Source organism: Ischnura elegans, chromosome 10 (genome assembly GCF_921293095.1).
Source record: "Ischnura elegans chromosome 10, ioIscEleg1.1, whole genome shotgun sequence".
Lineage (NCBI taxonomy): Eukaryota > Metazoa > Arthropoda > Insecta > Odonata > Coenagrionidae > Ischnura > Ischnura elegans.
Genome location: NC_060255.1, coordinates 85,125,923 through 85,702,638, shown reverse-complemented (window position 1 = coordinate 85,702,638; position 576,716 = coordinate 85,125,923). Strand labels below are relative to the sequence as shown.

Here is a 576,716-nt window from a genome sequence, read left to right as displayed (position 1 = left end):
TTTCACCTTTTCCAAAAATTAAAGAAACTGTTAAAAAATCTTCACGGGTTTGGCACTTTTAATGAAAGAACTACTCGAAGAGTCGAAACATTTCAATGAGCCAGATCAGATGGTCCGATTCATAAAACATGAATCCAATAACGATAACATCGATGTATCGAAGAGGAACAGTGGTCTTAAGCAGCGTTACCCGGTGCCAAACCCGAGAAGATTTTATTAAATGCATTCGCCGGGAAAGCCTACGATCTTTCTTTACAAAGAACTATACGAGGAGTCGAAACAAAAAATTAACCAAGTCACATCATTTATAAAAAGAACTTACTTGAAGAATCGAAACATCACTATGAATCGAACCAAATGATCCGACTCATGAAAATGGATCAAAATAAGATAACATCTTTATTTTTCAAACTCAAAAAGATGCCAATCATCATCAATATTATACGCCGGGAAACCTTAAGATCTTTTAATGAAGAAATAGTTGAAAAATCGAAGCATTCGCACTCTAATGAACCAGATCACATGAACCGATTCATCAAAATGAGTCAGAATCCCCACCCCTCAGTCCTCGCCCACGGACTGCGTTTCCCGCCTTTACCGCCCCACCCTCCTTTCTCCTCCCCACCCACCCCCTCCGCAAACATGGCCCATCCCTTTGGCCTATTCTCTCCCGTCTTATCCCAACCTTCGCGCTTCTCACTCCACGCCTCTCATTAGCCGTCAAAATCCTCCCTTAACGCCGCCAACCCCTCCCTCCCACTGCTTCATTCCACGTTCCGTCGCCTTTCATTCAACTACGTTATTATGCATTCAACTATAGGCCGCCGTCCTTCGAAAAGGGCCTCACGAGGAAGAGAAGGGCGGGTCATTCGACTGTTTTTCACCCCTTCTCCCCGAACCACGATGAAAACAAAAACAAAATAGAATGAAAAAAAGGAGAAAATTCCCGCTTTCGTTTTCACGCCTCATACGCATGAATATTTACATATTTTTCTCGACGCCATATCACTTTTCGGGTTGCCGCTTGCTATCTCGAGAATAGAATATATCCTATTAACGAAGTTATAAAACATATATGGTAATTAAAATAATCTTAGAGCATAGGTCAGGGTAACCTTTAAAATTATAGTTTTGAAAAACTTATAAAAAAGCTTATAAATTAAAAATAATGAGTATTGAGTTCATGGTGAAGAAATCGATTAAAAATAAAAAACCTTATAAAGTTAAACTAATATAAATCGAGTTCGTGATGAAAAAAATTATAAAAATATATGATTAAATTCTACCGTTTAAGGTAGGTCTCTACGGAGTACTGAAAAAGCATTCTGGCAGCCTTACATTCCATCATTTACATGCCTCTTTATTAAACAGAAAAGCCTATCTCTATCATTCTATTTTTTTAAATCCTATTCTCTTCCTTCGGAAAGGGCCTCTGACGAATAGAAGGGCAGGTTATTCGACTGTTTTTCTCCCCTTTTCCGGCCCGGCACTAATCATGATGAAAACAGAAACAAAATTTAATAAAAAAGTGAAAAATCCCCGCTTTCATTTTCACGACTCGTACGTATGAATTTTTGCATATTTTTCTCGACGGCATGCCATATCAGTTTGCGGGTTGTAGTCTCGTAAACAGAATATAGAATATTAACGAAGGATTAAAAAATATTATTGTAGTGTATCCGAACACGAAAGATGGGTAAGAAACCGCCGCTCGAGGACCCAACACTAAACGTGTATTCTCCGTCCGCTATACAAAACACCGGGTCAGATCGTCCGCTGTGATGAGTCACGAATCGCACTTCACTCCGAAAAATGATCACGTAAAGGTAAGCGTAATTTGTAATTTTTTATTACAGTTTTCATAATTACGTGTTATTTTGTTAAACAAAGCTTCTAAACACGACAAAGTTATGTCAATTAATTATGTAACATATTGGATTTAATTATTCTTCTGCTCCATAAATAACTATTAGACACAATATTTATGTAAATAATGAACTTATTACTCTCAAATTATACACGCCGTTGTTATCTCTTTGACTGATTCATCTTGTCCTGTAACTAATCAACAACTCTTGACCCTTGGCAACCCTTTTGCTTATTCCTTTTAATTTAAATTAGCAATTGGTTTATTCATTAACTTCAACATAACACTTAGGTTGACAAAAAAAAACAAAATACATAGCGTTGCAACCACTCCACCGTACGGCATTTTGAGCTGTGGCTCCCATAGCCCCTTTCGTGAAGAGCAAGCTAATGCCGACTCCGAGTTTCTCTCCACTATTCCTTACCTACCCTTCCCTCATGGCGCAAATGACCTCAGTTCATCTTCATCTACATAATACCCTGTTAGCCACCTCTAGGGTGCTTGGCAGGGGGTGATCAATCATCAGCATGCAATGGGATTCCCCAATATACACCCCAAGGTTAAAGAGTAGATATAAACAGAGGGGACATTAGGTGGCTTTACCATAGGTTTCTCTGTAATGAAAAATGCGCACGGCGGCCATATTGAAAATAAGTAAAATTATGCTGTAAATTCAAACCAAATAGTGCTAACGACTTACCATCCACCGAAAAAAGAGGGTTTAACATTCAAAGTAGCCTAATTTTTTCTTTACTAATAAAGGCAGAGCTAGGAACGCCAAATCGCTCGTACAAATCCGGCAGTTACTATGTAAATAACTGACAGTCTTGTTTTCTAAATCCGACCGACGACATCGAATCACCCATTCCTTGGACCTGCGCCAACACCACAAGTTCTTATTTAACCTTTTCGACAATTTCATTTCACATGCAAAATAATACTCGAATATTAGTTTAGCTTCTTCGATCAGTAATGTAACTCAGAAAATATATTAAATTACTTACCTCACAGGGTCTTTTGGGAAACTGAAGAGACTCAACTTTGCTTCCGTCTTGCCCGCATTGTTTTTGCAGTTAATGGCTGAACGCCAAGCAAAACCTTTTCTTCTCGTCTTATTTTCCACTTACTTCATTTTCCACGTTTCTTTAAAACACTAGCACAGTACGTGAAAGCATTGAAGAGTGGAGGAATAAAAAAAATGTGTGCGACTACACTGCACGCCAAGCGCGAATGACAGCAACAATAGCAACCAAATAGCAACTCAAGCCACGTATCCTTATTTAGAACATGGTGAAATGCGCAATGAGCTGATTACCGCCTTCAGCCGTTTCGTCCTCTCTGTATATCCCTACTCTGTGCCATGGTCAAGAGAACGTTATGCATACTAATAAATTATACTACCACATTCATGCAAAGGCAAAACTTTCCAACTACTTATTAAGTCAATCTTACGACAAAGCTAGAAAAGCAGTTGTCGGTCGCCTCCTCCTAATTTCTACCTTATCATAGGGTCGAACCATAAACAACAATGACGTAAGACATCAGCTGACTGATCAATCAACAGGTTATTAAAATCATTTCAAGCGTTTTCATTCAACAAATGAATGTCAATTGTGCATTAAATTGTACATCTGCATGAATAAATCTAAGGTTTCCCACGGGGTAAAACAAGACTAACTATTATGCAAGTTGAGGAGAATTTTATTATCCAACGAAGTTAACACATCTAGCGAACGCCAGCATGCTACGGTGGAACACATTATAAAGATAAAATAAGAGAGATATACTGTAGAACAGATTTAGAGTGATGTTCTCCCGCGATAGACAAGACTTTAACGAAAGTGTTGGGACATAAAAATAGGTTAGTTTACTGTTAGGGTAGCTCACTCACTTGTGTACTTCTTAATGCATGTTTCTGAATTTTCCTAGTCTTTCCAAAAGAATGTTTTGCATGTTCTAGCTTCATAGGCAGATTGGCTTCATAAGTGGAATATAGTAGCTTATCTGTCATATGTACTCGTGTGGTGTGCATATTGGTATCCTCTTGGATGCTGATTATTGATCACCTCCTGCCAAACACCCTAGAGGTGTCTTGCAGGGTTTTATATACATGCAGATGTATTGTTTTGGGTACATAGTCCTAACGTTTCAACGGCTAAGTCTGTCATTGTCTCCAGGGGTATAATCGGGTGTGCATAACTTCGTTCGAAAAGGGTGTGGATCAGACAATATCGAAGAAAATATCGGAAAATGGGACTGTTTTATTTCCTTCCATGTTTTCCTGTACGCGATGAGAAAAAGCAAAGCACAAAAGAGAGAGAGATATCATGATTTTCGTTTTCACGGCTCACATTCATGAATTTTATAATATTAATATTCATACTCATAGTTCAGAAACATAACTTCTCCGTTTGCTACAAGGTTTATCATAAAAACGTATTGTTCATGAATCAAGAAATTCAAATGGCATCTAAATTTACCGTCATTCATGAGATATAACCCATATAACACAGTGAAAGGAAAAATTTTGGCAAGAAGTAATATAACATCCCAGAAATAAGTATCCATTAATACGCTACCTAAATAATGCATTTACCATAGAACGTGCTTAAAAAAGTGATTTGAGGAAAATAATATCGGATAACCTGTTTTTTTCCCTTCTACGACCTCCTATCCATGATGAAAGACAATAGCATGAAAAATGGGAAAAATTTCCCGTATTTTATTTTTGGGGCTCGTCAACTACACAAAACTCAATATGTTATTTTTGAAACAATCACTGGAAAGACAAGTGGTTTTTTTATAAGTTATGTAAAGCTTATTTTCATGAAATTGCGATTAAATTTCATATAGTCGCCACTCCGATAGAATAACCCATGCCTCACTATGAAATGAATAATCAGTTAATCAAGATCCTATGCATCAATTTTCCTTACTAAACTACGCTGATTATGCATGAAACTATTGGTCACCCTTCGTAAAAGCATTCTGAAAAGAGAAATGTGACAGAGAGAGTTTACTTTCCTTCGTAGAAAAGTGTAAATAACTTGAAGGAAAACGGCAAGGAACTATTGCCTCTTTTCAATATCTCTACAGCCAATATTTTTAAATAAAAAAATATATATACAGTCCCACTCATATATTTTCCCTTTGTGTTTTATTTCTCGAGTAATTTCGCGCATCTCACGCAATCAGGCACTGAAAATTTCTTCTAAATTTTCTGCAATTAATTTGTAGTAGTCGCTTTCTACAGTCTCAAACCAAAATACTTAAGACAAAATAAAACACAACTTCTCTCTTTCTTTGGATATCACGGGAACATATTCATAGATGACAAATTCAAGTATTATGCATTACTTTCTTTAAACATTCGACCGGTTAATTCTCACCTAATTCCAATTAAATATGAATTGAAACTTTTGGGCCTCTAAAAAAATGAGAGGGAGCACTATGTCAGGAGACATTATGGCGCAAATGGGAGCAAGCGAAGTGCCTCATTTCGGCTCACGAAATTGCAAACGAGAGGGTCCAAGGGGCGGGAACACAATATCCACCGGCCATCTCAAAGAACATGCTTCCTGCATTACAGCTCACCCGCCAGGCGACATTAACTAGCTGACCCTGGGGGCAAAAAGTTTAGACCACTCCCCGACGGCGAGTCACCTCTCTGGTCTATGCAAAAAAGCTCTTGGATATCAAAATTTACATCTAAATATAAGTTTAAATTTGGAAGGTCAGTAATTTTAAAAATAGTTTATTAATTAATCAGAAATGATTATTCGGTTCTCCACAGGATAATTGGCTGCATGTCTCTCGAAGTTTCGTAAAATGACTTGTTCTTATCCTCAGGGGATCTTCAGATGATCCATTGAGGATGAAGACCGAGTCGCTCTTCAAGAACGTCGGGAGGGATGCAGCCAATTATCCGGTGGAGAGCCCGAGAATCCTTCCTGCAACTGAATCACCGAGAAATTAAGATCTTTATCAAAGAATTAATCAGTCACCCAAATACCAACTTAGCAATTCGCTGAACAAAAATTTTGTCGAATGCATGAGTTAGATTTGCAACTTCCAATTTCATAAAGACAACATCCCAAAAAAGTGTTTCAATCCTAATGGAGATTTTTATGCCATTACCTACAAGCATGAGATATGATTCATTGGTAGTATTCAAGCATATGATATGATTCATTCAGTAGTGGGCAGTTCTACTCCCTGGGCAGCCTCATGCTTATAAGGTTTTTGCTTTGGGTTCCCGAGGACATTACATGGGATATGAACGTTGACCGTTTGTTTGAAAGACGCTCTCTCCTCTTGACCACCATGCTTCCCATGAAGCTAAGATATAAATTGTTTAACACCATTGGGTAAGGCACGATAAGAGTACATTTTTGAATTGTTTTTATATACGGTATGCGCTCTGTCGTCAGTCCTCATAGAACTAGCTGAACTATTTATCTCAAATAGCAGAAACTAGGAAGACAATAAACATTTATACGGTGATTACTTAGGTTTAACTCAACGTGTCATCAGGTTCACTTTAATTACTATAAATCGTTATCGCCATCATAAGCCAAAAATTATTAGATTTTTTGACGCAGCTCTTCACTCCGCTACTCTATCCACTAACCTTTTCATAGCCTCCTTATTTTTTCTCTTTTACATCTTTTACAACCTGTCCAACGTAACTCATTCTAGTCCGTCCCTTGTCCTTCTTCCCTTCTGCCTGTACTTCAGCGACTGCTTATAATTATTAAAAATATATACATCACAGCATACAAATAACTCAATGCTGACTGCGGCTAAAATAGCCGAATAGTTATCATTGTCTCCTTCATCGCTCATTCAATATTTCTTTTTTTTCTTTCCCTTGACCTCAAAATTTTGACGCCGATTAGTTTCTAGTCCTTCTTCAGTGTTATGAATGAATATTATTACATTAATTTGATACATAAAGGCATGATATTTTATTAAAAATGCTTATCACAATAATAAAATAAAAAGAAATCAATTATACATTAATAAAAGTAGAAGTTATATAATATTCCGAAAATTTGGCCAAAAGTAGTGCATATCATTCTTAAATAGCTACACTCCGATTCGGTAATCAACGTCAACATTTCTTACTCGATTCTATTTCATAACTTATCACACGATATTCAGTAGCAAGCATCAATCCTTTCATTTATATATCAGAGCCAGACTCTATTTTATTTTTCCCAGGAACCTAGCAGTATCAATGATTCACCAGGTCCCTCAATTTCCCCAGAGGTACACTACAGATCACCATAAAGAAATTATTTATTTATTCTACCTAAAATAGAATCGGGGAAAGGCTTTTTCAACGCTAGAACGAGTAATGCTTGCATTCATAAATCCTTTTCTTCGTTTCCGATTGCACATCGACTCCCAGTCCAACGTTATGTGCATGAACGCGGCTCAATACATACTCCCAGAATTCAATTCAAAACTGACCAAAACCGTATGTAGGCCGATTGGGCTCCAGTAATTTCCACCAACTCTACCGTCCGGTGACTTCATGCAGGAATTTTTTCACGCTGCCTTGAATTATTCATTGGAAAGGAACTGATGAATGGAATTTCGTATGATTGGTCTCTTTCAGTGATTAGCTTTTCACCTCAGCTTTAAAACAAAAATTAGACGGAAAATTACCATCGACTGATCTTTTGAGACTTCTAGACACTTGCCCAGCTCAAACTAAGCATTGCCACGAATATCAATGCATGCGAGAGTTATATTTGGCTTTTCATGCCAAAGCCTGGCTTTTCATGAACGTGATAGGTAATCGAGAGGTATGAAATAATACCCTGTATAACAAAAAGATAAATATAATATGTTATGTTGCACTTCCTAAACTCTAAGCCAATTACCAAAAGGTACAAACACCTAAGAACAATGTAGAATTTTAGTTTTTCCAGGCGTTTAGAAATTTTCTTTGCATAGAAAATACCGTAAATAGTATACCCCTGAAGACGATGGCAGCCTCAGCTGTTGAAACACTGGGATAACTTGTCCAATACCTCATCCGGTGGGAAACCCGAGAAAGTTTCCATCAACCTGAGAATTAGTCATTTGCGCTAAAATGCTGCGTGACCTATGATGAGCTATGTCCTTAACAAATTAAACGTGTGAGTAAACCGTTAAAAAGTCAAAAAAAAGGCTTACGGGAATTTAAAATAAATGATTTCATTTAATTTACAAAATATATATGGCTGCGTCCACTAAATTGCCGAACTATTGCAGCGGTGTAGTACTTGTTTAATAGGTACTTCCTATAAATAAATGGAGGTAAGGTTTTTGGGGGAGGGTAAAGACCCATAACTGTCTGAAAGAAAAATGGAGTTAAGGGAGTGTTACCTTAGAGAATGACAGACTAAGTATCAAAATCAGTTGCGTTCACTAAACACTGAGCGAGAAATCAATGGGTCACGATTACTCCCACTGATTGAGGAAATTTAGCTTTATTCATATCGAGAGCATAAGTGGTCCACTAGATATAATTATCTCACTTGAACGGTGTCCAAATAGCTTTGACTCTTAAGTGAACGAAAATTCCTTGATGTCATTTAAGAACATGGTTAACGCTTTCTTTCGCCCATATAATCAATGGTTCTGGCCTTTGCTTCTTTCCTTGTTCTCTCGATAGACATGAAATGGAGATCTCTCGACTATCTCCTCCTTGCGTAAATAAGGAGTTCTCCGACATGTCTATTTTCGGCACAGGGACTTCCTTCTTGGAATATACACTCCAAGAAACCGATCCTCCTTCAATCTTAACTGACAGACTTAGACAGCCCTACAAAAACAAAACATGGAACATATGACTTCTTCACCTCTCTTTCCTTCCCATGACCTTCCAACGATCGAACTCGCTTTTCGAAGCTCATGCCACAAATAATACAAGGGACAATACTCAAGTTGGGCGCTAAATGTGGTGTCATCTGCAGTAAATTTCATTGGGTTTGAGAAAGTCACCACTGGCGATGCTTACGGCTAAGTGATCCGAATTTTTAAAGGAAAGGAAGTATAATGAATGCAATTGACCGAAAGGCAAAACAAGAGGATGTAATACATCTAGGTTTCATGGCACAAAACATAATTTTCTGAGCAATGCGAAAGTATGATATGAGTTATTATTTTATTATTGAAAACTTCGACTTTCCTTCAGAGCTAAGATAAGATAGATAATCAATTTATGGTTTTCAGAATTTCTACAATGCAATATATTATCCCATTGCACAGCATGAAAAATTAACAGAATTATGGATTTTTCCACGTATCGCTCTAAATTCAAAGCACCTGGAAATATTTAAACACCTTCCTCAGGTGATTTTAATCTTTTATTCAATTCTATCATCAATAACCTTCGATTGAATTCAATTTGAATAAGTCAAGGATGCAAGAGTGTTTGTAAGCAATACAATGTTTAGATTCCGCATGGCTCCACTTTACATTATATGCAAAGGTGTGACGTTTGTTTAAAATATATTTACATATCATTATACGCTACGTATAGTTTAATGCTATGTGTATTAAATGAAAGGTATAACTGAGCCAACTAGGAAAACGTAGATGCCATTTTCTTCTCTTGAAAATATTCCTTCAAAACAAAAGCTCCACCTTCGCTTTAAAACAGGTTTCTGCCTCCATTTAACGAGAGACTTTTCTCCACGAGGTGATTCCCATCCTATTGGCCCATCTTGGGGTATTTTATCTCTTCATTCCTCCCCATTCTCTTTTACAAGTCCGGCCGACAAAAGGAGGCGCGCGTGGAAGCACATCTGCCGCAAGATAAGGTGATCCACGAGCAAACACAAAAGGGGAAAGGAATTTGGGGAAAACACAGTGTACGCAACGTATAGAACGCGATGGGGAAAGAAAGAATAACATTTGCATGCTGGAGCAGTGAGGCACAACAGATAACGATACTAGCTATAGGAGATACGTTTAGGAAAAATGTCTTCCTAAAGAAAGATATCCACGGAGATTTCCCATTCCTAAGTATGAAATCGGTTGCCCATGATTATTGATACCAATGATACATAATAATGGTAAATTAAGGAGTAATATTTAAGATATTTACCGCTCATACTCAGTCTGATATCTATAAACAATTCTAGGGATGGTTTCGTAAAACAAGGTCCAATTTTTCACGGAATTGATTTTTAAAAAGATATCTACCTCAAGTTCAACTGATGTTATCTCTTCCACTAATTTCGCATAAAAACAGGGAACGGAATGCAGCAAAGGGTTAATCTGTATTGATAGACTATATTGGAAAACTGCGACCCTCATTTCTCCCTATCTCACATTTTTGTAAAAAAAAACACGTGATTACTGAGCGAAAGACGAAGGTTTCATTGCCTTACCCAAATTTCATGAATTACGTACTTTATTCTGCGTAAAAATCCACATCTAATTGAGAACTTAGGGAAGTGATACATCGTAAATGGGCGTGGTCTGACGGAAGGGTTCATAGAAAGTGAAATGATTACGAGTCCTTTATTCACAAAGCCCCTGAATCTAAACTGCAGTCGACAAGATGTGACGAATACGGTTCACATCTCCAACAGTGCCTCAGTTAAAAGTCATCGTCTCCTGTGCCACAGTTTGTATTCCAGAAGCGAAAATTTTTTTCATTTCCGTCTAAAATTAGGTTCTAACAGATGATTTGCGTTACACGGATGTTTGAAGAATTTGTCTGGTAGCCGCTGGAGACTTGAGGGTGCACGTCAGGCTTAGATTGCTTGAACAATTTAGAATAGATATCTCTAGGAACGACACGGAAAGTATCACATTAGAACCTCAATATATTTCCAGATTCGGCATAAATGGAAAATTAAGAGCGATATTTTGCCGAAAGGATATGTATGGGAATTCTTTTTTACCCTGAACAATAAAGGCCTTTAATAAATGCAAGGCGCTAGAGAATGAGCATTTCATTTTTAATTGCAAATGGCTTTGTCCTTACACCTCCCATCACACGCACATTGAGGCAGATTGCGGAGTATTATGTAGATGTCCATTAATTGGAGATGTGTAATTAAGACATCTCAGCGCCAATCTAGGTCAATTACAATGATAACATAGCTAATTTCGTTTAACTGCTCAACTAATCTAAGGAAATAGACACTTACGGGAAGAACCTCATGATAAAAGTTTTGTGAAACTTTGTATGTTGGAGATGCAAGACCGCTTACTTCCTAAATAAGAAATCGGCTTCAAACTATGGAGAGGAAAGCTCTAAGGAAGATTACTGGCACGATATTATTTGATAGACGAAAGAGTGAATTGATTAGAGAGAGAGCAGCACGTAAGATATTAATCAGTGGTTTTGTGGAGGGAAGATGTAATGGAATGTACAGAATTAATTAACAATGGAAATTGGAGAGATACTACTCTCCGTAGAGGAAAAAAAGTACGGTTCGGCCAGGGAAAAGATGACAGGACAATCTGGATGTGAGAAGAGGGAAATGCACTAGAGAAAACAGTAGCAAGACAGATAAAAAGTTGAAGAAGGAGAGGATTACATAACTACCCAAAAGTTGAGCTCATAAAGCATTGGATTCCCAAACCATATTGCAATGTTGTACAACAGCCACCCTTTGCGGTAGAATGACATCTCAGTCATAGGAATTTCTATTTTAATTAAATAACAAGACCATTTTAGAGAAAGAATGGAACAGATGAAATTGTGACTTACAATCTACCCCGGTGCCGATGGTCTTCAGGAATGAAACGCGCAAACAGTAATAGGGAAATATGAATTAAATTTATGAGCAGGGTCCATATTATTTAAAAAATAGGGGATACTTTAACCAAGAAAGTTAGAAAAGGTGTTAAGAAAACAAAAGTTAGCAAAAAAATTGTAAAACCTGATGGTAATATTTTAAGCCTAGTGAAAGCGTCAGGAAATTACCTTTAAACTAATTATTAAACGATTCACTAAATTGAAAAGTTTCAAACAGGCAAAAATTTCAACTTACTTAAAAATATTCCACTATAAAACTATTTTTTTATTCCTTACAGATGCAAAGTAAATATAGCTTTCGAGATACCATTAAAACATGTTCAAATGCTACATTTAGGTATTGCGTTACCAGAAAATTGAAATAAGTTGAAATGGTAGTATAAAATTCGCCAAATACCTAAGTGATAAGAATACCGGTGCCTAGCAGAAGGACTCAACGGAAAAACAATCAATCATCCATCCCATCTTTGAGAGCCGTAGTAATTCATTAATCCAGATATGATAAGGAGATTCAAAGGTAATAAATAAAAGCGAACAAACTATGTATAATCCACCAATTTATTTTTGTGGTACTACTAGGTTCGACGCAGCGGCGTCATCATCAGGTACAAAGGCTACAAAGAAACAAACATCCTTACATATCATGTGGTATCGGGAGGAAGAAGGTAGGTGGAAGGGGTGGCTGGGAAATCTGAGGTGTGTGATTGGGCGTTGTGGGAGGGTGGTGAGAGTTGGAGAGGGGCGGGGTGTGGAAGATCGTTGGTCGGGAGTAACGGAAGGTTGTTGGTGACTAAGGTAATGACGGGGGTGTCCGTAGGAGTGGGGGAATGGGAAGGATTATACTATACCATATTAACACTAGCGGAAAATAATCACGGTTTTGTTGAGGAATGGCAATATAAATAGTAAAATATTTATTTTATTACGCTAATTGTGAATAAATTAATAAAATATCAAATATTCTTGGATGCGTTTAGAGTCTGCAATAATTTGACTTTTAACCGGATCGATCTTAAAACATCGATAAGTTTAAGTTTGGATAGTAAGAAAGATTGATGTATAAATAGAACTTTCAACACAGAAGTGATACTCGCATATTCAGATAAAGAAACAAATCAGAAAATAATTCACAAAGCAGTCACCGAGATATTGAAAGAAGTTATAGGGCAAACAATCATAACCGTATGAATAAAACTTGGCGATCTACGTAATGTGACACAGATAAAACTTCAAGCACCGTCTCCTGATTTCCACGGATATGAAGTAAGAAAACTAAAAGGGTTCGCATTAAAAATGTAGTGGTATGTAGAGTTTCGGAAGAAGTCTTGATTGATATTTGAAACACAAAACTTTAGGTAAATTCTGCTCGACGTAATTCAATTAAGCAGAAAATACTTAACCGATAATGAATACTACATTCATAAGTTAAAAGCAATTAGTATCATATCGCTAGACTACTATCAGGCGAATTTTCCTAACGTACTTCTACTTCATTTTAAGATTATTGGCAATTCTCGGCAATGAATGTTAACCAAAAACATATACATCTCAGAAGAAGATTGATAACTGTTTTTTCACAGCCATAGATGGATTCCATTGTCAAGAAAATAATATAAATTTAGCCAAGGATCCTAAAATTAAAACTTAAATAGTTCTTGGAGTATAGGTCCAATGTATATGATGCAAAAAAGTTATGGCCATCGTTTCAGCTTATTTTAAACTATCATCAGGGCTTAGCTTTGCATATAGATATTTATTAATACATAAAAAAAATACATATCCAAAATAAGAAAAATAAATTCTATAATATAAATAAACTGAAACGTTGCCTACAATTGTTTTGCATCATATACATTGGACTTATACTCCAAGAACTATTTAACCATTAAAATTAAAACTTGATTAAGTTTTCCGAAATCGCAGCTTAACAAAATACCAAAATTAGCATACATACACCAGTGATGATTTACTTGATTTAAATCAAATTTTATTTATATTTTTAATTCTAAGCGTTACACCACTATATTTTACCGAGATTTATTTGAATTTGAATTGTTCAAAGGATATATTCCGAATGCTTAAATGTCCTTTTTCACAAATGCAGGTAAAATATTTTACGACTTCCTCAAAACAATCTTTTAGAATACGTGCCCAATATTCTACTTTCGTAAGCAAATACATTTAGAAGGCTTACGATTCGAGAACTCATAAATACTCGAAAAGATAAACGGAGCTTCAAAAATAGTTCCTTAAAATTAAGGCTTATCCGCTCATAATACCACTCATAATTATATATTTCTCTTTAAAAAAACGAAAAAACTGAGTTTATTACAACGACATATAAATCAACTGTTATTAAAAACTGCTTGACACTTTGAGATTTTATGTAATTTCGTTCTTTTACATCTCATTATTTAATTGAAGCTTTACCATGAGAAAAATATGAATAACACATCAGTATATCAATTATGTATGACTCTAAATCTTACCAGAAAGGGTTTACCGATATTCTACACCTTTGAAAAGGTAACATAAAAGATAATAAATGAGAGAAAATGATAACAGATACAATTTTTAAGTATATCACACTTCTATGTCTACCTAAATATGTTGACGCAAGTAATGGGTTATGGATAGTTTATGCAAGCAGGTATTTTATCCCCTCGGATTTGAACGTGCTAAAAATATAATTTTTCTCTGAATACTAAGGAATTTGTACTGATTGCGGGACTGTCTCTCACGATAATAATAATCACCTTGAATAACACATGTCCGCATGACTTTGTAGGCAGCAAAACCTGATTCAGTAATTTAAAATTGATACTGTCCTAGTCATCAGTTGACAACCTTCACAAAGAAGTACATTCCAGCAAATGAGTGCGTACGTATTGGACGCGATACATTATTTTCCGCCGTTGAGCCAATTTTTCGTTCAAAACTGCCCATCCTTGAATTAATGATGACGAGAACACGGGGCAGATCGAGGCCGCGATGATCAAAGAAACACGTGTTTTTTATCAACCTTCATTCCACACAGTTATGTGACACGAGGAAATGATGAACGAACGCGTTTTTAAATGCCTGAATAAAGGGACGGAGTGAAGTCATAACCTTTATACTCCATAAAATTTATTAGTCTCGCAAATTTTATCGGATTTTAGGCTGCTGATATACTGAGATGGATATATAATCATAAAATATGTCGAGACGAAACAAATATATGCAATACATTGGGAGGCAATCGAAGAAAAGAATAATTAGGTATCATATTCCAGTTACCATCCTAAACAAAAATAGTTTCAAAAACAGTCAGAGATGTTTTTTTTTCCTAATACGAATCACAGAGAATTTACATCGCACGAAAATGACGGAACAATTACTATATTTATGCTGAAGTTGCTGTTAATGATGCTATAATGGTAATTTTGACGTGATGAAGAGTCTCTATAACGCACTTTTGAAAGCTTTCTGAGCATCATAGAAACCATAGAACCACGAATGACAAAAAATAAGAGAACAGAGAAAAAGAATGGAGTAAGACATCTGAAATGCATTAAAATGCACACATACTAAAATTAGATAAATTTTAATGATTTAAATAAGTTGCAAAATTAGAAAATAAATCAGCTTACGTTGAAAATATAAATCTACTGCAGTACAGAATTTTATGATACGAATAATATATAATATTTTTAAAAATCATAATATAATATTTATTATATCATAAGCTGAGAATGTGACGAAAGCAATTGAGGAATAAATAGCCAAGTTTTTAGATATACTGAGCTTCTGAAATTTGAGTGTGTCGTCGAAATATAAATATAGGTTACACTAGAAGTAGTTTAAATAAAATGAATAAATATCCATGGAATGAAAAAATATTATTCTTTGTTATCAGTTTTCAGCCTTCACCGTCAGGTTTGAAACAAATCCATTGAAAACAAACTATAAGTTTTCCATATCAATTACAATTGCGGTGTCATAATGAAAAAAAAGTTTTCGCGTAAAAGATAATATGACGCAAAAAAGTATTTAGCAGAAGTAAGGGAAACAGCTTCAAGTATAATTTAAGAATAGGACGACAGCAATTGAGCAATAAATTGCAAAGCTTCTTAGCTTTGGTTTTATCACTATAAATTAACGAGCTATTATTAAAATAATTTCCATAAACGCATATGGAATGAAAAAAAAACTTTTCTTGATCATCAATTACAGCTTTGAACAAACGCCATCGGAAATAAACAATAAGTTCTCCTTATCAATTACAACTAAGGCGGTGTTCTAATGAAAACAAGCTTTCGCGTAAAAGATAATAAGACGAAAAAAAGGATTCGGCAGAAGTAAGGAAAAAAAAACTCTGCGGAGTTAATATCGAGGGGCAGGGAATTAGGATGAGAGAGGGAGGGATAAAAATAAATGCGAGGACCAAATGAGCGCTTGAAGGAGAAAAATGGGGAGATTAGGGGATGATGGGAAGGATCAGGAGGGGAAGGAGGAAATAGGACTAGGGGAGGGGAAAAGGGGGCTCATGTGGGATGAGGGGAAGTTTAGAGCAATCAATGAACAAGGGTGGAGGAAAGACAGGACCCAAGATAGGAATGGACTTACTGGGACAGGGCTAGGCAAAATAGAGTCCGCGGAGCACTTGAAATACAAAAGTCCGCCACAAATGTATTTGAAACACAAAATACCGAATCAAATGTATTTGGATTCAAAATAGAAAATAACGCTCCAACTGTATTTAATATACAAAATTTCGCTACAACTGTATTTGAAATAAAAACGCCGCTGCAAATGTATTTGAAACTCAAAATACCGCTCCAAATGCATTTTAAATACAAAAAACCACTCCGAACGTATTTGAAATGCAAAATAACTTTGACTTTAGAATATCAATAAAACTAGAAAATCGTATTTTAATAACCTTGTCTTATAAAAAATTCATTTGTACGGGACTAAGAGATCTAAAAAAATATAACCCACCTTGGCACGTTGTGGATAGCTCCAAACATGAAGACAATGATTCTAACGAAAACGAAATAATTTCTGAAGCATAATGTCACAGAGGTGTTATAATAGCTACTTCAAAAGTATTTACAAATATATTTTTTTATTTATAGGATGGGAAAATACCAAAAATCTGTATTTGAATTACAAAATAGTATAAGATGTACTCAGGTTATGTATTTGAAATGTCAAATGCAAATTAAAAAATGTATTTCAAATACGTATGTTATAATACTTGTGTATGAAATTTGACTATTCTACCCAGCCCTGCATTCGGAGCAGTATCCTCCAAGACTGGGACACCCGTTCCAGCAGTGAATGGAGGGAAAACAAAACGTCTCCTGCGAGACAGGCAAGACTGCTTTGAACTAATCTCCGAAAAATATTTAAGGCTCATACGAATACCAGAGAATCCTGTTATTTGGGAAGCAGGATGTCTAGTGACTTCAGAAGAAAGAAAGAAATAATCAGCAGAAAAGTCTAAGCGAATAGAGCATTTCATCAGAAGATAAACCTGCTTATATCGGGAAACTTAAACATGGGAGTCAAGACACAATTTACAAGAACCAACATTTGGAGTGTGCTTCTATACGGAAGTAAGGAATGGACAATGACTCAGTGGAGAAAACAAGGATAGAGGCCTTCTAAATGCATTGCAACAGAAGAATGATGAAGATCAGATGGATCGAGTCAGTAATGAGGGAGCCCTAAGAAGAGTAGGAGAGAAGAGAAGCTTCATGAAACCCTTAATAAGAAGACGGAACTACCTTATAGGCCATATCTTGAAAAATGATGGCCTGATGAAGACAATAGTCAAGGGACTGGTGTTTGACAAGATCTGAAAAGGAAGACCTCGAACAAAATATTTGGAACAGGTAAAGAAGGATGTCAAAAAGAAGAACTACGTATGTGTGAAAAGATTAGCCGATGGGAGAATTGAGTTGAGAGCTATGTCAAACCAATTTTAGAATTGATGAATTCTACTCTGGTTCCCAACCAGATTCCCAACGTTTCGGAAGACGACTTGTCTGCCATTTTTAAGCCGTGTTACTCAATTAAATTCCAATTTATCACTGAACCAAATCGACAATTCGGTGATTACAACAATAAGGCTCGGGTGTCGTCCGATTGGCTGATGGTTCTTTTGAAGTTCTTCATGGTCTTTCCTTATTTTTTATACAACTGAACTTAGGTCTCCATATATTGCTGAGAAGAAAACCAGTATCACTATGGAATTTTTTTGGGATTTTGGCGGATCGCCATGGCTTCCTTAACTATGCGGTTCCAGTACCGTCATGCGTGGCATAGAATTTTTTCATCTCCCCATCTAATGGCATGGTCTTCATTAATACAGTGTTAATGTCGGCCAATACGACTGCATTGACCTTGTAGAGATAAGAATGTATATATATTATTCACAAGGAAAATTTTAAATCGTTTATCATTCTTAAGATTGTGGACTAGTGATGATGATGATAATGATGGCGAACGCATAGAAAGGAAAACGCAAATTTTCCATCCCTACTCCGTCTCCAAGGGTACGTTAAAGGATGCGAATTTCACCCGATTCGCAGAAAAACGCACAAAAAACATTATCGTGAATGATTCAGGAGTAGGTACCAGAATGAGAGAAGATTTGCAAAAAACCACAGTTTGAGGGAGCGTTTATCAAGTGTAACGAAACTTCTGCACATCAGCACACTATTCGCATGGAACGGAATATTATCCATCTTGGGAAGCGTAAATAATTTGGTAGAAGAGAGGAGGGAGAGAGAGAGAGACAAGATCTTTCGCAGCGTTTCGCCAACACTGCAGTGTTCCACGATTAGGATCCGACGTCAGCACAAAAAAAGGGCTTGGGAATGCACGTTTATTCGAGTATGCAGGCATAGATAAGCTAAGCAAACCGAAATGCGAATAACATTGGAATATAAAAACGGGGATATTTGTAAAAAGGACTTAGACGGAGAAGACAAGCCTTGGTGACAAATTGCCTTTCGCATTTAGAACACCATAGAAATGAAGTAGCACAGAAATAGGACATGGCTGTAAATTTCCATTTTAGGTCAACAAAATGTACAAGTTATGAACATGAAAACGGAAACTAGAATTTCGTTCCTTCCCAAAACAGTAAACGCATTAGTTTACGAAGAAAAAACTTTAAACACCAGATGAACGCAATTTTTTTACAAAAAAGAATTTGGAGCTATTGAACCGTTCACTGCGCATTACCAATAGTACTTGAAGGGGAAAACTAACGGTTTAAAAGCATTATATAGTACGTATTCCAAAAACATAATTGGTATGGTAAAATATAAACTGACGAGATTAAAGTATCACAAGCATAAGAAATATATAGGAGGGAGAAAATGTCACCAAATTTAATTTTTGGCAAATCGATAAATATAGCATTAGAAAAATATTTTAATCACACTGATTATTAAAAGCTAGCCAAAAAGTTAAATGGGATTATTTTTAGTGAATAAACCTACGAGAAATTAAAAGGAATTGGACAAGAAAGATCTTAGAATGTTATAAAATTCTTCCAGGAAATCATTATGGTTAAAACATAATGGTAATGATTTAAACAGATGAGTTTAGGATTTTTATTTGTCGAAATGCATGATTTCATACGTACTTATGCGTTGCTCTCAAGAAAAAACATTCTCAAAAGTTTACATAACTAGTTTGTGCTGCATTTTGTAATATGAAATACATAACGTAATAATAATGGCTCTTTATTCTCATAAGAAAGCTCAAAATATAGCTTAAAGATTAAAAAAGCTACAGCATAAAATAAAGGAACACAAAAGTTGGAATTTTCTATAATGCACGTTTAAATTATAAATACATTATTGAAGTTTGCATTAGCTTATTACGAACACAAAATGCTTATGGAATTAGTAATCAGAACAAAATTAAGGGAAAAAATGTAAAATTACATTTTCAGACTAAGATGTCCGTCTTGAATCACCTTAAGTCATTGGAGCATCCTCCCTGAAAAAAATGATTCGGCTCCTAGAGTGAAAGGCCCGTGATGACGACATGAAGCTCCCTACAATAGCTCCGCGATTAAATCAACAAGAGGTGATCTAGCAAGAGGTCCGGACGATGTCCGCAGGGAAGCGGCTCATTAGAGAAACTTACGCCAGGGTTTTCAATTTCGGCCTTGATGTTTCCCTCTCCTAGGAGTCGAGAGAAAAAAAAACCAGCATCACTAATGCTCGCGTAACTCTATCCAATCTTCATCATCCATCTTTGTCTCTTCCATCGCCGTCAGCTCTTCATCAAGCGACGCCTGGCCTGAAACTTTCGCTCGCTTCAATTATTCCCTTACCCCTCCCATCACCCACCAATATCGCTGCCTTCTTTCTCCCATCATTTCTGTTTCGTTTCTCATTTCTGACTCTTCAGCCTCAGACCCATCTCTTCTCAGTTCCATCCTACAGGCCATAATCGTGGGTTCTTACCAGAAAAAAAGCGATTCCCTTCAGCAACCTTTTCATAGATACTAAAAATTTTGCACTTTAAAGCGAAAGGAGTATTCTTAAATGCTATAAACCCTCTTGGTTTTAGAAATCCTTTTCACCAGATACTACAAAGATTAAACATGAAAACGATACGAATATTGTTTAATGTGTCATACCCCCTTAGTTCTAAAATTGTTTCATTGTGAATAGAAACTTTAAAACAAAAACTTAAAATTATTTTTAAAATATTAATTATTATACAAGACACATTTTGGAGTCAAAATATTATGTTACCAATAATTTGGACAACTCCATACTTGTAAATATGAACGAATATATTCCCAAGTTTTGTGTGCTGATCACTGTACCATTTTTTTAAGTGTTAAGGAACCCCTTTTAGGTTTCTAGCCAATTGAATAACTCCATTGCCACCAACGCTTCGGGTTAAGACTTGGGTACCTTCTTTGTGGAAATGACTTCAATTCGGGGACCGAAATACTGGAAGCCGTGGAGATATTGTCCCAGTAGAAGCAGATCCTGAGCATGATTCGCCGGGAAAGTATCAAGTCGAGTATCAAAAATAAAATGAATGGACTTCAATCACAATAATCTTTCTCCCATCATTTCTGTTTCGTTTCTCGTTGCTGACTATTCAGCCTTGGATCCAGCTCTTCTCAGTTCCATCTCACAGACCATACTCGCGGATTATTATCAGCAAAAAAATAGCGTTCTCCCCCAGCGTCATTTTCTTACGATACTACAAACACTACACATAGAAGCGACACGAACATTCTTAAATGCCACAAGCCCTCTTGGTTTTAACCCATTATAATCCAATGTTGCTTCAAAGTAATAGAAAAAATGTGTACATTTTCAGCTTTGTTAAATAAAGATTAAAATACGTGTTATTTTGTGCTGTAAAGTTTACTGATGAAATATGTAACTGCAAAAATAATTATGATTCAGTAGAAAATTTTCACATTTTTGGCGTGAGAAGTCTTGAAATTTACTTTTTCCCATAATCGGCTGTGGGTTACAAAGAGTTAAGAAATCATTTTCATAAGATATTACAAACATTAAAATAAAAGGAATACGATCATTCTTTAATGCTTCATAACCCGTTGGTTATAAGATAGTTTCGTTGCGCATAGAAACCTTTAAATAAATATTTACGCATAATTTTTTTAGTTTCCATATCATAAATGACACATTTTGAAATCGAAAAAATTATGCTTAAAAATAACTTGGACAACTCCATGCTTATATATATATTTGAACGAATATTTTTCAAGTTTTTTGAATTGACAATAGCGTCTTTTAATGGAAAACTTAAGTGTTAAGGTACTGCCTTCCGGCTTCCAGTCGGGTAAATAATCTCTTGGTCACCAACGTTTAGGCATAAAACTTGAGTACCTTCTTCGGGGAAATTAGTCCGAGTTGAGACCCGAAACGCTGGAGGCCGTGGAGATTTTGACCCAGCAGGAAAACCGAATGAAGTTCTTAACAATCATTCGCTGGAAAAGCATCAAGTCTAGTTTCAGAACTTTATTGAATGGACTTCAATTACAGTAATATTTATCCCCTAATTTCTATTTCGTATCTCATATTCGTTTCTCAATACTTAGTCAGAGACGCAAACTGAAACTTTGGAAGCCATGGATACATTGACCCACCCGGAAACCCAAAAGTAGGTCCTCCGCATCATTTGCCGAAAAAGCACCAGGTCGAGTAAATAACTTAAATGAATGGAATTCAAAAATAGTCATCCTTTTCCCTTCATTACTGGTTCGTTATTCGTTTCTGGCTAAGCCTTGCGCACATCACTGGATTTTCCTTGGTAAAAAATAGACCTGTCATCATCAAATGTCACAGGAATCAAATGTCACAGGAATGAAATGCAAGGCGAATATTGTTTAATGTTATTTTATCTCCTTAATTTTAAGATATTTCCATTATCAATGAAACTTGAAATAAAATCACTAAGTTCAATTATCATATTTCGTAAAAAAATTCTAAATTAATATCATGTTTATTTATTTTGTTTTTATTTATTCTCACACTACCGAAAATAGCAAACATTGGCCTATCATATCAACAATTTACAATTACAAATACGCGTGCATGAACAACCGTGGCCTTGACAGGGGCAACCTACCCAGGCAAAAACTCGAACCCGCCACGAACTCCAGGATTTTACACCGCCGCCACCGAGGCCGGCGGGGAAAATAGAGGCGATTTATAAAGTAATATCCATCGATGTCAAAATTTCAACTAATTTTAATAAATATATGGACAATTCAATGCTCATATTTTTCAACCAAGGCTGAAATTAGGTCTAAAGCAAAAATTATACAAGCTAAAACTTTATACTTGCACATGAATACAATTATTTCTTTGCGGGACTCTTTTTTTCTTTCAAATCGAATTACTGCTGATTGATACTGAATTATTCTCACTAAGGATCAATAAGTCAATCAATCCCATTAGCAATGTTGTTTTGCTAATTGGCTTAAGTGAAATGTTCAGAAGAGACGAAAATCATAATTTCCATGCAAATGACACAATTTGTCCCAATTGGACCCGAATTTATTATTATTAAATCTTTAATATGCATTTGGTTGCTCCTTTCTTTTGGCATTGACATGAAAAAGGCCAAAATAAATAATTTTTTCTGCACTGGCTCTCACTAAGAGTACAAGATACATATCTGAGAATGTAGATGTGATGATGTTTTTCAAAGGAATAGCACCACTACCTCATATCTTACGGATAGGACTAGAAAAAATATGCAGCTGCACATAGCGCGAACAGGAGATAATTCTATTCAGGCATATTCACGGGACTTTTATGGAGCAGGCCATTCCAATAGATCATCCCCAGGAAATTCCTTGCCACGCCAGGAACATATCTGGAAATAAACGGTCCTGGGCTGCAGGAATTTTGTGTACGTACGATATGTTTGTACTCGAGTGATCTATCAACGGCTGCTTGTCTAGTATGGTCGTCTAGTTCTAAAGACAGCCGCACTAGAATTGATAGCATATATTTGAAACCACACAAAGTGGTATGAATACATCTTAAGAAGCTAAAATGATATATTGAATTTTAGGCCTTTTGATATTTGAATTGCCTCCGAAAATTGCCCTTATATTTGAGTATAGGTTTAAATCAAGATTCTGTGTTTACTCCGAGGTTACAGCAATTGCGTAACGAGTTACTCTTATCCCGGCAGGTTTATGGCGATGATATTCACATGAATTGACTTGGGGAATCTGCCTTGTGGCGGGAATAAAACTACGGACCTGCTATTCAATGCACAACACACAATATTAAAGTATTAAGGTTCTTAATTTTCCTCGGCAATTTTGCCGGTCATATTGTGCTGAATATTAATTTCCTATGCCTATCCTATGCATGTGAAATAGGTATTGATACAAGATTTAAAATACTCATCTACCTAAACAATTTTTCCCAACAATTTCACTCTATTTAGATGGCCCAGTATTTCATCAGTATCCATCGCATGTTTATTACCTATGAAGTAGCGCCTCGATATCGATGCGCGTCGGAAGATAGAATTTGCTCATAAAATAATGAAAAATAACAGCTACTATAATTGCATTATGAGTGTAAATTAAGATGTGAAACATTAGTTGACGCGTTACCTATTGACACAGAACATCAGATGATTCCGGATAACTTTACAAGCTTATCACGGTCGTGTTAAATGCCATTGTTCATTATTTATGGAGAATATACTAAATATACAAATACAGATACATTGGGATAGTTCTAGGGTCCCATCGCCAGCTCACTATCTGAGTTGTTCAACCCAAAAGTTGCTTGGAATAGGGAAAATCCCACCTCCCCGCACTAATTGAAAGCGAGTTAATGTTTCAAGGGAATAACCGAGGACGAGCCGACGGTGTTTGCGATGAGGACATTTCTCATACGTGTTGGCTCAGGGCTAGTTTTTTTCCTTTGAGCCACCACGCACGTAATTAGTGTTTTGCAAAATAATTTCAAAAGGCAGCGTCCGGTGTTTGAACGTTTGAACCCAAGAAAATTAGATCACTAACCGAGCACTCAACACACTAAGACATTCACCCACACAATACTATTATATGGGATAACTCATTGCCAAAGGACCACATTATGTCCCAGGTAATAATAAATATAAGTAAGAGGGCAGGCGGTAAGAGGATATAAGGTTTTATTGCTGGTAGACTTGGGCCAACCAGCGGTATATAAAGTGGAAATCCATTCATTGTGACGAGGGCTTGGGGACCAAAATAAAAGCCCTCTAAAATATGGACTCAACATTTTCCCCATTTCACATTATTGCATTCCCCAATAGCTTTAAGCGTCCACTGCAAGGCGATTATTTCGCGGCATGTTTCCGCAACATTCTGCCCACCCACAAATCTCCAATAAATGCAAGCGGACTCCAGCAGGTGACCGCAGCGACGGGTTTTTTTCGCTTCATCCACCGGCCGGGTCCCTCATTTGCTTTGAGGGTTTTTAAAACAAGGCGCACGTCGGAATCCATAGGCCAAGGACATGCCCCGCTCCTCAAATTCCCTTCCCGTGGCGAAAAGCATTTGCGAAATGCCACCGCACGCGAGGAATTCACCCTTTCTGTTCCATGAGAGCCTCTTGAAACATTTTCGAGGACCCTGGCGTATTTAAAATGTGAATAGGAGACCTAGAGAGAGACGGGAACTCAAAAAGAATTCCTTTTTTTTCCCTCATTGTTTTCTCTAAAAAAAAGCGGACGCCAAAGGTATGCCAACCTGAGAACTATTTTGCAAATTAAGTTAGAGATTCGTAAATGGCAAGTTACGGTAGGTTAGCGAGCACACAGAAAACTTCAACGTGTTCACCTTTCACACATTAAACACAATTTCCCTAAATGTTTTATCCTGCAAGGTATTATATACGCGATGTACTTTAACTTCGATCCGAATTAATTATTCGTTTTCCTTCATACTCAGGAATTTCTGTGAATTATTACCAAGGCCTTGTTCTCAAGCATGCACAACTGTTAGCGGAAATGGAAATTTAAATATCGCATTCAAATCCGAGCATTAGAAAGCTCTACAAGAATTTTTTGACATGCAAGAGAATAATGATCTCCTAGCACTTACTTGTTGGCCAGATTCAATTTATTTTTAAAACTGAAGTTATACAACTTTAAGTAGATTAACGTGAATGTCTCTACCCAGAGAAAAGCTTTTCCACGTTCTCTCCTGACACTTCAAACCCATTTCCACATATTTTTAATCGCATAATAATACCAATATGTTAAATGTAACATACATACCTTAAGGTCTAACATAGGTACATGAAGAGTCAAGAACTATTGAAAAACACCTGTATTCATCAACAAATTTCGTTTTTTAAACATAATTGGATTTCAACTTGTAACTTACATTTTAAATGCTTGAAGTCATTTTAAAGGTTTTTACGAGAGCATGCAAAATAACCCTCGCCTTATTAAATAGCCACGTTGAATTCATTAGAGACCACGAGTATGTGTATTTCAATTTATATACTAAGTACTTTAAAATTAGGATAGAAAAGTAGTCACGAAAATGACGAAATTTTTCATACCGGTGCCTTTCGTAAATGTGGAAGTTAAAAATATTCCCATATCAAAAATATAACGGAAATTTAAGTTGGAATTACAAAAATGACTAGTTACTTGTGTCACACCGCATAATCTACTCACACTTTAAACAAATCTGCATTTGCACGCGTTGTTTTTCCGGAAGTTTCCAGCCCGCACATTTCAAATGCGATAGATGTAGCCTTTAGTGGTTAAATTCGGTAATTTCCTAAAGTTATTATGAGAGCAGTCTCTACGAAATAATTTTGTTGGTTGAGTCGACAGTGCTTGAGCATTTCACGTTGTACACAAAAACTTAAAATCTTTTCAGACCTTATTCAATTCGAACGCGAATAATGACACTTCACTTATTATTAATTCACCCACCAGGTAATATTTAGAAGTAGTGTAGTAGTGTTGCATGTGTCGTTATATATTTAAGGTGATGTACACCATGTATAAAATATGAATGCAAATTACTTTTTTCCTGGATAATTTAAAACAATAAAATGCCAAAAGGAAGTCTACCTGAAAACGTCTTAGAAAATTAATTTTGAGAATCGAAAACGGCCACTTAGCGAGAATCAAAACATGTCTGCCGCTTTATCTCTTGATAAGTCAAGCATAAATCAGTAATATTACATAGTATGGTAATTGTAATAGTAAGTTAACGTTTTCAACTGTGTCACTCATGGTCCCTAAAATTCAGAAAAGCTAACAATGTAACAGTATCCTACCTGCTTGAGTAAATTCAAAACAGTAGGATTTCAGCTCTCGATTTTTCAGCCAAATTATTGAAAACCCTCCAGAAATCCCCCACATGGGAACTTCAAACAATAGGCAAGGGAGAGCACAAAAAACGTCACTGTGTTCTCCACTCAAGCCCCACTAAAAGAGCATTCGTTTTTTTCCAGATTGTTAAAACTCGGATTTTAGATGCAATGTGCACATACTTAAGTTCTTAAATTATTATAAAATCAGTTTCCATAAATCTACATATTTGATCGCTGAAGTTGACAGTCCTTTACAACCGCAAATGACATGCCACATACTTAAAACAAAAAACGTTTTAGCGGGAGCATGTCTAATTGCTCTAATAGTATGATTTAATTAGTTAAAGTTGAGAAGAGAAGTTCATTAATGTATCAATGCAAACATATGACTATAAAATGTATTTTATAAGTAAAAGGACAAAGGCATTGGACAGGAATTTGAATACTGTCGCTTTTGTATTTTTCCAAACACTCGGAAGCCAGAAGGAAGGCTTGAATGAATGAAGAGATGAATTTTTCAATTACGTTTGAGAGTCAAAAAGGACAAATTTCATAAAAATGTCGAGAGCACATAAATCTCTTGCGTTTTCTATATAATCTAAGGCTCGTTATAAATCTCGCATTGCAATTAAATCATATTATCAACCAGTGGCTGATCTATGGGGGGGCAATGAAGGCTATAGACCCCTTGTGTATCCAATTTACACTGGATAAAATTGTAATTTTATCGGACCCTCACCACTGTTAGAAGATTAACGCCCACTTAGCTTTTTCTCTATTCTGGCTACACCACCGTTAGCAACCATAGTTTTTGTAAGGTTTTGAAGCACGAAATTCTCCGCTCTTAAATAGGAAGTCCTAACCACTTCTAGAAAACATGTCTCCATGAGCAAATACAACTAATCTTAACACCAAGTGAGGTTTTATGACTCTGGAAGTCCATGCTAAATAATTCACAACACTTTAGGCAATGGTTTCTGTTTTCACGAGAACGTGCACAATGACCCCCTTCGGCAGGCGATTAATTTTTCATCGGTTTCAAATACATACGATTAATCATAAAATCAGATCGCATCTGAGAAAAAAGTATTAAAAACCAATTGTTACATGCGTTGTCAATTCAGCGCAGCATTGTAAGTGAGCGCGCTGAGTTCTTCCCTCCTGAACAAGTGGAATAACGATATAACTATATTCATTTATCTGATTGAATTAGTTGGGGCATTCAGATACGCAGGGTTGCATATGGTTACTCAATTCATTTAAAAGGGGAGAATGAACTAGAGACAGAGGAAAATCTCTGTTGCTCCATCTTAAAATTTTGGACGCTAAAAACTTGCCTCACTAATTTTCTACCTTCTATTACGTATATATATTCAGTTAGAGACTTATAAATAGCAACCTAACGTTGCTTTGCGATACTGCAGTGAAGTCTAATCTTTTGAAACTAGGAAAATATTTTCCCAAGACTTGCATGGTGATGATAAGCGAATCTTTTAATAATTGAACTCTTCAAAAGAAATCACTGCAACTACAACAGTCTGACGAATTATTTTTGCCTGGTAATAGAATAAGCGTGTTCACAAACTCAAACAAATAAACAAGCATAATTTTAAGATTTCAAGTAAGAAAAGTGAAAACTTCTCAACCTAACTATCGTCGTTATTGCGTAAGGGATTTACATATTTTTTCTACCGAAGGGTACATATTAAACCCAAACCCTCTATACCCAATAAGTCCTATAGATTAAAAAAATACGAAACATCAGTTACCAAAGAAAAATATTTTTGCGAAAAATCAATATAATATGAATTTTAAAGCAGTAAGTTTTACGATGGCTTTGTATAAAGAAGGAGGTTCTTTAGCAGTGGGCATATAAAAGTCACCACTGCAAGATAAGAAAGAGGTAGACAAGCAAATAAGTTATAGTGACGGTTTATCCTTATAAAAGAAATATTTTAATGAAGGTACTTTGTTTTCTTCATAAGAAACTATGCTGTGATGACGAAGTGACGTTGACATCTCAGTAAAAAAATGACGTATTCAAGTTGAAATCTAAATACCTGGTGATGAAGTGGAGACCCTTGAACTAATTACATGTACGCATGAAGAGTAATATAAGTATAGTAGTGTGAAGAACTCTTAGGTGCTGGTCGAGGAGCACCGACTCATATCCCCTGGAAAACGCTACAATTAATTTTCGAACTAGCAGGTGATACCGAAGAAAGGTCCATCCTACTCTGAATATGAAATTATAGAGAGCTCAACCACAGTGTCCATCCAATCAAGGCAGAAATATTCGTGCATAATTTTCGGTTTTCCACGGATATTTTACAAAATTACAGGTAAATAATACGTGATTACTGCGACGGATAATAATTGTAAAACACCCAAAATTACTTCAAAAATTTTAAATAATGCTATATTCATGTATTTACAAAGACATGAAATAAGTTAGTTACCACACATTGCACTTATAATTTAAATTTATTCAATTCAAGCCAAGAAGCTGCTTCGACTCATTAGTCTATGTTGAAGCCCCTTGGAATTCCATTCTTCGTGTTTTTTAATCATACTTGAGTCAAGAAACATTTCGATTCCGTTGTCCTGTGTGACATTTCAAGTTTCAATGCGGCTGTAAAACTCTTAGCTACTGAACTTAAAATTACAGCAAACAAATTTTAGGCAGTAAAATGGGTGTTGAAAAGGCAAACCTTTATGTAAGATGATTTTCAAAATAAAAGATTATGGAAATTCAGATTGCAGCAAAATATCAAGAATAATTTAAGCATGACTCCAGGGAATAGAAATTCACGCATAAGATAATTCCCGATTTTCCCGTTTGATGGAAAACCCATTTCCTGTTTACCTTCGGCTAACCAAAGAAACCTTCACTGAGTTCGTGATCGCGTAAAAATAATAAATGGTGGATTATTTATTTATATTTTTTTTAAATATTTACCACCGTATAATACAGCATATAATGACCAATTTAAATTGGGGTGTTCAACAGATTTAACATTTCCGCGTGCACAAACAACCATGACAGGGAAAAGTGCAACCTACCTAGGCGGGACTCGAACCCGCAACCTCTTCTAAGGCGGACGTGTACTTTACCCTGCCGCCACCGAAGCCAGCAAATTAAAATGCTCAAATATAATAATACATCATTACATTCATTTTGATCATTGGTCAAACCTTAACCAAATAACTGAGGGATTTCAAAGCGTCGAAGTAATGCACATATTTTTACCGCATATCAGTTTTTCCGATAAGGAGCGATAACCGGGGCACGGAGGATCTCAGTTCAACGTCCTCCCTCCAGGCCGCGCACCGAGCGAACAAGTGTTGGAACCTCATGTCACCCGCTTTTGCACTCGTGCCCGTAGAATACTTCCGCACATACTTTTCCCAAGTGCTAAAAGAAGTCGCGTTACACATTTTACACCTGGTGTTAGAAAAACTGTGCAAAAATAATACTTATAATTCTTCTTTAAAACTTTCGCGGGTGCTCGTCATTATGAATAAAAAAACTTTTGGGATATGTCGCCGCGTCAATGCTTGGGTGGCCCCAACGTTTCCCGACCGATGCTGCTCGCTTTTTCAAGGGATTCTGAGGAGTTGGGAATTTAAATTCTCAGAAACAGGCAGATCCGTCAAAGCACGCCTAGAGGAGCACGAGAGAGCGATTCGATTGGGGCAGTCAACAAAGTCCGCGGTAGCTGAACACGCAGCGCTTGGCCACACAATCGACCTCAAGGAAACCAAAATCCTTGCCAAAGTAAAAGGTTTTAAACAGAGACTCGTCAGAGAAGCCATTGAAATATCCAAAGAAGAAAAGAACAATTTCAACAGGGACATCGGCATTAAAATTAGCCGTACTTGGCAACCCGTAGTGAGGAAAATAAGCAAACAGCAACCCACTCCTCCAACCTCCCGCTCCCCTCCCCCCACCACCTGGCACAGATAACTATATAAAAGAATTAAAATTCCCAACTCCTCAGAATGCCTTGAAAAAGCGACCAGCATCGGTCGAGAAACTTTGGTGCCACCCAAGAATTTACGCGGCGACATAGCCCATAAGTTTTTATTCATAATAATACTCATGCCCTGTATATAAAAACCTTAAATCCCATAGAGGCCTTTCGATTGGCAGCTGGGGGCCTCGCCTTCTTAGAGACCGACTTTTTTCTGTACGTAAAAAGCATTACACCCAATTTTCTGATAGCAAGTACTAATAACATTGTGTATTCGTATCTTTATGCAAGAATAACACAATATTAACCGATTATACCCTATTCCGGTAAGTTTTGAGATTTTCATGGGATTAAAATATAGAACATTATGCATTACGCCCACATGCAAATCAGCGAAGAGTGTAGTAGTTTTAACACCAGGAGATGGGTTTGTGGCTCATTAACAGGGGGTATTAAAATGGAAATACAAGTTTGAAGAAAAAACTCCCGCGACCCTTTCGTCATCGATGCCGCTTTTGCACTCCCGCCTGCATCCGCACACGCCTCTTAACTAGGAAAGCCAAAACTCGAAAAAGCATAAGGAAATATATTTGAATGCGATCTACAAAATATCATCACATTCAGCAAGGGACTCTAGGACTCTTTGATTCCCCAAGTCAGATATCTTTTCTCATTCATAAAAGTAAATCAATGCCTGTACATGACTATGAAAAATAAATATTCAAACACTAGTCAGACGAAAATTTTTATTCACTATGATTCCCTCTTAGCGGGGATGGCATGCTGGAAATAGCATTGGAGGGTAGAATGTTGGGTAAACGAGGGATAGGAAGGGAAAGAATAGGATTTATAGATGGAATGAAAGAGAGTGGGCTTTATTTTAAATTGGAGAAAGAAGTCCATGAGGGGAGAGAAGACTGCCAGAATGCTTCGCGAAGCTCCATACAAACCAAACTTAATCGTTAATAATTATAATTATTAAAATACCTTATAAATATTAAAATGTTCCAGTTCTGCTCTCGAGCTGAAAGGTTGTCTCCTCAGAGCTCCTGCTTTGCTTTCGCTATGCCTACCTGTAGTGTGTGTAATCAAGGCTCTCGACGTGGTCAAAAGGGCCTAAACTGTGGCGAGTGCAAGTCATTTTTCCATCCGTCTTGTGTTGCTATGTCCGATGGGGACCTGCAAGTTCTGGATGACCTGCAGAAAACCTGGGTGTGTGATTCCTGTACATCTCGGCAACGTGCTTCTCGCTCTGACTCCACGCCCTTAAAACCTGGCATAGGGAAATCTTCCGAAGAGCCTCTTGCTGACCTGGTTAAGGAGCTACTTGATAGAGTAAAGCAACTTCAAGAGGGTTACTCGGACATAAAATCGTCTCTCTCCGACATCCAAAAGTGCATCACTGATCATGCGGATGCCCTCAAAGGTATTTCGGCTTCACTCACTAGCCTTAACCAACGCCTTGACAACCTATCTGAAGACAACATCCAAATTTCAAATCGTGTTTCGAGTCTTCAAGTTCAGTTCAATAGGGCTGAGCAAGAGTGGCTACGAAATGTTGTTGAATTTCGTGGTGTTCCCTTCGTCGATGGTGAAACCCTTGACTCTATCGTCTGTAACGTAGGGCAAGCGCTTGGTGTGGACATCAGTGTGTCTGACCTTGATTATTGCTATCGCCTTAAATTGCATGGCAAAGGGTCTGATTCACCTAACACAGTGATAGTCCGTTTTCTTCGGCATTTACTCGCCTCTAAGGTTGTCGCCGCCCGTAGTGGGAAGAGAAATTTCACTACCAAAGATATAGGCTTCAGCCTCTCTCCAGCGGCCCCAGTGTACGTAAATGAATCCCTTACGCCTTTCAATCGTAAACTGTACTCAGTGGTTCGCGACTTGAAGAAAAATGGCAAAATCAAGTATGTTTGGGTGCGCAATGGAAGGATTTACGTTCGCAAAGAAGACGGTTCCGAGCGCCTCACCATTTCTTCGACGGAGGATACTGATAAACTTTCTTCATTGGTGGATTAGCAACCAACTTGTCAACCCAAGGGCTGCCATCTGGTTCAAAGAGTTTTTCAATCTAACTGCATTAAGATATGTTGTGTTAATTGCCAATCTTTGTACGCCCATATTGACGAATTCAGACTTTACTTTTCCCAATGTTCTTTTGATATCATATGCCTCACTGAAACGTGGCTTAAACCCGACATCCCTGATGTCCTAGTGTCTTTGCCCAACTTCAATCTTCTGAGGCATGATCGTCTTGGTAAAGTGGGAGGTGGTGTTGGACTATTTATTCGCCAGGATCTTCAGGTCTCAGTCGTTGCCTCTTCTCCCTCAACTTACTGTTCCCGACCGGAGTATCTTTTTGTCGACATCATCAGCCCAAATACTTTAAAGCTATTATTATGTGTTGTTTATCGTCCTCCCAAAATTGGGTTCATGAGTGTTTTCGAAAACGACCTTCTTCGTTTTCTTCCCACCTACAACAACGTTGTGATAACTGGAGATTTTAACTCTGATCTCCTCCAAGTCAAATCTGATAGTCAGTATATTAGGAATTTTACCTTGTGTAACAATCTTCATTTAGTTCCGTTTACTGCTACTCATCATACAGCAACCAGTCATACTTTACTCGATCTGTTTATTGTTGATGACCCTGATAAGGTGATCTCATACTCTCAAATGCCTGTCCCCTTTTTGTCAGCTCATGATCTCATTCACATTTCCTATCGATTTAAACTCTATACCACACCCCCAAAGCCTTTTAAATTCCGTAACCTTAAAAACTTTGACGATTGTATTTTCCAGAATGAACTTGCGGCTTTGGATTGGAGCGATATCTTTAAGTCCGACTGTATTGACCTTAAGGTCGATTGCTTTAATTCTCATTTACTGAAATGTATCAATTCTCTGGCACCTCTAGTGACGTGCTATCCTAAGCGCGTTCACGCTCCGTGGTTTAATGAAGAAATCCGTAATCTAATAAGCGAACGTAATCATCTTCGTAGAATATATATTCGCACCAGAAAGCCTGCAGACTTCCAATCATTTAAGGATTATCGCAATATGGTCAAAGCCCGCATAACGGAAGTCAAACACCATTACTATACATCAAAACTCTCGAAACTCGGTGACCAAAAGTCCATATGGCGTGAATTGAGGAACCTCGGATTAGTACGTCAGCGTTCCAATGCCCTGCCAGGTCATATTGACATTGATCAAATAAATCAATTTTTTACCTCTCTGTCGAGTAGTACCAGCGACACTGCAACAGATGCACCGACCACTGACGACCTTTATGTTCCGTTTGATGCCAATAATTTCTTTTTTCAACACATCACTCCGGATGTTGCCCTGAAGCACCTTAAGAAGACGAAATCTAATTCCCCAGGTCATGATAATATTTCTATTATGTTTGTTCATAAAGCCACACAGTTCCTACTTCCATTTATCCTTGAAATCTTTAATTATTCCTTATCCTACGCACGATTTCCAGCTGCCTGGAAAAAAGGACTTATCACGCCCGTCAAAAAGGTCAACAAGCCCGAAAACCCATCTGATTTCAGGCCCATTTCTATTCTTTGTGCCCTCTCTAAAACACTGGAGAGGATTGTGCACTCTCAAGTCATGGAATTTCTAACATCATCTGGTAAACTAGACCCTTACCAATCTGGCTTCCGCAAGGGTTTTAGCACACAGACTGCCCTGCTTAAAGTCACTAACGATATTCGTCTCGCCACCGACAAGAAATTGGTAACCATTATGGTTCTATTCGATTTTAGTAAGGCCTTTGATCGAGTCAATCACGTAGTTCTCTTACGCAAATTAAAGTCCCTCGATTTTTCCAGCTCTGCCCTAAACTGGTTTAACTCCTACTTGACGGGCAGAAGTCAAGCTATCAAGGGCTCAGGTGACGAGTTATCCCCATGGCTCCCGATTTCATGCGGCGTACCTCAAGGATCCGTCCTTGGACCTCTCCTCTTTACTTTGTACACCCTGGACCTGGCTAAGTCCATTAGTCACGCCAACTATATGCTCTATGCTGATGATCTGCAAATCTATATTCACTGCTCTCGTGACGAACTTCCGTTTTTTATCGAAACTATTAACAGTGATATTAGCTCCATCATCTCTTGGGCCAATACCAACTGCCTACAATTAAACCCCTTAAAAACTCAAGCAATCATTTTTGGAAATTCAAGACTTTTAAATAGCATCCATCATGATAGTCTTCCACCTATTCGTGTTCACACGAGCATTGTTAAGTTCAAAAAAACTGTTCGATACCTTGGAATCACTCTTTCCACTACTTTAAATTGGGATCAGCATGTATTGGAAATGTGCAATAAGGGAAATAAAATTCTCTATGTATTGAAACTTCAAAAGAAAAATTTACCTGTCCACACGAGAATAGCACTTGTAACCTCTTTGATTTTTCCAATTATGGATTATTGTAAACTAGTGTATTGTGATTTAACAAATGTTCTTGAAATACGTGTCCAGCGACTAATTAATAGCTGCATTAGATTTATATTCGACCTTCGCAGAGACGATCATGTTTCTGAGCACTTTGTTGCCTTGAAATGGCTGCCTACTGGCTCCCGAAGGAAGTACTTCCTGGGGTCTCTTCTGTTCTCCCTATTTCGTACTAAAACGCCTGAATACCTGTATAACTTATTTACTTACAGGACTAGTGTTTCCCTCCGAAGAACCCGGTCAGACCTTAACCTTCTCCATATACCCCAAGCCCGTACCAACCTATACCTAAATTCCTTCCAGATCACTGCTTCTAAGTTTTGGAATTCATTACCCCCCTTAATAAAACGCTCCTCCACCCCGGAATCTTTCAAGAGTAAACTGTATGAATATTTAAAACAGTAAATGTATTGTTTTGAGTTGTACAAATCATTGTGTTGATTAATTTTGCTTATGTTGCTTATGTTGTGATATTTCATAATTATTGTATTTTTGAGCAGAATGTTTAATTGTATTTAGTTTTTTTTGCTCTTATGGGTTTCCCAGAGCATCAATAAAGCATTCATTCATTCATTCATTCATTCATTCATTCATTCATTCATTCATTCATTCATTCATTCATTCATTCATTCATTCATTCATTCAATAATTATAACGATGATGCTTTCATCTGAATCAGGTGGAGCCAATTAATGGAGTTGAGACAATTTGATGTTCTCATGAAAGTTGATAAAACTCAGAAATGGTAAATAATCAAATTTGTAAAACTATGAATAAATAAGCAGATATATGTATAAATGATTTTTTTATATATACTGTATATATACTCCGCCATATACTTTCGCTCAGTTTTAAACACATTTCCTGGTTTTTCGACGTCTTCGAAGGTATTATGCTAATTTCCTCGGCTAATTTCGATTCTCTGGCATGTCTCATCTTGCCGACATTGAGTACAAATTCCCAACTCAATTTGAATAGGAATATCTATGTTAATATCTATGCGTATGACTCTGTAGGTCCTTTGAAACAAATGGTAGGGCATTTGATACAATTCTTAAGCTTTCCGCAGTCCTATCGAGTTGATACATTCCGGGTACATCAGGGATGCTACTGGAAAACTAACTACTTACTTGGAGTCAGCATTCCATTTTAAGAAAAAAAGGAACGTTACCGTTTCACAGAAATCTGAGGTGAAGTTTATTCACATGCCTTATCACCTTTTGAGATTTTTGTTCACAATTTGCATTGCTATATGAATGAACGATTGAATTTCTGTACTTTTACGTCATTTCTTTCTTTATAACTAACACGAAACACTATCAAAGGAAATCTCAAATCCTTACCCAAAACAGCAAATAGACATCAGAAGGAGTACAAAGGACTTAATTCCAAATGAGAGGATATCCATACTTTCTCAAATTGAAAGCATCCTCTCATTTCAGTCATTGACAATTTTTTTCTGAGAATTGAGTTTAATTTTTAATACATCGTGGTTTTCTTCATATTTTTATTATAACTTTTTTATTTTCGCCAAATGTATTTTTCATATTATTTCTTTTTATTTGCCTAATAATGCAATTATAGTACAGTCTTAACATTTTAGCCACAAATTTCAAGCCTCCTGGCCATTGGCCTATTTGCAGTGTGTCTATAAATAAATAAACACATAAATAAATATCCCTCCTTTCTTTTCTCTAAAACTTCCCTCCAGAGCTGGAGAAATTCCTTGCCCTACTCCTCGCCTTCTTCACCGTTCCTTCCCGCTATTTCCCTCGTCTACGCCGGGGAAAATCCGAGCGAGTCCGAAGTTTCCCGAACACACCCCATGCGAAGCCGCGAGGAACGAACGCACTGTGAACGGGGAGAGGGGAAGCGGAAGGAGGGGAGGGTGGATGAGGGGAGGGAGCTGGATTCTGCCTGGGCGGGTGGAAGCGCTCCACCCGGGTAGTCGATACGCGGACCGCTCGAGTGCTAGACTCCACTGAGACACATGCGGTGCTAAACCAAATTCATCGCAGAAGTGCTTACTTGGTGGAACATTGTTCTAAGAGATTGCAATGAACAAATAATTCACTTGATCGCACAGTTTTTGCAACAACATTGATATAAATACATACCATGACGTTTCCCAGACATAAATTTTAATTTTTCGTAACGCTTTTAAGCAATAATATGTTCATAGAGCAGGAAAATCATGAAAAAGTAATTAAAGTTGAGAAATCTGGTCCTTCAAATGATTTCACAAGGCAATGATAAAATTAGCATAAATATCAAAAATATGTATTTTCATTACATTTGGGGGACGTTAGTCACTAACCATTTAATACACCGTCGAGGAAATCCACACATTTCCTCTGAGCTTCAAAACATTACCCAGCATTTCCATGTTTTCCCTGAAGTAAAGTATTCCACTCAACTGGTCCGATTTTTCAATGTCATTCACTTCAAATTTTCAGCAATTACTTTAAAATTTTCTGAATATAAAAAGTGCATAGTTGCGACTATTTGGTATTCCATGCAGGAAAAATTTTTTTCATTATTTTCTCTGCGGAAAAATTATTGCGTTGTGGAAACCGGTAAGTTTGGAAAATCTGTTAACGCCAAATTTTTACCCGGGAAACAGGATGACATACCTCTATTCAATGGGGAATGATATGTTCTTGTTAGACCAAATAAGTAAAAAATTCATTTTCTACTATGAATAACTTTACACAGATGACCCATTCCGTCAATTATTGATACATTATATGCATATGACACCAGCTAGATTATTTATCATAGCAACTTATATGGCAATATTATTTTTTTCACCATCCACCCTAAATAGTAGCATTACACAATTCACACCAGGGGTTACAACAAAATAGGTCAAGCAATAACACCCATGCCCTGAATAGAAATAACTTATACCCCGGCGGGCCTTTGGATTGAAATCGAGAACATCTCATCTGGGCCTACGAGGCCGGCTTTTGTACTGAGCATAAAAAACAATGTACTCTATTTTCCCATATTTCAGGGCAATTACTAATAATGGTGTGCACTCGTATTTTTCGGCAAACTACAAAATATGAACCGATTATACCCCCATGCGGAAAATATTGAGTTTTTCATGGGAGTAAAATTAAGAAGATTTTACACTTTACCCCCAAGCAAATTTGCGAGGAGAGTAGTAGTTTCAACACCAGGTGATGCGTACATAGCTCATTGACAGGGAATAGTAAAATGGATATACAAACAGCAGTAATTTCCCTCGCGACTCTTTCGTCATCAATGCCATTGTGGACATTTCCTGCTGAGAAGAGCGGAGCGCTAGATATCGTCGCTGCTTGCGTGATTTACAGATTCATTGGGTATGAAAATACAATTTTGCTTCTAAATATACGACGATGAGGGCTAAACGATTTAAGATGCGCGCGAACCTAGGGGGATAAAAAATACGATGGAGATAAAAAAAGGAGACAAGGAATCTAGAATACTGGAGCGTGAACGCGGAAAGAACACTCCAAGAATTTTGCATTAAAGCCATGAAAAGTCTTTGGACTTCGCTTAACAATATCGCTCGCAGAATTCTAAGCGATTTTCTTGCGCCTTTTTTTCGCCTGATATTGTTTGGACGGGTGGCATTTCAGAGAATTCCCAATAGAGGGATGGGCATGGTTCACAACAGAAGTAGGAGGGTGGGGAGATAACTTTGGGAAAGAGTTTGAAGCAGAGATGGAAGAGAATACCATCCGAAACGAGTAGAATAAAATAAATGAAATTTCCATTCTTAAGTATGGAGCTCTCGCTGAGTGGAACAAGAAGAGTGAGGTCAAAAGAATTTTCTGCATGGTAAGAGACGATGCCAACAAAAAGTAGGCACTAAACCTTTCAGCTGAGGCAAATAAGCAAACAATGGGGCCGAAAATATTATTGGTTTTCATTTCTTGGAGAAGTTTCCGTGAAAAAGAAATTGGGCAAGGTAGAAACGAGGCCAGAAAGATATTCCGGAATTAATTCCGTTAAACTTTGGAGAAGTTCTGCAAATCCAGTTGACTGAAAGACCCGACTAGAAGGCAAATTTTTTACGAAAAATTATATCTGTGATAGATTTATTCACGGTCTTGACCATATCAAAACTATACAAGTTAGCTGATTAACATTCAAAAACAACTGAAGTTAGTATAAAATACTGAAACAAAAGAAAATTTTTAAATTATAAATATAGCATTGAATCAATTCATATGCCTTTCCAATTTAATCCCTTTGAAAAAATCGTGGACTATAGGTAACGAGTGATACTTATCAAAATGATGACTATGGAACATGAAGCCATGCCCGATTAATGTAAATATTTCTCGAATAATTTAACAATTACGCCGAGTGACAACGTTAAAATTTAATTTTATTCCTCTTTCGGTGATAAAGCTCCTCAATAATATGTTTTATCTGCAGGCATTAAGCAAACTTTTTCACTAACCCACGGCACGGAAATGATCGTCACATTATTAAAATTATAGCTATTGGGCATGATGAAACAGTACAAAGTATTAAAACACGAACAGTATAAAGATAAATTATGAATGATAAGATATGAGTTTTCTAAAATTAAGAATGAATACTTTATACGCTGACATGTAAGAAGTAATTCTATATATTACATCTTTTCTTATCTGACTGAGACAGAACTTACGCTATCACGTGTAAACGGTCTAAAACTTGCTGGCGTAAAGTAAATATTCTAAATGCTAAAATACTTTCAAAATCAATTGGATTACTGTGAAGCGATATGCGCCTAAGCTGCGCAACGCATGTCTCGTGAGCTCTCGTTCGTTGTGGAGGCATACAAAAAGTTTCATTGTTGTTAAATATGGCCTTTAGAAGAAAGTAAATTGCGACACGGATACACTGGTAGATGATGGACATGCGTATTTTATTATACATGTTTGGAATAAATAGGCTGAATGTCGACAGACGAATTTTCGAAATAGAGCACGCACACATTAATTTAAAAGATGATTTTTCACTTTTTTCCTTTCGATACTTTTATCCAAATACGTGTATAAGAGCCCTAAAAACTTTGTAATTGTGTTTTTATGGTAAAATAATACAAATAATATACAAACTAGCTGACCCGGCGAACTGTGCACCTCCTAATAATAATTAAACATTTTAGTTACACCATTTATAACTTAAAAGCGGCTGTACTTATTTTAATAATTTTTTGCTTGTTAAAATAAAATAAAAGTGTTAATTCAATAAAAATACAAATACAAATATTACAATGGCACGTTAGACATACATTTTCATGCAATAACTCGGTTCGGAAAAGTGCACTGCGTAAACGTGCCCCGGCCTACCTTACACATTCGACATTATAATCACGAGAAAAACGTGAGATTTCTAGATCCAAAACACAAAAATTCACCTTGTGAATTGTTACTCGTCAAAGCGAATGCAATGCGAATTGAACACTGAATTCGTTTAGACTCAAAAGACATTTCGGTTGGAAACACGGGAATCCTCGGAATGAGAACTTCCTCATGATTGCATTTTCCTTTGAGTTTAATCGCACACATCACATTGATTATAAGTTATCACCAAACGCGTTTCATAGATACTTTGAGATGGTTTAGGTTTCGAATCATCATGAGCACCGAGCCAACCTTCAACTCTAAATTGTAGGGTGGTAAACTAGGCACGTGGAAGAAGAAGTTTAAACATTCAGGTTGATTGTTGGTGATTCGTCTTCGTTTGTTACACAAGGATAAAGGATGCAAAATAAAATACCTAATTAACTAAAAAAAGGTTTACTGTTACGAATTCTGAATTAAAAGTTTATTCTGAGCGATCCTACGATCTTTAGCATACAATGCTTAAGATAATGAGCATATAAAACTGGTGGTAACCACCATTTTCTCTCATTTTCCTCTCAAAACTATTTGTGCATGCAGTAATTACTTTTAACTATGAAAACGTAATAGAATGCTCACGAAACAAACTACCAACTGTCATTAAACATGCCCCTAATTGCACAAACAATTCCTGGGACGTACGTCCTGGCATATACACTAGAAATTTCCCTTTGACGGATTTGTTTCACTTCAGAAAATTCGCGGAATACATGTGGCATCTTCGCGTAAAATTTCATGCTTCCTTTACGGATGAGATGATACACAAGAGCACGGAAGAGCAAACGAACTGCAATAGTTTTCCTTTGAGTCGACGGGACTGTAAAAGTTGAGCGTAGGCGATGGTGAGAACGTTCGCAAAAAACTCGACATTGCTTATTATTTACGACTCATTGTTACTATTTTATGCTCGACTCGGAGTGTGACCCCTCCTTCCATTTCTATCGCCGCTATAAACTTGCAAATGCACGCAGGAGGCACTCGTAACGCAGATATTCCCGGGTTCCCGGATTAGGCGAGGAAAAGGATTCCCTTATCCTCCATTCTCTAACCTTATCCTATTCTTAAGCGTGAAAAATCCAGTGACAAAAAAATTATTCGTTTTGACCGGAACTCAAACCCGGATCCCTCGATTTCCGGTCGATTGCTATGACCAGTTAATCCACCGATGCGTCCTGGCAAGGCGAATGATATTTTTCTTTGTAGAATTTTCACGCAATTTGCGCATTGCAGGGGACCTAATTTTTCACTTTGGCCAGTCGCTTATATTTCGCCTTTAGTATTCAATCCGGTTTGAATTTTCATTTACTTCACTCAATTTTTTTAAATAACAGAAAATAGAAGGGTTAGGTACTACTTAGTAGATTCCGAATCAGCAAAATTAATGGCATAATTAAGGCTTATCAAAGCAGGTATAACCTCGTAGGGGCAAAACCATTACGTCGGAGTAGCCACGCCCCGTCCTAGGCGGGAAGCAGTTATGAGGCGCTTCTAATACCAGTCCCATCGGATAAATCTAAGGTAACAAATGTATTCATGCACTTTGTCTCAGGAATCTTGCACTGACTTTCACCCTCAGTTTTCATGAGGATTCGCTATCATATGATTTTGACTTTGAGGACGTAAAACTCCCTTTCGACCGATTATTCGCCTTTTTTGTGACGCAATACTCACTCAAAACTAAGGTAATCATTATGAAATTTCCAGTGCAATGGGGTAGCCAGGAATTTTGTTCGGGGGAGGAAGGGAGTCCGAAACTAGGGAGGAAAGATTTTGAAAACAGGGTTCTAAGTAGTGGGCTTTAAACTAATTTCAACCATTTTCCTAATCGAAAAAACTTCATTTGTCAAAAAAAATCTCTCGTAAATTCATGATTTTTCAATATTTTGTTTTCTTTTATGAAAGAAAGTAATTGCATTTTTATATTGCGGAGGAGGGGTCCAGACCCCCCTGACTTCCCCCTTCCTACGCCACTGTTTCAGTGTTGACAGATGAAACCCCTATCAACATTTCCCCGAATCTCAAAGGTATAAATATCTATTTTAGAACTGATAGATTTATAAGGTAAAAATTTCGAATGAGATACCATTTTATGTTTACCATGGTTCATTTCATGTTATTTAAAATTCCATGTATTTTATATACTATAAATTAAATTATAAACTGGTAATACATTAACAAATAACCCAATTCGAGCGAGATTGATGAGCGCAGTAAGGATTTCATTACAGAATTGTTATTACTTTGTGACATAATATTCTCCATGTTGTTAAAATTTATCTTTATTGTATTTGCAAAAACATAGTTAAAAATTTATTTACTTAAATTACCATCAAAAATCAATATATTCATAATGGATATGTTATTTTGTCATACGGATTGAGACGGCCTAGTGTTAATGTTTAAAATTTCATATCATTAAGTATTCGTTCTTTCTTCGACTACATTTATGCGGCTTTCACAAATTTATCTTTGATGCACGTGTAAAAAATATACTTAAATCATTTACTTGCCAAAATTACCATCAAAAAGGAATACATTAATAATGGATGTGTTAATACTTTTGATGGATTCGAAGGTCCATGTTTAAAATTTCATATCATAATTATTTCTTCGTCCTTTTACTATAGTCATGTGTTTTTCCCAGTTTATCTTTGGTATATGAGCAAAAAACATGGTGACAACATTTATTCACCAAAATTACCATCAAAAAGGAATGCATTCATGAAGGATGTTTTATTTCTTCTGATAGATTGGGAGGCATGCGTAGTGTTAATATTTAAAATTTCATATCATCATTATTCGTTTTCTCTTTGACTATATTTATCTTTTTTTTCACACTACGGTTTTTTCTCGAGTCGGCATGACAAATGGTACATCAATCATAAAAACTAAGTATGGTAATTTCCGCACTTTGATGCAAAACTGAACTACCGACCATGATTTAACATGTTGTGCCATTTTTATGGTACCTGTTGTTTCCAAGCTACCGAAGTTAATTGTGGAAATTACCATTCGTAGTTTTTATCATGGATACATCTAACTTCCAAAAAGTCAAACCGGACACAATTATGTGCGTTCAAAGTGCATAAATATATCACTGTCATTATCGCTACCATTGAGCTTCCTCCGGTCCTCTGAGCCTTTTTGAGTCCTCTTTTCTACATTTTATCCTAATAAGCGCCATGCCTCGTGCTCACTTGCACGGAAAGCCTGGATCCCGCTCCTCTAAAAAGATGGCATGTCCTCTTGCCTTGAACTCACATGCCGCTCTCGTTTGACCTATTTCCCACGATAACTTCAAATACGCTTTGCAGCCCCTTTATTATATTTCTTCATTTTTACTCCCGGAAAGATTTCTTCCTGACCCTGCGAGGAAAAGGATTCTCATTACCTCCTTCCCCCCCACGTTCATGTTTGCTCTCCCTCGTCTCTTCGAGTTTGATTGGCCCTCAACTCTCGTTACCAGCCTACGGGAAGTTATGGCCAAGGCAATGATATCCAGCGATGAATATTTCCTGCCGTAAAAAAAAACTTGCAAGGAGACGACTTCCATCCAGACATGCTCGAAATGAAGTTTGAGTTCGAGACTTGCCTGGGAAATAATTTCTTGGCCTTGAACTGACGGAAATTTTGTCTCTCTGTGCACACTGAAATCATTTGCTTAGGTGCCATTCAAGATGAAAGGCTTGGGAAATATCACTGCATGCGTAGAATGTCGAAATTGCGTTTCAAAGATCGCAATAACCATGAGTGATGGTCCAAATTTTCTTGAGGCTGTGATTTTTTTAATACTCTATGACAGAATTTATATTGCTGCTAGATGTTTTCTACGCCGTAGATGTCCTTATGTATTTAAAATCATTTCGAGTTCACGAAAACTGGCATTTTCACTGCCGCTAGACAAATAACATGGATTTTTGTAGCAATACTACCGGAAATATTTTAAATAGTAGATATTTCAATATGTTTACTTAAAGCTGCTCAATCTTTTATAGGTATTTTTAACCCTGACAGGGATTTTTAACACACTTTTTTATCTGCCTAATTTTTAAAGTTTCTTTCGTAACATAATCATTTTTTCATGATCCCCTTCGAATCACCCGACGCTTTAATACTTGTATCGTTAGCACGGCGGGTCGGCAACAGTGAATAACTAAGGAGCTAAGACCAAATTATTTAAATCTCTCAAAACCTGTCTATACCCTGTAAAAGACGTATATTATAACTTTTTGATGACAAAAAGGGTGTATCTAGAATTAGAAACTACACTGCACGCCTCCCTGAGTGAGCGCAGAAGAGCAAAACATTTTTGTAAGTGAAATACACGAAAGCACATATGTACGTGACACAGCTAATGATATGCTTTGAAGCACGTATTAGTCGCGGACAAAGCAGTTGCTTAGCGCAACGGAGTAACACCTAAAGGTGGCTTTTAAATGCCGAATAGTTCCAGTCCTATGAAAAATTCAGAAGAGAAAAATAAGCCATTTGACATGCAAAATGAATACGATGAACTACATACCTTAAGTACGCATAGAAATAAATATTGGAACAGCATCATAATTTCCTTAAAAATACCTAATTAAAAAAGGAGTTTAACTTTTTTTTAAATATAATGGATAAACAGTATTCAATCTGGAAATATAAATACGCATAAATTTTTCAGCAATAGTTTCTCGACGTAAAAAACAATGCATCACACTCAGATAGGTTAGTTAGCATTTTCACAAGAATTATTTCCGAGTACTTCATGCATGATATACAATTAGCTCTTCAAGACAAAGATTTTGCTTAATCCAACAATGTTTCTCACCTGGTCAGGACGGAATTAATTTGAGAAAAACGGTGAGTAATCCCTCAAAAGAGATGGAAAGAGTAGCAACAGGAATGGGCTATGTGGTGTTCCCTGAGCAAAAACCCACAGAGCGTGCTGGATATCATCTGGGGACTGCGGCAATGCGGTACATAGACGTGGCGACCCGCCAAATGGCCAAAAAGGGATGATGACCCACAATGCGAAGGAAGAAGAAGAGAAAAAGACAAAAGAAAAGGCTGTAACGGATGACCAAGAGCAAAGATGCGAGAAGCAATTTGAGAAACAATATAAGACGAAGTCGTCAGTTTATGGTGTGTGTTGAACTGGACAGTAATAAACCGGTATCGCCCCGTGACACTGCTCAAGGGTTTCTTTACCAACGACGGTTACAACTCATTACCTACACCCTAATTTAGTGTAACCTCCATCACATAAAATACAACGTATCAGGGTGGACACACAAACCATAAGATCATATCGTCACCTTCAATGCCAAACCTCGTAAATTCAAAAACATCAAAATTTACAGTATGAACAATAAACTTTATTTTTCTTGTAACACAACATTAAAATAAATCTTTTAAGTTCATCAAAATTCATTGTAAATAGATTTTCTTCGGCTGTATAATACGAAATACAAGGTTTTACAGATAATGGCATAAAAATGAAATTTGTGATTCACGAGGTTTTACGTTTAAGGTAACGATGTTCTCTGCTCTTTCAAGAATTTTTAGATTACTGTAACGCATCCACAAGCTCATGGCCTTGACCTGAACCTAATGCTCTATCTGATTTCTGGAAGAAACGTATTTTATCGCAGTTGAGTGCATATTTCATCTCTCTCAATACACATATCTCACTAACAATCGCACAATTCTCTAGCTAATCCTACAAAAAAAAAACTTTTTTAATCGCACAAATATATTTTTCCACCAATATATGTGTCAATTATAAATTAATAAGAAAATTGAGTATGTGTGCTGAGTCATTTCGTCGTAACTTCAGTTTAGATCCTCTTCAACAAATGATTTTTAAAATCGATTTTTGCAGAGAAATATTTCCCATATTTCGGAGACCACCGAGAGATTTGAAATCAATGAACAAAACATGACGCATAGAAAGGAAAAACACATATATTTCAATGAATGATATAATTGCATTATTTCTGCACAAGGTTTTGCCCTTATTCTATTCAACTTCGTAAAAAATAGCATACACGACCACTTTTTTCCTCACTAACCCCTTGTGGTCATTATTTTTTGCAGCCATTGAAGTTGCAATTTTCCTGCTTTGTCTTCCATAGAATAATTTCCACTTTTTCTTTCATCATAATCCTACAGAAGGAAGTAACTTCCAATATTTCCTCCATCGACTTCCCAACTTTACTCCCACGAAAGTCAACTCTTCAGCCACCCGGCTAAAACTTTTTGCTTAGCTCCCCAGGCTTCTATTTTTCTTTTTAGTATATCTCTCAAAATTCTTCGCCAACAATTCCCAACCTAAAGCTCCCGATCAAAGTTTATCCGTTGTACTTAATGACTAAGTGCTGGTGTCTTGCTGCCCCGGGATCTAGCCTAAGTCCCTCTTAACACCTAACAGCAGTAACTCACAAAAAGAAAAAAGCGCGGGAATTTCGCTTCCAAATTTTCGTGCATGTATGAACATAAATATTCAAATGAACGAGTATGCAAAAAACTGAAATAGAAATTTTAAGATATTATACTTTGCGTTTGAGTTTTGGTGAATCGTGAGGAACATACAACGCCATATCAAGGTGATTTTCAGAAATTTGTGTCATTCACCGCTTTTGGCACCAGCTTCCTCGACAAATTTTAACTTTCCAAGGTGAAAACCGTGAGATAATAATGCGTTGAGATACACACTCACATGAATTCACTTTAAATGAGTAATATTACTCTCTTGCAATCATAAAAGGTTGTAACATTCTGGCAAGATAAATTATTATCACATAGGAATAAACTTCCTCAGTTTATTCCATTAATTCCCACATGGTGATCCCATTTTTTCGTTAATAACTCCTAGTACTTTGAGGCATTTAGCTGTCACCCTCCCCATGTCAATGAGAGGATCGGCATTCTCTGTGCTTAAGCTTTGGAGACTAAATATCTACCCATATGACTCAAAGTAAAAGTCCCGGAATTACTGACGGTGTCGTACTCATAATCCCATTTGAAAAATTACTTGACAGGACGAATTAAACAATGAAACCTTTATGGGTAAGGAAATTTACACACAAGATCACTATTTAAGGAGAAAGTACCAATACGAGTCAAAACCAACCGTAATCCTCCCATATGGTCAACGCGAAATTGCCCATAAGGGGATTAACACTTGAAAGTCCATGATTCAATGCGAAGAAATGATAAAGCAACCGTAACCAATGGTACATAGCGATATATCTTCATAAATGAATACTGAGCTCACCTGGCTTCCAGAGCCATTGCCGAGTTTGAATCCTTTCTCAGAAAGTGGCATTATAGACGAGGCTGAGATGGGGGACATCTTCGTAGCTTAAATGGTCAATGCAACTGGCGCGAATAGGTTCATCGTTTATGTTTTTGTATCAATGTAGTACATCTCAAGAAGACTTAATTTGCCAAGCAAAAAATAAAAACTACCAAGGTGATGAGAGTATTTTTAGATCACTCTGCTTCTCCTTTAGGAGACCTGAAAAATATACAAACTTCGGATTGTCTGGATAAATTTAACTATTCGTTTCGCATATTTTGTCGCTTAGATTTCTCGGCAGAATTCAGAAGTATGCCTGGCCATTTGTATACAAAATCTAATACGTACGCAATACCGGAGTCACTGAATTCTCTTTGGTAAAGCATGAACTGGTGGGAATGATTTTCCGATGTGATATTTTCGCATTTAATTTATTTTTCCTTCCTAGAATTCACTTTCAATAGCATAATATTGTAAACACATAATGAAATGCAAACACTCAATAATTCCACTCAAATTTAATGGTGTGCGACCTAGATTTCGACGTGGCACGACATCATCTGCGGTATTTTCATCGAAGATGGGGCATTTACATTTCATTTTTTAAAGTTGATCCATGAAGTCACGCGCGAAAAAGCGAATTATATTTAAAACACCTCTCTGGTTTTGCGAAAAGGTAGTACCAAGTCGAAAACCACCTTTAGCAACGCGTTCGGAAACCTGTAAATTCATGACTTCCGAGTTCTTCTGGCTAAAAAATATAATGCTCCACCCGCATTTTATCACTCACAAGGGGAGACCACGTACCTTGCTCCGCCTTTTTCAATGCCGCATTTTTTATGGCATTCGGAATGGCGAACGCGTTACGGAACTAGTAGTGGTTCCATCGAATGGGCTTTAGTTTGACAGTAATTAATTAATTTGCACGCGGTGCTTTTAACATGTCTTATATAATTGCCAAATAACTCCCGTTTAAATAAGTTCAACTGACTGAGGCTTCAATTGGTGAAAGTTAGACATATTTAAATAAATAAAATATTGAAGCACTTTTCCACAAAATTTAGTGGAAAATGCTACAATCTTTTATGCATGTAAAAAAAGCTGCCATTTGATAACATCGGTCTGATGGTGTAGTGGTTTGTATGAAAATTATTTAAATACAGCCACACTAAGGCTCATTCAATGGAACCACTACCAGTTCAGAGATACTTTTGCCATTACAAATGACATAAAAAATACGGCATTGAAATAGGGGAAGCAAGGTACGCGGTCTCTCCTTGTTATTTTTTTTCTGAAAAATACGTTTTGATGCGTTTGAATTTACTGTTCAAGTTTCAACACGTGTGGAAAACTGTATTCGAGGAAATCTGCTTGCATTCCAGTGAATTTCCGGGGAGAATCTCCTCTGCGATATTTTAGCACTTCAATCAGTCGTCCTCCAAGAGAAACATCCCCAATACAGTCTGATTGTCATAGAGAGAGGGAGGAGCGGGAGTTGCGCAACGAACCATTCATTCTTCCTGAATCGAAGAATCATCCGATAGAAGCGAGTGGGATTTTTGCCACCCGCGCTGTTTCCACGCAAGCACGGGCGGGCGGAAAAAACGAGGTTTACAAGAGGACAAGGGGTTTTTGGGGTTTTGTTGTGCGGAAAAGGATTGTTAGAAATCGAGCCTAGAGACCCAGAAAACATCGCCTTACTTCCAGGACGAAGGACGAATTTGGAAGGGAGTAGTGGAAAGGGTTGGGGGCTCCAGTAGAATGCTTGATAAGACCTTCCGGCCCGGGAAAGAAAAGGGTGGGAAAAAGAATGGAAAACGAAAAGTGGTTAGACATGAACAAGAGACGTCAGTGGGGGACGTGGGAGTGTAAGGAAGACGAGGAAAGAGCTGGGCGGGATATCTTGTGAAGGTTTTGGGGAGAGGAGGAGTTAATCTAATTACGGAGAGTTGCTATGGGTACTCAAGGGAGTGGAGATGGGAAGGGAAGAAGAAGGCTTAAGCCTCCCCCGAACGGTTGGAAGAAGGCGGGGCAGCCAAGAATGGGAATAGACTGGGAGGAAGGGTTCTGGAGGCAGGAGTGCTATGAAGGGCCTGGAAGGAAGAACCAACCCTCTTTCTTTCTTACCCTCGTCTGCTTCTTGTTCTGATGATTCTTCAACCCCGTTCGAAACGACTTAACGTGGCGTAACTTTACTTATCATGGGACAGATAAAAAAATAAAAATTCCTAAAATCACCGCTAAGACGCGTACTCATTTTTCGCCAAGTACCTTTATCGAGTGCACTCGAACATATGTGGTTCCATTAACGATAATATATGTACCTCAGAAAAAAGCGCGAAATAAATAACTTAGTAATGCTCCACATGCACTACGTGGTTTATTTCGCTTTATAGATATGTGACTACACCAAGTGAAGGCTAGTAATAACTTAACGACAAGTCTCTTTGTTTAGTTATTTCATTTATGTACTTATTACAACACTATTTATATGTACTCTGTACTTAGTAGTAATATCATAAAAATCGTAATTGGGGTTACCTGTTAGTGATCTACAAATTATTATTAATATAACTTAAAGTAACTTGGCTCTTCAAGCAGGAGACAAAGAAAATGTAGCACAACCACTAATCATTACAAACATCCACCAAAGCTTCAACCATTTACTCGATTTTGGAAGACTTTACACAGTTTTTAAGACAATTGATACGTATTAACATATATATTTTGGAATGAAGAATTTGAGAAATTATGAGAAATTTAGCTCCTTTCACCCATGGGTTACTATAGCTTCACCATTCGTAGCCCCTGTCGAAAAGTACACCGTAATCTCAGTTGCTCCATTCATACGCTACGTCACGTTAAGCTGTCAGACAACTGAACTTAGCGTACCTTGATTCAGCAAGAGTCAGAGCTATGAATCCAGTGTTGCACAACCAGAGTCATACCGCGCATCAGTAACGAAATCGAGAAACCCAAATAGGTGCTGTGACAAAGCTTAGACATTGCTTTTTTTGGGATTGAAAATTTTGAGAGAATTGAATGAGAGATGTATGAACCTGAATCAACTAATTGTGACTAAGATTAAACATATAACGGCATTATCAACAAATACAATCTCACCTGAAATTCTTAAGTCCTAAGTCATGGCCCACATCATTATACCAACTCTTTAAATACCAACTCTTTAAAAAAATAATTAATACTCGTCATCAAGCCTAAAATCAACTTAAAAGGAGTTTTCGTAGTTTTTAGGAATATTGATAGCTATTTTTCCTAGAATTAAGAGTAAGTTTAGCGTATTCTAGCTACTGGCCACCCTAGGCACGAGTTTAACCGTCCGAAATGGGTAGTGGAGGCAGGGTGACAAAAAATACACTAGGGAACCAATTTCTATTTAAATTTCTATTAGCCATAGGGATTTCAATTTTTCAGTTGCTCAAGGTAAAATAAGCATGCTTATTTCAAAACTGCAGTTAATTTTTTTTCCACACCTTGTGTGATTGTGACCACCCTCTGCTAGATTTAGCGTTGATCACAAGTGGCATCATTGCTCTCCAAGTGTCTGACATTCACCTTATACGACTCTTGCCAGATAACTGACGCCGTGGGAAGCCAGCGTCGAGTGCATAGTTGTCTAATTATGAAGGATATACTCCAGTTAGGCGCAGTGACATTAATTTGTTTCGTCGGGAGCTTCACCGTTGAGCGGGTTGCATGTACTGATTTTCTTTTATTCGTTGTCAAATCACACGCATCGGTAAACCATTCATTAACCGTTGATCATTCCATACGGGCGGTGCATAAGGTACATTTCCCTTTAAATTAATTCATATTCAAATTTTTTATGAAATATGTTGCAAAAAGAGAGAATGATACAGCTTAAAAAGTTGACGTGATAGATAAAAACGAAGGTATTTTTCTTATCCAGAGGCCAAAATTTAGTTAAAAATAAGTCTCAGATACAATACAACCAACTGGTTGTTCCCTAGTGTGATCATAGACCAAGTGGTATATATGGTTGATGAGGCAGGAGTGATAAGAAGGGCCAAGAAGGAAAATCGCACTTTAAAACGCAAAATGCATCATTACATCGTCCTTATTCCACTCTATTCCACGCCAGATTACTGTTCTGCTAGCCATTTCCACCCGAAATCAACTCAACTCGGCGTAACCTGGAGACTTTAGCTTACTATGGAGAGCATCAATAAATGAAGTATCTCGTTACAAATAAACTAAGTTCATTCATTTTTCAAATATGCTACTCTTCAACTAAATACTTGATATTTATTTCCGGTTAAACCATTTAGGAACGGATTTTAAATTCCTAGTATTAACAAATTCCGCCTTTAAACGTCATTTTATTTATGACGTTATACGTTATAAGAGTCTTCATTCTAGTAGATATCTTGTATAGATCTTGGCCAGATATAAGAGACGCATCGTGAGACGACGAACAACGATATCATTGAAGAAAAATTACGCCGCCTAAATACATTTTAACGTATAATTGTTCTTCTTTGTTGAGCATTAAATGCATACGTAGTATACTTAATCATGCGTGAAGACTGATGCAGGCTGAAGGCTGATGAAGACTAGATGCAGGTTACTCATGCACTGCCAAGCATCATTGTAAGGTCTCACAGGATATAACTTAAAAAGGCAGGAGAGATGTATCGGCCTGTCTATTGGGATAGAGTTCAACTTGGCTCAATTAAAGCTATGTTCAATATAATTTAACTTAGATTAACTCGCTACGTAATGGACAATTTAAATAAGGGAGGCATTCATTTCATGAGCCGAGACCGCATATCAATCAACTAAAAAATCTATTTAAAAAGCTCTTATGCCACGCAAAGTCACGTTAAGTTAAGTTGCTTTAAGACCCACTACCGTAACACCTCTTCCTCCTCGACACCATCTCCCGCCGGGCAAGAAAAAAATGAAGAACGACCGTGCGAACGGCGCGGAAACCAAGGTGGGGCGGGGAAGGCTGCTCTGCTCGAGTTTTTCGGTCGGTGAAGGAGGCGAGTAGTCTGTGAGTTGATAAGGTGAGCTAATTGGGATGAGAGTTAAATGAAGGAGGCTGTGTGTGCTTTGGGCAGATGAGAACGCCCTCTCGGGAGAAGCGAACGGAGTGTGGGGCGGGGAAAGAAATGAACAGCAATTCTTTGCCAAGATGCTCCAATGTGGGCTTATTCCATGGTGATTTCAACTTACACCTTATAACTGCAGTTGTGTAGCTAAGGCAGAATATGGCAATAAGATTGATACCTTAAATATAGAGAGAAATAAAGAAAAGGTTTTGTAATATGTTGTTCGCTTGTTCATTGGGCGATTACAGCTTAAATCGTATAACAACAGATGTGTTGCTAAGGCAGGATATAACAAAAGTAGTAAGCAGGATATAGGTTATTTAATACAGCTTAAACTTCTTGAATAAAAGAAAACTTCTTCTTTTACTTGAAATTAAGAAATGTTATTTTATATTTATTATAATATTCTTACACGTCAAGATACACTTGAAACATACTCTATGGTACGTAGATATCTTGCTAACAATGTATTCCATGTCGCTAAAATACGTGCTGCAGGATAATAACCAATTATGGAATCTTTATTGACTCTTCAATACAGTATTAGTACCATAAATATCTAGATAAATAAATAAAAGCTTTTAAAACATCAACTTAGACTTCTAATAGTATGCTTGTTCATTGTGCGATTTCAGCTTACGCCATATTGAAGCAGATGTGTTGCTAAGGCAAGATATAACACTATTAATTAACAGGATTAGTACTAGTAATATCGAAACAAATACAGAAAAGGCCCGGCAATGTCCACAAGACTTTAAATTGAGTATAACGCGTTACAACCTTACATCATCAGGTACACTGCTTTTGCGCTCTATGTACATGATGATGACGCAGGAGACTTGAAACGCGTTGCTCTCAATGAAAATTCTAGGTGGAAATTGCAAAACATTTTTTTCATTTTAATCCTCGTAATATGTTCATAAACATCCCGTCTGAAAATATATAATCACCATCATCATCAAATCATCATCCACAAAAAATATATAATTCTACAACAATACTCATAATCTGCAGATGAAATTCCTAATCCACACTACTTCAAAAATACGCCAATATTTAGAAAAACGATTTTAACAATGCACTGCTGGTATAGCTTGAGCTAAAGCTTCAGTAAAAGCTACTGGGAAGTTTAAGTGGCAAATATAAGGAGAAATACTTATTATCATATTTATTTTATATCATTTCCTCAATTCAGTAAACAAATTAAGACACCTCCTTAGGATAGGACTGTGTCGGGGTTAGCTTCCGGTGGCCAACGCTAACACAGCTATTCTAAGGAAAACATAGTAAAATTTTAAAATATATTATGCACTAGACATTTGAATAGGCTGCCAACGCTGTGTAATAGCATTATTAGAAGATGAATGAAGCACGTATGAAAACAGTTCTTTTCTTCATGCATAGGAGTAGAAAATCCGTGGAAAGATTACGCACTGTTGATAATTGCTGTTCACGGCACTAAGTAGACTAACGCTGCGTGATTTACTTTTTATTATCATTTTCATCATGCAAACTCCAAAATCAGCATAGGAAGAACTACAGAAATGATCTCTACCACGGAAAATCTTGTAAAAGCACGGTAATTCTACCTTCTCCACCATAATAACAAGCTTTATAAAAAAAACATTTAGAATTTAAATATAAAATAGCCCGATTACTAATCATATTCCTCACTACTACTGCTTGTGTCTCTCAGAAGTGCGATTGCTGTTCAGAGGAACGTTGAAGGAAGGTAAGCGTAGGGTAGTAGGTCCACCATATTCCCGTCACGTGGTTTGGGCTGGTCTGAATTCTCAGTAAGGGAGTTTATTTGCAAAAGCTTGCAACGCTCTGCTTTTTTAATTGTGTGATTCGGAATAAAGCGTTGGGTGGTAGACTGATGCCCATGATAATCACTCCTTAGATAATTTTCTATGCTGAAACTTAAGTAAAAGTCAAAATATTTAGGAGATTGGATTTGTGTCGTTGATAGTCTTAATTTCTTACCCCATGGCTCCAGTTCGGATTCCGGCGGTGAAAATATTCACAGGAGGTAACCAGATCTCTATATTGGGGTATTGCAGAAGGTATGTCAAATTGAGCACTATATCCACCACATGAGATGCTAACCCATGAACCTTTCGACACATCTCATTATGAGCACGCTTGTTCCGACGCCAGGTTTCTCCCCAATATTCCTTGCAAATTCCTCACTCACTGTGATACTGTCATCTGCGGTGTATCTTCTGTTTCTAGTATATACTAAAAACCTAAAAAATAAATGACACTTCACAATATTATCTTATATTAAAAAAATAATATACTTGCGGAAATTTCACAATGTCTTGACCGGGATTTGAACACAGAGGTCTAGATACCCGTTCGAGTACTTTAGTCTGTTAAGCTACCGAGGCTACTGAAGAAATTTACGCACAAGATGGTATGGACTGCTCATCATATTATGTGACTAGCAGTCCAATTCGTGCGCACTGCGTCACAGCTGGAGCAAAGCCCGAACTTTTAACACTCGGAGGTATTCGCTCTTGATTAATTTAAGTGTACCGGGACTAGCCAAGGTGAAAACTTCACGATGCTACACGAATTCTGTAAAAATTCCACAGAGAAAAAATCCAATCCAATCACTAGCCAAATAACTCGACTAGAAATCGGGAGATCCAGGTTCGAAACCCGGTTAAAGCGAATGATTATTTTTTCAACATTTTTCACACTGCGTAAAGTTGTCACCGTGGCTTGTCCCGCTATACTTAAATCAATATATGAGTTTTAAAGCTTTGTTGTGTTTTCTTCCGAATCGAATGATCCCGGTTCGGTTTTCGGCGGCGGCGATAGACCCAATTTTTCCCTTGTTGATACTTGATGCGAAATTTGCATTTGAAATAAATCGGTAAAAATGCAATGAATAACGGCATACAACCATTAAGAAAAGTTCCAAGAGCAAGCTTAAAGATTTATACCCCCGTTACCAATTCAAAAGGAGCTCCTAGAAATTCATAACTCCAATTCTTTCTCTTTGACAGCGCGCAAGGATAAAGCAGCAAAGAAACGCGCATAAATTCTTTGGGAGTGCTTTCCTAATCCACGGCTCGAAATGGGCAATCAAAGGAATGATTGCTTTCTTTTGATTGATGGATTATGCGAGGGGAACAGAAAGAGAACCCCCTGCAAGTCTTCTCGTTGTTTAAATTGATGCTGGATTCTCCGGCTTAGGCAGAACATTTTCCGAGGCCTTTATTCAGGAGTGAAATACGCGGAATACCCATTTCGTTACTGTGCTTTCTCAACGTTCATCCCAGAAAAGATAAAACGGTGGCTCAATTGTTTCAACTTGCGACCACATATGAACTATCAGCCAATTTGATGGTTTGCGAATAATCCCTACTGTTCACAAGTAATTTAATTGATTCCGAACAAAATTGTTCCTTAACTTATTATTTATGTTGTTCTTCAATTTTATATTATATTAAAAATATTTTCATGCGCTTAAAATTAAAAAAAGACTCCCTAATTTCTTCAGCTTCAAATTCATTGCACACTAATTAGGAAATGTAATTGCAATGCAATGCAAATCTCAAAAATACTTTTCAAACTCTATTTTCGGGGATAAATGATGATAATTGGTGATATTCCATCATGAATTGATATGTCATGATGAAATATCACCAGAATAGCAGGTAACATTTAATTCAATATTTGGTGGACTGCATGCATACAATCCCTTTTCTGGTCAGTAAGTTCTTAGTATATCCCTAAAATACAAATAGTCAAGTTTGAAATTTTCAGAATTAAATTAAAAATTTTAGGAAATAATAGACACGCCGAAAAAATATAATTGGTTACCACTACATAAAAAGATTAATGTAATTTTTTTCAGATTTTTAAAATTGGTGAAACACTCTCAAAAACACGAAGAACTGCTGTGCGCCATTTGCCTCTATATATTCCGGGAGGGTGTTTGATTTTATTGTTGAGGGCAACGATTTTTTATTGCTTATTCCACTTTCATTAATCGTAATCAATGATTATAACCATCCTGTCAAGCTTTAAGTTCGTCTCCATACTTCGAATAATACAACGTCTGCCGAAAATGACCGACCGATCTTAACCGGCTAGACCCTTTATGAAAAAGAGTAAGAAATTACGACTCGAATTAAGTGTTGGTTTATACCAAGACTTAATTCAAGCATTTACAATTTAAGATATTATATACCAAACCAAAATTAACAACTATAAACATCAATTTCAAGTTAAACTATTTAATTAACTTTCTATATGAAAGAAAATATGCACGTTGAATTCCAAGTAAATTGTGGCGATGTTTCGAACTAGACCCATGTAATAATTTAAGTTACGATTACAACCGATGCATTTACCTTGAATGAAGTACTTATTCAGCCAACGTGATTCTTTTAGAAATTACGAATCAAGTAATTAGTATTACCTCTCTCTCAACATGAAAATCGAATCGAGCATCTGAAAATAAAAATGAATGTTTCTCATTAACTTAGAATAACGCCATCGAATTCATCCGACCAAGCTATAGCGCACACAAAAAATACAAGAAATAACCAATATATAGTTTGATCTTTCAATAATTTTACACCAAGGCTATATACCTCTTTTCAGGGCGAGTTAATGCCTTGGATGAAACTAGCAATGAAATCTAGATAACGCTTCCTCCGCTCCTGATCTAATTTTTCATCGCTCCGACCTAATACCTTCCACGCCGGCGCTTACTTATTCAGGGGATGAAGCATAATCCTAATAACCAATGTAAAGTCATGCCTCCCCAAAGCCTTCTAATAAAAAAAACCAACGGCGGAACACAAATAAATCTCTTTCCTTCCGTGGAACCTCGTTGGCACACCAATCCGATCGCCTCAAATCCCCCCAATCTTCGCGGCGCAGAAATTTTTCCCGAGTTTTTGGAAATGAAAGCACGCACCGACCAAGATCCGGCAAAAGAATCGAATGGAAGGAGATTCCGGGAAAGCCATTCCAGTGGAAGAAAGCTCTCTTTTTCCGTCTCTCTCTCCAAATCATATGCGCAGCGATCAAAGGCGAAACGGGTGATTTAACCTCTTCCAAAGTTCTTTCTTCTTAATCTAATACGTGGATAGCAGGGGAAATCGGAGGAAAAAATAATGGTCCATGATGTTTTTCCTAACAAGGTTTGAAAGGTTTACCCCACAAATATATGAGCGTTCTCATCTTATTTCCTCGATCAGGTTACATTAATATATATAAATGTTACCGATACCGATAACGAGCATACCGATTCCATGTAGCACATTATCTGTTCCTAATGTACTGTTTTGAAATAAAAATATTTCATCACATCGCATGCGGATCGAGCCAATTAATCGTCTCTCATACAGAGACGGGGATATTAAAATAACATATTTTTCCTATTAAATATTCTCCTAACAAGTGTTATTAGATGCACAATGATTATTATCCTTTAACTCAACTTATGAATATTAGCAAGGTCAATTCCCGATGATGTAACTGTCATCAGTTATATTTCGCATATTGAAATAAAGGAAGAACTGACTAATGAAATAAAGCTATCCTTAAATCGTATGGTCAACGGTGTAATGCAATCGGGTGATTTAAAATCCTTCATATTTACATATTAATTTTTTATCTCATACGAGGAGATAAAAAACGAAAAAACATATTCTAAATAGGTTTTCTTCTGTAAGATTTATGAAAAGATAATGAGAAATTAAACTACATTGCCTTTAACGTGGTTGAAAGTTCCATTTTCAAAGAATAGTAGGCTGAAGTAGACTAGGCTGTAGGAAAATTTAAAAAGGAAATACTATTTTTTATGGGTCGAAAAGATTGCCAAATATATAATTGAGTAGCTTTATAGCATTCTATTTATGAATAATAATAAGTTAACTCTGAAAAAGCACACAAAATGGAATTTATCTGACATATCAGCCTTTAATTATGCACACTAAAAAGCAGCAAAACTTTGAAATTCTGCCTGAACTTATAAAATTACGACCTAGGCTTTGACGTGGCACGACATTTGGCTAAAATCTTTTAGAGGTAGGTAGCTTCTCTTCCTCCAAATGATGACGTGCCAAGTGGAAACATAGGTGTAATCTTAATAAACAGATATGCAATTTAAAATTTATATTTCCTTTTCATTATCTGAAGTCAATTCCATGAAGCCACACCCGAGGCAAAAGAAATTAATAATCCAATAATGCAACAATGAATTCTAATCCCATTCACTTCAATCAATTACTCCGGCTTGAGCATTTCAAACTAATATAAAACACAACCATTTTTGTACCAATGACAATAGATGTTCATTAAGTACTGATGCAAAGAAGATTGTCTTAAAATAAGCTTAAAAATGAAAGCCAAACAGGCTTATAAAAGTTGCCAATAGAGCATATAAAGTCCATGTAACACATAATCTGTCACTAAAGTACGCACATCGCTTGCGGATTGAGGTAATTATAATCACCTCCAAACCTCACTTCCTTTCAATGTTCATTTCACAAGCTATAGAAGTAAATTCTAAATTAGAATTTTCTTCGCAATAAAATTGAAGTGCAGGATGTAATTACCCTTGATAATATTCATATGTAGAGTTAAGTAATTATGCAAAAATTTTATTTTTTCTTAGTCCTTACTGAACTTTATTATGTAACCCTTTGTTTATAAATACAATTTAAAAGTTTATTCTAGAATAGGTTTAATGCAAACGAATAACAAAATTAAAAAACAATATAATATTTTATGGTGTTTCAAAGACAAGGTACGAAAGTGCGAAAAGCATTGCGGAACCATCACATTATACGGGGCAAGAAATTTGCGAGCAACCTAGAAGTCATTTTCACATTATTTCTTTCGCTTTGGTCCATGCGCTTCCGAAAAACTCAAACATAAAGCGGGAAAGGAAGAGAGGATAAAAATGAATTGAAAATACCTAATTCTCAAAGAGTTTTGCCAGCCACGCCTTGAAACATTCACCACCAGCAACTAAAAAGCACAAATCAGGCTTAATTACCCTTTCCTTCAGCTCCCGCATAGCTTTTGAGGAGTGGTTTCTTTAACAATAAAAGGAACTGAAGCGCGTTCCTTGCCATCTTCATTTAACAAGCTGTTAAAGTAAATTCTGAGCTAATGTACAGTATTCCTCACCCTTTAGACCACAACGCTGGGAAAATATTCCCATTTGGTATATCCGCGAAGAAAAACAGCTGAGATAAAAAAAAAACACCACAACAACATTTTTTCCACCACAAAAAAACGTAATAATCTCCTCCGAGAATGAGCAATGGGAAAGATAAGTGCATCTTCTACAATGACAACATTTTTCCTTGTTCCCAGAATTATGGGTTTAATATACGGGGATAAGAATTCCATTTCAATTCCTACAGCTTCAAACACAAACTATTGCTGTGCATCTCCTTCTTCCAACAAATGAAAAATACCCTGCTGTTCATACAGCTGCCTATTTTGTATTAAATGGAAGAAATAAAAGCGTTATCCAAGGACTGACGATGATTCCTTGTGAATCTTATTTCAACGTTTTTTTTCCAAGTGAATTATAACATGTCTTCTCTCATTTTGGGCTCCACCAATCGATTTTTCCCTACAAACGTTTTTCGCCATCGTCAAGTCTTTCTTATCTTCAAGAAATTATCGTTCAAATGAATTACGTCTATAGATCACAGGGAAAATTTGGAATAAACAAATTAACTACTGGCAGTCGTTATTCATCATTGGACTATGGAAATTTGGTAAATGGTGAAATACAAAGAAACCACAGAAAGAAACCAAGATTTTGAATAAATATTTAACATAGGAATTAAACGTAAAAAATACAGGTAACTTTTAAGATGGGAATAACCAATAGAATTCAGTTAACCGCCTGGACCAGTCACATTAAGTGAAACGGATCTCTTCAACTTTCACCAAAGCCAAAAACAAGAAATGGATTAAGTTTTTCTTTGCTTGTGAGAGAAGAGAGAGAAAAACATTAAACATTATTAACTTTTTTGTCATATTGAATGTGTATACTTTGTTTCTATCCGTTTTTTTACGGTAATTTTATACGTAATTTTAAGTATTACCAGTAACGAGTATTACAGCTGTTGGTTCAATTTTTGTGAACCCGCTTCTCTATGCATCCAAAATTAACTAATACGAGTCATTCCGTTCAAATAAATGACAATATGTAAGTTATAATGTTTATGTCGCCATTTTATATGTATATTCAGAATTTGGCGTCGATTTTGTCCTTAATTTTACTTTTTATTTTCCCTTTCCGCTTTTTTATGCTGTAATACCAGTAATATACATAATGTCCACCTCTATCCATAAAAAAAGTTTCGAGTATTATGACTGAATGACTTAAAATGTCATTTTATATAATTTAATATATTGCAATGTTATAATGTGAACAGAGGTCTTAAATTTTCCAGAATTGCTACAGTCTCCGTTGCAGCTAAACTTAAAATTGGCTATTAGAATTTCTCTCATGTGACTTTCAAAAATGTACTAAATATATTATGGAGTTAACATAAGAAATACCTTGAGTGTCTACACAGCGTTATTCTTATTCTTTTGTTATCTCGGTTAAAATATTTTCAAAGCCTAACGAGTTTCCTTTCCTTAATGAAATATAAAATTCCAATAGCAAATTTTGCAAAAAATATAGTCTACTCAATCATATTTCGCAGCGATATTTGTATATACTTTTCCTCCACATATATAATACTCCAATATCAAATTCACAAAAAATATGGCCTATTAAATTACACTTAGGAGCGATATTTGGAAAGAATATATTGCACTTCCCTCCTTCGTGAAAAAAATTAAAAGAATTCTACTGGGCCGGAGACAAAGGTTGTCCTTCGGGCTAAGCCTATACCTCGGCTTCCTTACTGATGGTCTTTTAATCAGCCATCGTTGAGCGCGCGGTGGATTTAGTCTTGCATTACTCCAGGATTAAGGCGACCGAATCCCCACCAAAGAAGCTCAGAGTCCAAATCCCAGGCGCATTGTTCGGGACGCGACAAAGAATAGAGCACGCGGGCGATAGAACTCCCGGACGGGAAGGGAAGTCAGCCGCGAAGTCCGGCAGATTTACAACGGACGTAAAAAAAATGAGGCGAATTAAAGGAAAAAAAATATCTAAAGAGCCGCCCAAAAATGAAGGTGCTTAAGATCTCGTGAGAAATTCCTCGCCAAGCGGACGACAAGAAGAGATGGCATGTGATGCAGAGAGGTAGTGATTGTAATGCAATAGGAATAAGGTTTTGAGCAAACGAAGGGAGGCGGAAGACTTGTAATACCCTAGTCAGATTTCGAATATTATTATTGTTACATAAGTTGTTACAAGTCGACCCGAAAGTCGGGTGGTAACATAAAATCAGGAAGCATATAAATACAAAAATATAAAATGCGAAGTACCAGCTTGGTTGATAGCTTTCATTACACACAGAAATATAAATAAAAAAACCAAATAAAAAAATATAATACTATGTACAAAATAATTTGAAAAATCCTTCAAAAACCATTTGTTACACGATACATGTCCCCGTGTACATTGCACCAAATAAGAAAAAACCAATACATTTCTAAGTTTTCGCAGCTCTCAAATTCCATTTTTACACAATAATGTATGAAGGCCAAAGCAAAAAAAAAACATGAAACACGAAATTCAAAAAATAAACGCTTAGAAAAACCCTCAGAATCCAATTTTATTTAGCCTAGTCATAAATATCTTGGCGTTAGTTTAGAAGGGCTTAAAAAATGTTTTACCTTTTCTCTTTAAAAATAAGAAAGGACTGATATCAAATTAGCATTTCATGGCATGAATTGTCATCGTCAATTTAAAAATGTTTATAGAACAAGAAAAAATAATTGACATATTTTTCTCGGAATTTTAACTTTGATGAAAAATGGTCATCTATAATGTTTGAAAATATGCGAAAAGTTAAAGGGAAAAAATGGAAACGCTGTGTTTATGATACACAAAACATAAGTTTTTATAATAAGAAGGGGAATACGGGAAAGGCCTATATTACCCATGAGAGATTCCGAATATACTTCACCGCATCTCATAAAAAAGGGGACAGGAATGGTATCAGTAAAAGCATTTTATGGAAGGAATTATCATCGTCAATTTCAAACTGGTTAAAAGCATGATAAAAATAAATGCATTCTTTAATTCTAATACCAATGAAAAATTATCAAGTACAATCAGAGTGAAAAATCAATAAATGCACAAATTCAAATTTTAATATTACCAAAAACTGCCGACAAATATATATTAATACTTTTCCGTAGGTGAGATTCTCCTATGAAACTATTCAACCATTAATCGTCATCATAAAAGGGAACAATTGAAACTTTTCGTTAAGTGTAAAAAAAGATAATGAGGCAATTCTTTCTTGTTTTATTATTCTCAGGAAAGGAATTCTGTGCTCTGTAAGGGATTAAGTAGATCCTTTTACCTGAAGCTGGTTACTTACTCATGAGACAGTACGTTTTTCAGATTTATTATTCAAGATATTATGATAAATAATGATTTTCTGCAACCCACTACTATCGACAATCGAAGTGAATATGAATAATAAAGGCCACCACACAGAACATTATGCCATCCAGGTTCTATGATTCCTACAGAAATTTTGCCAAGATTGCCACGGATAGCCAGCATCACGAACCTCGGTATAACTTCCATCTGGAATACAATTCATTCCCAATAGAAAATTATGAGATTTTGATGACGCTTTTTGAATCTCTTAGGTATAGAATATCAATTAATAGGAGAGGATCAAGAGGTTAGGAAATTTGAGCCGTGAAGGAAGGGAGGAAGGGTAGTTTGGAGAGAGACACGGGGTCGGCATTAGCCTGCTCCAAATTGAAGACGGTAAGCGTACCATCCGATGGTTGAAGTGATACACTTGGCGCTGACTCCAAAGATTAATGCTACATTAAAGCGACATCCTAAGCTATGACGCATGAAACATGTTTTGCTATTATTTCCCTTATGAAATCTCAATATCAATCTCAATATGAAATCACCTGGATATATAAATACATCTGGATAATATTTCTTTAGCGGAACTGAACAAATAAATCTCATAAACCACCGAAATTTAAACTCAGGCCCTTTGGATGTGAATCCGAAACTGTAGATACCGCATCAAACCGATTCACTGCAATTCTTAGCTCACCCTCATCAACGTCACTGGTCTGGAAGGAGTATTTTCACAATGGTGGGGAGGGAGAAAAAATTCACTGGAAAGGGAATTAAGGCATGGAAAAATGTAAAAACGTGAAATCTAGCCTTTATAATGAGATGAAATGGAGAAAAGAGGAGATTTCGGGCACGAAGGGGAAAAAGAGCGGAGCGATGGCGAGTTAAGACGCGCTCACGACAAGGAGTGGGAAACCTGTCTTTTTTTCCCCAACCTACCCCTCTCCGACACCCTTAATACCTTCAGTTTTTGCCGGATTAACTCTCAACCCCTATCCTGGAGATTAATGATGTAAGCTGAATGAGTCTGTTGAAGCCGTTTAAAGGACAAGAGCCTTCACCCGTGCACCCTAACTCTATGTTTTTGAAAGGGCTGCTAGAGAATAGGACGAGAAAGATACGGGAGCAAAATGTGCGTTCGAAGATATTTTGCTCAAAAGAGAATGGGAAAAGATTATCCAAATTTGGAACAGATAACACACAAAGGAATGGGGAAGACACAGCAAGAGAGAACATTGCATCTTTTAGAAAAGCTAAAGCAGGAAGCAATGTCACGGATGTAAAATTTTAGGTGTTCCCGCTTATAGATTGATGAAAAATTTCTCAGGTTTCCCACCGGGTGTTGTATTGAGTTAATTCTCCCAACGTTTCAACGGCTAAGTCTGCCATCGTCTTCAGCGCTTTAATCTTCATGGTACTTTTTACGGTACTTATTTTTTGGGATCGAATTGTAAAGGAAGCGATTGAAATTAGCCTAGAGGAGAAGAGCATAAATAGATATAGAGGCTTCCAACAAAACATTGCCTGGAATGCATTATTAATCACTACATCCGCACATAGCAATGAGGGCAACCAAGGATATGAATAAATAAATAAGTACCGTAAAAATTACCATAAAGAGTAAACCCCTGAAGACGACGACAGACTTAGCCGTTGAAACGTTGCGAGAATTAACCCAATACCACAGCCAGTGGGAAACTCGAGAAATTTTTCATCAACGTCACGGATATTTTAGTGAACATTCAAAATATGTTCTTCTTATTAAACATCATTGATTCTGGATAAAAATTTGAACGATGTGTTTGCTATCTGATCTATAAATTGAGAACTTGTCGATCAAAATTTTAAAAATGCCAATATGAAGATAAAGCTGCCCAATCAAATTGCATTTATAAAATCAATGAGAATATGTTGGCCATAATGATTCGTCAGGGAATTGAATCAGGGCTCTTCCATGGTATGGTATTTGATGGAGACGACCGACTGCTGAGGTCCTTTGCGCCCTTAGGGAAGGGTATGGAAGGAAGGGTGGAGAGAAACCGGGCGTCGGCATTAGCCAGCTCTTAATGAAATGTGCCTTGGGGACCACGGCTTAACTTCCCTTCCGACGGATGGAGTGTTGCTGTTGCAATGCCCTCCAAACAGAATTTACGCAGGGGCGGAGCAGTATCTGGAAATTCGAACCCGTGCCAACGGGGTGGGAAGCCGCTCTAGCCACCATACCAACCCGATCCCCTTCGATCACCAGCCAAGTAGATACTGATAACAAAAAAATACGATGTTGTTGTGAAGAAATGTACGGCTTAAATATTGGAATACTATTGCAATACTTTCCATAATAAAACGATGAACATATCACACTTATAATTATTAAGACATGAGTCGTATAATTTGGTTAACCTTGTTGGCTTTAACACTGTAGCATTACGGTTAGCTTATTAGGCTTGGAGAAGAATTATATTAAAAATGTAATCATTGAACTGCCCAAATTCTGTATAAAATTTTATTAATGTCTAACAAACGTAAATGTCTACTTTTAATTAGCATCTTTTACAAAAGCCTGCTCCATTTATAAGATTTTAGTTAGCCATTTGCAATGAAATCTCTTTGATAGGACGAATACTATCCTTTAAACTGGTATCTTTTTGGTTATGCATCAATCGCATAAACGTTATGCATCAATCGCATAAACGTTATGCAGTCAACTTGTAATTTTCAGGGTAAGTTGATTGAACAGTCACCAAAACTAAGCTGTATCTTTAGAACAAAATTAACCCATCATAACGCAATATTGCTAATAAGTAACATAAAAAAGTGCATACATATTCTGCTCCGTTCAGGAAAGATTTAAACTTCGTTTTCTTTTGTGCTGTGAAGTTTAATGGTGAAATATGTTGCAATAATTATGATTAAGTAGAAAATTTTGCATTAAAAAAAAGTAAACTTGAAATTAAATGTCTCCCAGAAGCAACTCTGGATTAGAAAGGGTTAATCAAAACTGACGAAAAATTTTAAAATAAAAAGGTAAAATATTCGAAAAAGAGAAAAGGTAATGGTTAAAAATGGTTTATTTGCTTAACATTTCAAGGTGGTAGCAAACTTGTTAAGCGAGTAACTAGCCACCAAAATTAGGAGCGTCCAGAGGGAAGCATCCCAAGCAGATATCTATATCCCAACAACAACCAGACAACATTTCCGGCGATAACATATGACATCTATGCCATATCCATGTTAATCCAAATAAGGTGAATGGATATCTGACAGAAACCCAAGGACCCGTAAAACAGCGTTGTAGCCATGTCCAAGAGAGAACATGTAGTGGACTCCATGTCATTTTTATTACCTCGTTGTGCGCATGTGGGAATCCTCTTGCATGCTGCATGCTGGCGACTGAACACCCCGTGCTTAACACCCTAGTGGTGCCTTGCAGGGCATTATTTAGATTTAGATCTCCACGACATCTAATGAGTAGATAATGGGTGTGCTTATTATGGTTTGTGCCAGCCCCCATGCATACTAACAAAATATATGTGATCTTCAATTCTATACGGAACATATGCTACATATGGATTCTGTTTGGAAAAACAAATTTAATACGACGAATATTACAACTTGGAAATCTATGTAACTTTATTTTACAGCTCGTCGTGAATATTACAAATTACGATGTAATGTGATGCGATGACCTTGGAGACCACTTAGAGCTCCCTACCTTTGCTATCTTGTATTAAGCTGCTAAATCAAAATGTAGGAGTAAATCAATTATTATTATTTTCTTATTTCCATACATTTTCTTTCCATAAATTTACTAAAACAACTCAGTTTCCACTGAGTTGTTTAAAGTTTAAGTTTTCACTTTAAAGTTTCCACTGAGTTGTTTTAGTGTAGAGAGCAAAAGTTTTCACCAAGGTAACTCTTTACTGTTCTATTACGTTGAGAAATTTTCTCGTGATATGGCAGGTTGAAATTATTAGAGCCTTTTTCAATTTGATGCATGTATTTGGATGCATGTTGAGTATTTTGAAACTTTTTTGCATGTGTTTTGGGATAATATCGGTAGCTGAGATGACAATTGGAGCTATATAAACCTGTTCCATACTCCATATTCTTTTTATTTCCATTGCCAATTCTTGGTACCTATTCATTTTCCGGCTATTGACTTTTCGATGTTATGCGACAGAGGCACAGCAATATCAACTATGTAACAAGTTCTACATTTCTTGTCAATCAAAATTATACCTGGTGCGTTATTGACTATAGCTTTATCTGTTTGGATCGACTAATCGTAGCAAAGTTTGAATGAGCTATTTTAAAGCACTGCTTCGGGGTGGTATTTATAGTATGGGGTTCTGGTAACTATTGACTTGTGTTGGCAGACCAGTTTTTGGCTGATAATTTTTGATTATGTCCACTTAAATATCCTGTATTAGCTAACATCTTACAGCCAGATAAAATGTGTTGGATTGTTTCTGGCACTTGAAAACATCTTCTACATTTGTCATCTGTTATGCTTTTATCACCCAGGATGTACTTTGCATAATTTTTAGTACGGACAACCTGGTCTTGCATTGCAATCATGAACCCTTCGTTTCTCCATAAAGTTCACCCAATGACAACAATTATTTTGATGAGATTTTATCAACATATGGTTTATTGAGGTCATTGGTGTGTCAGCCATGTAATTCCTTCTGGACCCATAGTTCTAACTTTCTACTTAATAGAACGGACCTTGCGTTGGACATTCCATAGGTAGTGCAATTTTCTAAGTTTAATAGTGTTAATTTATCTTTATTTATTAGTTTAGTTTATTTTATTTATTTGTTTTTTGATGGTGGTATTATTATTGTCATTGCCACTGTCATTTTCATTATCATTATCGTTATTATTATAAAAACATTATCTTTTTATATTATAGTTATTATTATTATATCAAAATATCCAACGTGTTGACAACATGTTTTGAATATATCAACCTTATTTAGATATCCGATGGGTATCGTCTGCTTGGGATGTGTTCTTCTCATGTAAGACGAGAAGAACCGTGAAGGTATAGGACGATGCGAGTGCAAGCAAAATGAGTGTCCAGAGACGTTTTGTTTGAAGAGGAAGGGACAAGGAGGTCCTAAGAATTTGGGACGTATAATACATGAAAGAGGGATAGAGGCACACCAAGGCAAAGAGACAAAGTAAGTACATACCATTTACTACCGTGGAGAGAGGGGCCTGCTTAAGATGATAAATTGGCCGCTTCGTACACAAGAGTTTGTAAGCCGACGAGCAAAAAAAGTATCCACGAGGAGCCGCTTTAGCGTTGAAGGCGAGGACCATCTTTAAACAGACTTGCACTTCCCGCTGTTTCATCAGTAAATCGCGATAAGCTTAGCTTAATCTACTTTGGCGCTAAACCATCTGCATATCACAAGGTTTCCGCGACAAAGAAACGATAGGCGATGCTTAAGAAAAACGTTTTTGAAGAGCTTAGCAATTGAAGCAACGAAAAAAATCTATTCCATTTATTTTGTGTCACATAACGGGATGTACAGGTTCTCATCACAGGGGGTATTGAAGCTAAAATAAATTCAAAAAAGCAAACTTTTTTCTCCACTATCGACAAAGGTGTTAAAACGAGCAACAGTATTCAATAAAATAATTTCTTTTACACACGCAGAGTTCATTAAAAAAATTAAATTAAATATCAGGGCCTAAAATCAAGATCTTTCATATAAGCGGTCATAATGATTACCTTTTCTTTCCCACAAAATATGGCAATAATAAATCATAATATTGTCTACACTTTCGTAATACAAAATCTTGGACACAAAATTCTTTAAAAAAATATGTCCTACTATATAAAACATATACTGTCTCTTCATTATCAGCATTACATAGAAAAGTATAGTCTTCTACTCAAGTTTTCTAAGCCCAAATACTGACTTTCAACTGAGGAAGCTATCAACCTTAAACCATTGATCCAAATTTAAAATATACTTTTGAAATTTCCCTGAAATCATAATTTGAGTAATGGCAGCATTAAAAGAAATAAATGGAATATATTCTCTTCAGTTTCTACTCAAAGATTATAATTTAAAGTAAGAAAATGATTTTTGACGTCCATTTGAAATTCAAGTTTCAGATAATACAAAAAAGGACTCAAGTATCATGCTTTTATATGAGTATATGTAAGTCATATTTTAGCACCAATATAATGACACATTAAAACCCCAATATATAAGTGCAGCTATCATTCAAGCAATTAAACGGGAAAAATTAAATAAGAAGTAAGTAATAGATGGCCAAAAAGTATTACAATAGATATTTTGAATTTTTATTTCGATTTTAGTTGCTCACAATTGCCATTTGAATATACCCGCTTATTTTCTTCCGAAAATATACCTTGCGAAGCCCATGAACAGTCTTTCTTCTGCTCCTTCAGGAAAAGAAACCTACAAATGAACAAACCTTTCTGCAGACGCATTCTGATAAAACCTTTGGATGTTTCCCAAATTATCATGATAACGATCAAAGAAGCATTCATTACACTGCTGACAGCTTAATTCCCAACATCCTGCCATAACCCATAAGCTAAGTCATATCCAATGCCAAAAGTCCAAGCGATGAATGGGCAAGCCGCCGAGAGAAGGCATATGACAGCCAGACAGGTCGAGACAGTGGTTGGAGGTTAATTTGGCAAGTAGGAAAGGATTCCACCCGATTCCTAATACAGAGTGAGGAAACTTATTCTAGGATACTATTTGAGGTTATAAAATTTAATATAAACATAATTCTTAGCATTTAATTAGTAAAAAAACAAATTGTAAACTTTAAAACAAATTAATTGCCTTTTTGATTTCTACGCATTGTCTACTCAAGTTTCCATCGCACTGATTTTCAACATGTCGTCTAAGAAAGCTAAAATCGTTTCATTTCGTTCAAGTGCATTCTTATTAAACCTCAAACAATATTGTAACATCGTAAACACTACTTAATTACCAAAATCCTACAATACGCTAAGGTGAATCAAATCAAAATAGGCTTAGCAGTGAGAGCATTATAGAGGCCCAGAGAGGTTCATTTCCCAGTATTTCGTCCAATGTTACACTCCAATGATAGATTAAAGAAAACTATTATATTTCTCTTAATATCTGTTTGAAAATAACTTCACCGTTTTCGACCTTTTCAGGTCACAATCAAGGGGTAAAAGAATTCTTTTATCTGTTCATAGTTTTTACCTCTTGGCTTCAATAACGCACCTTCCTACTCATTAGCATTTTTCTATCCCTATAAATTTTAATTCCCACATCTGCTACAAGTTAAATTTGGATACATATATCTAATACCTATGTTTAAGAATTTTTTCACCTCTTGATAATGAATGAAAAGGTCGAAACAGGTAGAGTTGTTTTAATAAATACTAGATAGAATATAACAGGGTTTATTATTTAGAATCTATCATGTCACCATTTCACGAAGTGAACTAGCAAACCAATGATTACTCACACGCATGTTCATACGATCTCCTGATAAATTGACCTGGTCAAACACCCTCGATACTAATCAAGGAAATACACAACTACTTATTCCCTTCATTTCTTGGGAAATATTAGAAAGGAAAAGGGCGAGGGTGAATCTAGGGTGATCTTCTTCCCGTTCCGCACCCCTTCATCTCCTTCGCTCCTGAAAAGTTGCTTCTTCATCCGCTTTGAGTGGCATCTTCATTTCGGACGGAGAAATCTCTCATCCCATCTGTCGCCCAATGCCATACAACGGCCAACTCTCCAACTCTCATCATGCTGCCATTCTTACTTCCCTCCCCAACCCTCGGTTCTTTTCAACACGCGTCCCACATCCCTTCTCATTCATCCCCCATCCCTCCTCCCTGGATCGATAGGCGAGAGAAATACACTAAGCGAAGCCGAAAAAATTCTCATCGAAATATTCTTGCTTGACATTCAATGATTAGGCCTTAAGGATAAAAATATGAAAATTTGTGTAATTGAATAATTAAATCAATGCTCCAAAGCTTCATGGGTGTTGGTCTTCACGGTAAATTTATTGGTGCGTTGACCAAGCTAAAATCCAAAAGACAAATATTTCTTAATAGGACTGGTAAGAGTTTCATCAGATGCCCAGCCGATAACCTGACAGATATCCTTACGGTATCAAAAGATCGGGAAGAAATATTTCGTACAGGTAAAAATTTTCTCAGCGGGTTATAAAGAAATAAACTTATTAAAAAATTAAACTTAATGTTATAAGAAATAAAGTACGTCACATTTCTAAGCGAAAACTAACATTTTGATATTTTCCTACATTAATCAGCACTACAAAAGTCATAGACACTTAAAAAGTTAACCATTTTCACATTGTGCGATTTATTTCGTTGTTTTGGCGGTATTTGCTGAACTAAACTTTCCTGATAGGTCTTACAAAATACAACGTATTCATAAATAAGTACAAAATTCTTATTTTTATTCTTCACTCCTAATTTTTCTTCAATGAATTCCGTAGCCAGAAAATCACCAGTTAAGTAGGGCAGACTAATTTTCGGTGTTTTCCTTTAGAAATTTAGAAGAGGTTCAATTTTTATTCCCCTTCAGGACTTCCTCGTTACTAACTCGGTCTATCACTTTTTTTCCTCAATACTCTTTAGCTGCACCAAATTTTAAGTTTCTTCGCTTCATTAGCATCGATGTAAACTGTGAATTTTAGACAAATAGATGTGATACAGATGCGATGGTTTGCTTTGGAATAACGTGTATTAAACAAATGACATAATCGACTTTGGTGTCCCTCACGCTATCGTTTGAATGTAGCAGTTTGTAGTTAAAGCCATTTAATCGAGTATATAATTTGCAACTTTTGAATGTAGGAAATCCAGGAAAAATACGAAGGTATGAGAAACAAACCTTCGTTTACAGTTTCCTTAATGGGACAGGATGAAGTGACATGTGACAACTTAAAATAATGCAACCCCACTAACATTCAAATATCACATGGTGCATAAGAACTAGGATTTAACTGCTTTGATGGTAACAGCTCTATCTCTCAATTTTATATTCAAGAGAGCAGCACGGTAATCAGCAGGTTTTGTGACTTATTCATAATGTGACATTTTCGAAATATTAAAGCCTGATTGGGCATTAAAGCTGAGTTGAATATAAATGCGACGTCAAGACTCCATGCATGCCATATAAAAATGGAAGATATTTATTCCAAAATTAGGGTCATTTCACCTCAATTGGGCAAACTTTCGGCCTTTATTACCTAACAATGCGATTAAAATGTCTTACTGGGTCAATTAAATAGGCAGATATACGAAATAAAATGTATTTGAGTTATCAGAAGTCATCCGTTTTGATTTTTTCGCACATGCACCAAGAATCGTAAAATTCCTTACAAAAATTCCTTCCTGTAAATCTACTTCCAACAGTCCAAGAGCATTTATTTTGTCTTCTGCCAAAGCTAATACTTTTGTTCAAAATTTTCACACAAAATAAATTAATTTAATGTAAAACTTTTATTATTAGCGTTTACTAATTGCCTATTTACATTCCCCAAATATTCCACATCAGCCTATCTACTAATATATTTCCTACTATTCCTAAAATAGAATTAATTAGAAATTGATATAAGCAAATTTTATAATTTTTAGACAGTATACATTTCTCTCCCCCTTGTTCCTCTATTTTCTAGACTCTTCTGGAAGATTCTGTTCTCATACGAAACTTCGAGCGAGTTACAAGTTTGTGGATGTACTATTTATTTTCCGGCTGTTGGTAATTACAGACAGACTATACGATGTATAATTTTCGCCACTCATAATGTAACAACGCAAAGCCTGAATTAACTGTTCTAGCTCCGCAATTACCAAGAATATATAGAAGTCTTGCAGATAAAGTTCGGTCCTCACTCGATTCTAATACCGCTAACAATAAGACTAACGGAGAGCAATCAGGTAATAAACGTATGAAGGGAGTTTTAAGAAAATTTTATTGTAGTAATTAAAATTTTTTTAAATATAAAATTTTTTAATGCGAAAGTAAAATACTTTTATTTATACAATATTTTTGTAAGGAAACCACTACCCTTAATTTTACCTCAAGAGATGGGTTGTTTAATAGGAATCGATACCTTACACGTCTTCCAAAACATCACTATAAAGTTTAAGCATACACACCTAACATTGGAAATCTTTGAATCCAATGGCATAAGGACCAATCAAAACAACAAAATTTTGCATGCAAATTAATTAAAAATTATTCGCACAAAAATTCGATAAGACAAGAGTTGAGTCACTCATATATTTTGTAAAATTAATTATTATAAAACTTTCATCGTGTCTATGAATTTGAGCAATGGAATAGCCACTCGTTCTTACAGCAAATTTCACTAACAATCTCTGGGTAAATGACTTGTCAAAAACGATAACAGACACTATTGTTTGCACCTGTTACTTTGAAGTAGAAAATGACTGCGTAGCGGTCGAAAATAGTAAAACGATTCGTATGAAACTAGGCCAAGATGCAAAGCATCAAGAATCTCCTTGAAACTCTCATAATACTCCTCAATGACCCCGTGCAACTGGGACGTTTCACATAGCCCAAGAACTTTTCACCGCAATTCCATTACCAATTTCCGTTTTAGCTCAAATGCAACTGAATTTGGAAGTAAAATAATATTTAAGACCACCAGAATGTTTCCAAAGGATTATAAAGTCTCCGTACGGTGAAAGTTGAACTCTTAATTCAACAATTACTAGAAAAAAGTACGCAAGAATGTACTTCCAAGTGCGTTAGTGTGCAAGCAAGTATTAGAGCAAAAGATAATAATAAAACCAATTACATATCACTAGTACAGATTATATCACTTCGTTTATGAAAAGTTTGAAACTTTACAATAAAGCTCTTTTTACTCAAAATATTATTACTATTCGAATATTTTCAAAATAAATTGCAACAATAAATTACCAATTTGAGGATTACGCTCGGAATATATACCGCAAAATATATTTGTATGAGAAATCAATGAACGGAAACTAAAAACTCCATTTTGGACAATAAACAACTGCGATAAAAAATACTGGAATACATACACAAAATTATTAAACTATTAAGGCTCGGTTGTTTCGGTTGATATACGGTGGAATGTTTTCATTGTGATAGAAAGAGACTATGACAGCGTCTTCTTTCAAAAACCATAATTATATAGAACCTTAGCGTTAATAAAAACGCTTCATTGCGTGTAAAAATAATTGCATATTTTCTAATGTCTTACGCAGCAAAGGATGACATTTAACCTACAGCACTATGCGGGCTCGATGTATTGTAATAAATTTCCGCATATTTCACATTCACTTAGATTTTGGTGGCACTTTTTTGAGTGATATTTCCCATTCTACTTATATTCCCGATATATCTATATTCCCATAGTTTTCTCAGGCACAAAACACAGTGAAGGACACACTGGAGGAAGGAAACATTAAAAAGCGTATCATACACTTGAAGAGACTTATTTACATTTTTCCCCGATAAACTCGGCCATAGCGAAATTGCATTCCTCAGCGACACGAATACGCGGACATAGCCATGTATTTCCACGCGCATTAAATCTAGCGATAGGTTTATACGCTAGGGAAAGAAAAGAGGATAGGATAGTAGAAAATAAAAAATAGAAGAAAGACGGCGGTAAGAACCGGCTGACGTACCCGTAACTACGAGCCATAAAGAGTGTTTACGGGATAAAATAAATTAAGAGGTCAAACACAAGGGCGGACGGCCGCTGGCAGCGCCTTTGCGCAAAGCGGGCAGCGCTGGAAGCTCTAGGCTCGCGGGCTAACACATTAGGGCGTCGCCTGGGAGGGGAGGTAGGCGGGGAGCGAGTTAAAGGGCTTATTAGCGCGAACGCCATCTCACGGTGCCACCGAGCCACACCTGCAATTTCCATGCTTAAAAAATTCATGAATTAACATGCCGCCGCCGTGTGATTTACTCTGATTACACGGGAGAGCCAAAACTTTCTTCTTGCCTCACGTATGGCTTCCCACCGCGCCCAAGGGAGAGGGAGTGTGTCCAAGGTAGGCCTTTAAATATGTCGCGAGACACATACACACGACGCCGAATTGTCCTTTTACTTCACTCCCTCTAAGGGACCTAATTCCTCCTCCCGACGATTCTACAATCTCCCAACACTAAGGCAGGCTGCCCCACCACCGGGAAAACTGGGAAAACGCGAGAATTATTGTGTAGTTATTCAGATTGATTTTTGTGTTTTTTCACGACTTTGACGTATTTAGTTTGTATTTACAGATTTTGTAATCTTTATTGCTATGAATGAATGAATTTATTATTCTAAACTTAAATGAATACATTTTTTTTTAACAACACAAATAAAGGAGCTTTAGGTAGCTTCAATGGTAAAAAAAGAGCTTGAAAGCTGGCTTTTTTGTACTTGTACTTTGGAATTGTTCATCCTATAAGTATATTTACGTCCGGCAAACAAATAAATACAATAAATAAGTGAATTAGACCCTGCCGGAAAATATTATCTCAAACGCCACGATTGGGAAAAGTAATAGAATTGAAAATATACAGTTTTTCAATTTTCAGAAAGAAAGAGAAGGAAACAAAGCATTTATAACGGCATTACTATTTTTTCAGCCAATTAGCAGGTTTATCAAGCTGAAAATTTTGAAATTCAAGAAAATTTTCTAACACCCGTTAGTACATGGTACTTTTCACCCTAAATTTTTGCTGCCCGCTATCATGTACGGAGTTTTGATTATTATGTTGGGGGAGGTAGAAATCCTATTTTGGGGCTTTAGGGGATATTGAATACCCCCAAGTGGAAGGGGGAGTCCTAGGGACCCTCCCCAGGAAAATTTGTATAGCCCTTCAGTAGGCAATACAAATGGCTTCGTGGGACACATGGGATATATTCGAGTGCTGCTTGTCTTATGATGGCGTAATATAAATGTGATTTTCAGTTGTTTCACATTATTTAGTCCTCGAAAGCCTCATATAGTTTTTAGTTACTAATAACCAAAAGAATAGCAATAAATAGCGTTCGAATGGAAGGGGGCGTGATTGGGCTAATGGCCAGTGGACCATGTATGAGGCCCACGCTCCTAAGTGTGCAACATTTTTTCTGTCAGCATTTTTACAGCTGTGCGGAAAGTTTGTAACTTATTTGTCTGCTTTGACGTGTAAACAATACGTTACTTCCACAATTAAACTACTTTTATGGGTACCTCGGCAAGTGGACTGCTTTATTGCCTCCTTCGCATGGGGAGGGGGAAAGGGGTGCATTATGTTCCACTATTAATTGCAAGTGTGTTCCCTAGTGATAAAAAGGTCACTAAACAATTTAAATTCCAAATTAATTGTTTGCAATAAGTTTTACAAAATTTTGAAGACTTAAGGAACTTATAAAAATTGAATTACACGGTTGAACCAGTGTAGCCTGCGCGCCCAACCGTGTGACAAAATTTAAAGCACCTACGTAACATTAATATTTCTTGGGTTCTCAGCCAGGTTAATTCTTTCATATAAGCCGACGTTTCGAGAGACGACTTGTCTGCCATCTTCAAGGCCGTGTTACTCTACGGAAGTCCAATTTAACAATATGATGGATTAACCTGGCTGAGAACCCGAGAAATACTCATCAATAGTATTCACCAGTAGAAATTAAAATCGTTCACCTACATAGTTACTTACACGTTGGGAGGTATCTATAGGTTTCGTACTTCCTCCGGATAAAATACCATTTAAGTTGAGGGGGCCAGGCTCCCCCTGCCCCCCAAAAACTTCGTCCATACATTTTACTTCACAATTTAATTATACTGCCTTTAATGCGTTTACTAGAAAATTTACATTAAAGTATTCAATCTGTGTATTTTGTAAAAATTGTGAAGCTGTTCCAGTACTAGTCACAGTTAACCTATCCTTTCCCGTACTGATAGCTTAACGGAGATAAATGCTTTTATCATTCTTTATTTTCATTTGATAGGATTTATAGTTTTGAGTAGTAGATACAATTACATAAGGTACGTTTTTTAGAGAAGTGGAACCATTAAAATGTAATAAACGATTATTAGTTTTGCTGGTGAAAAATATTCAGATATTATTACTCACAATACAGATACAACAATCAGGTTCCACAGATTTAGGCGTTATGCAGTGGAAGTTCGACACATTCAAATAAAAGATGGTAGCCCTTTTCCACAATATTTTGATGCGTATGACGCGTTTTGGCTCACAGAGGCATCATCTCGTATAAGATCTGGTATTACATTTAAACATCTTTATACCTCTGAGAAGGGGATGGGGGACAATTCGCATGTTTGAAGAAGGGGTAAGAAACAGGCGTACAGAGTGGAGACAGTGAGAAAAGATACAACTAAAGAGATACGGGAAACCAAACATGTGACATCCTCCCCCACCCCTTTCTCAAAGGTATAAAGGTGATGCTTATATGTATGACAGAGTCTTATAACAGATTATGGCTCATTGAGCCGAAACGCGTCGTATGCATTTAAATATTGTGGAAAAGTGCTGCCATATTTTACTTAAATATACAACAATTACTTGAATTGAGTGATATTCTATACCGAGACAGTAACACGCCTTGATAATAGAAAACTAGTCGTTTTCCGAAACGTCGGCCAATACGACAGCCATAACCTGATGTAGACCCCAAGAGAGGTACGCGAAAATGTAGTTCTAACAACGGGAAAAACTAGGGAATATTATTTCGGCAACACGTGGCCACCCTGTTCTTAAGATAGGTGGCCTACTCATCTGCTGCGAAACCCATATGTCATCTTGGTGATATAATGCTTAACTAATTATTAAAGCATACTTTCTCTCGCCCGTTCTGGCTTCCAACGCAAAGGAATACAGTTGCGCTCAAGGGGACACCAAACCCGCAAAGAGGAGGAATGTAATTTAAGTATCCCTGGCCGTCCAGCAGCACTGCAGTCGAGAAACTTTCAGAATAAGCGTCCGGCCAAGAGGATGAAGCTGAGTCATTAGAGAACACCAAGCGCAGTTAGGTGAGTTTAATTTTGGGGGCTGTGGGACTTTTTTTAAGCAACGCATGCAACAAACTATGTAAATAGAAACATAAAATAAATTAGAAATTCTGAAACTAGCCTAAAAAATAATTTTAAATATAAAAATACCATTTTTTAACCACTGTTTGTTAAAAAGAAGAAAATAACTGCCTACGGCTTAGTAAATTATTGAAATTTTCAAATTTGATTGATGAGAAAGTAAAATCAGTTTGAGAAAAACATTTAGACAACAAGAACTAAAATTTTGGTGCGCACGTGAGATTATAAAATTAATGATTGCCGGTCAATATAATTAACAGATTTTTCCCCATGCATGTAATCTTTGGGCTGCCCAAAAAATCGAAATAGAGCGCTTCCACGTTCATAATGGAAGCTTTTTCAAACCAAACCCCGAATGTTTTTTTTAGTCTAGGCCAGCACTGAAAATTCGTTTATTAAAAAAGATAAATTTTTGAAAGACAAAATTCAGCGGTCAATAGCATTCAGTCATTAATCGTCAATTAACCAATACGATTAACAACGTCCCTCAAGACGAATTATATAAAAAAATTAATGCTGTGCATGGCATCCACTGAGAAATTCCACTGAAGCACGACTGAGAAACAGTAAAATCGCTGCACACAAAAAACGTTCAATGTTTCGTTCATCACTGAACTCCATTTCACACCGAGCTAGCATTCACTTCATATCTGCCATAACGCTGTAAATTAGCGAACAAATTTATTTTGAACGATTAGCTGCTTAACAAGCTGTAACCGCATGCATGCAAATGCTATTCAAATGGCAACATGACCTGTTGAATCAGCAGGCTATAATTACGACACGTCGTGTTTCACAAAAATGAAAAATATTTTCTTCCCGGTGTCTCAATGAATGTTTAGTCTCATTTCCTTATCTTTCGCACGTCAATAACACGCAACGTTGCGCAGATAATGGGGAAAAGTAGCATGACATTTCCGCTGGTATAAATTATTCACTCCAAAACCCATTTTAAGGCCAAAAAAAAAAACACTTTTACGTAACAAAGGCGCTTCCAGAAGTTTTTTTCCTTGCCTTGGTAATCCCTCAGGTATTCATTCCTTCATGTCCAAAATCTAGCCGAATCTCCACACGGAAGGTAATTGTATTCCCTTATTTTCTTGAAAAAGGGAAAATAAGGCACGGAAGTAATTTTCTTGAAAGCATTGAAGGATTTCTTTTTTTAAGAGTTTAAGTCTCAGGAGAATTCTTTCTTCGCCCTTACTTCAATACTCGACGTATTTTTCTCCAACATGACGGTCAAAATACTACGGCCTAAAACCCTATCATTTGCGATAAAAAAAACTTTCTGGGGCTTTAAATCCTTCAACAACAGAGGGCTACTAACTAGGTCAAGTAATGCGTAATTTTAAGTACAGCATTTGAGAGTTAATAAAATTGAGCATTAGAGATTATAATATAACAAGTAAAATAACTTCTCCGAAAATATATCAAACTTTCCGATTAATTTAACATGATATTACAGTAGATCTTAGCAATTTTAATGTGCCGGTGATTTTAATAATATTAGCGTTTATAAAAATAATATAATTCAGGCGTAATTTTAACTTTTTTACTTTATCGTAGACCTCTAAACGGTCAAAAAGTGTAGTTGGACAAGCGAGATAAATATAAATGTAGTGAAAAAAATTAAATTTATATTATTCTATATGCTGAAGTTTAAAATACCAAAAGGCTTCTTCAGATAAGTGTGAGGCAAATATTTTTCGTGGATAATTTTGCATTCCTTATTTAATAAACAATAGGTATATCTATCACATCGTGCCACCAATCGTATATGAAAATTTAAAGGCCATTAACAAATTTTATAAATCAGTACAACAGATGAAAGAGGGTATAATAATTTCAATGAAAGTAGGTACTTTTGTTATGAAAACTTTCACACCTCTTTGTAGATTCAAAAATCTGGAAAGGATAATTACTCTTTTACCAAGGGAAATTTTATTCTCTATATCATGAAGACATAATAATATGTATCTATTCCACATATATTTTTACAGAGGAAAGATTCGTGGGTGTAAGTACTGGTGGACATTGTTGAGTGTCCGAAATAAATCCCTAGAAAATGCGAAATATTTACGAACTAAACCAATCTCTGTACGTCCACAATCCGTCCGTCTGAAAAGACACTAAACCTTTGTTATAGCTCCGAAGATAAGATTTGCAGCAACGTTTCAACCTAGCTAAGGCATGAAAAATAAGTTTGTGGTCCGCCCTCTGTTATAGATTCTCCATAAAAAAAATGTAACTGAACCGAATGGGAAATCAAAACACTTTCCACAGCCTTATGCATTAAATTTTATTTTCAGTCACAGAAGTCAGTAACGCACATTGCTATCTAATTTTTTTGTGAAGTTCACCAACATATGCAACTGTTGCCGGAAGACAGAAAATAATCCATTTATCCCTGGGAATGGTGATTTTTTTTAAACAATGACCTTGACTACGGAAAAAATAGATGCTACTAAATGCTATAAACTGTAATTGAAAGTGCCTTAAAATTAACATGAAAGAGCTATTTCCACGTATCTCTACTGTCCAGGTTTATAAATTCCTACGTCAATTGTACCGAGGCTCAGTGTACTGGATATTGGTCCCTCGCGGTCCATCAAGGATGGAGACGCGAGGAAGAATTGTTTCTCATGGCAATTCATGCATATAATTAAGTTCATCATATGCCTAGGAGTTATTCCTTATAAACCTACGTCTTAGTGCTTAAGAGAAGGGTGTAAGACGGAGGGCGGGGTTTAGGTGTCGAAAATCCCATCCACCGTCTTGCCCTTTCCTCTTAACCAATAAGGCGTTTATAAGGAAGAAATTCAATGCATATGGTTCACTTTATAATATTGTTTGTAACAATGAAACGCGTTGTATTAAAATAAATCCACTAGTAAAATTTGTAAAATATCATTCTACAAACAGAATAATGTTTTTGGTGTTAAAATATAAGGTGAGACAGGAAAATAAGTTGAGAGCAGCGTCAAACCGATATTAGGGTTGATGACTACTGATAATGATGATTTCTTTATATTTATCATTAGTGATCGGAGTATCGTTCTACCGAGAGGGGGAGAAATGATTTAGGTTATTAAAAGTGCCCAAGCTCAGATGAACAAAGAGCTGATAATAATTTCAAATTTGACACAATAGATTTTTTTAATTTTCAAACTACTACCAAGCAATTCACACAACACATTTCAAGATGCAATTCAAGCTTTACAAGCTCTCTCTAAGAGCAAGAATTATTGCACTTATGCGCAGGAATATCTTTTACTTCTGGTAGAAACAAATCTGGGGGCAAGGTTGAGCTTATCGCACCAAATAGCATTAGAGACAAATAATCAACTCCTACTTATGATTGCCCTGACCAAAGTACACGAAAAAAAGACAACTGCAACAATATCAGAAAGTTTTTTAAAAAATCCGCGAAAATATAAAAAGTCCGATCCGAAAATCCGATTGAAAAATAATTTTCACGATTTATTCCTAATCAAATGGAAAAAAAATATGGAGGGTGTTCCAAAAGAAAATCGAAAACTTTAAAAATAAGGACCACCCTACGCGTATATTGTAGGTAAATAGTAAATAAGAAAATTATTCCAGAATAACAGCCATATATGTTAATGGTTTTTAATGAGATATTTCCCGAAAACCTTAATCAATGCAATAAAAGTCACCAATAAGTTGTTTTAAGCCCGTACACCTTCGAATATTGGCGCCTTGTCACTCCAGCATTGGGTTCTCCGGGTTGAGCGACGGTAGCGTCTCTGGAGGATTTCCGCCGCACTTCTTCGCCGACAACCAGCATTCACGCTTCGACGTGCAAATTCCTTTGTGGTGGTACGGGCGGGGCCGCTAAACCTTCTCATGACCACGAGATACATCTAGGGTAGTATATGAACTCCGAAATCAGGCCCAATTTCGATGTAAGTGAACAAGCATAAACAGTTATTTGAGGCATATTTTGTAGTAAAAGCTCGATCGTAGAAAACATCCATTGGTGTGCAGAAATAAATTTATGGTGATTCAAATGAGGAATATTCAACTGTGCCCTTTTAATCGATGCTTATTCAAACATAATTAACCGATGATTGGGGTATTTTCAGGTACCTAACGTGATTTCACTTCAATCGCAGATTTCATTTGCTAATAGCTCCAAAATTAGTATTTTCACGACCCTTATTCATCTCGTCATATATTATTATATTCTTCTTATTGGTATTGCGTACTCCTAAAGAATCAGTATTTCTATTACGTACGTAATAATAAAGTTTATACGAATTACAAGAATCGTATATTAAAATATAGAAGCTGTCACTATATGTAAAAGGACGTCTAAAATCACTATTCACTTAATGCAGTAATTATTATTTCTACTGATAAAGTTATTAACATATTCCATAAACCATTCCATTAATTTTCTCACATAATGAATTCCACGATATTTTCCAGATTATCAGTATCCTTGATTTCTCTTCAGACACCCCAGACAACCTACACTTTAGTCTCGGGCAAAAATAAACTAAGGCAACCACCATTTATTAGCGTTAATGCCTTCAAAAACGCAGAACCTCTTTTTTTCAGCGAGCACTTGTGCTTTCTTCCAGTACGGATTGTGAGAGACCTGACGAGAAGTTCCCAAGGCCAACGAATAAAATGATAAAAGGCACTTTTAGAAGGGCAGGAGGGTTTTCCAACTTCTGTTTTCCCCTTTCCCTCTCCAGATAAAAAAAGAGCGCAACCCAAAATTGGGCAACCCTTTTCCTTGAGAAATCTCGAGGGTTAGACGAGTTAAAAAGGAGGAAGAGGGTGGAAAGGGAGCCAAAAGACAAGGTTAAGTAGGGTACGTCCGATACGATGTATGTTAAAGAAACATCGGAGCACACACTCACATCGATGAATGCAAAGTATTCAACGTATACAGTTTGACGTAGTTTTTTTAGGACCTTAACAATCTAGTAGTGGAAATCAAGGGTCGGAATAATAAAGTTTTATGGAAATTGCATAGTGAGTTATTTCGGACTACAGGGACTTCATAAGTTGGATTCATGTGTAAAGATCAAAATATGTCGTAGGGATGAATTTCACAAAAGCCGCAGCAGTACTGCCATAACGCATTTAAAGTTGCAGTTTCAAATATTCATACGCTTGTATATGATATTTTCAACAGCACTCTTAAGGAAAATAAACGAAATGGGTACAGAAAATTATTCAGATATTTGTGTCTACATTCCCGCTCCCAGTAATGGTACCTATGGAACTTTTCAAGTGAGCATTGTGTATACAATTCCAATTATTGTTTGCTATTCGGTTTTATTCACTAATTGTAAATTATTCATCAAATGCAATTCCACAGGTACGAAAGAGAAAGAGGATACCAAAAATTCAGGGTAAATTTTTCACATTACCACAGAATGTTTTAGAATAGAATAATTTTACAAAACTATTGGTCAGAAAAATCTAATTTGATTAAATTCTAATGAATTTTAATAATTCTATTATTTCACGTATTTATCATAAGTCAGGACAACTGCCTGGAAAACGATGATTTTAATGGATTTTTTCCACAATACGGGAGTGAGAAGTAAGATGAAGATAGCCATTTTGTAGGACACGACCGACACATTGTTGCTATATGCGCCAAAAAGGAACGGTAGGAAGGAGGGATCGAGAGAAACCCAGCGCTGGCTTGCTATTAACGAAAGGTGCCGCCGGGACCGAGGCGAACGTCCCATCCAACGGCCCAAGTGCTGAACTTGAAGTGTCACTCACACAGCAGCCAAGCAGAGATCGGGCAACCTCTGGATAATCTTTGCCACCGCCGCGATTTGAACCCAAACCCACATCGGGGAAGTAGGAATTAAACATTTGATATCATAAAGTATTTCTACACTACATACATCTACGCCACATAAATAGGCTAATGATTTCAAATAAGTTCAACAGATTCAGGCTTCAATTGGAGGAAGTTAGAAAAGGAACGGTACAAGACCAGATGATGGTTCGGAGAGGCGAAACGCGTTGTACGCAGTAAAAAAAGTTTGTGGAAAAGTGATACAATTTATTTAAATGATGATTTCGATATTGACAGCACGTTTGATTACTATCCCATTATATCCGAATATAATACAAACATTGACTTAATATTCCTAATTGAAGCATCCTGTTGCTGAAATAAGATGATAATGAAGTACCCAAGCTATGCGGTGTTTGCCAGGTTAAATTCATAACCATGAACGAAAAAATAGGTACTTGAATACTTGAAAAGGCAGACTAATACCACCGAACCTGGAGCAATGGATGTCATCAACTTTAGGCGATTACTTGTCTCCGTGAGTTCTATATTAATTCTAGGCGTATAGTGTGTGTATGAGAATGAATACCGCATAATACCCACGTAATTCTCCGGATATTTCTAAGTACTTTACTACCATTAGGTACTATGCTTGCTCGAGAACCTATATAGCTACTTGAATACCATCCGGGTAATGAATACCTGCACTCTGTCCATTTGGCATACTCCTGAATGATGTTTTTGATATTTGAAGCATATTTTATCGCCTACTCATCACATGTTAATGTAAATCATGCGGCAGCAGAATATTCCGGATTGAACCACCCAGGTGCTGAGATGAGATACTACTCAAAAAGTCAAGCACTGGGTTACTTAATAACAATGAACGAACAAACAGGTACTCGAATACTTGCAAAAGCACACTAATACCTTCGAACCTAGGCCTGTGCGCGATGTTGAATAGCAACACAAGCAGCAATCAACATCCCAACAACACCCAGACAACATTGTCTGCGTTAACATATGACATCCGTGCAATATCCATGTTAATATAATAAACTATGTATATCTTCAAATTTTCGAAAAACTCATCAAACAACGTTGTAGTGATGTCTTACAATAGATATGGAGATCCATTTAAAACTTGGAGTGTTTAAAAATGGGAGTATTCATAACGGTTTTTGGTAATCCCCAGAAACGCAAACAAAAAATGTGTGCTCTTCAAAGAGAACATATGCTATCTATAAATACTATTTGGAATAACATTTTTACCATCACGTATATTGCATCTTGGATATCTATGTAACGTTATTATAACATCATGAATATGACAAATATGATATCTATGTAAGGTTACTAAAATATCCATCGAGTAATAACGTGTTTTGGATATATCTACACTATTTAGATATTCGATGGATATCGCCAGCTAATAGTAAATTCAGTGTCGAACGGATAGGTTGCATCGCCAGAAGAGGGAGGAGAAAAAAAACGGGAGCAAACCCTTCCCAAGCAGCAATGGATATCCCTTGAACATCCAGAAAACATTGTCTGCCTTAACATATGACATTTCTGCAATATCCAGGTTAATCCAATTAACGTTGAATGGATATCTATCGAATATCGAAAAGACCCGCCAAAAAACGTTGTAGCGACGTCCGACAGTAGATATCGATGTCCATATTACAACATCTCTTACATATCTACATGACATCCAATGACTAGATAATGGCTACGCTTTTTATAGTTTTTGATATCCTCAGATAAGCATTCAAAGTAATTGCGCTGTGCAATTCTATACGGAACATATGTTACCTATGGATACCGTTTGTAATGTTTCTTTAAGTAAATAAGAGCTACTTCTTGAATCGAAGATGAAGGTGATACAAAATTATAAGTGAATGAAACATTTCCAAAACAAATTTTTTACTGGCCCATATTTACACATAGTCCTCTCCTTCCTTTCCTCGATTTGATATGTAAGGACTATATCAATTTAATGTAAATTAAGAATATCACGGATATTACGACTTGGATATATCTAACATTATTTTTAAAACTTGTCTTGTATGTTACAAATAGTATCCATGTTACATAATTTTTATAACTCGTCTTATATATTACAAAAGGGGCATTTACGTAACGATGTGAAAATATCAATCGTGTAATTACAATTTATTATGGATACATCAACCTTATTAGATATCCAATCGATATCGTCTGCTACTTGGGAATTCAGCATCGCACGACGATATCTGGCGGGGCTACATCGCTAGGGCAGGGCAGAGAAAAATAAAACCGTGAGCAAACCCTTCGCCTGCCCCCGCCGGGTAGGCCTCCCTCATTCGTGGCATCCACTTTCACTTCCCTTCCTTCCTATAGACTACAACTCAAAGAGGAGAACATGGCCCTCTGGCTCCGAGCAGACGGGTCGGGTGATTCTGATAGCGGGGGAGGAAGCAAAGAAATCAAAGAATGCCTCCTCGGAGCCGACTTAACATGAGAAAGGAGGGTTGAGGTAATTTGCTCAAGAGATAAAACACTGAAATAGCCCGGTAGAAAAATGTCAGAGAGATGTAGTAACTCAAAAATGACTTAAAAATTATATTCATGGGAATGGTTGAGATAATTATAAACTTTAAAAAAATCTAGAAAATTCGAAGTTACAGAAAGTACTTTCCCTCATTAAAAATATAAAATAACGGAAAATATGAATATACCTATCACTATTGCCTATAAACATTCGGAAGATTAGTATTTGAGATAGATCAAGTAATTTAAACGGTAATATTCTTCTGATACATATAAAAATCACATTTCAAATGCATTTCACAGCCATATATCCAAGGAAATATCGAACAGGGCTGGTAAGGTAGTCAAGTTAGGGGGTAGGTAATAGGGAAAAATTAAGTTATCTTAAGTTTCTTATTATCGTTAACTTTTATTATTATCATTAAGTTTCTTATGTGAAAGAAGAAACCTTTTTTTCCACCATTACACGTTTGATGCGGGAATTGAAAACAGATGATTTAATATAGCAATAAATAACCAACTCTGCAGAAGTATGTTGATGCTAAAGGAATATTAGTTACACGTACCCGATGGGTGAAAGGCAATTCAAAACTTTTTGTGACAAAACCCCTTTCGATCCCTATAATATTTATTCATTTTTCTTCGCATAACGAACTAAAATTATTATCTAAACCGAAGATCTTGGTGAATCTACCGAAGTTGTTACTTAAAAAGCAATTGAAGAACTCAAACTTGTGTTTTTTACCCTAATTTATTTCTTTCACAGAGATAATAAAAACGATAATTCGTGGAATTTGGAAGCCACATCTTCAATTTCAGGCCGAAACAAAAGCCTTCCCAGTGGTTTTTGAGCCGATACCATGGACACACGAATTTTCATTTTAGGTTCCCCTATACCAGTATTAAGGCTTCCCATATCTACATCAGCTTTGATCATTTACATCTACATTATACCCCGCAAGCCGTCTAAAAGTTGTGTGGCAGGGGGTGTTAGGACACCAACCGTCTACACATAAAAATGAAGTGCTCTAACGAAGTTGGGACTAGCGTTTATTAAAGTGCTTTATGTTTCGGGGGAAAAAAATTACTAAATCTATCCCTTCGGCAAAAAAATCTCTCTTAATTTATCGCTTTTATCGAACCTGGAAATATAGTGTGGCTCTAATATTATGTTATCCGTGTCGCTCTGAAAGTCCATTCTCAATTGTTCAAGCAATCTAAGCCTAGCTCGCAGCTCCCAAGTCTCCAGCGGTTCCCAGCCTAATTTGCTTAACATCTAGGTAACGCTGTCTGTACGCCCGTAGCAGTTTTTGAAGAGACGTGCAGCCTTCATTTATATTTTATCCAGTTCGCGGATCAAGTCTTTCTGCACCGGATCCCATCGCTCGCTGCATATTCAAGGTGCGGTCGGACGAGTGTGAAATAGCACCTTTCTTTTACTTTCTCATCCGAAATCTTCCCAATCCTAATTTCTTCAGGGCCATGCCGCATATATTCCTTATATGTGTTCCCCACGAGAGGTTCGAGGTTATCGTAACTCACAGGTACTACACTTAGTCTTCTGCCTTTATGTTAATACCATCCATCGCATAAACATGGTTATAGTTGGACGAATTCCGCAAGAAATGTACCGATAACCGATGTCCCAAGAAATTTACCGATATGAACTTGTCCGTAATCGGTTACCTTGGAAATAACACATCCTTCTTGCCTCTGGAGCTCATTCATCATTGTCTTACGATTCTAATCTCTTGGATGCATCGAATGAATTATGGCTATTAATCATTTGTTCCCATGATACGTTGACTCCAGCTATTAGGTTCTTTTCCAGCCATCACCAATTTCCCCCTACCATATTGGGTCTCCATGTTACATTTCCCGTTTCGCATTTATGTTGGATGAGAAATATACGAAGCAAGATGTTAAGGATACATTATTCAAACTAGGCAAAAATAATTGATTCTATATTCAATAAATGATGACAGAGCAGAAATAATTAATTGGGGAACAATTCATCAACACGAATATAATATAAACAAGCACGTTAAATGTTTCGTGAAATTTCTGGAAAATTGAAAACATTTTAGACAGTGGCTCGCTCACGATTTACTAGTAGCCATGAAGGTAAGAATATTTCCACATTAGACCTTGATAAGCATTTTTACCTAATAATCTTCCATTTTACTCTATTTTCTCTCGCCCTGTAACGTCTTAACCGTATTAATCCTCCGTTGGTCGCGCGGTGTCTACCAGACGCTAGGCCATTCTCTTTTCTTTGCCACCATCGTATTTTCATAGTTACGAAACTCACCTTCCTTATATCTTATTACTTTATGATTCTGAAATAGTCACCAAATGCTTTGTCACATCAATGGGATAAACTTTGATATTTTGTTGTTTTTGGATTCTGGTAGACGCCAAGCGACAACTTGAGCTACAATATGTTTCATGCTAATATCTTCGTGATATTCATCGCGAAGTTTTATTATGTGTTTATAATTTAAGCTAACCCCTATTGAGAGCATGGGGGTGGTCAAGAAGGACTTGCAGGTAAAAACATCGATTTAGTGAAAGATGAAGTCACAAAAGCGATAAAAACCTGTAATAAACGTCTAAATAAGTAGTATTAAGTATTTCATTCATATAAATATCTCCATCATTATTATGGATAAATTTGTTGATCATCCATGAAATTAAATATTCAACTAATGATTTTTTGTAGTTAAAAGAGTTGTTTATACCTTCATGCGTTTTCTCTAACCATTACAAAATGGTGTCTGTGAGACGCCACGTGACAAATAGCGATCCAAAATGTGACGCGACTGTAGGAGGGTAAATCTGGGATGGAGACATATAATGACCACGATCTGGACACCACTTCCTCATAACTCTATAAGAATCACCAGCCCTTCCAAACTTGCGCAGCATGCAACACCATGATCACTTGTCGAACTCCTCTTACCTATTCAGACGCTTCGCCTATGAAATGCACACATCAACTCATAGGTACTTCACTGAGGAAATACAACTCACGCAATTCAACGTAATTCACTATTTTATGCATAATAATATAATCACATATTTTATTATATAAAAATATAAATAATATGAAATATAAATAATTGAAATGAAGTAGAATAATCACAAACATCACATAGAAATTAATAAATTCATAAAAAATAAAATGAAATATTTTACTTTATTTTTGGTAAATACATGGCTGCAGCAGAGCCCTGCCGCAATTCAATCGAAAACCTTTTACCCTTCAACCATCCCCTCCGAAATACCAACAATACACACGTTTTGACCAGATGATAATTTAATATTCAAGGAAATCATTCGATGGTAAGGTTTTAACGACTTTGATCTTTTTAACTCAGAGATTTCTACGAGGGAAAGACTAGGTGTGATGAGGGACTAACAGATAGTTTAAATATAAGAGCAGTGGGAATTTCGATAATTGGTAATGGAATTGACGTCACTTTGCTAAGCCACGCCCCATTCCTTACTTTCAACTTACATATGACACAATGGGCCTAAAATTTATTTTTTTAACTCTTTTCATAGCAAAAATTGTCGGTAAAATCTCTGTTAACTTGGGGAGAGTGAATTTTTAAAAAAAGTGATATATTTATTTTTTATTTTATTTTTATTTTATTCTCAAACCACCGGATACAGCTCTCATTGGCCATTTTACACCGGGGTGTTCAACCAAAGTAACAATTAAACGTACACAAACGACCATGCCCTGGACTGGGGAAACCTACCCAGGCGGGACTCGAACCCGCGACCTCTAGTTTGGCAGACGAGAACGTTGCCCAGCCGCCACCGAGGCCGGTGTAAGCCCATATATGTAAGAATTACTATGAAAAATTACAATTTAATATCAGAACTTTAAAATGTAAAAACGATTTGCTAATACAAACACCGACCTGAATACCACTGCACTACTTCTTAATCCTTACCCTCAATGCCTCATATGAAAATTTATTTCCTATATCCTCCAATTTTCAGAGTCCATAATTATGTACCCGCTTTCAGATGCAATTTGGGATCCTGCAAAGGAAATAGATAACGGTAGCACAAAGAATGCTTAAACATTAGAAGAAAAAAGGCAGAAATTACACGCATATTCTACGCTTTATGCCGAGATAAACCCAGAACGGCATTTTAAGCCATCCCAGCCCTTCCCGGATAACAAAGGCTTTCCTCTTAGGCTCGAATATCGACATAGTCTTCCATCGCCACCTCCGCGAGAGATCAAAGTTAAGAAATTACGGCTTAAGGAATTCGAAGGAGGCTCACATACCCTCAATGTATCCATTCCTCGCTCCTTCCAGAGCACGCTAATATTCTCGGAGAGCAAATGGATTCCCGGAAGTGGAGGAATGTAATCCCCGTGCGAAATGCAAGGCATCTTGAATCAGTTCTGCTAACCCATCTGTGTGAGATGAATGGAGGAGTTCCCAGGCTGGAGCAATAAGAAGGGAAGGGGAAGCTGGAGACTGAGAAATTCGGCAAGAACGACGAGAGAATGGATGGTGAGGTTCTTCGACAGGATTCGTGTTGGTCTCGAGATGATCCGCAGAAAGACGATAGGGAATCAAAAGACGTGTATATGCCAAAATATCAGAGGACTTGAAATGGTCGATGGTGAAACTTAAGGGCCTAATGGTGAAATCTGAAGAACTAATGGTATTAGGATCAATGCTGTACCTTCTTCCAATCTCTCTCAACTAAAGTTATAACGATAACGAGATGATGATCATGCCATTTTCATGAAAATCTCCGAGAAAAGCTCTTCCACTAGAGCTTATTTGATAGGCGATAACAAACTGTGCACCTCAAGCTTACATGATCGGATCAAATTCAGAAGTTTTGCGTGGGTATCCATGGTATGAATCCATGAAAAATATATTCATAAGAAATAGGTGCAACATTAAATGCTACGACAAAAAAAAAACTTGAGATGGCTGGAGTGGCACAAAATGACTGAAGATTCTCACCTCCTTCATTTATTTCAGCAATTATTACTCTACCCTGTACCCTTATTGTCCATTCCACCTCTTTCTCTGTTACATCACACATAAAACCCATTCCCAAATCAAATAGCTCTTCGGAACCTTGAAATGGCATTTAGTTGAAGAAAAATGGGTCGCATAAAATGAACAAGTAGAAAAATTATCAAATAATTCTGTCCATATCTGATTTGAAAGGGCAGATAGTTAAACTTAGTCGCTCCAGCATTGGCATATGTACAAATAACTGTTCACAAGTACAGTTTGAATGAGTTCGCACATGAGGCGAAAGGAATGTAAGTGATAAATGTTCTTACAAATGCTCACGTGCTTACATCATCGTATCACAAAAATTGGAGGGATTTCCATTTCATTTTAATGTAGCCTCAACTCAGATATTTACGATGTATACGATGCTACCATAATCCTCTCTCATTTTATGAGTATTTTTTGTGAATATTGCATTTTTGAGAAGAAAAGTAATTGTAACTCAAAATTATTATATTATCTGTATAAAAGGTTTATTAAACATTATGTTTACTTAGGTTAGTGATGCAGCAAAAACAATTTTGATACAGACATTTAATAATATCCATTACAGCAAGAACATCAATTATACCTGCAGCACTAAGAACTATATCGCAATGATTCATGTCCTCTTTCTTCGATAAAATTATGATATTTATGTCAGATGAAGCCCTTTAACAAACGTTCTTACATCTTCCCACTCCCACCACAGCCAAATGACACTTCCATTATCACTTATTTTATCCTATGACACATATTAGATCGCATAACGATGCAGAGTCTTGAAACGGCAATGAGTAGTCAAACCAGCGTGGGTTTTGTTGAATAAGAGTGGATTATACCGAGTGATTGTTTCAATATGAACAATGGAATCCGCCTTAAGGACTAGAGAATGAATGGTGGATTCCTCGACGTGCCTCATGTGGGTGAAGAGATGATCCGGAGGAACGCGATAGAGAAACAAAAGACAGTAGAAACCAAGATATCGGATCATGATGGGGTAGATGTTGAAACTTTGGCGCACCAGAAATGACAAATGGGACAATATAACTCACTCTTAGGCTGTTCTCAGCTACAAAAACAATACATTTCATTTCCGGAATCACCATAAAATACCTAAATATGCTCACGTGAATGTACTGGGCTTCACATACCTTCTATAAATCCGTTTTAAAAAGCTTAAATTGACGCAGGTCCTGATGGTGAAATTGGTTTAGTGTTCGCAAAGATGGTCTTGACAACTATAATTTTCAATGTCTTTACGATAAAAATAATCTAATAATGCCTCAGTCTTCCCTTTTATTTACAGTGTTTGTATACTTCATATGGAGCAAATGCACGCCCTCTCTGCCAGTTATCAGCTATAATTATTTATTGTGTATTATTATTACTATAACACATTTAATTTATGGGATCATCATAAAAATTCCAAAATATGCTCATCTTATTACGTTAGGCTAAATATGGTAAAATCTGAACTTCATTTAATATATTTTTATGGCTTTAGGATATATGCGACATTTCCTAGCCAGAATGCTATGCTATGCCATACAACTTGTTAGACCAAAAACTAAGGATATACGAAGTTCAAGTATCGCCTAAAATGGATAAGATGAACTTAGAATATTTTAAGTGGGTATAGTATGCAATAATATTTCAAGTGGATGGATAATAATCAAAATTAAAGAATATTATGAATATATACTGATCAACCATACAATAAGAATACTGATACATACATAAATACTGATAAGTTTATCTAAATGAAATATCGCAATCTTTTCACGAAAGCTTTACTTATACATGTCCTGCTGCTTAAGGAGAGCGGGTAAGATGGGGTTTAGGTGGTGGAAACTTGAGAGAAGGGGTCGTTTATTAGGGACTTACCACCTCTCCTTCTATAGCAGGACATATTTAAGGAAAAACTTGGCTGCACAAAATACACTAGAGAATGTTGCTGTTACAACAAAACGCGTGCTCCAATAAATCCAGTGGAAAAATTGCTATTAGTTTTTCATAAAATTGATATTTATAATTTCCACCATATGTTTAACAAGAAACTCTATTAAGAAAAGTATCGCCGAAATCGCTTTTTTGCTTGGATTAGGTAATAAATTATTTCGGTTTTCCGGTTGCCATTTTTTGCCAAAAATTACCTTATTTTATTTCCTAATAAGATTGAGAATTGATTTTTGTCACTAAAATACACCATATGCCATCTAGCAGCTGACTTTTATTCATTTAAAATTTAAGACAACTTATATTCACACGCAAACTCACGAAGTATGTAACAGTCAAGACTGTGATACGTTTTACTTACCTATAAAGAGCATCAAACGTGAGACGATCTTGAAAGTTGGAAGAGGCCATGATGACCTTCTAGATGACTCCTATCAACCGAGATTGGTGGATTTGGGGAAGACCTTCCTCGTCAAGATCTAAGGCAAGGAGAGATCGTATAAATAATTCAGGAGAACAAATCCCGTACCTCCGCTGCCAGACTTTGCCACCCGCCAAAACCAAAACCCAACTCTCTCTACACACTCCGAGACCACCATGTTTTCCGGCCATAGTACCCCACCAACCAGACCTTATACGCCGCACAGGCAATAGCGTTACCACCGCCTGCCGCCCACTTTAATCTCCCTGAGACGGGAAATACTTAGTGGCGTACACGGCACTCACTTCCCTCCCTCATGTTCTTGCAACTTCTGAAAGGGCGAGCCAAAGTCAATCGGCCCAAGGGCGTTTGCCTTCGTCAGCGACTTCCAAGACGCGCCTCACGATTTCAACTGAGGAGAGAGAACCTTGCTATAGAACTTGGGAAGGAATCTTAATCCTCCGAACGATGATCCAAATGAACGAAACTACGCTTGCAATCAGGGAAAGCAAGTGAAACGAAACGAAAACGTTTGGTTTCGACCGGGGGGGAAACGAAAACACGAGGCCTAGGTCTAGTTTCGTTCCCGCACGAAATTAAAATCGCCAATGAGAAACTTTATTCCTGGGAAGGGAACTAAATTAAACTAAACTCCGCTGCTCATAGTTATGTTTCGATCCCAAAGGGGAGGTGGATAAGAGAGAATAGATTCCACTCATTACGTTTGACATACGTGTAGATAGGTTAAAACATTGAGCTTAAAAATCGAATGGCCGTTTGAGAATCACCGTTCTCCTGCTGGTGGGAAAAATATGAGTGCCCCATGCATCTAATGGCGGTGAGCCGAGCCTGTTATTCATTCAACCACATTTGGTACTCAATGTGAGGGTCGAAACTAAGCCGTTAGAAGGTGAAGCACGTGGTTTCCCAGGTGCGAAACATTATCTGCGTTTCGTCCCAGTTTTAGTTTAGATTTGACCCGAAGTAGTTTTCACTGCGATTTGGTTTAGACCCTGGTTTCTATCAATTTCGTTTCATTTCCACATATCGCTCTCGGGAACTAAACTATTGAAATTTTACCGGTTATGACTTTTGTTTAATTTCTGTGCCATCCCGGCTTGAAATCAGAGATGCGAGTGAAACTAAACGAAAAACGGCTTCGATCGGGAGGGAAACGAAAATACGAGACTTGGGCTTAGTTTCGTTCCCGCACGAAATTAAAATCACCAAGCATTTTCATTTCGACCCGGGACGAAACTTTACTCCAAGGAAAAAAAACTAAATTAATCTAAACCTCGCCGCTCATAGTTAAGTTTCGATCCCAGAAGTTGAATGGAGGGGGAAAAGAGGGGGAATAGTTTCCCATTTCACGACAAAATGTAGATAGGTTAAAATATTTAGCTTCGTCATATTGTGTGGGTCGAAACTAATTTCTTCGAAGGTTCAGTGCGAAGCGTAATCTTGTTCCGATTCGTGCCAGAGGTTTAGTTTAGTTTCGACCCGAAGAAGTTTCGACTCCGATTTCTTTTCGAGCCTGAGTTTAGCTTCCCAGATTTTATCCTTTTTCGTTTCGATTGTTCATTTCGCTCCCGGGAACGAAACTAAAGAAATTTCACTAGTTATGACTTTCGTTTCGATTTTCATCCCTGCTTGAGATAAGATTTGATGATCCCTGGTGATTGATGTGGGTACACATATCTCGGGATTTCCACTGAGTTAACTCATTATAACCCAATGTTGCTCTTGGCAAAATCAGAAGTGTATAAATTTTCTGCTCCATTCAGGAAATATTTAAACAACATGTTATTTTGTGTTGTAAATTCTAATGGCGAAATATGTTCACGCATTACTTTACAAAGACCTAACCTTACGCTGTACAATCGTTGTTTCTTTTTTATAGGCCCAAAAGTATATAATTTATTACCTGATTCATGTCTGAAAGCAAAAAATAATAACGCGGTTATGAAAAATATATAATCTTGGTTTATTTAGAAAGCAAAGTATGGAGGATATTTTTCTTTGATATAATGCCATGTAATACATGTACGTACTTACTTCAATTCAAATACTGTAACGTGCCTAAAATGTTTCTATGTCAGCATGACCCTATGTAAATGATGGTAGCCATAAAACAGGTTGTCCTTAATGGCTAGCTAAAGTTACTCCTTTTTATGTAATTAATTCTATTTTGTACTTTTTTTGGAGAAGTAAAACAATTTATTTATTTAATTAGCTAGTACAATAATTATGATTGAGTAGAAAAGTTTCACATTTTTTTCAATGAGAAGTCTTGAAATTTAATTTCTCCCAGAGGCAACTCTGGGTTAGAAAGAGTTAAATACTCCATTTAAGCTGACGGTTCGGGCTCCAGCTTATGGCTCACCAGCAGGGCTGCAGAATGTCATTTTATTCGTCGAATGGGAATAAAGCTACATTCAGCAGCACTGAGGATGATCCCCGAGTCGGGGGTCGAAGCGTCGGCTAAAATAAAGTGCAAGATACGGTTGGAATTCCGAGAAAATTTTACCCAAGAAACTGCACTTATTAACATTTTAACTTATTTATTTGTCGCACCTCAAGACTTACATAACTGGTCTTGTCGGGTCATTGTGACTCCAATGGAGTTTATAGCGATTTAAAAAAAAATTAAACACAATATTGGTGCTACTTCACTGCTTCTCACTAAGTCAGTTGTTCGAATACGGTTTATACATTTTTATTACTAAAGTTGCAGTTTGATACACATTATATATTACATAAACTATGGCCGATGCTTAGAAAACGGTATCAATATTAATGAAGCAAAAATTTATAGCAACATGAATTTTATAAAAAAATATATTGTGCTTTATAACATTTGAAGAAATCAGCCTGCTATATAAAAAAGACTAATATAAAACTAAAAAAAGAATAATGCCTCTCGACAAAGGCGAAAAAAATCTTATAAGCTCACAGTCGCGTCGGGTCAAAACGTCGGTTGCAGTGAAACAAAGTAATACTTAGAATATCTATCTTTACTCAGCGGTAGAATTACAAGAAATAATAGAGCAAAACAAATTTCAATTTCGAACGGCGTTATTTTAATTACAAATCATCTAAGAAAATTAATGCGGGTCAATACGACCCGACGCAACCAATTAAAGGTTAAGAAGACCGTTCGCCCAGCCAAATTTAACCGTTTGTCGTGACGTAAAACTACTTAAAAACTTACGCAAATGTAATAAAATGTTCTATAAAGGATAGTTGGAGGTAACATCTAGCCTTTTGCTTTTATCAGAATTCGAACCTGAAAGATGAATTTCCAAGTGAGCACACAAAACATTCCCACATATTTTATCGTCAATAATACTCATTCATAGACGAAATCAATTTTATTTCCATTAAGCGTACCAGGCATTAAAATTTGACAGAAGTCAAAAAGTGCTACGGACGTATAGATAGCGTTACCCAGATGTTAAGCGAATTAGGCTGGAACCGCTGGAGACTGGGCGGCTGCGCGCTAAGCTTAGATTGCTTGAACAATTGAGAATGGATATCTTTGAGAGCGACACGGAGAACATAATATTAGAGCCGTACTATATTTCCATATCCGACAAAAGCGATAAATTAAAAGAGATTTTTTGCCGAACGTATAGATATGGGATATTCGTTTTTCCCTCGTACCATAAAAAACTTTAATAAATAATAGTCCTAATATCCTTAGAACACTTCCTTTTTATGTGAGAACGGCTGAAGTCCTAGCACCCCCTGCCACACGCCTTTTAGGCGGCTTGCGGGGTATTATGTAGATGTAGATGTAGAAGTAGTATAGTTACTTTTCACATAAAACGAGGGTTTCCCCCCTGATGATGCGGAATGAAGTAAAGCATCTGGTATTTTCTAATTCGTGAGATCCGTCTTCGAATCTTGGTGAAGGAAAATCAGTTTTCCTCGATGGAATTTTCACATTCCATGTGCACTTGGAAGGGAATAATAAATGTACACCGCTAGATAAACATTGGTAATTTTCTTGTCCGTGCTATTGTCTCGAAATTCTCAGGCCATAAGGTAGTCAATCCTTTTACCCCAAACATGGAAATTGCACTTCTTTATTTTCCCTGAAGCATACATCAAACAAAGGGAACTATAGCTGTTTATAGAATCAGGTAGATATTCAAAACCCGCTTCCAGAAGAAATACCGACACGCATCGTATCAAAACCTAACGATGGTGATTTAATATAAAATATCGAACATGGGACGAAATTTTTCCGCGAATTATATAAACTCTACCCACAGTTTTCCAAATTTTACAATAATACACTTGTCATAGGAAAATAGTCTTTCAGCTCCAATAAGCGTAGCATAGATATCGGTCATATTTTGTGTTATGATTTTTAACATAAAATGCAGTTATCTTTTCTAAATAGAAAGAAGTAGGGCATTTGCTCTGGTTGAAAAACTCCAAAGAAATAAACTATCGGCTCCATGAAACTTTCATGGGCTGTTAAGCTTTAAGGAGATTTACTGTTAAGCACACACCAGTGGTAAAAAATGTGGATTAACGCCAGGCACTATTGCAGAACAAACATGGAGCCCAGGAAAAATTAATGCGATATCCAGGGCAAGAAATGTAGAGGAAGTTCAAAGGACAATCATAATTTAACTTTGGAGAATCAATACAGATATCACCATGCCAATGGAATATTTCTTGAGACGAGCTTTGGTTAATTACTAACATGATAAAAAATATTTTTTCATAATCCAATTAATTTTTAAGCTATAAGACACTTTTTTCGAATTCACTTGGCATACTTTATTATAAATAACTTGAATTATCAGAAGTAGAGATATATTATAAGATTTCTTTGAAATTTAAAATTAGAAAATGAATAAGGTTTGAAACGTAGAAAGAAAAAGCCCACTAACTCTATGCACGGAGATACAAGTAGTGTGAAAAAATGTCACAAAAAACAAATACAGAGATAAAAATAAACACTGAAATCGAACTAATACAGACTATTTTTTATTTCTAAGCTTATTAAGAAAGCCTTTAAAGTAATAAATATATAAAAATAACACTTGAAATAAACCTCGATTGTCGCTTTCTTATTTACGGTGTATGAAATGGCTTTAAAATCATTTATCAAAAGATTATTTTTTATTTTCCATGCACGCTATATTCGAGCACGAATAAAAACTTAACTTGTATGAATTCAACTTCCAATTCCACTGAACTATTTTTTATCAGTCACCCCCATTTCCGGGGCACAGCTTCGGGTTATGAGGTATTTCTACTGATTCTAGCAGCCCCGGGGCGCAATGAGGTGCAACGAGTGAATAAAATCCACCTTCTGGACAATAAAGGAGACGACAGAAAGCGTTTACGCCATCAGATATCACGGTAACCAGGCGCACAGTGCGAGGAGGCGATAAATTTACTCCGCGGGAGGGCGCCGTAAATCGACAAGTTTATTCCTCCGATCCAGTTTCCCAACACTTCCGGCTGAGTGATAAAATAAATGGAGGATAGGCCGGCCGCGAGGAAGAAAATTGGCCCGGACTAGAGGTCTAATGGCAACGGGGTGAGCGGAGGGGAGCGGCCAGGGAACCGTCAAGCCAGGGGTAACTGGAAGGGTGGCATGGACAAGGGTTAAGGCTGGAAAGGGAGCTCTTTGATGGCGATGCACGCGAAAGTATTGCTGTGGAAAAACAAGCGAAGCCCAAGATGAGATCTTATTTTTATGGGAACTGGATGCGTCTGGTGCTACGTACGGCGACGCGCAGACGACACTTCACGCCCCTTTTATTAGGCTACACACAAAGCGACCAATGCGATGCAGTTTTCCCACTGCATTGGACTTGGACACAAAGGAGGCTAAAGGCTGCTAAATCGTGGATCAAATTCCGCCTGGTATGGTTCTCATTTCCTCAGCTTATGCCATCGTATCTATCCATTTAATTAAATATAAGAGACGGCAACAAAGAAAATTTCCCCTCGCAATTTTGGTATAGTTATTTTTCCTAGTCGTGTACTTGGGAGAGTGAATTAAGGAAAAAACGAGTACTAAACAGTGGTGCAGCTTTAGGAAGGCACTCGCAAGTGTGCAAAATTGTTTTCCTCTGTGGATCTTTCGCACTTTGAGTATGATGTAAATAATTAATGATCCTTTATTTGAATTTTATTTGACTTTTTAGCTCTCAATAATAATGAAATCAAAATTAACATTGAACCTTTGACATTAATTTCATATCATATAAAGATAAATGGGATAATCGATTTTCCTCAATGCACATTTGGAGGAGAGATTTAATGAATAATAAAGTATACATGATGCAATTTATAAATTTACAAAATGTTACAAAATAATTTAATTTATAAAGCTACACCGCTTACTGAAAACGGTGTAACTTTATAAATCCACTATCAAGTGCGCTTTATAATTTTCCTAGGTGGAATTTATAATTTTATTAATACCATCCTTTATTAATATCCTCTGTCAGTTAGGATTTATGAGCATAATTAAAATGAGGAATCACGCTCAGTTATTACTTTTACCGCCTAAAATGCTCTTTTCTAATCAGGCCCCATTCTTCCATTAACTCCAAACTAAACTTTAACTTCTAACTAAAAATGTTTTCCCAATTTTGATCCTTTTTTATCTCTCGTCTATCTTCCACCATCTCAATCGTAATTTTCCCCCTCCTAACCTCCCCACTTAATGAATGCTACCATTTTTTTGTTTTTTAAATATGATATTACTACGTAATTTTACTTTGTTTATTGTTTTGTACGTTTTTGTTAATGTTTCTCATTTGCTTTCATTGCTATTTCAGTAACCTGACAATTTTGCATATGTAGTTACCATACTTGCACGCCCCATTTCCGAATCATGATTTTTCTGAGTATCGGGACATGGCCCACATTTACGGTATTTTTTCACAATATCTACTTATATTATATTTAATTAGTAGTAATAGTTGTAACTATAGCAGGAGGATCTATTAAGGAAAACTATGGAAGAATGTAGCAGATTCCTGATGAGAAAAATGCGTCCTGCAGGATATAATTGGGAAAAAATAAATACGTTTCTATTTTTAAAAAATCACTCCTCATTCTTCACACAAACCCTATCCTGAAATAAGGCAAACTTTCAAACTCCAAGCGATACTACATTCCCAGCCGTAAATTACCGCGATCAATGATTTCCGTTTTATACATGCACAAAGGGTAACTTTCACAGAACTGACGTTCCTCTTACTTTTAACTTCCAAACCTAGAAAATATTAGCCGCTAATCGTTGTTCCTGCACCTGTCTTAATTTCTCAGTATTTTTTCCAAGACAAAAAACCACAACCGATGTTTTTCCATGCCTCCAGATATCTAAGCTCCAAGTTTTTAATGAATGTTGACATGTCAGATGATAGGTACCTAGTAAAACCTGTTTTCTTCAAAGTAACCATACATTTTTCTCGGCTAATCAATTTTTTTGTTCATATTTCGATTTTTGTTAAAAAGTCAAGCTTTAATTTCGATTAAAAATCGAATGCTCGATAAATCGATTTTGACCGAAATTTTTCCATCACTATTTCCCTCCTGCAACCCACCATCCCTCCACAGCAGGTACCATCTCTCTGTGTTTTTTTTCGAAAATAACCGTCGATTTTTCTAGATTAATCGATCTTCTGCTTCAAATTTCTATTTTTGATAAAATTTCCAGATTTTCATTTCGATTTATAATCGAATTCCCTAAAAATCGATGTCGACCGAAAATTTTCCAACACTATTTCCATCCTGCAACCCACCAGAACCCTCATCCCTCCACATCAGGTGCCGTCTCTCTCTCGTACACGAGGTCGCTGAAAAATACACGTACCGTCATTTGTTCCATCGCATCTTCCCAGTCTTTTTTTTCTCCACGGGACCGACCCTCCGCATTGCTTGTGCGAATTACTGGCCAAATTCCCTCTGGACATCGGGAACATGAGAGGCGTGGGCAAGGGGCCCGCCAAAAAGGTCTGTTCACCGTCAAGTGGTAGGGGAGCAGAGTTGAGACAAAAGGAAGGTTCGGCGCGCTGGACGAAATTAAGCGGATTGAACTCCGTGAGAAATCGAAGGCAATCGTCGAAGAGTGGGCATTCGGGGCATTAGAAATGAAAATTGAGCTGGGGACTGAAATACGGCCTCCTCTAAAATTTGACGCAGGTTTTCGGGTGCCCTTATCTTGATTAGGACGAAGTAAAGGAGAGCTTCGAGACGCTTAATTAATTCAAAGTCCGATAGTCGAATTCACCATTGACTCATGCGCCTAGGCTCGATACGAATGAGACGGCAGATACAAGATTGGATGAATATTCGTAACTGCTTCGTATAAAAGGAGCTTTTAGCCAACTTGGGCGGTTCAAAAAACATGAAAAGACAAAGGTTGTGATGGAAAGAGTCATCAAATACAAACTTTTTCATGAAACTACAGGGCATTCTATAAATAAATAGGTTAATGGAATAGGATGCACCCAAGTTAAATGTACTCCTGAGGATAACACAGTCAGACAAATTATTTCCGAAAGTCATTTGATGTTATACATCTCGAGAACGAAGGATTCTCGACGAAATAATTCTTGAAAAACCACTACTAAATTGAAGTGCGCGGAAAAGTAAAAGAAAAAAGCAATAAATGCGATAAATTACGCAGAAATTTATGTTTGAGAATGCGGTCAGACATGCAGAGCCCCAGCTTTCTGCGATTCTAAGAATAAATCTACCATGAGTCTGAGCAGGAAAAGTTAAAGTTGTTTTACTTTGAAACGGAAATCGTCATGGCTACATAGATGAAGATGAATCTTATTTACATTCCAACTTCCCCTTAAGTGATTTTTGAACTCCTACATGGTATTTGTGATTTAATTCATGCACAAACCTACTAAAAAAAACACACGTCTGTATAAAATAGTGTCGCTGGTAATGATATTGAGCGGAGCACAAAGAGTATATTTTTTTCAAGGCGCATATTAATTAAACTACTCCTCAAAATTAAATAAAGAAAGTGGGTGGGAGGGGAAAATATCTAAGTTTCTCACGTCATGTTCATATTTAGCTTTACTACAAGCCTATGTGAATCAATATAAAAACTATGACAAAAAAATAGTTGATCAAAACAATTTATAGAACTAAATTGGGAAGAATATCCGAGTAATATTTGCACAAAAGGTCTCCTTTTTAAGATCTTTGACGGACATTGCATGAGAAAAATACTTTTTTAATAAATTAACTTCCTAATAGAGACCAATTGAATACCCCATACTCCCAATCGGTTTGAATAAATAACGACACTTTTTTTTTGACGCAATGGCAGCAGCAGATATTTCACAGGATTTTCTCAGAAAATGTAATCAGGCATACAAGAACTTGGGTACTTAGCAATCATCTTTGGCCTCAATCTGGTTGTATTTCTCTGCCTCACATAGGATAAGGTCAGCTGAAATTTAAGCCATATAACGGCATTTTATACGCAGGTGTTCCCTTTTTTTCTTTAAGGTGACACAATTCAACCACGCAGTTTCTCCTCCAACAACAAGTCCTTTAACTTATTTCGTTGAGTTCCACTGGACACAACTGTATTTAATTTCTGATGTACCGTGTCGACGTTTTCACAGATATTTTTCATTATAAAAAACTTTTGTTCTCATTGAATAAGTACTGATCGAAAAACTGGCTTATAAGATTAAAACGGAAAAATTCCTGATCGAAATCGCAGTTTCAATTATTCATAAAGAAAAAGAAACACTCGCTACATAGGTATATAGTAAATAGCTGCTTAACTCAACAGTAAAGGAAATGTTTTTATTAAATATTGAAAATATAAGGTCTAATAGTTTATGACAAGTTTGGCAAGCAACGAGAAACTGAAAATAAATGAAAGTTTTAGGATTTCCATGTTATTTCCTTAAATTGAGACACTGATCTGATCTCTCTCTAAGGTTCCTGATTTATATCCAGAGGGGCCATTGCTGTCAGTACAAAATTGAGATGTGTCTTTTTATTAAAGAAGACCTTACATCTGGTATTATAATTTTCGTTTAATCAGAATCCTATTATTAAAATTTTATTTGAGAACCAGAAGCCGCCGATTAATCTCCCTAAGATTGAAATGGGTGCCATTCACAGAAAAAAATTTGTTATCATCACAATTACAACTATCATCATTAATTTGTCGATATTAGCCCAGTTAATTATGGATTTTATAATATTATACTCAACTGTGAATCACCTACCTACTTAATAACCTCCTAGAATACAATGCATGATCATAGGATGAAATTTAATTCAACGCTGGTGGCTCTCCACTGCATTCTGATGGATCTAAAACCAAGGACACCATTACTATGCTTTCTTAATTAATTAATTTATTTATTTATTTAATTACTACAAGTCAGCCGTTCGTCCTAATTTTATATAATACTTCAAGAAACCTTGTCATTGAACTATGGAATAGAGGCGAAATTTTACCATAAAGATTGGCACAATTATCTGAATAATTACAAATATTTTCAAGAAAAAGAGTAACTTGAAAACGAAAGCCGAAATAGCAAATTTCAAAGAAAATTTGTCCCTATTATTGTACCTTTAGTGCGAAGGAGTGTGAATGAAAGCATTCTATTGGACTAAAGCACAAAGCAGGTAGTGCCTAGCTTTTAGAATCCGTTCATTCCGCAGGAACCACAGGGGAACCATTGAGCGAAAGACGAAAATTGGCCGGATTATTTTCATGCTCGCTAATTCGACCGCAAAATGGTCGCCGACTGCGTCCCATACGCCCTTGGACACTATTCCGTGTTCCATCGCGACGATCCTCGCTTGCCCAGCGGCCAATGCAACACACACACACACGTCAACCCGGCCGAACAGACAGAACGGGGATCGCTACGACCCCCGGGCCGGAGAGTTTCAACCTCCATTTTTTCCCCCGCCCCGTAAAACTTTTCGAGGCAGAAGTTTCGTGTCCTCTCCCCGGAGAGGAATCGGCATCCATCGCGCTGCGAAAAAAAAGAGAGGCCTGGGTGTGGACGAACGTATGGGATGGGATACGGGGGGTGGGGAATGTGATACGGAAAGTTTCCGCGTGGGGGAATAGGCAGGGGGTGTTCGCCGGGAGGGAGGGTGGCCCTGATGTACGGATGGAAAGGTGGAGTTTGACGGCTCGTGGAGGAGGGAGAAATATAGAGAGAGGCGAATGGAATGTAGATGTCACTGTGGATCCTGATGAGGATAGAAATTGAGTGAGTTAGGTATTTAAAAGAAAATGCACCAAGATTAATAGCAATACATACTAATTTGTAGGTATCTTTTAGAGAATGTATCTCTTTTAGAATTTAAATGTTAGATATTTAGCAAAAATGTACCATTGTAAATAGCAGATATTCCTCATCATTTACACTAATTTGTTCGCTATTTTTGAGACTTTTTCTTATAGATTTACAGAGTCAAATATCAGGTATAAGTAAATATCAGAAAATGTACCGAGATAAATAGGAATCATAACATATATACTTACTTATTTGTAGGCTTCTTCTCGTTTCCACGTTTCTTTTGATTCGGATAATAAATAGGAATGGCATTAAGTGCAGCTTAAACTATTTATTCCTCATCTCGCTTGTATTTAAAAACTTGTTTTTGTAAAAATAAATTTTGATCTGTAAATGGTAGATGATATATCAGTATTTTAATTGGAATCATTAGTAATAAGCTGGTGTAATATGGCGAGAAAAAATTAAAAGACGCTAATGAAATGTAAATGTCAGTGTGGACCCTGATGAGACTTCTGCTTTTTTATACTTTCAAAATTAAAAAAAATGCTCCGTAAATTAAAAAGGACATGGTAAAATTATAGCGTAAACTATTTAATCAACCGCTTGCCGCTTATACAACAGTATTTTTTGGTAAAGTTATTTTTGATCGATAAAAATTTCAGATGGTATAGTATGAATTTCCTTTCTAGGGGGTAGCTTCACTGATGCTTTCGCGTTTGAACTTATCTGGTTAAATATATTTTGGTATTCACTTATGATTTCAGTATTGCGAGCACAACATTGAATTTAATCGGGGACAATGTACGTATAGAAAAAGAATCGACAATATGTTCACGCGTATGCTATACGGGCAACAACCTTAAACGCATATTTCAATTTACCCGGCAACAATTACACCCTTGCTAATATAATACGGCAAGAAAACAAAACTGCTAGCAGGAGAAGGAACAAACCACCAAACGGTCATACGCTGAATGATCCTCGAAAAAACGATACTTTGAAACTACATACATAGAAGTGTTTCCAAAAGCTTAACTGTTTAGCTGTTCCCATTTATGACTCCACGCATCATAATACATACAACTTCATTTATACCTTGAAAATCATAAAAATATGGAAAATACGTTATTAAATATAAATAAAAGGCAAAAATTGTAAGTGCCATGAGCTACAACACGTAATCTCTTACTTATGGGCAGCAACATATCATACATAACTAGTATTTCCAATATTTAACTCTGAAATAATCTGGAATAAATTACATATAGGTAGTTGATACATAAGTCTTATAAAGTTTTCTATTAATTATGCAACATACAGCGAACATACGCTCGTACCGAAATCACATAATAACATTACAATAATGTACGAGTAAAATATATGGGTGGAAAGGTGAAATGTGACAAGTCGTGCAGGAAAGAAGTATACATATACAGAGGGGATTAGAATTTACTTGTCACAGTGATGAGGATAAATACTCAGTGAGCTAGATATTAATTTATGCATTAGTAAGATATAACATTAATGTTATATAAACTGATTTGTAGGCTTATACTTCTAAGAATATATTGTTTGATCCTCATTTCTTGACGCCGATGGGAATATTTACATAATCTACAAAAATGTCTACGGCTGAATCTCCGAGCAAAAAACTTAGGCGATATTTTACCGATTACAGACAAAGTAGCACACGATATTTTAGTATGTATTCAGTAACATACAATTTTGTAATATTACTTTTTAATTTCAAATCACAAAAGGTATAACAATCATTTTGATTGGGTTAATTAGGTGTTTGAGTCAAACTGCTATAAAAATATTGCTTAACTTTTGTAGTCTCAAAAGGATCACACAAAATTAATTTCAAACAATAAGGTGTTTTTCCACATGAAAAATCAGGAAGACTGACAAGGATGGAGAGAAAAAAAATTTGAAAAGAAGAAGAATTTTGAAAGGCTGAGCATGAGGAGGTTCATGCTGATATAAGTAGGCGAAAGAAAGCATAATGGAAGAAAAACGTCTATAAAATCTGACAGAGGGACTATAAAAGAATAGTATAGCCACTTGACATAAACGCACAACGAAAACAGGTATTTTCACTGTAAAGCTTTTGAGAGAAGTTCCTTTACGTAAAAGAACTGTTATAAAAAATAATTCATTTGCTTAGGATTTTTTCGTATTTTGCCCAACAGTAATACTCCTAAGGATGAGCTAATACTGGGGTTAACATACAATAAGTGATGTTATTCCTCTTTCCTCCTTTTCGATAATGATTTAAAAATCGATTGTTTTATCAGATGCCATAAGATACACATTAAGAAAAAATAATTTTTCATGGAATAATTTACTTCTTTCAACGTATAATTCACTTTTGAAAACAAAATTATAAGAAAGGTTTAAATTAAAAGAAATACTGAAAACTTAATGCAAAAAAAAGGATTAGTTAAATTATTTCTTTCAAATAAACAAAATATTTCAATAAATTATGCACTGAACAGAACGCACACACATAAACATGAGTTAACTTTGAAATAGATGAACGGGTAAATGCACGTGTGGAATAGGAGGAATTTGACGGCTCGTTGGAGAAAGAGAGAGATAGTTGGTTGAACAGACCGCAGAGGTGCACGACGTTTTTGTGCAAATTACAATCGGCGGTGTAACGGTGTAACTTTGAGTGGAACATGAGAGGCCTGTGGGGTTTTTAGTGTGTTCTGTGCGGGCGGGCGGAATGGAAACGCTCGCACGGAGAAGCAAACGAGGTTTTATCCTTTTGGCAGATTGGGTTCTGTCGGCGGAATGATAGGCAGAACGCGCACGAGACGAGGTTACCGAGGGTTTTGAAGCCATTGAAACTGTGTGGATGAGCCCGGGTTGCTCAGAACGAATACGCGAACGTTTTTAGTAGGAACTTCGCGGCATTTTGCATAGGGTTTTTTTTATGGCCTGTTTGCCCAGCCCATTGTCCAGTAAAGGGTATATTTTTTTATTTAAGGGTCGTTTCGAGTTTATCTATCTACATTTATGACGTATTTTTCTTTCTTTTCATGGTTTTGCACCCTATAAATGAATGATTACTTTTCATCTACGATATCATTCAGATTTTTTTTTATTCGACGAAAGGTACATCTCCCATCCATTCCTCGTCTGTCGGCCCCGTGAGTATATTTTTCATGGAGAATCACCGCCTCAATTGGCCGCAACGTGCATAACCTATGCACACGCCGGAACTGGTCCGTTTGTTAACCCGAATTTGGTCAAATTTATAGGTGGCAATTACTCAAGCGTGCCATTTTTTCCGGTGTTTACTATTTTTTCCACTTCCTTATCTTATTTATTTTTTTCAAAAATCGCGATATTAATTTTGTCGGCCGTTGAATGAGAGCGGTGAGTGTCCTCCATACTTTTACGTTTTTTTATTACCAAGCAAACAAGCAATTAATTTTATCTGTCCACGGACATATGGCTGTGCGCCTCCGCTTTGTCGAAATTGTTTGCGGCGTTTCATATTTTATTTTCAAACGAAATGAGTACTTTTTATTCCTCTGTACAGTTTAAAAGTAAATACACTTGGATGATCAATGCAGTGCAATACCAAAATGAAGCCCTCTGGCTATGGCATGCACAAATATCCATTCAGTTATTTCAATTTTATGACTATGAGATGAAAAACAACGTGATTCAAAGTAAATTAATGGATACTGATATAAAGATTTCCAAATTTAGTCTCATATTTTTACGAATTAAATTCGGTTCCATAATGGGCCAATAACCTTGTCCTTTGTGTCAATTTATTCTTGCACATAGCATCATTTAGTAGCCTTAAATTGTTCCGTATCATCGATTTAATTAGCTAGCGACTACCTGTTCAAATATATTTAATTACTTAACTCTTAACGATACGTGTGTTACGTGAATTTTATTTTCGCGATATTAAATCCTGTACAAGCTGCTATTGCTAATCCTGCATACCTCTGGGGATATGTTAGGCCAACCGTATTTTCCGAGAAAAGGAAAAAATAGAAAATCAGGCGCAGTGCACAGATTTTTAGTTTCCAAAGAATCCATCTTTATTATCAATTTCGTCTTTTCAGTAGAAAACATTTTCTTTCGTGGTTACAATTTTGCGAACAGATTATTCTTTAGAGAATTATGCCTCATATAATTAGTCTATAAATATCCAAATTAATACCATGCATGAAACTTTATCGAAGGGTAATGAGCAAATCTTTATTTTATTGTCCACTCCCTGGTACCTATTGTTTTCAATCTGGCCAAGTGTTATGCCGCTTTCAATGATAATCTCATACAATAAGCGCTGTTTATACATTATTTCCCCGCAGTAATGGCCTCAATATTTCCTTATGATTAATCAGGTGAGACATCTGTAACGCTAATTATTTTATTTTAAAAAGGAATATCTATCACGTTAGAAGTGCTAGCGCCTGGTCTAAGTTGTTTTGTCCAAGCCCCTTACACACTTTTATTCGGCTAAAATACGTCATGAATTCCCTGAGTGTGGGCAAAATCATGGCCAGCTACATAGGATTGGGGTTAGCTCTAACGATATAGGAGTGAATTACATCGTTAAGTACGATATGTGCACATTGAAATTTATACAGATATTAAGCAATATGTAATTGTTCACATGGGTTTTATTCCATTTATGTGATAGATACCTTGTAAATATTTCATGTAAGTGATTTTTCCAATGAAAAATTTGGTTATTTTCACTTGACCTCTAGAACTCATTTTGCATCACTCAACTGTTCGCACACCGACGAACATGAATGATTTATTACAGAAAACATAAATTTCTTACAATTACCAAGCCAATTATTGGGTGATTTATTGATATGTAACAATTAAAAACCGGCAATGTTTTGAGAATACCGCGTGGAGAGGGAAATTGACACCATTGAATTGAATGCCATGAGTAAAGATTTTTTTCTCGTGTAAATTTCCTTTAAAACGTATGGAGAGTTCGTCATCTGAATTTAAAGACGCGTATTTCTTTTACGTACTAATAATGTTAGCATGATAACAGCCATCACCTTTTGCTGCTTAAAGGCTGTCGTATTTTTTTCTGATTTTTACATTGTGCTGATTGTTTTGACCTTTATGCTGTTTTTTTCTAAACGCCGGATAGTAATTAATTAGGCTACGTTGCATAAAGTATCTAAGGCTATATCATATGCTTGTAAAAATATCAATGGCTAATATGGAAATTAAATATGAATAAAATACCTAAATTCCACATTGTTATATTGAAATAAAAACCACAAATATCAGGATAATGAATTAATTGCAAAATTATTTGTTTGAAACTTCTAAACCACCTCAATATTGTAGTATGTAGTTTCACCATGTGAATATTCTACTTTTTTCAGAGAAATGCAAACCCATCGATAGACTTCTTAGCAAGAACATTCTTCCTGACGGGCAAATACATAAAACCAAAGCTGGAAATAATTTTCCCTTATCAAATCACGTTACCTGGAAAATGTACTGATGGTATATGGCATAAAAATATCAACGATGTGAGTCGATAACACCATTTTGAAACGAATGTAAGAAAAAAACCAATTCCATACACTTTCCCTTGAACGCAAAAATGGAACGAATTTTAAAACTAGCATGAGACAGGGAAAGCTTTTATCCTTCCCAAAAACTTTGTAAATCGTCCAATATTCCGCCTACATCACCTCAGAATCCGGGGATTCCGACCTGCTCTTGTCTCTCGCACTGGGAAAGAACAAAATCCTTGCCCGTTACATCATTCAATTCCATCAGACTTTCGAAATTGAAAATTTTCCACCCTGGATGTCTTAGACTTCCCATCATGCCTTTCCCCTCTGTAACCAGCGACCAAAAGAGTGGGTCGTATTCATTTTGCAGCCGCTCCTCAATCCTTTTGGAACCCTCTCTCATCCACAATACCAGGACCAAAATGATTCCCTTCCCTTACGACACTCGCTCTTAATTGGGACCGGTTGGCGTCGTGGAGTGAGGGTAGACGTATTTAATAGGTTATGGAGGAAGAGTTAGGGGTTGGACAGATGAGAAAGCAAGAGGGCCAGAAAATGAATTATCACTTTTCCAAGTTGAATTTTTATCTTACTAACTTCCCAATCAATTAAGATAAAAATTTCCATATGAGCTAATAAACTAAATGATAATGACCGCAAATTCATGATTGGGGTTAAATATACAGAGCGTTTTAGGAGGACTGTGCGTGTGCAATACTTCAGGAGATGGTAGGGATAATTTAAACCATTTTTTTCCATCAACAATACAACAATTCCTTATTTACTGAGTTATGGCGACCTGAACTTTTTTATGCATTTTGCAGTTATTATGTCTCTAAAAAAACATATTATTAAATAAAATGCCCAAAAAAGCTGGAATCCCAAGAAAAACCGTTTTAATAGTAACTGAAAACCTGTATTAGTATTGCAGAGCACTGTTTGGATTGTTTGAAACAAAGGATTGTTTGTCAATTTCAACTAGGGCTAATTTCTTCCATGCGTCTTTTCATAGTTCTAACAAAATGATGAAGGCTAAAATCAGTCAGTATTAGTGGTGCGTGGCAGGCCGAACCGGCTTGAAACTCGTTTTAGCCTATGTTCTCACCCTCTAATAGCTACCTATAGGTTCTGAGATGAGACTAAAGGAATAGAGGTTGGCTAAAGCAAGGGCCATTCCAAGTGCAACAGCCAATTTTCTTATGGCGAATATGACGAAGTTTTTGGATAAAAAGTTTGACACGGCCCTAGCAGTCGACGTTCACTTCTTTACGGCTACGTTTATAAACTCGATAGTAACAGGCCTAACGTGTGTAAAATTCTATCGTAAAGCAAACACATACACTGGGTATAATTCCGCAGCTCATTAAGGATTCCGTTTAAGGTTTCTACACTGCCATAGTCGTAAAAAAAGGTCCATTCGTCAAAAATGCTGACGAAGATACAAAATTTCCTTCCGTGGCAAGAAAAAAAGGTTAGACTCCACTCAGCGCATGAAATTCTCACTTACCTGAAACAAATTAATATAATAATTTATTATTCATTTACTAAATATGTATACAAGAAATAATGTTTTATACAATAGTTTACAAGAAATAATGTTTTATACAATAGTTTAAATTTTCAAATGAAAACATACATTCTGGTCCCGCTAAGCCGAAATTGGCTTGTCAGCAGGTGCCAAATTAAGCAACATAATTTATGTCTTGTATAATTACAAAATTAACAATTTCATTAACAGGTGCAATTAAAGTATTATGTTCTGCATCACGTCATAAACAAAACAAATTAAACATTTTAAAAAACATTCTTTATAACAAATAAACATACAATTATATAAAATATTTTACACTTCATTATAAACAACCAGTCAATAATCATGTCTTAATTTTTCTTTTAACTTCACTCAACGTTTTTAAATCTTTAAATTCACTCTTTAGATTATTGAACAGTTAGATACAATTCGAATTACAAAAAGCTTAAGTCAAATCAATTTTCTTACATTCCGGCAATTCTTTTCCAAGGAATAACTTAACATAGCATAGGTGAGCTTTATCTCGTGTGTTCATTGTGAAGAAACCATTTCATTTTTTTCCATATAACCACTTTTTTAAATCAGTCTTTAGCGCAGAAAGTTTTTCTTCTGATACGATGGATGGGGGAAGGCTATTTAACAATTTTGGAACTTATTCCAGAGTTCTCTTCCCATGAACATTGTAGTACTTGGGTACAATGTATGTCTCATTATTTCTGAGTCTCATTTCATGTGGAACATTCCTTGTAACTTTATGCCTATTGCTAAATATGTAAGATAATAAAAGAATAGGTCAGGGAAAAATAGAGGTTGCACAATTTATCTAGCTAGTTTAATTTTCAAACCCTATTTTCATAACTTAGCTGCTTTTCATTTCAAAAAAGAGGTTTCATTCAACATCGAGGTGATGTTCTCATTTGAATGGACCAACTAGGCGCAAGAGTCGTCCCCAATGCGTTTTCCTTCCGAGAGCAAGGTGAATTTGGACGGCGATAAAAAAATGAAGGTTGGAATAAGGAATGAGGAGGATGTCTCGACGGGAGGAAAGAAGGCCCAGCAAGGGTAAGGGTCGGTGCAGGGCCCCCTGGAGAGAGAACTGACGTGAATGCGAACGACATGTCCAAATGGAACACCAAGGGGGGAATGTTGGAGAAGATAAAATATTCCCTTTCGCGGTGAGCGATGGAATAGAGGTCCCGTGCAATGCACGCCCAGAAGTCTTCACTAAGCGCATGAAATTCGCAAGCACTAGGGAGGGAAGATACAAATAAAAAAATCCATCCTAGGTGTGCTGCCCTTGACTAAGCACATGAAATTTGCAAGTTCTTGGCAGAGAAGATACAAATAAAAAAATCCATGCTAGGTGTTCGGGCCTTGACTAAGCACAAGACATTTGCAAGAACTAGAGAGAGAAGATACAAATAAAAAACTATGCTACGTGTTCTGGCCTTGACTAAGCACATGAAATTCACTAGTGCGAGGGCGAGAAGACACAAATAAAATAACACATGCTACGTGTGCTTGCCTAGACTTAAACCCATCAAAAACAAAAATACTAACTAGTATAGAGAAGAATATCAGAGGACTGTATATAGCGCTAGAAGAGAATATTAAGGCATATAATAGGATCTTATACCTAGAGGCAGTAGCATATGCTGATGGCTAAGAAAAGAAAGAAGTCACAACTTCAATCCGATGGTTGTTTGCATATGTGAGGGTGGAGCTCAACCAAGCTATCCGTAGGCGTGTGTCTTCAAAATACAGAGGGTACAGGAGCCACATCCTTTCCCTAGTCAACCATGTTTTGCGAGGATTTATGATTGAGAGTGTCTGAAAGTTTCACCAGGACTTGAACCCGGGTCCCTTCGATCAACGCTAAGCTCTATGCACACAAGGCTATCACGGTTCCCCATGAGATAGAGAAGAATAACTGTAGCCCTTAAAGATTACTGTCATATGTACATACTTTTTTCGAATTGTGGCTCTAAGAATAGCAAACAGATAGATACAAAGAAGTTATGGAAGAACAGCCACCGGAGGATGGACTGTCACAGAAAAGACGAAAGAGAACTTGATCGATTTTAGAATAGATAAAATAAAGCGGTGGAAAATTAATCGGTGCTTTGGTAAAAAGATTAAACGACCATTTGTCAAAAAAAACGTCTTTTTTTAAAATTCCGCAAAAATAAAATTCTTTCAGCCACAGGGACTGCAGTTAGCTGAACATTGTGCGTGAGTTGAAGGAAAAATGATACCAAAGAGAATATAAGCCAAAAATACGGTATATAACTAGCATGAGAGCCACGGAAGCTGTAAAAAGGTAAAGTGCAGACTGACACTAGAGTTCTAATAGGATAACAATCCTGGAGAAGAGTATAAACAGACAGCGAACAAGGAGAGTAAAGTCAAGGTTTATTTCTGATTTTCTGTCTAAAAAATCTTGAAGAATTGCACTCGCGATGAAAACAGATGCTATAAAATTAATTGAAGAATTTCAGGCTTTTAAGCCAATAAAATAGATCGTTCATGCAATTTTGAAAATCTTGGAAAATTAAGTGGATGAGTATCTTCAAAACCATTTTTTTTATTCTAATCCTTCAAAAGTGATCGATATCCAATTAACATAAGTCAGCCATAATGGATTCATAAAATTTTGATAACTTAAATGTCATTGAATTTACTCATATCATTTTAAAGTTTTATCCTACGGGCTTAGATTAGCGTAAAGAATGTTAGATATATTGAAACTATTTTGGATATTCCATTGATTTTGATGCACAGAGCAACTTCATACACACTATTCATTCCAATTTCACTTTCGAAGATATTTTCATTCTTATTTTCTCACGGGCAACCCATAACCTCTTCCATTACCTGCCTATATTTTTGGAAAATCGGTAAACTTTTTGAAGCACCATAATTAATTGAGTAGAATTTCTCGCTAACTCGCACGTAATGATAACGTCCTTCCTCTCTTTCGTTTTCTTTAGGAATTTAAATATACTGTGGACCATTTTTTCCATCACATATATTTTGGACTACATAAATATATACACTCTTTCATTAATGTATCATATTACACATAATATGGTAGTAGCTTGGATTGCAACACTTTTCAAAACAATGATAAAAATACGCAACAAAATCATATTTTAAATAATCAATTTTGCCAATAGAAAATTTTAACGAAGAGACGGTAAGATACCAGTCGAAAGAAAAATGCCGGTAGCACTAATTAACGGAGTGATGAGCTAGTAGTTATTCTATAAGGTTCAAAATAAAATGTCATATATATACGACTAAGCTCAATGCGATACAACAAGAGGTTGAAGATCCCTTCGAAATATTCTACATCTGTTTACCATATGGCTCAAAGCAAAAGAAAAAACTTTGTTGCGGGAACAGAAAGCGATGATTTCACAATAAAAAGCTTCAGTCACAGATTTTTGCCTTGCGTCGAAAAACTTTCCAACTGTCGCTCGCACGCACAGGGAGGCTCGCTCCCCGAGCTAACGATTTCCTCCTCTTTCTCCTCGGCTCTTTATTTTTTTCTTCCCCATATATTTTATTTCCAACCAAAGAAAGAACGAATGGTACCCCTCCCTTGTGTCTCATACTCATTCACTCCCAACACGGCAAAAATTCTCCTTCCAGGCGATTCTTGGCGTATCTCCTCCCGAATCCATGTCCGCACTTTTTCAACCGGTTCCCATTCCCCCACCCCGTCTTATCTTTTCATCCTTAAGCCCCCGCAACCCTCCTCACTGGAAAAACTCTTTGCGTACTCCAGCAACTTTTAATTGGGCCATTTACCCATTATCCCCCTGTTCCCCTCGTACCGGTCCCTCACACCACCATACTTCAATCTCCCTTCAGCAATTTCTCTGGGTTGTATAACTTCGAAAGCAAGTGCACATCGAATTTACATTTCTTCAATGTATTTCCATTCGTTTTCATACATCTATCTACATCTACTTGTTAATTAGTTTGTTGTTAATTTTTTTTTCAATTCCTTTTCAATTTTAATTCCAACTTTTCCTCGTTAATATAACTTTATTTAACATAACTACATAACATGCATAACAAAGGTATCAAACGTTAATCCGGATGACATTTTTTGATATGCACTAATGTCAATAGTACTACAACTTAATTTCCATAGGTGATCCCTACGACAGGCAAATGCCTCTGGAGTTACTTAAAGCTACAAAATTAGTTTTGTATCCATGACATTTAAATGTTTAAATTTTTTAAGAACCAATAAATATATAATAATTATTTATTTTTTTTATTATTATATTATTACTTCTTTATATTTCTATATTTCAAACCATTTTTCACGTATTTATTAAAAAATCCATTCTTTTCATTTCTGTCCCTAATCTCGCCATTATCCCCCTAATCTCTTTTTTTCACTTCCGGAAAATTTCCACACATTTATGCCCATTTCCATTTATTTTCAAACCAAATTCTTATACTGCTGACCAATAACACACTCACAAACACGAATTCACTCACTCCAATGGCCCATTATACCCAAAATGGTATTTAGCTTCGCCAAATGTCTGCCTCCAACTTTTTCTCACTTTTTCTTCCACCACACTGACTCGTATTTTCCCCATATCAATCAGCATCTCATCCTTCCATCTTATCTCGGTCTTCCTGGAGGTCGTCTTCCATCAGGGTTTAAGGCCCAGACTGGGTATAATAGGGCCTCTTGCTGACCAATTACTACCGATAAAATTTAATTTTACACCTTATTATAAAATTCTTCCATTTCATTACTTTATATTCACAAACTTTTACCATTTCTGCCTGTTCGGAATCCATTTTCGTTCAGAAATTTACATTTCCTACATTCAATCCTATTCTTTAACAATCCATTTCCTCCATTATTTCTGATTCATAAATACAAATTCAATAATTCATAAATACTTCGACCCCTTTTTTACATGTATAAATGGTAACTATCAATTTCTAACCATTTCTATCCATCCATATGTCTTACATTCTTATTCCCTTCCTCCGGTTGCAAAACAACTGAGAGTGAATAGTCATTTTCAACAATTCCTATAGATTTTATGTGAATTAATACACTTCATTTGGTTTAAAAAAAATCCATACAATTCCACACCATTCTGACCATTCTCATCAATTACCTAAATTTTAGCCATTTCTATTCATTTAAGCCAGTCCCAATGCATTCCAATTATTTACGATTAGCTAATTCCATTTCAATCAATTTCTGGAAATCTTCAATCATTTCTCACATTTTTCGATCATTTGTCAACTATTCAGGTACAAGTGTTTCATCGCTCAATATTACAAACTTCATTTACGAGTTAAAATAAACTTTTTTTCGTGTCTTACCGCTTGGTAATGGTTATCTCTTCACATTTCGCGACCCCTGCAGGTCACTTCCTCAAAGGAGATTTAAAGATGAGACAGGATATAACCGATACAACGCGGTAAGATCCGAAAAAGTTAGTTTTAACAACCATTAACTGCGAAAGCCTCAACGAAGACTCGTTTATGTGAACCCATTGATTATTATCTTATAGTGCAGGTCTTAAAGAATTGAATGCAAAACTTTTGACCACCTTTTTGGCATTTTTATATACATTCTTCAGAGCGAAAATTTTGTATTTAATTCTTAAAGAGCTAGAGTCAAAGATACTAATCAACCTTAAAAAAATTGAGATCAAGAGAATAGACAAAAAACTCAAATTATGTGCACTGTTCCTGAAAGTTGCAAGTTCGAGTCTTTTAAAAAATTCCCTTCTTCCAGTGCTCCAATGCTTCCCTCCCACCCAAGACTGTAGAGAAGAATTTTAACTCTACGAACTGAGTTCAATAAGTAATGCAAAATATTTTTTTTCCGGCCAATATTGCTTGAAAAAACTTGAATTTTCCTGTGTAACATTTTAAAACATTCCCCCTGCGTCTTGTATAGTTTCATTGAAATTTGTTGGATGACCACTCAATATTGAGCTTTTAAAATAGCCTCTGTGACGAAGGTGCGTACCAAAGAACAGGAAGTGATTGAGTTTCTTTTGGCGTAAAACCAGGATACCTCAGATTTTCATAGGCGCTTGCAGCAACTCTGCTGTGATCTGGTAGTGGAACAAAGTTGTGAGTCATTGGGCAATGCTTGTTTGATCAGCGGCGCTGCGGGAATGATGAAGAGGTTATTAATGAAGAACGACGCGTCGCTTGCTCCAACATCGACCAGTTGACGTATACCGTACAGCCCTCCCTTCAAGGTGGCGTCAAGCCGCAGAATTGAATGGAGATTAGGTTGCAAATTACTGCCCTGTAGCTAAAATATTGGATAATAACATCTACATCATACCCCAAGAGCCACCTCTAGGATATTTGGCAAGGGGTGATCAATCACCAGCATACAGCATGCAATAGGATTCCCAAATGCACACCAAATGGTACAAAAAAACGTTACGCACACTAAAAAATTATACCACCGCATTCATTCAAAGGCAAAACTTGCCAACTAAGCAATCAAGGTTTTCTACCAAAAAGGCTAGGACACTAAAAAAAAAAATGCTGCTAAAAATAATAAGAAATATGAGAAACATGCATTAGGGTATAAATAAGTCAGTGAGCACGACACGTGTAAATAAGTTGGTATGTATGTATTATGCATAACATGGTGTGTTTGAATGCGGAATAAAACAACCTGTGTTTAAGGAAAAACAAACGTGATGCACTACTTAATGAATTCTCCTCCTAATATTCATGATACAGTGCACAGGCATTTTCGAACGATTCATGACATCTATCAGACGGGCTACGCTGGTTCTTCGTGACTGCACAAAGACGGGATCGAGACAGAGCGATTGGATAGGTAACGGGGGAATGAGAGTAGCGAAAATTCACGATAGGAGTTTTACCCCGGACACGCCGCAGCAGTGCCCGAGGACATCGTCGCACCAAAACAAAAAAAATACTTTCCAGGTTTCGAAGGGGATAAAAACTTGGGAAAGGAATAAACACGCCTCCTTGTATTCACTACAACCTCGTCGTCACATACCCACGAATTTGGTACCCGCTAAGCGTTTGATCATTATATTAAAGACTTGGATGAGAATAGATGGTTTTTTTCCTTTTTTAATTCCTGTGAACTATATTAATTAACAAGCATATCCAATTAAATTACACCTTCTTAACTCAAAAGTTCCAAGAGACTTGTACAAATAATAGTTTTGATTTTTCAGGGAAAATATGAGAGGAAAGATAGAAGGGGATTACTCAAGCGAAGTACTTTAATATCAAATCATCTATTGCAAAAAATAAGATACGTTTTCTTTCATGCTGAATGAACAATGATATAATAGTATCTCGATTGAAAAGACCTCATTTAAATATTTACTTTTTTAAATACGAAAATTCATTTCGTCATCCGCGAGTTCCTCGATCCTTCATAATAGCTGGTCCAGCCTAATCAATGATAGATATGCATTATTAAATCCCAGTGGGGCATTATTGGAGTCCACAGGGCGAACAAAGGTGGTATTGTCAATGTTTATAGCTATAATAATTGCTCTAAAAAAATAAAGTAGAGTCGGTTTATCAATATAAAAAGGAAGTGATGGGTCTCCAACGATACCAATTACCAACGCATAATTGAACTAGTGGTAAGCTCAAACCCAACTTAATGAGTCCTAAGCCGTTCCAAGACCCCGCATTACTCAATAGTAAACAAAATAGCCTAGAGCGATTCAAAATTATTTTCTTCCTCTCATAAAACATGCATAAGTATAATTTAAGGGTCAATTAAGAAGGAAAAGAGGAAGGGGAAACATCACAGAATAAAGCAATTTATCTATATCCAATTTTATTCCAATAATTTTTTTTATAACAGTGTATTGGTACCACTGGCGTAAAACATGATTTGGTAATTGATGATGAAAGAGGCGTAACCAGGATTACGCTTTGGGGGAAGCAACAGGGAGACTTCCGTATGCTATAAAATTTGCTTGAGGCTTTGGGGGTGATCAATTCTCCTCAGCTCCCCATAGTTATGCCACTGGACAATGAAATAAAAAAGGTGAAACACTTATTATTCATTGCGAGTTTGAGGGTGTGATTCAATATATCTATCACTCGTAACATGACGGAGTAATTAACAGTCTTCCATTATGATTTTACTTAGTATGTAAATTGGTCTTAAAACACTCTACTACGGTCAAAAAGGTTTCGACTCTATATAATCAGCATTTAGTCATAGAATTTTCTACCAGAGTGAAAAATATATAATGATTATAATAATTTTGTAGTGCATAAACAATGCAACAGAATAAAAAGGGGTGAAGTAAAATAATTTCCATCGCAAGGTTTTTATGATTCCCTAATGCCATTTTGTATACACGCAAAAAAGTGTGCGAGGTCATTGATTAAACAAAAAGCATCTCTCCGTGACGCTGGGGACAGTAACAAGTTTGGATACCTTCCGTAGACTTTCAAGGGTTAAATTTGAAACGATTGAATTGAATTTGAACGGTTTCCTCACAATTGCAAACGTTATACTGTAAACCGTGATAATAAAACGGATCACATAGCACTCATCGTAGTACACATAGTACAAAAGTCTACACTCGCGTCGCTGACGGACAAAGTGATCCGAGTTTCAGGAGAAAATAAGGTGTCATTAGGGGTATCAACCGTAAATAATCCACAAGATGATGTGATCCATCAAATAAATAAATTTGCAATGCTATTGCTGGCAACAGCAAACTTTAAACTGCAAAATATTGGAAAAATTGGATCGCATTGCACTCATCACCGCGCCGCGGACATTTTTGAAAACCGATTAAAATGCGACCGAAGTGGTGACAGAAATCAAACATCTATTGGATGGATTTGGGCCTCCTCTATGAAGTCCACTTAATCCATCTCCAAACTGCGGCGAAAGTGCCGCCACCCCATTCCTTGCAATACTCCTGAATTTCACTGTAGATAAGCGAAGAGTGGGCCTGAGTTCGAGTTCTGATGGGACGAGTTTGGATTTCATGAAGGATCGGAATGAAAATAGTTTAACTGCAAGTATCTGCCCGTGAGTACTAAGGTTGACACTTCATTTTATAATGTAGTGTAAAACACTTCACGTAGAAAACTGAAAAACATTAGTTTTTCTGTATACTATGTTAAAATATACGTGACAAATAGGAAATTTTAATTTGTCAATAAAAAATAGTTTAAACTATGAATAGAATAAAAAATTTCACCACAACGGATTCTATAAGTGTTCATTTTTATAACGGCATGCTTTTAATTTAAGCATTTTGAATGAAAACGTGACTGCATCCATATACTTCACTCAATTTTCTCAAAACCTAAGGAAAGAGTTTTGAAATAATTGTATATCAACTTCACAGACGTCTCCTTCTCTAGCAAAATAAATAAGACATAATTTGTTTTTCAAATATGCGTTAGTTGATAATTATATCATTACAAAATATAATCGTTTTTTCTTGATTAAAAGAGAAAAAAATCATTTTTGGCCAGCATTTTTCATTTTAACCCACAGTTCGTCGAAAGTGGCGCCGCTCAATTCATTGATATACTTTTGAATTCGACTGTACATAAGGGAAAAGATGGTGTGAGGTCGAGTTGGGATTTCACAGACGGAGGGCCGGAATGGAAATGGTTTAACTGCAAGTATCTGCCCGTGACGATGGCGACACTTCCAAGTTTTAATGGATGGCGGAGATTCTCCCCGGAGATGATGAAGGGGAGGCCCCGGGTGGGAGGGAGGTCCTTGCCCGGGAAAGGGTGGAGTGGGACCTGGGGTTTTTAAGGGAGGAGAATGCACGCTTGGGTGGAGAGAAAGATTAGTTCGAAGGAGTATTCCGGGCAAAAATGAATGAGGCCGCGCCTGAAAGTGGAATTAAACGCGAGAATTAAAAGGAGCCGGCCCGAATTTTAACACAGAGAAAAGGAGATCCGCCAAGAGGACGGAAATGAGGGAAGAATCTTCTCTGTTAAGCCGACGATAGCGCTACAGCCCTCCCGCGCCACTTCAGCCAGAATATTCCAATAAACAGTCATAAATTTCCTTCTCCCCCTCGTGAAGAGGGTCATCACACTCAAAAATGAGAATCCCGCGGCCTAAATCACCAACGAGGACGGATAACAATAAATATTTACTTTCTTATTTAATATATCCTTTACACTATACATTGTTGATAAAGACACCGAATTTTCGAAACTACTAATTATTAGGAATGTGCGAGTACTCCAAAATTCGAGTCGAGTCGAGTAGCTGGTACTCGAAGTTTTACGAAAGTTGAGTCGAATTGAGTATTTTCGGTTACACAGCTGTCGAGGTCAGTAAGTTCAGAAATCTGCCGACAGAGAGCGTTATCATGAAACTCTTATAGTAATATCGTTTATAAATTCGTTCTAATGCCTTGGCCTAGGAGTTTCAGCTTTTTTATACGTAGCAGTCAACCACTATTGTTGTCGCCGTGGGTGCTGAATACGTTTTCGTTAGACCTAGCGTCTGACCGTCTTTGGCCCGGGCGGCGTATTCGGAGTAATCGGAGTGGACCACAGAAACACTCATACTTTCTTCAGGGATATCTTGTACCCTAACATACTTTCTTTACTCAAACCCCAGGAAATTTTTTGGATTTATATGGAAAAATGCAACTTTTACGTTTCAGCGGGCAATACTTGTTTTTCCCAGTGTTTGACGTCACAAGTCGTGCCATCTTTTAGCCTTTTTGAGCACTAAGTACGTCCAATGTTAATTTTCGTTTATTCCTATGTTGCGTTTAGTTTCCCTCCCGAACTAACCGAAAATAGTTACTATGCTTGATAAAACGAAGTAAGAAATAAAGAAAACTTCCTTATTTGATCTAAAAAGCTTGGGCTAATTTCTAGAGCTCGTTCGCTTTGTTCACTAAAATTCCATGAATATTCAAGATCCATATATATCGTTGATTAACTTTTAATAAAAGTTCCCAAGGTTCCCAAACCTCGCAACTTTGGAAAGAAAGCACTTTTCCAGCAACTCAAGTATGTTGCGAAAGACATTTTTCCGCAGGCAGCAATTCTGCAACAAGAAGACGTTAAAAACCCTGCTGCCTGAGCATGTAGAACAATTGGTTTTTCTGCATGAGAATTTAAAAGATTCAAATATTACATATTACATGTACGTATACAATCTTATTAAAAATTGTACAAATATCTTAGTTGAGGGTTCTTATGAGCAGTTTGGATAGATACATGGAAGACATATTACTAAACGTTTGTTCATTTCAATTATGCTAATGAAGCTGTTAAAGACACATTAATTGTCATTCATCTCCAAATTGTAACTCAATTATCATCAACTTTCCTCGTTATCTTTCCCCTTCTACATCAACCTAAGCATCCTAAATAGAAAATTCGCAAGGGGATTAAAAAAAGAATATCTTGAAGCATGCATTGTTGTATTGCCTAGTTCAAGAGTTACCATACTCGACTCGACTCGATACTCCCGAGAAGTTTTCGACTCGAGGTCAAAAAGTACTACTCGCACAGCCCCACTAATTATAAGTACCGTATATTTCAACTATATCCGTATACATAGCTTTTATGAAACGTAAAAACAATGTCTACATAATATGCAATGCGATATTTTTGTATTTGTAAAAACCACCTGTCATATGAATAGACACATTTTAATTGCCATTTCAACATTATAAAATAATTGAAGCAAACAATATATAAATGCATTCTAGCTGGAAATGTAATAGCTAAAGATTTTTTCTCTTCTCCTAGACACCAAGGCTTTTTGAGGACGTGTTCATTACTGCATTTCTTCTGTGTTTCTTCACACAAAATCGTAAAAAAAGCCCTCTTTGCTGTGCTGCATAGAATTTATATACAAACCCAAGGACCTACACCCTTTTGTGGTGAAAAAGAACAAAAACCAAATAAATCTAGCCTGCCTGCATGAATTTCAACCACATCCTGCGACGAGGCCTATTTGCTAAAAAAAAACTCACGGCTGCACAGTGGCTCCATGAATATTACCGACGCACCAACGCCACTAAATAAAAATTCATGGGAAGATACTCCACAAAAACTTACCCAGAAACTTGCGCGCCAGCAGTTCTGTCATAATTACATTCAAGCAGCACAGCCTCAAAGCCAAGTACTTCATAGCCCAAAACACACTTAACCGGTTTTTTTTATCCATCACTAGACGAAACAATTTTTTGATGCCAAACCCTATCTACGAACTGACACGTTAGTTATTTTTGTACTGTTTAAAATTGTTGTTGAGTTTGAAAAATTTAGGGACCCGTGCTTCCCCGTTATTTGATCCTTTGCTTATTTCTCGGGCTATTCGAGACGAAAACTGAACGCTCTCATATCACTTTAGCAGAGAGTAAGACCACTATCACTTTATATTGAACGGCTCACTTTTATTTTACTGCACCTTTGTGTCGCGCATTAGTCTCACGTGGTTTGTGATCGTTAGTCGTCAACTGAGCGACTGTTTCCGTTGAGGATTGGGTATCCCTAAACGAATTAATGAGTCAAGCCCCCAATGACGTCAACAACTCATGAAAAGTGGGGTCAATCTTTGAATAAGTTCAACCGATTAAGACGAGATACAGAGGAAGTTCGACATATTGAAATAAAAGGTCCCGCCCTTACCGTTTCTGTGATTCTTTCCCCAGTGCCGTTCTTCTACAGTTATGAAATGAGTTCTCCTTCTACCCTTAGATTTCCCCGCATCCATTTGGTTGTGTAATTTCTCTCTGTCTCCTTACTATTCGTCTCCTTCCCACCCATTCCACGAGGGTGTAATTATTATGCCATCATGTGCTGCGATTTCTTGAAACAGATAACGTCTTTGTGATCCGAAACGAATCGTACGTATCTAGTACCTGTGGAAAATTGGAACCAAAATTTGTTTCAATATGTGAACTTTCGTATTTTTCATTTTTAATTAAGTTAAAATGTATGAATCAGGAAGACTTATCTTCATCGTGGTTTATATTATCCTACCATCTACCGAACTATTCGAATAAATTGCAATTGGGGTCTGATTGAAGAAACCCATTCTCCCAATTCGCCACATGGAGTAACCTACTTTTGCAGAAAGTAGCCAGACACTTTCTTTTTTCATAGTAAGTGCTCCTTTTTTTCGGATGGAGAAGAAGTTTGTAGTTTGCTCCATGTCAATATTTGGGAACGTCAGCGGCGGAAAGGCCAATTTTAATGGCGGCTTTCTCCCCGATCTCCGGCCGCGACCACGAATCTTCCCTCCCCTACGCCAGCGAACCGCTCATAAATGGAGATCTATTTTTTCCCCTCTCTTCATACCTCACTGCTCCTTTTTCAGAGGCATTTTCTTCCCCAGCCTCTTGTTCAGGACGATCCCATCTAATCCCACCAGTTCATCTCGTCCCGTGCATGATTGTGAAGCAACCTAGCTGGTAGCAAGAAATCGTGTATTCATGGAAATGAGCGATAGACAGGAAAAATTCTGCATCTCCAACTCAGGTACCCACTCTAATGCAAAAGACTAAGAGATAAAAATAGGAAAAGTAGGTAGCAATAAAAAACTCTAGTGACATTGAATACTCACACTGGATCTTAGTTAAGTACTCTCGGTTTACAGAATTAATAAATGATTTTCAAATATTAATAACGGGCTCCGGTAATTCAAAGTTTGTCGTTTATGTAATTTCTGAAATATTTCTGAAATATAAGCAATTCTCAGGAATCGTAATTATAGAAAAAGTTACTTTTATTTTGGCTGTAATTACTTCAATTCTATAATTACATGGTTTAAATAGCACAAATTTGAAATTCCCTGTTTTTCAATGATTTCCTTCTTAATTTCACATTTCCCGCACTATTAACAGCAAAATTCATTGCATTAGGATTAACTAACCTGTATTCTATCACCAATATTCTCCTATACAAATAATAAATTATGGTTTAAATAGCACAAATTTAAATAGATGATGGTTTAAATAGCACAAATTTGAAATTCCCGGTTTTTCTATGATTTCCTTCTTAATTTCACATTTTCCGCACTATTTACTGCAAAATACATTGCATTAGGATTAACTGACCTGTATTCTATCACCAATATTCCCCTATACAAATGACAAAAATTTGATGAATTCCATCAAGTAGACAACTAAAACAATAGGTTATTAACTTTAAGTAACATTACAACATAATTCAACGCCTCTTGAGAGGAAATGGGGATATTCAAATACCGAAAATTAGCCCATGCATAAGATAATAAATATAATAAGATAAGATATCAGCCATTGGCTTTGTAATCCGAGATAATTTTTCTTAATTCATATTTAATTTTTCTTGACATTCCATGACTTTACAACACCATCAACATTCACCAACAGCTATCAATCTTAGCTTGTTTTGACGCCGCTCTCAACTCAGTTCCTTCATCAGCTAGATGACTGCATAGACTCCCATCAGCTAATCCTTTAACACCTACATAATTCTTTGTCTTAACATCTTTCCCCGCATTCCCTGTGTATCTCATCCACGGCTTATCTCTGCCGCTCTATCCTCACACCTGTCGTTCAACGTTAATACTGATCAGACCACCGTGTCTCACGATGTGGCCTATTTAATAGGGTGGTTTCCTACTATTTTCTATTGCCTTAATCGAAAGATTATTACTCCTGGAGTACGTATTTCACGCTTTTAGATTTTTTATTGACGATATTTATGTTTCGCGATTAAATGAAAAGTGAAAATTTTCAAGCGCGCGAAAACGCGACGGCTAAGTATGAATGATGGGATAACACCGTGTTACGCCATTCTGGTTCCCGCTGTCACCACGTGAGGTGACCTTGGGGCGAGGCTTTGAGCGCTGATACGATGCAGGATGCTAGCAGGTAGCAGAATACCCTGCTAGCAGGCAGCGCTTGGCTTAAATAAGGATTATTCATACCTTATCAGACGAAGTAAACTTTCCGACCATGGCCAGTTTTAACAGGTGATTATTAAGATATGTTTCCCTGAGCTCTGTGCCTCATGCATGCATTGGTAATCTCAGACGATGTAAAACTCCTACCTACTCGTATAGAAACTAGGTCCCTGTGACGTCACGTGGAGTGGCATCGCATGGGCGCCAGTCTGGCCTTTTTCAAATGCGGTTAAATTGACCATTGGCATTCGTCTGAGCTGGGATTTATAAAACCATATCATTTTTATATTATGAATACACTAATGGTGGGTGACGAATCGCAATCAAAGCCTTTCGTTTTCTTTGATGAAGGAAACTACCCTATTGTCCCTTGTCTCCTAACCAAGGTCTCTTAAAAGACTTCACTCCAACTCTTAGAAATTCGCTTTTTTCATGTGATCTTTCGACTGGGTCATCATCCTTATTTTATAATAACATATTTCCAAAGTTAGCTTAAAAATATTTTTAGCCATTTCGCCGCGACAATTTTTGGGTGACCCCAACGTTTCATGACCGATGCTGATCACTTTTCCAGAGGATCTGAAAACAGAGATAAACTTGAAAAATCAGCTGGAGAAAAAAAGGTTAGGCAACGTTTGTGGCCACCCGAAAATACCGCGGCGACATAGCCCAAGCTTTTTTTTAACTAAAATGACGTGCGAAAGTTTAACGAAGAACTTTTCAAAAGCTTCATGACTTTACACAGCCAACAAAATTCCCAAAATTTTAAGGTTTTCCATCAGAATGTTCACCCTGTCCTTGCTCCCAAAACAAACCCTTTGTGGCACTACACTTCAGCTACACCCAGTTCTTCTCCTTGGTCCATCTCTATAAATTGTTAATTTATTCGGGACACGCCCACGCCTTGCTACTCTTTCGTGGTTCCTACCGTGTGGACAGCTTTCCACTTTCCCGTCTGCTTCTCACCAGGGGCGCAGCTAAGAATTAAGGCTAGGGGGGAGGTTTGAGGCGAAACTAATACTTTGGGGTGAGGGGGTATTGCATTCCCGCCAAGGTAAGTGGGAGTTGCGGGGACCCTCTTCCAGAAAATTATAAGATTAATGGTTCAAAATGGCGAGTTTTACGGCTTTTTGAGGGATATTTGATTAATCCTAACAATACTCTATAAGAGATACTAATCCATTCAGTAAAATAGATTAAACTTAAAAATTTATCTGAGCTCTGGGGGGGGGGGGGTTATCCCCAAACCCCCTTGCTGCGCCACTGCTTCTCACTATACTCTACCCTCATCCTCCGTAAAAAAAACTCGAGCTACCGAAAAACATGAACAGCAACAATTGATAGCTTGAGGGGTGATTTGGTGTAATACCTTCCTCCTTAGCTTCCACACCTTGGTCAGCCTTCCACCCCTGCTGACTTTGTGTATATAACGATGCCTCCCCCACACAAACGCTCAAATATTGCCCACCGAGTCAAATCTGCTCATCTAGGAGCCCACCAATACGAATGCGCTCAGCTGGCAGTAGCCGAGGCATAAAAGCTCACCTCCAATTCTTGAAGTTCTCCGCTCCGTTTGTGCTCCGGCTGAGCCCATTCGTATTGTTAGGCTCCTATATGAGCGGAACTGATTCGATGGGAGATTGTTGAGCGTTTTTGCTGTGGAGGTATCGATAAGGTCATACTCTTCCTGCATATGCACCTGAAGATGTCGCTCAGCGGCGATGTAATATTTACCCGGAGAGGGAAATAAAGGATATTTATGGACTTAACCTTAACTAAATACCAGGAATAATCTTGGCTGTAAATAAATACCAACAATGTGCACACGCTCTTCGTCCTCCATTTCGCTTGCTATCGCTTGACATCCACTTAAGCGGCATATTTCCTGACCCAGAACGAGAGCATACACAAGGAACTGATGAAAGAAAAATCCGAAAAACTTCATTTGAATCAATTAGAGATTCATAGAGCAGCACTAAAACGTCCTCTGTAATGTCCTTAAACACATGCATATTGAAAAAGATACTATAATACCTTTCGTCACTCGGAAAAACCTTATAAAATTGATTTTTAATTGAATAAAGACCCAAAATTAAGACAGGTGAAGCAGTACCCTTCAGAATAAAAAAGAAACCGAAGAGAAGAAGTAAATGTAAGTACGGAAAAAAGACGAAAATGGAAGCAGGAAATCTGTTCACTAAGGCTAAACGAAGTTTTGACAAAAATTTCCCCGATTAATTCTCTGGCTATTCCCTCAATTTTACTTTTCTCTTCACAAACTGGCTTCGGTATACTTTTTAAAATTTAATTTCACCATTCTGTTCAAAGAAATAAAACGCGATTGCAAAGGAAACCCTGACCCGAAAATATCTTCCGCGTTCATTTACACTCTCGGGATGGCAAACGTGGACTGTGCCATTGGAACCTAAACTAGGGCAAAACTATAATTTTCACGTTCCCGACTGCCTCACTATGAGAACACAAGAGGTGATTACGCAGTGCATTCTCATGCTTACGAGTCCCTGAAGTAAAATGAAAGGAACGCCAGCATCATATGAAGACCTTTTCACATGCATTACTTAAGTCAATAACCATCCTAAATGACACTCAGCCACGCGGTCACGCGAGAACTCGCTTCAGTAGCACTCCACTATCGAAGTCTTTCCAGACGGTATTATAGCCTCCGTTATTCCTCCCGTATCTACCCTGGAGGCGGACCTTGTGTGGCATAACACTCCGACTTAGGGGGGATAACTTTGTAATTTATGAACCGAAAACGGTTGTACGGTCAAACACGCTTGTCATGCATTCGCCAACAATATTCTGCTTTACCCATATCCGCAAATAAAAATAACAAATTGTGATTTTGAATTTAATTAGGAGTTTCGCTCCTACGGGCGACTTAGGTCAACCGAACGGGCGATTAATCATATAAAAATATTTTTCTGGAGCATTCATTAAAGTTTCTTCAAAATGATCCGTGGCTACACTGAAAGGTGACGGTGTCAAAATCTTATGTGATCCATTTCATACCGCCATAAAATAGAATTAAACCTTCAGGGAAAGCTATTTTTGGCCAAGGAAAGTTAAAATTATCTTTTCAATTCCCCTCTATTTATACTTTTATTATACTTCCCATCTTATTCACAGAAAATCGGTGTCCTTTTTAAATTACAATTCTCACCCGTCTCTTTAAGCAAGCGGGATTATTTCTACCGGCTTCAAAAATAAACAAATAGACGGATTAGGTCAACAAAACATTAAGCAGTCGCATGTAACATTATAAATTGAGTACTTTCTGGTCAATGTATATCAGACTTGTCTCCTGGGGAAGGCGAATATGATCTTACATGCGCACCACGTTTTTAGTTTTTGATATATGAAATGCTATAGCAGGAAGCCTGAAAAGTGGTCGAAATTTGATTTGCAAGATTTTCCCCGGAAGGGGAGTAAGAAGAAAGCGAGTATAATAAAACGTGGTAAAATAGAAACACACTAAGGAGGTACGCCCTGGCTTTTTCGTTTCTTAGCGAGCATAAAAATCGTACGATTTGAAGCAGTAGGGGAGGAAAGTTAAAACCTCGATTGAATGCTTATTCTCAAGCAGAAAATCTAAGATTTTCTTTACAAAGAAGCGCCCAGACATTTTGGACAGCAGTAAAAAAACAACAATTTCCTTGAGTAAAGGAAATATAACAAAACCATGACTCGAGTCTTTCATTTAAGTTTCAGAGTCAAATTTCATCCTTTGTCGTACACCAAATATTCTCAGCGATTAACGATACGAGACTGTTCTTCTTTGGTCTTTGAAAGACGTACGTTTACAAGATTGTCGCGGATATCGAACTGTAAAAAAAAACGCCCAGCCAGAAATACTACCTTGAGAGAATCTGTACAGCATAAAAAAGAAAAGAAATCGAGTCATGCATGAAAATCAAGGGTTTACGGTTTCAAAGTCCTTAAGGGAAATAAAATCTTTGAGCATTTGTCACCGGATCCACATCAAAACAAAGTATTAACAAAGAAAGATAAAACGTCCAACCTGTTTCCCTTCGTTGGCGCCTATCTTGTATTTTGTCACAAGAGTATAAAAAATAAATAAGAAAGAGGCTTCTCATAATGTTTAAGGTAAAGTCTCAAAATAGCTCGAGGCTATGGAAAAAGCCAACGGCCTGAGGTTGATGAGGTTGAGATAGTGTAATAATTTTTTAATACGTATTTTTATATAAGCTACTAAAATTTTGATTCTTCCTGAAAAAATCTCTTCAGCTCAGATATAGACGAATTTATTCACAGTAATCAAGTATAGCACACTGCCTCAATGATACCAACAAGCCAGGAAAGTTCATTATAAATTGCATCTTTTTTGCATTCCTCAAATGCTAACCTCTATTTTGAAAACAAGCTTGCAAATCAAGGGTAAAATGCGTATATTTATGAAAGGGACAAACTAGGAGAGAGATTACACATTTAAAATTTAAGGTAATGGTTGTAAAACATGGAGTAGGAGGAAAAGGCTGGGGAAATTCACTGAGAATTTTAGTCACTAGAATAGATGAAATTAGATTACAAACAATTGCCGAATTTAAGAATATGTTAGAATTATGGAAAATGGAAAATATATGGCCCATCAACAGGACTTTACGTAATTTCCTTAATACATAAAAAGTGAATGCAATATATTAGATTAAAATTAAGAATCGCAACCTTTCCTTAATCGGACAAACAAGAACTTACTGATACGACTGACACGTGTTCCAAAGGACATGGAAATGAGGAAAACATATACGGACGAGCAAGAACTTATCAATTCAATCAAAATCAATTATTAAACGCAAAACAGAGGAAGACAAAATAAAACTGCATTAGAATTACTAAAGATTTAAAAAATCGCCTCCCAAAAATGTCAAAGTATTAAACGAACAAGCGAGCAACAACTACAGCAGATATGTAACATCCGATTAAATAAGCACAACTTCATTTATAATATTCTTTAATAAATATAGTTAACAGAATAATAGTTATTACTACGAAATAGCAGGTTTAATACATCAATAAAATCATTCCTTCGTCATGCCACTTCCATTAAGTTTCAGTTTTACAAAATTTACAAAAGTCAGATTCTACACAGCATATGGGACAGAGAATATGTGACGAAAGACTCCGTACTAGATGGTAAATCCCATAAAAACAAGGATAACTACTGGATATTGTATATCCTAGTCATGAATATCAAAACAGGAGGTATAAAACTGGTTAAATGAAGGGAAGCTAAATTAAGACATATAAATAAAAGTCAAATTTGAAAATTGGACTAAATGACGTACACAAATTGGAAGTCAACAACATCTTAGGTATTTGCACGCTATAAATAAGAGTTTAACTTCTGTAAAGAGATTATTTTCCGGATCACGTTAACATTGCCTACATATTTCAAGACTCTAAAAAACTAAGACTCCCTGAATTTCCACAAAAGAAAACACTCCATATTTTAAATCATAAACTATACATACAAAACATAAATATTTGGCTGACAAATGTTTACTCTAAGTGGGAAATGAAAGAACATTTCTTGAACCAAAAGAATTTTCAGATAATAATTTAACCTTGATTTTACGCATATGAATCAGGAAGTAACAGAAATTCCATTTTAGGCGAGTCGTGAGATTGGGCTAATCTTAATGTTAAATAAATGGTAGAGTAGCCCCTTGCTTATCAGCAAAGCGCAGGAAATTCAGGGATCAAAGACTTTCCTAGGCGTTTCAGGAAGATTTAATATAAAAATTTGGACCAAGCACAAAAATATGGCTAAAAAATATTATTCATTTCCCAATTTCCTCAAGGTTTAAAGACTTTTCATCGCACACCACATTCCTTGATTTTCAAGCAGAGTATTTCCAACCTGTATATCCTATCGCAAGCATTAGTTTAAAAAAACTGAGATAGTTTCCAGTGAGAAACGCCAAATTTATCCCGCGACGCACATCCTTCTACTGCAAATGCAAATGACGTACTTTGAGGATCAAAGAAATCGGATGCCGTTTTATTTCCCACGCCATGCAGTTAATCAAGTTTTTTTTCATCGGGGAAATTGGATGCGGGGGCAAAGCAGGCGGGAATATTTCCAGCAACCCAGGCTCCCGCAGGTTGACAAGACCGCGCGCCTTGTCATGCAGAAAAAAATGCGAAAAAAAATATAAATAATGAAAAAGTAAATTCCCGTGTATCGGCTTCCTCGCTACGGGATACGTGGCCTGAGCGAAACCTTTAGCGCCTACCCTGTCAAACGGGCGAACTACAACACTGCCCGTGGCTCGAATCGGGTTTGAGAGACAGCAGCGCTGCTGGTGGCCGGCCAAATAAACTACGTCAGGAGGAAAAAAAACACACATTAGGAGCAAAAGAAAATATGGATGCTTTTGTGCAGATGAGCGACCGCAGGCGTTGCCAATCATGACCAAATGGTGACGATAAGCTTCGACTTTTTCAGAACACCTCGGGTCGATTATGCCCAGCGAAGTGGGAAAACCTCCAACGTTTACATCACAAAGTGCAGTATCGGAGTTGCATTGAGTGCATTGACACAATTCAACACCATCAGCTATACCGCAATGGTAAACAACGAAATGTTGCATTTAGGATCGCTAAAACCATATCGCTCAGAATGGTCGTGCCTTTATATTATTCCCCAATTTCTACATGGCTATTTGCATTTTCGGCGTTGATCACGGTTTTTCCAACATTTTGGTTAGTATTCGGACTTTAAGATTGACCAAGTTTTAATAAGATTTCAAAAATCAAAGAATCATGCCCATTAGGGTTATAATTTTTTTGTTACCCCATGTTCCAGTGCTATAAATTGATGAATATTTGTGCAAAAGTAAAGAAAAAGAATTATTTCTATTTAGTTTTTGAAAAAGGTCACCCCAACCCAAAAAACTATTTTTACCATAATAACGAATAAGGTGAAAAAGTCATTTTGTAGCAGTTTTTTTTTTATTTAAATTACAAATTGAAATAAAATGATGCAATTTAATAACACTTAAGTAGTAACACACATCTTTACAGTGGCGTAGCGAGGGGAGGTCCGGGGGGCCCGGTCCACCCCCCCCCCCAACCATTGAAATATAAAACACAATTACTTTCCTTCATAAAAGAAAACAAAATATTGAAAAATCATGCATTTACAAAATATTTCTTTGAAAAATGAAGTTTTTTCGATCATAAGAAGTCTTAAAAGTAGTTTAAAACCCTTTACTTGCTACCCTGTTTTTCAAACATTTCTCCCCCTAATTTCGGAGGTAACTCATGGCTACCCCACCCCACTGGATCAGCCCAACTGTGAGAGATAAATCTACAAGTTTTGATTATCGAGGTTCTTCTTCTGGTAAAAGAATAAATTACAAAAGAGCTAGTATTGCTCAGGAATTCCAACTGTCTTTACTATTGGGTGTTTTCTGAAAAAAATTCCTGGTTAAATGAATTAGAAATTTCATATCATCACGTCATCCTGCTGATTCAGTAATCTCTTCTTTGCCATTCTTGAAATTCATTTGTAGCCGTTCATAATTATTAACAAGTTCCTGAATAAATGGATATTCAAGGTTGGGATATGTATCGTTTTCTCCAAGTTCATTATCCAATACTAGGCGAAGAACTCGATCAAGAATATGGTGCCGACAGGCAATGAATTGTGGCTTTTCTGGTCTCTTTTCAGCAAGCACAGCATAAAAATTCTATTCTTTCTTCCAGGATTCACATTTGTAGTGCCCGCAACAATCATCTTTACTTTTTCCATAAAGTTTTCCTTTTGTTTCCATTCCAATATCCATTATTTTTTTTTAATTAAAAGTTTTTTCTAATTGCAGTGTTTTCTTCATTTCTTCTTTTAATGTAAAGGCTTCTTTAATAGTGGCTCTGGAAATACCCGATTGTGAAGGCATCCTGTCTTGAAATAGCTGTTTACGAACTGTTGATGCTTTGCTGGTTGATAAATTTAAATATGTTACTAATTTTGTTGCAGTTTTGGTTTTGCTGTGCATCTTACATGTACTTGTGGATTCTTCTTCTTCGCCGAAATTTTCCTATACTCTCACTCTGCAGATGATATAGTTTTCTGTCCTCACTGCACGTGCACACCCATTCACTATGTTCTTTTGTTATGCCATATACTTCACTATATGGATAGTATTTTCCTTGCTTTACACATTCATCATAAGTTTTAGCACATGTTCTAGTTTTGATTTTACTACTTGATTTTATAATGTTAGGATATGTAATTTCTTTTGCCACAAACTTGTAACTTCTTCCATATTCTCTTTCACTCGTTCATTCCTTCCTTTGATATATGGTCAAAGGGTTAGATAGCGGCCAACAACTTGGATTTTCAGTGCTACCCTGATGTTATTTTCCAGTGACTGTTCTTCTAGTAGACCAGTTCTTCTTTTCCTATGTAAATCTTGAAATTGAGTAAGATTCGTTTCCCAGATCTTCTCGTTCCTTTCAATAGTAGTTCCACTTATCTTTTGAGATATTATGATTAAAAATTACAGATGGAGACTGGGAACAAATAAATAAAAATTAAGAATAAGAAGTAAGAAGAAGAGCGCAAACTTATACAGTTATATATGCTTAAAAATTGGAGAATGTTCTAAAACTTTTTGGACACTTATGTTGAGTAATATAAAGTTCAATACTGTCATAGAAGACTTCAGAGTCTTACAAACATCGAGACTACTCTATAGAGTTCCATGTTTTGAGGAACGTTGGACAAGACTAGAATGAACAGGGATGTGCGTTGTATATGACTGAAATTCTAATTAGTAATTTCTTGTAGGGGTGACTTTTTTAAAAAATAGAACAAAACTAAAACTTCTAACGTCATTTGTGGGCAAAAGTTTATCCTTTTCTGGTAGAGGAATTCAAATTTTGTACAGAAAGTCATAACCCTAATGCCCATACTCTAACAGCCTAAAAATCTGATCAATTTCAACACATAATAATTTCCCTAATTCTAGTTTTGCACGGGGAAAACTTGTGCGCAAGGTAATCTGCCCTAGGTTTCAGAAAACAAATATTGAGAAAATAATCATGACTTCTTCAAACCTCTTTATAAAACATCATTTTGAGTAAAAAGCAACAAATTACAATTATCTTCCGAAATATTCTCTTCTTAAATTCTTGAAGAAGTAACTTGCACAAAAATACCCGAGTAAATTCAGCTTTACAGAGGAGGTTTCCATACATCGCATGTAAAAAGGGTGTTTCAGGAGACATCTCAATACTTCAGGAGATGATAGGGGGGAAAATTTAAAGCATTTTTTGTCCAGTATCATGGAGTCCCAACTACTTCGTCACTTCATTAAGCTATGGCAACACAAACATTTTTGTGCACTTTGCAGTTGCCATTAAAAACTCTTCCCTTGGGTTCTTTTCCGGCCTTTCCTAAATTTTATTCAATTCTCTGGAGGTTTAAGAACATTACAAAGTTAAGTGGGGACGATAATGTGCGACTGTAATTGCCTGAAAAAATTAATCTTTGAGCTTAATTTAACGATATCTTTGAGCGATTATCAACATTCATGCACTTAGTGAGTAGCCTTACAGTGAATTGAAGAAGGCAGTGCTGGAAGGAAAAGTAGGCTTCCAGAATACTACATTAGTACTCCCTTGAAACCTACCTTAATCGATAGAAAACGATAATAATAATAATTCCATGCATACATTTATTATTATGTACTTATATCAAAAAAGGGAATTTCGCAGAAAATGTTTTCTCCCCTCCATCATCAGGTAACCAAGAGCACGATAAATGTAATACAAAATTTTCTCATGCATAAAGACGTATATTGTAAATACTCAAGTATTTATAATTACAAATGAAATTATAATAGCCATATGCATACAAAGTAAGTATAGTAACGTGTCATTTTAAAAATACGACTATTTATTATCAGTAAGCAGTGATGCAAAACGGTCAGGATGCAAAGGCAAATTTTTGCTCACGCCCAAAATGTAACGATTTCTAGCATACATATTTTTTACCTTTTATACAGAAGTTCAAGGAAAACTAACATAATCTTATAATCGTATATTCTATAGTTACTTTCATTGGAGCTTTCAATTATTAGCATACATAAGCAAACCAATAATATACACATAATTCGAACTTAATTGTATATAAAGCTCTAATTGAAAATAATAATGTTACTTGTAGGCTAAGAAATACATTAACTAACTTACAGCACAAGAAAACCTTATCGTCTAAATTATGCGACTAATTTTTTACTTTAATTTGCAATTGCATTAAGAATCTTATCGTTTTTCCAAAGTGCTATCCCTCTATAAATCAACTACCGTAGCAGCGATAGCAAAATTATAAAAGTATCAAATAACTTATCATTTGATTGCATCAGGTTTCATAGCATAAAATTCGAAAAGTCTACAACATGCAAAAAAGATTCCCACGCCCCTGACTTTTCAAGCTATTTTTCATTTATGGATGAGTGAATATACCTGATTTTTCTTTGAATCAAACAGAATTTAATAAACGGGTATACAGTGTTTTATTAGTTTTGCTTGCGCAATGGAAGTAACCAATCACGATGCAAGGTAAAAGCGGCTGCACTGCGATATATTTCAATTACAAAGTCCTATCGCACTGCACCCATTCTCCTGTGATGCATTTTTTCGATCTTTCCGTTGATCGGTAAAGCAACATCCAGCACATTCATCTATATTTTTCGCGTAAGCAAAAAAAAACGAATCAAAAATTGACAAGATCGGCTTTAATTCAAGATTTCATCCTCCGGAGATAACTTCCAATGCATATCTACTCCAGATGATAGCTCCTACCTCGCGAATTATGAAAGTGGACCACTGGTAAGAAATATCGCGTTAAAAATATATTTTTATGAATAAATTGCCCCAAGACTTTCTCACATCACACTCAAGCTACCCCTACCTAAATTTAAAAAAAAGGTAAACCTAGTTCGACTGCTGAAAACGACACCGAACCGCAACACATATTTCTAGAATTTTATGCCTTAGCTTTCAGTCGTATAAATACTCTTTTTCAGTAATGGTGATACCAGAAAAAAATAATTCTCTCTTTCCTTTTGTGTAGTTAGGGAAATAAGCTGATAATTCAATGCATTAAAAAGTGAAATGATAATTCAAATCGGATTATGGATTTTGACTGCACAAAGATTTAGAATTTCCTAAAAAGAGTCTAATTTCACGTATTTTTCGACTATTTTCCATGATATCATTCGTCTTTTTGTAATTTTGTGATAAAAGAGCATTGTACTGGTGATAAAATTAAACGTTTTCCAGCGAATATAACATCTGACGGTGGCGCAAATCCCGCAAAATTTACTAATGAATAATAATATTTAGACCATTTTTGGGCTTTGAGTGAGCTTCGCCAATCACGATGAAAATACATCGCGAAATAAAGAAATCAATTATTTTTAAAATAATAATAATTTGAAGTTCAACCTTGAAAAAATAATAAAAATATAATTTTAACATGTAGCGTTTTCACCGCATGCTATTAAAATATGGAAGTAAAAATATGAAATTATTTCGAAAAAACCGTGAAATTCACTGCTCTCTGCGATTTACGAGATCGAAAGAAAGATTTGTTTATATATCCCGAATCAAGCTTGGAAGCAAAATTTTGAACTATTTTCCTCCACCCTATTTCCTACTCTCCCTCTAAGACATCCTGGGTTTGCAACACATCAAATCCTCTGAACAAGTAGAGCAGGAATCAAACACTGAAAATGACCTATCACCAACTTTTGGCGATCATTGGCAGAAAATCTGGAAAAACACGAGAGTCACACATCGCCGGCCAAAATTGGCAGACGACCGTGAGTATACGGTGGTTTCCTAATTATGCATTCACTTCTGGTTGGCGGACCTATCATTGAGGTCAACTTAAGTACTCCAGTATCCTACTTTCCGTTCTTTTAACCCTTTTCCTTACCGAGTGAAGCGCATGAAATCCCGGGTTATAGCCGCAGGCAACGGTCACTGTTCTGGATTATCAAGAGTGCACAGGGCCATAGGAGCGGCACGTTAAATCTCTCAAATGGTTGCATGAAATATACTGCAGAATAGAGCTTCAGCCGAACTTCGAGTTTCCTCTTCCTTTATGACTCCATTGAGCAGCGCAATATGTCACCGAAACAAGTAAGGCTCAGCTCGTAAAAGATAACACAACGCTTCGGCTACGATGAATAATTGAATATACCATAATTAAATGAGGGTAATAGGATATTATGGTAGCAAAAAAATCATAGCCTAAATAAGTCTCACCTGATAAAATCATACGGTTCTTGGATGAATAACCTTAATAAATTGAAATATTTCTAAACGTAACAAAATATACCGGGAAAAGATAAAATGTCCCGCGAAGAAAATAAAAGAATGATTGATTTTAGGGGGTATATTACCGTTTTCCCCCGAACCATAAAAGACTTTAATTAACGCTAGTCCCAACCTCGTTAGAGCACTTCATTTTTTTTCAGTTGTAAACGGCTGGTGTCCTAACACCCTCTGCCACACGCTTTTAGGCGGCTCGCGGGGTATTATGTACATGTAGAATACGGCCATGAATAACATGACGTATCTACGACTTGAAGCCCGACACTGCTTTCTCGTAACAGATAATATTACTTAACTCAAAATGATAACGCATTTACCAAATAATATAAAAAATAAATTTGAAATGATGCAATAATAATGGCTTGAATAAAATAATCATTTCCCCTCTAGTTTCTGACTGCAAGGATAAATGGGCAATTATTTCCGCAATCATTTGATGTCACGGCGTGATAAAATACTGATGACCAAATAGCAATGAACAAAAAGCTGTTCCACGCGGGGATGTTTCATGTCCTCCCGAGAATTGATTAACCATTTAGGAAAAGTAATTTTTTTAGTGCACCAAGTGCCATAACATCCTGGTACAAGTGACCGTACTTGGCAATAATCCCACTCCATTACTGATAAAATTAAATGACCCTCTTTTCCAAAGCTCGGGCAGAAAAAAAGCAGGAATAACTACGAGAGCAATACAAACAAACAAATGAATATCTTCCTCCTGCAGATGTGGCGTAATAAAGTCACTTCTTTACTCTAGCCCGTATTAGTTCAAGCACTTTATGAATGTTTCTTCACACATGCTTGCCCATAATTAATAGCGTTAGATGCTAAGGAAAGAGAACTATATGCAACTTTTTCTCCATAAATAACAGCAATTTAAAAAATACCACAGTCAGAGAGTACTTAGAGTGAGCGAGTGCAGGATAGGATCGCAAGGTCATGACATATTTCTCAATGTGTTACACAATACCATCCTAGAACATTTTGCGAAGTGAGAAACATTAAAATCATGGTAGCATTACGGTAACATACTTAACTCTGAGAGAACTTCTTGCGCAGAAAAAATAAAAAGCATCGTAAAAATATTACAGATTACAGACCGAGGAAATATTTTTCATATATATTACAAATATATAACATACACATTTCACAATGATTTATTATGCACATCACATTTTTCCAATACTTTTACAAACATCACTCAAGGATTTATAAAAGGTTTTACAGGAAGAATCTGCAATATCTCAAGAGATGATAGGGGAGATAATTTTAAGCATTTTTTGTCCATAAACATAAGGTTGTAACTGTTAAGTTACTGACCTTTGCCAACGCAAACAGGGCTCCGACTCAAACTATATTATAACATTCACGGTATTTTCCACGTTTTCACGGTCTAAATGTCGTCAAATTCACGGTCTGTAGATAAGGCGTTTTGGGCACAAAAATTTATTACGAAACAATCATCGGCCGCGTGTTAAATAAATATTTAACAAACTCGACAGACCCCGCGAATTCAAACGCAGCAATTTAAGTGCTATCTCTCCTGACGTCACCCTTTGCTAGCAAAATTCAGGTCCGGCTAGAGGTTGTGAATAGGGAAGGGGAAGAATGAGCAGGGTGGCAGGGAAGTGAAGAAGTGCCCGATTTTTCGCCAGGGTTAATGTAAACTTTACCGGTTACCGGTCTTGCAATCACAGCCTTAGGGTCAATGTGTCATCATAGCATACCTACCAATATATTGCGCTTCGATTACACGTGTGCAGATACATGTGTGGACAGTGTCTGCACGTGACTCGGCCTTGAAACATGATTGAAACATCGATTTTTGTTTTGATCCGTCAACGTAATTCTACAATCAAGTTTGGTTTGGTAATTCTACCATCAAATTTTTTAAGGTTTTATGACGAAACTAACGGCTTTTTTCAGGTTTTTTTCGTGGTAGGCGAAATTTGCGGCTTATTCACGGTTTTAAGGTTTTCACGGTTGAGTGGGAACCCTGGAAAACATTTTTTTGGATGCACTCTCGGGTATCAAGCTTTTTCCACATTTTACAAGGGTTGGACAAAAATATGCCGTTAAAGTTGTCTGAAACAATCTCAAAAGTGGTGAGATTTCGAAATCGTCCTGTTGATACTCACTCAAAGATCTCCTTTAATTAAGCTCAACAATTAAAAATTTTTATTAATTACAATAAGGTTTTTGTGGATTAAAAATCCAAAAGAAATATTTTTGCCATAGTTGAGTAACTTAAGTGTTGCAATTCCACTTTTATTGACAAGAAATGCTTACAATTCTCTCCCCTACCACCTTTCTCTTATATCGCATATTCCTCCTGAAACACCCCGCATAAAAATGAGGATTTTTAAACTTAATCTATTCAATGTAAGATGGAAAACCTATTTTGTTGCCCTAGTCAAATAGGTACAATTAGACAGAGAGCATTGCCGGACTCGCGAAAGGCCACTTATCGTACGAAATAGAGCTATCTCATTGTTGGTAATCGGTCAAAGCTCTCTTTTAATTAAACTCAACGATTAAAAATGTTTATTACTTAAAAAGGTTTTTAAACATTGAAAATCCAAACGAAATGCTTTTGCCCTCGCTTGTGCTCCAGCAGGAAATGCTGCGCTTTGCGCATGAAGTCAATCACCAAAAAAGGTTCGGCATCGACAGAGGATGAAAATCAAAACAAAAGTACATATGAATTCCATCAAAAATCCAGCATCTATATATATAAAAGAAAGTCGAAAATCGTGTTAGTTAGAACACTTATAACTCTAGAACGGCTGCACCGATTTCAATGAGATTTGGTTCTTTGGATTCGTCTCAGGCGGGGTTAACATATAGGCCATTAAAAAAAGGATAATTTCACAAAAAAAATCATCTCTTTCCTATGGACATGCTTTTAGGAGTTATAGTAACACAACAATTGATAAGTCGGTCAAAACTACAAATTAAATAATTTGTTTTGTTTTTACCACTTTAATAACTGAATTTAGTAACAATATAACATTTTAATTACTAAGTATATTCAAAATATTAATTAAATTGAAATTACATTTTTAAAATTTAATTCGAGCTGATTGTAAGCCCAGCCGTGGCACAGCTCGAGTTGACACTTCACTACCGTGTTTGTAAACAAATCTCCAAGCAATTGTTGACAAACGGTAATGTCCGTGTTCCTGTCGAGGAATCGAGTAGTTTTAACTCATTTCCTTGGAATGATTGCAAATTAGTTTCAGTGAGCTCATCAACAAAGAGTTTCAGAATATGATTGATCACCAAAAGAATCAAAGATGGTTGATTCAGCGAGCAAGAACGAAGATGTGGATGACTAAAACGAGGTAAATTCAAATAGTTCGTACTCTGCATGGATTCGAATATTTTAAATGTGTAACAAACGAAGACGAAATCACCAACTATCTATCTGAATATTTTAAGTCCTTGGACGTACCTGGCTTACCAAGGCACGATTTACAGAAAAATGTAGTTTCTGTGCTCATGATCTTTCGAAGCCTTAACCAACCATAACTATCCAACGGAACGTGTTTGATCATTAAAAAAATTGGTGATGAATGTGATTCACGCAACTTTACGCAAAGGAAAATTCAAAGGTTAGTAAGTCCTCATTCCGTAGATTCCATGATCTCAACTCATATGCCCTTTTGAGCTTAAACGTATTCAATTTACAATTCCTGTTGCATTCGTGATAGCGATTAAAAAATCGCATGGCCATTCTTTCAGTTTTTGTGTTGTTTGTGCTCATGTGCTAATGAAAACCCATGATTTTCTCATGGTCAATTTAGCGTGCTATGTTCAAGAGTCGATAAACCATCCTCTGTATTTCTTCCTTCGCTTCAAGTGCGTAGCTAGGATAGGGGGTTTTGGGCGCAGCTAATACCACGGGTCTGAGGGTACAGAAAACTCGCTAAGGTAAGCGGGAAGTGTGGGGGCACTTCCCCCAGACATTTTTTAAGATAAATGGTTCAAAATAGTGGGTTTTGTGGCTGTGTGAATAGTTAAATATGTTTTGTTTGTTAGTCATCCGTTCCCCTAATATTAATAACAAAATCTTTCATAAAAAAATTCTCTAAGCTCTTGGGGGGGGGGTTTATCCCCCAAAACCTCCCCTCGCTGCGTCACTGCTTTGCTTCGCTATATTTATTTAGCTTCATCCGCTTCATCTTGCGCCTGATAACAAAACAAAAACTGTTGTTTCTCAGAAGGTGCTTGACGTAAAACATTAAACCCGAATGTGTAGGGCTCACCGTGGTGCGTTTACGCATGCAGTATGTTTACGCAGTGCATTTTTTCCAAACAGAGATACTAAAACTGGCGCACCTTAACTCATTTAATGCGAATGCTGCTTCATAGGGGCTTTTCTTGCACGAATTTGAGCATCAGTCAATCGTCGGTCTGGGGTCGTGTCAACCTGCCCCCTGAATGGGCCAAGTGTATGCAACAGACTTGGACCTAAAAACATTTTTTACAGCTAATAACGCAAATAGCCAACAACTGAATGCGTATAATTTTTATTTCATGAACTGCTTTATTAAACCACAATGCCCAAAATTTTTTAAGCTAAAACGTTAGAAAATTTGTTGAAAAAAATCCGCGTAAACGTGCTCAGATTAACCCTATGTAGATTCAATAAAGAAAATGTCTTTCTGACAAGCAATTTTGGTACTCATTTACGTAGTTTTATTGAATTTGTATCCTTATTTTATTATAATAAATTAAACATGATTAAAAACGATACAGCCGCTCTTGATTTATAAATGGTGTAAGTAAACTGTAAGTTCATTGATTGTTAGGCGGTACGAAGTTCGCCGGGTCAGCTAGTTTAATATATTTTTAAGGACAGCTGTTCAGGCTATGTGAGGGAACAGTAGCGCAGTTTTCATGCAATACTTATTAATAATCCTTATTTAAGACAAGCGCTACGAGCTAGCATGGTACTCTTCTACCTGCTAACATCCTGCGTCGTATCAGTGCTCAGAGCCTCGCCCCAAGGTCACCTCACAGCAGCGGGAACCAGAACGACGTCACACGAAATGTATTTTGTACCTCAAAATGTATGTAAAAATACAATTTTGTAGTTTTTATCAAATACCCAAGGAAAAGGTATTGTATATTTTACGTTTCAAATACATTTTCAGCCGAGTATTTTATTTGAAATACTCCTCGGCCTGTATTTTCCTCAGCCCAACTTTTGACTCCAAATTCAGCATTCACATGCCAGAATCTCCAGTTTCAAAACTTAGTATAATTTATACTATGAGTTTTAACGCCTAAAAATTTATTGCCAAATATAAATTAAATACTGATGACCAAAAAGTGATGCGGGAAAAGCTGTTTAACGTGGCGATGCATGATGTATTCGCGAGAATAGATAAATCATCGAGAAAAAGGATTTTTTTTCAGTGTATCAAGTGCCGTAATATGCTGGTAGGTACTGGTGATGGTACTTGTAAATAATCCCTTTTAGACTCCCTCCATTATTGAGAAATTATGTGACCTTTTTTCTTAGGCTTGGAAAGTAAAAGGAGGCAAAATTATGAAAACAGTACAAACAAACAAATATAAACATATATTATAAATAGAAATAACCCACATTTTTTGGGGTTTTGACAAATTACGCCATTGAAAAAAAAACAAAAATACAAATAACTAAAAATTAAGGAAAGCGTGAATGCAAATAGTGTACCTACCTTTAGGTTGATGAAAAACATATCATTGCTGACATAAAAACCAGGATATCTGTAGTTCCCAAACTGAGATTTAATTCAATTTCAAGTTATGAGAAAATAATTCACTAGCATTTCCCAACGGATGATTTTTTTACTCCTTTTACCTTATAGGTAAAAATAATCATTCTTATTCACCGAATAAATATAACGGTGAAAACACTGTTTCAATAAAATTAACATAATTAAGAGAGATCAATCAAAAAATCTACAAGCAATTACTGAAATGTTCAAATGGTCATTAATTTATCGTTTTAATGCACATTCTATTCCATAGCACGTTTTATTTGCTTGAACTCAATTCAATTCCTGCCAGGTTTTCCCATGGGTTTCAGGCAATTGAAAAAAGTGTTGGCCTACATTCGTTAGAACGAGTTTAGGCTACCGATATCCAATGCAAAATTCACGCTGAAGCAAGCGTAAACAGCTTTTCACTCAGCGCGTTATACGCTGTCTAAATGATCAAGAGAAGCATGCATCTAAACCGCAAATGAGCACGCTCATGGATATATACTGACCTTATCACTCGCATCGTGCAGTTGAACACTGAGCACATACGTGCGAAGAGTAAATTTGTTTCCCTCATTTTTTTCATCCGTTTGAATGGCATTTATGATCATACCAGGGGGAGAAAATTATTGATGGTAGCGACGTACTTGACGCAAAAAAACAGAAAAATTAACGCATTTCCGTGACTGAAACGGGTGAGTGATTGGGAACACGTGTCACAAACGTACCACATCTAAAAAATAAACGTGAAAAACGGGAGAGAAAATGTGGTCTTGAATTCGCATTGGGAAAATAAATGACACACAGAATGCACGCCATTTCATAAGCGAGGGGATGGAGAGTACTGAATTTAAAATAACATCTATTTATATCTAGTTAGTAGCGTGTCAGTCACTCTACGCTTTTTGCAGTCACACTTTAGGGTCTTTCTCAGTCGTACCAAGTGCTACCTGTATGAGGTTTGGTGCGTTCGGCACAAAATCTCTACACGCACATTTTAGACATGGTCTCCAGGGCCGCATTTACCCAAAGTAACGCTATAGGCACCTCTCCATTGAGCGCCCCCCCTCACGTGAGCCCTCCCTCTCCCCGATTTTTATGGAAAGAAAAGGAATAAACAGATAAATGGCTGACAGCATAAGTTTATGTTTGAATTTTTACGCAGGGAAAACGCAGACAATTCAATTTAAAAAAACAGCTTGGAATAAAGCAATATGAAACAGTTTAACTTTATGTAACTAAAACACTTAATGAATAACTCTCCAATAATAATGTCTAGCCTTAATTCATACAACAAAAAAGAAGAGTATCTTCAAAAATAAAAACATTACTGCTGCGTACTGCTGTAACTAAATGACCTGCGGCAGCATGAAATATAGTATAAATTGACTAATTTTAAAATGCATGAAGAGCAGTGTGCGATCTGTATTTACAATTGAACAAAGATTCTAAAATACAAATACGACCAACTGCATATCTTCCTGCAATATCTTCTATAGAAATTAAAGTGCAGATTAAAAACATGAATGAAGAAATGACGGGGCCTGCCTCAAGCCCAACGAGAACTACTTCAAATTTTTCCTTCTTGTCTTCTTTTCGGCAAATTCGTTAATTATGGCATCGCAGATCAAGTTCTGCTATAATCCTAACTTATCACATTTAAAGCCTTAGCAAAGAGGGCACCTGCAGGCAGACGGAACCCACATAATAAGCCTGCTGACGGCGGTACATTTCGAGGAGCCTCCAGTACAGATCATTGCCTAACAGAAGGCGCCCCTAGGAACGTGCTTAATTTGCTTTACGGTAAATCCGGCCCTGATGGTTTCAGCGTTGTAGCTCGACATTACATAAAGTTGCAGGCAAAACAAGGTGCAACAACGGAACAAAAATACCTGACTACAAAACGGTGGACAAACAGTGGCAAGCCAAAAAAGGTAGCTCATGCGTTGAACATATGATCGAAGGGCCTCGATTTGAAATCCTGTGGTATGGAACTTGGAACTTTCTCTCTCTGAAGAAATAAATTCCTGTGGCTTCGTTCCGGCTGAGCTCTACCCTTATCTATTCAAACCAATTTTCAGGTAAAATCCCTAAGTGAATGAAGGTAAGATAAAAAAAGTGATTTTCAAATACATAAGTCAAAGGGACTCTAAAGAAGGCCTATGAGCATGGCATTTATGCGTTTCTTCTGTTGCCGCTTCGCGCGGATTTTATTCGGCGGCGCCGCCGCACAGTGGGACCAAACCCCACTTTAGACGGACAAAAATAAAAAACTTTTACTAACAACCCTAAAATATTTATGTATGTGTTTTGAAGACCACTTTAATGAAATTCAATATTAAGTTTTCAATATTTTCAATTTTTTGATTTTTTTTTCAATTTTATTTCTTTTAGAATTTGAAAGGTAACTTGATTAATAGTAAAAATAGATTATATTAAAAAAATTGAAATGATAAAAAAAAGTTCACGTTAATAATCCTAGTGGTCAAAAAAATCTGATATAAAATTTGCAGAATTATTTTAGCAATATCTTTGAAAAAACTTTCATGCTTAATAGAAAAATAAAGATTTGCTCTTAAGTTTGCATGTACCATTTTCTAATACACAAAGAAATAAAATACTGCATTGAAGAGGTAGTTTTAACTTTCAAAAATAAAATAAAATAGAATATGGTTTATTGCGCGTAGAGAGTGAAAAAGTACTAAATTGGCATTCCGGAATCGGATAAGTACACCTCAGTTGAACGGAGATAACCTTTCCGAGCACTTCGTTCACGACAGGGCGGGAGCCTCGGGAATGGCCTCTCTACATTTCAAAAATCTCAGCTCTTGTGCAGAAAACTTCACCGCTTGTATCTATGAGTAGACAAAATATATAATGCATGCAAATTTCATTTATTACAAAATAATAATATCTTAATGGACACTGTTTATATTATAGCTTACCCGTTGCTATGCGGCCATTACGGCCGGATGGATTCCCTTTCGGCTTGTCGTGCATAGCTAATCTTTTATCATAAAACTCGTTTTGCAACTCAATGGCAGTTGATTTTTTTTACATTATTTAGCTCATTCTTCAATTAATAATATATCTAAAAATCACGTTAGGATTCCGTCCGATTATATAAGTTTTCTCTAATTAAATAAAACTTTTCATCGTGAAAAATCAACGACGTTCCATTCATGATTATTAATTTCTCCAGGTCTATTTCTCCAAAATATAAATAGTAAAAGCAAATTTATATTTTCAATACTTATTCCAATTGATTGAAAGTTAAAAAAATTAAATCACAGGGACCAGTGTACTGTAATCATAGTTTAAAATCGACCGTCCATTTAGGCGTCTGCGACTCCGAGACCAGTGCTTCGCTTTTCTCTCACTATGACACTTATGTCTACGCGAAGGTGCACACATACCAACCCGTGAAATACACTGTTATGCCGTTCATACATCCTATTACCCAACCTAATATTTAAAAAGCCAGATTTCAAACTTTCATTTTTGGACTTTTGTCCACTTAAAGTGGGGTTTGGCCCCACTGTGCGCCGCTAGGAAACGGCATCTCGTCATGCATGACTTTAGCCTTTAACCGTGATGGAAGTGGTCGTTCTAAGCTGAAAATTGTCTTGTGTGCGTTAAATTTATGGTTCATATGATTTCATTATTCACTTAAGAATTACTGCCGTGCGTTTCCTCGTGCAAAGTGTACATCGACGACTCGTAGCGCCGCGAGTGGCAATTTTTAAATCTGCATGTACGGTTATTCAATGCTCAGCAACTGTATCTTATGTAATAGTCAAAACTTTAAACAAAAAATCCGCCACGTTATTGCGTGAATGAATATAATACGAAATTATTATTATCCACATATATGCTCACCCAGAGGAATAACTAATTACGGCATCCAATACATGAGTGAAGCAAGAAAGGTTTAGGGGCCCCAGTGAAACATATGTTAGGGTGGTGCGAAAAAACTCAAGTTCCAAATTTCGTGTCGTAATAGTGCGGAAAAGTTGCGATACGTTAGTACAAGAAAAACAAAAAAAGAATTATTAAAATCGGACGTCATCTTCCGATCCCGCAAAGCACCTGAAAAAATGGCAAAAATGAAAAAAATTGTTTTTTTTTCGTTGTAAAAAAATTAAATTGAATTAATACCTTTTAGCTCTGTAGCAAAAAATGATTACAAATTGCATAGGTTATTATTTATATATGCATATTTATGGCTTTTAACTGTTATTACCGATCACACAAGATCATCAAAAATGTATAAATTTTGCAATTTCGCCTATTTTTCAGAGTTTTGTAATAATTACTTGAGGATAATTTTTGAGAAGTTTTAATTAGCTCTTTAGATCAAAAATGACAATAAAACTGACCACTAAAATTGAAAGGCAAAATTGCACTTTAAAAAGGCAGCATGTTAACCCTATATTGAAGCCGAAAGTGAAGATGTTGAGGTTTTAAATGACGCAACGCAAAGTTCAACAATCAAGGAGAAATCTGTTGACTAGGAAGATTACATTCCTAGTACATCCAAAAAAATATAAATCACCATGGCAAATGAGGGTAAAATTCCAAAGTACAGCTTTTCATACGATCAATCAATCAGTGATCAATACGGGGTGTCTCACCGTACAGCTGCTGCTATAGCATCAAGTGTACTTGTAGACATTGGTGTTATAACTGAAGAATATACTTCTAAGTTCATTGACCGATGTAGAATTAGAAGGGAAAAGAGAAATATTATAAGCGATTTACAGCAAATCCATCTTGATTTAGGTGAGCTACACGGTTATACTTTGACGGAAGGGTAGACAATAGCATAGTAAAAGAAATTATTGAATCGAAGGAGTACTGTCGGACAGTTAAAGCGGAACACCATTCTCTACTAAAAGAACCGGCTTTAGTGTATTTGAGTTATGCTTCTCCAAGCTCCGGGTCTGCTAAAGATATAGTGGTCTCCATACTATCTTATCTCTTTGATCAAGGAGTATCATTAGAGTTCTTAGAGTTAGTTTGCTGTGATGGCGCGAACATCAACATTAGATGGAAAGGTTGCACTTTTAGAAAGCTCGTAAAACACCAATGATACCCGCTGCAGTGGGCAGTTGGGTTACTTCATTTCATTGAATTACTTTTGTCATATTTTTCAGTATTTATATGGTGAAACAAGTGGCCAAAAATCATTTAGTGGGCCAATTGGACTAATATGAATGGTTATGGAAAGCTTCCAACTGCATTTTCAAACAATTGAATGTGAAATTCTACAAGTTGATAGATACATTTTGAGCAAGGACCAAAAATACCTTATAGACATTAGTCAAGCAATCACAAGTGGCGACTTTCCAAATGACTTAGCAAACCGGGATACTGGACCATTTTCACACGCTAGATGGCTCGTGTGAACAGAGCAAGGAAACCTCTCGATACATACCTGGATATTAAAAAAAGTAGTTTTCTCTGTTATTGAACGGAACTCTAACTTTGATCACGAAGAGAATGTATTGATGGCGATGGTTTTTTATTACAGAAGGCACATTAGAGAGCTAGGGCTAAAAAGAGTATTTAAAGCCAGACAGACTTAACCAAAAGGCAAACCTATCGTAAACTTCATTACTCCTACCATGAACTTCGAAATAACTGACCATATAGAATTGATTGAGTGGAATGTAGTCAAACTATCTACTCCACCTCTTCTTATGAGAATAATTACTAATGAAGAAATAGCTTCCTTCATTGAATCTGGCGATAAACAAGATTGGGATATTATAGCTTCCCATATCACCCACAAGCATTGGAGCCGTGTGTGAAATTGGTAACGGAGGTATCCCTTAAGCTTTGTGGCTATCGATCCAGAGATGGATTTACTAGGGCTAATTCAAATAAAGGTCCATTATGCCAGGCCTTACCACTAAATCGCAGTACAAAGTAGTTTTCAAAAGTTAAAATTTAAAAGAAGGACAACAAATTTAAATATTGTAGAAGCAGTAACCTTCATTGGTTGGATGGATGGAGGGTGTGGGTAGAACTCAAAGTGCAGCCACCTCTCCGCGGTGGGTTCTGGGTTGTTTAAATATTATTAAATCATATATAAACAAAGGAAGAGCTGCATAATTAAATATGTATTTTAGACTAAAATATTACCTTAAGTTATTATGACACAACACTGAAAAACCGGCTAAATTGCAAAATTTATAAATTTTTAATGATCTTGTGCGATCGGTAATAACAGTTAAAAACCATAAATATGCATATATAAATAATAACCTATGCAATTTGTAATCATTTTTTGCTACAACGTTAAAAGATATTAATTTAATTTAATTTTTTTACAACGAAAAAAACAATATTTTTCATTTTTGTCATTTTTTCAGGTGCTTTGCGGGATCGGAAGATGACGTCCGATTTTAATAATTCTTTTTTTGTTTTTCTTGTACTAACGTATCGCAACTTTTCCGCACTATTACGACACGAAATTTGGAACTTGAGTTTTTTCGCACCACCCTAACATATATTATTAATTTTGAAGAGGATGATTTCGGATATTTTCAATATTGAATCGAATACTGAGCAATAATAATATTGATGTAGGGGCCTGTTTAAAAAAATAGAGTTATTCCGCAGATCAAATCTATCTTTTGTAACCCTATTCTGTATCGTGGCTTAAACGCTGCCTCATACAGACTCCCGGGAGTCAATATTCTTCCCGCGCCGAAGATAAACTCCGTAGCGAGTTCATCATCGAGATTTAAAAACATAAATATGTAAACTTTATATTTTCGTTTTTCCCCAAGCCGGTTAAAATCATATTAGCTTCTATTTAGCCGGTTAAAATCATATTTATTATCAGACTTAGTTGTGATTTTCATCCATAGTAAGAACCAACTGCGTATATGTACTCGCATTGCACGTCGTAAAGTACATTTTAAATATTCGCAAGTAATTGCTTAGGCTAGATGACAGTTAGGAAAACGATGAGCAATGAAAATTGATAATTACAGATCAGGAGATAAGAAATAATTATACTGAGAATATGTAATGAGTAAATAACTATAAATACTTAAAAATTTCAGACGACTGAGATCCAATATGGACACTTGCTTCGAAGAAAAGTACGAAAAAGGAAAATACATTAGCAAAAAATACTATTGTCACGAATGGAAACGGATATCTACCTCAGATTACTTAGAACAGAATAAATAATTATTTTTCAACATTAATTTACCAATGCTTTACTCACTCAGTGCTCCAACCATTCCTGTCAGCGTTCCTTTAAACTGAAATTGTTAAATTAAATTCGAGGCGACTATTTTTTCCTTTAGACACGTCGCTCAGGAGATCTTTCCTCAATTTAAGAGCCTTGAGGGCATTCCTTATCCATAAATCATGCTTCCCCGTTTTCCTTATTAATCGTTGCTCGCGGATAGAGCCGGGACATCTCTTCTTGGAACGAGGACATTTGCGAGAAAATGGGAACGCCTGCCTATTTCTCGAGCACAATTTATTAATGAAGGGCAAATTAACGAACGGCCCTGACAATCCTAAGCCATCCGCACCTGCTGTTCCTGGGGCGAGGGTCAGAAGCGCTAACCCGACAGGCATGAAGGACGCTCCCGTGTGTACAACTGGGTACTCTGTTAAAATTACGGTGATAATAGTATTTAATCAAGGGATTAATGCTTCCGATTTTCACATCTCATGCTTCGCATGAACTCTTAGTGGGCGCAGTACATTCTACAAAAATTAATGATCGCCAGAATGGCTGCCATGATACATAAATGCTCATATTGCACAACGTTATACACATATTTTATGTTCGTTAAGCCTTCCAACTGAATGAGCGATAAAAAATAATGGTGCAAGAACTAAAGTTTGATTATGACAAAAATGCATTACGTAAGGCCATTAAATATAGTACTGTGATTATCGCGTACTAGCCAGATACTATTATTATCAGACTAATGTCTACATGGAAACCGAGCGCGGTACACGGAAATCGCTTTTTCCATGGCTTACTGTTCAGTTTCTCCCAAACATCGTCTCTGTTCAGTTTCTCCCAAACACCGTCTCTGTTCAATTTTGCATCAACCGTGGGATACATTAGGGGGGTTCGATGTTTCCCACTTCTCTGGGTACTATCCTTCCCGAGCAACGCCACTGCTAGTTTCTCAATAAAAGGGCAGTAGTATTCAGTATAATATCGATGTATTCCATGTATCCGATAACATCGTAACAGGCAGGAAACAGGCGCAATGCCTTCGAGCAAATATATAAGACTGTGGAAAGGAAATCAATATGTATGTTTGACCGAGGAGAAATTGTTCTTTTTGAATAAGTGAAGAGTTCTTAACAATCGATATTCTGTGAAAGAAATTTCGTGTAATACGACAAGGACGCAATTCTCAAAGCTCACTCAGAATGCATGGTTTAGGAATAAAGTGAAAGACGGGTATAGAACCCACTTGCCCCTCTCCCAGTCAGATATCAAACTGGGAAGCACTACCGTTAATTCTGTCGCAGGGCTGGATTCGTCAACACCTAGTGGCATGTATTGCGAAAGGAAATTAGAACTGCCAATTTTGTCGTGGTCTTCATTATCTGTTTTTTAACTAAGTGAGGCATGGCTTTACAAAACAACATTATTCGGCCTCTAAACACTAATTATCATGTAACGGTTTTCGGACAAGGAGAAAAGGAAGTTGCAACAAGAAAAGACTACATGCGCGAGAAATCCCTAAGGAAGATTGTGGCAATCTTACGCATCATACTGTGTCTTGATTTGCCTTCCGCAGTCAGAAGACTGAAACGTGACTGGAGGCAAAACGATAAATGTTCCTTGGATAACATAAAGATATATGGATACGTATTCTACTCACTAATACTGTTTTGCGTTGCATTGCACCACCACATAACGTTCATGGTGTTGATGCCACAACTCAATGTGGAAGAAACGTCTATGGTGACCACTATTGTCTACTTGGATGACATTTTCCTAGTGATATTAATATTCTCCTTCCACTTGACCGAAGAAGCCGGCTCTTCGATAGCTTTCACAGAAATTTCTAAACTTGGACCAAAGTTCCCATCGAATGAAAAACGAATAATTGCCACTTACTATTCCATCATAATAATATCCAGCTTTCTACTTCCTATGAACATTTTGGATATCGGCACATACCTTTACTTGGGTCCATCGAAATTCATCATTTTTGACATGATAATCAAAACTATGACCTTGCCAGTGATTCACCTGCATTTATTGACCTCTATCGCACTGCTTAAGAGTAAATTTTTCCAGTTAAATGATTCATTAACGGCTCATATACATAGCAATATTATGAAAATTTATCTGCAAAATAACCTGGGAAAATGCAACAACACGATACGGGATATAGCTCTATTGCATGACGAACTTGTGGCTATCACCAGGAGGTTAGATAAAGGGGCGGGAATGTATGGCTTCTGCTACGTTCTTTTATCTTTGTTCAGAATTGTAGGGTTTGGTTTCATCATTCTGGTAGCATCTGTACTGACGAATGAATTCTTCAGCCTGCGTCCGCTGGCTTACTTCCACGGCACCATAAAGGTCGTGGAAAGCGTGATCATGACAACTGCAACCATGATGACTTACTACCACACCAAACTAGAGGTAAGATATTTATCTCACATTAAAATAAAACGTATTTAGTCCTTGCATGATAACAAGTTTTAAAAAATGTCTTTTTCATAATGTTTATAAGTATATTTTACACTGTAGTAATGCACCATTTCAATTCTTTTGATCAAAATATAGTTAAACTCTAGCCAGTGATTTCAAGGAGATGTAGCACAATTTTAACCCTTCCATACACGCACCAGCGAGGATAACTCCACAGCACGCTGGTGGCTTCTTTGCCGCAATCTTTGATTTTATTGCAAATATTTATGTAAATTAGAGGGTATAGTAAGGCAATTTTTTGACTTCTTACACATAAAAAATCTGATAACATGTATCCTTTTTATTTATAAAATAAAGCATTGCACCACGAAAATTGCTTGAACAATATTTTGAATAATATTTTTCATAAGATTATTGACGATGCTCGACAGATTATCAACTCAAAAGAACTCACTATAAATTTAAATCATAATGTGAAATCATAAAACTTTCATTTAATATAGACAAACAAAATTATTGAAAATTACATAATTTTTTCAAACTTTTCAACATTCTTCACCCTCACTGTGTTCACGTTGTGTTTTTTAACGAAGGTGAGTGAAACACCTTATAACAGGGTAGTTTCCTTCATCAAAGAAAACGAAATGCATTGATTGCGTTTCGTTATCCACCATTAGTGTATTCATAATGTACAAATTATTTGGTTTTAGAAATAGCAGTTTAGACGAATGGCAAAGGTCGATTTTATCCTCATTTGAAAAAGGCCAGATTGGCGCCAATGCGATGCCACTCTACGTGACGTCACAGGGACCTAGTTTCTACACAAGAGGATAGGAGTTTTACATCGTCTGAGGTTACCAATGCATGCATGAGGCACAGAGCTCAGGGAAACATGTCTTAATAATCACCTGATAAAACTGGCCATGGTTTCCTTCCTTTTCTTCCTTCTTTTCTTCTTTCGAAGGAAAGTTTCCTTCGTTTGATAAGGTATTAATAATCCATAATTAAGCCAAACGCTACCTGCTAGCAGGGTACTATGCTACCTGCTAGCAGCCTGCATCGTATCAGCGCTCAAAGCCTCGCCCCAAGGTCACCTCACTTGCGGCAGCGGGAAGCAGAACGACGTCACGCGGAGTTTTTCCCGGCATTCATACTTACCCGTCGATTTTCGCGCACTTGAAAATTTTCAATTTTCATTTGACCGCGAAAAATATATATTGTCATATAAAAATCTAAAAGCTTGAAATACGTACTCCAGGAGTAATAATCTTTCGATTTAGGCAATAAAAAAATTATAGGAAACCACCCTATTGTCTGCGTGATCTGTTCAGGTCAAGTGCTCTAACGAGAGTTCAGACGATCAGAATATTATCAGATCATTTTTGTGACGTTTTGATTCAGATTAATAACCTAATAAAATCATTTCTACTTTCACTTAAGGGCAGAATATCAAGTTACGCAAAGTGCGAAAATTAACTCCTAGCATCATTGAACCATCGCCAAAGTTGACAAATTATCCATCTTGGCCACCGCAATAGCTCAATATCGCCTGAGTGTTTCCCCCTTACCTCCATTTCCATGAATTTCCAAGAATTTAAATATTGCACGATCACTCTACCTACCTAACTCTTAAAAACCTTTGTAAAAAATATTACAAAACATGATTGCCATGAATAAATAGCAGGATTGACGAATTCTCCCTATCATCATCAAAACACATTGGGGCCATTCCCAAATATTGGCTCAAAATATAAGACTCAGTTATGACGTGTCTCAAACGAATACAGCATATTATTTGGTAGCTCTTGCGTCCATCAAAGGAAACTCTTTATAGCTTCTCCCCGTCCATTAAGGGACGTAATTTATGCAAAAGTCAAAGAAAACATTCCTCTCTATTCGTTTCTCCTTCTCGTTTTATACACATGTTATAATTCCACTTGATCAAATATTTTATTCTCCGAACAATGGCCTGACATGAAATACTGAAGCTCCCCACAAAATGATTGTCACCGTGACTAATGCATTCCTAACGATGGAGGCACAGAGTAAACGAATTGTGCGTGAAGCTGAAAAAAGCACTGCGGAGTTTGATTGCTGCAATTTCAAAATTGACTGCCGATGTTAGCAACTTCTCAGTCATATGCTTATCCGCCATGTTACACTTCCGTAGGACAGGACTCAAGAAAAATAAATTATCCTCTCAGAGAGAAGTTGCCCGACAAATTGAAGGAAAGGTCCCTTTTATAAGTACGTTACTCGGCTTATATGCATTTTGTCCGTCGAATTACCACTACTCTGCACAGAAAGTGAAGTCGAACAATTTTCGGCGAGGAAAAATTTACGTAATATGGCTATACTCAGCTCTAATAGCAGTCACTGCCACCGTTGTGTACTTAGTACTTATATACAATGTGTACCGTGTCTTCAGTGGGCCTACTATTGATATGATATTCAACACATTTCTCATACTTTTCGCTATATTGAACATCTTCAAGTTCATCGTTTTCCAGGTAACCAATGGAGCTGGATTTTTCATAGTTTCTGGTAGAATAACTTCCATCGATTTTGCACCAGGAAGACCACTGAGGGGATACAGAAAAACTAATAAGTACCTGAACACACTATGCGCTGCAGCAGTTGTTACGGTGGCTGTTGACGAAACACCTAGGTTCATCACAACAATTGCAATAAACTTTCCTCTTTACTTTGTGTTCATAGATTTTTATTGGCAGCTAGCGTCTATTATGATGGATATTCAATACCAGGCCTCGCTCCTGTGCTTACGAGAGGAATTCATCGTTCTAAACAAGATACTATTAAAAATATCACCTTCTCGAACAAAAACTGCACGAATCCGACATATCGCCGGCTTTCACGATTCACTGTGCGGTATAACACCAGCATTAAATACCAAATCGGGTCCTTTTGCATTGATTACGATGGGAATTCTCCTCCTCGAAACGATGGGAAGCCTTTTCATGGGAATCATATGTTTGGCCGTATATGATGACACATCTATTCCAAGGCGTCCATTTTTTATCACAGCCGCATTCTACAGGACAATCCTTTGTATTTCAAGAATCTTCCTGCTAGTTGGATCAGCTTGGGCGACAAAGAAGCAGGTAATGTAAGGAACTGCACTCAAGTATATTTTATAATCAACGTGACAAGTGGCGGATACAGGATAGGGACAAGTGGAGGTTCGGGAGGAGGCGTGGAAATTACGGATCTTCCCTCTCCTGTAAACAGAGAGGATAAAACTTGCGTCACGAAATTTTAACCCTGTAAAGCTGAAGCTAGAGGGAACAAAAGTTTCTAATGACGCCTAGGTCACAAACGCAGCATTTTTAGGCACAAAAGTTTTGAGCCAAGCCCTCCGTTTAGCCGCGAGTTTGCCTTGTTACCGGATGTTCTGAACAACTCCTTACTTCGAATGCATTGCCTGCATTCCCCTTTGTCCAGAGCATCCCGAAACAGGGAAAACTCACGGTGGAGCGCTTGACTTAAAGTATCGGGAGGTATGTGCCTAAAAATCATTAGTAATTTTGGTTCCTGCTGGCATAAGATATCACCGGTTCAAATTTCGTGCAACAATTTTACTCCACCCTGTACATCCGACAACTGAATAAAACTACCATCTCGTGTTTATTAGACACTCCACAAAAGGACAATATCACCCCTAGCCCCAATCTGGATCCGCCACTTAATGTTACCAAATCTTCGCCAAAGAAACCACCATGATAATCAAATTAAGGCTAGATGGCGATACTTGAAATCGGTGACAGGAAACATAATTAAAGATACACTGTTGCATGTTCCACAGAAGTTTACTTAACCGACCCAGGTTTCGACATTACACTCTGTCATTTTCAAAGATCACCATGATAACTTAGAGCACTGGAAGGAAATGGAAGCGTCTGATGAAGTCTGATGGTAAGTGTTAATTTGGCCTAAGACCAAAGCATCAGTTTGTGAAATGTTTAGGCCCAATCACCAATGGGTCATTAGTGATAAGACGGACATATTTTCAGTATAAATTGTTTTAATTTTTAATTAAGTATACCCATCATCTCACTCTCTTCTTGAAGCGAATACATGACAAAAAAACTTAAGTTTTTAAAAATAAAAATATCATACGTGCATATTTAATCATGTCTTAGTTTTCGTAGCAATGTATGCATACTTACAACTTTTTACACTTGATAAATATGAGTTTGTTCATTTTGCATTTTTTTTTCTACTTTTAAACCATTGTTCCAAGTCTCTTTGGTTCTAATTTGACTGCATTCATTTTCAAGATTAACTTTACAATGTATTCCTGAGCAAATATTACCCACATGTATGACGAAGGGTTAGATGGAAGATGGGAATTTCTAGTACCAATCTCGCCCAATAAAGTCGAATTATTATTATTATAGTCAACGGATACTTTTACCCCGGGAACCTGATGCAGGTGTGGATCGCAAAGAAATTTCATCGTCGTAGTCGAGGCAAGTCGGAGCGGAGCGCTCCATTGGAGCAGTGCCTCAGAACGGCCCGGGTCAGAGAAAAATATCATCTGCACTCGAATAAACTAATTTGACTTTTCCCGTGAATCAGAATTGATCAAAAATATTATGACGACAACTCACATATGATTGCAACGCGAATTATAAATACTGCTAGGCTCTTCATATTTACGTTTGTGGGCTTCCATATCTAGGGAAAAGCTGGATTTTTAGCATAAAGCTAAAATAAGAGGCATAGTATAATATATATCGGTAAGCACAAGGATCACAGTAAATAGGGAATATATTAAGAGAAATCGGGATATTTTTTCTATCGCATTTGAAAAACTTGTAAAAAGAGGAGACTGGAAAATTTTCTGGGTAAAAGGAAATATTTTAGTGACACTCAATACCCTTATAATGAAGGTACAGTGTACTATCGTTTTCAAAAGTATGTAGACACCCACGAGCCCTACTTAACTGATGTGGTAGGGTCGGTAAAAACTTGGAAGGTTGGCACATGAGGTAGCCTGCATCTCTCACCAGTACGCCAGGAATAGCCGACGAGGACGGACGCGGGGGTGACCGGGCTAGCGAGACAGGAGTCAAACTACAGGCTCAAATGCCCTAGCGAATAGAATGCACTGAGGAAACTTGCGTTCACGCTCATGTTGGGCCTTCGAAGTAGTTTTTTTTTCGAGCTCCATGGCGAGGATTTCCTCTCTTCAGATTCATATTTGTACTCACCGTGAACACGGGATGTGTATGTGGCTCCGTGGCTGAGTAGGATTACTTCATGCGAATTTGTTGCACTGAAGTAATGGGGGGATTCGAATCTGAGAAAATGGTATTTTTTTATTTTGTGAAAGGTCAATTGATAACATCAACATAAATCGCATACATAAATAAACTGATAAATTTTCTGGATAAAAGGAAATATTTAAGTGACACTCAATACCCTTATAAGAAAGGTACAGTGTAAATCTAGGATATATATAAGACAGGACGCTCAGGAATATTATATCACTTCGATATTCTTGATTATTATCTGTAACAAAACAGTGCCGATGTATTTATCGATAAAAAAGCATTTGATACAATAAACCACAAGATGTTATTAGATAAAATTACATCCTGCAGGTGTTCGAGGCATTTCTATGAATTGGTTCGAAAGTAATCTGACTTCGTGCCCCCAGTTTTTTAAATACTGCAATAGCTTGTAACGAAAATATTTGTTCTGGAGTGCCCACAGGATCAGTGCTAGGTCCTACACTATTTTTAATATATAGGGTGTCCCATTTATCTTGACCACCCGAAATAACTTTTTGTCCAAATGGAAATTCAAAAATGTGTCAAGCAAATGTTCATTAGCCGTCAAGGGGACATTAATCAGCATGATTGTCTTCCTTGTAGCTTTGTTATTCATAAAGATATGAATAGCGGTTTGTTCTTTTTAAAGGGCACCCTATATTTTTTATTCTGTAATTCATTTCCTCTCCTAATGACTTATTCAAAAATGTAGCACAGTGGACCATTAGCATAAACTCAACGTTTTGAACACTTACAACTGTGCATTTTGCTATGTTTTCATTTGTTCACCGCCAACGTCAGCAAGTGGAGTAGTTCCAATACCCGCGTACCTGCACTAAGCGCTAGAGAGTCAGTCATTATTCATAATACTGAGTTTATTTAAATGGTCCACTGTTGTACAATTTTGAATAAGTCTTTAGGAGAGGAAATGAATTGCCGAATAAAAAATATAGAGTTCCATTTAAAAAAGACATACCACTGTTAATATATTTGCAAATAACAAAGCTACAAGGAAGGTAGTCATGCTGATTAATGTCCCCCTGACGTCTAATGAACATTTGCTTGACACATTTTTCAATTTACCTCTGGACAAAAAGTTATTTCGGGTGGTCAAGATAAATGGGACACCCCATACATTAATGGCCAATGTAATCTAAATTTTAGTGGTTAAGTAACCGCCTTTTCGGATGACCTAGCTCTGATTTACTCAGATCTAGAGTGGAAAGAGTAAAGCAATTAATGAAAGCTGACATAATTATAATCAGCCTATGTTTTGCAACGTACAAACTTAAATTAAGCGAGAAAACAAAAATAATATGTTTTAATTTATGTAACCGCTGCCCCATGGACTTTAACGATGTGTAACATTCTTGCAAGTGTAGTAACATGGTATGCTGTGACTGTATCAGTTTGAAATGAGATAAGGATTGCAAATACATTGAGGTAACAACTGATGAAGGGCTAAAATGGGAGAATCATATTAAAAATATTACAAATAATTTTAAAAATTGTAGAATGAAACTATTGAATTCGAAATAAGTTTTACGCACAAGACTTATCATACTTTTTCGTATTCTAGGGGAAATTATGGTATGTTAAGAAGGGGTTTGGCATTTAAGAATTCAATTAAACGAACAGATTCAGCTCTAAAAGTAATCACTCACACTATAGCAGGAGCCTTTCACTGTTCACCTTGTTTTCTCATATTTGTCAAACTGCAGATACTATCCTTGGGGCTCTTATGCATCTACAGGGTGAACTGCTAAGGCTATTCTACTTTAGTAGTGGTAGTAGCCCAAAAGTTTAGAACTATCTCCATTCATACTATCTACTAGCAAATACTTCGTGTGTATTACTCATGTTAATTTGCTCAAACGAAGCTTTCTTTTCTTAGGGCCAAAAATAACAACTGATTTCCGAAAACGATCAATAAGTGCAACAATATAGTATGTACCTTCCTACAGCATTTGAAACTCTGTTTATGTAAAAAAAATGCTACAGGAAATATCATACATAAGCATTTTGAAATGATATTCCTTTTTTGATTTTGTTAGCTTCATTTCAAATCCATTTTTTTCTTTAGTGCATTATTAATGTGTATTGCTATGCATCAAAAATTCATCTGGAAGACGTTTATCCTTACTCAAAATATGTACAGTAATACGATTTTTTTCCGAAGGCTATCCCAATGAAATCTAAATATGAATCGATTTGTCTCAAAACGCGTGTCTTTTGAAGTGCATAATTTATACCCGTCACACGGTAAATGGCCCAAATGACCACAATGCATGATTGAATGAAATCTGACCATCAATTTAACTGACAGCATGTATTATCATTATTCGGATTCACTAAGTCCTTCAGAGTTGAAAGTCGTGCATACGAAAGAACAATATTTTAAACATGGTTCTCGTGAAAACATACAAGGGTTACGGAACTAGCCGGGAGGAAAGCCGCTTTGGTATAGCAAGAAGCCTAATTATTCTGAGCTATATACTCGGATTGTACGTGTTTTGTCTGGATGATTTCGATTTTATCAGTAGCAGGGTTCACTTCAAAGCAACTAAGCAGGGCAGCATTTCTCGAAGAAAATCAGGTCGCTCATCATTTTTGAAGAAATGTACAGAGTGTTTGCTTTTATTATTGCTATGACTGCTGTTGCAGCCCAATTTTATAAGGCTCACGAGATTATTAGGAAAAATAAAACAGCTATAATATTAATCATATTTCTCATAGTATTCATTGTATCGGATATCACCAAACTAGTAGTCTTCCAAATCACGAAAAAAGTTGGGCTGACCTCGGTTGCCGTTAATCTCAATCGAATCGACGCCAGATTAAATTTATCAATTGAAAACGATAATCGGGTAAGAAAATATCTAAATATTTTATGCTTTTCGGCAGTAATTATCGCAATGGTCGACCAGACTCCTGCAGTGTTTGGGTTGCAAAATACAAGTATGCCAATTTTCTTTACTTTCAATTATTTTTATTGGAGCTTGGCAAATATCTCTATGAATATTCACTACTTGGCCTCCCTACTTTATCTGCGAGAAAGATTCATTGCCTTGAACAGAAAAATATTGAATATCTCACCATCCGGAATTCAAACAAGGAAAATACGTCTGATCGAGTCTGTGCACGATTCTCTGTGCGTTGCGTGTGCTGAAATGAACAACTACTCTGGTCCCTTTCTCATTGTTACGACAGTGAGTCTTCTCTTGGAGGCAACCAGAAACTTTTTCGCAGCGATTACTATAGTGACCCTGGGCGTCGATGGACATTTACCAAAACGTCAAGTTTACGCGGCTGTATTATTTTACAAGGCGCTGTATCAGATCACAACTATAGTCATAGAAGTTGGAACAGCAAGATCAACAAAGAATCAGGTAACATCTTAAATTGTAAATTTTCACCATTTAATGCATGCCACAATTATTTTTTTGGCCGTGAACAATACATCAGTTTGCGATGTGTAAGGCCAAGTCTGCAATGGCACATAGACCATAAGAAGTACGCAGAGACAAATATCTTTTCCCAATTGAGAAACGCCGAATGAAAAATAAAATCAGAGTCAATCTGTAGAATGTAACATTTGAGTTCCTACATCATATATTTTTGTCGCATTTTTCCTTTTGACGCTGAAAGTTGCAATATGCATTCTTTCAAGCTCTAAATGCACTCATTTCTTTCTAAAAAGAAATATTTACCTAATTTCTCAAGGCTTTCAGCCACACCGAGCGACTGGATACAAGCAATGTCGGTGTTACCTAATCCAAAAGTTGATATTTTTTGCAACCTGAGGCACTAGTTAAACTCGGACTACTAAATTCATTAATATAATATACCTATAATACTTCGCTTAACGAAATTTACACGGATAAAATCCCTCATAAATTTGTTTATTTACGTTTTATGGTCCACGCCGTTATCGTAATTTTCAATTCTTCGACATATGGTCGTGTTTTACTGAATGACCAACCACACAATATTTCCGCTTATGTTTTATCGCGTTTTTCGTCGCGTTATGTTGAGTTATGAGTTTGGCGAGAGTGATTACGGACAACAGTCGTAAAATCCTTCATTTGCGGTTACCACCGCGTCAGTTGCTGTGGCGAATAAAACAGTTTTGCTGGTAGTACTGGCGAGCTACTGCGCCAAATCTACGAAAAATCGTAGAAATTTCCTTCTTTTAGGGAATTTTCTTCTTTTCTGTAGATACAGTAGGTCATGGTTTCGCTGGTAGTGAGCCCGTCGTTCCCATAGCTGCGCGGGTATTCCCTATCCTCCCCTTCCACACCACACCTATTTCTTCTTTTGAGATATCGTCAGGCTCTCATCGCGGTGATGCCTCCTATTCTTTTTCCTTCCTCAGTCCTTCCCCTCTTGGGATGAATTGGGCGTATAAGAGTCTGACTTGGTTTCCGGTCCTCAAGAGTGTATCCAATGCGGGCCCGCCCTGGGAGTTCGATTCCACTGGCACTACTGCCATTGAAAATATTACTTCGCCGTGTTCACCGCATTTTGGACGCGGAGTTGCCTACAGAGGGAAAGAAGGGCCTTATGGCGGCACTTAGAGTTGCTACCAGAATTTGGCATTTACGAGGCTGCAAAGCTGATAGAGGCTAAACCAAGCACGTCTCCGATGGAAATAAGGACAGGAAAGCCTGAGTCACTATCCAATGCATTGCAGGAACCAAAAAAAGGATTGCAAGAGCTTTCAGGACACTAAGATAGAGTTGCTACTAGGGTTCGGCCCTTAGGAGGCTGTAATATACATATAATATAATTTATTGTTCTCAGATTTTTACATCCGATGGAACATTTTGCTATTAACAGTTTATAGCTCAGCAGAGAGTATGAGGGTTCTGGGCGAACCCTTCGAAGGGTACAACAGACCGGGGCCGCGAACAAAGCCCGTGGCTTATACGCCCGATCACCCGGGGAGGGGCTGGAGAGGAAGGAAAAAGGATAGAGGCGCCGTCGCGATTGGAGCCCGCCGACGCCTCTGGGAAAGGATAGGAGCGGAAGGGAGGGACGGGGAAAAACATCTTAACGCTACAGAGCGAAAAGGGCCCACTAAATAGCGAAACCAAGCATACGCAATTTATCTTCCACCATCCCGAGGAGATTTTCCTATGAGGAAGAAAAATCCCAGATAGGGACAGCGGGAAGAATTGGCTTTTCAATCAGTTTAACAAATATAATAATCATTTGAACCAATTACTATCATTTGAACCAAATAAATAATACTGACAGAGACTAAAGCAAACGCCAGTGCCTCCGATAGAAATGAACACTGGAAAGCCTGGGTCATCATCAAATCCATCGCTCATCATATCGCGTATCATGCAATACATCGCTCGAACCACAGAGAGGATTCCCACGTATTTGAGAGAACACGGCGTCATCACGAGATTCGACTGTCACAAATATTGGTGGCATACTACCTATGGCCAAAGATAGATTCCACCCGGATCGGTATGCAAGAGTCCATTAGGACCCTGGCCTATGCTGGGTATTAGATCTTGGCGAGACTTGCCGTTCATTGTAAGTACGTAGACAGGAACACCTGAGAGCCAAAAAGAACACACAATTTAAATTTTCTGCCATGTCACAGCATCCCTGGACCCGGGACACGAAGTGAAATTAAGAAAGCAAAGATAATTGTGAAAGAGAGCAGATATTACCCCATGCTAATAGGGTAGTTTCCTTCATCAAAGAAAACGAAAGGCATTGATTGCGATTCGTTACCCACCATTAGTGTATTCATAATATACAAATTATTTGGTTTTAGAAATACCGGTTTAGACGAATGGCAAGGGTCAATTTTATCCTCATTTGAAAAAGGCCAGATTGGCGCACATGCGATGCCACTCCACGTGACGTCACAGGGACCTAGTTTCTATACGAGTAGATAGGAGTTTTACATCGTCTGAGATTACCAATGCATGCATGAGGCACAGAGTTCAGGGAAATATGTCTTAATGATCACCTATTAAAACTGGCTAAGGTCGGAAAGTTTTCTTCGTTTGATAAGGTATTAATAACCCTTATTTAAGCCAAAGGCTACCTGCTAGCATGGTACTCTGCTACCTGCTAGTATCTTGCGTCGTATCAGCGCTCAAAGCCTCGCCCCAAGGTCACCTCACTTGCGGCAGCGGGATCCAGAACGACGTCACACGGAGTTTTCCCGGCATTCATACTTACCCGTCGCGTTTTCGCGCGCTTGAAATTTTTCACTTTTCATTTAATCGCGAAAAATAGATATCGTCATTTAAAAATCCAAAAGCGTGAAACACGTACTCCAGGAGTAATAATCTTTCGATTTAGGCAATAAAAAAATAATAGGAAACCACCCTCTTAGAAAAATCCATTGAAAATGTCCGGACCAGGGGCTGACTTTTTGTCCTATGCTGGTGGGCAGCAATCCTGCAGGGGTTTTTAAGGGATAAGGAATACTCCCCATTGAAATCTAGTGGTCCCACCCTGCCCTGGAAAGCTCTTTAAAGTAGGCTCTCAAAATATTTTTTAAGTACTATCTACGACTAAAATGTTTTTAACTTGCGTATTTAAACTTTTGATATTTTTGTTTTCATTGGACAGGTTTCGTAATCCTTTTGAACAAAATATCACTAAAGATGGGGGACCAGGCTCCCCCTGAACCCTTAAAACTTCGCCCATGGTCCGTACAGGCAGTTTTGATGGATACGATGAATTCCATCTAGACGACCATTGGAGGAGATCACCCAAACGGACCAACTGGAGAGCAGCTGACACAAGTGACATTAAACGGGGGTCCATCTTTGACCTGAATGTGCTGGCAGTAATGCAAGCGATCCTGTTGTCTCTGCCACAGCAACGAACTCGGTAGTTGCTGGAAATGAAGATTTTAATCGCATACCGAAGTTATCTCAGTTCTGACAGCAGTCGGGCTCAAGAAAGGCTATAAATTAATATGCGAAAGCCGTAAACCATTGGGATGAAGACAATCATTCTTACGGTACATGTCTCATCGTAGGCCAGCCCCCATAAACAGTTATTAAGTGAAGTGTTCTTCGGAGAAATACGCTTTACCAATCATGATTTTAACAGTATCAATTAATACCATCTTATCACGGGTATTCACCACAATTCAATTTAGGATTCACGCTAACCATCTCAGTTTTTTTATTTTTTCCTCATATTTAATAGAAACAAAAAATATTTTGAAACCTATTGAAACCTAAAAACCCATACTTTCTAAGATACGAGAATTTACACGTACCAAGTCACACACGAAAATTCTGCTCGCTGGTCAAATTATTCCTGTCAACCATTCTTGTCTTAATTTAAAAACAAAATTAAGAAAGCTACCGGAAAGAATCTTCCAATCGCTAGATTCAGGTAATTTAATTTTTTTAAACATTGTGTTACAAATATTTTCACCCGTAAACTTTTGTACCTATGTTAAACATGCAAATATGGATTTCAGACAAATTTCTTTCAAAAGTGGCATTATTATATATGTATAAAATCTGCGTTTACGTTGACTAAGTCATTAAAATTGTAGATATTGTTTAAAATTATATTGACTTTACATAGGGACGTAGTAAGAAATAATTGTGGACATACTTGTCAAAATATTTACAGCAAACCGTTATTCTACTATTTTTTGCCGAAAATACAACTTTTTATGTTGATAATTTTCTGTTTACTCTTTCATTAATGGAGGCGCAGGAGCTGCAATAATCTCGAAAAATATCAGCAAAAAAAGCCCGGAGTATGCATGTTTAATCTATTTGGTATCACATTGACTCTAGGATTCAATCACTTCGTCTCAAAATCACACTTGTAATCATTTTTTTGCCCATTATATGCTTAGTTCGTATTACCTCCCAAGTAAAAATCATTGTTATCCTCAATTAAATTTATTATCCTCATTGTTCCACTGCACTGCATCATGAGCATTTGCTTTTCATATGTAGGTGGCTGGTGTCCTAACAACCCCTGCAACACGCCTTTTTAGGTGGCCTGCAGGATAGTATGCAGATGTAGATAATTTATCAACATAATTCCAATTTTTCGTTACGCATATTGAACAGTATCTATTTTATCTTAAATATGACTAAAGAAATATAAAGGTCCTTTTCATTTCATAATATCACATTACAATTACTTACTTCACAAGGTACAGCATTTTCAGCGAACATATAAGGAATTAAGTTAAAAATAGATGTTATTAAATTTCTCCTTAAATAGGGAGGATTAAATTCGGAGGAAGAAATAGTTGAGACTTCACAACCCCACCAAGATATTGGGATTTCAAATTTACAATGAACTAGCGGAATAACACAACATTTATTTCATACGTTCAACAATACGTTTCTGAATCCGAAGTAATTCGTAATTTCATTTCAATGGTATTTCTATCATAGCCGCAATGTATTCTTGATTATACGGCGGCATGATAAAATTCAGAATGTTAAATTGCCCTCAAGGTAAACACATTGCTCCTAGCAAATTCAATCTCTTCCATTACTCGAATTAACACATTTATTCTAAAGCACCACAGTAAAATTTGATATTACCTTCCCATAAGGCTCAAGCACCTTGACGTGAGACATCCGACAGTAAATCAATTGACTTATCACACAAGTGAAAAGGTGATTTCATGTTATGAAATCCAAACGATAGTCCATACCAATCAATTAAGTAAAGACGGATAAATTGCAGCTATGCATAATACATACTATTGACTAAGATGGATTGAGATGATGAATGAGTTTTTTGATGGGAATATCAATAAAGTAAATTGAGAATGATAGCTCCGCCCAGCTCTTAATATGGATTCACGAAATCGTTTACGCTATGTTGTACAATTCAGCCTCGTGTTCATTCGTCGACAAAGTTTGAGCTAGACAGTTCTTAAGAGGTCGAGGGCAATGTCACATGAAATCCACCAACATTTGCTACCTCTAACTACATTGATTCAGTTTATAGCGTTAGAACCTTTTAGTGCTCGAGAAAGCCATAATCAACGCAATCCGAAAAATAAAAGCAATAGGAAATGGAAATTCCGTGCCGCGCTATCCATTCTATACATTGCGACATTCCACGGTCTGTACATCAGCCTATCTATTTACTTAGCAACAACCCTGGTGCTACACATGAGTACGCTTGATATTACACACGTAGCAGCCTTGTCTACATATTCTGCATATGTGATAACGGATATATGCACGTTCACAAAAGTTCTCTATTATTCATCTATTGCACGCTCGCGTTTCAAAAATACCATTGAATCTTTGCAGTACTTGGACCTTTACATTGGAAATACTTGCACGCACGACCTTGTGTTGGAAAAATTTTCAAGATATTCAATCAAGGCTAGCGCGGTAGTAATAGCGACAGAGCTTTTCATGCTATTCAGCGCCAAAATTACATTGATAAAAGGCCTCTTATACGCTGCAGTGATGGTCTATACACATTTCTTTAACGTAGCAATAGATCTCCACTACTTCTCCGTGGTGAAATTAATTCATCATAGATTCAAAGTCGTCAACGAACGGCTTACCAATCTAACAAAAGAGAAAGAAAGTGATGAAACCTCAACCATAAAGAAAAGAAACGGAAAAATAACCCAAATTGATTCGATCCATGATACTCTCTCAGATATCGTTGAGGAATTTGATTCTCAGGCTGGACCTCTAGTACTGATTCACTCAATCTCCGTTTTCTTCGACGGGACAATTAATTTGTACTTCGTGCTAATCAAGGCTTTTGGGTATTCAACCGCAAGGAAAACGATTGCAGAGATGCTGGTGATTAGTCTCCATTTAACCTTGATATTCATCAAGTTCATCGGAACTGTTTTTGTGTGCTACCACACGAGGAAAGAGGTAATATCACAAAAGCACCCAGGAAGGACAATTCATTGCTGACATTCAGCCGTCCATCTTGAACAAAATAATTAATAAATGACATGAATCAAACTTAAGATATTTTTTTACTCAGGCTTGATGAAAATTCATTGAAGTACGATATCTCGGGTTCTTGACCACGTAAACTTGTCGATGACAAAATCTTTCGTTCTTGGTTAATATTTAAAAACTCATCTCAGGACCCTTGATACGGGGTTGGCTGCAAAGTGCCCAACACGGCGACCAATCACGTTAAACCTGGCATCTAGTCAAAAATAATGCAAGGCTCATAGGAGCCTCAGTGAATCATCCGTTCTAATTGGGGCACCCAAAACTAGGAACGAAAAATTGGCCATGAACAACTTGATCCGGTGGAGAAACCGGCAAGAATTTCTTAAAATAGTTCGCCGGGAAATTTAACGATCTAAATTATCTTAAAGTGTGTTTCACCTCTTAAAACAAATATCACCTCAGATACTGGAGTTTCCAAAATACTTCACTAAATACTTCGTGCAAATATTAATGCTGTTTCTATTTTGTTTTCATGAACGGATCTCAACGCCATTCCTCAAAGGCTGAGCGCAGCGCAGATCTTGTGACACACGCTTTGACGCATGCGACGTGGGATCGCAAGTCGGAGAGGGAGGTATGTACCCGTCATTCAACATTTTAAGGAGGCTGATCGAGAATCCAAACAGTTGAGACGCCAATACCTGCCGAATTCGGAGGTAGAGCTCCAAGGATACCAAGCAATCACCTGGGGAAACCACGATGACAATTCATAAAGTCCGGCCGCCGAGTGTTGTCCGTTGACAGCTTGAAGGGGTAGGGGGCAAGGTTGCCAGGTAAGAAAGGGAAACGCCCGCATCACATGTAAACAAAAGAGTTCCGTGAAGAAAGCAGCCAGAACGGAAGACGTTCGTGAAGGAGAGGATCCAAAGGAAGAATCCTTTGGATCCTCTGGTGATTCGCAGAAAGGGCTTGTTTTGGTGGTTCAGGCTTGTTTCAGTGCTTCACATGCATGTGACAACGTTTTATGACTAGGCAAGGGTGTGAGGTGCATTTGGGGGACAGCGATTGGTACCAAACCATGTTGGCGCAGGGTTCTCCGCCCCCCCTTTTAAAGTGCCATCGGACAACTCTCGCCGGCTGGACTGTAGGCATTGTTGTTTTTTTTATTTCTCTTGATATTTTGCTGGTATTCAGCATAATAAAGTTGCGAGTAATATACTCAATGCATTCATATTCATGTAGAATGCATTTTATAATCTATTCTCTTTATCTTTGCGGGTGAGCTTTAGTGAGCGCTCGGACGCCCTCGGAATGCTTCGCTAATGGGGGAGGGGTAGTGCCGAGAGAGAGAGGAGGAGCGAAATTAACGTTGCCAAATTTACATAGCCACCCTAGTTTTTAACTGATAACGTATGAGTCATGGGTGGCCCCAGGTATTTTGGGCCCGGAACCGAGACAATATGCCTACTCATTCGGAAGGTATTGAGGATAATCTTTTTACAGAAGCTCATAACATTGTCAGCTACCACGCTGAATGATGACCATTGGTGAAAGTCATTCTTAAAGACAAACAAAAAGAACGAGTGATGTTTGGCAACACTGCTCCACGAACAAATTCACGATGTGAACCCGATGGAGGCCTGAGATCGACTGACTTTGGCCACGCCTGCTGTTTGCTAATTGGCAAAGGGAACGTCAGGTGTCGAAATACTATCCCCCCACTAATCCCCGCTTAATTTAGCCACACCAGCTCACCTGCAGAGATAAAATGAACGGAGTAGAGTGGCTATTTATTGTTACAATACATCATTTAATATGACTGGTTTTAAGTATACCGGGACTAGCCATGGTGATAACATTTACGGGAGTCACCCGCAACGCACAAATTGTGAGAAAAATCCACAGAGAAAAAAATCTTTCGCCTTGAGCGAACGCCTCTATGTGTTCTAAGTCCTTGCTCTCCGGCTGTGGCGCTATGCGCACCATTTGGACTGCTTGTGGCATCATATGCTCATGCAGTACATAACACCATTTCCACAAATATCCACAAGGAAAAAATGACGCTTCGATAGCTTAACTGACTAAAGTACTCGACCAGATTTCGGGAGATCCGGGTTCGAATACTGGTCGAGGTGAATGATCTTTTCTCTGTGGATTTTCGCGCATTCAGTATAACGGTGGTTTGTAAGTTTAAGGCGTTTAAGGTAAGCAACGCATTACACTTTTTCTTCTACACTCTGCAAATAATATTGTTTTATCGGAGTCGCTAATTTATGGTCATTAGGAACCATTTGAGTAATCGCCGCGAGCTAGTAGCTAATATTTCAGCAATTATTTATTACTTTCTGAATATTTGTTGCTTTTTTTCGTTGCCCAAGGCATCAAAATACCTCCTCAAATCTAAGAAAAATCTTCCTTGACATTTACCTCTTTTTGTTACAGTGGCTCGACGATTCTTCCTATTACACCAAGGTTATCATCATAACACTATCCTTGATGCGTCAACAATATTGGCAAATTACGTCATTGCCGCAATCGATGACTTCAGTCTCAAATACCGAGAAACAATGTAATATGTAATTTTCAAGGAAGTTTTAAAAATATACTCATTATGAATTGGTTTTTTTATTACTGGCTTCCTGGAAACTGAATGAAAAAATATTTTACTAGGACTCCAATGACAGCACTGGCGGGCCATATGAAAAATGTTAGTTAAACCAATTATGAAAATATTATTCTTACAGAAAAAACGACAAAAATTTCTTGATACGGTGAGAATTACGAAACAAATTAGACCACATAACGCCATCATATTAAATTTTTAGTTTTCAGCAAGTTTATCTGGTAATTTAAGTACAATGGCTGTATCACAATGGGTCAGCAGTAAAATCAAACGACAGGTAAATTTGATAATTTTAAGATGCATGAATGGAATTTGTCAGGACTCAATTAGCTAAAGATTTCAGAATATATTCAAATCTCAGCATGAAAAAAATTAAATCACTGAATTTCCAACAGTCTGTGCATCTTTCATGTGATCGGATTCACTGGTGTTGAAACCAGTGAGTGTCATCATAATCACTGGTCAACAATACTAAGATTGGTTCGACACAGCTCTCCACTCAATTCTCCTATCAGCTAATCTTTTTATAGTTACGAATTTATTTTCCATCACATCCTTCTTTACCTGTTCCATATAGTTTTTTCGAGATCTTCCTCTTACGTTCTTGATATCAACTTTTCCCTCGACGACAATCTCCATGAGGCCATCATGTCTATAGAAAGGGCCTATATGGCTGTACCGTTTTCTAATCAAGATTTTAAAGAGGCTCCTCTTCTCTCAAACTATTCTTAGTACTTCCTGATTATTAACTTGGTACATACATCAATCTGTTCTTCAGCATTCATCTCCAGCACCACATTACGAGGGTCTCTACCCTTGATTTATCCCCTGCTGTCATTTTTCATGCCTTACTTTCATAGAGAAGGATACTCCAAAATGAAGTTCTGAAAAATTATTTCCTTATCCAGGGGCGGATCCACGATTTCTTTCTGAGGGGGGCAAAAGCAAGGCCGTATCCAGGATTTTGTTCTGGGGGGGGCACAACGACACCTCGTAGTACAAAACGAAGGCAATAATAATGGGACCGACCGTATTAAAAATCTTGCATATTTTTAAGGGTCTGGGGGGGGGGGCACGTGTCCCCATCCCCCCCCCCTAGATCCGCCTATGTCCTTATCTCTACTTTCTTTAACAGAAATTGTCAATAAAACATGTAAATATTACATAAACATATTAAACAAAACATGGGTAGGATGTAAGTTTTTTTAGTGATGAAGCCTCCCAAAATGGACTTAAAAACAGCTAAGATCCCATTTCATGACACTCGAACTTTTCAGCATCAGATCTCGTATCCATCAATCCTCCTAAGATTAGATTTTCTTACCAAAAGTCCATGTTTTTGATTCGTTGATCGCCACTGCTTACACGAATGTTTTCTCGTTAAGGCCCCACAAACGTTTACAGCATGGTGTAGCAATCCATTTTGGGACAAGTAGAATCTATCCGCCGATTGGAAGGGTGACTATAATTCCGATTTAGGTAACCAATTTGAAATTAGTCATGTGCATGAATACAGAGAACTGCGGATTAGTTGAGCAACATCAATTGGTAGTGATGAGTGATATATCGCTAACTGTGATTGAATCACCGTTACTGAAAAGTAGCAATCACTGCCGGAGACTAAATACTCGTAATCACTGTCAGAGTGGATTCGCTGAAGATAGCTCAGGCTGAGTGATGAGCAATATATCGCTACTTGTGACTGAATAGTAGTCAGGAGCAGCAGTCACTGCCAATGACTGAATCACTAAATATTCGAAATCACTGCCATTCAGAATACGATGAAGATAGCTTCGGCTGCTACCAACTGCAGCAATTTTACGTCTAATTAAGGGTGCAATATACATTTTTTTATGAATAAGACATTCTTTACGAAGTATAGTGCAGCTAACGGCTTGAATATAAAATCTGTTTTAAAATGTCGAGGGGGCTTCAATGAATTCCTCTCCTTAATTTCCTTTGCCATATCAAATTTACCTATTCATCGTAAAATAAACTCAGAATCAGAACCGTTCTCCCAAAAAAATGATTTTGCCTATTTTTTTAGTTTTCAATAAGTTTCTTCCTTCCCTTTGCGGAGAGCTCATTCATTGGAATCGGAAAAATAGCAGGAATAGCAGCGCCAATGATCTCGGCTGACTTTTATGAGTCATTCTCGTCGGTGATCGCAATCACAGTTAAGAACCACCGTTACTGATGAGTGGCAGTCACATGTAACGAAGTGATTGGAATATCACAATTCCGCTCATCACTATCAAGTGGTACGCAACACTTAGTGAACACGGTAAGCAACCCTGAAATGTATACGGTAACACATACATGACAAATATAACCAAATTGATGGTCATAAAATTTCGAGAATTTCCATTTCCATTCAAAGCAACACCTCCCTAATTTATTTTCTAACAACTGATCCTAATATAACGCAAATGAAATTTATAAAATTTGATTCACTGAATTCGAACCATCTATTACCACTTCGCCCAATCCTCACCGGCCACTTGAAAATAAGTGAGTCACATGGAAACGATTGCAGCACCTCCTTAAGGTGCTGGCTCAACTGCAGGATAAAAACGGAACTGCTTCAGATTTAGGGGACTAGTCACTTGCTTTCAACGACTTTTAATGCTCCCAGGTAATCGCAGCAACAGGTCACAGGCCGATTCCCTGACGGAGTTGGTGGAGAAACGACGCTTCATACTCGGTGTTCTTCGACGAGTCAAATAGGGTAGTATCCTTCATCAAAGAAAACGAAATGCATTGATTGCTACTCGTTACCCACCATTAGTTTATACATAGTATGCAAATTATTTGGTTTTAGAAATCCCAGTTTTGACGATTGGCATTGGTCAATTTTAACCTCATTTGAAAAAGGTCAGATTGGCGCCCATGCGATTCCACTTCACGTGACGTCATAGGGACCTAGTTTATATACGAGTTTTACATCGTCTGAGATTACCAATAGATGCATGAGGCACAGAGCTCAGGGGAACATCTCTTAATAATCACCCATTAAAATGGCCTAAGTTCGGAAAGTTTCCTTCGTATGATAGGGTATTAATTAGAGATGGGTCAAAAAGAACCGAACTGCCAAAACGAACTGTTCACTGAAATGAACCGGTTCGAAAATGAACCGTTCTCTAAAACACCCTGTTCACTGTTCATGTCGGCACTGCACAATTGCGGCGTACTCGGTACAGTAGGTATGATCATCAAGTGGCATTTTGAACTGCAGCTTACTCGAGCAAGTGCGTTGTGGGTACAACAGATGGCGGTTACGAGGGAGGCCTTCCAAGGCCGCCGAAGAGCGTCGTAGACGACCGAGCCCCTCCCCTTCTTTCTCTACTATTCCCCTCCGTCGACGAAAACGAACAGGATAGCCACCGAACGGTTCGTTCTAACTAATATTTGAACTGATATTTAAAATATTAGTTCTTTCGAACCGTTCGAAATAACTAATATTTAAACTGATATTTAAAATATCAGTTCTTTCGAACCGTTCGAAATATTAGATCAAATATTAGTTTCCTCGGGGCGTTCAGTTGGGATATCGCGTTCATTTTGATTTCGTATTTTGAAAATTTGTGGATCTGTGGATGCATCTGAACTGAACAATTTTGAACTGTTCTTTTTACTGAACAGGATCAAAGTGAACGGTTCATAAAAATGAACAGTTTAACCCACCTCTAGTATTAATAATTATTATAATCCTTATTTAAGCCAAGCGCTACCAGCTAGCAGGGTACTATGCTACCTGCTAGCAGCCTGCGTCGTATCAGCGCTCAAGGTTCGCCTCAAGGTCAACTCACAGGGCGGTAGCGGGAACCAGAAATACGTGACACGGACTTTTCCCATCATTCCTACTTAGCCGTCGCGTTTTCACGCGCTTGAAAATTTTCACTTTTCGTTTAATCGCGAAAAATAGATATCGTCATTCGAAAATCTAAGAGCGTGAAATGCGTACTCCAGGAGTAATAATCTTTCGATTTAGGCAATAAAAAATAAAAGGAAACCACCTTATAGCCCAAAAAGACTCTGAATTTCATTAACCTCAGCAAAAATATGACACCTACTCCACTTGTCATCTGCTCACTGTCCCCTTCCAGTCCTTCCCTTTCTCCCAACCGCACATTTTACTACCCCTAATCTGCATATTTCAGGTCTTAACCTTTCACTCGGATGTTATTGTTTCCTCATCCCCGTCGAAATCCTCTTCGAGCAGGGATGCTATCGTTTGATCATGAATTCCATCCTAGCTTGGGCAATACAACTGCCACTACAGCTACAAAATGATGCTATTCCAGTCGCTTACGATACGGCCAAACCAACTTAAGTCTTCTTTTACCACCGTAGCCTATATTTAACAGATCATGGTAACACTTTCTGGAATAGCTTAGAAAACAGTGGTATAACTATTTACTATTACTACATATGTACACTATTATTTTTTGGCATCAGATACTTAAAATTAAACTTTCCTATGCATGAAATATTTTCAGGCTTGACGTGGTGGAAATGCGATCTATCTATTATAAAATATAGACAAAAAAGGTAATTCCCACATGAAAATATATGACTCCACTACTTACCGTGATTTTGACACTGCATGTCATTTTCAAGGATGACATAGTGTTGAAAGCATGGTACGTAGTGAAGTAACATATTAATACGTGGAAATCACTTATTGCTGTATACAGTTTATCAACATAGGTGATTTGAATATAAGCCAAGAAAGAGTCGACTCAATTAGGAAATAAGCCAATGATGTTATACCTCGGTCAGTGTAACCTTATACATCGATGAATATAAGTACTTCTTTCAAGAAGAAACTTTTCATTTTCATCGTCAATATCTTCTATAAATGTTACACCTCATCGCACTAAGTACCGTGACTTACATTGGAACCCTAAATTCCGAAGCTAATAATTTGGGAATGGGTTGAGCTCTTCGCTTTCCTTAAGTCAGTATTGGGCAATACCAATGGGTATTGCACCAAATGTAAACATGAATTTCTACATGCACCAACTTAATGACAATCCTATTTTCAGCTTCAGCTCTTTTCAACACAACTTCTCCAGAAGAGAGTAAATTTCAGCGCCTGCGGATTTTTCCCGATGGACCCTTCCATACTTACTTCGGTGAGAGAATTATTAGATAGCACGAGTGTAAAAAATATTATTGGCTATATTCCATTTTAAAAACAGTAATAACTTTCAACTTTTCAATAGATGGACATAAATACTCGTGTATAAATTTCCTCAAAAAGATCTCAATGGGACTCATTTCATCAGATAGCAATAATATATTCGCAGTTCCTTGCAAATAATATATTTTAAAACAGTTTCAAAAGACTACAATCAGAAAAATATAAATCACTAATCAATTATATTTTAAATTTAAATATATATACATACTACATGCATATATATATTTGGGAGAGAGTTAACTAACTTGGTGTCTGTTTTGCATATTCTCCTGAAAATCGCAGATGGCAGCCGCAGTTGCAACAAACCTGGTGATCCTTGTTCAGTTCCAAATGGCTCTTTCCGAATCTAAGAAGTCAAATTTAGACCCATCTTCAATCATCACTGGTGATAATAGTACTTTTATGACAACAAGCATCACACCATGAAGATTCAAATATTATGTTGAAAAGGGGATAATGAATCACTAAGAAATGAGTTCCATTTCATTAACAAAACATTTGAAAACCTATTTAATCATTTCAAATACATACCCTTGAATATGCCTTGAAAGCTGGAAGCAAAGCTGATTATACAAGAGTTTTTTCGTCGCAGAAAAACATTAAAAGGTTAGAAGTAAAGAGCATATAATTAATGCTAAAATATTTGCCTTAAAACTTAGGAATTTTAAGAATACATTCTAAACAGAGCAAAAATTTAGTTGAATTTGTCTTATATGGGAGACACTTGCAACCACCTTGAGAAAATGTTGGTATTAAAAGGAAGTAATTTGAAAATTGGTACTGTTTTCACAACACAGTAATAATTCAGGATTTGGTGGCGGCGGGTTAACGTCCTCCCTTGCCAAACAAGAGGTCGCGGGTTCGAGTCCCGCCTAGGTAGGTTATCCCTGTCCAGGGCATGGTTCTTCGTGTACGTTTACTTGTTAAAATTTGTAGCATACCCCGATGTAAAAAAAGCCATTATGAGCTGTATTCGGTGGTTTTAGAATTAAATAAAATTTTAAAAATTTAAAAATAAAATAAAAGTATCATGAATGCGGAAGGCAAGTGAAGGATGATGGTTTTTAATAACGCTAGAGACAGGCTATGAAAGAAGCCGCATCCCTCTACGAAAGGCAGTGCCTTGAGAAACGGTGAAATAATTTAGAAGAACACAGGAAAAAATCTATTGAGGCTGCTCCAGAAGTATTTTTTAAATTAAATAATAACAATAACGCTTCCATTAGAAAAATAGCAGGTAATTTGGAGGCCCAGTGGGTAAACTTTTGGCTGGAAATTGAAACATCTCGGGTCAAATATTGGCTCAGCCTTGTACACTCACTTTGTACACCTCCATTTTCACTCTCAAACATTAAAAGGCAACAGCGGGAAAGTATCGTATGTCCCCCCGTACCATGCACATGTGTTTGCACTGAAATAACTTTTCGCATAGTGTGCTCCACCACACCATCCAATCTTAGGGTTGAATTACTGCGAGTATATTTGCCTCAAATATGTATACAATATAAAATTGTATGAACTTTTAGGTGAATGTAAAAAAGTTTCACCGAAAAGTTGGTAAAAAGTTGGCCAAGGTTTTAAAACGGCAAAAAAATACAAGGAAGATAGCTCAGCGTGTCCTCCTAAATAAAAATGCAATATCTCATTAAGAAAAACGCTCTTTAATATTTCCTCGCTGGGTCCCTGTAAGAAGAAAATTCACAAAATGAAGGCTAATTCAGATATAATTCTATTTGAATAAAAAATCGACGGATATTTTTTCCGGTGGTAACCTAAATTTCAACTAACGTATTTTCATATAAATTGGGGAATCGATTCATCAAAAAAGGCAAAAGCAGCATTGTGAGGTACCATCTTACGTTTATCATAACTCTTCCACTGATGGTCAGCTCGAATATTTTTCAGAATGACATTAAAATTTTAATTAGAGCCTCCGCTTCGTAAAGAAGAAATTTTCCATTGGGGGCGTAGAAATTGTGGATGTCCAAATAAAATTTATGAAAGAGGCTAACTTGAAAAGTCCATTTTCTTGAAACGGCAGTCATTAGGGTAAGATGAGAAGAATAAGAAAAGATTATTTGAAATTTCCTCGGGGATGGCATTTAATTCGTTACCCGGTAGAGACTTCTCTCAACTCTCTACGCGCTATTTAAACTCCAAATGAGAGAATCCCCTCTGCCAAGGAATTGGGAGGCATAAAGACTTGGGACCAACCTCGTTAAGAAGGTTCTTGCGCACCTTCGCATTAAAAAAACAGCTTTATTTCAAATGCGTTTTCAAAAAGAAAACTGCCTTCTGGGATGAAATTTTTCCATATCACCGAAGGACATCATATCAATTTGTGAAGTAAGTTATTGCACATCTCCAATCCCAGGTATACGTCACACGAAAATTCATAGAACATATAGCGGTCATATGATGAAATACATTCTAATACAAATGTAACATAAAATGAGGATTGCCTACTTTCATAAAAATTATGCGCATGCACGTCAATTTCTCCCGCTGTTTTTAGAACACCTGCATTAATTTTCACTGAACACTCATAGATGGTATGCCAACAGTAATACGAATTCACTAATTATCTGATAGGTAGTACGACGAACCAAGTTTCATTTCAAACATAACTCACTTTTTATGGCGCACCTTGTGTAAGAAATGCATTAAATTTATTAATTAAATTTCATATTTGCACAAATGGGAAAGAAGAATTTTGGAAGCGTGATAGCCTATAGGTTAAATCACTTGGCTGCTGGTCAAGAGATCCCGGGTTCCAGTCCCGGGTAAAGTCTTCGGACACCCCAAACATAAATTCTCAAAGCGCGAGGTGACCCAGGAACTGGTCCCCTACCTTGAAAGTTCGATTTCACACACCTATGGCATAATCCTTGAAGAGAACTACTCTCCCTAATTTAAACCAACCTTTGGGGTGATTTAGCCAGTGAGTAACGACAGAATTACTAAAAACCTCATAGAAATTGCAGAATGTGAAAGACACAATTTATTGGAAGAAAAAACCAGTGCAAACGTGATACGAAGATACTATATCTTCATAAAAGCCCAATAACCGTGCTCCATTTCAAAAAAATACGCAACAGAATTTCATATACATATTTAATAATAATATAAATCACTTTCTATGAGCCAAGCAGCTGATACTTGATCAATTTTACAGAAAGCTATGGGAAAGAGTTTAACTTAGTAACGGTATATTCCTCAATAAAACAAATCTTCTCAAAAAGGAGTATCTAAAATATTCCATCTGTTTAAACATCAGTAATTGGAGTAAAATGAGGAGGTCATATTTTGAAATGTCCACGAGGATACCATTTAATTCGTTGCTCGGAAGAGCCACCTCCTGGCGTGCTATTTAATTCCCAAATGGGAGGTTCTTCGTTGCCAAGGAGTTGCTACTTGCTAGATGGGGGAGTCTTTCGCCTCCCTCGTTAAGAGAGAGGTACCCTCCCGCCTTCCAAGGCACTTGGGGCGTCTCCTCCAATCTACGCCCACCCCATCGAATCCAGCTGCCAGCTGTTTGTTTATCTTTAAACTGACTTCGCGAGGATAAACAGGGAGAGAAGGCGATTCCCTTGGTAGGCGTTTAAACACTTCTGACGAGTGATCCCTTCCGAGGTTGAACTCGCTCGCTTCACTAATAACCCCACGCCCAGACTCCTTTAATTGGGCGCAAGGTTCCCATCTTTGATTAAAAAGTTTTTCCTCGCTCGCCACAGTATCCGTCCCTTCTCATTTAAATAACCATGCCTCACTGGTCCTATCAAACATCTTAAAAGGTGGCTGAAGCTATCTTATTTCTACTTCCAGATATGCGTGGGAAGTTTAGCGTGGATAAAGCGAAACTGAAACACCTCAGAAGGGCACCTCGAATAATACTTTTTCTATGAATTCGTTCAATTTTTTAACGCCTACTGTCAAGGAAATTGAGATAAATTTGGCTGAAATTCCGCAATTGGCGGATTTATCCTCCTTAAGGACGTTATACACGGAGTTCGCAATTGCACAATCAGACGTTTGTACGTCAAATTTTCGTCGTGTATAGCGATGAATTGCTAGAACACATGCAAGAATGCATGGACGTGAGATGGCAAAGTAGTCCCCTTTCCAATTGAGCTAGCTCATTCGCGCTATCGCACGCCTTAATGAGAAATTAATGCAGTCCTTACCTGTGCAATTGAGTGGTCCTTGTAAAACAGCCGTCAAAATGGACCAGTTTGGGGAAAACATGGCGAAGACCGCAGTAATTTTCTTGCAAAAAATTTAGGAATTCTTCTAAAAGCTTAATAATCTATAACAATTTTCACATTGGCTGCTGACAAGCACTAAGGAAGCTACATTATTGATTCAAAGATTACAAAATATACATGACATTCTAATGACGAAATATTATCATTTCAACCTTGCCAACTTATTATATTCTATTACTTCATATTTTATTGTCGCTTCATTGGCACAAAAAGTTCAAAATTCTACATGGATTTTCGTAATTTTACGGATATTGCATTTAAAAGCAGGCAACCTTACATCACGAGCCAAGAGAATCGACCTAGTAATCGAACAGCTAGCAACAACTAGGAGATTGGTTATAGCGCCTTAAATATTGGCGCCCTCTGCTACCGAAAGTATAATTTGACGTCTAGTCGTCAGACAATCCGCCCCGCAAAATGATTTCAATTTTTTCCAACCCCCACTGTGTAGCGAATCATTTTGTATTACATAAGATCTGGATAGCGAGTCGTACTCGTTGTCAAGGCTACAACCAATAAAATTGGCTTGGACTTATCCTTTAATAATTGGTGAACATTCGCTTGCCTAAACTACGGCTGCTTTTGAAATACTTAACCGGTAGCGAGCCCACGGGAAGGCCATGAAGACTATGCATATAAAAATACCTAGTGTCTCAATGAAAACCATTATTCATTTTTTGGCAAGAGTGGTAAATTAATCCATTTATTTGATACTAGCAGGCCATCCGGCGTTTCTCGGGAAGGACAGTACCCAGAGAAGTGAAAACCTTGAAATTTGTAATTCATGGTCACTTTGCGGATTTTTAGGTAAAAGAACTAAGCAACTTACACCCCGCTCCACAAAACTGATTAGACAGGCCAACAATGAAAAAACGTTTTTCCTGAAAATACCTTATTCTTATGTTTTTAAAGTTGCTGAATCCAAATATGATGGCTTTAAGGTCGTATAACCCACCATTTATTCACATTTTACAGTTAAATTTATGAAATCAAGCTATATTTTTAGAACTTAACAGATTTTTTTATAGCTATAATAAAATTGAAAAAGTAGGTCTAATGAACGAAGACAATGGGGATTACTGTTGGTACTTCACCGAGAAGTTCAGCAAGCGAAGAATCGCAGAAAAAGCTACACAAGAAGCTTCAAGGAAAAAAAGGGAAAGATAATGTAGACTAATTCCAGTTGACAATATAACCCTGTATTATCACGCTGTAGTAAATACAAACAATAATAATGCAATACTAATAGTAATACAAACAATAGTAATACAAACAATTTTATGATGTAACACAGTGTTTCATTGATTTCTCTGTATACCGTATAGGGATATTAGCCTAAATATTAAATACGTATTGCTTGGAAACTATGGGTGATACAAAAAAAACTAAGGCCAGGTTTGGATTCGGCATATCAAATTCTATAGTGATCAGCTATTAAAATAAAAAAAGTTTTCAAACAAAATTTTTTGTTGGCCTGTGTTAATATGTGTGCCTGTGCGTGCGTAGATCAAAAACGTCGTGTGAACGCACACCCCAGCAAAAATATTTGCACCAAGAGGATTTATAGTTAAATTTAGAATCGTTTAAGTTATACTTTCCCTTCGATCGAGTAGTATTCCCTCAGTCAAGAAGTGTATGCACGAGGCAGGATGACCAACCACTGAAAAAGTATGACGTGACGTAACAAACGGTAGTAAAAAACGACGCAAATTACGAGTTGGACACAGCCAAAAGAGACACTACGGGCTTTTGAAGCGTGATATACACCTACGCACTAACTTTGGTTGCAATTCGTGCAGCCGTATGGAAATGCATAGCGGACAGACAAACAGATATCCTCTTTCATATATCTAGATGAGCGGTTCCTAACCTTTTTTTGTTCCCGTAAATTTATATAACTAATATTGTACCACCTAAAATGCTACGTGCACATTTTATTACAAAATTTCCCTACGTGTAGGTGATACCTTTAGTTACAAATAAATGTATAAATAGAAATTTTGTTTTTAATACCGCATAAAATATCCATGCATATATTTAGGAGTAGAAATACATAGTTATTCTCATCCGCCATTATTAATTATTTTCGACGTACCTACCTCCAACTGGTTCGTCGCGTACCTACCAGGGGTACGCGTTCCACCGGTTATGAACCGCTGAACTAGATAGATATTTTGGTTCGAGTGGCACAATAATCTATTTTTAAAACGAGGCAAAGCATCGTCAGAAGTCGCCCATCTTCTAGGAAATATATTCCGCTTCCTTTTGATGATTCAAATTGCCTCGTGGTACTTCTGCTAGCAAAGCACTCCCACATCATTTACGTTGAGGCTTGAATGGGGTGACCCACAGGTACAATACTACGTCTGCCTCGCGACTTACAGTCACGCTCCGCTACACTCCGTCCTCCTCCGCACTCTCGTCTCTAATTGGCCTCCAACCCTTAAAAGACCAATGACCTTAGCTCCCGGGCGACTAATTGAAGAGGTACTACCATTACGGACTCGTGCATGCAACGCAAATCACGAGGAAATCTAACAAGGAAGAGGTAGGTACGCAAAATATCTTTCCGTATGGATAAATAAAACTCAGCGGATCCCATGTGGCTCCAAGAAAAAAAACTCATTCCCATACAACAAGGCATAAAACCAAGGTTATTGGTGTCACAAGATGGCGAGATTCCTTGACAAGCCCTCACAGAAACTATAATTTTCTTGTCATTTTACATAGAGAGTACGACGTTCGATGGGAATTAAAAATTCGTGCAAGTGTAAGTTTTATCTTGGAAATATAACATCATATCCATGAATTTCCATTAGAAAGAAAGACCAATATTAAGCATCTTTACTAATCAAATTATTTACAAAATAAATGAGGAGAAAAAATGCATACGGTATCTTTGGGTATCATGCGGTATCTTTGTCAATAGCTCAATAACTTTCGCGCTGGTCAATAAAATGATATTACAGACGACAATTTATCCAAACATGCCGAAGATTCTCCTTCATATTACTCTGCTTTACCTGACTGATTTATAATCCCCCACATTTCCTTGTATTCTCTGATTTCTATGATCCACGGATGATGCGTAATATTGAAATTCTGGCGTAAGAATAGCGATAAAATTCGAATAAATTTCCATGAGAAAAATTTCCCTGGACCAGGCATCGAACAACAAACCTTAAATTTCCAGGTCACAGGAAATACCGAAAACAGGTTCCTGATTTCCGAGGGAAATGATACGTACTGCACAAAATTGTGCCACGTGGTAGTCTGTTTAGTGGCACAATTTTGGGCAAATCTTGCAAGCCTTCTTTCTTTCTGCAGCGCAAAAAAATGTAGGGGCAAATATCCGGCACGGAGAGCCAATGATTCATGGTTCGATTCGCGGTCCTGGGAATTTTTTTTCTCATGGAAATTCACGGATATGATGTTTTATTTCCAAGATAAAAGTTGGCAGAAATTTTATCACACTCACTAGGTGCTTTAGTCTAATCCTCATTTGGATAGACATGAGTTATATTCACCCCAAACAAATATAGACTTGGGGATCCAAAAATTCGGGGTAGGGCACCAGCGACTGGTTAACCTATTGAAGATTATTAGACGTAGGATCCTAAATAATTCTCCGAGAATTTTAATACGGCACCATTTGATTATCAACCAGACGCTCTACTAGCTCGGAATTTTTCACTACCCAATTAACCATATATTTGTAATAATATGGTACAAAGGGTACAATACTAAGGACCATCGAAAAAAATGATGGAAATTATCATGGCTTCCTTATGGAGCTAATCCTGTGATAAATCGAGGTAATACGATGTACGCCTGGATAAGCTAGCAGGGAAAATTCAATGGTCCCTAAATTATTTGTTTCAAACGCAAAGATACACGAGCTATGTAAACAGTGAATCGTAACAGATAAAATGCTGACATGGAAGAAAAAAAGGAGCGCTATGAAGGATAAGTCTTAGAGCTCGATGGTCTTGATGCGGAGAGTCAATTACTCGTTTATACTGCGCAGCAGAAAGAACCAATGGGAGGCATAAAAAGAGAAAATATGAAAGACTTCGTCCCATGGGATAGTTCGAGGGGCAAATATCCGGAACAAACACGCGGAGAGGATCTCTCGTGGCGCAAAAGAAATAAGCACTGACAGGCTGCACTGCAGAAAGAAAGAAGGCTTGCAAGTCATCCACTCTTCAGGATGAAAAGAGTAATGAATTATGAATCGCGAACGAATAAGGGGCCCAAAAGGAACGAAGCGGTGAGATTCTTCTTGCGGAAACATGGACGGAAAAGAACCAAATTAATTGAATGCTCCTTGAAATACAAGAATCGATTGGTTGGGGAAAAGGAGATATAAAGGATATAAAGGTTCCAAGAGATAGACGAGGAGACAAACACGCTAATCAAATACAGAGGAATGCAGAAAGAAGAGCAAACAAGGCGAGATGGAATTTGCCTCTGACTGAAGGGCAACGTTCACCCAATCATTGAACTGAATGGCTCATGAATTAGTAAGCACAGGTCTGAACAGAACCGATGACGGCTTAACAAGAAGAAAAGGGAAAATACAGGTATGAAAAAGAGTGTAAATAAGACGATTCTTAAAAAAATTACGTCGGCCGAGTTCACTCTCAATGTAAATTCAACAACAGTAGGAAGATACAGCACCGTAAATCAGCTTCACTTAGCATTAACCTAATATTTACCTATTTACCTACTATTTCAGGTGGCTACTAACCCGTTTTTTGTAGAGAATTTAAGAAAATTATGGGAGTCAACAGAATGAAAATGGGTTTTGAAAGTTCTAAGGTGGCAATAATGGATCCAACATTAATGCGGTAATGAAAACAGTAATGACAATCGAATTAATTGTCCGAGACAACAATAAGGAATTGCTAGAAAGGAAGGAAGATAAATAAGGTTTTGGCATTAGTTAATAATTTCTTTGATTTCAATTTTTAATATATTTACTTCCACTTATTGTCCTTGGAGGTGAATCCTATAACAGAGCATGTTGATCGACCACAACAAGGCATGACGGCCTTACAGAAAGAAACGGGAATATATAGGTCTGAGCAAGATTAAAAATAAAACAAATGATAAAACAATGAATGAAAATAATTAAAAAATAACAATGAAAAAAATAATAATAAAACAAAATCAATATTTTAAAAATATTAGTAAAATAATAAAAAAAATATTAAAAGGTTATCTCCTGTAGACTGTTATAAAAATTCAACAACTTTTTAGTATGTGTGTTTCTGCTAACAAAAACAACACACTACCCCAAACAACATAAACAAATGCGCAAAAAATAATTGAATCGTAATCTGGATGGTTGTGGTAAACATGGTTACATGGTAAACAACGATCCATGAAAACATTACATCTGGCAAGTTAACTCTCAATGCAAATTCAACTACAGGCGGAAGATACAGCATGGCTTCCCACCCGGCGGCACAAAAGCATAGATAAGCACAAAATAAGTTGAATGAGGGATTTCTAAATCGATCGCGAAAAGAGGTTCGTTTTTTCTGGAGTTATTTCGGATGCTACACACGTTACCTCTGATGCTATACAAGTTACCTACGGTGTACTCCAGGAAAGTGTTATATATAGGTCTCTATTGATCCTTCTTTACATTAATGGCATTTCCACATCGGTTGGTAGCTTCCTATTCACGGATCATGTCGTTGAGTACAGAGAACTTTATGGCCTTTACGATAGATTGGCATTAGATAAGGACCTCGCTTCCATAAATGAATAATGCAGTAGTTTGGAATTAGAATAAAATAATGAAAAGTGTATGATGATGATTTTTTTGGGAAAAGGTTATTTCTTCAAGAGCAAGCTAGCTTATCATCTGCATCGTCATTGGTCAGCAACCATAAGATTGGTTTGAAGTAGCTCTCCACTCAATTCTGCCATCAGCTAATGTTTTCACACCAACGTATTTCTTCTCTTTTACGTCCTTCTTTACCTGTTCCATATATCTTGTTCGAGGGCTCTCTCTCCGAGGATTGGGTTGGTGTGGTGGCTAGAGTGTTGACTTCCCACCCCGAGGGCTCAGTTTCAAATCCCGGCGGAGACAGAGAATTTTCAGGCACTGCCCGATCCCTGCTTGAATGTTGTGAGGAGGAAATTTCAAGCGCAACACTTCGTCCGACGGATGGGACATTAAGCCGTAGTCCCCTCGGCGCCTTTTCTTAAGAGCAGGCTGATGACGACGCCGGGTATCTCTCCACCCTTCCTTACCGCCTCCTCCAATACCATACCATACCAAGATACAACACCCCACATCAGCTTTCATCTTATCCGCGATTCTTCAGGCGGCTACTTACCCATTTTTAAGTAATATAAAAAATTTAAGAAAACTATAGGGGGCAACTGATGGAAATGGGTTTCATAAGTTCTAAGGCGATAATAATAGCTATATTCGAAATGCTATTGTACAGAGTAAGGAAAACCAAAATGGCAGAGATCAATAATAATAACACCTCGTATTTAATGGGCGAGATTGGAACTATAAATTCTCATATTCTATCTAGCCCCAAGTCATGCATTAAATATTTGTTGAGGAATACATAGTCAAGTTACTCTTGAAATTGAATGTAGTCAAAGTTTAATAAAAGAGACATAGAAGTATGCTTAAAAAACATCAAAGAAATGGAAAGAGAACAAATTTACATTTATTAGCCGTGAGAAGAAGTAGGAAACAACGTTGGAAAACCCTAAGGGTATAAAGTTTCGCCCTCATTGGCAAAAAAAACCCTCTGCAGGAACGCCCACAAAAGAAAGGGGCATGAAAAACCTGCGAAAACCTACTGAGAATGAGCTTAAGTAAACATGGGGATATAAAACAGCAGTGAGGAATTCCTAGGAAGACTTGAAGATACTAAAATATTTTGCAATTTCTTTGTTAGCTTTCAATTCTTTGATTTCAATTTCTTTACATTTCATCACATTTTTTGTCCTAGAATGTGTTTTCTCTAGCAGAGCAACATTATGGACCTCAAAAAAGGCATGATGGTTTATGAAACCATTAATAGAAGTAAACACATGGACACTTTACGCTCAGTAGTATCCCAAGCCAAAGTAGTAGTAGAACGGAGCATTTTATTTTTACTCACTTCCACGCAACCCCTACCATTTCCGAATATTTTTCTCCAAAATTCTAATACACCAAAGTTTACAGTTTTTACCCTTAATGATGAAGCATTACGGTTGAAAAATAAGGGATATTCTTTATTTCCAAAGGTTGGCTCAGACTCGGATGTCGTCACAGATTTAGCCAAATACTGTAATCGTTTGGAGGTTCAACAAATGACCGCCTGCGGCGCGTGAGTAACCGCTCACTTTGGTAATGTTCATTATTTTTTTAATCAGATTATTTCCAAAGCACTACGTGAAACAAGCAACTTTATACGCAGCTATGCGCACAGGTGTTACATACACCAAGGAAGTTCACAACGTATAAAAATACTTTTTCTTTGCCGGGATTCGATACATCCATATCTACCGATAGTTGAGGCAAGTGCCGGACGGCTCAGTTCCTTGGGTTCCTTGGATTAATTTCATATGATGCTGTTTATATATTTTATATTGTTCATATTTGATGCCGTAGTGGTTTCCTCGATCAATAAATGATTATGGAGACGATTCAGTTGAAAATCCATGAGCTCGAACATAAAAAATAATCCCCAGGTCGACTTTTTATACATAAATTCAGCTGAATAATAGGCATATACAATAGCCACACTTCTACCATGATGTCACAAATCGTCAATCGAACGTTACCTGGGTTGTCGATTTCTCTTAAACATCTGAGGCCACCTTATACTGTATTGCAATAATGCCATGTGTTCCAGGAACAAAAATACGAGCTTAAAATATCAATTTTCTTTAAAAAGTTCCGGCCGGGAATTGAATTCGCAACGCGCGCTTTCAAATCGAACCTTTTCGCTAGCCGTTTAAACAAACCCCGCTCGTTCGTTTAAAAAAAAATAACAATGCTCCGCGCATAAAAACGTTCAATTTTTTCCTCAACCGTCCCCTTCGGTCCATTCTCAAATGCATAGCGTTTTGCGGAGACAAAAGAAGAGTTATTACGTCCGCAGTGCAGAGCATGGGCCGAGAGAGAGAGAGGCATGGAGGCATTCTGCCCTGCGCTCCCATGAGAGGCCACATCAAAATTCCCGTCATATTCCCCTCATGCTATTTTTTCCGGTTTTATCTGCGGAACATTTCCTTGTCGGCAACTAAAGCCTTTCCGTTCCTCCAACGCTGAGACTCGGACCCTCCTATTTCATTCAAAATATCTGACTTCCATATCCATGAACTGCTTTCCTTTTATATATGCCTAACCAACCCTTTTCTAATATCGCTTGGCACATGAAGGGCCCCTCAGATAAGAAATTGCGGGGGCTCAAGCTCAGAGTCGCCCCCATTCTCTTCTTGTCAAGCCTCTTCGTTAACATCAGCCGCGCATTCCGATGTCTTTCACCCCCTGACCCTAGTCTGATACGGCCATGCGCTTCTCGGGACTCCAGAGACCCGTCCTTATCGCGAGCCAATACATTTTTCCTCGCGAACGTAACTTAGGAAAGAGTTTCCTATATGATTGCATTCCGATGCACTAAGCAACAATGTTTTGGTAATTCCCATTATATTTTGAATCAGATTATTTCTAAAGCACTACATGAAACATGTAACTTCATACGCAGCTACGCGCACGGGATTTTTATGCACCAAGGATGAAGTTCACAATGCATAAAATCATTTTTCTTGACCGGGATTCGATATATCCATATCTACCGATAGCCAGGAAGGTATGCTACCAAATACATCACCATGCCATATTCTCCCGAGGCGAACGTACGACCTACTGGGTTCCCCGAATTGGGTTTACTCAGTTGGGTACACCCAGTTCGATATTCGCAGTTGAATATGAAAGATTTTCTCGGAGGAGTAGCTCGTAGAATATCTGCCCAGCAATCGATAGATCTGGATTCGAATCCCGATTAAGGCAAATGATTTTTAAATGCAAACTTCATCCTCGGTACACAAATCTGATCACTTATATAAATGATGATTGAAACCAAAGATCTGTGAAACGGTCAGAACAGTGATTCTCCAACTGAAGTGGTTTCGCTACGAAAAACTATAATTTCATTTTCATAAAAATTCCACACATTCTCCTCTACTCTTGTTTTATAACCTACACATGATATAATTAGGCTATGAATGCATTATTTTATCGAAATTGCATGCGTAAATCAGACCCTTTACATAGATGCCTAGTAGATAGAGGTCTAAGCAGCGTGAGGCAAAATGGTGATTATTACTAGAAAATGAATTCGACGTAGCAAATGACTGATGTAAACATCGCAGTTAACAGAAGCACAGGATGATAAAATATAACTTAAACGGATCACCACACCACTTTTTGTGCTACTATTGAATTACAATTTCGTAATTTTTCTTTTAATTGAGCGAAGTTCGGTTGGTATGGCTTAAAAAAGCACTAGATAAAAATCATATCCAAGCATTGAATTGTCTCTATTTTGCTTAAAACGATAATTACTATCATCTTTGAAAGGAATCCTTTAGAACACAATACATGCTATAAGTATTTTCTTTGACTTGTTCCGTCGCCATTAAACTTCCTTTATTAACTCAAATAACTCATTTTGAATAACTTGCCGCAAACATGCACTAGCTTTCCGCTACATGGTTTTGCAAACGATCAATTTCTATAATAAATTAAAAAATTATAAATAATCTAAATCGTTTCTGGTATTAAGTTTATTTCAGCCAATCCAGTAACTTCAGACATGCATACATATTGGCAATGTGTGATATAAAATGTAACTACGTGAAGTGATTACTTCGGGATTTTTGGGAAAACTTAAAAGAAATGTATTAGCAAAAAAATTATTTCATTTCCCCTCTTTTTTAACCATGCCAAAGCCTTGAACGGATTAATGGAAAACATAGCATTACTTTTACGTTGAGTTAGAATTTATGCAGGTAGTATTTTTTTGTTGAACAAGGAAAAAAAGGACAAAGACAAAAGAAATAATTTTCAAACTTACATGTATTAATCGCTACATAGAACTACACACGAACTCGTTATTTTCTTTTGATTAATTGATCTCTAAGAGGATAAGGTACACAGACTTTGCCAGCGACAAATCTAGGAAACATTTTCCCATCATATTTAATTTGGTTTGCTGGGTGTCAGTTTCGGAGCATGAAAATTTGATAAAATCATTTACATTTCGTGTCAATACGCGTTGAGCAATTGTCTGCATCGCTGTGAATGGAGTCTAAATGGACTTATATCGTTACACGTATGCAAATTGGTTCCTATTCACTCATCAACTTTGCTAATTCGCTCATATAAAATACTAATGCACCCATAGGCCCATGATTGAATCGGCTCATCCGTGGGGGTTCATCATAGCCTAAACGTTAATGTGGAATGTAATCAACTCTCTTCCCTATCAGTCATCCTTCGCGTACTTTTAATGCATATGTAATCCATAATCATTAATCTGAATGCGTCATGAATATTCAATTTTTCATCCCGTAATGGTTTTCGACATTACGTGGGCTAAACCGATCCCTATTTCGCTAATAGGTTTTCGTGTTCGTTCAGGAATCTCGGGGGAAGAATGGAGTTTCATTTTTTTATTTTTGCTTATCATTCCATCTTCATTATCCTCGCGGATGAAGCATCGTGAGAAATCGCGGTCTTTCCCGTAACACGAGGTAACGAGGTCCCTAGATCGTGGGGCATATATACACACACAGCCTTACGGGAATAGAGGCAAGGTAGGGGAAGCTGCCGACGTAGGAGAGACCGATGCTGCCGGGTGGATTCCTAATCGTCCGCCCGGCGGGGAGTGAATTTAGTCTCGTTTCAATGTGTTGGGAGCTCGGGGAAGCCGGCTCATTGACAATGCCCCGCCGTCGGCGCTAGCGCGGCGAGGCGGAATTATTCTGCGGGGATAATTCATTTGGCTTCGGGGATACCTCTCTATCGGAAATTGACTTAGCGGCTCCCGATGCTCCGCGGTCCCGCATAAAAGGAGGCTAAGATGAGGAGAGGCGGTGGGGGAAGAGTGTTGTTTTTCGGGCCTACGTGCAGCGATGGGTAAGGCTGTGCTAGCCATAATGAACGTTACATGGGAGATTCTCCCAGAGCCCGCGCACCGTTGTACCAAAAATCAGTTGCGGTATTAACCACAGAATTTTGCCTAAGAAGATACAGGCACATATAGTATCTCGTATGTTTAAACACATTCAAAAGTTATCACATTCAAAGCCTATCGGTCAACTTGAGGAAAGGTCCACTCATTCGTCATTACTTCCTGAAATGGACGGATTTTGCTTTTTGTATATTCGTTAATGTTAATACATATCACTCATTCCGTAATTTGTTCCAATCCGTTTTTCATTCGTCTCCTTTCGTCGAAATTTAGGTAAGTAACCGAGTTCGGATGAAATATTTATTTATAAACACGCTATACTTGCCATCAACTTGTAGCCAATCTAAACTGTAAGTGTAAACGCTATTATTCCTTTTCCATCTTTTCATTAGTTGAAGTAACTTAGCCTTTCTAGTTTATCTTTAATGATTGAATTTAGCCGTTTTCCCGGGATTCCCCGATTTTTTCCCAGCAGTCCCTATTCAATGGGTATTTTCAGTGCTTAATTTCGCAGAACGCACCGGAATGGCGTTTCGGTAGGTACCTCTCAGGGAATATTGGGTAAGTAATAAAGTTACCTTTTTCATGATTGGAAAAGCATGATTTCTCATTGTAACTTTTATCACGAGTTTCAAAAATCAAAATTTTCTAGGGGGGTGTTGAGTTATACTTGAAAATCATGTGTGGATGGGTGAATGGGTCCATCCGGTACCAAACATTTTAGAAATAAGCCCCTTCCGCTTCAATTTATTTTCTGAAAACCGTAATCCAATCCTCTATTTATTTTTCGGTAGTTCTTTTTAATTGGAATGGTAGGCAATGAAATTTACTGTCGTTTTTTGTCGTTTCGTGGAATATTTTGTCGTTTGCTATTTAACTTGGAACAGTGTCATGAAAACTGACTATTATACATCGAGAACACAGCTACACCTATTAACATAAAATCATGGTATTCCTTCAAATGCATCACATTTCATGAAAAATGAGTTCCAAATATGCATTACGGATGTTTTCATATTTTTGAGCTTTCAAAATATTTATATATTGTTTCCCCAAATAGTGCTAAAGTTATGAAAATCTAAGGATGAGGTCACATTTGTCATTTCGCGATTTGCTATAGGAAGTAAATGACGAGCTGGACTTGTCATTTCAGGGCATAAGGTTGAGCACTAGGAATTTCCCGTTTTTCTTGTGTGGCTAGGAACCAAGGAGGTTGTAAACATCTGGAGGGGCTGCATTCGAGTTTTAAGCGTGGTCAAAATTCCGCCATCTTGGTGTGACAATTTTCGGACTAAGTCTCAAACAGTATACGTATATAATCAAGTATTCTATTACATATATCGCCTCTGATTTATAAAATGAAAACGCAACAATTATTCTTGATTGTCGAAGGAGTTTTCCTATCGTTCGTCGTACCACTGTGTATATTAAACTGTAGTCATATCGTGGTGATAATATATTGTCGTGAACATACTTTCGCACTATTATTGCGACCGGTCCGCTATCGTAAGATTTCCATCGGCTGTCATCTTATTAATTACCAGTAGAAGTGCCGGGGAATGGATATTTTACACTTGTAAAATGTTATTTTCGGCTAAGCTAGTTGCACAGCGGAAACGTGGTGATTGAAATTAATTTTTCCTTGGGAAAAGATATTCGAGGCATATTTTCACGAAGTTTACCCATAATGATAGAAAAAAGGCTTGCTGTGATCTTTTTAACGATCTTTTATCTGCGATTATTTTAACGTAGCAACGATCATGACCGAATATTTCACCAAATAGTTATCATCGCCTCCTATCGGATTATCAATGTTTTGGACCAAGTAGGTGTGGCTTATCCTACCCAAGCACCCCCATTCCTGCCACACTGCGCTCAACGCTCGGAACCAGTGGTGCCCCCTCCAGTATATTTAAGACCTCCTTGCTAAGAACCATAGAAAAGGAGGACTGAGAAGGATTTTTCGGAACCCCGCGTGGGGCGAAGGGGAAGTTCGCGGCCATAATGAATGCTGCCTGAGATTCTCGCCGCTTTCACAACGGCCTATCCACATTTCCCTCTGCCTACGTTGTTATGGGGCAAGAGATTACTTCCCCTCCCATCCCCAACCTTGTTTTTAGGTTGACAGTTTCAGGTTTTCCCGGATTTTTTTTCAAAATGGTACCTTCAAGTTGTGGCGAATCTAAAATGCTTGGACCCCTTTCCCCTCCTTTTTTACGATCAAAGTGATTCATTCTCGCTATTTTTTAGGAATAGTAATCTAAGAAATCAAACTGCTCACTAATTTTATTTAACGGCGCATAACACTTGTTCCAATTGCCTTACAAGCATCATCAGGTATTTTTATGGTACTTATTGTTAATTATATTACCAAATACATTAATAACTAAATTACCATCAAATAAAATTTTATAATTGAATTTCAGTTTCCCTGATTTTTCCCCTGTAGTCCCTATTTGGTGGATTTTTCCCGGTTTTATATATTTAGAATTGAGAAGAATTTTTCGGTATTGCGTTGGACGAAGGGGAAGTTTGCGGCAGTAATGAACGCTGGCTAAGATTCTCACCGCTATCCACATTTCCCTCTGCCTACGTTGTTATGGGGCAAGAGATTACTTCCCCTCCCATCCCCAACCTTCTTTTTAGGTTGACAGTTTCAGGTTTTCCCGGATTTTTTTTCAATATGGTACCTTCAAGTTGTGGCGAATCTAAAATGCTTTGACCCCTTTCCCCTCCTTTTTTACGATGAAAGTGATTCATTCTCGCTATTTTTTAGGAATAGTAATCTAAGAAATCGAACTGCTCACTAATTTTATTTAACGGCGCATAACACTTGTTCCAATTGCCTTACAAGCATCATCAGGTATTTTTATGGTACTTATTGTTAATTATATTACCAAATACATTAATAACTAAATTACCATCAAATAAAATTTTATAATTGAATTTCAGTTTCCCTGATTTTTCCCCTGTAGTCCCTATTTGGTGGATTTTTCCCGGTTTTATATATTTAGAATTGAGAAGAATTTTTCGGTATTGCGTTGGACGAAGGGGAAGTTTGCGGCAGTAATGAACGCTGGCTAAGATTCTCACCGCTATCCACATTTCCCTCTACCTACGCTGTTATGGGGCAAGAGATTACTTCCCCTCCTATCCCCAACCTTGTTTTTAGGTTGACAGTTTCAGGTTTTCCCAGATTTTCTTTTCAATATGGTACCTTCAAGTTGTGGCGAATCTAAAATGCTTTGACCCCTTTCCCCTCCTTTTTTACGATCAAAGTGATACATTCTCGCTAAATTTTTATGAATAGTAATCTAAGTAATCGCACTGCTCACTAATTTCATTTAACGGCACATAACACGCGTTCCAATTGCCTTGCAAGCATCATCAGGTATTTTTATGGTTCTTATTGTTAATTATATTACCAAATACATTAATAACTAAAATACAATCAAATAAAATTTTATAATTGAATTTCAGTTTCCCTGATTTTTCCCCTGTAGTCCCTATTTGGTGGATTTTTCCCAGTTTTATATATTTAGAATTGAGAAGAATTTTTCGGTACTGCGTTGGACTAAGGGGAAGTTTGCGGCAGTAATGAACGCTGGCTGAGATTCTCACCGCTATCCACATTTCCCTCTTCCGACAACGTTATAGGGCAAGAGATTACGTTCCCACCTACCCCCATCACGTGCATACCCTCACATTACGCCCCTAATTGCATCAATGCCGGCCTCGTTTTAAGTCCCCGATCGAGGGGGATGGGGAGGGCAAGGCTAGATCGTCGTGGAAACCGCGGACAATCTAATTACAAGCGCATATCCGCTCGAATAACGTTTTCAGGTGTGCTGCGCTCAAAGTTTGGGTAAAACTCTTGCGGTTATTATGTTTGGCCTTTATTGAAGGCGGGTCATCCATGAGCTTTCATGAACCCCGTATTCGTCCGTGAATAAACGAGAAAAGAATTTACTTTTTGTTGTTTTCTATTCACACAAGGCATGCGTTTATTAGGAACAGGAGGGTTTAAAAATTACCGCGTTTAATTTAAGATATAATCAGCGTAATGAAAGACATATTTTCACTATAGAGCGATGGATGCGATAAAATGTCTCCACGAAGCTTGCTTGTCGTAATTCAGCCGTTTTTGCTAAGATTCAGTGATTTTTTTTGGCAACAAGTGGAATACAAGTCATTTCACCGTTGTATAGTAGATTATAATTCCGTAATTATATAGGCAATATGAGTATTAAAGTCTTTATTGTGGTGTGCAAATAGTTAAAGCCGTCTTTCTTTTTTTATCCGGGAATATTATTTTTCATTTGTTAACACAATAATTCAGATATTCCTCATAATCATGAAACCTGCAGCAATACGAATAGCAACAGTCAACATTCCCTCCTATATTCGTATAAAAAATGTTCCAGCATTAACAGAAACAGTAGCTGGTGATTATTTCAAATGAAGGTTAGCAAAAAATAGGTCACCTCATATAATGCACAAAGGTTAAGAAAACACTTAGCTGTTTCACAAAATAAAATATATTGCGACCGGTTTCGATACAGCGACCTGAATTATTGTGTTAACAAATGAAAAATAATATTCCAGGATAAAAAAAGAAAGACGGCTTTAACTATTTGCACACCACAATAAAGACTTTAATACTCATATTGCCTATATAATTACGGAATTATAATCTACTATACAACGGTGAAATGACTTGTATTCCACTTGTTGCCAGAAAAAATCACTGAATCTTAGCAAAAACGGCTGAATTACGACAAGCAAGCTTCGTGGAGACATTTTATCGCATCCATCGCTCTATAGTGAAAATATGTCTTTCATTACGCTGATTATATCTTAAATTAAACGCGGTAATTTTTAAACCCTCCTGTTCCTAATAAACGCATGCCTTGTGTGAATAGAAAACAACAAAAAGTAAATTCTTTTCTTGTTTATTCACGGACGAATACGGGGTTCATGAAAGCTCATGGATGACCCGCCTTCAATAAAGGCCAAACATAATAACCGCAAGAGTTTTACCCAAACTTTGAGCGCAGCACACCTGAAAACGTTATTCGAGCGGATATGCGCTTGTATTCACACATTGGCCATTACTGATTCGTTGGGCGGATTAGGTGGCGGTTAAGTGATTTTATACTTATTAACCCCTATGTTGCTAGTACAGAATCCGCCGTAGAAGTTTACTTTATTTGAGATAAGAGTTTTGAAATAAAAATCAATAATGTTATAAGCATCACCGACCAGAGATTAGTTTGAGTCAGCTTTCCATTAAATACTCTAGTAATTGCGTGCCACTATTGTCCCTTTATACACCTTTCACTAACGGTTCTACACATTCTATCCAAGGGCATCGTCCGGTGAAATCGCTTTTCTATTGCTTTTGCGATGTCTTCATCAGGTCTCCTGATGTGGCCGATTAAACACGTCAGCCATATTCTGCAAGTTCTCATTGGATTTCTTTATAAACACAACCATTTCTCATACACTTCTTAGGAATTCCTCGTTGTTCACTTGCTAAATCCGTTATTGTTCACTGCCCATTTGTATCTCCACATTTGAAATGCTTCCAGCCTTGACTCATCTACTTTGGTCATAATCAATTTCACTCAGCTATTGGATAGTAAACTTCCCATAAAGTTCCCACAGTTAGTATTCTTAATTCCACTCCATTAATATAATAATCGTTGTAGTTAATAATCTCATGTAGAGGTCAAATTCCCTCGAATCATTTCCAAAATCACTAAATTTGGACTCCACTAAGCACTAGATAAGTCACCAACCGAATATCTCCTTACCTAGCAGGTGTTTGTGCAGCTCAATTAAAACTAGGTTCCATTTTATACAGGACTTAGGGTATGCGGTTTCTGGCCGTCAAACCTTAAATAGTTTTAACAATAGAGTTTACAAACTTCATTTAAAAATATTAAAGTGCGCATTCGTGGTCATTAATGGAGTCTCAAAAAAAATAATTCAAAGGTTCGCGGCCATCGATCATAATTACAAAATTTCTCCTCGCGAGTTATACTTTGTGAATAACAAAAGCGGTGATAATGTTGAATAATTATCCAGCAAAGTGTAGGCGGCGTATTTGAGAATATTCACCCCACTCGGGCGCTACGGTTTTCCCCTCGCAAGGGATATGCCAGGCCGTCAGCGAATTAAAACACTCAAGGCTTTTATTCGGGCCTTCATCTTTTTCTTCCATTTTCGCCAACCCCGCGGCACTTGCTAAGGGACTTTTTTTTAACTAACCCTCCCTGTCCCCTCTGCGGGCCTTCGGCATTTGTTTTTTGATCCTTCCCCCAGCTCTCACGTTACAACAGCGGGTTTGTTGTTTTTTTTTACCCGGCGCCTCCACCAAAAAAACGCGAAAGCCTGTGGAGTTTAGCCAAGGGAACATGGAGCAGGCAAGGCAAGGTAGGTGGCACGGGTGAGGTAATGAGGGAGAGGGGTGGGCTTTGCAAACTGCTACTGTGTGCACACTATGTGGGCCAGGCCGCAATTTATGGCCAAGGCACGACTCGCCTGACGTTTATGCTGATGAGAATGACTGGCCCATTTAAGAAAGGGGAGCTGGCCGTGAGAACTCAGGGCACAGGGCCGGGAAATGGGTTTGGTGAGAAGACTACCACAGCTGTGAAAGTTAGAAAAATATAAATTTATTAAATTTAGTTTATTTTAGAAAAAACATGTTAATTTAAGATACTAGTCACTCTTCTGAAAAAGTATTTATTTATAAAGAAAATTATTTAAATTGAATTTAGACATGAGTAACTTTTGCTACAGAAGCTGTTTTCAATTATTGATAGATAGATTATTAACACGATAGTATATAATTGGCTGAAGAAAGTTTTCCCTGGAAACAATTTTCTTTCAACTGGAATAAAAAAAACTATTTCGTCTACAATTGTGTAGATACTAATGAAAATTAAGATTCCTTTCGGAGAAACAACTTTCTCTTAATGCGCGTTTCCATTTACTCAGTTGCCTTTACATACATTATATATAACTTTTTAGACACACCTAGGCAGTTGCGCAGCGAGAGGGGGGTTTGGGGAATAACCACCCCCTTTAGATCTCAGAGAATTTTTTAATATAAATATTTTAATGCGACAATATTTTAAATTTATATTAGCGGGACGGATGAATCACAAAAAGAAACATCAAACTATTCACACATCGGTACAACTCACCATTTTGAACCATTTATCTTAAAAATCCATGTTGCGGGTGTTCCATGCCCCCAGACCCTTCAGTATAAGTTGCGCCTAAAACCCCCCTAGTCTGAATTCCTAGCTGCTCCCCTGCTGCACCTAGGAATATTCGTTACACTTGTGGCAACCATCTCTTTTCTAGTTAGTGTTCCTGAAGTACTTGTTCCTGTACTGTTACATGCCGGTATTTGTTTTGTCAATAAAATTTGATTCATACATTTTAAGAATTTAATTTATAGTTTTTTATCAAAAAGAGACGATTATTATAACGATGAAGTTGCTATGATATTAATGAACGAATAATTTTAAATACGTACAGCTCATCTTGTATAACGTCTTGATTATTAACTGTAAGCATGAAATATATAAAGACTAAGGTGCAGCTGGCGCGGCTGAACAGAAAACTAATTAAGCAATTATATACAACACCTCTTCATCACGGTTTTTCACTAAAGCTGTAATAAAGAAAACAATCTTATACTGCGCATGTGGAGATTGTTTCTTTACAACAGCGTGGCTTTGACGTAACAGGGTCACGTTGAGGAAATTTGACAAATGCTGCCACCTAAGAAATCATGTCGGAAATAAAATGGATCGACGGAGTTAGTAATGGTAAAGTGCTTGAAGAGTGAAATCCCTTCGAGGAAGAGGGGAAATCAATCGGCCATAGCACGGATCGTGATGAACGAGGACGACGGTCGTAGGAGGACAGGTGGAAAGGAAGAACGACGAAGCAAGACGAATAAAATATATTGGACATTTCATCAAGGAATATGGAATTCTTTTTGTACTCGAGTACTATCCAATACGAAAGCATACCCAGTAACACTAGCTCCAGAGTTTAAAATTGTCCACATTAGGTGTTAATTAGTAAACATGCGTGAATAAAATGCTCACAAAGGTAGTTTTCTAAATTTCCACGAAAATTCAAAGGGACTGAATCAGTATAATGTTACCATTATAAATGCGAGGTGAAAACGGAAAAAACGCCATAGTTAAAAAAGGCCGCATAAAAAGAAAGGCTATCAATCAGTTTTACAGGACATGTTATCAAACATTTACGACAGGCAGTTTTACCAGAGCATGAAAATAAGAAAGCTGACTGCAAGCTCAATGGAAATCTTTGATAAACAAATCAGTAGCTGACTGGTATGGATTGGAGATAATGAAGCCTGAATCACACGGTTATTCTTACAACCCATTTTAAGGGGTAACTCACATGATAGCTTACGTGAAAGCTTGAAAAGACCGTTTGAGGTAGATTCCCAACGATAGTGTAAACTGATAGGAACCCTATCTCTTGAGATGTGATTAACTGGAGTAAGAGGAACGTAAATGGTTTGTCTTGAGCTGCAGCCATTCAATCATTAAGAAAACGATGAGTTCACGCATGTCTCATAAGGTAGACTTGGGAGCGGTGTTGTATTCCAGGCAAAGGGATAGAATTTTGGGTGCGGTTTTAAGGATTAATTTTTTTGGAGGATAAATGAGGCCGAATATCCTGAAACACAATAAACATATCTAATATTGAAATGAGAATTCGAACCTAGAGGCCGTAGAGATTTGAGCGGAAACCCAAGGAAAATTTTCTATAGTTCGATTCCGGTAGTATAAATGTTTTACCATGGTCTCTGACTTAGATTTTATCGATATTAACGCGGCAGGTTTGGAATTACAGAAGTGAAGCAAATTACAATTCCTTAGGAGGCATAAATTACATAACAAATATAATGAAAGGCAATATTGAAAAAATTTTCCAAAGCAGACCAAAAGATAAGAATCAGGGGGGGGGTCAATAAAGATACGAGGACAAGGTCATACAGGAGGGTAAAGGAAATAGAAGACGATAGGAAAACGAAGGGCAGAAGCGTACCGATTCCAAGGAAGTAATTTTGTACTTTGTTAAATGGCATGAAGACATTGATGGCGCCTGTATCCATTGAGATGAAGATCTCCTGGGGGCCGGAAGGCTGGAAAATCAGCCATTTGCACGCAGCGCAAACTCTCCACTCCACTATTCCAACGAATAACTTGTACAATTTTATTTTGTTAACATTTTTATTTCCTTACCTTCCCCCGAGGCAGCAATTACTATCCGCCCGAGTGAACGCGGGCGGTCTATTAAGGATGCGTAATGCCTTTAAAACCAAGGTTAAGCACGTAAGCTAATAGGGAACTTATTAAGAGTTCGGTAAAAATAGATTATTTCCATACACCTCATGCATACACCAGTTCCTTGTCGAGGTATCAATTAGGTTCCACTGAGATTAGAAGTAAGTAGTGATATTAACATAAAATTGTCTAAGGGAGCTAATGCTAAAAGTGTTCAACCAAATCTCATTTGGTAAATGGTCGTTCCAGGCAAAATGTTCATAGCATATACAATCCTTTACATTTTGATAACCGCTGAGACCCGCAGAACCCGTGTATAAACGATTTGGACTAAAATTATGACGTAAGATGTGATTATAAATTAATTAAAAAAAAAAGATTTCCAAAATGTTCAACACAAGAATGGAAAAGTTTTCACTCTTAGAACTTCATTTCATTTATCTTGATAATGCTCTAAAATTTGAATAGTGTCCTCTTTAAAGTGTTTTTTTTGCAACAGAGCGTACAAAAATCTATACTTATCATTTCCTATGGACTTAAGTATTGCCTGGCAACGTACCTTTGTACCATCGATTGTTTGCGATAGTTGGGTAACTATTTCATTTGTTTAAACCGAAGTCAGTATGAACTTACATATAATTGTCTCAGACTTAAAAAAAAAGACCATCTTCATAACAAAAAAATACATCACCTTAAGTCAGAGTGATCATACTCAGAATTAAGACGACTTAAAAGCGTAGCTAGCTGCAGATAATATAGTAGAATTCAAGTCTTGATAACTTTTAACATAGTGATAAATATTTATAGCTAAATTCAAGTCATACTTGGGAAAAATGAATTTTTCAAGTAATTTCGAATTACGAAGTATAAGTGATATATGACCTCCTCAAATTGTCCTTTTGGGCCGCCTAATCTTTAAGCTCTATGCCCTAGGTGACGTAATAATCAAATGAAATTTGTTCATACAGACCATATTGTAAGTAAGAAAAAGCTATTAAAAATGCTCTGGGAGAGCCAAGAAGATTTAATACCCATCCAAATTTTCTACGTGCCTTGATAAGAAGTATTCTAATTTGAGTACCAACCGTAAAGTACTCAAGATAGGCTTAGGAGTTCGTGCAACGTATTTTCCACGAATTATCTTCCTCTATTTTATAATCCTAGGAAGAAAAGATAGCCCATAATAGAGCTGGAGAGCATGATTAAATGATGGGTTGAGTTGCATTTAAATAGATAACCGTCCGTCCAAGTAATAGACATGGTAGAGTAAATAATGGAAGATTTAAGGTACCGTAAAACCAAGGTTCTTAGAGTAAAGGTTGCCTCATTCGCGACTCGGGCTCCCATTGGTTTGACGTCACTGTAGACCCAACTTCCAGCGCCATTTCAAATTCTAGCCTTTCCGCGGGCGTAACTGCTTACCGCAGCGAGTTTTTGAAGTTACCCTCTATCGAACACTATAAGCCGAATTTTAAATTGAATGCCGATTTAAGAAAATAATGATGTTAAGATTTAAAAAAAGATAAATTCGTGTATTCAGACGCCGTAATTTCCTGATGAAGTGATGAAATGGGAAGGGGTGCGAGTTAATTCCGTGTCCACACTTCCTTCCTGTAACTCTCAAAACACTGTTTTCCTTGCTACTTCCGCAATATAATTTAAACTTAGATTAATATGGCTGGGAGGAAAATACGCAAAAAAAGAATTAGTTGCTTCAAAAAATTACAGTTCCGCCACTTTTTAAATAGAAATTATGCTCGTTTTCATTCCTCGCCGGGCTTTGAAAATATATAAGATAAAGGAAATTATGCAAGATGACATTGAAATCCTTTACTTCAATGGGAAGAAAAAATAAGCGTATAGAGTGAAAAGAGTGGTAAATTTACCGTTATTACCATTTTCAACTCATTCGTAATAGGAATTCAAAGTGATCAAACCAAAAATTACCGTTATCAAAACAGCACCATAGTTGCCCGCTTGAGTGGAGAACAGCCTTCGAATCAGAGGACTCTTCTCTATCTTAAATCCCACAGAAAGTTTCCACTGTAGCCTTTGGTCAAAAAACCTAAAAGAAAAATGTTTCATGGCACCAAAAAGCACTGCAGGAAACAAATTCGATAATTTTCAGTGACAGTTGCTGAAACAAAAACTTAGACTAATGCATATCAGCTATTTGGTCGATCATAAGTCTGTTGTAGAAATTTAGCTCCACCGTCAAGGTTCATTTTGAAGAGGGTATAAATAATAAGACTCAAGAGTTTATGTAAAAGGATTTAACAATTTTTTTTCAACTGAACAATTTTTAAAATCTTTTTAGTGGCACTACCAAAGTTGCTCTTCATTGTTGCATTTTTTTGTTCACACATTTTATTCTTGTGAAGACCCTCTGCTTGGCGAAACATAATTAATAATCGCTTTGTCCAAGTTGGAGACACAGCACAGAACATTGGTAATTTGTCGAATTAGTCCTAATTATAGGGTAGAGTCTACTTCATTACAGTTTGCAGGTAAATATAAACGCAAAAGAGTAGATAAAAATATTGTATGGTGTGACTCAAGTCAACATTTATAAGTTTACTAGCTGACCCGGCGAACTTCGTTCCGCTTAACAATCAATGAACTTAAAGTTTAGTTACACCATTCAAGAGCGGCTGTATCTTTTTTAATCATGTTTAATTTATTATAATAAGATAACGATACAAATTCAATAAAACTACTTGAATGAGTATCAAAATTGTTTGTCAGAAAGACATTTTCTCTATTGAATGTACATAGGGTGGATAGGAGCACGTTTACGCGGATTTTTTTCAATGAATTTTCTTACCTTTTAGCTTAAGAAATTTTGGGCATTGTGGTTTTATAAAGCAGCTAAATAAATAAAAATTACACGGATTCAGTTGTTGGCTATTTGTGTTATTAACCGTAAAAAAATGTTTTTAGGTCCAAGTCTGTTGCGTAAACATGGCCCGTTAACGGAGCAGGTTAACACAACGCCAGACCGACACTTGACTGATGCTCAAAATCGTGTAAGAAAAGTCCCTATGAAGCAGCATTCGTATCAAATTACTTTAGGCGCGCCAGTTATAGTATCTCTGTTTGGAAAAAATGCACTGCGTAAGCTTGCTGCATGGGGTGCCCTACACTTTCGAGTTTAATGTCTTACGTCAAGCACCTCCTGATAAACAACAGTTTTTGTTTTGTTATCAGGCACAACATAAAGCGGATGAAGCTAAATAAGTATAGTGAAGCGAAGCAGTGACGCAGCGAGGGGGGTTTTTGGGGGATAAAGCTCAGAGAATATTTTTATAAAAAAATGTTAGTTATATCTGGGGACGGATGAGTAACAAACAAAACATACTTAACTAATCATACAGCCGCAAAACCCACTATTTTGTACTATTTATCTTAAAAAATGTCTGGTGGAGGACCCCCACACCTCTCGTTTACCTTAACGAGTTTTCTATACCCTACAGACCCTTAGTATTAGCTGCGCCTAAAACCCCCCTATCCTTAATTCCTAGCTGCGCTCTTGAAGCGAAGGAATAAATGCAGCGGATGGTTTACCGTCTCGTTACTATACCACATTTAATTTATCATGAGAAAATCATGAGTTTTCATTAGCACATGAGCACAAACATCACTAAAACTGAAAGACTGGCCATACGATTTGTTAATCGTTATCACGAATGGAACACGGACATTACCGTTTGTCAACATTTGGAGACATTAAGGTCTCAGGAACTTATTCTCTCTCAATTTCTAGCGTGCTAACAATGAAATGGCTAGGATCAGCTGGGATGCAGGGTCTACAGTGACGTAACGGGACTTCTGCTGGCGCATGCGCAGTTACGAATGAGGCAACCTTACAGTCTTAAGAACCTTGCCGTAAAACGGGGTGAAAAGAAACATTGGGGTGAATAGAAACGAAACTTCTTTTTTTATGTATAATCTATTTCCTGCATAACTATGGGTAAATAGCGGCAACTATTATTTTTTTTAGGTTGGTACACTTTTGGCTGAAAGTGAAATAATGGTTTGTTTGGTTGGCAGCACTGGTTCCTGTTTGTTTGTCATGTTGAATTTTACCACGTGATTCTTGTTTTTTTATCCACTTTGAACTTTCCAGGTAAGTCAGAAAACGCAGTGTTCTTAAAAGTAAGTAAGTAAGTAAGCTGTAAAAAACATAGTTTAATTATTCATATAAAAGATTCAGGCTTATTTTAAGCTTTAACTTTTACAATATAATTTCCAAAAATTATACATATTTTTTAGATTAGGTTTTCAGAATTTATGGGGTGAATAGAAACAAATCATTTTTAGTGTTTTATTCACGCCGTAAGAAATGTTTTTCAAAGATGACTGGTCTGATCTCACAATTTATTTATCATAATTAAACCTAGTAAATACGGTAATTGTCTACCTATTCAATTTGTTTACTTACAGTTATGTAACTTGTTTTGTTCATGTACTGAATTAAATCATTATGATGAGATATAAATTTGTATTTATCCATTACAAATTAAAAATACCATATTTAACTGTTTCCATTCACCCCCGATTCGTTTCAATAGAAAAAAACATGAAATTGAAGTACTGTTTCTATTCACCCCCATTTGCGGGGTGAATAAAAACACCATGTTTTAATTTTTTTCTTTAAAATCAAATAAAATCTAAAAATTTAAATACTATAAACAAATAGGTATAACAGAGACCTGTGTTTGGGCAAAAAATTGTTTATATGGAACAACTACAAATATGCAAAATTTCAAACCAAAGTTGAAAATTGTTTCTATTCACCCCGTTTTACCGGTACCAAAAAAAAAATTCGGATAATTTTTACATAATACATAATATCTAACGTTCAAGATTTTTACATAAAATCTTGGACGTTGTCCCATGATATAGGAACCTCTCCCCCGATAATTTATAAGTCATCGCTTTCCAAAATTTGGCAGACGATACGGCGGGGATGTCGTGAAATCCAGCATAAAACTAGTCTTCTCCTGACCTCCACTTTAATGTCCATTCAAAATCGTTCCAATGGATATTGATGCTTCAAGCTTAGTAACGTGCTAAAAGACGAAATCTAGAGCTATCAAAAACCCATTTTAACCACGTTCACCAAGTCAGAGAGAGATTTTATACGGAAGCTACCTCTATACAACCATAATGATCATCCATTTCACCACGAATGTGATAGTTTTAAGTAAGATAAAAAGAACTGCTTTTTTTAAATAACTTCTTGGTTAATGTATCTTAATTCGATAAGTCAATAATCGCACTATGAAAGCGAACTACCATAAACACAAATGATCGGTAAAGGATAAGGAATTGATGCCACTGCAAATCTATAAATTAGGATAACACAATACAAAATGATGAAATCCAACGCCAACCTTAGCATACATAAATCGTTTTTCATTCACACGATTAAAGTTCCACAAATCTATAAATACTTGCACTCCGATTGGAATAAAAGCAAAAAAAGTTAGTGGAAGCTTTCATTTATTTACAAATTCGTCTGGAAGAAAATCAGGTAAAATAGAAATTATTGAGCTAGTTTCAATTGTGTAGATTCGATAGATATTTAGTGAAAAACGAGCACATTGAATCATGTGTACTAAGTATTCTACTAAAACATTACTAAACATCCTGCCAGTTTTTACAATGGCGCGTGATTAGCAGGAATAGTCAGAAAATACGGAATTTATGAAAATTTGAAAGAAACAAATTGCAAAAATGCAGAACGATGATAGGGAAGACGAATTTCCGCTTAACTTTCTGTAATAATTCGAGCTTACCCAAAACGTAGACCCTGAGCCTTTTGTCTTCATCCAAGAAGCCAAGAAGCATATGGTCCAAGAAGCATATCAGCATACATCATATCTGCCTCATAAACGGGGAAATCTGCTGGAAAGTTGAATATTAGTCAAACAGATAAAATAAATGGGCAACTAACGACACTTCTCACGGCTAATAATTAAAATAACAAGAGGCTGAGAATGAGATGCTTAAAAATGAAAGATGGAGGAAGTGAACTGGAATAAGGAGTAACGTAATAAGCAGAAAGAAATGCCTCCACCACATAAGACACGAGTCTTTGGGCGAGGAAAATTGTACTGAAAGTATGAAGGAAAATAAACGCCGACAATAAGGAAAAGCAGACAGCGCCCTTCCATGAATGGTGCCACAGAAGTATTCTGAAAATCGGTCAGAAAGACAAAATGTTCATCAGGAAATATAAGAAAAGAGTGAATCACAGGGTGAAGACAAGAGAAAGAATGAGTAGAAGAGATAATGAGTTGTGGAGAGCATACTGAGGTGTAAGGATTTAATAAAGATAATTGAAAGTTAAACTTATTTAGTTAGAAAATAAAGGAAATTACAGTGAGTGAAAAACGAGGACTTCAGCTGGTGTGAAAAAGTTAGTGAGGGGAATGAACTCCGTAGGGAAAAAGCATCTAAAATCTAGAAAAGAAAGTAAATATAAAAATGCTGAAGACAAATTCCAGGCTTTGAATTGAACAAAAATCCACTTAAATAGCATTGTACCCGGAAAAACTCGTAGGTTTTTAGGCCTACCCTTGAGTGTTAATCATGGATACCCATACGCTTGGAACCAGGACTGTATAAGAATTTCGCACACACTCAGCAAGTTCGCCGATTCGGTAGTAAGCATCGCGGGACCCGAAATATAGGGTTTAGTGCGCTCTTGGGTAGCGAAGTGAGAAAAGTTTAGAAAGGCATAAATCCCGATGCGGGTGACGACCGGGGGCGGGGGGGAATGAGGGGGCCAAATTTTTTTCAGGTGCCTTTTTTTTATCGAAGACCCCCGCTCGATCATGTGAAGCAGTGGGCGGAGGACTTGAACTCCATCAGCAATTAAACCCCGGAAAGTAGTAAAGAAATCCGCCTGGAATACTGCTTAGGACCTATCCAAAAAGGCGGATCGGATAAATCCATTTTTTTCTGGGAAATCTGCATCGGTGAAAAAAATGGTTGAGGAACTAACTCAAAATAAGGCCCTTGACATTTGAGACATCTAAGTCAATCCTCGTTTCGTCACCATTTCATGGTGATTGATGTGGAAAAGCTAAAAATGCATGATTTTATAATCATTCCCAATAACGTTTAGATAGATATGGGAATTTGCATTTCCCCCAAACATTATAGAGCCTAAATAAATACTACGTGGGGCTCAATAAGCGCATTTAAATTGTTTTTTAGCGGCTGCCCCCCTCCCCGCCACATAACTATTGAATCGTTTTGCGGGGATGTATGTACATGTAGATGCAATGTGTCAATACTCTGTTTAATAGGTCGTTGCATGAGTGGGGGCCATACTGAGCAAGTTAGCTGAATCTTTGAAGATTGCGTAATTCATATAGATACCTATTCGCATGGTACTGGAGCGCTATAAAGGGTGGAGAAAAACTGTCCAACGTAATTTCAACCCTGGATATCCGATACCACGCGGAACGAGACGCCAGGACGGACTCGCAGGGTTACACTCCCGGTCCGGGTTTCAAGCTTCCGCTTTTAGAGTCTGTGTACCGTAGGGTGGCGCACAGGACCACCTAATAACCCGCTCGCGGCATTGACCGTTTTGTCCGCATATGCGTAGAACAAAAAAGTCGTGTGAACGAATGCCCCAGAAAATTTTTTGCACCAAGAGGATTCATAGGTAAGTGTAGTATCCTTTCAGTTATGTTTTACATTTTATAGTATCAAGAAGTGTGCCTACCCAGCACGATGCCCAAACTCAGGCGTTGCATGACGTGACGTAACAAACGGTAATGATAAAAGGACGCAAATGACTCTTCAGACGCAACCGAAAGTAGCGTTATGGGGTTTGGAAGCATGTGATGCATCTGTGTACTAACTTTGGTCACAATCCGTGCAGCCGTATGGAAACGCATAACGGACAAACAAAGACATTCTTCTTCCTTCCAGGACTAGGCTACTAAGCCTGTTCGAGTTCCACATTACCATCTTTTTCTCGGTCTTCCTATACTTCTCGTACCAAATGGTTGATATTCCATTGCTTTTTTGTAATTTTTTCATTTGGCATTCGAAGTATACGTTCCTTCCATCTGTGTTTGTAGTCTTGTAGTTTATCAGTGACTGCTTGGACACCCAGTTCATCTCTTATTTGAGTGTTTCTTAATTTATCCAATCTTTTGCAGCCTTTCACTGACCTTAAAAATTTCATTTCTCATGATTCTATCTACCTTAAATCATTCTTTTTTGATACCCAACATTCTGATCCGTAGAGTACAGTAGGGACTGCCATCACTTTATAAAATGTTGTGCTTCTTTTCTCGTTTTTTTAAGAGTTCTTCTAATTGTGCCACATATTCTCTGGAAAGTATTAACTTTATTTATAATATATCGTCCTCCTCATATATATTATATCCATCCTAAGTACTGGAAGTGCGACACTTGCTCCAGGACTTGATCCTCAATAACATTTTTGTTCGTATCGGGTTGCTTCCTAAAAAAGCCATAGTCTTTGTTTTGGTTTTTGAAATTCTCAGGTTGTAAAGTTTGCTCAATTGCTGTAGTCTGTGTATTGCCATTTGCAGTTTTTCCTCTTTATCTTGAATCATAACCTGATCGTCAGCAAACAGCATTGTATCGTTAAGTGTCGAGATGGTCCCAATTCTATACCTGGTGATACATTACTCTCCTCCCATATTCTCAGAACGTCATCTATATCTAGATTAAACAAGGTTGGGGATAGCTTGCAACCCTGTCTAACTCCTTGGTTGATGATAATTTTGGTTTATGGATTTCTAGAGTCATCTGTTCTCAGTGTCAATTACAATTCTGGTGTCTCTGTATAGACTCTGGGAAGCTTTTATCAGATGTTTAGGAAACCCTCTTTTGTTCATAATTGACAATAACATTTCTCTATGCTTCTAATTGTAAGCTTTCTCTATTAACACAACGGAATGCCTTTTCAAAATCTATGAATACAAGATACGTTTCTAGATGAAACTCTCTTCGTTTTTTAATAATTTGTTTTAAAATAAAAAAATCGTCAATAGAAGATCTTCCCTTCCTATAGCCAGCTTGCCCTTCTAATAAAATGGTATCAGAGATAGCAAGTAGCCTAGTATTAATTATTCTATTGTGTATCTTATATGCAGTATTTAGAAGACTTTTACCTCTGTAATTCTCTGGATTATATCACTTTCCATTTTTAAACAACGAAAAAATTTAGCAACATTCCAATCCTTCGGGATCTCAAGTTTTGTCCAATACATATTGTACAGACTCAGGATTCTTCTTTGTAGGGATGTAGTACCTCCATATTTCATTAGCTCTGATTCAATTCCATCTATGCCTGCAGCTTCCCTATTTTTGTCTTATTCAGAGCATATTTGAGTTCTTTCCAGTCAATAGGGTCTATTCCTATTGTTTCCTCTGGAGTAGTGTTCTATCCATTCTTGCTTCGGTATAACATTTAGTTGAGCAGTATCTTTCTCTGCTTTGTTGAGATGTTTCATTAGTTTATATGCTATTTCTTATCTACCTTAAATATCACTATCTACGCCACTTATAAATCTATCCCATGACATCATATATGCAATTGTTATTATTGCTTCCTTGCGAGTTCTAATGTTGTGATATTTTTTTTCGTTTCCTCTGTTATTCTCTGCAGGTATTCGCTGTTGGCTTTGTTTTTATTTTCGATGGCCAGTGCTATCTCTTCGCTCCAGATTTTCAAACATCTTTTCCGTTTCTTTTTATTTCTGGTGCCCAAAACTTCATTAGACAGCAGACAACATTATACAACAGACATTCTCTTCTATATAAGTATATATAAATAAAAAATATAATTTTTTTGGCATCAGCTATCTAGGGTAAAAATTTTGTGACACGATTTTCCTGCATAGGGACGCAGGGCATAAGGAGCAAGTTCGCTGATTCGGTAGTAAGTATCGCAGGACCGGAGAGAAGGGGTTTAGGGCACTCGAGGGAAGCGAAGTGAGAAAAGTTTAGAAAGACATAACTCGCGGAGCGGGTGACGAATGCGGGGGAGGAAGCTTTTTCTTTGCTTCTATTTTTTCTCTCTCTCTCTCTCTCTCTCTCTCGAGCCGTTAAGTCCCCTTTACGCCGCCTCGCCCAGGGACTATATATGGCGGGCGCGTGGGGGAAGGTCCGCGAGAAATATTTTTCTCCCACCCTAAACCCTTTGCTCTAAAACCTTTTTTCCATTCTTTCCCTCCTCCCCTCCATCGCCGCTCTCCTGCTGTTCTCGCACTGCGAAAGATAAGGGTAGGTGAAATGGCTAGGGGATGTGGATCGGAGGAAGTTTTGCGGCCATTGGAAGGAAGCTGGTAGCGGGAAATGCTGGGAAGGAGACTGCTTCCGGAGCAGCCGATTCAGGATCAGTAGCATCGTTTCTTTCCGACTCGTTCACCAAAAAAGAAAGAGTTCAAGGGCACGATTATCTCGTGTATTACACTTCATGTTAGAATAAGTCGTCATTCGCGTCGCTGAGGGCCAGAGCGATCCAAATTTCAAAGATAAGGCCTGCGGTGAACTAAAACTCAATCAAATTCCAATGCTGTCACTTGGCATTACAAATAATGAGAATAAATAGATTGATCGGCACTTATCACTGCGGCGCTACTTCCTTTATAATTTACTACAGGAGGCTCCTCTATATAGCATTAGCATTCCTAATGTGAACCCAATAACCGTGCATTAAATCACGTCGGAGTGGTGTCGCCAACGAGGATGGGGAGAGTATACAGGTCCCCCCCCTTGAGCCTTTAAAAGAAGCGCTAAAAATGTTTAAGATGGCGTCAATGAATAAAAAATTCTTTATTGAAATAAGAAATACTTTATTTCAATAAAATATTTATTTATTCATTACTAATCGTAAAAAAATCACAGTTTTCGAGAACTAAAAACCACGTTTACAACATCAAAAATCCCCGAAGCCAACCCTATCCTTTACCTTGAGGTGTTTTCCATACCGCCGGAAGAGCCCCGAAATCTCCGGTAAACTCCGCCCCACCCATTTCAAAATCCTGCCCACGCTACTGGTAGGAGTCAATGCATTTGGCTTTGTATTCCCCTCAGAACTTCATGCAAATATGTAAGACACCATGGCATAGCACATAATGTAAACTCTATGGCAGTATAGTCTGACTTAGTCTGATACTTGTAACGGCTGCAGAATCCGTTTCTCCCAGCTCCTCAAACGGATTCGTTCGTTTGAGACGAAACCACCAGGAACGCCATCCTATTCCTACTTCCGCCTCCTTGTCGGCTTCATCTCTTTACTGAACGTGGTCCTACCCCCACTCCTTCGCATTCCCCCTCCCTACCACCCTTCCGCCCATTTCCCTTCGCCTCGAGGAAATTCGATCTCTATTCGATTGGAGAGTAATTGGGTTCCTTTCTCCGATACTCAGCTCCTTATTTTTTTCGCTACGTCCCGGAAAGTCTGAGAAAGATAGCAAGGTAGGGAGACCTTGATGACGGGTACGGCGAAAGAGGCAGTGGCAATGGCAACTGAAAAAGTAGGTCTATTGAATTGGAAAGGGCTGGTAATGAAATTACTTCAGAAAACGTAAGTCATTCGTTGTTTTATTTAAATAAACGTTTCATCCTATTTAAAAGAAATCAGTTAAGTAGTCGTTTATTTCTACCTAACTCGTAGAATTCTCACAATTTTAGATGCCGAAATAGTATAACTACGTATTATTATTAATAATCCACTATGATCAAAGAAAACCCTTGCTAAATCCGGTTTTCTATGTGGGAGCATCATCATTAGGTACTATATTTAAAACACAGCAACTGGTCAGTGCCGGTCATTTTAAATATACCACCTGATGATGATGCTCGATAATTGAAATCCGGATTGTGCAAGTTATTTCTTTTACCATAGTGGATTTTAAAAGTTATTGCTATAATAAATGGAATTACACAGTGTGAGCACTATTACCATTTCATTCAGTATTAATAAACTAAATATATAATATAATTGCTACAAAAAGGTTAGCGGATAGGAGAGAGGAATGGAGAGTTGCGTCTAACCAATCTTAGGATTGATGGCTGATGATGATGATGAATATCAATTATTGGCAAATTTTGAACAATTGGGTGATGAAAAACACGAAATTTAGAATTCATTTTCTCAATAAATCTGCAAAGTGTAGACAAAGAAAGTGACTTCAGTCGTTCATGGCTTCACTTGCAGGATTCTCACCATTTAATCAACTGAAATAATATAATTACATCAAATATCTCTATTTTGGATAATTTTTTAATCATCGGGTGTTTAAAAAACGAAACTTAGAATCCATTTTTTAAATCTGCTGGGCGGGGACTAAGAAAATGCCGTAAGCACGCCGATTTTGACTATGGTTCTTATCCCTCGTCCCTAAGATTGCTTGCACCAACCTACTAACTTTATTCTTTTACGATTCATGCATAAGTTGTAAACTTTTAAGGTCAAAGTGTAATCTCTAATTATTTTGAGAGACTGATATTAAATTTGTCTATTGCCATCATAATCTAATTTATTGATAAAAAAATAATATTTTTACCATTACAATTACAAAAACCCTAATTAATTCACAATCATGTCATAACAACTTCCAACAACCAAGCCCCACCATGATAAAAATTACTCATGAATCCCGGAAACCTTTTAATTTTGTGACTCTTAAATATGTGTGTTTTCTGCTTACATAATTTATTTTCAATAAATTTCGCAGTATAGGTTCCAGTTCTTCTTCATAAACTAAACGGTAAAGGCAGGGTCTCATACCATTAATACGCAAACCATAGCTCATTTTTTGCATCATTATACTTCATTCTCATAAATGATGCTCAGTTAATGTTCAGAACTAATATCCAACCATTTGTTTTTGCGATCACTGTGCGTAACGAGTTTCTTAAATATGCGTCCAGTAATTGTCATCGTTTTAATTGTTTTTATATGGTAACGATAGAAAGTTAAAACTTATAGTTATTATATAAGGTCATCAATGACAGGATAACCATTTTGTAGAGGCCCACAATTTCATTAATGTTTCCAATGACCTTTAAACGTGATGCCTATTAGACGAAACGGAAAAATAATCTAAATTTTAATTCACTATAAATGGAAGTACTGGGAGGGCGGGGGAATTTAGAAACTTCATAAGCAGTCACGATTATATCGGTCGAATAGCTATAGGGTAATTAGATTAGAAACATTTCCATTCGCTTACCCCAGTGGTAAGCAGGCATGAAGGATAATTACTCATGGAAAAATTCCGTGGAAAATGTTTGGAACACGCTGGTGATGCTGGTAACGAAGGGATTGTGGAATCTGTCACTTGCTTGCTTGAAAATAAAAAAAGCAGTTGATGTGACAAAAAAAGAATCATTGTGAATTTAGGGGTGGCCAAGGATGAAGAGAATCCTATTTAAGGTGAGAAATGAAGGCAGGCATTTATAATAAAATACTACGGTTCAAGAATAGTAAATACAAGAACGTAGCAAACTTCAAGGACTTTGAAGGTTACAACTATTCCTGGTTCTTCATTCAATTATTTACTTCTGATATCAATTTTTATAGGCTGCATTACGTTAATTGAATCAAACCATGCAACTAAATACTGGATTAAAAATATTATTTCCAAAACGGACACAATACCACTGGTAAGAGATTTCAGACGGATATTTTTCAAGCACTTTATCTATGGCCTACTATATATTTCGTTCCGAATTTTTTTACATTAGTTGATACTACTTACAGAAGCATACCTATTTATTCGGAATACCTTAAGTCATGGCTTTGATAGCTTTGAAGCTGTAGAGAAAAGTTGACAATCTCAAGCACATCCTGAGGGATTGATATTGCTCGGAAAGTCACGGCTTTAATTGCTTTCGTGATCAACATTCATTATTTCACCGGATTGTACATTTGAAACACAGATGCTCGTACCATATGTAGTATACAGGTACCATAATTATGAGTCTGATTATGGCTCACTTCGTATGAGATATAATTCACGGTTTATTACGAGTTCCGTGTTCGATTACGAAAGCAATTTGAGTTTCCCAAAGCCGTTGCGAGCATACTTGATGATCCGACTTCTCTCGTTCTCATAATGGGAGATCTGACAGGGAATCCAGTCTGTCATAATAGAAACATTCGAGCATAATTCCAGGTTATCCAGGAGAATTTTACTAATTTCCAGGTTGAACTTGCGTGATTACTGCGATAGATATGATTTTTGAAACACCCAAAATTACTTCAATACTTATAAATGATATTATATTTATGTAATACTAGCTGAACCGGCGAACTTCGTACCGCCTAACATTCAATGAACTTGTATTTTAGTTGCACCATTTATAAATAAAGAGCGGCTGTATCGTTTTAATCATATTTGATTTATTATTAATAAAGTGAGAAAATATTGATGAAGTAAAAATTATACGCATTCAGTTGTTGGCTATTTGTGTTATTAACCGTAAAAAAATGTTTTTAGGTCTAAGTCCGCAGCGTAAACTTGGCTCGTTCACGGGGCAGGTTAACGCAACGCTAGACCGACGCTTGACTAATGCTCAAAATAGTGTAAGAAAAGCCCCTATGAAGCAGCATTCGTATCAAATGACTTTAGACGCGCCAGTTATAGTATCTCTGTTTGGAAAAAAATGCAATGCGTAAACGTGCTGCATGCGTAAACGCACCACGGTGTGCCCTACACATTCAGGTTTAATGTCTTGCGTCAAGCGCCTTCTGATAAACAACAGTTTTTGATTTGTTATCAGGCGCAAGATAAAGCGAATGAAGCTAAGTAAAAATAGCGAAGCGAAGCAGGGACGCAGCGAGGGGGGTTTTTGGGGATTAAAACCCCCCCAAAAGCTCAGAGAATCTTTTTATAAAACATTTGGTATATTAGGAGGACGGATGAGTCACAAAATATTTAACTGTTCACACAGCCGCAAAACCTACCATTTTGAACCTTTTATCCTAAAAAATGTCTGGGGAGGGCCCCCACACCTCTCGCTTACCTTGGCGAGTTTTCTATACCCTACAGACCCGCCAGTATTAGCTGCGCCTATCCTTAATTCCAAGCTGCGCCCTTGAAGCGAAGGAAGAAATACAGCGGATGGTTTACCGACTCGTAAACATACCACATCTTATTTACCATGAGAAAATCATGGGTTTTCACTGACACATGAGAACAAACATCACAAAAACTGAAAGACTGACCATGCGATTTGTTAATCGTTATCACGAATGCAACACGAATTGGAAATTGAATACGTTTAAGCTCAAAAGGGCATATAAGTTGGGATCATGGAATCTTCGGATTGAGAACTTCCTCATCTTTGAATTTTCCTTTGAGTATAGTGAATTGAATCACTTTCATTATCAGTTGTTTTAATAACCAAACACCTACCGTTGGATAGTTTTAGTTGGTTTAGGTTTCGAAAGATCATGAACACAGAGCCTACCTTTACCTGTAAATCGTGCCGTGGTAAGCCAGGTGCGGCCAAGGACTTTAAATATTCAGATAGATAGTTGGTGACTTCGTCTTCGTTTATTACAAAGTTATAAGATTTGAATTCAGGCAGAGTACACGGACATTACTGATAATCAACAATTGCTTGGAGATTTGTTTACACACACGGTAGTTATGTGTTTGTTGACAACTCAATTCGAGCTGAGCTTACCTCTAATTCAATTATTTTAATACTATTTTAATATTACTTTAATACTTTTAACATGTTTGAACATTTAATTTTTTTTAAATATATTTATTTATTTATATTTATTAATATTATTTAAAAGATCAGTCAATACATTAGTAAAAACGAAAAAAAAAATATTTTTTTGACCGTCTTAACAATCAACTCCTAAAAACATATCTCTAAGATAAAGTTGAATTTTTTATGTGAACTTTTCCTATTTTTTAATGTCCTATATGTTATCCGGGGCTGAGACGAATCCAAAGAGTCTAATGTCACTAAAATCGGTGCAGCCGTTCTCGAGTTATAAGTGTTCTAACTAACACGATTTTCGACTTTCTTTTATATATATAGATTTTACGTTCCAAATTTAAATACTTAAACTTAGTAACACAAATTTTTGAATGTCTTACTTGCAACTCAAGACATTCGTCATAATTTAACCTTTACGGTCCATTTTTACGATTCAAATAGTCTGGTCCAAATCAATTTTTAGAAAAAAAGGAATAATTGACAGAATTCATTGCTGCATTTTAAATTTTTAAATTTGTTTTTAAAAGTAAACTTCCACACACTGTAATATAATGCTATAAGTTCAATTTAAGAGTTTACCATTTAAAAATTATCTATGTGTGACATCTCTTGAAACATTGCCCTTGTATACTATGCAAACTATGCACTTATGCAACCTTGTAATGTTGAGCTTACCTTGACGATGGACGTGATACTTGCACCAACCCTGTCGATCCATCCTTGACGTTGGACCGCAAAGGATTAAAGAGGTATATACGTAGATATATATACGTTTTCATGCAGCGCAATTTAAAATGTAATTAATACATTGTAAAGCATACATTTACAGGTGGAAAATAGGCCAGGAAATGGTACTGAACTGGAAAAACCTTATGTGAAATAAATTTGAAATTAAATATTTTGAAATTCTCCAAAAAGTTATGTTGTGGCCTTGTGGTCCTCCAGACGAAGTGAAATCGATTTTTGGCCCTTGCATTAAAAAAGACTGAAGACTCCCATATTACACTGTCGTAAAAGTCACTGCTTTGGATACAAGTTTTAATTTCATTGGGATTCGCCACAGCTGAATACAGTTACCTAAACCCAACGGAATCAATAATACGACAACTCAATATCAGCGTCCAGATGAGAATTCAAAGCTGTAGCTTTCGTTTCGGCCGGAAATTAGGTTCGAATCGAGCAAGCATTATTAAAAGCCTTCACTTTCAAACGCAAAGTTAATATTTAATGGCTTCCCTAACCAATCAATTGTCTTCGAAATTTTGCGCACGGCATAGGGAGGACGCTTGATATTTGAAGCACATTTTCATCCGAAATGTATGAGATTCGATCCTATATTTACGGCAATCCGATGAAAACCTCATCCTATCCCCCCCACCTTCCTGCCCATTCGGAAGATACGGCTATTGGGTACAGACGGAATCAATAGGGTCAACATTTCTCGATTGTATCTCCTAGGGCAACCTCGTTAACACGCTCAGATTTTGCACTGAGGCTGGTTATTGGAGACGAAATGGCTGTATAATCCTAGCATTACATCGTCATATCCGATGCTTGGTTATTACCACGAAGAACTGATAGTGCATTGCGGTGGCGAATGGCGTGTTTTTTTACTGTGTTCGTGCTTTGCATCGGGGCCTGGGAGTTATCAGCATGCGGAGAAAAGGTATCGGAAATGGTAGAGAGCAATGAGCAATCGATTCCTTGAAGGAAGGCATAAAAAAATTAATAATATCGTGCGAGAATACACACACACACAAGTTAGCTCGCATGGGATATCTAAGAATGATCTCCCGTTCATGTGGCCACAGTGCTGTTTTGTATCGGATAGGGTTTCCGATATCCCTTCCTCCGGATCTTCTCTTACGAGACGTCGCGGTTATAACCTCATTTTTTTGGCATGTGTGCGAATCCGAGACTCAAACGGATTATGAGAGCGGACTGACGAGGCGCCGGGTTCGTTGGAGAACGTTGGCGCCGAGTCGCATCTCCGCCTTCGTTTGTCAGGCTTGTATTTCGGGTCCGTGCCGAAGAGGGCGCTGGGGTATTTTCGCTCGGGAGGAAGGACTTTTATCCCCCGGAATTCGGTCAAGTCGTTCATTTCGCTTTACTTTTCGTCCCAACCGCCCCCTCTCCGCCGTTCTACGTCGGAAAATTGGGGAGGGGTCTGGAGATGGTGCCTCGCTGGAAATGGCGATGCGATGATGCGGGAGGGAAAATCAACTTTTATTTCCGCTGTTGAATTGATACATTCCCGGAAGGATGAGTGAGTCTCCGATTCCGTTTGTGCACGTTTCTCATTTTAGGTCGTTAGTGTAGTTTTTCGCGATCGAATCTCTCAAAACAAATGGTTTTGTAGACTTTTGTAAAAAAAAATAACGTTTCGCGTTCGCAGTTGAAGTATACAAATGAAGATTTAACTTCAATTTGAATGCTTCTACCCTTCAAAAAATAGATTATCAACATCTATGAGCCACATCACTGAAACTAAAGATTTTTTAATTAAAGAGAGGTCTCAGAATAGTGCCTCGCTGGAAATGGCAATGTGATAGTGCAAGGGGAAAAATCAATTTATATTTCCCCTATTGAATTGATACGTTCCGCGAAGGATGAGTGAATTCTCGCTCCCACTTGTGTGCGTTTCAATTTATGGGTCGTTAGGGTATTTTTTCGCGATCGAAGCGTTCGAAAGAAATAGTTTCCTCGAATTTTGAAAAATATAACGTTTAACTTTCGCATAAAAGATGAAGAATTAAATTCAATTTTAATACTTCTACCCATCAACAAATAGGTTACTAACGTCTACGAGCCACATCACGCGACTACAATTATAGGGAGGCCTCGAGATGGCGCCACGCTGTAAATGGCGATGATATGATGTGAGAAGAAAAATCAGCTTTTATTTCCGCTATTGAATTGATACGTTCCGCGAAGGATGAGTGAATTCTCGCTCCCATTAGTGTACGCTTTAAATTTTGGATCATTAGGAATAGGTGTAGCCAGGGCGATGTGTGTGTGGGGGGACGACCCGGGAAAAATGTGAACTATTTTATCTCAAAATATCACATATTATGTTACTACACTCCAAATTAAACAATTGAGCGGTCGCCGTGAAGCTGATTGGTAAAACATATTGGTGGAGTTGAATAAATTTGATTCATAGGTTCATATATTTCTGGAAAAATCAATTGGTTTGGTGGGGGGGACGTGCTCCCTGTGTACCACTGGCTAGGCTACTGTCGTTAGTGTAGTTTTTTTGCAATCGAAGCGTTAAAAAAAATAGTTTTCCTGAATTTGCGAAAGATAAAAAACATTTCACTTTCGCAGATGAATAATGCTGATGAAGACTTTAATTCAATTAAATAGATTCTGCCCTAAACAAATACATTTCCTCTCTATGGAAGCCACATCACTGAAACTAAATCTTCAAATTTTCAATTAGAGCATTCAATGGCTAATAACTATAAAATTACGTAATATGGCGACGGATGTGATCAGCACAAATATGTAGCATATCACGGATTTTTTAGTCACCAAACATAAAACCAATTCTCCCAGAATAAAATAACTGAACCCTAAAACTAGTCTCCGGGATAAAATATATTCCCCTAAAGATATACTCACTCTAACAGCTACAACTATCATCATGATGATAAACTTCCAGCAGGGAATTATTTTTTAAGTACTCAGGGAAGGAATACTTTTTCCAAGAGATAATTCCACCTATTTTAGAACCATAAGTAAATAAAATCGTTATTCTGCCATAAAAATCTAAACAATCTTTCTTTATCTTGTACAAACGACAGAATGAGCAATTCAATGGAAAATTTAATAAAGATATTTCTCTACGATTCACATTTTCGACTGGTTTATTAAACATTACTCCAGGTTCATTTATTCTGCACGATACCAATAATTTCCTTAGAAAAACAAAATAAAAGTTCTAAAATCATTAAAGGCACTGGATGAATAAGTTACTCCATGGAGTCATTTTTTTCTTTCTGCTTATGACGCCATTTAAAAGCTTCAACCCATTTAAATATTTCAGCAATGCAAATGCGAGTGCATCAAAAATGAATCTTCCTTCCGACGGCAATCAGGCGCAGAAGTTCCGGCTTCTGATTCCAACTGCTCCCTCAACCTTCCGACGCGACGGTGTCCTTCAAGGGAACTGTCTGGGTCCCATCCGTTTCCTCTCGGCGTTGGATGATTAGCAGCCTGGCCGCAGCTCCTCCTCGCTTTAAAACTTCTCTCTCCCGACACCCGCTACTGAGTTCAACTTCACCCTGCCTTCCTTTACGGGCCCCGCTCTTCAACTGTCACTAGCGTTCTCATCACGTGACGTACACGCCAAGAGAGGGAGGTGGAGCTCCAGTCGCAATTATCTACGCATTTGCCGAGGACGGATCTTGAGGGGCAAGTGGGAGGAATGGGAGAAAAAAAACCATAATGGCCTCCTATCCACTTCCTTCATTTAATTGGTTTTGTCTGTCACGTAACGCTTCCTCCTCCCTCCAATGCATTAACCACATTCCCCTTCCAATTTTCAAAACTCCGTAAACTTATTGGACGATCCTTGATTCAAGACTCGCCAACTGAAATAACTCGAGTTCACACAAAATTATTTCCGGAGCGCCTATTTTGGCACGATATGGTGGAAGTTATCCACCGTGGAAAATGAGGAAAGTTAGTGAACTCTAATGTAAAATTTATGCAGACTACTCAGATTTCGACACGATGCGTCATCTACAGGTGACATACAGGCACGTCTTATGATTTATGTCACAACCAACGTCCATCCCTCCCATTCTTCCAGCCATAAACTCCATTGTTTGCACTGCTAAAAATCTTATCCGCCTACTCGATTAACCTCTTAAATGAACTTGGGTAGAAAAGAGATTTCAGATAGCTTGTTTCACTCAAAAATGATACAAAGAAACGATTTCTAACAATTTTTTCTCTGATATTATATTATGCAGAGCTTTGGAAAGGTTTTATAAAATGTATTGCAAAAGCGAGTACCCTTCCGTATGAAGATAGAAAAAAATGATCCAATTCAAACCACTTCTAGGTATATCCTTAATCTTTCCTTTTTTATCTCATGCATGCGAAAATTCCCGCTTTTTGCATCAACTCAAGAGCACTCTCCAGCGATTGCTTCAAGTCACCTTATTCCTTTTACGTGAACGTTTTAGATACTGTACCAGGACTCACTGAAGGGCAGTAAATCTTCCACCCTGTCACTCGATAAGTAAGTGCACGGTCACGCATTGATTATAACGCCAATGGGGTTATCCTCCTATCCTCATAAAATACCTGAAGTCAAATTTATAAAGCTACATAATAGCATCTAGAAACGTAGATTTGTATACCACAAACCAAAATAATACAAACTGAAAACATAATTACCCTCGATAACCCATTCCACGTCCCTTAACTTACTGAAATGATCACTGCTTTATTTCGCTCCTGTAAACCAAAAAAATCGCTCCCTCTTATCGCACTCCACCGTTTGCCCAGCTCACACAAAACCCAGCACTTCCATCTTCGTTTAACCAACTACTACCTTATTGCATTTCTTGTTGATACTCAGCCGTTCTTGCACCCACGTAAATGGTCACCCCAAATTAACTAATTATTCGAAGTTATTCACAGTCACTAGTCATTGAACAACCAACTTGAAAAAGTTTATCATTACAATCTTAGTTCACAGAGTAAATACACAGACTACCTAATATAGGACACAATTTATCCTTAAAATGACGTGATCGGAAGCCAAGAGGTAGGTCGATCCAATAATATTATATGCGCGCGTGTAGGCTAACTAGCACCATTCACAGTAGTAAAAACAGATTTGATAATTCAATGGGGAATTATTTAGTTATTGAAGGTATTAATTTTCATTAATGCGGTTTATACAACGAATCAAATTCAAGTATTTCATGGTATAATTTACCTTGCATGGTTGTATTTCACTTCATTTACCCTTGACGAGAGAAATTAGCATTTAAGTTGAAACACAATAACAACCCGAAAATAATAAGCATTAGGGAAACAAAAAGTTCAATACAAGGTGCGTGCGCAGTGCCTTGAAAATCACCATCATGAATCTCTCTGATTTAGGCAAGCACAATATTTTTCTACGTTCACGCATTAATGCTAATTTATATACCGGATCGGACGAGACGAAATATAAATTCCGCTTATATTTGCATAACTTTGAAGTTCTTCAATGAAATCTTTTTTTATAGGTGATTTGAAAATATAAAAATTTCAGATCGCCAACTTTGCGCTGATATCATAGATACACATGCTGTAACGAATTATATTCTTTTTGAAATAATAAGGCGTAATTCCGTACAAAATATAATCAAATCCGGTCCATTTTTCAACAATGATGCATCAAAGTAAAACGTCATTTTTGTACTCGTATTCCTACCATAGAGTGAAGTTTCAGGCTTATGTGTGGTGGGATTATAAAATGCGAGTGAATTAATAATTACTGGATATTTTCCACAAGTAATTATTTTTCAAGTGGAAAAAATACCTACTATTTATGGAAAATTGCTGACAACTTTTAATTTACAAATCTGAATTTTACGATCAAAGAAAAACTTATCTCAATTGAAAAAAACTGTGACAGGAATTTTAACGAATATTATCGCAGCTATCAGATTCTGACACAAACGAGAGAATGAAAAGAATTGCAGCTAAGAATTGAAAATCGACGAGTCCGAATTTTTCGCCCCCATGAACCCTCGGAAGAAAATCTCATCCATCTATGCCAGGACGACAGTCAAAAGAACATCGCCGGGCGTGTGCAGAATGAAATGATAATTGCTGGATCGTCCCTTTCCCTTTGGTTGCGTGACTCATCCGTCTTCTTAACCTGTCGAGAATGGCGCCTCCTCCCTCTTGGCTCGTGTCTGTTTTCGGAGCTATCAGTTTTATTTCCCACCTCGTTATTTTATTTCCCATCCATCTTCGCTTTCACCTTGCGCGTCTCGTTTGAGACCTCTTGTAACCCGGCAGACTCATTTCCATGCGTTAACAAGGGAGCATAAATTGACGGGGATGCTCCGACTGTGGGATGGATACAACTTCGCATCTGCGACTGCTGACGGGTGGCCTGAGACTCAACACGGGACCCTCCCGTCATAAATAATGCGAGCGAAAACAACCTCTAACGTCACAAAACTATGCCTATTGATGAGGAAAATAATGAAGTAGTCGTGTATCCGGACAAGTAAAAGGTTAATTACGGTTTGCACATTTTCACGGGGGATTGAATATAAAAAGCTCAAAGCAGTGAAAACAATCCCAAAAATGATAGACGTTTCATCATTAGAAATGTCGATATAACAAAAATATGATTCATTATTCTTGGACACTGCCCATTAAGAAGATATTGTGGTTACAAAAGAGCTCATAATGCACAAATAACAAATTTTATTATTGGAAAATAAGACATAGGCGGACACATTTCGGTGAAAAATGACACAACAAAAAGTACAAATAAGAAGTATAAAAAAATGTATACGCTTTCAAGGGTTTGTATTAATAAAAAAAATCATTGCTTGAAAACATACAAAGATACAGAATCTTTCACATCCTTTGTAACACAGTTCCATAATCGTGCTCCGACAACAGAGAAGGATTTTACATTGGTGGTAGTTCTGTTTTAGGGGAGATAAAAAAATGAAGAGGCATTCTAGTCAAAATGTTGGACTTACTATTTCTAACCGAAACAAAAATTGCTTCAGGTAGCTAGGCTCTTCATTTTTAAGAAGAGAGTAGAGTTTTATACCAAAGAAATATTTTGATGAGATCATCCTCTTTTATGTAAAATATAAACCTAACGCACATAAGAAAAAATCATCCGATAGGGATCCCAAGAAAAAGTCTTGTTCACAAAAGATGTTTACAAGAAATTGTCCAGGTGTAACTTTATGGAAATGATAATCTTCACATTGTAACACAATATTATAAGCCACGCCTATTTTAATATCTACCGACCCAGGTTCCTTCAGCTCAATAACTAGAAAATGGCATTGTTGTATACTGAATCCCAGGTCGGTTGACATCACATGAAATGTGGACTTTAATCTCTAATGTTACGAAACTATGCCTATTAATGAGGAAAATAATGGAGTAATCGTGTATTCTGGCAGGTAAAAACTTAATTATGGATTTCAAATTTCTCGGGGGATTGGATACCAAAGCTCAAAGCAGAGCAAACATACCCAGAAATTGTAGGTCGTCAATTTACAAATGGAAACGTCGTCATAAGAATTCATCAACCGATGCCAATCCCAAGAAATGCTTTTGTTTAAAAAAGATGGTTATAAGTAATTGCTTTAGGTGATACTTGGTGGATGGTAATATTCACATTGTAACACAATATTAAACTCAACGCCTAATTTAATATCCACCGACCCAGGTTTCTTCATCTCAATAACTGGAAATGGCTTTGTGCTGCTGATTCTCGGGTCGGGTCAACATCACATGAATTGTGTACTTTAATCTCTAACGTCAAAAAACCTATATGCCTATGAATGGGGAAAATAATGGAGTTGTCGTGTATTCTGGCAAGTAAAAAGTTAATTGTGGATTGCACATTTCTCGGAGGGTTGGATACAAAATCTCAAAGCAGTGAAAACACGCCCAGAAATTGTAGGTCGTCAATATACAAATGGAAACGTCGTCAGAAAACATCACCCGATACCGATCCCAAGAAATGTTTTTGCTCACAAAAAGTGGTCATAAGGAATTGCTCCAGATGTTACTTGGAAAAAATGATAATCATCACATTGAAAAACAATATTAAACTATATATACATAAATATGAATATCAAATGGAGTGCGGAATTGGAGTATTCCGTTTAACTATCAAGAGTTGCAAGGGTTGATAGGGTTGCTTCCCTTGTAATTTTTACATTCGTGATTTTTTTATACCATTTTTCACTTTTCCTTCTATTACGGCAGCTTAAATTGAGACAAATATTGAATCCATACGGTCCTACTAAGTTATTGCATAAGAAGTATACACGTTTTCTTAATACTGCATTTCTATCTCAACGAAATCACGAAACCGTGGAATGATGCGCAAAATCTAATGAAACAAAATTATTCTATGAACAATTCCCAAAATATTCTTCGGTTGGCTTTTTCAACTCCTTGCATTTCGAATCAAGAGAGTGAAGACTGTAGGATGAAACTTTCAAATGAGATGCGATTTACATGAAAATCAGTCACTGTGTTCCGTCATATGTGCGGCACACAGCCCCAAGGGCACCCTGCGACACAAGGCTAACGGCATCCTAATAAAGGCGGCATCTCGCTCTAGGCGACCTAGCATTTGAATAATTCCATTCATTCACATGGATACCGCTACATGTGCCTTCTTCCAACAGAAAAGTTATATAAAAATAAATCAATGGAGTTTGCCATCGCTAGGCGCTAATGGGCAAAACAAGGGACGGAAAAGAAGGCCAAAAAAGAGTGAGATGACAGCTTTAGTTGATGCCCCGTAAAACAAACACAAAGTGAAACTAGCAAGAAATGATCAACTCGACACCATAATCTCTGCTTCACTGACAGGATGAAGAACCGATTAAAAGTCTGCGGTTCATATGCAGCTATAACTATCAACAGGAACTAAATGTGTGAAATATATAAGTTTACAATTTATGACCACCAATGAGCCAAAGCGTCTCAATGAGGCCATCGTAGTGCCGAAATAAAACTTCATTTATCTTATGAAGCCTATTTCTGGTCATTTATTTAGTATTTTATGTTCCAATGCGTTTTGCTGTGATTTATTTTCCTCTTTAAAAAATTCCATCGCATGTCTTGAAAAACATCTCCCAATTTCGGGGGCAGAAATAACACCCAATTTCGAGGTAATTTTTTCGCTCAATCACACGACAATAACCTATCTTCGACCAAGTACGCCGCCCATCCATTTATAAACCCACCAAATCCAACAACCTACATACCCACAGATTAAAATCATGCACAGCAGTTATTTTTTACGGAAATAATATAAATTCGCATGTAAGGAGGAAAAAATTACGCACTTATTCTCAAGAAATGAGTTTTTTCTTTGGAGTGTCCACGACCAAAGATTTCCAATCCGATACAAGAGCACAATTCCTTTTAAATACACCAAAGGATGAAGTTTGCCCTGAAAAAATATTTGACTAAGCCGGGATGGCGAACTTTCATGGTGAACTTCATCCTTTGGTGTTTAACTTTCCACCCGTGCGCGTGACTGCGTACTAAGTCACTTGTTCCTGCAGTGCTTTACAATTCCTTTTTCCTATTCAGGTTAATTTTTTATGAGAAGGGGACATTTAAAATGAATACGAAACCCATTATTCTTTATTATCATTAATACTCAGAGTTTTATGCAATGAACTAACCAATCTTATTTTTTATTCCACATTTTAGTTTTTAAAACAGGTCGAAATCATAAGATGATAAAAGTGAAAGACACGAAAGATGCGCCTCATTAGTTTGCGATATGTTTGGATATTTAACTCCGACGCCACTTCCCCACCTATTCAAATACCAGTAAATATTACTTTGAATGTTAAAATATATCATAACATGAGAGATAAAGTTAAGGCGATCTACATAGAAATATGACGTCCATGTCCCCTTCAGCCAGTCCCATTGTTCACGGCTAAATCTGGGATAATCTCATTTAAAAATAATGTCAAATCCCTTCATCTCCACAAAGGCATCAAAAGATTTCCCTTGGAACCAATTTCTTTCCGTAAATTGCCTCCTTTCCTTTCTTCATTCATTCATATTGTGTGCCCTTAAGTGGAAGCTCAGATATTTCCATGGAAACTATCGCTCCGTCGGAGCGAGATTTCGGTTCGTATCCAAGCCGGTGTCTATGCAAATGGTCCAATTTCACGCCATTAACAAGGCTGCATTGTTGTGCCGGTTGAGGAATGCTAAAATCTGGGTCAAACAGAGAACGGAATTTGTATAGAACTGCTGCAAGAATCTTGTTTGAATAGTGGAATTAGAAGCTTGGCCGAGATCACTTCTCTCATTGGCCGAATCTAGATTAAGAACTGCCGGTGAAATGGTTAAACTCGAGCGCTTAAAATGCAAAGGTTCCCTTCAGAATTTTCCGTGGAATTTCGAAATAGTCAGTCTCATAGTCGCCAAAGCAACGGAGTGAACTTTTTTACGCTACACTCAGGAATGAAGGACTCCCTTGCTTGCATTTGCATAGGAGCAAACTAGGGAATACGAGATGACGCTTTAACCTCCCATACTTCTTATACTTGGCAGCATCCATCAAAATATCCAACCAAAGAAATATGTATAAAACCTAACATTCCCTTCACCACTACTTCACTTACACTTGAAAGGTATTTATTATTATTTAAGTATTCTACCGATTAACGTAGGTTCCCATGGAGTAGGTACTTGAGAAGAATTCTGGGATCCTCCCACCACATCAGCCACTTCCCTCTTCAGTTCACAATAAGGCCTACTGCCTTTCATTCTATCTAAAAATCTTCGTTTACCTAACATTCTATCTTCTAACACTGTTTTAAACATGCCCGCTAACTCGCTCCATCCATACCTTCTCTCTCCTCCGTATCTCATCTAGAAGCTGCTTCTTCTCACCCACCATGTCCAGAATTTCTTCGTACATCTTCCTATCCCTCCACTTCACCTTCTCCATTCTTCTCCACACCCACATCTCGAAAGCCTTCACTCTTCTCTCGGGAAAGGCAGTACTGGTCCCTTAACCTAGTTTTGTCATTTATCCCTTTAGTACGCATTTAACGCACAATAAAACCGCTGAAGATGTGGTACGATGTGTCGTATATATGCTTTAACGTTTGAAATTCAAAACAAAATGTCATTTACTATTGCCACGCAGTTGTTGATAAAGAATGATAGGGGGATTTTTTGGAATAGAAGCAAAGGATATAGTTGCCTGAGGAAAAGACACGATAAAAATACTGTTATTTGCAAGGAATAAAAAAGTTAGTCGGATAAAGCAATTTATTTTCTGACGCTACAACATTCACCCGTAGCTGGATGATTACCCAGTATTATTAGGGTCATATTTGTGGACAAACGAACATACTATTCATAACAATTCATATTTCGGTAAACTAAACAGAAGAATTAATGTGACTTTTTAAAATATATTTATTTAGTTCCCACTTCCCCGTAAACAGCTCAGAACGGCCTTTACAACGAGTGATTTAACATTAACAATAGAACATCACATTCATCCATGTCCTCGATAGGGATCACCTACCCAAGCGGGATTCGAACCCGCTACCTACGGTTTGCAGGCGAGGACTTTACCCCACCGCCACCGATTTCAATGAAATCAATGTGATCATAAACGGATGTTAAGGATAATAAGATGAAGATGAAGAGCGAAACCGTAAGAGTCATCACGTATGTGAGAACGTATTTAGCCAATTATAATAATGAGAAAATGAGATAGGGTGGCCATAATCGTTCTACCATTTTAATCATGATCAATTTAATAGCCTCTAGTAGATATTCCATAAGCATAATAAGCACGGGTAAAAGAACAAAATTCTAACTTTTTGCTGAATTTAACATCTACTACACTTTGTGGCTTTCGTTGAAAAACAATCAATTTCTAAGTTTACATACCCATATACTATATTTACGACAGCCTCTTATTTCAATCTCCGATTGCTCAGCAAAAACACCATGTAAATGATAGGTGAGTACTGCCCAGATAGGGCAACTGCGCGTCCTGCGCACCACACACTCAAGTCATTTCTGACCGTAAGTTTTTGTTTTAAGGTTAGTAGAAATCTAATTAATTTATCTGCCTCAATTGATTCTCCCGCCATGTTTACAATGCGGAGAGGCAGTCAAAAAACTCGCCGAATGGCTTCAGCATAGAAAACAAAAGAATTATTGAAGAGATCATACCATAGTCGATCAAAGCGATGAGAGGGGAGCGATGAACTAAATATTAAAATGGAAGTTAGGTTTAAGAGTCATTATTAAGAATATAGATATTTTTTATACACATATAATGGAAGTCTTGTCTAATTACGAAAAAAGTAGCTTATACTCGGTATCCTTGATAAAATCACATTAGACATGAACAAGAACATGTAAGGGGTAAAGAAAATGAATGACACCTTGCACGGTTATAACTTACGAAATGATGAAAGGAATGACAAGCAATGCCTTATTTCCCTGCAACAGTCGCTCCCAGCGGCACACAACCTAAAGAAGAAAGGATTTACAAGCAGGATGTGAGGGCAACGTCCAAAATATGACCATTCAGACATAAGTTTCCAATCAGACATAAGTTTCCACTTCATTCAGACATGGCTTTCAACTAAAAATCGACGAAAATATTTCCTCTTTGCTTTCCTATACGTATTGTTTCTTTATAAAAATCCAGAATATTTACATAACCTTTTTAAAATTAAGCCTAAAAATACTACTATGACTACAAGATCAGATGCTAACTCCATCAGTTAACTCGCTAATCGCAGAACTTCTTTCCAGAAGTCGTTCCAGGTTGTAGCATCCAATCTCTGGAATAATCTACCAGATGATGTTAAAAATACTCGGTTTTTGAAATCGTTTATGGCAAAAGTTTGTAGTTTATTACTTACTGCCCCATAATAACTTATTGCTTAATTGAAGAAAAATTTATATCTCTTATATTTCTTTGGTTATTTGTTCTTTTCATCATGTTACTTATTCCTATTCTTAAAACTTCTTCCTCGTTGGTTCTGTGATTTGTCGCTGGAACATTGTGTATCATATGTTTTTCTTTGTATAATGTTGTTGTTGTAGTGTAGTGATGGCACGATTTATTTGTAAAATGGAACTCTTTTGTTATATTTTCCTGTTAGTTTATCGCTCACAATGAGTAAGTTGAGTGGATTCTATAATTTTATGTTTAATTAATTATATGTTTAAATCTACTCTATGGATTTGTATTAGTAAATTATATTTTTCTTTAGAAGAAAAGAGTCCTAGAACAATAAATATCTTTTCTAACTCTTTTCTAAGTTTCCGAATGAAATACACGCTACATACCAGCATTCAAGATAAACGCATTCAGTATGACACGGAAGTGTAGGACCATTTTGAAGTTCCACAAAGAAAACCGTACTCTTGCACTTCAGCAGCTGTATTTCGCCTTACGTTTTCTGAGACTCGCACAACCTCAAAGAAACGGTGCAGCTCTGAGCTAATTTCACGCGTTCCTTTTCCCCAGCCAGCTGAAGGCAAAACACTTCTTTGATCCGCACTGTCGCTGTGAAGAAGAAAATTTGCTCCACCGCACTCGTCGTATCGCAGGTCCTTCGCTTCGATACCAATTTCCCATTTTCTTTTGTCTCCCATTGGAATCTTGCCTTCTTCAAAGAAATGTTTTGCTCCTCTCCGAGAATTCCGTCCGCGACGCCAGCAGGGGCTTGTTTCTTCTGCTAACCCGGCTACTTCCGTCACTCAAAACGATTCCTTCCAACATTACCTGTTTTTTTCTTTATTTTAAGACAGGATAAGCTATCTTCCAACGAAGAAGCGGTAAACACAGGGATGGTAAACCACATCTAGTGGGCTTAGACCCATTGCAGCAAAGCCTAGCCTCTAGGGATCCTGTAGATAACATCAAAGCTAAATGGATGGCTGCTCCATATCCGCACAGGAAGTAACCAGTGACCCCGCCTTCTTCCGTTTTCCGCCATGACTTAACATACGTTTTAAGACTGAATGGGGTATATAGTGGACAGTGGCCAATGATTCAAAGGTTTCGTTTTTTTTATGGAGTGAGTACTGCATTTGATGCACAAAGAGGGTTTAGGAAAAATAACTACCAGACCTGGCGTAACAGATAGTATACCAAATCGGAAATTGTGAAATGCGTGTCTGAACCTAAACCAAACCATTCATCTTTTCCATCATGAATTTCAATCATGACGTAAAAAAGTTTTAATATGTGCTTTTTCAACATTTTCAGAACATTGGATTTTTATACCAATTTGAACTTCAAGTTCAAACCATTCAGGCATGAAAGAGTGGAAGTTCGACGGAAAAGTGCAACTACCTTTTATTTCAACAATTTTAAATTTTTAATAGGCAACATGTTTTACATAATTATCTTCTGCTATACACCCATACCCCCTCCTTATTATATATATATATACACTCTATTTCAGTACCGTTAGCAAACCTGGCAGCCTTAACAGTCCTTCAATAACCCTTAACATATCAATAACTCCCAAAGACTTTTTCTGATTGAGGTAGGGGAGACCGGGGCACGTTGGCCAAAGGGGCAGGATGGCCCAGTCGAGTTAATTCATACAATAGACACTGAATAGTGCTAGGAATCTATCAGAAGGTTGGTAGCACACCTCCCCTTCCTCCACAACACCATTATGACTGGCGGAGCAGTTTTTGACAAGTTGAAGCGATTAATTGTATTTGCGCGAGTTTCAGTAAAATTCTACTCCCAGGTTAAATGTGTGTTATTTAAGTTTTGATCAATTTGGGTCCAGTAGTTAAGTACTATAATTAAAGCTCATAGTTTAAGGATAACTTCTGTGTGGCATACAATCTAAATTGCTTCAGTGAGTTTTGCAATAAATAGAATTTATAGTAAACATGGCAATGGGGCAGGTTGGCCCAGCGACGACGGGGCACGTTGGCCACCCGGGCCAACATGCATTCCTTCGTCAAATATGGCCTAATTTTGAATAGACGGTCACTTCCATCATCAAATGAGCTGTCATTCAGGTATAAATGACTTAATATTGTTTCAAATCGGTTACAATGCATGCTTGCCATCAAGAGTGTGGGGAAGTACCTTTAATTAAGTTTTGTTACCTTTTTGGACCAACACATACGTTTATTAGAGTATTTATCGTAGCGTGATATTAGCATTACATGTCATATAACCTGACTTTATCATGTCATACGTTCCTCCTTCTCCAAAACTAGATTTACATTTTTCTGGTTAGCATATATGTCACTGTTTAAGCAAGTGTGCTTAAGCAGTTCATCCGAGAAAAATGAAAAAAAGTCGAGTGGAATTACGCATTTGATTACCTCTTCAGTAGGAAGAATTGGATTACAATTTAAATTGAGCTCGAAAGATGGATTACCCTTTCCTCACTTACATGGATTATTTTCTGTTACGTTTGAGGGTAAGCTTGCATCAACAGTCAACTCCAGAGGTTCCGCTGGGTCTGCGATTAGTCGTCTTTAGGAGCGCTGGGTTGCGTCTGAACTGATTAGACACAAAGACTCAATTAAATTCACAGAGGCTACTAAAATATAAGCGCAGTGGTGAAGACATACATCTATTTGAACGTAACATAGTATCACAATGTAACGTATGTCCACTGGAGCTAAAAAAAATAAAATACGCGCGTCCGATATTGGAAGATGAAGATTCACTGTGCTTAAAGTGTGCCTTTTTCGACGGTCAGCCTGGAGCACAATGTATTTTGTGCACAAATTGCAAGCGTTGTGCTCATTAGACATGTGTGAACAATGAAATCTGCGTACTATTTCACAAGAGCAATAATTGTGGTGATCCTTTGTATCTGGACAGTCACAAAAGTCAACTGGTTTGTATTATCACGCCAGAAATCCTAATAATTTAAAGCTTTCCCGTTGTTTTAGTAAAATGGTTATATATATATTGAAATATATTTCTTGATAACTATTAGTTTTATTTTTATTTCCTAAAATCATACTAGTTCAGCTTATCTAAAAATACATGGGCCAACGTGCCCCAGCCGCTGGGCCAACTTGCCCCGATGTAGGGGCAGATTGGCCCACCTGTCATATGCCCAGTATTTATTTATTTTCTTAAATTTATAACTCATATATTCAAGTTTAATTATTGCCGTCCAGATTTAGAAAGACTGTTCTATGATTTAGCAATAATTTCATAAAGTTAACTATGCATAAATAAAAAATATTTAAAAATGTAAAAAAATCGGGCCAACGTGCCCCGGTCTCCCCTAACCTTCAATCCACTCCTTTTGATCAATCTGTTCACTCTTCTACCCTTTGCCATTTACACGTATGGCCACTAAATAAAATGTCAAAGATGGAAATTAAAAATGGCGCAGTATTAAGGTCTCCCTCACCCTAAGAGAAAGTAGTGATTAAAAACCTGAACTTGGATTATTACTCCCTATATCAAAGATAAGAATGATTCAATGAATAAAATATGAATAGCTAAGTACCTTAAAATAAATAGTTCCTCGAAATGTAACTCACTGCGCATGAGTTAAAAATGCACTTGACCGTCTCAAGTATTTTATAAGGTTTATATCCAACTTAGAGCCAGTTAACAGACTCTAAATAGGAAAATGAACACTGAAACTCGAGATGGTGTTACATTGCTGTTTCCCAGGCTTTGAGTGTTGCATTATCATTCCAATAAATGTGTATTTAAGCCGAATAATAATACACTCACCTCTGAATATCCATCAATCAAAAGGAAAAAATATAGTGACTACGCAGTTCTACGGCAAAATGAAATCATTACACCGAATTATTAATGAAATGAGGAATGATTTATCTATTAAATTTGAATGGCCATAAAATTATCAGATAGATGTTAGCATTCACGAGTTTCGCATTTTCAATGAAGCAAATTTCAAACGTAAATTTTCACACCTTTCAAATGGGATTGGATAACAGCAATGTATCAATTCATAATGATATGAGGTTCATATTTACATTATAAGCAACTGTTATCGTTGAGTAAGCATAGTGCAAACAGCTTACGTAATTGGCTATGGAATAGATAACATATTCATTTAAATGATAGTGATACCCATAATCGGCAAAATAGCTCTCGCATATTATCATGAGTGGAATACGTATTCCGCAACCAACAATACGGAAGGTTATAATTATTTTGGCCCGATTTTTTAAGCTGCTAGTTGTTTTTTTAATTTGGTATTGTACCTCAATCGACAATGTGAAAATATGAATGTGCTTTAAAATTGTTTTCTGAAATAGAAACATACAAAAACATTTCAGCACAACACTTTACTACTAATACTTTAATACTACTCTTTACGATGAAAAATCTCTTCTCATCCCTCAAAATAAGTAGTTTTATTCCGAGTACTGACTGCATTATTTCATTGCCATTCTCCGCTTAATCCTAGTTTAATCATGCAACTAGCTAAAAATTGAAGATTAGATTTTCAAGGTATCTGCTCTCAAAAAATTATTTCCTTAACAACAAACACTTTAAATAATGAAGACAATAGACTTCTAAAATATAAATACTATAAAAACCCTTATTATTCGAGTCTTGTCGTAAGCCGTGCTGAAATTCTAATGCGTCAATAAATAATTTTCCCTTAAAATTGATTGATGATGTCGCTCCTTGATACGTCCCCATAGGGTGCATATAGTGTAGGTAAGGAAAAAATGTTTTCCTCCTCATCTGATAACGCCTTTCTCCTTGCTAGTTTGCTTTCCCTGGAACATTAAGAGCCCAAACGAGCCCGTGTGTATTTACAAGCGCTTCCTGCGAAGCCATTCTCGAATTCTACCAACCCTAAGCAATATAGGATCCCAACTCACTATCTCTACCCGCACGACGCGAAAATTCTGCCCATTCACCCGGATGAGACGACGGAGAAAAAAAATACGATTTATTGCATCCTCCCACATAGTGCCTCGTCACGCTGAGGATTTTCTCACGTACCAATATGTTCGCAGGGATCTGATTAGCACCCGATTTATACTTTCCAATGTTACCCCAGCATGAGAATCTCCGCCAGGATACAAAGACGGAACATCTTCGCAGCAAAAAGGGATGAACACAATTCACGAATTCTCTGAGATAGCGAAGCAATGGACCGTTAAATAAATCTGAAGAGTCCGATTGGAGTGAATTATAGGATAGCTTAGCAAGAGGCAAACGGCGATTCCGATTTCTTTCTAGCCTAATTGCATCAAAAAACCATCACGCAATCATGACTGATGTAATGCTAAATAAACTAGTATTTAAAGTGCCCAAAACTCCAATAAAATAGTCGCAATTAGAATTGATAGCCTCATTCAAAACACGAGAGATGTATTTCCCCTAATAAATTTATGAAAATTTGCTTGCATTAGCAAGCAATATACAAGACTCTTCATCACTAAATATCACCGAATATGGTCAAAAGAAACATTGTTTTCAATAACCAACAGAATATTATAATGCGGAAAAAAACAAATGCTATATCCAAAAAATATAGCCAGATTATCACACCACGAGAAATTGATATTTTTTGTTATTGCTCCATTTCTAAATGAAACGCTCACTTAAAAAAATAAACGCATATCTTGCACCCTTTCACATACTAACTTGGAATTATAAATATTAATAGATCCATTACTGCATGCTATTATCTAAGTGAAATACTGCCCAGAGCAACAGGACAAATTCTCGGATAGATTCATGAAATATAACGAAATATTTCGGGATATACACTCGAGAATTGGCGCTATTTTGGTGCAATGATGGTGGATGCTTTTACGCAACTAACCGCGCGGGTAAATACTTCGTGTCTACTCGGCTCAAGATATGCTATATTTACGAATGGATAGTAGATACAATTACTTCATAAAATTCATTATTAACTCAGATACGGCCCGATAAATCTAGTATATTTAGTTTAATAGCAAATATGAGTACATAATTTCAAAACCAAGGTTAATTAGGTCGTTCACTAGGAACAGTAACCGCTTTTGAAAAATAATAATTCCTACCACGTATTTAATTGGGGGATATTTAGACTATGATTTGCCTTTCTCCCTATGACCTCTCTATCCTCGTCATACATTAAATAATAAATATATTTATGCAAGTGCAGCGTCAATTTATAACCAAAATTGACTGAAAATGCACTTGAAAAAGTGATAACGAAATATTTACTCAAAAAATAACGAGATACCAAGGCTGAAAAATGAAACATAATTGAACAGAATAGTGAAACATTGAAACAGATGAAACAAAAATAACTCTTCATTAAAATTTTGACGTCATACACAAATTAAAAGTTCAAGTCGCCAGAAGATATCCACTAACTTTACCCTATTATGATTATCCTTATATGAAACGTAATACGGCTTGACGTCATGGCAATTCATCATGGCACTTATGAAAGTCCCTTCCATTCAATTTTATTTGAAAATTACTGCAAACCGTTAATCGCTAAGTTTAGCTTTCAATTATGCACTATTTCAATTACGCCATCCGATTTCTCTTGATGAAGATTACCGAAAAAATCTCTAGACACATGAATATTAGGACATCGTGTTCTGCTACCGCGTATTTAGCAGATCGCAGCATGAAATCTTCCGCTTAAGTTAGTGAAAGTTAAAGACGAAGTTTTCAGGGTTAAATCTCAAGGTAATAATTTAAAAAATACTGGCACACTGCGTTATGGAAACGCCCAAAACAAAGAAGAAACCTTTCAACAGAAAACTACGTGGTTAACCCAAAAGCACTCTATGCTGTGAAAACATAGAGATACCACGAGTTCATACGGTAATAATTCCTTTCATAAGTATTAAAGGCAAGAAATGAGTCAAAGCTTGGACTTAAATCATCCTTGAGCAATGGATATATCTCATTGAAATACGTGATGGAGATGCTCATTAGCAAAAGAATTGTTTTTATAGGAGCTTTACCGGCAATGAAAATCCATTATCGAATTTTTTATTCGTCGTTGGGAATGGGGTACCTTTTTGCGAGAGTCTTAAGATGCATAAAACCGATATTTAATTTTTTGTGCTTGCCATTGTGAATAAAAATAAGATCCGAGCAATGTGCTCGTCCTGATAGGATCTTGAGGGATGAATAAAATATAGATTCCAGCTTTCTCTTAAAATGTGATATTTTACATATCTTTCACACCGTGCGAAACACCAAAGAAACGAAATAACACATCTTTGATTTAGTTTTTACAAGCTTAACCACGAACTCACACATGCTACCAACAATAAAAGGGAAAATATTATTTTCGCAGTCATTTACTAAGCGGGAATCATATGGCCTCAAAGAATAGAAATAGCGTGCTGATGACTTTGTAGGGGAAAAATTACATCCGTATCCAATTATTTCCACCTTAAGTAGCCATTTCCAAATAAATATTTCTATTTGAAAAATATGAAAGATTTGCGTGACATGAGTAGCTAAAAAAAATGATACTTTCACTAAAAATACGAAAAATTGAAATTCTAAATAAATAACAAATATAGTAATAATCTATTCCCCAAATTTTTCAGAAAAAAACTCGAAATTACGAAAGTCACAAACCTCACTGGATTAAAGTGCTATAATAACTAAAATATATTGGTGCAACTGCATAAAACAAATAATAATCATTTGGATGAATTTATTATTCCACTTGAAATTCTTAGTTTCATTAACTGTATCACAACACCAGAAGACCCCAGTAAATGTGCATAACTTTGAATGCGTACACCTTTTCTCTGTTCCCACAGACAGGTTGCACCGCGAGCACTGCAATGCTTATGACTTCTCCAACGGTTTACTGCCAGCTTCCACGGTCTTCGAGTGACCAAGGAGTTCCGAAACTTCCTTCTCCAACCCCTATTACGAATGAGGGCCTCTTAATAGCTTAACTGAAAATAAAACTTAGCTCAAAACGGCAGGACATGAATGCAACTCACTTTAGGCAATAAAATTACTAACTGAATAATTCTCACATACTTTGAATCCCAGCTTAAATTAGGTTAGCTGTACGATATTAAAAACGAAAAAAAAAACTTGCGGAACAAACACTTTTCGGTATTATTCATGGTAAACTGTAGTAAACCTCGTTTTCTGGCAGAGAAATTCTCTGTCCGTATTTTGAGTGAATATAATTTAAGAAAGCAAACGAAAGAGCATCTGAATAGAAATTTCTGTTCTAACATGGGTTCGCTAGTTGAAAAAATTAATCATAAATATATTTACGGAGATAACAGGGTTGGATTAGATCTTCGTTTATTCGTCTTCACTACAATAAATATACAAAATATATTGAATTCAAGAGGTCAATAGGAATGCATAAAATGTTCTAAATATTATTTAGCCCAGGGGCCGAAAGAGAAAGCTTCGCAACGTACTCAATCGTAAAAGGAAAAGCGACTTTAATTCTTCATTACATGGTGGATACACACAACGAAACGTGAATGGCTTTCAAGCCTCCAAATTATATCCCATTTCAAGGTAGTATAATACATTCATTGGATGACCCAATGAGTTTCGAGAGTATTCTTTCTCAAATAGGTACCAACTTCGACGAAACCTGGCAAACATTCTCCGCTTCGTGATTTCCAGGATGTTTCCATAGTATACCTTTGGGACAGCTATCTCGGCCCACAGGAAAGAGAATGCCCAGAAAGCATTCCACTCGCTGGCAATAAAGGCTGTACGCAAGCCATTAACACTTCCGCCAATGACACGCCAGCATCTTGTGGTGGAGCCAGAGGCCATTTTCGACACCGCGGGAATGTACACCGTAACATTATCTTTTCCGTGAATTTTTCATACCAGCAGCTCCACGAGAAGACAGCAAATATGGATGGACCATGCCAGAAAAGATGCCGAGCAGCGGTTTCTACCGAAGTAAGATATTTCAGGGACCTGAGTTTAGGAAAAATAGCAGGGAAGATATGTGTGACAACATTTTTAATCGCATCAATAGAATTTTAGATGAGGTAAAAAGAAACCTCAGAGAAAATAAATATTTAGAGGATGTATCCACGCTACCATTTGAAGCGCAAGTAGCATGACTCAGTAATCATTCTTTTATTTAGATTGAATCATTTTTGCGGTGAATGGATCTGGGATAATTTTATACCATTACTGCTCACTTTAACGTCACCATAAACTACCGACCTACGTTTAGACTCTCATAGATTACAAAATTATTTTCATTCCCAATTTCGGATAAAAAACTATGCATAGTTGAAGTTTTCAGCAGAATTTTTTTCATGCAATTTTCTCAATAGTTTTTAGATTATAATTTGTATACCTCTTTTTACATTACCCCATAACTAGAGTTCATCAGCTGGTTATTCTGACCGACAAATATGACGTTGATCAATTATCTGCTTGCTTTTGTCGCACCATAATAAAACGTATCACATCTTCCCGAGAGCAGTGATGAATAAATACTAAATGCAGATAAAACCTTTCAACGTCAACGGACTAAACAGGTATAAGTAGCGTATTAATAGAAAATCACAGCGCCATTCTTCAGTGACCTTAAAACTTGAAGTATTATCAGAATACACGGTACCCGTGTCGATTTGGTACAAAGTAGCAAGTTCATTTATACTATATTTTGTTTAAATTATATTTTTATAATAAACTTTATGCTTCGGAATTAGACAAAAGTACTTTTCATATTAGAGGGTGAGAAGCCGGCGGGTAAAAGTGATTTTTTTCTAAACAGAGTTAGGTAGAGAAATTGATAGAAGAAATATACAAAAATTTATTGGCAAAGGTGTGTATCACGAGTGAATTTCTTTTCTGTGTTGACACCGAGTGGAAAATGAATACCTGATAGATCTCGTCTGTTATCTTCGCCTAATTTCCTATTGTCCCGATCTCTGTTTGGAAAAAAATTCACTTGTACCCTTAGGCTTCTCACCCCCGCACATATAATCAGACGTCTGCAAAGTCAAGGGATAATTTTTGAGACAGCAAAAACCCAGAAATGGCATAATTAATTTTAACTTAAAATTCTCAGGCACGAAAATCATTCATAATTGCGAAAGCTATTGAAGAGACGTGAGAATAAATGGAAGATGACTCGAAAAAGATGAAACTGTTTTCGAAATGAGTTCCGGAGAGAAATTGATGGTGGGGAAAGAGGATCATTGATGGGATTACCGAGGAGAAAATGAGGTAGAAAATTGGAAAAAATAAACCCCGAGTTGAGAAAATGGGATTCCAGGGAAAGGAAATGGGACGAAATTCAGGGAAGGAAGTAAATCAAGGAGGGAAATATAAAAATGAATAAATAAGCCACGACGAAATTTAGATGGAAGATTCCTCCAATTTTCGATGGTAATAAAAACACTTTAAGTAGCTAAAAAGAAAAAGGCATACCATAGAACGCAGCTAAATGCATGGAAAATGCTTAGTTAACCCTATATAATATGCATCAAAACAAGGTCTAAAGTAGAGGAAAATGTACCTCCGGTAAATTAATTATCATAATTGAAAATTAAAAAATGCAATTAATCTAAAAGAAGTGTTATTTTAAGCTTACCATAATATGCGAGACACTTTCGGAGAAGGGTATATAATACTATAGAGTAAGTATACTTATTCTATGGTACTCTTTACTTGCTCTATGGTATTATATATATATACTTACTCTATGGTAATACACAGCATGAGGTATATAAAGGAACCACTTCCGTTAAGGTACTACAACAGGCCTTTTGATCTGGAAGGGCAAATTTGAATCACCATCTGCTAAGCAACATGTTAAGTGGGACGAAATTCATGGAATGAAGTTAATTAGGGAGATAAATATAAAAATGCATAAATAAGAGGCGACGAAATTCAGATGGTAGATTTCCTCATATTTCGATGGTAATAAAAAATCTTAACGGTGATAAAAAAGCTTGAGAGAAAATGGTATACCATGGAATACAGCTCAACGCTTGGAAAATGTTTAATTAGCCCTATATTACACATCAAAACAATGGCGTAGCGCGAAATAATTCCAAAATTAAATACATTTGTACGTCCGATATATCAATACTCATAATTTAAAATTATAAAATGCAACCAATCCAAAAAAGAGTAAATATTAAGCTAATTATTATTTACGAGACACTTTCGGAAAAGGGTGTATAATGCCTGAAAGGTGTATAATATCATAGAGTAAATATACCTATACTTACTCTATGATATTACTTATACCTATGCTTACTCTATGGTAATGCGCAGTATGAGGGATATTAATGAACCACTTACGTTGAGGTACAACAACTGACCTTTTAATCATTAAAATTCAAATTACCATCAGTTCGGCAAAATGCTACGTGGGTTGAAATTCAGGGAAGGAAGTTACTCAGGAAGAAATACAAAAATGTATAAACAAGCCGCGACGAAATTTAGATGGAAGATTTCCACATTTTTTATGGTAATAAAGAGTATTAAAGAGTTTAAGAGAAAAAGGCATCATAGAGTGCAGCACAGCGCTTGAAAAATGTTTAATTAGCCCCATATCATATATGGGGCAGTGAGATGCCAACGGGTACATGAGATTTTTCTATCTAAACATAGTTAGGTACAGAAATCAGGTAAAGAAAACAAACGAGATCGACTGTACATATAGTAGAGCATTTGATTTTCCACTCGATGTCAGCACAGAGCATAGAATCACTCGTATAATTATGCCAACACGTTTTCGTATATTTCTTCTATCAATTTCCGTACCCAACTCTAATTAGAAAAAAACACTTGTTCCCCTTGGCTTCGCACACCCCTATATCAAAACAAGGGCTTATGCGATAATCCCTTAAGTAGACCAAAAGGTAGGAATAATTTCTTGCCGAAGGCATCCGGCAGGTAAAATTTAATAATTGAAAATTGTAAAATGCAATGAGTCCAAAAAAGAGTGAGTATTAAGATAATTATTATTTGCAAGACATTCTATCGGAAAATGGAGTATAATATGTAGCGTGAGGGATATTAATGAAGCATATCCGTTGGGGTACTAAAACAGGCCTTTTGAAATGGAAGGGGAAATGCAAACACCAACCGTTAGGCAAATTGCTAAGTCAAATTCGTATTGAATGTGCGCAATCCATTTAAAGATCAAAATAATCTTTTGAAAACGGTTGAAATTGCTGCACATTAAAATAAAGGTTTATTGCAACCTTAGCCCAATGCAGATACAGTGATTTTCAGTGATATAGTTATAGCTACTCTCATTTCGACCTTTAACGTTTGTGAAGATAGCGATCGTAAAATCAATAAGTTCCAGCAGAATTAAAGCAAGAAATTTTTTACATTTAGGGTTTTCATAAAATACGCAGGTGGAGGACGGCTACGAATGAATTACATACGAAACATTATTAAGGATATATTAGAGAATAAATATTTACGTAAATATTTATCCATATGGCCCTTTCATCGCGGGCAGCGACATATAACAGTGAACAGCCGTAAACATCCATATAAGAAGATTATCAGAGAGGAAGCGAATTGAAGAGCTGCGTCAAACCAATCTTCGCATTGTTGACTAATGATTAAAGGCCTTTCTCGTCCACGAGTACATTTTCATTCTATGTTTCCCACCAAATTCATTGTAATGTTATGATTTCACATCGGTGTTTTCACGAATGATTCATCAATTTATCGTGTAATTTATAGCTTATGGTTACTTACGAAATTATATGTAAACCTGGGGACAAGTTATTATGGATGAAATAGAGAAAAATATGTTCGCAAATATAAGAAGGTTAGCAGATAAGCTGATTGGATAGTTGCGTCAAACCAATATTCGCATTGTCGACATGTGATGAAATGACATTCTCGTAAAGGAACTTCATGATGACTCTACTCTAACAATATGACTTACAATTTAGCTGCACCATAAAAATTACGATTACCAATTACAATACTCGCCCTAAGAACTACAATGTTTACCACCCATTATATCCCACTGTTTTCGAATTTCCTTCACAGTGACATAGAACTTTGAATTTCACTGCCATTGGAAACAATACTTTCAAAACATTTGTCATTCCATGAATACATTTAAATTGTTTTTAGCCCATAAATTTATCGTGCTCACGTTAGGTATTCATTCTGATTGCATCACGCTGAAAAAATCTTCTATATAATACAAATGTATTGCCGTGCGTTAGTCTCGCAAAAACTCGAGAATTGCTGGGCTGAATTTGCTAATTTTGGTTCCAAAATATTTTTGAAATTTAAGGTAAGGTTCAAACGGTAAGAATATTAATATGCAGGTCCTGGGATGGGCCCTGACTCATTTCCGTAAGAAATACATAAAAAGCTCCTTGTTAATGCTTGCAAGCCTTTTCTCTTTTACACATTTAAATTAATGATAATGGTCTGCTATAGTTGAAAAACATACCATTGGATAGAGAAATGATTGCACATACTTATTCTTGCAATTGAATTTCGTTTTCCACGTGATACAAGGTAAATTTTGAGATTAAATTCATGAAAATGATGAAAGATTAGCGATTTCTGTTTACTGTCACCCTAACGATCACCAGTATTGTTCATGTAGTTTGATATCTCTTTCTGAGTTTATTCACAAAAAATAATCCTTAAATATCAGTCATTATATAGATCATTTGTCATTTGTTCACAAATATATTGCGCAAAAACATTCTTCACTTACCCTAGGCTATTTTCGTCAATAACCGTTTATTGTTTATGAAATAATTCTAAACCCTGATTGGCTAAAATTAAAAAAAATATGACAGCTGCTTTCAAATGACTGCGTCACCTTTGTATTTTGAAACGCCGAAAAAAAGATAAAAATATATTTTATCAGAAATCATTACCATTATCAACTCTATTGCTACTATCTGCATTTCATACAGATGAAGATATTATATTTATTTGAATTGTATGGAATTTTTATTTAATAACCGCATATATTAGTGATTGGCCACAAACGGTGCTTGCCGAAAAAATTGCAGGTACTTATTTGTTGACATAATTATCTATAACTCAAAGATTAGATAAGCGTGGTTGAAAGACGGGAAGAACATCAAATTTTTGTTATTCCACAGATTATTTATAACCAAATTTAGCCCAATCTGTTTAGCCATTATCGAGTTTTACTGAGAACTAACTGCAATTGATTGATGTAAACATAGAAAGGTGATAAGAAGTTCACCGGGTCATCTAGTCAAATAGTGAAAGGACATTTTCGGTTCCCCAATATTCCCCCGGATTTAAAAACGTATTGTTTTATAAAAGAATATCAGTAGATTTTTTTTTAGGGTTTACATTGGCTCAAATTAACTTTGATGTTATTCAAACCAGGTATCTCCATTAAAAAGGAGGTTTTATTTTCAAATGTAATTACATCATCCAGAGTTCCCCGAGTACAACCCAGAAATTAAATTATAACGGCCTATCTAAATTGGAGACAGAAATTGAAGTTTTCATTGTTATACCAAAATAAGATTGATATAGAATATATAACTATTATACCATAAAAGCATCAATATAATACAATAATATTTTCCAACTAAATAGTCCTCACCTTTAATAAAATTCACATTGGATAACAGAGAATATCAATTATTCACTAAAAGCAAATAACACAAATATGTAGTAAATTGGAGGCAAGTTTTTATCAACTTCCACAAATTCAAATACATAAACGCATTAATGAGTCAATTGTTACAGCTGTCTAATTAAATAACGTACCTGGGTGGAAATATGAATGAGAAATTGATAAAGCTAACTATATGGCATAATATCAATACAATGAATTTACCTGGCTAAGAAAATTAAGCCTCAAATATGTACTTACTTTAGTTTCCCAACATCAATACCATAGCAATTTCAAATTCATACCTTATACATACCTCAGTGGTCCAGGCTGTAAAAAGTGAGACAATGCGGCAATTTATCTCTTGAATCCAGATGAAGCATATACAAGTACAAGTAGTAAGTAGTATGTCTAGTGGGCAATAGCTGACTATGGCACACTTTTTCTGATTATATTCTCATTCCACAGGGCACATAGCAACTACTCGACACCTGAAAAAAGCGGTTGAAGATAAAAACGTTTAAGTACAGTTAAAGTGTCATAAAAACATTAATAGTTAGATACAGCGAATTTTGATAAAAATTAATAGGTATATCATTGGTAATCTACAGAGTACCAATTATGAAATATTCAGGAGGTGAATATAGAAATGTACGACATCAATTACAATAGGAAAATATGAGAGAAACTAAAAGAAGTAAAGGTGAAATTCTTATTTCCAGAGTTTTACGACTCAATTTTATTTCATAAGGAGGCTTTGATGATAAAAAATACTAATGCGTGCCATAAATTTCAGCATATGCTAAATCCAGAGCTCTTTTTAAGTTCCACAGCCAGAAACGTGCGAAGAGAGAATTCACTACAGCAAGTTATGTAAGGCATACGAGAATATTGAATAGATTAATTAGGTAGAAAAGCCGAAGCGCTAAATGGAATTTAATCAGAAGGCTAAAAGCATGGAATCTTGATTAAATCGGCGAAGCTAACAACACTTGGCTGCTGTTTTCAGCATAAGTCTAAGTGGAACAAGCCATAAGAATACAAAATTTAAGACCGAGCTCGTTAAGCTCAAATTTAAAGATAACCTTGAATATCTAAGAGAGGAGATTTTACCGGGAGATAACTATTAAGAAAACAAAGTGAGTGTGCATTACAATTTTTCATTCTTGTACATGCAGAGGTACAGAGATATTCTCTCCTATTTCTTTATATAATAACGAAAAGTGATGATAAATGGAATGCAAGAAAACCACATGAAGACTAAGTACACCAAGACAAAATGCCAAGATCCGTTATAAAATGAACTTCAGGCAGAAATCTAACATACTGACCGTAAGGAAAATAAAGACGTCAACAGGTGTTGAGGACAACATCACAAGCAAGGCTACATTACTTTGCATTGAGCGTTAAGGAGAAATCTTATTTAGAGTTACAGATAGAGCTAAGAACGTTTATGAAAATTTATTTCGTAAGATGTTATACATGCACATTGCACATAAGCACACATTATTAGCATCAACGGGCGTAGTACAGGACTATTACCTTTGAAAACCAATTTTGCACAAGCTCATACAATAAAATAAACTCATATATCCTGAATCACCATAAAGAGTCGTGGTGCACGTAAGATCGCCCGTCACCACGCTCATTAGTAAATGAACGCTGTGACACAATATTACCTAGTCGTCGAAACTCGTAGTAAGTGAGCGTAATATTACACGCGTGAAATCAAAACTTTTTTTATAGCAATGTACGTGAAAATTATTAGTTGGGGATTGCACATTGAAGAAAAAAAATTAAGAAATATGGATGAGAAAAAGAGATAGATGCGTGTGCTATTCTCATTCCTGAGGCTTAGTATGAGGTTAAGTTTATTTTAACAACTACTAGCTAACTTTGTAGTCGAAACTCGAAGTAAGTGAGCGCAATATTTCACACATGAAATCAAAACTTTTTTACAGCAACTAAGAGAAAATTATTTTTTTAGGCATCGCATCGCGAACTGAAAGTATACATGTAAGATTAATGAAACGATTAACGAGGTAGATTCTGGAATAAGAGGGAGAAGACGCGGGTTTTATGGGGTAGAAATATTGTGGAATAATGGTTCCAGGATTGTATGAGAGGAAAAGAAAGGGAGACAGCACGGAAGACGAATGGGAAACGGCAATGGGGAACTAAAAGCAAAGGAGGAATAGGAAGGAGCGAAGAGGAAGCAATACACTTCGTGGGGTACGGGCAAACGTAACACAGAATGAGGACAGAAAAGAATGGTGGAAGGTTCCGAGTGGCTATGGGAGAGGAAACGTTCGCAGCAAACGGAGCGGAATAGTGCAGGAGAAGGCAAAAGGGTGTTGCCGATAACGAGAACGGTGGAAGAGGTGGGCCGTGGAAAGGAAAAAAGGAAGTGAGAAAGATGGAGAACAAAACTTAAGGTAGGACAATAGAAAGAGGTTTGTTACTAGGCAGAAAAGTTTCCATGAAAACAATCACGTAGAGCTTTTAAAAGCGATCGGAAAGAAGCGTATCTTCAGAAATAAATGAGGTACGATTAGCATTAGGTTCTACTCAATATTGCATAGTATTGTCATTAAGCGCAGAAATATTTGCTGCTTTCCCGGCGAATAGATTGCTTGAAGGGTTCCTTGGGTCGCCACCAGTGGCGCCGACTCCACGAATCGGGGCCTGAGGGGGCCCGAGCCCCCTAAAAAATTCGTTATGGGTGTGAGGAAAAAATGTGTTAGGCTTGTCGATTTTCCACGGAGTGTCCAGATATCGAGATTTGAGCTAACAGTATTATAATGTTGACCATATAACTCTTCTAAAATGCTTAAAAAACTTAAAATTCACTGACTATAAAATTTACCGGGGCAAGATCCCCGTTTTGGGCCCCCCCAATATTTTTTGCAAGTCGGCACCCCTGGTCACCACCGTGTCAGGAAATGCATTAGAAGTTTCAATGTCAGGCTCGGCCATCGCCCTCAGGACTATTGAGTCTCAAAAGCCCTCAACTCAGCAGCCCTGAAGACGATGGCCGAGTCTGACATCGCAACGCTTAAGGCAATTCCTGACCCGGTGGCTATCCCGTGAACTGATTACGTAATTTCATTAAGCATATCATTTTCGATTCTTTAAAAAAAACATGTGATTAAAATATTTTAATATGGTGAGAAGCCAACCTCACAATTTAATCAAGACCCATACTACGAATAAATAAATTAAATTTTTACATTCAATGGTTTCCGCTTCATCTTTTTGGAAGTTGAAGTTTACAAATGGCGAAACGACTTTGTTTCCTTACACAGATTTATTTTCTTGGTACAGCATGCTTCAACCTCAAGAGGTCATTAAAGTACTCCAGGTACTTTCAGGTACTTGAAACAATGGCCTCTTGAGGTTGAAACTTGTCGTGCCAAGAAAATAAATCCGTGGAAGAAAACGAAGTCGTTTTGTCACTTGCGAAATTTTATTTTCATGTTAGGCATATCGTCACGCAAGTATATTTGTGCTATGAACATTGGTAGAATCTTGTATACGAAAACGGGTGCAGTGAGATTCAAGTGTGGAAAGTGTTTTGAACTTCGTGAACATTCATTATTACTACAATGAAATATTTTAAAGTATTGTGAGTGTATATCAATTTCCAATACCCATCCGTTTGACCCCTGCCCTTTTTAAAGACACGACGTAAAACAACCATTAAAAAACTACCTCAATGAGAACATATTGACAATATTCAATGCAGACAAATGCAGAATATGCAATCGAACAATTGGTGAAAGCAGCAATATTTTTTTTAGGCCTAGTTCCTAGTTTCTTCACTTTAGCTACATTCATAAAACATACAATTTTTTTTCATTTTCATCTCTGAGGTTACTCTCATTTCAAAACGTAACTCACCGCAATATTGAATGCGGTGACGTATTGGATATAAAAGAAACATTGGATAAAAATACCATTTTATACAAAAGTATAAGAACTAATACAACGTGCGACTCCACGTGTCAGAACGAGTTCTCATCGATAGGTATTATACGAGAGAGTTTTACGACTACTTCACGGAATTTCATGAAAGAGATAATGAAGATATATGAGTCGAGGATAAGAGTCATGAAGCTGTGAATTATCACCTCTTAGCTGCTTCGCTATAGTACGCGAAGCGCAACACGGAACGCAATATAAGAGTAATATTGAAAAAGGTAATTCAGGTTATGTGCTACGATAAAAAGTTTCCACACCACCGCAAGCAGTTCTCTCGAAGATAATACAAATATATTTTCTCCATCGAATGAGGTTATGACCACACAGACACTGCTAGATTCCTGCAAATATTTCGTAACCCCGATATAACCAACGAGTAGAAGAGGCTTTAGTATGCACAAATCAAACTTCACTCAATTTAAGTTTCTCAAACTCCAAGTAAAATAAAAAGTTTAAGAAACCAAAATGTAATGTTACGAAGTTAACTGCACGAAACTTTAACCGTTGGCCCTCTTTGCAGATTTTAGCTGCACCTTATACCCCAAAAAGAACGTAAGATACGATTTTTATGATACGAGGATGCAGAGGAAATAATCCAGGCAAAGTTTGAGTGATAAATTCCATTTTACCGACTTTTATTGTAAACATGAGCTGCCTAGGCATAGACATATATGATGAGGTACAAGTTCTAGCGAAGAAAACAAATAATAAACCTATGTAAACCGGAAAAATTTTCATTAACAAAAGCACAGTGGCTTGTGAATATGATGCATTTAATCAACCATAAATAATATGCCAAATAAGAGAGTGAAAATGCGACACAAGAACAATGCCCACAAAGAATCAGTCTATCACTGAATCAATATTCAACTAGAATCTTTCATACTGAAATGATATCATCATATCGAACAGCGTCGCTTTTGATAAGTTTATTTTGACATGGTCTTCAGTCTATAGAGTGGCTTTTAATTATAGATGTACCAGGAAGCATAAAAAAACTGTTTTTCCATTTTAGCTACGTACCATTATGTTTAGAGCGAATTCAACCTTAACATGAACGTGCCATGAGAAATACTTCATTAAATTACCAAATACGCGATAGAAAAAATAATAAAAAATTTCCCTGAAGGGTAAAATATGACAGAGAAACTCAGTAGGTACCAAAAAAACAGAAAAATCACGACAATTTGTCTAAGTAATCGTACACACAAGACATTCCTAAGGGTGCATGTGACACACAATGACTCTTCGTAAGCGTGACGTATATATGCGGATGAAAATAATCTTTGTTTTTTTTTACAATATAAAAACAAGGCTTGTGTGTGATTGGTAGTGATGCTGGTAGTTATTTGCGCAAAAGTGATTATTTTAAACATTGAAATGGAAATTTAGAAAATGATCGACTTGGCAAGTAATAGGTACCTTAAGTTGTTAAAATCGCCACTCCTCCCTTCTAAACTAATTCCCTCCCTTCATAGATCCTTATTACTCATCGTGCAACAAATTCACCGCACAAGCTTTGTTCCATTAGGGTGGTCCATATATTTCGAATTTCTTTCGGGGAACCCCTTCTTTTAATGCCACTTGGTGAATAACGTACCCTGTAAAATTTTATAGCAATTTGATAGCGGAAAGACAAAATTGTAAATTTTTGGGATTTTAGGCTGTATTTCGGACATGAATGTCGATAACAAGACGATGATATTTTTCAACTGATTTTCTCTAGCAGCCAACGACACATTGAACATTTTGCATGCTGCATCAAAAATATTTTCCAATTGTAACCAGTGGTTCCCGATATACGGCCCCAAGAGTGAGCGCGTGCCACCCCAAGTGGCGCCACCTCGCGCCAATGCTCGAAGCTCCCAAGTCCGTCGCTTCATTCGGCGTTAGTTCTATTCTTTCCACATTTCATGCGTTCATTTGTAAAGTAGTAAGTTACTTACCATAAATTACAATGATCTTTCTATCCCTTACTCAATTATGCACTCTATGTACGCTTCTGTAATACAGTACCTATGCAAATATTTAGAGAACACATAAACAACTTTTCTGGGACACACTGGTTCCAGAGTTGGAAAAAACCACAAGGCAGGAAAGGGAATAGAGATAGTTTTGACAAGAAAAAGCTGGGTTAAGCGAAGTGACCTGGAGAGATGCGATATTGGAAAGGGAAACAAGGATACGAGGAAATAAATGGAGAGGAAAGGATACAGGAGTGAAGAGAGCGAACGGGGTGGAAGGGGAGAGAGTACGTGAAAAGGTTCGAGTTTTCGACGCTATTTCGTGAGGGGGAGCGGTGGAAAAAGAGGTTGGAGAGGGAGGGAAACACTTGAACGCGGATGGAGAGCAGAGGCAGGCTAGAGATCCACAGGGCGTGAACATAATCAATGAGAAATAAGAGAAGGGAAAGAATTACTTCAGAAGATGAGGAGATCAAGTAAGTTATAGGATACACTGGAGCGAATGGATCGTAGAAAGTTTTCCTTTTGGAAAGGATGGGTTTATGAAATAATTAAGTGCAATATTCATTTTTCACAAACTCATTATTAACTTTGTGGTATTCCATTATAAGTTTTCTTGGATATAACACTATTACTGATACCACAGCTTTTTGCATAACGCGACCCGTGTTCCGATGAATTATCATCATTTTCAGGCTTAAATTATGATCAAAATTTAAACCTGAAGATGATGATAATTCATCGAAGCCCAGGTCGTGTTTTTTAAAATGCTGCGGTATAAGTTATAGTGTAATATCCAATAAAACTTGCGATATTAATTTTTTATTCACTGAAACGCATTTTTTTATGTAAAGAAGTAAGCAACCCCATGTTTCCAACGTGGAACTTGCCGAACTAAATTGCTCGGAAACGGATTAAATGAGAAATAAGCAATTTAATGCGTTGAAATATATAAATTTACAGTTAGTCAATTGCCAACCTCATCAGTTCTAAATGAGCCTAATCGTACATGACTAGTTATAACACGCACGGAGCGCTGACATAAACAAAATTTAGGGGTTTTAATGGCTTTATTTGCGAAAAATAGGTATGCTGGACAGCAATCATGGTGGAGGAAGTGTAAGTAAATGCATACAGGGAAAAAGGAGAATAAACCTGTGTATGGGAAAGAGTGGAGATGCAATGTTTAAAGCTAGACTACGCTTCGATTGCTTGAACGATTGAGAATATGTATTTTTCAGAGCGACACGTAGAACATCATATTAGAGCCCTACTATATTTCCAGGTCCTACAGAAGCGATAAATTGAGAGAGATATTTGGCCGAAAGGATAGATACGGGAATTCGATTTTCCTCCGAACCATAAAGGGCTTTAATAAATGCTAGTCGTAATTTCGTTAGAGCATTTCCTTTTATGCGTAAACGGCTGGTGTCCTGACACCTACTTTTACGCGACTTTTCGGCGGCTTGCGGGGTAGTATGTAGAAGTAGATTTAGAAATGCAGAAGGGAGAGAGATATAGAAAGAGAGAGGAGGGGAATAGGATAAGAATTTCGACGCTTTTTAGCACTGGAGAGATGTAGAATTGGTCAATAGAGATGGAAACGAGAGAAGCATGCATCAAATTATAGTCGGAAAATAGTATAGACAGAGGATTCCTGAGGACCCCAAGGATGTAAACATAAAAAATACGGAACAAGAGTGAAGGATAATAGTTCATGATAGCAGGCATGAGAAGATGATGAGAATGCACAGCAACAACGAAATGATGAGGACGGAGGGTGAGTCAGAAGGGATCCCGAATTAGACTGCTTTTGCAAAGGAGTACATACATAAAGGCATTAAATTATGTATAAAATATGTATATGTTTACATTAAACCTTACAAATTTTCGCTACGTTACGTGCATATTCAAAATAAGAGGCTTAAAAATAAAGAGGCTACAGGTTGAGTAAGATTTAGACTGTTTTTGTAAAGGATTGGTAAAAGGCATAAAATTAACGACCTGTACATGTCCATATTTATCGTTATAAATATAAATTTGTATTACGTTACGTTCATATTCAAAACACAAATCATTGAATTCAGACATAGGTTGGCAGGATTCTACCTAATATACCTTTTAACGGCTATTCTCATCTGTAGCATAAGAAGTATTAACAACTGCTTTGAGTTCATATTCATTTTTCATCATAGATTAAACTTTCATAACCGTAAATAACGTATAAATGTATGAATCTAAACAAACCTGATAGATTAGAACACTAGGCTGAGAAAATTGAAGAAGTCGAAGGAGTTGATGTCTGAAATGGGAGCAATAGGTGTGAGGAGTGATGAAAAGGACGTGAAAACAGGAGAGAGGGAAGATGGGAATAGGATCAGGATTTCGATGCCCTGAAGTACGGGGAAGAGGTAGAATAAAGCAATAGAGATGGAGAGGTAGACGCTTGCAAGGAGGTATAGGCGGAGGATTTCTAACGACCGACAAGATGTAATACAAGACATAAAAAATATGGAAGAAGAGAGAAGGAAAATAGCTCATGATAGCAGGAAAGAGAAGATAAGGAGAATTCATAGCAAGATAGAAAGGAATAAGAACGAAGGTTAAGTAAGATGGGATCCCTATTTAGACCGCTTTTTAATATTAGAAAAAAGGCATAAAAATAACAATGTGTACACGTTTATATTTTTCGTTATAAATTTGCGTTACGTAACGTTCATATTCAAAATAAGAGGCTTAAAACACAAAGCACTGACTTGAGACATAGATAGGAAGGATATTTACACTTACCATTACACTTTTAATCCCTTTTAAATGGCCATATAGCATTAGAAGTATTACAAATAGCTTTGAACTCAATTTTCATATCCTTACACTAACGCAAAAATGTATAAAACTAAACAAACCTAAAGATAAGTGAAACAAGCATGAGAAGAGTACAAGTATGAAATGCGAGCAATAGACGAGAGGATTGATATTTCCAAAGTGCAGACGAGAGAGAGAAAGATTATAAAATAGGATCAGGATTTCGACGCTTTTTTTCGCGCGGGGTGGGGCGCGGAGAGTAAGGCGATAGAGAGGGAAGCGCTTGCAAGGAGGGATGGAGGGCAAAAGCGGGAGGGGGTTGCGAGGGAGAACCACGGGATCTGGAGAGGATTTGGAGCCAAGAGGAGCGTGAGGGGGTGAGCTTGAGGGGAGGGAAGTAGAGGGGAGGGTTATAGCCGCGCGAGGGGAGGCAGGCGCGGCAACGAAGCTCCTGCGCAGTGTGAGAGGCGCGCGGGCGAGCCCGGTCGCCTAGCTACGGCGATGGTGGGAACGGGGGCAGGGAGGAGTGAAGATGGATGGAAAAAGGGAGGAAAAACAGGGAGAGGGGAAGACGCAGAGGAAGGGAGAGAGAGAGAACGATAAAATGGGGAGTTTTCGACGAGCGAGATGGATATAAAGGAGAAGAGGAATGAGGAAGGCAGGGAAGCTGCTTAGCATTTGAGATCCGGGATGAGGATTCGAAAATGCACGTTCGATTGCACAAAAATATGCTCAAGAGAGATCACATGATCACCGTACACATGATCGCGTAATCAAAAATCCAAAAAATCCTTTGTGAGCTAGGCATTCGACCTCTTACAAGGGCTTTAAAGCACTTTAGACCTGAGATGCGGACTCGAATGCGCACGTTCGATTGCTCAAAAACATGCTCATGAGTTCCCATGATCATTACGCTGCACTTGGTCGCGCAAGCAAAAATTATTTTTAAGCTAAGCATTCTACCTCTAAATCGGCTTTAAAGCCCTTTAAACCTGGGATGCGGACTAGAATACGCACGTTCAGGTTCGAATGCACGAAAATATTCTTTTGACAGTTCGGTTGATCACCATGCACAAGGTCGCGCAAGTACAAATCCAGTGTTTGAGCTAGGTATTCTAGTTCTTGTAAGCAATGCATGAGACAGGCTTCAAAAAACTTATGAGCTGAGATGCAGACTCGAATAGACGCGTTCGACTGCATGCAAACATCATTATTCTAGCTTTCGGTGGGAATGCATAAGACAGAGGAATTCAAACACTTAAGCTCACCTGGGATGCAGACTCAAATACGCACGTTCGGGTTCGATTGTGCGAAAACGTGCTGGAGATGTTTCGTATGATCACCGTGCTGAATATGGTTCCTCAACCAAAAATTCTATTTGAGCAGGGCATTCCAGCTATCGAAAGGTATGCATGAAACAGGGTGATTCAAAGATCTTAAGACCTAGGATGTGGACTCAAAAACGCACATTCGGGTTCAATTGAATGAAAATATGCGAGATATAATTCCCACCATCACTGTATTGTACGTGATCGCGCAAACACAAATGCTTTTTTAAACGAGGCATTCAAGCTCTCGTATGGAATTAAGGAGACAAGAGGGCTACGGAGCAATCGAGGCCTGGAATACGGACGCAAATATTACCACAGCCGGAATGAAATACACTAAAGCATTAACAATTGATATTTGTCATTCGGGAATTTGCGTAAGCATAATGTTGCGGTCACACACAATGCTTTCACCGACGTGTGATGATTCATTGGTGAATGATAAAAGGATGGCACAGAGTTCGAATGTGATTTTTTATGTAGATATGTGTACTTCAGGCGTTAACACCACGTGGAGTCGTAATAATGTCACTGGGAAGATAAAGTATTCACGTATTCGCGGGATAGCCAAAGCTTAAAGGGTTCAGTACCTTGGTGAAAAGCTTCCATACAAAATAACACGATTTCTAATTTCGTCATTAAACTTTGTCTTTGGTTTAATTATATTTTTCTTATAGAAAATTCCAGTGTAAAAATGATTTGGAGCAGTCGAAAGGAGACTTATTTCATTATAGGGATGAAGTTCAGGAAAAATATAAGTACAACGTTAAGTACAACGCTATTCCCAAATTTCTAAATGTATCTTCCTGAAGCTTAGAACCCATAAATGAAGGTTTCAAGAAATTACAGGAAATAATGGTCATTCATTATCGAATATAACCATCATAGAATACTCCATTAACGACTAATGAGCTAAGTCAATAAATATTTTGCCGGATATTTCAAGAATTTATAATAATTTTTGCACCTCGTGAACGATAAAGGTCAAAATACGAGAGAGCTAATTCTATTTTTTGCATTTATATGCATAATTTCGGTGTTACTAAGAGTTTTCCCACAATTAGAGGAATATAAAACCAGGGTATTACTTTTCAAGCGTTACGCTATCCGTCGAGGCAGTGGTCATTATTGGTGTCTTTTCAGTTTCTCGGGAAGAATGGAAGCAAATAACACATATTTTCGTGGTCTCAGGGCAAAGTAGAGGGGGAGAAGGAATATAGTTGGGAGGGATGGGTTTATCGTGGAAAAGGATGAAGGCAGCAGAGAAGGGAGAGAAGAATTGTGGAAATGCATCACCGTGCCGACGTGGAAAGAATAAGAGAGACGGAAAAAGTGTAAAACATTGGAGACCCGCAATGGGGACGCAAATATCTTCATGCGAGTTCGATAAATTCATGTAAACATGCCTATAATATTGCGCATGATCAATTGGACAAGAATTTTTACAGACACTGATTTTAGGCTTAGTCCACACAAATTCGCATTCTAATGTACGCCCTAAGAAAAGTACGCATGACACCGGGTAAAAAGACAGATAACGATGTTAAATTCACAAATTTATAAATGTAAACTAGAAAAAATGCCCCGATTAATACATAAATATGTCTTGTCTTCAAGCATCTTGTGGGGCGCGCTGGACTTGGCGAATGTCAGCATGTATCAGAGGGTAGATTTAATTGTCTCTACTTATGAGCCTTATGAGTACTGAAGTCTCTCGTCTACTGTGGTCCGAAAAACATATATGAATGAATCTGCAACTCTTCCTCCTAAGACGCGGCACGAAGAGAAAGAAGTCATTGAAAGCACGTGAAGACATAAGGCACAAAAGCATGCCAAAGAAGAGCCGGAAAATCAGCACTTAGTGGTTAAGCCAGCAAAAAAAGGAGTATGAAATAATCTGGGAGACTCCTCGGAAGAAATAATACAACCAACATGCACATGGGAATTTGCTGGGATCTTCTAGAAAATGTAGGAGCGGATGCACGGAAATATGCGCTAAGTAAGTCATGGTGGCGTTTACACCAACGAATTCTATGTTTTTGCAGTTCCATATTAGGTAAAGTAATCACAAATGCAACTAGGGAACAAAATGGAAAAATAGAAGACACTACATGGGATAAAAATCATGATTCTGTATCTGAACCCGCAAGCTTGGGAGGGAAGATACACGATAATTAGCCATACAATCACTATAGTTAGCATTTACCAGCTTCATTTTGGTTCAATAAATAGATCTTCTAGCTGACTTGAAAAAATTTAAAAAAAACATACACTAAGGTACAGAATACGCCCATTAATGTGTTAATATGGGCATATGATCGATAGCAGGTGTATGATAAACCTTAGGGGCATTTAAGCCGTCATTAATGGGTGCCTTTGCATAATCTTCTGAGGAATGAATGACTTTACGATTTAAGTGTAAATGATTGGGAGAAAATGGACACCGGAAAGATTTTTATATACAATGAAACATTTCATTTACGGACACTAACGGTCCTTGAAAACATGCCCGTAAGCCGGAGGTGACCAAAAGAAAACCTCATTTTTACGCTTAATATAACCCCGCAAATATTATAGTGTCAGAATTCAAGCCAGTTGAATGACATCCTTTAATCAAAAAAATCTCTCGATTTTTGAGAGATCGGTCAGAAAACCCATAGTATTGGTGTCGTGAAAGTGTAAAATTGTGCCTAAAAAGAGTCCGTACAATTGGGAAAGTACGTATACTAAAGGTTCGATACTTGTATAAATGCATTTCCTTATTCCAGGGAATAAAATATTATCCTTAAATCAGAGATGTTCGTGAACAGAGGTTTCACTGCACTGGTTATATACGCGACTGTAGTTAATATTTTTCCAAGCTAATGCACAAAATCATGCGCACGTTTACTCTCTGAGAGAGTCATAGTGTGCCCCACTGCAGTTTCCCCCGACGACTCAGCGTTCCGAAGTCAACACATTCTTCCCACACAAAGACCTCGCCGCATCTTAGTTATTCCCTGAGCGTGCCCCTCCCATAAACCCTGCTGCTACGGGATCACTGCGGTATTTCGCTCTCTCATCCTGCAGCATATGCAGCCTATATAGAAGGCGCCTTATCCTTAGGCGGAGGCAACCCTCATTGACCCCATATTTAATGGATAAGGATGAATGTAAATGTCATTCCAGGTTTCGCGACCGACTTGAGTTCAAAAATCCCAGAGCGGATTTCAAGACAACGTAGAGAAATAATTCCAGTCCCTATGCGAGGCTTCCGCGAACACGATAATATCAAATCATGTATTATCATAAACACAGGACACCTAAAGAGCTCGAGTAAAAATAAAAATTCCGAAGGAAGGTGAGAAAATTGTTTAGAAAACATTAAAAAAAGGGGTGTAAAAATGTAATTACATCAGCAAAAATATGAAATTAAATTATTTTTCGAATTTTACACACATGAACATCCATGTATGGATTTGTGCACCTCATACTATTACAAGAGACTTACGAAGGCTTATTCAGTAAAGTGAAAAGTTAAAGACACCATAGAAATAAACATAGAAATAACTAGTGAAAATTTATGATTGGAGTACTGAAAACCACATTCTTAAGAGGTGAAGAGGTGTTTTCATGTCCCACCGTTCTGGTAATATGCACATTCACAAGCATGTAGCTTATTACATGTCGGGCTCTACCCACTCATACAAACAAATCTCTGGATTCAAGCAGTGAGGGATTTTATTTTATTGCGAATAAAATGATACTCCGAAAAATATCACAATTTCTCTTGCGTCAGATACCCTTCCGGACGCCATTGCTGTGATTAGCTAAACACTTTAGTGACCCTCACGACTCCTAACAAAAATCCCGCTCGGAGCACATCAATCTTACACCCGGGCACAAAGCGTTCGCTCCCGTCAGCTACCCCCGTATATAGGCTTTCCCGCTTTAACCATCTCTCGTTTCCCATACCGGATAAATCCCCCTATAGCGTCCCCGCCGCTGCTTGGGCGGGTGCAGAACCCCGCCCCTGTAAGAGAGGCAACAGCTGACGGGAGGGGAGGGGAAGCAGAGGAGGAGGAGGATAGGGGGAGGGGGGAGAGAGGGGAGGAGTTGGCCCGACGGTGGCGCGCTCGGCGGCGGATCCGCGCACCTCAAACGTGGATGTGGAATCGCGTCCCTCTTCACAGCTCCCTCGTCCTATAGGAGTTGGATAGGAGGCAAACCGGGAGTTTGCACACCCCTCGACGCTAAAACCGGTTCGTAGCCTTCTCATCCACCATCTTAAACCCTCTAATCTCTTTCGCGCAATAGAATTAGACCGTGACCAACCCTTCCACGCACCCACCACAGTTTAATACATTTATCGAACTGAAATCCCATCTCCCCACTTCGCGTCGGATGCGGAGTAAAACACCTCGACCCCTGGATGAGAGGCGTCGCGGGGAACGTTCCGGGAGGCAGAGCGGCTCGCATGGCGAAGGGCGTACCTTGAATCCCTCATAGATCGCACGACTCCCTCCGGAAAAAAAGCGCTAAAAAGGAAAAGAACTAGACCCGTGTTTTGGGGGATATGTCGGGGAAAGCTGGGGCCGGGTGGGTGGGGCTGGATTTCCGGAGACCGGAGGAGGAGGAGACCTTCTTCCCAGAGGAGTGCCGGAGGAGTCCGGGAGGCGGGAGGCGGAGGAGGGAGGAAGTGGCGACCGGAGGCTGCCGGAGGAAGTGACGGCCGTGGGGCAAGGCGGAGATGGCGGAGGTTCGCCATCGGCGGACCGCGCGCCCCAAGCCGGTTAGCGGCTCGCCGTCGACGACGTCGAACAAGGCTCCCGTGGATGTGCTGTGCTGCTGCGAGGGACTCGAACCCGAGCCTTCGAACTTCCGTCCCCACAAGGGTGCGCCCCACCATCGGCACAGGCCGCTGCACATGGCGAGGAAGCGCGGGGCGTACTCGTCGGGCCCGGCCGGCTCCTCCTCTGCCCGGAGGCACATCCTCTTCTTCGGCCTCCTGTTAGTGTTGGCGGCGAGGTTGCCCGCTCCGGCGTCCGCGAATCCGGACGCAAAAAGACTGTACGACGACCTGCTGTCCAACTACAACCGACTGATTCGTCCCGTCAGCAACAATACGGACACGGTGCTCGTCAAACTGGGGCTCAGGCTATCGCAGCTCATCGACTTGGTGAGTGATGCTCTTGTGCCTTACTTTTAACCTTACAATCTTCCAATCCAGGCGAAAAATATATTTAAAAAGAATTTTTCTTGGTAAAATCTCATGGTATGATTTTCATCATTGAATTGGGGTACATCTAATTAATAGATGGCTTACCATGCAGGAGTCTCGCGCGGTTTAATGCCGTCGGCGATCACCAAAATATAGCATGTTATATCAAGCATTTGACTTTCTAGTAATTGCCAGTAAGAATTGAGACTTGCATGGTGTTTTACTGTAAATTTCGATTGGAAACCCAGGTTACAATATCAAGTATTTGACTGTGTACATATCACCTGCAAGTATTTGGACTAGTGCTATAAAATAATCAACATTATTGCAGGAAGACCTCCTCTACATCATGGGGCCTCTGCATGCACCGCTCGAAATAGTTGGAACGAGAAAATTTCAATTTCGCTTAACCGGAAAGCGTTGTATAAACGGTTTTATTCCCGAATGCAGCCTTTCCGCCCTCCGAAATTGAGTTTTTCTCGGTCAGAACATTCTCGAGCGATTCAAATACAATCTCCCCCTGGTGTTGAAGGGTATATTCCACTACAAATATTTGATATTCCACCACACAATTACTAGCCCTTCGAGGGAATACTTGGTTGAATGCCTGATACAGCTATGCGTATTCTGGGAATTATATCAAATATCGCCGAGCCATTCCTATTTCTTGAAAAAGAGTTTACGGGCAAAAATCCAGATATTGCACGAATAATTGCATTCCAGATACATCAAACAGTGCAGGTCCTAATCCTAAGAGGTAGCTTTTAATCAATCAAATCCCTGGTATTTCGATTATCATTTTAAAATTCAACCGTAAGTGCATCCAAGCCTGCTTGATTAGGATTTACTGCGTCCTACGTCTAATGATGAAATAAATAACGAGGTAGATTATTGTCCTGAGCTCTTAATTGCATGGGGTACTAAAACGTAAACAAATTTTCCGCGCTATTCTTGAATGGTGAGTTGATCGATACGCCGAAAATGCATGCACGGAGCCGAGTAGTCGATAAAGCTCCCAAGAAATGGGGAGAAATATTTATCTCCTGCAGGAGAAATTCCAGGGCATTGCAATGGGCAAGCATGTACTTTTCCAATCATTTTTTCAATGCGAAAAAATACAACTTTATTGTGAATTGCCCTTTTAAATTGCATGCATAAATATCTGCATGAACGAGGCATTTCACACTTATCGCGAATCTCGACGTGTTAATTTATTCCACACGACAAAAAAATAAGCTCTGCGCCAAGTATGTAGTGAATACGGCTCAAACGCACTGATATCAAATTATGATTACGTGTTTCCGTATCAATCACGCTAAGTCATCTCCTTTTTTAAGGAATTCCAAAGAAGACGCGATAGTAAAATAAGCAAACTGGTTGGAAAAGAGCCAGAGATCCGAGATTATTTTGTCGATAAAGCGCCTTCTAAAATTAAATTCTTCACAGCAGAGAGACCTTTGAAAAAAATATCCAAATTATCGGACGCTGGAGAACGAGAGGGATGGATACTGTTCAGCTCAATTTTTATGGGCATCGATACTCACTCGCGGATCAAAGAGTAAATAGGAGTAGAAGGGCCTTTGTTTACGCAACGACCCAACACGATGCTTGAATGGGAAGTACAGAGTAAACGAAAACATTTTCTCATTCTTCCGCGTCTGAAAATTGCCCTCACGAAATGCCACGGGGGCGGCTAGGTTATTACAAAGCAAGCTCGATTTTCCTCGATCCGCCCCTAAACTACCCCACTGCCACACAACTTGCCCCTTTGCATCCCTCCCCCTCTCCAGCCACCCTTCCATACACCGCTTCGATTTGAAGAACCCGAATCCCGACCCGTAATTGCAGACGAATGCACTCGCCGCCAGGCTAACATGTTCGCAATCCCCATAAATCAATCCCCAGAGGATGAAATGACTTCCCTTCGATCCCAAGTTAATCCAGAGATCTGTTGAGGCTGAATCATTTAAATTGTCTGGAACAATAGGGACTACTCGTGCCCTTTATCTCACGTAATAGCTAAGACTTCTTTCGTTAACTAACTCGTGTACGACGTATGTAAATTAACTCTTCCGGCGTCAAAATATGCTATTTTTTAAACTTTCTGAGGTTCAAACCATTTGAATGGCATTTAGAGGTAATATATAGATAAGTGTTTTTTCGTTTAGTGACTATTATATAAGATGCATGTAAATTCATTATTCAGTACCAAAAAGTATTTAATTTTTTAACCTCTGTGAGTCCAAAACATTGAAATGGAATTCAGAGGTAATAATTGTAATCACTTGTTCATCGATTTTACGTAAGGTATATGGCCTTAAGCTTGCATATTCTTGAGTTATTTCTATGGAAGTAATATATATTTGCCTGAAACAGTGGGGACTACTCGCGCCCTTTACTTCTCCTCCATTTATGGCTGTGTATCCTTTTGTTTATTTACTCATATACAACGCACGTAAATTAACTTTTTCAGCATCAAAAATTATGCAATGTGTTGACCTTTTTGATTCCAAAACATTTAAAAGGTATTCAAACGTAACAATTGCAACATCACTGGTTCATTGATTCCAAGTAAGGTAAAAGGCCATTAGCTGACACAATCTTGAGTAATTTCTATGGAAGTAATAAGAATTATTTATATTACTCTAGAACAGCAGGGACTTTCGTAGTTTTCTTTCATTCATTTTTTATATGACGCATTTCAACTAACTATTTCAGCATTAAAAATTATGCAAAATTTAAACTTTTCAAAACATTTAAAAGTCCAAATCCATTTAAATTTAATTTCCGAGTCCAAAACAGTTAAATGGTATTTAGAGGTACTAATTGCAGCATTACAGTTTTATGAATTGTAATTGAAGGCATATGGCCTATAGCATATACTTGAGTAACTTCTGTAGAAGTGATAAGGGTAATATATATTACTCTGGAGCAGTAGGGACTACTTGTGCTCTTTACCTCTACCTCATTTAAAAGCAAAGTGTTTTTTCGTTAAATTTCGTACATACGACGCATATCAATTAAATTTTTCAAAATCAAAAATTATGGAATATTTACCTTTCTGAGTCAAAAACACTTAAATGGTATTTAGAGGAACTAATTGCAGCATTACTGGTTGATCTATTCTAAGATTGGTAAATGGTCTTTAGTTTATATATTGTTGAATAATATCTATATAATTAATGAGGGCAATATACTACCTTTCCTTACCTTTCATGCATCCGGTTGCTTTAATTTTATTAGGCCGCAAAAATTTAGTTAGTAATGAATAGCACTGATTGTTGTTTTCCCATACACATAATTGATTCAAAAGAGAAAATATTTGTGCAGTTTGTGGAAACATAGCTCAAATCTCTTGAGTATAACGATATAATTTTTTACGTCTCCAGTTACTTCCATGCATTCACCCCATTTCTGTAACTGATTGCCGTCCAAAGCTTAAGCAATAGCGTGAATGGATTAAATAGATTTTTTATGTGACCAAAACGCAATAGCAACAGGAAATGCCTGCACCATAAGAGTTATGCATTCACATAAAAGGAGGGAAAAACAGCATTAATCCTAATGAATATCTAATATTTTGTAACGGTCAAGATCAAATTTTAAACTTGATGGGAAATAAATAGTTTCAGCAGAAAATTGCCAAAATAATCATAACTTCAATCATGCATACGGAGTAACGCAGTGACTCATGCATTTTCTCCACAACGCAGCACTCTCAATATTGTTAATGATGTTTATTCATCTCTTTCAAACAGAATGAAAATGCGCCAAATTCTAAAATCAATAGCAAAAAACAGAGCTCGAGACATGTTATTCTATAAAAGGAGAATATTATTAATATTAACAGATGATATTATTAAAATTTTCTTACTTTCATTCGACCTGGCCCATTATTCTACATAGATAGCAGTGATTTGATGTTCCTGCTATTATTTGGAAATAGGTACTACGAGTATCTGATGTTTAGTATTATTTAGAGCAAAAGCTAAACCATGAAATTATTACAAGTCATATTTTATTCAAAGCTGAATGCCAACAAAATTAAAGGTCTCATCAATATACATAAGTATAATAAACATCAATATTACTCAAAGAGGTCATCGTCGTATACCTATTTCATACGGTATATTTTATTGCATTCTTCTTAAATTTTACGGATCCCATCGCTTGTGAGACCAAATCATTATATTTCAAGTCAATCATAACAAGCAACAAATTATTAGATACCCCATCATTAATCACAGTATTTGAAAGAAACTCATCATTGCCTATTTGGAATTCTCATTTAAGAACTGAAACACCTAACAGAAAGTAATAGCTAATTTGAACATAAAGAGTCAATAAATACTTTCCAAAACTTACAAAATATTGTAAGTATACAATAATATTTTCCAAGCATGACTAATGGCGTCAATTAAATATGAAATGTATTGCCATTGATACCGCTATCTATATCCACAGCATAGAATTAATACCAATAAAATATCAGAAATATTAGACCATGAAGGTCCAAAAGGTAACTTTCATTTTCAGGATGGTAATAATAAGTATTTTAAACCTTTCTTTCACCTAAAAAAATATTAAATCTATAACCCGTCCAAGAGATGATTCTATGCAACACAAACGACAGAGAAGATAACCCTTGCCACAAATTCATCCCTATGTTTTTCTACATTCTGGTAATTTTTACTGACCTTAATTCTAGCCATGATAAATTTTGAAAATATGGTAAGTGTTCCCATAATTTGCAGACCGTCTAAAAATAAAAAATATGCAATTATCGAGGATCTCAAGTGTCATTCTTCAAAAAGTAAAGATACTAATACCATAAGCAATGCCAACGGCTATATTTATTAAACATTTTATTCCATGAATGCATATTATTCCTTTGAGAGCATTTAGATAACTTTTACCTTCAACCAGCCCACCTATCTAAATGAAAAACAAATACTAAAAAGCTTATAGCAAATCGTAGACAATTTTCATCAAGACGACATTCGGCGGTCGAGATACTCCGTGATTATTTTAAGGATTAGCGAAATAATATATGAATAAAAATACACCAGAGATAGTAAAAAAAATGCACGTACTCTTAACCAAATAGAAGAAATTTAAGTAGACAGAATTTAGAATATTCTGAGCACCTGCAGGGGATCAATTGTGACGAGAATAATTTTAAATACTTTTTTTATCTAGAGTGCCAGCCGATTCAGGCCATATTACGGCAGCCACAATTCCTATCCTTTATATTGGCTGCAGTCCAGCCTTCATCTTGTCTCACTGCGGCCTCTTTTTTTAAGGGGGGGTTCAAGGAATTCGCCCTATCGTACTTCATTTTTTTCACAAGTGGCGCGTTGTCATGTTTCTCTGCAACTCCGCCAGGGAGAAAGGTATTCAAGCAAGTGGCATGGCTCTGGTGTTCCGCTTTTCTTTTCTTTTTTTAATAATATAATTGCCGTCGTTTTTGTACTTATTTCAACCTCGTCCTCCGTTGAGTTCGAAACGACTCAAGTCTAAAGAAGAAAGAAGCTTTGTGGAGAATATCCTCTTGTGTTGCGGTAATCGCGACACACTTGACGCCATACTCAGAGCATCTAAAAAGCCGTTTGAAGGATCCTCTCAGCCATGCCATGTGTTGGTGAATTTATTTCGAGAAAATGATTCATTTGGATGCCCCTGTCACGTTCCACAACCTGAGATGGTCGCAATCGAATAATTACCGTCGGGTCTTAATAGCGCATAGTATTAGCCATTTAATACCATGATAGAGATTTTAAAAAGTTATTTTATTTCCACCGATATTATTTCTTAAACGATCTAGGTTTCGACAATATACACCGCCATTATCAAGGTAAAATTTAAGCAAAATCAACCTAATAACATATGTTTTGAGCGGATCTGAAAACGGATAAGTAAAACATTTAAATATGTGCGGGTTGATTTTTGTGAGATGTTACCTTGATAATGACAGTGTATATTGTAGAAACCTAGGTCGGTGAAGGAATAAAATCGGTGGAAATGCAACTTATATTTATCATGATAGCGATTCTATATTTACACGAGGTATCTCCAGAGACTTTTAATTCAACCCATATAATAGGTGGAAGTCACAATGACAGTAGACACAGTAAAGACGCTTACCGAAAACTGTGTTTCTTATATCACATAAACGTAACAGTCGCACAGTCACAGGATATAATGCAAACTTTAGCTGAAAACACCTATGCTTAACATAAATTTATACCTAAAACCATGTAAGCCACAAAAACCACCATAAAGTGCCCATTAAAAACGTCGCCTTACTCTACGCTGGTGCGATTATAATCGGGCATAATTCCCACTCCTTTAGCTTTTCTTGAAATACCAACTTAATCGAAAGATCATGGCAATAATTTTTCTCCTAAGAAATTCATTCACTAGATTGTATGCCATTTAGCAAATACGTTTATGAAAAGGCGACTAGCATTAAAAAAATCTGACTGTACAATCGCTAGTCACCAAAATTCATCCTTAAAATTTCATATTACTCATAAAATATATTCTATGCAACAGAAAATTTTTCCCTGAATATTTATGCTTTATTTCAATATTCAATGTAAATATAGTTAGCGTTCGCAGCGAATTCAATTTAGTGGATATAAGAACGCCTAGCCGCATTACTCAGAGCACCCGCTTAATTTCAAAACATTTTCTGGCGAGTACGCGTCACTGACAGGATTCTAACATCAGATTCATATAAATGTCAACCCGTTTTCTCATCTTCTGGCAGCGATAACGTTCTTTTTTGCGCCAAAAATTTCATTTTGATGTCTAAGTCACACATTTCTGACACTAGGCATTATATCGTCTTCCAATTAAAAGCTAAAGAGAAATATTATCTCTGCCTCTATCAAGAATGTATCAGATACAATTTCCACCTTCCTCTATCCTTGAAAATATTTTTCATCCAATTTAAACGTCATGAAGAACAATATGAGGTCTCCGAATAAACATATCACTTTTGACTGGCACACGGAACATTCACATTCCTATTCTTGTATTTTAGGAAGTTGCAAAAAATGACATTCGATAGCCTAAAAAACAAAAATTCGCCAAAAGAAGCACTGAAGTAAATCACCTCCATCATCGCTACAATAAAAGTTACCAAAAGAATTTATGAAGCATTAGCTGTAATATCTGCCATAGTCCATAACAACTCCATAATAAAATAATGATATAACTCTCACAACTCATCATACATTTCCATTTTCAAAATAAAAATACTTCTTAAACCCTGTGATTTTCATGTCCTTTAGGTTTTTAGGCATACAAACTTACATCATGACCACTAAGAATAAAGTTCAAGATAATAGCCAGTATGTACACCGTGCGGAGAAGGGAAAGGGATATCTAGAAGAAAAATCATTTAGAGAAGTCCGAGGAGGAAGCAGCTCAGAAGGTCAAGGAGTTCGAGCATGATGCTGAAATAAATTACAACACGAGAATAAAAAAGGCGCATATAAGATCAGCGTTTAATAAATAAAACAGCGCTAAGGGCGTGGTCATGTAAGGTTGGCTAACCTAAATCCTATGCATTAAGGCCCATCAAATTATAGTCATAGCTCAGTCAATTCCTAAAAATCTTAGGAATAAATTCATTATTTCACAGTGAATTTTTTTAAATATCTTCCAAATCCATGCATATTTTTTTTTAATTTGTCCCTGATGATGTTAAATCTTTCACGAAAATGGTCGAGAAATCAATTTTGCGTTTCATATTAGCTGCATTCTCTCTTAGGAGTTTAGCAAAATATTTAGCACAAGTTTACATTAGGCAATGCGTATCTAAATCTTCAAAGCACACTAAATAAACGCATTAACTTCAATTGTTGACCCCATGAGCGGAAAAATTCACTCTTTTACACCCAGGGTGACTCCCTTAAGCGCCATTAAGTGGTGAAATTGCGACTGCTTTATGCTAAGTGACTCCTTGAAGATATATCCGACAGAGCGGGGCACTTCGAGGAGGGATCCACCAGCACGAAACCCTAAACTAGATCCTTAGGCTCACCACCTCCGAGTGAACCCCAGCCCTCGTCCCAATTTCGGAACTCCCTCTAAACATCCTTACCCCCACTTCATCGCCTTAACACGCGGTGAAACGCGTATTTCGAACGTTTCTTGGGAGCATTATTAAAGCGAAATGAGGCATTCATATGACTTACTGATACAAAATGATAGCATTAAATGGTGTACGCGCAAATTATAGCATTAATGCGACAGAAGCGCGAAATAGAGACGCGTTGAAGCAATATTTTTACCACAGCTGAAAGGTAGCTCAATCTGCTTTCAAATGACCTTTAATCATTTATTTTAAAGTTCATAAAAATTAAGCGTATTGAGACAAAAAGTGCTTAGAAAATCGTATCGAGACAATATTGTTTCACATGAAATACAATCTGAAAAAGCGTTTAAATATGCTTAAACTTACCAATACTCCTCATAACAATCCCCTATAATACCCGCAATCTATATATATAAAAGAAAGTCTAAAATCGTGTTAGTTAGAACACTTATAACTCGAGAACGGTTGCACCGATTTTAGTGACAATAGGCTCTTTGGATTCGTCTCAGCCCGAGATAACATATAGGACATTAAAAAATAGGAAAATTTCACAAAAAAAATTCAACTTTATCTTAGAGATATGTTTTTAGGAGTTGATTGTTAAGACGGTCAAAAAAATAAGATTTTTTTACGTTTTTACTAATGTATTGACTGATCTTTTTAACAATATTAAAAAAATTAAATGTTCAAACATGTTAAAAATATTAAAGTAATATTAAAATAGTAATAAAATAATAGAATTAGAGGTACCGCACCGCACCGGAGTTTTCTTTTATACGTTCCTCTAAGCTCCCAGCCAATGGGCTGTCTTCTCAGCGAATCAGGAACGGGGTTGGTTTATATACTATATTTTGCTTCTCAGTTGAAGTTTCAGTCCATGCAATTCAGAATTAGAGGTAAGCTCAGCTCGAATTGAGTTGTCAACAAACACATAACTACCGTGTGTGTAAACAAATCTCCAAGCAATTGTTGATTATCAGTAATGTCCGTGTAGTCTGCATGAATTAAAATCTTTTAACTTTGTAATAAACGAAGACGAAGTCATCAACTATCTATCTGAATATTTAAAGTCCTTGGACGCACCTGGCTTACCACGGCACGATTTACAGCTAAAGGTAGGCTCTGTGTTCATGATCTTTCGAAACGTAAACCAAGCAAAACTATCCAACGAAACGTGCTTGGTTATTAAAAAAACTGATAATGAAAATGATTCACGCCACTATACTCAAAGGAAAATTCAAAGATGAGGAAGTTCTCAATCCGAAGATTCCATGATCCCAACTTATATGCCCTTTTGAGCTTAAACGTATTCAATTTCCAATTCGTGTTGCATTCGTGATAACGATTAACAAATCGCATGGTCAGTCTTTCAGTTATTGTGATGTTTGTTCTCATGTGTCAGTGAAAACCCATGATTTTCTCATGGTAAATAATATGTGGTATGTTTACGAGTCGGTAAACCATCCGCTGTATTTCTTCCTTCGCTTCAAGGGTGCAGCTAGAAATTAAGGATAGGCGCAGCTAATACTGGCGGGTCTGTAGGGTAAAGAAAACTCGCCAAGGTAAGCGAGAGGTGTGGGGGCCCTCCCCAGACATTTTTTAGGATAAAAGGTTCAAAATGGTAGGTTTTGCGGCTGTGTGAACAGTTAAATATTTTGTGACTCATCCGTCCTCCTAATATACCAAATGTTTTATAAAAAGATTCTCTGAGCTATTGCGGGGGTTTTAACCCCCAAAAACCCCCCTCGCTGCGTCCCTGCTTCGCTTCGCTATTTTTATTTAGCTTCATTCGCTTTATCTTGCGCCTGATAACAAAACAAAAACTGCTGTTTATCAGAAGGCGCTTTACGCAAGACATTAAACCCGAATGTGTAGGGCACACCGTGGTGCGTTTACGCATGCAGCACGTTTACGCAGTGGATTCTTTTCCAAACAGAGATACTATAACTGGCACGCCTAAAGTCATTTGATACGAATGCTGCTTCATAGGGGCTTTCCTTACTCTTTTGATCATCAGTCAAGCGTCGGTCTAGCGTTGCGTTAACCTGCCCCGTGAACGAGCCAAGTTTACGCTACGGACTTAGACCTAAATACATTTTTTTACGGTTAATAACACAAATAGCCAACAACTGAATGCGTATAATTTTTATTTCATCAATATTTTCTCATTTAATTTATAATTTATCAAATATGATTAAAACGATACAGCCGCTCCTTATTTATAAATGGTGCAACTAAACTATAAGTTCATTGAATGTTTGGCGGTACGAAGTTCGTCGGGTCAGCTAGTATAGAAATAAATATAACTTAAGAATAAAATGGCGTGTTACGAAAGATGGACGATCTTATATCTTATACAAGCACTAAAATCATGAGATGTAATAGGCAATTTAATCCGCTGGCGCATGATCCTCCACTATACCATTCAAGTAGTCTCAAATTCACTTAATTGGCGTTTTACTAATCTACATACTTTACATTCCACGTAAACTCTCAACATGATTATTATAATTACTTAAGTATTCCATGGGTAGATCAACAAGGATCATTTAACGAATTGAACCTGTCCCCCTGTTTCCATTCGCAATTTAGAGAAAGTTCTACTCGCTTTCATTCTATGTTAAATCTTTCATTCATTTGAAGTGTTCTGTGGTGTTTTCCAGGCGTACAGCACAACGGAAGCCATCCGGGTTGACGTGGCAACCAACGTGACGATTCAGAAACATAGTTGATCCAAAGATGGGAGCCGACTCGATTTGCGAATCGTGCGCAGCCACGTCAACATTGACCCGGTGGGACACTCGAGGAGTATTTCAAGACTGTATACTCATCTTTCTCCTTCCCCACTTACCACACATTTTCCCCTCTAATCTAGCTTAGTACAGCGTTTAAATAGGGGAATGAGGGGCAAGAGTAGGCATCTAACAAATAATTATAAAAATTATGCATTCAGGTCAAAGAAATTATGTTTATTTTTAACCAATTTGTTCGCATTTACATGTACCACAATACTTATCTTCCATTGCTGCAGAAAAAAATAAAGAACTGAAGTTATTCATCAAAACGTAAGAGAAAAACAAATAGGAATCTTGCCCTTGGGGCAAGTGTCCTTCTCTTATGGGGCAAGAGTCCTAATCACAGTTTTCGCATGTGAGCTTTCCCTTACCATAATATGTGGTGCAAGGCTCTTTCCTCCATGTTTCACATTCATTACACACTATCCAATCAACAATTGAAGGATGGATCTGAGCACAACTTCCCACAAACTCCATAGTGATAATCAGTTTTTCCGGTGAAGTTAATGCCCAGTTTGCGGTCCACCAGTCGCCACTTAGCATCGCAACCCTTAACCTTATTTTTACCACGTTTTATTATACTCGCTTTCTTTTAGATATCTCCATGCATAATTTCTGGGTGTAGGGGAACTCGTAAGAATTTCAGAGTTTTGCTTCGAATTTATACGCCGCTTATGCGCATGCAATGACTTTCGATGTGGTATAATGGTCTCTGAAGAGACATGTGGCTGTACTATACATATCTAACGCACCTAAAATCATGAAATTAGGCATATTTACGCAGAGAAAATTCATCAATTTCTATATCGCCTGCAATAGAACGTACGGATTCTCCATTGTTCCTGCTCAGCCTAGCTATCACCAAAATATGTTGTCGAAATTCTTTCCGATCGGTTTCTCTCCTAAAGTTCCACATTTTCTTTCAATAGATCTATCAACAAAGTACATGTGATATTTATGATGAGAAACTAACAGGTTATATATAAATCAATGGTATAAACAAGGGGCAGGAGCCAGCGCCCGTGGGGCAAGAGTCCTAATGCGGACACTAGCCCCAGGACTCTTCCCTCAACGGCACTTGCTACATCTAATATGCCATAGCATAACCATATGGTGAGCTGCAAACTTACTAACTGAATGAATTTTCGAAGCAAAGAATGCATATAAAGGATCGCTAGACAAACATAGTGGTTAAATAAACGCCTACAGAACAGATAAGAATTACGCGGTCCTACAATTTAGATAAAAGTCGCGTAAAAATGAAATGTGAGAAAAACTCACGTTCTGTCGTTCATTGTCTTCCACTGAAAGCACCCCTCTGCTACAATCAGCCACGTAAATTAAACTGAATGACTACAAGTGGCATTATCACGAAATTTAGAGAAATATTTCGGGAAAGGAATCTTGTCCAATGCGGGCTCTTGCCCCTCACTACCCTATACAAAAAAACATCACTTACAGCCTCTCCTATTCCACTAGTTGCCCTGACGATGGCTCCGCCACCAGACATTTCCCACGGGAAAAACCACGTGCACTAGCCACCTTAATCTTCGTCCCAGATCCGTCACCACAAGGTCCAGATACAATGTCGGTCTACACAACATCCTCCCATGGGATCACACCATCGGTGCTCGCTACACCATTCCCGCTTTTAGTAACTAGGCCGTTAGCGCTACCTAAGGTGTTCTTGGGTGGGTAATCAGGCAGTACTAAGACTTCCATTAGATGAGGGAATGAATTATTAAGAATATAAATGAGTTTTTTATTAAGTGCACAAATAAAGACGTCAAACACGTTGTGATAAGAATGTAGGGCGCTAAAAATGGCACGGTATGGCCTTAAAATACTTAACTTTGTAAGGTGTTGCAGTGCAGCATTGAAGGCGTTTTGATGTAAAGGGAATTGTAACGCTACGTTTGAGATGCATGATTAAATTCTAACCAAATCGTTGTAAAATAAGAGACAGGTTTCTACCAACAGCAGGCATCAACAGGCCTCCACTTTACGAGGCAACTGGCCGTCTCTTAAAGGCAAAGATTTGGTGAAAATTCATGGTGAAAATTTATTTTTGATATGTAATGAATTTTCACAAGATTGATACAGAAAATATTCAAATCAATTATGTATGCACGAAAGCGTAAACATCCGACTACTTACTCAGGTACTCCAGTGCTTAGCCTCTTGCGCTGAAATGACGAGTCTAGCTCGTAATGAACTTCTGATGCCAAAACGCGCAATGACTAGTGTAGGTCGTCATCACATTTTCATACTTTTAGCACTAATTAGGGAAACAATATAATTTATTTTGTAATTTTATCAATGCTAAAATATCCATAATTTACGTAAAGGCTCGTATTGCTTGAAATATGATGCATTGGAAGAAATAAAATGATTTTATACGAGTACCTATGGCTGTTTTCAATGTATTTAACTATATACTTTACCATATAAGATAGTTGTGCGTTGCTTACAAACTACAAAAAAGTCATTGCATTACCTACTATTGTATTTTAAAAGAACCACAGGAAAAAATAAATAGAGGTTAGGAGCATGATATCCCGAAAAAAAATTGATGTGGAAAGGGTGAAGTATTGCCCATGTATTACCAATGTAGCCGGCATCCATGAATACATGGACTTTTAACGTATCCACCGTGACATCCGTGCTTTACTTGTCGATATAATCGAGTGCTCATCGAAATATTCAAGTATCCACCTCTGTTCAGGTCCTCGAGTATCCTCTTCTTACAGGAAGACCCGCACTCAGTACTCCCTCTTCTTTCATGATTGACACCGCATTATCCAGTCCCCGATATGCAAGATCCTCTACCATTCCCACACTCCAAGCCGCTATCTCCATCCGCCTGCGGTCCGAAGAAAGGGTTTCCCCCGAGGGAACTTGATTCGATCTACCTGCCTTTTATCTCGAGGGTGAATGGCCCTTAGCCCACCCTTCTAAATATCGCCACTATCATAAAGACCGGAGGAGGACTGACATCGATGGCTGACAATCACAAACGCTTTATCGATTAAGGTCATTAAAATCGGTCTCTAAGATCTGTTTACTCAATATGAACACTTTAATGAGAAGAAAAGCGACGAATTAATAGCTTGTTAACAAGTATTTGGTGTTGATATGCATGGAAAACATGTCCGGCCATGGTCAAAATGCCGCCTTCTCGATCAATATCTGTCATCAAAATCATACATAGGATGAAACACACCTCTATTCCTTATTTGGTACATTCACAGGCCACAGTACATAGACACCAGGGTGTGAGTATACCAATGTAGGTTGCAGGAACATCAGAATCAAAAAATAGGTTAAATTAGCTATATTGTTACAATATTTTACGACTCCACGACTCATATTACGTATTTATATACATAAATCTACTTTTCGTGACAATTTTCGAAAAAATACGAGGACAAAAAATTGTCTTCGTCTTTGAGGAATAAGTCATTCATAGACAGGCACATAGAACTGACTTTGAATACATAAGCAATAAAGCACTCATTCTTCCTCTTTCACACATCCCATACAGTGTCTCTCCATGTTCCACGTACAACAAAATCCCCTCTCCTCTAACTAGTAGATACACAATCCAATCAATACTCACGCCATCCCATCATTCTTAACAGATTCCTCTGAATATCCACCATACGAAGCACCGTCTAATTCGACCGACCAATCATTTAGTACACCATCCCTTTCCCCAAACATAAATTCCGAACGCTTACATACGATTCTAAGCAATTACCGCATAATGAACGAATCTAATAATCCTCAACACCTTTAAAATCAAGGTAATGTTGCCACCTACCATTTCATAGCTTCTCTTTTGAGCTTAACTTTTCATAGCCCGATAAGCATATAAACTTATGCAGAGTTAACGAAGTAAAACCCAGTAAAATTAATCGTAATACGAATATTTTTATAGATTCTTCTGCCGAAAGGCATTCAGTAATCGTGCAATACTATATTTATACGGCACATTTACGCATGAAAAGACAAATTGAATTGAGAGGTAAGAGATGAGATTATTTCATTCAAAGGGTGTTTATCATGAATTATCGGCTTAGTGAAAAATAAATTATTTTTTCATGGTTGGGACGTTGTCCAATACCTTATTATTTAGTCTATAAATCACGGCAAATAATCGCACTAGCCTTTTTGTCTTCTTGGTGCCCAGGAAGAATATATGGCTTCCAGGATTTTTTTTTCGGTGGAGAGTTACGGTTTCCATTTTACTTCCTCAATGACTCTTGATAAATTTGATTAAAAGATACAATTTCAATGCATGTTCCCGAAATATTTGATTCAAAGTGCATTTAACATGAAAAATCGTCCATGATAAAAATAAATCAATTTTTTACGGCTATGATATCGTCAATGTCAATAATGTTTAGTCATATCATAACAGATAATCATACTAGCTCTTTTGTCTACTTGGTGCCCAGGAAGAATTTGGGGCTTCTAAGATTTTTTTCGGTGCTGAGTTAATGTTTCCATTTTACTACGCCATGGACTCTTGATAAATTTCATTAAAGGGTACAATTTCCACGAGCGATGCCGATAATTGAAATTCCGTCCTAGCGGTTCAATAGAGGCGCTGGCCGGCATTCGATTAACGACGATCGTGTCCATGCTCTCGTCCCCCAGAATCCCTTATAACTTCCATCCCCTTCTTCGATCATCTCTTTAGCCAATCTCCATTTGCCGACCCTCCCGCGATGCCGTTAGTGGTCTCAGTTATCGGCGACGTTGCTATCAGCTTAGCGACCACCTCGACAGTGGCAGGAGGCTATACCGATTCGGCCTCCGCTGGGTGTAACTTATCCAGGTGTGATCTATCGGCTCGTCCGGTCAAGAGGTGACGTAGAGGCCATCTGATGACCGATAGAAGGCGGAAGGGTGGCAATACTGTGGGCGGATGCGGAAAACTGGGGCGACTACCTGTGGTGGCACATGCTAGAGTTGGTCTCTGGGAGGGATTGACGTCAGAGGGAGGCGATCGGCCTATCCAGGGATGAAAGGACGGGAGTGAGCTTAGAAATGCCGGGGTAAAAATCAATTCATTCGTCGTTTTCATGCCATAACCTATAGCTGAAACCTAACTATAAATGCAACTATAACCGAAGAGAAAGTCTTGTCTTAGCGAATTCACGAGTATTCACTGCATTGATAAATTTTAATGGCAACATTTTTGACAGCATTACAACTGGCGTCTTCAGAACGAGCGTGAGTTAAAAGCGGTGTTCTCTCAATTTCATTAAGCTCCAAGAAAGGTGTTTTTTGCAGCAGTTCCTGAACTAATAGAATGCTGGATAGCCAATTATCGTAAGTGACGTTCCTTCGTGTACTTATTATTGTACTAACTAGACGCATCAGAGCATCATGTCACTTATGGACACTTTTAATGGACACGGTGGCTTAGTTATAAAGCAAAATTAAAATTCCAATAATTCAACTTCTTTATAGCATCTAATAGTCTTTCCTTTTTACTTTCATTTTTAAGCAACAAATTATGCCATTCCATTTCTTCCAGTCAACCAAGAAGAAAAAAGAATTACGGGTTCCAAAAATAATTATGGTTATTGAATTCAATAACACGAACTATATAATCATAATAAATACCGTACTTTTAAGGTATTCATGCAACAAGTAACTAATTCAAGCACGTATAGTAAACTAATGAACGTAAGAATTAATATCTACACGAAAATAACCATTAGACTTAACCAAGATTCGACGTGAGATATCACAATCAAGTTTTATACCAGTTAATTAACCCAGCCAAGACTAACCAGCATTTGGGAGATAAGGATTAGAATTCCGGCTAAGTCAAATTTTTTAATGAGGGAAATATCTTTTCCAATGTTATATAATTATGTACTTAGTAGGATGGCAATTTGTGACATTTGAATATATCAGCGTGATTCTATAAAAATTTTAATTACACTGATATTTTCCACTTCAAAGGTATTCCATTTGAAATAATAGCGTATTCACCTTCAAATTTACAATGTATTGTCATTTGAACTATTGCCATTTTGTACGAAAAAACTAATTAACTAAAATTTAGGATATAAATGTTTTTTTAATCAAAAAAGTGTTGTAAAAAATCAAAACAATTAATTTGTGGTTAGAGCTTGTAAAAAAAATTGAGTAATGAAATATAACCGCTTGATAATTCCATTAATAATGCTTTAAACAACTCAGACTTAGCTGAACACTCATGGGTAAACCGGAACTTAGACGCAGACTTCGAAAACGGAAGCAAAAGCTAGTATCTTATGAAGATATTCCATCATCTTCAAGGGTTGCATCACAGGGTTGTTACGCAGACATGAAGCCTGGCAAATTTGCATTACTTGGGCGTTACTGAACTGATTCTCAACCCGAACAACCCTCCATCCCAAAGACACTAGATTTTAAAGTAATCAAAAAGCGAAGTCACCGAGTAATTGGGATATGTCACAGATGAAGAAGAAGAAAAGTACACATTTCAGACATAAAATTGTCAGTGACATGCACGATAAAGCAACCTTAAATCAACAGCCCCACTCGCAGTAATGGAGCAGGGAAAAAACCTATTAAAAGAGACCGTTGAGAATCAAAACACAATATTATTTCCCCTTGCATTAAAGGCGAGTGCAAGCAGGGGGAAAGGAAAGCATAGAAGTGCTTGTCGTTTCGTTCATCAGCCGTTTCTGGCGGCCAAATGAGTTCCCTCGCTACACGCTCCAGAATCCACTTGAAGCCTTAGAGATCCAATTATTGTCACCATGGTGGGAAACATAATGAGAGCATGAGAGTCTGGGATTTTAATTTTTCTATTCTTCTGTAGAACAGCGGAATCATTCTAAATTCTGTCTATCTCCGGTCTGAGCGAACTTCTTCATTAACAAAAGGGGATCAAACTGCAAAAAAATTACCGATTAAACACTCCGATTTTAAAATGCTTCCATAATGAGCGCATTATGGAAGCATATTTTTTCGATGAAAACGATTTTTTTTCATTTATACATAGTCATTTTGTTTTCATTTATACCCCATTTTAGCAGCAACTCCGACGCTATCGTTGTTGAAAGGGTAGAAATGTTTTTTTTTTCAATTTCTCTGATCACTTTTTACGGCATTAATTTTCACATAATACTTCAATGATTAATGGTGAAATTTATGGGTAAGAAGTACCTTAAAGATCATTTCTACTTTAAAACTCCTTCCCATTCTTTTTCATGTCGATCCGGAGGAAAAAAATTGCTTCCTTAAGAAGACGAGAGCTCCGAGGGAAATAATTTTCACAAAAAAGCAGAGAAATCGTTTATTACTTCAAAAGGAAATAACCAACGCCTTCCGCTGTCTCCGGCTCGCAGCGTGGTTGTTTTATATTCGCGTAATTGTTTCCGCAAGGGAGTACGACGTCGACATATATCTGACGATTGGACCTGGTAATTACGAGAACCAACAGTGCCAACGCCCTTTGCACCATGTCGCCGGAATGTTTTGATTCTGAGACTTACTCTCGAGCGGTAGTAAGCACTTGCATTCGCAAATAATCTGCTAGTCCCATTAACCTACTAACTCTTCCAAAAACTCCATTTGACTTCTCTTATAAAGTCTGCTGTTATAGTTAGCTGTCAATTCGAAAGAGAAACAAATTCGGAATGCATTACAACCATTTTCTATCAAATTATACCAGTGATTCACAATGCATTAAGAAATCAATAAATCACTGCACCTCCATCCCAAATAACGTAATTTGAATTTTAGCTATTCTTACTTTCATTTATGTAATACAATGCTTTCACAGGTCAACTCTTTGCGATAAAAAACAATACAATAAGAAAAAATAACATTCGAGAACTTATTTTTTAGTAAAAAAATTAAATCAGCAGTTAAACATTAACTCAGCCGGGACTAATAGAAAAATGCTCATTAAATAACAATCAAATGAAAAGTAAACTATATCCACTACACGAGTGCAAATAGGATTGAAAATTTTTATTTATGGCGCTATGAAAACTTCAAACACTTATCGAGGGAAAACCCTCAAGCTAGGTTTTATTCGGCTACATTAAAAAAGGGTGTGATTCGACACTATGCCTCAAAATTGTTTTTAAATGTCACACTAAATAATAGATTGCGAAATTGAATTCCAACCTTTGTGCATGGATAACAACTCACTTTTGTCATTCTGGAAACATAAGGCAGCAGCGTAGAATACAAGTATCATTAATTTCATAAATAAAATCACCCTGACCAACTTCAAAATGAGGAAGTAATTAATAATTACGATAAACTTTTAGCTTATTTCTCTAGTCATTGTGAATTAGCGCTGTCTCATGCCCCCATGCTTACGACATTATGATACTGATACAATTATATTCTCTTTCAACGTTACCTTCATCTCTTTCTCAAAGGGAAAGGCATCCTGGACGCAGTGGCGAAGTCACGGGGGGGGGGAGGGTTTCGGGTTATAACCCCTCCCCCCTTGAGCCTTTGAAAGAGGCGCGAAAAACGAGAAAGTTGACCTCAATACATAACTTTTAATAAATGCTCACACAAAATTACTGTTTTTGAGACAAAATTCACGTTTTCAGGATCAAATATCGGAAATATTTTCCTGGAGAGGACCCCCCTTTGCCCTTGGGTGTCTTCTTTACACCCCGGAAGGGCCCCGAAATCTCCCGTAAACTCTCCCCCCCGATTTCAAAACGCCACTGCCTAGATTTATAGAAGTTTACTCTAACACTCACATCTTTTTTTGCATCAATTCGAATGAGTTCCTTACACGTAGTTCGGCAGGCTAGTATATTCCGGAGTTTTGCAAGCATACCAGTTATCATTCCTGTTATTGCTTGTTAATCTAATATCCTTCTATATTTTTTATTGCTCATTGAGAGGGGGAAGAAAGTAATACCAAAAATTACAAGTGTTAGGCGCGACCGCTTATATATTTATTAATCGTTCTGCAGTAACCATTCCATTAGGGTAGTAAATTTTGAGCATCCACATTAAGATTTCGCAACAAGGAACAATCCGTATCAAGCTATTCTTCATGGTTATTCCGTTTCAAATAGCTATGTTACCGAATTCATCCACATGTCGGTATATCCGTAAACCGTCGCGCGGTCGATAATACCCGTGTAATCAAAAGTAAAAAAAATCCTTATTTATCTTAACATTATTCGGAATAAAAGTTGAACTTCGCAAATTAAAAACTATTACACACAAGTATTTTTGATTAAAATACAAAATGTTACCTAATGAAAGTTGATTGCTCACTTCAAACGCGTGCAAAGTCATTTCTACGAAACTTATCTGACCACACTGTCCCCAAAAAATAAGTAGAAAATGGAGGTAGCCGATGAAGTGAATAAATGTAGATCTCCAGGACAATTGTATGTCGAGCATTCATATGTTTGAACAGTTCCATTGAGATTCCGGAACTGACGGACATCGCGTACAGAAAAATGTTTATAGCACATGCCTTATTAATCCTTGCAGTGGATGCCAACTTTCACCTATTAACGTAAATCTATGCACGTGGAATTCTACAGCCATAAATCCTGAAAAGCTTATAACTTGATAGAGAAGAAGTTGAACTATGAAAACAAGATATATTTATAAGCTCCTACGGAGTGAGAGAGGTGTCCTTTATTCCTGGAGATGCTGAGTTTTCCATCGTGACCTAAATGAGAAGGAAGAAAAAACTTCTTACGCCCTACGAAGTTGGTTGGAATACGACCAGTTCCCTCAAAGTTTACCGCAAAAATATTTTCAAAAAACTCGGAGTTGTTCTCCGGATGTACGCGAAATTGCAAAAGTAGACTTATTTTAAAACTCAACTCTGTATCACATACGCGGGAGAGAGCCCTAAGGGAAGTGGCTTGGCACTGTGCTGGTCATAAACATATATGTAGTGCGGTGAATATTTCACTTCCCACTCCGACAGCCATGCATAAAAAGAGCATAATTCAAGCCATTCGACGAAACCCTATAATTCATGCGAGGAAGTAGCATGCTATTCATAAAAGTATGGCATAAAAAATTAAAAATTTACTTAAACATCTACTATCATTGTAGTTTATTTCAAGCCTGACGCGTGAACGGTGATAAATTTCAAAACTGACATCAAATATCGCGGAATCTTAAGGAGGCTTGGTTTTACTAATGTATACTACCAATGGAGTACTTTCAAATTTTTATTAAAGTCTCCCCCTTCAATTCACAATAAGGCCTACTCCCTTTCATTCTATCTAAAAATCCTATTATTTTCCTTCCTCTCCCTTGTAAACAATTTTAGAGGGTAGATTGTTGAGTTTACTCAAGAGTCTACAAGCGGAGCCTCTGAATAGTTCTTAGGCACTTCCAGCCAGTGCTTATAATCAACTTATCCCGACATTCGAGATCAGTTACCTCATTAATGACACTTTCTAACAAGCTACCTCCGAAGCTATTACTTGCCATTAGAAAAAATTACCCTTCGATGGCGAATCGAACCAAGGACTTGAGGCTTTCCGGACCACTGCGCATACGCTATCTATATATATTTAGTTTTAAGTATATCTGTCTGTCTGCATTTTACGCGTTCACACTTTATTTCACTCGTACACTCACAAGTTCTGCAGGGATGAGGTTTAGTGCGTTCTACGCGGAATCCCAACACGCACATTTCAGACTTGGTCCTTGCGCTAAAGCCTAACATTGCGTTAAGTTGCGGAAAAAAACGTGCAAAAACGGCCGAGAAACAGTCTGCCCACAAAAAGGAGACAAACAATGGCTAGCCACAGCAAGGCAACGACTGTTAGTGCAGCAGATTAAACCTGGCTGTTCAATAGCCAGGCTGTCACTGCTAGTCCAGGTTCTAGTTGCATAGCAATTTTACCGAAGTTCAACGAAGCTATATATGTTACGCCCGTGAGGTTCATCAAGGATGGTAACTCAAGGTAATATAGGCTTTTAAGAAGTCTATGCAGAAAGGTGTATCCCGTTCCGGCGCTAACGCCGCGCTTGGCAGTAAATAAGGTATACTTCAAACTTGCCGCGTGAGTGGCGGTTGAAATTCACATTAATTGTCATTCTGTTTACAGGAACGAGTACATTTTCCCATGAAATTATTTGCGAACATTTCACAAAGGAAGACATGATTCATTTTAAAAGCAGTTCCCATGGTTGTAACTTGAATTTTTGCCGTAAAGTCGGTAATACCGACGCGGATAAAAATATTCAAATAAGCTGACTCAATTTAGGATTTATGGACACATTTGTATGCACCCCACCCAAGGCGAAAGAGAGGCCAATATTAAAATAAAACTCTTCAAACCATTTAAAAACACAAACATGCAAATAAGATGGGTATATGGAACACGGATATTCAAAATAATACTTCATACGATGAATCCCAAATTTTTACAGCAATATGCTGGAATATCTTCTAATGACTACTATTAATGACTTCATTTGCACCTTGGTGCCAAAAAGTCGAAGTTTATAAGGGTATGGTACGCTAAGTTAACGCAAAAGAATAGATAGGTTGTAATATCCCAACTGAAAATAAAAAGCGATTGTAATTATATTGTGATGGCCGATGTTCGTCGAGGAGACTAGGCAAACAAATTGATTACGAAATGCAATTCCTAGAATAATTACTACCGAAATCATTGATTCATTATCAGATGATGAAAAAACCTACAGTTATAAATGCATATTTTGCAATTCTCGGTGAAATTTCATTTTCTTGGCTCCCCGGCATAACCTCCTTAACCACTCAAGCACATTCTTAGTCGCGACGCTGAGATATTTACAAAGGGAAGGCAGACTATGAAGGAGTTGTGGACGCTTGCATGCAGGAAACGGGAGACGCGAACAAACGCAGCTTGAGAATAAGGAGGGAGCTGAGGCAGGCGCCAGACATTCGGTCTCCCGACAAACAATGGGAAAGGGCGAGGCGAGGGACAAATAAGGAAAGGGGCGGAATGAAAATATTCGTCACTTAAATGGCGACAGGAAGGGAAGCGCACACATTCTAGAAGGAGGAAGCGACTGAAATACCAAAACAAGAGTAGCGATGGAGTCAACGTCTTTTGAGAAGACGGGAACGGCCCTTGCAGAAGTTTATTCTGCGCCCTTTCAGCCATGCTGTGCTCATAATTGACAGAACTTTATTTTCACAGAATATAAGAAAGTCGAATTCGAGACAGGATCCCTCAACCGCATCAGTCCAAAGCAATTACTTCTTAAAATATCCCCCTGCTAGTAATAGCACCTTGTTAACTGAGTCTCTGAACTCAAATATTATGACTAGGTACCTCTTTAACCACGATGCAGACAAACTTTGACAAGAAATTGAACCTATGAGACTCAAAATCAACCCCCTTATTTTCTATTTTTATTCCCGAAAAATAATTTTAGAATAGATAGCGATGTAATTTTTTTTTAATGTTTTCCATGAATTGTTCTACATAGCAAACCTATCTTTAAAGTTTCACGTTTCATCTTTTTTAACTTTATTTTTAATTTACTGTCAAAATAAACTGCAAAACATTTTCATTTACCAAAAAAACATAAAACAGACGGGTGCTTGATAAAAATAATCATTACAAAGCTATCAAATTAACCATATTTTATATAGGTGAATTTTCACATCCCAAATCGGAAGATTTCTTGCCTACGATGCTGCGTTACATAAGGGATTTGAAGGTAGTAAAAATAAGTGAACGCTAGAATACACCATAGTAACCAAGAAAATTATTTCAAAACATATATTTGGATTTGATATCTGTATTAATGGTTAATATAACATAGTTCACCCAAATAAATATATGGAATAATGGTCATTATAAACTCACCTACGTCAATCCCCATTTACTTTTCAATAAAAATTGTAACCGCCATGTGTATCACTAACAACAACCCAGACTGAGGCATGAGCCAACTCTTTCCCTTGGGGAAAAGCTAAGAAACCAGCCACTAATCTCAAAAAGTACACGTATAGCTAATAAATAAGGTAAGTAAGGAAATAAAACTTTGTTCCTTACTTCCAATATGGAGAGGTTTCACAAAGTAAAGCCTGAAGTTATTAGTAATAAATAAGGTGTTTTTCCAGTGTTATCCCAATGGCCAAAATGTTTTTATATGTTCTCTCTACACCTTGTATAAGATACACTCAACACATACCTAAACCTCTACATGCTTTAGAACACCGAAAATTAAAATGGTGTGTAATATTACGGTCTTTCTCACATTTATTTATGTACTTTTATTGTTGTTCAAACTTCCGTTTCATGCATTCTGTTATACATAATATTTATTTTCTGACCTCAAAAATTATCTCAGGCTTCCCCGGCGTATCGAATCGTGGAAGGTTATTCGGGAATTCCACTGGGTCAGGTTCTCCAACTCCTCGGCCGACGTTTGATGCACCCCTGTCCATGCCCTGATGACGATGGACAACTCGTATATCGAAACGTCGTCCGAGGTGGAGTTGGAGAACCTGATCCAGTGGAATCCCCGAATAACCTTCCACGATTAATTTTTTGACATCGTTATCTGAAATTGTTTTAGCTTATATTGATTCAATATTTTTTATATAATTTGAAATTTTGAAAGAGTCCATTTTCCGAGAGATAGACGATTTGAAAAAATGATGCAGAGAGACGTTAAAATAGCCCACACATGTGAGTCAAATTTATTCCATCTCTGACTGAGGCAGTATAAGATTGGGATCAACCCTTATAAAATATAAGAAAAACCACACAGCACGGCGTTACAGTTAGACCCAGGCAAAAAGCTGATTGCCTCGCTAAGAGGAAGTATTCTGCAGGATGAGGCCTCGCTATTCTGCCAGCCAGTGAAATGCTTTCTCTCCTTCACAACCTTCTGTAGCCTCTCTTAATTTATCGATCTCGTCTTCTCCTACCTCAGAGCTCCGCAACCCCCTCTCCTCTCCTCGCGTACCCCCACCCCCTCCTTTACCTCCCCTCCTCTCCCCCCCACTCAACTTACGTCCGACCTGTCCACTTTCCCGCCCTTACCCCTCTCCCGCCCTCCGGCCACCACCTTACAGACCACGATCCTTCCGGTCTGCCATCTGCCCTCTCCTCTACGGATTACTTTAAAGGTCTATTCGCCAAATCCCCGCTCGTCTCCCAGCTTCTCTATCGCAATCTTAAACCAAGCTTCCCCGCATAAAGCGTAGCATTATTTTCAACTCAATTGTTTCTTTCCAGCACAATTAATCTTCCAGAGTTAATGGATTGTACCACTAGACTTCTTGATGAAGATGTGATGCTTAAGGAGATGGATACCTAAATCAGAAGATTGTCACGTTTATCTAATTAATTTTTACGTGTTCATTAAGCAAGTTAGTTAGATATCCAAACAAAACATCCAGGCCTCCTTGGAAACAATACAAAATATGATGGCACCACTCACGATTACTACATGATGTATAAAATACAGCATGTGGTGGCCGTGCTAGCGCTACTGACTCTATTGACTTGCAGAATACCTACCCCGAAGGAATTAATTGTGTCGTCAAATCGTTAAGAAGCGTTACGGACTTATCCTATATTACGGACTAGCCGCTAAACTAATTTTACATTGTCACAGAATCTCACCACCCAATCTGTTATAATATCATGGCTGAGGATGCCCTTCGAGGATCGTTCACAATTGAATATCTGAAAGGTCTATTCACCAAATCCCCACTCGTATCCCAGCTTCTCTATCATCTCAAACGAGGCTTTCTCCATTAATAACGTATCATTATTTTTAACTCTATTGTTTCTTACTTACACAAGTGATCATCCAGAACTAATAAAATGTAATATCAGACTTGTTAACAATGATATGATGCTGTATAAAATACTTCATTCTGCTACTGGCTTACGGAATACCCCGATTGAATTAATTGTTTTGTCAAATCGTTAAAAGCGTTACTTAACTGTAGACCTCTTCATAATGACTAGAAAAGTTCGAAAGTTGATAAGTTTATTTCATAAATACTTGGTGGAATACAAGAGAGTTACTTTTGAATCTATCATGAACATATCCACTTGCCGTTAAACCAATTTTACTTTGCCACGGAATCCAATTAACTAATCTGCAATAATATCATTGTAGAGATTGACCTTTAAGGAACGATCAAAATCAAATACCTTAGTCGAAACTTCTTTCTTTGACAGGAGTAGCATGACATATGAATTCAAAGAGATTGGCCATCCAAAACTCTCCATTTTTCTCTGGAAAATTAGGAATCTTCCTCCACAAAAGAAAATAGAATAACATGGATTACAATGTCCCCTGGCACCAAATTTCGCGCGTATCCACAACGTTAGACTCTAACAGCGGTCGGATACCCTAGAGCAATATATCTTTCAATTCACTCGGAAGTATTTTACATGATTTTAATTCCAGTAAAAGGTAAATGACTTCAAATCAAAATATATACGTCTCTCAATAGGTGTGCACTCCATCAAATTTCTGCATCGTCACCAGATCAATCGGAAAAAAAAGAACGCTAACTCCGACTCAAACGCATGGGAAAGTGGTGCAAAGCTGTCCGCTTTTGTAAAATCCCAGGCCGTTGACTCCTCGCAAAACGTTACACGCTGAGGAAGGAAATACGGATGAGTAACAGATGCTATCGGCACTCTAATTGATTGGAAACGAGTTGGCCGAATAAAAAATGAATTACGACAACTGAGAATCGGAAATCTCACATGTTTCAATCTGCAAATGACCATGAAGTTTCCCGACAGGATTTCGCCAATTGCTAAAGTATTCCGCAGCGTAGACAGCTCGTGATAAACTTCAGCTAGCTGAAAAAATTCATGAATAATATAACCTTCAGTATAAGTAAAAATTAGGTAAGTAACTAAATAGTAACAAGCGATTGCTGAAAAAATAATTAATTCGTTTTAAATCCATTAGTTACTAGTACCTTAATAATCACGGTCTATTATCTTCAAGGAGTAAATGGTTCAATTTGTTAGTTGAATTGGTTAGAGCCTAATGTATTTCAAGCAATGGAAGGCCTACAGCTGCTTCCACTAGAATTTGTATTATTTTTTTATTAAGGACAGTCTCTGCAAAAGAACTAATGGTAAACAAAATGTTTACTTTAACTTTGCATATTTGTGTGCTTATAAGGATAGGATAGCTAAATATCAACCTTGGATAATCTGTTATCCAAGGTGATAGAGCCACCTCAAACTGGTGAGGTGGCTTCACAGACTGAGATTAAGGTGTCTCCTTTCGGAAAATAAAGTTAACGGTACATAAGGTCATAGCACCGTGTGCTGGAAATGTAATCATCGACTAGACATTCATCACCTCACATTTCTCATGCCGTAGATATTTAAAACTAAAGACGAACCTTACCCGCTTCATCCCTCCACAGTTCATCGGACATGACGCTGATTTATACACATCGGGCAAAATTAGTAAAGCTTTGTTGCTAACATTGATACAGAAACTAAATTGTAAGGAACGCAAGGAATGATGCATTATACCGAATTATAATAATTATTGTTCCGATAATTCAGACCAACTGACGCTGAAAAACAATCACGATTTAGCAGCTTATGCGGTCTATTATCCACAATTTGCGGTAGCGCAGAGAGAACTTTCAAATTTCTCACAAAGATATTAATGAACCTATGTTTAATCACATCTTTGTCACTATCAAGGTAAAGTTTCAATTCTGCATCCCTTATCGGTATGAGATACCAACGGGGGTAGTGTAGCGGAAGGTAGATAATGCTGTCGCGCAAATTCACGATTCGGTGATTATTTCGAACATGAAACAATGTTGCCCTAGGAATTCACAACTCTGATTCGTTGATAAGTTTAGACAAGACACTTCCGAAAATAATTGATCATAGTCCGAAGAAAACGCTAAAACAAATACGACAACCAGAAACCAATTTCTGCACTGCCGATACATAATTCTTACACAGCCGCAGAAATAATTAATCGGTGGTGTAATCACAGATCCCTAATCTTAAGTCCTTTAAATTGTTAAAATTAAATTGTTTCCTGGACTAGAGGCAAGCTCGTGAAGGACTAGGATAGGATCGTTACCTTGCAGCAGCTAAACTAGGTTGGTGCAAGTATGGCGTGTAGCCGAAGGATGATATCATCATGATCATCCACGCTTTATCCTCGATATTCCTCGTCGCGGAGTCGCATATCCACACAAAAGGAGTGCGCGCTGCGGCAAATGGAATAGTTCATCGAACATGAGCAGCGAACATGCGTCTGCAATGTGACCATACGTGGGGATGGAAAATAAAAATTATGCTTCGTAAAAAAATGAAAAGATGAAACTACCGAGGTGGAAAGCAAAAAAAAAGTTGACAACCGGGTTTACTCCCGTTTCAGGGCATTCATTTTCCAAGTTTCGAACCGTCGCTCGCTCACTCGATTTAAACTTCGTTTTATCCTTAAGGCTCGACCTATTTAGTCCCCTTTTCTACCGCATGTCGATCGCGGAGGCGAAAGGATAAAGGAAACTTCTCCCTCTAGCTCCGACTTCCCTTTCGTTTGCCATCACTGCGGTGGAAAATCCCTCTATCCCACTTCTAAAACTGAAGAGTCTGTCTTCCGTCCCAGACTCGGTTGCTCTACTTCCGTGCACTAACGTCCTCTCGAGTTAAAGTCAAAAACACTCTCCATATTGCCTCAAGCTTAAGCCGCAGCTGTAACGATGAGCCAAAATCCAAGAATAATTCATGAAAAAAATGAAAACTCTTTCAAAATTGGTCCACACAGCCATAAATATACATATTTAGAATTTTACAACTATTTTTGGGCTCCAACAATCGAAATTTGAATCACAATCCTGGCACCCAATTAACATTTTTCTGTAAATTAATGCTTTCTTGGGTTTTGTACGAGCATAAAAAAACTAAGTCCGTTATAGACACCAAAACCATTTTCCCTCTTTTGTAAAACAATGACAAAGCCATAGAATCTATACACCACTAGGATCTTTCAATTACAGAATGTAATTCATTGAAGCCGTAGCTTTAACGATGAGCCAAAAGAAAGAATGATTCATGAAAAAATTAAAACTCTCCATTAATTGGTTGGTAGGTACAGCTTTGGACATAGAAATGTAGAATTTTAATACGTATTAGGCCTCCAAAAATGGAAATGTAAATCATAATATTGGGATTGAAGTCTCATTTTTCACTAAACTAAAGTTGATACAAAGAATTGCAATTTCCAACGAATTTATAAAATTTGTAACGACCAAGGTTTCAATGTTACTACATCATTTCGAACTTACTTAATGCCACGTGTCTTGTCCCTAATGTTTATAAAATAAATTTACATTATGTTGTACCTTGAATATGATGTAGTAACATTGAAATATAGGTCGTAATAAATTTTATAGTAGTGGAAAATTGCAAATATTTATTTCAGTATGGAAAAATTCTACTCAATCAAGTTTTAATCTTCGGATTTCATTTTAAATTTATTGTCTAAGTAATAACTTTTGTAAGTATAAATAACTAATAACCTCTGATGCACGAAAACTATTTTCCCCACTTTTTTATTCCAATGACAAAAGTTATGGAACCTATAAACCCCTATAGGAAAAATATAAAGATATATCACGGCCAAATAATAATTTCGAGAAGTTTAATTTTCTTGACAGAGGAACAAGTCTTAATCAAATCGATGATGATTTGAGTTTAGGAAATGAGAACGGCTTCCTTTATTGTTATTCTGCGAAGCATTTACCCTTGCTATCACAATTTCGGATTTGTCTGCAACTCCAAAATGTTCTCAATACATCCTTTTCGTAATATGCTTTACAATAAGATAGAAGAAATGGCTAAAAAATAAGATAATGTATGTAATATGTCTCAAAGAAAAAAAATGTTCATCTGTGTTTCATCTTCAGATACTTCACAATACTTACTACTAAATTTCTCAATGCATTAATACCACTTAAGACTTACTCATTCACATCAAACTTATCATCAAATAGTTGGAGATTCTCGTACTTTCTTTGTATCCTCGGTACCACCAAAACGTACTTCGAAATATATACCAATGTAAATGACTATACTCAGTGAATATAAAAATATATCAATAATTTAATTCCAAATTACCGATTACTTACGAAATGAATGCATATAAAGACACGCCGGCGATGAAAAGAAGCATGTACTTACGGCAGAGGAGGATTATCTGAAAGTTCTATTGAAATACGAAAACATGTTCTCTAAATAGTCAACATGAAAATAATCTAACTACGCAAATCCTGATTAATATTGCCGAAGAAATATCCAAAAACTCTTAGCAAACCGGATCAATCCCATGAGTTTTTAATTTACTCGATAGTCCTAGTCAATCATGCTTGTACGCCGAACATCCTTCACGAAGACTCTCGGCAAACAAAGAAAACCTTTGCCGGGGAAAAAGCCATTTAATCCATGTTTATTGCGAAATTGGAGGGATAAATATTCTGATGAAGGTTGACAATAGATTTATACGATAAATAATTAAATACCCTTAATAATCAAAATTAAAAATCCTAAGAGAATAATAAGATAAGGGTAAAACCCGCTTTAAGTAATCGTGACGAGACGAATACAAAAAGTAAATGGGGGCTAAGAAGGCAAACGCTGACTTGGTAGCAAAGATAGTTGCAGTTCTCATGAATAAAAACGGTCAATGGTAATAATGACAAGCTTTACCATATGATTAGCCTCATTGGACAATTATGATACGATTCAACGTTTTAGTAGGTAATATTTATATGATAAAATTCATAGTGAAAGACTCTTTGGAGTTTCTCTTTGATATTAAATATTGAAGCTCATTTGAGAAAGCAATAATAATGATAACACGCCAAAGCCGATGACAATTAAAATGCAAGATTCGTATTTACTAAAAAAGGCTATTATAGTGAACGGATACAATTAAAATTGGAGGAAACAACATTGCTTTCTCAGAAGTCGAGGGCGCGAATTAAGAAGCAAGGAAGTTTTCGCACAAGACAAACCCAAGCAGAGAGAGCATCCTCTAAAAAGGTTCTCCTTACAGCAGGGAAATCAGACAAAGAATTGAGGACACAGATTGAGGCCTCACATAAATACACTGAATTTTGAACAAGTATATGACTGGAGCGCGAGAGAAGATATGCGTTTATATTTAAAGATAACCTGATTGGTAAGCTCAAAGGAGAGCCGGGAAAAATCAATGCTAATATCTCTGACCAATAATGACGAACACGTATCTAGCAAGAAATAAACTATATTTTAAAATACACGTTCTCTGGCGAGAAAAGATCAAGGTATTCATTTAAAGAAAAACTGATTGGCTAGCTGAGTGGAGAGCTGGGTCAAACAAATGCTAGGATTTCTGACCTATGATGATGACGATCATGTATATAGGAAGATAGAAACGACATTTTAAAATACACGAACTCTAGCCACTTTTTTTCAATAATAGACAACTTTCATCCACAGCTCCGCCTTGATCTAACGAAAATCCTATCCCCAACTCAGCTAGCACATCAATTACATTTCTGAATTGATATAGGAAAAAGAAATAGGATTACGTGTAGAATTGAAATGAGCGCATCGTGAGCAAGCAAAGAGGTGAATATAACCCAAATGCCCGATCCCGGTTAAATGGAATATTTTAGCCTTGAATGGACCAAGGGGGAGGTATTGCTGAAACAAGAACCGCCCTGTATACTAAAAAAAAAACGCCACCGAGTAACACCGAAAATCCACATGAATATGAAACACCCTGATGATGACGTTGTTGAATTTTTGATGCGCTCTTGCTTCGAATTCACGAAAGCATCCACCCTCCGGCATCGATTGCTAATTTCGAGAGCAACACCGACACGCCGACCTGAGGAGTAAGGGAGCTGAAGAGCACAGTTCCAATCTGCACCGTAATTTTTCAGCAGCTAATTATTGTAACTGTTAAACTTTCCTACAGTTAAGGCTGTAGATTCATCGGCGTTATTTTGCAAATCCTAGCGTAAACACTGAACTTTCACCTTGATATAACAATGAAATTTCCCGACTGGATCTCGCCAGTTGCTAAAATATCCCGCACGTTGACAGAACATGAAAACCTTGAGTTTGCTTTAAAAACATTCTTGGACCAGAACCTTCAACTACTTTTCGGTATTGAAATAGCAATAAATTATTGCTGAATAATAAATTTATTTATAAGAGTAGTTACTATCACCAGGTAAGTCAAAGACTATAAATTCGTTGTTTCGAGCGAGACTTAATGGAGTCGACTTCACATCATGAAATGCAAAAACCATAATAATTCCTTCTACGTTTCATCGTGGCGCGTCAACATTTGGTTAGTTTAAGGACTATTAAGTTCAAGTAATAATTAACATTTAGGAGCGTATAAGTAAATGTTCTGGCTAACTTTAAGTCTGATTTATTAGAGTACAATTCAATTGAAAGCGAACAGCTACTTTTTATTAAAATTATTGGTGAGTTTTTGAATAACAAGGCAAGCCTCTGCAGAAGTTCTAATAGTAAGGACTTATTCTAAAACCTTATTAAGGTATATTCTCTTTCATTCATAGGCCATAGGTCTTTACTTGTTCCTCCCCTTTCATATTTTACCCAAAATCCTTCCCTCTAACATAGATTTCAGCGTTTAGATTAGAACTCTCTCCATTAATAGCATTCAGCAATCAGCATTCACTATCCGATTATTTCTTGAGGCTCCCTTATATTATCAAACAAATACGGACAAAACAATCATCACTACGTAAGTGTAATAGATTAGGCGTTATATGGTGGAAGTTCGGCATATTTGCATAAAATAAGGCAGCACTTTTCCACAATGAAACAAAAAAGGAAAGACAATGGCAGGTTCCACAATTTAATTATTACTGCGACTGGTTTTGAATACATAATATCATCATCAGGCGGGCCTGATAATTATTAATTTGTGGAACCTGCCATTGTTTTTCCTTTTTTGTTTCATCATAAAGGAGTTCCATCATGTTTCGCCTGACACGATTGAACTTTTCCACAATATTTTAATGCGAATAATAAATTAATATATATAACGACTATTTTCGGTTCACAGAGCCATCATCTAGTACAAGACCAGATGATGGCTATGTGATCATTCTGCTCCTTCTGTTATTTTAATTAAATATCACTACGTAGTTGACCTAAAAAAAATATGGGCACGCAATATTCACCAGAAGGAAAAACTAGCTATCATGCTCATTGCACAAGAAATCACTTCCATGTAGAGGCAGTACTTATACAAATGAAAAAAGCGCCGCAAAACAGTAGACTATTGCGCATCCCCACACGTGATACTTAATTAAAAAACTTAAGTCGCATTTCATCCAGCACTTCGGCCGCCTATGGATCGCGAGACAAGTTATGAGCGCTCGCTCATCCGCTGTGTCGTAGCTTACAGAGTTTCTGAATCAAGAATAAAAAATATTAATACCACGCCAAAGTACATGCCACGATCCACATACCCACAGCGACCCCTCTACATCCCTGCCCAGCATTATCCTGCTCTTTAAATACCTCGGGCGCTCCTCGCAGCCCTCCTTGAGATCCATTATCTTCAGCCAGGAGTGGATAAAAGAGTTATGGGAAGCCAGAGCGGGAGAGAAAGGATCACGCAAGTATCTCATCTCCTTGATAGGGCGTGGCTACGGGGATGGGCGTGGCGGTGATGGCCTGGGTACAAGAAGGCTGAGAGCGACTATCGAGGGTTTTCTCCGGGAAACTACAGATAGAAAATCAAAAGATCTACTGTCAATGAGCCACGGGAAAGGGCATCACACATGATTCTAAATACGTGACATTTCTTATTTTGACCACGAAGTACCAGTTCATCATCATCACTAATCAAAAATTCTAAGAATGGTTTGACGCAGCTCTTCTTTCAATTCTCCTATCAGCTAATCTTTTCTCACCGACGTACACGCCGGCCTCGATGAGGACAACGAAACGTCCCCGACTGCAACCTCAAGGCCGCGGGTTTGAATCCCGGCTGGGCACATTTACCACCCTCCAGGGAATTGATGTACGTGATTGTTAAACAAGATAATTTGTTAGAGAGAACTATCTAGCCCTAAATTCGCTTGTAATAAAGACGACATTGGTTATTATTATTTCTTCTCTTTCACATCCTGCTTCACATGTTGCATGTATTTTCTTCGAGATTTTCCTTTTCCGTTCTCGCCATCTACTTGCCCCTCGACGACCGTTTACATCAGGCCATCGTGTCTGAATATGTGTCCAATAAGGTTATTCCGTTTTCTCATCAAATCAAGGTTTTCATTTGACTCCTCTTCTCTTCTACTGTTCCTAGGACTTCCTCATTAGTAATTCGGTCGATCAATTTGATCCTCGCCATTCTTCTGTTGCACCACATTTCGAAGGCCATTCCTTGCTTTCTCCGATTAAAAGTTATAGTTCTTTACATTTCCACCCCGGAGATTTGGTCCCGCAATTTCTATGGCAAATGAACTACCTACACTTCAGCTAACGCTTCGCTTCCTAATGATTGCATTCTCAGGGCAATAAATGATATTGCCAAATGGACGTTAACATAATCAAGGTTCCAACAGACGATTTCAAAATATTTATATTAAAGAGTAACCCATAAATATAAAAATGATGCTAGTAAATGGCCGTGGTTAAGATGGAATGCATTTAAGATTTTAATAATACCCGTTTACAAGAATTAAATTTTGTTAATTTTTTCCTTTTCCACAGTAACATAAAATTTGGAGTTCCAATGCGGTCCTCAAAATTATCCAGTTGCATAGCAACATTGAGTCCTCTGTTTACATCTCCAGAGGCCCTTACAATAGCATTGAAAACATTCTTTGCTGAAATGGCTATGCTCCATTCCACATAGAAGCGTACCGTTAGATCCTTTACAGCACGCTTGTCACACCACATAAGGTTTGTGTTCGAAGGATGACAGCTCGATCATCGACTTACCTTTGTGTTCATAGTTAGCTAACGTTACCATAAGAGTGCCATCTAGTTTTGACAATTGTCCTCTCCCCACACCGATAGCCTGCCTCGCTGCAACTGTCTTAGTGCTAAGTGCCCCGCCAAGGTTAAGTATATATAATCTATGCAAAAATAAATCTTTGGTGTACTATTCTTTTCAAGATTAATTTTCAGTAACATATCGGGCAAAGGATTGAATTTCAAACTGATAACTTTAACGTTGTGAAACCTTTCCTCTACGGAAAAAGAAAGAATGAACTTTTTTAGGTTCACTGATTTATTTCAAAAAGCACAACCAGAGTTTGATTACATCTCTGACAATGTATCTGAGAAATGAAAGCCGGTCGTGCTTTTTTTGAATATATATGTGAAACTAACAAAGTTCATTCTTTCATTTTCCATTCTTGTATTTCTTTTCTTGTGCATGATTTATCATTGGGCAGTGCCTTGTTCTCGCCCTAGTAGTGAGTAAGTATTTATTTCTGTAAGACACTCAAAGACCAATCCTACATTAAATACCAATGACATAGTAATTATGCATGCGTAAAAATCTTTAGCATATATTGTAACTCGCTTAAAAGCATACGAAACAGATGCCAAGAGTCAATTAGCGCCATGTACTATGTTTATACCTGGAGATATTTTTCCGAACGGATAGATACGGGAATTCGTAATTCGTATGGGAACCATAAAGGACTTTAATAAATTCTATTCGTAATTTTCTTTGAGAATTTTCATTTTTATATGCAGATGGCTGGTGTGCTAACACCCCAAAACGCCTCTTTAGATGACTTGCGGGGTAGTAGGTAGATGTAGATGTTCAAGATAAACGGACCCGACCGGCCTCCTTTCGTACATTTCCACCGCCTTGCCAGGAGACAAGTCTAGGGAGTGGTCGGAATGAAGGCTATGGAAGGAAGGCGAAGCGGATGTGGAGTGACCCAGGGAAGCCCAGGAGATGACTCCCCACGTCGGATGGAGTGCGATGCTCTTTGGGTCAGCGCGAGGTTTACATTTGTCAAACCATGCCTCTCTCCGGTTGTCGCGAGGGACTCCCAGGGGAGAGAGTGAACCCGTGTATGCCCAAGAGTAGCCATCCAGCTTCCCTTAACGGACCTAATCTGATTAGCCCAGCCTCTGCGGAGGGTTCTTTGGACCCTTTTAGGCTTTAAGTTCTAATCACAGGCGGGACATCACGCACACGTTGAGGAGTCTATTACAATAATTAAACATGTTTCTCAACAGTTGAAGAAAAGAATCTCCAATGGCCGTAAATATTTTAATTATTTTAAAACTTTTACGGCCGTTAGGAGACCTTATTCTTCATCTGTTAATATACAGAGACCATAGAGCTCAATTATCTTTATTTAAACATAATCCTACACATAGTAATCGGTGATCATTATTTATATCTGTGAGAAACTCTGAGAAAAAATTCTACAAGAAATACTTAACACATAGTAATTATGCCTGCTTGATAATCTTGCTACAGAGTGATTAACTCGTTTGAAACCGTACTAAGGAGGTGTGAGCAGTCGATTTCGGACACAAAGCCTTCTCTAAGGGACAAATTACGATAAGACAGAAGTTAAAAAAAAAACTTAGTTTTGCAGCTAAAAAAGTAATTGATTCATTCTCACGACCAGGGCTCGTTAACGTGCTGAAATTTTCAGTACGGAGTGATTAAAGGAGATATTGGAACTCAGAATTAACATAGGCTCAGGAGTGGCCTTCAAGCTTCCCTTAGCTGGCCTTATCTGACCAGCCATACTTTCTCAGAGTGATGGAAGTTTCAAGAAGAAAAAGAAAAAAAATGTGAGACGTATGATATCACAGGCACCCACCGAGTGACCACCATTTCCATTGCACTTAATTTTTTCCAGATTATGTCATTTGCGAATTCTTATAAATTCCCGGGAAAACCTCAAGGAACTCTCCCACGAAACATATAAGTTAGTAATTATTCTATTCATTACAATCAACGGCATATAGACCTAGTTCAAAAAAGTGAAAAAAATGTATGGAGTTAAAACTTCTTCTACCAACTAAAGATAGGAAGTCTAGCATAACCTACACAGGCATCGCGGTGCCCACAATTTTAACTACGATTACTGCTAGTAGAGAGCATTGTTTGTGAATTATAATTCATTCCCGTAGACAGCTATTAGAAATCCCCTTCCACAACGAATACAGAATAATTGTGTACAGCATATCCATCTTTGATATGAAGTAGCTGGTTTTGAAATATGAGAACATGCAAAGAGTCTAGTGAAGTCATGAGTGGATGTCAAGAGTCAAGATGAAGTCAAGAGTCTATGCAGGAGATTAAGCCTTAGTTAATGAAAAAACTTCGTAAACCCAGAGGATACAAAACCGTTAGATTATAATACTGCACGCTTAATAGATTTGTCAGGACTCAGGTTTAACCATGTGGCGACTTTTTCATCCAGGGGCAAATAAATGTGCTACGGAAAGACAGAATTTTCATGCAGGCCCAGAAAGGTCAGCTACCATTCCCGAAAGGGTCTAATCCGATTATCCGAGTTTCCAGGGGGATGGAGGTTTCTTTGAGTCAAATAAGGCATCTTGTGCTAATTACAGCTATATCGGTTCTCATCACACACAAATTTCGTAAGATTCACTTCTACCGTAATGCTTGACCATTTTTCGAAAATATGCTTTAGAAGAAATCCTCTTTGGTAAATAATTACTTTACTAATAGAAAATCTCTTGGGGTTTTCACCGTGTGTATTACTGAATAATTTCTCCCAACGTTGCAACGGCTGTCTGCCATATGTTCAGCCATATACTCTTTGCGGTATTTATTTATTTTTCTCAAATGCATGATTAAATGAAAGGGTGAAACAAATGTAAGTATTTACATATAGAAGCATCTTATAAATTGCTATTGGATAATGTAATTTTCGCGTCGGCTTTTTTGTAAATTTGAGGAGAGTATTGAAAAAATTGTTTTTATAATTTTATCCTATTTTTGAATTAAGGGGATATTTTAAATCTTCAGAATGATACTCATGTAGAAATCGTTCATTGGCTATTAGTAGTATAGTACCAAAGCAGAATTTAAGTTTTTTAAGTTAATTGATGAGGTCCTACATATAACTAGTATTCATATATCAAGTTCGCCTGGGTCGTAACTAAGGATACGTACAAAGGCGCTCAAAAAGGTTAGAATAGAAACAAAATATAAGAGACAGAAAAATCGGATGAGGATCAAAAAGTTGAGTTGGAATTACGCCGGAATATTTAACCATATTCTTGGCAATGTCTCAATAGGAAGATAGTGAACGATTTTTGCCTGATTATCTTCCTGAAGCTTTAAAGAAATCCTCTTCATTCAAAAATAGGATAGGAAAAATAGGATCAAAACAATTTTTACAATACTCTCAATTCAAATTTACAAAAAAAAGCAGGCGTGAAAATTACGTTATCCAAAAGTAACTTATCAGTTGCCTCTAGGTATAAATGCATACGTTTCGCCCTTAAATTCAATCGTGCATCGTGCACGAGCCGATTTTGAAATGCATACATGGCACATAAAAACTTTAAGGGAACTCCATTTAAGTTACAGAAATATATTTCGGATTTTATTCATGATGGCAAGTTGACAGCAACAGATTTCAATTTCAAAACCGAAACAGACAAGACTCCCTCTCTTTAATATCAAGCGGCCGTAGGAATCCATTTTTTATTTTCATTTTGCCTCCATTTTTTTGTGAAGAAGGATTTTTCCTCTACGTCGACTCCCAGCGATTACCCGTGTATTCACGATAGACCCATCACATTGCCATGCTTCCGAAAGGCGATATTTTTTTTCATTTCCCACAAGTCGACGTTTGAACCTTTAGGAGAACAATACCTCGACAACAGTACTATATGCAGACTATCCAGGGTTTCCACTCAATCTTAATTATAAAATTCACTGTTTTCACGGTCTAAATGTCTTCAATTTCACGCTTTGTAGATAAATAAAATAAAAGGCAGAAATATTGATCACGTAACAATCATCGGCCGCACCTTAACTACAAATTTAAAAACGCGACAGACCCCGTGATTGCAAACGCAGCAATGAAAGTAATAATATAATAATAATAAATTCGTTTATTTCGTGGGCCTGTGGCCCATGAGAAAACCATTGCACAACTTTCACAAGTCCAGCATGACATTACATTCCCAAAAGAAAAGAAAAAAAATGAAAAGAAACACATAAGATTCACTCGTTGCGGACAGCCGCCAACTTACAGACAATTAGGCAAAAACAATACCAACGAAAGGAGAAACATCATGCTGCGATATAACGGACTAACCACTACAAGAAATTAAGGTGACAATTTATTATGACAATAAAGTCACACAAACAATATTTTCAAATAAGATAAATGACAGATTGGTATAACACTCAAATTTAACACACGACGTCTGGAGAGATAGCACGAAAGTGCTATCTCTCCAGACGTCACCGCTTAAAGAAAAAAAAATTTAAAATGACATTGGTCGTACACAAAATAAAATTGATTTCAACACATCTAGATACCACTACATTTCGGCATTTCCCGCTGGACGTTCGAGGAATCGGCCAACGCACGCGGGCCTGCGTGCAGTGCGTGGAGAATTATTCGATGTTTGCAAGATTCAGCTCCGGCTAAAGGTTGTGAGTGGGAAAATAGAGGGACCAGGGTGCCAGGGAAGTTAAGAAGTGTCTGAATTTTTGTAAGTGTTAATGAACACATTGGTTTCCAGTCTTCCGGCTTTGGTACAGGCTTAAGGTCAATGTGTCATCATGGCACACGGACCAATCTTCAAATATACGTGTCCAGATAAATCAGTGGCCATTTCTGCGCTTAACTGACCTTCGAAATATCCATTTTTCTTTCAATCTGTCAATCGCAGTTCTACAATCTTAAAATAAAGAGAGATTTTTAAGGCTTTTGAACGAAATTCAAGGCTTTTTCCAGGTTTTTTCATGGTACGCGAAATTCACGGCTTATTCACGGTTCTAAGGTTTTAAAGGTTAAGTGGTAACAATCCTATCACTATTTCTCTTTTCTTCGTTCATCGTCGGTACTTGATCACTTTAAATTTTGCGTACATTCTAAAGCTGGGATGGATATTTGCAATTGAATGGTTCAAAAAAGGTCAAAATTGTATTTCCGAGGTATTTTCATGTTTATAACAAGAAAAAGATGGTAAAAAATTTCATAAGGGATACTAACCCATAGATTCGGTCTGACTCATTCGATATTCCTAATTGTCAACTATTTCAACAACCATAACATACAATTTTCAACAACCATAACATACAATTACAAAGCACTCCCAGAATGTGCCGTGATAACAAGAGATAGCTGAGCTTGTTGTTCATTTGAAATAAAAAGATTTAAAACTGACATTCTCTCCGCTATTTCAGCACACTTAAGCGGAGTGTCCTATGCTATAAAGACATATGCCTGCAAATAACTGCAACTGTAATATATAAATAACTGAAAATTTTGTTCTTTAACCTTCATACGAAAAATTAAGGCGTTCCTGAATTAAAGCATAATTAAGATACGTGCGGACGAAGGTTTTCATTTTTTTTTCACCCAAATTTTTACAGTGTCCGTGAAATACAATACTTGGAATGTGGATTCGTGTATTTAATGGCATAAATTTATATTATTAATATAGTACTGTGCAGTGCTTCCATAGACAGACTACTGATATCTGGCATCACTTTTCGAGCGTCATGTTTGCCACCAAAGTATCATGCCGTCATAAAAAATGCAAATAAAGATAACCCGCTGGCGGAGAGGAAGAGGAGATTTTCTCAATTTCGCCCAAAAACATTCCTTCTCTTCTTTCTCCTTGCACGTGACAGCTTTCTCCCATCATTTCTTCCCCAGGCACCCACGGAACACGGAGTTCTGACTGGCTCAGATTCCATTCCATTCTCATAAACGAATTCCGAGGATATCAGGAACGTCCCCAGAAGACTCACCGCTCACACAAAGCTCGCACGAGCTTCAAAGTAGCGGAGGAAGGACGAAAAGTAGAGGGAAGATAGGGAACAAGCATATCTTAGACATAGGAAGAAGAAGGAAATAAGAGAGAAAAGCGTGTGCAGTAGACAAGGAGTTTTATTCATGGTTTATTAACGCTTTCAGATATTGTGCGGAATATTCCACAGAGAAAAAATCATTCGCCTTGACCGGGATTCGAACCCGGATCCTTCGATTTCCGGCCGAGTGCTTTAGCCAGTTAAGCTACGTTTAAAAAGCATTTATTGCTTACTTTGGCACAGTACAATATATAAAAATTTACATATTTACATATTTTTTAAATATGCTTTAAAATCACTTACAGTTATACAAATATTTAGAATAGTTATATGGCACACCTTTATACATGCATTTTTATAAATATTTATATAAAAAAGAGAGTGAAGATATACATAGGCAGCACTATATAATAAGAAAAAGAAAGAGAGAAATGAGCCAAAGCAGAGATCACTTACTTTTTTTTTAATTAAAAAACATTTTGCAACCACTCCTTCTGTTCCTTTGTAATATTTACAGTTTTGTTTAGAAATCTCACTTTTTCAATTAAACTATACCTGATGTCTCCTCTATAGTGTTTGCTAAAAACATAAGCAGCCACAAGTTCAGTTAAAATCTTTTTCTTCGTGCATGGGAAGAGTTGGAAATTCAATTTTAATAGATCCTCATCGTTAATTCTTCCCGTGCCGAAAGCATCGAATTCTTTATATATGTTTTTCAACGTTTGCCAAAATACATCGTGCTTTTCTTGACAACCAAGAACAGTGTGCGGTATGTCGTCATGCCTCCCACAATCCGGACACTCGTCCTCTGCTCGTAGACCTAGTCTCTTTCTCATGGCATTAGTCACCAGGCAGTCCGAACATATGCTGAACATTATGCCCGCCTCCCTCGCACCACTTCCCAGCCTGGAGTAATTTTCCCAGGTTCTGCTTGACCTTGTGTAAGGAGTCGCTTCCAGCTCCTCCTTTAGCACGCGCTCGTATATTTGTTTAGTGGACTGCAGAGTATTGTTAAATGCATATTTGTCCCCGAAATTATTTGCTTCGTGCACGATTTTCTTAAAGTACCTCAGCCCCCTTGTTTTTTCCATGGAGTTAACCAATAAACGTTTTCTTTCGTTATCATCTGCGTGTAAGATCTTAGCGATATTTTTAATAGCTATTATCCGTGCCTTTATTGCTGTGTTGATTAGGTTTAGACCACCCAGTTTTGGGGGCGCGTATAGCCTTTTCCTTGCAACTTTTTGAAGGAATCCGCTCCAAATAAATTTGTTCGTCATCTTTATAACGCTAGCGTTTATTCTTTCAGGCATTGGCCAGACGTGAGCCACATACCATAGGTTTGGGAATAGAACTTCGTTGAGTAGTTTTATTTTTGATGTAATCTGCGTGTTGTATTCCGCATAGCCAAATATGGTTTTCCGAATTTTTGCGGTTGCCATGTCCCAATTTTTATTAATGGTGGCGGCAAGGTCTTTCTCCCACCATAGCCCTAATATATTTTGGCCATCGACTTTGTTCCAACCTTTTGTATCAGAAAACTCTATCCCTTTAACATGGATGAGAGCAGATTTGGACATGTTAATTCTCATGCCTATTGAGGTGTATTTTTCCATTATTCCACTTATTCTGTCTAGTTCTAAATTATTTTTTACAAAGACAGTGATATCATCGGCATATATACAGGATGCGTAACTTTTTCCACACCTCCTGATTCCGATGCTGTGTTTCAAGTCTATTATAAGTGGCTCCATTGCCAAAGAAAACAGCAACATAGACAACGGACACCCCTGTCGGACTGAGTTTTTAATCATAAAATGATCGGATAATTTGTTCCCTATTTTAATTTGAGATGTAATCTCATGATAAAGCGTTTTAATCATGCTTATAATTCCTTCTGGAAAATGTTTTTCTCTCATAATCTTAAAAATCCATTCTGTTCTGATGTTGTCAAAAGCCTTTTCTAGGTCAATAGTTAAAATATATAGTGAGTTTTCCTCTTCTGGCATGCTACTTAGAATAATGTCCCGGATTAAAATACAAGCGTCAATTGAGGATTTCCCTTCTCCCACTCCAAACTGATTCTCTAGGCCTGCGCCATTCATTATCATGGTCATTTTTTGGACGACAATATGGGCTAATATCTTATAGTCTGTATTTAACAGAGAGATTGGCCGAAATTCAGTAAGGTGCTTCGCGTTTCTCTTTTTGGGAACCAGTGTGATTAATGCATTTTTCATCCGCTCACACATTTCCCCATTTTTTAAGATGGCGTTAAAGACTGCACATAGAATAGGTTTCATTTGTTCCCAAAATGTGAGATAGAACTCATTAGGCAGACCGTCCTCCCCTGGAGCCTTTCCCTTTTTCAGCTTTAGCTTCACATCGTCTATTTCGTTTACTGTGATCGTTGCCTCGAAGCTCTTCGTGTTTTCGGGGTTGAGCTTGGGGAGGGGGGGGATAGGCGGCCCATCTCCGTCTTCCCATACCCCGTACTGATTATAAAGTCGACTGTAAAAGCTCGTCGCCTCCTCGAGCCGCTTTTCGGAGTCAACTAGCCCTCCCACTTCACCTCCACTCGCATTTTTGATTAATATCCGTATTTGTTCCAAAGTCAGAGCTTCTGATTCACTCGTATCGTACCCTCTCTCCCATTCCCTCGGGGCAAGCTTTTCCACCTCCCGTCTGTAAATTTCTTTTTTTAGTTCTTTAATTTCGAAATTTACACTGGGTGTCCTGCAATTTGAATCTATCAGCTGTTGAAGCACCTCTCTATAAAATGCTATTCCTTCATTTTTCTCTCTATAATAATCACTAGTTAGTTTTTTAAGTTTTTTTATAATACCTGCTTTAAATATCTGTTCCCACCAGGTTAAAATGTCTTTTTCGCTAAGAGCGTGGTTTGAGAGCCTTAATATCTCATATTCAACCTTTTTACAGAATGTTACATCTTTTAGTAAGTTGGTATTTACGCGCCAAATTTGTTCCTTCTTATTGTATGTCCTCTGTGTAACAAGGTCCAGTTTAATTTTAATGTGAATTGCGTGGTGATCTGAAATGGCAATAGGGGTCGTACTATATTGAATTAAATCATTTTTTAGTTTCTGTGATATAAATATGTAGTCGATTCTGGTTTTCGAGTGTGTACCTATTCTGGTAAATTGTAATCTGTTTTGAGCTGTATTTTTACCGGTGTCTATTGCGTCCATATTGCTGACTAGAATTTTAAATGTCTTGTTTATTGGGTATCGTATTTGCGTATTGTTTGCCGAGCTGTCCTCCCTCCTATATATAGCGTTGAAATCTCCCCCCATTATAGCCTTGTCCTTGAAAAGGCATGCGTAAGGCAGAATTTCGCTTGCCAGGAACTCTCGCATGTCCTTCCACATCCCACCTCCTGCAGGGGCATATACGTTAATAAAGTGCGTGTCCCCGATTTGCAGTGCAGTTATCCTCCCGGAGGCATGACGACGCACATTCGTTACCTCTAAAGACTTTTTAGTTAAAATTGCTGTACCTAGAGAGGAGCCATCAGTATTGCCAAATATACAATAATGTTTGCTCTGCCAAGCAGTCGATTCTTTGTATTCTTGGATGAAGATGACGTCTGCTTTTAGATCATTGTACATAAAATTCTTAATAACATTGATTTTTAAGTTATTCGTAATACTGGCCACATTCAGTGACGCCACCGTTATCTCTCGTTTACTTGGAGAGGTACTCATTGTTGTATTTGAAAAAAGTTCTTTCTAATGTTGGGGAAACAAATAGAAACCGTTTGCATGACAGCTTCGGTATTTAAAGAAAAATATTCAAGAGAAAAAATGTTCAAATTTATAAAGTAAGGAATGAAAGTAAAGTCTGGCCCTCGGCATGGTTCATATAAAACAACTCTGATTATCAAAGCAAGGGTTATTTGACAATTTAAATGCATAGTTATAATCAAAGCAAAGCAAGAGCTATTTAAATTAATTAACGTTAGATTTACAAAGACTTTGGAGGAATTATTATCCATAATTTTTTATTTTTTTTTAATTGGACGATTTTTTTTATTCCTTTTTGTGCTCACCACCCTGGATTCTGATGCCTCGTTTTCTAAGCCTGTCATTCCACTTCTTTTTCTTTTTCTGTGTGAGGTCCTTCCCAAATAGTTTTTTCGCGACTGCGGCTGCAGTTCTATTCGTTTCGTCATCCTCTGAGGGGGTGAGGGCCGCGTTATCACTAGAGCCCATCTCCTCGTCGTCTCGCTGCGACCACAGCCTGCTTGGACCTGGTTGTGTAAGAAAGGAAGAAAACACTCCCTCCCCTCCCACCCCCCCAACGGCCGAGGACGTTTTTTCTTCTTCCAGCACTTTCATATTGTCATCACAACCTCCCTCCCTCAAATCCATGATTTCGGTCGAAACCACAGTGCCTGAGGCATTCATTAAAACATTTCCTCCCTCCCCTTCACTTATGATTTCCACAATTTTACTATCGGGTTTTCCCCCCTTCACTACAACATTTCTCTCCAACACTACTGCTTCTTCCGTGTCCGTCTCGGTTGAGGAAACAAGCACATTGCTGTCGTTGTTTATGCCGTTGGATATATTTTTCTTACGTTGCCTATTTCTCTTTTTCTCCTTTTTCTTCACTTCCACCCCCTCTGTTGCACTCACAGCACTTTCGCCGTTATTTTGCGAAACATTGCCCCCACTTTCAACCGATTTGGGCGTCTCCTCCGCCACTCGTACTACCCCCCCGTCTTCTACTGGGATGTCCATCCTCTCCTCGTCGTTCTCATCTTCTCCCCCCCCCCCCCAGAATTTTTAAGTGCATTAGCGTATGACGGTCCCGCCTTCGTTTTGGGGCACTGTAGCCTCAAATGATCTTCACTCCCGCATCTTGAGCACGTTAACTTTTGCCCGTCGTAATGAATGACAGCGCGTTCACCTTCAATACTAATGACACTTGGTATATTTTCAGTGAGGGACATCTTAACGGTCCTAGTGCCCGTCAAAGTGCCCTGGTGTAACCCATCGCCGGCCCACCTATTTTCCACATACGCGAATATTTTTCCATATTTGGACAATGCAGCTTCCACTTGCTCACGTGACACCTCGAAGGGTAGTTGACACACTTTAACGTACGTATATCTCTCGGAAATAGACTCGCACCACCAAGAGAACCTTTGGGGGCCCTTGGTCGGGAACTGGAATTTTTCACCCGCTTTCACCATAATCCTTTCGAAGGTAGTCTCTTGCTTGACTTTGACGAAGATCGACTTCCTTGCCGGACCCAGCCTGATTCCGTATATTTCCTCTGTCTTCAGCCCGAGGTCTCCACCGAGCAGTTGGTGGACCTCAAGGACTGATGGCGCCTCACTCACACTCTCTATGTTGACACGGAGAGTGTTCTTCTTCTCAACTGGCATTGTGACGGCTCGCTCTGCGTACACCGACACGAAACACTGTCCGCACACCCCTGGTACAGGGGTGCGAACCCACAAAAAACAAAGCTTTTGCCTTCAACCGAAAGGCAAAGCACTCCACCGGGAACGCAAAAACCACGTTCCCGGCGATCAAGGGCTCGATCGCCGGGAAAAAAAACCTCGGTCGCTGACTCACAGATAGCTCCGAAACACGTCCACTCCGTCCGAGCTACCGAGGCGTCATTCTTCCCTGTGGAAATTTGTCGAGGAAATCGAGGGATCCGGGTTCGAATCCCGGTCAAGGCGAATGATTTTTTCTCTGTGGAATTTTCCGCACAATTGTGCATTGCGGGTGACTCCCGTAAAGTTATCACCGTGGCTAGTCCCGGTATACTTAAAAGCTTTCAGATATGTTAAATGTAAAACATAACAACAAATTCCAAAATAACGCGATAAGAAAAAAACGTAAGACTTGTTTGCGAACGTATTAAAATAAGCGTCACTTTTCCATATTTGACCTCGAAAAATTATTACAAGATTCCACAAATCACAAGGAACACGATAAAGGTAGAAATGTATCCATATTGGATATTAGTTGTTGTAATTAACATTGGTTAACGTTCACTATTGGAATAAATAAACAAGGACATGACAAGAGGGGCGTGAAATAAAGGATTTTTCAAAGACTACGGCTAATATTTTTACAATCAACACAGCTCATTAACGAATAATCCGATTTGCAGGCTCTTTCGATAGTCTTCTGCACTGCTTTGCTATTAGCACGAATTAAAAGAAAAAGTACATACCTCAAAACTGGAACACTCCACGTCTTATCTCGTCCTTGTTTGACAATTGTGAGTGCGTGGGCTTGTGTCTGAGGCTTGGTATCGCACTCCATTGGTATATGAGCAAGTATAATCCAATGTATCACCGATATTGTGGACGAAAAGTCAATGTTACATGATCGCAAAATGTCACCATGAGATTTTTGCAATATTGTATCAAAAATACACCAATTCAAGAACTTGTGATATCTATATATCCTAAAATATTGCGATATTTTAAAATAACCCGAAGAATGCACTTGGACCTATGCAAATGGACAGGGTATTCGAATTATCACAAATATCACGAGTTTAAAGTATACCGGGACTAGCCGCGGTGATAGCTTTTACGGGAGTCACCCGCAATGCACAATCGTGCGAAAGATCCACAAAGAAAAAATTAATCCGCCTTGACCGGGATTCGAGCCGGGATCCCCCGATTTCCGGTCGAGTGCTTTAGCCAGTTAAGCTACCGAGGATTTTCAACTATTTTTTCTCTGTGGATCTTTCGCACGATTGTGCATTGCGGGTGACTCCCGTAAAAGTTATCATTGCGGCTAGTCCCGGTATACTTTAAACTAGTCAAGAGCGAACACCTCTTTGTGTTCTATGTCCGGGCCTGCTCTCCGGCTGTGGCGCTGTGCGCACGATTTGGACTGCTTGTGGCATCATATGCTCAGCAGTCCAGCAACATCTTGTCCGGTAGTGTCCGAAAATATCCACAGGGAAGAATGACGCCTCGGTAGCTTAACTGGCTAAAGCACTCGCCCGGAAATCGGGGGATCCGGGTTCGAATTCCGGTCATGGCGGATGATTTTTTTCTATGTGGATCTTTCACACAATAACACGAGTTATATGGCTATTACAACCATCGTGCTTCATCGCGAAATATCATTGGCTGATTATCACCATAATCGAGGTTAACGCACTCATCACAAGCAACCTATGTAAACTAGCTGGTTGTGGTGAGCAAAGGGAAGTGCAGAGGGAATATACGCGCCTTCGACGCTGTCATACAGTGAGATCGCATCAATCTCCAAGTCTAACCTGGCGATTCTGGATGATATACATAAAACAACACGGTCAAAGCCCGGAAACCCACGGTCGCGAGAGGAGGGTCGCTTTATAGGGGAAGTGTTCCCGCCAGGATATATAGCGGTAGGCATGGCTGTTGTCTACGACCCCGCCACGTAGGCAAAGGGCAATGAGGATATGGCGCCCTCGGCTTGTTGTTGTTTCGAGCGGTCACGGACTCTGAATTAATTACAGAGAAAGGCGTCCAGCGGGTTATTAGGCGGGAGGGGTGGCCGAGGGAGGGGAAGGGGCGTTCGGTGCATGAGTAGTGACGAAAGCAGACGTCCAATGGCGGACGGAGAAGGAGGAGAGGAAGAAAGGGGAAAAGTTATTGATTCCATTAAAGAGAAAACTTTTATACTTCGGGTGGAATCCGAAAAAATATATCAGTAGGCAGTCATTGCAGTGAGTGACACACAGCGCATTTTCTCTTGTAGAGATGAGTTTTTTTTACTGCGAGTATTAAGTATATTGAAATGCGATTATAATATCAAAGTGCGATTAGTTTATTACGTTGCGAAAGGTATAATGCCAAAATTAATCGAAAAAAGTGAATTGCGAAGGAAACTCTAAATCCGTCTTTTTTACAGCAATCACTGCATAATACTGCTGATACTAAAGAAAACTCGAACTAATATTTTTCAAAGGCAATTATTTAAAAATCAGTTTTTCATAATACTGTAAAAGTTTTGGAACACAACAGTTGAAATTATTAAAGTCATTTCGAAAAATTGGTGAAAATAGCAAAAAAAATCATCATGTCTAATCAAACTAAACCACAGACTAAGGTCGAGGATTCGAGAGCTGGGCATCATCAGCAGGCCCGTTCTGGAACCGGGACGTATCCCCGAGCGCCCTTCAGCCTGGAAATCTTTTGCACCTTCCTGTTCCGGAACTGACAAATCTCACAGCCAGAATACAAACAATGTGCTATTAACTTAATTTCAATGATCTCTCACTTATCAGCATAATTAACACCGTCTTTAGTATCGAGATTAAAATTGATATAATTAAATCTAAGAAACAATTTATAAGAACCTACATTTGGAGTATGCTCCTATACGCAAGTGAGGCATGGACAATGACCGCAGCGGAGAAAGCAAGGATAGAGGCCTTCGAAATGTGGTGCTACAGAAGAATGATGAAAATCAAATGGATCGACCGAGTTAGTAACGAGGAAGTCCTAAGAAGAGTGGGAGAGAAGAGAAGCCTCATGAAAACCTTAACAAGAAGACGGAACAACCCTATAGGCCACATCTTGAGACATGATGGTCTGATGAAGACAATTGTCGAGGGACAAGCGGAAGGCAAGAACGGAAAAGGAAGACCTTGAACAAAATATATCGAAGAAGTAAAGAAGGATGTGAAAGAGAAGAAATATGTGGGTGTGAAAAGATTAGCTGATAGGAGAACTGAGTGGAAAGCTGCGTCAAACCAATCCTAGGATTGTTGACCAGTGATAATGATAATTCAATCTGGTAAGATTCAATTAAATCTCGAGAGTATGATGATTAAAATTTCAAAATTTATTTATTATTTGCCACACACCCGGTAGTCCTTCCTCTGCATACTGCTGGCGCCCTCTAGCCATTGCCGTCCAGCGCCCTAAGAAGGGGTCCAGTACTGGCCCGATCACCATATGTTTTTGGAATTGGCATTCCATACCGAACCTATCGAAGTCATGTTACATTGCATACTGTTCCGTAAATTGACGTCATAAGCGCAAACATACAAATACATTCATAGTATAGGAAAGAATAGGATAGGACCAAAGAGAAGAGGACAACGGTGCTGTGGTAAATGGAAAAACCCAGAAATCCAAGGGTAAAAATGCGACCTGTCTGGGACTCGAACCCAGAACCTCCCAGTATATATACAGACAGACCGAATACAATAGTGCCTATATTCCCATATTTGAGGAAATACGCTAAAAAGATCGGCCCGAGAGGATACACGGGCGTCGACATGGGACATGAGAGGAGAATTTTTTTCAGTGTGCGTAAGAAAAGAACACGCTGGGGATACAAATAAAAACTACTCGAGAGAGAGTGGTTATATACATATTTCCCCGAGTCCTCTGAAACAAACACGACATATCTCATCATTCCGGCGTCGGCGGGCGAGGGAGAAATAAGTTTTTTTTCTCTCCACTCACGGTCGAAGAAGGGTTTGGAATTACAACCGGAGTGTTTCCGGGATCGTCCCAAAAGTTTTCGGGGGAGCCTTTTGAATTCGGAGGACGAATGCTGAAAGATGGGCCCGTCTTCCTTCTCTCCCTTGAGAAAAGTGAAGGGGAAAAGATGTTTTCGCTCGACGAGGAAATACATTTATGACATCCCGCATCCATAATAAATTGAACTTCTAACAAATCGTAAAGCTACTAAAGAGTAACTTGGATATACTATTCCGATTATACTAGGACATACTATTCGGGTTGCTAGGTGAAAAACGGCTGGCCACGCAAATATAAACCCCTCACTCACCCCTAACTTAGATAAATTCAGGCTATACCAGGAAATAAAGGTATAAACATCGTAAAGCTACTTTAAGAGTGACTTGGACATGTTCAGGCTATATTAGGACTTACCATTCGAGCCAATACGTGGAAAACGGCTGGCCACGCTAACATATAGCCGAAAACTCCTCACTTGCAGACTTTACGAGTATTTTTGGATAAATTCAGGCTATACTAGAAAAATAAAGCTATAGAAATCATAAAGCTACTTTAAGAGTAACTCGGGCATATTCTGGCTATGCTTGGACATACTAGTCGGGCTACTGCGTGGAAAACGGCTGGCAACGCAAATAAAAAGCAGAAAACCCCTCAACTATAGACTTTACAAATAACTTGGATATATTCAGGATATACGAGGACATACTACTCGGGCTTTTAAGTAGAAAACGGCTGCCAAACGTAAATATAAAGCCAAAATCCCTGACTTATAGAATCCCCAAATTTTTCCGCATTTTTTTAGACTGCTTGACAAGACGTACTTCACGAAATTATTCTCAACATAGGGAATAAAATGTGATTAAATATTAATCTTATTGTTAGATCAAATTTTGTAAAATACAGTAAAAAATTAATTTTAAGGGTATTATGTACCACCTAAAAAACATTATAGGAAAATGATACTCAAATACTGAAGGCATACGAACGGGAAAGAGAATGAGAAAAATCCCCGTTAAGCTGAACAGAAAATGCGATTTTTCCATATATTCTTATCATTTCTCCGAACATGACTTTCTCCACACAGTGAATTTCTTCGACTTCAACTCACTTTGAATGTTTTCAGAAGAGTGGTTATTAGCTATCCAACGAACTGAAAGACAGCAACTACGTATTTCCCCTCACAGTCATCACACATCCTATCGGCCTCCAGCACTCTCGTGTCATCAAGGGAACACTATTGATCATCATCTGTGGATAGAGGACCAGGATTGTTATACGAAATATTACCTTTTTATCTGCCCCACCTCAGGAACACCTTTAAATATCATTACTGACTACCAACACGTTCCCTTTCCCCACCTATTCGTATTCTCTAAACCTCCCCGACCGATCCTGAAATGCCTAAACCAGAACCAAAATAAAAGAACTTAAAGAAATGGCAAAATCGTAGTAAATGGAGGTTTAATAAAGTGCTATAAGTTTATTAGTATTATATTTCTTCGTAGTGACATAAATAAAAAGACATGTACAACCAAATCTTGGCGTCAATCGTTTATCAATCTTCGCATTTAAATGAGAAAAATATACTATTACAGAAGAAAAACAGCAAATTATTCCTTGATCTTTTAAGTTCGTAAGTAGTAGAAAATAGGCCTTTGTTTGATGTGATGCCATTACTTAGACAATCTCGCTTTTCTATAAACCGAAGAATCCTTTTTTCCGGAATAAAATTCATCTCTTGCCTTCAGATTTTTTTCTTAATTAAATCACAATCTTCGTGATTATCAATCATTATATCACGAGAAGAAACTTTCATCCATTGTATTTAAATGCACAGTAGCTACATTCATCCTGTATGAAGAGAAAAGAACTTAGGAGTAGCTGCGTTGCTTCATTTTGTTAAGTGCTCTTAGAGTCTCTTTCTATGGTTCCTCCTCGGAGACGTACGTACGGTGCTTCGGAAGTGAATCTCAATTCCTGCTACCATTTCGATCACACTAATGACTACTACCTCCTTCAAGTGCTAAGGTCTCTCACACTTCTCAATCACCAACTTGCCTCTTCGTCGGTCGCAAGCCTACGGATAATGAGGGTTTGATGAATGAGGTCGAAATTCTAACGCCAAGAGGTCGACTATAAAAGGTCGAATCCACAATGTGATCATCGGAGCTGGTTACGTCTGATTAACGAGTCTTACTCCGCGTTTTGGAAGTGACATTGAAATCCGTTGAACAAAAGGCCTTGATGGATCGAAGATACGGTAGCGTGAAGACATTTTTGAGCCGCTATGTCGCAAAATGAGTCATGCCTTAAGCTATCCATATTTTTTTCCTCATCGCGCCTTATTCTCAAAGTATCGGCGTAATACCAACGATTGAAATTTGCTTCTCCATTTTTCCCTGAGACTTTAGACATAACCACTTTTTTATCGCACTCCGATCAAACATTCAACTTTGAAGATGATAGCACCAATTCGTTGGCATGCTTAGTCATTGAAATTTTATTCTCACTATAAAGAAAATATAAATTTTTAAAGGTGAGATATTCGCATAGTTAATCTAAACCTGAGAGATTTAACTTCTTATGATCATTCATTTCATTGAGCCATAAGTCACGGCATCTAACATGCCAGCACATAATCAGAGTTTCGATGCTATTGTTTTACCATAGCACAATTCAATTATTGTGAGAGGACGTTAACGTAAAATAAAAGTTTGGTTACCAATAAGTATTGCTGCAAACTTATCTTACTTTAACCATAATATAAAACGTATTGATAAAAATCTCAACTGCACATACTTCATTAAATTATACCGTAAATTCAAAAAAGCTGAAAGGGCCAAATGAACTACATAAAAAATCGATTGGAAAAGATATTCATGTGCATCATAACGCCCCTCAATTTACAAAATTAACTGTCAGAACTTTCACGGCAGCACATTTCATGTAAGCTGCCTCCCAATAAAGGATTACTACGCCAATTTAACCCGGTTTCTACTGCGCATTTGCTCAGGGAAGCGAAACATTTCGCCACCGTATTTCTCAAATGTAACGGATACGCCATGCAAGCCTGTCCCAGTTTCTCGATCTTCACCGCATTCAATTCCCGAGGTCAAAAAGCAATCAGATAAATTGGCCGACGTGAACTTCGAGACGCGCCAAAACTTTTGGAGAACTTGAGTGCGTGCTGCGGCAAAGACAAGTAAACCTACTTGGCTTCACTGACTTGCTTGAAGCCACCCTGCACATTCCGTTTTATTCATGTTTTGCGCAGGGCTGGCAACAGATACTAAACGAAAGTCAAAACCGGTAAAATTAAAATACCTTCGTTCCCGAGAGCGAAATGTGGAAACGAAACAGAATGGATTTAAACCCAGGGAGCTAAACCCAGGGTTGAAACGAAATCGGAGTCAAAACTACTTCGGGTCGAAACTAAAGTAAAGTTCTGGGACGAAACGAAACGCAGATAATGTTTCGCACCGGGGGGACCACGTGCTTCACCTTGGAACGCTTTAGTTTCGACCCACACTCCGAGTACGAAATATGGTTGAATGAAGAGGAGGCTCGGTCTATCGCGATTAGATGCATGGGGCACTCATATTTTTACCACTAACAGGAGAATGGTGGACGCAAACTGGCCTTTCGATTGTTAAGCTCAATGTTTGAACCTCTCCACACGTATGCCAAACGAAATGGGTCGAAACTTTTCTCTCTTATCCCCCTCCACTCAACTTTTTGGATCGAAACTTAACTTTGAGCAGCGGAGTTTAGTTTAATTTAGTTCCCTCCCCGGGAGTAAAGTTTCGTCCCGGGTCGAACCTAAACTCCTTGGTTATTTTATCTTCGTGCGGGAAGGTATTTTCGTTTCCCTCCGGGTCGAAACGAAATATTATCGTTTCATATCACCTGACATCCTTTCTTTTACGACCCCCACTTGAGTGGCAACAACTACTACGTCTTCAGTTCCACCTTATCTCTTCACTTCTAAACCATCTTCGTCCCGTTTCTTTCATACAGTTATCTTCCCTTAAACTCATCCCTACTACGAGATTCCTGAATAATGTGGCCCAAAAACTCCCAAGCATATCCCGCCGCAGGATGGTCCCCCACTCGGAAAATCCGGGAAAGACCCGGGAATGATAAACTACCCGGATAGCTTCGGGAAAATATCATATTAACTTATGTCGCCGAGAAAATTCCGAGGAGTAACCTCAATAAGAAGAAAAGACAGCAAATAATTTAAACTTGTATTATCTTACTCAGCATTAAACAACAATAAGGTAATTCAGTAGAAAACCTTGAAATTTAAGGATAAATTCCACAACCCGAAGTAGACAGTGAACTTATACATTTCTGAACACCTTAAATTTATAAGATTGGCTTTATAAAGTATTGATCACCTTGATTTATATAGCTAGCAATTCACACTGCTGTACACCATGAAATAGCAGGCAGCGTCGTCTAAAGACCAACCTGACCTTTACTGCCCTAACTTCATGAAAATATTTTATCGCTGTTCCAGTAAATATTTAAAACAAACTATCGATTACAATAAAATTTTAGGTTATCCCATGTTTTTTAGCATTTAAAATGTACTGAAAATTCAAATCTGCTACAGAAAAACGGAGCAAACTAGAACTTGTGTAAATTCCGGAATTTTTATAAATAAACAGCTAAGGTGGTTTAATTGGGCCCAAAAGTATAACTTGAGCCAAAGGAGAAAATTATTTACAATAACCAAATGGCAGTAACATAAATATAGACCTCAAACCCATCAAAAATCACAAAACTACGAGACAAATACTACAATCCAACACTCAGATGAGAGAATGAGACTCGGATGAGAATAAATTGGTTTAATTTAATAAATAGATTAAAGGGAAATTAAACTTAAATCTTGTAAATGCGAGAGGAGACAAGGAAGGGACTGCCCCCCTGCTATGAGTGCGAGAAATCCACATGTCTGCCTGTACCTTAGAACGGGATGAGCTCTATTCTCACCTATTATAGCGACCAACCTTCGGGTTGAATCACTTGATCGCTGAATCATGCGATAGAATATATTTTTCACGTTGATATCAGGTTACTCTCATGGCTCATCCAGGTTTATGCTGCTCTCGGAAACTGGGAAAACTTGGGATTTAAAGTCTGCAAGTGAGTGATATTTACTGATTTTTCCGGGTATTCTTCCGCGTTTATCCATTTTGTAGGACAATACTTCGCCAACGTTCCAGTTGGCTTCCTCAGGTCCACTGAAGTGTCGATGCAGAAAGTTGTTCATCTTATATACCAACTTTGTTGGTATATAAGATGAACAACTTTGTTGGTATATAAGAAAGAAAGTTGTTCATCTTATTTCGCCAACTGGAACGTTGGCAAAATATTGTCCTACAAAATGGATAAACGCGGAAGAATACCCGGAAAAATCACTAAATATCATCATAATCTCCGCGGAAGCCTAATAGGAAATCTGATAGTGAGTGCCCAGCCTGTTACGTCCTAGCTTCTCAGCGTCTATCCTTCATCTTCCCCCCGTCTATTCATATATTCATCCCCATCTGGTATTTTCTTGAACAACGTGGGCACAAAACTCCACACTACACCCCACTCCATGAGGGAACACGCCCTTAATAATTTCTAGCGTCTCCTTCCAAACCGGTGCGACACCACGCGGACCATCTCCGTAAACTCTGACCCAAGAGAGAGGGGAGGGGAAGGGGTGGAGGGGAAAGCCGCAAGGTGGGTCGTCTTTGTTACCGAGGACTCACCGCGAACCTAACCCGACCCCAGCAGCATCCCTTCCCCAGGAAAACCCCGCCCCCCTCCTCGTCCTCTTAAAACTAACCCTTCCTCTCTCCACAACACACGAGTCTCCGCATCAAAAGGCACTGCTATAAAATTCTCGCCCGCCCACCTTACTGTCTTAAGACCATGCCTAAAGATTCCGCTGAGAAAAAACTTTACGCGCCCCGCTTAGCTTTCCCACGCTCAACTATGCATTTTATATTTTAAATGCTATCAATGGATTTAACACTCGATATAATAAATAAAATTATGAATGTTTTTATTAATATTTCATTATTAATAAGTCCTGGGAAATTCATAGCATGTGATAGTACACAATGCAGGAAATTCTCAGCAACGCATCATTTATGTCATTCATATCGGTAACTACCATTATGCATATTCTCTTGTTCTAGTCTAGTGTCTTCTCTCATCGCTGAGCATGCATCTATCGTGAAGTAAATTGAATCGATAGAGTCCGCTAAGAAAAACTTTACACGCACCACGTAGCTTTCCACTCTTCATATGTTGTATATAGTATGTATTTGCAATACATGCATATTTCATACATATATGCATTTAGCATAAAATAAGAAGCTATTATGAAAGCGGAATGGGGAGCTGCGTCAAACCTATCTTCGGATTGTTCACTTACAATGCCACACGCCTACTAAGACGGCTTGGGGGGTAGTATGTAGATGTGATCGTAAAATGCCTACTATTTGCACCTTACGATGGAATATCCTTAAGTCATATAGCAATGGTAACAATGGATTGAAAAATTCGAGATCATTTATGAAGTATATATTTTATTCTTAATATATCATTATTATTGTATTTCGCGTAAATTCAGAGCATGCCATAGTATACAATGACGGCAGAATTCAGCACAGCATTCACTATGGCACTTACTTTATCAGCTACCAAGTTATATATGCTTCTGATGGCACCGCTGAACGTGCGTCTATCGGGAATAAATTGCATAAATTGTACACAATCTCTGCAAGTGGTATAAAATTATTAGAGAAAGCATAAAATGTTCAAAGTTTATGGAGCACTCAAACCAGAATCTTTATAATTTAAAACGGTACGTAAAATTCGTAGATAAAGATTTAAAATTGAAAATTTCTTTCCCACAGCAAAATATGAGCACAGACTCTTGTGGTGGAGTGGTGATGTGCTTGCCTGTTTATGCTGTGAATAACCAATCCTTCCATCCGAACAAAAATAGCATCATAAATGCAGTGCGACAAAATTACAACCAGAAATTTAGGTGCAGAGAACTAACTATTAGCTCTAACCCTAATGGAATATTCCTTGCACTTTCTACACAGTAAAATGTAGGCAAATTATTTGTACACATAAACATCCTTACTCGTTTACTGGGGGTAAATACAGGAATACTCCACCCAAACAATTATACTCCAAGCCTTCCCACGTCCACTATTCCAAAGAGCAATCGCGATATTGGTTTTTGTGGAACCATGAAGGCAAATATCTGATAATTAATTTTGACCTAATGTATTTGTCTCTCGCCGGAAGTAGCCGGGAATATACAAATCTGCAATGAATTTATTTCAACTTAAGCTAATTTTGCTTGTATTCATAAATTTCTGAGCGATAATGGAGGAAAAAAACATTCAAACATCAAGAACATGAATTCTCTTCATGTTCCTAAACTTACATGGAAATAAACACCAATGAAAATAAATTAGTATAAATAACAATCAGCTATGACTAGTTATTAGGGATACATAGGAGGTTATACATAGGAGGTTATAGGGATATATAGGAGGTACATACATACACATTAGGGATACATACATAGGGAATGGTAGGGCTCATTTATAACATCTAACATGTCAAAATGGTAGCCTAAGATTAAAACAAATAATACGCCAGGAAATCGTAAGAGACCTACGGCAGTGATGCATCTCTCATATCCGAGAAAAATACCACACCCTCGCCAGCATTTCTTATATCTTGAATTCAAAAAAATTACATTACCCATTGCCTCAATTTGCAAAATTACATTGATAAAATACTGAGGAAGTATTTTCAAATTTGGGACGTAGAAAATGACCGAACTACGAGTTATCTAAAGCCTCAAAAATTTCAAGATTGTAGCTTACATTTAAAACAAATAATACGTAAGGAGTTCATAAGAGACGTGCCGGAGTGATGCGTCTCCTTAACATACCCTTCTCTAAACTTAAACGCGTGCCCTCGCCCGCCTTCTCCCCTTCAACATTTTCCACAGCGCACGCAACGCTCCTCCAAAAAAGGACGCCCCTTGCTCTCTCCTTTGAAAAAGGGAGCCTCTCCTCCACCTTCCACATCCTCGCGAGCGAAAACCCGTTACCTCAATTTGCATAACACGGCCCTTCCCTCCCCCACCCCCTCTTTCTCTCTCCGTGCGCCAAAAGGCTTTCCAGCCTCCGAGCCGAGGACCGCCTCTCCCTCCCCCCTTGTGAGGTCCTCCTACTTCGCTTTTCGCTCCCATCTGGGCCTCTTTCCTGGCGAAGAACCAGCCGCACGACTCTCAACCTTCTACACCCCACTACTACCTCCAAAGTCCTTGGGCACAGAAATTGTTTCGAAGGGAACTTTCAAGATCGAAGAACTGCCACACGCGTAAAGATACATAGAATACGTCTTTCCATCGAATCACTCTTACAACTAGAATTGGGTGAATAGGTATCTAAAGGAGTATTCACAATGAATTAAAGTTTACTTGGGCGATCTATTAAAAAAAATTAAACCCATCAATTTAGCTTCGTTTCACAGACACCAATAATAGTCAACCTTCTACATCCCACTTCCTCTCAAGTCTCAACTCTCCAGACCTATGCCCACAAGAATTGTTTCGAAGGGAACTTTCAAGATATACCGTGGTGGAATATGCGTCTCAATCGCACCACTTAGACAACTAAAATTGAGTGAGAGAGAGAGAAAATATTTTATTCCGTAATGCCAATAGCCGTAATGGTTTAACAGAAAATCCGCGGAGTAAGCTATTTTTAATTAAATTTCGATACCTTGTATTCCATTGGGCATCCTTAATGCAAAACCAGCTTTTCTTTTACAGTCCTTAGGTCACTTCCTCCCAAGTCCTTGCGCACAGAAATTGTTTGGAAGGAAACTTTCAAGATCGAAGAATAACCACCACTCTGGCAACTAATATTGAGTGAGAGAGAGATGGAAAAAATATTCCCAATTTTTATATTACGTATTCGTACTTCTTATTTCGTAATCCCAATACAGAATTTTATAACAAAAATTAGAAACATACTTGGAGGCTTCTCAGTATCATATGAGCACTCTAAAATTTACATGGGAATAATTGTCCGTATTTTGCAAATATTCCGGTATTTGGCGTGCCAATGTTTTTAATTAATACAAGTTAACAAGAGAAGGTGATGTAAACAACTCAACAAGATAATTTAAGCAACTAATACTTAGAGAGAAAAGGTTTTGTGCAAATATGCCATGTGAACATTGCATTAAATTAAATTAACTATGGTAAGTCCAGATCAGAGCGTGAGTGAAGAGGTATTTAAAAAAGTATTCACAATGATTTAAAGTTTACTAGAACGATCTATTTATGGAAATAAAATCAATCTATTTAGATATATTTAACAGATACTAATATTAATGACACATGCAAGTGGTCTGTAGTCATCATCAAGGTCATAATATCACCTTGATATAGATTGTGGAAGAAAGGAACCAGGGTCGTCGTAATAAAAATCCAAGAAGCTTCACAATATGCATACTCTTCATTTCACTTGCTTCGAGTTACACCGTTGCATTATCGCTCGATGTAGCATACTTGTAATAAAACTTCAACACAACTAACCCCCATACAGAGAAAATTTAAGGAAACCTCCATATTTCGGAGTACTAGCCCTATCCCGAACCTTTCCAATGGAAAACGTACGCAAGAAAAAATTCCCGTAACGAACCTCCCTAATTACGAAAACTCCCTACCTACCACGAAGCCTGCGCGTGGGCCCAAAACATAAAATGTGCCACTCTATAACTAATATTGAGAAATGAAACGCAGTGATCTGTATTTACAGATAAATTTTCCACCGATATATTTATGCAATAAGCAGGAAGTAGAACCGCAGCGGAAGGTATCGCTTCTTAACCGTACGGCTCCGAGCTTCGACGAGTTTCATATCTGAGAATCACTACATCTAAGAAACTTGACGATCCGGCTCCGCAAAAGCCGTAGTCGACTCTGATGGTTCCCACACATAAAAAGCAAGCTAGAGAAGCCAAAGATCCGCTATCCGCGGCTTCGTCTAATGCTCCACTCCGACCTTTATTCCGCTCGGAGCAGAAGCGCTTGGAAATTTAGGGCTCCCCTCTGAACCACCTAGGTGGTTCACAAGCTGTAGCAGTTCGACAGAAAATCCGAGTAGTTTCTCAAAATTATTTTTTTTTAATATTATACTGTGCATATGTCATGCAAAAACGACTTCTCTTTCTTCCGTCCTAACATTACTTTGTGCATGAATATGAATAAAATGTCATCGTTTCATGTTTATATAAAAGTGACGTCTGGAATTAAAATCGTGATCGTTCTCCCCATTCCGATTATATTTCCCCATATAACATTACCTTGCTGTATTGGGTTACGTTTGCAAAGGTGCAGGTGGTTAAGATAGAGATCAATTCTCCCTTTGCAAAACATATCATATTACTTGCCGTATTAGTATACATTCGCAAAAGTGTTTGATGGATTGAAAAGAGGTAAATTTTCTTTCGAAAAACGTCCCAATTTACAGACCTATAGGGTAACATTCCCGGGACACAGGTATCCAAGTTTTCCTCTAAAACGGATTCGCATTACCTTTCGGTGTCGGATTTAATTTTGAGAGAGGTAGGTGGAGGGTTATGGTAAGAGTTAGGAGGGTGAATTATTCGAAATTTCATTGGTGGGTAATCAACCAATGAGCGCTAATTTTTCCCTTCTCGGTCCCCATCCCAGAACAAAATCTGGTGTAACTTAATAAAGGAGTTCTGATACACTGTTCCCATTCTTCTATGTTCCCGCTATTCCCGCTGTAATTAGATCTTTCTTAAATAAAATTAACGATGGAATGAAGCACAGTTCATAATTCCGCGGATCACAAAAGAACATGTTGTGGATTTGGGGCACGGAAAAAAAAGCGTGCCCGAAATTAGAGAACGATTTGGATGCTGAAAAAGTCCTCGTTATACACCTATCGAGCACGCTTAATGGGAGTCTATCTCTCGACCGGTCTCCCTAATTCTCCAATCGAGTGTCCTCGCTTCAGTTTCTTTTTTTAAACCCCTCATTGACGCCACATCGCTCCCTTCACCGCCACCTCCGTGCCCCTGACCTAAGTGCGAACTCTCTCCAAGGCTCTTTCTCTCTCTCCCTACCCCCTGCAAACCCTTATCCCGTCAGGCTGAGCACGCATTTTGCACCGCCCCTCTTCTTCTCGGAGAAAGCGTTTTAACGAAGCGGGTCGCTCTCGAGGAGGCCTCGCCAAGGAATGAAGTAAATGCCATCCTCGTGAAAATTTTCAAAATGTGGCCCTCTAATTGCACTGCGTGGAATGACGACCGAAACCATAGGCCTCCCGATTCTAAATTCAGAAATTGAAGACGCGTTTTTTGGTCCGTTCTGTTAAAAGACCCTTTCTATACCTAGGCGACTTCGACAACACCCTTATGGTTTGTTATATTCCACGGTAAGCTTGTGCAAAATATGAAATAAGCTATCATCCGATTTATTGATGAACGAATGCAGTAACTGAATCACTTGTTGCATGAATATGAACGCTCAATGAACGACAAAAGTAGCTGGAATAAATTTTCACAGAGTACCAAAAGGTTTGAAGCATCTACATTCTCTGCGTCCTAATGATATATTGATGGTCTCAATGGCTACCCTTGCTGCAAGAAATGCCATTTCTTCACCTGCGAGAATAGGTTGTCTCCCAAAGAAAATGCACACACTACACGATTTTTTTCTTATTCCCTTTAGTATTTTTTAACTTGAAATCCATAGTTTTAACGATGTTTCTCTTCATTATAAGAACCTGTTATGCCCCAGGAAGACTGAATAGAATTCTACCAAAATTACAGGAGTTACCGCACCGCTACATGTCATAAGTCAGGAGTTCAAATATGAACCAGAAGCAGTCAAAGTAACGCATAACTCCCGCTAAATCGGTTGTATTTCCGCTTATTTCTGACGCAATAATTAGTTCTAACTTAAGTTGTTGCCATGAAATTTTCAGTGTATACAGAGCAAACCTTTCTAGTACAAATAGTGTAAAAAATGTAATTAATGAGGAACTCATAGGTACTTTAGGTACATACATATCAGATATGAAGTGAAACACTTTGCACTTTCCACATAAAAATTTATTACACTAGAGTCGATATATTTCTCATAATGGATCTCCACAAAGTATCTGCCTCATCCATCCAATTCATACATACATATCCCCTGCGGCATTGCCACCCCTGCGCTATGTGCAAAAATCCATAACGCTGTAATTTCAATGTTCGTACATGACCCGTACACAACTTTCTATTATTAATTCATGTCCGTCTCAATCATTATTCCGATCTGATTTGACTCAAACTTCGATGCTATGAGAGCGAATCCGCACCCCAAAATGTTATCCGAATGACCACAGGCAATTTTTTTACATTTCAACTGCCACAAAATACCGTAAAAACCTTAGTGACCATAAAAATTTCATTCAACCAATTTATCCAACACTTTTGCATCCTTGACCATTCAAAGAACACACATCTAAGTAACGTGGGCTTCTTTTCGAAAGCCCTCAGTGTATTCCGGAATGAAGTTATGGTCGAGAAGCCTCCATAAGGGTTATTTCGCTTCTTCCTTTCGGAGGATTCCATTCTTTACCTCCCTCAGAGATCTTCGTTAGGGTTCCGACCCACTATTCCTGCCGTCTCAAACGAAATATCTCCCGCTCCCTCGCTGCCGGACCTTTGAGAAAAACAGGATCCAGCCTCCTCGCCTCGAGGGGAATTCCGGAAATGACGAAGAGGTATATCCTTGGAAAGGAGTGAGTGCCCATGAGATAGGGGTACGATGATGATGTAGGGAAAAGGCATGGCAACACTGAGGTGGGCGTGGCAGGTAGCCTTTGGGGAAAAAGTCGGGGGGAAGAAGGAGGGGTTGGATGGTTTCCTCGAGAATTTTAGGTCTTTCTTGAAGACGTACATTAGAGGAATGGATGAGTCAGTCACGCAAAAGGGTGGAACCACAGAAAGACTGAAGAGAATGCTACAGCAGATTCCGTTCAATGGGTCCACCGGTTACTTGGGGCGGCCGCTTATTTGGGGCAGATCTTGAAGAACAGAACACAATAGAGGGATATCCCAAAGTATTCTCCGCTTTATTGGGCCATGAGTCGGCGACATAGACTCTATACTCACGACGAAATTAAATTTTTTGTTTCCAGAATACTATTTTTTATATTTTCCTCCTTTGATTTACTCTTATTTTTCACAAATGTTCCTATTCTTGCCCTATTTTGAAAGCTCTTGTTATAGTATCCGCAAGAGGATAGGACTTTTCTTTGATAGGACTTAGTAAAAGATATTAATTCAGCGTCGCCTGTGGCTGTGAAAAATATTTTTAACAAAAATGATATAAATCTTAAAAATGATAATAAATTAACTAAACTCGCTGACTTATTAATCATATTAACAGTTTAATAAACTTATAATGCATTATAAACATTCTTTAGTCTTCTTTCTACCATTTCAAAGTTTTTTTATGCCCATATACAAGAGTTCGCCGGGCAGCCGCTTAATTGGGGCAAAGTGCACAAGTCCCGATATGTCCCAATTAACCGGAATCTACTGTATTACAGGAGTATCCTACTGCACCGCCACACTGCCAAGTCAGGGCTCAAGTTCGTACAAGTATCAGCAGTGTGTCCAGCCAATCAAGGGAGAAAAATTTGTGCCTAATTCTAGGTTTTTCAGAGACATTTTACAAAATTCCAGGCTAATCGTACGTCATCACTGCGATAAAGAGCATGAGGGTTCAAGGGGAACCCCTCAGGGATACAACACACCGGGGCCGGGAACCAAGCCAGTGGCTTATACGCCCGATCACCCTGGGAGGAGAGGAGAGGAAGGGAAAAGGAAAGAGGCGCCGCCGCGATAGGAGCCCATCGACGCCTCTGGGAGAGGAAAAAGACGGAAGGAACGGGACGAGGGAAAGACACATCAACGCTATAGAAGCGGAGAGGGCCCGACTATTAGCGAAATCCGGCAAACCATTAATGCTCTAACGATCTTGGAGGATCATTCTATGAGGAAGAATAATCCAACGATTAAATCGTTAGATAGATTTTACTGCGATAGATTACTGCGATAAATGAGAATTATTAAACATAAAAAATTACGTCAATACTTTGAAACAATATTACATGCATTAAAAATCCACAGATAAAAAATCATTCGCCTTGACCTCCTCTGTGTATTTTTTGCACAATTTGCGCATTGCGGGTGACTCCGTAAAGTTATCACCGTGGCTGGTTCCGGTATACTTAAATTCATTTATGCAATATTTTAAGTTCCTATTTTAAAGACTCACACTTAGTAATAGGAATTAAACACTTAATTTATGATTGTCTCACTAGGAATCTCAAGACATTTAACAAATATTAAAGAAAATGGGTGTTGAGCCAGCAAAATGTTACATGAAGTGAATTTGAAATAGAAGATTTTGAAAGGTTGTAGCAATAATTCATGAATACTTCATGCACGACGGTTTTCCCGGTCACCGTAACACCTTTATCAGTTAATGGAACGCATCACACCCACTCAACCGGTCATTTTTTTCACTTTTTTCCTGATTCTATAAAAATGTTCACCTTAATTTACTGCCTTGAAGTTTTCGTGGCATATAGAGCAGGCCTTATTATCATTTTCCTACATTGCAAATTTAATCGATATCACCATAAAGATAAAAAAGTTTTATTTCCACAGATTTTATTTCTTAACCAACCAAGGTTTCGACAATATACGCCGTCATTATCAAGGTAAAATCTCACAAGAATCAACCTGCTTCTATATATTTTGAGCGAATCTGATCGCATGTATAAGCAGGTTGATTTCTGTTAGATGTGACCTTGATAATGACAGTATATGGTGTCGAAACGTAGGCCTATTAGGAAATAAAACAACTGTTTCATCTATATCATGATATCGATTCCCGATTTCCACAAGGTGTCGCCCGAGATGTTAAACTCAGTCTCAAATATAACTTTAAAAATAAGGAAATACTGAATCATGACGTTCAAATTTCAGTCACATGCAGTTGCCTAACTATGCTCATTACTCAGGCCAACAAAAAAATTTTGCCTGAAAACTTTTTTTTAATTTAATAGGTGATCTTTATAGATATTTATGTGCCAAATCCAAACCTGGCCTTAGTTTCTTTGTATCACCCATAGTTTCCAAGCAATATTTATTTAATATTTAGTCTAATACCCTATACGGTATATAGGGAAATCAATGAAACACTGTGTTACATCATAAAATTGTTTGTATTTACTATTCACTACATCGTGATAAAATTGCTTGTATTTACTACAGCGTGATAATACAGGGTTCACTTGTCAACTGGAATTGGTCTACATTTTCTTTCCCTTTTTTCCTTGAAGCTTCTTGTGTAGCTTTTTCTGCGATGAATCGCTTTCTCGGTGAAGTACCAACAGTAATCCCCATTATCTCCGTTCATTAGACCTACTTCTTCTATTTTATTATAACCATAAGAAAGCTGTTAAATTCTTTAAAAATTTTGCTTAATTTCATAAATTTAACTGTAAAATGTGAATAAATGGTGGATGATACAACTAAAAACCATCATATTTGGATTCAGCAACTTTAAAAACATTAGAATAAGGTATTTTCAGTAAAAAAGTTTTTTCATTGTTGGCCTGCGTTATTGACAATATAAATTTTGTACTTTTTTCTATGACACTCGATCAAACCTCTCCTGCTGTATCTGACGTTGTGCGAATTGTATCCTCTCGAGCGATTGATCGTGGAAAATCGCCTCCTAATTCCTCGGGGGTTTAGCAGGAGAAACAATGTGTCGGCAGGAATGGATTAAATCGGTCACGTGTGAACTAGGTTGATGAGCCGGGTCGGTACCAGTAAACAGATTGGCACCGATGTAAGGCCTCACCGGCCCATTGGCATGCACGGCCAAAGGCGTGACGCAGGAATCTGCCTCCAGCAGTCGTTAGTTACATCATCAATCAACAGCTGACCCCTAGGGGATTTTCCAATACCGCCAACGCGCCAGTACTGAGAAAAACCGCGAGGAAGCATTCGATGAACCGGAAGCGGTGATGAGCGAGGGAGGAAGACAGATTGAGATGAATGTAACTCCTTTTGAAAAATTATACTTACTTTTGCACTTGTAAGTAAACCTCAAGTAATACGATTCCTGGATATCAGACAACTACTTATACCACTTATTTTTCACCAGAGCGCGACCCGGGTTTCAAGGAATTATCATCTTCATTATTATAATCATAATTTGCGCCTGAAGAAGATGCTAATTCATTGAAACCCGGGTCGCGCTCTGATAAAAAATAAGTGGTATAAGTAACTGTCTGATATCCAGGAAACTTATAATGGAATACCATAAAGTAAAGCAAGAGTTAGTGAATTTTGCTCAAGTAATAAATCATGACGTAATGTTCTAACAAACAAAGCTTAGTAAGGACACGAGAGACCTTCTTCTAGATTCAGTAAACACATCTTTCGGAGCCTCCTTTTTTAGTAAAAAAAAGTAATTTATAGGTACAACGCAGACAAACGCGATGTGTGCCATATGAGGTACCAAATTCAAAAATAAGTATCATAAAAATAAATCTATGCCACTGCAACAAAGAAATATAAACCAGTTTATAATACCATATGACGGCCTAAAAATAATAAGTTTCCGAAATTTCACCAAAATTTAGCAATATCTTATTGTAAATCAGTATCTAACCAAGCAAATTTTAAGACTCAAAAAAATTTCTTTGTAGTACCAAGGATGAGTTAAGAATTTAACAATGACATTTGGCTCACTAAAAATTGCATGCAACGCGCAACTTTTTACTCAAACACACAAATAAATACATAGTTTTATAATACCAATTAAATTCAATTCAACATGAAATAAATGTTTTGGCACAGCCGGGATTCGAACATTTGTATACCGATTCGACCCGTTACCACCATGCCATTTTCCTCCTAATTTAAACAGAGAGATCTTGATTTCGTTTTCCTGCCATACTAAACGATTTTTTACGGAAATTTTCAACCTCAGCATAAACACATAATTAGTCACAAATAACGCCCATTCATGATACTTGTGTAATCGAGTAAAATCAACTTTTCGCGATAATTAATCCGCGCATCAAGAATCGCTTAATGATCTCATCCACCGTATCTTACGAGGACCAGCACTGAGCAAAGGTATCATATCCTCCCGCCCTTTGCCGCATAATAAACTGCAGTAATGGTCCTTGAGAGAAGAGGCATGGGAGCCTGTGCCAAGTTCGCACAGACGTCCAATTATTAAAAGGCTTGAATTTTGCATCCAGAGCCTCCCGTGCTTTTACAGTAAATTATGAGAAGCTCTTTGCTTACCCACTCACTATAGAAGCGGGATTAGGAACAGAATTGGATTTTTACTGGCATATCCAGGTCTCCACTCCCGACCTTTCAAAATCGTTATTTATTCACGAAAGTAAGGTCGCCTCCATGGAGCTTTCGGACTCGCGAAGAGGAATATAAGGGTGGGGACTGGATGGCGGTGCAAAAGGAGATAGCCAACAGTGTCACCATAAATTATTTCCCCCTATCTTTCCTTCTTCCAAAGATAACCCTTTCCCACTGACCTGTATTGAAGCTTTCAAGAAATTAGAGTTAAACCGGACAGAAGGAGAGACAAGAACCATGGTTTCACGGCTAATCACCGAGTGTACAGGCGGTAATTATCTTGGGGAGGCCACACAATATAAATTTGTAATTTCCTGAACTTTTCAGAATATTAATATATCAAGAATATCTCCATTTTATAGTATTCAAAGTTTTCATTTACGCTATTAAATAATTAATTTTGAAAATTACCTTGTTTAAGATTAGCAATGAAATAAAATTAAGATCTAATATTAAAGTTAATATTTATGGAGGAGCGTCATATGGTTTAATGAAAACATCAGGTTGAATATAAATTCAAATAGACAATTAATTTTATGACATGCCTCAAAAAAGTATTCAACGCTAATTAAATTTGTGAAAGAGATTTTACATTGGAGTATGCCTGAGTTAGCTTAATGAATGGTTAGGCAATAATCAAGATCAATATTGGCATTATTTCTCACTATAGCAGTATCATGTTCAGGGTTGAATGCACTTTAAATATTAGACTAACGTTAACTTTTATCTGAAACACTAATTACAATCTAGTATAGATTGATGGCTATCTATAAATAAAATTAATGATAGTACGCCCCGTAGAGACCAGCCCAGTATAAGGCGTTCAGTAAAGCAGATGTACCTGAGCGTAATGCGTACTATAATCAGGAAATATCATCATTCCGATTTTATCATGGACGATTTGTTTCTTTCGTTTTTTTCCCTCAGACATCCATTTCATGATTTTGAAAATGCCAGCAAATTCTGTTACATTCATGGATTTACAAACTCTGAAATTGGCTTTTTATAAGGAACAAAATGCAGCTCGAAGAAATTTTTTGACGAAGCCACGAATGGTATAATAATTGATTCATACAAAGTACATTTGAGCTCATCCATCTGATTTGAAGCCTTGGAGCCATATCATGGATATTTTAGTAAAGGGGCAGAGTTTAAGTTAAGCAAGAGATACAAGTTTTCGTGCGATTCATTCTTATGTCAGCAGCAAGAAAAGGGGACTGCCACAATCACAAATATTGATTTCGGTAATCAGAGTACTCTCATATAATTCGTGGCAATGACGTAGACAGTTAAGTCAGGAATATCTTCCTCCTCATGTAAACACAAAGGCGAAAGAGTATCCCACTGAGATGCACCATTCAAAATCATATTATCTGCGATGATGTCATCAAAACGTCACCGTGAAGTATATTCCACACGCTTCCATTCTCTTCTCTGAAGATCTAAAAATAGAGCACTTTTGATGTTTTAAAGGGCAAATGTGAAGATGTCCACTCGCGCCTACGAGGTCACAAACATATTGATCCAGAGTTTTTGCCAATTATCATTTCTATTCCACGCCAGAGAGAGAGTTGCTATCAAATAAAGCCGTAAAGGATAGCTCGCTTTATCACGTTTTTTACCATTCTTAAAGTTTCAGCTTTAAAAAATTGGAAAATTAGAAAATGCATATTTAAATATTAATACTTATTCAAGAATCATTCTTCCACAACTAATAGACATCATTTTCCTGACGTTTATCCCATATCCATCCGGGAGTGACGGCTAACTCAGCGCTAAGATATTCAGCCTGAAGATAATACGTTCGTATCCAGCGAGTAAAAAGTATTCTATCACTTAAGACGTCAAAATAGGAAGTTGGCCAAATCCATCGCAAATTCATCACAACCTTCAAAAATGACAACCATTGATTAAAGAATGATTGACATAAACCTTACCCAATTTTGCTTTCTATTAAGAACTAAAACAGATTTCCGTTTAAAAAGAGTCAGGTAGTTCAATAAGTCTACCATGATTACTTGGACACGGTAAATGAAATTGCAGTTAATAATTTTTGTACGTCGTGCATTTCAATAAAAAATACTTTTAATCCTTAAGTGATGGAATTTCTTTTAACAACTAAATCCTGTTTTTTTAATAAACTATCATGGGTAAGTAAATAATTGCAAGACATGGGCATAAACATAATAACTCCACTCTTAATTTTTTTATGATTACATTCTCATATTTTTGGATTATCTTTAATTAGCTGTATTTTTTCGGAGTACTAAAAGAACAATTAGATAAGCCACGCTCCGTTTCTAAAAGTTCCCTCTCATTACCAACAAGGAATACATTCGCATTATAGCGATAAGATTTCAATGAAAGTATTTGTGTAAAATATTGGCGCCCAGTCGATAACAAGAGAGTATTTCTACAAAATGCAAAATTCTCAGAATGGTGGCAAAAACTATTCAAACTTTATGCATCCGTATGCACCACACGCTTGATAAAGTACGCAGCACATGTTCTCTTATCAACTTGAAGTGTTAAGACCATCGAAAAAAATTCAACTGTCATGGAGAATCGGATAAAAGGAAGCTGACTGACTGGCCAGTTATTCTAAAAGAGTGCCCCTAAGGTGAAATAATAATATCAAAATTCAAAAAATTATTACGTACATTGCCAGGAATCAAAAAAATATATGATAAACTTAGGATAAATATAATATCAGCATTGATTTTTTCTTCACATGATGAGTATAATAATTGCTCTTTTAACAACAATTAATTTTATCTGTTAGAGAAACTTTTTTCCACTTGGTAAACGGTAGGTATTCGTTTTAAGCGGCTCAATCGGACCTGCGTAACATCACTTGGCACGGACTCAAACTAGAATGTGCATTCTTCGAATTCCTTCTCCGAAGCCGTCTTCTTTCGAACCATCCTCTCGGCTCCGAATCACATCAATAATTAAACCTGTCCGTCAACAGGAGTAGAGGTCTCCGGTGGGAGCGAGTTTTCTCACCCGAAGGGGATTGAGAAATCGTTGGTTACGCTCAATAATGGCTCCATATGGTTCACTTGACAACGCCACGGAAGGAGAAATTTCGGAACGATTCCAGCCAATCGAAGCAGAAAAATATTTCATGTATCATGAAAAGTGTTTCATGTTTCATGAATTGAAGCAACTCCACAGTTATTATAAAGGATTGGTACAATGAGCTACCAGGAGACGTCTTCAATGATATTCGTTCAATTAAAACTTTTAACTAGGATGGCAATTTTCTTAGCAGTCCACCCAGTGCTTTTTCAATTTTCGACCAGGACATATCCACGATCCTCAAACAAAAGGCTAGTTCCCAGTGTAAACAAGTGAAAAATAAAAGGTGTGTTCAGAAAGTAACGGGGAACTATATTTTCAATTTTTTTTATTAAGATGGTATACATGCCCCTGAAGCATGTTAAAACTTTCAGCTGATTTCATTGTTTACTTCCTCTGTGGCAGGCACCAAAGCTAGACCAGGGCCTTCGGCTAGTCAAAGTATAAAAGTTCATGCTTAATTTAAGGTTTTCCAGTAAAATTTTGAAAAATGCCAGGTTGATCTTACGTGATTACTGCGATAGTTAAGAATTTTCAAACACCAAAATTACTTCAATACTTTTAATTAATATTATATTTACGCTATACTTTACCTCCTAATTAACAGATTTACACTTTGTAATATAAAGTTTACACGTCGCTTGACATTCTATTCTTAGTGTTTTTTTTTAATACCACAAGATTCAAGAGTGCTAGTCATGTCGATTCTGTTGTCTTGTCTGACATCCTCGTTTCGATGCGGCTGAAAAACTTCTACTAAGCTACTGAACTTAATATTACGACATACATTATTAAGCCATAAAATGGGTGTTGAACTGGAAAAAATTTATCTGAAATGAATTCGAAATAAACTACCTTGAAATTCCAGGTTGGATATTCATGAGTAATTCATGGATAACTCCTGGGACTAAATATTCACGCATGATTCCCAATTTTCCCAGTTTTCCCGGTCACTGGATTCTGGATATTGAAAAACATGGGAAAAAATGAAAGTTCCCTCTAATGACCGGGAAATTCAATAATTTAAGTGGTAAATATTCATAAAAATAAAATATCGATAAGGAAATAAAACTTTTCCTCTTGACAATTATGTATCCCGGTTGGTAGGAAGTTTTCACATCCAGGACTTTGTTGCATGAGCATTTCAACCGTATATCATGTAAAGATGAATTTTGTAGTCCTAGCCAAACTTCATAATTAAAGACCTTATTGTCATTTCAGCTTACGATTTTCTGATTTATCAGCATCAGCGAGCATTTCAACCGAACTTCATGTAAAGAAGAATTTCGTAGTCCTTACCAAAGTTCATAAAAATAGACCTCATAGTCATTGCAGCTTACGAGTTTCTGATTTATCAGCATAGGCCCATAAATTCGTTGAAGTAAACGACAAGGCTTATAAAGGGATCTTCAAACACCCTCAAAAGATTTAATATACGCTTTGAAGTCAATATTGGCTCTGATAAATTATAAATCATCGTCGTTTTTAAGTTATTCATGTGTTACTGCAACGTCATAAAGGTAGAAAAAATTAATTTCAAAATGAGCAGAAAAAATTACAACGTAGGTTCTCAGAAATTTTATTTCTGAATATTTGGCGACCCTGTTTATATTCAGCGTCTCTTTAATTCGTCCAATCCCTTTTAAAGCTTCTCTTCTTTCCCCCACATATTTTCCAGAGTAACACTAGTAATTATCTGATTAATAAGTAGCCTACCAATAGGTTTATTCATGGGCACATCCTGTCATCCCAGACAATTTTCTATAACCTAGAAAATACTATATGTTCTATAAGCACTGGTGAATAACCTGAATTCATACTTTCTATGTAGCACTTCTGTACTATATGGCACAACCTTGTATTATAATGACCATTTTTTTCAACAGCTAGTTCAAATTGATGTTATGCTCAAAATATACACAATATAAGATATAAAATTTATGCCATTATTTAAATTCTATTCTGCAATTAATAGACTAAGCTGAGTAATTATTCCCAATCCTCTTTTTTGGTGCTTGATACTAATTTGAAGTTTCAAAACGAGTTTAAGTTAGTACCAAACACCTATAAAAAAAACTCGTTTTGAAATAACCAAGCAACAAATAAAATGTTATCGGGAAAACGCGGTAATTTTATTTATGCATAGAGTGGCAGCGCTGATTTTATCCTATGACTCTTTAAACTCCCCCAATACCATTCATATTTCCCCAATTCCACCCACTTCCCTTGGGAATCCAGCGCTGCCAAATTCCTGCACCTCTATCAGAAGGTTATAATGAAGGAATATGCGCACCGTGCCCGGAGTGAAAATCTGCAGGTTATATTTGCCTTCTTGGATAATACCCGGATCACGATTTTCCGGCTCAGCTTAATTCCACAAGTCGCAGGAAATCACGATTGGTGCAATTAGGGACCCAAGCGCAACCCGTCTACATCTCTAATCACTTCGCTCCGATCAATTCGTTCAAGATCCGAGACCTATTACGTAAGTTAGGTCCTGAATTGATAATTACGAGACTTGCTCCATATTGCCGTGAAATTTCATAGAGATCATAATTTTTTAATGAGTAAAACTCCTACCTGCTCCAAATATTTCAATGGAGAACGGTAATAAGTGAAATGAAAACAATTACATAAATATTTATTAATTTAGTTTAAAACATACTTTCAACCATGGATGACCAACCTGCCAACAAGTAAAATCTTTGATAACTTCGTAATATTATATAAGCTCAAAGTTAAAAATTATCATTGAAGAGTCTAACTCAAATACTCGTATTAAAACGGATAATGAGCAAGTCACGATACATAAAATATCTTGCAATTAACAATTAAAGGTGAAGTCATTTTTGTGATCAGAGTGATGAGTTAAGCAAGCAGAAAACTAAAATACCCGGAACCATGAACAATATGAAAAATAAATCCATCATTAATATCCTCAATACTTTTATAACAACAAAAGACTTTGGTTAATGGAAGAACTCATGGCTATATTGCGTGTCGCAAATAATAGGTAAGAGTTTATGTTCTCGATATACATACTCATCATTTTAAAAGTTAAAATTCTAATAGAACGAACCGAGCTGAAAACATAAGCACGCGAAACTAAATCCTCGTTTTCATTGGTCAATGTTATCATCATCCATCTCAACAATTCAATCTCAACATATACAAGAGCAACAGAAACATCAATAAAAACTCAAAAAAAAGAAAGACTATGAAAATGCAATAAAAGAACTTTATTTCTCAAGTATATCCGTTACACCAATGATGTCAACTTATCCTTGCCAAAAATGATTTTTTTTCAGCGGAAAATTGACCCTATACGTAGCACAAATTCAGCTGGAACTTCCGGAAGTAGTAAAACAACTAGCGCACACGCCCCAGCGTCACATATTACAGCAAGAATGTACGCGGTTTCCTCCATAAAATTTTAAACTACTCCAAGGGTTTTTTATGCGCTCGGCGGCTTACAGTCTAACTCGGAATACAGAGTGTGTACACCCGACCAAAGCAAAATGAATATTTCACAGCCATTGTGATTCCATCCGCACCTTCCTCGCCTTTTCAAGTATCAACGCAATCTTCTTTTTCCTGGAGAAAGATTCTACGACCTGATTTTCTTTGTCTTTCAAAGACAGAAAGCATCTGAATTTGGGATCTAAAGGAAAACCTTTCTCGAGGTTTCCTCCTACAATTTCAGTCCCATTCTATTGTCGCAGACAAAAGATCTTTTGCCATATCTCAGAAATAATAAAATATATATTGAAAGCCTACATCACGCATTGTCCTGCACCATCTAACGTTGACCAAAATCGAAATACTTTGCACTGCAGCAGAGGACATACAATACAATGATCGAAGGATACGACGACGTCAAGAATAGAAATGATGACCTTAGACAAAATATAAATAATAAGTGACAAATGATTATAGAAAGAATAATCGACTTAGTGCAAAAATATTAGGAAAGGACAGCTGAGTTATACCAATCCTTGAACACACGGCTTGTGATGATTATCACCATAAATACAGGGATGACATTACAAAGGGGAGAGAAAAATAGCTTAAAATAATTGTTTTTCTACATCTTGTTTGAAAAAGTTCCACCCATATTTCCTAATACATGCATTTAATTATTATGTAACGTATACAATACCCTGATCAAAAGTTATGATTTATCTCAAACACGGTATACAAGCGAAAACAAGCTAAAAACTAGTATTTTATAACGAGCAAAAACATTTATAAACCATGTCTGAAAACATCAATTACTATAGTCATGAGTATTGCATACTATGGGGATGGAAAGTATTGAATTCACTCAAAAATTTATGTATTTTTTAATGGAAAGCTTAATTTAAGAGACAAAGTTGAACACAGTTAGGGAGGAGCTCTTGGATATACTTCGAAAACAGGCATCGAAAACGGTAAACCAGGTATCACGAACGTGCTCTTAGATTATGACATATCATCCCAAACACTTTATCAATAGTTTACGTAAATGTAAACTGAGAAAGAAAGACTAATACTAGCGCAGGAGAATATTTCAATTTAACTGATCACAGTGAAAATGGGACCCTATTAAAATTTCCGTAAACTATATCACCTTTTTATGTAATTCTACCTTTGTCGTGCGTTCTGTATGAACCTAATAATACAGGTATTCATAATAAGCAAACGAATTCAAGCGAAACTTTCATTTTAAAATCGATGCATCATTTCTTTCGCGACGGACGAACACTCGTTTCAAACTTTTTCAGTATCGCATATATATATAATAATTCGTAAATAATTCAACTCATAACTGAGCATTAGGGATCGTCATCTCATGAAACATGGAGGTCAAGACATGAGCACAGCCACGGACCATGAAAAGCAAAGCCCTTTGATCTCCCATGTTGGGGAACGTCTATAACAGGCTCGCCCTGAGGTCTGCCTCTGATGTGAACTGAAGCTTGCAAACCATTCCAAGTAAATGCACAAATTTCCTGCTGCCATCGACGGTGACAGATTATTGATCACAGGTGATTTACGAAGAACGCGAAAATCGTGCATGGACTAAGAAAAATGATAAGTTTGAAAGTATACCTACCTATTCCACAACGTGCCCTCGAAGTCATGGTATTGCTTTAGACATCAAAAAATAAATACAAATTTCGTATAAAATACGAAAATGAAACATGAGGAGGCGCATGGTGGGAAAAGAGATACCTAATTGTTCCGTATCGCAATGGTATATATAGTACACGCCTGATGCCAAATTGCACAAGATGGAAATTATTTTCCACTGATGAATTCATGACATTCGATTAATATTATAAACGCTCGTGAAATAATAATGGTGAGCCTAGAAAGCACTAAATTTTGAAATTATGAACAACATGGCCGCACGGCTAATATAAAAGTGCTTACGAATACACCTGAAAACGAATTCTAAGATGGGTGTGGTATTTCGTGGTGATAGGTGGTGATCACCTATGGGTGTGGTAGTGAGAAAATAATCGCAGATTGAATTTTTCAAAAAAATCATGTTTCTAAATTCAAATAAAAACAACTCCTTTACGGTTTACAATTCATACCTCATGAAGAGTAAAATCAATTTCCTTGAGAGATTCCAGCGGCATTATGTGCATTATAAAACACGAAACAATATGTACGTTATAAAACATGAAATGAAATGTTACATAATGTAGGTATATAATTCATTTGATGTTTTATAATGCATATAATTCAGGTGTCTTATAAGGCATATATTTTTTTAAGCTTAACTGGGTTACACTGGCTACATTAATGCCATCTTTACTGATGAAGTTTCAGAAACCTGTGCAGCTTAAAAAACTGTTGCAGCAACTAAAGACTTAGACTTAAACGTGCTTCTAAATTTACATCCAAGAATTCATTAAGAGTTTGCAATTTATTTCATTTCACAATTAAAAATCAATTAACTAGAGAGATTTTAGTGACCTTTTTGCAACAATTGTGCCAAAAAAATTAGCATTCGTCCTGACCTTAATTCCAAGGTATATTAGACAAAAATAAACAAACTACGCACCTATGCCGACCGAAATTTAAATAAAAAGAACTCATTAACGGATCATCATTTATTTCACTTCATGAAGAGGAAAATTGATGCACTTGAAAGATTCCAGCAACCTTTTTGCTATAATGACGTGGCGAAAAATGCAGAAATTGCGCTGTACCTACATGCTAAGGTCTCGAAGACAAGAAATAAACACGAACTACGCACGTATGCCGACGACAGCTTCACATATATGACCCCCGCATTGACCACTTTTCCGCATCCCAATGTCCCGCGGCAAATTTGGTCTCTGCTCCGGCGGCCATATTGATCGTAGAGAGGAGGAGTGGGCATTTGACCTGCGTGCCTGCCCCATTAAATTCCTCTCTCTCTCTCTACTTTCCATGTCTTTCTCTCTCTCTCCACCTTCCATCCCGATCCCTTTCCTCATTCTCTCCTCCTTTTCTCTTTCTCTCTCTCTCTCTCTTCTCTACGAAATGGTAGCCGTAGTAGTAAATGGTTGCCAGGGCTGGGCAAAATATAGGCTGACGAGTATTTGAAATACTAAATATTAAATTATTAAAAATAACATATTTATAAACACCACGTATCCATAAAAAAGTGAAAAAATAACGGCTTAAATTATGTAAAATTTCAACGAGATTTATTTTTGACTTTTGATTTGATTTATTTCACTTGTAAAAAAAGGTTAAGGAAAGTGCGTTCTGCCACTGCTAATTTTGCCATGACGACAATGTTCATCAGCCTTGAGAATAAGTACATAGTTGGAGCTCGAAACGTCGGCTAATATGGATAATTTAAACCGGTGGGAAACCCGAGAAGACTTTACCCACAATTTCTTAAAATGATTTCTCTCTCTTATCCACATTCTCACTGTTACCACGTCCATTACCAACCACTTTTTAGACGCACTCACTCTCCACTTCGCAACGCATTTTTCTCTCTCTCCACCTTTTTTATTTGCCATCAGCCGCTTCTTTTGTCTGAAGCTTTTCCCATTTTTTTCCCTGGAAATTAAATTTCGGGGCTCCAATAATGGATCCCACTCTTCTTTTTTTGTGGATAACAATCGCAGCCTTTTTTTTTGCGCTGAAGATGGGAAGGCCCCTCCCTTTCAACAGTTTCAAAATTCGCACCCAGAGTTGGGGAATCTTTCCCAGAATCTCCTCCTAAAAATGCATCAAGTGCCTTCTGGAACAATGAAATGAGGAGTCCGAAAACGCGCTGGTCATCATGTACCATTAACGTGTCGTCAGAAAATTTCCAGGAGCCGAATATTTGCCTGTTATTACAACGGAGAAATCTTGAATGCTAAGCAGTAACAAGCAGATTAAATTTTTAGTACGAATTTATTTTCGATACTTACTGGCTTTTTCACCGAGTATTTCAATGTGGAAATTTTCGAAATAGTTTTACCGAAAAAACTAATATTACTCGCCCCGAGCTCAAGTAGGAATGCCAGTGGATTTATTAACTACAAAGAAAAATGGTGGCAAACAAGTTGCCTTTGAAAATTAAGATGATGACGCCTGAGACTTATTTTAATTCTTAAACTATGTAAACAATATAATTTTCACGAAGGTACAACTGTTCAAAATAGAAAAGGAAGGGAAAAAAATTAATAAAGATGCGATTAGGATAGGTTTTAATAAGATGCGATTCTGAAAACAAGAAAACGCATATACTCACATACTTTTCTGAAAACATAATTTCAACGACGCTATTATATTTTTCTTATCGTCATTCACATGCATGGAGTGGGCATGGAATAAAATCAATTAATACGAAAATAACTTCTGACTGAAAAATATAACACATTTTAATGTCACTCACTAGTTTTGTGGTTATACTGATGTTAGTAACAATGTTTAAAAAATATGAACCAGCTATTAGCCATGATTGCTTTTCAAATAAGTAAAAATAAATAATATTATAATTAACAATGAAAAATCAACTTCTAGTCGTCATTACCAGAAGAATGCCAGTACCAGTTAGCTGCAAATTAGTTTACAGTCGATTGTAATGAGAAAGAATGTTATTGTAAAGAGCAAGTCAATCCAAATTAAAAATCATGAAAAAACTATAATTTACGTCATAATAATACTAAGAATTAACCTACACTACTATTATTTTCTATTTAATCGGGTTTTACAAAATATCTTTCAAATTCAACATTGCTCCTGCATTTTCAACAAAAAGAATTCAACGTAACGCCGTTATCATCACCAATAGATCTTAATAACCTCAAATATTTAATTCTATATAGCTCATAGTACATTAACAAAGAAAAAATACTTCGCAGCTGAATTAACGAAGATTCAGACCTAAATAAAATAGTCAATTGCCCCAATAAAACTCAATAGGTAAGCACGCGGTCCTCAACAAATTGAGATATTAAGTTGAAAGATGATCAATATCCGTAGTCTTTTACTAGTCAAAGCTCACTTAACTTAGCCGTATAAGGTGTTGCCCTCCCCTCCATATTGTATTACGAGTCAAAAAAGTGTGCTGTGATTTATTAATATGGATTCGTCCCACACAATGGTCAGAAAATTAATGTGAAACTCCAGCGGGCCTCACTTTATTTTAGTACACCTATATTTCAAATGAGGTGGCAAAAGAGGACCGCAGTCGGAAAAAAGTCATATCGTAAGGCTGAAAACGTCTGCAGGACATTCGGAGTAATTTTAACACAATAGATGAAGTTTTTGGATATTTAGTTACTCTGGAATAGTTAATATTTATCATTAATATTTAATAAAATTCAAACCTCCAAATAATTTCACTATTAATCCCATTCAAATGTTTCCTTTTAAAATGATGATACAAAATTTCGCGCTGTAGCAACTGCCTAACGCGTATGCAGTAGATCCTTCACAGGGGTAACATATTGGCCTCATCTAAGGAACCATTTCAGAGATAATATGGGCGCGAACTAGCCCCGTCACATTTGATATCCATAGATATCCACAGTTTGTTTCTTTGTATTGACTTCTCAAAGTTTGCATCAGCTATCATCGTCTCCCACGATATTGCATGAGGTGCTGCTAGTATATGAAATACATACCATTAGGAGAGCGTGTAACATGAATGAAATTGAACTTGATGGAATTTTATGCACATTGAAAGAGAATAATTGGAGATTAAAACAGGACATGGATATTTAAAAGATCGCGGCAATAATATTCCTATATAGAAGCCGTTTAAAAAGATTTTCCCAGTTGACGCCAGCAATCAGGGTTGATGTCGGATACAAGTTTCAAAACGCACAAGTACCTACTTATAAGTGCTATAAGGGAGAAAAAGATAAAACTTCGCACAAAATTAATTTAGGAAGATATAAGACCAATGTGTAACAAAATATTACGAAAAGATAAAAATTAGTAAAAATTAGTGATTTATAAAGTACTGAAGGTTATTTGTAAAAAAGGGTTTAATACACCAGCTAAAAGTACATTAACAAATATCAAGCACTTATTAACCGCATTAGATTGAATCCTAAACAGCAAAGTCATTTTATGGCCCCAAAATTGCCCATTAGATAGGCGGTCAGTCCTCAACTAATGTCAGCATTTGAGGTAGTCAATTAAACAGTGCAAATCTTCGTAGAGTGTTTTCCTTGTCCCACATAACTAACTCGTATTAATCTTTTTTTCTCTATCATCTTTAGGCTTTTTCCCCCTCTCTCACAATACTGCCTTAACGTGGCTGACGCGAACACACATCCATTCTGAATTTTCCTACAAATTGAAGAAATAACTAATTTTCATAATCAAATATAATCGGTTGACGCCAGCTATCACGTTTGCTGTTTAAAGCAAGTTTGAAAACACTGAAGCATACGCACCTATTGTATGAGTGATATGTATAAGACAGCAAGGGTGAAAATAGACGCACAACATTCATTTAGAAGGATACATGGCTAAAAAGAACCTAAATATTACCAAAAAGTAAGAAAGAGTAAAATAGTTAAATATTTAAATTACAGTAGGTTATTTGCGATAGTAGAAAAGTTTTAATGTTCCATCTCAAATTACATTTACAAATAACAACTAATTTAAACCGAATTAGTTTGAATCATAAACGTCACAGTCAATAACGGCACCAAAATAGTTCATCGGGTACGCAGTGAGTGTTCAACGAATACCAGCATTTGATTTAATCGATTAGCCAGTGCGAATCTTCGTAGTCTTTTCCTAGTCAAAGCTCACTGAACTAAACCGTATAAATCTTCCACCCTATTATATAAACTAGAGGTAGATCAATTATTTTATAGAAGCTTTATTACAGTTTATATATCGATCGATAGAGGACAGCTTATGATATTACTGAATATATTTTCTACATGAATTTAAACTAGACTGATTGCTACGCTATCCTGCATTAGTACATACATTATACTATTATACAAATATTATATTATTATATTATAATTGTGTTGTATACTATTATTATTATCATTATCGTCAGGTTTTTACCCTCTTTAGCTCACAATCCTTCCTCAACCTGTCCTACACGAATACATATGCACTCTGACTTTCGTTAAAAATAAAAGAAATAAAGACTTCCTATCACCGGGTATTTCAAACCCACGTCACGATACGAAAAATAAGAAAACCGACTGCTTGAGACACATTGAGAGGAGTACTTTACGACAAGGCTTGTGGGGCAGCGCACATGAGTCACCTGAACGCGGTTAAAACCGCTCCCACACAGGCTTTCGGGTCCACCCAGCCTCCAGCTCCTTCCATCCATCTTCCACAGGCAATCTATTATTTGGGGCCAAACTGCCCCACGTCCCAGCCTCCATCCGCCTCGTCCCAAACGTTCGCCCCGCACATTCGCGTTCAGACCTCAATTCCACCCGCAATCTCCTCCGCCATTACCTCAATACAGGCCTCACTCTCCCAAGATACGAGCGAGATCTTTTTTTCGAATAAATGTTTCGCGGAGACTGTCCTGCGCTTCAAGAATCTTCCATTTCCACATATAAACCAGTCTCAGATCAGCGCTGAAGGAAAGCGTATGAAATTACTAAATAATTTTTTTCACTAAAATAAAATTGGACTGACTACTGCGCTATCCTTAATAAAAATACTATTAATACTGTTATGTCCAGGTTGAGAGATTTTTGTACTCGTTATGGCAAGGAACGCAATGCCAACACGTAGGCTTTCGTTTGCATATAAATCTCTCATTATTATTCAACTCCAGGTGATGTTGCGTAGCATTAAATTGTCACTCATAAATCCAATAGCGGTACCAAGAAAATATATTATCGTTAAATTTGTAGCGAAACGATTTATTCTCGTTTTTCAATAAGCTTAGGAAAAGTCACATTATAATACTTGATATAAAGTTAAATTTTAACTATGGCCCACTATAAGCACCCTAGAAACAGCAAATAATTTTGTATATCACTACCGTAAATTTTAACTAAGCAAAACGTCACGAATAAAATGAAAAATATCACCGGTCGAGCATAAGTGATGCGTCCTATTACTCCCCAGTTAGGAGAACAGTTGTACAATAATTAGCAAGATTAATGCCGAAATAAGCTGATGAAATCACTTTGCACTGTAGTGCAGAAGTGCTTGGTATACATGTTGAAAAACAATGGTGCTAGAGTCAAGTCTCAAAACACTGAAGCATTAGTACCTATTGCCTAAGTGATACTCATATAAGTGTGCAATATATAAAATTGACCCACAAACTAATTTAGGAGGATATATTACTTATGAGTAACGAAATATTACCGAGAAGTAGTAATATTCAGCAGTGCTATCTAGCAGAGAAATCAATGTTGCAACCATAATTTTCGCCAACCTTTCATCTCCAAGCCCGAACCTTCAAATTAGTCAAGCCCTCTTTCCTTAGTGGTATTTAAAACGATGCAACTCGCTCACTGCATCCATTCACTTCTTCAAGGAAGGGTTCGTGGGAGAGGATATTCATATTTTATTCACCCGAAACGAATGCTAAGGTCACCTAAAAAACGCCGGTCACCTTGCACCACCCGAGGAAACTGCTTCGGGTCACATTTATTCACCATTTCTTGCAAAAGACCGCAAGTCTGAAGGCGATCCCTTCAAGTTCTATTCATTTACTATTTTTCCCCTCTCTCCCTCTCGCTAGCAAGACTCCCTCAACCTGGTCGACGCGAATACATATCCACGTGTCCACTGCACGTCAAATGATCCAGCAAGGAGCGACGAGAGAACGGCTGGATGGCTTCATTTTTCCCCATTCATCCATCCTCCGCTTTCAAACTTCTGCACTAGACATTTTCGGTTTCTGTGACCGCGGCCAACCTGCTACGCCGAGTTTTTTTTCCGCGACTTCGTGCGAGCTCACATCTGAGTCCTAGCTCTTTCCCTCAACGGTCAGCATGGAACCAAAAAGAAATATAAAAGCGAGATAGAAGGCTCGCAATAAAAGGAGCAGATACATATATACCTATATGCGACAACGTACATCGGTACTGGGAATATCAGTATCGGGGAGGTTGGACGTGGGCGAATCCAAGAGATAGTGGCTTATGAGAATGAAAAGGTAGGTTAAGAGAAAATGTCCCACTGACTGCATATGAGGGGGTTAGCATCAAATGAGTGACAAAATGCATTTATTTCTAAACAGAGTTTGGTACGGATTGTTGATAAAAGAAATATACAAACACTTGGTGGCCAAGGGATACGAGTGTGTCAATATTTTGTGCTGAAATCGTGTGGAAAAAGAAATGCACAACTAAATATCTAGTTGATCTATTTTGTTTTCTTTACCTAGTTTCTGTAACTAACTCTTTTAGATAAAAAATCGCTTGTAACCCATGGCTTCTCAACCCCTCACATATCATTCTCAGTTGCCCTCCGATTACCTTCCTTGCTGTAATGTAAGGAATTCACTCGATGTCAGAAAATTAAATTAAATTCGCGGGGTTTTTCCCGGTTACCCCCATGAGAATTTATTTTAATGGCAATAATATTTTTTAATTTTATAATCAATTTTTACACATTTCCTGTATCATAACCAAAGGGTTCAAACCCCATAAAATGCAGCCGAAAATCAATGATATTATTCCAAGTGAACCTTACAGACAAGCCTTAAATGGTAACGTTAAATGTGACATTTTATATGACAGAAGACAAACTTATTCACAACGAATGAATGGGGTCGTATTATTGCAGGAGGAGAAGTATTGTGCTTGGCAAGCCGTATAATTTCAGGGTATTACAAAATATTCCACTCAATAAACTTAATTATTTCTCACTCACAAGCACTTATGAAATAGGCAAATTTTCTGATAAAATCATTTTTTAGAATCAAATTAATCCAAAGTAATGTTATTGCCAAGGAGGATTAAATACAAGTTAGGGGTTTCCTCAGATTTTCTTTTCAAATTATACCATTTTGACGCGACAAAAGAAAATATAAAACTCGCTACTCAATCATAGGTATATGTAGCAAAATATAGTTTAAGAAAAATTAAATTATAAAAATTTCGTATGGAAAAAAGTTGCATAATATATAAGCCTTAGAAAAATATATTATTATAAGTTGTGATTTAGAAATATTATATTCAAAAAATTGATCGGGTAGGCCCCGGAATATTCACCCCAATCCGCACGTTCCTTCCCTTTTCGCCGGTCGGAAATAGACGATCAGCGGAATGTAAAAAGTAATTCACCGTCCAATTCCCGTTTCACAATATATTTTTTAACATCGGCCTGCTCCGGAGGTACCTTCGCGGTCCCTTTTTTCTGGCTGGCCATAAAAGGCGGAGATAAATGGGTCATTTTTTACAACGCCAGTATTCATAAAAAATGCCGAAAAAATTTAAGAGCATGGCGAAAAGAGTGTACGGCAATCAAGTTGCTTATCCCTCGCAGTGGAATGGCCGATAAAAAATATTTTCATGACGGAGTGATGACGATGTGCCATTCTGGTTATAAAATATAAGACGACCATACAACTAATTACAGAAATAAGTTTACGCCTAAATCAGGGTTTTCCTCCGGAAATCCAAGCAGGAGTTTTGAAAGCTCCGATTTTTATGCATATTTTGGTAGTCTTTCATTAAGCCCGGCATATTTGTCTTGCAGAGATATTAACTTGAATTAAAGGGATTATTATGGTATTTCTAATAGTTCTCACAGGTGATCAACACCCGCTTGACTTCTTTCCACAAGTACTAGGAAATTCTTTATTTTGTGCTGACGGTTATTCGTACTTGGGTAAATTTGCTACCGAATTTTCTCACCTCCTAGAGGTAATAAACTAGTATCCGTGACAAAGAAATTAAAAGCAATAATTCATAATGAAATTTGTTTGTTTTCAGTAAATTTAAAAAAAAGGAATCAGATCAGATGCACCTACCTGACAAAACATTAGTCAGTTTCTAATTGAGTGGCTACATTTAAGGCATTAATTATAATTATTAGTAATTCTGAAATCTATTTGTGAATAATACAAGTCACAGTTATTGATATATAAAATCCTAACACCATTACAAAATACCAGTAGTGTCACCAGAGCTACCCAAACACCAATGGCTATCTGAGCACAAAGCATGGGAAGAAATTGATTGACCTGAAATTGAGCTGACCTCGTGTAGGAATGTAAACCACAGGACCATCTGCAGGCACAGATGTATACACAACTAGTGTAGTAGGATAAATACATTTTCCAATCCATGTTTCAAATCCAAAAGTAATTTTTTTCACGTATAAATTAGTAAAACAGATTTATAAATTCTTATCAAAATTCAGAGGCAGCCTAGGATTTACTTTACTTTCCTTCATAACTGGTCATTAGTTTATCAAAAAATTTAAAATACACCCATTTTGAAACTACTCACCGACTATTAAATGGGAATAGGGGTCATGAAGTCACGGTAAGTTGTTTCTTTTTGTTACAACTTTAGAAGTGATTTCTTGGTCTAAGAAAATAAAAGTTTTTTTATATTTGAAAGCGAGCTTTTCAAAATAAAAAATTAATAAATATTTTAAATGCTCGACTGTTTTCTAGAGTGTCATTACAGCAAGTGTATGAATAGAAATGAGTTACCACACCACTAGGGAATAACGAAAGGTAACAGTTTTTCCTGGTAAATTTATGAGGAGTGCTTCTATTGGAAAAACAACCTTTACTTTCTACGTCATCCATTGCAAATGACATAACAGTTTGGAAAAACACGCTGACTCCAAATCATTCGAAGTAGAGTGTTCTTATTGGTTGAACACTATTTTATTCACTAAGTTACATGTGACCGCTTTGCTAGGGTCTCAAGTAATAATTCATAAATACTAACAATTCATAATTAAAAATGACGTTTGGATCTAGTGGAAGACTTATGTCGTCTCATGGCCAAATTTTAGTAAATAATCCGGCCTATATTTCACTGCCTTGACGGTTGCACTACCATGCATGAGGAAATTAAAACTTTACGCGAGTGAACTGTGGCCTCCGTAGACCTCATAACAGCTGGACTTGGCTTTAGAAAACCAAGTCACTTTTTACAAGCGACAAGATAAGCTTCGCCCTCCACCCGCATGACTAGTATTTTTTAACGTGGATTACCTAAGAGCTTCCAAGTGCGTTGGCCAGCCATCGAAAAAGCCTTAAATCCTTTCCAATGCTCTCCATCCTGCCAACGGCTTAAGGCTTTCCCGGGATTCTGCGGATTCCGAAGCCACAAAACACCATTTATTACAGGCCAACTGAATAAGTACACAGATGTAGTAACTCACGCCATAATTTCTTAAAGATAATTAAGATTTACATTTGAAAGTAATCATTGGTTATTCAAGTGTTTTGATGATTAAAATGTTTAGCCTTATTTTGCGTGAAAAGAACATAACTATCTCATATCAAAACTGAGCTGAAGAGAGATATTGAATGATTAACAATCCTCGTGAATACACGTTTAGGAAGACTAAACAACCTAATCAGCCATATCCTGCGAAATATTAGCCTAATGAAGACAATCGTCGAGGGATATGTAAACTCCAAGAATGGAAAAGAAAAACCGCAAATATAATATATGGAACAGGTAAAGAAGGACGTAAAAGAATAAATGTTTAGTCGTGAAAAGATTAACTGTCAGAATAAGTGGAGATCTGCATCAAACCAATTTTAGGATTTTTGGCATAGTAAATGGTGATAAAAAACTGAGATATACCAGATGTTGTAGTAGAAAAAACCACACATATGCACCATTCATTTATGATATTTGCATGAGACGTGATCGCACCTTGAAATAATACTCATGAATTGCTAGTGGAAGGAAAAAGTTCAGCTGCGATCTTGTATGTAAAGGTAAAAGGTAAAAAAAGGTCAGTGCACATCCTACCCAAGAAGAAGACATCCATCACGCAATAAAGCAGAGTGAACCAGTCTAGCATATGAAAAGCAAGTAACTAGACGACCAACATAAATAAATGAATCGAATGAATCAAGGTAAACTCGATCACGAACCTAATTTCAGCCTTCAGCCCGCTGATAAACACGAAATATACTACCCCTAGCACGACCTGCAAGACGATATACACCTTGAACAGTAAAGCCGCCAAAAGAAGTCAATCGTCATCCGAAATATTAGCGCCAGGAAATCCGGAATCGGTAATTCATTTATCTGAGCCATATCTCGCCAACCAATTTACTCTGGACAACGCCGATTAATGACCTCAATCATGTTCACTCGCGCTGACGAACACAACCACAATATCGCTCGCCGTGGAAAGGTTAGGCGAGGTCTGCACTCTCGATGACTCAAACAGTAAATTCTTCCTCTCACGTATACGAATTCTGGAGGTCAAAAGTGACCCAATACTTGTGATTTGGACCAATAAAAGTGACTTGGACCTCCCATATCTCCAGCAATAGGCTAGCCTACACTACTTGGCCCACCTAGAGCACGTTACGTGATCTCTGAAAGGCGCTACGCGAGAAAAATGTAAATCGTTGGCACGAGTAGTAAACAAATAAAACACAGAATTATAAAATGAAAGAGCAAAATAAACAACATTTAAATAAAATTGATAAAATAAATTAGTTTAAATTTCACTTCTTTAACTGACAAATCGTAACCATACGTTCAAACGCACAAAGGCGATATCAACAGCTAAAATTGACAACACTAGACTCGAAGGTCATTTTTACCTGAAAATTGTGGCACACTGCGTTGAAATGATTTATAGCGATTGTTAAATAAATATGAGGACGGCAAAATTGTTTCTATTTCATTATTGAGACGTTTTAAAACTAATATCAAACATACAACAGTTGAGAAATGGGAAAAATTACGTCCGGTTAGATTCGATACCAAGAGTGCTTGGTCAAACGTTAACATCGAAATACTGGCAATATAGCAGCTTTTTTAGCAGCATTTTACAAATCACTGTTCATTCATCCATTGCATAATTATTTCTCTCCACGGGGATTCCATGAACAGAAACCTACACGGACGATATATTCACAATTTTTCTGCATTCTTGCTTTCTTATCATTTCATTTATTTTCAATTCATTTTAAAAGTCATTCCATTCATATTGAAAAAGCAAAATATTTCTCTCGTAATTATTAACATAAAAGTTGAACATATTGCATACAAATCGCGTAACTTTGGCTGCCTTAAACATCATGAGTTATTTCCATAATAGCAATAAATATTATAAGTATAAATAATGGTAAATACATACCATCTGACGCAAGACAATAACGAAATCGAGGTGCATAAGTCTGTTGTGCAAGGTGCGAGCTTACAGCCGAAATATCTATGTTCTTACAAGCAGCAGTTAGAGAGCATAGAATCCCTTACGATTCGAAAAAAACGTATCAACCAATCCAATACAAGGACTGATCACCCAGGCACAGTCGTCGCATCGCAGAGCTCATGGTGGATGCACGTCGGCTTAAGGGGGTAACGGCACGTAGAACGCCTAACCCATCCCATTCAACTACTGCGGCAGGGTAAGGAGGGGAAGGCGGGACGAATTGCGTCACGAAGCACATGACAGAGACCGTGACGTCATCCCGAGACCGCATATCAGGGATGACAACAGAAACCACACGAAATTCAAAACTGATAAAATTTCAATACCTTCGTTCCCGAGAGCGAAATGTGGAAACGAAATGAATTGCCTTTAAACCCAGGGAGCTAAACACAGGGTCGAAACGAAATCGGAGTCAGAACTACTTCGGGTCAAATCGAAACTAAAACTCTGGGACGAATCGAAACGCAGATAATGTTTCGCACCGGGGGGATCACGTGCTTCAACGGGTTATTTTCGACCACACACCGAGTACGAATTATGGTTGAATGAAGTAGAGGCTCGGCCTGCTGTAGTTAGATGCATGAAGCACTCATATTTTTATCACTAACGGGAGAACGGTTTTCATTCGATATTTAAGCTCAATGTTTCAACCTCTCCACACGTATGTCAAACGTAATGAATCGAAACTATTCCTTCTTATCCCCCTCCACTCAACTTTTTGGATCGAAACTTAACTATGAGCAGCGGAGTTTAGTTTAATTTAGTTTCCTTCGTGGGATTAAAGTTTCGTCCCGGATTGAAACTAAATTCCTTGGTGATTTTAATTTCGTGCGGGAACGAAACTAAGCCTAGGCCTCGTATTTTCGTTTCCCTCCGGGTCGAGACGATATATTTTCGTTTCGTGTCACCTGCCATCCTTTCTTTTGCGAGGCCTAGGTAGTAGTTGTTGCCTTTGAGTGGCAACAACTACTTCGTCTTCAGTTCCGTCCTATCTCTTCACTTCTAAACCATCTTCGTCCCGTTTCTTTCATACAGTTATCTTCCCTTAAACTCATCCCTGCTACGAGATTCCTGAATAGATTCCGGGTCGAATCGAAATAGTTTCGTTTCGTTTCACTTGCCATCCTTGCCGCATATCCTATGCAGTTTCGTACCCCGACTCCCTTCACCTGACCCGCGGGGGAGAATCCCCCAACCATTCTATCCTCGAAGCCACATAACCAATGTGGCCTAGGTGACGTGTGGGTTGCATAACATGCTAGGATGTCCCTCCGATCGGGTCTGTTGAGGAAGCGGGAGGCAGTTACCCACTACCCTGGTGATCGTCCCACTACTGTCCGATGCAGCCTGCCCCCTCGCCTTGGGTTGGTATCTTTGGTTTGTGGGCTGGGAGGAGTAGGGCAGAGTGGGAGGGCACCGCCGCTTCCTTAATGATCGTGTGGTTTCCAACGGGGTGTGATGGAGTGATATAAAGTCACCGTTGGCGGCGATTATTAAAGCGACACTGCGCGGGCACTGCCTCCCATCCCGGCGAGGCTTGATTGTAGCGGCAGGTTGGCATTCACGGTGATGGCTCGTGAGGCGAATGGCTGATGATACCAGCCCCGACCCTCCTGCATTTTTAGAGCAGATCGCGGCGTGGTCTCTAGGGGTCCACTATTTTGTGATAATTTTGGGCAGATTGTTGAACAATTTCTCAGAATTCAATTTTACACTAATTTTTTACCTCTATTTTTGTCCAATTTTATGCTAATTTTGATGGAGAATAATATCAAAGTAATGGAAAGTTTAATAATATTTAATTATCACAGGACTTAAATTAGCTTGACCTCTCTGAGTTTCTCTTATCAAGAGACATTTCATTGTTCTACCAACGATGCTTTGCATCGTCGTGAGAAAACGATTTCATTATTTCTTTTGGAAAGGGAGTAGAAGAAGATTCAATGTGCAGAATACCTACTTTTAGCAATTGGTAATTCGTTGGACACCAAATTAGGACACTTCTTTGATTAAAAATGGGCATATAAAGTAAAAATATTGAAGTTTCTTAAAAAAACCCGAAAATTAAATTAATGCGACCTAGAAACATGGTCGCCTTACCCGAAATGTTTAAAAAATTGTACCACTGCAAGGGCTGGCACATTTTGTAATTTGCAACAATCTGCTAAGAAAAAAGTGGAAAGAAAATGCACGCTATCGCGTCACGGGTATGGTGATGGGGGTGTAAAATGATACGCCCCCTTTCGGATCAAGGCATAGCAGCCTTGGGAACGATTTAGAATCGTTTGATAGCCACCATCGATAGCCCATGCCAAACGACCAGCCGTTTTACGGGACAGTCTCGTGGAGCGTTGATGCCTTGCAGCGTAAGAGCACATGGCGTTATATTACTCTAATTCCAACTAACTGAGGCCATAGAATTTTACCTTTTAGGTCTCTTAGAGAGGCATGAAAGGAACGATAAATTAAGCTGGCGTGTTCAATAAAATTATACACAAACTGTAAAGAGTAAAAATATTTATAAATAAATATATTGGCACATTACCAAAACCAACTCATTCTCTGCGGCTTATCATTGTGTTGGAAAAGAGATCATAATATAATATAACGTTAGTTTTAAGGAAACTTCATACATGAATAGAGGTGAGAAAGTCCCACTATAAGGTCATTAATGCTTATAAGGCTAATAGTACCCCATAGTATTTCTTAAATTCGTGTAATATGTATTAAAACGGACTGTAATTACATCATGAATTACCTTCAAAGGAACCATTCTATAATATGTCAAATAAAGGAATTTGTATTTCCGTAAAATAATTTGATCAATGAACGGCATTTATGTCCATGAAAAATCTCACACTACATAAACTACTCTACCGTAATGTACTCCATCTGAAACCACTTACTTTAAGAGGGTACAACTTAACAGGGTAACAGATTACCACGAAACAAGTAAAAATCCGGCCCGACAAGTCAATTTTAGGCATTAACACGGTGCATTCCTAAGGATTTTTACGATTAATTACGCAAGTTATTCAAGTTAATAATTGTTAGTTATCCAAGCTTTTACGATTGCCTTTTTCCACGTACATAAGCACGTATCCCATAGAGAGCGCCCCCGTGTCGCATGACCAGCGTATGAGCAAGCGCCAATGAAAGCGGATGAGAAATGGAGAAAAGAGCCTCAGGGATCAGAGTGGTAGTGAGAACTTTTTCAATTTTTTCCCATCACGTATTGTTCACAGAAGAACGTGTCCCTCATATTTTCCAGCATCCATTTCTCTCACCCAGAGTGGCTACAACATGAATATTTAATATTACCTACTATGAAACCATTCACCGGAGCGCTGTTATTATTTCTAGTTCATTTGTATTTTGTAATCATTCCCTTCACTACATGAATACAAAATAATGCCTGAGTATTTCGATATAAAGACAACCCTGACCTAATACATGAATCCGTGTAAAAGAATTAATCGGCCACTGGGCGAAACTTGCAGTTTAAATAGAGCGTGATGAATATAACTGAGTTTTTCTGAACTCATTAGCTATGGTAGATTAGTGACAAAAACTTCAACAGAGAGCTACGAGAATTTCTAAAAAATTGCATTATTTTATTTGCTTCAAATTGAAGGTTAATTTTTATTACCAATATTCACCAGATAATCCAATTATTTCTGAACTTACAGGTGCATGATTGCGTAAGAATATTTCACATGATAGAAAAAATTAAAATTAAAAATGACGGATTGTATGAAGGTTTTAGGCACTCTTCACAATGATGGAATCACTTGGCTAGTCCCGTTTTAAATTCTTTAATAAGAACGACGCCTAGAAATCTTCTTATCATTAGAGCCGCCATTTATGCATAAGTGCAAATTTTACCACGATTAACGCGTATATAGAAACTGGTCTGTGCAAGTAAAAATAAATTATTTTCAAGACTAACCAAGGGTTATATCTTTTTCGACGATACCATCCACGTTCCCCAACACGTGCGTAGTAGAGAGTTCAATTCGGATGAACCACATTTAAAATAAAAAGTCCGTGCGACATTTATATTTACGCTCATATTTTAAAACCCCCGGCTGCTCTACTTTCCACACACAGTTATATGCGCTCCGTGCAAAAATCTCCATCGAGAGCACAGAACGATCTCGCTCGGGCCTCGTTCTTTCGCATTGCGATGCCCTGGGAGAGAAAGAGGAAGATGGGAGGGAGTATCTCTCTCCGATGAGATGCAAGCACGAGCGGAAAACTAGGCAATTTCCCCCCCTAACGCTTAGAAACAACGGGGAGTGGAGAGAAAGAAAGCAAATCTCCCCAAATGATAACTTTTTCCGTGGAACGTCACCTTAATCCGACAGAAATGTATTACGTGGTACAGAATTCAAGGCAAAAGGAGTGAGAAATTCACACAAGACTACATATCGTGGCCTTAAATGTGAAGCCTAGAACATCGAAAATTTCATAAGAATTAAGTTTTTATGCCATCAGTTGTAAAACTTTGTATTTCATACTAAACAGCTGAAAATTTTCAATTCAATATTGAATTCAATGAATTTAAAAACGAAAACAGTTATTTGAATGTTTTATGACAAGAAAAATGAACCGTTTTTTGTTGTAACTGTAACTTTGATATTATTGATTTACGAGGTATTAAATTTAAGATGACGATATGGAAACGATAATTAAGAAAAACGAAGCTATTATAATTTTCGTACAACTTTCAAAATATGCCATTTCAATGTTCCCTAAAAAGGGAAGATTCAAAACTTCAGGCTTCCCCCACAAATTTTTTGGAAATAGTATATAAAAATCAGAGCATTTCCTTAGGCCTTCAGTTCAAATCATGCCAATTCGGCGTTAAAGAGTAGATAAGAAACTTTCAAAATATGTCTTTTCACTGTTCACTAATCATCTGAATGTTCAAAACCTTAGGCCTGCCGCACATTTTTTTAGGAAATAATTTCGAAAAATTGGAGCATTTCTTCAGGACTTCATTTCGGTTCATACCTGTTCGGAGTTTAAGTATAGATAAGAACTAGACTACATTTGTTCTGCTCATTAAACTGATACAAAGAGAGACATACATTCCGAAATATATTTTAAATGACACTTTAAAACCTCACCATACTATTATTAAAGGAAATAATCTTTGAAAAGCCAGCGGCAAACCCTAACGGAGATACCGCAGCAAAGAATCTTCACACTAGTCAAAATTACGTCCGTAAATTTCCCATAGTTCGTCCTTTTACTGATTACCTTCAATTTTCAACGGTCAAACTGCACTTCATCTACCCTCAACTTATCTAATTCACGTAGTAGTTGCAACTCTAATTTATAACGCCTTTGAATCTGATTTGTCCCAATTTCCTTTTTTTATTTATTGTTTCCATAATTCTTCTTCGCTATTTAGGAATATATTTACTAATAACGAAAATATATCGATCAGAATTTACATTTATAAAATAAAAAACAAAATTTACACACATAAATTTACATTTATAAATTTTGCCGGCCTCGGTGGCGACGGGGTAACGTCCTCGCCTGCCAAACAAGAGGTCGCGGGTTCGAGTCCCGTCCGGGTAGATTTCCCCTGTCCATGGCATGTTTGTTCGTGTACGTTTAGTTGTTAAATTTGTTGAATACCCCGATGTAAAATGGCCAATATGAGCTGTATTCGGTGGTTTGAAAACAAAATAAAATCAAAAAAATCAAAATCATTATAAATCGCTCCCTCAGACCATGCTTCCTAAAGCGAAGGCCCGCAAGGAGTGGATCAACAAAAGGGAGGAGGAAGAACAAGCAAAAAAAATCCGAATTGATAAAAAAAAGGCTCGGTGTAGGTTGAGGGTAAAAAACACGAACGCGGGTGGTGTGGAAACTTGAATGCGGAGGTGTTTGGGCGATGGCACCTCATCTGAAAGCATTTTCCGGTGCGGAAGGGAGGATAGGAAAAAAATATAAAGCGGCATGGAAGAAAAGGGATGGGAGTGAGTGAGGCTGGCACGTGTAGGTGGTTTGTCGCGATGGGAGGAAAACGGGTTGGGGGCGAACGGGTGGTTAAGGCGGTATCGACGCCTATTGTGGAGTCGGCGTCTGAGAATCCGCGACGCCGAGCAAAAGGATATCCGCCTCAAAGTGTCTGGCGGAAGGCACGTGCGGTTGCACACGTGTGAATTTTCAAATTGGCTACTCGGTTACAAAAACAAAAGGCCCAGGTTTAACCGATTTTCCTGAGAATGATTCGATTACGATAAGACTAATTTTATTGCTTCACCTTGTTGCATACAGCAATGCTTATTATTGTTTATAAAGATCCTAAAAACCGAAATACGAACTCACTAGGGTGCTGAAATATGTGTAAAAATATCGTAAAAAGCTAAAACTATACAATCAGTTTGTAAAATGATTGTGCGTGATGGAATTTTTTCGTCATTTTTCCGGACATCAGCGTTGAAAACACTATAAAAAAACACTTATTAAATTTGAAACTATTTTTATGTCGCAGACTTGTGTTATCAACAAAAATTTCAAGTTTAAGAAAGGCATGCACGCGCGTGAATTGTAAAATTTGCAACACCGTTGAGGAAACAAAAGGCCCAGGTTTAATCGATTTTCCTGAGAAATTTTCATTACCTTAAGAATAATTTTATTGCTTCATCTTATTCCACATGACATTGAGAATCGACAACAATTTTTACCTTGAGGTGATCACTGAGGAGAATACTTGTAGATGCTCACCTTAAACCTCTTAGTACCCGCCTATTTTGCCTGTTATAGTGAGGAGTGCCTGGGTTTTTTTTTGTGGAATTTGTAGGATTGCTCTTAAAAATATATAAAAATCATTATATGCATTTTCTGAAGCTAAATTATCTCAGTTTTTCATGAGCTCTAAATACTTACCAGTATGTTAAAGCATGATAGAGACTAAAAATTACAGTTGAAAATCTAAATGAAGCACCAAAAAGGCACGAGTGTAAAAAAACGGGCAATAACCACTGGCACAATGTGGTTCGTAGACTGGCACTATGTAGTTCGTGTGGTTCATACAAGCACAATAAATTTAAGAACAAAATGCCTCCGGTTGGAAAAAGAAAAAAATGACCTTTTAACACAATAGGGTGGTTTCCTATTATTTTTTTATTGCTTAAATCGAAAGATTATCACTCCTGGAGTACGTATTTCACGCTTTTAGATTTTTAAATGACAACATCTATTTTTCGCGATTAAATGAAAAGTGAAAATTTTCAAGCGCGCGAAAACGCGACGCTTAAGTATGAATGCCGGGAAATATCTCCGTACGTCGTATTTCTGGTTCCCCCTCCCGCCCGGTGAGGTGACCTTGAGGCGAGGCTTAGCGCTGATACGTCGCAGGATGCTAGCGGATAGCTGAGTACCTTACTGGATGGTAGCGCTTGGCTTAAAAAAGGTTTATTAATACCTTATCAAACGAAGAAAACTTTCCGAAATTAGCCAGTTTTAATAGGTGATTATTAAGACATGTTTCCCTGAGCTCTGTGCCTCATGCATGCATTGGTAACCTCAGACGATGTATAACTCCTATCCTCTCGTGTAGAAACTAGGTCCCTGTGACGTCATGCGGAGTAGAATCGCATGGGCGCCAATATGGCCTTTTTCAAATGAGGATAAAATTTGACCCTTGCCATTCGTCTAAACCGGTATTTCAAAAACCAAATAATTTGTGTATTATGAATACACTAATGGTGGGTAACGAATGGCAATCAATGCCTTTCGTTTTCTTTGATGAAGGAAACTACCCTATTGTATCTTATTAAGGTAAAAATAAAGGATTAGATTTCAAACGACCGCTTAAATAATTTGCTATCATATGGGCACTAGAAAATATCTTTATCCCCACCTGCTTTTATGCTAGTTTTGACTTTATCCTTTGAGGAGAGCGTTTGATAACTCTTGTGCCCAAACAAAGTAAGCATCCTTTGAAAAGAGTTATTCTTGGCTTGGGGTAAGCATTAGGAATTATCGTCCACAGTTCAAGAGAATGATGCTTATTTTCACTGAGAAGGTAGGATAGCCTTACGACGCAAGTATTTTTATGTTTTCTAAAACTACACATAGATTTTGATTTACAATTTTAGAACGTCATTAGAAATAAGGGAATAAAATTTTTACCCCAAGTTATCTAATAATCTCAGAAAACGTAGAGTATTTTACATGCAGCATGTAAACGCCATCGTGACAAAAAACTAAGATAAGATTCGTTGCACCAAAAGAAAAATGATTAAAATTCATCGACACATCACAACTTTTTATTTATTAGTAGTTGAATGTTTCATAAAGAATTAAATCACGGCAGTTACAAGAATAAGACTCAAGAGTCGGCACATTAAGATTGAAAAACTTATACTTTAAACATATAGTTATTTAATCTACAACATTCTGGGAACAGTTACTTTCACTTACATATTAATTCATATCATTCATTAAAGCAAATTTAAAAACCTTAATACGCGAAAAATATTGTCATGATAAAGCCTATTAAATACAGCTTTAGGTAAGGTTTACGAAATTATTAATTTCATATAAAGTTCTTCTTTCCTTTCCTACTTTTTCAAGATTACATAACTTTTTATTTGGCTCGAAGAAAATATTTCTCGATAATTTGAGTCAAATGTCGATTTTCATCACATTTCTTTAGCGGCTGGCTATCCTGATACTATTTTTGTGCGGTTATAAGGATTTTTATTGACCTAAACTCCGAGAAATATCATAAAAAGTTATTAAACAAGGTCAAGAATAGAAGAGGAAAAGTAATAATAATACTTATTGTGAAAAGGATAGATGTCATGCCAGTCCCAATCTCACATAGCTTAGGGTAAAAAGTGACGGAAACAAAACTGAGCATTCAGGCTCCCACGAAAAGTAAATCGCCCCTCTGTTTACCAGCCGAGTGCGGGAAGTTTCGCGGAAGGTGCCGTAAGGATGTTCAAGGTGATGTTTTTCCAGAGGGAAGAGACACATCGTTCCTGGAGATTCTGAGATAGAAAATAGTTTCTCCCTCAATTCGTTATTTCAACGAAAATTCGTTTTATAAAACAAATCATTTTCCTAATATTTCCACATGAAAATTGGTAAAAAAAATAATCCTTAAACGACATCCTCTGATAATTCTTTACAACATCAAATAATTACGTCCAAATAGGAATCGCTTGCGTGAGTTCATTTTTATATAAATTTGGCAACACATAAAATAGCTGTTTAAGTCAAATATAATATGTAAGAATCCACAATTTAACACAAAATATTTAATCAACTTTCCGCACAAAATTAGATGATAAAATATTAGTTTATTACTTGAAATCCTCGAATGTCTAAAAAAAGTTAGAGTTAATAGGACATGCATATGGAACACATCCTCTACAGCTAAACATGACAATAATAAAATTCGCAAACATAATCCAATATTCAGCGTTACATTGAATTTTTACTTCAATTACAGGAAACTTTCCAGGACTCAAAAAAACTGTGTGCATAGTTGAACCTGTTTTTCCATACGATCCATGTAAGTTTAGTAACTTTGAAAGTTTTGGTGCTTTAATATTGACATTTTACATGTCAACTCCATGAGCTTCATTTTATCGCAGGGACTACTTTCATGTAACTCCCGGCGAATGAAACTAACCCCGCCATACGAACTCCTTCCAAAAAAGTTTCCGCATCATCTGACATCGAATAGAGGCCAAGACCGCAGGCTGGATATTCTTTTATGAAGTGTCCCATGACTAGGCAAATATCCTGGCAGAATTTCCTGGAAGTTTGCCTTCTGCTATTTGGACCGAAAGTTGTTGAAATGCCAAACTAGATTATGAAAAATCATAAGTTACAGAAAAAGCTTATTACTATCCAATAATCATACTATGCCTACGCTTCGTAGTTTACAGGCATAAAATTGTATGCTCTGAAGAGGAATTCAACACAAACTTTGAGTTAACGATTGATAATTCATCCAAATAATCACTAAGGTTTAGCAAACAGGCTAAAGCAATTACCCCCATTATTAAAGGAGCTGCATTCGACATATTGACGTAATATCCGAAACATTAAATTCAAAATATATAAAAATAATATTCATATTGTCTTATCAAGCACGCTCAAAGGCCATGTTTACGAAGTTCTCATTGCCTCTACGTATAATTTATACCAATGAATTCATGATCCCTACTCAAATATTTTTTTACAACAACATAACTTCCTAACTTTATTATTCAATAATTTAAATTCATTTATGCATTATAAAACCTAACTTTATACGTTATAAAATTTAAATCGACCGTTACCTTCGTTTCCCAAAAAGGGCAACCAGCTGATTAATGCTCTATGATTTCATTTCAGACAATGAAGACGTGAAACGACGACTAGAATTTGCATCGCCAGATAACTTGTACGAGTTGGATAGCTATTATCATATAAACACATAGGATAGATATACAGCCATGTAAAAGTTTACATGATCTTACGTGAAAATTACAGTAGGAAGCCGATCTTCGAAATCTACCGCAACTGCAAAATTGCGCATACCTTACCAGCATAGTAACTTAAAAATCTAGCTGAAATTTTCATGATTTACCTCATTTCAAATTTTTTAGCCTTTTAAACCTATAATTTACCGAATACCGTTATTAAAGGAGATAAATTATGAACGTTAGATAGCAGATAAAGATCTTTTAAATTAGGTAAAGTCTAAACACAAAATTGACTTACAACAGATATATAGCAGCAACTTGACGCAATGCTGACAGTTGCAGCTGACTGGCACGTTGCAAATCCTCAAACATTGCGTAGCAGGAGAATTTCCTTAACAACTTTTGCAGGAAATATGATTATTTACTATTTTTATAGCCATTTTCTTGAAATTTGTTCTTGCTAGAGCCATTTTCTTGAAATCACTTGCGGGCTAAAAATTGATATAACTATTAATTATTAATATTTAAATATTATTAAATAAATATAATCCTATATAATATTTATATTAATTACATTAAGGTATTTAATAATTAATTTTTATCAGTAAATTCATACAAATTACTATTTAAAGTTAAAATTATTTTCCTAAAAACTTAACATTTAAAATGCAAGAAATTTCTTTCCATGACACTCCAAACGAAGACATTATCTTTATTCCTACATTTTACGGAATAGTACTAACCATGATCCTACACTTCCCTTTACAACCTATCCGAACTCACAGTAATCGACACACGTAACTCAGCCCGCGGTCCACGCGAGTCAACCTCGCACGGCTGAGGACAGAACGCCACCGAACGACGTTCTTTCATTACCCTTTTGCACACATCCCATCCCAATTAAGGGATTCCGCGAACAGAGTAAGAAAGTCCTTCCTATAGCCAACGCGGGCCGCTGCGACGGAAAAATAGGAGGATGAGAAATTAAAAGAGAAAGAAACCCGGACACAAAAAATAAAAAAATGTATTCGTCTGACACTAATTCAATCCCACTCCAAGCCTCGGTCTTTAGCTTTAATGAACTGTTCCCTTAACCATGCATTTTCAGGCAAGGTATGCATGGGTTGGAGAGAGGGACTGTGGAAATTTCTGAATGGAATCCCCAAGGTTTCACCTCCACGTATAGCGACTCGAGTCTCGACAACACCACCCGACTGTTTCCTCGCGAAGCTAACTCGCTCCAGCGCCATGGATCCCACTCCAGCCTTATAGTCGTTTGCCGCAATTCTCCCTACCAAACTAACAGGGCCAGCGAAACCCATATTGGGCAGAGTCAAGCATTTTGCCTCAAGACTGTTGCCGGCTAAATATTAATTTAACTAATTATTAAGAGTACAATTTTACAAATAACTAGTTAAAGTTAAAATATATTTCCCTGAATGGCATATAATATTCAATGATTAAATATTGTTACTTTTTAGATAAAAGTTAACATTTCGCTAATTTTAGGTTTATTTTGCTGCAATAAAAGACCAGAAATCGCAAATTTTAGCAAATTTTATTTTTAATCAATAAATCAAATTTGATAGGTAAACAAATCTTATTCCTTGCAAAAAAGGTATTTCAAAATTCTTATCTCCTTTTTAATTAATGAACGATTGAATTATTTTATTACAAAAACATTGTAATAACCATTCATGTCATTAAATATCAAATTAATAAAATCATATTTATTCATAGTCCTGATGAATGTGTATAAATTTATCGAAACGTTGGGCAAATGAGTTTGCATTTTTACCTCAAAGACCTACATTCCAAAACACTAACGGTCGTATCCATAAACCGCACTGAACTTGCAGCGGAGCCAAATGCTGCATGCTATATCCAGAAACCTCACTACTCCAAATCGCTCCAAATTGGTGGGGGGCTAACCAACGTTTTGAGGTCGAGAAAAAAAACTTAATTTATCTTGATTAGCACGGTTTTCAGCAAATACTCCTTTTCCATCGTCAGCCCTTACTTCGACCCATATTATCTATAGTTAAGTTTTTTTCCGAAAAGTTGTTAATCATTATGAATCGCGTATTCATAGCACCTGAACATTAGAGGTAGCATCACATCTGTTAGAGAGGTCGTATTTTGACTGAATTTCCTAACGTACTCTAAATTTAACACAGGCTATCATCTTGAATCTTCTAGGCGTACGAAATGGGCCCCGTATCAAGATTTACCAGTCTCGCAACCATGATAATGCGGAGCCTTCGTATCTAGGAAAAACGTTCATATTTGAAGAACAAGTGATTATTGACAAGGGTCTAATCGGCATACCCTAAAAATTTTAAGATGATGGTTTAGGTTGAACGCAAAACATTCATACAAAAAATAAGACAAAATATTACCAGCGAAGCGGAAGGGATGGGTTGTCTTAACTCATGGAGTCAACTTATTTCCGTTATTTTGTAATCGTTAGGACACCCGGATCACACCCGGAAGGTCTGGGTTCGATATTACCTTATTGGCGGTGGTGTAGAGTCCTTGCCTGCCACACAAGAAGCCGCGGGTTCGCGACCCGCCTGTGTAGCTTGTCCCTATCCAGGGCATGTATGCTCGTTTAAGTTTAACTGTAAAATTAAGTACACCGATGTAAAACGACAACTGTAATATTTTCGGAGGTACATGAATAAATAAATAATTTTGCAATTAATTTTTATTTTTAATTTTCCAATCGCTAAATCCATGCAATTCAGTCCAAATACTATATACTTCAGGATTTAAACAAAGAGCACGCAAGGCATTCATGAAAAAACACGATCCGTCTAGCGGAAGCAATACGTCCTCTTATTTCATCCAACTATATATTTTTAACGTTTACCCACTTTTAAAAGTCAATATTTTTCAATCGTTAAATCCATGCAATTCAGTCCAAATACTATATACTTCAGGATTTAAACAAAGAGCACGCAAGGCATTCATGAAAAAACACGATCCGTCTAGCGGAAGCAATACGTCCTCTTATTTCATCCAACTATATATTTTTAACGTTTACCCACTTTTAAAAGTCAATATTTTTCAATCGTTAACCCACGTACACCCACGTACGCCCCTCTGAACCCTACCGAACCGACCCCGACCTAACCAACTCCCGGCCCGGCCCCACCTCTTTCTCCCTGCACGGCGCGTCCTCCCGAATCTCCCCGGCCAGTCCGCGGCTTCCTCCCCGAGGCTAATGTCCCGACCTCCGCTCCGACACTCTTCGGCCGAGGTGAGCCTGCGCGCCTTGCCGGGGTTTTGTGATGCAATGCGGCTTCTCTCGCTGCAGTCCCATTGCTCTCCCTCGTTCCCATACCACTCATACCCAACCCCCCCCCTCCCCCTCTTAACCCCCTCCTCCTTCTCCTACCCCCTCCCTCTCCCTCTCTCGTGCTCGCCAAAACTCGCAAATACGAAATTTTTCTCGCCGCCTTTTCCTGCGAGGTGCCGCTAGGGGTGAAGCGTTGAAGGCGGAAAGTAGGTGACCAACATACGGATGGATCGCAAGAAGAGGAAAAAAACGCACGTCACGTTTTTGATGCGTTCAATGACACCAAGGTTGTCAGTCCTCTAATAAATATGCCCAATTGCAAGTCACGGATGTTCGTGTAAGTTTAATTGTTAAGTTAAAAACCCCGATAACAAAGTCCAATGGTGCTTTTTTCGGTTATAGACTCATAAATATATAATTTAGAGATTAATTTAATTTTTAATGTAAATAATTTACGATCCGCCATGTCCCTAAAATTAAATGTTTACTAAAATTTTGTCACATAATTGTTAACTTAAAAACCCCGATGTAATAGTCCAATGGTGCTATTTTCGGTGAAATAAGAATAAATAAATGATTTAGCGATTTTTTGCAATTTTATTTTATAATATAAATAATTAAAGATCCAACTTAAAATAATTATTCCCCTTAAATTAAATGTTTACTAAAATGTTGTCACTAACCACAACTTACTTTATGTCCGGAAATTTTAAAATATCTTAATTAATCCACACAAATATTACATTATACTTATACTTGCATAACGATATACTTCTCATGCAATATTTCTAGGGTTTCACTTTGAGGATTGCTTCGTCAAAATTGTACAAACTATATCTAATAAGGCTAAAGCATGGGATAAAATACAGGCTGCAAATTGTTCTTTTTACTAAAAGATAGCGAGATTTTTGAGTCAAGACGTGAGAATGTAAGCTTCTATGCAATCTACTACTGAGAAATGAAAAGATTTTATACAGTAACCCAGAATATATTGGTTATATTAGTAAAAACGAAGCGCATACAAATATCAACCTTATTGAAAAATGCCACATTTTATTAAGAGGGCCATAAGGTATTTTAAATATACAAAATATGCTGCCACACATGGGAATTAGAAAAATCTGCCGTTTTCACACAAAGTCCATTGGATCCAATAAGCCCTTCCTTTCATAACCACTTCAGGCTGCTTAAGAAAATTTCTGAGTTTCTAATGATAGCAAAGATGGTCTTTTAGGGTTGCAATGTGCGAGATACAGTGATTGACTGACGTTATCATACTCAATATTTCATGATTGCACTTTCGCTACGCCTCATCATCAATCATGCAACTGAGAATTTCTAAATAAACCCTTCTAGTTGTTTTTTTGCAGTCAGATCAAGAGGCTGATAAAGTACTGTTTAGAAAATAAGTTTGAGCACTCTTTCCCATTATACTAACCCTTATACTCGATTGAGCACTGACGGATACACCCAATTAAGCAGTATTTCTGTTGGTGCATTTAAAGTTGGGAGTTGATAATTTGTTCTGAATCGCGTAGCCGCAAAGGAAGCTGCGAAAAGGTTTTACTACTATTGGAACTATAGAAATTAAATTAAGAAAGTAAACATATGAAATTGTTAAATCGATGATATCGCCAGATACGGTCGTACAATATGCCTCTTTCGACAAAAGTATTCAAGAGTTTGATAAGAAAACTGGTGAAGTTGATGGCTGTCAAATTCAACTACATGTAGTAATGAGTAGAGTAGTGAAAGTTCAGCTTAGTAATGTGCATAGCCGATAACACAAATTAAGCATAAAATAATTCGACGTAGAAAATAATGTAGCTCGTTACTTTTCAGTAGAAATTGCGATGGTGATCATAATGGCAATCGGTCTTGGTGACACCAAATTTCACCAGTCCCCTAAGTAAAGTTATAGAAAGTATCGCTATCAGATTTAGTTGATCGATTCTCGATACCGATACCAATCCATACAAGTAGGTGGTATCGAGAATCGATACCTACCCGATTCTTAACAGATTCCTCCTTAAATGAATCACAAACAATACTCGTGAAAACGAGCAATATCCAAACATGAGAGCATCCATCCTTCAGCAAAACATCTGCAGTTGATACCTCAAAATGTATCTTTTCGGAGAACGTGTCGATATTTAAAATTTGTCGTCTCCATCTTTACCACAAAAAAAAACTCGTGCGCCGCCTGTCTTCAGAATCCTTTCGACACTCCGCGAATGGGATTCTAAATCCCCTCCACGCTCGGCTTCCTCCCGAGAGGCAGAATGGGAAGCTCGTTCGGCTCAAACCGGGAGCTTACTTCGGCACGGCTCGTATCCAAATACCGTATTCTTCGTTGTCCCTCGAAATGTCCCATTAATCCTACTTTCACATGTGGCGTGGTAATGTTAATTAGTCAGCGAGTTCACCCTAAATGGAGATATTCATAATGAATTCCCCAGCCCACACGTTTTTTTGCGCATCCTTATGCAGATTTTATCCTAACTTCTTATGAGTCTAGAAAACTATGTCGGATTAAAGAACTATTTCCACTTTTCCTGGCGAATTATTTTGTGGTATTTCTCTTGAGAAACATACCAGATTATTGAAGTCAAATTGGCCGACGTTTGACAAATAAATAAAAGAAAGGGATAGAAATACTGAACCCATTTCATCATGTTCACTTGAATTTATTAACTCACCTTACGGTAATGCGTGAATCATCAATGACCAGTATCATAAATAGATATATTGGAGCGATGGATGCCATTTCTATTTTAAAATTTCACTTCACCCAATTTCTTCTTCTATCCCGCCTGTTTTGACATTTTGAATGAGTAGCTGTTGGTTTTACTTAGAAAATATATTATTTTATCTATTTCCATCACCCCGAAAACAGCACTATTTGACCTTCATATCGGAGGGCATTCAACAAATAGCATATGACAATCACAAACAATCAAGCGATGGCAATGGGTTAACCATCCAGGCGTTATCCGAACCCCAGACCTTCAGTGTGGCATGCGAGGACTGCACCACGCCGCCACCGAGGCCGGCAAATTCGTTGCTAGATCATTTAAAATTGTCTCCTTTTTTCATTGCCATAACAAAGTGGATGTCATGATACAAGATTCGAGCAAGCACGATAATGTTTCCTGAAATACTTGGTATAATTAATCGAACAAATTCTGGTACTCCTCTCGGACAGTACAACAGTAATTGCAGTCGGATTGGCCGACGTTTCCGATAACGACTTGTTTTACATGCTGAAAGATGCTGAAGCATCCACCTTCACCTAAATGTCGATCACCCATCTGGAAAAACTAAAAACGGTATAATATAGAATGAATGCGGCAACGTCTTTCAGGAATTTCAGTTAGTAATCCATTTATAAGTTTAACATGATAAGAAATTTGGCGACAACAACACCTGTCCCTTAGAATTTTTGGCACAAAGACATCCACTGCCAGAAGAGAGGGCTTCGTAATTTTTGGTAAAAATAGTTTTCATGCGTACGTAGATACATGCCATAATTTCTCCAGGCGTAATGTACGAATTTACCAAAACATAAGAGACCTTTCCGCGCCTGAAAAACAGTTTCACATGCACACACACCTACATTATGTATAAATCCTGGATGCCAGAGCATCGATCCGGCAGCAAGTGATATAAAGCCTTACTGCCGCCCGACCTGGTCGTGAGCTCTCAGGGAGCAGACGGCATATTATCGACCAGGGAAGATGTTGTTGGCCTGAGTCTGGCGCGCACGGCGGGCGGCGGCAGAGAATCAAACCGTGCGGTGCGATAGCTTTTTGTTTTGCCGTTCTCATCACAGATATATTTGTTTTTGTTGAACCCCCACTCCTCTCTCCTTCCCCCCATTTCTTTTCTTTTTTTTTTGTTTCCCTACCCTTCTGAATCGCGTGTATGTTACGCGCGAGCCGGTGCATGTGTGTGAGTTAGTGTGTGGCTGGTTTGTTTTTCTGTCGGTGTGTGACTATGGGCTCGTGTGGGTCCTTTTTCTTTCCCCCTCCCACCGCGGTCGTTATGTACGGAACGACACTTGGCGACGCGATGTGTTTTTTTCGCTGCTTGCTCCCCGGCTTTTTTTTGTTATTATTATTATTATTATTTCCCTCGGCTCAAATAACACAGAGAGAGATGGAGAGAGGCTTCGAGAATATTTTTAATATTAATCAATGCGGTGCACATACTTCTTTTTTTCACACGACCTCCCCTCCCACATCACTTTTGTCATTTCGACAGAATGCGTAATGGGTCGTCCCTGGAATCGTTCAAAATTATGTGTTCTTTTGATACCACTCTACTTGTCCGCGTTTCGGCGATGCATGCTATCCGATGATCCCAATGTGTCAGAGGAGTCCCGGGCGGGAGATAAATTAGTTTCTACAGCCGCGATTTACGTGAGATTTACGGCGAGATTTACAACTCCCTTATGGAGATGTGAAGGCATACGCATGAGTAAAAAAATGAGTACATTTCGGATGAAAATTTTTTTTTTCCACGTGATTGACCTATGGTTATTTTTGGCTGTTTCTTGTTTTTCTATTCATATATATTTGTCGAAGAGCCAATAAAAACATTTTATGCTTGCTTCCTTCCATACCAAAAATAAATCGTAAAACACATTTTCAATGCGATCAAATTATTAATGTAGCAATTTGCCTCCATATTGGAGTGGACATAAAAAGCTTGGACATATTTAATTACCCATTATAAATTCACAAGAAGTACCCAATGAAAACGCATTTTGTTAGGGACTTTGATAAAGACTTCTAAGTCCGAGAACATTTGAAGTTCACATTCCGTAAATCCATGCTTCCAGATGATCCCAAATTGTCCAAGGATTCCAAAGCGGGAAATAATTTTTTAAAGCATTATTTACTGATATTTACAGAGATAATTACAGCTCCGATAGAGAATGAAGGTTCATCCATCATTAGAAACATTGACGGATATGATTCCCTACATCAGGTAATCATCGACTCATGGCTATTCTAGAATTTCTTGCATTCTACGAAGCTTTCCATCCTCATCCATATTCGTTTCGAAGAATTTAAAAATGTAACTTTCAATTTCATGTTACCCTCCTTTGATGATGTAAATGAATCTGAATTAGAACACATTTCATAAACTATAAACTTAATTGTGTCCACCAATAAGACCAATAAACCACATAATAATGACCATTAATTAGAATCGATACGGAAGTATAGGTATTTAAGTACCCATAAAATCACAGCTATCATCCAATTTAAATAAATATAATTACTGACTCCAATGACGTTTCTTTAAGTCTGACAAAATTCACATTACTTTTCAGAGTCAAGGCATTCATTATAATTTATCACCTAACGAATAATCTAACCAACTGATTTCCAGTAAAATGCTAATTTTCTTGAGTCAATTTCCAATTCACAACGAATATCCTATGGCATCGCTTTCATGAATAGAGTTAAATACGCATGAAAAATGCGGAAGTGATCCCACGTTGTAAGTTTAAATTTTATCAAATGAATTACATCACTTTTGACTATCAATGACCGTATCGAATGGTTAAATAGAAAGCACTTACGTCACACAACAGTGTAACAACGTTAATACGAAGTTATTCATAAGCATATCAAATAATTAGCCTTCCGTCAATAAGCAGAATAAATCATTTCATGGGTAAGCTGGCCACATTTGTTACCAAATGAGCTACTAAGTTTCACTAATTATATTATGGCGCATTCGGAAATTATGACAACCTGCTTGAAAACGCTTTGGAGATACTTCTGAATTTAGTCAATATTCTGGCACAGAGAAATAGATTCGACGCATGAGAAAACCGGAAAGTTACCCATATGGTCTCCAAATTCCAATACACGTATCTTAGATCACTCGCAATATCAAATGAGGGTTTTATTTGACTGAGGGAAAATAGCAGTAAACTTAGCACAAAAAATTCACCAAATTCCGTTTTCCTCCAACGTCATACAAATCCTATAGAATATCGAAGCATTTGCATATCAAATTTGTATAAAGATAAAGAACACTGGCAGAGGAAAATTAAGTGTGCTATAGAGTTGAAAAGAGCAAATTATTAACAATACCAAGTCTTTGCTCAGCCATCTAATTCAGCGTATTTCTTTGACTGTGTAATTATAAGAAAAGATTTCGCATACTACTGGATTCAACATCCCTACGCCCATCTACTAGGCCGTTAAATATGCAAAAAAGAGCAATCATTTTAAGGCAATAGCCACAACTGATACGTTTTTCACCGTAGCCGTCCCTTGGTGATACATTAAGCATTGAAGACAGTCAGCATTGAAAATCTTACCATCTGGAGTACACAATTCAGTCTCGATCGACGCACTCCAATTTATTTCAATTGTAATTCATGGCACATAAACCTTTTAACACTAGAACCGCGGACGGGACTTTTTTGTCCCATCGCCCGTTGCAAATGTTTGCCATTCATGTACTAGTGGTTTGATCCCTTTGAAATTTACTGACATTGACTCACTTTTTATGCTCTTTCGAATGGTCATATCGAAAATATTGTGCAATGTTTGGTTCGCGAGAAAACGACGATTTACCAAGAACCGCGGAATGGGACTTTTTTGTCCCATATGGGGAAAACATAAAATTTCAGTTTTTGTACACTTATTTTCTATTTATCGTAATAGCAGTTTATTACGAAGGGGAGCGATGCACAAATACCGTTATTCTGCCAGTTAGAAGCGCAGAAGGGAATAATCTGTGCACTGCGCCGGCCGCCTACTCACGCTGCGTGAGTAGGCAGCCGCGTCACCTCTGCCCGGCGCGTCTGCAGGTCTGAGCTTGCTGTCAAAATAAGTTTACTGTATTCCTAGTTATACTTAATACAACGATTTAAACATTACCTAAATACGTGTTTTGTTCACACAAACCACAAAAAAAACGTCAATTATACTTAAACATGACAGGATAAACGTATTTTGTCAATGAAACAAAAAGGTCCCATGCCGCGGTTTTGGTGGGGTTGGAAAGTTCAGCGGTTCTAGTGTTAAGGGACGCATTTGGCTTTATAATTGAATGGGCATACACATGTACACAAATGTAATTAATAGAACAATATTTTCCAATTATAGTATGATTTCCTTTAGCATCAATCATGTCACAAAAGAGTAGTAGCCATTCCCATTCAGTCAGGCAAACGCCAACTGCTTCCACGACATGATGAGCAGCGCCTAGCTTGCTAAGTCTATGCACGGATGGAACTACGGGCGCTTAACCTGTCCACACACGGATTTAGCGAAAAATCCCTACATTATCGAGACCTTTAATCAGAGAGAGCAATACACTGCATTCTCCGGCTTAGTTCCAAGTCCAATCAATTATAAAGCGCGCGCGAATTTCCGTCGCTTCGGATCGACATTGCTTCCCTGCACATGCTTGCTTTGGAAAACTCGATTCGATATTCGGAATGCGCCCATGGGCACTCGCCTGATCGATTTGTTTTTTTTTTTCTCGCATTCCCATCCTGCTCTATTACTAGCTCTTTTCCCCTCTCCCTATCTATCTGCTTCTCTCTCTCTCCCTCTATGCCATCACACTGAATAGGAGAGGAATGGATGGAAAAAAGAAGAAAAACAAGGGAGACGAGAAACTCCGCCGCGAACCCCATGACCGAACGGGGGAAGTTTTTTTTGTACGTGTAACATAAAATTTGTTTCGCTAGCATCGACGGACGGCTCGATTCCCAGCTATCCTCGCAGATTTGGAAATTGAACTGATAAGAGCGGAGATAGAGGAGGCGGGTGAAACCAGGGCTAAAATCAGAGTTGCCATTATTTCGGGAAATCCGCGAAAGTTGACGGGAATTAAAACAAGGTGACCGGTAAACATGAAACTGAACTTCTTCAAATTAACTTTAAAGATCTTTTTTAAAGATTTTCTCCGTTTTCTAGCATGTTTTAATAAGTATATTGGAGAATATTCATCTTAACAGGAATAAAAGTGTGATTAAGTGCTTTAAAATGCCATGCTCTAAAAGCGTAATACAAAAACCACGACCAAAATTAAAGCAGCTACGTAAAAGAAACCAGACGACGACGTTGAAAACAAGATAATGAAGCAACTAAAACATACCTGTAAGTAAGAGGATGAGGAAAAATTACCACTCCATTAACAAATATGCTTAACCACATTCATTTGGCATTTTTTTAGACGTTTCATGGTTTCTCACACAAAACAATTTCCGGTTTTCCCGTTTATACAGAAGAATTAATAGGTCAACGTGATATTTCCAGGAACATCCTTGAAATTTTCCCATGATATCGGAAAAAATATTATATGCATCCATAAGCAGATAAAAAATTAATCGAATAGTTTAAATCAATTTTTTTATCACAAGAAGGCAATTTTCAGAACAAAACCTTTGTACTCAGGAAAAATAATATGAAATAGCTTTAAACTGACTATGTAAAATACTCGCAGCAAACTTATATTTTAGTTTTTTTAGCGAAAGAAATCACGTAGTAAAAACACCATATCTGGGCTATTTCATGCATAGCGCTATCTTGCATTAACCTTTGTGAATCCTTGGTTGTCGTTGAAATGTAAAGGATCAAGGGACTTTTACCAAGCTGAAAAAATTATGACTACATTACAAACGGAAGAAAAGCTTGGTATTATAATTTACATTAATAGCACTTCTGAAATCCCAAAAGTATTACGCTCGCTGTACATACTATTAGAGACTAAAAATCAGTCTGAACAACATTTCAATTGAGAGTAAGTATATTTAATGTTTTAATAAAAAAAGCTGCGTTGCAATAAATATTGCATTAAATTTACCAATTCCAATGAATTAGAGGTTTAACATGTATCTCCATACCTTCTAAATAAACATATATGTATTACCTATGAACATGAAAGATTAGACTGAAATGGAAAATAAATTATAATCATATTATCGAATCTTACGCATTCTAAAAAACGCACGTAAAAAATCTGGTAAAAACGTAACTTATTTTATACCCTTCCAAATTTATTGCAAGATTTACATACAACAAAACGCCTCATTACCCTTTAAAAAGCTGTGGCTATTTCTATGCCTGTAAAAGAGGATGTCTGTTTGTCTGTCCGCTACATAATTTCATACGGCTAAACGGATTGCGACCAAAGTTAGTACACCTGTCGTGGTGGTGCATCTCATACTTACGAACCACGCAGTGCTGTTTCCGGTTGCGCCTGACGCGTCTTTTGCGTCGTTTTCTCATAACCATTGGTTACGCGTCACAGAACTTCTGCTGTTCGACATTCTGCCGAGTAGGCAAACCTCTTGATGCGCTCAAAGATAAAATATAAAAATCCTGCAGCCTTGAATTCCTCGTTCCAAGTTTACCACTTCTCCGTCTACGCACTATCCTTCCCTAGCAACGCCAGGCAATCTGCTAGTCACGAATAAATAAAGGAAAACATGGTGAAATTATTGGTAAATAGTGAATATGTACCTAGTCGGGAATCCGGGAGAGACTCGTGGAGTTCTCTGGCAGAACTATCCCTGTAACAGAGTACCCACCATTGCGCATAGTATGGGCAGAAAACCCCATCACATTAACTCGCATCGAAACTGCCCGCGACCGCCCGCCGAAAATACGCCTGTAAATCTATCGTGGTCCGAATGGTAGTCGGACACCGCGAGAATCACATTGAACGGGAGAGGGGGTTAAAAGGGGTACCCTTCGCCACGCCGATGGATAAGTGGCGGTTCCCGGGCATCGCGATGAATAAAAGTAATGGGAAAAAAAGTTAATCGGGAGAGTAGATTCATTTAAACACGCACTAATCCCACAAAGTACGAACGGTGGAGCGAAAAATCGTGGAAATGAACGCGGGCTAGATCCTCTAAATCAAGAGATTGGCCGATGTGGGTTGGCTGAATGGCTCTCCGGGGTTATATTTCATTAAAGTCTCTTCATTTAGGCTCCCATCTCATTCCCACTCCCTCATTTTAAATCGCCTAAGCACTTCATTGGATCGGATTGTACATCGAGGAACCAAGTCGAATCCATTGTTAGTAAGGTAGAAAGGTATTATCCGATAAAATTGCCACCACAAATATATAAACTAGGAGTGATTCATTCATGCATGACTTACTATTTCCACTTCAATAACACATAAATAATACGAATTTATGAATTTTTTCATAGAAGACACGTTTCAACAAACAAATGCAGCAACAAGTGCATTATACATTACGGTTAGAACATTTGTTCAGAGCGATCCTGAACGGTAAGACACAGAAAGTAAGGTATGGGCAATTATAAGAATTTAATGGACTAAATGAAACTTAAGCATGAGAGAAAAAATAACTCCTGTTTAGATAATGTACTGAATAACAGCAGAAAAGTGTTATGAAATGCTCTTTTTCATTTGAAAAAAGTACGTTCTATAAAATATATAAAAAATTACCAAAATAACACAAAGTTTAGCAAGCAAAACAAATTATATGAGTCACACTGGTTGTGACTGAAGATGTTCCCATAAGGTTTCACAACGGAAAGATACCTTATTTTGCTTTTAAAATGTGCAGGTTTTTCTTCGTATGTTTTCGTTTCGAAATTATAATGTAAGTATGATACTCAAGGGCTAAATGATATTTCTGAGGCATGCAACTCATTCTCAAAAGGAAGGTATTTTTATGACTATACTAATAGTAGGAAACTGCAAGGATTTTATAACGAGAACAACGAGAAGTACTCCGTAAGACCTTTTCTTCTTTTGTTTTGAACTTCCAACGACTAAAAGTTCAAAACGAAAATAGAGGGAAAAGTTTAACTCTCTCAGAAAAGGGCACGAGAGCAATCTTTCGACGAATCCAGGAAACATCTCGGCACTCTCAGAATAACATGCACGCCGCAATTAACTCAGAAAAGATCAACATACTCCCCGAAAGGCCTTCTACTCCAGGAACCCGAGAGTACTAACGCCAAGAGCCCTCGCGTTCTTTGGACTTCAGTTCGAGCATCGGAGACGTGGTGAGGGCTAGCGGATGAAAAATACAAAAATGGAAAAGTTGTCCACTAGTCCCTTCCCTCTTAACGAAAAAAAAGCTGGGAAAAATTTTGGCGAAGTCCGAAAGAAAGGCAGAACGTGTAGGAGAGAGGCTTTTGATCATATTAAACGGAGAAAATCAAAAACCCTCCACAACATAAAAATTGTGGCAGAGCTACGACTGGCTGACGAAAAAGTCAGCCGAAATAATTGAAAATGAAAACTGTTCAATGTTTAAGATATTATCGCTTCTCGTTTAGGAGTTTGATGAAAAATAAAATTACGCAAACAGTGAAATAAAATCAGCAATTAAAAAATAACATATTGAGGTTGGGAAAATGGATTGATTACCGGAATGTTCCCCTGAGATCATTGAAAACATATTTTCAGCGAGCTGCATTTGATGCCAATAAAATTCAAATTTCTTAAAACAAAGAAAATAATGTGTCCAGCGCTACCAACTTCACTGTCGCAAAATAAAGAATGGAGAGAGAAAATCGATAAAACTAAAATCAAAAGCAACCACTTGTTTCCTCCAAAATAAGTTTAAATGTAAGCATCAATAAGTGTACTGGTATAGAGTTGTAATGGTTAAAAAGAATATAAGAAGAAGCGTCTGAACGAAAGTAAATTTGTCAAATTATTACAACATGGGATCAAAATTTCAATAACATGCTATAAATTCGTAAACCATTTCTTCATCAGCTTGACCCTACAGTGCCTTCTAAAAATATATAATCTTCTACCACCAGTGGTTATGGCTGCTCCGATTTCTATATGAAGCGTTACGGTTTTTAAAATATCGCGAACACTTTTTATATGCGTATCGCGAAATAGCTTTTTAAACCTTATCGAAAAAAAAAAAGTTCCGCACCAGAAATAGGGAGCGATTTTAGACGACTAAAAAGAGCTTCAAAACATATGGACGTAGAGCCTTTGATCAGGATACCCGAAAAAAATCACGAGCCTTCCACAACATAAAAAAGGTGGCTACCTCTTTGAAACCAAGTTACACGTACAAGTCCCGTCCATAGTACTTCCCTCTAAACACTATCTACATCATGACTCTCGAAAACGGGGTGGATATATGACCGCCCACATTCCCTCCCAATGCAAATACTTCTTGACCGCTATTTACTGTAGAGGCCTGTGGTCGTCACACCTCCAACGAGATCCTCGCGCGGTCCGTGAGGAGAAAGATGGAAGTTGAGGAAAGTTTCCTGGACGCCGGATATCGGTTGTGGAGAGCACGTCTCGTTGACGGCGTCAAGTGCACGAGTTGGGAAACAGAAGTTGTTGGCGGGTCCAGGCGGGCACTTCAGGCACAGTATTGAGCGGCCGAGGAGGTCAGATGAGGACTCCAGAATATTCGTGGGGAAAATAGCGGCGATAAGTTGAACAACTGCTGAAAAGGCTTCACTCGGTACTTTAAAAAGTGAACAAATATAACACACAACTTTATGCACAAAACCCCATTCGTGTAAGACTATTCAGAGTATGATAAATTATGGTTCAATATAAAAGCTCCAAAGGTATCGTCATCCGCAAGAATAAATAGCACTGACAGACGTAACTTTATTTTACAACAACATGTTGAATAATAACATTAACTCCGCAGTGGTTTTAAAGTCTATATTCTACGAGGAATTATGAAAGTTTTTGAAGACCAATCAGAGAATAATTTCGATAACACCAGACTTTCATACTTCATAGCCTAAGCACAAAAATGTCCATAGATACAGAATAGATATTGATGATTGTCTTTTGGGTTAATTCCGCGTCGAATCATTTTTGGTGGACGACAGTTTCGAGCGCGTTCCAGCTCCCGTCTTCGCATCGCTTTGAAAAAAATAATAAGCCTCCATAATAATTTTACAGTATAGGTACACTCTATGACTCCATGAATACAATAAGCATTGGTATTTTTTATCCAAACAACAGTCTTAGGTGCCATTTAATGGAAGTATTGCACATTTGATAAAAATAGCATGAAGTATTCCTGAAAACTGAGGCAATAAACGAATGTTTACACTTGTTCCTTATGTCCATAGTGCTCCTAATACCAAGAGCACTTATACTCAAATGAAACGAAAATTGCAGCCGATAATTACCAAATAAATCCGTTGAATATATGGTTATGCAGCCATTATAGGAGGTTCCTTGCCAATCCAAGGGATTTCCAAAAATCATAAATCTCAACACATCAAATACCCACAATCAAAGACATAAATTCTTCATAAGTTGGATTTAAAGATTTTTTATTCGATTTGTTGAAGGTGTACTGCCTATTTATCTCCATATACATTGGAATACACGCCAAATCCATTTCAGTTCTCCTAAACATGGCCTTTTCCGAAATAACTTTAAATCTTTCAAGGATTATAATATACAAGTATTTAGAATTTCAAGGGAAATTAACTGGACCATATTTTGCCATAATCTCTAGAATTTTTCTTAGTTATGTATATAGTCAAAGATAATAATTTTCATCAGAGAGTCTTTGTTCTTCTCCATCATACTGAATGACTAGCATTTCTACTGCAGTGATCTATCAGCAGTTTGAGTAAATTTGCACACAAATCAAAACTTCTATTTCTTCGGCTGGGTACGAAACTTTTTCAAAGAAATTTATGCTCAAATATAGCTTCCTGTATCATATCCATCATCACCAATAGAGTTTTAACGCACGACAGTGATCCCTATACCGGTATCACTTTTACTGCAATGAAAGAAAAATTGCACCCGGGAATTTCCACTATTTCTTGACTAATCATGGTGGAACAAAAAACAGTACAGTTCCACAAACTTTATGGTGCTGCCGACTAGTTCCGACTGCTATAGCGCCATTCTTAAGACAAACAGCTGAATGATGCTATAGCCGTCGGAACTATTCGACAGCACTGAGAAAACTGCTTAGAGGCCTAATTCCATCCCTTAGAAGGCTGCTTTCTGTAGCCACTTCGGTCGCATTTTAATCGGTTTTCAACTATGTTCGCAGCTTGGTGATGAGTGCAATGCGATCCACTTTTTTTCCAGTATTCTACAGCATAGTATTTGCCATTGCAAGGAATACCATTAAAAAGTTATGAATTTGAGAGACGATATCATCATGTATGTAAATATCGGTTAACTTTCGTAATTTTACCTTATCTCACCGTGAAACTCGGATGATTTTGTCCGAGAGCGACGTGAGTGGCGACTTTTGTAAGTCCATTTGATTTCGCGGTGGGTGACAACAATTTAGAGGCATACTTGAGGATCCCTTTTGTAACATTCGTGGACAGCACCAAAAATGTCTTTGGAACTGTGCGGTGTTCCATGGTTCTACTATGAATAACTCGTCTTTCCACTAAGCCACGCCAAAACCAGTTGATTTTATTCTAGATTAATCATTTTATCATCCTCAATATTCTGGGTGGACATAGCGTAGCCTACACAGGAGTGATTTTCTCATTACACCATCATAAATTTATCGATAGTACGCATCATAAATACATCCATTTTTGGCAAGTGATTTGCCAAAATAATTATAATATAATATATAACTTTATTCTATTTCCATTCAAATATATTACATTAGAAAACACTTAAATAATTATGGAATATATAGGTACCCCTTATTGAACAGTTACGGGGCTACCATCTTACACTTTTTGCACAGGCCTGGTGCTAACATACATGAGAAGTAAATTTATTTCTTTGCATTCAGTTATTTGTTATCTTACCGATTGAATTCACTATTATAATATGATCTTTCAAATATTTACACAAGGATTACTATCTTTCTTATATAAACGCATAATTACATACATAAAATATACAATATACCTTTAGTTGAAAACTTTTTATGTCGCCTTTCTTAACAGAAACTCTACTTCCTCATACCTCATAAGCCATTATTTTACAGCGTATGCAAATCCTCATCTTTTTTCCGAGTTTGCCACATTACTTGGCAACATACTAAATAATTTAGGCCATAGGTATTTGGCCCTAATTAATAAAGTAATACATATAACACGGAAAGCTGGGCTCATTAATCAAGAAGCAAGCACTTCATGAACACAAAAACGGTGAGAAGATGGAATACATAGCCGATGTCTTTATTATGCCAGGGATAATTTATCTATTGTACGTATCACACTTAAATCCATTTTTGACTGATATTGAGGCATAAAATTAATAAAGTGACAAAATTAACGCGGAAGGATGAACTCATATTCGAGAAGCAAACTTATAATGAACACAGAAGGTGAAAAAATGTAATACAATACTTCCTGGAACATTTCCGGCACCACTCGACTGAAAGCCCCAAGGCTTTCCTCACACGCTCCAAATCTTTCCTGCTGAAGGAAGACTTGCCACCAACATTTCACAGTTCTGGAGGAAAAATGATGACTCATTTTCGCCCTCCGTCTGATTCTCCCACGGCTCAGGTACGAGAATTCCGAGGGAAAAAATCGTGGCGTGCAGGCTCTAGACGGAAGAAACGAATTAGAGAAGGAAGCTGGGACCGTTTCCGGTCGTCCACCTAAAAAAGGGTTCAAAAAAGGGCGCAAAAGGACTGACAGGCGGTCGGCATAAAGGGTGCGATAGGGTATGGAGACGGTGACGGGATAGGGTACCCAGCGAGAAGGGAGCACTGAAGCGTCAGGGGAAGAGCCGAGGGCCGTAAGGCCTAGGACGGGGAGATAAGGCCTTTTTAGAAGAAGAGCCCAGACGCCCTGAAACCAGTTCACCACCCTCCAGGGCACATCTCTCATTGAATCACCGCGCTAATTTATTTATACGTGACCTTTTCCTCCTTTCCAACCCCACCCCGGCCCAAAACTCACTCCGCTTTGCCAGCATCTCTTCCACCAAACGCCTTGGCAAGTTCATACTCGTTCTCTCCTTTTGTTCGCATGTAAGTCTATGGATCTAATCGCCCCTTAATTTTACAAAATATTATCCTCATGCCTGAATATTTTGTGTTCTAATTTTTTCGTGTATCTAAAGATTTTGTTTTTTTAAGACTATTACAAGTATACAACCATAGATATAAAACAGCTACAGCCTTGGAAAGTTCATGCTCGTCCTATCCTCTTGTCCGCATTTGAGCCTATGAACTTCGCTTCGCCTCTTAAATTTTACAAAATACCATCCTTATGCTTGAATATTTAGTCTTTCAGCTTCTTCGTATGTAAAGACATTTTCTACAAGATTATAGCTCCATACATTGCAACACCCGCTACCAGAAAATTAGGTAGAGAATTATGTCAGGGCGGTATAAAGACCTACCATTGGGTTTATTCTAACAACATCGCTTGAAAAATTTCCACAAAATTTAGCGCCATCGTAATCACTCATGTTACGTCCAGAGGGGTTGTTTGGACAGAACTCACACCAGATGAAGCCACAGGTGCGTGAAATTCATAAATTCTGAATAGTTCCTTCCCTGGGCCATCAAGCACTCCGAAGACTACAACCAGGTTACGAACCCGGGACCCTTCAGTCAGTATCTACTATTTTTTTCACCCAATGGGCCACTAAGCTCCCTGAAATGCAGCCAAACTTTAACATTCAATTCATGAGTTATTTTCTTTTTTTCAACCAGTCTCTTACAACTTCACATCTGTTCCTACATCTTTGCTTTGACTTACCTCCAACATAATCAAACCGCAAAAAGCGACACATTTTTTTTCTCACACCAATACATTTTCCACGGTGGCTGAATTTACTCTCAAAACTTCTTCACCCATTCTATTGGGACCGCACTACGTTCTCGCACTATAACTATGAATAGGGACTCAAGCGCGATAATGTTACAATGGGTGGAAAGCCGGTTTGGATTTTATTACGGAGGGAATACAAGAACACGCAGGCAGGAGATCCTTCTATTCCACCCATGATGATAGCCCTTCACAAAATCTGACTGCATCCAGTAAGGCCATAAGCAATTTCACAGGCCCTTCCTTTGGGATCCATACCTGGATTCAGTGTTGACAACATTCTCAAAGTGGCTACAGGAATGCCCTCATAGAGCTACTAGTAATAAGACACTGAGATATTTCCTCTCATTCAACTCTACGATTTTGGCTTATACTTCAAGAGTTATATCACACTGGAATAAGGAACTACTAAGTAATTTATCTTTTTATTTTAATAAAACCCCACCTCTATACATGAATAATTAACGTCGAACATTATTCGTAAAAGGCAACCGTAAGAATTAACATAAAGAAGCAGGAAACTGCCCATTGCGAATTAATTTTCAGGGATATAAAATCACATAAAAACAAATTTTACCCGTGCACGGTTGCAAAACTTTCACTTAATTACACGTTCAAGCAATTTTCCCTTGTTTTGACTTTAAATTATTATTTTTTCTAAAATTCATTGTTGTTAGTTTAACGAAATTATAGTGTAATTCCATGATTATTAATTACGTTTGGACGGTCCATTTCCCTCAGATAAAGACAGCTACTTTACTTATAAAACTGCTGTCGCTAACTTGTTTAGTATAACCAGCTTGAGACATATGCGCAAATGTTCCGAAAGACCAAAGCCAAATACAGAATGCGATAACGCCTCCCTCTCAGATCTTAAATGAAAGAATTTCGGGATATTTTTATGGAACGTAAGCAGATCGTGTTTACTTTTCTCTTTGACCCGACTCGACTCTTGCCACAAATTGGTCCAAAAGGACTTCGGTCAATAACATCACACGGCATATCTGCACGATCTTAATGTTAGCACTTGAATCCATTCTCAACAAAACGCCTGGGACTGGGGAGAAGTGATTAATTTAACGGATGAGGCCCAATTGGCGATGTGTATAATACCACTCATAAATCCTGGCGATGAAAAATCATTTAATTTTTTTCCCCTTCCGAACCAATAGGTTTGATTAAGGATTTACCCCGTTCCGAAAAGCAAAGACTTTATGGGAGGAATTTAGGCGTGCAGGCACACACCCGTTTATGGCAATAATAACCCCCACGAGGGTTGGGACTCCTGTTTGGGAGATCTTTGCCATTGGAGCAGTAAACAGGATATTCTCTCTCGTCATTATTCTGGGTTTACGGCCGTAATCCGGGATCAGAAAATTACCAATCCAAACTGGTCGCATTTACCCAGGAGATCGCAATAAAATCGCCATTCATTCTTATCACCAGGGAACACATAAAAATCGAGGATGTATACTCTTACACCCTCTTTCCAATGACACAAAAAATCATGCCTCAACTCCAAGAGCAATTTTCGATGTTAAATTTAGCGACGCATTCGAAAAAGGAACTTATAACATCTAAGTGCACTAATAATTAAGGAAAATCGCTAAAATATAACAAAATACTTTCGCACGACTAACACCCTTGACTCCTAGAAAAAGTTAAATTTATTTATTGCTTCCCAAAAAGCCAAGAATCAGTGTATTTAAATTGCAATGAAACTTCCTCACACCATCCCCTCAGTGAAAATATACTTAAATTCCGTACTTCAAAGTAAAAACAATTAAAAGATAAAATGCGAGGGGAAGAAGATAGGATTTTCCATGCGCCAAAACTTTGATATGATTTGTAGGCCAAAATCACGCCATAATAAATAATTGTAGAGCAGCCGCAATTAACATTTGAAAGATTCCAGCCCATAAATAATTCCACATCAATCATCTACTAAATAACTTTTTAGTCCATAATTTAAACCACATATTTTTCCATGCCTTGGTCATTACTATAAGGATTCTTTTCTTTGTAACATCATTTTCAGATCCATACTTTACGCATCACAATGCTAAAGATTCCTCCTTTTTCACGATCCTTACAATAAACGTCCTCGTACTCACCATGTCACCTTTTTACACAATATCGCCTATGCACTCGATCACCATACCACATCATAGGCCTTAAAATTTTTGTGGCCTTTCTTCATTGCAACCCGCGTTCCTGCACCAATAATAGGATATTCTGAAAAATCACAGGCAACATTTACTTCCAAAGCAAACATAAATTTGACATCGTCTAGCAGTCACTTAGTATAGGGTATTTGTTAGGTACTCCATGTTACTGCTTACTCATAAACTTGTATATTTTACCATTACTATTTGAAATCTTTCTTGACAAAAACCACCGAAAAGTATTCAAAATTTCCATTATTGCGGTAGCGTGCTTGGTGCAGCCACTGCAATTTCATAAAGGTCAAATCCAACGCCAAGGATTCTTATCCTTCTTTACTGGTAAAACAACAATATTTTTAATTTAGCAACATTTTTCTTAATTTAAATTATCCTATTGAAAATATACAATAGTTTTAAATTCTTACGCTATGAACAAGTTTGATCAAAATGACATCCCAGATTTCGACATGCACACTATGTCACCTTTGATAAAGACAAAGTGTACATGTCGAAACCTGGATCGGCTAATTAAACTTACGTAGAACGTACAACTCAGTGTATCTTTTATCATGTTTCCTGAAATTCATATGTTTAGATTCAAAATCTTCCTTTCCACAATAAAAGAAAGGATATTCCAGGCATCTGAGATTCTACTTGGGGCATTTTCAATCATTTCTCAATTTTACTAAACGACTTTAATGCAACATACGTATTATACTACCCGAAGGTCTTTTCAGCATACTAAGTCATAGACGTCTACAGCAGACTACTCAATCTAAAAAAAACCGTTTCAAACCATCAAAACTAAACTAGCGTTTATTTATGCTTCAGAATGCTGTCCATCAGCAGGTCGATTGGAAGAGTGAAATATATTCATATCAAATGATTCGCTGGTTCAAGAATTTTCTTCTGCACTGGCGTTAGATCATTCATTACTCATATCTTTAAATCGATTTAAAGTAAGGGTTAATGAATCAAGTATCGCAGAACAGTCTAAATAAAATACTGTCAATGAAAAATTTACCGGCAATTTCCTCGTAATAACATTATGAAGTTACAAATTCGAAGCTGCATTACTTTCTGCTTAAATAGCATATCAAAGATTCATGGCACTCAAAAGACATCACTTAATTTTTCAAACAACCCGCCTGTCACTGAAAAGGCATAATGGACCGTTTTCATAAGAATATTTTTTTTTAATGTATTGCTTAGCAAGTATTTCTCACATCATTTACCAATTCCAGTAAGTTTAAGGAATAATGCATAGTATTAGTCGTTTGGCCAATGAATTTCATTCCAAAATTCATATAAACTCTTTTCTCTTTTCAGGTAAGTCGAATTCACGAGCCTTCACTAATGGTACACATCATCTTATGTTGGAAAGTTGGGGAAGTACGTGAGTACGAAAAACATCTTCCGCATATCGAAATGTGTTCCACACGATTTCGAAACGAAATGCCACTTGATGAAAATTATTATTAAAATATTTTCCCGATTAAGGTAAGAATAAAAGTTGCAATCTCTGGTCACCATGACGGACTTCATCCCCTCCACGAGGCTGCAGAAAGTCCAGAGAATTCCAATTTTATTCTCTACAGCACCTACAAATTAAGTGCTAGAGGAATTACTTGTTTTACTAACAATAAATCATCATCGACCACGATTTTGGTAGTTAAAGATTTTATAACTATTCTATATGCTTCTTCTAAGTAAATCAATTTTCGAAAAATACAGAAATCAAACGTCCGTATCCGAAGATCATAAAATTACATATTCATGGTGGCTGGAAGATAAGGAAAACTATGGAAAAAAATATTTCTACATCAGAATATCAACACCAAATAAGTGCTAACGGTAAAGTAATTAAGGAACAAAAGAGGAAAGTATAAATTTTAAGACTCAGAGTTGATTGTTCAAGGCAAAAGCAACTCACAACCTCAAAAACATACGAGCAACATTAGTCATATCTGAAGCGCAGACTCCCAGGTCCCTAAAATTTATATCATTTCGTACTACACAAAACTTCCTCGCACACCAAAATCTTCATAAAAATTCTTATAGAGATGTACAAGGTTCTGTACTAATGGTGTTAGCCAAGCGAATCCAATCACATAGCATTTCGAAGCGAATTAACCGCCCGGATTACCAGCAACTCGTCCGAGTCGTAAACAACGCCCCAGTGATAGTAGTGTCGCGCGCTAGAATTTACGCGACAGAAGTTGTGGCACGTCGTGTATTTATTGGAGAGGAGCCTGTTGCGGGATGATATTGGCAAAAAGTGGTGCCGCTGTTGTGTTTACGACTGAAATAATGTAATTATGCCGGTGGTATTGATATATTTCTAACCATCGATTGTCCATTTTTCTCACATTGAAAATGTACTTAACAACTTAAAAGTTAATTATCATGTCCCATTCTGATGATTATCGGTTTATAACTACTGTTCAGAACTTTTTTTTCACTAAGATCTCATTTGAAGGCCATAAATTTGAGATTTGAAGTTCCTTCAAAGACCAGCTTGAATCCGATACGAGATTTATGGAGGAATTATGTCCGCGTTTACGAATGCGTGATTTGCATAATTCTGGAGTTTTCAGCAAAGTTTTCTAAAAGATTCTATGTGCAAAAATTATTAGAATTTAATTGTAAGAGTCAATATTATACTGACCACCCTATGGTCTAAATAAAAAACCTTTACAGTAAATGGGGGTCAATGTTTAAATCACCAAAATTTTAAACTTTTTCGCCTAAATCAATATTATTTCATCATATTTAATTCTACGCTTTTCGGTTGATGTTAATGATACTTGCGGTTAAAATTTATCGTAAATCCTTACAGTTCATAACATTAAAGAGAAGTGAAAAGTTAGTTGAAATTTATCCCATAGTTAAAAAAAACGAGCTATCTCTTTTTCTTACCATATGTTACGATACTACACTTTGAGTAGATAGCGGGGAGGGTATACAACAGTTAGTTGGGAAGGCAGGGAGAGCAACGGTAGTACGGAGCGAAATGCAAGGATTTACCTACGAAGTCCCCAGTAGGGTGCAGCGATGGGATGCACGAATGAGATATAGAGCAATCTGTGAGAAGGGATCCATTAGGTTTGAAGAGCAAGAAGTGTTAGTGAGGTAAACGATTCATCCTAAATGCAGGCAAACGGTCAGCCTTTTGCTCAAGACGCTATCAATAGAATTTATTAGAAATATAAAATATTTAAAGGGTGGGCAATGACAGGGGGAAATTTTCCCGACCCAAATCTACTTCAGTAGACATTTTAATACTCGTTTGCGCTCTTAGAAACCCCGGAGCCGGCTTAGCCGTCTAATTTGGTGGATTTTCCAATAAACTTTAAACGAGAAATGGCCAATTTTCCACTCTTTTCATGTTTAAGTCTGAGATTGATGCGAGGAGATATCAAATTTGCTAAAATAAAATAGATAACATTTGTTCAAACTAAAAATCTTATCAATTGGAAAATATTTACATAAAACACGGTGTGATGCGCAAATATCGAAGGCCGCAATATATGCTAATTACCCCACAATTGGTGCCGAAGCAGCATCGGGACTTCCTCGTCCCCCAACAACTGTTTGATCCGACCACTGGGACAATTGATCCGAGTTTCACTGGGAAATAAGCTATAACTAGCGGTTTGAACCGAAATTTATATACATAATGATGTAATCTCATCAAACACATAAAAATTCAATGTTATTCCTCAAACCTACAAACATTGTACTGCAAAATATTGGAAAAAAGTGGATCGCATTGCACTCATCACCGCTCCGCGGACATTTTTGAAAACTGATTAAAATGTGACCGAAGTGGCAACAGAAACCGCCCGTTTACGGGATGGAATTGGGCCTAATATATACAGTCCCCTTGAACCCAGCGTTGAGTAGAGTTCTTTCCAAAAATAATAGGTTGCGTTCGTGCATTCACGGAGGTACGATCTTAACCGGTCATAGACGCGTTTATTCTTTTATGATGTTTAATCGACGCTCTAGCTAACGTAATCGGGCAATACCAGATGACCCGGCAGGTCGACGCACACAGTCTCCCGCACCGAAAAGCGGCAAACTCGCGAGAGAGAGAGAGAGCTGACGACGCACGGGCTGAGGCGACGAAGGGGGTGCGAGTACGCACGAAGGGGGCGTGGCGGCCGCGGGGGTGGGTTTTTCGAAGGGGAGGGGGCGGAGGAGGAGGATGGAGCCCAGGCAATCCCCAGGGTATATCGACCCGATATAGGGGGCGTCGTTATCCAGGGGACAGTGAGGCAGTAGCGAGAGGGGAGGGGAAGATGCGTGGGTGGAATAGGGTGGTGGGGGTAAGAGGGGAGGGGAGCAGCGAAATCGGGAGAGGAGAGAGACTAGCCCAGGATTCTCCCTCTCTCTCTCGCTCTGCGGAAGGGAAATGGGTGTGGCACACGGTCCAGGGGTCCTCGCCCGCCTCACCGGCAAAGCCGCGGCCGGGCGGTGCAGTGTCTATGACCGGTGGAGACCACACCTCCGTGAACGCGCAAACACAACCTGTTATTTTTGGAAGCGACTGCACTCAACGCTGGCAATATTTTCTCATGATGCGTAGTCTACGGTTCTGAAAATGATTTTCAACTAAATGAATCCGTCATTACATGAACAAGTGATGGAAAAGTATGCGGTTAAAATTACCGATACAAAAAAAATTCAAAGAAGAATAGGCATGGAAAGTGACAGATTCGTTGAGGCTAAAGAACTTTGTGGAATCGGGTGATAATAAATTGAAACAGATATCACCCATCCTCTCCTTCGTCCCGCTCTTACCCATGGAAAGTTTTGCTTAAGTTTAACAAAAGAAAACTCAAAATAGTCTGCATTCGATCCTCCAAAAATAATGCCTTATGCACCTTACTCAGCGTCGTTAGCAAAGGAACTCAAGCCCTTTAAAAACCTTATCATTCTTTATTTTCTTGAATGTTATTTAATTCTATCACGTAAGAAAACCACTCTCCCTCTCTCACTCAGTTGGTTTGGTTAGGTGAGGTTAGAGCTCACCCCGAACTATGCCAAAGGCGTGTTAACTTCACACGTTCAGGGTAAGGTGGCCATTTCCTTTCCCTAGGACACCTCACACTTGAAGTATTTTTATTTGGGGTGTCCGAAGGCTTTATCCGGTATTTGCACTCAGGACCCCTCGTTCAAAGTGCTCTAGTCACTAGGCAAGCATGCTCCCCTTCCTTAATAAAATATTAAGGTGTAATATTACTTTAAAAAGTAACTTGGATACTTTGTAAGAAAACTCTTCTCCGGATTCCCACATAATTCTCCGGGAAAGGATCGAATCATATTTAACTTGAATACATGTATCGATGATCGGTAAATATAAAAATAACGTACACCTAATCAATTTAAGGAGGTTTTAACACACTTATTGCCCCTTGGCAACCTCAGTGATTTTATAAAGTTTATATCACTAATATTTCTTACATTTGCGGAAAACAAATATGCCATTTTACAAAGATATGCTTACTGCACTCTTGTTAATTGGATATACTCTTCACACTGTCAATAAAAATGGCGCTTGACTTTCCTTTAAAAGAAAACTTTTTGCAGGCTACTACTAAATTTCATTCATTAAAACACCAGCGCATCATAAAAAAAATTAAAATCAATTTGCAACAACAACTAGGATGATTCCCACAACAGAAGGTAAATGTACGATTGGCTATCCATATCCAAAACCCGTTTTGGGAGTATTTTAACCACCTGCACTTGCCAATGTCACTGACGTTTTAGTTGAGGGCTTTGATTTTTATAATAATTAAGGACATAAACGAGCTATATTACGCTGACTATCATTTGCTAACTTCGAAATTTCTCAATAAGTACGCCGCACACTACAAATATAATAACTATGCATAGAAAAAAAGCGAGGGTGATTGGACAAACGTCCTGCCTGTCCCATTAGGAAAAGCTAGGGCCGATCACTACAGCTTCTATTCGTGGTGATGGTTACCTTTTACACTAATAGTACGTGAATTACGAGGCGGGAGTGATCATAATTGATTAATTTTGAGTTAAAAGGCCCCGAAATTATTCGCATAGCACTTTTCCTTGATTCGCTTGAATTCGCTTGATTTTAGGCTTCACCATCGCCCAGGTAAACTCGCCTCACCGGTGGAAGTTCGAGAGTTTCAGCGTCTACGTCCGAAGAAATCGCTTTGATCATGTAAACACAAGACACGTTTCCATGACAATATATTGGCTCCTAACATTAAAATTATTTCATGAATACCTTACTCTGGAGCACTAGCGTCACACACCTCATTGGTCAAGCTACTCATTCCCAATTCAAGACAAAAAGCTCAAAGTCACGTTAAGAATAGACTCACAACGGGATTATGTAAACAGCGTTGGTCGTTGATTTTGGACCAACTACCTCAATCATGAATTGTGTGCAAAAATGTGTGCCTGTTTACTTACCTGATTCGGGAGAGATCGGACCTTTGTATTTACACAAAGATTCACTTAATCTTAGAAATAATAGTAGAGCAGCAGCTGCGACGCCTACCATAGAGATAAAAAATTACGCTTCGGTTTCCATTCTACTGGATAAACATCATTAACTTTTGAACAGGATAAATATTAATGCACCCTCATGTTTCTCACGTGCAGGTGTAGGGATGATTTACTTGACTGAATAAATGCCGGCGACCACTCCTGAATTCACATTTTAAAGCATAAAATATCTCCTCCCTCGACGAAAAATAATATAATGCTGCATAATTTATCGATTTTATCAAAAATTCTCGTGTAAATAACGAAAAAATTACAAAAGGAAGGTTCATGCTGCTCCTATGGGGAACCTGTGCGACACCATCCTTCATCGAATATTTATGAACTGAATATCAAGCATATCAAAATTCAAATTTAAATGCATAAAACATTTTCCTCAGAGTACAAATATATTCACAAAGAGATCCCAAAAGGCACTTCATAAAATTTACGACCGTAGGTAATCTTAATTATGCACTTACTTTCAATTGGCAAATGAAAATTCTCACTTTTAAAAACATTTTCACAGAAAACATTAGGGATGAAAAAAAATTATCCAGCAAGATACACTTCAAATAAGCTCTTATAAAAAATTTTTTTTTAAAAACCAGCCTTTATATTTAGATTACAGGGGATGAGCAACGTTTATATATGACACAAAGCAAAAAAACTCAGTGACCCCGAAAAACCAAAAGTGACGTATTAAAAAAGTCACTATATTTATTAAATTTTCAGTGAATGGTAAGCCCCCTATGTTTCAAAATGCCACCCCTATGCTTTTAAATGCCTACCCAACATGTTTTGGGGGCTATAGGTTGACTGGGGGGTGGTTAAAGGGGGGTTGGAGAGAAAAAGTTATATTTTCATGTATTGTCATCGGAAATGAAGAAGTGTGCAAAATTTCAGCGTTTTTGCTTCACAGGAAGTGAGTCAAATTTCAGTTACAAGATTTGTACCAGACAAACAGACAAACAAACAGACAAACAGACAGGTTGGTGAGTTGATATAAAGGCTGGAATTACAGTAAAAATGACTCTTTATACACTTAGGAATTTATAAAAATGAGTATTTTTTATACACACTAAATAAGTACCTATAAAAGATTATGTCTGCTTGTCTGTCCGCTATGCATTTCCATACGGCTGCATGGATTACAACCATAGTTATTACATACGTGCATCTCAGGCTCCCAAAGCCCGTAGCATTACTCTGGTTGTATACAACGCGTTCTTCGTATATATTTCTCATTACCACTTGTTACGTCACGTTACATAACTTCTGTGGTTGGACATCCTGCCGGGTAGGCTCACCTCTTGACACAATCAAAGGGGAGAACAACTCAACGCTTTCTACACTTAACTATTAATCCTCTTATTGCAAACCTTTTTGCTAGAGTATGCGTTTAAATGACTTTTTTTGTCTGTGCACGTACTTACACATATATTGATCAATGTGGAGCCGAGTATACGGAAATCATTTTTTTTTCATTGTTTGCTGTTACATATGTATACTATCATCATACCTGCTTGTTTATTTACCTAACCATCCTGCTATGTGACCATGAATTCCAAGTTCAAAGTTTTCCACTTCTCTGTGCACTATTCTTCACGAGCAACGCCGGGTGGTCTCCTGGTACACTAACACCCCCTGCCACACGCCTTTTAAGCGGCTTGCGGGGTAGTGCGTAGATTTAGATGTAAATCAAATAATAAAGGCTCTCTCTAGCGCATAACAAGCTATTTTTTGTAGCTTAGTGCGAATTTCAGTGCTTATATACTTAGGGCCGTAGTACCCCCATATCAAACCAGGAAAACATTCGGAATCTAAACCCTCATCATTTGTTTTCTCTTGGAACAGATTTCCCTTCCATTCTTCTTCCACAATTTTCTGCCGTTGAAAAGGGAAACCACGAAAGTGGATATCCACGAATTAGCCACGCACGGGGTACAACGCATGCGAGGATTGGAGCTTGTTTGATGTTGTAGGGCAAATCCAAAACAAGCGAGTATACAAGGGCGAAAGTGGCCGGACCAAGGGCCAAGGGCCTGCGTAAGAGGGCGCACTCGACATGGAACACGCAGGGCTCAAGAGGCAGCGGCTTGTTTGGCGGGAAAAGGACACGGAAACTCGAAATGGAGGATTTTTTGAGAGCATGAGAATCGAATACCGAGGACCGGAATGCTGGGAGGGCACTCAAAGTGGTAAATAATTGACGATATAAGCAGCGTAAGGACACTAAAGCAGCGTACACTTTACATTAAGGTCTTTCTGAGAGATCGAAAATTTAAGCTTGAAAATTGAATAGCAGAAGAACAGGCCAGAGAAAAAAATTACTTGCGTGGTAACTTGAACTTGTCTGTTTTTCATCGATATAATTAAAAAGTAGGCAAGTTTGACAAATAAGGGGTGATAAATCTATAATTCATTTCTCGTTTAATTAATCTTAAGGCATAATAAAGGCGATCTTCGAGCTAGAACGAACAATATGATTGCGAAATCTCACTCAAGATTTTTTTCGTGCAATTATAATCGTAAACTATCGTACAACCTTAATTACTTAATTTCCTTAAAAATCCAGAGCATGAAATTTAATTTCGAAAAGGCTGGATAACCAATAAAAACCCATTTTAATGGTAACTACAAAGTGTATAAAAAATGTTTGCGTTGCCATAGCTTAGTAACTAAGGACGAAGTTCATGGACATACAAAGCTTATTATTGTCTCCCTTACCACTTCCTGAAGTATTGTAGATTCCTCCTCAAACACCCTGTGGAATACCAATACCACCAGATTCTCAGTAAATTACCACAAATGCCCCCAAAACGTTTCAATAAGAACATTTACGATACCTGAATTGACAGATTTGAATAATACAAGTTTCTGTAACAAATCTAAATCGTTTTTGGAGCACTCACAACTAGGACTAAACTACTGAAAATTATAAATTTAAACGATATATATTCACACTTCAAGAACGCCGTTCTCCTAAAACTTGGCCGTATGAGCATCAGTAGAATTGTTTACTTCGAGGGCATTAGTCCAAATTTAACAGAATAAGAGGACCGAAACTATAACAAAATAAGAGCAGACTTAAAACTGTAACTTTTAAATGATTTTAACAATAGACTATACATTCACGTCAGGAGATGTATTTTACTTCTAAGACACGTAAATAAAATAACTAGAAATGCATACAACCAAGTCTCATGTCTCACCTCAAGTATTGGCTGAAAGGAAAACAAATTCTCCCGATCCGTGTTGCATCCGCGTTTTTATAGTTTTATTGCCATTTATCATAAAATTAGGGGACTATATCCAAATTTGAACACTTTCATTGTTCTTTTGGACCGCCATAAGAAAGACTAGAGACCTGCAATACATGGGCAACTTAATGATCCTAACTCATTCGCGAAAACCATTCTTCGTACATTGAATGATCTCATCGGTTCAACTCGAATCAGAAATGAATACTGCGGTGAGATTACGTTCTGATTGAGCAATCATTCCCCAAGAGAGGAGAATGAGCAGAAAAGCTACTTATCCAGCTATAATAATGTCGATTATGTTCACGGGATACGGATGAAGGAGATGAAACGCGGATAAGCACTTAAAACGACCTTAGCCACTAGCTTGTGATGCAAGATTTGTTTTCATCGCAGATGGAGAGAGGAGATTAAAATGCAAACAGCCGAATCTTTCCCAAGGGAAATACATTCTCGCATCACTTACGAAGCACGGGAAATGGAAACGACATAAAATAAACCAGCCAATCCTGGTGTCTGACGCCACAGGCAAGGTCTCCCGTCAATCCGCACTGAGCTTATGATCCTGGAAACAAAGCCGGGGATAAGCACGCCCATGACCGGACAGCGAAAACAGCTCTTGGCAAGTGGAAAGGCTTTTGGATGTGACTTGAAGAGGGATGGACAGGGAAGGCTGGGAGGATGAATATAAATGCTCTGCGGAGGGTTTCCACGTAAATAACCTTTCCGAGTTAGAAAGCTTTGCATTGGGGATTGACACATGCCAAACATCCTGCGCGGGATACCAGAAATCATTTTTTGCCGCCTTTTCACGCTTGGTTGGTAACGTTTGATATACAACTTGTGCGGAACTTCTCCTTGAATCGGCAACAACGTTATATTAAAAGCATGCATTGCAAACATCATTAAAGCTAGAAAACCTTCCCCCTTCCAGACTTTCGAAGACGAGACGAGTTACGAAGCGTATAAGATCTTCAAAAACTTCACTATAATTAACTTTTCAACGAGCCCCTTCGTCTGATTTAGAATGGTCTTAACGATATCCACATCAGAGGAGAAACAGATTCAACATCCATACACTATTAAGTTTAAGTTCCCAGACCATCCAAAACTTTCCAGACTACTTACACAATATTCCATGCGTATTCACATCCAGATTACTTACGCAAAAATACGCTTTAGGAAATACGAGAATTATTTTCATAAACTCAGCGATTCAATAAATTATTTTTTACAAAAGAATGACGTGGGATGAGTTTGCACAAAGATGTCATGACTGAGACGAGAGAGGGAGGGGATAGGATCTGGTGATGAGGGTGCAGAAATAATGATCGTGACATTCAGGCATAAGTGAATGTAATTCACATGCAATTTCGGGGTGAGTTCCCTCACCTATCCAAACTAATATCTGGGTTGTATTACAAAATGATTCCTCCAGCAATCGAAATAAAATGTTGGGTGAACGTTCGATTCAATAAACGAATATTTTTCACGGAAAATGACGCGGGATGAATTCGCTCAGAGATGCCACGACTGAGATGATGGGGGGTTGGGGTAGGAACTGGTGGTACGGGTGCAGAAATAATGATCTTGTGATTCAGGCATAAGTGAATGTTTGCAAGTTTGGGTTGAGCTCCCTCAACTATCCAATCTAACATCTCGGTTGAATTAAAAAGTGATTCTTCCGGAAATTGTATCAAAATTTTAGGTTAAATTCGATAAATAAATAATTCATAACGAAATATGATATGGGAAGAGTCGAGTAGAGAAGATAGCTGAAGGGTGAGCGGGGGAGGGTAGGATCTGGTGATGAGGGTGCTGCTCGCCCGTGGCAGCGGGAGAAGATAGGCAGTCGGGGTGCGTGGCAGGGGTTGATATCGCCCGACGAAATCTCTCTCATCTGGCCCCCACCAATTTCATCCCATCCACATCCTCTTCCTTCCTTCCATTCCCCCATACTCCACACACGACACCAATATTCTTCCCCACTCCATCCTAACGTTACCTCCTCCCCCAAAACCTGCCACCTTGCCGCGTCAACCTCACTCAAGTCCCTTTCGACCCCGCCGTGGAAATTGCCCGTTTCCTCGCACTTGAGCCAAAAAGCCATCCACGCCTTTTTACCGCCCTCACAAAAACCCACACAAAAACCTCACCCTCCTCCCCTATATATCTGAACTTGCCGTGCTTACCCAATTGCCCCGGTTTCAGAAACTGGGGAAAGATGTCACAGTGGCAAGTTTGGGTTTTAATTGAAGGGGTGAGAAGCCAAAGGGTACAAGTGATTTCTTTTTCTAAACAGAGTTAGGTACAGAAATTAGGCAAAGAAAACGAACGAGATCAACTAGATATTTAGTAGTGGACTTTATTTTTCACTTGATGTTAGCACAAAACAGAAACTTACTCGTATCCCCTAGCAACCAAGTTTTGTTATATATCTTATATTAATTTCCGTATACGCACTCTCCCTCTGTTTCAATGGAAAATATTAATTGAAACTCGCCCTGTATCTATGAGTATCGGCTCAACTTTTTTTCCTTCAAGATATCATAACTTCAACTTCTTCAGCCTTATTATCGATGACAAGGATACACTTTCACATTCCCGTCTTTTTTAACGACCTACATTATTTTGTTTTCATCCCCAGCTCTGTTTTTTTGTTTCCATCCCCAATTCTGGGTTTGTATGTGGGGTGAATTACATTGGGGAAGGTGTCTTGAGGGTGAAATGGAGAGGAAGAAAAATATTTAAGACTCTTGTTTTCGTCAAGAAATCTGAACTCGAAATGTTTCGGCCAACAGCTGAGGAAAAAGAATAAAAACATGAAGCTCTTCTTACATATACGGGACCTCAAGCAAAAAATAATTGGAAACACTGGAAACTCAGAAGTTTCAACGGACTTGCAAACTCCGACATAATTCCCTTTTCTTCGTATTCATCACAAATCACAGAGCACTCGCTAAGGCGTGGAACAAGTTTATACAATAATCTTCCCTGCCTGTTTGCCCATTTATTTTAATATTTGATCAGTAACTTCAATCTAAAATTCCTTGCCATTCATTTTATTTCTTTTAATTCCTCCAACGCGATAACAGCCCGTATTAAGCAAGAAAGGAATACAGAAAGGAGTAAAAATTATTACATGTTTCTCGAAAAATCATTTTCATACGAACAGGTTTATTAAAACCCGTTAACCTTAGCTATATTTTCATCTCAGTATTTCTCGGTTAACTGCACTCCCTAAACCTAAAATAAAAAAAATCTTTTAAACACAAAGAAAAGCTTTTGACGAGGTTGTGGTGAACATCTCCAGGTTGAATTAGCGACCATTTCAACCTGTATATCCTAGTAAACTTCTTTATCTGCTAGCGGCAAGTAGGAATCTCGAAATGACGTCAGGCGCCGAAGCATCCAAAAGCACGACTAAAATTAAGCAATACTTGGGGAGAATTTTGAATACTAATTGCTACAGTGAAACTAAGAATATTCATACCACATTGACACGGATCCAATCATAAATTTTCGCAGGCCAATCATAAAACTTTAGACCAATGATGCTGCTTTATCTTCTGGAGTTGGCGACTTTTACGAAAATTTACCACGATCCGTGGCCAGCAAGGAAAGAGACCTAACGGTCACTCACATTAAGTGTACTTGAAAATATTAATGGAACAAAATAATAGGTATCATTACCTCATATAGACAATTATCTAACTTCCAAAGTCTTATTTTGTCCTACCTAATGTTTTTGATTACTGCGATAATCGAGCGCGATAAAATCTCAAAAATAACGATAAAACTGATAATAGATCAACGATAATACGATCGATCAAATTCCATATATAAATATCGTTTTTACTTTATTCTGAAATATTGCATTATTTGACGATATATCGATATTTCTCAAGCATACGCCAGCACAACACTCATCCAATCGAAAAACGTCACCATCACAGAACATTCCTTTGAGACGTGCAATTGAAACCAAGGTTTGAAATATCGCAATAGTTGACGATACATCGATATTTCTCGAGCATACGCCAGCACAAAACTCATCCAATCGAAAGACGTCACCACCACAGAACATTCCCTTGAGACGTGCAATTGAAACCAAGGTTTTCGGCAAAAAAAGAGCAGCGAGAAAAAGAATGAAGGAAAACAGTATATATAGGTATCTGTCGACAAGGTCTCAGAATGTGAAGGGAGAGAAAACTGAGAGAGAGGAAAAAGAAATCAGAGGGGAGTTTGATATCGAAGAAGTAAAAAGGTCCAGGAGAGCGGAGAAAGGGTAAAAGGACGGAAATGAAATTGGCAATCGGTCTGAGGGTTTTGGGAGGTGAGACTCAGCCAGGGTTCAAGAATCGTGACCGGAAACGAATGGTAGGGACCCTTGGTAGAAAAAAAGTCCCTGGAGTAAAGGAGCCGGGGCCCACGAACAATCGACTTCGCGATAAACCAACATCGTAACCGATAATTTACAGACATGAACCTGAGTGGAATGATTAGCGTTCTATTAGAAAGGGATACTAAGTTAAATGTATAATAAGCTACTTGGATATAAGAGCTTGTGGTAATGAATGAAGGAATACAGTATTCATTCGTTCTCAATCCACTTATTATTTTAAGCCTCTCATCGCTTGGCGTGGTATTATGTACGGCATCATCAGTAATTATTGCTATAACTGTTAAAGTGAACAATAGGTTCGCACGAGCAATCGAGATTGCGACAAATCCACATCGTATCCGATAATTCACAAACATAAATGTGAGTGGAATAATTGGCATTCAATACGCATGGTACACTAGGTATGTTAAATTTATAAGGAGTTATTTGGACATGAGCGATTGAAGTAATGAATGAAGGAATTCGAACTCCATCGCACTCACTCCATTTTATAATTTCATGTCACCCATCACTTTACGTGGTTTTTTGCACGGCTTCATCAGTAGTTATTGCTAGAACTAGTAAATAAAACAATAGGTTCGCACGAACAATCTTCTTTGCGATAAACCCACATAGCATCCAATAATTTACACACCTAAATCTGAAAGTAACAACTACCGCTCTATAAACAGGGATAGTATTTTAAAGTTGAAAGAAGTTTTTAGGATAATACTGATTAATGGAATAAATGAAGAAATACGTATTCCTCAGCTGACCCCACTTATTATTTCAAGTTAAAATTCATTAGTCGTAGTTTTATGCAGGGTATCATCAGTGAGTACTGCTGGCAATACTTACACAGTAAATAGTACAAACATTTTTCAGCGTAACGTTTGAGGCTACCTTCAGAACTAAAACGACATCACATAAATTTCGTAGCGAAAAAATGATGTCTTAATAGTAAACCCAGGTATTTGGAGAACAAAATTTAACCATGAGATCCCTAGAGGAAAAGCTTCACTATGAAATGAAATGTTTATGGCATGACAGTGAAAGTTAGAAATTCGGAACATCTAGCAACAGGAATGGAATTTTGATTTTTATCAGTATATTAGATATAGTATTATTCGTGAAGTAACAATCTGCGGAATTTGAATCTCAGAAAAACAAAACTCAATTTCGCAATATGTTATTCTCCATTATATATCCATCCATAGTTTTCAATACTATAACCAATCCGCAGTCCACTTAATCTTCAGCAATGATGTGCATGATAAAAAAGGGCAATGAATGCCTAAAAACCTTACTTTTAATACCACTAATTGATAATAGCGTGATACGAGCTGTATAGAGCATAAATCAAATGCCTGAATATCAAGATTTTATTCGCATTCTCCACGGAAAATAAGGCAAAGCAACCCTCCTCATAACCCTGCTGAGTTAATATTACGATAAGGATATAGGTAGCGAGGATCAAAAACGAAGCGCAACAACACATTTTGGTAATAAGAAACCCTTGAAAAAGAAAACGACCTAGGAATGCCAAAGGTCGGAGGATGCTAAAAAGGGTCGGAGAAATTGGAAAGTGAACGGAAAGGACTGGACTGGTGGTGGTGGTAAGGGAAGGAGTCGAGAACGGAGCCCTTCGGAAATCATTGGAAAGCGTATTGACGGAGCGAATGCGAAATTGGCTGCGAACGAGGGGGGGGGGGGAAGGTGTCATATTACTCCCTCGGAATTCCGGATGGGGATGTATAAGTTCGACATTATCAGGAAATGGCGAATTACAGCGAAACTCCATTTATTACGCCCCGAGGAAAAAAATCTATTTTTTTCTTGCTGATGGAGCAGCTTCAGGAGAAAAAAAAAAGTCTTTCGCTGGGAATATGGGTTTTCGTTTCCATTTCATCCGAAAGCCTTTCTCTCTCGCCAAATAGGGCCCAACTCAATAATATTCATCACCAAAAAGTAGCAACGGTAGTAGGCACATTACATGAACGTATGAAACTCATGGTGGTAGGAAAAGCATTATGAAAAGAAATACTCAAAGCCACTTTTATAACGATACAACGTAAAATTTCAACTACCTATATAGCTTTCCGCCACAGGTAGTACCTCAATAAACCTATATACTCCAGGGACAAAAACAATTGCTCAGAATTTTGATCGCTCTAAATCCATAATTATTTATTCGTTATCATTAAGTTTCCTAATAATTAAGAGTACATAAAGGGTACACTAGTGCCGTAAAGGACCGAAATAGATGAAAATAGTACAGTAAAAAAATAAAACCGTAAAAAAAACAAACTGAAAAACTCTAACAATCGCTCACCCATTCCTTTGTTACCTAATTACTTTTCTTAACTTACCCATAATTTATATCGTATAATTTTTAACATCTTAACCGGAACATGAAAATGATAGTACCATATTCTCTTCATACAAGCCTTTTATGCCTCTTCCAACATCGATAATAAATGACTGAATTGATTTTATAAATTGAGTTGGCTAAAGGACACCAAAAAATTCCATCTTTAATTCTACTACTGCATTTATTTCCATGAAACTATACACGTTTTTTATCATGACCAAGAACGTCTCGGCGAATAATTTCTAACGTCAAGTTTAATGCGAATAACGGTTTCCGATAATTTATTTTACCGAAAGTTGCAAAGCAGTGAAGGAAGATGAGGTCAAATATTTTTGTGATGAAGGAGCTGATTATTCCTCAAATTTTTATGGCTTTGATGATCACAAGGTTAGACAGCACCCATGTCTAACAAATCGATTTTTACTTTAAGACCTCAGATTTTGGAAATCTCAAGAAAAATCAATTACCACAGAGGAATCATCATCCGTTAAGGTTCATAAAATGCTTTGTTTTCTTTGACTCACCAATCAAGAGAATTCAAGCGATGAAATAAGTACCAAACGATTAAAAATACGCAACTGATTCGAGCTACGGAAATAGAGATAAAGAGAAAAGACATGAAAGTATTCATAGCGAAAATAGATTGCAAAGTATATTAAGTTTTTTTTTCTTATCTCCTTCCACTTCCACCACGAACTTGTATTCCGACTCTATCTAGAATTCGATTGCAAGTGATACTGAGCATTTAAATTTCTTCATAATAGCATTTGTTAACTTAATTTGTGATTAATTCCCGTGGATTCTCTAAAAGCAGGTCATTTGAATATGTTGTAACGATTTTAGGTCAGTAGTTGAAAAATTGCCGTTCTAAATATTGTTGGATTAAATTATCACACGGATATTTCTTTCTCTCACAAATGTCTGGGCACAAGAATTTCATTTTTTATATCCAGCGACTCACGATCATCTCATATTATGTAAAAAAAATTTCTGAACTCACGATCTTTTTTATATCCAGTGATTCATCGACACCTCATTTTATATCACGCGCGATATCACACTAATAAAGCCTTTGAAAATGATGACTTTTTGATTTTAGGTCGAATTAATTAAGAAACTAAGCCATACCCCATGCAATTCAATCGAGGGTTTTCTAGCAATCTGTAATTTACTCAACCAATTTCAACGAGTGCTCATACTTATCGCTGTAATCCTTAGCTGCTCCATCTCAGCTAAATTAATCGAAGGTCACTGATAGCCTAATTACGTAATTGCCTCCTAGTTCCACTTTCCATATCCTTTTCATTTCTCATTTAACGTAATTGCTCGTGCCGCATGAATAGGCAATTATACTCTGATATCACAATCTTGAGGTAATCAACATTAGAAGTGGACTGCTCTTGGAAATAGGCGTATAACCTTGATTTCATTTCACTGGATTTTGCTAAAAAAGAAGAATAACCGGGTTATCAGCTAACTCAACTCCATTATCGAAAATTAATATATCCGTCAATATTATCACCACAGGCGATCAAATTCATTGCGTTGAGTTCGCTGAAAAAAAAACGTCGAGGTTTTTCATGCACAAACCAATATCCACACACAATCATGCCTTGAGAATCAATTGTCCTCTATAAATTATAAATACTAATTCCAATGTACATCGAATTCCATTTCTCATTTAGCATTCTATAGAGTATATTTGAGGAAACTTGAAACCGCCTGAAAAAGTTTTACGCTCACTGTTCTTAACAAAAATTATAAAAATGAAACTTAAGAAATACTACCCAACTACTCACGGTCATTTTTTCCATGCCCCACGGATAAATTATTTTACAGCAAAGGCCCTTGGTCCATAACTAAAATAACATCAACACTTACTCGGAAACGTTAGTTAATAAAGATTACAAGGAAAATAAGATCATTTACAAAAAAAATGGATACACGATATGCCTCAGAAAAAGAGAAAGAAATATCTAACATTACTGAAAATTTCACATTATAATATATCCTCAAGAACTCCGTTAAGTGTGAACTCATTGGTGGAATGTGCCTGGAAAAATAATGATATTTTAAGTCTCATCAGTCACACCCTGAAAGTGACACGAGACGGCGTAGGAATTAGGAAGAGGGGTAGAAAAAATAGTCCCTCCTTGAAGAGAAGGAAAAGAGATGGTGATATACTGACAAATTTTTCGATACATTAACATTTTTTAAAACATTTACATTTCGTGACATCTGAAGCTGCAGTGTACTTGATAAAATTGCAATAATCAAGACACTTAAAGATACTTTACTTATACGATTACGATAGAGATACTTTACTTATACGATTTACGATAGCGTTACTTAGAGATACATCACCGCCCAACCATCGCGGTATATCGCCTCTATGTTCTCCGATTGCCACATTTGTCGCGGTTTTTCCATTAGCGCAATGCTTCGCCAGTATAGTTGTAAATTAAATCTTATCAAAGCAATAGCAAAAATAACTTTCGATGTCTCCCAAGAATGAGAGGCGCTATTTCGCACTTCTCCAGCAAGACCTTGAATATGCAGCGAGCAAATTGGATCTAGTGAAGAAAGACTTTATCCCTGAACTCTTAATAAAATACTAAGGAAAGCCGAGCGATTCGTCAAAAACTACTACGGGCGTACAGAAAACATTAAATAGATGTTAAAAGAATTGATTTGGTAGCCGCTAGAGACACGGGAGGCTGCGGTCTATGCTTAGATTTCTTGAGCAATGCGACTCGATATCTCTAACAGCAACAAGAAGAACATATTACATTTCCAGGTCCAACAGAACGATAAGTTAAGATAGATATTTTGACGAACGGATAGGTATGGGCCATACACGATAAAGGAATTGAATAAAAGCTAGTCATTTAGTTATAGCATTTCCTTTTTATGTGGAATCGGATGCTGTCTTAACAACCCACGCCACACGACTATTGACCTTGGAAAAAATTCCCAACTACTCAAATTCATTTTTTTTTGGTCCTGGTGTAAGAGTAAATGCCCCATGATTAGAATTGCGTGAAAATCGCAAACTGATAGATGCGATACATATGCGATGTGCGCAAATAAATGCGACAAAGATGCGATTACTGGAATTTTATGATATTTTTACGCAACTTTGCCTTTTCGACGGCAAAATTCGAACATTTTGTGCCCAGTGCAGTTTAAATGCTCCGCCGACACTCATCGCTTAAAGCATGTGAGCGGCTGGCCAGCTACTAGTCGGCTGGGACTCTACGTGTCCGCGAACTACAAATGGGCGCGGGCAAGCTACACCTCAGTCACTATATGTCTTATTCCTTAATTTATTATTGTTCTACAACATAATAATTTAAAATATTCTGTATTTTGATACTGAGTTGCACTACATTTTATCGTCATCTACCTCACAATGAAAATTGAAAATAGACGCTACAAAATGCGATAAACTGTTATTGAAAGTGCGATAAAATAAAAATGAAAGTGCGATTTTCACGTAGCTCTACCCATGATACAAACAGGATACATTATTTTGATATTTTCCCATGGCTGAAATAGCATAGGAACTTTCTTTGCCAAGTTAGTTAATAATAAAGATTAGTTGCGAGGTAGTATGCAGATTAATGAGAAGAATCGGCACCTCCTTCATGGGGAGAAATATCCGTGAAGAGAACTCGGATGAGTTCCACAGACGACCGAGGAGAGCACACAATTCGTTTGGCCAGACTATACGGAGAGTAAAGTAAGGGTAGAAGGTCGAATAGGAAGCAGCTAAAATACGACAGGGGATGTGGGAACCGGGGCTGAAGCTAGCCGAGGGGACACGTGAGACAGGAGCGAAAATATGCCTTGGACGGCATGAAGAATGGGTGAGGACGGATGAAGTATGGGAAGGATATGCAAAGGGTCGGAGAGCGGATTGGTTGAAAAATTTGTGGAGGAGGCAGGAGGGAAAGACCACAAATACAAAAGGGGAGAGGGGGACAGGATAAAATGAACTATAGCGTGACCACCAGGGTAGTCACGAGGCCCGGGGAAATTTCTTTTTTCTAGCCATCTTCCTAATGACTTCCATTACATTGAAAATTAATTGAAAAATGAGCTAGAACAGGTTTAAGCTGAACATGAAGAAGTTCAACCGTGCCTCATCGAGTTTGAATTTCGGTGAAAAAATTGGGCAAACATCATAGATGCATCCTAAAATGTTCACGGGATCGCCACCGGGTCAGGAACTGCATAGCTGCCGACGTTTCGATGTCCGGCTGGGCCATCGTCCTCAGGGCTGTGAGTGTCGAGTGAGCTTTTCCTTGCTTACATACAGTCACTTTCGTGGTCAGGTGACTGCTGATTGGCTGTCATCAGCGTCGCGCTACGGTTGGCTGGAGTATTGGTGATGATTTTGCCTAGCCATTATGAATGTTTTGATCACAGGTTTCCAAGTGTTGCTCAATAAACGCCCGGAATCTCTATTGAGTGTGGCGCTTTTTACGTGGCGTTTACCAAGTCCCATGTGGGTGCGGGAAGATCTACATTGGTGAGACGGGCCGCACTATAGATATTCGGCTCATGGAGCACAAGTGCTACCTCCGCTTAAGGCATAATTAAATTTCTTGTATAGATTTTTTTGTGGATAACAATTGAATTAGATGATATCTGAAAATTATTTCCATGGTACAAAAACTGCATGAAGACGACAAAATTTTATTTGGTATGAGAGAGTGGGGTTATATTTAAACAATTCCAAATCCAAAAATCTAAATACCCTACCTCGGCCAATTCCACCAGAAATTATTACCGTAATTATTCCATATCAAAGAAGAAACACTAATTCTCTGATAGCTAAACGAAATCCTTACACAGGAAATAAATGCTATAATACCTCCTTCGTGAATCCCTATCTATGCCTCTTACAAGGGAAGCCAGCTCTAATTCATGTTTGAAGATTACGACCCACTGATGTACTAAATTATTTCATTACGCTTTATCATCGCAAAAAATTGGTTTATTACCTCGCCCCCAAGCGCACTTCGGTAAATATCACAGTGGAATGTAATAATTTGCCCCCATCAACGGGATCATGCAATTAACCCCAATTTTTCTCCCTAAGAATACCCTGTGCAAAAATAAATTTCTTACGTGGGCGGAAAGAAGCATTTCATTTGATTAAGCAGAAAGCTTCTTGAAAGATGTTTCATGGGAGGGCTTTCAAGAGAAGTGGAGCAAGTCCAACGAAATAAAACAGAGCACAAGGAAAGAGCCTGGGAATATGAGAGGGAGAAAAGAAACAAAGGAGATGAGAGCTCCCGCAAAAGTAGGAATTTCGGGGAAGGAAGGAATAAAGTTGGGTATATGAAGGAGCTTAGGGTAGGAAGGGAGACGGATGAAACTGAGAGCAAAGTAGCAGCAAGAAAGAAGATATGGGCGGTGTAAAACGAGAAAGAAGCTACATAAAGGGCCGAAGGAAATATAAAATGCGTGCCTAGAACCCCGGCAGGGTGCTGGAAAATGCGAAATGATCATGACACGGAGAAATCGAGGGCAAGTAAACTCCATCAACACGAGGAGACAAACTCTCTTGAGCAAGGCTGTTGCCAGCGATGGGGTGGAGGTCAAAAGGGTTCAAACTTCCGGCAATATTTTGTAAATAAAGTCTTAAGTGTACCCTTTCCAAATTAAATACCCCCGAAATGCATCCTCCTCCAAACTAACCCTTGAATTTTTAATTAAAAAATAAATTGGACGAATAATAAGCTAATTTCAAATTCAGAAGAAATGTACAATCAACTACCGATTCTATTTCGATTAAAACTCCTCTTTTTTCCTATGTCTTTCAAGCACCGTTTTTGAATTCTTGCCAAATTCCTTAATGGACCTTGTTTTAAAGGCTGGATCTTGCTGATGGAAAAAATCCACTCTATAGCTTTTTGTTGCGCTTCATCGTTGCTATGAGGTGGTATACCCAATCATACCACCTTGAAGCAAGGCTACCTCAAGCCTCCTGATAATATCTTTTTCCTATAGCAATTTAATTCATGTTCAAATATAACTTATGCACATATTTATCGTTTTATGAGTCTAACGCGACATGGTTAGGATATGACACACATATCGGGAAGCCATGCATATTTTTCGTGTCATTACTTTCATCTTGATCAAGGGTACAGATACTACATGTTTATAGCATTTGCATAGTGACATGCGAAAAAGTTTTGAAATTTCCGAATGACCAATACAATATTATCTGAAGAAAAAATATTTATTAATAAAAACTAATAAAATAAAAATTAATAAAATATTTTCCTAGTTCTGCAAAGCAATAAATAAAACTAAATGCCAAAACTAACATTTTCGAAATATAAATAGAATCACCTATAGGAGTAAAATGATGATATCAGTATGAAATTTTCATAGAGCGCTAAAATTACATTAATACCAATTTTATTGCCTTTCCATACTGTTTCGACGCAATGTCGTACGGGGGTGGCATAAAGGGCGTAGCGAGGCGGGAGGTACGGGGGGTCTCAACCCCCCCGAAATATAAAAAACAATTACTTTCCTTCAGTAAAAAAGAAAATAAAATATTGAAAAATCATGAATATAAAATAGATTTCTTTGACAAATGAAGTGTTTTCGATTATTAAAAGGGTTAAAATTAGTTAAAAATCCTCTGCTTAGTAACCTATTTTTCAAAAATATTTCCCCCTGGTTTTGGACCTCCCCCCCGAACGAAATTCCTAGCTACCCCAGCGGGGTGGTATTTGAGCCACCACAAGCCTCAAGGGGCAATTTTCCATAAGCAATATAAATACACTGAAAATATTTTAAAATGATGCCTAAAGAAAAGTACATACTCAAATCAACATCACGATCTTGAAACATAATTCAAAGCATAATCTTTTATTTCTCGTTTTGCACGTTAAATCCGAGATATTCTCAATACGCCAATTACCCTAAATATGAATGATTCACAGACCGCCAATGTTAGACATGTGACACAAACTTGGGAACTCAGGATATTACTTCCCACAACAGAGCTTGTTTTGAGAGTCACGATATCTTCGGGTATGACATGGGTCATTTTTACAGCAAAAATTTTGCAAACAAAGCTGCTTTTGGTTTTAAAATGGTGAAAGTAACTAGCAAATAACTAAGGCAGGCTCATAATCATGACAACCTCCTAGCAAGAGAAAAGACCAATCTCAAATACATGAATGAGAACAGCAATTGAAGCTATAAATAAAAAAGCAGATTATACTTGGAAATAATTAAAGTAGGTAAGCATGTTTTTCTTAGACGTATCCGTACCTTTCCTCAGTGCTTAGGACACTCATTATAATAAAATGTTATACGTACAAAAATAAACCCCCTCTTTGTAGAACACACATATTGGTTCTATTTGAAGCCGATGAAGACGATACTGGGCGCGAAACACAAAAAAGCTTCACGACTAATTATCGGCAGAAAATTAAAGTTTCAGTCCTTTCACTTTCTAGTTCAAAATTCCCCAAAAATTTATTTTTGATGAGGGTGAGGAAAGCTTTCCTACAAAGCAAGGGCAGTAATTAATCCTACCGGACTGCTTGACAACGGGATAATCACGTCATCTATCTGAGGTTGACTGAGACACCTACAGGCAAGGCCTATCACTCATGCCTAGAGCATCACAATTGATGAACGCTAGTCCACAGACACTGACAAAAACAGGGTCGATAATGGATACCACAGACTCCTTCTACAAAAAATATTGAATTGAGCAGGCAAGGGCAAGCGAATATGCTCTGAACACTAAAGGGCAGAAAAATGCCATGAATATAAAAATGAAAGTTTTTTATCTTGAGCGGTACTTCTTTAACCCAACATCCCACGATTTACTAGGTTTAAAATTTGATAGGTCTTTAAATAACTCAAATTATTCTATAACAAATTTAGCTCCTTATAATTTAGTTTTTATACAACGAGAGCATTTCAGTACATAACACTTGGTTGAATACGTATAAAAATGAAAAATATCACTTTGTCCCCATCAATTAATCAACAAAGATTGTAAATATGTAATAACAATAAATACAATCAAAGGTATAACTTACGGCTTGAGACTTACTAAAAAACGATGGTATCAGCGTCCAATGGAGTGAATCCACTATGTACACTCCTTAATGGCGTCGATATATTTCGTCAGCACCTACAAAAAAGAACAGAATCAACTTAGAATAGTATGAAGTGAAGCTATAAAATAATAACTTCCCATTATCGATTACGAACGCAAATGAATAATTCAATACAGGGAAGTAATCAGAGAAAATATATATATTTACTCAAATTAATATATAAATATTTATTATGGTAATAAATATCAAGTAAGAATATAAGTATAACAAACATATTTTTAATATTTACACGCTCATCTTCACCAGACTATTACATCCTAAAGGTTGAGTAAAGACCCGTTATCTGCCCAATCCTTTTTTGAATACAACATTTTTACTTTATTTCAGTGAACACTGCTCACCCGGGCATTGTGCCCTGAAATAGTAGCACAGTAAGCGTACGCCCGACCCATAACCTGACCACCAACCTAGCCTAACGAGAAGTAATTATTATGAATAGTAAATTTTACTTTTAATTGAGTTATTCAGATATATAGTTGTAAATATACTCATTACAGTAAATGGATTATAAATTTTTAGAAACATAATTAGTGGCTCACCCAAATTCAATTAGCTTTTCCAAACCTCCCTTATCAGGACTCGTATTATGTTTCAACTGCAGACGCCTTTCGCCCCATTAGCCTTCATCACTGCTGACAAGAAGGCAAGGGCCCCGAGACAAATTCTGAGGCGATACATTTAAAATGAGGAGATGGCTGGCGAGGAAATAGTGGGAGCAGGATATGGCTGGCGGAAGGGAAAGGGTGAGGTGCTACCATAAAGCGATGTTACGGTATCGGTGAGGGGATTAATTCTGTTGGGAGGAATGCGACCCAGAATATAAAGGTTTAAGGAGGCACCCTACGCCGAAGTAAATCGAAGCGTTGATATCAGCGATTGGCATCAAATTGAAAGAAAAAATTATAGCAAACCTATGCGATAACCCTGACAAGAGGGAGTCAAGGGTTTTAACACTACGAATACAGGACTTGATAACCCCTCCTAGAACTACAGAATGGAGTCAATTTGACTCCTACCTTATAATTGTTTATTTTTGCAGTTTATATCTGATTTTAATAATGATTTGATTTAGTTATGATTTTTTTATAATTTCAATATTTCAGTCTCGGTTTTTAAAAAGAAATTATATTTTTAAATTGCGAGGTTCGGCAGTATTGCTTTGAAATTCTTATTTCTTACATGCTATATTGTTTTAATGGAATTATCACTTAGGAATTGGATATAACAGCAAACATAAAATTTTCACCATATTTTATTATCATTTTTAAATGATAAAAATATTACGCAGGCTACGTGGAAGGAGGGAAGATTATTAAATAAAATAAAAAAGATATTTATTACAGTTTGTACCCCCTCTCTTTGGTAGTCAAAGGTAAATTTTGAAAAATGTGTACTATATTTTTTTTCTAAAACTATTTTTATCACAAAGCCTTATTATGTGTCAAAAATGGATGAAAGTCACGAAATTTAAGGCCGGAATACGTAAAATATTAGTCAGAAGAGAGAAATAAAAATCTCAAGGAATCAAAATGACCCCATCGGTAGTTCTGGTGTTAAGGATACCGATGAGCGTGAGGAAGGCAGGTGTGAAACAGTGAGTGAGAGAACGATGCCTCTGAGCCTCTGAGCGGATTCCTGGAAGGAGGAGTCAGCCACACGAGGGAGGGATATAGTTACACGGATAGGGGTTCTCGGAAATGCCGGCGTGAGAAGATCGGAGGGCCCTTTGTTTCGCGCCGATAAATAATGCGATAAGAAGGACTCAATAGACTACCAAGTGGTGTTGCTGAATGGGGTGCTCTTCTCCTCTTGATGTTCCCATTAAAGACGTTCTGTCAACACCGAACAACCACATACAGATACTCATTCGTATTATTTGCTGCATAATCAGTATGAATAGGGTGGTTTCCTTCATCAAAGAAAACGAAAGGCATCGATTGCGATTCGCTACCCACCATTAGTGTATTCATAATATACAAATTATTTGGTTTTAGAAATCCCACTTTAGACGAATGTTAATGGTCAATTTTAACCTCATTTGAAAAAGGCCAGATTGGCGCCCGTGCGATGCCACTCCACGTGGCGTCTCAGGGACCTAGAATCTATTCGAGTAAATAGGAGTTTTACATCGTCTGAGATTACCAATGCATGCATGAGGCACAGAGCTCAGGGAAACATCTCTTAATAATCACCTATTAAAACTGCCTATAGTCGGAAAGTTTCCTTCGTTTGATGAAGTATTAAAAATCCTTATTTAAGCCAAGCGCTACCTGCTAGCAGGGTACTCTGCCACCTACTAGCAGCCTGCATCACAGCAGCGCATATGTCCTAGCCCCAAGGTCACCTCACTTTGCGGCAGCGGGAACCAGAATGACGTCACATGAGCTTTTCCCAGCGTTCACACTTACCTGTCGCGTTTTCGCTTGCTTGAAATGTTTCACTATTCATTTAATCGCGAAAAATAGAGTCATATAAAAATCTAAAAGTGTCAAATGCGTACTACAGGAGGAATAATCTTTCGATTTAGGAAATAAAAAAATAATAGGAAACCACCCTATTCTGTTATTAGGGAAGCAGGATATATAGCGATGGGAGAAGAAGTAAAGAAATTATCAGCAGAATAACCCAAGCGAAGACAGCATTCCACCAAAATATACAGCTACTAACAACGGGAAAATTTAAATAATAAACAACTTTAACAAAATAATACATAAATATGGTATTGATTACAAGTGTTGTTGAACGGTGTGCGAAGGAGGCTTTTCTTGATATTCCGTTTAAAGACGTTCCGTCACGACTCAACGAGCACATATAAATACTCATTCGCATTATTTGTTACATAATCAAGGCATCCAATCAAGACAGAAAAATTAATGCATAATTCCAGTTGTTCCAGAAAAATTTCACGAAATTCCAGCAGTAGATAAGCATTGTAAAACGCCTAAAAATACTTCCAAACATCTAAATAATTTCACATTTATGTGATTTTCACATAAAAGTTTGGCTGTTCAACGTCCAATTTCTGGCCAAAAATGTGTTTGTCGTAATGTTTAGTAGTTTTTTTAGAATTTTTACTGCTGCATCGGAACGTGGAATATCAGTCATGACAATAGAATTGAATTATCTTGACTCCAGTAAGATTTAAAAACACGAAGAAAAGAATTCCAGGCGACGCCTAAAATTTCCATTACCATGAACCTCTAATTTCAAAAACATATCTCAATATTTATTTTCTCATATTTTCACACTTGAGATACAGGCGAATTTAAAAATGTACACTGTAGTAAACCCAGAAAATCGCTAGGGAGAATAATCAATACATACGTTACCGAAAAAGGCAAAGTACGACCGGTTGAGCGGTAGCGGTGCGCCCTCTTAAAGGCGAGGCCTGTTGGATGCGGCGGTGACTGCTCCACCCGGGAGGTTGAAGGAGAAGGGGATATTGAAGTAGGCTTCAGCGAGATTGGAGGCAAGAGGTGGAAGGATTGTCGGGTTGTGTGACGGAACCACCCCCAGGCCATAGCGGGGAAACGAGTGGATAAACACAACAGTAGGCAGGGCGGGGCCATTTGATGGGTAGCGCGGTAGACTGGGCATCAAGCGAGCTGGAACGGGAAAAATGGAGGACTGAGGGCGTGCTCAGTTTGTAAGTGTGTATTCAAGCCACTTCGCGCAGAGATCTTGATCTCTCAGATTGCTTCTGCGGGCAAGGATTGATAAAAGTGGAGGTCACTAGTGAAATAATGAGGTAATTCCGCGAGAAAATGTTGCTAGTGGCCTTAGATGCTGTTGTTTTCGTGATCTTAAATGGATTAATCAGACCCAATAGACCAGGCTGTTTTTCTGACGCTTTATTTGCTAAGATCTTTTGCTACCATCTAAAAATATTCAGGGATCATTCAGTAGGCTCTCAACACATACGTACCTGAAAATGTAATTGCAAAGATTAACCAAAATAAGTTCAACTGATTCAAGCGTTATGTAGAGGAAGTTCGACATATTGAAATGGAATGAATTTGCACTTTTCCACAAATATATTTTCCACTAGTATACTTGTGGAAAAAATCATATTCATTTTATTTCAATTTAACGAAAATAGTTTCTCGGAGTTACACCTTAAATCTGAGGTACATGTGAGTGCTGACAAGGGTGTGCTCCATACACGTTGCATCTCAAAAAGTTCAATATGATAACTCAAGTTTGAAAAAATTATGCGTCAAGATCTTATTAAAGGAATATGGAATATTAATATTTACCAATTACTTAAAGATTAGCTGATAGGAGAACTGAGTGGAGAGCTGCGTCAAACCAATCCTAAGATTGCTGGCCAGTGATGACCAATTCATTATGTATTTCTTTCTACAGTCCATCAGAAGTCTTTTAAACCATTAAATAAAAATGCTTTTCATTATAGTAGTCATGATCAGAAGCCGCCGGATTGTTATCATACTTTAGACGGTTACTTATTTTTCTATGCGTACAGCAACATACATACTTTGCCATTTAGTGATGAAGTTCGAGGAAAACATATAGGCTATGAACTTATATTTCCCTCGAACTTACATTTTTCCTCCTGTTAAATGTATCCTTCTCACAATCTCAAACGATAAGTAATGATGCGCAATTTCATCGCGAGGAAAATTTCGGACCTTTTGGCAGTAAAGGTGTAAGATTTCCTTTCCATGGAAGGCGAACTCAAGATTTTATTTTTCACTTTATATTCCACAGCATTCTTGTCATTCATTAAAATGGAAGGGATAGAGGTTTTAAATCTTCAAGTAAAGGATGGAGACTGTGCTCGAAACATGTTGGGTAAGGGTCCTCAAGTTTTATTTTCCCAAGAAATCCGCTTTAAGACTAGGCTGGGGCTTTAAAAGACATTAATATTCACGACCAGCGTCCAAACGATGAAGTTAAGTGCCATAACTTTTTCAAGTGGTTCGAATCCGAATGTCGGAATGAGGCCTGAGAAAATGATCAGCGAAATGAAAGAAACATATTGTGCGCGAACTTTCTACTTTCTCCGGGAAAAATTTCCTCCCTCTACCGTCCTTTACCCTTTTAGATATTTTCTGCATCTATGACCCTTTAAATTGTCCATATTTTTTGGTAAAATGGAATCGTGCTCGGAAATAAGCAAACGGACACATTCCGGGGAAAATGACTATCGCGTGTAATAACCTCTTAACTTTTTTTTCGGCGTATTTATACCGTAATTCTCCATGACACTCGAGAAATTGTCATTTCGAATTATTTTCTCTCTTCCACCTTACCCTTCTTTTACCTTTAATTCACAGTTTCTTTAACCTTCACAGTTCATAATAGTTATCAATTTAACATTCCCATGAATTTTTCACAGTTTGGAATAGTTACCAATGTACTTTGCTAAAAGTTTTCAATATTAAACGTACTTTTTGCTCAAATGAATGTATTCTCGCATTGATCGTTAGGCTCTTTTTGCATAAATATTCCCAGGGTTCATCCAAGGAAGAATTTCAATCCAACTCATAATTTCTACAATGCCTCATAAAATAAAAATCTGTTGATTATTAGGCACTGAGCCATGGAAACAAAGAGATTGAAAAAATGAAGACAGTTTATTCCCAAAATAATTTTAATGTGCTTTCCAATGGTAATATTCGATGTAATGGTATGATTTGATGGTAAGACTCGATTTACCGAGATAGATCATTTGAAACTCTCTGCAGTATAATTCCATGAACCGCATTTGCAAGCCATTCTCCTCGTATGTGATTATAAGAAGATCAATTAGGAGAAAGTACTGGGCTAGCGCCATAAATTCAAAATGAATGTAGACGGCCAATTATCAAAATTGATGATGAGCGGCTGCAGTCGCTCCCCATCTATCTCCAAGTGATGTTTAAATTAGCAAATCTGGATGATTCATGCGATGAATCGGCACAATATGAAGAGGATTGCGTCATCGTACAGCTCGGGCGAACTTCGAATAGAATCGCTCATCATCGCTTGCGCTGTTAGTATTAATTCGCAAGCAGAAACGCGTCCTTATTATACTTCATAATACATGTAGTTGTAGTTGATAAAACATTAAAGCAGACCGGTGACTTTTTTTACATTTATACCAAAGTTGTTTAAGATTTTTTTTTATTTATACCCACTGTTTACCTGCGAACCTATACCTAATGAGCACATCCATGACAACTATGAGCTTGATGCTTGAGGATGATTTATATTGACTTCATCATGTTCTCAAGGGTTACGCATACGGCGAACAATGTCGAGATTAAGAAGCTAGCTGGACAAATAGACATGAGGCGTGTGATGCAAACGATCAGTCCTAACTCCTCATAGCTACGTATATTTTTTGTTCGAGAAAAATACTGACTTATGAGAGGAACTGGCTATTTTCCAGAAATACTTCAATCCAACGAACGGTTTCAATACATTTTGTACTATCTTCGAAGAGGTGGAAAATTACCAGGAATTTAATAGCGTTATTACATTCGTACTTCACGAGATAAACCAACTCCCAACATTTACATGATCCAAGCTGTAGTATAAAAAATTGTATGGTATGAACAGTACACGCCCTGCTGAGAAAAATTACCACATACGACCAGGAAGAGCTTCAAAACGTGCATTTTCTCGGCCCATTAACGTCATCTTATTGCAACTGTCACTAGGGGAAGCTTGAGTTTTAGTCCCAAATACATAGAAATATAATATAAGAAAATTTGATGTGCATAAAATGAAACACTAAAGTTAAGGCGTTAAGTGAACTGGATTAAATTTTTTTAAATATTTTAAACAAGAAATGGTAAGTAAAATGATAATCTTTCTGGATAAATAGCATCCGCTCGTAAATATTAGCAGAGAATGAGAGTATCCTAGGTTAATTTTGGAGCCAAATATCAATATTGTGAAGCTACAAAGGGGCGATTCTTCCTTTGAAATTGGAGGAAAATGGCTGGTGAACAAGCGCTTCCTTGATGGATATTGAGGAAACGGATTTATTATTTCCATTAACAGAACAGAAAGCCATAAGGATTATTAATTGCAGCGTCACATATCCGGAAAGGTTATGTGATTTCCTTTTTGGCTCGTAGGCATGACTTGTTAGGGTTAGTTAATCAAAGGATGGGGTAAAAGAACACTGGAAGTCGGTCGAAGAATTTTTTCCTCCTTCTCTCATGGGCCACCATGATAAATGTAATTTTTCCGTTCTTTTTTCCCACGTGTCTAATTCATTAGCGGAGGAATTGTTTTTCGCTCTGTAGGAGAATCCGAAATCCACTTCGGGGAGCCATTAAAAATCAGCAGGTCTGCAGAGACTGGAGAGCAGTAATTTCTTCCATATTTTTTTCCCACCCAAAATAAAAATAAAAACTTCTATCCACGCCCTGATTAACTGCCTGGTTCACGTACTCCGTAGTTTCGGGAGCATCATTATCTTTTATGGGCAAGAAAAAAAAAGGATTCGAAAAGAACTAAACACGACGGAGAAGCAGCTTTACAGTATGTAGGTACACTGTGTCTACTAGATTCGTATTTTTCCCCCGCGTATCTTCCACACGGACCGATGCACGTACGGTAAATACGGATGCTGTGCGGGTTGCCGAGGTCGAGTTAAAGGTAATCGGGGTGCGTTGGGTGGAAGGAAGCGGGGGAAATTTTTCACAGCAGCAGCGGCTGGTGAGGTCTCAAGGGTATTGGAAAGGGGTGTGAGAGGCCTTGTGTGGACTTATGATCATTAAGTTTCAATGAGCGGGAAGAAGGGAGGAAGTGGGTGAGGCTAGAGCACAGCAGGGAATGGGAAAAGCCCTTTCAAAGCTCAGGAGATCCCATAAAATCGAATAAAGGCGGGAGTTTTTGGAGTGGGGGGGACACGGAGTGTGAGTTTCAACGAGAAAACAGGTGCCGGTGAAGATGTGAGGGTAGGGATGTGAAATCCTGCACAAAATCTAATGGGAAGGAAGCAGGGAGAGAAAAACCTAAGATAGCGTATCCTTAAGAAATCAATTTATGAATTCGTGGTTTCTCCGCCTACAATTGTCCCAATTACAACACGAACCTGCTGTGTAAGGAACGACACAACTTCCTGAGGCGGCTATTAAATGGTGGAATCTTGTTGGAGAGTGGGATACATTTTTCCTTACGAAGAAAATTAACAAGACCTGGTAAGAATAAATAATATTTATCCCAGTCTGCGGGAAAACTATTTTCATGCAGCGAAGCGTACTACTTTATTTACCCCACCGAAATAAAATCAACTCGATTCACGAAACATGAAAACATGAACTTTCGCACAAGGCTGTTATTTCTCTTTATCTCTGACGGTTGATCTGAAATAAGAGGCACATAACGTGAGAAAAATGATCGAAAACATTACTAATTCCCATAAAATTGCCTACATTTTATAATCTCTTAGGAGCTCAAGAATTATTATTTGCTGACATTTTTCCGGTCATAGGGGTGAACCAAAAAAAAAATTGAAATAAAGAGCTGCGTAATTTTTCCAGGCAACATAACAATAATGCCTCCTTTGATATGAAGCTGCATTAATACCCGATATGCATTTGAAAGGAGACCATCAAACTAAATATTGAAGTTAAAAATTTTTTGCGTAAAAACGAAAATCATATCTAAAATTCTAAGGCCATCCTTGCGAACCAATCGGCAGAAAACTGATATCAACTTGTCGTAGAAAATATATTTTATTCCGATAAAATAAATCAAAATTGAAGGGAGACGAAATTTAATGATCAATCCCTGTCCTTTCCGTCAGCCAAAAATTTCCTCGAATACGGATCAAAAACTGACAAACTGGAACGCCCTGGGATTTGAACGACGACGTCATATAGATACAAATATCAGGGGAGGAAGTAGGGATATTGGAAAGGGTGTTGAACAGGGTATAGGGGCGGAGGGAAAGGAAATGAATGCGGACCGTGCAAGAGGAAAACAACGGATCATTTTTCTTTCCGTTCCGTAGCAAACGCGAGGGCACGCTTTTCGATGAGTACGCTAAAGTTTCCCCACCCCTCTGCTCTCGTTTTTACGTAAAATACGAGTTTGAACTCACGGGGCGGGAAAAAAATATTCTGGAGCGGTAAATCGTCTGCAATGACTGCAATACAAATAAGAGAAATGCACGGCAGAGCCGTTTATCTGCTTTTTTTTCCTTCTTTCTACGGCCGGCAGTTGTAGTATACTCAGTATAACCGATTGCCCGATCATCCACGGTAAGTTATTTACTTTTTTTAGCGAAACTTTTTTGATTTAGAACATCGCCAGGATGAATTTTTGCCTAGAAACGAAATATAATTTCCCCACTCGTGTGTGTAGGGGAAAATATATATATTCCGTTCGCGTTTTTCACCGCATGCTTCGTGATTGGAATAAAAAAGAAATCATGCTTGTAGGATTCATTCACATATCCATACACTTGGTATTTCGTTCAGTAGTTGGAAGTTTGAAATTGAGCGCTACCATCCATACTTTGGATATAAGCTCGAAAAAAGTTAATGGTTCAAGACTTTTTAACCCTCTGAAGCTTACACTTGGTAAATTTATTTATATTCCCCTGATGCTGCTATATTTCTCTCGTCTTTTATTTTTATGCGAGGTCAAAAATATGCCGAATAGGGAAAAGATCAAGGGAAACGAATTGAGTGTTGGATTTTCAAAATCAATGAAATGTATTTTTCAAAAGTTGATGCATGGGATGGATAGAATAATGCTATCTTTTCACTTGGCTAATTTTCTGGTGGTTTCCATATTTTGGAAAGATCACTACCTTTTATCCATGAAATTCTCTTGGGGGACTGAAGCTCCGAAACACTTTAGCGAGGTTGATAATTATTGCCTTCAAGCTGATAATCATTTACCTCCACTTCACGTAATTCTTTCGTAAGTTAAGCTAGATTATTTTGCGCCAAGGCAAAGCTTTTGAGACACGGCAATAAAAATAAATTTAAACTTGCGTCACTTTTATTACTTTTCTCACACGCAATCACGATTCCGTGATTTTTGCAAGCACTTAAATAAATAATGTCGTTTTCCTCGGAAATAAATCACTTTTGTCAGAGTTATATTTCATTAGAGAAGGCCAAATAATGAACTAAACTACCTTTTAAATTGCGTGAGCTTAATCAAATTGAGACGGTCGTATTTGATATGATTTTAGTGCTTAGGTGCTTAAAATCATTGAAAATTGAAGAAGTAAAATATTCTAGCAGACATGCGTTATGAAATATCAAAATAATAATTTAAGCAAGGTCCCACAGGAGTTTAAAAACTTTTCAATTTTGATCATGCCTGCTAACCACATACTCTCGATACTTCGAAAAATTCTCGACTGACTATATTTTCGAAAATGACAGTGTTTTGCTGAATTTAATCCACAATATATGAGTTTTCGATATTTGAATCGCTTCTAAGGTACAATTCAAACATAAAGCTGTTGATATTCAATATTTATTTTCCAGTACGCTCGCATTTTTTTCGCTTTGCGTTGTCCTCTCTCTTGCGACAACTGAACATATATCACTGGCGAAATATTGCTCACTGTATCGCTGCACATATTTTACAGGCGTCACAGTTTTTGCTGGTAAAACAAATTAGTAACAGAGGCAATATTTTCAACGCAACTCGAGAGGCATGCATTGACAGCTTAAATAAATGGCTGACGCTCTTCGTGAGGATTACGGCTCCACGCAACGGTATATTTTCGTGTATTTTTTTTGTTGATAGATTTGCTAGCAGGTTACACTGCTTCAATGCCATTGATATTTTACTTTTTCTCTTGGATCTATGTTCCTTATCAAAAATTTTTTAAATTCCTTTCCGCTTGCAAATGATAAATTTCCATCTGAACACGCTATGAGTATTTAAGCCTACTTTTAGTTTATCGTTCCATAAAATACAATTTAAAACTTAATTTCATGAAAGTACATGTTCTATCGCTTTATCTAGCCACTTTTTCTAACTCCTTATTATAATTTGAATTCTCACATAATTATATGGTACAGATAGGGCAAAGAGATCGGCCCCCTTGTCCTTTTGTGTGACATTCACATGCCCTGGCTTAGTATGGGGTGAGCTCTAACCTCACCTATCGAATCCATCCTTCGAGTTTGATCACATAGTGAGAACAGAGAAAAATCCATACTCTAAAGAACATATTTTCTTTAAAACGTTAAACAAGTAATAAATTATAATGCGAACTCGGTTGAACAGCTTAATGAGATGAAAATGAAAATACAGCTAAGATGCTAGGGCACACTTTTAATGATGGACTTGGACCTTATTGTAATTTGAGGATTGAAAACTTACAGCGTCATTCACACAGACCCGAAACCGCAATTTATTGAAATGATTCTATAAGACGGGAAAGATATGTTACGGCGAAATAAATCACCCAAGTCAAGTCGTGGTCTTGAAAATTTAAAATAAAAAACGCAAAAGTTCTCCCTCAATTTTTATAAGGTCTTATGAATTCTGGTAAGTGAACTCGTTTAGGGTAAACTTGAGCAAGTAATCACTCGCCAACAACGACCAACGCCCACGCAAAAAGCAAATGGTATCTGTGAAGATGTGGCCAGTTCGTCAGAAGTCGGTGACGTCATCAACTTATCTGCGAATGAGTTATGGCCGTCGATCTTCGATAAGTAGACGACGGATTGAAAATCAAAAAATACGATTCTCTCAACCTTGCAATCTCTATCACATTACACGATAAAAATAATTTTTTACGTGTCCATTATGATTAAATTTTATGCTTATTAAATTTTATACTCTAATCATACAGGAAGGTGCAGATAAAAATAAATAAAAAACGCAAAAAAAGTTCAGCGCAGGGTGTGGATTGGGGCAGGTCTGGGTCGGGGAGAATCTCAGAGCCCATGCACAAGGCCAAGGATATTTGTGAAGATGCGACCAGCTCGTTAGAAGTCGGTGACGTCATCAACTTATCTCTAAATGACTTAAGACCTTCTTAATCTTCGAGAATTAGACAACGAATGGAAAAAAAACGGAAGAACACGATTCCCATAATTTTTCCATTTCGACAATAAAAATACTTGATAAACGTGACCATTATACTTTAAACGCCATTCTTTGACCCATGTGGATACCCAGATCGGACAGGAAGGTGCAGATAAAAATAAAAGATAAAACGGCAAAATTCGGACCGAGGAGAATCTCAAGGCACGGGAGAGAGACGACATGCAGCCGGGCGCGCCTCGTCTCCACGCAAGCGATGGGAATTTCCCACGGAAGGCTTGACACCGGATGTAATCAGGGCGGGTCTTCTCCGCCATTCAGAGCGAGGACTGAAAAAAAAACGCGAGTACAAAAAATAAGGAAGCGAAGGAACCAGCCAACCGCCTCTCTCGGCCCATGCCAGAACGTTTTCGACTTTTTTTTCGCAGGGCTCTCCTCTACAGACCTTCCAATTTAATTCGTGAGGAGAGACCTTTCGTATCACATCCCGGAACTTCCTCAACCCGAGGACGCGATACTACTAGTACGGAGCGGCGAAAATGGAATCAGGTAATGCCCACCTGGCACGACGCGCGAATCTAACGAGGCCGCTGTTTATACACACACTACGATGGCTAAAAAAAATCGATTTTTTTCGCGGAAATCCAGCCCGTTAAAAATAGTCGCGAAACTAACTCAAAATAGATACAAAGTGTTTTGAGACCTCTACGTGAACCTCGCTCAATGACCTTTCAAAGGGAAGGAGTTGAAAATCTAAAAATATACCATTCACGTGCCCATGAGAGGAAAATTTAGCACGTTTTACCGAATCTGTGACCGTTAAGAAACGAATAGGCCAATCATTAGCACTTCTGTGAGGGGGGCGTATACAATTTAGGGTGGATCGAAAAAAAATCGAATTTTTTTCTCCCGAAAATTCGGCCCATTAAAAATAGTCCTGAAATAGAGCATAAAAGTGTGAGACGTTTACGTCTCCCCTTGAATCTCGCTAATTGACCTTTCACGGGTAACGGGTTGGAAAAGTATAAATGCACGAATCACGAGCGTATGAGGGGAACATTTTTGCATATATTGTCGAATCTGTTACCATTTAGGAAAAAATTGGCTAATCAATGCGCGTGGGTGAGGGGTTTTTTATACACAAAGGCGGATTGAAAAAAAAATCGAGTTTTTTCCCGGAAATCCAGCCCGTTATGAATCCAGCCCGATAGCTATGAAATATAGTAAAAAATGTAGAGATTTCTAAGTCAAAACTTGAACCTGGCTCAATGACCTTTCCTTTTTAAGGGTTTAAAATCTATAAATGCACGTTTTACGAGCTTATGAGAGGAAAATTTTGTATACTTTGTCGAATATGTGACCGCTTAGAATCAAATTAGCTAATAATAGTGCGTGGGGTGAGGGTCCCTCGGCAACCTAGGCGCAGCGCGGGGAATCTTGATCTTGAAAAAGGCTATTTAGCAGAGGTCAATCTTTGACGATATGTTTCAACATATTTTACATGATTTTGATTTATTGAATTGTTCCTCGCTGATCCCGCCTTATTTTATGCATAGTCACGCGCGCGGGTGAAACTTTACACTCACCAAGGATGAAATTCGCAATGAAAGAAATCACTTGGCTTTGTCGGGGTTAAAAACCCAGATATCGACGTGATTTCCGTCAAAAATTGCAGGTTATCCCAATCCTCACGTCCCATAAATGGCCATTTAGGATGGGTCAAGGGTGGACGAGATGTCTTAAATTTTTTCCCTGATTTATTACCACAACTTATTTCGACAGTTGCTGAATATGAGGATTATATCTCTATGGGATTAAATATAAGTTTTAAGTTGAAGTGCGGCAAACGCCGTAAAGTTACGGCTTTACGTAACGGCTCTTGTAGCAGTTCATTCTACAAATTTTATTTCAACAGGTTTAATTTTCCAGAAAAAAAAAACAATTTTTCCGATCCGCCCCAATTTGGCAGGAGCAAAAATAATTTTCCCGGATAAAAACGCCAGTTCAGGGCGGGGTGAGCCGCGTCGTCGAGTAAAGGGACGGAAAAGTGAAGAGCTCGAAGGATAAAAAATACTGGAGCATGGGGATGACTTCGGTACGACGAGAGAACGATGCGTTCGAATGACCAGCGAAAAAGAAGCCAAGGAAACGGAGTAAAAAAACGTACGACGCGAGGAAGCGGCGTGATCGAGTTTAAATCCGAGTCGGTCTCTCACTAGCCGACGACCTATGACATAAATTCGTTCGAGTATCACAGGGCGCCAAATTGCTTCTCGGGAAACAGGAAAAAAACTGATACTGTGACTCCTTCACACAAGAAGTAGGGGCTTCCATCGGGCTATTTCGGAAGAAATCTCTTTTCCTCCCAGCGGACGAAAGTTTGAAGGAAATTCGATTCCATCACAGCAGTGAACTACGTCAATTACTATATCAAAACCGTGACTTAACGAAAGCCCCTATGGGAAGTCACACCCTTCAATAGAGGGTGAAAGAAATTCATGAAAGAAGTAGAGGTATTCATTTTTGATTCGAAGCGTATAGAAAACCTCGTTGCAATAATGAAGTGCTTACTGAAGTTCCTCTTTCATTACTTTACATTCAAAAAGTTGAATGGTGAGGCAGTAAAAAATATTATTTGTATAGGTTAGAACCCCGAAAAATCCAATTGTCGGTTTTATTATTTGCATATATCATACCAAAAATAAAACCGACTTGCATTTGCATTTATTTATTATTACATTCCATGGAGTATCTACACTTCCTTCGGGCTTAGTAGAGCAGGACGAACAAACATTCCACTCGGTAAAAAAAAACAAACGCTTGACGCTGAGTATCGCTTCTTTTGATTTTCTTCCTACCTTTAATTATTTTAGGAATTTATTCTGTGTGTCAAATGGTTATAAGCTTTGGTATTACTTTTACTCCACTCCAAGTTATAATTTCGATTTTGATTTTTCACGAGGGTTTTATTGAATGATACAATTCATGAATTCAAAAAGTTACAGGAAAACGGCATTTTGGATAAGATCATAAATTTCATCGAAGAAACATGCCAATTTGTGAGTTATATCAAGTAAATTCCAGTAAATTTTCAACTTAAAACAGCAGTAAATTTTTTTCATCATCATCACCATCATCATTAGTCAAGAATCCTATGGTTGGTTTGACGCCGCTTTCCATTCCTCTCTCCAATTCGCTAGCCTTTTCATAGCGACATCTTTCTTCTCTGTTACATCCTTTATAACCTGTCCCATGTAACTCATTCTGGGCCGTCTATTGCCCTCCTTCCCATCCATCTGTCCTCCTACGATTGTCTTCATCAGGCCATCATGCCTCAGAATTGGGCCAACTAAGTTGTCCCGTCCTTTGATTAAGGTTTTTGGAAGACCTCTCATCTCCCACTCTTCTTAGCACTTCCTCGTTACTTACACGGTCAATCCATTTTATCTTCATCTTTATCATTTTATAATGGGTCAAAGTTTTAACTTCGAGCCAAAAACCATGCCTAAAACTGAATAGACCTTCTATTTTATTTATAGTCAATAATTTCGTACCCTCGTATCCTAGAACCGTTGAACAATAATTATTGATAAAAACAATAGCAAGAGGTGGTCTATCTAACTTCAAAATCTTAAAATAGCAAAAAAAATCAATGCAGCAGGTAAAATAAAACACACGTACATTTTAAACTCTATTAATGCTTTCTCCTACAGAGCAGCAAAATTTAGGGTACTCCTAACTTTCCAGCCCCCTCGAAAGATCTTACGTAATTAATTCCGAAGTTTCGGGCGATATTGGCAATTACGCTAATGGAATGTAAGACACAGCAACTGCGATGAGCCACTGTTTAGGAACAACTTTGAACAACCGACCGGGACCTAAAGAAATGTAACGTCATTTGCACCCCAGGTCGGAAATATTATTGAAACAAGAACCGTTTACGGGGAGGTTAGTATGGTAAATATTGCAAACAACTCCAGTCTGTCCCCACTCCCACAATTTCTCATACTTCAACTCCGCGCAGAGCCTATTTTATTCAACCTATCCAAGGAGACAACTATTCCTCCCTCTTCTCCGCTTCCTCCATTAATGCTTTCCTTCAGATCGGTCTTCAACATCTGTCATATAGCTTCTTCTACTCTTTATGTTCCTCATTATAACCTCTAGGAGAATACACTCCTTATTCATCATGCCCGAGGATTTTTCGTTGCCAATCATATATGCCAATTTCAACCCTTCCATTCTCCTACAACGGTCAGAATTAAGTTGCCTTGGAACTGTGGCATATTTAAAATTCTGGACATTCATATCGCTATTGCTTGAACCCTTGAACGGGCACTAAGTGCTCATCACTCGCATAAAATGGATTCAGGCTTGATTTGGTGGAAGTTCGATATATCCATGATAAAAAATTCAAATAGTAATTTCAACATTTGAGTATAACACTCAGCTAGTAACCATGGTTGCAACATATTAAGTCATTTTCAAGGAAAAAAATAAAAATGACAAAACTATGGTCGATACTTGATTGTTGTATTAACACTTCATAACCCAGCGTTAATTCTGGGAAAATCAAAGTAGAGGACTTGTCATTTGGAAAATGTGAACATTTTCTGGTCAATCACAATTTTCAACAGCAGCTTTTCATTTGACGATTCCATTTTGCACCATAAAATGACGAGTACTTAACATCTATCCTTTTGCACAATTGAAAATGCACAGTGCACACATTTGTACATGACGTTTCTTCATGTTGCTAAAAATTCGAAAACATTGGGCTCGAAAGGGTGAATATGTGGAAAATACCATTGGAAGTTTTTATCATGGACTCACCACTCGGGCCGATGTATTATACGAAACAGAATAAACTACGGCGAATGAATAAATTAGGGAAATCTTAAATGGTCATAACTAAATCCGAACGTAAAGTACATGCTTGACTCAACCTCGGCTTCCTAGAGATCCTTGAACCTCTCCGTCGGAAAGCCATTAACTTCGCCCCCCCTCCCCACTCTACCGTGCCGCCTTATCTTCATTACGATCCAGCTCCACTTTGGCGCGAGTCGCATCTCCCAATAACACTCTCCCGAGGGTGTCTCAGTGCCTTCAATTGACTACCCCCTTGTCTCCTCAGACGCCAACGGGAAACCAGGCGGAACGGCGGGAAGTGAAGTGGGCTTCGGGAATGGGGCGCAGACACAGCAGCGGGCTTAACGGTGTAACTAACAGTCATTTGTTCCAAACGTTTCGAATGCCTTTGACCTCGTTCACTGGTCCAAGGTGACCCTCAAAAATGGAATTAAAACACTCCACCTACTTTATCTTGTGATCAATGACCTCATTCTATTCTTGATATAACTTGCACATGATTAATTAATATGCACAAAATTGGAGTATTATATAATTAGTATATGATAAATTAACTTACCTATACATAAATACAAATTTCCGCAACCAGTTTTTGCAATAGCATCATTGTATTTGCCTCGATAGCCTCAATATGACAGTATATTCAACGTCGGTGGAAAGCGTAATTTCATACCAACATTATTTTGGGGCTCGTAATTATCTGGCTTTCACAATAGCTTCCAGGAAAGATGTATTTGTGCTCTTAATGCAAGATAACAAGACTCTAACGCTATAGCGCATTGAAAGAAACTTATTATTTTTTTCTCGTTATTCATAAAGCTATTGGGCTTTTACCTTAAACTAAGGGTATCACCGAATAGCAACAAGTATAGGCCATTTAAAACTATATACAGCAACAGTATCATACAAGCAATTTGTATCACAAGCTAACCTATTGAATATATAAATGTATGCTACAAGTATCCCCAATATTATAAAAATTATATAATAATAATAGCAAGTGAATATAATAAGAATAAAATATACGTTCCACAATACAATAATTTACATGTATATGGTGTATGTACGATAGTATAGTGTTTTCATACAAAAATAGAGAATCACCCACCAGCGAGAATCAAATTACTGGAACTTAAAGGTTACGGTGAAGGTAAAGTTCATTACACTCCACCCAATCCAATGAAAATTTCCGAACAGTTTCTAAAACACCGTGCCATTCTTAAAGTTGTCCTTAAAGCACACCTTTATTTACATTCTTGAGCACCTTAATGCACTTTTATGCAATGAATGAGAATACTCACATCCTAAATACTGAATTATGATATTTTCGAATCCAAACCGTCCATGCTGTTCCTGGAAAATAAGGGCAACGACCAACCCAATAACTTGCACTCCAAGAAGCACACTCGCCCTCGTGGGCTTTGATAAAGTGACACCAATTTTAGCTAGCCAGCCGCCCCAAAGTAACCGCGCCACATGGCATCCATGGTCATGTCCTTTCATCCGTTCGGATACTCAATTTCGAAGAAAAACCTCATCTTCCCACCATTCCTCCCTCCTGCGGCAAAAATCATCTTCGCATTTCTGCCTTCAGATGCCGCACTCTCCTAAATCTTCGGGATTATCGCTATCGGACCTCCACCGGTCGTCGCACTAACGTGCCAGATAACTTCCTCCGGGACCACATCTCCTTCTCGTTCCTCGCTCCAGCTACCCCTTCGTGCTATCGCTTCCACCTTCATTCTTTCCTACCCGGACCCACTCCGCCCCTTATCACCAATGGGGAGATCTTTTTCCCACAAACCACAGTCCATGAAGGGAGGAACGTGGCTACTGCGGACTACGGTCGACAGGCACGAAAAAAATTTTAGCTGATAAAAGTTTAAGTAAGTTTCCGAGAAAATATTAAATAACTAGGTAACCCATGCGAAAACTTCGCACTTTCACGCTATCGAGGAATAAGATAGTTAAGGAAACGTTGTGATTGGGTTAATAACAACGAAGAAGATGTATCATAAAGTCCTTTCTTCATACTTTTTTCTCGTAAAAATATACAAAACAGATGATAACCTTAAAGGAGAATATTAGAAGTAACAATGTAGCCGTCTGCAACTTTTTGGCTTTGAGATTCTTTAGCAAAAATATAAATATCACGCAAGATGCGAACACTAGAAAATGCTACATACATCTATCCATGTGAAAAAAAGGATTCCGGCAAGTAAAATTTTATTGTTGACAATTCTCGACGATAATAATTCTTGAATACTTTCAACATGATATTTTTATTTATTCGTGATAAACGTTATATTTTCAGTTATTTACACATGATGTTTCTTTTAGAGAACGCAAATCATTTTTCATGCGCGATAGATTTTATTTTTAATAATTTTCCTGCTTATGTAACGTTTCTTTCGTTTATTTATTGATTTAATATGTTATTAAAACATGTTTTACTTTAGAATTAAAAAAAATGTGTGAAGTCGATATACCTCGATTGAGTAATCGACATGGAAAATTCGAAACTATTAAATCAAATTAATGGGTAAATAGTGAAATTTGAGATTGAGGTTGTATTTTTCGTCAGAAGCCGATAATTTAACGTTTTAATGATAATACCTCAATTATCACTGTAGGTGCAGTATAAACGGAACATATACAAAGTGACAGAAAAAGACCTTTTTGCAATAATGTATATGATAACTGATTTTTTTCTCCTTACGATCAATTTAAATTTAAATTCACTTAAAATTAAAAATAAAACTATTAAATTTAACACCAAAAGTTCCTTCACCGTATGATTTTATTAAGTCAGTTAGACAAAATGTTTATTTCCTTTACATTTATTAACTACCTTTAAACCTATATTGATATATTATTATGAGAAGACGGTAGAGTATACTGAGGATATTAAGAAACCGGTGAAATTCCACCTTGGGTTGATGGGTAATCTAGGAAATCCAAACTCAGCCAGGTCGACTTTCGCAAAATAAAAAAACTTAGTTTTTATAATCAATTAGTAAGTGGTTTAACTAATTATTTAAAGCTGAACGTTAAATTTTCAAACAACCGAATAAAATTAAATATTTAATTGAACTTTTTAGGATAAAATTTATCTATTTATACCATATGTGCTGGAGACACATTCTTCTGACAGCTACGATAAATATTTCCCAACGCGTCATTGCTTTTGTTTTCCTTCTACCTTACTGGGTCCCCTGTCCCTTTCAACAACATAGGGATTTCTCCTTCAGCTCCGAACCCCACTCAGCGAAGAAAAGGGGAAAGGGACGAACATTTCTGCCAACCACAGAAAATATTTCAAGCAAAACAGGGTGTGAAGGTTTGCATAGTGAAGTCATCGAATTAAGCGGCCTAAGAGTATACTGAAGCGTACGAAATGGAGGAGAACACGAAGATATCACGACAAATGGAAAATTAACGGTGAAATTCAAAGTAAAATTGGCTCGAAAATGTAAAATTTTTATGTTTTAATACTTTTATTTCAGGAATCTATTGGAATAACCATCACAACATAACTATCTGAAACTTTTTGCCACTACTAGATATATTTTGCCCTACGCCCCTTGCGTAAGGTGACAACAGAATTTCTGCCATAGTTCTTACCGTACAGGCATTACCAAAGGAATAAAAATGATTGTCGCAACTAAAAAAATGTCATTGGGAAACAATGGGAGGAACTACTGAGGGTAAACTACCTAGAAAAAGGCCATGAGCAGTATACTACAACGTGCAATAATAATACGCCAAAAATCACCACCGTACAATCAAAAAACTGGCATAGGTTATGGAGAAATTTGGGATTGTTGTGATTATTATGAACACTCGCACTCATAGATCGTACTAGTGGCTGCTTTATGGGGGTCACAGGGTGTATGAACCCCCCAAACTATATCAAGAAAATTATATTTTATTAGTTTAATAGTTGTTGCATCCTTAAATGTCTAAAATTATTCAATTTCAACCGTGGTTAAGAATAAAAATGAAATTGTAGGCTCCAAAATGCGTAAAAAACAGTATGTTTTTAAATTTACACAGGTGAACGCCCCATGCCTCATGGAGGGTATTCCATACTCCCCGGACCCAGGTCATGACCCCCCACACCAAAATTTGATGCTGAATCCGCCTATGGACCATACTACTGATGCATGTGTCTTTATGACCAATATCACTTTTGTATATGTTTAGTTTATTTTATGTTTTTAATTCCATTTGATGTTTTTTTAGCTTATTTGTGAGCAGGTTTGTTTTTATTTTGATTACTTTTATTTCTTTGTTTGAGACGATGCTATGGTGATAAAAGATAAATAATTAATTGTTAAGGAGAGAGCCATCTTGAAGTGGATGTAAAATAAGATTGAGAATAAAACAGAGTGTCAAGTGATATTTACATTGAATTTAATCGCTGTGATACGTTACTACCTCACCCGCGATAACAGCGGTTAACTGGAAACAGTGACTATTGGTTCTTCCACTGATCTTTAACTCATGCGAAGAAGCCAAAAACCACTAGACTATCCTTGGTCAGCGGGTGAGTGTGTGAAAGTGAGTCCAACTCGGTCCAAAATTTCGCTTCCCCGGCCCGGTCAATCTTGTCTCCTTTTTTTCCATCCCTTTGCCCCTTTGTGGTTTTTGATTCTCTTGGGGGTTGACAAGGGAGGGTTTCTGGAGAAACAATCTGGAAACTTTCTGGCACAATAGGGTCCGGGGAGAGATTGGAACGTCCTCTTTACTTTCCCATTCCTATTTTCTTACGCGTCAACGACGTCTTCCCGTTTTACACTGCCCCTCGTTGGACCGACGCCAAAGAATATTACTCTCTCCCTCACTCTCTACACCTATGAAATCTTACTCTCGAATTATGCTATAAAAAAACAAAGCATTTCTGCATTTATGTCGAGATAATTTTGGATCACATTGAAATTCTATGTCGATGCAGTAACGCGGTAAAGTAATGCGCGCTATGCAACATTATTCTAAATTACTTTCAGCAGAAAGGTAATTTGGAACTAAAATATATTTCAGCATCGAGGTAAAGTTGGATCACATTAAAATCCTATGCCGATGCAGTAACGCGGTAAAGTAATGGGCGCGCTATGCAACATTTTTTTAAATTCATTAAAGTCTAAAAGTACTCTGTAACTGATTTATAAGTTTCCATCAAACAATTTCGATATTTTTCAGCATTATTTGACCGAAAATCACACACCCGGTGATTAAGAATTCATTCGTAAATAATTTGAAAATAACTCAAGTTTGCCTAAATTGGTACATTTTGTAGTTCGCTATCATCCCAAATGATTTCCAAACTCACGAATTTGCTCTCTGATCACTCACTCCTGGAGATCGCTTAGGAAGGCGAGGGGAAGACCTCACGCGAGGCAGTTCCTAAGGTTCGCAAATTTTACAGACTCGAAGTAGGGAAGCCAGTCTTTTTCTTTATCCCATTTTAAGCGATAAGAATTTTTTCCCAGGGTTTTAAGGGGCTTTATTCGGATTTGAAACCCGGATCCGTAGTGAAGAAGCTAATTTCTCCCCACATCTTCATTATTGAAAAACAGAAACAGACAAAAAATTAATTAATATAGATACAAAACTTAAAGAATTCACTCTACACATAGGCGTCTCAAATATTTCAAGCTTTCAAATAATTAATACGCGATAGCTTTTCAGATGCTAGAATCATAAAATGATGCATCAATCCCGCAGAACGAGTCGTATTTCGTCCAGTTTCTTGGCGGATAAGTCGTTTAAAACTTTAACTACTATTTTGGCATTTTCATATTTTCATAGTGACTGGTTTTAGACCGTTGTTGATATACGCCTGAGCCTCAATAATAAAATTTCTAGCCAGAGAAAGTGCAGCGATAAAATTTTCAAACTTATGTTTAAGGAAAATATTTACAAAGTTAAACCCTTTGTATACGAAAAATTTGAAAATCAAACATTAAGTTTAAACAAGGAATGTATCATGAACTAAGTCTGAGCGTGCGAGAGTGATACGGCATCTTACATCGAGGGCTTCCGACCACTGCATCCTCTAACGGAAATTTGCCCACTTAATCTATTTAATTTAATTTTATTTATGCAGCCCTAAAACATCACAAGGCCAATTACGCAAAATGGCAAAGAAAACGATTAAAAAATAGTAAAAAATCGTAAACAACAATGAAGAAAACAATATTCAAAATTTAAGGGCTATAATAAAAAAATGTCTGTTTTGAACACGGTTTTAATGAAAATAGGATTACTCACAGTTTATTTTTTTCTCCATTTTGTCGTACTAAACAGTTTTTTCATAATTAAAAAATCATTCTTTTATAATAACCCTGTATTATCAAATAACAATCAAATTACATTCGCATCCCGCTTTTCGGAAGCGGTAAAGACGTCTTCCGTACTCCTGCAAACCCTATTGAAATCTTCTCGGGTTTGCCACCTGGTTAGTTGATTGTAGGTCGAATTTTCGACAGCTGCAACAACTCACCCGATTGAAAACCCGAGAATACTTCACCGGTGTTAGTATAGGAGTGCGGAAAACATCCCTGACGCTGGCAAAGATTGCTGTCGAAACGTCGGCCTGCAAGAAACTCATCCGATGGAAAACGCTATAACATTTCACCAGTATCATACCTTAAAAACCCTGACGGCACGACGCCAAAGAAAACCCTTGCCACGTCACCCGAAGGAAAACAAAACGATGATAATAGTATTATACGCCGGGAAAGGACAAAATCATATATCTTACTACGACAAAAGTAACCCTGTCGACACGACGCCAAAGAAAACTTCCCACTCTCTGCGACTCTTCCCTTTCCTCTTACACCCATCGGCTTACGCAACGTTTCTCCCGCGTCTTAAACTTAGTCTATCTCGAGCAAACACTTCCTTTTCTCCCTCCCACCACAAGTCTTCCCTCCCCTGGCTTCCCTTCCCTCCCTCTTATATTCCTCGCCAATTTACCCGTCCCGAAACTTTCCCCACGGCAGAGGTTGCATGGAACTCACGCTTTTCCTTCTTGCGCAAACATTTTCCCTCACCACTACGCACGCTAACCCACGCGGATACATTTTTTTTATCCTCTCAGTCCTCTCAACCCTCAAATTTAAACAACGGTGCAGATAAAGTCCTAAGGTCTTTTAAGTGCGGCATAATTCTTTCGTCACACGAGAAATCGCTTAAGGGAGTAAACTATCACGGCGCAAAGCGTACTATGAGCTCTAAAAGTAATAGCAACAGTTATTCTCATTACGTTACGCTACTTTTTTTCCCATTTTATTAGTAGCTGCATACCCATCGTTGCATCACGGCGTAAAGTGTACCATAAACTCGAAAAGTAATAGCTATAGCTATTTTCATCCCGTTGTGCTATTTTTTTTTCATTTTCTTGGTAGAAACGATGATTGCGTTTCCATAGCTCGGCATCCAGGAATTTGCGACTCGAGTTTTACGGAACAAATGGTTAAATTGCTTCCCCTTCCACCACTTGGAGTGTTTCAGATTCCAACACGCTTACTACTATAGCGTGATGTCTAATTTTTACATAATGTACTACTCTATGCAATTGTTTTAAAAAAATAAGCGTTATATTCAATTTTTTCATTCCTAAATATCTACAATTAAACGACCAGAGCCTCGTCATGACTGTAAAGATCCAACCTTTCATAAGAATTAACTCAAAAGGTATTATAACTCGCTGCCGAAATTACGCTGACCTAAGGTATAATGTGATGATCTAAAGAGGCACTTCACGCAATAATATTGTCGCCCACTATAAAGTTTCTATCGAGACAACACTGTCTTCTGAGGTTAAATTTTTAGGAGCCCTTTTTTTAGCACTTTCATATACGAAATATGTTTAGTTAAAATGCATCATTTATGTTACGGCTACCACGCAGTTTTAAATAAAACTATCTGAAGCCATGTACTGACTGATGTTCAATAATTGGTAAGATAAATTTCATTTCAAAACGTTTACTAGAAAATTTCTTCTATTTTATCTCCATTCATTTATTTCTAGCTCAGAATACGAAATGATCTATCCGCCCCAAAATAGTAAAATTGTCTGTCTATTTTGCCCAAGTACACCCTCACTTCACCACTTGCTATCGACGACACCCTTCAAAACCCCATGCCCGCTCAATGCATCATCCACTCAATTTCCTGTCTGGTCTAATTTTCCAGTCATATCCTATATTCTAATTCATATTTTTATGTTTTTTCTCCCTTTCCCGGGTAACTTTAATCTCGCTCCGTATCACTGCAAGTTCTACCGAGCAATCTCTTCTAAAATATACCTCAACTACAATTTTTTAACCCACCTAACAAAAAATGTATTTACATCAACACATACCCATGCTAGACCCACGAAGATTATTTATAAAGCAAATTGGAATTGTGGAAAATTTAAAACGCCGATTAGAAGTTTAAATTGATACTTTACGCCGAAACATAGCCGAAAGATCTCGATTTTTCTACACAAAATTCTATGATAACTTCGTAAATTATAGCAAATGTGCCACCGCAAACTTACTAGGTAACAATTTTACCAGGAGTCTGTACCTTCTGTCTTTAAAAACTTTTGCCATTCGAATTTGCAAATATTACTCCGCTCTCTATTCCGCTGGATGCAAGAAGTTCCACCGTCCGCAGATGCCGCTTAATCAGCAGCACTGCTGCGCAAGCAGGCGACCATAAATAACGAAGCCAGCGCGTACGGAGTCATTAGCGGATATTCAATAACGCTTATTTTGCCATCGTGTGTTTTCGCCTGAACCTCGTTAATTAGGGAAGGTACCGAGGACGCATGTACGGGTTCCTTATCATAACAAACTCATAAAGGAATGCTGAGATCGCAGAACGTAAATTATGGCCATGAATGGAAACTAGCCCCTCGTGTTATTTGATGCACACAGGATTAATTTCACAGAAAATTGTGATTTCCGAGCGGAGGAAAACACACGATATTAGAGCTGTTGATCTGGAATGAGCTTCTATTTTTACGGCGCATTCTAAAAGGTATATCTACTAACAAAGGTGATTGAGAGGCTTAATTACCCAACCAACACGACGCAATGACAAGTAAATCGGATAAGTCTACGGTAAAAAAGAATAAAGTTAGAAAATGAGAAGTAGTAATAAAGACCATAAATAAGTCGATTACAGGGAAAATTATGCCACGGTTAATATAGTAACTTGAAGTCAAAAATATTTTAGCAATGTACGGTCACTGAAGAAGAAATAGGCACAATAAAAAAGGACAAAAACAAAAACATTACCTGGAGTGAGAAGAAAAACATAAGGGTACACTTCATAAGTAATATTTAGGGGCTAGAGATTATAATATCCTTGTTTAAGCAAAGAAAACAGGCAAATAGCCAACACATACTGCGATCCAAAACTTTCTAATTCCTTTATCTTGAATAAAGTACATTTGAAACTTTTCATATTAAACCGTTCAAAGGTCTAGTTATCGTGCCAATTGATCCATTAATTGCCATTAATTTCGTTTAAGAAGCTGAAATTCGTATTTTTTAATCACGGCATACCCCATTTACTCAAGTAGCTTTAGTTAGAAGAAACGATTTAGTTATATCCATTTGTTGCGTATAACATACACGGTCCCTCCAAGCCACATGGCTTGTCAGTGGGTTCCAAACATATACATACCACGCTGCATATTGAAGAATGATATACAAAACACTTAAAAACAACAAAATCAATAAAACTAGCGAGCATTAGATACAGAGCATACATTTAGGGATTCAAACTTTTGAAGGTACAACCATTCATACCAAATACATACAACATAAATAGTTAGAAATATTAAATTACCTCTAGTAATAATAAATATACCTCTTCTACCATTCCTTACTTCTACCATTCCTTTAACCCTTTCCAACCTAGAGCTGCTCCTAGGAGAAATCATATATAAGATTTCTCATTTTATAAATGTGAAAATTTTGCACGTAAATCATAATTATCTTGGAAGCTAAATATTTTGGAATTAAACTTTATAAACTTTTACTTCACATAAAATAACACGTAGTTTAGACCTTTCTTGAATAGAGCTGAAAATGTATACATCTTCGATGCTACTTAGAAGCAACATTGGGTTACAGCGGGTTAAGATCTCAAAGGCGTTTAAGAACGCAAATTAAAAATTCCTGTTAGTTATTATTTTGGTAATCTGGATCTAATTTTGCAAACCTACATCTATTTGCTAATCAAACGGTACATAGTATTTCGACATACAGTTTTTGTGTGTTATAATACTATTTAAACATTTCAAAGTAAGTACAAAGCGAGACTCGAAGCACACCTACGAGACAGAAGTCGTGTTCACTGAAGTTAACAGGCACGAAACGAACAACTTTACGGCCTGGCGTGAACTGGTATTTAGCACCTCCCAACGTCTCCCGAGATACCTGAACGCAAAGAAAACCGTGGAGCACAGCCATTTTACGGACCAGCGGCCTTTTTTTCTACCTTTCTCCCCCGTCTAATAAAAAAAAGCATTTCCAAACTACATTTAAGCCATCAACGGTAAGAAACGTTGGCGAATTATATAAAATTGAAAAGGCTCTACACTGACGACCATGTCTACAGAGAGAGGCACGAGCAAAAAAATAAACCTCATCTTGTCTAAACATAACGTAGGGGCAGTCCAGGCCTTTGAATAAGAGTGCGACCGTGATACGAGGGTAGAAACCCCGGACAGTTTTGCCTGTGTACACATCTACGTACGAAGAGTGCGCTCCCGTCCCTCCAACTAGAGTCAATATTTGAGCCGTACCGGCAGAGCTCGGGAGCTGCAATGGCCATCTCGTTTACCTCAACCCTTTCTCTTCCGTGCCCATAGCGGCAATAGCCTATGTCACTCCCATCGCGTCGCCGGTGAAATCTCTCTCGGGTGCAAAATTAAAACTTTTTCGGCAGTTCGGCCGAAGGGGCGGGCGTAACTGATTGCCAAACATCGGAGCGGGCCGCGGGAATGGGGGCAAAAATTGAAACAACCCACCCTCTCTCTACGTCATTTTATTTGTCGGGGTTCGTGAGCGCGGAAATTGGATAAAAAAAGCAAGCAAATGCAAGAGCAACTAGCGAGGTAATTAAATAACGCTGGTCGAAGAGAAAAATATATTTCCAGTGTATGTAAATAAACTCTCGTTTTTATACATTTTTTCCCAGTTGAATGCAGAATAAAATTTCAGTGATAAGAAATCCATATTCAATAAATATAATTGTTACTGCTAATAAATATCTACTCCAATTTTCATAACTTTGGGTTTTAAATAAATGCATTGAAGTTTGTACGATACTAAGGAGAGTATTTGCAAAATAATGACCTGGAGGCGACTTCATAATTCAAAATTCGATTTTAGAATGCAAAAAGCGTTGTAAAAGTGATTTATTATTCATGTTAAAAACACAGTATCGACACAACCCAACGGCTGATTTGAACAGGTAGAGCTACCTCTACGATAAACCAAAAGAGTTTGAATTTCACACCCTTAAGAAACTTCGCGTCGGTTATTTGATGGTTTGCTTGAGAGGTGAAATAATAAATTTATTATGTCTACGAATTCGGATACTCAAATCAGGAAAAACCTGTTAGCTGACAACTAAAGATGTAAAAACTAAAAATATTCGTAATGCATATTCGAAAAACAAGATTCGTGCTCGAACCTTAGCCAGGGGAGAATCTACCTAACACTGCATTATCTTACATATTCTGCGCGTATCATGGAACCACGAAAAATATTTACAGCTAATAATAGATCTTAAAATCACAGCATTAAGTAGAATCCAGTGCTTCCATACTAATCATTAATAAGCGCAGTTTCAAAGCCAAAACTATACTTCGTAGCAAACTTAAGTACGAGTTTTATAAGTCACAACTGCTATCTCAACTAAATTTGTTTACAAGGCTAATATCGAACCGGCCGTATGGATATTGGTGGACAGAATTATTTGGGAAAGAGAAAAATTCCGCGACCGGAAATTGCTTATATAAATTACAAGTAACTTTAGCAGACCACAACACTATCCACGTCCCTTCATTTCATAGGCAATTTTTCTGAGGTCCATTGATTTAGTGTGTTAAGCTCTCATATTTTTATAGCTATCAATTTCTTAAGGCTCACTAAAAAACTGCGTTGAAAAACGCTTTTAAGCACCATACTCTAATGAAGCAAACCAAACCTATCTGACGCCTTCCGAATCAATAGATAAAATAATGTATTTCATGTTCTTTATACGCGATGAATAACACAGGCCAGCAAAAAAAATTTGTTTGAAAACTTTTTTATTTTAACAGAGCTGATCTTTATAGATTTTTATGTGCCGAATCGAAACTTGGCCTTAGTCATTAGGCCCTAGGCATTGCACTGACCTCATGTACAGGAAACCAAAGTCAGGTTAGACTGGAAGTAAACAAAACATGAGCTGTTCAGCATGTATTTCAGCAGTGATACCAACATCATCTTCGTTCATCAGTCCTACTTTTTAATAATTTTATTTCAACTATAAAAAAGCTGTTACAATCTAAAAATATTGCTTGATTTCATAAATTAAACTATAAAATGTGAATAAATGGTGGGCGATACAACTTTTTAAGCATCATATTTGGATTCAGCAACCTAAAAAACATAAGATTAAGGTATTTTCAGTAAAAACGTTTTTTCATCGTTGGCCTGTGTAATTGAAATAGAGGTAGGTACTGATTACAGATTGTTTTATTATTAGTGAATATAGTTAAATATGCATTTTTTTTTCAAAATGAACTCATCTACCATACATGAAATATTTTTAACTGTCTCATCAAGGAAAATAATAAAATGCGTTCAATCAGCCTGAAATTTTGAAATATTTGACATCTCTGTGACCTCATTCATCTCTGCAAAGAGAGGTTTTTCTCCCTCATTGCGAAATTCAATTTTTATCACCCACAGTATGAGATGATAAATCATTCATGCAATAAACATGTGATTGAAATGAAATCAATAATTCGCGGCGATCCCAAATGAATAAATCTAATGACATATTTCGGTGGAAAGAAATGGGATTGGAAATTAATTTGGAAAATTAAATGAGTCGTTCAACTCACAACTCACTCTACACAGCCCCCACTAGGTTTGTGGCAGACACATTTGCCTGATTAAATTAGCTCCTAACAGCGCAGGTCGTAATAAGCAAATTAAAATATGCAGCGAACTCCCAATCGCTACTCCTGAATAGCCATTACAAATATTATCGGTGAACCAATACTTAATTTATATAAATTATTATTTTTTAAACATTGATACTCATGAGTGAGAAATCACGTTTAGTGATGTAATAGCGGATTGATAGTTCTAGCGTATCTACGCAACACTAGGCATACCACATTTTGACAACTTATATAAAAATTTTCCCCATTCTTTGAAAGTTATTAAAATTAATCGAATGCAATAACATAGCATGCACACCACACATCATACGTTCGGAGGTTAAAAGAATGGAAAATTTTAAATGCATCAATTCATAAATCTTTTTTCCTTAGCTAGTATAATGAATTAAATATTATTCTTAAAATAATTTAGTTAACCTGATCTCATAGTGAGGTTAGATATTATCCGCATATAAACACTGGTACTACTCGTATAATGAATGCCTGACAGTTATCACTAAAACAATTTCACATTTCCGAGTAAATACCCACAAATGAGGAAAAATTATAAACAAATGAATTTTCTGCACTTACTTTTCTGGTGAATTCATAATCCCCATTCCACCATGGACTCATTTCCTTGCACCAACTTTAATTTTGAAGAGCGAAAATTATCTACTTCTTCACATATTGGTATATTCGTTATTTATCCCTTTATGAGCATGCTTTTCATATACTATTTGCAAATTTTAACATATTACATTATGATTTAATTGTTAATGATTTACGCATTGTTACGCAGTGCTGGTGGGTGCTGGTGGTGGATACCATGTGTGTTCCACAGCCTTTAGATATACATACGCCGTACGAAAACCTATCTATTAACAGAAAATTATACCAGTGAATACTGTAAACCCTCCGAAATCCTTAAATTTCATTGCTATCATCATCAATGAATTGTTTAATTTGACGCCTGCAAGACTTTATACTATATCGCGGAAAAGATTAGACCGACAGGATGGCAAACTTAATATTTTCTACGAGGGAGGGGGCGGGTTGGCAGCAGGTACTCTGACTAAATGGTTTTATCCTCGCTATTCACAACACTTACTTCGATCAATGGATCTTTAGTTTCCTTTTACGAGGCCGGCCGAGATAAAAAGGTGCAGAGGTGGCGAGGATGTAGTGAGAAAGAAATCAAGCGGGAGATACAGGGGAAGAGGGTTATGGGGCCTAATGCGAATAAGGAAGGAAGAGGGTAGGGACAATAAGATTGGAGACGGGAAGTGGCAATAGGCAGATTCGTTCATTCGTCGGAACCGTGATATTAGGTCTCCATCACCGAAAGAAACGATTCTTTCTCTTTCCGGATGCGTTATCTTTCAAATTCCACTATGCAAAAGTAATTTCGACCTTTTCAACACAATTTTCCGAACAATTAAGTAAATAATTACAAAAAGCAGGGTTCGCTTCGTGAACGTATCTAACTTCATCATTTTTGAGTATATGTATACTTGGCATACAAATAAAAGTTTGAAAATAAAATGCAAAGTTAACATTATGAACGAAATAAATTTCAACCTTTATTTCAGCCTTTTCTAAGTCAGCCTAAGAGAAAGGGAATCTTTTAACATCCCGTGGCGTATCTTTGGGGGGGCTGAGGGGGCTATAGCCCCCCCTTGATTATCCAATCCACACTAAAGAGAATGGTAATTTTGTTCGGACCCGCAATACTGCTAGGAGTTTACCCCCTACTTAGCCCCCCCTTGTCGTTGTCCTGGATCCGCCACTGTTAACATCCACTTTAGAAATTACACACCCAAAAGCAAACAATATTTTTTTCCTGGCCTTTCAAGATGCTATATTACTTGAGTTTTCGAGTTAACATTCATGTCGACAACATAAATATCACTACTAGAGAAATATTTGTTCGGTGGTGAACATCTCTAAAGTAGAAGCAGGATTTTGCCGTCATGTATTTGCATTGGTTAGCTTCACCCACATAATCGTGCAAGCTATTAAATGCCTGAGGATTGATTATTGAATAGGCACAGTGAAAACAGATGTTTTATCTATTCCATTTTTCTACGGGACGATAAAGAATAACATTAATTACCCTTTCGGAGTTTAAGGGTTTAAGCTAAGGGTTACGAGTTTCTTTACGTTTTTGAGACAAACTCTTATTCTTTTATTACCATCAGAATGGTTAAAATAGAGAAAAATATTTTCACCTAAAATTTGAACGCTGAATTAATTTACCATTATGAGAATTTAGATTGTAATTATACGTAAAGATCCACTAATTAATTAGCTACTCATTAATTGCTTGTAAAAGAAATAAAAGGGGGTGATATAAAAATTTAACTAAAATATTACACGGTGATGACCTTGATCCATGCACCCACTCCTGCAATCGTTTCTTTTCAATCTTTCACCAAGATGATTCGTTCTTTTGGGACAGTTCCACCCGGAATGATCCATCTGTTGGGGAAGGAAATCTCGGGTGGAGGAGGAAATTTGATTAGAGTGATAGCGATGGGGAAATGAAAAAGGAGAGAGATTTGGCCCGTATCGGCTGGGGATAGATCGTGGCAGGAGGCATGGTCGATGGGTTTTTTTTATATCGATACTCGAAGACTGAAAGTAATGTCTCGTTCAGATTACGATTGTTCCAGCATTCGTTGAAACTATCGTACAAAACGATGGTTAAAATCAGTGCTGCCCTCTAGTGCTGACACCTAAAGTGAACGAGAAATTGACGGTTAGCAAAGCTGTTGAGGTATGCAGGGTCAAGATATTAGTTTTTTCAACGTGTATTCAACGAATAATTTTTCTTCCGCCCATATTCTTCCTTGCTTGGACAAATCCGTGAAAAAATGTAGAGCGAAGGGAGCTTTACGAACTTTTCATCTTTCTCCTGTGGCTTCCTCTTCCAGTCTCCTAGCGCCTAACCATCGTAAAGTGGCAACGTTCGGAACTACAGTAACTATTGTCAGGACATGCATTCACAATGCTAGTTCGGCCAACTATAGTTAGGACGATCGCTCAGACAATCGTAATCTGGACGAGGCATAACCGAAGGGCTATTTACGGAGGATATCGAATGATGATATTCGATTATCGACAACCTAATATGGATATCCATTTTAAGTGTTCCACCATAATGATCGACTGTTGCATCTGACGGACTCCTACGGCAAACCTTGACCTTCTAATTGTGACAGCCAATGGCAGCCATCGTTACCTCATCAAAAAGCTAAATCTAAAATGCCATACAAAAACAAAGTTACTCATCTTCAAAGAGTATAAATGTCACATGCTCACAGTCAACCAGACTGCCTACAGTCAACAATTGCATTTTATCGTGTTTGGTAAACTAAGTTTACCGGCGATGTCATTATAGTCTTGACATCCATCGAATGCTACGGTGACCAGCGATTCCCAGCGATTGCCAATGGTCTAATATTGTCAACGAATGTCAGCAATTACTGATTTCTGCACGGCAATCTGGGGATTTTGGGGGTAGATGAACCATCAAACATCAAAATCAGCAGTTTCAGGTTTGGGGCGTAATTCTGTGCTTCCGAATTTGGGCTCAAATTTGGATGACATCAAATACTAAGGTAAATACGGGCATTGTTTAGAAGTCCACTTGTGACCGCCTTTGCACGCGAGTAACGGCTTAATTAAAAGTGCCCACTTCCATGGGAACGGTTCTATCCATTGTGCCATCATTGCCTATTACCTCAAACAATAAATGACGAAACGAACGATTAATTTGAAGAACCAGAAGCTGTCCGAATGAGTGCTTGTTTATTTTAAACTACAGCGTTACCCCCCTGGCACTTTTCTGGCAAAACTATGCTAGCTGAACGGTTTTCCGGATTCTTTGACAGTTCAATTCGTTGATTGCTCCCATTGCTTCAATGACTGAGTCTTACATCGTTTTCAAGATTCTATCCTACAAAGACTATTCACAATTTGGCCATGAATACAAGCTAGCAATAGACAAGTTGACCCGATGGGGAAACCTAAGAGTCTAAACCTCAGAACGACGATGATTTAGATTAACCTTACAAGCTTTAAAAGAATTTTCCAAACTAGAAGGATTTAAAAACACCATCCGGTGTACAATTGATCCCTGTTTCGGTCAATCGAACCATCGATTTTTATTCAATCGATCTATTTGGTTTCGATTAATCGATCCATGGAATAAGTGTAAAACGCTAGACCGTGATTTGAAAGGGAAGCAATCCGATGACCACATCCAATCGTAAAGACAATCGACACTAGGACCGACTCCGGTTTCGATAAATCAAAATAATTATGGTCGCGATATAATTAAAAATTTGGTTTCAATAAATCGACACCACGAAAAATCAAAACGAGGAGACCGCGAATAGAAGGGGTAATAAATCAGGCAGAATAAATTTGATAAGACTTGACCGTGGGTGGAGGGGGAATCAATACAATAGACAATTTATCGCTGTTTCGATTAATCGAAACATCACCAGTTGATCAATCGATCTATTGGGTTTATATAAATCGATCCATAGAATCAGAGGGAAGGGCTAGACTGTTGGTGAAGGGGGAAGCAACCCGATGACCATATCAAATGGTAAGACCATCGAAACTAGGACCGACTCCGGTTTCGATTAATAAATAATATTATTTCTTTTTTCCTTTCTCTTGACCTCAATACTTTAATTCTCATTAGAGTCTCGGAGTATAGGTCTAAGAATGATATGCAAAATGTTTGGCCAACGTTTCGATATATATTTTTTAATGTCTTCTTCCGGGCTTTTTCGCAATGATTTCTTTAAAAGTAAGAAAAAAATGTATCGAAACGCTGATCAAACATTTTGAAACGCATCGAAAAAAAAACAAAAATTACCAAATCAATAAATATGTACACAGTTAAGCCCTGATGATGATTTTAAATAAACAGAAACGTTGGCTATAATGTTTTTTGCATAACATACGTTGACCTACACTCCAAGAAATATTTTAACATGTATTAAACGAGGTCAAGATAAGGAAAAAAATAATTTTGTATACATACATTATAGACTTGCACTTCGAGACGCTAATGAACATGAAAAAATATGGATGCTAATAACAAAACATAGGGATACGATTAATCGACCTCTCGAAAAAGCGTATTAGGGACACCGATAAATCGGACGGAGGAAATTTGATAAGGGCGATAGTAATGGGAAATGAAAAGAGAAGGGGGGGCGAGAGATTTGGGCCCGGGGGCCAAAGATGGGGAAGGATATGCTCGCAAACTGCACCCACCGCCCCACCCAAAACGGATGGCGGGCGAAAAGGCCACCACGAGGGAGAAGGTGGTCTGGTGGATGTAAAATAGGCAGACGGGACACGGGAAAAAGGGGAGGGGTCCAGCAGGAAACGAGGTCGACTCTCAGGGTTTTGGGAGAGGGTGATCGGGGAGGAGGGGGTGTAAGAATAATTGGAACGGAATTCGGGATGGATTGGTTGAACGGGGAGGTATAGGAAGGGGGTTTATCCGAAGGGAAACTTCTACCGACGCCACCGCAACAGTATTAGCCCGAGCGAGTTTAGTTTGGGATAGGATATTGGATTGAGGGAAGGGTAATCGGAGGAGGAGGGTTGAGGTGGATTTTCGGGGGGGGTGGTTTTTGGCGGGGTGAAACGGACGGAATTGAGGGAAACGAAGTTATAACAGCCGCGGGTCGGGAGCTCATGGAAATCGTCGTGGATGGCCCGGAGCAGCATATTGCGCACAGTGATTGACGCGCCCCAGCACCGCGACACCGATTTTCTATCAAAACCCTCGTCGGATGGCCAGATTCATCATGCAGAGCTGGATCTCTCGTCTCAATTATCGATGAAGAGGAACTTTTTGGGAGTTGATAGATTAAATACGGTAGATTTCGGTTGATTGGGACACGTTGGGATCGGGGCAATTTGCCCCAATAGGGTGGTTTCCTAATATTATTTTATTGCCTAAATCGGAAGATTATTACACCTGGAGTACGCATTTCACGCTTTTAGTTTTTTAAATGACGATATCTATTTTTTGCAATTAAATTAAAAGTGAAAATTTTCGAGCGCGCGAAAACGCGACGGGTAAGTATGAATGCTAGGAAAAGCCCGTGTGACGTCGTTCTGGTTCCCGCTGCCGCAAGTGAGGAGACCTTGGGGCGAGGCTCTGAGCGCTGATACGACGCAGGATGTTAGCAGGTAGCGCTTGGCTCAAATAAGGATTATTAATACCTCATCAAGCGAAGGAAACTTTCCGACCTTAGCCAGTTTTAATAGGTGATTATTAAGACATGTTTCCCTGAGCTCTGTGCCTTATGCATGCATTGGTAATCTCAGACGATGTAAAACTCCTATCTACTCGTACAGAAACTAGGTCCCTGAGACGTCACGTGGAGTGGCATCGCATGGGCGCCAATCTGACCTTTTTCAAATGCAGTTAAAAATGACCATTGCCATTCGTCAAAACTGGGAATTCTAAAACCAAATAATTTGTATATTATGAATACACTAATGGTGGGTAACGAATCGCAATCAATGCCTATCGTTTTCTTTGATAAAGCAAACTACCCTATTAAGCGACTGCCATATTTATCCGCAGCGTCCCCATAAGTATGCATAAGTAGACATTGAAATGTTAGACAAGAGAATAAATAAGAAAAAGTAAGAAATTCTCCATTTAAATAGACACTTCATTTTATTAAAAGTTCATTTTTGTAGTTACCTATTTAGTAATTAATATTCCTGCAAACTGTAGGTACTATATAATTTTTTTCCTTATGCATTTTTTTCATGAACAATGAATATTTTTGTATCTATAGTTCTACTACTTCTTAACAAGTCCATAAACCTACTGGTTGAGATACGAGTTGCAAAAGCGAAAGAGCATGGGTTCAAAAATTCATTGAAAGTGCTTTTTAACCGCTTGAAAAATCAGAAAGAAAATGATAAAATTAGGTTGAGATCATAAATTTTAGTCAACTCTTAATCCTTAACCAAAATTAGTAAAATTACCACATAACATGATTTTCAACTGCTATAAAGCTCCACTTAAGTGCCATGTTGGGAATAAGTTTTTAAAATATCGTGCATATATTACACCAACGTTATAGCCGTGGAGGAAATTATCACCATTTGACTCTTACAGCAAGTACAATTTCTCCAGTCTCTTGTTATTTTTCCTAAAATATTTTATTATCTTGCGTATCATAACAATTCTTTTCCATTTTTCCACCCTCAAAAATGTAAGTACAGTTATACAAAAGGATTCATGGCTTATTTAGACATCTGAATCGCATATTTTAACAATCAATCAAGAAATCGAATAATTATTTTTCACTATAAGCCTTGACCTTCCACTTGATTTTAAACTATCCTACTGATCCTACCATAATTTCACAACAAACTGTTACCAAGGCTTCTGGTAAATAATTTTAGAAACCATTTGTCCTATTTGTTTTATTACGGGCGTCATCTGATAGAAACTGGATTGCGAGAGATATATATAAAAAGAGAAAAACACAAAAAACATAAATACTTAAACGCACTGCATTCCGCAAGTCTCATATTAAATGCCCTTTTGTATTCTTCACGAAGGATTGGACGTTTCTGCGAGAGGGACGTATTGAAACATTCATTACGATAATGAGGACATTCACGTGTTAAAAAGGCATAATACTTAAAACGACAGCACATAACTTGGCCAAATAAGAAAGAAACTGCGACAGAAAAGAATGCACCCACGAATTGAAATTGGGATTCAATTTTCTTTCGGGCAAACAGTTCATAAGGACGAGTATTCCAAAGCTCCTCAAATCTCCAATTTCAGCAATGTACCCATAGATCATGCAAACAAACTTTACAAAGGACATAGACTAACGAGCTTTGATTCCAGCTGATGTAAGGGTTTTCAACTAGATTAATTAGGCCAAGTTACAATGAAGGTCACTTTGAAGTGAACTCAGAGGAGCTTGATGGATAATGAACACCTCCGACTCCTTATCAGGTCTAACTAACAGGAACAGATGGCCAAAGCCTTGATGAACCTGGAAAGCAATTTAGCAACTATGAACTTAGCCCAGTTTCAAATAATTTTTCAAGAAATTCCGCCCTGAAAGCGGAACTTGAATACACAGTGGCAAAGGTTAAATATGTCAAGATAAAGGAAACATTAATCTGAAACAGATGACAAGTTTTGAGTTGCAAGGTTTCAGCTTCGCCGCCACAAACAAAAAAATCAATCACTTGAATGGATGGTACTTGATGAAGACGATTAGGAGCAGCAAGGTTGCATTTTTGAAGCTATAGAGTGGGGTAGCTGGAGTCGGGGACGTTGAAATCGATACAGTAAATGATATGACGAATAAATGAATATGCTTATGGGCATAGCATTCGAAATATTTATCAGATTATAAATATCGATTACCAATCAGTCTAATGATGAAATTAATATTGATAAATTGATTCCAGAAACGAGGACAAGAAATCTATTTAAATAAATTAATCCTCATCCCCAAAACACATTTTACAAATGGATTATATAAACTGGATATTACTTAATTCACTTAAACAATTGACGCTATGAATATTTTATCATCTCCGTGTTTTTTGTCTGCCATTTTCTGTACATCTCCATCCGAGGATATTTTAGAGCTAATCAAAATCTAGAAGTAATAGATAATTTCGAAGGACTTCCGTTAATTACCGAATACAGGAATATTGTTTACCTATCAAAGAGCTGTTGAATTGTCTTATAGCAATATAAGGACATGAGCCATGTTTTCAACTATGCTAATTTATCCTTCCCGTACAATCTCAACGGTCGCCTTCTCCAATTTTGAAATAGTTGAGATATCAGCCTAAAATTAACTCCCGAGACACCGCGAAGGCGATCTTATAGAGAAGCAGAAAACTTTCACTACTCCGAAATAAATTTGGAAGTGATGTTTCTCTCTTCTTCCTTTTGTTCACATAAATGCTTCATTACTTTCATACTGACCTATCTTTCTATCAACTCATTTTTTTTTACCACCAGTTTCGTTAAGTTTTCAAAACTTATTCAGGGTTACGGTTCTATTTATATGACGTAGACGTGGCAATTATCTCTGAGAGCACTAAACTCCGTCATTAGAAACAAGATTGCGGGCACGTAGAGTAAATTAGGGGAGCGGTTTAACGAGCTGGGGGAGAGGAATAAAAACCACAAAAACAATATAGTACACTCAACAACCGCTGTGGTAAAGACGCCCTTCGGCCTTTTCCCTCACTCAGCCCGTCCTCCAGAATGATGAATTTCGCTCGTTTTTAAGAACTTAACCGGAATCTCCACTCGCATGAAATTTTCGCGTTCGTTGCTGTAACTTGCGGGAAGAGTGGAAAAAAAAATAAAAACAAAAAAGCATCGCCCTCGCATTGCACACTCGCCAAGCGAACACATTCTCCACCCTCCAACGCACGTCCTCCCGCATCTGCAATCATTTCAGCTAACACGATCACTTTCCAGCTTTTAAATCTTTATTGCTGAGGCTCTCAAGGAATCGCTTCTACAACATAACACAGATTTTCAATTCACTGTACGGTGACAAGTCACTTGTAGCTTTTCGGACTAAGATACACCATGCATATCAGTAATTTTATGATATAATCTCTACATTTTTTCACGGATTCTCTTCCACGTCAGTTGTCTTGTGCCAGTCCTGCTAGGGACACAGTTTTCCACAATATGATGCGGAAGAAAACCCGAGACAAATTCAGAGAAGAAGCATTCATCGCGGAAACCTTTCTAAAAACGTTTTGATCTGGCTCAATAACAAAGGTCTGGGGCAGCCTATTGAGTACAGCGCTTGGATGTAGGTCGAAGCGACCCCGGTTCAAAACTTAGGTGAACCTTCGGTGCCTCCAACAATAAATCTTCGTTCTGTGATATGGTCCATGGAAAGAAAATGTCCCCACTACCTCGAATGTGTGCCATTCACACGCATGCGGTAAAGTCTGGGGTGAGCTCTACCCTCACCTATCCAAACTATCTAAGCTATTTTAAAGGAATATTACAATCGATAATGTGTTTCACTGACCCGTCCTTGTTATTTTTAAATATATAACTGTATACGCTATTAGGCGATATATTTTTCTTCTCATTCAAACTGATAGAGACCATGATACGCCTTCGTCATAAATTTTCTCACTCCTGTCGACTAGTCTCATGACTTCCATATTGTTTCACAAGTTCGTAGACAATAATGACCATGTAAAATCGATGGCTAGGATCAAATTCTGACAAATTGTTACGTCATTAGCAGTTGATAACCATCAATAATATTCCATCTTTTTTCATTACATAAGTTGGAAGATAACTTTCAATTACAGACAATCGAGGCCAATAGAAAACGATAAACCTTACGTATTTTATGACCATTAGCCGCGGAAAATGGAGGTCATAGTCAATATAGAGCATACTCAGGTATTCTTTCATAATTGATAAGCAATATATTGTCTTGACCATTGAAGATTAAAGATTTTAAAGATATTTCTCGGCCTTCGCACCGTGACTTTTTATAATACTGCCAACATTCCGAAGAGAAAGAAATTCTTTCATCTTCGAGGAGAGCTACCTCTGCAAATACAAATAAGACGCGTAGGAATCAGAATACAGACTTCCATATGAGCCGTACATCTGACACATCACAGGTTAAACGCCTTCAAGATTAAAGACACGAAGTCTTTGATCGCATTTTTGTTGTTATTTGTAATTTTCAGTTTTTTTCTATGTTTATTCCTTATGGCTGATGTTTTGCCCTCGTTGGTAGGCGACCAAACATATTTATTATGTGCTCTCAGAAACAATACCTTTTTATGTTATGCTCTTTGAATGAGGTATCAATTGATCTGATTTGAAGCCTTATTACTCATTTACGCTATAACCTGATGCCTTCCAGCGGGAATATAAGTTCACGGTAAGAAATTAGCAATTATCAAGCATACCCTCAGCAAAGTCCGAAAAAATTCCTTAAATATAGCATTTGAGGAGTAGATGAAATTATTAATTAATGATTACCAAATGCTGACCAAATAAAATATGTATCACCCAGGCTCCATCCGGTTCACTTAAAATAAACACTTGCAATTTTCCACGATTATGAAATTTATTCCGACCTCGGTTTCATTGTTACCACATCATACAAAATAGCTCAAAATGGGGAGTAGCGCATTCAATTTATATTAAAAAGAATATTGATGGACGGTGTTCGGTACTTCACACCTACTTTGAGACATATTTTCGCTTGTACTGCCATGCCAGTGTTACGAATAAAATCCAGACCAACTACCATGCTTGGAAAAATTTAGTGCATACCCTCGATCTCGTATTACAGACCGTCTCGCCACAGTTAGGTGACGAGGGCTATACTTCCCGTCCCACTCCAGACATACCCTAACGTCACTTTCAATTTCCATAAAGTGCTGAACAAAAGAGACGCGATTGCGAGAAGGAAGTGGAGCATCGATTCGCTTATTTTTCCGGACCGTAATCCTCGAGTCTAAGAGCAGACAGGCAACCCCATCCTCGGATGGCTCGTAGAAACATCTCTTCCAACTTAGCCTCCTTCATGCTGACGTCGACACACCCTCCCGTTCGCTCTTTTGTTCTTGGTCGGCTCAGCCTCCTTCGCCCGGCTGCACGTAAGGGGCCCATCTCCCGGCAACATGTCCTAAGTCTGCATAAGCGCCCTCAAGGGCCATCTTTCAGAAAGTTTACTATATGGTGAAGAGCAAACCGATGGCTAATGTGAATGCATCCCTGTTACGTCTTTTTTACCGAAAAAGCATCACTGAAACGGCTTTGTACGAGTACAAAACATCTCTAAAACAAAACAACGCGAGTTCCATCTCTGTTGAGATAGTGAATTGTAAATGTCAAATAAATATTATGTGCATTTCAAACTATGGATTTTTATCAATTTCTCACCTTGTCGGCATCGGTGGTGGTTGGGTTAAGACCTCGCTTTCCAATCCGAATGCTGCGGATACTAATTTTGCCTCAGTGGGATATTCTCATTCATATTAAATTGGATTTGGGGTTATCTATTGCTGATTTCTGCGATATTTGATGTTAACAGCTAAATAAGCCTGTTTTAGAGGTCTTGAAAATTAATTTTGAAACCTAATACTAAAGTGTTATTATATTATTCTACCGGAGAAGGTGGGTTTACATAATGAGTAAAGTGCATTACACCAGCCACCTCTCACATGCCTAACCTAACTCTTCACTATCAACAAGGCTTATAGCCTAGCATTTTATACGTAAACCCTCCACCTTTCCACCGAAAAATAAAATACGTACAAATGTTACCCACTCTTCCAGTAAGAATGCTTTTCAAACGTTTCGTGGTAGGTTTGACACCACAGTCCTCTTTCGCTCGTAACCGCCTTGCCTGAAAGGGCCACAAGTGCTTATAGCATCAAAAAAGCCAGTAATGGTAAATTGTCACGAGAACTACTTAGTGTTAAGTTTTGGAGTTCAACATCCTGTGCAAAAATTCTTTCACGTGGAAAATCATATGAGTGTGTGCCTGATTAAACAGGGATAAAACGTGTATTCTTGACAACGATTGTGGATACCACCAACAATAATGATAGCTTAAAAGTACCGTCATAACTATCCACTCTTGGCCAAGAGTTTCTTAAATAATAGTAAAACAATAGGTTTGGAATCATCAAGAATTTGTGTTTCATATTTTACGTAATTTTTAGTGAAAAGATAAAAATCAATTCACAACTCCAGCACCTGCAGGGACAAATTTATGCCACTAAAACGTAGACGTGTATCCATAATATAGAGTCTATTTTGATGTAGCTCTTCTGCAGCGGCTCTTCTTTGTAATCCTTGTCATCCTTGCCACCCTTGTATTTCCATCGTCAGTTAATGGCATCGATATCCATAAAGCCTGAGAACTGTCGTTCCACTTCGTCGGTGCAAACATGCTTTTCACGAGGAAATGCAATTGATAGATTCTGAATTTCAAGAAAAAAAATTAATTGGGTCCCAATTCAATCTGCTGCATATCATCTCCACGATGGCAGGCTAAAATATTTTTGATACCCACCAATCCGCATCATGATAGGCTTAAGGGAAAAAATTGGATTATAAACTATTCAGAGAGAATATATGCGTGTATTATATTTTTCCTCGGGTCCAGGGAGAGAAAAGTAATTTTACGGAACTACTGCAGAAACACCAAATAAAATTAAAGTCCCTGGATTATTGACTGTCCCCTAAAAAATGGGTCGAACTGAGTACGTTTTTTCCCCCTCAGGGTCTTAATCCCTATATTCTTTTCAATAGTTTATGACATCAACCAACCAACCCTTCGACAATAAATAAGAATCTTTCTACATTTCTCACCTTCCTTGATGCCCCAACAAGTTTTTTTCTTGACTCCCGTTCAAGCATAGTAAATTTTTTAGTCCACTTGTCGCCGTGGAGAAGAAGAGAAATGTCTCACCGACTCTGGGGGCAATAATTTTGTTTACAGTCTTCACTCGATAGGAATTTACGACCTGCGATCGAAGTGAGAGGATTAAAATGATGAGATAATGGAAATTTTATTTTAACCCGTACATGGTGTGCGTGGTAGGTGATATGACGCGGAAACCCTGAGACCCACATCTCCCCAATATTACCTCCTAAAACATAGGCACTGCATCCTTTTAAGCTTAATATGGATACCAGGGATACTGGAACAATTCTGAACAATATCCAGCAGAAATGTTTTTTTCGTGTATGGCCTTACACATTTTTCCAAGGTCTGTTCTTGTCGCGGCTCCAGCGACATTCTCGGTTGCGAGGGAGACCTGGGATCGGGTAATCATGGCGCTGAGGAAAATAAAGGCCGGGATAGGAATGTTAAAACACCCGGGGGGGTGTGTTTATTGCGTTCAGAAAGTTTACAGGGGTTGCCGGTAAGGTCGGGCGAGGTCCGCGGCTGCTGCTTCCGCGTGGCTGGGTCCGGCTCTGTCCGGAACTGCCTCTCTGGGGATCTGCGTGGATCCGCAACAGCTCTGGCGGGGGTTCCGGCGTTGGCGGCGGCTCCAGGCGCTACGGCGGGTTCGTGGGCCTCGTGCTCCGTCTGCTTCCGCGGGTGATGACCTCAGGCGGGCGGCGGTGTCCGGGGAGAGGACCCTCGGGGACTGCGTGCTCGCTCCTCTCGGGGACAGAGCGAGCCACGGCAGCGCCGGTCCACCCGCAGTTTACGGGGCATCCGGCTGTTTGAGGGCCTGTGGTAGGAGCTAGTCCTAGCTTCGGCCTCCTCAACCCGAGTGCCTTCCATGGTCCGGGCAGCGTCTTTTATATCCAACCCTGGCCTCCCTCCGTCCAATGAGGGTGCTCCGCTTGGTCACGAGGTGACGCGTTCGCTGTGCAGGTGTGCGGTCGGGGTGTGAGGGCAGGTGCGCAATTAAAAGCGGGAGTGGGGAAATCACGTGGTGTGAGGGGAAGGCAGCCGGCTGGAGTGGGGAAGGTGAGGAGATGAGGAGAGCGTTCCGGTGGAGTGGGGAGGGTCACGTGGTGACGCGTTCTTCACCGGGGGCGCGTGTTTCAAGTGGGTTTTGCCCATGTTCCAATGCAGCACAACAATCCACCCCTCCCCTGATGGCGCAAAACCCGCGAGAAGAAACACTGTGGGGGCATTGTGGCCGTATAGTGTCGGTCCATAGAATATCCTTGGTTGGCACTGTGCACTTGGCATCGCTGCCGAGGGAAGGTTTCTTCCTGTGTGGATGTGGTGGGCTCTGTGGGTTGTGGACGTGGAGTGAGCTACTCTTCGCTCGCTGTCCTCCTTTCTTGCAGGCCCAATTCATGCAGCTCTGTACGTGTTTGCCGACGTCGGAGAGTGCTGCTCGCCAATGATACCCTTGAGTTAGGGCCGTGTAGGTCGCCTTGATTCCAGGGTGTCCTTCCAATGGCGTATCGTGGTAGCGTTGGAGAACTTCTTTTCGTAAAGCTAGCGGGACCCATAGCCTCCAAGGTCCTTTTTGGCCGGGCCGGGACCACAGATGATCGATATCGTCCTTGTACTTCTTAAGGAATCGTTTCTGTGTTTTTGTCCTTGAGGGTGTCTGCTGGGCATTCAGTAGCTTCTCCCTGTTGTCTGCGACCTCTGGATCTTCTTGTTGCGCTTGCTGGACTCTTTCGTATAAATCCGCGTGCTGTGTCACGACACGGATAGATGGTGGGACCATCCTGTCCATATCCAGAGTCAGAGCGTCTTTTGATGTCCAGGCTGCAGTGACTCCGCCCGTATTGCCGAAGGAGATTGTCCGATGTGAGTAGTCTATGACGGCGTTAGCGCTTTGAAGCCAGGGGTGTCCCAGGATGAGATCCTCCTCCATGTCCCGTGTGATGTGCAACGTTACTGGTAGATGCAATTTTTGGACGGTGACTATGGTCTGCAGGTTCCCCGTTGTTAGGAACGTATCTCCCTTTACCGTTCGTAGTGTGGTGTGTTCACCTTTGACTAATTTCTGGAAGGCCACTGGCAGGCAACGTTCAGCTATTAGGTTCACTCCGGCTCCTGAATCGATGAGGGCGTGGAGTACTTCGCCGCCAAGCTCCACCTGGATTCTGGGGGTGTTAATAGCTGCTCCATCAGGTTGTGTGGCCCCTATAGACGGGTGGGTGGGCCGGAAGAGATTTTCTGCATTTCCGCCTGGTTTGCTGGGACAGTCTCGGTGCAGGTGGTATCCTGGACAGTGCTTGCATTTTGGTGGTCTAGAAGGTTGTGTGTAGGTGACATCTTCGGCCTGGTCGGCTTCAATGGCGCTGGCTAGCCGTATGAGCTCTTCAGTGCTCTGCGGTGGGCAGGCTCGGAACATCTGCTTGATCCTTGGGAAGAGTTGTTCCGTCAAGGTGGGTAAGAAAGTTTCCTTATCTCCATCTGGGAACAGCCTCCGAAACAACTGGATCTTTCGAAGGATAAACATCTCTGCGCTTTCCTTCGGTGTCTGCATGCTTCCAAATAATTTCGCCTGTATCTGGGCCCTCCGTGCTGCTGTGTCAAATCTTCCCTTCAGCCTTTGCTTGAATTCGTGCCATGTGAAAGCGAATTCCCGGTACGGTGTCCACCACCTTCTTGCTTCCTCTTGGAGTTGTTGCTCCGCTCTGCTGACCCACCATGATGTAGGTATCTGGTCCTCGTGGAACATTGTCTCCATGCCTCGCAGGAACGTCTCCGGATCTTCTGCTTCTCCTCCGAAGAACTCCGGGTACGGGGGACGGTAGGCTGGCTGCGGCACAGCCCGAGGTGTGCTGTTCTGCGGTTGGCGTTGACTGCATCTTCCGCATATAAACTGCAACCCTTCAATGTCCCTGGCTTCGTCCCTCCAGCCAAGGCAGAGGTGGTGAAACCATCGTTGGCAGCTGGCACAGGAAATCAGGTGCTCCCCTACTCTGGTGCATGATGAAGCCTCGCATTGATCCCTTGTGCGGGTGCGAGATGGGTTGGGCGCCACCGAGTTTTGTTGAAGCTCTCTCGGAAGAGCTATGGTAGATGTAGCGGGTGCTCCATCGATGGGTTGTACATCCATGGTGGAGGCGTAGGTTTGCCAGGCGTTGTCAGTCGGAGAATCCTGTGGGTCCCGGCTGCTATCCACGCTGCCGGTCGATGTCCCCGTAAGTTGGGCGCCAATTGTCGCGGCTCCAGCGACATTCTCGGTTGCGAGGGAGACCTGGGATCGGGTAATCATGGCGCTGAGGAAAATAAAGGCCGGGATAGGAATGTTAAAACACCCGGGGGGGTGTGTTTATTGCGTTCAGAAAGTTTACAGGGGTTGCCGGTAAGGTCGGGCGAGGTCCGCGGCTGCTGCTTCCGCGTGGCTGGGTCCGGCTCTGTCCGGAACTGCCTCTCTGGGGATCTGCGTGGATCCGCAACAGCTCTGGCGGGGGTTCCGGCGTTGGCGGCGGCTCCAGGCGCTACGGCGGGTTCGTGGGCCTCGTGCTCCGTCTGCTTCCGCGGGTGATGACCTCAGGCGGGCGGCGGTGTCCGGGGAGAGGACCCTCGGGGACTGCGTGCTCGCTCCTCTCGGGGACAGAGCGAGCCACGGCAGCGCCGGTCCACCCGCAGTTTACGGGGCATCCGGCTGATTGAGGGCCTGTGGTAGGAGCTAGTCCTAGCTTCGGCCTCCTCAACCCGAGTGCCTTCCATGGTCCGGGCAGCGTCTTTTATATCCAACCCTGGCCTCCCTCCGTCCAATGAGGGTGCTCCGCTTGGTCACGAGGTGACGCGTTCGCTGTGCAGGTGTGCGGTCGGGGTGTGAGGGCAGGTGCGCAATTAAAAGCGGGAGTGGGGAAATCACGTGGTGTGAGGGGAAGGCAGCCGGCTGGAGTGGGGAAGGTGAGGAGATGAGGAGAGCGTTCCGGTGGAGTGGGGAGGGTCACGTGGTGACGCGTTCTTCACCGGGGGCGCGTGTTTCAAGTGGGTTTTGCCCATGTTCCAATGCAGCACAACATTCTGACTACACTATCTAACAATTGAGCGGAAATTCTCTAAAATTTCTAATTTGAAGGAATTAAATGCTTAAAGTAATTCTTCCAAGCTAATGCCAGTAAACACTTCTATGTTATCTGAAACAAGCTAATGTTCAAAGCGATAGAGCTCGAAGCAAAAATAATTTATGGAGGTTATCAACAAATAGCCATTGATCCTTAATCTAAAAATAAATGTAGAGAGAAATGCGAGCAAGGAAATATAAAATAAAATTGTATCCCGCTTTCATAAAAAGTAACTTACAATAAAATAAAATTGTATCCCGCTTTCATAAAAAGTAACTTACAATAAAATCAATTTCTAACCGCACTGCGAATCGGAGAACAAAATATTATCTCCACAATGTGAATAAGATCAAGTCTCAGGTAAATATCATATTCGGCTTCCGATGTTGCTATTCGAAATACTAGCTCCGCGTTGAGTTTAATCTATTTTAAGGGTAATTTATCGCTAGTCAAAGGAATTTCAATAATTTATTACACTTATTATTAGCCCAAAGTTAACATGAAACAGATACCAACAAAAATTATCTGAAAAATAGGCAGAGTTGCAGGATTCTTTCAACAATAACGCTGCAGTTTGCACTGATAGAATACCTTTTGTTAAATTACCTCCCCATTTTAAGCTAGGCGTGAAGAAGAGCCACAATCACAGCCCCATTCTGCACCACAGGCTGTGCTGGGAGCACTTGGCAAGGAGCCAACTCCAAAGTTCGACTGCCAGTGTGATGCACAGCGACGAGCGAACCGCTGGAGAGCAATAATTGCCAAGTATAAATCTGAAGCGGAAGAGATAAGACCACTTTTACCACATCAGCGTGAAGTAATCCTCCATTAGATAATTCGACGAACAAGCACTGACGGTGAAATCACAAAACTTTTGCTTCATGCAGCATCTCCTAGGCAAGTTAAAAAAATGAGTGCACCAAGCTATTCGTTTATAATACTAATTACATGACAATTCTAGACATATATGTATGTTCAATCGCATTAAATTTGATTATGTGACTTTATAGAATTCATACTATAAAATTTGCATATAAGCACGCAGATAATCAATTCATTCGAACAATTCATAAAGCACGATTGTAATTATATCACAATTCGGATGATCGAAAAATGTATTCAATGATAGAGAACTATATTATTTAAATTTACTGCTACCCTACGCTCGTACTAAAGTAATAAAATAGCATTGAGGCAAGAAAGATATTCATATCCACCACCCATTCCCTAGCTAAATACATTGACAGACATAAAGAAAGCTTGAAAGGAGTCATTCAAAATACTCGTGACTTTTTTAGAATGTTCACACGTTTGTGGCTTATTTCGGGGTAATCCTTTCCCTCACCCAACGAATCAAACCCTGGGGCTGAATCACTAAAATATTCGGCACCACTAAAGACCTTGGAGAAAAACATGAAAGGCGAACACAACAGTATTTACAACTGCTTATAAAATAAATGCATGCATGTAATTAATTCCGAAAAAAAGTGTCTTTCTCACTTAACCTAATGTGAGCCAAATTTTATTGGCAAATGTGAAAAAATTATCACTATTTGCAATTTAATACGTACCCTTCAGAAGAGTAGGAGCACAATCATAATCTTTACATTTCCTTAAGAAGTAGAGATTATATAGGACTTCCTAGGCTTATTTGGTAAGCCTTGAGTTAATTAAAAAAATAAATTACAATGAGAATTTCGAAAACCTTAATTCAAAACATAGATTCTTATCAAACCCCAGAGAATTAAAGAAAACTGCAATACACCCCACCCGTCTGGACCATCCACAAGAGAAACAAAATGGTAAAGCGCTGAATGCATCGGACACCTCGCCTTTAATGAGCCTACTTTTACACTTTCACTCCTTTCCTCGACTGCCTTCACAGCCAGAGTATTTTTATCCCTTCTATTGTCTTTTGGACTGCCCCATGCAGCGGGCTACTTACGGAACCCTCACCCGCTGAATCTTTGCCTTTCGGATTACTTTGTCATGCTTATTTCCCACCTCACGGACCTTTTCTCCCATCCCCACCCACTCTTCTGACCTTCCACCCCACCACTCTTCACTGCCGCTTTTCAAATCACCCTCGCTACTCACCTTACCGAAAAAAAAACTCAAATTTTTCATTAAATCCTTTCAATTTAAGCCACTTTAGGGCTTTTAAGTTTACCGGGACTAGCTACGGTGAAAGCTTTACGGAGAAACCGACAAAGCACAATTAACTCGAAAATTCCTCAAGTAAAAAAGCATTCACCTTCACCGGGGTTCGAACCCAAATCCCCCAATTTCCAATTGATTGCAATAGTCAGTTAAGCTACTCAATTTGCACATAATGAGATGATGCCTCGGTAGCTTAACTGGCAGAAGTACTCGAACTCAAAGCGGTGGATCCGGGTTCGAATCCAGGTCAAGGCAGATTAATATCTTATCAGAATTTTCCGCGCATTCTAGAGATGATCTCGTATTCTCAGCCCTAATATTAATCCCTGTATTTTATTCCTGCATTCCTGACAGCCACAAAATTTAAAACTTGATTTCATTGATACAAAAGAACTAGCATCAAACGGGGTGACACAGGGAGTATCATCTTAGATCCATTTCTCCCGTATTCAAGGCGAGAGAAACGATTTGAAGACAAAAATTTCCTGCCTGATAACATGCATTTGCCTCAACTGCTACGAGCAAAACTTACCAATACATTATAAATCACATATAAAATTGGCAACGTTCTTCATAAAGGAAAATTTCTATTCGCAATAACAGAATTGTCTGATAATTTCCCTCCCACATACGATGGCAGATAACTCTTAATAACAAATTATGATCATATCAACCATTTCCTCCAAACAAAGTAGGAATGGAATTTACATCAAAATTTAATTACCACTTCAACTCGACATTTTGAAATTTTCCATTCATTTGGCGAACAATTTCTGGATCCAAGGATACTGATAATTTGATGGCTATCTCCATCATCCCAGAAGAATGCTAATTTTAAGGGATTGATTTTGAGCTGTCATTTGGGCACTTAGCTTACTTAGCGAAACTAATCTGCAGTACAAAAACTAATAAAATTTAGTGGAAAAAAATCTAATTCTCAACAAGTGGTGTTGGTGCTAAATTTATTTACAAATTAGCTCTCGTGAAAATTAAAAATTGTGTGATATATTCTCAGGGCGCCTCCTAGAATGTATTCATTCAGTTTTGGCCGTAATTCTGTCTTGATACAAAATAAAACAGATATATCGATAAGTGACAGCTTAGAGTAGCATGGCATTGCGACGAATATCGTTACGACGCGTTTGATCACTACTGTTTCGAAGATTTCGATAGTATTTAAACGGAAAATTATCTATTCTATATACATTTTTATCAAAAATCTGTTCACAGAGGTCACTTTAATTTGTTTATGTTTCCAACGTAGCAATAATACGGATAACCTTAGCTACTTAAAAAAAAAACTTCTGAGTCCATATGAATTCAGGCATGCTGTAAAATTTTCGGACAACTATAGAATAAGATAACTTTTTAAATAAGATATTTTGGCAGAGGAGGGACACGAATTTATAATACAGCCATAATAATTCATTGACTACTACACACATGGGAGAATGCAGCTTTTTTTCAAATTCAGTAAGCTACATTCAAATATGCTCCCAATTTAGAGGTTCTTCGAATGAGGATGATTCAAAAGTGAAAATCAGTTGCAGAAAGACAAAAATAAATGCTTAATACTCCAAGCCTAATTTCCATAAAAGGTTAAGGCAGACAGATTTCGAATAATAATCATATCTTACCCCTCTCACTCGTCCGCAAGAAATGCAAATTCCACCTCAAATTTTAATTAGTTTCTACTTGATATCCCGGAATTTCCTATTCTTGGAACGGACAAGTCCTGGAATCCACTTTTCGTGAGTTGGCCGACAAAGTTCTCAATCGAGACCCGACGAACTACCGACGAAGAGACCACGAAGCGACCGACCCCTGATGAAGGCTCCCCATCTCTCGCGAGTGGGAAACAAGAGAGGGGGAGGGATAATAATCTTTTCAAACGAAGCTTTCTTTTCTTGGGACCAAAAATTTACAACGGTTTGACAAAAAAATCAAAGAGAGTAACAAGATACATAACTTCTTGAAGCATGAGAAACTGGCTATTTTTCAAAGAAAATATAGTAGGGGATATCTCATTGAAGTATTTCCAAACCATATCCCTTTTTCAAATTTTGTAAATGTCGTGTATATTTTTCATTATGGTAACTTTATTGCACATTAATTAATCATCAAAACCATTGCATTGCATTTTGTCATTTTAATGCAACAACATGCACACTATTACGACTGCATTTCTGGAGGTGATCCCTGTAAAAGGCAATAGCCTCTGGGGTCACTTTAAGCTTTAAAATTAGTTTTGTATCTATAATCTTTAAAAGTTTAAACTGTTTAAGGTGCAATAAACATTACATTATTATTAAACGCTTCGTTCCCCAATGTCCACCTCCCTTAGGGAGGTTCCTTCGACACTGGAAGCAAATTTTATTACGACTGCATTTTATTCACTAATGGAAATAACCCGTGGGTTGGTTCATCGAACTCTACATACTACCCCGCAAGCCCCCTGAATAGACGTGAGGTGGGGGTTTGGGGAGATTAATATAGACTTCAACCCAGACTTAACCACAGGTATGCGGATATCATTAATGATTCACAGAATTCTCGACATTGCATTTGTTTTATCCCTATATTTACCCATACTGGCTCTAAGGCGATAATAATAATAATGTTTATTATCTTTGGCTACTCTTAGTCCCTGAGATAATGAAGTACAAATCTTCAAATTAATACAATTTCCAAATTCAAAAAATATATTAGTTGTACAGTGGTAAGCTCAATACACAAAATCGAATTAGTTATGCAATGATGACAGGCGAAACAAAAATATTTTTAAAAATTAAAAAATTCGATTTTATTCCGTTTCTTGTAGACTGTTTTGATGAGATTGATTGAGAGTTTGGAAAATAAAGCTAGCAGTATTTTCCTAGTTTTATAAGACTGCAGGTTTTACGCCAAGAATACCTTGAGATGTAGGCTATGGATCAAGTAACGGAAAAGACAAGCAGCTTTAAGTTTCAAACCCTATCACAATTGAGGGAGGGAGTACTTAGCGGGGAGGGGATGCTGAAAACAGTGTTAGAAGGGTAGAATGTTGGGTAAACGAGGGAGAGGAAGGAAGACAGTAGGAATTTTAGATACAATGAAGGGGAGTAAGCCTTAATATGAATTGAAGAGGGAAACCCATAAAGGGAGGGGAGACTACGGGAATATTTCTATAATACTCTACGCAAACTCACTTTAATCGGTAGAATACTTGGATAATAATCACATTTGACAAGTAAAAAAAATTAGAAAGAGTTAATAATAGCCATAAGAGCTAGAATAATTGAATCGTTGACATGGGAAACCAGTAATTCACAAAAAATCGAAATTTCGTGCATTCATGGAGAAGGTAGTACATGAACATGCCAATGGCGTGTATAAGGTAGAAAGTCAATTGGTACGATATATGTATCAGTTGCTAGGATTGACGAAATTTGTACAATAATATGTGGTCACACTTTTGGCAAACCTCTTTCTTTAGTCTGCAGTAAAATTCACATTTAGTGACTTACTACCTTTCCCATGTCAACGCATCAATTACAGGGATTGAAAAAATGCATTTTCGAGAAAATATGCCAGGGAAACCCTATTTATTCATCAGACAGTGGATGAATAATAATATTAATAAAACCTGTGTGAGGTTGGGATTAGAAAGTCCTATCTTCCACCGCGCCCCTCGCATTACATTATTAGCAGAAAGCGAGGAAATGAACTGAATTAATCCGGGAAAAGCGTGATCCTAAATAACATAACATAATTATACATATTTTAGAGTCAACAAGTAGTCCATAGAATAGGAAGATTTACATGATGCATCAATATCACAGAATCCGACAAAATTTTTAACAAGATAATTAATAGGAAGTCAAATGTATAAGTGCACATAAAAATATCTTATTTAGTATAGAGTAGCACAATTTTTGTTCACTTGTGATAATATTTCACATCATTTCTTTTTTAATCGACGTGCAGAGACGACATTGTCAAGTTACTCTTGAAATAAAATTAGAGTAAAAGATACATCGAAGTATACTTAAACGAAAATGAATTATGAAGAATTTGTATGCAGTGCCATTAGAAAAGAGTATTTCGACAATTTCATGATTATATATACTTCGCTTACCGTAGCAATCTCCTTTTAAACTCCCCTGCATTCCGAAGAATCGTCTGACTGACGCCAGAACCCTCCCCTCCATCTTCCTTCCCCTGCTTTCCCCCTCCCCTGTCGCCCCACTTCATCATGCTGATTATTTCGCTTTTGTGCCGTCTTTTCCTCTTCCCCTCCCTCCCTACCTCCCCTCCTTCTCCTTCCACGCATTTTTTTCTTATTGCTCGCTTCCCTCCACTTGGCTCCTCCGCTTCCTCTCCTCAAAAATCCCCGCCAGCTCCTCTTTCTCCTTTTCCACCATTTTTCGCCTTTGCTTGCTACCTCGCGCGCTCTTTCTCGTCAGAGCGGTCGATATACACACATATGTACCTACATATAAAAGAGGGAACGAGAGAAAAGAGAAAGATGCGAAGAAATACTGAGAGAGAGAGAGAGAGAGAGAGAAACTCCTTTCCTCACTACGGCGCCGAGTCCATCTGCCCCATTGAAAAAGGATCTGAAAAAAAAGAAAACAAATGACGGAGGCCAAGCGCGAATCCTACGCAAATTAATACGCGAGTGGATCTCGGGGTGATGCGGTCAAAGGTATACATGCATATATAGAAAGTGCGGCAACTGTATCTTCAGCCGAGCGTATGGATGACTTTAGTACCTGGAGCCTGGGAAGTCCACGGGAAGAGTTATTTCGGAGAAGTCAATTCGCGTAATCGATTGGGGTACTTAGTGATTTTTTTTATATTAATCTTCTAGATCAAAGAACTAGGGGTCACGGAATTCTCGGGGTTCAACAAAGGTGTATATTGTTGACAAAGATGTAGGGTGTATGCAGGTGAGGCAGTTTATCTATTTGGGCACCAATATAAAGGAACACGGCCACGAAGTACATAAAGAAAGAATTTTTAATAGCAAAGGAAGCGTTAATGAAAAATAACTAATAACAAGTATTTTATGGTCGTGCGAAAAATAGCGAGTGGATTCTGATACGTGGAATTGCGACTTATGGAGCAGTAACTAGGAAGAGCAACCAGAAGATAGTGTGGAAATTCGAACTGTGGCTTTGGAAGAGACCGAGTAAGTAAAATAGACATTAATAAAAGGAATGAAAAAGTTACAGACAAGGTGGGCGAAAAGATGCATTATCTAGAGAAGATACGGAAGAGACAGAGAAGAGGTAGGGAATTCAGAATACAGCATTACAAGTGAAGTGAGCGAAGAAGGGGAAGGACTACAAATTAGAGGATTATTTCGTAAAAGTTTAAACATATGGCTAGAAAAAAGTTTGACTTGGAGTGTAGCGCTTTACGGCGCGGAAACATGGATACTTGGGAAGGAGGACGAGAAAAGACCGGAGTCGTTGGTAATGAGGGTGTGGATAAATATGGAGCAGGCGAAGTGGATGGAGAGGAGGAGGAACGACGAAGTGCTGGACATGGTGGGTGAGGAGATAGAGAATCTTCTGGATATTATACTTAAGAGAATGAAGGTGTAGATAGAGCAAGCACTGAGTGGGGAGGGGGTGTTAAAAACGGTGTTATACGGAATGCTAGTTAGACGAAGGAAGGGAAGGAATATAATTGGATCAATAGATAGAATAAAAGGGATAATATTATTTATTTGAAAAAAAGGTCAACGAGATAGCGAGTGTAAAGGACCGGGGAGAACCTCAAAATACTTCATCTAAACCTACTTTTAAAGGTAGAAAATGATAATACCATATTTAGACGGCACTACAAATACACATAAAAAGTCGCAGACTTTTACAAAATAAAATAAATAGCACCACAAAATCCAAAAAAAAAAAGATCCAACAGAACGACTACATACGATATCTAATGTAGTGGATAACTTTCCTTTAACAATGAATGACTTATGATTTCGCTTTAACAACTCACAACAAATCAACACTTATCATACTATGCTTCATAGGGAAAAAGGACACCAAAAATCGTAACCATGCAACGAAACCCAGTTTTGAGTGAAATCTTTTCAGAAAGTCGTATTTTAGTCTCATTCTTGTAAAAGGTAGCACTAAATTATCGTATTCCTCAAATTTCTGTTTCTTGAAAAAATCATTTCAATTTTTTCACAATTAGATAGGTGCTACCCTTGCTCTGTCTGCTTAAAGCTTCCTTTAAACGCTATTCATATAACTTTCTTTTCGGTTCCAAATTCGAGGCAAAATTGTATTCAGATCAAGACCGTAGCCAGAATTGTTTACGGGTTGAAAGTTCTATAAGACAGAGAGGGTATATCTCAAGGAGTTCCGCTTGGAATGGATAAACTTACGATCATATCTTTGAGGCATTTCTGGAGAGGTTTGAACCTCCAGTGCATTGCCTTGCTAGTTTATATCGCTACAGCCTTGCCTCGTTTAAGTATTCATAATTAACCAGCAGACCACCCGGCGTTGCTCGGGAAGGATAGTACCCAGAGAAGTGGGAAACTTGGAATTCATGGTCACATAGTAGGATTTTAATGTTCACTCTTTGAACGTGTTAAGAGGATGTCTACCCTGCAGGATGACGAACCGCGGAAGTTATAGAACGAGACATAAAAAGACTGCAATGAGAAAACAACGTAAAGGACGCATCAGACGCAACCGAAAGTAGTTTTACGGCGTTAAAGAACATAAAATGCACCTACGTACAAACTTTGGTCGCAATCCGTGCAGCCGCATGGAAACGCATGGCGGACAGACAAACAGATATCCTCTTTTATATATATATACAGAGTGTTTCAGGAGGAATCTGCAAAACTTTAGGAGGCGGTAGGAGAGACAATTTTAATCATTTTTTTCCTATAAACATGGGGTCGCTACTCCTTAGTTACTAAACTATGGCAACGCAGACATATTTTTGATGCGCTTTTTAGAAATGAAAAAAATGAGTATTCATGAAAACCGCTCATGAAAACTGTTTTCTTGGGTTATCCAGCCTTTTCGACATTTTGTTTAATACCCTGGATTTTTAAGGACATTTAATGATTAACGTTGGATGTGCAATTAATGTAAAATGTGCAATTACAAATTTCTGAAACAATTATTGATATTAATTGAGCTTGATTTAACGAGAGCTTTGAGCGAGTATCAACAATACGATTGCGCAATCTCGCCTATTTTGAAATGAATTGTTTCAGGCAATTACAATCGCACATTTTCGTCCAGCCTTAATTAATTCATGCCCTTAAAATTTCAGAGTATAAAATAAAATGTTAAAAAATGCTGAATACCCAAGAAAAACCGTTTTCGTGGTAACTAAGAAGCGCATCAAAAAAAACGTTTGCGTTGCCATAGCACGGTAACTAAGGAGTTGAGACCCCATGTTTATAGGACGAAAAATGCTTAAAATTGTCTCCCCTACCGCCTCCTCTGAACTATTGCAGATTCCTAGTAAAACACCCTGAATAGATGATAGATGAGGAACAAATGTGAAGATTCTAGGAAGGATATGCAAGTGAAATTGTAAAAGTATCTGAAAAATCATATATATGAAGAGCAAAGGAAAGTCTTGCGAGTGGACGCTATCGTTGATGACACTGCAGCATCTCGCAATATCACTCTCACTTCTCTTCCTTACAGTCTCGTCTCATCGATTTCCATTCGAAGATATATTTCTCTCGAACTTCTTCCAATCTTACTACTCTATGATCCTCATTCCTTCTCCCCACCCTTCCTAACTCACGGATCCCTAAACATTCCGACGTTCTCTTGTCAAATGACTTGAGGATTGCGCGCTCTCTCTATCACCGACTCGGTTCGTTTCGACTTTCTTATTCTGCGCGACTTCGATTTCACGTTTTTTTTCTCTTACCATCCTCATCTCTTCTTTCTCCTCACGAAATCTTTCGCCGTCATTTTTCTATCAATTCGTCCGCTTCCTTCCTCTTCTCCCACATGCAACGCTCACCAATTGCGTTCCTCCACTCCCCTTCTTTTTATCAGATCTGGCCTGCATCCAAGCCCTTTCTTCCGACGAGGACGAGTCGTCAGTTCAGACTTTTTATCCGCCTCCTCTTTAAATCGAAAAATCAAATGCGATCACCCTGTTCTCGCACACATTCTCCCCATTCCAACGCGCGGAATCGGCACCAGACGGGCGGAATGCGAAATTATCAAAGCCCGCCCAAATTAAATTATATAAGAGTAAAAAAATTCTAATCTATGTACAGCAAGAGTATATCCAGAATAACTTTTCCAAAGAGGGGATAACATTGGTGTAGAGAGGGATAATTTGATGAGGGGGTTACTAAGAGGGGGTATACTTAATTAGCTTGTATTACAATCATTTAGGGGAGGGGGTTGAACCCATATACCCCCCCCCCCGCTTTCAACGAACTTGATACAGGGATCACCAACGTTCCTGGAATTCGTAGAAGTATATGCAGTAATTTTTATAGGGTGCGTCGGCGGCTAAGGCCATTTTTCACCACTTACTGACTGAAACTGGAAAAGGGTCACACGCCCGGTCTTAAAATAAGGTGGGAATAATTTACAACAGGTATCATTTATATTTTTTGAAAAGGTCAGTTGAGCGTAAGAATGATAACAGTCGAGAGACGTTTTCAGGATTGTCTCCTAGTTCACCCCTATGTTCACCCCGAGGTTGTGATTCACCCGTGCAATCCGATATCTTTCACAGTCCGCCAGGATATGTCGCATGTGTTAGTGAACAATTGGTACATGGAGGACGTGCCAAATAAAGTAGGTTCGCATGCACCACCAGGGAAGGCAAAAATAGAATAGATATATTTCTTTATACTCTGGGCCTCACCCTTGGAGCAAATCATAATTTACAATGATTGACTCATCGAAAATCCCATTAAGTTCATGAAAAATCAAACAAAATAAATAACGAATTATTAGTAAGATTCAGAAATAATAACGAGTAAAAAAGAAACAAGTAATTAATATAACAACATACGTAATATGCAGGCTGCATTTCACTAATCAGAGTTTAATTTTTCTCTGCATTGAGTAGACCCATGCAAAATTTTTATTTTAACGCATGAATGGATCTGTTTTAAACCCTCACGGAGGGAATTCCAAAATTTAGAAATGCCGTAACAAGAAATGATTTATGGTAGGGAGCTGTACTTGGAATTGAACATCGTAAAGATTAGAAAGGGAGAAAGGGATAAGAACAACCTGACGTTAGCTCCTGCTCTTATGGAAAGGCAACTAATTTGTGTTCAATCCGAAAGACGTAGACCTCCTCACAAAAACTAAGCGGGTAACGGGCTACCACCGAAAAACATCCGCCACCGCAGGGAATAGAACTCGGGTGTATAGAAAGGCAATACTCTATCCACCGCCCTAACACTCCCCTGCAATTTCGATCATAGAGATGAAAAATGCCTGGGAATAAAAACCTCCCAGTATATGTACCGGGTATTTACCCACAAAAATTCCCGAATATTCATTTATCTAAAGTATAATCATAAAACGCCAGTTAGTAGCCTAAAATATGCACACCATCAAGATGCACAGCAATGAGTTTAACAAACCTGATAATTTTAAATGAGCGGCTATCCCTTATATAAGATATTTTGACGAAGAAAAAAGTGAGAAAAGGACCTTCTGACGAACGTTGGTCCACTGACGGACGTCGTTGGTCCACTTTAAGTCCTCTTTGAAACCATAACGTTTCAAACTCCATTTAATCGTATTCCTTGTTGCAAAAGCAAAGGATATATACAAGCTAAAATCCAAAAATCATTTTGGGTATTTACTTTTCCCATGTATATATACATTAAAAAGCATTCAATTAGCGGGGCAAATTGCAATGCTTTCCCAAATGTCTACACACCTTCTCCCCAATTCTAAACGCCGATAAGCGGGCTTCAAGACTAGGAAGGCACACTCAATTCAGATAGGCACAAAACACCGATCTAGATAGGAAGAGAACTAGCTTCCTCTATCAGACCCTTCTCTCTCGGAACCCAGAAACGCGTGACGTCAGGGAAAAGACAATCCAGCGCTTTTAGTCCCTTGCTGAAATCGAAAGACCTTCTCATAGCTCAGAGCCGGCCCTAAAATTCTCAACACTGATAATAATGAGAAACCATTCACATTTTAACGCCAATTTTACAGCGATCCTCCCAGAAAAGAAGGAGATAAGGTTCTTGAAATAACCATTTCCTGAGTATTGCGTCAAAAACCCATAAAAATATGTCAAGAGGTTTTTACGGGATATCTTGTGGAAAGCCAGATGCGATTATCATTATACGTATACGAAAATCTCGTCACTCATTCCATCCATTAAAGGCAGCTGCTTCGCCAATATTCCATTTTACCTGTCCCCCGCCAATCCGGGAATAGGCTGTAACACTTTGTTCGACAAAAATATTCTTGGAGAGAATATATGGATGATAAAATGGTTGGTCCAAGACGACACATAAAAAGTGAACGTCAGCTTAATAACTTTTGCACTAAAATGATGATGGCAGAAAGTTAACCACCATATTAACCTTTTTTCTGGTATCACTCGATCAGTGGCAACCTAAAAGTAAAGGTACTTGGTGTGCACGATCTCTGCGGTTAAACTAGCTCTAGCCACCAAGAATTGCTGAAAAACTAGAGGATTCACCATGTTATTCATCTCTCTGTTTGTTTACCAACAAGATTTTTTTAACTTCAAGAGCAATTCTGGCTTAAATTCAATGCACTCAATAAACCATGACTTTTTTTTATATAAAATAGAATAACGTTAGATAAAAGAAAACGCTACGTCGATGTTCTATAATACACTTTCAAAAGCGAATTTACTTCACTCAATACTCTAGTCATACATCATAAAATAATTGTAATAAGCATAAAAAAAAACATAATGAGTTCACACATGCGATAGCTACGAAGTCCATCTAAGTAGACTTGTACCTATTCATATCTACTAGATCACGACATATTCTGGTTGTAACACAGCTATTTCATATTTTCCCATGCACCAATTTTGAAACATTTTCAATCAGATACGTAGATTACAGCATTCGTACGTACTGGTACGTACCTATCAGTAGAGGCGAAATCTATCCAGCACCTGCAATCCACAACGATAGTACCGCAAGCAATGGCTCCAAACTCACATCAAAATAATTAAACCACAACACTAAAATTAAAAGTACCACACACCTGACGCAACAAAAACTTGAGCAATGAAATACTATTCGGAGTGAAAAATATGAACGCTAAATTTCAGAGACAAAACTATTTACAAAGATAAGAATTCAATCTCTATTAAAGCAACCATGAAACGAAAAGTTACTTCAATATCTACCCTGGATAATATCGGCGAGCATGGGCTGAGCTACTTTGATGCACCGGTTTCACTAAGATCACCAAAATTGAGTGATACTGGGCCGGCACTTGAGTTGGATGGGTGTCCACTGGACAGTCCAGTCTTTATAACCGTAACACTCCTGTCAGCTGTCTGCATATTGCAGGCACGTAAAACGCGAGATTGTCACAAAAGACAAGCCTAGCCAAAATTGCCAGGGCACAAAAAGTACCCCAGAATCATTTAATCTACCTGGGATTATAAATACGTAGGTATATAAAATGCAATGCAAGTTGTGAAAGATGCAAAATCCCCAGCCGAAGGGTTTACTCTAAAATTTCAAACTGGTAATTTTCCTCATTTATATAACCCTTCTAGCTCAAAGAGAGTGTTTATAAGGTTTTTAACGCTAACACGCAATTTTCAGTTTGAGCGACCTGAATTATTACTTGGCCATTTATAGGAGTAAAACATTCAAGAAAAAGTTTCAAATGATTGAAACAGCACCCCCAAAAAAATAATTTTTACATAGAAAATAATATTTGAAACCGTCCGAAAAACACTATTTTCCGGACGAAAACATGGAGGGAAATGGCACAGATGGAGTAAATTGCAGGGGAAATAGGTGAGCGAAAAGAAATGAGACATCTTATGAAGTCCACCAGCTGCTATTCATCACCAATCTTTCATTCGCTCAGCAAATATTCCGATGGCCATCCCGGAATGACGTCACCGGTGCTCACTTACCACGCTCCAGGGACTTAATGGCAGCAGTATGAGGTCCATTTTTATATTTTTTAAATAAAAATTGGCGCGGGAAGGATAAGAACTTGGATTTGTAATTTGAATGGCTGGCTCAGGCTAGGCTGCAATTTTGAAAGGAAAAAGGAGAGATATGACAAGGCCACCAGGATTGGTGAGTTCGGAGTCCACATTATTGCCATTTCAATTTTTCACCGTTCAACGACTCAATTTAACAAACCGGGTTCTACGATCACATTGATTTGAATTCCTTTAGATTGGCGAATTACAAGGTAGAATTCCCGACATCCGTTTACACATGGGATCAAAAAATGAAGGGGAAAACCATGGATATGGTTCACTTACCGATTAAGGAAAATAGTTAACAAAAACTTTCAACAAACATCAGTTCACTCTAACGACAACATCCGTAACGATAGCAAAACAATTGTTAAAGGAAGGTAGTACTTTAATGTTGAGCATGGTACTAGTAATACAAAATAGGTCGTTGCGCACCCATTGGTGACGCCATTGTATTGTATTAATAATTTTGTATCAACAAGTGCAAATCAACGGATTGGTAGCTAATGAGTGTCATTTACTTTCACAAGGAAAAAGAAAGTTACTTTATATTTTACAAGCTACACCATGGATCACAAAGATGTCTAATTTATTCTTATTTACACTTGATTCAGTACCAACAATGAAAACTACTTAGAATAAAACAATAAGGCATGTGTGTATAAAATAATGTTAATATTATTTTAACACATAAATGCCGTGATGTGTGATAGGAAGAATGTTGAAACGCATTTTTCCTTAATCAGTCTGTTATAGTAATTAATATCATTAATCGGGAATTTCGTTCCTAAATTACAATACATTAAATATGAATAATTTACACAATTTAAATCCAAATAATTCATGAAAGGAATTACCTTGCCTTTAAATCCAAATCTACATAAATCATAAATAAAAATTAAGGAAAGAATAGAGCCCAATACAGAATCCTGAGGTACACCAGTATTGATGCTACAAAAGGCACTGAACGGGTATTTAAAAGGAGTTATCGTTTAAGTAGCTCTGAAATTATTTAAGAGTTACCATGCATCTCACTCAACCACGTTTATATCGCCGTATTGTTCATATATATAATACATATATATTGTAAATGTGTGGCCTGGCTCCATTCTGACATTATTTTAGAATACATTATCCTTTCATCCGCAACTCCAATGCCAAAGCTTGAGTCGCCCATCTGTCTTTGTTTATTTACTTGCAATATTGTTTACCTTTTGGACAAATTGCACTCCACTGACGTCTTGTTCAAAACGGGTCCCATTTGGTCACGGGAACGACCTACCTCGTAATAGGAGTACCACTTGGAACATTTTGCGAATCAGCCCAACAGCCCAATCCAATAGGGTAGTTTCCTTCATCAAAGAAAACTAAAGGCATTGATTGCGATTCGTTACCCACCAATAGTGTATTCATAGTATACAAATTATTTTGTTTTAGATATCCCAGTTTAGACGAATGGCAACGGTCAATTTTAACCGCATTTGAAAAAAGCCAGATTGGCGCCCATGCGATGCCACTCCACGTGACGTCACAGGGACCTCGTTTCTATATGAGTAGATAGGAATTTTACATCTTCTAAGATTGCCAATGCATGCATGAGGCACAGAGCTCAGGGAAACATGTCTTAATAATCCCCTTTTAAAACTGGCTAAGGTCAGAAAGTTTTCTTTGTTTGATAAGGTATTAATAATCCTTATTTAAGCCAAGCGCTACCAGCCAGAATGATACTCTGCTACCTGCTAGCATCCTGCGTCGTATCAGCGCTCAAAGCCTCGCCCCAAGGTCACCTCACTTGTGGCAGCGGGAACCAGAAATACGTCACACGGACTTTTCCCATCATTCCTACTTAGCCGTCGTGTTTTCGCGCGCTTGAAATTTTTCACTTTTCATTTAACCGCGAAAAATAGATATCGTCATTTAAAAATCTAACAGCGTGAAATACGAAATCCAGGAGTAATAATCTTTCGGTTTAGGCAATAAAAAAAGAATAGGAAACCGACCAATTGAATTTCAACGGACCAATCGAACTTCCCTCTTAAATTGCCAAAGAGGCCTATTCTATTTCATGGTATCCATAAATGTAGATGCCTCTTCCCTTCCTCTCAAATCTAACACACTTTTCTTCTAAAACGGCTTTTAACCAGGGATGGCAATTGAATCGACCTTACTTCGTACACGGTGTGAGGGTCGAAACTAAACCGATCGAAAGTGAAGCACGTGGTCCCATCCGCGCGCAACATAATCTGTTTTTTCGTTTCGTCCCAGAGGTTCAGTTTAGTTTCGATCCGAAGTAGCTTTGACTCTTGTTTCATCTCAATCCTGAGTTTAGCTCCCCAGGTTTAATTCTTTTTCGTTTCGTTTCCACATTTCGCACCCGGAAACGAAACTATTGAAATTTTAATGGTTCTGACTTCCGTTTAGTTTTCATTGTCATCCCTGCATTTAACATCCCCGTGCCGCTTTGTACTCTCTCCATAAAAACATTCTATCTCATCCGTACATTACCTAGACGTTCCCTCTCCTCACCCACCATGTAGTTCGTCAAACATTTTCCCTCAATCTTCTTTACTTTTCCTATTCAGATAGCACCTTAACTGGCAAAATTTCCTTTGAGCTATCTTTAAAAATAGGAGATCGAACCCTTGAAAACTAGGGCAAAATGGGAACTAAGTACCATTAAGTAATGAAATTACCCGACCAACCACCTTTCCTTGATGGCATGGACCAGAATCATTATACACTCCGATATTCATCCCACGGCACCTGATGCTATAGAGTTGTAGACGCACAAGGCGCCAAGTAGGCAAGGCATTAGCGGTTTCTAAGAAGCGAATTCCTTATACAAAAATTTTGTAGCAAGAATTAGAGAGGGAAGCTCAACGTGGGAGGAGGCAGAGACCGGGATGACTCGCTAAGTACTCATGTAAACCGATCTTCACCGATAGGATACCTTTAATAAGAAATCATTTACAGCGAAACCCACCGATTTCATAATTATTTAAAAATTACTTTGTACTCTATAATTTGTAATAGAAATCGCCTAGATGCGACAGGAATCTCCCAGCAACACCCAACAGCCTGCTTTTTACAGAAGTATTACAGTAAAGAAGAGCAAATTATTTTGGAACTTTAGCCGAAAAATATTTCATTCTGATAGATGACTTAAGTTTCTGTTAAAAGCATAATATGGGTACATAGTATATGAACAATGAAATTTCTATACTTTCTAGCAACTTTGAACTATTTATCAGCCTACCGTACGTAGCCTACTGTTATCATGTAACTAACGTGAATTGAATTTTACATTAGTGAATCGAGTTCATTCACTAATAGCTCATAAATAGCAGGGCGACGAGCATACGTTTTCTTTTATTTATGATTCTTACGGCATGACGAACTTAACATACCTTATTTGCCACAACGATAATTGGATTCCAGTTTTTATCTACAATTACCATATTTTAAAAACAGCATCTACTTAACAGCCTATGAAAAACTCAGATTTTCATTAAAAATTCCAGGAAGTGTAGCGAGGAGAGATATTTTTTGTCATCGGTGGATGGAAAACAATCAAAAGAGAATTTTGCTATTTCCAGGAAACTAACATTTTCCTCGTTTTTCACAGCCAACTCCTTAACAATCAATTTTCTCTCCATCGTTTCACACCCGCCGCCCCGTATCATCACGACCTATTTTCCCATGGATACAAGATTTCCACGCGGGGATTTCTGAAGTATACACGCCGAAAGGAAATACCTCTATCGCATCGGGTGCATCTACAGTATATTTTTTATATTCTTGAGCGATGACATCGACAGGAGGGGGAAAACACCCCACCCTTCTCCTTTACAGGATTCCACACACTTTATGAACTACGTCATAAAATGTGAGAAAAAGGATATTGGCTGAAGACGAAAATTTTACGAGCGAACGCCGATAAAAAAGGAAATGGGCTTGAATGGGTGGTGAGCACAGATAGAATGATAAAGGCTCCAATGAATAACGATTGAAAAAAATCGACGAGTAGACAGGGTAACGAGAAAACCCTGAAATATTTTTTTTCTGAGACCTCTCCTCGCCGTAAACGGAAGTATCAGGATTCTGGATGAAATTACTGAGGGTAAATTCACCCGAGGGCTTATAAACCCTTTCCCTTGCATTTTCAGATGGGCTACACAAAGAGGATGAGTTGTGGCCTTATCAGGGGAGCTTCATGCATCGTAAATCACATTTTATACACAGCACGATCACATCTTAGTGAGCATCTTGTCCTGATTGAGGCGTCAAAAATCTGAGCGAGAACAACCTATCATTGTGAACTAGTGCAATAGTGAATCAGTCTCCTTTGATTAAAAACAAAATCACAAAACGAAAGGCCAAACTATGAAACGGAGATGATACATATTTAACGCTGGCTTTCATTAGCTTCACATCGGCTCACATTTTCCGCATTGTTGTGATTTATTTGTTGGATTACTAGCTTTTGCAGCAATAATCCACATGAATCCAAATTCTATGTGAGTAGGATGGCATTTTTTTTAGAAAAACGATAAGATAAACTCTTCTGATAAATGGAATCACTAAAGGATTACGATATTTTATGCTTCCCTTCGAAGTATCTAACCGGATAATGGATCCGACATCTTTTGATCAGCTATCGTACCAAGTGAATTTGAATAAAATAGTAAAGTAAGTAAGTAAAATAGTAAAAGAAACTGAAATACACCTGCCTCGGTGATGAAAAAAATAAAATACCTTCCACAATATATATAGGTGGATATAGGAGGCACAGGGGCACGTACCCCCCCCCCTCCCCCCGCCAGACTCATAGAAATTAGACAAAATTTTTAATGCAGTTAACATTACATTCGTGTTATTTTTTGTATTACGGAGCCTCAATCATTTAATTTCTTCCAATCAATTTCAAGATTAATAACTTTCATATTAAAAAAATATAATATTTCGTAAAGCAATTGTTGTGCCTTATTTTTATCTCAAGTATGAGATGATCGTTTGCCTGTCAGACCCTTGTGCCACCCCCCAACCCCCAGAAAAAAAAATCCAGGACCCGGCCCTGACAATATATCTCCATGCCCTCCAAGACCTTAAAGTCGCTTAAAAATCGCCCACCTGGATATCTTTCATCGACTGATAAAAGTGAATGCTAAACAGAAATTTTCAATTAAAGCAAGTTTACTCTCATGGTAATTTCATTTGCCTACCTACAGCAAATTCATTAACTCTGGGCAAATTTCTTCAACCCATCTCACATAAAAAACGAGTGCTAACCCACGATTCTCTTATAACTTTCCATACCCCTGGGGGAATTTAAAAAAAAATCAACCATATTCTCGAAAGAAACTAATTTTATCGATCGCTTGTGTGATATTCACCACTATACCATCCCAAACTTTCGAGTCATAAAGAAAGATAAATTGAAGATTTTCACCGTTTATAAAATATGAGCCACGTCAAAAAAGCATAAAAATGCGTTATTTCTAGAGGTTGGCCAGAGATTTTCACTCTCATATCGCCTTGCAACTTATGTACTTAACTCCAATGGCAAACTTAAAGATAATTGATTAAAATTTCTCGCTCTAAACTTTTGTGGTTGATTTTCAAGCATACAAATGAAGAGGAGTAAAGATGAAGAAAGTATAGGAGTGATTATTTTCTTTGTGTGATTAAATAGCTTTTGCAAATACAAGTCGCTATTTTTATTGACATTAGTAATTAACTTATCCTAGATTATTATTTATTCGTGCTGATATGAATGCAACTGACTATCTCTCTTTTATTCTTTTACAGAATTTGAAGGATCAGATTCTAACAACAAACGTATGGCTGGAGCATGTAAGTAATGGCACGTTTAAATAGCTCTCTCTTTCTTTCTCACTTCTGCTTTTAAAAACATCCAATTTTATTCAGACGGAATTTTACAACGATTTCCTATGCTGAGTTAATTTATCAACAAAAAGAAGACTAAGGTACTAGAATGCTCGGACAAACATTAAACTAGGAAAACATAAGCTTCAAGAGGTGAAATAGTTAATGTTACCTAGGAAGCCGAATAACCAATGATAGACTAAGTGAGGAAGAAATAGTGGTATAGGCCAGCCTAAGAGGGCTTCCTACAAAAAGAGGAATCTTCTTTCAGCTGAGAATACAAGCATAGAAGTAAGGAAACAATTCATCAGATACTACATGTGGAGCATGTTTCGCTATGGGAGCGACGCTTGGACATTAACAGCAGCAGATAAGTCAAGGGTGGCAGCATTTGAAATGTGGTGCCACCAAACAATGATGAAAAGAAAATGGATCGACGGTGACAGCAATGAGGAAGTACTGGAAAGAGTGGGAGAAAATAGAAGTCTTCTATAAACCTTAATGAGAAGAGAGAACAACTTAATTGGCCACATAATGAAGCATGATGGTCTGATGAAAACAACCGTATAAGGGCAGGTGGAAGGGAGGAAGGGCAAGGGACGGGCCCGAATAAGTTAAATAGGACAGGTTACGAAGGATATAAAAAGAAGAAATACGTCACTATGAGACGGCTAACGGATAAGAGAGCGGAATGAGAAACTGCATAAACCTTTCTTTGGATTGTTGACTAATTATGATGATGATGATAATAATAATAACATGTCTTTATTCGGGCGATAATGAGACTAATAAGTCCTCTTCCACCTCACCCCTCGATAGCGTCAATGCAAACATATTTAAAAACGGTAAATGAACGTTTACAATACAAAAATATACAATATGCACTAATGTTGTAATGACAGGCCAGACAAACGAGCATATGTGAAACTTTTATGCAGGAAAAAACATGAGGATAATGGTGTAGTATCCCTCAGAGAAAAAACCCACTGCAGTAAAACGCCCATACAAGAAGGGTTGATTTGATGATGGGTTGATATCGTCCGAGATAGCTTAGCTCAGTAACTTTCAATGTCGAGTAACAACAGAAAGAGAGGACTTACATTTTAAATTAACTTTCCTTCCAAACACCGGATTCTTCACGTCAATTGCGACGTCTAGTCTCAGTGAACAACCTCCTGCTGCTTCATAAAATCACTGGAGAAGCCTTTGAACTGAACACACTGGTAAACGATACGTTTCAGCTACTCCTCCACCATTTCAATGGGTTTTAAACCATAGAACATGTCCTCCACCTGTCATTTTGTCACCAATCGCAGAACAGTGCTTTCTCGTTCAGGACCAGGGAGAAGTAGTGATTACCAAGTCGTACTCTAGCTGTGCAAAGCTTTCTTGCCCTCGGTTAATTGTCACCCTTAATTACCACGCGTGACTGGACCGCTTCCGTGCACTAAGGTCGCCCGGCTAGTAAATTAACTGCAACACTCCCTGGTTCGATATCAATTGAACCCTACAAAGACAGGAAGGTGGTAAGCTGAAAGACAGGATTAAAACTGACTGCGCAAGCGAGGTGTCCACCAGAATTAAAGGGACAAAAGAGAAAAGATAGTGAAACAAAACAATGAAATTGCTAAGGTTCTGCAGGTGTTGGGTTTCTCACTAGGCCAAGTGACACAGCCAGAAAGGGATAGTAAAGCATGGACGACTTCCGTGCATTAATGAAGCAATTAAACCCGCTCGTGGGCGCTTCCATAGGTTTTATTTCTTTTCCGAAAGAGTAAAAGAGCTACTATGAGCTGCTTTTTGTTCTACGCCAGAGTCAAAGTATTTTCCATTGCTTTCCTGCTTCAAATGACACAAATTTCCATGTTTGTTACCAGAACTAATCTTGACAAGTAGAAAAAAAATATTGTGATTGGTATTTTCTCCTCTCGTGTGAATGCCGTAGCCTTTTACATGAAATCACTTACCTCTTCAGCTTAATCATAGACAAGTACGTTAAGGTCGTGCGTCATAAAATGGCCCAAAATGAAATAAGCCCGAGTGGGTGAGAAAATTCCGTCCTAATACTAACTATGGGAAATAAATTTTAACATGTCTTTGAGATATAATTCTAATCTTATATTTAACTCTTACTAATGTGTTCATAGCTTCGAGTATCACGGACAAAAACAGATAATATTCTTCATAAAGGAAAGCTATTTTCAAGCTAATCATAAAAAATAAGATATATAAAATTTAAAAATAAAACAACATTTGACAAAGCCATTCTTTAAATCCCGGACGCTCGGAGTTGTACAGATTAAAAATACGATAAAATCAAATGAAAGCAAGAAATCCATTATAACGGAACAAAAGATGATAAAAGGGAAAGTCTTGAGAAAAATATGAGCAGAATGTACACAATGGGTTTTCTCTCTCCCTTCCAGACGAATAGAATAGTATTGACAAATATTTGAATGGGATAAAATTGCGAACCGTTCAAAGGACATTAACGTCAACGGTTAGTCTTACAAAGTTGCCATAATTCATGCTAGTCATTCTAATGAAAATATGGAGAAAACATTATCAGACTTGAAGCCTTTACGTTAAACAAATTTTCAGGCATCGTTTACAGAAAATAACACCATTGCTAATTTACTGTTCATTCCACGAGTTGCTCAACTCTTTATTATGAAAAAGGGACAAATAATCTCATTACAATAAAATAAATAGTTAGGCACAACTTGGGCAACAACTAAGCAACATTTAATGTTGTTTAGTAGAAAGGGATAAATAAATACTAAAATATTTTAGTCCTAGCATTAAAATGCAACATCTAGAGTCAACACCGACTCGAGATGCTCATTCCTATGCTTATTCGCAATGCACCAATATAGAAAGAACAAGGAATAAAAAGGTTCATTCCTAGTCAAGTCATTTATATTATGAAACCATAAAAGTTAGCAAGAAAAGAACATACTTCTTATGCTATTATAAAAAAGTATTCCCATAACTATTTTACAGCCTTACTTCAGGTCAACTAACTTTCATGGCTCAAATGCCTTTTAGGTTTGCTAGCCTTTTAGGATTCAAAGTCTTGCGTGATTTACAAAAATATGTAGTCGAAGGTACACGATATCAAGGCCAAATATCGGCCGCGACGAACGAGGGCAAAATTTGTAAAAGATGCGAACGCGTGAAAAAATTTCATCAAAAAAAAGGTGCTTCTCAAAAAGATTTTTAGCTAAATATTTGATTACTATGCAGCCTCCATATTCAGCCCTTCATAAAGGATGTGTAACATACCGCGGTAAAATCACTCATTGACCTAAGCACATATGATTGAACCGGGTTTTTCCAGCAAAGAAAACGTCCATCCCACTCCTACGATGAATTCAAGAAGATTCTGCGAACAGAAGCCTCAGTCTTAATATTGGAGCCATTCAAGTCGATTTGCCTATACTGTAAGTTACAAAAATGTTTCCACCAACACTAGGATCCTTAAGTGTGAATTTTAACCATATTACTTTCTTTGGTGACATATTTTTAACAGTCACTTTTCTCTGATGAAGGCATCGTACATACCTTGGGCGACGTTTCTCCATTTTTAATTTTTATAGTCGCCATTGCACCTTGTTTCCCGAAAATTCAGCTCGATTTAAATCCAATTTCAAATTTTAAATACAGAAACTGCTTAAAATTTCTCTATCAGCTGGGTTCCAATCATGATCAAAGTTAAGCCTTCTGGCATCACAGCACTCAGGAAGCTAAAATGAGTCAAAATATCTCTTAACTTCCTTTATAACTTGAATTTTGGAACATTAAAATGGGCGGAAAATAAAAATAAATGGTTAAAAGTCTATTCAAACTTGAAATTGTGGCATAAGTTTTTAGAATGTTTGCTTTAAAACATCTTTTGCTAAGCAGTTATTAAATTACCACACCACTCACGATTTTTCGAATTCAAACGATTTCACGAATTGTGAGATGCTCAAAAAGTTATTTATCAAGTGTCCTCACTGCCCGAGTTGGGGCAGGAAAGTTATTTCCCACCCCGCGCCGTACTGCCTCAGATACTTTAATTTTATCTTGATCACTCAAATTTTATTCAAACGACCCGCTTTGAGGGAGCCTACATCGTCCCATCCATTACAAAGAAACTGCCTATCTCTAACTTTCAGCATATCACACTTACTTAATTGCTCTTGCAATAAATAATAATAAAATTTATTGACTAAGTAAATAAAATTTCTTGGCATTACTACGTTTCCATTTTAAGGAAGCATTTGTTCCTCCGCACTACTTTTCCAGACTTAATTCTCACTAAATGTATTTGCTCATGATTATACAGGTTTCTATTTCCGATAGCTTCATCCAAGATAAAAATACGTTCTTGTGATTCTATTTAATTATTTGAAGAGACTTCTACAGTAAACATTAGAGAAGGTGGTCGATCATACTCGGAAGTTCATTGAACATTTAGTGAATTAAACAATATTATTTTACGAAATACATTTTTCGTATAAGAACCGTTAAAAAATTCAGAGTGGAGGAAAGGAAGCGTGCATCATTAAAGAAGATGCAAAAATAAGAAAATATTCAATTGAAACGACGTAATGCTGAAGATAGATAGATAGAGATATATGGGAACCATAATGATGGGTGTGGACTTAAGTAGTGCAGTTAATATTGAGTCACCAACTTATATTCATGCTTATAAGAGATATTTCACAATTAACAAATGGTCCACCTGAGATTGAAGCATCCACGTAGATCCCTCAGCCTTGCAACCACCGATTCGATCTCACGACACGGTCAAAATGAATCATGAACATTATCTCCAAGTAAACAACTCTTCAATGAGTGATTCATACTTGAGTAATAAATAGCATTCCAATAAATGCATTTAGATAGCTAGTGTTGACGATTATATTAAGATATTAACTACATATGAATCGCTAACTGCAAAAAGGCATCATGTCCAAGTTGAACGATTTATCTTTTTTTTTATGTAAGTTGTTGCTAGATGTAAGACTAAGCGTTTCTTACTAAAAGGAAACATGTCATGCTAATAACTCCGAGCACATGTTTCCATAACATATTTATTTTTAGTAGGAAACGTTGGGTCTTGCACATAGCAGCAACTTAAATAAGAAAAAATACGTGGGCAGTAAGATTTTCTGCGACTTCCTGCGATTATAGTTAGCGGTTCATATACAAAGCCTATTTTACCTAGTCTGAGTCAAGCATTGAATTCCCCTCGATTGCAACAGATATAGGGAGGCATCTGAAGAGCTGAAATGAAAATAAGGAAAGCGTGGTGGCGATCGAGAGAGATGGGAAGAATAAACGTTAGGCACTTTGGAGGGTGAGGGGGGAGAAGAGACATAAGGGATGAAAGGGTAGCTCCTATAACGCTTCAAGACTTCCAATCTCTGTCTGACTTACAAAGGAGGTGAGGGGGGGGAATGAAGAAAGGAAGGATTTGAACGAAAAAGGAGTCATAGAGACGAGATGAAGGGGCGAAGATAAGGCAAACAAGGAAAAAAAGACGGGAGATAAAATGTGAAGAATGAATCTCCAACCTCCTTACCCCACACACACACACCCACACAGGCCACCATCCCGCCTTGACAAGCCCACGGAACCTTTGTCGCAAGGATAGAGAGGGAAGGAAAGAAAAGGGTTACCCAAGATATGGGGAGACGGGACGTTAAAATTATTCACCCGCCCCTTTTTTACTCCACGAAAGGAGAGGAGACGTCGAGGGAAATTGAGGAGAGGGTGAGGTGGATCGGGGTAAAATGTTTTTTAAAAAAATTATAATAATATCATCTTCCCGCTCTCCTTAAGGATTGTCCTTGAGGGTGTTTTTCGGTTTTCAAGATAGCAAAAGGCCGCGTCTTATCCTTAGACGTCCCAATTTACTGTCCGAGAGATCTGCGCGGTTTTGGGAGAAGACATGGAAGACACGGGACTTAATGAAAGGAAGGGGGGCTTGGGTGGGTGGAGTTTAACTTGGAGGATTTTAAAAGGAGGTAAATGTGATGGCTAGAAAGAAAGAAGAAAATGAGGAAAAGGAGGCGGGCAATGGGATGCGAAATGAATGGGATGATGGCATGAAAAAATGATAGGGTGCGCTCAACTAGGGTAGAAATTATTATCATTCGAGATCCTTATGCTCAGCCTCCGCAATAATTCAATGTGACTAAAAAGTCGAAAATAGAACTGTATTGCAACAGGAAGTTAACAAATATTTGAAATCAAAATACTGCTCCAAATGTATTTGATGTGCAAAATACAAAATACCATTGATTAGGGTATTAGAAAAACAAACAACAAAATAATATTATAAGTACCTTTCAAAATACAAAATACAATTTTTATGGAATTTAAGATATCTTAAACAAATATTACCTGCCTTGGCACGTATTTTAGAAGCGGTATGGTATGAAAATAATGTAAAAATTCGAAAGTGCGCTCCACTTTTAATGGTAGGTGGATATTACCCCAGATATTCGAAACTCAAAATGATCACAATCCCAAGCATTGCATATTTTTTCCCTAAAAATCGTAATTACGCCCAGGCAATTATCAGGAAACTATCGAAATTGTATACAAACGCGCGTGCCAACGCAATTTGTAAAATTTCATCGCCGCCTTGATTAACCAAACGGCGATCTTTTGTATACACTCTCGTTCAATTAATTGGCGGAGGCCTTCCATTCCGATCGCGGTTATATACACCCTCATTTACCCCACGCATCGCCAGTTTTTTTATCAACTCTGGTTCAATTAATGGTCCGGCCCTACATAAACCGAACGTATTTCGCCACTATTCCGATATAAATATATTTATATCCCGAGCTTTATTGAAGGGAAGAAAACTGAGCGAGCACTTAAACCACGCACGATTCACAAATTGCGGCAATGTTTAAGCTTAGGTACATTTAACACCTCGATGGTGTTTTAATTATAAACTGCGACCAAAGCTCTCAAAAGATTAGGTCAGATTAACAAAGGGAAATAAAGGGGGATAACGACCTCCATTATGAATGAGGGTGGTGATTTTGCAAATAGCTCGGTGCGTTCAATCCATCAGTAAACATCATTATGGTTGCAAATTCACCCGTTTAATTCAATACTTCCAGTGATGTCACAAACTTTGACGCCTTACTTTCCGGCAAGAGTTGAAATCAAGGTACCCTTAAAAATGTGGAGATAGTAATAAACGACCGTCTTTCTTCTTCAGGTAGAGGAAGTTTCCTGCATTGCATCACATTTAATATTTGTCATAGCCTCACAAATTTATGGCAAGCTGCATTTTCACTTCATCGCGACTCAATTATAGAAAAAGGATAGATTTTAAGAACCACGGTTCACATTAACAACCGCATTTCAGTGCTTCGAAAAACTCATAAGTCTCGCTCGACTTGCCCGACTGAACTTCAATTATCATCTCGAAATTTCTAGGGAATATATTGGAACATTTCATTCTCTCCAACATTTACATGGAAATAACTTCTTCGTTTCGAGGTCCAGCAAGTCCAGTAACAACAGATTTCACTAACCATAAACTGCGTAAACCAACTTAGGTGGAAATTGGTTGCCTAAAAACCTACACGAGGTGAGAGAAGATAATTAACAAACCAAATGGTAAATTAACAAATACGGCTGCTACACTGCGCTGAAGGGTGTTTCCAAATAAAATTGAATCAATTGTTCAACGATCGAATATCAGTTTTTCCTAACTTCATCAAATATTTTTCGATCACTAAATGCTGATTAGTGATGATCGATATATCACCAACTGTGATTTAATCACCTATACTGAAAAGTAGCAATCACCGTCGGTGATTGAATACTCGAAATCACCGTGACTACGATTCGGTGAAGATAGCCCTGCTGGTGATAGGCTGCTACCTAGTGATCAGCGATGTATCGCCACCTGTGATTGAAGAGAAGTAGCCGATCACCGCCGGTGACTAAATCACTGAACACTCGAAATCACTGCGACTGTGAATACGGTGAAGATAGCTTCGGCTGCTACCAACAGTGTAATAAAGGATGTCTTATTCGCCTTTTATGATGAATAAGATATTCTTTACGAAATATATAGCGAAATAGCAAACGGTTTGAATACATAACATGTTTAAAAAAATGCCGATGGGATTTTAATGATTTACCCTTATCAATTCCTTTACCATATCAAATTTACTTAATTATCGTAATATAAACTCAGAATCAGACATTTACCCTCAAAAAATTATTTTGCCTAATTTTCCAATTTTCAATAAGTTTATTCGTTCCTTTTGCGGAGAGCTCAGTCGTTGGAATCGGAAAATATAGCAGGAATGGCAGCGCCACAAATCACCGATGAATTTTATGAGTGATTCTCCTCGGTGATCGCAATCACAGTTAAGAATCGCCGTTACTGATGAGTAGCAGTCACAGGTAACAAAGTGATTGGAGAATCACAGTTCTGCTCATCACTAATGCTGGGTAGTAAATGCTATAGCCTTAAGACGACGCATCACTGCCGATCAACCAGTTTTACTAAGACATTCATGGCATGATAATTAACCAATCACTGAGAAATGTTGAAGTCCTTTTGAAGAACGTCATTTTCAACGTACACCTGGGCCTACAATCCGAAGATTAACACCCATTAATTTCTCTGAGCTAACTAATACAAATTCCAGATACAAGTGGCTATTGACTGATGTCAGTAAAAAGTTCAATATATCCCTAAAATTTCAAAACCATAGCAATACTATTAAACAGGATGTACGTCAGGAAAAAGGCAAGCTGCCATGAGCTGGAGTGAATTGTCTTCTAAGCACTGTTTTCCGGTCACGTGTAGATAGTATTTAGCCTTATAACCCGGATCCTGAAACTTTTTTATCTTTTTGATTTTAATACCAAATTTTAGCAATTTAGAAACAAATTTAGCTATGCAATGTTTTTTAAATAATTTCTTCGCATCGCGAGTCAAAGCAGTAACGCGTGCCCTGAATGCATAGTACCTTCAGCATAATCCGTCTCCCTGTTATAGCCCGCAGAACCAGTGGCGCAAATGGGAATATGCTTTCGGGGGGGATGAGATGGTTTGGGGTGGCGAATGCCCCCTCCCCCCGACTAAAATTTTTTTTTTTAATGACATGCCAGGAAATACATTTGACATCATTTTGGCAATAAAAAATTAACTTTAAGCAGATGCAGTTATTATAAGTGAAAACAAGACAATGGATTTGAATATTTTTTAAATTTCTTTGAGGCTTTGGGGGGTGGATCTATCCCCCTCATCCCCCCCCATAGTTACGCCACTGCGCAGAACTGTTTAGGAAATGCACTTCCCCGTGGCTATAATCAAGGACCATTTTTATATCCGTCATTTGATTCCATTTTTGAGCTTTTGTAAACAAATTTAACTATACATTGTTAATGAGTAGATACGTATTTATGCATTGTTTTGTGTCTTAGCAACGCGAGTGAAAATAGCAATAAAAAACACTAAGAAGTAACGCGTGCCCTAAACGCATTGTATCTCCAGCATAATCCGTCACCCTGCAATAAGCTGCAGCACTGTTTTGGAAATTCACTACCCCGTGGACATTATCACCCTCACGATAATGCCCGCTCCCGGCATGCACCACACACTGCCGGACGCAAATGCTGAAGGACGTGGTATGGAACGAGGGTACGCTAGCGTCAGAGAGAGAGAGAGATGGGATACATCCGGGGGCGTAAAGGTTAGACAATGGGGATTCATGGATTTCTTGCGATGGTTTTCCCCGCTTTGTCTGATACGAGAATTCCTTTGTCGGCCTAGGGAAGCCGAAAACCCCGGGCTCTCTCTGACCCGTTCGTCCCTTTATCCGACATGCCTAGACCGTTTCACAAACACCTCCGGCAACCCTCTCTCCCTTGATGTTCGACCAAAAAGGGAAGGTTGGCCGTGTAAGTGTGAGCTGAGCGCTGTGGACCAGAGGCGGTGGACCCTCCGCCATCGCATAACCCAAAGAGAAGTGATTGGAGCATTTAGTTGCCGGCATTTCCTGCAAGAGGAATACAGGAGAAAATTCTCTCATCGGGCCGGCGAAAGAACGAAAGCTAGGGCCGCAACGGTATACCGATGTAGATCATGTACTTATAATGATGAATGGAACCTCATGAAAAAAATTACTTACAATTTTTCAAAAGCAATTGAGGGTGTGAGAAACCATGTGGTAGATCTTCTTTTTTCTAAACAGAGTTAGGTACCGAAATTAGGCAAAAAAAAACAAAGAAGATCAATTAGGTATTTAGCAGTGCATTTGATTTTCCACTCGATGTCAGTACAGAACAGAGAATCACTCGTATCCCTTGGCTACCAAGTTTTTGTATTTTTCTTCGACCAATTTCGGTATCTAACTATGTTTAGAAAAAAAATAAAAATAACGAGCACCTTTCTCAGCCCCTCCATTAAAATAAAAACCCAACCAGTGCTGCCACTCAACTGACAAATGTGGATAGTCAGGGAAAAATCTCCTTTGCTGTAAAAATCGGAGGGTTTTTTTTCGATCATCCTCTTACATGTAAGTCTTCGGTAGTTGGTGGTAATGATTACATGGTAGCGGGTGGTGATTTTTGCAAAATTTTGCTTCATTATCCCAGACATTCCCAAACTTTGCAGACGCAATGAAGTTCCCTGGCTTCTGATAGGTTTTCCGAAATAAGTAGTCACTCCATGTATTTAGTTGCAGGTATTTCTTTGCAAGGGGGGAGAATCTTCAACTGGACCAATAAAGAAGAGCTGGGGACGAAGTGGTGAGGGGTCCGAGATTAAAAATAGAGATTAATGGACGAAATGAACTATTTACAATAGAAGGTGGAGGGGGCAGAAACCGTGAGGTGAAACACTTTATGGGGCAGCGTAGGAACCCTAATAACAAGCTTAAAATCCATGAATTTTTCAGACTACGTATATATAATTTTATAGACTTTACTGCTACATATCTACGAAATATTTACGGCATTACGTTGATTAAAACATGATTGAAGGATGTTAACGATCTATAATTCATATCGATAAAAAGACGATGTCGAACGGATTTTGGCACGCCTGAAAATTTGAAAATACTTAAAAAAATTAAATTACATTACTAAATTCTGACCCACGGACTAATTGACAATTTCAACGAGAGTGAGACTAGACATATGACAACCTCTATGTTAATTCAATGACACAGTGAACATATTGAGTTTTCGGAACCAGAAAATCGCGGTATATTCAAGTGTCTAAGGAATAAGCCCGGGCATAAAGGAATGAAGAAATATCACTATTTGATCATTACAAAAAAATATGATTTTTCCAACTTTATATTTCATTGTACGATAGTATGCCATAGTTAATTGATTGCACCCTTTTTCCTTTACACGCTGAATGAGATGGAAACGGTGGAGTGCGACATTTTAACGGGAAATAAAATTTAAGCCTATGCTAGTCAACCAAGCTAGGAGATAACCGGTTGGAGATGGAGAGAGAGTGAGATATTATTGGAATACAGAGAGAAGCTACGAAAACGTTCTTCTTGGCAAATCTGCTGGGTAAATGAGTGAGCTTGCGCGATTGTTTGTTTTATTTTGTTTCAGTTTAAATTGTTGTGTATCACCCCACTGCCATCCTTCTAATGTTCGACGTTTAAATCAAACTTTTTCCCATACTAATCGGGATATTTATGGCGCCATAAATCTCAAAAGATTCGCGATGCAATAAACGACAAGGGAGCCCTCGGGAAAACTTTTGCCGTCGCGACCATAAATGAACTTACACTTTTCTAAGGTAAAACTTAAATATACAGCAAAATAATGTTGTGAAAAAGATTCGTCTGTACCTGTCAAAAACCTTTTCTGTTATATTCATCAGGTTGAACTTTAAACTAAAACGCTTGAACAAAATTTTGTCTCATATGATTTAGAAATGCAGGAGATAACCCAAAAGACCAACTTCATTCGCGTCCTTACCAGAGAGTACTCGAAAATATTTTTAGAAGTCCACCGGTGAACTCAACTTTTAGAAATCACATGTTAAATTCAAAAGTTACTGATAGGAAATATAATTTAAGAATGGAAACTAGCCATTGGATTGACAGCAAGGTACCTTAAGAACGCACGAGTCAGCTTTCATAATTTATGCTACGCCAAGAAGGCAATTTCTCTACTAACGCTTCAATCACGAGCTTGCACAGTTCAACCTACAATGAACACCTCTTTTATATATTCTAAATATAAAACATAAGCTTTCCAAGATAAACCCTAGATTAACATTAACTATGATTTCCAAGATAAACCCAAAAATATACATATTACGGCACAATGTATTAAAATTTCTAGATAGCTAGATTTTAAATCTTTTATACAAGTAGTAGAGGACGGGTCAAGTTATCATCAACACACCATCCACTCTATTTGGCAGTCACTAAGAAAAATCTAAAGAAACACGCATTAAATTGCAGTCAGTTTTTGTTCCTAGTTTTACTTAAAATCAGCAGTCATGTCTCATGTTAAAAAATTTTCTTGGTATTTTTTTCAGTAATTAACACCGAATAACATTAAGACCAGATTTGAAAAAAGAGATGGAAAAGAAGGATTAACAAAGTATGGACATTTGTTGTGACACAAATTAATTGATGTTTAAATGAATTTTAAGTATACCGGGACTAGCCACGGTGATAACTTTTACGGGAGTCACCCGCAATGCACAATTGTGCGAAATATCCACAGAGAAAAAATCATTCGCCTTGACCGGGATTCGAACCTGGATCCCTCGATTTCCGGCCGAGTGCTTTAGCCAGTTAAGCTACCGAGGCGTCATTCTTCCCTGTGGAAATTTGTGGACTATACCGGACAAGGTGGTATGGACTGCTGAGCATATTATGCGACGAGCAGTCCAAATCGTGCGCACGGCGCCACAGCCGGAGAGTAAAGTCCGAACTTTGAACACATATAGGTGTTCTCTCTTTGACGAATTTTAAGTATACCGGGACTAGCCACGGTGATAACTTTTACGGGAGTCACCCGCAATGCACAATTGTGCGAAATATTACTCTGCGCACGATTTGGACTGCTCGTCGCATAATATGCTCAGCAGTCCATACCACCTTGTCCGGTATAGTCCACAAATTTCCACAGGGAAGAATGACGCCTCGGTAGCTTAACTGGCTAAAGCACTCGGCCGGAAATCGAGGGATCCAGGTTCGAATCCCGGTCAAGGCGAATGATTTTTTCTCTGTGGATATTTCGCACAATTGTGCATTGCGGGTGACTCCCGTAAAAGTTATCACCGTGGCTAGTCCCGGTATACTTAAAATTCGTCAAAGAGAGAACACCTATATGTGTTCAAAGTTCGGACTTTACTCTCCGGCTGTGGCGCCGTGCGCACGATTTGGACTGCTCGTCGCATAATATGCTCAGCAGTCCATACCACCTTGTCCGGTATAGTCCACAAATTTCCACAGGGAAGAATGACGCCTCGGTAGCTTAACTGGCTAAAGCACTCGGCCGGAAATCGAGGGATCCAGGTTCGAATCCCGGTCAAGGCGAATGATTTTTTCTCTGTGGATATTGATGTTTAAATGTTCGCCGTTATTCACCAGGCAAGAAGAAAAAACATTTCAAAGAAAGTTACACATGATAATACTTGGAAAATATAACGAATGAACAGTAAGCCACATTTAAGAAATTAATATCATGCTCTAATTACAAAATAAACTATCTGCACTAAAGGAACTCGAGTAACGACTACTTTATCGAAACTTTGTACAACAGTAATTCAGATTTTGGGAGGCGACTTCCATCAAGTAAATTACGACTATGTATAGCTCAGGGATAAAAAAATATACAGTCGGCCCTGTCTTTAAAAACATTGCACTGCTTAGAACATGAATACAAAGGGTAAAATTTTTTCTGCCGCGAAAAACTTTGATAAATGAGTCCCGATTACATTTTTATGATTTTGCTCGTGATAATTACTGAGACTGACTTACGCGAATCATGCTCGACATCAGAAAGTGCCGCCTGTAGATGAAAACGAGAGTTAACGTCATGCGATGTAATCAATATCCTGGCATTGGGGAAAATTCACGAGTGAGAGAAAAATTTTGGCCGCGTGAAGAGATTCCCTCAAAACCGCTGAAATTCAAATTACTGTGCTTCTTCAAACATTGAGAGAAGTTTCGCAAAAACATTCGCTGCCGGTATTAAAACTTTGCACGAGAGATTTTGGTTACTGCGCCAACATCATCCGAATTTCTCCAGTTTCACACACCCACCGCCGACTTTCACGCGGAGGCACTCTTGAAAAACAAAACTTTTTCAGAGGAGTCCCAAACCAGTTCAAATATATCCATCGCAAAATGTTTTCCTGCACCATATCTTCAACACCTCATTATTAATGGTTGCTGACATCATTTTATGAGCGAGGAAAAAATTAAGACCACAGAAATCAGGGTACCGTTAATAAAAAAGAATTCAGGAAGCAAGTTACTCGAAAAAATATTCGCTCTTGGGGTAAATACCTAAATTTTAAAAATTCAGGAATTTCGTCGAGCTAATTAGCTTAACGAATACGTAACGTAAAGGAAAATTCCAAGAAGGTAGGTGGACCAAGTAGGGGGAAAACATTTTTACCATGGATGATTCAAACGAAGTTAACGCTTCTAATGAGCGAAGCGTGTTGATCACGTCGAAAGTACAGAATATTAAGTTTTAGCTAAAAAATAAAAGCCGCAGTAAAGAGATGATGCATAAAATGTAATACTAATATAACACTAACTATGATTAAAAAAGCGCATCAGTTATTGCTCTAAATCCAGCAGCTGAAACATATATTTTATTGAATCCATTAAATTTAACATTTTCCCATAACTACTTTTTGCATTATTTTCTATCATTGATTTACTAAACTCTGAATTATCCTTAACTCCGACAGTCATTATTTTATTATTTTTAAATTGAAAGGTTTTAAAAGATTTAAAGAAAGATTTATCATTCCTTTTAGATTACGGTCCTTGTAATTCAGAATATTTTAAGTCACCCAACCTTAAGCAATTTTTTCCACTTCAGTTCAGTGGTCGGAGCCTAAAAAAATTCATAATGAATTACCTTCAGCATTTACTTAATATGCTATGTAAGTTTGAAATAGACTCCTAAAACAGAATTGATATATTTTATCTAGGCAAAAACGCAAGCAGGGGGCCGACTTAGTAAAATAGGAAAAGGTAATCGTTAATATACCCATCCTTGTTAAGTTCTTGAAACATTCTTAAATGCCCAAACGGTGTTCATTAAAAGAACCGTGAGCGACGGATCTGTCAGAAAAAAAATATTTATCAAACTAATAGCATCTTTTTCATCGTTCTTTATTCGCTAAATTATCAGATAGCTGCGGCAGCTATGGCACTTGTTCTAAGCGACATTTTGGTAAGGAGTGAGTTGAAAAATCTCGTTGCTTCAGCGTAAAAGGACAGCTGCGAGTAACTTACAGTTGCATCCTGCCGCATACTATAAACTGCAACTATCATCGAAGGGCAAACATTGCCGCATCCTAACCCGTAGATGTATTTTTCCTTGGCATAAAACCGCCATTGGGACATAATTAATCCATTTCACCGAAACTGCAGTCAAGGCCAAACATGTGCGATACTTAATTTACATTCATTCAACTAGATATCCTTTCTTCTCCAAAAACAATTCACAGTTTTTTTGGCACCCGAAGCCACCACATATTAGCCATATCTTTGAAAAGCCGAATAAAGTGAAATATAGCTACCTACTGTAAAAAGTGCGGATCCCGGTTCGATTCCAAATCAAAGTGAATGATTTTTCCTACAGAAATTTCACCTTCTCTGCGCGAATATTTAATTCGCACCGCCAAAAGTATAGTTCACAGGAATGTAAATCAAAATTCATGACTTACCATGGCTTTGTTCGATAAAATACCTAGTTTACATGAGAAACTGTATCTTTCGAGTACATGATATAAGAAAATAACGACTAAAACCAGGAGAAAAAATAACCAGTGTTTGTAAGTAATCGAGCAAAAGTAATCGGATTACTGTAGTGATTAGTTTTGCATTAACGTGTACATGTAACGATTACATTTTACGAAACTTTATTTCTAATTTACTCTTTGTGTTGAAAGTGGAGCCGCCACTTTCGCTGTAAACGTTACTTGCTCGTAATAGACGATTACTGTAATGATTTCTCTGACTTACCTAGGCATACTGATAATTTCGAATCCCTGGGTACCATAATTTGCTTGCTTCGGTTCAGCCACTCTTATCTTGTAGCCTACCTATGATGGGTAGAAATTATGGCATCTCTTGTGTTGCTACAGTGTTATAATAATGCAAATGAAATTGAAACTTTAGTCATTTCAGTGATTCTATTATTACAACATTATTTTTACAAAAATATTCGAGAGTGACAGATAGTCTCTTGAGTGGACAATGTTACGAGAAGTAAGGTAATTGTAACTGTAATTTTACAGATTATTTTTTTTTCAATCACTAATATTTACTCGTAATTGATTACTTTTCCACGAAGTAACTGTTATTGAGCTATGTAAAATTTTAGGTTTCCCCGGCGTATAGATTGATGAAAAATTTCTCGGGATTCCCACTGGGTGTGGTATTGTGTTAATTCTCCCAACGTTTCAATGGCTGAGAGTCTGACATCGTCTTCAGGGAGTTACTCTTTGTCATTGGGCTAGTTACTTATCCTCAGTACTTTTTACTAACACTGATTGCTCAATAACTAAAGGCACTAAATGGAGCCTGGATGATTGGGGTTTAGAAATTTGGAATTCGGGAAGAGGGGATGTACTTTTTACTTACTGTACAGAGATTTAATTTACAACAATATTTAATCCACTTCTCCAAAAGTAAAGTTCACGAGGACGCAAATTAAAATCCTTGACTTAACAATGGCTTTGTTCAAGAAATTACCTTCAATTAACTTTAATTGTAAATTAAATTTTTCACATTTTTCACATTAGAAACTTTTATCTTAGGAGTACTTGACACGAGGAAAAGGTATGAGTAGTAAATTTTGGAGAGAAAGTAACTCAAGGCACTCAAATGGAGCTTGAATGATTGGGGGTTTAGAAATGGAACTTTGGGGAGAGGGGATGAGGGTTGACTGGGCACTAATGAGGTGGGATTAAGAAGAATGATGGAGAGAAATGTCCTCCAAGAGGGGAAAAGAAACAAAAAAATGTGAAATACGTTAGGAGGAGGAAGGAAACATGAATGAAAAAAAGAAAGTGGCAGGAAAACCCGATGGGGGCGCATAATGAGGTAACAGAATGGTGAAAGCCGTGATAAAGGAAAATGCTGGGTAATATACGGTGAGAGAAGGAAAAAAATTACCTCCATTTGGCGTCATCAGGGAAAGTAGAAGATGCAAAAAGCTCGCAGAAAAACTGAAGCAAAGAAACACGTAATGCTGCGGGAAAGTAATGTCAGGCAATAGCAGGTGGAGGAGATAGCCTTGGCATAGACTTAATACACACCTTAAGCCAAAATTATTTCTTAGAATGTTTTAAATGAACTAATATACACACTATTTTAAGACACGACGAATTCCATTAATTCATATAATTAGTGGTCTCAGGCGTGGCTTTATGAAATCCAAATAACATAATGAAATGTAAAGAAAAATTTGTAATTCCACATAAATATTAAATGTACATTAAATATTTCAATAGAGTTACAAAGTTTTCTTTGCTTTTCATTCTATTAATTCCAGGTGTATAAAGTAAACTTTTTGACCACAAGATCAAGTACATCAAAATATCATGCACAGATCACCAGCCGAAAAACCTCTGATTGGTATATAAATCCAAGTTCGATATTTTATTTAACTTGAACAGTTAACTCTTCCTTGGAATGAAGCCTAATTTAATTTTACATGCAAGAAGACCAATTTATTTGACACCTTACATAGGAGACGACAACACATCCAAAATATGAACGATCAATCTTCTTCACCTAATATTGTTACATTGCTAATCGTATTAGTCAATTGGCCTGCAGTTCCACGCATGATTAAGAGAATTTACACGTTTTTCTATTCCTCCCAAGGATCTACAATGACTATCGTGAATTATTATTTTTTTCAAATGTAGGAAAACTGTAGAGGACGAAAAAGCATCTCTATTAAATAATTTGAGATGGCTGGGTGTCTTTCAAAAACTGCTTCGACATATTAAGCAAGAAATTACGACGAAAAAAAAACTAAATAAAGTCTCCACAACTTCAAATTTACGGCTCTAATTCCAATTTTAATTCAATGTTGGTCGCAATAATTAGCGAGTAATTATTTTTTTATACCAGCACGCCAACGCATCGTTCAAAAAAAACAATTTTATCGAAAGACATAATTCACGAAAAATGGCCAAGCGCACAGAGCTAAAATGTCGTAAAACAAATTAATTTTATAACCTTTTTTTAATCCCTAACTAAGAAGATTAGCTTCCGTCCTTGCCGCGAAAAATTCAACCCGGCACATTTAAAAATCCGCTATCTGCGTGGCGCAAAATGTTTTTATATCGAAAGGACCAAAACAGAATAAAAAAAAGAAACCAGGCCAAATCATTATTATTTTTTTAAGGGCGTACCAAGTTTTCTTTTCACTTCTGTCGGCGTTCGCAGCGCCGTCATAAAACGAGAGCGGACGATCTCGAAATCTCTGCCCGGCCACATGACTGCAGAGACAAGAACTTGGCGGCGGTGAAGCTAATTTTCTCCACTTTAATAATACGGGACTTTTCTTTCTTCTCGTCTCTTGCCCCGTTTTGCGAGCCATTTAACGGGCGAAGCAAACGCCTGAATGCACTACACTACGCTCTGATTAACTGCAAGCGCGCGTGCTTGAATGAAAAGGCTCACGTCGGGAGCGCGGATATTCACGAAACCATTGCCGCTCTGTGGAGCGATCGCTAGATGACTCCCAACTTCTGCTATGATTAAGCGGCACACTCCTTAGCGAACTCCGAGGGCCAACCTTGGACCATTTCAATGAAATTTTATGTCGAAAAAACTCCCTTAGATGCTACTTGACGCATCAATGGCGAACGTGCATATTTAGTTGATACCTTAATATTTAGGAAGTTGAGAAGATTTTTTTAATGCGAAGGAATATTTTAGGAATGACATGCTGAGGGAAGCAGAATTCCTTCACCATGTGCAAGCATGCATGATGTAAAAACATACATAATAACATAATACATATATATTAATTTGCTTCACACGTGATATTTATTGAACCTAAATTTGTATAGTTGTTAATATTAATAATAATACCAGTTACATTGGCAGATGACGATTGAAAATTAAACTGCTTAATGTATTAATAATTTGCATACGGCTTTGCCGATGTCACTCCCAACAAAGTATGCACCCAAAAACTGACTTGGTAAAGGAATAAATAGTGGGATACAGCATCTCAGGATTTGTAATGCTATGAATTAATTAACTAACAACTTATGTACGCAGGCAATCGCACTATTAACACGATAGTTGGATAATAAGCCGTCGACCGAAAAAATCAATCTAAATTAAAATTGAGCCGCGGATAAAGTACGATCAAGTCGATTTAATGTTGTTTTACGTCTTTACATACGATAAACAAGCAAAGGGACACTACTGTACGCATATTACCATGGAAAGCAAGAGAGCGCGAAACAGCTTCACTCATAAAAACTACGGAGAAAAGATTTCACCAAGAAAAACAGTTTCAAGAGCAGCAGGGAATGTTTTATCGCATGGACGGAATTTTTAAAACAGCATTCAAACGTTACACATTACTCCAAATACATGAATCTCAGAAACCTTGGCATACATAAAATAATAACAGGTTGGCTTCGCACTTTTCTCTAACTTTTAAACCAACATGGAATCAAAACAACCTTGTTTCCCTAGGCCTAGATATTTATTTTCTCGGAGCTCATGCGGGGAAAAGCTTTAATTTCTATCGGAGATTATTAAAATTTCGAAATACCATTAAAACCTAGCACAAAAAGTGTGTCATCATATTTCTCAGCTGTCAATATCCCTGGATGTAAAGACACGCAGAACATTAAAATAATGGGAAGTAACCCACTGTCATCATAGGTCTATCGCAGATTAAGTGTCTTGGACTGTAAACATGAAAAATGTTAAAAATGCAATTGTGTAAAAAACGTTACATGTGGAACCTCACCGTCAACATTTATGCCGAGAAACAGAAATAGATTTACGTTTAAAGGATGCGTCGAAAACCACGGTCATTATAACCACGCACAAAGTACTGAGTAATCCTTAAAAAGTAAAATAAATAAATAAAAATTGCGATAAAGAAATAAAATAAACATAAAAAGCGTGGAAATCCATAGGAAAATTAATTGTTTTTATCTTATCAACGAGGCTGATAAGTTTAAAAAAAAAAGCATGAAAGGGTTTAGGCGAAGATTTTTGCATCCTTGCCTACTATCTCTTGGGCACACGTAGCGCACATTCAGTTACTGTCAAACGCCGTCAAGAGATGCCGAACGCTGATTGAGAAGTCACTCCTCCCGGCAGGGAGAAGGCATTCCCTTTGCAGTGAAGAGATATGAGTTGGCCACGGCGCAGTGTCCTTCTCTCATGGATACAATCGCTCCTGCTGGTTAAATGATTCGCTATTCACCACCATCAATATTTACCCACGGATCATTCCGCTGCTATTGCATTAAATAATCTATGCATACAAAATAAGGTTTGCGTTAATCTCATCGCAATGCGTTTCCATGGCTGCCGCACGGATTGCAAACGAAATTAGTACGTACGAGCATTTCATTTACCCCAAGCACACAATGGTACTTCTGGTACTGTCCAACGCGTACTTTAAGTCGACCTATTGACACGCTAAACGAGAAATCTTAAATCATAGGATCCTACAATTAAATTCCCCGCGAGTACTACCCTTGGCCCTAAAAACATCAAATAATTTCATCTGTCTAAACATTTACAGGGATGAACATATGCCAGTTTTCATGTCACGATAAACATATTCTTCCGAAGAGTAAAATAGGAATGTAAAACATTAAGACGATAAAAAAACAACTTCCATATAAATGCGACTCGAGGAAATTTATGTACTTACTCCGTAAGTAACAAAGTGAAACATTTTACTCAAATCCATGAAAATTGACGAGAGAAATTTGGTCCAAACATGGTCCAAATACAAATATGACCTGTAACTCAAGGAATATATGTTGAGGAGGATCTTATGCCTGATTTTTATAATTTAAAGAGCGTTTGAGGAGGAAATTAAAAAAAACATTTTAAAACCTATCAATAATTGAAATATTTAAGTAATTTTAATGCCAAAACACTTGAGTTTCGAGTTTAAAATGAGTTTTAGTAGAATTACGCAACCGCGTAACATGCATCATTTACTCAGTAACATCTATCAGATGCATTGCGCAAAAATTACCCAATAAATAGTATAAATCAGAGAAGTAATGAGGTTGAATATTTACATGATCAAATAACTCATGAAAAGCAAAGCTTAAAGAGAGTACATGAACACTTACAGAGAGTACAAGAACTTCGGCGGAATGTAAACTGCACATAAATAATTGAATTAGGTTTTATCCCTTGCTATTCTATCATCAAACGCTAAGTCTCAGCAACTCTTGACTCACGATGAAGTCTCAAACTTGCATAGTAGCTGGTGACGCATGACAGTTATGCTATTATGGCGACTGTAGGCTAATTGCAGTAGAGGAATCAAGTCCAGGCTTTGTGTCATCATATATGTTAATGGGAATCACACTTCAGCACTAACTATATGAGCCAATTTTAGCCCATCTAACGATGCGCTTCCATTTCAAATTCCTTTATTACCCAAGAGACAGTGTAGACATCGCTGGATACATACTGAGACGCTAGAGAAGCGCTTTCAGAGGAATATATTTGCCCTGTCCCCGTTTCCGCGGAGAGTGGATCCTCTGGCAGTTTAATTTTGCGCAGTTTACATTCATCAACCATTACGATCAACGGAATAACACCATCTCTTAACTCTGGAATAGCGCCAGAACCTGGTCACGATTTACGGCACGTAAAACACGATTCCAAATGTGGTATTTATTTTTATCTCGAAGTTCTTTATAACGCTTGATTAAATGCGTTCGTGCAAAAAGAAACACTATTCCAGCACAAAAGAATGCTAGAAATTAAGCTACTCGCGATATACAGAATAATTTTATTTCAAAGATTCCTTCAAATGAGGAATAAAATCAATAAACTTTTGAGAAACTAAAACAGTTACCAAAATGTACCTTAATGGTTTAGAAAAGACTGAGACGCAACAATTTACTTTAACATCACGACGAAACATCTGGCTTGCATGGATGACTTTTAAATCATTTTTTTTAAATATTTATTTTTCCGTTTCATTTTGTGAAAATAAGCCCCGGGTTGATGAAAAAACCAGACGACGCTTTGGTACGGCATTCTGACAAGAACAATTTATGAAATAATTGACGCAATTGTAATTAATTTAGCTGTTAAACTGCTGATGTCCCACGTTCGGTCAACTCAGTCTTTTCTAAACTTTCTGGAATGTTTTCGAAATTTCATGGACTGTTTGATGAATGAATTTTTAATAATTATTTTACAGGACATAAAAATATAAGTTATTACAGCCACATGCACGTATTAAATAAAAGTAAGTGATATCACGAAAGAAAATGAATTAAATAGTTATGAACAACTATCTGAATAAGACGTCAAGGACGAGATTTTCAGGTGTTGACGGTAAATATGTGCATAAATAAATGAAAAAAAATATCAAAATTTGACTTATACAGCAAAAACAATTTTCCCTGGCATTTCATGACTTTCACGGCACAACGAATTTTCTGTGACACTTTATGTTTTCAAGAAGAGTTGCCGACATATCATAAAGAATTTGAAAATTTAGATAAAACCCATTATCATTGGGAGAACAATTTAAAGCACCAGATATTCTTCTAGTCCGTGTTGTACAGAAGAGATACAAATAAAGACTCGATTGTTTTCCGTTAACAGGAGCAATAAAATTTTGATACATAGCTTCTTTATTCCATTACATTTATTGTTGAGTATTTTGCTCGGCCCAAAATATCAGTCAATGGCGAAACTTGTGAACTCGTTCGAATAAAAAGGATTTTACGCTGGAAAATGCGACGCAATACTCACAGAATAGACGTTTATTTTAAATGAGGATAGCCCTTTAAAGACAAAGATCGTATTTTCCGCGGAGAAGTCATGATTTCCAAGGAAATAGTGAACTTGCTCTCTTTACTGCATTGCACCGAACCCTTGGCACTCGAGGGCTTAGAATTTACTCTAAGCCTGCCCGTAAAATTTTACGCCCATCGTCCAGAACACGGAGAAAAAGAGGGCAAGGCCAATATTTTCGCTCGGAAGCAACTCCTACTCTTGCGTCTCTAAATCCCACTGGCTAACGTACACGAGCTCCCCAGGGAAACAATAGTCTTCCAAAAAGAAAAAAAAACTTGTCGTGTCCTTAGCTGTCAAAACATCCTCTCGTAACGTGCACCAAGAACGGTGACCTAAGACGCTGGCCTGCTTCGAGGAAAATCCAGCCGGTCAATAATAAAGATTCGTGTAAAGGAACTTAATACAGCTGAAACTCGTCCTCTCTTTTACATGAGTTCCTGAGGGAACTTCGCCCGGAAAACGTCAGCTCATGGACACAGTCCACTGGATAGGAAACAAGTGGTATGGCAATGTCCGAATCAGGAATGGGTTTTTGGTGTTGCTATTAAAGGTATTTTATTGGTTAACCCTAGAAGAACCGGGGTTGCATGGCTACCTAGAAGAACCCTTACCCTTCATTTTTACGGCTAGTAATTATTTCTTCGTTTACATTAAATAGATAGATAACTTCATTTTATATAACCTTTTTCTTTATTTCTAGATACAACAGAGTATTTTTTACCAATAATTTTACAAAAATATTTTAAATGAACAGCTGTCACGTCGCTCTTACTTTCCCTGCCTTGGCCTACCACAGGCCACTCGGTAAGGCGGATGATATGCTTATTTAAATTCAAAATTTAATACGAATTGTTAAATGAATAAATGTGCTACCTAAACCATCAAAATGGTCAGATGTAATATAGTGTTGTGATTTTCTGAATAAAGCACGTGTTCCCGTTACAAATAAATGTTGGTCTTTTAAGGCGGACAGGTGGAATAACTCCATGTCTGAGTGAAAAAATTAAAAGATATTTTAACAAAATAAGTACAATAATAATATAAATAAAAGTTTAAAATAATAAAAACGGAAGAAAAAAATTCTAGGCATTATGATTAAGTAAGTATCGGTTACCCGTCAAAATAAAGGGTCTGGTCCTTAAAGGGTTATGGTTAACTTTATCTGAAAAATTTTACAAATTACACCGACCTCTAGCCTTACCGTACATAATTTCCCTCTCCCATTAATGCCCAATGGGTCGTTAGCGACCCACTTCGAAAAAAAAATTATAACTCATAAAATATTATTGGATTTAGTGTTAAAATATTTTTATTAGTTTGTTAAAACATTAAGCTTATATAATTCAACGAATATACAATTGTATGCGCATACCATCATTTACACTATTTTTTTAAAAAACGTCATTGTGACGCAATCGTGCATCCCCTTGAACAATTAATTTTTAAATATTGTTATCCATGAAATATTTTTCCCAGATGGTCATTATTTTCTAGTATAAGTTCAAATAAAGTAATTGATAAGCTTTTTTTCATATAAGTGGAGTGGGAACGAAAATGTTTGGGTTTAATCTTGCATGGGTCGCTAACGACCCATTGGGCACAACACCGAAGACCATGTTCCCCGAGCCAGGCTGTATTTCACATGCAGACGTTACGGTTTAAATGCCCAATGAAGAACTTTCGTAGTGTATTTGGTCATTGTATCATATTATAGGCTTGTGGTAAAGGTATTTCAATTTATTTCCACGAATCACTTACATTGTGCCTGATTGAAAATAGCACCCACCCAATCCATATATCTGCGATGAAGCCGACGCATGTACTGGCCTTTGGCGCGTCGTCCGTCGACGCCACGGCCACTCAGGAAATCTAGCGGGTACCAATAACCATTTCCCGGGCTCGCGACAGGCGCGGAGGGGTGTATGCTCCCGATGTCTGGCCCCCGTCTGGATTGACACACGAAAAAGGCGCCCGGGTGAGCGCCGGGTGGCCGAGACGTTGGTGGACGAGGCGCCATGGGTATACATACCTCGCTGTGTCTGAGGAACATAATGTGGAGGGCATTTCTTACGCGGTAAGCAAACCATTCGGAAGAGTAGACGGCTGCTAGAAGCATGGATGGCAAGGGAATGACTTACCGGAAAACCTTGTGAGTACTCAAAGGATAATAATTAGTTGAAATTAGTAATACTCTCCTTGCATTTAAAATTGAAAATAGTATATCATATACATTTTAATTCACAATTCATCTCTATTTTGAGTATTTATATTACCACCACAGCATTACCTATTATTTCATATTTCCATCTAAAGATTACAAGGCATGACTGTTGCGGAAATATTAGAAGCGCTGGAGACGACTGATCCAAACGAAATCCCGCAGACAGGGGCTGACATTTATATTGAGGCTCCTGTTGATGGAGTTGAATCAGAAGGTGACTCTGGTGACGAGGAATGCTGTGATCCCGATCGACTATCTCGTCGCCAACTTCAGGCCAAGGCAGATCTTATCATTTCCCTACCTCAGGACGACGAGGGAGATGAAGGTGATATTACATCACTCCATTACATCCAGATACCCACCCCAAGTACAAGTTCAACAAATACTGCAAGTACATCAAAACATTCAAGACAGTGTAAGACTAGAAGTAAAGGCCACCATACTGCACGTGGCAGAGTTGAAATTGCTCACACCAACTGGGAACACGGAGATATATCCCCTGTCTCTGATGTTTCCGTAGAGATGAATCATAAAAACTCTGCCCAATTTACGGATGATTCATACCCTATTCATTTTTGGGAAGCATTTATTAGCGAGGAACTAATAACTGAGATCGTGAAATTAACGGTTGAAAACGCTGTTTCAAAGAATTTTCCGAATTTTCAACTAACAGTTGAAGAGATGTACTGTTTCATTGGTGTTCTATATTTGACTGGTTATGTCCCGCTTCCCCGCCGACGCATGTATTGGGAGAGTGCAGATGATGTGCGGAATTTATTAGTTGTGAATTCAATGAGGAGAAACCGATTCGAGGAGATTTTAATATTTCTACATGTATGCAAAAATGACGCTATAATTCCTGGCGACAAAATGGCTAAAGTGAGACCTTTCCTAAACAAGTTGAATAAATCATTCATTGAAAACGCTCCAGATGAGAGGCATGTATCAGTTGACGAGTCCATGATTCCTTATTTCGGAAGGCATGGGTGCAAACAATATATTAGGGGAAAACCAATACGTTTTGGTTTTAAAGCTTGGGTAGCTGCCGAACGTCAGGGATACTGCCTTGACGTAGATTTATACCAGGGAAAACAGGCAGGGGAAATGCGACCACCTAATGTAGGGCTTGGGGAGTCCGTTGTCCTAAAGAAAGCAGATGTCGTCAAGGAAAATTTTCCTGAGGTGAATTTCTTTTTCTATTTTGACAATTTTTTTACCAGTGCAAAGCTTTTGTCGGCATTATCATCACGCGGCATATTGGGAACCGGTACAGTCCGATCAAATAGAATGGATCGCTGCCCCTTGCCTAGTAAAACAGATATGGAAAAATGTGAGAGGGGAAAATTTGAGGCACGAATTAACAAAGTGGAAAATATTGTTGCAGTTGCATGGAAGGATAATAATCTCGTGAATGTTATGTCTAATGCTCACGGTATTCACCCAATCCATCAAGTTACTAGATATTCGGTGTCAAAAAAAGGGAAAATTAGTGTACCACAACCACATTTAATTGATCAATATAACCAAAACATGGGGGGTGTGGATCTACTAGATAGGTTTATAGCTGAATATAGAATTGCAATAAGAGGGAAGAAATGGTATATCCCTATTGTATTTTGGTTGTTGGATGTGGCCATGATCAATGCATGGATTCTAAGTAAAAGCCATGGCAGAGTTTTCGATGGCTTATCATTTAGGAGGCAAGTAGCCCAGAGCATTCTTCAAAAGTATGGTACTGAGCCTAAACTTCCTTGTCCAACAAGTTCTGCGGAGAAAGTAGGGAAGCCAGCCCGGTTACATCACGGTGGTCATTTGATTATTACTGGGCAACCAAGGCGCCGATGTGCAGTTTGCCGCAGCAAAACTGTCAGGGCATGCCGAAGATGCGGGGTACCGCTTCATAGTACATGCTTTTCTAACTATCACACATGACTGTAAATCTATTAACACCGATTTTGTAATGTTTTAACACCAAAAATGTAACAAATATCAATTGCTATTATAATTTGTTCAATTTAAAATGATATTGTTCTGACCCAAATTTTCGCGAATAAAATCTTTTCCCTAATATATCGGAGTTACGCCTTTTGTTATACGTCATGTATAATTATAAAAAAACAATGATTTTTTTTAAAGTTATATATTTACATATGTAATTCATTCAACTCCATTAGTTGGTAGCATTGTCAGTGAAAACCAATATAAAAGTTAAGTAAATTGAAATCCTCGAAAAAAAACTCTCGATACTATGTACGTACATCGTAATAGGGGTTGTGCCCAATGGGTCGTTAACGACCCACCCTATATTTATTTAAATAATATTATTAGAATTTTTTCATTATTTTTCCAATAACTTAGGATGGGTGTTAATGAAATAAAATCACTTAAAAAGTATTTTCGAAAAGAAAAAAGATCTGGGCATTAATGGGTTAATTCACTATTAGGCAACTCATGTTTCTTTTCAACGAAAAAATCCTCTTCTCATCATGCTCCTTCCTTGCTTGATAACGTCCTTTCCTATAACACGGTTTTCAGAATCCCATTTTCAGAAACTTTGAACTCGCTCCACCCATATCCTCAGGACTACTACGCATCTTACGAATAAAAACTCTTGAGCTCTGTCGACGCGTCAATTCTTGGGTGGCCCCGTTTCCCGACCGATGCTGATCGCTTTTGCAAGGGGTTCTGTGACAAAGGCGACCAGCATCGGTCGGGAAACGTTGGGGCCACCCAAGAATAGGGTGGTTTTCTATTATTTTTTTATTGACTAAATCGAAAGATTATTACTCCTGGAGTACGTATTTCACGCTTTTAGATTTTTAAATGACGATATCTATTTTTCGCGATTAAATGAAAAGTGAAAAATTTCAAGCGCGCGAAAACGCGACGCGTAAGTAGGAATGATGGGAAAAAGTCCGTGCGACGCATTTCTGGTCCCCCCTCCCGCCTTGTGAGGTGACCTTGATCGAGGCTCTGAGCGCTGATAGGACGCAGGATGCTAGCGGGTAGCTGAGTACCTTGCTGGCTGGTAGCGCTTGGCTTAAAAAAGGTTTATTAATACCTTATCAAACGAAGAAAACTTTCCGACCTTAGCCAGTTTTAATAGGTGATTATTAAGACATGTTTCCCTGAGCTCTGTGCCTCATGCATGCATTGGTAACCTCAGACGATGTATAACTCCTATCCTCTCGTGTAGAAACTAGGTCCCTGTGACGTCACGTGGAGTGGAATCGCATGGGCGCCAATCTGGCCTTTTTCAAATGAGGATAAAATTTGACCCTTGCCATTCGTCAAAACCGGTATTTCAAAAACCAAATAATTTGTGTATTATGAATACACTAATGGTGGGTAACGAATCGCAATCAATGCCTTTCGTTTTCTTTGATGAAGGAAACTACCCTATTGACGCGGGCGGCGGCAGAGCCCAAGAGTTTTTATTCATAATGACGAGCACCCGCGAAAGTTTTAACGAAGAATTACTACGTATCATCTCCGGAAGTCTTCTCTCCTCACACACCATGCATAGCACTTTCTCCTTCCTTTTCCTCTCCGCCCACTTTACCTCCTCCATACCTAAATCTCGATCGCTTCCAGTCAATCCTCGTCCTCTTTCCTCAGTGTAGGGGTGGATCCAGGATATTATCTGCGGGGAAACAAGGGTCTGATAGGTCTTCTCATATTTGAGATTAAAAACAAAACACAACTATTACTATGTAAAAATATTCTCCTTATTCTTATGTGAAAGTTATAGATAATAAATCAAATGATTGAGGCTCCGTAATACACAAAATAATACGAACGTAATGATAATTGTATTGAAAATCTTGTCTACTTTTTAAGCGTCTGGGGGTGCACGTGTCCCCCCCTAATTCCACCCATACCTCAGTGTCCACGTTTTCGCACCGCACAGTGCTAAACCCAAGATCAGACTCATCACTAACCTTTTCATTCCACTCTATTGTAACGATCCTCTCGCTATCTCTTGCTTAGTTACAAACACTTCGATTGCTAAGTAAACTGTTTTTAGTACTAAGAGTAGTTTTCTGCTACGCTACGGAGTACAAAAAGAGCGATTCAAAAGACACCTTCCAAGTAAATAATTTTTCTACCGCACATTAAAAGGACGTTTTTAACCTTATTAGTGCTATCCTTCTTCCTGGGATACTGGCGAGAATTGCGGAGGGTATTTTAATAAAATGTAGTAACTAAAAAAACAATACAAAGCTATTTTATTACATATCCATGTGCGTTATTTAATTGATGCGGGTAAACTGGTAAATATTAACAAAATATTTTTACGTTTGCTGAAATAAGTTATAGAAACGTAAAAAGTTATAGAAAATTAAATAATGTACTATGTAAGATCCGATATATCGGCCCGCCGCAGTAAAAGGATTAATCAAAACAACACATAAAGGTCGAATTTTGACCTAAAGTAAACCGTACCCCCCTAATTGACCTGATAGAGTAATCAGTCATCACAATACGACAAGCCGTCTGAAAAAATAGGCACTTGAAAATTTTCCAAATTTGTAAAGACAAAGTGAGTCAATATCGGGAAACTGGAGCGAAAGCCAGAGACAATATCACGAATGCAAAGAGAGGGAGACGAATTCTAAAGGCACAAAAGCCAATTCTCAACGCCAGGTGCCGAGTATTGTACGCCTCTTAACACCAACATAGATTGTATGCCTTCAGTATATAACTCCAACTAAATAGTACCCGCCGACCGTACTCGTCCTCAATCTCAGAAAACCTCAATCTCACGGGGATTTTTTCAACATGACGCCACAACGTGACAACGGTGCAGTGATGAGAATTAAGGTTAAGAAGTTATACAATAATATTTTTGAAGTCCTACAACTTAAATGTATGAAATACGAATTCTCCTAATTATATAAACTAAGCACAAAATAAACAAATGTGACTGTTGAATTTTAATTTGATTAAAACAAATTTTTATAAAATTAAGTTATATTGGGTGCTTATAAATCCCTGACCCCCTTCCATTGTGGAATGTATATTGTATATGCTTCTAATTTCTACAAACCCACAATTCCATTACTTAGAAGCAACTCTTCATAAGATTTTCTTGATCTTATATTAACTAAATCTACTCATATCAACCATCTAAATATGCATTGAATATGCAAATATCTCCGATGGAGCTCATAAATTTAAGGCATAAATAAAAAGCATTACATTTTTTGAACATATATAGATATATTTGGGAAATAGATATGAAAAAAGCTAAATCCTTAAAAGTGGCAAGACAAACTATTTGCTATTCCCTTCAAACGAATACGACCGTTTTCAATACAAAAGTGGATGGTTTAAGGAAAACATAGGCAGCTATAAAGAGAGATGAGGTAATATCTCTGAAATAAAAACCATTTAGTAGTAGCCCCAGAAATCGCGCATTGACATGGACCGTAAAACCAAGAAATACATAAATATTAAAAATCCGTAGTAATATTAACCATGATTACAGAAATTTTACAATAAAATCTTTCCAAAAGTCCTGTGATCGTTAACAACCTTGAGTCATAAAAACGTCAAGATCCTGACAGCTATCTGTACGCAGAAATGTTCTAACAAATATCAGATATGGCTTAAGAAAAGGAAAAACTTCCGTGAAAGAACAAAAATGTGACCTCATTCACGTTGTTCTGAAAAACAACGAAATAAAAGATTCAAAATCCCAGCCATAATTCCCGTAGGACGATTTAGAAAAAATAAAAATTGCTCCTTCCAGCGATAGGGCAGTATTTTAAATCACTCTGGTTGGCTCCTAAATCCGAAAAAAAAGAAAGGAAAGGTACTAGGTACTCCAGAGATGCATGACCACCAATTTTTACGCGGAGAACTATGACAATAAATAACGGAAACAGAGCACGACCATATCCAACGTAGGTTCCAACAATCCAAGATCTAGCAATGAGACACACAGGTAATAAAACATCATCCCAAGGGGCTTTTATTTTTAGCAGTCAGACAACGCCCGGCGCCCTTACAAACTCATAAAAAAGGCCGAATAAATAAAGAATAAATTCAGAATAAAGACCTCGTTATAAACTTCTCAGTTTACCCGCTTATCCCGCGTACCTTGAAAGCGCTCCATCAATCTTGTCCCCTTTTTTCCCTCCTACCTTATCTCCACCAACGATTTTTTTCTCAATCCCTCGTCCAAATTCGCCGGCCTTCTTTCCCCTTGGTGACCATCCAAACCATAACCAGAAGCTAACCCATTTAAAACTCCTTCGGCTAACCTCGGGACCACCAGCCTCGCCGCCCTGACGTTAAGCCCTTAGAGACTCCAAATTCGCCCACTCCGAACCTAGGCATAAATCCCCAAGAAAAACCACGCCCCCCGGACGCAAAACCTATCCCATATATTCATCCAAACCCTGAGATCTCATCCACTTGCACACCATCTCCTTAAATCCTTGGTCGGCTTCAAACTCTCCCAACCTTAAACCCTCCCCACAACAATGCCCCGCCCTGGATTTTTTGCTAACATTTCTTTAAAAGCGGATGTAACGCGAGCGACAGCCAATAGCATTGTGCACACCATTCTTCATTCCATTTTCCCTTCGGACTATTCACTTTCACTCACTAAAGTTTGTTCGATTGTTTATTGGAGGTGACACACAAACGGGCTTATGTAGGAATGTACTTTACGCCAATGGATGACTAGGAAAATAAAACAAGCTCAAGTACCAGTCATTGCCATGGAGACAATGGAGTTTTATTATGCCATTGTGCCCTATAGTATTTAAGTTTTACTTTATAAGAAATCAGCTTCACCAACATTGCTTGTTTTTTATTCATTATTACATTCGTTTTTACTCGTTATTATATTTTAAGCAATTTCACCTAAGATAATTTGTCTTCTTTTTAAAAATGAATGTAATATTACAACCTTGGGCTAAAATGAGAAGCCGTAACATAATACATCGCATAATTCGAAGAATTCATTTATCTGCAGCAAGCGTCAATCCATTACTTTATGAATTTCATTAACTCGACCTCTTATTCAGATCGTTCTCTGTTCTCTGAGAGCAGCCAATGAACTCAAAGAACCAACTAAATGGGATGCATATTATTACAGTTCATATTCAATAAAAATATTTACTAGGGTCATGTCATGAAAACCAGCCATAATTCAAAATTGTTAATGATAGTTAGGGGTGTTCTTCCCGTACTAATAATAATAGTGATGATAATAATAATAATAAGGTGCCTCAGTTTCTTCTGCGGGTCTCATTGTATCAGTATTTTGGCATTATAAAATATCACTCAGGGGAGAAACAAACCATACTTTAGCAAGCTTAACTTGAAACTGCATGTGGCACTGTTTATATATTTTAACTCCAAATTGAGTTTCCAATTTTGAAGTTTCACTTGAGAATAGCATAGTTTTCCAGAGGAGAGATGCTACATTACAAGTATAAACGACGCTGTTTTTGCATGGATCAAAGAGCAAATTTATATTCTTAAAAAACAAACCATACCACTCCTAGATGGAGTAGCAGAAACTATTGCATTGTTTTATTTTAAATATTTAAGAAAAAATAGCCACGGATTTTCCATCTGTATACTTTTATGGAGTCACCAAAACTACCTAAGCATCAGACTTAAAGGCTAAAAACTTCAAACTCCAGGGAATTCATTACCGTCAATCCAAGGCCATTACCATTTCAGTACCACAGCATAAATTTATATTTCGATGACTAAGCAACCAGCTTAACTGCCTAGCTCAACTGAACGTTACTTAAGTACCAAAATAACTGATGAGTGCATACAATCAGCTATTTACCTTTAAGAGCCCAAAATCCTAGATTAATCTCTGGCTCAATTCCGGAGGTATTCATGATATCCATTTATACCAACTCACCAGTAACTTCAAACATAACAAAACGGAAACTGAAAGACCTAAAAGTTTAAGAAAAGCCGCAAATGAGTTTTGCCATTAAAGCCACGGCGGTTCCTTGAGCACAGAAAATCTTTGAGGCATCCACCTCGACGTTTGAGTTGACTTTAATGCCCTTTAAACGTAATATCCTTACAGAGGCTCCAACGCGAATGAGCAACTCGAAAGAAATGCATTTATCACATTTTCTAAAATAAAGTTTGTTTTCATGGCAGACATTCATTGAAGATGAAGATAAAAATAAGGGTTGCACAGTATACGAACAATTTAATTTTCATATTTTTTAAACCAATGCGATCCAAAGTTTTGTGTGCCAACCGTAACGTCATTTTCACGTAACTAGGATGATTAGACCTCAATTACAGTACCCATCCGGTAAAAAATCAAAACGAGTACGGTTACGCGCAAACTTTTAAATTGCATCGTAATTGTGAAGGCACACATAAGTTCAAAGTATGTTTTTGTCACTGGGATAATTTAGCAACTTTCCAACACCTAGCCCAGGATCGCAATGACAGCCTATGTTAAACTTTTTCAAATACAATATCTATCAAATAAAGTCCAATCTTTTTAATAGCCACTACTACGATGAAGTTTAATTCGGAAAGCATACATTGGACATTTAAGAGGGTATACTTTGAAAATTTCGATCCAACGATATTACCAACGTTTCTCCGAGAAACCACCTTAATAAAGGCACGAATCCCTTTTAAGTACCAAGGTTTCGCCAAGTTATTGGATTGAAAACTTTGCTAGCTGTGAGGTAAGGGACCGAGGCAGATACGGACAAGACCCTGAGCGGGCTGAATTCCCTTTTGTGTCCACCACCTTGATGGATGACCGGGGAAGCAAACAAGAACACAGGCCCGCCCAAGCGTCAAAAGCATTGGCCTCGAGGGAGTGGAAGAGAGAAGTTTCGCCACTACAAAAGGCTGATTGAGAAAAGGGACCGATGTCAAAAGAGCCGGGTCTAAAAAGGCAGGCGACAAATGGGGCTGTGGAAATTAGGCCGAAGCGACAAAACGCGAGCGATGATCACGACGCGGTCGCAAAAACAAGGGCAGCTTCCCAAAGGCCGGCGATGAAATCAGTTCAATTTGCGAAAAAAGAAGGAACAAAACTTCGGAACATTCCCCCAGAACTTGTACGAGCAGACCAAAACGCCTTTGATAATTAGGACTTTGAAGTTGATATTGAAGGACACAAGCGTATCCACTGTAACACAGCGAGGTCCTTTCCACTGATTGCGATACAAAACGCCACTTACATCATCCCTCACCCTGAAGATAAATCAATACGGTTCTAATTTGCGATAATTTCGGGCTCACGTTTTGGACGCGTTTACGGAGAATGTGTACAGCATTAACGAGCAACGTTTTCCCCAATACAGCGATAAACATCAGTAGCCAAAAACTTTCCTTCGTATGCCGGAAAGAAAAATATATAAAATCGAGGAAGAATTTAGTTATACTAAGAATTGTAATTAATTAATTCCAATCAATTAAGAAAAATTTCCGATTCCAAAGTAGTTGCTATGCATGTTAAAGCGATAAGTTTGCTGGCATCATATTCCACCATAAATAACAACAATAACGACTGCAGTAATCGATAATTCACCCCACATGAATAGTACCCTAGACCGGGGGTCAGCAACTTGCAGCTCGAGAGCCGCATGTGGCTCTTTCGATGTTAAGTTGCGGTCTTTCAATTCCATGCGCAAAAAATTATTATTATATTTTGAAATGAAAGGTAATTGCATTTTTCCACAATAATTATTGTAATTAATAAAATAATAATTTAATAATAATGGAAAAATACAATTATCTTTCATTGAAATATATCGAACTTCCACTTATATAACGCCTGAATCAGTTAAAATAATTATATTATTTTATTTTAAAAATAAAAAAAATGTAGAAAACGGGATTAAAACCATGAATGTAGGAAGGAATGAGTATAAAGCGTGCCTATAATAAATAAATTGCTGGTAGTCAAATTAAAGTACTGTCGAAATGTATCTGCGCAGCTGGTTGCATAACTTTTGGCTCTCCGTCTCAAAAGGATGCCAACCCCTGCCATATATATACTATACCAACCCTATCCACAATAGGAACGAAACCCTTGGGTCGGGTTCGCAGGATACACTCCTGGGGCAGGGACTATAAGCGATCAGCTTTTCTCCTCTGCCACCAGAAGGGGAAGGACGGGAAGGAACAAGGAAAGGAGGCGCCGCCGCGATGAGAGCCCGACGACGCCTCCAGGGAAAGGACGGGGAAGGAAGGAAGGGACGAGGAATCCTGCACCGTCACAAAGGCGGGCAGGTCCTACTACTAACGAAACCAAGCTTACGCAATTAATATGCTACCAATTTTAGTAGATTTTCCTATGAGGAAGAAAAATCTATCGATCAAATCGGTAGATAACCCTATCCACAGCACCGTTCGGGTGGAATCACTCAGTGATTGAGACATCTTAGCGACACAGGAATAAGAGGTTGAAAAGCCAACAAGCTGGGATTCGCCAAGTTAGTCAGCTGGGATTATTCAAATAAAACCTATCAGAATAAGGATGGTAAGAAAACCTTCCTTGCGATTACTCCCATCCAGTACATCAAAGCAGCTCCCCATTCCAGCATATTCTGAACTACTTCATCCCTCAATTCGCCGACCATAATTAATGGACACATAGGATATTAAGTGATGATACTTTGCTCTTATCCACATAAATTTTTATTTGAACATTAATCAACACGTTTCACTGCATTGAAGATTCATCAGAACTAACATAAAAATTAACCACGCCAGAATAAATACACTGAAATTTTTTGGGATGAGGTTCCTTGATAGACACACTGTTGGGATGGATGCTTATCATAGCCATTCTGCATTTCGAATAAGTTCAACAGATTCAGGCTTCAATTGGTGGAAGTTAGACATATTTAAATAAATAAAAGATCTTATCACTTTACCACAAGATTTGGATAAGTGCTACGATCTTTTATCTATTTAAATTCCGCATTTCACCGCCAACTTCTCGTATATCTTTTCCTGTACAGCTGTGAAGGCTGATTTGCTGAAATGTATGGTGGAGGTTGATACTTTGCGGAAGTCCAGGGCAGTAAAATATCTTGACTCGATTTTAAATGCATATTTACATGAAAAATAGCTACGTATCTTTCCTTCATATCCTAAAATCTACTTCCACAAAGAATTAAATTCAACCATTCATTTCATCAATTAAAATATCTCCATCGCCCTGAAAACAACACACTACGGTCGTTGACATCGGGGTGTATTTAACGAATGATAACACACGATAACTCACACACATTCCCTAGAAAGGTGAAATCTGACCAGGCGGGAGCCGAGCTCTCTACCTAAGGTTTGGTAGGCGAGGTCTTAAATTGGCTGCTGATTCTGTCGCAAACATAGAATAAACTCAAGTTCCAAATTGACCTAGTTGTGGGTTTTCAAGTTACTAATTATTCATTCGGCCTTTAAATCGTTTGCACTCATTCCCCTAATGTTTACGTTCACAAACGGATCTCAGGGCTCCTCTGTGGTTGCACTCGCCATAACTATTAACTAATAAAGCCACAACTAATGGCACACCTTCCTTGGCCCGAAGATCTTCGGCTACCAGAATAGCGTTTTTTTTTAAGAGATTCAAGCTATGACACGGCAATTGGGGAATTTAATTCTATTCCGTGCACATCAACCGCTTTTCCTACAACATTAACATGTAATAAAACAAAAAAACTAGTAATAGCCTTATAACGTTTCAATTAATTTCACTTCGTTTTCACGTTACTTTCAAACATTTTATTTCACTTTAAATAATACATACTCGGGAGCGAGGGAACACCCGTCCGCCATAACTATCACAATCCGACTCCTCCTTTACTTCCTCCCGCGCCGTCAACAATCCCAACAATTACCTCACTCCACCTCTGCTGCTTATTATTGCTTTTATTTCGTCACACCAACAACCAAAACAAACCACTCAAAATTAGGTGTTACATTTGCCCCATTGGAAAAGAAAATGGAATGACATGCAATTTTCTTTTTCAAAGCCTTCAAAAACAAAGTATTATGGGTTACGGGCGTGGCCCCAACGCCTTCAGTCTTGAACTTCCCCCTTTCCATCACATAAACACAGTTCACTCCACTTCACACACTGGCATTTTATTATTCTATTTGTCACACTTCTTTTACTTATCACTTTCCTTCTCCGTTCACTTTACTCATTCATTCATCACTGTCATCATTCATTCCAAGCATATAAATACCAACCATGCACTTAATAAACAATCAACAAACACTCCTGCAATCACCCATATCAAATTATTACACATGTATTTACCCTCACTTTTCTCCTGTCACATCACCCTTCCACCGTCTCTCCAGGGTGTAACCACTCTCGCCACCTATCTAATTGCCCCATTTTAAATTTTACTCTCCTCCTTTTCTCCTTCCTCCTTCTTCTCTCCACCCGACCTTCGTCCCTTCTTACGTTACCTTCACGTATCCTAAATATTCTCGCGATCCTCTCAGAGTCACCTTCTCCCGCCGATCCAAGCTCGGTTATGTGCATAGAGTTTGTGTAGAGTATTTATGGTTATGTGACTGCTTCCTTCCGCCATCATGGAATTGACAAGGTGCTGTCGCTCCGGTTGGCGCGCCTCCGCTACATTGTTTAGTGCAGGCCGCTGATCAGCTGATCTCTCGCCCGGCCGCTGAAAGTATCCATCGCCGAGAAAGTCATTGTCTCGTCGTCCCTCTTTCTGCTGGCTCGACGCCTGCCACTCCTGCTGCTGCGACTTCCTCGAGTCCCATCCGTGCTGCTGGTTGTGCTGGAACGCGCCTCCCGACGTCCTCCACGCACTCTCCTCACGGGGTCCCAATGTATTCCTCCCATCAAACGTCGGTACCTTCAACTGTACCGCGGATGTCATTGTGACGCCGGGTCTCGCGTCCCTCTCACGCACGATGCGTTGGACTGCTTCCTCATCTAGCCCAGCTGCCTTTGTGGTGGATTCTTGTCCTATCTCGTCCGCCATCTTCCCGGGCACGTCCTCCGCTTGTTTTTCCTTTCTCCCCTTACATTCTCGCCGAAACGCCGCTAACCCTTCGTTGATGCTCTTCATTGTCTCCTCCAACTTTTTGTCCCTTTCTTCTTGTTTGCTATCTCGCCTCTCCCGTTCTGCTTCCCATTTTCTATCTCGACTCTCCCGTTCTTCTTCCCATTTTCTATTTCGACTCTTCTGTTCTTCTAGCATCTGTCTTAGTAGCACCCGTAGGTCACTGTATCCTTGGTCCTGCGTCTCCATCTCAAACTCATGTGTCTCTATATCTACCCCTTCTTTTATCAAAAGCGGTTTTAAACGCTCTTGCAGCTCAAATTTCGCCCCTTGGGTCGTCGATCCCCGATCCCTCAACAAACTTTGTAAATCCGCCTTTTTCAGTTCGTAAAATTTTTTTACTCCCGCCATCTTGAATTCCCGCTCTCTACGACGCGACTCGTTCCTCAGGCGTTCCGTGGTCTCGATCCTCTCGAGAAGTCGTGCCCTACACGTTGCGGCGCCAAAATATAACGTTTCAATTAATTTCACTTCGTTTTCACGTTACTTTCAAACATTTTATTTCACTTTAAATAATACATACTCGGGAGCGAGGGAACACCCGTCCGCCATAACTATCACAATCCGACTCCTCCTTTACTTCCTCCCGCGCCGTCAACAATCCCAACAATTACCTCACTCCACCTCTGCTGCTTATTATTGCTTTTATTTCGTCACACCAACAACCAAAACAAACCACTCAAAATTAGGTGTTACAGCCTGCAGGAACTAAGGTACATAGCGATGAATTTGCTTCGGCACATTTGGTAAGCCTCCACGAGAAAATTCCAATTCTCATCTGATTACGCTACAAAACATGCCACCCTGATTTTTTTTAATTTCAATGCCTTAAGTGTGGTATTGTGTTGGGGAGAGGTGAGTCACCTATATTTTTAAAAACTGCCACCCTGTAAATGCGAATTCCAGGTACGTCACGGTGCGAATCTCAAAGTAAAGTTTATCTGCGGGCAAAAACCGAAAAAAAACCTGCTGAATCCGCCATACAAAAAGGACATCGCCACGTTGCAAATGTGAGCAGTTTTTATCGGATGGAATAATAGACACCTCTAGATAAACAAATAGCGGGGAATGCGTCCTCACGGACCCCAGCGTAGAGATATAACCCTGGATAAGCAGGTGCGCACGCCATATACATTGGGTGTCCGAGTTATCACATGAAAAACACTCGACGCCACGTTTTTCCTGCTTCCGCATTTCCTCCTCAACTCTCCTCCTAATTTAATTTTCAAACCCCTCGGACTATCATTTTAAAAACCCAGGAGGGTATACGGTGAAGCGTATGTTCTCCGCTATTGACATAATTCACCTCCCCTACCAACAGTCATAACACTATGACAACGGTAAAATACGAAGGTAGTTCAATTAAGTAATGACCCACATTTTGAATTTAAGCCATTGATATACATTGATGACAATAGTAAATTGATATACATAAACATACATCAATGTATGACGTTAGGTTTTCCTGGCGTATCAGTTGCAGAAAAGTTTCTCGGGTTTTCCACCGGTTGATGTCGTCCATGTCTCCCGACGTTTCGATCCGCGGAGCATAGCATCAGTGAGGACCATGCAATACAATGGAAGGAGACGAAACTGCTATGCCGGGCACATGGCTACTGGGACCGCCTTGTCAAGGAACCCATTCAGATTCGCATCAACCGCAACAACTTCAACAGGGACACTGCCTTCCAAATCAGCAGTACTTGGAGACCAATATTGAAGTCCATTATGTTCAACAAAAATGGCGGGAAAATCACAACACGCGTGAACCGATCAGGTTACATCTGACCTCGGATGGAGTGTATATATACTGGAAATTTTTTGAAGAACGGCATTCGGAAGATCCCCTGAGGATGATCAGCAAGTCGCGAATCGAAACGTCGGGAGACATGGACGACATCAACCGATGGAAAACCCGAGAAACTTTTCTGCATACATCAATGTCTTTGCCTGTGTTTCGCATTTGATGTTTGTTCTCTGCGGTGGTGAAGTTTATGTAGTTGAAGATGCTGAAGGTGAACCGTGGTAAAGCGTCAAAATATCATCTACATGCCACTCACGTTAAAAACGGGCTGAATTCTTGTGGGCAGAAAAAGAAACCATGGTGAACATCCATAAACGTTTGTGTGCAGTATATGAGGACGCTGAAGTTGGTAGCAGTAGAGATGGGTGACGGGTAACGAAAGTTCCAGCCCCAACTTTCCACCAGAAAGCACCAACCCTGGAAGATCCAAATTCACAGACCACATTTATCTTCCTTAGACTATAGAGACAGAGTAACCAAACGAATTAATTCTAATGCGTCGAAGTATTGCCGCGAGACGTCTTTTCCGTTATTAATGCTTAGAAAATGTCATCAAATAATCATACTTGCTCTTCTGAGGGATCATTCTAACTAGAAAGGTTAAATATTACAGCACGTTTGGGAGCTTCCAAAGCGGAGTTTACAATCGGCAAAACTTTCGTATGTGCGTGACTTCACAATTTATTATAATAGACCCTCAAGCAGGACCATCCACAGACACGAAATTAAACCACAAAAAACAACTTCCATCGTACTCAATCCATCGAGTCACCGCATTTGAGAAAAATCTTCCCATTAATTCTTTATGTGTATTTTAAGATATCGTTGCAGAAGATATTGATACCTAAATACATAGGAATTCACAACTTTTTGCGAAGTTTAAAATGAACTTTGCGAAAAGGTGAAAAAAAATGTGAAAATGGCGCCACATATCGTCTACATTAGACTACATTATAATTCAAAATATTTGCGTCCATGCGTATGTCGTTTCTAGCCACTTAAGCATTGAAAAGTAATGATATAAATTTGTAATTATTGAGAATTCAATATGCCTAATTTAGATTAGAATTTTACCAGTAGTATCCCAAAATGACAAAATTCATACAAACTACCCTCGCCAGTATAGAGGACACAAAACACGAATGGCACCCTTATATTTGGAGGCATCTAGAAAAACAATAATATAAATAGATAACAAACTGTTTAGCAATGACTCAAACAGCGTCCTTAACGTAAGAAATTATTAAACTAAGGGCAATAGAAACCTCAGTCAAGTAATTTCCAAAGAGAGCACGGCTGATCACAACAAAAAAAATCGTCAGTGAAAAAAGAACGACAAAACGTCAATAAAGAAGACTACAAAATCGCGTCAGCTAGAAACAAGTGTGTGCAAAACATCGATGCATAAAACATGATTATCAGGCAAGAGAAAATTGACGGGGTAGAATCGAAGGACGACGTTAAATGGAGGATAAAAGTTACGAACTTCCAAATTGAGTTGTGAGTCAAGCCACAACCCCTTTTATCGCCACCGCTGCTATAAGCGACTTGTAGTGAAGATTCACAAGCTAAAAACCAACGTCCCTGACAGTGATCTAACTTACCTCCTGAGGCATTGCTCCCGAAAGGGGCTATGGTGAATAATACATATATCGTTCGAAACAGCGCTTCTTCGCATCCTCAAAATGTATTTACTACGCGTATTTAGTAAGCGTAATATTTCCATGATCGTGCGGTGTGCATGTGGCGGTCCTCTTGTATTCTGCATTGGTGATTGGTCAGTGGTCACCCCCTGCCAAACACCCTAGAGGCGCCTCGAAGGATATGATGTACATGTAGGTTTTTATCTCTTCCCGCTGACCTAACACTGACTGAAATACCACGTAAATATGGCCAACCTTGCACCTTCGAAAAACAACATTCACTTCCATACCATTGCGAGAATCACACAATCATTTTTTCTTCCCTTTAGAGGGAAAGCTCAAGCGATTGCTCCTGCGATAGCGGAAAAGATAACCGTTTCTCGCGATCATTTTCCGCGATAGCTCGGAGGATGGAATTTCCATCCTTTTTTTCTCTCACTCGGCAGACTCTTTTTCCGCCGCTGAAATCATCGCTGACGCCGTACTTAAGGGGGCGCCCTAGCACGGTCGCGGAAGACGATGCAGACCCTTTCTATTAACCAGTTTGTGCTTCGCTCATTATAGGTACATAGCGGTTTCTTGACTCAGAATGTTTTAAAGCTTAAATCTGTGCCTTGAGACAAAGAAGGGTCTTTTACCACGTTTCCTACAGGAGATACTTGACGCTTAATTTCATGAATTTCGATTTTTTTCAATGACTATCACCACGGCGCAAAATGACGTAAAGAAAATCCAACCACCCAAAGCATAATATAATCCTTCAACTACAAGCAAAGGCTGCACGTATCCCACACGTCGTAAATCAAAGCTACAATTTGGGAAATTGTGAGACCTTGCAGCCAGTTTTTCGATAACGCGCAGTCGTTTCGAGTCATCCTAAACACCTTTCCTCCTTCCGCGAGACATCCTTCACTTCTTTGCCTCCCCTCTTGGCCCTCCCTTCGGAGGCGCGCAGGCCCTCCCCTCAACAGCAACACCGGCCGGCCGGTGATACGTTTTCTTAGCTGCTTGATTTTGGGGTCGCATCGTCGTTCTTTCGTTTTGCGTATTTCTTTTTGTTGTGCGATTGAAGTGTCTACCAAGCCCCAAGGGAAACGACGCCGTCGAAAAGAATGGAAGCCTTGGAGAAGGAAGACGTGCAACAAACATAGACTTCTGTCAAATTAACATAAAATGATCTCAATAATGTTTTCTTATCTTTTGATAAAATTGTCAGAAGTATATGTCTACAGTTGCATTTTGTTTTAAAATGAGTAATTTTTAAGGATGCCATAGCAAGAATGAATATGGTTACATTCCGTAGTAGTGAAAATTTCTTTTCTATCGATAGTTTCTATTATTTTTATGAAACGATGAAGATGTTTTATTTTTCACGTCTTGATAACATGGTGAGAGAAAAACTTCATGTTTATTCACATTGCTACGCATAAGATCTTACACCGCATAACAAAAAAATTATCAACTTTGATTCTCAAAAGAGAAATCCTGCACCAACCTGCCACCCCACCTCTCCTATCCAGTTATGTGCCTGAGTGTCCAACCACCCGACGCGATGATTAAATGCGAAATTAGTTCAGCATCAGTTATAGTCCAGGATATTTCGCTAAAGATGAGGCGACATTACAGTTTTCTACACTTGCATACATTATAAATTCCATATGTGTTATTTTTCGATTTTTTAATGTACAAATTACGTTTTATTCATGAGATATATGTTACGGACTCGACGATTGCGCTGGCAAGTCAGATGCTAGTCTCGGAAAGCGCGCGGCTGCAAGGAAATAGTTTCTTATTCTTGGAGAACCCATATCTTACCGCAATGCACCCGCATTTTGCTAACTACATTCTCCTAGGTCTTTCATGGCTCCCATCAGCTCAAACATTGGAAAGGGCTCAAGAGTGGCGGCGGGCCCACCGCGGTAACCCCTATTGTGACCGTAAACCCTACCTCAGTCTTACGATATTTATCTAGCGTTTAAAAAGTTTTCTACTAAAAGAATAGCTGTCCGTTTGTAGAAATGCCGCTAACTGCTTTATTGCCTCGTTATATGAAGGGTTTTTGCCATTTTTAGGATCGCTTATCTTCGATACAGGTGATTTCTACGTGGTGGCTAGCACGGAGTTTTCCACAAATGCTTCTTTCCAATTGATTGAAAAACATTCCTTTCACGATTTTACCGAGCAAATCAGTCAACTTTTACTAGTAAGTGTCAGTGCTTGTGCTACGGAAGCGAGGAACCACGGTCTATTTTCCCTAGAGCGTGAGATTTCAGCATTGAGGACGAACTACCACTACTGGAGGATATCTCGCAACGATAAAAAGGTTCCTATGTTTTCCAAGATAAATATCTCACCGATTTCGTGTGTTGTATTAAGCAGGGTATTATATTCTAATATTGATTTTCATCTTTGATGATTCAGATTGTTGATATTTCGGATAAGAAAAATTGAGCGAATGAAAGTAACACGAAAAGAAATAGGTACATGACGTTATTGTTAATGGAAGTGGAAATTCGTTGTCCTCAAAACGTAAATTTGCCGTTCAATATCTTCTCAATAAGTTTAACTGGGAGCAGGAAGTAAAGACGAAGGAAGTAATGCAGAATGCCATGAACAAATACTTTTTCAATATGTATTTCCAGAAATGGGACGAAAGCAAGAGAACCAGCGACAGGTTTGATATAAAACGTCGATGTTGGTTAGAGAAGGGTATACCCACCTGACATGCATAATAATCTCCTTGAAACTCCTTGCACAGTTTGAAACCTATTATTGTTTAACGTATTCGTATTGGCTTTACTTTCTTCTTGGGCGATTTTATGTCACTATTGCTATCTAATTCCTGTTTTTTCTGGGTAAAGCAGCAAAGAAAGGCCTAAGAAAGACTTGAAGAGGTCTAGTGATAGGTCTAACAATAAGAGCAGAAAAGTGACTGGTTTGAGAAAGCAACAGCAGCTGAGCTATCGCTAGCCACATCGGTGACACTGCGTTCGCAAGGGAATGATGCGGCAGCGAAGATAATCACGGAAATGACCACGACCACCACCACCCGAGGGAAACGGATATTACAGAAATGGAGGAAAATACCTACAATTAAAAATGAACTGACGCCAGAAGAAGCTATTTCGCTGATTGCTGATGGCAATTCAACAAAATTTTTATCTAAAATTATTCGTAAGACTGCCAAGATCCGTGGGTATCAGCTTTATCGTGGTTATGAAAGGGCTAGACGAAAAAAATCTTCATACCCAGAGGGGGACATCAGTGGAAGAAAAAAATTTAAAGTGAACCTTCAAGGGCTTCTGAACCACACAGCCTCGCGCACCATAGCATCAATGCCAAAATTCAGTGATGATCACGGGGTCAACTTTTCCCTTGAATGCAAATGAAAACTAATTGTGGAGCTGGTGAACTTATTCTTGATGTTTTCTTATGATTTAAATACTTTTATTAATTTACAATGGTTCATATATAATTTCATGTTTTCCAAATATATGCAAACTTTTTATATTTTGCATTTTCAAAATATAAAAAGTTTGCGAGGTGATTTCAGATGAGTGCTATATCAGAAAAAATGATGACTCAAAGTTCAACTATTAATTAAGTACTACTTTTGTCTTGAAATGCAAGTTTCGGCTCTCCCACGGAGTTTTTTTCTTCATGTTCTGTTTTATTGCTTCTTTTCATCGGTGTTAGTAAAAAAATATTTCTAGCTCTAACTTAAGTAACCATTGCTTTTCGCATCCAAGTGTGATTTTCAAGCAAGCTAGCTGACATATATTGTTACATTTTATTAATAATTAATTATGTTAGTTGAATATATTTCACGTAAGTATAAATACAAATGAGAAACCTCTCCACTTTTCGTTTGCCACCCGTTTTTCCTTTCCGTTTCGAAAACTGCGTGCGATGATGTCTTCATTACGTAAAATGACTCTACATTCCGTTAAAATAACATTATAAACCACAATTCAATGCTGAAATTTAATTTTTTAAATTTTTATTCCTAAACCACCGAATACAGCTCAAATTGAGCCATTTTGTATCGAGTATTCAAAAAGTTTAACAATTATTTACACGAACAACCAAGCCCTGGATAGGGGTAACCTACCCAGGCGGGACTCGAACCCGCGACTTCTTGTTTGGCAGGCGAGGACATTACCCAGCCGACACCGAGGTCGGCGGTGTTATGTTGACGACATGCCTGTTTACGTAATGAAGATATCATCGCCAACAATTTCGAAAAAGGTGTTAGCTCAAAAGGACCTTCGCATTCACAGGCCTATTTTTTCAGCGCATGAGATAGGAAACAGAAGTTGGCTTCTAATATTTTTAATTGGCTCGCCGCCACTTAGGTGTCACATATCAACTCCGACTGCGAACCCTGTTCAAATGACCCGTATCAAGTTTATCCTGAGTATCAAATTTCTCCTCGGAGTCGTCGCGGGTGAAGTTGGGAGGGGAGTTGCCTTCCCCCCCCCCCTTTCTCTCCCTCGAGGCGCTTCGGCTTCCGTCTGCATATCCCGGCGCTGCGGCTAGAGGCCTTCGTGAGCCGTTAAATTGGGAAATTCAAACGCTAGGGCGCCCCCTTAAGCTAATTATAACGCACGGCCGCTAACAGCGATAGTAACTTCACAATTGGCTTTTAATTCAATGACAGTTGTAAATAAGGAAATTGACCGAAAAAGCGATGGGACGGTCGGAATGACAGTGTGATTTAGCAAATGATCGAACGATCACTTTTTGGTCCCTGAAAACCTACCGAGTTATCATTCTGAGTGACGGAAAAAATGACCGTGGGATTCAGGCTTAAGCGACAGCTAAAATGTTCGCTGTCGGCCGTGTCCCGGGAGAATGATGAGTTAACAAGGAAAGACTAATGGAAAAAATAACTAAATATTCCGTCAGCGGTGTCGAAACACCTAACTTACAATTAGTGACATTTAGACTAAAAAATTAGAACCTTACAAATCTAATTGGAAAACTATTAATAGAATAAGAATATTAAAAGCCTATATAACCTTCTCACAAAAACAAGTCCTAACACATGACACAACGGCATATTTCAAGAAAAGCACAAATCAAGGCGTGCGATTCATAGAACGTGCAGAACAGCAAATCACAAGAAAAATAAATGGTCAAGTAAATGAACTAATGTACACCAGATAATAAATTAGACTCCTAACTTAGCGTTAAATTAGACTCCTAAATTGACAAAATGTCTATTCCATCCAAACATACGACACAACACCTAATATTAATAAGAAATGCAAATAAAAGGCTTGCAATAAAATTCCACTACGATTTTCGGCGCACGTAATGAACGGAGGAAGAGGAAGCTAAAATGTAAATTAACGATTGATCAAGAAAATTGTGTACATCTTATCTCTGACCACCAAGCACAACCTGTATCCAAGACGCGAGCCTCATACGAAAAAGTATGACAATTGAAATTTAACGGTTTACCCCTACAAATGGTTTTCTGAGGGGGATCGGGACGTTCAATTTGCCCTGAAATGGTTGTGGGGCCACAGTGTAAAGTATAGAGCCTCCATAAAAATCATACGTACCCCAGCGAAACACGAATTCCCCCGCAGAGGGATCTAGCAACGACTTTTCTAGAAAGTGAGTGGGATGCCATAAAATTTATGCTGGGATAATTAAAACAACGTGAAGAAAGGACGATCAGGGACTAGCAGCATTGTTTTCACTAACAGCGGAATCAGCACTAGTTCACAACACATGCAAACTTTCAAGCATACATACATGAACCACCTGTAGCGTCAAACACCAGCAGACACCACCACCTTCTTGAAGAGTGGATGTTCCGAGCAAGGGCGATTGACAACGGAATGACGTTATTAACACGCATAAGGCACAGTTTCACTTCGAAGCACGGTCAAATACCACAGTAATTAGCACATGAGTCCAGTTGATGTCGAATGATGATCCGCTATTAATCCGAAGGACGTCAACAAGCTCTTCATCACACACACTAAAAACATCAGCTCACTCCAAAGGGTTGGAGCAAGTGGGCCGAGAACACGAAAAACTTTCAAACTCCAGGATTCCACCACTGTGCATTCAAAAGGAACTTAATAGTCGATCATGTAATATCCACAAGATAATTTGACACTGATAAGTATAGCTGACAACAGCTAAAACAAGCACTGTCTTTTAAGTAAAACTGACGTGCTGACGTTGGCGCGCTCGTGCGCGCATTATGGAAAATCCGGAAAGGTGACCGGAAGTAGCCATTCTGATGTCATACGGCGCATGCGCGATAGATTGAGGGAGAGAAGGTGGAGGGGCGGAGGTGGGAGGAAGAGAGAGAAAAAAAGAGAGAGGAATGAATTCACGAGTCAAGTAGGCTTCTCGCTCCCGCACTGTACAAGTCGGCGGCGCGGCGGATTAAGTACTCGCCTGCCGAGCATGAGGTTGCGGGATCGAGACCCGCGTGGGTAGGTTTTCTCCCTTCCGTGGCATGGTTGTTCGTATAAGTTAAACTTTTAAAATTTTCGAATACCCCGATATAAAATGGTCAATTTGAACCGGATTCAGTGGTTTGGGAGTAAAATTTTAAGAATTCCCTACGATTCCCAAGTCCGGCCCGCGTCTTGCTACGACGCGAAGGGAGAGTACTTCGAGAAAACCATTGCTAGAAATACTGATTACGGATATGTGCGATATGAATTCTATTTTTATTAAGTGCATTGCATGTCAATTCCTGAAATATATTCTATTAGTCAGTATTTCGACAGAAATCAGAATTGTTAACATGTACGCGAAAAATAACAGCCCACCACTAGATCAAATTCCCCACTTCGCAGTGTGACTGACATGATATCAAAGGATTTTCGTTAGAGTCAATCAGTGGCGTAACTATGAGAGGGGATGAGGGGACATATTGCCCCCCCCCCCCCCCCAGAGCCTCAGAAAATTTTGTAGTACACTAATGTTTTCCCTGCTGTGATAATTTCCCGTATAATTACGAGTGAAACACAAATTTTAAGTGCCAAAATTGTGTAAAATGTATTTCCAGGCATTTCATTTTTCAAAAATCTTCCCGGACCCCATTGTCTGGGGGGAGAGGGGTCGCCCACCCCATATCATCCCATTCCCCCCTAAGTATATTCCTAGTTACGCCACTGATACGTAAATATACAATTTCATTAGTATATCACTAATATACCATATTACCGGGAGGGGAAAACTCACGCCAATATCCCCCCTAAATATAAAAACACAATTACTTTGCTTCATAAAAGAAAACAAAATATTGAAAAATCATTGATTTTTCAAAATATTTCTTTGAAAAATGAAGTATTTCATATTATGAAAAGTGTTAAAATTAGTTTGAAACCTTCTACATAGTACTCTGTTATTTGAATATTCCTCTCCCCCCCCCCCCCCCCCCCAATGGTTTTGAGCCCCCCCCGAACAAAATTCCTGGCTTCCCCACTAGGGAGGGGTCACTCTAATTCCTAGGTCACTCTAATCACAAGAGGTATTATGAGAAAAAATTTAGGTAGCCATCTTTAAATAATTAAGTGTGATTCCTGCCCTAATACATTTATTTCTCTTCATGATTCACAGGAATGGCAAGATCACAAATTCCGGTGGGATCCAGCGGAATACGGTGGAGTGACGGAGTTGTACGTCCCATCAGAGCACATCTGGCTCCCTGACATCGTCCTCTACAACAAGTGAGTAATGAAATGCGACGCTCCACAAATATTTAATAAACCTTGGATTGGATAGGGCAGCAAAAATACCGACCGCATCCTGCGCCGGCAACCAAATGAAACTTGAATTCCCCGGCATTTGGGTCGAGCCTCAACGACCTAGCCGGGACGCCAGTTCCCTCGTCTCGCACCTAGCAGCATCATATTGCTTGATAAAAATTTAATGGATTCAGGCATGGTTGCATATGGAGTGTTATTTTTTTCTTACAAAAGGGTTCAACATTTTAAGCTAGGAATGAGCAGAGTTGAGAGAAGAAGTTACAAGAATGGGATGAAAGAGACAACCATAGAAAATAATAAAATTGACTGGCAATTTTTCGCAAAAAGTTAAATAGCACAGCCCATTGCGATACATTTGATATTATTGTCAGTTGACGCCGTTTGACTTTTCATTTTCGTCGTTTCGTTTACGTGACGTTAGAATACATTTAGCACTTTGTGAATATTTACTGAGTATTTCCACTTTATGATAAGTTTGGATAGGTGAGGGAAGAGTTCACCCCAAGGCCATACGCGTGTGAATATGACATGTTCAAAGTAGAGGGCTGGACCATCTCGCATTTTGAGCATTTATAAATGTATATTTTGAGGAATATCGACGTTTGGCGTGAATCTGGCTCGAATTTTTTATTGAATTCCTCATTCCCATAGTGATTCTCTCCGAAGGCTGGTTTTGAATGGTCGAGGCTTGACCCGATCTCGAGCAAAAACCTGACGTGTAGATTAGGGTGGTCCTTATTTTTTAATTTTTCGAATTTCTTTTGGGACGCCCCCAGTTTTGTTCCATTTGGTGAGAAAATAAATCATGAAAATTATTTTTTCAATCGGATGCCGGGAAAACGTTCCGCATTGCACTTAAAGTTTTGAAATTTTGGTATTTTTTGGTGTTTTTCGGACATAACTGAAGATGATGTCACTCTCGGACTATTCTATCACTTTTTTGTCTTTTACAACGACTCGTTCCACATTTTCAGAGTATCAGCTCAAATTTCTTTTATTTCTGCCCCTTGGTTCCCGAGATATCGCACCGAGAGTGAGCGCGCGTCACCCCAGTCAGACACTTTGGGTGGCATATGGGTTGCATACCTACTCTCAGTTTTTGTTGATCATTCTCACTCGTAAAAGCATAAAACTCTTTAGATGAACTTTAAACTTCCTCAATATAACTTTGAATGTTATATTTATCACCGTCATTTATTACCAAAACGGGCTTAGTAGCAGTGGTTTATTCTCTATATCTAAATCTCAAATCTAAGTGCTTCTGTCTAAATTCAGCCTCAATGTTCGCAAAATCCTTAACTTCGAATTCTTAACTAGGACTCACCAAATGGAACACAACTGGGGGGCGTCCCAAAAGAAATTCAAAAATCTTAAAAATAAGGACCACCCTGGTGTATATTCAATACAGTCAGGGAAGGAAGACAGTTCCTTTTACCTGGAAACCTCGCACTCCGAAGATTTTTTATAGGGGTGCCCATAGGCTTAACCCGAGATGAGAACCCTGGTCACTTCCATTAGAAGTCAAGCGACCCACGATTTCCCTGATCAACTCTGTACATAAAAGAATATCAATTCCCAGTGCTATCCCTGTAAACCAGAAGTGTTGTGAAAACGTTGCAACAACATTGTGCCGCAACCAACAAGGAGTTGCTGCAACATAATCGCAACATTGCAAAACCAGTCAAAAGTCCTCTCTACCACGTTTTTGCAACGTAATGGCAAACATATTCGCAACCTCTGGTGAGACATATTTGCAACACTTATGCAACTCTTGCAACGCACTGGCAACATTTATGCAACTCTCATATGCAGGGTTTCTGTGTACTCCGCGCCCCTGCTCGTATGCTTCAAAATTTTCTAAGTGCGAAAAATTGTCTAAAGGCCGAAAAAAAATTTTTCTTGTGAGTGACAATTTGCTTCTGAAGATGATAATACGCTTTAAAAACCACATATTTGAATATATGTTTGGGGAAAACTATGTCCAAATAACACTCCGCTAAGCGACCAGCAACACTGCGCGCTAGGCTTAGATTGCTTGAACAATTGAGAATGGATATCTTTAAGAGAGACACAGAGAACATATTATTAGAGCCACACTACATCTCCAGGTCCGATAGAAGCGATAAATTAAGAGAGATGTTTTGCCGAACGGATAGATATGGGAATTCGTTTTTCCCCCGAACCATAAAGGACTTTACTAAACGCTAGTCCCAACCTCGTTAGAGCACTTCTTTTTTTTATAGTTGTAAACGGCTGGTGTCCTAACACCCCCTGCCACACGCCTTTTAGGCGGCTCGCGGGGTATTATGTAGATGTAGATGTCGCAACCTTTCTGCAGCCTAGTAAATGTTCCACCCTCACATACAATCAGTGTCTTATGAATAGTATGAATCGGATTTAAATATGTTATCCTCTGGCTAAAATATTACGGTATAAAATTTTTCAGACCAAATGAGTGTGTCGGCGACGTAATTAAGACATTACAGAATTGTTGCCGAACGCATAGCTGCTTCCTGCAACTCCTATAACCTCGTGCAACCCTTTTGCAACGTACGTTTCCGCAACACACAGTGTTTACTGGGATATTATTTTTCTACGGTTTTTTACCCCGTGCATTCGGTTACTCATAAAAATTCCAGGGAGAAAGTGCTAATTTGATGGGTAGAGAGGGTTTAGATGCTAACCAAATGATCTCGGGATAAAATTCGGGGTGAAGCCTTGTGACAATTAAAAAATATTCGGAGAGCGAAGTATCCAGAGAATGGAACTGCCTCCCTGACAGTATTGAATCCATACGGCCGGGGTTTTGTCCGACATGTGCTCTAGCTTCGCCTATTCAAACCAATCTTCGTGTACAGTCACTAAGAGAATGAGGAATTCAATAAAAAAGTTAAGGAAAAAATACGCCAAATGTCGATCTTCCTCGCAATATATGCAAAACATTACGCTTCGTAGAATAAACACATATTGATGCTTTTAACAGCTTCGTAGAAAATAATCTCCAAGCCGCTGTACTCCCGCAATACCGGTGATGAAGTCCTCCATATCAAGTACGTCCCTAAACTTTATATAAAACCAACCTTTAACTTGAAAAGGGTCGAGAAAACATTTTGAATTACACTTTATTAAAAAAACTACACATGGTAACCTTCGTGACTTTTTAACCACACAAAAATATATAACCTGGAGTAATTAATACAAAAAAGACATCCTTTTGAAAAAGAAATAAATTAAATGATTCGACAACCCTTGAAGCCTGATGAAATAAATTCAAACTGACAATCGCACTACAAAACAGCGTTGCTCGCGGTGAAATTTGACCTTAACCTCGGAATAAATTCCGCTAAAATATTTGCTTTGCGACGTGTGCACCACTCTTTTACTGGTCGCGTCACATATGACTCGGTTCATTTTTTTTAATATAAACGAATTGGGTCATTTTTTTGCCACTCGGCGGTCTTTAGCGGAGCACATACGAGACTCGTGTGAGGAACCCCTAATGCAGCGTCCATTAGGGTTTTATATACGAGACCGCAAGATCCAATTTAATTTATTCCCAACCATTGGCGTGGACACGAAAATTTTTAACTCTTCCAAATTGTGGTTCACTCATCAACGGCCTCCGGCGTTTAAGTGAATGGAGCTTTGTCACCTTTGTTAAGTATAACGAGCGAAATATAATAAAAAAAATAAATACAGCTTGAGTTTCATGCGGACCGATACCTTCAGCGAACGAAAATAACTCTTTTTCCGTGATATTCAAAAGTTTTCCAACACGTATATTTCCTCCGCTCACGCATTCACTTGTTTTTTGTATTTTTGACGTCCCGTCAGAAAAAAAATCAGAATTCCGCTCACCGTTTTAATGAGGTCAAAAGTTCTTTTTTTTTAATAAGACCTTTGTGAATGTTTATTTTTCACGCTCCTGAATGAAAAAATAACGGTGCATGTGGATCAGTGAACAAAATAAAAGCTGATGGCTGAGAGATCCCGACTAAAAATTTCACAATGCTAAACTAAAGCCAAACTTCATGCATGCTATCCTCGCTCATGCTGAAACTTACAATTTTCCGGACCGTTTTCGGCGAAATTTTAATTTTAAACAAAGGTATAGCCGTTGGTCATCAATACGAGAGAACAGAATTAAATAAAAATGGAGCGTGAATAATTATTTGGTGTTCTAAGTTGCATTTATTGTTTTAATGCTTAGACACGATAAAAATTTGATTCCTTCTAACAATATGTCATAAAAGATAATAACTATTGAGTGGTTTGGAAGCCAAGGGGTACAAGTGATTTTTTTCTCAACAGAGTTAGGAAAAGTTAATTGTTAGAATAAATACGCAAAAACCTTGTTGCCAAGGGAAACGAGTGAGTCTCTGTTCTTTGCTGACAGCGAGTGGAAAATCATTTGCACTACTAGTATCTAATTGATCTCGTTTGTTTTCTTTGATTGATCTCGTTTCTTCCAAATTTCTGTACCTTACTCTCTATAGAACAGAGAAATAACTTGTACCTCTTGGCTTGCAACCCATTGCGCAAATAATAAAACATATCCTCTCGAAAAATAAAACACTATTGTAATTGGAAAAATGTTATAGCTGACATTAATGGGCTTATGAAACGATTTAATTACATCCGTTTTTTTACATCACTCATTAAGACTTATTTATACTCTACATTTACCTACGTATGTATACATTATAATTTTATCCATAGATGAGAGCTCAATTTTTCAGTTTCAACTGTATTAATTTTATTTCCAACTTAACTTACACGCGACAGCATAGCTGTTTTCGTTTGATTCGATCGAGACTAACTATTTATGCTAACATTTCTCTAACTATAATGCTAACTCTTCGAAGTATTATGATCTTACTTCTGATCACTCATGATCATTACTTCTAAAAAGTGAAAGGATACGAAATGAACGACTACAGCGAGAAAGTGAGGTATTTAGATGGAGAAACGGACATACAGAAGTGATCCACGACGTGTCCGTTGAAACAAATCGACACCATCTGGAGGAGTAATGGAATGATGGATGCATTCAAATGCCATGTGGAAAGGCTGTGACAACTATCGTTTTGAGCATCGCGGCGTTTTCCAAATCCTGTTACGCGTCCTTCGAAACACGATAAAACATCGTCCAGTGACACTTTCAAGTGAAGATGTATTGAATCTCGCCGCGGCATTTATGAAGGGAGTAACGGCCGGCCCTGTGCTTCTCACTGCGTGTATTCAGAATTGAATTCACCATCTGTTCCATGCCTGCTCGAAAATAAATGGGATGCTATGATCAAGGTAATAAACGGTATTTATACTTTGAGTGCTAATGACGTAACATTAAGTTCTCGCGAAACTTCGTAGAACTGCGGGCAACATAATATTACGTCTGTTTGAATTTCATCGTCTCTTATATTCCCGCCGTAATATTGTGGTCGGATATCTACCTATAATTGCTCTTTAGACGAATTAGCGCATAGAATACACACTTGATGGTAGATATGGCCGTTTTATTCCATCTTTCTATGAAGGTACTGTTGTAAAATTATAAAATTAGGGAAAAATGTCCAGCACCGGATCAAGGGATTGGATATTATAATAAAATTTGGGGAAAATGGCCAGTACTGGAACGAGGAATTGGATATTAAGGGCTACCACTAATAATCTTAAACGAAATATATGTTCTCATTGCGTCCTCACGCTATTCATTACCTGGTATTGTTGTATTTTCAATGCGAATGGGATCTGTATAGATTTTAAGAATTGAATTTTAAAATGTTTTCAAAACATTTTATAATTTTTTACGTGTTCTAAATTATCTCGCTCTCAAAAAAATATCCGCAATGCCTACCGAAATAAATCATTTTCACGCATTAATTAAACATTTTAACATCGTCACAGCTATACATGGTCAACTTGAACAGTAACGCGGGGGCTCCGAGGCAGGGGCGCAGCTAGGAATTGAGACTGGGGGGGGGGGGGGTGGTTCAGGAGCCACTAAAACTGGGAGGTCTGAAGGTTATGGAATACCTGCTAGGGTAAGCGGGAGGTGCGGGGGCCATCCCACAGAACATTTTTAAGATAAATGGTTCAAAATGGTGAGTTTTACGGCTTTCGGATGGATATTTTTTAATCTTTACACTATTCGGCAAGTAACAGTGGCGTAGCCAGGAATTTCGTTCGGGGGGGGTCTAAAACCAGGGGTGAAAATTTTTGAAAAACAGGGTACTAAGTAGAGGGTTTTAAACTAATTTTAACACTTTCATAATCGAAATAACTTCATTTGTTGAAGAAACCTATTTTAAATTCATGATTTTTCAATATTTTGTTTTCTTTTGTGAAGGAGAATAATTGCGTTTTTATATTTCGGGGGGGTCCGGTTTTGGAGGTTATACCCCCCCCCCCCCCAGAGCTCAGAGAAATTTTTAAGTTTAATCCATTTTACTTATTTGGATCAGTATTACTTATACAATAGTGCAAGGATTAATCAAATATCCATCAGAAGGACGTAAAACTCGCCATTTTGAACCATTTATCTTAAAAATTTTCTAAAGGAGGGCCCTCGCATCTCCAGCTTACCCTGGCGGGTATGCAATACCCCCACGTTCCTAAGTATTATTTGTGCCTAAAACCCCCCCTAGCCTTAATTCTTCGCTGCGCCCCTGGTTGAGAGCACACATTCAGGGTGTGGGGGCCGGTTCTTTTCCCTGGACCACCTCGCACTTTTAGGATTTTCATTTGGGGTGTCCACAGGCTTCACCCGGGTTTGAATTGCCCTGCAATCAGTGGCTCAATACTCTCAGCCACCCCAATTTTAGCATTTTTTCTTTCCTATTCTAAATCAAAAACTAGTGACAAAATCAAAAATTTACAACATCAAAATATTATCATTAACAATCTAATTGATACTAAGTATGATTGATTTATTGTCACTCTCGATTAATTTTATAAAATAAAACTTAATTAGGAAAAACCGATCAAAAGTGTAAGCTGTTAACAATTTTGTGCCACATCTATCCATGCAATAATACTGTAACAATATTACAGTTCATACAATCATCATCATCAATGGTCAACAATCCTAAGATTGGTTTGACACAGCTTTCCACTGAATTCTCCAATCTTTTTACATTTACGTATTTATTCTCTTTCACATCCTTTTTTACTTACTCCATATACTTTGTTCGAGGCTTCCTTTTCTGTTCTTGCCATCCAATTGTCCCTCGACGATTCTCTTCATCAGGCTATCATGTCTCAAAATGTGGCCTATAAGGTTGTTCCATCTTCTTGTTAAGGTTTTCATGTCGCTTCTCATCTCTCTTACTCTTCTTAGGACTTCCTCATTACTAACTTAGTCGATCCATTTGATCCTCATCATTCTTCTGTAGCACCACATTTTGAAGGCCTCTATCATTGCTTTCTTTGCAGCTGTCATTGTCCATGCCTCACTTCTGCATAGGAGCATACTCCAAATGTATGTTCTTATAAATTGTTTCCTTACTTCCAAATTTGTGTGTCCCGCTGTAATGCCGTAAGTAGGTCTCTCTTTTGGTGGAATGTTGTCTTCACTTGGGCTATTCTGCTGATAACTTCTTTCTTGCTTCTCCCATCGCTAGTTATGGTGCTTCCCAAATAACAGAATTCATCCACCTCCACTAGTGTTTGCTTCCCTATTTTAATCTTAGTCTTGACTTCTTCTCTTCTGCTGCATCTAATATGAAGTAGTTCATACAAAACAAACCAAATTCCAGGAAGGGGGACGAGGGCAGTAATGGATTGAGTGGGAGACCCCATCCGATCCTATTAATTCCTTTAAAAATAGTTAATCGTAAACGTGGTTTACCATTACAAAATTGTCTGCATTTCATCAGTCCAATGCAAGATGCTTATGCAATTCTGGTCAAAGTCACGTATTTGGGGGGAAAAATAAAAATATGTATTTTGAAATCCAAGAGAAAGATTTTTTGCTGAGACTAATAATAATTTAACACTTGGAATCTGAGTGCTATCCAAAGTTGATGTCCTGTATTCACTACCAGGACAAAGCCCTCTTTTAGGATGCAGGGACAAAATTAAAAATACATTACCCAGGAGGCATTAATTTTTAATTGCTTAATTGTGTGCTGCATGTTACATATGATCCCCAAATTCCTCATCCCTGTTATAATTTGTTCAACTCCACCACTACCATGGCTAAAAAATGTTTACGTACAGTATGGTCTTGGCTAAACCAAGGCACCCAAATTTCTGAGCAGACATTACACCAGAGGGAAAGGCTTTTCAACTTCTCTAGCACTTACAAACTAATATGCCCACAAAACTTAAATTCAATTATGTACAGAAAAATATCTTACCTCAGAGCTTCTGTCACTGAAATAACTTTACAGCTCATGACAATTGCTGTGAAGGTATATGTGAGTAAAATCACAACCACAACTACTGATGTTATCACATGCAACATTTTTCAAATGCTAATAAGTTTAGGGATGCAAATTTTTGTTTTGGGCAATTTATGAAATTTATTGAATATATTAATCATGAGGAATTATTCACTGGTCTCCTTGGCATTATTTCCAGATAGAAAGGTTCAGGTGCTGAAGGTAATAATAAAATTTCTCATCACTGGAGAATAAGTGCTGATTTAAGTGTCCTAAAAGTAACTATAGTGGCTGTTTAATGGGATGTGAATGGGAAGTATTGTTTTCACATAGCCCACGTCTCTTTTCCAAAAATGAAACCTTAAAAAAAGATGTAGAAGAAAGTTTATGATATGTATAGAAAGAGTGAGGTAACTTTCACCTGTTGAGAAAAGGTAGGGATTACGAGAGGCACGTGGTTAAGGAAGTTATAATTCCTCAAAAGCCTACCAACTTTCAGTCCCCAAGAAAACGGAGGTAAAGAAACTCAAACAACTTGAGGTCTATCATTCATAATTCATCCCTTACATATTGATGGCAAAAATTTCAAAGAGACCGAGGAAACCCTTTCAGCATATTATGCATCAAGTCCAGCCGCATAATGTTTATAAATTCATTAACAAAAAAACTAATACATGTGTAGTGTGTGAAATAAACCTGTTACAAATCCCTCAAAACAATTCTACAATAAATACATGGTAGTCAGGCCCACAGAGAGACTCTTGAGGGCTTGGAGCAATCTTCTCTTTCCTCATCCGTATCTCTACCTCTAAGAACTCTGGGAAAGTTTCTAAGGAACCCACAAGAACTTTGTGCAACTACATATAAGCCAGGGGAAAATTCCCCAGGCACAACTTATTGGTCTAAATGCCCTCCTCCTCTAGAAAATCCTGAATTTTACAAAAAGCGAGGTATTAATTTTAAAACAGTGAATTAAATGCTTTTTGAGTTATCCACCCAGCATTTCCCTAGCTAGTTCCCCTAAACATTTCCCAATTCTCCCTTACAATCAGGTTCATAGCCATGGAGTGGGTGCTACATGAGCCCCCCTTAACGTGTTCAGATTTCCCAAAAGAATTCTGTGCAACTGTCTAAACACAAAGTTAGTTAGCGTATAATTATTTTTATAAAACCCTTTTTGTTAAATAAATGGATACTTCAACAATTCTGCATAAATCTCTCAATAACCTGATATAAGCAGCTATGGAATTTTTTCACATACAGCATTTAAATGGGATGATTGACTTGCATTAGAGTTACCCTTCCTGAAAAAAATTTCTACTTATGAGCCTGACTTCAACCCTCATATTATCTCCCTTCCCTAGCCTTCCTCCCCTCTAAACAATTCCTTTTTCAGTAGAATGCACCAATGATTAAGAGAAGACATGACACAAACACCAGAGTAAAAACTGCAGCAAATATGATCATGAATGATCATATTTGCTGTGAATTAGCATGATCCTCCCCTCAATTCAGGATCAACAATTTGATTGGTGATCAAGATCTGACAAGTTCTGTTGATTTTAATTTAATTGCAAAATTAACTGCTATAAAACACATCACTGCCCACTCAACATTATGAACTCATTGAAACTAGATTTCATGGCATGCTATTGGTTACACCCCAGCACAATTGAAGATCCATCATGAGGATGATACCAGACATGTTAAGATGAGTAATAGTAAAAACTATAATCTATTGCTTCACTGGACCCAGGTTATAATTTTAGTGAAAGATTTCTTGAAGCCACTGCCCAAAAATCTTTGCTGTAAAACTTTCTTTACGTGAAAACTTAATGGGATTGCACAGATAGTGCATAGAAAGGAATAATATAGCTCAATTCATTGAATTTATAAAATAAAATAACAGCTTGGTATAGAATGATCATCACCATCACCCATGGAACCAACCTATATTACAAATACATAAAGTAAGAAAGCCACCAAAAATGTTTCCCCATTACAGTCTTGACTGGTCCTCATGACTGTGACATAGCCAGGAATTCTGTTTGGGCAGGGGGGTCCAAATCCAGAGAGGAAAATCTTTTGAAAAACAGGGTACTAAGTAATGGGTGTTAAACTTATTTTAACACTTTTCATAATCGAAAAAACTTCATTTGTAAAAGAAAAATTTTGTAAATTCATGATTTTTCAATATTTTGTTTTCTTATATGAAGGAAAATAATTGCATTTTTTATATTTTGGGGGGGTTTGGACCCCTCAGACCCCCCCATGGCTATGCCACTGCATCATGACTTTCTAAAAGCATGATCTTCTCTGAGTTTTCCGAGCCTTCAATAATGCAAGGGCATATGCTTAAATTATCATCAAAGTAAAATAATAATTATTTTATGCTTAAATACCTACAGAACTGTACAAATGTAAGTTACTAAATATGTACTGAATGTAATATTTTCCTTTGTTACAGTGCTGATGGAGAATATGTGGTCACAACAATGACGAAAGCAGTACTTCACTTCTCTGGTAAAGTGCTTTGGACACCACCTGCCATTTTCAAGTCATCGTGTGAAATTGATGTCCGATATTTTCCATTTGACCAGCAGACATGTTTCATGAAATTCGGGTCCTGGACGTATGATGGAGATCAAGTAAGTGGCCCTAAGGAGATGGAAGTACATTTTTAAGAAGCTTGAAAATGAACATGCAAATCAGACAAAAAGGTGCACTCAGCTTATATCAGATCATAAAAAATATGGTTTTAAAAAATATCTCAAATATACATGTGAAATTTCAAATGCATCTAATAACACAGTGGACTTAGGAGATATGAGAGGAATTAATTTCAGAAAGTTTAATTCATATATACAAATTGATATTAAAAGAGGAAATAAAACTCAAAGGAAGAAAAGTTTTTCAGTGCTCATGACATAACATCAGTTATCAATAGCAGTTTCTGATTCAACCATCGATATAAGTTTTATTTCTTATAAAAAATTTCTTTAAATAGATTAATGCTTAGAGAGATGAACATAAAATCAGTGATGAACCAAAATGACTTATCACATAGAGAGACAGAGGCAAATATCAATTGACTCAATTCTGGTATGACGAAGGTACTACAAGACCTAGGTGAAGCAAATTCACGATGCATGTAGGAGCTGATATTAACAGTCACTACAACCTAGTGATAATGGAAAGTCATCTTGTATGATGTGAGGCACGATGTGGTGGAAGTTCCTAACCCTTAGGCTGCGGGAACGTTTTTGAATGTTCTGCATGGTGAGTGCAGGGAAAACGTTTTTCAATGTTTGACCAGATTTTCTTACCACTGGCAGCCTTTCCTTAAGATTTTATTGTCATCCTGCAATTGTTTGAACTAGGCCAAACTTAACCCTTTTAGTGCCAGGGGGCCGATCCATCGGCCCGGGTAGTATATGCGAAGAGTGCCAAGGGCCGAACCATCGGCCAGGCTTATTTTGCACTGATGCCTTTTATTTTTTGAGCTTCGTGTAGATTTTGTCTCTATTTTTTAGTATCTGTCATGCTTTAACATACCTGTAAGTATTGAAAGTCAATGGAAAAAAAAATTAGTTTCAGAAAATGCATATTAGGCTTTATATAATTTTTTTGGAGCAAACCTACAAATTCAGCCACAAAAGGCCTGGCAATCTTCAGCAAACCAGGAAAAATGGGCTGGCACTGAAAGGGCTAGTGGCAGAAAGCACAAAGGTATCTTTCGAGGACTGAGCACCCTCACCATGGGGAGCTCTACCCGGATTACCCCTTCTCCGAGAGAGCTCCCTGCTCTCCGCGCTGCATTCATGATGAAAACAATTCCAACGAATCCTTGCATTTCCTAGGAATTTATTTATCTTGCTGTTGTCCATTAGCCAGAGAAATTTATTTGGTCTCTCCTTCTTATACTATCGGTGGTGGGTTTTCCATCCCTGTTTATTACCAAGGACATATTATATTCATTGTCTGTCATCAAGGGTTAGGATGGGCAGTCCCGGATTATGAGGGTCCACTTCCTGCCAGACACATGCCCGGGGTGATGGAAAAATTTCTTCCCTGCTCATGTCCCGCACATAGTGGCAGCAAAATTTTGACGCTCCCGCAGATAAAGGGTTAATATTTGTAAAATTGGACTCAGTGGAAATATTGCAATGTCTGATTTTACTAATGGAGAGTTTGCTGAGATACAAGAAGGTGAGTAGAACGAAATAAGAGCTTATATGGAATATTAAGCCACTGGAAGAAGGGGAAAGCAGAGGAAGGTTTGCAGCTTACATTACCAATAAGCTGAAAATAGCAAGGGAGGCAAGCCAAAGTGAGGAAGAGAGATGGAATAGCCTTGAGAATACCATCACAGAGGCAGCAGAAGAGCAACTAGCGAGTAGGCTGGTCAAAATCAAGAAACCACGGAATGGTTATCACATCAAAACTCTCATAGAGGAAAGGAGGAAGTACCCAAAGAATGGAAATGAAGAAAGACATGGCAAGATTTCGAGGAATTGGGTCATCCCTGGTGGATCCGGAGAGGGGCTGGGAGGGGTCATAGCAAACCCTTTGGTGATCAAATTTACACAAGATAAAATGGTAATTTTATTCGGACTCCCATCACCGCTGGGAGGTTACCCCCAGGCTTCCCACCTCGCCCCTTGTCTCCATTCTGGGTCCACCACAGTATGCATGTAAATATAATGGAAGGAAAAATAGAATGAAGTAAATCCCCAAAAGATGAGCTGATTAAAATTATGTTAAATTGCATCAGGCTCAACAGGAAGTTGATATTCACAAATGAGAAGATGACTTCATTGACTTCCACTGATTTATTTTCGTGGTACAACATGTTTCAATTCATAGTGGTCATTTTCAAATACCTCTTCAATACCTCAAGTATCTTTTCAAGTACATACAGTTGAGGACCTCAAATCCGGAAAGCCTGGGACCAAAGGGTTTCTGGATTTCCGGTTTTTCTGGATTTCTGGTCTTCCCAAAGGTATTTCCCATTTTTATTAACTCCTCTTTGATTTAAAGTAGGACAGGTGAATTCTCCATTTTTCTAAGTCATGTAATCAAGGAGAGTGAAACTGATGACTTGTTTCATCATTCGTATTTTTACATAGCGAAGTGTGTGCATGCGGTCACTCATGACACTTATATAGATGCTTATGTAGCAAAGTAAGCCGTGAGCCATTCCGGATTTCTGGTTTTCCTGGTTTCTAGATTCTGGATTTGAGGTCCTCAACTGTACTTGAAAATGATCTCTATGGATTGAAACATATCGTTCCAAGAAATTATATCAGTGGAAGTTCAACGAAGTTGTCTTTTCATGTCTGAATAAAATTAATTGGGTAAGATAAAGACACAAGAAAGAAGAACATGATGGGAATAAGAAGGAACTAGCATGGGACAGGGAGAAATGGAGCACTGTAGTATGTATACCAATCTCAGGACCATAATACTATAACAATAATCCATCATCGTTTTTGGATGCAGATGAGCATGATGGAGCATAAATATGGGACACTGACGGGTGCAGGGTAGGTTAGAGCAGAGGCATAGCCAGGGGAAGGTCTGGGGGGTTCAGACCCTCCCCCCCCACCCCTCCCCCGAAATATAAAAACACAATTATTGTCCTTCATAAAAGAAAACAAAATATTGAAAAATCAGGAATTTACAAAATGTTTCTTTAACAAATTAAGTTTTTTTGATAATGAAAAGTGTTAAAATTAGTTTAAAACCCATTACTTAGTGCCCGGTTCTTCAAAACTTTTTCTCCCTGGTTTTGGACCCCCCAGAACGAAATTCCTGGCTACGCCACTGGGTTAGAGGGTGCAAGAGATGGATAATCAGAGCAGAGGTGAATGACAAAATGTGGAATCAATCTAATCTAGTGAGTCAAAAGTGAGTGCTAAGATGTTAAGAGGTAGGGGGTTTTAATGAGATTCAATACCCCCCCACGAAATGTGAGAGAAATATACTCTTCTGTCCACTAGCTCCAACTGAACACATTTGTAATTCATGTGTACACAATAGGGTGGTTTCCTATTATTTTTTTATTGCCTAAATCGAAAGATTATTACTCCTGGAGTACGTATTTCACACTTATAGATTTTTAAATGACAATACATATCTATTTTTCGCAATTAAATGAAAAGTGAAAATTTTCAAGCGCCCAGGAAACCTCCGTGTGACGTCATTCTGGTTCCTGCTGCTGCAAGTGAGGTGACCTTGGGGCGAGGCTATGAGCGCTGATACGACACAGGATGCTAGCAGGTAGCAGAGTATCATTCTGGCTGGTAGCGCTTGGCTTAAATAAGGATTATTAATACCTTATCAAACGAAGAAAACTTTCCGACCTTATCCAGTTTTAATAGGCGATTATTAAGACATGTTTCCCTGAGCTCTGTGCCTCATGCATGAATTGGTAATCTCAGACGATGTAAAACTCCTATCTACTTGTATAGAAACTAGGTCCCTGTGACGTCACGTGGAGTGCCATCGCATGGGCGCCAATCTGGCCTTTTTCAAATGCAGTTAAAATTGACCATTGCCATTCTTCTAAACCGGTATTTCTAAAACCAAATAATTTGTATATTTTGAATACACTAATGGTGGGTAATGAACCGCAATCAATGCCTTTCGTTTTCTTTGATGAAGGAAACTACCCTATTGGGGACCATGGTCGCTCAGTGGGTAGAGCACTTTTCTGCTCATCGAAAGGTTCTGAGTTTTTTAAACCCAGGCAAAGCCTTTGTACACCCTCAAATAAAATCCTTGCGGTGCAAGATGACACAGGGGAAGGAACTGCCCCCCTTACCCTGAATGTGTGATGTTGACATATCAGTGGCTAAGTTTGGGGTGAGCTCTACCCTCACTTATCTAAGCCATCTTTCAGGTTTAATCATAGATTACTTTTTATGACACGGAGTGCAAACAGAATTCTTCCCTTGTAAGCAGAGAATAGGAGCTTCAGGGGGTAGGAAAAAGGGTTAGGTAAGATATAAAGCTGTAGTCCCGTAAGCAATGCTACAACCTCATTTCCAATAAATGGATCAGCATTTTTTTATTCAGAAAAATATCAGTAAACAATCTCATTTAAGCTACAGACACATCTTCTCTATTCAATGCGCTTTCATGTTATAATGTGATAACACAGGCCAACATTGAAAAAATTTTTTTGCTGAAAATACCTTATTCTTATGTTTTTAAAGTTGCTGAATCCAAATATGATGGTTTTAAAATCATATCATCCACCATTGATTCACATTTTACAGTTAGATTTATGAAATCAAGCAATATTTTTAGAATTCAATAGCTTTTTTATAGTTTAATAAAATTAAAAAAGTAGGTCTAATGAACGAAGATAATGGGGATTACTGTTGGTACTTCACCGATAAGTTCAGCAAGCGATTCATCGCAGAAAAAGCAACACAAGAAGCTTCAAGGAAAAAAGGGAAAGAAAATGTAGACCAATCCCAGTTGACAAGTAAACCCTGTATTATCACGCTGCAGTAAATACAAACAATTTTATCACGATGTAGTGAACAGTAAATACAAACAATTTTATGATATAGCACAGTGTTTCATTGATTTCCCTTTATACCATATAGGGGTATTAGACTAGATATTAAATACATATTGCTTGGAAACTATGGGTGATACAAAAAAACTAAGACCAGGTTTTGATTCGGCACATGAAAATCTATAAAGATCAGCTATTAAAATAAAAAAAAGTTTTCAAAAAAAATTTTTTTATTGGCCTGTGTAATTATTTAAAAATTTTCCCCTAATTTCAGATTGATCTGAAACACATCAACCAGAATGTTGGAGAGAACAAAGTGGAAGTGGGCATTGACCTGAGGGAGTACTACCCTAGTGTCGAGTGGGACATCTTAGGAGTCCCAGCGGAGAGACATGAGAAATATTATCCCTGCTGTGCAGAGCCTTATCCTGGTAAGATAAATTCAAACCCACATCCAGCCATTAAAATATATATTACTGTGAAAACCTGCTCCTTATGCCCGCACATACATATTACTTTTGGATTTAAAGAAGGCTGGAGGGCATTATTAAATTGCAGTCATCAATTGACCGAGAAAAATTTAGTAGAAGAGAAAAAATGTAAGTAACAGATGGAATATAGATTTATAGCATAGTAGGTATATTGATCAACTTTAGATATCATCAAGTAGTGCATGATGAGGTGCAAATTTATTAAATATAGTATATAACTTAATACCTAGGAATTGAATGTGTAACTTTAAAATTTTATATTTGCACCATTTTTTAATCCATGAACACATTAAAATAGTTTCCATTGCAAAAAAATCTTAGCTTTGACTAGCATCTTATTTTGAATTAGAAACTTGACGAGCATGCTTCATAGATATTCAGTAGAATTCTTTCATATCTGTGAGAAAATAATACCCTAATTGGTACTCAGAATCAAAATAATTCTACTGCAATGAATTATGAGACTCAAAACTTTTCAAGGATAGCTATACAAATATGTACTGTGAAACTTCAAGATTATGAAATCAAGGAGAGAAACAGCTTTTTTATAACGAGTTTACCAAAATTCTCTATTTTTTAATTAGCTCACTCCTTTCATGCAAAATAATTAAGGATCAACGCTCATCATCTATCTTCTACCAGCGAATACATAATTTTTCTTCTACAAAAGTCAATACCTATTCTATGTATGCCTCTCCCAAATTAAATATCATTAAGTGTCTTCTAAAGTTTCCAATATGCATGAAAATTAATAACTGATAAAAATAATGTATGCTAAATTATTAATATTAGTAGGTATATAAATGTGTACAAATAGTGTTCTGATGATGAAGTATACTATGTTGGTGCTGGGTTATGTTTTAGTAAGTATGCCATAAATTTTTGCTGCTATTAGCAATTAGCATAGCATTTGTCTTTCTAAAATATGTATAACATGTTGAGGAACAAGAATCATTGAAGTCTGCCAACTCCTTTTCAGATATCAATTCCCCAAAAGATTAATGAGCGATATTCCTAAACACCATGGTCCTCCAAGAAGTTTCCTTCCCATTCATTTAAACAAAAAATATGGTTAACTCTATCCACTCCATTCAAAGGATTTTGATATAATAGAACAATTTTCTCTCTTCAGTATTAAAAATATTAGAATCTACAGGCATTACTGATAATAATTATTAGGCATAATCCAACACTCTCAAAATAGAACTGAAGAAAAAAATAAATATTTAGATTAAATCTTTAAGTAAAAGATGAATTGAAAATTTTAAGACTCGCAACTACATTTTCAAAAAAAGTGTACAAACGCCAAATAACATTCGAAAAATCTTTGTCTGGCAGAATAAACGAATGGTAATTGCATGTTCCTCAATAAATATCCTTACCTCCCTAATGGTGTGAGGGTCTAAAGTATTCATAAAACTAATGAAGGACTCAACAGTAGCTTTTACTTATGCCAAATATCTGTTTTTTTTCAGACATTTTCTTCAACATTACTTTGAGAAGGAAGACGCTCTTCTACACTGTCAACCTCATCGTTCCATGCGTGGGTATTTCCTATCTCTCAGTATTAGTGTTCTACCTTCCAGCTGACTCAGGAGAAAAAGTAGCCCTCTGCATCTCCATCCTGCTTTCCCAAACCATGTTCTTCCTCCTCATATCCGAAATCATCCCGTCCACGTCCCTTGCCTTGCCCCTGCTCGGCAAATACCTCCTATTCACCATGTTACTGGTAGGTCTCTCGGTAGTGGTCACCATAGCTGTGCTCAACGTCCACTACAGGAAACCGAGCACCCACAAGATGGCACCGTGGGTGCGAAAGGTTTTCATTTGTCGGCTCCCTAAGTTGTTGCTCATGAGGGCACCCGACCAGCTCCTAGCAGACATCGCCGCAAACCGCAAGAGCCCAGCTGCCGTGGCGGCATCGGCTTCTATGGCAGGAGGTAACGGGGGTCCATCGGCACGCGTCACTCCGGCATCCTCAGCGACGGACCTCCATCGGCTTCACTCGCACCGGAGAGGCGGGAACGGGATCAGGGACTGCAACGGTCTGCACGGAGGGGGCGCCGCAGCATTGGGAGCCACAGCAGGGAGCCTGGGAGCCAACAGGTTTGGGTCGCTCCATGGGTTGGGCCTCCCGGGTTTCAATGGAAGCAGCGTAGTGGGAGGTCTCCCCTCTAGTGGTAGTGACTTGCTCCTGGAGGCTGCTGGGATAGGTGGAGGAGGTGGAGGCAATGGAGAAGGTGGAGGGAGGAGGAAGTACCCCTTCGAGCTGGAGAAGGCGATCCACAATGTTCTCTTCATCCAGCATCACATGCAGAGGCAAGATGAATTTGATGCGGTGAGTCTGTCGTAGTTTTACCCTCAACGAGTTGATCAAGGTATGCTTTCTCCCACATTTGTAGATGGATATGTTTGTGTTTGTGTGTTTATGTGTTTTTCTGACTGTTGATAAATTGAGAAAAATGATAAATTCATTCACTAAATGAAATTAACATTAATGAATAACTTTCTTTTTCATTGTTGATACATTTACTTAAAAGAATAAAAGTCAATTCTGCTTGGAATGAGTGAGAATACTGAATGTGCTAGTGTAAGTCAATGTATTTTGAAAAGATCAGCAATTACTCTGCAGTATTCTTCAACCGTGGTCATGCATGGAAAAAATATTAAATGCCCAGTATGAAAAATCAAGAAGAACGAGAAGCAGTATTGAATTCTTCATTTTTATTTTCAATGCATTATGATATATAATAAATTCAGATGTTTCAAAATAAATATCGTAAAATGAAATAAAATTTACTTTGAATCTCTTCATTAACTAATAAATAAGGATTATATAACATGATAATTAAATGAAACTTAAAAATATATTATTATCTTTAACTTGATATCAATGTTAAATCATCAGCTTTCTTAACTTGTCCCACAATTAAAGCTATTAAAGATAAGTAGTAATTTTCATAAAACATGTCATTCAGCAATACAACTTGTAGCTGATGGAAATAATCCTCATGATATTCAGACTCTTTATCAATTAACATCTCTTATCAACATAGACTTCGTCATCATAATTGATTGAGAAATATAACTTAATGTCCATACAATAATTATAATTTATTTCTTTCACTAGCACGGAATGAAAAACAGGTTTGACTAGAACAGCTCTGAAACAAGGATCTCATTTCTTCCTCACACAACAGGAAATGTCTTTAAATACCTGAAGATTAACACTTAATTAGTGTACTAGGACGTGCAAGGAATATTTACCACCTCTATTCTTTCTTATCCAGACAACATCCATGATTATATTTTCTGTTTTTATTCAAGAAATGGGATTGATTTCCATTTTCATTAATTTTTTCCTTCTTCTCCCAACCATAAAAGACATTTTCATAAAAATTTCATTGATTGCAAATGAGGGTATAGTAAAAGCTTCTCATTCCAATGGACAAAATTTTATTCCCCACTGTGTAAGAAACTTGAAAACACTACTTGGGAGGTTACTTTAAGGAATGAGAAACATTCATGAAAAGAGGTATCTAACTGAAGGACCTTTGTCTCTTTAGATAATACATTATTGGCTACTATCATGCATAGATAGGTGAGTTTACCCAAACCTCTCCCTTAGCAGAAAATTAATTTTCCTGTCAATAAAACCATCAATGTCAAAGTTAATATTATGATATTTGCTCTCTTGTCATCCCCACTAAATCATCAAATCTGAGTAAAAAGGCTAAAACCATCACACTAGGATTTAGGCATTCAAAATCCCCTGAAATTATCTGAGTATGCAGACATAAGAGGGTGCATCCCTTCTGCTCAACTTGTCTTTTTGAGAATGCTCTACTTGCTTAAGCCTACGCTATCACCTTGAAAGTACCTCTGTAATGCTAACCTGAGAAATAATTGCAGGTACATATATTATATTTGAAAATTTTACGTGAGCATTTTCTCAGATATAAGAAAATGTTGACAAAGGTCCACTCAACTTCCCCAAATTTTTTTCAAGATGATAGTGTAGGTTTTAAATGATAAATAATGCACCAAAAATGACAAAACATAGCACTAGAAGAGGAAGGTACACATTCTCCTAAGTGAAGAAGCTTCATCATATGAATTCCTTTTAAATACACTCCTCTTCCAACATATGACATTTCTTGAAACGTAGGCTTTCACTCTGAAAATCATTGGTATCGATAGCTCTCTGGGGCAACCACATATTACGCTTGACTAAGCATAATAAGCAGCTCCTGAAAGCCTTCCATAATACATATATGAATCTCCTCCTCTCAAAATATTTTTGACTATGCCTTTGCTCATTCATTCTGAGCAGGAGTGAGTGACCCAATTCATGCACAATGAGGGTGGCTCCAAGAAAAAATTCTGGATCTGCCCTTGCTCACATCAACAGCTATAGATCACCATTAATACTTAGTTGATTTATAATGGATTGTCAAAAGTCATAATTTGATAATTCTGATAAAGACCTTCACAGACAGAAACTGGTTGAGTTTGCCTATTATGTAATACACTTAACATGTAAGGTTTCATTTTATAAGCTTAATACACTTTTTTGAAATTTACATTTTAATTTAAAGTAATTCCTCAGTCCAAAATATTTTCATCGATTTTTCATTGATATTTCATAAATACATATATTTGGGATTTTCTTCTGTGGTAAAGAGGGAATGGGGCCCTTATCACAACATCTTGAGGGAACAAAAATTGCTATTGGCACTTCCTGTACAAAAACATCTTGCAATATCAAGCAGCAATGCCTAAATGAAGTAGAAAATACTGTGCTATTTTTCATTGAGGAAGTGATAATCTATATTGAAAGCAATTTTGAAACTACCTATTAAAAAACCATAGAAATACTTTTAGAGATGGCAATTTTTGTCCCCATATACAGAAAACACACCTCACTACAAAGGTTAATTTCAGGGCGCATAGGCCACAGCTAGCCTAATATGTATAAGATGATTTCCACGTGAATACATACAAAAATAGTTCTTCTAAGGCTAATCATATCCACTCATTTTTCCCTCAAATAATAGATGAGTCTTAAACAAAACATGACTATATCAGTATGAGGTGTTAAGACTACATATTAATCTTTTCACAACACAGAAGCATGATAATGATGGAGAAAACAAAACAGTCCATGCTGAAATTGATTGATTGATTTATTCACCATAAAAGACAAGATTACACTTGCATGGGAATAGATACATTTAGTACCTACATATTTATATAATTGATGATTTAAAAAAATCAGGAGGTAAATTTCATGAATCTTTTAGGTACCTGCTGAATAATTTCCTCTCACACACATTTCTTCGAGCCTGTGGGGCATACATGTATTGAAATCGGTATACATACATCTGAAGGTTGCTTTTTGAAATTTGCAAGTGAACATGTGCACTAAATTCTATTAATTTCCAGATAAATTCTCTTTAAATAATGGATATTGTACTTCAGCAGTACACACAAACAACACATAGCCTCATTTATGAGATTACTATACATAACATTATTGATATGTATTAGATATGTGGGTGGCATGAAATGTCTTTAATGGTCACTAGTGACTAGCAAGCTGCAGGTTACTGACCTCTGATTTAAACTAGGTATTTCAAGTTTCCAATCTTCTACATATATATGTACTTACTTCAAGAATGAAAGCAACTCTCTCAAATACTTATCCACCTGTTCCAGGCTCTGATCTGTGGAATCTTACCTAATTTGTGCATGGAAAGTTGAGCACTAGTCAGGCAATTAATCACTGCTAAATATGCCATTTAAACTCGTCTAGTCGTTTCAATGCTCTAGCATCATTAATTGGGTTATAAGCAAACTGCAAAAAACTGAGAGTTTTGATCTTACAGTTAATGATGCAAGAGAATTGAAACAGGTTGCGTTAAATCACTAAATTAAGAGGAAATTACTATTGCTACATCATTTCTTAAATGATATAAAAACACAATAGGTAGAGAGAAACATAAACAGACAAAGCAGACAGCTTCCTACCAACCTACCCACCTGATATCAACCTCCGTTGGATAAATATCTATTAACCCAAGTAATGGCCTAATTATTCATTGCATTTCTTATTTAAATGCATATGGCTTTCTAAAACTATTTTATTGCTTATATTTTTCATATGTATTCTCTAATATCGACATTTTTCCAAAACAAATCTACATGAAACAAATTGTTCAAGCAAATCTACATGATTTTACATAAGCTTCCGTGAAGACATTGATTTCATGGGAGAAATATAGCATCATCAAGACTAAAAACACATAGTTTTCTTTGGCATATGCTCATGGCTTTTACACACACAAGCTATTGAAATGTAGGACAACCAGATAAAAATTTTCAGGAGCAAAACATTTGACATAAAAAATTAGAACAAAAAGAAAATAAGCCAAGTACCTTATTAATGTCCTTCAATTCTCCCAGTACTTTATTAATGTTGTTGGATGCCATAATTTGCAACAATTTTCAATTTTTTCACAGAATTAATCATGCTAATATAATAAAACCACTAGGAAATTATTCTGGCTGGAGGATATCATTACTATCAACACATAGAGTAAGATAAATATGATGATAAACCCAGCATTATTCTGAAGAGCAAAAAGTAATCCAATTATGTACTAAAACATTGATTTTACTCACTTTGAATTTACATAGAGGAATCTAAGTCTAGCTGATACACGTTGCATACCATTACTTTCTATCACTTTTGATTCCAAATATGTACTCTTGATTATTGAGGCAGCCTTGGTAGCATTGCTTTTATTGTTGTTCCTCCAACTCCATAAAATCAAGGTTTGATTTTATTTTCAGTAAAGACTTACAGCATCTATCGATAGCATACACTTTCAACACTTAAATGCCACATATAATTGATAACAAAAATTGGCAAGGTTCACACATAGGTACATAGAGTATTATAGTAACTCTCAGGAGCATGTGCAAATATGTAATATCAAAAAATAAACTAGATGAGCCTAAAACTATCATCACTTAGGAATGAAACTTGGATGAATTAGTGTAACATGAGAGCTAAGAACTAAGAAACATGTGAAAATGTAATCCAGGGAATGTGCATGAAATGTGATGGAAAATAAAGCCAACTATGGCTATGAAGGTGGTGAGCAGAAAATGCAAATCATTGCATGGATTTGGACTGACAGCCATGTAGGAAATGTAATGGTAGCATTTTTTCCCCATGTGAATGCTTCCTGTACATTTTCTCCATACACATGGTCCAGATTAAAACAATATTATTGATACAGAGAGCCATAAGTTATTCCCACATTATATCTGGATAGCTATTAGTCCAAACCATGCTTGATGAATATTACCTGCTAACCTCCCCGATGATTCCCACATATTAATTCCACATTCCCATCAAGTTTTCACCTATCTACACGATGACCCAGAATGCAAGTTGAAAGCTTCCTCTTTTCTATCTTTTAGTATCTGCCTATTTTGCAACACCCTAAGAGCACAGTACATATGCTAATTTATAGAGCCTCTAAGCCTCATCTAACAATCTTTTTTTTTTAATAAATTCTCTATATTTGTTTTCCTTTTTCCACTGCTTTGTACTGATAATTAAAACCCTAAATGCTTCCCCTTTACCTATTTTAATAATCTTTGACTAAATAAACCTTGGTAGAGATATTTACTCAAAGCTCAAGAAAATCAGCAACGCCTTATAAACAGTGCCAACTGAGTTAATTTTAGTGGAAGGGCATGATTTGGAGCATGCAGATTTATAGGTGTACTTTGGTGGTAAATATCTTAGGGTAGAATAGAATGAAGCATGCGTGAAGTAATTATCAATTTGTTTTTTAGCACAAAGGCTAGCTGCTGATGAAAAATCATTCATCCAGATGAAGGCTCAAGGCCGCTGTTATAATGCAATGCCATAAATGCTAGGGATGCATGCAAGTTGGTTGGTTTTTGCCCCATCTTTCACTCCAGCATACCCTACCACAGAATGCAGGGGGAACCCTCTGGGAAACGAAAAGAGTGATGGACAACCTGTCAAGATAAAGTGAGACGTTGGTCTTACAATGTGACAACACCTTGAGCTGAATTGTAGCAGTGGTGAGATGGGAGGCTTGAAAAAAAAACCAATAGCTGAGTGGAAGAACAACCCTACCACAATGACCCCTTAGTCCCCCCACGTAATGCTTTGCACAATAATCCCATCCCTAGCTGAAAAAATGAAAAGTACAAAAGCCCAGGCCTTGGTGGTCGAGGGGGTGGGGAATCTGCCGCTTGACCAAGAGGTCACCAGTTCGAACCCCAACAATGGATGTTTGTGATGTGGCTCTCATCACTAACCATCTGTGATACCCTACCATAATCACCTGACCAAAATCAACATCTAGTGAGGATGCTCTGCTTCGAATGAAACCAGCTAAGTCAAACTATGTTAGAGAGAAGTAAGAAAAAAATTTATTTAGGCACAACTTGAGAACATCAAAGTACTACGTATTTATAAGAGGCAAAATAATTTGCCTAACTTCAGTTTGCCAATGACAGTTAATTAGCCAGGCCTAGCAATTGAAGATCATTGACGAAGGATTTACAATAGCACATTCCTCCAATGAGTCAGGAAATTACACAAATTTCATCCTGTAAGTTTATTTACATAAAGTGTTCTACAAGAAGAATCTTAAAGTTTCCTGGTAAAGAAAAATTTAAGAAGATTTAACCCTTCCTAACCCTATATAATTAATACAAACTAATCCATGTTCATTCAAGAAGAATGACATTCAATAATGATCTCTAACTTGGAAAAGTTTTAAAATAAAGATTTAAAAAAAGGTCACTTTAATACTTTAAAAATAAAATTTTCATGCAAATATTAAAATAAAATACCAATCATGGTAAAAAATTGCCCTCATTTCAATTCTGACCCAATTCACCCTTTTCTTGTTATAATTACCATACTTTTATCTAGATGACAAACAAATATCTGCGACAAGAGATTACAAGAAGGCATCATATAATTTCTACTCTCGCCCCATAAGATGGCCACAAATGAGTGAGATATTTTTGTGGATTACAAAATGGTGATGAAAGAATTTAAGGAATAGCAGCGTACCATGTAGTATAGTGAAACTTAAGCCCTCCAAAGATAAAGAAGTACATGTTATTTTTAGTAATGCTTAAGTTTCCTTCAATGCATAATTGCAGAAAATGTTAGGAATAAAAAAAGGGGTTGAGAATTAAGTTGAATTTATGTTACAGATAGAGGACTTGGTATACTCTACCATCCAGTTTACCTCAAACTGCCAAACCAATGAGATTACTACCTAACTCTATTTTCAATACCATTCAATGTTTTCTTACTTTTAGTTATGCATGACTGAAAAAAGGTTTCTTTTGAATGCTAGGAGGATCAAGACTGGGGATTTGTAGCAATGGTGCTAGATCGGCTATTCCTGTGGATATTCATGATTGCTTCAATAGTAGGAACCTTTGCCATTCTCTGCGAGGCACCAGCCCTCTATGACACCACTCGCCCTATAGATATGGAACTTTCCTCTGTGGCACAGCAGCAGTTCCTGCCGGACCTCGACTTCTGAGGCCTGAATCAGTACTTTCCTATAGTGCATGGGCAACTCTTTCACGATCCCAACAGTGAAAGTGCATTGCATAACCTAAGATTCATGGGAATGCTTCTTCATTGTATAAACAGGATTTTAGTGGTATTCCCATTCCTCTTCAACCAAACCCTAAGTGACTCTTGACACCAAAAATATTAAAGAAACACTCATAAAAGAAGTTTGCAGCTCTGTGATTTTGCGTAGGTGGTTTTTAGTGGGAAACGGCGGACTGAACTCGATGACGGAAACAGAACAGAGCTTTGATGAGACAATTGTGGCTACAACTGGCAGCACAAATTTCTTTCTTGGGATGTTTCTGATGCTCAAGTGGACAAGTTAACCACAACTTGTCTGCATCTTTCCCAATAAAAAGTCTCATTCCAAAAAAATAACACCCATTTGAAAGTGTTGAAAAATAAAGGATTTTGTGGACATATCTGTGAAAATGCCAAAATCTTTACCAGTTGATACTTTCATCTGTATTTTCATTTTAATACTCAGTGGTGTCTCCATGACATTTCTCACTGGTGAGTAGATAGTTGTTCAAGACAAATATTTGGCAATGAGATGATAAAAATTGCTCAGTCCATCTTATCCCTTGTTGTTTCTGTGGTCAACACATGTATTTATAACTGCCATTCTTTTTCTATGAAATGGGTTTCGGGGAGCTGTTCCTGGTTTTTTATAAAGAAGTCTTACAATACTCCCCAGCTAAGAATGGGGCTTTCACTTCAACTACAGATGGAACTTCAGTGATACATGTCAATGTTTTTATTTTCTGAAATTATTAAAAAAAACTAGTTTACAAAGAATGCATGTCATGAGATTGGATTCCTGCAAATGCTATCAACCATTTTTAATAATTTATTTACACCTTCATCAAAATGTAGTTGTTGAATCAACAACAGTTTCCACATTATTTCTGGATAAGAATAATTGTTATGACTGATATATTACTTGTGTGTGAATGTGCTTCGAATAAAAAAATGCTATCCGTTTTTTTTAATGAAACTTGAATATAAATTATTGCGCTTTTTATTGAACCAGCCAATTCTGTAGGGCAATTGTTTATTTTTTCTTTGCACATCATTTCTGTTGTTTCTTTGCTGTCATAAAAGAGCCATTTTACTATTGTTGTTATTGGACATAGCTTGCATACGGTAGACTACTTGGAAAAACAATTTCTTACCATTTGAGTATTGTATCATCATATAAAAACATTGATCAATGCAACAGATTGAGAATCAGTGCCAAAAACCTTCAGGGTGGAACCTCATTTTCAACTATAGTGAATGGAACTTGTATCGTCATCCTTCATATCAGCCAGGAGTCCTGGTTTTCCATTTCCTGCAACGTCTTGACCTGATGGAAAGAAGAATATTTGTTCATCAAAAGGTTCAAAGTAAATGAAAAATAGCTGAAAATTAATGTAATGTTTGGATAATACACTAGTTAAACTATAAAAATTGGATGAAAAGAATTGCAGCCAAAAATTACACTGTATAATGTGTCTCTTTAACAAGTGGAAAGACCACAATGAACTAAGTATGAATTCATTGAATTGCCTTTCATCAAGTACGGTTTCACTTCTAATGGCGTTTACACACTATTGTGACTGAAGGAAGTTCTCCAATATAAATGTTTTTGGTGACTTTTCTTGGACTAGAAAATATCCTTAGTGAGTGTCATTTCAAAAGAATTGTGAATTGATTTAATTGGTGGTTATAATTTGCACAAAAAATCAAATGCTCATTAATGTACTAAAATTCTGTGTCCACTAAACTTTTGGAATGTGAACATAAGTATTCGATGGTTTTGTAACAATTGAAAAAAAAAACTGTAGTGCAAAATTGTGATAAATGAAGTGTACCACAGCTTAAATGCAACAACATTTTTGTTGGTTTCTCTTAAGTAATTTATTCTTCATTTTGTGCTATCTATATGATTGTACATAATTAAAATTTCTAAGAACTCATAACATGAAAAATGGGAATTATGGCTTTGTCATCTTCGTTGCAAATAATTTCTGTCCATCTTTTGTCAGTCAGCACACAGCGTTTACCAACCCAGAGCTTCCGTCCAAACTCAAGGGCGTTTCTTATTCAAATATTTGTGATGTTATGTAGCATTGTTAGCCAAAACACTGCCTCATGAATGCAATTTTTTTTCTAATAGATTTATTTCTTGTCCAGTACCTGGATTGCAGTATTGATGGACATCCATCCAGCAAAATTACCTACTTTGCCTGCTTCTTTGATCACAGTACCCTGTCATAAAAATCTCTCTAGTAGAAAATACATGTATATTTGTCTGTCTTTGTCTGTCTCGTATACCTATTCAACTGGACTGTGGAAAACAACCAGAGAAACAAGGGACTGTCATCAAATGCTCAAATCTGCATGGTTTTTAAATATTTTGTAGAGAGCATGGGTATGCCTTTGGGGCAATACACTGCTCAAATATGGTGTTCATAGCCAATATGTGATGACACACCACCATACTAACTGTTTCAATGTCATTCATACTTCAATATTTTTCTTTTTAGTATGTTTAGTAGAAAAATTTCTAATGTGTACATTTTTTATAAATGTAAATACAGTTGAGTAAAGAAACGTGGTTAAGTTTCCAAGTTACATAGATTTTCATTAAATTTTAGATTCCTTTAACTAGGGGTCTCAAACATCTCATATCATATTAAATATTATCTTGAACAAGCTTTACAAACTTCATTGGTGGGCCAGTTTGTTGACCTAATTGTTATTGAAATTTCGTATTAGGTTAGAGTAACAGCATTGACACTTTAAAATACATAATTATTTCTGAATCCAAAAAAATTATTAAAAAAAAATTTAGGACCAACAGGCTCGTTGATAAAGCTAGAGAGTAAACTAATATAAAAAGTATACTCCTTTGATCTTTCAGAATCTCCTTGAAATGAATTCTTTGCATTCAAATATTTTTTGTTCACTATCTCAGTGATACCACACGAAGGCTGTTTTGGATAGGTGAGGGTAGGACTCAACCCGAACTATGCCAAAGGCATTTGAATTTTGACACATTATGGGTAGGGAGGGTCAGTTCCTTTCCGGGCCACCTCGCAGTTCGAGCATTTTGATTTTGGGGTTTTGGAAGGCCTGGAGTTTAAAGCTAGGGCTCCTCAATCAACAGCCAAACACTACCCATTAGGCTACCATGATTCTCTCATTTTTTGCAATGATTCTATAAAATATCCACCCATATAAACCTTTTCAGTAATAGATTCAACTCTATCATCGGAGTCACAAATGATAATTATACGTGGTATCTCACCAAGTTTTCTTTTCCCCAATAAACACATAATTTTCAATGAATCCAATCAATCTCCTTTGGCCCACCAAAGTTTATTTTCCATTAATTCTATAAGCCTGCAAATTTGAAATTAAGTTTGAGACCTTCACCAGGTTTGCAAATCAATTTGCTGAGTAAGGTAATCCCTCAAACATACAAGTACATAATTGCGTTTCAAATCTGTCAGCCAGAATGACATTACATTAAGGTCCTTCACTGGCAACAATTTAAGCTCAGGTGAATGTCTGAATGTAATGATAAGAACATAAGAATAACCAGCGCAAATGAGATGCAGTTCAATATGCCATCTGAAGGGAAAGTGGGATTTCAACCAGATATCCTCAAAAAAACTACCAAGACCTACAAAAATTCAGCACTAAGTTTAAGAATACACCCTGAGTGAGATAAAAATTTTCCTTTTGTACAAATTAAATCGAAGCTGATACTTGAATTTCAGCGGAGCAGTTTCAAGATGAAAAGATTTAAAAAGCAGTTCTTTTGTAACCATTCATCACATATACCTACTGGTGCTTAATCAATATTTTAATTGGTCATATAAAGTTTTAAAAAATGTTAAAAAATTAAAAAATAGAAATGGTAAGATTAAATGTCAAACATGTTACAATGTACAGGTGTGATTCATTTGACAAATACCTGAATGGTTGTTGATGATGAATTTTGTGCTAAGAGTGACCCAATTCATAAGTTATAATGAAAGTGAGAATTGTCACAAGCATATGTTTGATTAATGACTAAAAATGATGCTTATTTGCTGAAAAAATCAAAAATAAGAAAAGAAGATGATTTTGATCAATGACAAAACTTGTTTTAATAAAAACCATTGAAACCGATGATATGATTTATTATTTTCCTTGGGCTATAGATGTCTATCACCTAATAATATAACTTTCATCTTTACCCATTTTCAGCTCTTCATCTATAAGGCACAAAAGATTTTGGGGGAGGGGGGCTTCGGAGGCCACAGGACTCCCCCTCCCCAATCTGTTTTCCTTGTGGTGGCTACCCATAATACATTCACTGAGTTGAACACTGGACCTTACGACATGGTTACACTTCAACATGTAAGCCAATAAACAACAATCAATTTAGCTTTCAGCATATTGCAAACAAAATACACAGCTGCTTTAATGAAATATATGACTTTCTGATGAATTCGAGTTGACAGCATAGTATTAAAAATCAGTACAGGCTACCAGCATACCAAACAAACTCCTCTGTGACTGGACTGGGGTTTGCAGTAGATCTACAAAAATGAACGACATTAATGTAACTGGGGAGTGAGGAGATATGACAAAATATTGTCACATGAACTGATATGAACAAGATAGCTACATATATTATACATAAATTGAGAAATAGTTGGGAGCCAATCAAAGGCTCTAGTATTCAGTCGATGACGATCAAAAATTTAATCCTATAATACTGATCTAAAGCTAAACACGTAAAAAATGAAGTGGGATATAAGGTTGCTGATTGATGAGGAATTAAACAGAGTGGTTGAATTAAGAGAAACGGTGAATCATCTCAATGTAAATCAATGGTAGAATTATTAAATGCAGCTTCATTAGTCTCCAATAGGATGTATTCTTTTTTTTACAATCCTAATTCAAACAATTTTACACACAGAAAGGGATGGGAAAATTTAGGCAGGAAAATATGCTCAGGGGAGGCTCGACTGAACACTGATACTTCCAAGGGCACGGGCAATATGATGGATCAAAAAATAGATTATCTTGCAAGTTATTTCCTTAGGGTTGCCATTCCTAATTTTTGGCTATGGCCAGGAGGCATGTAAAATATTTTTGCCTTTGGTTGAGGCTTTCCCCTCTTACCTAACTAAATATTGGTATTTTAAGCCCTTTTCCAGGAATTATTGATTTTCTTTGTTTTCTCCTCCATTTTGAGACACTAACAATATTATAATTTTTTTCCTCAGCAGGTTAAGTTAAAAACTCTTTGGGAAATACATTCAGCTTGATATTTATGGCATAAAAAGGTGTAATTTTATATACATACACATATACAAATGTATATTTACCATTTTAAAATCCATGAATTTGGGGATAAACATCAATAGGGAATTCACGTCGCTCTTCTAGTGTCGTCTATTTACACTATTGCTACTAGTTGATAGTCACAGTGGACGTGGTCTGAAATAATAACACTTCACTAACACAACTCCGACATTTCATTTCACCTCCACGGTTTACAACATTATTCCCCTGATAGCACAAAGTAAGAGAGTTATCAGTTTCTTATGGTTTTCATAGGGAAAAAATTGATAAGCAGCTTAACATAAGCTAAGGGGCTTATATAAGGCAAGGGTAAGATTTAGGGAAGAATAGGTAAGGAATGCCTTCAAATATCCTCAGACAATGTAAGTCGCTTCTGTTGGAGCACCAATTAAAGGTGGCTTAACAGCGTACTACACATGCTACGCTGCTCATCCTGACATGAATTTAAAGCCTACCATTGAATTTATGCAAGTCTCTATAAGGGCTTAACAACTGATAACGGATTTTCCCGTAAATAGAAAAAAAATTAACAATTGCAAGTGACCGGCTGGTGAAGATACAAAGCATAATACAAGTAATCCTTGCGGTGAAAAGAAAAAAAAATAACACCAGGGAGAACCAAACATATGACCTAGGCATCCGCAGCTCTATACGCTAACTACTACACCACGACAATTGATGAGTGTGACAGGCATTGTTACCAGTTTAAAATCCAATTATGTAGAAAAACTTGGCTTGTAGGTGTATCAGAAACTGAAATTATTCAAGGTCCACACAATATAACATTTAAGAATTTTAATTTATGATCTGATAACCCGATGAATACAATATATATATTAGAGATTCCTTCCGGCATTTTTATATTATTCTACGTCGCTATTCTTGTGAAATTATGTGTTTTTCCTATGACCATTGTTTCGCCATCAGTTCATAAATGTGAATGATTTTCAAATTATGGTCAAATGATGTTATTTCTACTCATATGATAGAATTACCAAGAATGGAAAAATTATTCTTATACGTAAATCCCTTAATGAATACCCTAAACTGATGGAATAAAAACAACATCTTCGAAAGTGCTAAAAGTTTTGCATACATTTTGTTATTACTCTGGATGCTTGTCGGCCTGGCCCTAAGAAACCCATGACAACCTTACTTTATTTCTTTGTTTCACCTTATCTCAATGACTTATAATGTGCTGTCTAGGTCATTATTCCTCAGTTGTGTCATGGTGCCGGAACGCTGTTCCAGCACTGCAGTTCCAGCACCATGGTTACCAAAGGACATAATAGTCAAATTATGCTTTTATCAATTTTGGTGCCTCCAAATTTCTAATACAAAAATTGATAACCGAATAAAAATATTTTGTAATAAAATGAAAACTATAACTTGCAATAAAAAAAGTGACAGAGTAATATTTTGCTTAAAAAAAAAGTTAAGGAAAGTGCATTCCCACACTTCAAATTTTGCCATAGCGTCACCGCTACACCTATGATATTACCTGTACCTATGCAACAACTACAGAATTGAAAATCAACTACTGGGTCTACTGTGTTTTATATAGCCTACAGTACCTACTCCACTTATAAATTACTGGAAAAGTCCTCTGTGCTTACAGAATGGAAACTATAAGATATCGACTGCATTTATCATTCTCAAAACCAAACACTGGCATGATCAATATTTTGATGGTAATATTTATATTTTCTTAAGTATTTAATAAGTTTACTTTTTAATATAATATATCATTTTAATACCTACAGACTTATTTCCAATCATAGCCTAAAATATACAAATGATTTATATAAGGTATATTTAAAACTATTGAGCAATTTCCATCAATTAGGCTGTAATAAAATAGAATATATATGTAAGGTCTTGGTCAACATAACCTAAGGCCTTAGCCTACATCAAATGTTTTGCTACTTTTTTTTTAGTTGAGCAAAATCACTACAAATGTACTTGCTTAGGAAATGCCAATGGATCAGTTTTAACTTATCTTTTTTTTTTATTTCACCGATTGGCAAGAGTACAATTGCATGGCTACGTCATAAAAAAGCTAATACAAATATCAAATAAAAATACAATGATGATGTGTCATCAAGATTTACAATTTACATGGAAACAATAAAAATAATTTTTCTAAATACATAAGAATTGATGAAAATAATAAGTACAATACAATAGAATGGACAAAATAAGATGTCACAACTAGCATCATGGAGATTATCATATTTACAAATATTATCTTCCATATATTCGGAAATGCTGTAATAGCACTTTTTAGAGAGAAGGAGTTTCAGCTTGTTCTTAAATACATAAATTGAGGTGCAATCTTTTATTTCGTCAGGGATTTTGTTAAATATAGCAGAGGCTGAATGCCTGGGACCCTTTAAACAGAGGGAGCTGGAGTACTGCTTGTGGTGTATATTATTACTTGATCTTGTGTGGTGATGGTGGAAGGTGGCATTAGAAGGAAATTTATCAAGGTTTGCTTTAATAAAGTTGGCACATGTCAGGATATAGATCTCTATTTCCTTCAGTAAACAGCTGAAATGTATTTGCGTAAACTCAAGAAGTAATCTTTAAAATTCCCAAAGTCTATTTGCTGTAGTGGTTCTCAATCAGAAGATATAGCTCTGTGAAGGATGAGCACATCACGAATTTTATTTATAACTTCCAATAAGGCAACATCTTCCCAAATGTTGTAGAATGGTCATGAGTCATTGGTCAAGTTGTAGATGCCACTATTTCTATTAAAGAATATTTTGCCTGTGCAGATAAATTCATTTTTGCTGTGGTTGCAGACGAAAGTGCTGAAATTCATATGAATGCATTACATAAAATTCTGCAGCTGCATCATGAGAGTAAACAGAAGAGGAAGTGCCGAATTCTAATCTTCCTTAGCTAAATTAAGGCTTCTTCTTCCATCGAAATGATAGATTAGTCTAAAAAACCTCTCACCTTTGGTCAGTTACCTATGTGGTCCTAACCCTTTCGCTACTAGCGATAAAAATATGTGGCAGGACGTTTCTTGACCCGGGAGACGAAAGCAGCAAATTTTTGTCGGGAGGATTTCCTAGGCAGGCGCGAACGAATGCCAAAAATATACATTTCCTTGCTCTCTCCCTTTTATGACAGTTGCAGGTTCGCGAAGTTTTAGTTTCGGGACCAAACAAAGTGTGACTTAGGCCATATCCCTGAAATATGGGAGCAAGTACCTCATCTTTTATTACCCTTTTTTATGGTAATCATACAAATGTTCAGGGGCGGATCCAGGATTTCTTTCTGGGGGGGGCACAAGCAAGGCCGTATCCAGGATTTTGTTCAGGGGGGGGCACAAGGATACCTCGTCATACAAAACGAACGAAAAGATAATGGGACCGTATTAAAAATCTAGCATATTTTTAAGAGTCTGGGGGGGGCACGTGCCCCCGTGCCCCCCCCCCCCCCCTGGATCCGCCTATGCAAATGTTCATTCAGTAAGTCTTCAAAATAAATATTTGTTCCTTTCTGTTGAAATATGGATGATTAGTTCTACTATGAAACATCTGATTCATACACAATTTTTGGGCCGACTGGTTGTCATTGAACAGCACAACTGTTTTCTCTTCCCCCAAAATACTTTTATACACGCTGTGAAGGAACATGCACTCTTCTGCTGCTTCAGAGAGAGCCATGTATTCTGCCTCTGTGCTTGACAGGGCAACAGTCTTTTGTTTTCGGCTCTCCCATGAAACAGCAGCATCTGCCAATTTGAAGGCAAAACCTGTGCAGGATTTTTGGTCACACTTATCACCAGCCCAGTCCGCATCCACAAAACCAACAACAAAAACAACACTTTCTCAAATATTATAAACTAAGAATTGAATTCTTTGTCTTTTGAGCAGCGTTTACTATTTATTTTATTTATTTTTTATTTTATTTATTTTCATTACAGCAAACTTATGGCATTTACAAGGGGGTATCAACAATCAACAAAGAAGGACATTTTTTACAAACACCCATGCTCTGGATAAGGGCAACTTACCCAGGCGGACCTCGAACCCACAACCTTCGGTTTGGCAGGCGATGACTTTTCCCCGCTGCCACCAAGGCCGGCTTGTGAAATTCTGCCATAAATATTGACTTATATCTCAAATTCGGTACAAACATCAACATGGAAATTGTTGATGCATTAAATGCATTAATATTGATGGTAGAGCTTTGTTCAAAATTTGAAAATTCTCAGAACAAAACGAGGAATTCAATTCGAAGTCTGCAATTTAAGAGCAAGCAAGCAATTGAATTCTTTGCCTTTTGAGCAGCGTTTAACATTTTTAAATAAAATTCTACCATAAATATTAACTTATATCTCGATTTCAGTATAAAATCAACATGGAAATTGTTTAAGCATTAAATTCGTTAATGCTGATGGTAGAGCTTCATTCAAAATTTTAAAATTCTCAGAATAAAACGAGGAATTCAGTTGGAAGTCTGCAATTTACGTGCAAGCAACAATCATCCATATAGCTAATTCATGTAAACAAAGCATGATTGACCGCAAACCAAAGTCGATAAGGTTAAAAACCCCGAAAGGAGAGAGCCCAACTACCCTCGGAGTCCAAGATAATGCGTAGTCCCCGCTAAGAAGGGTCGAAAAAGGTAGGTTCTGAGATTGTGTGATAATCTGCGTAACCTTTCTTAAAGAATGTCCTGAAAAAATGCTCCATTCAGAGGGAATGGAAGAGTTTCTTGGGGCTCAGGCCAGCAGTCATGCTAAGGCAAGAACACAGTCTTGAAAGGGTTACCTAATTGTCAGAGTAACCTGAAACTATGTACAGTGCAACCTCGATATAACGACACCCCACGGTGCACTAATAAACACTCGCTATAGCGAATTGTCGCTTAACCGGAGGTGGAGCAAATAATAGCCAATATACCTGTTGCGAACAGATATACAGGAACAGGAGTGGTGCGGCGACAGATAAGCATCTATCCGATAAACGTAAGCATAAATCCAGTCGAAAGGCGATGTTTTTTTGCATCACTAAATTTCCTTACTCAAATAACGACTAACTATTCAAACAATTCATTACCGCCGCACTGAATAAAAATCATGCAAAGCATTGTTTCGTCAATCATTATATTTATCGAACGACAGTTTACCACATAAATTTGAGACTGAGCACTAACTTCATTTATAACAGATCGCTAGCAATTACAGAGGTTAAGGAGTCTTGATGAAAGTCTTCCGGCGGTGAAACCCTCGCTATGGCGAGAGCCAACAGCGAAAGGGTCTCGTAAAAACGAATTTTTAACACGCCTATTATAGGGTCAATTGACGGTGCATCGGCTATCTCTCGTAATAGCGGGGGTGTCGCTATAGCCCGTACTCGCTTTAACGAGGTTCCACTGTATGTATATATATCCTAACTTGCAATATTATACTTATCCCCACTATTCAATTGCAGTCAGGGGATTGGTAAAAATTATCACTAGAGGGAATAATTCACAGGAATGTGGTCAAGGAAGGACACATTAGATCAATTGCCATCAATGCAAAGAATGAGGCAATTTAATAAAACAAAGGTGTTTACATTAGTGAAATCATTATGGCAATCAAGCAAAAAATACCTAATACAATACATAATATTTACAGCAAATAAAAATTGTGCTTGAGTCATCATTACGGGTCAATAATCCTGAGATTGGTTTTATACTGCTCGCCACTCAATTCTGCTATCAAGTAATCTTTTAACATGTACTTGAATAATAAAAGAAATATTTCCATGATTTACTACTACTTATTTCAATCAATTTTTGCAAATTAATAAATAATGAGCTACTAAAAAGTATATCATTCATCACTAATTTATGAGATGGAAAAAATGGTTGAAAACATTTAAAAATATACAGAAATAAGAAAGACAGTTTAAGTACAATCAAGGCACATTATTCAACAGAAAAATTCACTTTTTAAAATGAATGTACTATAATTTGATCTGTATTGAAACAAATTAATGTTGCATTTTTTATTCACCTATCCTATGAACAAGTGATTGCTGCTGGAAATTTTGGAAATGCTGATCCGATAATATGCAAATGTGAAAATTTACAATGAATAAATTTTTACAACCACAAAAGAATACATATATACGTTCAAGCAAATCCAAGCAGCTTTAACCAGTTACACTGTGTGGAAGCTTATTTCGAAATATAGATAAGGAGATATTAAATTAGACAGATTAAATTGTGATGCCATGGTTTTCTGCAGCTTTTTTAAAAATCATCAGAAATGCTTAAAACGAGTGAAAAGTCTATCTACTATATGACACTATAATAAAATTTTTTACCTCTTTTTCCATAAATATCAAATGATACGTATTAACTGAAGAGTTTTTAACTAGCCCTGCTCAGGGAAAAAATTAAATTCATTTTATAGCAGCTAAAATGGAGGAAAACACATAAAAAATCAAGAATTCCAAAAACTAAGCATAAAAGCCCACTTTTTTGCCAGGTAAGAGTGGTAAGCCTCAACCCAGGGCAAATATATTTTGCATACCATCAAGTCACAGCAAAAGATTAGCAATGGCACCCCTAGGGAAATGATTCACAACATGAAGACATTTTCAATCCACCCTACTGGGCAGGACATTACTTATCAAAAAATGGTTGGGTGATGATGATGCAGATGTTAGGGTTGGTAATTGATAATTGGTTGGGGGGCAGGAGGGGGTAGCTGTCCCCCCCCCTCCCCCACGAAAGCAAAAATAAATTTATTTCAAAAGGAAAGTTTTGAAAAAATTTTCTTTTCAAGAAAAATATTTAAAGTATAAGATAGGGACTTAAAATAAAAATCATTATTTATCCAAGCAAAATATGTTATAAACTAATAAAGCACTGTCATTATTTCCTTAAAATTTTCGTTTCATTAACCTTTTCTGTGCTAAAATGTTACAACTTGAATGACCACTGCTAGTTTTGCCCCCCCCCCCCCACCTCCCTAGTTTTGATTCTGGATACGTCCTCGGGCCAATGTAACTGACAGAGATGAACAAGAATTCTTCCAGGACCTCATCCAAGGTCTCAAGAGTTTCTGAATTTTCACCTTCACTGACCATCTCTTGTTTTTCCTTTGGGTTCTCGTGATCTCCTCTCTGCTTCCAAAGGCATGCAAAGGAAGGTCGGGGTGAAGGAGTGAGGAATACACCACCAAGCCATTCGTAGGCACGTAGGCCGTATTCTAATTCGCAATTATTTACCCTTTGTGCACTTTTCGATCGGCAATGTACGGATGTAACAACAGCAAGGGTGGATCCAATTGGCGAGGGCACAAGGGAACGAAGGGTAAGTGAACAAGGGAACGTGGATGCTCCCTCGTTCACGTGCCCTCGTGGGAAGTGGACGTGAAAATGGCAGCAATGGAAAACTCAGAAATCTTGAACTGGAGTTTTAAGTAATTTTGTGTTTATTATGTGGGCTCTTTTACATACTATTATATCGGCATTGTGAATTCTTGCTCTTCACATGTAAAAATATAAGTATAAAGGTGAAATAGATTCTCAAGTCAACCACTAAATGTCCTAACACTAACCCGTGCGTCACATTTCGTTACTGCCAATAGTTCGCATTATTTCTGTTCACACTTTACGGTGCCAGTAGAGCATTAGCAAGGGAGCAGGGTGCAAGGGAGAAAGGGAACAAGTGAATGAGCGCATACTATGTGGATTGGAAAACGGCCTTACATTAGTCTAACAGTTGGGAAGAGGGGTGGGAAAAACAAATCACTAAGTCTTTCCACCAATGAGCATAGAGGGGGAAAGGAATATGAGAACGATGGGCGGGGATCACATTTGGAGCACCTATTCATGTGTTGGATCCATGCTTTGTGAAATTAATTAATTTTGATGAATTCGCCAACTCAAATACCACGCCCACCTTGTCATCTTGAGACACATCCATGGCTATTTTTTAATCTGTCTAATGGGGAATGGCTTCAATATAAATCCTCAATTTAGGGAGGGCCCAGACCCCCCTTTTATTGCCACTAAGGAGACTACCATTAGGCACTCCAAAATATTGGTTGGGCATAAATGTAGCATTTAACCTTCAAGATAAGATGACTGCACATATGCCAAGATACTTTGTCAGCATTCATCAAATTCAGTTAGTTGTTAGGTTAGTCGTCCTTGTCGTTAGGTTTGCCTCTATCACTCACTCAAATATGTAGTACTATACTAGACCTCAACAATGACTTCAGATGAATCAATAATAGTGGAACGAGTAAGATCAATGAATGTGCAGTTAGGCTAACTCAATTTTAATTTAAGGACATTAAACAATAATTTCTACTCACATGAATACAAATAATAATAGGTATGTATAATGGAATACTACTATATACAGTGGCCATGCTCCTATGCTTGATTCATTAAACTAATTCCCGATACGATATTTAATTTTCCTTATTTCAGGGTCCTGGCTCTTGCTCCAGTAAAGTTCAGGTCCATAGGGGGAAAAGTCTCCCCTTTTTATATGCTCCTGTCTCTAGGGTTAATTTGGCAGCTTTTTTTAGGAGCAAATAGTTACATGTGCCAGGAAAAATTGTCAACCCACATCAATAATTAATAAGAATTCTTTTTGGCAAAGTCAGTAAATGTCTTGACAGAATTTTTGTCATAAACTTATGAATTTTCAGCAAAAAAAACTATGTCATTACATTAAACTATTTATCTCTTTTAGAGTTATCATTGGGTAAGGAGGTAAAAATAAATAATAAATAAATAAATTTTTTATTTGTCCAAGGATCTTATGAATACAACATAGATATAAGACACGTCAAAGTAATCAACATAACACTTAAAAATGTAAAAATGGTCAGAGTTCATTTGTCATTTAAAAATTCATTTACACTGTAGTAGCACTTATTAATTAAAAATTTCTTTAAAGAAGATTTAAATTCCCTATTAGAATTAATCAAATTAATACTTTTGGGAAGGAAATTAAATATTTTTGATCCCATTGCAATGGGACTTTTTGCTGTTATACGTTTTTTATGGAGGGTAACATGGATGTGGCGATGAGACCTAGTTAGGTGCTCATGTACATCATTATTAATTGGTAAATCATTAATATTCTCTTTTATCAGTAAACATAGTTGGTATATATATATACAAGGCACTGTTAACAAATTCAGTTCTTTGAATAAGGGTTTACAAGAATAAGTATAAGGCTTACTCATTATACATCTTATAATCTTTTTTTGCATCTTGAAAATTGTATCTAATAGCGTTACAGTTGATCCCCAGAATACAATACCATAAGTCACTCTACTTATAAAGTTGCAATGGTAAACTGACATCATCGCCTTGTGAGGTAAGGATGCTTTTAGGAACCTCACACTATACAGTACTCGGGACAATTTCGAACACAAGTCTTTTACATGGAAGGACCAGTTCCCAGTATTTTCAATTTGTAGCCCTAAGAATTTACAAGTTTTAGTTAGACTCAGTGTATGGTTGTTCAGTGTCAATGTTCCAAAATCTTTGGAATGATTCGGGTTAAACAGCATAGACTGAGTTTTTGCACTGTTTAATTTTAATTTGTTGGAAAGACACCAATTCCAGACTAAATCTAATATATGCTGACCATAGTGATGCACTTCATTGATGTCATTAGCTGAAATTAGGAAGTTTGTGTCATCTGCAAAGAGGACTGGTTTGACATGGATGCTATTAACAATCAAGGGCAAGTCGTTAATGAATGACATCCATAGTAATAAATGTTGACATTAGAACCTCTTTTGGAAACGGTGGAACCTAAGGTAGGGTCACAGGTAGATTTAGGGGGTGCATATGGCTCTTTCCCACTCAGATGCTTAAAAAATACACAAGATTTTTAAATATGGTTATCATTGTGTTCGTTTTTTGTGTATTACAAAGCCTCAATCATTTGAGCCTTGAGTCCCAGTCAAGAAGACAGATTTGCCCATCATTGGTTATTCGCCAGTTAGTATTCGAAAGACAGCATCGCCCAAGTGGGAAAAGGGCTTGAAATATTTCGTTATCATAAATGCAACTTATTAATATTTTCATACAGAAATAAGAGAATTCTTGATACAGTAATTTTTGAATATTTTTTCTTTATCTCAAATATAAGAAGATCATTTGCCTGTCAGAACCTTGTCCATCAACACAATGATAATCATATTTAAAATTTATCCCCCCGGAAAAAAATCCTGAATCCGCATACACATGTTGTAATTAATTTTATCAATATTCATACTTGTGCAATAGGTTAGTTTCCTTCCTTGGCATAATAGTTTGAATCATAATGAATATCCTCCATGAGTGTGATCTCAATATTAAAAAACAGTTCATATCACCAAGGATCTGCATGACAAGGGTAAAAAGCTGGAGAGGTAGAACATAGTGGAGGAGGATAATCTTTGAAAGCTTATGAAGAATTTAGAGAAAGGTGGTAGAAGGTTTTCTGAACTAGCATTGTAGGGTCTAGTATCTATGAGTGAGTGTCTTGGCTAACAGATTTCATGAAGACAGTTCTGATAACACCATCAAAAAAAGGGAAAATTATAGACTGCAGAGATATAGGACCATTAGCCTAATATTGCATTCTGCAATATAAGGGAAGTAATTGTGAAGTAGAGTAGTTGTGTTTTTATATTTCAGGGCTGAGGGGTACGAACTCCTCTCTCGTCAAGCCACTGCTTGTGGCATGGTCAAGAGTGATCTTCCTTCATCACCACTCAATAAGTATCCATCCAAACTATCCTACAGGTAGAATCACTAATTGAGCGATTGATCCCAATCTCTAATTTTTTTGCCAGGCATCCTTTCTCCAGCATATCTCTTGATATGTTGTTTGCTGTACCAATTTACCCTTCATCATGTTGCTGCTAATGGCTTTTAATCCATTTTTATTTGGCCTTTTTCGATTTTCTGATTACTTGACACCTTAACTGCTACTGTAGAGCTTTTCTACAGTTCCATTTCCTGCATTCTTGTAGCTCCTCCTTTCTTAGAAGAGGGCTATAAATTATTTCATTGTTCATGGTTCCTTGATGTTAACCGATTTGCTTTGTAGTTGTTTATTTGTGATGATCTACTGAACACATTCTTTTTTGCATGCATTCATGAAAAACAGTCCTTCTCAAATATGAATATGCGTGTATCGGTAATGCAGCCCATTTAAATCAGTTGGACTGAATGAGTAAAGGTTATACTACCTTTCTACTGTGCTTTGGATAGTGTCCTTAGCTTCTCCTATCTTTTCGTCAAAGGTATAAGGTTATAGCAGCTAATTTTCTTCTGCCTTTCTCCCCTCCCAGTAGCCCTATGTACCATATTTGCTCTCGTTTTGGTACCAAGTTGCAGGGGTTGTAAAAAGTGCAAGTTTTAAAAAACATTATTATTATTTAAGTATTCTACAGATTACCCCTTAGGCTGTGGAAGTTTGCGATATTAGCTGCCAGCCAGTGCAGAAGAGACACCCTGTGCAGGAAGCAGCCCCTGCCACGAGGTCTGGTCTGGTAGAAATAAGCCCCTTAGGGATCCATATGGTGAGGGAAAGTGCCAAAGAGCAGGATATCAAGGTAGCAATAAATTTTTTTGGGTAAATGTTGCAGAATGTACTAAAACGTTCCTGCACTCTAAGGGTTAAGCAAAGTTTGTATGGAGCTTCATGATGCATTCCGGAATTCTCCCCTATCCTCATGGACTTCCCTCTTCAATTCAAAATAAGGCCTTCTCTTTTTCATTCTATCTAAAAATCCTATTCTCTTCCTACCTCTCCCTCGTTTGCCCAACATTCTACCCTGTAACTCTGTTTTCAACATGCCCTCCCAGCTCAGTACTCCCTCTATCCATACCTTTTGTCTCTTCCATATCACATCTACTTACTGCCTCTCCTCACCCACCATGTCCGGCACTTCGTCGCTCCTCCTCCTCTCCCTCTACTTCGCCTTTCCATTCTTCTCCACACCCACATCTCGAACGCCTCTAGTTTTCTCTCGTCCTCCTTCTGTTGCGTACTACAAAAAATAAAGGCACGATAGCTCCTTTGAGAAAAGATTTAAGTTTTAAGATAAAAGATTCGGTTCAGGAGACAGAGTGAGGCAGAGAGAGAGAGAGCGAGAGAACAGGCGAGCAGTCGTTCACAGAATTTACAGGAGGTGCGCGGACAAGCTGCGCCGTGGTGTTCCCCTAGCGGCGAGAGCAGGGACTACAAAGCACGTAAGAGCGCACATTTGAATACCAAAAATCTGCAACACTTTCCTATGTGCCCATGTTTCCACAACGTTAAGTGCTACACTCTCTGGTGCTACACTCCTGATCAAACTCTTCACTTAATACAATATATTTAAAGTTACTTATTTCATGATTCAATCCAAAGCTTGCCTTAGTTAGGTGATGGTAGATCTCACTAAGCCACACTAGACTAGGCCACAGGCAAGTAAACTTTACAAATTCATGGTAGGGGGCCCAATTCTTATATCACACCACCACACAATAAAAAGACATGCAACAATTATTCCATGGAATATACTCTTAAATTTAATATACAAGTTATAAATATGTACATTTTGTATGTAAATATTAAATTTAAGAGTATATTCCATGGAGTAATTTTTGCATGCATTTTAATCCTAAATATGAGAAGACCGTTTGTAAGACCCTGGTGTCCCCCCCAGAATATAATCCTGGACCCGCCCTTGAAACCATGTATGCAGCCACAGCGTTAACTGCAACCTACAGGGAGTTGCTGCAACGTTATGACAACATCTTAAAAGCCTGCATGTGTCCTCCCTACCTCGCTTTGGCAACGTCTTCACAGCGTTATTGCCACCGGACGCATACCATTATTGCAACCTTCCCGCAATCTTTAATTAATAAACTACTCATATTAGTGCCGTTTCAAATAATTTTTTATTTAATACTATTCAACATGTTCTTTTTTATAAATATGAAAATATTTATAACTTTTCTATGTTAAAATATAAAATTTATTAATATTTGTATTAAAAATTTCGTCCATTTTTAAGCATCTGGGGGGGGGGGGGGGGGGCTACTCCCAAAAAATGCCTTTGCATAGTTTTCATAGTACATCACGATGACCTTGGAAAAGGTAGCCTAAGATATAAACTACGCTACTCGCAATGAATTTCGAACAACACGAATTCACCTACTAAGGCACACCTCCGGCAAGCTCCTCTCAGGTTAACCAGGACTTAATTGATACCCTCTAACGCATAATTCTGCTCTTCATAAATTTAACGTTGATGCTTGAACTTAAAATAAATCGTGAGCATTGTTTATGGATGAAGCTCAGGGTCGCGCAGTTAAGTTGCTCTAAGGAACACAATTTTACTTTTTTCAAGGCGTGCAGCCGCAAGTAAGCAATTTTCCAAGTACACTCCCTTCGAATGCAATACTCCATCCGTCGAATGGGACGTAAAGCTGTGGTTCCCTTGGCGCCTTTCGCCGAGAGCAGACTAATGCCGACGCCGGGTTTCGCTTCAGCCTTCCTTCCCTCCACCCTTCCAAAACTTTCAAGGTGCAAATAAATATATATATTATAACCAGAGCTGTAGTTGGGCCGGTACGGCGCACCCCCTAAAATCCAAACTCGTCATAAGCGTACTATTTAAACTACCTTTATAAATCTGTAAAAAAACAGCCCTACTGTAAATACTCCAATGAATTTCAGATGGAAAAATCGGAAATGATTATATACTTATTCAGAGTTATCTCGTGGCACAACTTGGAACTAATATAACAGTTGGAGTTTGACATTTCAATCGCGGCCGGGTGTATAATACATTTTCAGCTGTTGGAAAATTTTGGTGAGTATCGCCTAAAAATTTTTTCCCAACTACAGTACTGGATACAACGCGTATTTTTCAGTAAATTTCAACCATCCTGACCGTTTTAGTTTTCTGATTGTGTCTGCTTATCAAAACTAACCTCGGTAACCATTACAACGGATACGTGGAATAATGGGAAACAATAATTTCAGTCGTTCTCCAATGATAGTGACGCAGATAAGCCTAAACCAGTCTTGGCAGAAAAATATGGCGCAGCATGTAGCGAAGTATTATCACTGTGTGCATTGCAGAAGAACGTGAGCAGTGTCACGCAAGTTAAGTGAAATTCACGATAAGAATACGTAGTGCACAAATAACAAATTAGCATCCTGATAACGTTGCAACAGCGGATAAATATTATAAATCATCGCGCTGCTAGAAACGACGCTATTTACAGAAGTACACACATTTCCATGATAATATTCTCTACTGAGTTAGGTAAAGCTAAGAGAAAGCTTATCAACTCATGTTTGGCCAAGGAGACCGGTCATATTTTTAGAATATCTTCCACTATGCCCTATTGCAGCAGTTCGTTCACATCCACCACTGTTGTGAATTGCTTCCCAAACCATTTATATGTTAATTTTCAACCACCGTAATGATGGTAACTTGTTAACAATGATTGTTGTGTGCGCGGGAATTAGCGTCCTAATTCAAGTATGACGGGATTATAGAAAAACAGTTGTGTCGCGGAATGCGATAGGCGGCCTCAATGTTTTATTACACGATTTAATGACGTGATAATTATTTGAGGAAAATAAACACGAAGAGATATGACAAATTAAATCTTCTTAGATTAGAGAAAACAAAATGCGTAGTTACTTCGCACCAGGGGCGCAGCTAGGAATTAAGGCTGGGGGGGTTTATATGCAACTAATACCGGGGTGTGTGGGGGTATGGAATACCCACCAGGCGGTACGTGCGAAATTAATAAATTGCGGAATTTTAAGATAAATTGTTCAAAATGGTGAGTTTTACAGTTTTCTGAGGGATATTTTGTTAATCCTTACACTATTCTATTAGTAATATCAATGCAATTAAGTAAAATGGATTTATTGAAATATATTGAAATATTTATATATATGAACTTAAAAATTTCTCTGAGCTCTGGAGGGGGGTTTATCCCCAAACCCCCCCCCCCCCCTCGCTGCGCCACTGCTTAGCCCAAGGGCGTTCCCAGGATCAGGGGGTGGGGGGCAAGTCATGGTCATGGCAAGTCATTTCAAGTTGTAACATTTTAAGAAAATTATAACAGCGCTATATTAGTTTTTAAAATTACTTGCTTGAAAGAATAGCTTTATTTTAGTTGCACGTCTTCAATACTACTACTGATATCATTTTCCGCGGGTTTAAATAAAATTTGATGAAAATTTTCGTGTCAAGCCTGTCCTGATTTTCCTTGAAGACTGTCCCGAATAGGGTGGTTTCCTATTATTTTTTTATTGCCTTAATCGAAAGATTATTACTCCTGGAGTACGTATTTCGCGCTTTTAGATTTTTAAATGACAACATCTATTTTTCGCGATTAAATGAAAAGTGAAAATTTTCAAGCGCGCGAAAACGCGACGCTTAAGTATGAATGTCGGGAAATATCTCCGTACGTCGTATTTCTGGTTCCCCCTCCCGCCCGGTGAGATGACCTTGAGGCGAGGCTTAGCTCTGATACGTCGCAGGATGCTAGCGGATAGCTGAGTACCTTGCTGAACGGTAGCGCTTGGCTTAAAAAAGGTTTATTAATACCTTATCAAACGAAGAAAACTTTCCGACATTAGCCAGTTTTAATAGGTGATTATTAAGACATGTTTCCCTGAGCTCTGTGCCTCATGCTTGCATTGGTAACCTCAGACGATGCATAACTCCTATCCTCTCGTGTAGAAACTAGGTCCCTGTGACGTCATGCGGAGTGGAATCGCATGGGCGCCAATCTGGCCTTTTTCAAATGAGGATAATATTTGACCCTTGCCATTCGTCTAAACCGGTATTTCAAAAACCAAATAATTTGTGTATTATGAATACACTAATGGTGGGTAACGAATCGCAATCAATGCCTTTCGTTTTCTTTGATGAAGGAAACTACCCTATTTGCATGGGGGGGGGGGGGGGGGGGGGGAGGGAGCAGCTGCCCCCGTCTGCCCCCGCTGAATGAGCCCATGACTCAGCAAATTGAGTCACTATCACAAATTTCGGTGCGTCCAGCGGCCCAACCTAGTCTCGTTTCAGCTTCACGTTTGCGGCATTGCAATGATAGCATTTATGGTAGTGTGATAGGCTACTGACTTCGGAAAACAAACTTAAGTATCCGTTAGATAACAAACCGTTGTAAAAAAAAATAACAGCACTCTCAAACAGGGTGAAAACCAAAATTATCAGGCTCGCTACTGAATAAATTAAGAGCATTCTATTCTGAGATTACTTCTTATTTATATCCCTGCCCTTCACTATCAACGGGCTTTTCATATAGTATTTTATAAAATAATATTTTTGTGATCGTATTATGCAAAATCACAACTTAATTTTGACAGCCCAAATTTTCGATCTAATAATAACCAACACCTAATTTAGAGAAAAAGCTCCAAAACCTTGGAAGGAGATACGTAGTTTGTAGCCTAAAGAGATCGTTGAAACTTTCGGTTCTTGTACGACAGAGGGTCCCCATTTCCGTAATGATATGGATGAAAGATTGACAGTTCTCATTAAATGATTTGGCATTCTTAACTATATTGCTTCCACCATAGATACGCATCTATCGCTAAATACATTGAGTTTCTCTAATTTCGGCTTCGTTCTCAATTCCAAGGTAACCGCAGCATTGAATTTGTGAATGAGGGCTTTACTCTTGATCTGCGACCGATTAAATTATAATAATGAAACATGACAATTTTGAAATACTCCAGAATTGGTGTTGAGGTCGTGTACGATAATGATATTGTCAAACCAACATTTATTACATTAAGAGGCACAGAAATAAAGTTTAGGGGATTGGGTTGGTGAGGAGGCCAGAGTTTTGGCTTCCAATCCCGTGGGCTCGGGTTCAAATCCTGGCGGCGACAGAGAATTTTCCGATAAACTGCCATATCCTTGAAGAAAGATTTCGTGCTTTCCCGGCGAATGGACTTGGTAAAGAGTTCTCGGGATCGCCACCGGGTCAGGAACTCCATATCTGCCAACGTTTCGATGTCCGACTCGGTCATCGTCCTCAGGGCGATCATTCACAGCCCTGAGGACGATGACCGAGTCGGACATCGAAACGTTGGCGGATATGGAGTTCCTGACCCGGTGGCGATCCCGAGAACTCTCTGCCATATCCTTGTTCGAATGTTATGTGGAGGACATTTCAAGCGCAACATTCCGTCCGTCGGATGAAATACATATGCAATGAAGTAAAATCACGACGAGAAATATAATCATGGCGCAAAAATTGAGATCCATACTTCGCGGATGCTATTTCTGACATTCGCACTCGTTCAATGGCCAGACGTCTGCACCGCATTGAGCTGGGTACCCCTTTCAACGCCGCCTGTGGCGGCCCGACCGCTTTCATTCCTACTCCACACGAGAACCACTCAATCGAGCACCATCTATAGAGTCCCTCCATTCATTTGTGCGACACTTATCACCATTTATAACTCTCATTATTCCGGACAGGGCAGCCACTCAGCCATGGAAATAAAAACGAAGAGATAAACGAGGGTCGCGTTGGTGTGGTGGCTAGTGTGCTGGCTTCCAACCCTGAGGGTCCGAGTTCAAATCCCGGCGGTGGTGGAGAATATTCGCAGAAAGCTTTTGAGTGCACTTGAAGCACAGCATTCCGTCCGCCGAACAGTACGTTGAGGCGATGTCGTATAGGCATCTTTCGTTATGAGCAGGCTAATCGCACGCCGGGTTTCTCTCCACTGCCAATAGCTGAAACCATTTTATCGATTTTTACTTACGATTAGAGACTGTCCAGTTATCTTACATTACATTTAGGGGGCACAGAAATAGAGTATAATCTACCTTTCCCTCATGGCGCAATTATCCTTTGCCGTCGGTCGCGTACACCAAACACCTAAGTATGCCTCTTCTATTTGCCGAATGCATAAAATGAATTCGGCAAATAAAAGGGAAATTTGGGTTTCGAGGAAAAAACTCTTCTACAGACGACTATTTTGTAAGCCAAAAATAAGAAAACGCCTAAGTTTCCACCCACTTTTCTATGAGTTGTTGACTTCATTTACGTTCATGGAGAATCTTTCATTGAAGAAGGAATCGCTCAAAAGAGAAGAAAACCACGCGAAGGCCAGCGTAAGGCCGAGGAGTAGCATAGAACCTGTTACCGGCGCGGAAGAGTATGTGACGTCATCAACTCTTATCAAAATTGCTGTACTAAGAGATCGGGTTGGTGAGGTTTTAGAGCATTTTAATGATTAAAAACCCGCTTTCTTTGATCCACAAATAGAGAAATTCTCTAGGAGTCACAGCCGAAGAAAGGTATTAGTTAGAGAGAAAATATTGATAAAAAAGAAGTTCTTGGGAATCGGTTTGTTGAGGCGGCTAAAGTGTTGGCCTCCCACCCCGAGGGCTCATGTTGAAATCCCGGCGATGACAGCTAATTTTCAGAGACTGCTCGATCCCTGCTTGAATGTTGTTTGGAAGAGCGCAACACTCGGATGGGACGTTGAACCTAGGTCCCCTAGGCACCCTCCTTTCAGAGCAGGCAAATTCCTAAATCTGGTTTCTCTCCCTTCTCTAATCTTCCCTCATGGCGCAAATGATCTCAGTTTTTGGTTGCCTAATCCAAATACATACGATAAAATGGGGTCATTTGCGCCGACCTGAAATAGGGTAGTTTCCTATTATTTTTTATTGCCTAAATCGAAAGATTATTACTCCTGGAGTACGAATTTCACACTTTTAGATTTTTAAATGACGTTATCTATTTTTCGTGATTAAACGAAAAGTGAAAATTTTCAAGCGCGCGAAAACGCGACGGCTAAGTAGGAATGATGGGAAAAAGTCCGTGTGACGTATTTCTGGTTCCCCCTGCCGCCTCGTGAGGTGACCTTGGGGCGAGGCTTGAGCGCTGATACGACGCAGGCTGCTAGCAGGTAGCTGAGTACCCTGCTAGCTGGTAGCGCTTGGCTTAAATAAGGATTACCAATACCTTATCAAACGAAGGAAAC

The 576,716-nt window shown here is 37.7% G+C and overlaps 1 protein-coding gene and 1 long non-coding RNA gene across 2 annotated transcripts; one reads left to right on the top strand and one right to left on the bottom strand.

Moving 5' to 3' along the window:
- The first annotated feature begins 261,849 nt into the window (after positions 1-261,849).
- Positions 261,850-553,572, top strand: LOC124166398 (acetylcholine receptor subunit alpha-L1). The gene is made up of 7 exons (XM_046543923.1): positions 261,850-262,371; positions 476,450-476,494; positions 526,135-526,244; positions 537,135-537,315; positions 542,473-542,629; positions 544,165-545,027; positions 552,115-553,572. The coding sequence occupies exons 1-7, from the start codon at positions 261,943-261,945 to the stop codon at positions 552,304-552,306; spliced, it is 1,977 nt and encodes a 658-aa protein (XP_046399879.1). The 5' UTR covers positions 261,850-261,942; the 3' UTR covers positions 552,307-553,572.
- On the bottom strand, positions 553,376-569,629 carry LOC124166399. The gene is made up of 2 exons (XR_006866434.1): positions 569,560-569,629; positions 553,376-553,689 (listed from the first exon to the last, which is right to left on the bottom strand). It is a non-coding gene; the product is annotated as an uncharacterized LOC124166399 (long non-coding RNA).
- Positions 569,630-576,716: the final 7,087 nt, after the last annotated feature.

What these genes read in the sequence shown, in the direction of transcription:
- LOC124166398 (XM_046543923.1), top strand. Translation starts at nt 261,943, where the DNA reads ATGGCGGAGGTTCGCCATCGGCGGACCGCGCGCCCCAAGCCGGTTAGC. An exon ending in CAAACGTATGGCTGGAGCAT is followed by an intron (nt 476,495 to 526,134) that starts GTAAGTAATGGC and finishes CATGATTCACAG; the next exon opens with GAATGGCAAGATCACAAATT. An exon ending in CTGTGCAGAGCCTTATCCTG is followed by an intron (nt 542,630 to 544,164) that starts GTAAGATAAATT and finishes GTTTTTTTTCAG; the next exon opens with ACATTTTCTTCAACATTACT.